Source organism: Neodiprion fabricii, chromosome 6 (genome assembly GCF_021155785.1).
Source record: "Neodiprion fabricii isolate iyNeoFabr1 chromosome 6, iyNeoFabr1.1, whole genome shotgun sequence".
Classification (NCBI taxonomy): domain Eukaryota; kingdom Metazoa; phylum Arthropoda; class Insecta; order Hymenoptera; family Diprionidae; genus Neodiprion; species Neodiprion fabricii.
The window spans coordinates 19145742-19694096 of record NC_060244.1 but is presented as its reverse complement, the minus strand read 5'-3'; the positions used below and the strand labels follow the sequence as shown (position 1 = coordinate 19694096).

Here is a 548355-nt window from a genome sequence, read left to right as displayed (position 1 = left end):
ACAACGGTAGTCATTTGCATACCGCGTGTTTGGAAATCATTTTTGCGAATCACGGCAAGGTCGACACCGCGTACGATTCAATCCCAAAATTATACGTGACTCGATCGCACAGCGTGCATTTACGCGCAAGGATCACGCGAATGTGATTTCAGAGTTGAACGGTATTCGCGGTACCGATTCGAAATTCTTCTATTACAACTTTACCCGACTCATTGATGTTGCACAAACGAAGCGACCGGAGAATCGAACCGCCCGGTTTCGACCAACTTTCCTCTTCGTTACATATAAAGTTGCACGGCAGCCTTTTCCGTTTCTCGGAATTGACCGCGGTTTTACGTACGTGAGACTTGTAAAATCAGAGTTACTACGCGAAGCCACGATTACGGTTAATTGCAGGAGAAGAAAGAAGTGATCGTAATACGCGTGGTAAAACAGTAGACGGGAAAAATCCAAAATGGCTGCTGCTGAGACGGCCACTTGCGATTTTACTTCGGCTCTAAGATGATTTCCAGCATTCGACGATTACCCGAAGCTTATTCACACCCGACAGGATTATGGCAAGAATATTTCAGCACCGATTTCCCCTCCGTTGAAAGCCTGCAGAAATCTCAAGACTTTGGCCAGTATAAGCGAGATTGGCCTCTCGATGAAAGGTAGGTTATGGATTGCAGCTATAATGAATGAGCGTGCAGAGCAAAAATCGTGCCTCTCACGTCGAACACATTCCCCGCGTTCAAGGCTCTAGGAGCATAAGCGCGTGGGCACATATTATACGGCAGCATGTGGTTGTCGGTGTATACACGCAGGCGGTGGTCATAGTTGACGGAAGTATCCACAGGTACTTGAAATTCGAGAATCGCGGTGATGAGCCTGCTAGAAACTTAACGGTCCAACAGCCTGTAGCTCGGTAACGGGTAAATTCGTGTCATACTTTTTACCACTTGCGTATAATATGCCTACATTGTAGCACAGTCGACGTGCGGAGTTGTGTCGGGTTTCTCGCACTATTTTACACGTGTACCTGACTTTTTTGGAATCGTCCGATGACCGGTAGAGCATGTAACAGCCGTTGCGTTCGAACACTGTCGTACCTGAGAGCGTTGAAATCGATTCTACAATAATACCGCTATGCGCAACCGGCTGAGGTTACACAAAAATGAAGAAAAACCGACAACAACCGACGTTCTTCGATCGTCCATCGAACCCGACGCGTCTCCTCTCCGACATTCCGTTCGAGAGAAAAAAAAAGAAGTTTAATTTTCTTCCCGACGGCTGTATAATCCAATTGCTTAATGATTTAATTACAAAACTGGTGAACTTAACGTAAAAGAACGACAACTGGAAACAGGGTAAAAAGAAAAAATTAGTTGCAAGGGGAATTTATCTGCAGTCATACGCGAGTTAATTTCGCTCGGTTTATCCAGAACAAGTTGACTCGGTGATACACATAAATTTTTCACAATTCTCGTTTTTCTCTTTCACTCATTCCAGAATACGAGTATTACGGTAATAGTCATAACGGGTCGGGTTACTGCAGTTAGAAAGACAAATTACGGCGAGGTAACCCACGTGCGTAAGCAAATCAGGTATATAACAGCAACGACTTGTCCCCGAGCCCGCGATGCAGTTATCGCTTGGACATGGACGTACAGAAAGAGATTCCGTCCGTGTTGCGCGACAAACGGCGAGAAGATGGTCAAGGAAGAAACAAGACACGTGAGAACTGGCGGTATAAGTAGGCATACACTCGTGATGAATATTCGCGAGGATAGTAATTAATAACCATTTTAAAAAGGCCGAGCTCCACCCCGCAGCTGTATAATAACGCGTTAAACCTTGCAGAAGCGGGTAAATCACGTGAGCTTTTTTTATTCCAAAGCGTCGCGGAGGAAAAATTGTGCGAGGCACTCGTCAAGATCGGAAGGATATTGTACGTGTACCGAGAACTGTAAATGAAATCGAAACGCGCGTAGGTGATCAGGTATAATCTAGTATTGCAGGCGCGTCATCGCTGAGCGGTGTTCACCTGACGGTTGCGAAGAACCAGGACCAGGTCAGGGGGGCCTGAAGAACCACCGAAGGTGGGGTTAACTCTCTCTTGGACTCAACTGATAATGAAACTGCTGGCCAGTCACACTTTCACGCTCGCCGCGATTTGAACTTTTCGCTTATAACCGCGAAACAAACGAAACTTCCATACGCGTTTACACTTCCATGTGCATATCTGATTTTTTTTTGCTTTTCCTTGTAATTCTCCCACTTCCGTCGATGTGATAGGTGGAAAAAAAACAAACGGTTCCAGTATAATTGCTTTCGCGTATTTCAACGTTTCGAAAGTAAACAGCCGAGTTGATCAATCGATTGACACATGCACGACATACACGTTTTTATATTTCGTTGCTAAATGTTCGTAACGGGGCCGAAGCGTTAGTGGAATCACAACGGTAATAATAGGTCTGTCTAAATTAATCTGCAACCCCCGATTCGAGTTATTTACCCGCGTTTAAAAACCGCGAGTGAAGTTATGTGCTTGTTCGTCGGTACCGGTAATGCGGCGATGAACCCAACCGCGGTTCATTAGTCTAAAGAAATAAAACCATTGTCAACAACGCTGGTGTAAATACAGGGATGAATCACTAAATGGTTATTAGAACGCAGTGCTGAGCAGTGGAAACAGCAACGATACACATACAAAAAAATCCACGGTTATTATCCCACAGGAAAGACTAGCTGCGCTGAATTGTATCCGCAGTGACAAGTGCGAATCTGACAAAAAATCTGCCACACAATTATTCGGAGAACAAACCAAACGTCACCGTTCTGCAGTGATTCACATCCCGCAGGATAACGGAAGGCAAAAGTCTAAGGGAATAGGGGAGAGCGGTTAACTTCAACTTTATGACTTTGAAGCTCGTTGGTTCAAAGTTCAACCTTGTCGCTGATCATGGGTCGTGAACTCGTACACCTGTTGATTGCCTGCCTGCACTTCGTATATTCCTCACCGCAACCAGCGGAAAGCTACAATGTATTGCTGGCCACGATGGGAGGCACAAAGTCCCACACGGTACCGTTTGTCGCCCTTGGTACTATTCTGAAGGAGAGAGGACACAACGTAACCCTTTTCAGCGCGTTCACTGGCCCCGCGGCAAATAACGCACTGCGCGAATTTGTGCCTCCCGTTTTAGAGGTGGGTTATATCTCAACTCCAGACTAATGTCTCAATCTACGTTCGTACCAAGGGTACAACAAAAGGGATTCCCTTCTTTCGCTCGCACTCGCTGCGAATTTCCGGTGCTCACCGGACTCTTCCAAGTTCCCGCAAGGCTCTGTATTTGGAGTTGGGTTTTTCTCTTCCAAGCCATTTTCAAGACCACCCAGCGAAGTCAAGGCTCGTCTTCCGGCGTTTAATTTACCGTTTTACCGTTTACAGATATTACGACTAAACGAAATGTCGTAGTGTGTGCTCTGGAGAAACTTGGAAGAAGTTCTTGCGAATGGCTCTGCTGACTAATAATTATTTCCCGTCGGAATACACGTTGCTTTCCCTGTATGTTACCGCGTGTGGCAACAAGGCCGATTCAATGAGTCTTTCTTAACAGTCTTGATTTTCAACGCGTTGACGAACAAAAGTCAAGCACTGGACACCTCACGAAATAAGATAATGAAGAAATTTCGCTTAAGAAAGTGTGTCTGTGAGGGAAAGCACGTTTGGCTTCGTCGAATCACACTTTATTTTAGGAATTTTTCGACACTGGAATAAAAGACAAATCACGGCAGGTGCATTCCTTCCGCGTGTATTTTAAATTCCGTGGTAAATTTGCCAATCGGCAATCACCGACGAACCTTCGGGCATAAGTGCATACGCACAAGTTCCATAAAACGTGTTTAACTACCGACTGACATTTGGCTCGAGGAAAAAAGTGTTGCTTCAGAATCGCCAGTATGTGCAACACTCTGCGAGCCGTATCCTGCGACGAACGGAGTTTCGTTGTTATTATTCTTGCCACCCTCGTCGAGAGTTTGACAAGTGTGATAACAATAAAGGCTTATACAACGTTGCGTCGAATCAATTTCGCGGTTAAGAATTACCAAAGAGAGAAAATAACGGAGCAATTTCATCGATAGATACACGCTCTGGCTGTACGGGAGGAAGATGAAATAGACCGGAACGCTTTATGATCTAATGCGAACGATTTTGTTTAATTTTTTTTTTTTGTTTCTTTTTCTATTTTTTTTCTTTTTTTCAAGGCCTACGTCGGAAACTACACCGCCGAATGGGATTTGGTGGGATCGAGATTCCGGAACGAACTTCCTCTATCACCCTGGGACGCGATGCGGTACGGATGGGAAGCCTGCGAAGCGCTCCTGCAGGACGAGACGTCGCTTAACTCCCTCAGGAAACCGGAAGGAGATCCAAGAGCTCGATGGCACGTCGCGGTGCTTGACGGGACTTATCCGGAATGTTTACTGGCGATTCTGCACAAGGAGAACGTGCCAACGATCATGCTGAACACAGTGAGAATATTTTATTGACATATTTACCCGGCCTTGAACCTCCTCATTTGCCGCAACGGTATCTTTGCAGACATTTTCTATTTGTACAGTGTCGGATACTCGGCTGACAAACTCTCAAATTGCCGAGTACACGAAAATATTTCACAACATTTTGGTTCCTAGGTGCGTTCTTTGTCCAAAGTTGCGATCGAATTTATCTAATGTTCAACACGGTATGTTTGTTACTGTAAGTATTTAACGTTATAAATAGTTCGAGTCGATATTCTAAGCTAAACGTTTCCGTTGTTTATATTTTTTATACCCTCAACTGTTCCACACGAATATCGTTCGTATAAATATTTTAACGACCATTCCTTTCTTGAAGGATTACACGAGCGACTAAATTACAATAGATTCTAAAGTTTTTACCGACGTATAAACTTTGCATAAATGTTTTACAAACGTTTTGAAAATATTTTCACTTATAATCTTTTTCCATAACACAAGCGGTAGGTTATTTTCAACGCACTTTTATGCGTACAAACCTTATTCTTTAATACGATCACATCGTAGGATGAGAGTACACAATATGTTTGTGAATCGTGAAGAAAAAATATTTTTCCCAGCGAGGCTTCTTTGATGCTTGAAACTTTCCCGTCTGATTATAGACGAAACTCGATTATGAGAGATAATTAAACCATTAACATGCAAAAGTTATTCGAATTTATCCCTGCTGCGATATTGCATCCCTGCAAGTGAAGTACCTCTTCATTTAAATGATAAAGTTAAGGACGATACACCCAATCTTGTGTCACTGATTACCACAGCTAGACGTCGCATACTGTAAAAAAGTACAACGTTGTATATTTGAATCATAAACTAGCGTATCTGTATTCATGGTTTATCACTGGTAAAAATTTTATTCATTTCATTCTCGAGTGACGAGAGTGGCCAATTAGTTCGACCGCGGTCACTTTGTCCAGAATTCGAAAAGACTTTTTTTTTATTCCGAAGCAATTATCTTCAACCGACAATGAGTTCCAGGCGTACGGAAATTTTTTCGCACAGTGAAAGGCACCGAAAATAGGCTAGGTGATTTTTTTGTAACTTGAAAAAATTTCCACCGTTTTGATTCCCGCAGGATTGATTGATCGGTCATTCAAACTGGGTTGAACCGTCACTGCACCAATTTTCGCATCTTCCTCGAACGACCTCCGTGCATTTGTTTCACGATGGCGCAAGTTAATTGTAGACGAATAAAAATTTGTTTAAATGGAATGAAAAGATGCTTGTTCGACGCTCATGCACTGAATCCTGCAGTCTGTAATGCGACCTAGTAACATTGGGACGGCTCGGAAGTAATCAGTGGCGGTACCTGAATCACTGCAACGGAAATGAGAAACCGAAAGTCTGAGAGATTCATTAAACTTTTACAAGAGAGAACTCCAGACAGCGCTATACTTTCAGCTCGCACTCGAACAACAATTCAAGACTTTGCTATTGTACAATTTCTGAGTTTGCATAACACCTTTCTTCGAAGATTGGCTAAAAACGTTTTCGTCGTAAATATTTAAGGACGAACATGCCGAGTGGTATCAGAAAAAAAGAACCCAATCTGGTTTACCGGTTGAGAAAGACGTGATAAAAAGAGTACTCGTGTCTATTGTACCGTGAATATGGTACAGAATTTTCTTGTGCTCGGGCAACTGCATCCCGTGATATTTTTAACGAAGACCATGAAACTGGCAACGAATCTGTAAAAAAAAAATGATGGTTTAAGCTTTTCATTTTCTGCTTCACGTATAATTTTACGATCCATGCTTGAGAAAATGAACTTTCGTATCCCTACTTCATCTTCTTTATTCTTATCTCTGGTATATCGATCGGTGCGTTGGGTGTTATTCGACTTAATCTTTCGCTTAATAAGCATCTCTCGAGATTTCGTTGATCCCTACTTATCCCCCCTTCTGATTGCGAAGCGTCTGTGCGGCAAGGTTCGTTACTGCGCGTACAATTAATTACCGCTTCCTACAACGAATCCGCAGCGATTAGGAATGAAATTGATAAACTTGGAAACCAGAGATGTCGCGCTAAGACAGAAACGTCTTTTTATCTTGCAGGTTGCCCTCTACACCGGATCCATAACTCGACAGGGTAGCCCGTCGCCGTGGTCGATCACACCGTACTTCGGAAAGGCTTTCACTCAAGACATGAATTTCATACGGAGAATCGTCAACGTCGCGTGTTTGATGACCCTCGAGGTGATGCACTGGGTCATGATTACTGGCTACCTTCAACCCATTCTGAGGAAACAATTAGGTATGTTTTTGCGTCGAGAGGAACCCCGTTGCATTCTGAAAACCGCGGTCTATTTATGCCTTCGAATAGTCGGTGGCTTGTCGAAAACTTGTAGAACTCATGCCGGTCCATTTTCTTCATGCAGTTCAACGTCAGAAATACAAAATAATTGAATACGAGATCTTTAAAAGTGACGCGATGATCTTGAAGCCCGCTTCTTATGGCGCGCATAACGCATTTTTCTAAAAGAAACCAAAAACCGGCAAAAACTGTCTGACAAAATATTTTCATTTGCATCGAATTGCATATAAAAAGTTCTCTTTAGTAAGCACTTTTCTAATTATTACGTAATCCTTCAGAACAGGACTCCTCATAAATCCCTCGAAACGAATCTAGGTACTCTTGTACTATAAATTATCTTTTATGGAGAGTAAAAACTATTTCTCTGAGCACAAGTTCGCGACATGTTTCACAGCTGCTTCAAAGAAATCATTTTTTCGTTCTAATAATACAAGCTTAAAAAAATAACAATCAGGTTAATCATACGTATTGTATTATTCATACAACTTTTCATTAGAAAATTTTCCCACCTTATTCAATGAACTTTGTCACTAATGTGGACATTTACAAATGACAGTCGTACAGAAATTCGTATTATAGTAATTATCCTGTACCGCCATTCTTGCGAGTAATTTCTCAATATAATATTTCACGGTGTAATTTACAACAGCACAGTAATTTATGGGAGGTTTGTTTTGTTGTAACCTAGAAAAATACCGGAAGTGAAGTGAAAGAGTACGTATAGTGTTACACCGAGGACGGTATACGTGTACAATAGTAAAAAAGGGGGAAAAAAAAACAATTGTCAGATATACAGTTACACCGTACCTACAAAAACAATGACAATGAAAACGTTCTTGTTTCAACGAGTTCACCGGTCTTGAAAATAGGCGATGAAACTTGATTTCGGAGAAATTTTTAACATCATTCTAGTAGTTGAGGATGAGTCGACTGGCCGTTAAGTCAAGAAGGAAGAAAAGAACGACTGAAAAATTTCCCATAACGTTGTTTTCGTCAATAATGGTAAACACGATTGAAACAACATTCCTACTGTACAGTAGAAGCGAACCAGACCAAATTCGAACAACACAAGCTATAAGATATCAACAATTTGAAAAAGGTTCTAAAATTAGAATGTTCAATATGATTGAGCTCTGGTGTTTTTAAACCGATTCTGATGTTTTGGTTTTATTTATTTTTACCGTGTAAATTTCCAGAGGTAAACGGTAAGAAATTTCACAAACAACACCACCGCCATTTCATTAATTTCGAACACTGAAATTGTAAAACCTTCTCTCGGATCGTTGACATCTTAAAGTGTGTTATTCGAATTCAGTTACAATCACGTCTGTTACAAATTGGAGATGTTGCGTCATTCAAGTTCATCGTCGTTGGCGCAAATAAAGCTGCTGGAAATTTTTCAACATTTTTGTTTCTCCTTTCCTAACATTTGATTCAATGAGACTTGCGATCCGTCAGCTTCATCCTTAATAGACCGCGGTATTCATCCTCTCTTGTACACCGTGAATCGATAAAACACAGAATAAATTCTTTGGATGTACCGGCATAATGGCGTGATAATAGCTGATAAACACGCGATCTCAGCTATTTGCAGACTCGGCTGTAACTCGGCCATTATGCGGCGTGGCTGAATGGGTGTGAATGAATGGTAAACGGAATACTAACAAAGTTCACCTCTCCGTTTCGCACAAATTACAGGCGACGACGTCCCGGATGTCAGGGATCTGATAGCTGACGTACCATTGACGTTTCAAAACAGCCACTACACAGTCGCGGACTCTCTTCCACATCTGCAAAACGTCGTGAACGTTGCATGTTTGCATTGCAGACCGGCAACGGAGCTCAGCACGGAACTTGAATTATTTCTGCGAAGAGGTAAAATTAATGCGAACGATGCGCGAGTCGTTCACTTTCATTCTCTGTTTCTCTCGAGAAATTTTTCTCCCCGTAAATTATCTCCGCGTGTGAACGAAGATAACAAACTCGCAGAAACGAATTTCTGACCTTTCGTGCTTTTCTCTGCGACTCTCGAAATCTCTCTGATTTTGTTACAAATTTTTACGTACATAAGTATACCCGTGCTTCGTAACGTTTCGTTCTGTCCATTGAATATATTCGTTAATGAAGTAAATTTCGTCAACTTGGATTTAATCACTGGACACTTTAATGAATGAAAAAACAAGGTGCCATTGTGGTTATAATTATTGTTCCAATATACTATACCGATTAAAATCTCGTGATTAATGGAAAGTAATTTCTGCTTCGTCATATTTAGAGTCGATGACCTAAATTTCTGTCCTAATATATGCCATAGAATTTGTACTATCCGCAAAGTTTCTCGCCAAAATTAGTCAAAATTCGTAAAAACGGGTATATTTTTCTAGAAAAAACCCAACAGAACAATTAGCGAATCTAACGTATATCAAACGTGTATTATTATGTCACACTTGTTTACGCGCGTGTGTTTTGCGGAGAAAAAATAAATAAATAAATAAAACTGTCCACCTGCGAGGTATTTTCCATCTGTACTACTTTCTTGGTCCGGGATGAACGTCCGTCTTACGTAAAGGCGATGACTGCAGGGGGCATCGAGGCCATTGATGACGTAACGACGGTTCGTGGTTGGTCGTTGATTTCTTGATATCGCACTTGTCGTAACCAACGTGGAAAGTTCTCGCGGTGGTAAAATTTCCGGGATCATTTGGCATAATCATCGTTCCATTATCGAAGCCCCGTGGAGGAATTTTCGGGAAATTCGAGGCCAAGTGAAGAGACGAGGAGGGTCCTCGAACGTCGAGAAGCGTCGCGAGCTCGGTAACGAGGCGATAACGCGGCGTCTTCGCGCCTCGCGAAAATCCGCGAACGGAATCTCGAGACTCTAATTGCAAGGGTCGAAAGTAAGGGTGGTGGCTCAAGAAAAAATAATCTTTCAGGTTTCATCTTCGTCTCGATGGGCTCCTCGGTGCACGCGGCTGGAATGCCTGACGCTCTTCGCGAAATCTTCATCGCCGCCTTCTCTACTCTGCCTTACAACGTCGTCTGGAAGTGGGAGGGTGGGAAGATAGAAAATCTTCCCCCCAACGTCAGGATAGCCGCGTGGTGGCCGCAGCAGGAGTTGTTGGGCCACCCGAATCTCAAGGCTTTCGTGTCTCACGGAGGACTTCTTTCCCTACACGAAGCCGCATTTCACGGGGCGCCGACTCTTGTACTTCCGGTATTCTGCGATCACGACGGAAACGCAGCGCAGGCCGGTCGGTATTTGTTATCTATTATTTGGCCGAAATTTTGTTGATCGTGACGAATCCGAAACCGGAATTTCATCATTTCAAAATCCAATATTGCGGACCCAATTTAAAATCGGATGTAAAATCGGAAAAAAACTATCAAAATTCGATGATTCTTAACGAAACTTGTTACCGAATTTGTAAATAAACTGTGATAAGGTTAGGACGTGGAAATTTATAAAGTGGGACGCTGAGCATCGCGTTGTGACTGAAAGGGTTGAACCCTGCTGTGGATTATAGATGTGTCGGTAAAAAATTTTTAAAAACACGTTGGAAAGGTCCGAACGTGAAGAGGGTACGAAGTGGGTGAAAATCGGGAATTCATATCTCGGCAACCAATTATATTCGAATCGATTGGGGTTTCCTTTATTCGAGGGTATGTAGATCGAGCTTCGTTTACATATCTTTTTTATCGGAATCGATCAATAGGAAGCAAGGTTATTTTTAATAACGTCAACCACGTCGCTCGATGACATAACTACGTTTTACGGTGCCCGCGGTATACCGAAAACTACTCAAACTATTCACATAAAATTTGGAGAAAGTGCTCTTGGATACTTTGTCCTCTTAGTCACAACCCATTTCTATTATGACGACTGTTTTAAGTTGAGATTTGATTTTTCGTAAAACATCTACGACGTTTTTAAACGTAACTGTCGAAAGTATGCAATGATTTGAAAGAAGTGGAATCGTGGCAAAGAGAATCCAAGAATAATGTCTCAAAATTAATCGAAGTAAGTCGGTTTAGACGTTTTCGATATATCGTGGCCACCGCTAAACATTTCACCAAGCGAAACGACTGACGTTATTGGCAATTACAGCGCCTAGCCGTTAATTGCTTATATAAACAAAAAAGGAGAGAAAACACGTAAATGAAACTTGAATCAGCAAAATTTTGAATAAAACAAACCTCGATAGAATCGAATAATTTTTTTTTAGTCCTCTACTGGAATGTATATCCCCTTAATTAATTCGTATCCATCGATTTCTCGTCACCACTGAGCAGAATTGAAATTTTACTCGACGAACAACAATCGCAACGTGACCGACGATGAATTTGTATTACGTGTTACAATATTATATTGCAAATTCGTAAGACTCAACTTGTCACACCGCAGTCACGCGTGATTGCAAGTTACGTAAGAAGAAAAAAAAAAACTCGCACCAATATCACTTGGAGCGACAGTCTTCGCACTCTCTTAAATTCTTTCTCCGCGCACAAGCTTTCATCGATATCGATACCCCCCCTTTATTATTTACTGTCTCATTTTCTTTACCGAATCAGAGAAACAAGGCTACGCACTCTTGATGGACCTCGCCAGCATCTCGGCGACTGCGCTTCGCGAGGGAATTTTAAAGGTCGCTTCCCCGAAGAGCAACCCTTACAGAAATGCCGCGATACAGAAGAGCATCCTGCTAAAGGACCTGCCGATAAAACCTCAGGACTTGGCTACCTGGTGGGTCGAACACGTGGCGAAATATCGCGGAGCTGAACACGTTAAGAGCACGAGCAGGTGAGTTTTGCATATTTCGGCAAGTTTCGCGCGTAAGTGGCTTTTAAATTATCTCAAATTCACTCCCCGACTTCGAGGGTAACTCGTTATCACATCTAATCGAGGCATTTGTGCAAATCCTCTACTTTTCCATCAACTTTATAACGAATGATTTATACCACATAGGCACATGACGACGATTCGTTACTATTCAATCGACGTAGCTGCGTTCTACGTGAGCCTCGTTACGATCCTCGTTTACACCCTGAAGAAATTCACGCTGAGATTAGTAGTGGCAAAAGGAAACATCGCTAAGATGAAAATCGACTGATGACCAACCCAGGTTTATTACAGTGGGAAGAGGAAACGTACGATTAAGCTGACAATTAACGACAATTAACGAAAACGAAAGTGATCTCTGTCCAAATCGGACACCGTCACACGAGGATGTGTAAATATGTGTGTTCCTGCGCGGAGAGGAAGTACGTACATGTATGATACATTCGGTGAACGATATTCTATTACCGATAGTCATAATGCCAACTCCGCCAGGCCTCTACATGTAATACATATGTATATAATTATAAACGGTCGTGAAAAGTGAGTGTGGAACCAAAACTTGGACTATTACGCAAGCGTATACTTACATGCATATGCATATGTATATATATATATATATACATATATGCGAGGTTTGTATAAAATTTGCGAACAGTTTACACGTATCACATTGGTGCTGCGGCGATGATTATTATTCTATAGCAACGGCACCTGGTAACGTGCAATATGCATTGAGAATAAAACCGTAGCGGGAAAGGTGATCCGAATTTCACCGCTTCGTATAATAATAAGATATAACGTAGCGTGCGTGCTGCAAGAGAAGCTATTATATGTTATAGAGGCATTGCAAGCCACTAATATCGGCGCTGTTCTTCTGCGCGTGTCGAACGTCGCGCTTTCTAACGCGGCAATAAAATTGTAAAGCGGTAGGTAGCCACTGTGAATAAAAAAAAAAAAAAAAATGTGTGTGCACATGTATATACTATATAGAATTTATAATTTATATTGTAGACATGTATTGAATTTATCGTAAATCAACGCGATGTGCCGAACGAAGCGCCGCAGTCACGCTGCTGCGATATATTATACATAATATTTCGTGTGTTGAATTTTGTTTTTTTTTTCTCTCTCTTTACTTCTACGTTGTAAATTAGAAATAGGTATAATTCTTATCGCATGTACGTGTATATGTTTGTTGTATATGCATATAGTTTTAGTGTAAGCAATTTTAGTGACACACACGCAGATATGTTTAAAAATCGAAAGTTTTCCAATAACATGACGTAACTTTTGTTTTATGTAGGTACCGTAACATTCGCGTGTATATTTATATAGTATATAGTGTGTAGTATAGGAGTGGACGAAACTTGTGGTTGAACGTTTCTATATATGTACATACGCGTGATCCTTGAGAAACGTGTAAAACTTCAGCATTTTAATATCTTACACATATCCTCTGCGAAGTTCCTGCGGCGAATAAGAACTTTTGAGGAAATAATTTTTTATTATTTTCAACTTCTCTTGCTTCTGTACCTACTATTTTGATTATTAATCTTTTTTCCTCTCTTTGAACGTCGTTCGTCTCAATTTGTTTTTACGCAGACGTGGAAATAATTTCGATTTGGTCACGCACGGTTAACTGTTTATTAATTTTCATGAAAAAAAAAAAACTACTTGTGTTACCTATAAATAATTTTTATCACAGATTGTTTTAGTTTTAAATTGAATATGTTGAAATATTTATTTATAAGTAGATCGTTGGTAATAAATTAAGTGGAAAAAGTACAAGACACGTATTGATTTTCGATTATACAACCTCGCAACTTAATTTCGTCACACCTATCGAACGATATAAGAAGTACGTTGGACATGAGCCTCCGGACTCCTTTCGCTGTTGAAAAGTGGCCGTCCGATCATCTTTGTTTCGACGATACCGACCACAAATAACAATTATATAACAAGCAATACGAGTGATCGGTATTTTTCTTTATTCGACGTTTCCACATAAATTCTTAATGGTATTTTCCAAAATTTTGATACAAAATATGATTATAAAATCATACGAAGCTATTTACAAGAACGTATCATCTACCATTTCAAAATACCCAAAACGGTTGCTTAATTTTAAGTAACGACGACTGATAATATTCAATTATCCCAGGTGTTTTCAAGTAAACGTCACAGTATGTTGGGTTGCCTACCAGCGAGGAAAAGAATTATCGCTAATGCAGACCTACCGAATCATAATCACTTTAGTCAAGTCAAGTCAAGTCATATAATCACTTTAATGTGACTCCGGAACGCGATCGCTGAACGATTCGACATGGGTTATAGTTACCCGGTATAAGTTACGTTACCACCTTCGTTTCAGTTTACAAAATACCAAGAGTGGTTGGAATATTTATTATAGGCGTGATCAGGACGTTTGTTCTCGAGTTTATCTTGAATTTGAATTTTTCCACAAGTTTACTTGTCGTAAATAGTATATTAGCACTGTTCAAATGTTTATAAACGTGCAGTGCGTATAGACACTTCACGTAGCAGATTAAAGTTGTTCAAAAGCCTTGAGAATAATTGTAGGCGAGCTCCAAGAACAGTTCGACTTGAACATACCATTCTTTTGTAAGATTTTTGTACAGGTCTGTAAATAGCGATACGATAAGTGGCCGTTGTTCATATCGAATATTCAAAGGTACGAGAAGACTAAATAAATATAGATTATAATAAATAAATACAGACGACCATGGAATTCCTAGCATACCGCAACTGTTACTACAACTAATTACTGTATCACCTTCGATTTCGATACAATGGGAAAAGCTTGACGTGTTATCGGACAAACAATATTTCACTACGTATTCGTTCACAATATTCGTTTCTCCGCTTTGCTTCATTTTTCTCGAGGCGTCGGTGCAATTTAATCGTGAATCGATGTACGTAAGATAAGTGAATTTCCCTGGAAAATACTTTCAAAGACCTTCGCAAATGACGGCATCTCTTATTTATTCGGTAATTATATGATCCCTCCATTTCGAATCCCGATATTGCTCGTCGTTCCGACGGATGCATAATTCAACGGGATAATATTGTTCCAAACCTTGTCGAGCCGACATTCCCGGTTGACGCGGAATTTATAAACTATTCTGAAGAGAACAATAACAGTTTTTCAAAGGACGAATTATCTCCATTTTCATCGCTGGCTTTCATCGTATTCGAGTTTGAATTTCATTCGGAAGAGCGAAATTAGATAAAGGAAAATAGAAATATTCCTCGACCTTTCCTTCAAGTTGGGGCATTTCTTTGCCGTAACGATAGAATTAAATGCCGAAAGAAATGGAACGCGAAATGCAATACGACCGAATCGTTTCTGCATCTTTATGCGATTTTGAGAATTCGAAACGTATTATAGCAAATGCTAATGAAGGATTTACGATCACTGAAACCGAAAATTTTTAACCAAAAATACGAAATAGAGTATTACTACTTTTTAAAAAAATCAAAAATAAAAGAATTATACACAAGTGATGTCAATAACGAATTTAACGAGTTCAACGATAAAATCCTGATTTGTATAGGAATAACAACTTTTGTTAATTACATATACACTACGATGACTATGGAATCTATGCTACTAAGTTTGACGGATCAATATGGTGAATCATAAAAGTTTCTGAAAACACTTGTTTCCAACTTCGTCGGAACTATATATAAGTATCTGAGAACATTCTACCGATGGCAACAGATTCAAATAGGATACAAGATTGCGTATGTTCTCATGAAAATTATCACATCACGTGGGTGAAATTTCATGTTTTTACAAAACGTTTGTTGTAGTTTTATACAGTAGCATTAAACTCGAGTCATGTAAACGTTCTGAGGAAACGAGGAATCCAATCAAAATAAACAAGATTCACAAATATTTCATGCTCTTCATTCCAGCGATAAAGCAACTAATTCGGTGCGCGCAGCTTTCATTAAACGAAAGTTCCGAAATCAGAGGTTTACCAGATATGTCATGCATAATTCGAGGCTCCCGGTATAACGTCGTAATTAAACCTGTCCGTGTTACATGTGTTATTCAACGATCCCGACTGCTGGACCTGGAAGAAAATATATGTGTAAAATAAACCTTGCTAGCTTGACTTTCCAAATTAGCAGCATCCGATCACATTCATAGCATTTTTTTTTATTCTTGTTGTTTATTTCTATCTTGATTTTTGGGCTTTTTGGAGCTGTTCTTATTATAAAATATCTTTTCAAATTGGTAATATCTCTTTATTATTAAGGTCTAACTGATTATTTAACAAAACTGCTCGGCGTCGAACGTGTGGAACGTTTGTTTTTGCGGACAAATGAAGGTGACCGAAAATTTAGAAAGAACGGGATTAGCCGCGTCGATTTTACTGAAGCGTAAATAAGACTAGCTTGGATAAAATTTATATTCCCATCAACAAGTAAACTTATAATTGGATATTATAGAAATACGATTAGGCCCTAGATTAATGAAGAATAAATACGGGGTATATCTATACAGATATTTATCCAACGTCGCGTTATTAAACTTTGCGAAGAATTATTATTACTTTAAATAGCAGTGAATTCACTCGGATTACGGGAATGCGCATCTTAATTACGTTTCACTGTCCGGTTATTTATTAAGTAGAACTTCAACGTCCACCGATGTGTCTTTCGTCAATTTAGAGAGTATATTTCCTCAAATTTTAAAAAGTACATCAGGTACAAGAATTCGATATCAGTGTGTAAAAAACCACAATCGCTCCAACCTACAATGGATTAACAATTCTAAAGTTACGTTTCGAAATCAAATTCCATTGTTCATATGCCACGTAATCTATTTCCCTCGATTCGAACAAGTTATTTATTTACCGTACACGCTTCAACGTTAAACTATTTAACTCGTTGTCAGTGTAGTAATTCTTTCTTTCATTGTATCAGAGAAGTGAGAATCAAGTTCGTAAGAATCGTTAATATACGATAAGGGACTTATCCACCTAATGGTTACGAATAAATCGCACACGCGAGGAAGGTGAGAAAAGGGGACGAGAGAGCAAGACGAAAGTGTTTCCCTTGGCTCTCAGTGACCCGTGAGCTCCGTAATGCGGACAAGCCGCTTGGGCCCCGACCAAGAGTCCGTGGAAGCCTACGAGGGATAATCCTAGGACGTGGTAATGCGGTCTCGACATCTTCCACCGGAAGAACCGGATGGAAGAATGTAGACGCACACGCAAAAAGCGAGCCAGACGCGAGGTATTAAGGAAGTTTTAACGGCGTTACGTGGCTAGTCAAAATTTCGTTGCATCACGTTATTGTGAAAGCTTCGTATATTTACTTTATAATATATACTTTCAAGATCTGTCACGCATAAAATACATTTTTTTTTTTCAGTTTTGAATTTATAGACGAAAAGTAACTCTAATACAGCAATTTCATGTTTTACGTATGTGTGATGCGTTGTTGCCACGTCACAACCTCTTATGACCCGCACAGCTGGATACAACCTCAGACATGTATACATTATTTTTAAATAATTGGCTTCTACTGCCAAAAAATATTTCAACGAAATATCAATGCCGCTTTGTTACAAATTTCATCGATGACTTCAATTATCGTGGCCATTCCTCCGTAAGAATACGTGTGAAATGAGCGAAGACATATTTGCTTGTATCTCGTAAACAATCCCGTGAAGCGATACAAAATTTTGAATTGAAATTGAATTGAAATACGTAAATATATTGAATTGCCAAATTTTATGGGAAACTGAATGTTAATTCTCGTATGTTTAGAACTTCCTTAACGCGATCGGACGCTTGCGCGAGCGAAGCTGTGCTGTTACCCAAGATCTTTCATTTCAAACGCAATTGAACGAAGGAAGCCGAGCTTCGCAGCCAAGAAGGAATCGCCGATGATCTTTTTACAGCTCTAAAATTTTGACTAGCGGAAGCTTTGTTTGATACTTCTTCGGTATACTTTTAAAAAAATGGAAGAGTTGTAGCAGCACGTTGAATAATATTCAAGTTTTCGAATTTCATAGTAAAAATTTCTAATCCATTACTATTTTGGTACTCTGCCCTTCTTGACGCAAAATTTTTGAACCGATAATAGAAGAATGATTTCAAAAATTGGTTCATTTTTCGATCGCACTTATCATGCGTAGTTTTATATGCACCGTGCATAATAAGTAAAGAGCTTGATCCTGTTTGTAATAGTTCCGGATCGTCAAGGTCAAGGTGAAATAGCGTAATAAAGAATTCAAAAATTTTTAACACGACTCTGAGCCAGTGGCTAGAATATATTGAAAGCCAAAATTCGTAAACGTTTCGAGACTGGAAAAGGGACGTAAACTGTAAGAAGAATATTATCTATATTATCATTATTCGTGTGCGACGTGCGGAAGGGTCACTGCGAATTTCGCTCGACGGAGACGAACTTATCCGACGTACCGCTCGGTTCAGACTCCGAGTCGCGAGTGACGGTGCTCGCTTCTGCGCCGCTCGAGCTCCCGCGATCGGCGCGCGGTTCTCGCCGCCGCGCATGCGCAGTACTTCTAGACGCTCGCAACCCGGTGCCTCCAGGCACGACGACGGTAGTCGCGAAGAAAAAGCTGCAGAATTGTTTCCAATTATGTTTTCTGATATCGAAATGGCAAAAAAAATTCGCAATGCGTAAAGACAAGATCGGTTGTGTATTCACAGTGTTCAATAATTAATAAATATTCGACCTAGAGGCTATGCGACTGATCGTAAGTTTTCTTCGATTCTATACCAATAAGATTCTATAATAACATAACAGGGACAGTTGCCCCGGTTTTTTTTTTATAAACACATAAAACAGCAATTGTTCAATTTTTCTTGTTACAAATATGCAAGTTATATTTAAACTTACCGGTCTATAATATACATACCTATATACACACAAACACGTATGATTACGAATACTGGATAGATATAAAAATGTAAAATATATTTGTACATGTTTAAATATATGTACATTGTACACATTGTCAATGAATATTGTATACCAACTTCTGTTCAACTGTGTGTTTAACCGTTGAATCAAATTCAGTCTCTTCCAATTAATAAAGAAAAATTTGTACAACGACGGACATCCAGACATGTACTAACATGTTACGTGAGAATCTTGAAATCGGTGCAACACAAATATTGTAAACTTGATCAATTAAACCGTAATGAAAATTCGGCTTACAAGCTTAGCACGATGTTTCGTACCTACACAATATCTCGGCTGAGGAGACCTTTTCAAATTAAGCATCGAGTATACATGTATATATATATTATATATATAAAAATTGTAAGTATCCCTGCACCAACTCAAGGAACGCTGCAAAAGCGTAGTGTATCGAATCAATTCAAGATCGCTACCTATAGTTTGAAATTAGTTTAAAAATCCAATAACACTATAGGTACAAAAGCCAATCTATTAGCGCAAGACCTTGATCAATGAATGACCTACTGTTAAAGCCGCAGTCGATTGATTCTTCAGCGGGTGAAATAAGCTGGTCGAGTCAAAGCGCCTCATCCCTCTAAAGTATTAACCCCGGCTCGGGCCGTCGAGGGTTGTCAACCGTGAGGCGATCGATCATCCCTTCTGATTGCAATACTCCAGCCACACGAAATAAATACCGCGTTGCAGACCAGCTACAATTAACTAGTGGATTACGGAAAGACAAATAGCAACGGATCTACGTGTAGAAGAGAATTAGTGCAGTACGTTTGAACATGGCGATTGAGAGTGAACAACCTTCACCGTCTAGATCAAAGGTGAGGAAAAGAGAATATAAACATTCAAAAAAACTCTGACACTGTTATTTGTGCCAATAATGGTGAACGCGAATAAAACAACATCCCTAATTTGTAATAAGATAATAAATCTGAGAAAATTCGAATAATACGAGCTAAGATATCAACAATTTGAGAAAAAGTTTTAACACTGATACGTCAAAAATAATTAAACTCTGATGTTTTTTATGGGGTTCTTATATTTTTTAACTTATTTTTTAGAATTAAAACCGGATCGAAAACACCAGAGATCAATCGTTTTCAATGCTCTAATTATAAAACCTTTTCTCAAATCGTTGGTACCTCAGTTTCGTTCATACAAATTTGTTCTAAAATATTTTTACTACATAGTGGCGACATTGTTATTCGTGCACCATCATTGATGCGAATAAACGTTTCAACAGATTTTTTCTTTTTTCCTAGTTTCTGATTCATCCAGTCTCATTCATCCTCAATAAAATCATCGGACCCATAGAGCGAGAAGCTGTCTACTTCTAATAATATACCAAAAAAAAAACAAAAAAAAAGAACAACTTTTCAGGGTAAGAAGGAAAAACACGCTGCAGTAGTCTACCAGCCGTATTGTGCAACCGGTTTCCAATGCTTCGTGTGAATCGCAACGGGAACAGGATACGGTTTCGGTATATGAACCGGAACTGCAACGTGGACCGGATACGGCCTGTCAACGTGGACGTATTTCTCGACCGGATAGGGTTTCAGGACGGGAACAGCGAATGGAACGGCTACCGGTCTGTCGACGTGGACAGGATAATGCACCGGCTTCTCAACGTGGACAATCTTCTCGACGTGGACGGGATACGGCCTGGGAACAGGAACGGCGACGGGAACTGCGACTGGCCTGTCGACGTGCACGGGAACCGGAACACCGACGTGTTTCGTCACTGTTTGGATAATCGGGACACCGACGGGAACCGGCTGAGGAACCGGATGCGCGACTACCGGTGCAGGAGCCGGAAAATTTGGAATCGCCGGAAGTCCCACTGGAGCTGCTATGGGAAGCGGGTGACCTGGAAGAGAATCGAAATATTATAGAAAGTCTTATCTTAGAGGGAATAAGTTGAGAAGTGTAATATCAATTTTGTAAATTTGAAGTATCTACGAAAGCTGAAATGAATTTGAAAAATTAAATTATTTTAACGTTGTGTTACAATTATACTGAATTTCAGAGAATTCCGTCATGTAACGTTGCGAATTTATGCATCGGTACTGCCGAAAATGCATGACTATTGTACGATAACGTTATGGATTTAATCCTCGTATTTTTACGTTTCATTTTCGGGTTTCATTCCTGACGAGTTATGAGAGTTTTGAAATCGTAAAAAATAGGTGCGTTTTTTGACACGAAAAAAAAAATAATTGCAACAGTTGTCTAACAGGAATGGTATCGACATAACTAATTAGCTGCTCGCTAAATTTTGTCTAAAGACGAGAGTTTGAAGGATTCATTTTTCCAGTATAGGATAATAGATCTGGCAATATTCCAACCAACAAAGCGTATGTATACAAGCCCTCTTTCTAATTAAAATATGGGATCTCAAGTTGCTTCCTCCTATTTGTCGGTATGTATACTTTTGTTCAATTATGACCAAACTCACCACGGAGTCGGGTTACTGGAAAAGGTTGGCGAGTTGAAAATCGATACTTTTTCTTAATTTGATTATGCGATACTCGCACTCCGAATATTTTCCTTAAAATGCCGCAAATAACACTGAAATTATGACCTTGCATACCGATACGTTGGTTCAAATAATTTTTAAAATGGTTTGTTTTGTTAAAAGAACTATTTTTTACGAATTCTCTGGTCGAGATTTTTTTTCACAACAGTCAAATCAATATTGCTATTTGTCTATCAAAATCACAACACCGATACGATCTTCACAAAAAACTAAATATTCAACAACACCAACGTAATAAAACAAAGTGTCCTTATAGTTGGACTGTGCAAAATAGTTTCCTGAATAATACGAGTAATTTTAGAGAGAAATCGAACAAATATATTATATTTGTAACCTTTCCGATGTGATTCGAAACAAAGCATCGATATCCAAGCTTTCGTTGCTAGGTTCGGAATTTTTTATTTCTAAAAATCTAAAGAGATTTTCCTAATATAATATAATAATTTGATAAGTAAGTACTCGATATATGACCAACTTAGCACGATCTGAAATTAATGTTTCTTATTTTACTACCAATTTGTTTTTCTTTGATTTGTTAGGGAAATTATCGTAGCTTGAGAATCGTACATTTATTCGACAAATAAAATTGACAAAAACGTATGATCACTTTTGAATCAACAAAAAACAAAAGCTTGCTTTTATAGTTTCTCAAAAAATCCTCCATTTTTCACGCCAATGGTTTTTACTCACCAACGGGACGAGGTACCGGCAAGGGTTGAAAATGCACCGGAACCGGATGTCCCGCGGGTTGAGGCGGGGATGGAGCCGGCTGAAGGATAGGTGCCGGATTTTCGTAAATTGGCGCAGGCTCTGCGGCAGGTGGACCATAAACTGACGCTGGACCACTTTGCTGCGGAAGTCCATATCCCAGTTCGAAAACACCTCGTTTTCCGTGTTTTTTCACCCCCTTCCGACTGTGTTTCTCATGTCTTTCCACCCCGGCGACCAAGGTCGCTGTCAAGGTCAGGCACAACACCTGTAGTTTTGCAGAGAGTGAAAGGAAATAATCTGTCATAACTGTTTTCTTCTGACGTGCAATGAGAAATTTTTTTATTCCACATAGTTATACCAAGCAATTATCGCGTAATGGTTACCGTTACTTATTAACGATTCAAACGTTATTGGAATCGCAAGAAGACTTGTGGCGAGCAAATATTTACTACATTTTTTAGTAGTAATAAGCATTCTTTCCGGCGTATAATTCATGAACATCAAATTAACGCAATAGTTACAAGAAAATATTGTACGAGTGACTGTAGTCGAGAAGAATATAGCGTAAGCTGCACGTACTGTAGTTTTTCTAGTTACAGCTATAGAACTGATTCTCATTTTGTACCCGATGTTGATCTGTTATGATAAAAAAACAAAAATAGTTACGGATTTTAGTTACGTAGTAACTTGTACAATAAGACCATTTTTGGTTTTTTTCTCGTCGGTCGGAATTACGTCGGCTCTGAAAGGCCATCAAAGTTAAACCGTTGATCGGATTTTCGACGGTTTTTTTTTTTTTTTATACAAACTTTTCAGAGATTCATGTACAATCGTTAGCACAAATTCACGTTATTAACCTCCAGATTTGCTAACGAGAATAATCCAATAAGTCCTCCCCTGTGGGAAGTTCGTTACTTTCAATTCACATAACTATAAACAAAACGATTTTTACGCGCGTATAAATTTCGCTTTTTTCCAAAGAAATTCTGACATATATCCCTCACTTCTTGTCGCGATTTTAGTCGTTCCGGTAATACCAAGAGCAGGAAAAACGTTTATATCGATCACAGATCGTGCAGCTTAAGATCAGAGAATTCAAAACTAAAGCACTCCGCAAATCTCCTGCAAGATACATATAAATTTTTTTTAATTTATAAAATTATACGCTGAGCCGTGATTTGCCGGTTGATCCAAATGCAGAGAAATTTGTTTTATTGTTATTTATTTTTTAATTATTTTATTCAATTACCCAAGTAAACTTCATATTTTCTTGAAACAAGCCACACCACCACAGCGTTCGCGGTATGAGAAACAACCGTGAAATGTGATGAGAGTCATTGTTGTCCCCGGTGTATTTATACGGCGGTGAAAATTGTCCGGAAGACACCGACGACCAAATCAATTCGATTCGATTTGATTAACTTTCGCTATTTCTAATCCTGGGTGCCGGCCAAAAGTGCGTTTCTTTTCCGTTATGGCGAACCGCCCACGCGGCGCAACTTCTAATCGCATGTACTGTACGTATCATAATGCACGATGCACTTACGAATCGCAATGCGAGTTACGACAGCGACTGCAACTCGTTAAAAATGCGAACAAATACTCTCGATTTTCCTGTACAGTTTCTCACACTTTTGCAAGAAAGTCAATTAAAGAGGTTGATTGATTAAAAATCGATGCGCTTTATTAATTTTATTCGTCATTATGACCGTCTGACTAAAGGATGGTCCATTTTTTCACGTCATAAGTATATTTAACGAAAGTTGCACCGACTGTAAAAAAAAACGAATTTTTTCCGGAAATCATGTAAAGAATTCAAGCACGGAAGTCGCAAGTGATATTGCAAAAATGAAACGCACTAGTTGCACTCGCCTTTGACGCAGACCCGTCGATCAACTTGACGGGGTTTGGAATTAGAAAACGAAAGCAAGGAAAGTTCCTGTATTTCCCTACGCGGAAGGTACCTACGTTCAGGTTTGTCGTATACATTCGCACCCACTTAACGAAGCAGTCATCAAGTTTGCTGCCTGAGACCAGCGCTCTTTATTCCAAACGGAGCAGGTTTCTTTGATCAAGCTTCATATTTTATTTTGGAACATTGAGGGTGAAGAAAACGATGCGCATATTATGTTTGCTTACATCAATGGCGAAGGGCTTTGCATGGTATGTATCGAAGGAGTACTTGGAACAAACACGCGCCGGACGGAATTGTTGTTTTCTTTTAATTTCCTGCGAACCCCTGAGGGAACTTACTTGCAATATACCGAGAAAATTGATGCTGCAGAAAACCGATAACGGATGTGGAACTACGTTATCATTTTAACGAATGAATGATAAATTATTGTACAGTTTCACCGGATGTGAAAGACACCACGTCGCATAATAAACCCGGAAGTAGGTTAGTGGGCGATGAAATACCTCCATGATCGTATAATTAACAGGCGGAATTAGTCAGTCACGTCACTTAGGCTCGTTATTCACTTCGTAGATATTTCTGTACATAAGCTTCGAAAGGCAGTGGAAGATGTATCTAATTTTATCGACCGACAATAAAACAAACGTAGCGTTAATTTCGTCAGATGTGATTTGGTTGACAGGTAAAATGGGAATCTTTCATTATAGGATGGATTAATCGTTAGTCCGAGATAATAATGACAAAGTTTAACTTGGCAGTCCATATGTAATTTTATGAGCTGATTTATAGGTAAGCCTAACGGAAAATCACTTTTTGATGCTCAATAATCAACCGTTCAGGATTAATATGAAAAAGAAAAAAATTCGAATCGGATTAAAAACTATTTAATTAAGAAATCTATTCTTTGTTTGTCGTTGTCTTAGCTAATTGTGTTATTGGTCAATTTGGTTCAGATTCATTTTTATTGCATAGTCATTCTTTTTTTTTTTTGTTCACCATATATGATTGGCGCAAATAATAGTGTTGGAATTTTTTGCATGATTGTTTTAGTCTTACTAATTTTTGAATGTGATTGTTTATTTGTATTACTGCGGGGCCCAATCATTCTATAATTAATTTGAGAACATTGACACGAAATGATGAGAGCAATTGCTTCAAAAATCCATGCTTTTATTCCATAATCGAGGAATAACGAATCCAACCTTTCCGCATCCGTCAAACCATCCATAAATATTAAAACGTCAACTGTCAAACGCACCTTTGATAAATCATTCACGGTGTGGCCAACACGTGTTAAGAAAACACACGTTATTGGGTAAATTAACTATTCAAACCCCGAATGAAAGCTAGAGATGAACTTGACGCGAGGTCACTTAGTATCGACTCGCAATGTAACTGTGAGTAACATTGGGAAGGAAAGCAGTAGATCGATTCATTATCTAGTATAGCTTGCAAAACTAGATCGGAGATTTATCCCACCATTCGATACCCGGCCATGAAGTGGATATCCATTACGGAAATGCAGGATGTCCGTAAAACGCTGTTGGAGAATACGTATACCGCATGTCTTAACCGGTCAATTGGGATCTCTGTAGGAAATGGACCACTCCTTGGCAAATATAAAAGCTACCAATGTCTCCAGCTTGCACAAACCGAACTAGACCGCCGAGCGTCGTATACAATGCTGAAGGTCTTGGTAAGGATTCAGTCGACGATGTCACGATCGGCTTGATCTCGATCATTTTTGATCTGTGAGACTTTGGTCGACTTCTTGACTGCAGACATAAAAAAAAAAAAAAAATCAAAAATTTACAACAATGAAATAATAAAAGGATACGTAAATGGGAATTGTTAAGGGGAACCGAAAGTTACAACAATTAAGCGTCATATTCTCTTTGATTAAACCAGTATCGATATGTAAAAATCCGTGTCAATCAATGAATTGTGGATTAAATTACCACCGGCCTGTTTCAGGTACTGAACGCCCTTCTGTATGGCTTCGCCCTAACAGCGGATCCGGAAGAACAGAAGCAACGGAAAAGAGGAATCCTCAACGATGGTTGGGTCGGAATAGGAAACCCATATTCTTACGGGCACGGTCAACCTTGGACAGCAGGTGAAACTCCATGGAAACCGATAAAAGTACCGTCGATCGGGTTTGACTACCACAAGCAACACTTCGAAGGGTATGAAACGAATTTCGGTATTAGAATTTTTCCCTCATTTTTTCACGCTCAAACTTGTCGACTCAAAATCTGGCCACAACGGCTTAAATTTTATGATTCGCATTCAATTGTAGAACGCACAGCTTCTTCGATGAAATTAACACTTTTTGGAAATGAACATATCGGTGGCGGATGTGCTCCTAATTGAAAACGACGGATTTCAGTTTCGCAAAGTTCAATCTCAAAGCAGAGCATATTTTACTTTCGAGAATTGAAGATATTCGCGATATATGAGTTCAACGTATAAGCCGATCCCAAATAATAAATTGACCAAATAAATCGACGAGTAACTAATTGGTGTACGGTAAATCAGAGAATGATTGATGTGATTTGCGTACAACATTCTAACTCATTGCGAGCCAGGGTTTTTTTTTCTAGACACAAACTGAATACAAACAAATGGAAACGGGCAGAATCGATCCCTTAAACCAGATTATTAGTCGGACAATGATTGTACTTACACGAGATTAGAACCGTCGATGAGTTTCTTCATTCTGACTATAATTATTCCTTTCCCAATTAGTCCCGTTGCATAACAGTGAGCTACAACCATAACTGATCATTACTTCGGTACTAATTAGGTGGAACCACAATCATCTACAGATCTACAAACCGCACGTGCCGCTTTTGAATGTTCACACAAAGCCGATCCTCAAAACGTATCCAGTCTACATAACGAAACATGTGATACTAGAAAAGCCTGTTCCGGTCCCGCAGCCGGTTTACGTCCGGGAAAAGGTCCCGGTTTACGTAGACAAACCCTACCATGTACCAGTCGAAGTTCCGGTTCCGGTAGAAAAAATTATACACAAACCGGTCGCTGTTCCGGTTCCCGTTCCCCAGGTAAGATCGTCACTTGTACCCGAGCGAACTTAATTAATGAAAATTGAAGAATTTTGGACGCCTAAATGTATGTGCGTCATTCGTTAGTGGGTGAAGTGTATATGACGTGTGTATAGCACGTTAGTTTCACGGTTTAAACACAGCTCGTAGGCTTTCAAGCAAGATGTGATTACGGCCAGACTAGTCTTGCCGTAATTTTGTTTCTCGTAAAAGAGCGCTCGATAACTAGTGATTATTGAAAACAACGGTAAACTCCAAAAAAAATGGCAAGTGTACCGACGGCGGCCATGTTGACTTTGTTTAGCGGTTCGCAAATATTTTTATGTATATAATCTTCACCCAGGCATAAAATTAATTTAGACCACTGACGCCAAACACTTTCACCTAAAGTATCATTTCGGTATCACAGAATCGAAATAACGCATTTCGAGCTAAAGTCTAACTATTATTTACCTTGATCCGCAGGTCGTTCCAGTTCCCGTACCTTTCCCGGTTCATTCTCATTTCCCTCACTCGTCGCACGGTGAATTTCATGGTAATTTTTTCCCACCGTCTCCCTACGGTTTTGATCACGGATACGGGTACGGACACGGACACGGACATGGTCACGGATATGGATATGGTCACGGGCCCCATCACTACGGACATGGCCACGACCACTACGGACATGGTCATGATCACTACGGTCATAGTCATGGAATCGAACACTATGGCCACGATCACTACGGACACGGGCACATTAAAAACCACAAGGACAAGCGAAGCGAAGAACAGGATTGAGAAATGATAATTACCACTTTGTTATTTGCATGTTCCATAGTTATCTGGTGAGTTAGTATTGCCGGTGGAATCAGAAACGTGCCTTTGTATTATATGATTTTTTAAACCTAAATAAACTATCGAAATATGAAGTGATATAGCAATATTATATAATTACCGTTCTACGAGCACCGTTGAACACAATTATTATCATATATCAATCCAAGCTTCGATTTGTGGTATTGTATGGTTATTTATTCCAGAAATTTTATAAATTTAATCATATCACTGTCTTTATGTCGGAAAAGAAAACTTAATATCATCTTTAATAAATTATTCGACTTTTTCTTTGCTGGGTCAGCAAAACTTAATCACTTCGATCCGTGATCACTTAAAATCAGTTACTGACTCAATAAAAAATCAGCGATTTACACGTTCAGTAGTTCGTTTAGTAATACTCAAACTCCCATTTTTTTAAGAGCACCATTTTTTTTTTAAGTGTTTGATATTGACTTTGGCTTTGATGATATCACTTCCAGTTGCCAGATACTGGGATTTGCTACAGGTGGATACCGCAAATGCGGTTCTGAAACAGTTGAAATCTCCACTAAGCATGTTATCTTCAGCCAAAAATTACTCAAAGAGACATCACAATTTTAATCAATTATCATTATTGTGTCAACGATTTATTATTCTTACCCAAAGACGGCTCAGGTACGTCTCCTTGGCCAGGTTGAGAACTTTCGAAATTTGTACCCAGTGCCTGCGAATTAAGAAGAGTAACGTTAGAAGATGGCCCAAAAATAATCCTTCAATTGATAATTTTGGAAACTTGATCGTGATAAAAAAAAGGAACACCAGGTGCAAGGCAACAGCACTTTTGAAAAATGTAAATAAGTAATTTTCTGAAGGAAAATGATCGAGCCACTTACAGAATCTGTAGAACCATTATGCAGGTACTCAGACCAGATTTCCAGTTTTCCTCTTTCAATTTGATTCAATAATTCTTCCATCGAATTTTGCAACTTTTCTGCACAACCATCGTCATAGAATCGCAGCAATATCCTCATGAGTGAGTTAATCTCCGCTGGAAGAAATCGAATGTAATGGCTTGAAGCATTTATTTGTTTTCAAACGATTGCATGATATATTTGAAGGTGATATGACAGTGAATTACCTCTGTCTGCGTAAGTTGTTGTTACGATTCCATGCAATGCACTTATTAGAGCTAAATCTTCGTATATACTGCCTTCACGCAAACTGTGAAGTTTTCGTTCATGTTTTCTCCTGTTTTTACTAGATCGATAACTTTTTCTGTGTATAGAAGTGGAAGAACAATACATCAATCATATTAAACAACATATCTTAATTTGATACAATAAATACGTTTTGAAATACTTGTAACCACGCTAATTATTCCGATTAAACAATTCGCTTAAAAATTTCAATACTTACCCAGATAGTCTAGAAGACTGAGACCCACGGCTTGTCATTGATCCAGCAATGCTACTTGTGTCACTAAACAAATCAGAGTCTCCCATCATAGGGTTGAACTCGTGATCTCCATCACCAACATCTCTTAGTTGCAATTCTTTCAGTGACTTTTCGACTCTAACAATGCTCAATCGCTCTCTGAACTTGATAAAATCTGTTTGATTTTTTATAATTTTTGAAATCATGTAGTCAGCATGCTCTTGAACACCAGGCTTTATGTGAGTTTCTACAAAAGATTTACAGTATCATTAGATAATTGGGTGCATAAATGGAAATTAAAAGTTTACTTGAAACAATAAAGTATAGTTTTTTATTGTATAGTGTCGTCACTGAAAAACCATATTAGGCATAGCTATAAAGTTGTTATTATGTCCTTACCAATTATATCCAGGCGCTCTACTTGATAAGCGATCCTCAATGCTTCGTGCCACAGCTTGCCTTCGCACAAAGTAGCAACAGTGTCTTCGGGTTCGTGCAAATAGTGCATTAAAATAATGGCAGCATCGGCATATTTTCTGGTGTCTTTCAACTGCCTTACTAAATCCTGATATAAACACTGCAAATCTGTAACACTAAAGAAACTGGTGTATTAAATCTCCGGATAGATTGTGCCAGATAAGATGTGTGAATAAAAATTTATGCAATCACATCCTAAGAGTCAACTATTTAGATAATTATATTTGAATGTGTGAGAAGTTATTGTCACCTCAACTTCATTTCCTGTGCAATGACGATAGCTTCACGCCAATCCCCAGCCAACTTAAAAGCATTCAAAGCTTTAACGAGATTATTACTCCGAGTAAACATAATAGCTGCTTCTTGAAATTTTCTCGACGCGATGAGATATTCTCCGTAAATTTCAGCGATTTCTTTGTACTCTTTGCTGTTTGATTTAAACAATTTCAATGCTTTGGAATGTAAATTTTGCGTTTTAATCAAAATTTTACATTCATCAAAACGATCTTTACACTTTGAGATATTATTCAAAGCACTTTCATAACGTTTCAGGTGTGCGTCGATAGAAAACCGCATGTAATCGTCATCCAATTGTCGTAAATCATTTAGAAACGGGACGTATTCCTTAGGGTCTTTTTGAGATTTTGCTGCGACGAGCATCACCAAGTCGAAATCATACATTCCAAGGGCAATATCAAACAATGTATTAACGTCAACTAAGTACAGCAAATATTTCAACGCTTCTTCCGATGAACTGTGCAGCTTCGCTTCAGATTGACTTTCCAACTTTTTAATCGCCTTCACTTTCACCAGAGCTGCTTCCAAATCTTTGACCTCGTGTTTTTTTACCAAGCTAGTAAGAATCGGTAGCAGCAATCTGTCTGCATCATGTCTTGCCTCCATATGATTTCTCAGAAGTTCACAAACGTGTTCGACCTTATTTTTACTTGGCGAATTTTCTTCACATTTGCCAGAAGAAATTGTCAGCTTATCTGTAGAACTAGGTACTTGATTCAATATGTGGTTCTGTTTTGCTTTGCGGGAGTAACAACTCGAGTACATTGTAGAGGTAACATCTTCTTCTTGCAATTCTGATAGAAACAGGCTCAACCAGTTTGGATTTTTTATATCCTCAATAAACTTTTCAGCATTTGCAATAAACAAATCTGGATCATGATCAAATATCAAATTCAAATTAATCCTCTGTTTCCGGATCAAATCAAAAGCAGCATGGTAGTTCAACTCATTCAAATATGTACCAATAACGTATAGAGATAGAGCTCTGGGTTGAATACACTCTAAATTTCCACGAGGCATTTGCAAAATAGTTCTGGTATCTTTTGGTACAGCCATTATCAATTTTGATCCTCGTTCTACACGCCTCAGACTCAAACCTATAGTGACATCATGTAATGTATTCGATTACACTGTCTGGCATTTATTTTCTATTATCAATGAATGTGATTAAAATGAAACAAATCAATATGATTACAAAATAACGCAATAACGCACCTGAGACCATTTTTTCGTTATCTGTAACTTCTCTTGGTTCAACAGTCAGATCATGTGTTAATAACTTCTGGAATCCATTGCCATCCAGCGCAATGCTTACCAAAACATGTTGGAGTGTGGTTAATAACAAAAATTCCGTATGCACAAAGAAGCTGGTTATATTGTTAGCAATTTCTTTGCCATCAACAAATAAACAGTACTTCTCGCTGAGGCATAAAACAATATGTTTGTCATCAACTTGGATCACCTCCACTTGGTGGCAAGATTCATTAAGAGTTATCCCTGTTGGGTTAACGCCTTTGCCTCTGCTGTATGTTAATATAGAACCCTCGGCAACAATGTAAACTAGGTCTGGATCAGGACTGGAAACAATGTGTTGAATAGCACCTGTAACTGTGTGGACGTCTCTGTAAATAAATATAAAACAAGGATTATAGAAGTGGGTCAAACTGATCTTCAATTTCTGTTCAAACATGTTATTCGATCAAATACACACCGCACAACAAGACGACCATTCTTTTCAGGATTGATACCATCTATATCAATAATGCAGAGTACAGAATTAAGCCCTAGTGGTGCCGTGCACAAAATTGTATCTTCTTTATACCACAAATAGTGATGCATAGAATATGGCACTGATTCTGGAATCGGATTAGGTATTTCCCATTCGATTTTGTAAGTTTTGATATGGCCATATTCCACAAGGTTTGGTACCTAAGCCGAATAGTACAATAAATTACAAGGTCGAAGATCTATTTCGTTCATTTAGGCTATTATAGAATTATGTTGGAAACTGACCTGTTTATAAAATGCCAACTGATTATTTTCTAACAGTGTGAATAAAACATTTGAGTTCATCCAGCTATCCTTATTTTGAATTTCAGGTGCAAAAACAACTTCGTTAATGGGCTCGTCAATTTGTAGAGCCTGGTGAGCCATAGGTGGCGGCACAACAGCGTCTCTAAAACCTGTCAGAAGTGCTCGATCGCCATCGATAACTCCGACAAGGGCTTTATCAGTTTGGTTTGTGCCTCGACTGTGGCTAACAGTCCAACAAAAAGTGTAGACTAAATATTTTAGCTTTGTTAAAACGAGCAGTTTTTTTTCACATCCAGATACTGTACTCCAAGATATATGCAAGAGTGGATTATTCTTCGAGAACAATATAGTCTGCTTCAAGTACCAGTGGTAATTGTTTTCAGTCCACAACTGAACGCGCGTACTACCGTCATTTATATTTAGGCACCAAATTGCTAGGATATCTGAATCCGTGGACCATTGCAAATCCTTTACCTAGAAAGTATAAGGTTTAGCATTGCATTAATTGAATTTATATTTACAATGTGTACGTTGAAAAATTTTCTATTCTTAAATCCTAACCATAATTTCTTTGGGCTCAAATGGTAAAGTGAACTCTCTGTGTTTCAGACCATTTTTTTCAAAGAATGATACAACGTGCTTGTTAGGAAACCTCTGTGTGATTGCGATCAAATTTCCAGATGGTTTCCACGCTAAATTTTCTTCTAGTCCTGAGCTAGGCTCGCTTGTATATTGGAGGACTCCTTCCCTGCTAAACACTTTGAATAATCGAATGTTTGTTTCCTTGGTAAGAAAACTAACGGCAAAGAGCATGCTGTCTCCTCGCCAAGAAACTCGAGGTAGTCCATCGTCTGAGTCGGACTTTTCTATGGACGATGGCTTAGCTTTGGCAGCAGATTTTCCTTCCGAACCATGAAACTGAGTCTCTTTTTTGCCCCACCCGACGGTCACGAATTGTTTCTCTCCAAATGTGGTCGAATTTAAGTCAAACTGAAAAAATGAGAACTGATGTAGAAAAGTTTGAGCTACCGCTAGAAATATAAAAAGAAATGTGGCTTACCTCAGTAATTACATGAAAGCCAGATGTCATTACAATAACGGTATCATTTGCTGTGACAAGTGTGATAATTTCGTGATCAGGGCTTAATTTTATGGCACACAATCCTTCGTTGATTTGCGCAGAAAATTCCGCCTGTGGATCTGGGAGATCGATCTCGATGGTGAAAAGTCTTCCACAAGAATAGGCCAGATAAATCTGTCGCGTACTGTCACAAAAAGCGAAGCCCACGAGCTTTGAATCGACAACATTTTCATTTCCAACGTGAAAATATTCGAATATGCCAGTGGCGATATGGTAAACGTTGTTGTTTTTGTACACATAAAAACCACCACCGTCGTTATCGAGACAGCAAAGACTCTCTGCTGTTAATGATGTTAGGACTTCGGAATCGAGACTAGCTTCCAAATTTTTGAGTTCTATGTAACTTTGTTGCAACACTCTCAAGTTCTTCATTTCGTTCGTTTAAGTCAAAGAGTATGGGATTAAGTGTGTACGAATGTAAGGTTAGGTTTCAAAACAATCTCCTTCTTCGTTTCCTCTCTAATTATCCTTTTCTACTAATCTTTTATCACTGAAAAACAACTAACAAATACCAATATTTCTTTCTTTGTTTCACGCACTATGAGAGCACCCAAATCATTTTAAAACCCACAACACGTGTTTGAGAACACGTTACAAAATGAAACAACGAGGTTAAATGCATACGCCGTTTGCATTGGTAATTTCATGGTACTGCTGTTCACAGCTGCTGTCTGCTGCGATTCGCGAAACAGTTGCCGGCATATTACATAATTTTGCCGTTGCGTCGAGTGTCTTTTTGGCGCTGACGGCATGGCGCTGCCGTGTCAAGTTTTCGTCGCCTTAATTTGACGCCCGTGATAATCCAGCCTAAAGAAACCTTACCGCAAGCCAGCTGATACAGCTTGAAAATTAAGTAACATTTCGATTCTGTTTCAGTGTTGTGTGATAGCCGTAACAAATGTTCGGAACATTGGTATCAATGCTCTTCAATGCCACCAGGTGAGCAGTGTGGGTTTATGTTACTCTTTGTGAAAATAAATAAAACCTATTTTTTTTAGGTTAGTAAATAACTGCACTTATAGCGTAGAATCACGATGTAAGATATTACATAGTGTGTATTAACAGCATATCTTTTACATCTCAGGCAAATTGCTCCTTCATTCATTGGAAAACAACTCCATTCGACATCTTTGAAAGGGATTACAAACGGATTATGTGTATCGAGTGTCAATGCTACGGCAGGAGGAACCTGGGCCTTAATTCCTGTTAGGAACAAGATCCGCTGGCACTTCCCAAAGGCTAGAGAAACTATTCGAATTGTAAGACATGGCTGGAATACAAGAATGTCTACACCAAATGGGCGGAGAATTTTAATGCGAAGGATACTTAAAGGGAGACATGTCCTTAGTCACTGAATAAAACAAACAATTGATTATTAGATGGTATCATAATTATCACTGTAAAAATTTAGTCCTTGCAATAAATAAATGTTCGACGCTTCACAGGTGTGACCAATTTTATGTATATTTTCTACCATTGATGTCTATTTACAATAAAGACTGCATATAATCGGCAAATTAAATTACCTGCATTTCGTGAATTTAATCACAATTAATTGTACCATGGGTATAATTCTGTATCAATTCTGAACACTGTCCTCATACGTATAAACTAAGAGTAATAACTACATTACTCAATAAATTCGATGTATTAGTGCAGACGTCCTACTGGAAAATTTCTTATTACTTTGTAATAAAGATGCAAAGTTGTCTGCGAACGTACTTCTCAAGTTCAATACCATGAAATTGCAATTGCACTGTCAAAAAAAAATTTGAAAAACAGTCTAAAACATTGATACAACCCTATTTAACACATGGACTTTTATTGTGAGACAGCAACAGACATTTCATTATGAACTTCCTCATTTCCAGTTGGAATTTTGAATTGGAGCTGGTCACAAGTCCATTGAAAACTATGCGGCAATGGAGCCACAAGCTTCAGATCTTGCCCACGAGATGGAAATGACATTAATGTAATTTCTCTCAAGTGAATGTGCGCAGGTATTATGACTGCTTGCGACTGTTGCAAATTCAACTTTTTTAAGAGCTCTGGCTGTAGTATCGGTATTTGCCTTGACGCATCAACAAAAGGACTTATATGCATATACGATCCCATTAATTTTTTCACCCGAGAACCATGAATGTTATCGCCTAAAATGGGGCTGACCAAAACAGTCGAAGCAAACACCCTTATGGCGTGCCATTTTGTCGTAAAACATTGAATTTCCATTAGGGCAGACAAGTTCCCATCCGAAGTTGAAATTGTGCGATAAAAAACATCAAACGTTTTCACTTCTCTTCTCTTCACTTCATTTTCTCCCCATTTGGTCACAATAATTGGCTGAAAATTAGAACAATGGATTCGGTATCAGTAGTGAATGGCTAATGGGATCACAGGTATCTGAACAATAAAATTGTCTTTAGTAATGATAACAAGATTAAAGCTTAATCAGATAATTTTATGAGATGTCTACCTGCTTGTAAGTTTTACACGGGCTCTCTTTCTTTCTTATGGCAAGATTTAATTCCCCACTATTGCTTCTAGGTAGCTTAGTCGTGACAACCCAATAACTTCGTGCAAATGTTTTAGCACATTGGGCACGAGATAAAGCCTTCTTTATTGCATAAGCCTTTTTTTCATCGCTTGCTAGGATTGAAATGCCACTAATATATCTGGAAAGAATAGAAATTTTACTGCTTGGCAAAATCAATTACACATGGGTTTTTTCAAAAAGTATAAACTGTGATACTAGATCTATGAGTTATCTTAGGGAAGTTGAGAAATTATTCTCTGCAACTACCTTTCAGGAGATTTGACAATACTAAGCGATGGATATCCAAGGTCTCGAGATATTTTCGGAAGAACATCTAACAACGTATAGTTGACAGAATTGGATATGCCAGCCATAGGCTTCCATTTTGTCCCTTCACTTGTTATTTCTCGCGAAAAGTTGGAAATGCCGTACGGTTTGTTAAGAACAACCACACCATCTAGCACCAAATAGAATAATAAAAATAATGTGGAATTCACATACTTACAGTATCTCGAGAGATTATATAAGTGAAATTTTTTTTTTTTTATTATAACAAACACGGGAAACGTTACCTTTGTTGTAAATAACATTGTCAATCAAGTCTTGGGAAAAGTGTTCGATTGATTTCCAAGGGTGAATTTTTTTATACGGATGTAAGGGTTTCCTGTCTCGTTCGACCTTTTCTTGGTCATTCGTTTTTTGGGAACCTGCCTTTCGATTTTTTGATTGTTTATCTAGGTTAGGAGCCGTCACAAATGATAACCTATTTGTGTGATTCACTTCGTAAATTTTCAATAACGTACGCTGAACGAATTGTTGCAAAGTACCCTTCATCGTAAACTTCGGGTATGGTATCTATCAACAGTACTAAAACTCTCGCATCTTTATCCAATATTACCTTTAACAAAAATTACTCCAAAAATTGAAATGCACCTACTCAACAACACGGATTCGGCGAAGCACGTGTGTGTCATCCGGTCGGGTCCGTGTTTGTTTTTCGATGAAATTTCCGACGTTATAAACTATTCCAAAAACATCGCAAATTCCTGAAGCACGTTGACTGAGGATCTCAGTCAAAGCTGTATGTAAGACCACGCTATGATCCCACGTGCGTCCCGCGTCTTCATTCATTCGTACAGGCGTTGGTACAGAAAATGAAATATACGAACTGGCGATGTTCTTTATCGAATTTACCGCATTAACGTGATAAAAATGTCTTCAACAACTTTAAAACCATCCGCGAATATCTAAAATTATAAAGAAAAGCAGGTTAGTTTTCCAGTATTTTCACCTTTAGTTTCTGATTTTAAACACTCACACCACACTCCAGTTTTAACGTATTCTTTGTAAATTTATTCTAGCAAAATTGTTGAAGGATTGTATTTACACTAGCTTATGGTATGTTTGAATCGTTATAATGTTTCAACAAAACGGTAAGGCACCAACTTTGTTGAGCCGTGCAATAAATAACCTGCAAGGCAAATTGAAAAACAGCTTTCTCAATGGTCATCCACATCACATAGTTCCTGGTTATAATTTAAGTAAAAATCCTGACGTTGAGAATTATGACGAGGATCATCTTATGAATATGTTTCAAGAGTTTCCCTACGATGCAAATTTACCAAAGCCTCTATTACCCCCGGCAAGACTGCCTCAGTGTGGTGAGTTCTTCTGCAGTTTAGTTTGTCGCCTTTACCCAAAAATTCCCTGAAAGTTGTCGTCTTCTTAACTTTAGAACAATTTTCCTAGTTCTTAGAAACAGTGATCCAGCGTTGCAGCTTCTTAAAATTAAATCTGAAATCAAGGACAATGTCAATCAAATAATCAAGTATCATGAAACACATAGAAAAGGTATGTTATTAGATTTTAATACTGAGAAAAACAGTGCAAATTAATTTTACCAAAATTTAAAAACATTCATTTAATCTCGATTTTTTTCAGATCTGAAAGTTTGCCACAAGACAAATCTAAAGTGGACAAAAATAGGAAAAGATACAGTAGAATCATCGGTGCCAAGATATGTCGCTAAGTTGGCTGAAATAATGGAGTGTGATCCAGATCCTGAATTTGAAGGGGTAAAAAATTGTCTAAAGAAACAGAAAATTTCTTTCATTAGATTTTACAATTTTTACACTAATAAATTTGTTTAGTACAGTTGAAATGAGTTTTTGGTTGAAGCTGGATTTACTTGTTGTTGAGAACATATATTAACTGTTGCAGGAATATAACTGGTATTATACAGGTGGATCTTTAGACAACTTGTGTGTCTTTGATAGAAATATATTGCTCTTTCCATATGCCAATGAATTAGGTATGGAAGTAATTAATATTTGATCGATAATTGTACCATTGTAAGGTCCAAGGATTGAGTAAAAATTGCCATTGCAGTTGCTGCACCATTAATTGAGAAACCAAATTCATCGTGGAAGCCAAATTTAAGAATAGCAGGAAAATGTGACCTCAGAAGTACCTTGTATGAAGTAAAGCATGTCGTTACTGCAGGGCGTTGTTGTGAGTGATACGTTGATAATCTAATATTTCAACTAAAAAGCTATTTTTCGCATGGAAGTTCAAGTTAATGTAATGTACACAACAATTTTGATCTGTAGAGTATCAATTGCCAAACCAAACACGTTTTAAAAGAAAAATTCATAACAGAATTTATAATAAAGATTCTGTCTAATGAGTAACTTTTTCTTGGTAAAAATTGTATTTCAGGTAGGATTCTCGGCAGGCAAAAGTACTCTTGTAGCTTCTATTCCCTGAGGGATGATCAGGAAAAATTGGAACTGAATGAAATTCACCAGGAGCTATCAGAGTTGCCATACATCAGTGCGGACTTAAATCTGATTGAGTCTAATAAATATTGTGTAGTGAATAGTTCCCGATCTGTGGAATTCAAAGATTTGAGTAAAACGTAATTTCTTTTGTTTCTCATAAACAAAGCTGGTTCTGAACAATTGTCTCCTCAACTTATGAAATGATGATTGAGCAACAGCTTTTTAGTTTAATTTACCAATCATCAATGATAATAATTTTCCTTTATGTATTCAACAGGAAGTGTTTGAGCTGCACAACAATGCCGAAACATGGAACATTGCCAGATAATTGGATGAGTATAAAATTCAATAAATCAGATCTAAATTTGATAACATTTGTTGACAGGTGTTGTCTATATTATATTGATTTACGGGTAAGATTTACAAATGACCTTGCTGTCCTTTGTCATATATTCTTCGCTGTTCTCAAATATTACGTAAACTTCATGGTTTCGACAGATTCCGTTGGATGGGCCTACTTTGACTTTGTGTCCGAAGCATAACTTGGAAATATGTGAGATGATTTCTGTGAATTCTGCAAGCAAACAGAATTCGTTTCATCAATACTTGGGAACATATCACAGCTTGTTGTTGTGCGACAGTCGATTTGGAAATTCAAGTGTTGTACAGAAATGGACTCACCAGTTTAAAAGTCCTCCAGTTTTTTCTTCGATTATAGAAAGGTACGTATATTGGGTTACAAGATCACATACTAAAATATAAAACTATTACTCTACAAATATGCTTTACCCACCACACTTAAGCTATTATGAATTGGAAAACTATTTTGACATCCAACTTCCGGTGGTTAACATTATTTTTAAATAACTAATATGAATACGTAATGATATCATCTATTGACAGAAATGGTGAAGAGATTATCACTTTATCTAGCCAGTTGGCTGGGGAAAATTCAATAATTATTAACAATTGGACAAGCGACACAAAAATGCATTCATATGCTTTGCCATACATGCCGCCAAGTACGTCAGAAACTTTGAAAGCATGCCAAGACATAGGAAAATGTCTAGAACCGAACCTGAGAAATAGATTAGAACTTTGCAATGCTGGTACTGTGTTGAATCTAAACGATAGAAATGATGTGACTCTGTTCACTCAGAATTCAATAGGTACAATAAGTTTCGTGTAACCGCATACTAGTAACTTTTGTGAATTCAACAAAAGAAATTTAATAATTTTATATGGCTCAAATTATATAGGTGATATATTTTACCAGTGCATAACGCACGAGAAGATTTCAGGAAATGATTCAGACGTGAATACAAATTCTCTACTGGCATTAGAGGCTTGGGAAGAAGCATGTTTAGCACAGAGTAAAACTGTGAAGCCCTTAGTAATCTCAGAAAAAGCAAGTATGGAACATATATTCAATGGTGAGTTGGAAAAATGATTAAATCGAAATTTATTATTGCAAGCAAGATTGAATCAGTTACTTCAATTTCTAATGATATCTTTCACCAGAAATGAGGAATAAAAATCGTCGCTTGGAACAGAAGGAACCAAAAGTACGATGTCATGAACCGAAGTGGTTTCAGTCAGTGGAGGAATTAAATTCTTACGTTGACATTTTCGCCCCAGAACTTTTAGCGATGTGGGACATACGACAGGATTCTGCCCCCTTGACTGTAACTCCGCACCAAAAAGTGTTGAGTTGGTTGGAAAAGAAAACTCCCTCTCAAAGTACGACACAGTCACAAAATCTAACACAGTCCCAAGAAGACACATCGATAATAAACGAATCAAACGAAATTCTTTCTCAAGAATTGATTAGCGTATCTCAAAATGTACCACCCCAGTATACTCTTGATAACACTCAGAATGAGCAATCCTGTTATGATGTACCCAAATCAAAAAAATCTCGGAAAAAATTGGCTACAAAGAAAAACTACATTGCTGGTTTTTAATGAGTACCTATGTTCGAGTCGGAGAATCGGAATTTCTTTTTTTATTCTTAAAATCGAAGCATAAGTGATAGTCCATGGCGATGAAATGTTAACATTTTTATTAATATTTTTAGAACTGTTAGTTCCAGTGATCCATATATCATAATTTGCATGGAGATAAAACAGTGAGAAATAATTAATAGGAAACTGGTAACTTCGAAGGCCTGAATTAATTCTGGTAAATGTTACAGCATAGGTTAAGTCAAAAAATAAATTTTTGAAATGGTTTACAATTACTGTATATTCTTATTTACAAAATATGTTGTATTAAGTAATACAACAGGTTAAATAAATTATTCAACTTATGATTGGATATCAATAAGTAACTGTGAGTTTTCATTATAGCATTTTCAAACTGGTTTTCTGATCCAGAAAGTCACGGGCGATAATGAAATGTGATTTATGCGTACTCGTTCTGACAGTAAATGCAAAAAATATTGCACTTTTCCACCTTTTACGTTCAATCGTTAACGATTCCGTAAAAATGATGGTTTCCATTTTGACATCAGCACTTTATTGTCGTCCTTCAATGACTTGTGTTCATCCTCCTCCATTTGTAGCTAAAGAAAAGTAAATCGTTCGTTCAATCTATCGTAAATTTATTGCTGTAGACTGTGTTTTTAAATAATCATAAAAATCAATTTGATTATTTTTATATAAATAGTGACTACTTACCAAAAGTTTTCGTTGGTTCTCTCTGAAAGCTTCTAATGGATTGTCAAATTGTTTGTAGTAATTAAGAACATCCCTCACATCTTCTACATTTGTTGCTGATATCACTGTAAAAAGGTGAATTTTGCGTTACAGCATTTCAACTTTCTGATTTGCAGATAACTCATTTTCGTGTAAGCTATCTCGAAATATCGTTAAGTGATCTAGCATTCATTTAATAAATTTCTAATTTAAACATACTTTTGAGGAATGCAGCTAAGTCATACAAAGTCGTATCATCATCGTTCCCTTTCCACCTTGGAAGCTTCAGTATATTTTCAGGATTGAGTTTCACACTTTCGCTATTCCAATCGACTACGATTACCTAAGAAAATCAAAGCATGTAAATCATAGTTAATAATTAAACGATACAAGATGAAGAAACATAACAGGTACTTGGAATATGCCTCTTTATAGCAACTATTTATTTACTATTATTATTCTAGTTTGGAATCAATTCTTATCCCTGCCAAGTGTTTTTTTGTTCCAATGCTTTACACATTGTATTGAACTCACTTTACTGAGATCCCTGTTAAGTGCAGCCAAATCCTTGACGTGGTGCCCATCCACAAAACGCGTTGCATCTCTCACCAGTCTGTACATAATATATCCTTGCGGGTCTAAAGCATCCAAGATGGGGAAAACAGTCTGAAATTTGTTGAAATTTTGCATACGTAAAGAAATATTTCAGAAAGTAAACGCACAGTATGCTGTATAAAATACTCACCATTCCTTGTTCGGCTGTGTAAATCACAATTTCAAATTGAGGTGGTGCAACAGCCTCCAAAAACTGATCGACTCCTGGACGTTTCTTAAATCTCCAACCAGTTTGGTACTGTTAGAAAATAATGACCAGTTTGTTAGAGTGAAAGTTGTATGAATTATCATCTCATGATGAGTAGTGGTTGTAATTATTGAATTGGAGTATATTCAACGACAAATTAAATGAAACTACATTGTATTTCATGATTCGACTTTTGCATGGTCTACATAGTAGTCACAGAATGTAATTCAGAACTTTATTTACATTGTCATAGTGAATAACGCAGTAAATGCTTACCGTCCAATCAGGGTGAACCAATACATCTGTCAATTCAAGAATCAAGGTATATGGAGGTTGCATATAAGGATATTTCAATGGATCTGGTAGTAACTTCTCTCTACTTGGTTCTTGAACAAGCTGTATGAACAGATTTGATGTTGTTGATTGATTAGAACAGGGGTATTGAATTTAACAAAAAAAAGCCTTGATATCATACTTTTTTGTAGTAGTTTAGTTCCCTACGTAGTCTCTTGTACAACTGTTCGAAGTAAGGTAAATTACTGAATTCATCTTCGATAATGTTTCCTTGTTCGTCAACATTGGGTCTAGCTAATTCATAAATTAAGAAAGAGCCCATCACACCCATCGATACTCCAAAGAATGCAAAGCTATACTTCATCATTTTCCACGAATGTTCTCGCTGCTTTTTATCTTCGGCTTCTTGTTTTTTCTGATCCGCATCTTGACTCGACTCTTCATTTTGACCACCTGTTGCACTCACGGGTTTCAAATTTTGATCAACTGTCGATTGTATGTTTGTAAGACTCCCAGCTATCCCAGGACGGTTTGCTAATGAAACACGAATAAAATAAACCCACTAATGTAACACACTTTGAATACAAGCAAGCTTTTACCTTATCTTTAAATAACTTTAAGAAATTAATTCAATGCTGTGATATTTCTTGATAAACTTTGAAAAAAAAAGTTCACATATTTTGTTTTGCAAGGAAAACATTTAACGTTTGTTTACTGATTGTATTGTACGATTAAAGTTAGCCTCCCTCTCAAGCGGTTCAGAATAAGATGACACTCAGCTGTAAAAAACACTCATTGTATTTGAATTACATTTTTTTGAGTGACGAAAACGTATCCAAAGGCTTAATTCCTCACGTGCTAATTTGCAGAACTTATTTTTGACAGAGTATACGGAAAATAATTGTGATATTAAAATTAGCTTTAATGCAGAGTTGTAGTAATGCAGATTCGCCGATACGAGAACAGTAAATAGAGTTTTCAACGGTTTTTTCTACGGTATTAAATTCGTTTATCAAAGTCTCGCAAGGTTGAGGTTATGTCGTTAGCGCAATGTACTCACGATCGGTGCTGTAATAAAATTTTTGTGCTGACTGAACGACGGATAATTTTCTAATCGGTTGACGGAGCGTTGAATACGTTCCGCACCTGTTGCTATTGTATATTTTACAGAAAACTCGTAATCCTCGAGCCGCGAATGCCATCGCTTATCACGTACCACACTTTGATCGGTTGAATGGTTGAAATATTTTGTGAAGAAATGCCGGGATTTTTCGGGTAAGCACAGTCTACTAACTTATCGGTAGATTCCCAAACTGCCGAAATATCGAAACACACGTGGAAAACCGATGTATTTGCAAATTTCGAAATCACCAGGATGAACATAATTTTGTTTTTCTGTTGGAAAAAAGATGAGTGTTTTCCAATTGGGAAGTAATGAAGTTTCCGAAAGTTTTGTCAGAAATTACAGGAATAATCGACTTTCCGAAGGCTCAGTGGCTACAATTTTCGGAATTCGTAGAAGTTCGCAAAATTATGTAGCCCTTCTTTACTGAAGATTGGATTTTCCAACCAAATTTCATTCAAGCTGATTTAGTGATTTCTCCTGAATTTAAAAGATCATTCACGTTGAAAAATTCCTCCCACTTAACGGTTTGGTGGAATGAATGACCAGAATAGGTGTATTTCCATAATAACTTCTCGATACCATATGAATATTCTTTCGTGCAAGATGATTATTCAATAATAAATTTTTATTTCAAGTTATATTGTATAAATATAGATAATACCATCATCATATCTCTGTGTAGATGCCAAAAGGTAATGCTGAGCATTTTATAAGGTACATTGGCATTTCCATATTATTGAATTAGCGATCATTTAGTTGAGCACTTCTTTAAAAAAAGATTCGATATTGACGAATATTAGTTACTCCGACTAGTGTATCCAATATGCCTAAATTTTGAATGGACAATTGCAGAAATACAAATCAACTTTTTCGTTAAAATAATAATGATTCATTCAGGAATTTCAAAATGAAGGGTCTACCGAAAAACAGTCAAAATTTTTTAAACAATTTATAAATGCATCATTACTAATTTTATCGCACAATTCAACTGAGAAAATATTAACCACCAAGAGAGCTTCTGAAATTTTTTCTTTTCTCTGTATAGACGGTTTTTCTCTAAGTATTTGTTTCCTTACTTATTGTATAATAACAGCCATATGTTTGAACGCTTAGTAGAATAAAATATAGTATAGATTTTAAAGTACAAATTTTTGAACAAGAATTAAAGAATAGGTATTATATGCATTTAGTTTTTTCGTAGACTTCGTAACTCAATGGTGTTTCGTTTGCATTATATTTTTTCGATGAAGCATCTTGACCATCTTTTTTGCCGTGAAACCGGCGCGGCCACCCCAATGCTTTCGATCTCTTGTCTCCTTTGGTTGGACCCAGTAATCGTAAGACTCTTCATCATCTATTCGTTCTTTGGAATTCGATCGACATTTGTCTGGTCCATAACATTTAGAACCAATTTTCGCAAAAACCTTTTCTCGAGCATCTTGACGCGAAGAAGCACGGTCGAAGAACCATTCAGAGCGATGATTACCATCGCGATGCATCTCCCGAGCATGAGATCTGTAAATTTCGAGTTTACACATTTATAGGAATACAAAATACTGGTCGATTTAGAGTAAGTTCTTGTAAATCAAGTTACCTTTGTAGTTGCCAATCGCCTGATAACTGACCACTACTCTTTTGATTGGTGTTTTGCTTTTTTGAATCTTTTTGAATTTTCGTAGGCCTTATCTTCGGAGGCGGCAAAGTTTTTTCGTTATACATAACTTTTTTTAAATCTTCAGTATCATAATTGTTCTGTGTTTTTATCCACTTTTTACCGCGCTTCTTCTTGCGTTTTTTGTTATTATCTTTGTTTTCGTCATTAGATACCACTTTTTTCTTTGATTGAGTTGATGTAGTAGAATCATTGGAACATTTTTCACCCTTTCGACAGATTTTGAGAGACCCGTTCAATGAAGGAATTTTTTCATTGCTTTGTAACAGCTTTTCTTTGTATACCTCTTCTGAAATTTCTTCGCATAATGGAGATTCGTGGAATCCTGGAGCCACATCATGTTGTACAACCGACTGGCGAATGTTAGCATTCCACTGCTCTTTCATGATCTTGACATTCTGTAGTACATTAATATCACTTTCACTTGGGGTGACATCGTGCTTTGTCTCGCGCAAGTTATCCTTTTCTTCGGCGCTCACCTTTGTATACAAAATTGAAAACAACATTCAGAAGGAGAGCAAATTACTTAACGAATCAATTCACACGATTTCCCAAGGTGTAAATTACAAATAAAATGCTCGCAAACCATTAATTTCTTACCTCGCTTGGGAACTTGACACTATGTGGTTTTTCCTCATCCAATTTTCCCTGCTCAGATGGCACAGCATTGCTCGTTGATTTTAAAATGGTCGAATACAACGGTTTTTCTTTTGCATTTGGTACTTCAGGCTTGACCATTTTATCGCAAATAGATTCTAATTCAACCCAAAGGTTTTGACTCATAGGACAAGTTTCTGCTGGCACTAGTATTTCCATCACAGAATTTTTACAGCTTTGCGAATCTCTGCTTGATTTCATAATCTTGGTTCTCTTCTTACCCCGTTTTATGCCATTCTCTAACAGAATTCTCCCGGACTCTTGTTTAGTGTCTTTTCCTTCTAGGCGAACATTTGGTTTTTTTTTCCAAAAATCAATATTTTTATTGTAATTGTAAGTCAAATCTGGCATTGAACTGTCGCTAGAGTAATCTTTTGAAAAATCATTTTCAGTTCCAGAAGACGAGTTTTCGGATAAGCTTGCTATTGCTTTACCTGTAGTCTTCGGGTAAATTTTTCGATTCGATATTCGTTTTTCTTTTGTTTCTATAGAACGTGCATTTGGCTTTAAGGTAACGTTTAATACTCTGTCGCAGCTCTTTAGAAAAGAATTATTTTCTTCTAAGGATTGAGACACCTTTTCATCCAACGATCCAGACGTTTTCAACAAGCACAATCTCTTGTTCAACTTGTGCCTAACTTTGTTTAATTTATGATGAATTTTCATAGTCAATCCATGTATGGTATAAGTTAAATCGGTGAGCAGCGATTCGCAAACATCTCTTATCCTCGTTTCAGCATTTCTCAGAAACTCCATCTGCTTTGGCCTTTCTGTATTACCAAGTTCTTTCACAACAGTGTGTACAATATTTTTAAATTCAATCAAATCAGTAACAATGCTTTGTGTCTTGGATGCGTCTAAACTTATAAAGTCATTCTCTGGGTTGATATCATCAATAACAGAGCACAATGTGTTCAGTGATATTTGTAATTGTTCCAAGATCGTAGTATCTGGATCGAAGATGTAAGTGTCTGAAATTTTAAAATGTTTCTCACGTTGTTGGAAACGTTTTGTTCTTGATTTAGATCCCCGGATGGGTAGTTTTTCTTGTGCTCGTTTCACTTGCGGAATACTGGCTTTTATTTCGTCGAGAACGTTTTTAACTGTAAAAAAAAAAAAATTACAAATAATGCTGTCAGTCACTTAAAAAAACTCTTGTAGTTTGTCACCCATGCATGAGTACAGTTATATTCTATCTGCTCTAGCTTACCTTCGTTTAATTCTTTTATTCGATTAATCAACATGTCACTTTCTGCCTTTATAGTATGAAAATCGATGGCACTCGTAATAGGACACTCGTCATCCATTCTAAGGATGCGGCCTGCACCAAGTCCAATGATAGCTGCCAATGAACAGGCAATTACAAAGTTCAAAATCGTTCCAACCTAAAAAAAACCAGTTTTGAAATATTTTGTTACATAGGCATGTAAATGTGAGGATTTGTGTTATGTGAAATATATTGATGTAAAAGTAGGTATTGTTCTTAATATGGCAATAATAGAGGTTTTGGAAATTTATGGATCAGTGGTGATAAAATTGTAAACAAGCAATTAGCAGCTTGGTAATTGGTTGCATATATTTCTACGAGTATTTAAGGAAAGATTAATCCAGTTTTAGAATGGGATATCAGCACTTTTTCCTGAACTAAATTCCAATATTAAAATTGTTTCGGCGATAGATTATATTGAACTACATCATAATATTTACTGCAGACATTGCTGTGAAAACAAAGATATTCTCTGACGAAATAATATAAAATTCTCTGTTTTACTGTTTAATTAATTTTCAACATAGAAAATACCTGCGGACTTGATTTTTCTCCAGTCTTTTCAAATTTGTTAATCGTACTGCACAAATGGTTTCGGCAACCATTGATTTCTCCAAATTTCTTTGTTGCAATTAACTGATTACAATCGCAATCAGTTATTACCGATATACCATCAGAATCTTCAACTGGTTTGTCATCATCGCTTCTCGTTTCATTATCCACAGCATCGGTATCAGGTGACGAAAGCACTTCTATACTCTGTGTGAGAATAGTTTATTACTTGAAGTCAATTGAAATTTCATTACTGCAATTTAAATATTCCGAATCGAGTACTTTATAAAACGAAGTAAAAGCTATGACAACTTGCAAATCCCTCCTGAAAGCAATATATCACCCTGATAAGTGCTGACATTATTGTAGCTGTGATTATTGTCAGTTCAGAATTACAAAGTCTTGATCTATACAATGAGTCTTACCCCAAAAGTATCATGAGCATCGCTGACAGACATGTCGTTATTACTGCCTTCGTCGGAATCATCTTTCTTTGAACAATTTCCACCAATTATTGTCCAACCGTCGTTGAAAAAATTTTCGATACTTTCAGAGTTCCCAAAATCGTGATAAGTCTGTTCATTGTCAGCCATGATGAATTGTTCTCTTTATGAAGTCTGTGCCGATGTAGCGTAGAGTCGCTTCTTTATGCCATCTGTAATTGGATTATTATTAAAGAAGTTTTAAAACAGCGCAATGAATATTTAATTCTTCAACGTGGCATTAGAATTGTCAAATAATAACTATTGCAATGATTATTATCGTTTAAATACTCAATTTAATATGTGAATAATAAGCTAATTCTCAATAAATTACACTGCAGTAAGGTCGCATTGATTATATCAACAGTTCAAACTGATCGAGGCAAAAGTGTACAATCGTTTCTACAATTGAGAAGTTTATCTGACATGAAAGTGAATAAAACTGTGAAATTGTGTGGCAGTATGACTGGATGTAATTGAAGTTATGAACAAAGAAGCTGAACGTAAATAGCACCGCAGATATATAACGACTGCATGGATGCAAAATACGCATAAGGCGTTATTCAGAAGTAAAATTTTATGAATAAGACTTCTGATACACGTAATTCCCTCCCGTTTCGCGTTCAATGACACTGAAACATTGCAGTCACCTATTGTAAATTGTAAATAATTACTGCAAGCTAGACGACACTTTGGTCGCATAAATGAATACGTCAAATCGTTCAAAGCTTACTAGTAGTTTTTTCGTAAGGTTTCTCGTTCTTGTTCTTGGTATTAATTTACTTGTCAATTTCAGCGAAAGTTTAACATTACTTCGTTGCTGCGAATGGCGTGGCGATGTGCAACTTTTCATCGTTGTATTATTTTGTTTTAGCGTTTCCCCCCTTTGTTTTCTTTATTTTCACTACCCGGGATTGGTGAATTCTATTTGTTTGGCAACAAATGGCACGGCCAGCTGATTGCTAGCGGACAACATTTGACGTGTCAAGGCCGCTCGATGCGCGTACTTTCATCCTTCCTTTGTCAGGCATGTTTATACGAATTAATACAGATATGTACCTATTTTCATTCGAGAGGCAGTTCACTGTCGGAGTGAATCGAATGAAAAGTCATTCATCGTGTATCATACGTATACCAGCGCCATACTTGTAGTACCGATTCGATAATGGATTCCCGCTTAATAGTAAAAAGGAGACCCATCTCTAATGGAGGAGCTTACAAAAAATTTGTCCTCGAAAATTTGTTCTATAGTAGTTTTAGATTTCATTAAGAGCAGCGCCGTTATCGCAATATTCTGAGGTGAGTTGGTAAGAATTGACTATATGTATCACGGTCTTACATACAGGTCCGGAAACTAGTAGGGTAGGGAATGACTCAGATAATGAGGAAAAACCGTGGTTCTCGTCTTCGCCGTCTGCAGTGCTGCCCCCTCGGGGTGAGCCAATCATAAATCAGATCCGAACAGCTGATTTTTCGGAATCAACAATCCTGAATAACACTCAAAAATGAAGAAAGATGCGAATAAAAATGATTGAGATGTTTACTAGCATTCCATGGCGGGCGTGATAATTGTTTTATTTTATCACGGAATCCTCAAATGTTTAAGTCAATAAAATCCATAAGCATCAAGCGAGGGCTCACAACTTTTGAGACAGTTTGAGATCTTGTGGAGATGATCCACCGTTTACACACTTTACACGAGTTATGAACTGTCAAAAACTTCGATGAGCAGGTTATCTTATCGGTATATATCTATATCTATCATACTTAGTCTATCATACCTATACTATCAGCCTAGTCTCCATTCTGTATCCGCTGTATCTTACTCCTAGGGAATTTTCCGTGCTATCAGCAGAGACCTACACATCTCTGCTGCCAGTTTTTGTAACATGGCTGCTGATGGTGGCTTTTGGCATGCTGTTTGTGCGTGGAGTTTCATCACTGGAAAAAAGAACCGTTCTTTTAAAAAACGGATAGTGGCATTGAGTACCTGTTTTCACCGTCGGATAGAGCTAGCGTCTAAATACAATTTTCCTTGGTGATTCCCCGCTTAGAGTCTAGACGCCTTGTAGCTGAGCTATTGAAGTATTCTTGTACAACCGGTGTGTAGATAAAAGCTACGTATGTATAGACATGAAAATTATAACCGAACGTATGTACTGGAATGAGTACGAAGAGGTGAATCACGAAATCAGGAATTCATCACACAATATTATTTTCATTGAATTGAAACACAAAATGATAATAATAATAACTTTTTTCTTATACATCAAAGGATCAAAAATTCACATCAATAGTGCGGTTTTATAATGCACTTGTTAACCAACTTGTTAACCAACTTGACCAGATTTGACTTTAGTAAGGCAAACTATAGTAATGATAATAACTTCATGTCTAGTGTTGGGTGGATCTCAGTTCTCGACACCATGGAAATGGACGGTACAATTGAAGAATTTTTTTTCTGGCACGATATAATATGGAACAATAGCGAATTTTGCACTATGATATACAAAAAGAAACCTGTGTACGGTATTTGTAAGATCTCTCGGTCATAGGATGATTGTATCAACTTCAAATTTATTACAACTGAATGCATGACAATGTTCAGAACTTGTAGCTTATCATATATATCGAGGGTATAAAACTGATTCTGGGAGATACTAACGAAGCGTTCTGGTCCTACCCGAAGGATAAAAATTTAACATCGTCGAAATATATTTATTTAATAATTAAAACTCGTTTCAGGTATAAAATAACAAATTTGATTAAAACAAGATTTACAAGTATTTTTCCATACCGATGGCGAAATTCATCCATTTCTAATCGCTTAATTGTAGGGTTTCGTGAACTAAAAATCATGCAAGCAGTAATTAACGATTGATTCACTTTTCCGACGAAGTAATCAGTAATTTGCAAATATATTGAAGGAAAAATGTATAATCAATTTTCTACATTTATAACATGAGAAATGGTTTATTGATGGTTATGGAGCATCGGAAGAATGATTTGGGCCACCCGTGTAGGAAAGTTTAACACTACTTTGATTTCGAAACAGTTTTTTGATGTCAGATAAAGCTTGATTAGGATATGAGTCGAATTTGGACTATGTTAATTGTTTTCTCTTCGAACTAGTAAATCCACAGGGATTGATACATAAAATTGGATTGAGATGCGAGCTTGAGATTTCAGCTTCAATGGAAAAAAATTACTGAGAAAAATTTTAGTCGATAGGAGCAACAAACTTCCGGAATGACTATCGATGGCCGACCTAATGTAGACATATCAGATGGGGGAATGTTCAGAGGAGGTCTGAGAGTAGTGGGGCGTCGCACACGGTAGTGAGTAGATACTTTTCAGCCATGTGCAAGTACGAAAAGACGTGACAGATGGAGGAACGAGATGAGAAGTATGAGGTGACGGCAAGAGATAAAAGTGACAGTCCGGGATCCTGCCGGACGTGAAAGATATAAATTTGGAAGGACTTACATCATTATTATACTCGTTTCCACGCCACTGCAAGCGGTAGAGTATTCGGCGCGCTTTTTTTACCGTGGTATCCCCAGTAGGCCTAATCCACGAATAAACAACTAAATTTAACACTACTGTTTTTAAAATTATTCTTATGAGAAATATTACTACAGTTTATCTGGGTCCGGCAAGTAACCAGTTTCGGCCACTTCTGCCCCAACACAGACTCTCCCCAGACGTCACGTTCCCGCGACTAGGACATTCAGTGAAAGTCCAAACGTACAACCCGCCGCCACCAGGGTGTCGAGACACCGCAGTGCACCAGCTTCGTCTCACCTCCATAAATACTGCTTGAATCCGGTACCCTGGCCGGGCGTCGGAGCAGGTACGTATAAAGATGAGATATAGGCCTGGGATATGCCTACTGGCGTCACCATGCACAAGTACACGGTGAAACTTAGGGGTCGCCCAGAACGTCGTAACGTCTGGAACGACTCTACGGGTGTACGGCCTGCTTAGAGACGAAAGCGTGGGGCAGGTGCAGTTTTCAACTAGAGATTCTTGCCACCTACGAGATGATCGCAATTTTATTCCGAATAGAAGTCAGCAAGGTATAATACCTGTTTGAAAGGTTCAGTCTCCAATATCGAGGTGTGAGACGTAAAAGGTTCACGCTCTAATTGTGAGTTGCGATCTCAAATTGCGAGAGGTATTCTTCGCTTCTCTGTCAAGGGTGAGCCGATCAGAGGATTCCACTCCTCGGCTAAGGGGGACCTGACCAGGGGTTCACGCAATTTCCGAACTAAACTTGGCGTTTCAATGTGTTTCTAAACTAACGACCACTACCCGTGAGATGTTCGCGCGTCGGCTCCGAGGTGTGGATCTTGAAGGGTTCAGACTCCAATGTCGAGTTGCGATCTCAAAATGCGAGAGGTATTCTTCGCTTCTCTGTCAAGGGTGAGCCGATCAGAGGATTCCACTCCTCGGCTAAGGGGGACCTGACCGGGGTTCGCGCAATTTCCGAACTAAACTTGGCGTTTCAATGTATTTCTAAACTAACGACCACTACCCGTGAGATGTTCGCGCGTCGGTTCCGAGGTGTGGATCTTGAAGGGTTCAGACTCCAATGTCGAGTTGCGATCTCAAAATGGGAGAGGTATTCTTCGCTTCTCTGTCAAGGGTGAGCCGATCAGAGGATTCCACTCCTCGGCTAAGGGGGACCTGACCAGGGGTTCACGCAATTTCCGAACTAAACTTGGCGTTTCAATGTGTTTCTAAACTAACGACCACTACCCGTGAGATGTTCGCGCGTCGGCTCCGAGGTGTGGATCTTGAAGGGTTCAGACTCCAATGTCGAGTTGCGATCTCAAAATGCGAGAGGTATTCTTCGCTTCTCTGTCAAGGGTGAGCCGATCAGAGGATTCCACTCCTCGGCTAAGGGGGACCTGACCAGGGGTTCACGCAATATCTGAACTAAACTTGGCGTTTCAATGTATTTCTAAACTGACGACCACTACCCGTGAGATGTTCGCGCTACAGCTCCGAGGTGTGGATCTTGAAGGGTTCAGACTCCAATGTCGAGTTGCGATCTCAAAATGCGAGAGGTATTCTTCGCTTCTCTGTCAAGGGTGAGCCGATCAGAGGATTCCACTCCTCGGCTAAGGGGGACCTGACCGGGGTTCGCGCAATTTCCGAACTAAACTTGGCGTTTCGATGTATTTCTAAACTAACGACCACTACCCGTGAGATGTTCGCGCGTCGGCTCCGAGGTGTGGATCTTGAAGGGTTCAGACTCCAATGTCGAGTTGCGATCTCAAAATGCGAGAGGTATTCTTCGCTTCTCTGTCAAGGGTGAGCCGATCAGAGGATTCCACTCCTCGGCTAAGGGGGACCTGACCGGGGTTCGCGCAATTTCCGAACTAAACTTGGCGTTTCGATGTATTTCTAAACTAACGACCACTACCCGTGAGATGTTCGCGCGTCGGCTCCGAGGTGTGGATCTTGAAGGGTTCAGACTCCAATGTCGAGTTGCGATCTCAAAATGGGAGAGGTATTCTTCGCTTCTCTGTCAAGGGTGAGCCGATCAGAGGATTCCACTCCTCGGCTAAGGGGGACCTGACCAGGGGTTCACGCAATTTCCGAACTAAACTTGGCGTTTCAATGTGTTTCTAAACTAACGACCACTACCCGTGAGATGTTCGCGCGTCGGCTCCGAGGTGTGGATCTTGAAGGGTTCAGACTCCAATGTCGAGTTGCGATCTCAAAATGCGAGAGGTATTCTTCGCTTCTCTGTCAAGGGTGAGCCGATCAGAGGATTCCACTCCTCGGCTAAGGGGGACCTGACCAGGGGTTCACGCAATATCTGAACTAAACTTGGCGTTTCAATGTATTTCTAAACTGACGACCACTACCCGTGAGATGTTCGCGCTACAGCTCCGAGGTGTGGATCTTGAAGGGTTCAGACTCCAATGTCGAGTTGCGATCTCAAAATGCGAGAGGTATTCTTCGCTTCTCTGTCAAGGGTGAGCCGATCAGAGGATTCCACTCCTCGGCTAAGGGGGACCTAACCGGGGTTCGCGCAATTTCCGAACTAAACTTGGCGTTTCGATGTATTTCTAAACTAACGACCACTACCCGTGAGATGTTCGCGCGTCGGCTCCGAGGTGTGGATCTTGAAGGGTTCAGACTCCAATGTCGAGTTGCGATCTCAAAATGCGAGAGGTATTCTTCGCTTCTCTGTCAAGGGTGAGCCGATCAGAGGATTCCACTCCTCGGCTAAGGGGGACCTGACCAGGGGTTCACGCAATATCTGAACTAAACTTGGCGTTTCAATGTATTTCTAAACTGACGACCACTACCCGTGAGATGTTCGCGCTACAGCTCCGAGGTGTGGATCTTGAAGGGTTCAGACTCCAATGTCGAGTTGCGATCTCAAAATGCGAGAGGTATTCTTCGCTTCTCTGTCAAGGGTGAGCCGATCAGAGGATTCCACTCCTCGGCTAAGGGGGACCTGACCGGGGTTCGCGCAATTTCCGAACTAAACTTGGCGTTTCGATGTATTTCTAAACTAACGACCACTACCCGTGAGATGTTCGCGCGTCGGCTCCGAGGTGTGGATCTTGAAGGGTTCAGACTCCAATGTCGAGTTGCGATCTCAAAATGCGAGAGGTATTCTTCGCTTCTCTGTCAAGGGTGAGCCGATCAGAGGATTCCACTCCTCGGCTAAGGGGGACCTGACCGGGGTTCGCGCAATTTCCGAACTAAACTTGGCGTTTCAATGTATTTCTAAACTAACGACCACTACCCGTGAGATGTTCGCGCGTCGGTTCCGAGGTGTGGATCTTGAAGGGTTCAGACTCCAATGTCGAGTTGCGATCTCAAAATGGGAGAGGTATTCTTCGCTTCTCTGTCAAGGGTGAGCCGATCAGAGGATTCCACTCCTCGGCTAAGGGGGACCTGACCAGGGGTTCACGCAATTTCCGAACTAAACTTGGCGTTTCAATGTGTTTCTAAACTAACGACCACTACCCGTGAGATGTTCGCGCGTCGGCTCCGAGGTGTGGATCTTGAAGGGTTCAGACTCCAATGTCGAGTTGCGATCTCAAAATGCGAGAGGTATTCTTCGCTTCTCTGTCAAGGGTGAGCCGATCAGAGGATTCCACTCCTCGGCTAAGGGGGACCTGACCAGGGGTTCACGCAATATCTGAACTAAACTTGGCGTTTCAATGTATTTCTAAACTGACGACCACTACCCGTGAGATGTTCGCGCTACAGCTCCGAGGTGTGGATCTTGAAGGGTTCAGACTCCAATGTCGAGTTGCGATCTCAAAATGCGAGAGGTATTCTTCGCTTCTCTGTCAAGGGTGAGCCGATCAGAGGATTCCACTCCTCGGCTAAGGGGGACCTGACCGGGGTTCGCGCAATTTCCGAACTAAACTTGGCGTTTCGATGTATTTCTAAACTAACGACCACTACCCGTGAGATGTTCGCGCGTCGGCTCCGAGGTGTGGATCTTGAAGGGTTCAGACTCCAATGTCGAGTTGCGATCTCAAAATGCGAGAGGTATTCTTCGCTTCTCTGTCAAGGGTGAGCCGATCAGAGGATTCCACTCCTCGGCTAAGGGGGACCTGACCGGGGTTCGCGCAATTTCCGAACTAAACTTGGCGTTTCGATGTATTTCTAAACTAACGACCACTACCCGTGAGATGTTCGCGCGTCGGCTCCGAGGTGTGGATCTTGAAGGGTTCAGACTCCAATGTCGAGTTGCGATCTCAAAATGGGAGAGGTATTCTTCGCTTCTCTGTCAAGGGTGAGCCGATCAGAGGATTCCACTCCTCGGCTAAGGGGGACCTGACCAGGGGTTCACGCAATTTCCGAACTAAACTTGGCGTTTCAATGTGTTTCTAAACTAACGACCACTACCCGTGAGATGTTCGCGCGTCGGCTCCGAGGTGTGGATCTTGAAGGGTTCAGACTCCAATGTCGAGTTGCGATCTCAAAATGCGAGAGGTATTCTTCGCTTCTCTGTCAAGGGTGAGCCGATCAGAGGATTCCACTCCTCGGCTAAGGGGGACCTGACCAGGGGTTCACGCAATATCTGAACTAAACTTGGCGTTTCAATGTATTTCTAAACTGACGACCACTACCCGTGAGATGTTCGCGCTACAGCTCCGAGGTGTGGATCTTGAAGGGTTCAGACTCCAATGTCGAGTTGCGATCTCAAAATGCGAGAGGTATTCTTCGCTTCTCTGTCAAGGGTGAGCCGATCAGAGGATTCCACTCCTCGGCTAAGGGGGACCTGACCGGGGTTCGCGCAATTTCCGAACTAAACTTGGCGTTTCAATGTATTTCTAAACTAACGACCACTACCCGTGAGATGTTCGCGCGTCCGCTCCGAGGTGTGGATCTTGAAGGGTTCAGACTCCAATGTCGAGTTGCGATCTCAAAATGCGAGAGGTATTCTTCGCTTCTCTGTCAAGGGTGAGCCGATCAGAGGATTCCACTCCTCGGCTAAGGGGGACCTGACCGGGGTTCGCGCAATTTCCGAACTAAACTTGGCGTTTCGATGTATTTCTAAACTAACGACCACTACCCGTGAGATGTTCGCGCGTCGGCTCCGAGGTGTGGATCTTGAAGGGTTCAGACTCCAATGTCGAGTTGCGATCTCAAAATGCGAGAGGTATTCTTCGCTTCTCTGTCAAGGGTGAGCCGATCAGAGGATTCCACTCCTCGGCTAAGGGGGACCTGACCGGGGTTCGCGCAATTTCCGAACTAAACTTGGCGTTTCAATGTATTTCTAAACTAACGACCACTACCCGTGAGATGTTCGCGCGTCGGCTCCGAGGTGTGGATCTTGAAGGGTTCAGACTCCAATGTCGAGTTGCGATCTCAAAATGCGAGAGGTATTCTTCGCTTCTCTGTCAAGGGTGAGCCGATCAGAGGATTCCACTCCTCGGCTAAGGGGGACCTGACCGGGGTTCGCGCAATTTCCGAACTAAACTTGGCGTTTCGATGTATTTCTAAACTAACGACCACTACCCGTGATATGTTCGCGCGTCGGCTCCGAGGTGTGGATCTTGAAGGGTTCAGACTCCAATGTCGAGTTGCGATCTCAAAATGCGAGAGGTATTCTTCGCTTCTCTGTCAAGGGTGAGCCGATCAGAGGATTCCACTCCTCGGCTAAGGGGGACCTGACCAGGGGTTCACGCAATTTCCGAACTAAACTTGGCGTTTCAATGTATTTCTAAACTAACGACCACTACCCGTGAGATGTTCGCACGTCGGCTCCGAGGTGTGGATCTTGAAGGGTTCAGACTCCAATGTCGAGTTGCGATCTCAAAATGCGAGAGGTATTCTTCGCTTCTCTGTCAAGGGTGAGCCGATCAGAGGATTCCACTCCTCGGCTAAGGGGGACCTGACCGGGGTTCGCGCAATTTCCGAACTAAACTTGGCGTTTCCATGTATTTCTAAACTAACGACCACTACCCGTGAGATGTTCGCGCGTCGGCTCCGAGGTGTGGATCTTGAAGGGTTCAGACTCCAATGTCGAGTTGCGATCTCAAAATGCGAGAGGTATTCTTCGCTTCTCTGTCAAGGGTGAGCCGATCAGAGGATTCCACTCCTCGGCTAAGGGGGACCTGACCGGGGTTCGCGCAATTTCCGAACTAAACTTGGCGTTTCAATGTATTTCTAAACTAACGACCACTACCCGTGAGATGTTCGCGCGTCGGCTCCGAGGTGTGGATCTTGAAGGGTTCAGACTCCAATGTCGAGTTGCGATCTCAAAATGCGAGAGGTATTCTTCGCTTCTCTGTCAAGGGTGAGCCGATCAGAGGATTCCACTCCTCGGCTAAGGGGGACCTGACCGGGGTTCGCGCAATTTCCGAACTAAACTTGGCGTTTCGATGTATTTCTAAACTAACGACCACTACCCGTGAGATGTTCGCGCGTCGGCTCCGAGGTGTGGATCTTGAAGGGTTCAGACTCCAATGTCGAGTTGCGATCTCAAAATGCGAGAGGTATTCTTCGCTTCTCTGTCAAGGGTGAGCCGATCAGAGGATTCCACTCCTCGGCTAAGGGGGACCTGACCGGGGTTCGCGCAATTTCCGAACTAAACTTGGCGTTTCAATGTATTTCTAAACTAACGACCACTACCCGTGAGATGTTCGCGCGTCGGCTCCGAGGTGTGGATCTTGAAGGGTTCAGACTCCAATGTCGAGTTGCGATCTCAAAATGCGAGAGGTATTCTTCGCTTCTCTGTCAAGGGTGAGCCGATCAGAGGATTCCACTCCTCGGCTAAGGGGGACCTGACCGGGGTTCGCGCAATTTCCGAACTAAACTTGGCGTTTCAATGTATTTCTAAACTAACGACCACTACCCGTGAGATGTTCGCGCGTCGGCTCCGAGGTGTGGATCTTGAAGGGTTCAGACTCCAATGTCGAGTTGCGATCTCAAAATGCGAGAGGTATTCTTCGCTTCTCTGTCAAGGGTGAGCCGATCAGAGGATTCCACTCCTCGGCTAAGGGGGACCTGACCAGGGGTTCACGCAATTTCCTAACTAAACTTGGCGTTTCAATGTGTTTCTAAACTAACGACCACTACCCGTGAGATGTTCGCGCGTCGGCTCCGAGGTGTGGATCTTGAAGGGTTCAGACTCCAATGTCGAGTTGCGATCTCAAAATGCGAGAGGTATTCTTCGCTTCTCTGTCAAGGGTGAGCCGATCAGAGGATTCCACTCCTCGGCTAAGGGGGACCTGACCGGGGTTCGCGCAATTTCCGAACTAAACTTGGCGTTTCGATGTATTTCTAAACTAACGACCACTACCCGTGAGATGTTCGCGCGTCGGCTCCGAGGTGTGGATCTTGAAGGGTTCAGACTCCAATGTCGAGTTGCGATCTCAAAATGCGAGAGGTATTCTTCGCTTCTCTGTCAAGGGTGAGCCGATCAGAGGATTCCACTCCTCGGCTAAGGGGGACCTGACCGGGGTTCGCGCAATTTCCGAACTAAACTTGGCGTTTCAATGTATTTCTAAACTAACGACCACTACCCGTGAGATGTTCGCGCGTCGGCTCCGAGGTGTGGATCTTGAAGGGTTCAGACTCCAATGTCGAGTTGCGATCTCAAAATGCGAGAGGTATTCTTCGCTTCTCTGTCAAGGGTGAGCCGATCAGAGGATTCCACTCCTCGGCTAAGGGGGACCTGACCGGGGTTCGCGCAATTTCCGAACTAAACTTGGCGTTTCAATGTATTTCTAAACTAACGACCACTACCCGTGAGATGTTCGCGCGTCGGCTCCGAGGTGTGGATCTTGAAGGGTTCAGACTCCAATGTCGAGTTGCGATCTCAAAATGCGAGAGGTATTCTTCGCTTCTCTGTCAAGGGTGAGCCGATCAGAGGATTCCACTCCTCGGCTAAGGGGGACCTGACCAGGGGTTCACGCAATTTCCTAACTAAACTTGGCGTTTCAATGTGTTTCTAAACTAACGACCACTACCCGTGAGATGTTCGCGCGTCGGCTCCGAGGTGTGGATCTTGAAGGGTTCAGACTCCAATGTCGAGTTGCGATCTCAAAATGCGAGAGGTATTCTTCGCTTCTCTGTCAAGGGTGAGCCGATCAGAGGATTCCACTCCTCGGCTAAGGGGGACCTGACCGGGGTTCGCGCAATTTCCGAACTAAACTTGGCGTTTCAATGTATTTCTAAACTAACGACCACTACCCGTGAGATGTTCGCGCGTCGGCTCCGAGGTGTGGATCTTGAAGGGTTCAGACTCCAATGTCGAGTTGCGATCTCAAAATGCGAGAGGTATTCTTCGCTTCTCTGTCAAGGGTGAGCCGATCAGAGGATTCCACTCCTCGGCTAAGGGGGACCTGACCGGGGTTCGCGCAATTTCCGAACTAAACTTGGCGTTTCAATGTATTTCTAAACTAACGACCACTACCCGTGAGATGTTCGCGCGTCCGCTCCGAGGTGTGGATCTTGAAGGGTTCAGACTCCAATGTCGAGTTGCGATCTCAAAATGCGAGAGGTATTCTTCGCTTCTCTGTCAAGGGTGAGCCGATCAGAGGATTCCACTCCTCGGCTAAGGGGGACCTGACCGGGGTTCGCGCAATTTCCGAACTAAACTTGGCGTTTCGATGTATTTCTAAACTAACGACCACTACCCGTGAGATGTTCGCGCGTCGGCTCCGAGGTGTGGATCTTGAAGGGTTCAGACTCCAATGTCGAGTTGCGATCTCAAAATGCGAGAGGTATTCTTCGCTTCTCTGTCAAGGGTGAGCCGATCAGAGGATTCCACTCCTCGGCTAAGGGGGACCTGACCGGGGTTCGCGCAATTTCCGAACTAAACTTGGCGTTTCAATGTATTTCTAAACTAACGACCACTACCCGTGAGATGTTCGCGCGTCGGCTCCGAGGTGTGGATCTTGAAGGGTTCAGACTCCAATGTCGAGTTGCGATCTCAAAATGCGAGAGGTATTCTTCGCTTCTCTGTCAAGGGTGAGCCGATCAGAGGATTCCACTCCTCGGCTAAGGGGGACCTGACCGGGGTTCGCGCAATTTCCGAACTAAACTTGGCGTTTCGATGTATTTCTAAACTAACGACCACTACCCGTGATATGTTCGCGCGTCGGCTCCGAGGTGTGGATCTTGAAGGGTTCAGACTCCAATGTCGAGTTGCGATCTCAAAATGCGAGAGGTATTCTTCGCTTCTCTGTCAAGGGTGAGCCGATCAGAGGATTCCACTCCTCGGCTAAGGGGGACCTGACCAGGGGTTCACGCAATTTCCGAACTAAACTTGGCGTTTCAATGTATTTCTAAACTAACGACCACTACCCGTGAGATGTTCGCACGTCGGCTCCGAGGTGTGGATCTTGAAGGGTTCAGACTCCAATGTCGAGTTGCGATCTCAAAATGCGAGAGGTATTCTTCGCTTCTCTGTCAAGGGTGAGCCGATCAGAGGATTCCACTCCTCGGCTAAGGGGGACCTGACCGGGGTTCGCGCAATTTCCGAACTAAACTTGGCGTTTCCATGTATTTCTAAACTAACGACCACTACCCGTGAGATGTTCGCGCGTCGGCTCCGAGGTGTGGATCTTGAAGGGTTCAGACTCCAATGTCGAGTTGCGATCTCAAAATGCGAGAGGTATTCTTCGCTTCTCTGTCAAGGGTGAGCCGATCAGAGGATTCCACTCCTCGGCTAAGGGGGACCTGACCGGGGTTCGCGCAATTTCCGAACTAAACTTGGCGTTTCAATGTATTTCTAAACTAACGACCACTACCCGTGAGATGTTCGCGCGTCGGCTCCGAGGTGTGGATCTTGAAGGGTTCAGACTCCAATGTCGAGTTGCGATCTCAAAATGCGAGAGGTATTCTTCGCTTCTCTGTCAAGGGTGAGCCGATCAGAGGATTCCACTCCTCGGCTAAGGGGGACCTGACCGGGGTTCGCGCAATTTCCGAACTAAACTTGGCGTTTCAATGTATTTCTAAACTAACGACCACTACCCGTGAGATGTTCGCGCGTCGGCTCCGAGGTGTGGATCTTGAAGGGTTCAGACTCCAATGTCGAGTTGCGATCTCAAAATGCGAGAGGTATTCTTCGCTTCTCTGTCAAGGGTGAGCCGATCAGAGGATTCCACTCCTCGGCTAAGGGGGACCTGACCGGGGTTCGCGCAATTTCCGAACTAAACTTGGCGTTTCGATGTATTTCTAAACTAACGACCACTACCCGTGAGATGTTCGCGCGTCGGCTCCGAGGTGTGGATCTGGAAGGGTTCAGACTCCAATGTCGAGTTGCGATCTCAAAATGCGAGAGGTATTCTTCGCTTCTCTGTCAAGGGTGAGCCGATCAGAGGATTCCACTCCTCGGCTAAGGGGGACCTGACCGGGGTTCGCGCAATTTCCGAACTAAACTTGGCGTTTCAATGTATTTCTAAACTAACGACCACTACCCGTGAGATGTTCGCGCGTCGGCTCCGAGGTGTGGATCTTGAAGGGTTCAGACTCCAATGTCGAGTTGCGATCTCAAAATGCGAGAGGTATTCTTCGCTTCTCTGTCAAGGGTGAGCCGATCAGAGGATTCCACTCCTCGGCTAAGGGGGACCTGACCGGGGTTCGCGCAATTTCCGAACTAAACTTGGCGTTTCAATGTATTTCTAAACTAACGACCACTACCCGTGAGATGTTCGCGCGTCGGCTCCGAGGTGTGGATCTTGAAGGGTTCAGACTCCAATGTCGAGTTGCGATCTCAAAATGCGAGAGGTATTCTTCGCTTCTCTGTCAAGGGTGAGCCGATCAGAGGATTCCACTCCTCGGCTAAGGGGGACCTGACCGGGGTTCGCGCAATTTCCGAACTAAACTTGGCGTTTCGATGTATTTCTAAACTAACGACCACTACCCGTGAGATGTTCGCGCGTCGGCTCCGAGGTGTGGATCTTGAAGGGTTCAGACTCCAATGTCGAGTTGCGATCTCAAAATGCGAGAGGTATTCTTCGCTTCTCTGTCAAGGGTGAGCCGATCAGAGGATTCCACTCCTCGGCTAAGGGGGACCTGACCGGGGTTCGCGCAATTTCCGAACTAAACTTGGCGTTTCAATGTATTTCTAAACTAACGACCACTACCCGTGAGATGTTCGCGCTTTGGCTCCGAGGTGTGGACCACGAAGGGTTCAGACTTCAATGTCGAGTTTCGATCTCAAAATGCGAGAGATATTTTCCGCTCATCTTTCGAGGGTGAGCCTATCAGAGGTTTCCACGCCGCTGCAAGCGGTAAAGTGTTGGGCGCGCTTTTTCTAACGTGTTATCACTAGTACGCCCAATCCACAAATAAGGAACTAAAATTAACACCCGGGATTTTGGAATTATTCTTAACGGAAAGATTTTCAAATTTTATCTGGGTCCGGCAAGTAAACAGTTTCAGCCACTTCTGTCCCAACACAGACTCTCCCCAGACGTCACGTTCCCGCGACTAGGACATTCAGTGAAAGTCCAAACGTACAACCCGCCGCCACCAGGGTGTCGAGACACCGCAGTGCACCAGCTTCGTCTCACCTCCATAAATACTGCTTGAATCCGGTACCCTGGCCGGGCGTCGGAGCAGGTACGTATAAAGATGAGATATAGGCCTGGGATATGCCTACTGGCGTCACCATGCACAAGTACACGGTGAAACTTAGGGGTCGCCCAGAACGTCGTAACGTCTGGAACGACTCTACGGGTGCACGGCCTGCTTAGAGACGAAAGCGTGGGACAGGCGCAGTTTTCAACTACAGATTTTTGCCACCTATCATGTGATCGAATCAGGGGTTTGCGCGTTTTTCGAAGTTCCATCAACGTTCACCTACATCGACCTTCGCCTTTACGCACTTAAATTTATCTTAAAACGTACTTGTATGAAAGTAATCCTATCCTTAGAATCTAGCCCTAGAGCACCTTTGCCTTCAGATTCCCTCAAACATCAGCCTCAGCCTTTATACTTCAGCCCTCTAGCATCATTGTCCTCTGCTTGCATAATTTTACCTTCCAGCATCGGCCACTGCGTTCAGACACGGTTCTACCCATGCATTCATATCTATCTCAGAATTCGGACTGTAATGTAATTAATTCTAGTTTTTGAATCTACTCTAGAGCACCTTTGCCTTCAGATTCCCTTAAGCATCAGCCTCCGCCTCCGGACTTTCGCCCCTCAGCATCATTGACTTTTGCTTCTTTAATTTTACCTTTCAGCATCGGCCACTGTATTCATGCACTTTCTTACCCATGCATTCATGTCTACGTCTATGTCTACATTAAAATTTGTACTCTAATGAAATAAATCCCAGTTTCTGAATCAAGCCCCAGAGCATTGACCTTTACCTTTTGGCTCCCTCGAGCATCAGCCTCCGCCTTTAGACTTCTGCCCTTCAGCATCATCGACTTTTGCCTCTAGAAATTTGCCCTACAGCATAAGCCTTTGCATGCATGCACTCTCCTACCCATGCACTTATATCTATTTCAACACTTAAACACTGATTAAATTAATCCTAGTCTCAGATGTAGCCCTAAAACATTCACCTCTGTCTAGGTTAAAGTCCTTGGGTACCATCAACTATTGGTACGGGAAATTTATTCTTAAGCTAAAATCTGGAAAAATTAGAGTTAGAAAACCGTTGACATAAATTATTTGATTAGATCAAGGAAAATCAGTCAAGCAAAAAGACCAAAAAAATTAAGCGAGAAAATATCAGAAGGGTTGGAAAAACTGAGAATAAACTGGTAGAAAAACTTTGCTGACGCAAACAGGAACAACTTCAATCAGGCCCGAAGAGATGCGACGATTCACAGGAAAGCTAACAGAATTTGGATTAAGTGTGTTGCATAATTTTTTGAAAACACAAAGCAGTCCATTGGGCCGACGTCGTAGGCACACTTGCAGTACTATTACAAGCATGAAAAGCAAAACTTACGGGCAAATATGCAAAATGACAAGGTTTCATGTGAATACAGTCTTCCAAATACATGATTTCTAGTTTTCGTCGTCTATGATGATATAAGAAAAGTATTGGTTACAATCGAACATGACTTCATCTAATTTCTATAAATTCTCACGTTTTCGGAACTCCACTATCCGAAAAAGAGTGTTTCAGAAGAATATTGGTGTCTTTGTCGGTCTATCCCAACAAACTTCGCCAGGATGATCACAGTTGGATGAAAAAATCTGAAATTTATACTTCACATTCCAATAATGGACATGAAAACTTGCAAGTTTTCTTTTTTCTTTTAACGTATGGTTCTATCGACGAAAATACAAAAAACCTGAAAGAAGTCCGACACGGTTCATAAATCAGACAACGTTTAACGACAATACAATGGAAAACAGTTTCGTGAGAAGGGAAAGAACCTGTTGAGGAAAAAGAGAAAATATTCAAGCTTTTGATCTCACATGATGGTTTTTCTAGTACTTGAACTAGTTTGCGAAAGGATAAATAATCCTGCGTGAAATACTGTTCTTACGATTTGTTGGTAATGTACAACTGTTTGAAATTATGTTGATTACGTACATATGTTTTAATTGCCTGCTTCACAACGGTTCTGCTTTTCCCGGAAATCAGTATAAACTAACCTATTATTGAAAAAAAAAAACGCTAGAGGAAAAATCTAGGCAAATGGTGGCTGCCATTGGTTTTGGCTGTTTGGCGCAATTCTGAAATAGAAAACTCTTTTTCCGAGATCACCTGTGAACCAGAAAAAGTAAATATTTTGCAGGGTGGGGAAATAATTTTGTACCCCCAGGGGCACCGAACCCTAAATAACTGACACGACACAGAAATTTTCAATTCGTCCCGTGAAAAAAGGCGGAAGAAATTATGATTGAATGAATGGAAAATATGATTAGTACACTAAATACCTGGAGCTAAAGAAAAATACGAGTAGCAAATTGAACTCAAATTCGGTTTTTTAACAGAGTGTTTAGTACGTTGACTGACGGTACTACTGCAGTTGATTTCTGTAAGTTCGAACAAAATTTTATTAGTACATTCAATATCTATCATCAATGAGAACACTGCGCTGAACAATTCATCACAAATTCAAACACAGACGTTATGATATCGTGAGAAATGAATAACGTGCGATGGCGCTCTGACTCAGATAAACCTTGGTTCCAGTTACAGCAGTCACGTGAAAAGGAATTTCACCCTTTCCAAGCCGCTGCACTCTTCACGTAACGGTTTCGTCAACGTTGGTTTCGACGTGAATATGGATCACGTAAGGAGCATTGAACTGTATTGGAAATCAATAAAATCATGTATTCGAACTATTGATAAGGGTCAATCGTATTTTCGTATAGTACTTCTGAGTCGTGAGATTAGTTTTCTAGATGGATAATTATTCATTAAAAACTGGTTCGACTGCTGTCCTATCTTTTTCGTGTTGATAGAGTAGCTGTTCGTGTGACGTCCTAGTGTCGCAAGAAATCCGAATTGACCGAGCTGAAAAAGAAAAATCTAACTGAAGAAAAGCTCAAAGAAAATATTCAATGCAATAGTTTTTGGCAGATTGTTTCGATTGCAAAAGAATATTCTTCTTTGGACAATCGATTATCGGACCAAGAACCATTGCAGCAAATATTTTCTTCAAATTAAGATTATTTCCGTTTTCGCGACCAGTGACATCAATGAAACCAGATCGATTCACCTGAAACAGAGAAATACACGTTGTATTGAAAAATTATTCACAAATTTACTGAAAACAAAACGTAATCCTCAAAAGAATGATTTTTACAAGGCTTCTTGCAAATTGCATTATTCGATACTAGAAAAGTGTCTGTGGAACGAATAAGCAATTTGCCGAAACTTGTTGAAACGTCTGTTTGCCAGTTTGTCTGATTCATAATTTTAGTATAAGTAGGAAACGATTAAGTGACCTGAAAAAAAGTGTGAAATTATAGCTGAAACAGACAAAAAATGTTATTAGCGCAATAACGGCGGAAAAAAAAAAAAACAAATGATTTCACCCTCACATTATACAGGAGAAATAGAAAATTATCGACCGTATAAATGCTTTGCGTAATCATCATCGTCATTTCCACATTCAGGATTTTCATTCCCGTGGATCGGAAGATGCCGCGTTTGTTCTCAGAGTCATAAGGTGTGTCAAGTCAGCGCGCAAAAGGCAGCGATGTCTAACTTGCAAACGAGTTGAAAAAAAAAAATTAAATTTCACGTTAATAGCGTTCGCGAAATCGACGCGCAAAAAGGCGCGATCGATTGATTCGGAAGAAGGCACAACTTAGAGTAACTGGACTTGTCGCATAATCCTTTAGAAAGAAAATCCGCATCAGCGTCTTTACAATTCCGACACATTGCGATGCTGATTCTTTTTCTCAGATGCGAAATCAAGTCCGGGCAGGGGGTTGGGGAAGGATGAACAGCATGCATTGTCTGGCGTGGCGGTCGGCGGTCCTCTTCGACGCGACGTCTTCGAGCTCAGCATCTCTTCTCATCTAGCGCACCACGAAACGCGTGGATGATTCAGAGACGCGTTCAGCCCATTCAGGCGATTACAGAAAGTGGCATTCGGAGGAACCGGCAGCAAAGTCAAGACGTCGGGAGAACACGCGAATTTCAACATCATCAAAAGTTACCACGACTGAACAATAATTCTGCAATCGCCTGACGCTGTGGAATGTACAAAAGTTAGTCACTTCCGGTACATCGCGACCTGCCTACCCTCGCCTGATTCCCTGTATCTTCGAACCACCCAACGGAATTTTCGAAATATAGAAAAAAAAAAAAACGGAGAGACGGACACTTGCACTCACAATCATAAACAACCGATCCCATTGCATTCCCCTCTCTACCTGCCCGATTCAATACCTATATACGAGCTAACGATTGTCACACTCTTTCCAACACAATCATTCTTCTCCAATCGCCTCGTGGTTGTGTGTGTGACTTACTTGTTCGTCGTGTACCTGTAGGGAGGAATCCGTTCGTGTACCGCCACCCGCCAGCTACACTTACACCGAGTAGTTTTGCGATTGCTGGAGGGCTCGTGGTACACAAACGACAAGAAAATAAAACGGGTTAGACATCCTATATGATGCTCAACAGCATCTTTCTAAGCGAGCTAAATCTGCATTTGGTCAATTCGCGCTGGCTGATGTAAAACGGAAAGTAACTCGAGTAAAAGCATGCAATTGAACTGCGTTAACTTGTACCAGACTTTAGGAGTTAAATCGATTACAGAATCGTTGAGAAATAATCAAACCTCAGGTAAATCCACCGCTTAAACGACAATACCTCGAATAATTTCAAAAGTCAATCTAATTTTGGTTTTGCAATGTCGAGTAAGCGAGGGTTCCCTGTCGCGATGCTCATTCCACTTTAAGCAGCGGGCAACGGTTGTGACAATACTTGAACTACTTGAACATTGCTCGTTACGATTACAAGGAAATGATTCGATTGATAAATGAGCTCCGCTGCCTTAGCGAATGAGCCTATCCATGCAGCTAAGCGAATATTTTGTGTGACAATTGTTACCGCCACGCCACCTGACAAAGGGACACCAGGGAAGAAAACACCAAACCCAAACGCGTGCGACTCACGGACTTTACCGATTATTCCAGGGGTTACTCGGATGTCTCTGCTCGCAAAGCCATGCCGCAGTGTCCCCAGCAAATTCCAACAGCCTTCAAATGTGTCAACGTCACGCTTTTCCTTTTGCTCATTTCCTCGAGGCTTCTCGTACTTGAACTGAAAAGTCAATCGTATCATTTACTTAATTCGTATATCGAAGTTTGTTTAACAGGTATCGGCACAGTCAAAGCAAATTATTTATTTTACATTACTTCTTCGAATAGGGATATTGTTCGTGTTACATATTTGAACGTAATTCGATGCGTTTCTTTTGCTTGAAGAGTAACTCAAGGATAGATATTTAGCTTACCCGTCACAGGCCCCTTTGCACTTCGACGTGCGTTATTTTTGCATCGTCGTATTGGACACGTTCAGGATTGCATGCGTGCCGTTGCGCTGAAGTGTAAGAGAATACGCATGTTGAATCACACGATCAATTCGGATTTTATGTAAGCACACGCTGCGCCGCTCCGTGTATCGAAAAAAATTGTAACGTCGAAAGAATGATCTGCAGAGTTTACAAATGAAAGACAGAAGGACGTGTAAGTACGCAGAATTGAAAATCAGATGTAGTTCAGAACGGAGTGACTAGATCATGAATAGACAGCTGGTAAGTAAAATTCGTAACGATGCCGTACCTATGTTTCCCCATTAAGAATCAGTCGATGCAGCTGCGACGTTCGTTCTGTATGTTCGTCCGATGAAGGAACGCAATTCAGTACATTTATAACCATGACTGACGGTACAACTGCAGTTGAATTCCGTATGTTGGTGCGATATTTTGTAAGTATATTCAAACTGCATCATCAACGAGTACACCACATCGTGAAATTCACTACAAATTGAAACAAAAATATAATGATAAGGTGAGGGATGAATGATGTGCCATCGCTTTTCATCTCAGGTGAACACTATTATACATCGTAATTTCAGGTTGCATTATTCAACGAGGCGTGAAAAGGTACGGAAACATTAGCTCGAGGTATCGGAACAGTTGTCTGATAATACTATGTCTCTGCAACATCGACTGGCCATAAAAATCCGTATGAAAAACGGTATCGGTTGACCATGAAAATATAGCCAGCAAGAAAGAATCGTATCGATGACGTACCTGTTTATCCTCGTGGAGAGGCATTCGGTACACCTTCGACGTTTGTTCCGTATGCTCGTCTGATGAAGGAATACGATTCAGTCCAGTTCGAACCATGACTGACGATATAACTGCAGGTCGTTTCTGTAAGTTGGAACAATGTTTCGTTAGTGTATTGAATCTCCAATATCAATGGATACACCGCGTTGTAGAATACACCTCAAATATGAACAAAAATATAATGATATATGTGAGGAATCAATTATGTGCGATCGCTTTTCATTTCAGATAAACACTATATCTTAATTTCAGGTTGCATTATTCAACGAGGCGTGCAAAGGTACGGAAAAATCGGCTCGAGGTATCCGAACAGTTATCTGATAATGTTTTTTCTCGGCAACGTCGACTGGCCATAAAATTTTGTGAGGAAGAACGAAATTCGCAGACGATGAAAAGACAACTGGTCAGCAAGAATCATATCGATAACGTACCTGGTTCTTCCTAATGAAGAAGCAGTCGGTACAGCTGCAACGTTCGTTCTGTGTGCACCTCTGGTGATGGAACGCAATTTGTTTCATTTCTTACAATGCCTGACGGTACTACTGCAGTTGATTTCTGTAAGTTCGTATAATATTTTGTTAATACATTCAATATCTATCATCAATGAGAACACTGCGCTGAACAATTCATCACAAATTCAAACAAAAACATTATAATATCGTGAGAAATGAATAACGTGCGATGGCGTTCTGATTCAGATGAACCTTGGTTCCACTTACAGCAATCACGTGAAAAGAAATTTCTCAGTTTCCAAGCTGCTGCACTCATCTCGTAGCGGTTTTTCCAACGTTGGTTTCGGCATGAGCATGGATCACGTCAAAAGCAGTGAACTGTAATGAAAATGAATGGAAACATGTATGCAAACATTTAATGTGAGTCAATCGTATTTCCGTGTAGTACTTCTGAGTCGTAATATTCATTTCTTAGGTGGATAATTAATCGTTAAAAATCCGATCGTCTGCCCACCTGTCGTTTTTGTTTCGATAAAGTAGCCGTTCGTGTGCCTACGTCGTTTCTCAAGAAAACCAGATTGACCGAGCTGAAACAGAAAAATCTAACTGAAGAAAAGCTCAAAGAAAATATTCAATGCAATAGTTTTTGGCAGATTGTTTCGATTGCAAAAGAATATTCTTCTTTGGACAATCGATTATCGGACCAAGAACCATTGCAGCAAATATTTTCTTCAAATTAAGATTATTTCCGTTTTCGCGACCAGTGACATCAATGAAACCAGATCGATTCACCTGAAACAGAGAAATACACGTTGTATTGAAAAATTATTCACAAATTTACTGAAAACAAAACGTAATCCTCAAAAGAATGATTTTTACAAGGCTTCTTGCAAATTGCATTATTCGATACTAGAAAAGTGTCTGTGGAACGAATAAGCAATTTGCCGAAACTTGTTGAAACGTCTGTTTGCCAGTTTGTCTGATTCATAATTTTAGTATAAGTAGGAAACGATTAAGTGACCTGAAAAAAAGTGTGAAATTATAGCTGAAACAGACAAAAAATGTTATTAGCGCAATAACGGCGGAAAAAAAAAAAAACAAATGATTTCACCCTCACATTATACAGGAGAAATAGAAAATTATCGACCGTATAAATGCTTTGCGTAATCATCATCGTCATTTCCACATTCAGGATTTTCATTCCCGTGGATCGGAAGATGCCGCGTTTGTTCTCAGAGTCATAAGGTGTGTCAAGTCAGCGCGCAAAAGGCAGCGATGTCTAACTTGCAAACGAGTTGAAAAAAAAAAATTAAATTTCACGTTAATAGCGTTCGCGAAATCGACGCGCAAAAAGGCGCGATCGATTGATTCGGAAGAAGGCACAACTTAGAGTAACTGGACTTGTCGCATAATCCTTTAGAAAGAAAATCCGCATCAGCGTCTTTACAATTCCGACACATTGCGATGCTGATTCTTTTTCTCAGATGCGAAATCAAGTCCGGGCAGGGGGTTGGGGAAGGATGAACAGCATGCATTGTCTGGCGTGGCGGTCGGCGGTCCTCTTCGACGCGACGTCTTCGAGCTCAGCATCTCTTCTCATCTAGCGCACCACGAAACGCGTGGATGATTCAGAGACGCGTTCAGCCCATTCAGGCGATTACAGAAAGTGGCATTCGGAGGAACCGGCAGCAAAGTCAAGACGTCGGGAGAACACGCGAATTTCAACATCATCAAAAGTTACCACGACTGAACAATAATTCTGCAATCGCCTGACGCTGTGGAATGTACAAAAGTTAGTCACTTCCGGTACATCGCGACCTGCCTACCCTCGCCTGATTCCCTGTATCTTCGAACCACCCAACGGAATTTTCGAAATATAGAAAAAAAAAAAAAAAAAAAACGGAGAGACGGACACTCGCACTCACAATCATAAACAACCGATCCCATTGCATTCCCCTCTCTACCTGCCCGATTCAATACCTATATACGAGCTAACGATTGTCACACTCTTTCCAACACAATCATTCTTCTCCAATCGCCTCGTGGTTGTGTGTGTGACTTACTTGTTCGTCGTGTACCTGTAGGGAGGAATCCGTTCGTGTACCGCCACCCGCCAGCTACACTTACACCGAGTAGTTTTGCGATTGCTGGAGGGCTCGTGGTACACAAACGACAAGAAAATAAAACGGGTTAGACATCCTATATGATGCTCAACAGCATCTTTCTAAGCGAGCTAAATCTGCATTTGGTCAATTCGCGCTGGCTGATGTAAAACGGAAAGTAACTCGAGTAAAAGCATGCAATTGAACTGCGTTAACTTGTACCAGACTTTAGGAGTTAAATCGATTACAGAATCGTTGAGAAATAATCAAACCTCAGGTAAATCCACCGCTTAAACGACAATACCTCGAATAATTTCAAAAGTCAATCTAATTTTGGTTTTGCAATGTCGAGTAAGCGAGGGTTCCCTGTCGCGATGCTCATTCCACTTTAAGCAGCGGGCAACGGTTGTGACAATACTTGAACTACTTGAACATTGCTCGTTACGATTACAAGGAAATGATTCGATTGATAAATGAGCTCCGCTGCCTTAGCGAATGAGCCTATCCATGCAGCTAAGCGAATATTTTGTGTGACAATTGTTACCGCCACGCCACCTGACAAAGGGACACCAGGGAAGAAAACACCAAACCCAAACGCGTGCGACTCACGGACTTTACCGATTATTCCAGGGGTTACTCGGATGTCTCTGCTCGCAAAGCCATGCCGCAGTGTCCCCAGCAAATTCCAACAGCCTTCAAATGTGTCAACGTCACGCTTTTCCTTTTGCTCATTTCCTCGAGGCTTCTCGTACTTGAACTGAAAAGTCAATCGTATCATTTACTTAATTCGTATATCGAAGTTTGTTTAACAGGTATCGGCACAGTCAAAGCAAATTATTTATTTTACATTACTTCTTCGAATAGGGATATTGTTCGTGTTACATATTTGAACGTAATTCGATGCGTTTCTTTTGCTTGAAGAGTAACTCAAGGATAGATATTTAGCTTACCCGTCACAGGCCCCTTTGCACTTCGACGTGCGTTATTTTTGCATCGTCGTATTGGACACGTTCAGGATTGCATGCGTGCCGTTGCGCTGAAGTGTAAGAGAATACGCATGTTGAATCACACGATCAATTCGGATTTTATGTAAGCACACGCTGCGCCGCTCCGTGTATCGAAAAAAATTGTAACGTCGAAAGAATGATCTGCAGAGTTTACAAATGAAAGACAGAAGGACGTGTAAGTACGCAGAATTGAAAATCAGATGTAGTTCAGAACGGAGTGACTAGATCATGAATAGACAGCTGGTAAGTAAAATTCGTAACGATGCCGTACCTATGTTTCCCCATTAAGAATCAGTCGATGCAGCTGCGACGTTCGTTCTGTATGTTCGTCCGATGAAGGAACGCAATTCAGTACATTTATAACCATGACTGACGGTACAACTGCAGTTGAATTCCGTATGTTGGTGCGATATTTTGTAAGTATATTCAAACTGCATCATCAACGAGTACACCACATCGTGAAATTCACTACAAATTGAAACAAAAATATAATGATAAGGTGAGGGATGAATGATGTGCCATCGCTTTTCATCTCAGGTGAACACTATTATACATCGTAATTTCAGGTTGCATTATTCAACGAGGCGTGAAAAGGTACGGAAACATTAGCTCGAGGTATCGGAACAGTTGTCTGATAATACTATGTCTCTGCAACATCGACTGGCCATAAAAATCCGTATGAAAAACGGTATCGGTTGACCATGAAAATATAGCCAGCAAGAAAGAATCGTATCGATGACGTACCTGTTTATCCTCGTGGAGAGGCATTCGGTACACCTTCGACGTTTGTTCCGTATGCTCGTCTGATGAAGGAATACGATTCAGTCCAGTTCGAACCATGACTGATGATATAACTGCAGGTCGTTTCTGTAAGTTGGAACAATGTTTCGTTAGTGTATTGAATCTCCAATATCAATGGATACACCGCGTTGTAGAATACACCTCAAATATGAACAAAAATATAATGATATATGTGAGGAATCAATTATGTGCGATCGCTTTTCATTTCAGATAAACACTATATCTTAATTTCAGGTTGCATTATTCAACGAGGCGTGCAAAGGTACGGAAAAATCGGCTCGAGGTATCCGAACAGTTATCTGATAATGTTTTTTCTCGGCAACGTCGACTGGCCATAAAATTTTGTGAGGAAGAACGAAATTCGCAGACGATGAAAAGACAACTGGTCAGCAAGAATCATATCGATAACGTACCTGGTTCTTCCTAATGAAGAAGCAGTCGGTACAGCTGCAACGTTCGTTCTGTGTGCACCTCTGGTGATGGAACGCAATTTGTTTCATTTCTTACAATGCCTGACGGTACTACTGCAGTTGATTTCTGTAAGTTCGTATAATATTTTGTTAATACATTCAATATCTATCATCAATGAGAACACTGCGCTGAACAATTCATCACAAATTCAAACAAAAACATTATAATATCGTGAGAAATGAATAACGTGCGATGGCGTTCTGATTCAGATGAACCTTGGTTCCACTTACAGCAATCACGTGAAAAGAAATTTCTCAGTTTCCAAGCTGCTGCACTCATCTCGTAGCGGTTTTTCCAACGTTGGTTTCGGCATGAGCATGGATCACGTCAAAAGCAGTGAACTGTAATGAAAATGAATGGAAACATGTATGCAAACATTTAATGTGAGTCAATCGTATTTCCGTGTAGTACTTCTGAGTCGTAATATTCATTTCTTAGGTGGATAATTAATCGTTAAAAATCCGATCGTCTGCCCACCTGTCGTTTTTGTTTCGATAAAGTAGCCGTTCGTGTGCCTACGTCGTTTCTCAAGAAAACCAGATTGACCGAGCTGAAACAGAAAAATCTAACTGAAGAAAAGCTCAAAGAAAATATTCAATGCAATAGTTTTTGGCAGATTGTTTCGATTGCAAAAGAATATTCTTCTTTGGACAATCGATTATCGGACCAAGAACCATTGCAGCAAATATTTTCTTCAAATTAAGATTATTTCCGTTTTCGCGACCAGTGACATCAATGAAACCAGATCGATTCACCTGAAACAGAGAAATACACGTTGTATTGAAAAATTATTCACAAATTTACTGAAAACAAAACGTAATCCTCAAAAGAATGATTTTTACAAGGCTTCTTGCAAATTGCATTATTCGATACTAGAAAAGTGTCTGTGGAACGAATAAGCAATTTGCCGAAACTTGTTGAAACGTCTGTTTGCCAGTTTGTCTGATTCATAATTTTAGTATAAGTAGGAAACGATTAAGTGACCTGAAAAAAAGTGTGAAATTATAGCTGAAACAGACAAAAAATGTTATTAGCGCAATAACGGCGGAAAAAAAAAAAAACAAATGATTTCACCCTCACATTATACAGGAGAAATAGAAAATTATCGACCGTATAAATGCTTTGCGTAATCATCATCGTCATTTCCACATTCAGGATTTTCATTCCCGTGGATCGGAAGATGCCGCGTTTGTTCTCAGAGTCATAAGGTGTGTCAAGTCAGCGCGCAAAAGGCAGCGATGTCTAACTTGCAAACGAGTTGAAAAAAAAAAATTAAATTTCACGTTAATAGCGTTCGCGAAATCGACGCGCAAAAAGGCGCGATCGATTGATTCGGAAGAAGGCACAACTTAGAGTAACTGGACTTGTCGCATAATCCTTTAGAAAGAAAATCCGCATCAGCGTCTTTACAATTCCGACACATTGCGATGCTGATTCTTTTTCTCAGATGCGAAATCAAGTCCGGGCAGGGGGTTGGGGAAGGATGAACAGCATGCATTGTCTGGCGTGGCGGTCGGCGGTCCTCTTCGACGCGACGTCTTCGAGCTCAGCATCTCTTCTCATCTAGCGCACCACGAAACGCGTGGATGATTCAGAGACGCGTTCAGCCCATTCAGGCGATTACAGAAAGTGGCATTCGGAGGAACCGGCAGCAAAGTCAAGACGTCGGGAGAACACGCGAATTTCAACATCATCAAAAGTTACCACGACTGAACAATAATTCTGCAATCGCCTGACGCTGTGGAATGTACAAAAGTTAGTCACTTCCGGTACATCGCGACCTGCCTACCCTCGCCTGATTCCCTGTATCTTTGAACCACCCAACGGAATTTTCGAAATATAGAAAAAAAAAAAAACGGAGAGACGGACACTCGCACTCACAATCATAAACAACCGATCCCATTGCATTCCCCTCTCTACCTGCCCGATTCAATACCTATATACGAGCTAACGATTGTCACACTCTTTCCAACACAATCATTCTTCTCCAATCGCCTCGTGGTTGTGTGTGTGACTTACTTGTTCGTCGTGTACCTGTAGGGAGGAATCCGTTCGTGTACCGCCACCCGCCAGCTACACTTACACCGAGTAGTTTTGCGATTGCTGGAGGGCTCGTGGTACACAAACGACAAGAAAATAAAACGGGTTAGACATCCTATATGATGCTCAACAGCATCTTTCTAAGCGAGCTAAATCTGCATTTGGTCAATTCGCGCTGGCTGATGTAAAACGGAAAGTAACTCGAGTAAAAGCATGCAATTGAACTGCGTTAACTTGTACCAGACTTTAGGAGTTAAATCGATTACAGAATCGTTGAGAAATAATCAAACCTCAGGTAAATCCACCGCTTAAACGACAATACCTCGAATAATTTCAAAAGTCAATCTAATTTTGGTTTTGCAATGTCGAGTAAGCGAGGGTTCCCTGTCGCGATGCTCATTCCACTTTAAGCAGCGGGCAACGGTTGTGACAATACTTGAACTACTTGAACATTGCTCGTTACGATTACAAGGAAATGATTCGATTGATAAATGAGCTCCGCTGCCTTAGCGAATGAGCCTATCCATGCAGCTAAGCGAATATTTTGTGTGACAATTGTTACCGCCACGCCACCTGACAAAGGGACACCAGGGAAGAAAACACCAAACCCAAACGCGTGCGACTCACGGACTTTACCGATTATTCCAGGGGTTACTCGGATGTCTCTGCTCGCAAAGCCATGCCGCAGTGTCCCCAGCAAATTCCAACAGCCTTCAAATGTGTCAACGTCACGCTTTTCCTTTTGCTCATTTCCTCGAGGCTTCTCGTACTTGAACTGAAAAGTCAATCGTATCATTTACTTAATTCGTATATCGAAGTTTGTTTAACAGGTATCGGCACAGTCAAAGCAAATTATTTATTTTACATTACTTCTTCGAATAGGGATATTGTTCGTGTTACATATTTGAACGTAATTCGATGCGTTTCTTTTGCTTGAAGAGTAACTCAAGGATAGATATTTAGCTTACCCGTCACAGGCCCCTTTGCACTTCGACGTGCGTTATTTTTGCATCGTCGTATTGGACACGTTCAGGATTGCATGCGTGCTCGTTGCGCTGAAGTGTAAGAGAATACGCATGTTGAATCACACGATCAATTCGGATTTTATGTAAGCACACGCTGCGCCGCTCCGTGTATCGAAAAAAATTGTAACGTCGAAAGAATGATCTGCAGAGTTTACAAATGAAAGACAGAAGGACGTGTAAGTACGCAGAATTGAAAATCAGATGTAGTTCAGAACGGAGTGACTAGATCATGAATAGACAGCTGGTAAGTAAAATTCGTAACGATGCCGTACCTATGTTTCCCCATTAAGAATCAGTCGATGCAGCTGCGACGTTCGTTCTGTATGTTCGTCCGATGAAGGAACGCAATTCAGTACATTTATAACCATGACTGACGGTACAACTGCAGTTGAATTCCGTATGTTGGTGCGATATTTTGTAAGTATATTCAAACTGCATCATCAACGAGTACACCACATCGTGAAATTCACTACAAATTGAAACAAAAATATAATGATAAGGTGAGGGATGAATGATGTGCCATCGCTTTTCATCTCAGGTGAACACTATTATACATCGTAATTTCAGGTTGCATTATTCAACGAGGCGTGAAAAGGTACGGAAACATTAGCTCGAGGTATCGGAACAGTTGTCTGATAATACTATGTCTCTGCAACATCGACTGGCCATAAAAATCCGTATGAAAAACGGTATCGGTTGACCATGAAAATATAGCCAGCAAGAAAGAATCGTATCGATGACGTACCTGTTTATCCTCGTGGAGAGGCATTCGGTACACCTTCGACGTTTGTTCCGTATGCTCGTCTGATGAAGGAATACGATTCAGTCCAGTTCGAACCATGACTGACGATATAACTGCAGGTCGTTTCTGTAAGCTGGAACAATGTTTCGTTAGTGTATTGAATCTCCAATATCATTGGATACCCTCATATTGTAACGATGTAAAATTCACCCGGAATATAAACAAAACTAGAATGCTATATGTGCGGAATGAATGATGTGCGATCGGTTTCCATTTCAAATAAACACTAACATCGTAATTTCAGGTTGAATCATTCAACGAGGCGTGAAAAGATACGAAAAACTAGCTCGACGTATCCGAACAGTTGTCTGATAATTTTATTTTCACCGTAAGAATCCCGGTATCAGTAGACGATGAAAAGGTAGCCGGCAAGTAAGAATCATGTCGATGACGTACCTGTTTTAACTAATGGAGAAGCAGTCGGTGCAGCTGCGACGTTCGTTCTGTATGTTCGTCCGATGAAGGAACGCAATTCAGTACATTTATAACCATGACTGACGGTACAACTGCAGTTGAATTCCGTATGTTGGTGCGATATTTTGTAAGTATATTCAAACTGCATCATCGACGAGTACACCACATCGTGAAATTCACTACAAATTGAAACAAAAATATAATGATAAGGTGAGGGATGAATGATGTGCCATCGCTTTTCATCTCAGGTGAACACTATTATACATCGTAATTTCAGGTTGCATTATTCAACGAGGCGTGAAAAGGTACGGAAACATTAGCTCGAGGTATCGGAACAGTTGTTTGATAATACTATATCTCTGCAACATCGACTGGCCATAAAAATCCGTATGAAAAACGGTATCGGTTGACCATGAAAATATAGCCAGCAAGAAAGAATAGTATCGATGACGTACCTGTTTATCCTCGTGGAGAGGCATTCGGTACACCTTCGACGTTTGTTCCGTATGCTCGTCTGATGAAGGAATACGATTCAGTCCAGTTCGAACCATGACTGACGATATAACTGCAGGTCGTTTCTGTAAGTTGGAACAATGTTTCGTTAGTGTATTGAATCTCCAATATCAATGGATACACCGCGTTGTAGAATACACCTCAAATATGAACAAAAATATAATGATATATGTGAGGAATCAATGATGTGCGATCGCTTTTCATTTCAGATAAACACTATATCGTAATTTCAGGTTGCATTATCCAACGAGGCGTGCAAAGGTACGGAAAAATCGGCTCGAAGCATCCAAACAGTTGTCTGATAACTTTTCTTTCTCAACCACAGTACACGCCGTAAAACAATGGATCGCTAATCGAATGGCCATAAAATTTCGAATGAAAACTGAACCAAATGCCAAATTCGAAGAAAATCTCGCAGCCTACAACACAATTCTACTTCCAAATTACATACCGATAAACTCATGCCATCATCAATGAATACAGGCATCAAAATTGTCGGACTCGATGATAAACGCTATTCGTAACAACAGACGCCAAAACTCTCTTTTACTCACGTACGCAAATTACAACGAATAATTACTATATTCATAATATCGTAATTGATAATTCGCCACTCGATTACTTCGTAGATCGTAGCAATTCTCTTTATGGAAGCAAATGTTGGATTGAAACTCACTCAACCGCGACTGCGAATAGAAGTCTCAGAAAATTCGAAGCTCGCTTAGCAACTGTCTGTTCCGAGAATTTGGTGACGGTTGACGCTGAAGATTCGAGAAGTAGAAATATTTGAATATTGGACCAATCGGAGAGTTGCCCTCTCCCGCCCGATTCTGATTGGCGGAAATTGAACCCTGCCGTGATGTAGTGCACTGTGTTTTTTTTTCTCGACTTGCCGCTCAAATCGGTAGCAGCCATATTGAGAAAAAATGAGAATGACGCTTTTTACATTTCTCTTGATGTATCCGAATGATGGATTAAACGACAAATCAGACGAGACGATTTGTTGCCAGCTAAATCCGAACGATAAATTGAGTTGTCGTTAATTATATTGATCAAACTGTCAACTAGATAATTATCACTGTATTTTGCTATTTGCCGACTGATGTCTGATAACTATCCTTCACGACAGTACACGATATAAAACAATGGATCGCGAATCGGCTCACCATAAAAATCTTTAATAAAACCGAACCTACGGTGTAATTGGAAGAAGGTTCTCACAACCTATACCACAACTCTGCTCTTAAACAATATTTCAATAAACTTACCATCACAGATGAACACAGACGTTAAAATTGTCCGACTCGATAATAAATGCAATTCGTAACAACTGACACCAAAACTTTTCTTCACTCACATACGCGAATTACATCGAATATTTACTATAGTTATATCGTCATTCGTAATTCGTCACTAGATTACGTCGTAGATCGTAGCAATTCTCTTCATGGAAGCAAATGTTGGATTGAAACTCACTCAACTGCGACTGCGAATAGAAGTCTCAAAAAATTCGAAGCTCGCATAGCAACTGTCTGTTCCGAGAATTCGGTGACGATTGACGCTGACGAATCGAGAAGTACAAATATTTGAATATCGGACCAATCGGAGAGCTGCCTTCTCCCGGCGGTTTCTTATTGGCGGAAATTGAACCCAGCCCTGATGCTGCTGTGCAATATTTTTTTTCTCGACTTGCCGCTTAAATTGGGAGCAGCCATATTGAGAAAAAATGAGAATGACGCTTTTTATATTTTTCTTGCACATATCAGAATGATGAATTAAACGACACATAACACGAGACGATTTGGTGCCAGCTAAATCCGAACGATAAATTGAACTGTCATTAATTAGGTCGAAAAACTCTGTCAACTAGAAAATTATCACTTTATTTCGCTATTTTCCGACTACCTATCAAACCAACATTATATACATCTTGCAAACAATGCTAACAATCACGGCCAACTCCAAACGAAATAGGTTCGTAGTTAAATCAGACGGATAAGTATATTACGTGAGGTTGATCGAAATGAGTCTCGTTAATAAATGGTTCATTCGTGCAATATCTAGGCCATTAAACGACCATTTAGAACTGTCACGACAGCTAATCAGGCCTGTTTCACCCCGCGAAAAGTAGCAGTCAGAACCTGGTTTTCATCGCGATTCGAATCTTTCATCAGGTCTGATACGATCACACAAAGAGAACCAAACGTACCTTGTAGCAGTGATGGACTCTCTCCTCAATGCCGATCTTTCTATTTGCCGGACTCCGTTATCTTCGGGGTTTGCTGCACGATTAACCATCGAACGCGATCCGCGGATTGAATTTAGGGGTAGAGCCTGGTCAGTGCGAATGAGAAGGCCGGCCGACTGCAATCCTCTCCCCTCCATGGCATACTTTTTTTTGCACTTCTTGGAAGCTGATCACGCCAGCCAACTAACAAAAGTGCTGGGGTAGCGTCACTTGTTACATCTCCCGCCTAACAATTGCGCAATACGTGACGGTCGCCAGCAGCGCCCCACTCTTACCAACTTGATCGGTTACGATGTTGACAGATTCGTTTTTTTTGTACACTATAGTGTACAATTTTGATTTTCGCTTTTTACGGTTTTTCCGAGATATACAGTATATTAAATATTTGTCAAGGATATGAAATTGGAGTAAAATTTCCTGACAAATCGATTACCGTTATTTTTTTTGTAGAATTATTCTTACATTGTAAGAAATACACAAAATTTGAAGAAAAAATTCAATTCCTGAAACATACCCGAAACATCTTAAAATCGTCGAATAAGTATTTTTTCACTCAAATAAAGGCACTCTGAGTCAATATATTTATTTTAAAGTGAACGGGTTTAAATCCGATACGCTAGGAAACTTCTGAGAAATGTTAAGAAGCCTTTCTTGTAGATTAACAAAGAAATTGATTATGATTTTTGCAATTAGAAAGAAAAAAAAAGGATAGGGAAGATTTTAAGACATCGGAAAGAAATACAGTTATAAAATGGATATAAAGTCAACATGTTATTTTGGCATTAAATAAATTGATAAGTACCTCTAATTTACTATACAACATCAAAAAATGATTGGTACATTTTTTTCCTGATAACTAATGACAAATAATAATAAAAAGATATAATTAAGAATTGCTTCAACTATTTAGGCGGTATAGCGAGTCGACATAGGTGAAAGGAACCAGTAAATCTTTGTGACAGTAATGAAGATCAAAGTTGAGAACGTGATTTTTGCCAGGACCGCTGCATCTAATGACATCAAACTGGAAACTCGGGCGACTCAATTCAACCTTTAAACTGTGAAAAAGGACAGTATTAGTTCATAAATATACCACATATTATTCAAGCCCATAACTTTAACATTGATAATTGGCCTTGTCCCGTCAAATAAATGAATAAATTTAAAAAAATGTATCAAACAGAGTATTTGAATTGTATCAAATGTCCAAAAAATTGCTGTCATCACCTCTGTAAAATCGATTTCAATTCCTCACAAGCATCATCAGCCAATCCTTTATATTGGCACACAAACAATACCAGTTCACAAGATCATATTAACTTTTCAATGAAGGGTGTCAAGTTCGGTGACTTTCTTGATCTGCCCAAACTTTTGAGAAACTCTTTTGAGCTTCAGATTTTTAGCGAGAGTTTCGAATAAACGAGGTATTTGGCAGAAGTTGCTCTGTTCAATCGAGAAGTCTTTCAAGTTGTGGCAAACTGTCAGCATTTGCATCAACTCTTTTGTGTAACAGCACGTTGATTGCGGCCCTAAATCCTTAATTATATTATATTATAATATCCTTAATTTCTCCAAATTTTTACACTGTGCGGCTATTTCCACGAGGAATTGACCATCTTTGATCGGGATTTTCACCAGGTGCAAACTTGTAAGGTGTCTCCAACCTGCGATCATGCGAAGCGCGGCCAGATCCCACAATTGTGCGTCCTCCAGTATTCTGAAATTATAACATATATTAGTGAAAGCTATCTAAATTACGATGTCGACTAAAATCAAAATGATAATAAAAGTGAGAATTGTTGAGTGCACACGATGAATGAGCCATGTTCGCCATTTGCAAGATCAGAATCGGCAATTTTTTGCCACATGTATAAGTGACTTTCGCGAGCCGCCTTCTTATCATCTAGAACTTTGATGAAAGTTAAATCATACTTCATCTCTAATAGTTCTAATTTCGTTTGGCATAAGACAGAATTTATACTGATATCAGCCATTGCCCAAAATGATCGTGGAGTTCAAATGATGTAGATTTCATACTAATGTTTTATTAATCCATTCTAATCCAAGATCTCAAAACAGTGATTCCCTTATAAATTTGAGCGAAGTTTAAAATGATCCAACGTTATTATTGGAATAAGTTTTGTAGTACATTTTCAAAAAATACCTTTTCACCCTTTGATATTTAGTCCACGAATTCAACTAACGCTTGTGTATAGCATAAAAATGCGAATATCGAAAACGTCAAAATTCACGAATGTCAAGAAGTGTTATTCATAGTAACATTGGCTGCTGCTATTACTTTAAATTATCTGTTTAGTTAACATTAATTACCCAGCATTTATCGTCAATGCTTTCACATTCGGAATATTTTGCACTATTGCATGGAAACATGAAGTTTCTGGTTCTAAATCCTCGTCCTCAGAATCTTTATATTTTTGCTTCATACCTGTTATCATCAATTTTGATAAGCACCCCAAAGTCGACCATGATGGCATGAAAATAAATTATAAGAAAAGAAGAATATTATTTCTCTAAGTCAAGTTTTCAAGTATCATAGCACTGGCTAAAGTTAACAATGGTATGGTCACAATACTCAGAGCTTTTCAGACCATTTAACCCTTTCAGTCACAGAAGCCACTATCAGTGGCACGCGTTTTTTCCTTTGTTGTATAATTTTTTTATATTTCATTCCAATATATTCTGACAAACTGAATCACGTGACTGAAAGAGTCAAGTGAAAGTCAAGCCTATGCAGAAAAGTATAAAAAATGGATGCGAATACTAGTGAAATTCATTATTTAAGTCACTGTAAAAGAATCAGGAGATAAATTTCAGAGGTCAGTAAGTGAAGTATCTTTGAATCTTTATCTTTACGTTGATAGATCGAACGTGATTCAATCTTTCAATTCATCTCAACTAGTTGAGAAGGAGCATTTTCAATTTGACAAATTACCAGGCTCCTGTAATTGAAGTGTATCATCAATGCAGTATTTTCGAATATAACAAAGAGTACTTAAAATTCAGTTTGAAAAAAGCCATGTAAATATTTAAATATAATTATTCGCACAATGGAAGCGAGCTACTTACGATTGCTTATTATTATGTTGGACAAAACAAGTTCCGTCAAACTTGTAAACATTAATAATATCAAATGCAGCTGGGAATTCTGCTCTATGCTCTGGTTCACGTTCATGTAATAAATTGGTTGGCTTGGATTTTCAAGCAAGAGCTGTAATGTTTAGAAGGTTTCAATTACCAAATCATAGTACGAAAAAAATAAAGTGATTCAAGAGATGATAGGTGAAAATAATTATTTTTCTTGTCAATGCAAGTAAAAATAATATCTGTTACAACTAAAATAGCGGAGATTTGATTTTGATCGAAAAAAATTACTCAAAATGCGAATAATAAATATTTTTGTGCTGTTTGATTAGAGTTTTTCACGCAATAGATTGGATTACACAAATTTTACTGGACATCTCTATCAGTCATCATTAAGCCTTTGACTCGTTTGCACTTGTTGCAAATAATTAACAAGGTTTATTTTCAACGAGTGTGAAACTTATAACTTTACCTTTACATGCTGAATTCTTGGCACGAACTGATCTGGACCGTTATTTTTAGACAGAAAGCAGTTCCTGTTCAAGATTGTATGTTTGGAAATCCTCATCAATTCCTCCAGTATGGTTTCAAAACTTATGCTCTTTTCAACTTTCGACATCGTTCACAGACTTTCCCAAGTAGAAGCAGTGTGAATAATGTTTTCGCTTAGGTACTTAGAAATTTTAATGTGATTTCCTGTGAAAAACGAAAAGTCATTCAATAGAATCGGATCATGAGTATGTGAGTATGTGTTGGCCTATTTGCCAAATTGGTAGATCACATATCAAAAACAAGTTTGTACTTTACAATAAATTTAATTATGAATGTGTAATATTCGAATAATCTTGGATCAATCCTGAACCCCTCTCCTTTGAAATTTCGATTGAATTGATTGTACTTTTCCTGCAGTTCGGAGAACTGAACTATGGCTGGTAGGTATTGCCGAGATTTCAAGTGAGTTTTCAAGATAGCTCTTGTCGTGCATCAAGTACAGTAATTTGGATACGTACCGTAGTGAAAGTAACGTGTTTTTCTGAAATCACCTTTACTAGGATTGATCCATCGTTCAGGGTTTGGCAAAATATCTAACATTGTTAACCCTTTTTGCGCGTTTGAGATACGTGGGCTTTAATATTTGGAGGTATGTACCTCACGTTGAAATCGACCATAGCATCCCCTTAGAGTGATGAGGGCTGATTCAGGTATGCAAATAAATGTACAACTAATGTAAGAAAAAATATTCTGCAGCAAAAATTGCATGCACATTTTACTCACGTCAATGCCCATTCGTCATTCAACAAAAGTGTATGAAATCTCCTGCAAAAATATGCCAGAGGCAACCTCTCTCCGATATTTAAGCTTGAAATAATTTTCATTAAAATTTCGTCTGGAAGATATAAAATGTTCCAAACTTCCGTCCTGAAATAAAGAACCAAAATAATCATTTCATCAGTCGATCAAAAACCTACGCCTAATAGTCACATATTACGAGGTTGAAACCAATTTCATCCACTAATTTTCTAAGATCAATTCTCACACATAAACCTTCGCGAGTGCATTGAATCATTAATCGGCTCTCTTCACGCACATACCTGCCACTCATTTTCACGTCTAAAGTCCGTTTTGGATCGCATCTAACATTAAAAACAATAATTTCACTCGAGCACGCTACACATACTCGTCTCGTCACAGGCAGTTATTATTGCGAAAACAAAACAGAATACCTGCTGAGCTCTGTCTCGCCAATTTCAGACTGGTCACTTTGAAAAGAGCCGGTAGACGCTTGTTTTGATCCTTGGCAACCAATGACAAGACGCTATTTCGACATAAGCTTTACCGCGAAACGTGGCATTCCAATATTTTAACCTCAGGCCTCCTTCGACTGGTTGCACTGTTTTACAGGCAACTGATCACATGTTTATGGGTTTGTAAGCATCCGCGTTATAATTTTGAAGTGAAACTTCTTTAGGTAACTATAGAATGTTATGAAATGCTGTGTTTTGAAACCCCCAACATACACCTATCATCGGTCTCTTTCCTTTGAGCGGATCTTGGTACCCCCACTCTTTTGTGCCCTAACACAAAAACTTATTATAAATTGCATTTTTTATATTTCAAATAAAAACTGAAAATCGCTAATTTTTCCTATCCTTATTTGTGTCATTCTTCTCTTCTCTTTCTCATTCTCTCAGCCTCATTGTTTAAATATAAGCTAATCAAAGAACCACATTTTTTTTTTTTTTTTGTAACTCACGGTAAATCACTCAGATAGATTTCAGAAGTTTCACTTCTGTTGCGTGTGATTACCACACGCATGTTTTTTTATCTGTTAAATAAATTATAAAGATTTTCACGTTACTTGTTCACTTTCAACAACTGCAGTAGCCATTCGCTATGATAAATACGCGCTTGATTACCGACTGCTGCCGGACGGTAAGTGCGGATCGGTTACCGACACGCCTCACCATCATCAAGAATACGAAAGTGCTACTCCCTTTGGGACGTGGTCGTAGTTTCAGCTGAAGGATCAGCATCAGCGGTACTTCTTCTGAATTCTTTTCGAACTTTACGCATGCGTTGCATTCCATGCCGTACTTTATAATTATAAACTATGAATAAATATGGCGACAGACTGTTGAATTGTTGTAACGCGGTCGAATGGACGGTGATTTACCGAGGTTAATAAACGGGTAAAAACCTACTCATCTCTGCTATCAGCTATTTTAGGCATTTCAGAATACGATATTCGCCTGGTGACATTTTGTCTGATTACAAATTTACGGGCCAAATTTTGATAGCCGATATTTGAGATTTAGTTTCTTTACAACACGTATTCTAATCTAATAATTCTGTTCGCCGCGCCGGCAGGATGAGCTGCATCATAGTTGGCCTCGTAATAAAAACCGAGATAATTACATACAATGGCAATTGTAAGTCTGATTAGGTATGTTACAATCTGCAGTGACGTGATGTAATCTTTAGCGTTTGATCCACTATTATGAGCGCAAAAAAAGTTAAAGAAGTGGATTCTACGTTCTCAGCCAGCAACACAAAACGGAGTAGAATATCCGACGACATTTCATGCTCCAGTCATGGATCCACTAATTGGGCTTCAATTTTAAGTTGCTGCCGAAGACATAAGCGGGAGAGAAGGTTGACTTTGAAGGAATACAACCCGAACGAATGCGATTACATTGTTGAGAAACTTGTAATTAAACGAGTACCTCTGTCATTGTATGCAACGGCAGAAGATTATCAGGAATTTGTCGACGAAAAAAATCATAAAGAACTAACACATGGTCCCTTAGCTGGTAAAGAGATGAGAGATAAACAAGTCTATTCAGCAATGACAGAAGTGGGATCATCGTTATACTTCCTGAAAAAGAAAGTACGAGGCGATTTGTCAAATAGACGATCGAACAAAAATTTGAGATTTAACAGAGATGACGATCTGTTGGATGAGGACACTTTGCGGGCTGGTCCCTCAAATTGCTTCAGAAACGTGTCTTCGCGAATTATTTGAATTAATTTTCAGCTCTACATCCAGACTTGAAAATGACTGAAAGACCGCCGAAAGATCCGCAACCATTAAATCCACCCCGAAGCAAACGATCGTTAGCTGAAAATATATCAGAAATTGGATCTACCAAAAGGAGTTCCAGCGTAAGATCGGAAAAAGGAAAAGAGAGAAGTAAACACGAAAGTAACGCGTACATCAGAGTTTAAAATACTTCGAAAGAAACATCTACCGTTCTTGCTGACAAAGAAATTCCTTCTCGGGATAAAAATATTAACAAAGCCAGTTCACTCATTTCCCGTAAAATAGGCAGCGCATCCCGCATTCCTCGCCTTAAAAAATCCTCAAAGGCACAAAAGGAGGGATTACAGTGTGAATCAACTTATCGCCAGAATAAATTCTCAGACAATGATCAACATCCCAATGGTAAATCTACCATCAAGAATTCCCAGTTTACGGTGCACTATATTTCACCCGATGAGTGTTCAACTAAGCAAATAGCGGAATCTTCCTTCACAAATCGGCCAAACAATTACACAGATTTACGTGAACCGGATAACGAAGAATCTACAACTGCAGCTACATCCTCCGCCTCTGATGATCAGAAGAGAGCGGACAAGACTGGAGCGACTTTAAGATGGAAAATTATCATCAAACATAATAAACCGACTTCATCGCAAACATATTGGTCAATACATATAGGATCTGGAGAATTTAAATCCTGATCTGCAATTTAGAGAGAAAATTTTTTCACCGTCCTCTGCGGAATGTATTCGTAATTCTGTTTCTTAGCCATGCATGTACGTTAAATATAAGTGTCCTCTTGGCATAAGAAGGCTCGAATGACGAATGGGTGTCAGCTATCCGAGCACGAGCCTATCATGGATTCTTAGGCGACACGGTGAACAACACCGTGGACAGGAAACAGATCAGGTGCAATCGCAGATAAAAAGAATTTTCATTTGAGAGCCTCATCGAGCACGATCGCATGTCCCTCACATTTACAGGGAGTTCCGTTAAATGATAATATACGGTTAAACAAATTCGTTTTGATGTCAACCAGTACACGAATCTCGCAAAAAAAAAAAAAAAACTTATTACATATGATGCGAAAATTAATACGAATTAGTCGGCGGAACATTGATTTTTTTTATGTGTCGCTACTTTGACATTTGAAATTCAATCCAATCTGTGATTCACTCATTTTCCGTCTCTACCCATTTCAATTCGATTATTTTGTACAGAAATTTAAATTCAACCAAAGGGAAAAAACAGGAAATGAACGAATTTGCTACATCTTTAAGGCTTTCAGAGTGATTAGAATTGTAAAATGGATCCCTAGGCTCTCATCCATAATTCAATTATTGTATCTATTTCTCACGTATTTGGGAAAAGCGTCACGTGGTTTGTCAACGTATTAATTTGTTCAGTACCCGTTATGTGACTACCTTGTAATCAATTAATCAAAAAGTATCAATTTTCTACTGACACTGAGTAGAATTTCATTTGTTATATTTATTAGAAAGTTCCAGTGAAATGTGTATCGTTACAATATCGTTTATTAAATATTCTCAGTATTACAAGAAAATGCGGCACAAGCAATTATTTAGTGTGATCTCATAGTCGTCAGTGCTATGTTTTCTGGTCACAGTATTAACGTTAAATCTGTTTGACGAGTTGATCATAAATTTTTTCATTAAAAAAAGAAAACGCCTTACCATCAATTTATCGTTACACTGACGTCGAATCGATCCCATCAGTAGTAACATTACGGAACCATAGAACGAGTAACCGTAATGAAAAAGAACCTATTACAGTTTCTGAGTACGTCTACAAAACTTGTTTTCATTTTGTATATACAAAGGGCTATATTTTTAGTCATGGTAAAAATGAAAATGGTTAATGACTCTGTAGGAACCACAATTAGAAATTTCTCTCGGTACACCAGCATCCTTGAAACGCAGGACTTCCTATTCTCATAATTTAGAAAATTTTCACGACACCGATTGCGACGAATCGTAGTTCGAAGTGCATGCCAGGGTAACATGAATCGAGTTCTGCACCCACCCAAGCAGGCTGTAAGTCGCGTCGTGTTACGCCTGCCTTACCAAGCGCGATATCGCACGCGATAGTAAATCGAAAATCGATCACCTCGGGTTCGTTTTGTGTAGCCAAATCGCTACATACAAAAAAAAATACCGGAAAGTAAAATTTATCTACACCACAATTTTATACTTCTAATCATAGGCAGGGCGGCGGGGAGGAGATCATTAGTAGTCCAAATCTAGGATTACGATCGGATTCTGCGGTATAGCTTTAGACACCATCTTGAATTCACGATTTAAGTAAAAAAATATCGATCGTAGAAAAGAAATTGTAATCATCAATGTTGTAGAGAATTAAATCTCGTACAAGTTTGATTGTAACTATTGTTGGTGAAAATTTGAAAATGGGCGAGTTATTTTGCAAAAACAAATGCGCCCATAAATTCAAGTTGGCGTCCGAATCTACGCCAGAATCTGCACACTGAAAAACGAGCTTATTTACTGTTAATAAACGCGTATTTGGATATGGTGAAATAAATGTTTCGTTATTATTATAAAATTTTAGTTGAGCCAAATAATGATCGATAAAATTTGTTATAGTTGACAAATCATATTTGGCTCAAATAAAATTTGATAACAATAACGAATCATTTATTTCACCATATCCAAGCGTACGTTTATTAACTGTAAATAAACTCATTTCACAGCGTAGTTGAAATTCTGGATTTAGACTACCAATGACCCCCCTCTAACGATTATAAAAAGAAAACGGTGGTATGGAAGAATTGTAATTTCAAATGTATACATTTCGACTGGGCTAGAAAACGTCGCTTCACCATATTCGGAGGGAAAGGAATTCTTGAACTAGGAAAATGGATTTTCTTGTAGTCCGTGATTCACTTCAATCTAGTATCCCTTATATTTTCCAAATACTATCACTTCGATTCAACAATTTCTATTTAGCTAGTTTGTCAAAATGATGTAGCTAAGCGAATGCCTTCATTCAACAAAAGCCTTTCTTGTCGCGATCGAGTGAAGTATTGATTCGAGTGAATCCTTTGCCGTGTTTCCAAATAGAGTCAGTTAAATACCATTTCATTTAAAGTCTATGTATTGTTCCTCCAAGTCGCATGTTCGTTGACAAAAACGATTATGTACTTCAAATAATACGAATACACGAATCTAGCCTGAAAAAACTTTACATCGATTGAACGTATAGTTTGTTGATCTAGCCGGAGCTTGTTTGGCGTAACTTGTCGAATTGGAACTGGTTCAATTTACATTACTGCAATCATTTAGTTGAATCGATCGAATGTCACTTGACTAAAAAATAACCCTGTCCCTCCGTGTATATCTAAGGGTGAGAAATAGAGGGAGTTTCAAGTTTTGAGAGCCGCAGCGATGCTGTGCATTATTGCTCATTCGTCGAGAACCGTTCCAACCCGGGCAAAACCACTTGACTTCTCAGTTTCTCACGATCAGTGAGGAAAGCCAAAACTCTTCACGAGTCGGTTGTGCATCCCTCGAAACAAAGCTGACGAAGCCCATTTTCGCAGAACACCGTTCGTGTAACGCAATAAAGATAAACTGTTGTTTATTTTATACACAGGGAGAGATTTCTGACACCGCGACTGAAACCCTATCCCAAACTCTTCGGCCCTCATTCTCACACCCACTCGATACGACTGTGTTTAACCGTTAATCATGCGCTAGGGTTATACGCGTATGCGAACGACAACGTGTTTATTTTATTCAATCGCTGACTCTCAATTCGGCTCTCAATAATTCAAACGGCTTGGAGAACCTTTGGCATCGGTATTTTGGCCACCCAACACGCACTAGACACGCTTTTGTCCCGGGAGAAAAATAACGTTTCTTAAAACCGACATTCGACACTGTGCAACAATTTATTATTGCATTATTTCCTGTGCTCGCAAATATTTATAAATATTTCGTTGATGCGTGAATTCCTTTTTCCGCTGATAATTTTTTTCTTCTTTCTTTTTTCAGTTTCCACGTATCAACCTGCACTTTTTACTTGCGGTTACAATAAGTAACGTGTAATTGATTGAGTCGAAACAATTCATGTGCATTCTCGATTAAAAGATTCAAATATGTCAATATTGAATGTGAAAGAAAGAGTAAATCACGAACGTGCGAAAAATAAATTTCTTACAAGTCGTACAAGTAGGAAAATTTTTTATGATAACGTTGTTCATTTATTGCAAAGATGTTCCGATTCTTATTTCAAAATCACTCCGGTTTTAAAAAAACGCCTTAGATTGATTGGAATCTATTGATTAAAATAAATACCGCGAATTCAGCGACACAGGGTAGGTAATTATTACAAGAAATTTGATCGCTGTTTAATACATGATAAAGCTGTGCGCACACCTGATACACGCGTCTGAAATCATCGGTTATTGGTCAAACAGATCGACACTTTGATGTCCTCGTGAATTGCGATTGGTAAGCAAATCCCCCTCTTGGCACACGCCGCGGTGACGATTGGCAAGTATTATTATGGCGTATTTTCGTACTTGAGTGACGTAAGGTCTCAAGTCACAGGCCCTAGTCATTAAATATGGATATTCGAATGCGTTTTTTCATTATAAATTGCATAAAATCATCGCCTTACGCGTTGCGTGGTGCCGGCGAAGTAAATGAATCGGCGAGTAAACAGACAATAATAATAACGAGATGAAGAAAAAACTTCGTGAATTTTAATCTGATGTCACGATTTTTGTACTTTACGCTGATACGATGCGGTAGAAATGAATTCCTCATCGCCTTCTCGCCTGCTACATACGCTCCTTTGATTTTGAACTGATAATACAGGGCTTATCGCAGAGTGCAAATTGCTACGTCGATGGGGCGGCGCCTGTTTTTCCGATCCGGGTATTTAAGGGGCTTCTCACCTCTTATTATCGAAATTTTTCACAGTGATAAGTATTTTTCTATTCACACGATCAGTTTCCGCAACGCTTGAAACTGCCGCGCGAAGTGAATCTACGTCGAACTAGTCGGACATTGAGAATTTGTCAAATTTATCTATCGTTGGTGTTCAAGAATAATTGATACTAAAGTTATGAACAAAAGCTTGGCCCTACTGAAAATTTTTATGTGTCAAATTATATGATGTTTTGAATGAATACATCGCGTAATTTATTGAACGATTTATTTTGTAAATTCTATCAAATGTATAAGAAATCATATAATACATTACGGAAGCACGAATCGCCATATATATTTGATCAATAATTATATAATCAACTATATAGTAAACTATACGAATTTCGATCTCGTATATATGATGAATTATGCTTTCGTAATTTATTACTAATTTCTCGCGTATTTTATCGAATTTACAAAATAAATCATGTCATGAATTACACATTAAATTCTTTCAAAACATTTTACAAATTAACACATGAACATTTTCAGTAAAGGAATATCGATTCTTTATTTCGAATTACTTCAAAGCTGTGAAAACTCGAGTAGATTCGTTCGGTTTTACCCCACTCCAGTTCACTTTTTTGCAGGAAAACTATTTTTTACAAATTCACCGAAACGTATGTATGTATATTTTTATCTTGTCAATAGTTAATTTGATATTAGCGTTTTCAGTTAAAAATCGATGTAAGTGCAAGCTTGTAAAATCGAATATTTACCGACATCGAATGTTTCCCGATATTAACGAAACAGAAAAAAGTAATTTATATATGTAAATGTCGAGCAGATTGTCTTCTGAACAAAGTAATTCGTCGTGTTATGAGATAAAAGGAAACTCCTAGATTTTGAACCATTTCAAACATGATTTCAAAGCAAAATTCGACAACTTTTTCATCCACCTCTAGGAAAATCTTCGTACAGCTTATACGAACGTGTGAATTTAATTTTCTCTCAAAATGCAACAATCCCGTAATAAAATAGTAAAGAAAAGTATTGCTTCTCCAGTTACCAGCCTCCGTGAAAAAAACTAACTGCCGTAGAATCGTGACAAGTGAAATCAATAACCTGTCGTTCGTTAAGTACAGATTTAAGGTACCAAAAATTCCTCAACGCACAATTAACGACATCGAAAAATTTCCGACTACGCAGCAGTAAATCGCGAGGAACGTAATCAGTTCTGACGCAAAAACAAAAAAAAAAAGCGAAAAAAATCCAACACCATGCACATTGCTTGCAGTGTTGTGCGGGAGGGAAATTTTCATCGTATCGTCGTGAACTTGTGCAGGAATTGACGAAATGAAATTTTGCGAACAACCACGCGACTCTGACATTGCTGCGCAAAATCGACAATCGGCGAGGCGACGCGACTGCCGATTTAATTCCGTGGAACAGACCCCGGTCCTTTGGTCCTTTTGCACGCCGAATAGTCTCGGTTTGTACCAAGCAGGAGTCCGAAGTCGCCTCTCGTTGCTTTATCTCATTTCCGGAGCGTATTATGTCTACCCGTAGCTGCACGAGTGTAAATAAATACCTCATATCTCGGGCTGTCATCGGGCACTTCACTCCGGCAAACTTGAACCGAGCATCCATCCCAGCTTCAGGGGCCCAGAGACGTGCCCCATATTCAGTCTTGCCGAACCCCTTCGGACGTTCGCCTCGCGAGATCCGCAAAGTTTCTAATTTTTAATATTCAACTTTCCCTCACGCGGAATTGGGAAAATTTCATTTTAGTTATAGTTACTAGGAGATCGGAAGAAAATTGTTTACACAGTTACAACGACGGTTATTATTCGAAGGAACTAAATTTTCCTTTCACGGCTGGAAAGTTCATTTTCATCTTTGGCTGTGGTCAAAACTGAAAATAGTTAAGCTCTGTATAATAACAATAAAAAGTCGAAATTTTTGTCGGTGCGGTTAAATTTTTCGCGTTGCCATTTTTCGCTCTCTGCGTTTGGTAAAACTATTCATTCGTGATTTTTATTGACAATCGCGCGGTGTTGGTTCGTGATCCGCAACAATGAAATTAAATGTTTAACAATGACAGGAACTTTGTCAGTGCGCAAATGTGAATTCCCACATCTTCATTGTTTGTTTTGCTTCATTGTATTATCGGACGAAAGACTTCTCCGAATAGCGTCATCTCACGCTGTTGCAGGATATTATCGTAAGTTGGAACTCTCATTTTTATCTATAACAGTGATTAAAATATGTCGATGCAGTTTATTCGCTATTTTTCTAATTCGTCTCGGTCACGGATATTATATATATAGTAGATAAAATATTTCGACTCGGTTGAACTGTAATATTTTTCAGTCAAGATATTAAATTTTTTTTAGAAAATTAACAACTCTTCCATCAGCAGTCTATGCAAGTAAAGATGATCGTATCAAGAGCCTAGTTTGCTTTTTTAACATTTTTCGGTGAACTTTAAGGATCGTGCTACATATTTTTCGGGCAAATTGTTTTTGCCGCCAATGCATGGATCGTTTTTAAAAGTGAAAACAAAATCACCCGAACAGTATAGATGGTGAAAAAGATTTTGTTTAAGAATGATCAAAATTTCCCAGCATCGCTCGGTCTCCCTTAAAAAAACAAGAATCAAATTGCTACGAAATTGCGCGTGTAAAATAATACTTCATTCGTTGGTTATAAAATTTGGTTTTCCTTTTTTGTCTTCAACGGTCCTTCGGGTATATGTCTCGTAATGAGATTATGTTATAGGTATGTTTTGTATATACGTACAACGGTTATCGCACGAGTTACGTGTCGAATAGCATATAGCCAAGGGAATTCTGCGAAACACAATCTGACAAGTTATGGAATTCTCGTGCTGTGAGAGTAGATTGTTCGCCCTGATCGTCGTCGAGAAAGAGGATGTTGAACTACATCGCATTGCGTGATCGGTAAGCAGAGTGTAAGACCTTTGTCAATTATATTAAGAAGTATTATGCTCCGTTTATCGGTAATGCGGTGTGACCAACAACGAAGCCTTTTGCGAAATAACATTTTCCTCATAGCCAAGTTCATCTCTAACATCGAGTTTCACGGATCATCGACATCGTTATTCTGTTTCGATTCACGCAATTCCCATATTTCAGCATAACAGCCGGTCACTTGAAGGCATTATGCTGAGAATATGCGGTCTTGTAGACTCAAACTTATCGACATGGCGCAACGACTGACAACGTGAAGTGAAATTTATTTCAATAAATCTGAAACTATCCGTGAAATTTTTCCAAGTAATCTCCCGGGCATATGCGAGCGAGTAGTTTTGAGAATTCGATACAGAAGATATCGGAGAATGACAAAATGCTAAAACGAAATTTCGTTAAAAATTCTTACAAACTTTTCGAAACTGCAGTACGGCGGAAGTAATGAATTGAAAACTTGATAAGAAATTTTTCTGAAAATTTCCTCCTGTGAAGATTTCGTTTGTTCTGATTTTTTTTTTTTTTTTTTTTTTTTCGAGAAACGGAGTTAAAAATGGTTTTTCCGAGTCATATGTTACACAAATTGGGACGTTTGGTAGAAATCCTTAATCTTCATTGAATTTATTTCCCGAACACTCAGTTCCGGTTGTTTTTTTTTTTTTTTTTTTTTTTGTTGAGGTAGGTAAACATATTTATTAAATATTTATAAATATTTTTACCCATCACCATTATTCGCAACACACGTCAGTTGCTATCACCAAGATGAAATTCAAACCCTGAAGAACGTGAGAAACTGACTATATACCGACTACTATAACGTGATAAAGTGGCTAATCATTGTTTTTGAGTGAAACATATCATCAAATAGCATTCGACAATAGCGAAGAGATTCCTCAACTTACGTATTTTGAAAGATCTTGCTAGTCGAAAACAAAAGAGTAATAAACTGGTGAAACTGACTGCACGTATCTGGAAATGATATACGCATTGGATTATTGACAAGAGGTCAAGAGCATGTTTATTATATTGATCATTAAGTATTCATACATGTAATTATTTAATCAAACCGATTTTGCGCAGACGAAAATTTGTCGAAAATTTGAGCCTTACTTTCCGCACGATTTATTCGCCTCAATTCAACTTACCATTTCCGCAATTAGTCAATTTTCAACGTTATTAACGGAATTATTAAAGAGGTTTGTTGTACACATTCTAGTAACTTTTTTACGATTACGAATGCTGTTCTCTACTTAGTCAATAGTATTGTTTTGTTTCTTTTCAGTTTTTAATTCAATATCGTCATTTTTTGACTATAATCAATATATCGGATGCAATGTTGTGAAATTAAATATTTAACCATGCCAGCACTGTGATAACAACAAATATTTTTTGCTGATTTGTAAAAAAAAAAAAAAATAGTGTTCCGAAGAAAATGAGGAATCGTAGAGTGAAATCGAACGAATCTGTTGAAGTTTAAACAATTTTGAAGCGATTTGAAACCAAGCATCCATTCGGCTATGTCTATTTAACCATTTTTTGAGAGTTCTTCACATAACAAGCTTATACATATAATTTATCTGATAAACACTCAATGCAACAACTATCTCGTGTGATAATAAAGAAAAAGTATAGATTTTTCGCCATGCAGCCTCTTTTAAAGATCGCCAGCGGCATCCGTTGTCTGAACGAGTTCACGGGGTTATCATTGTCTCCGCGACCTATCGCGAATTGCATGTATGTGTGTACATAAATACGAAGGGAAAATGTTATCTCATGCCTGGGTTTTTCCGTGTGCCGTAAACACAATTGCGAATTATCGTTCACAGGGTCGTTTCGAAATAATCGCATAGCATTTGTACCTTGTTAATACCTTGTTAATCGAAACAGCGTCTCAGTCGGGAATCCGTCTCGGAGTATTTCACTTGCTTGCTTGCCGTCGGTCCGTCGAGTGCAGAAATGAATATCGCTGTTATTGGCGCAGGTGTCGTTGGCGCCGCGACGTCTCTCGCCATTAAGGAAGCATTTCCGGTCTCACGAGTCACCGTCTTCGCCGACGCTTTTTCGCCCCAGACGACCGGCGACGGAAGTGCGGGACTCTGGACTCCCTATCTTTTGGGAAACACCCCCGCCGAAGACGTCTTGTAATTAATAATCAATTCATTCGCATTCATCTTTCCTATTCGATTAAAAATGTAACGACTGAAAAAAGGCACTGACCATTCACAAGGCTGAAGTTAGGCAACGTTGATGTATCGCAACATTGAAACCAAAAATTAGTATTTTGCACCTTCAGAACACCTGAAAATGTTGAATATGCGAAATATAAGTAGTTTGATACCGTATTAACAGTTTAGTAAATTCGAAGCAATCTTAAGTTACAAAACAACTACTTTTTCCAAAGATGCATCGGTACAATAACGTTACAAACTTCAGCCCGATGACGATTCGGTGTCACTCGTGCTTATTATATCTGGTTATTTCCGTGATGCACCTCGTAAGGACCCCTGATTATAGGCAAATCCAGGTAGAACAAGTCCACTCTGAGCAGCTCCGAGTTTCCCCGTGGCCAATCAGTCGCGTGTTAACAAAAGAGCAGCGGAGGCTGCGAAGCTGCTCCGAGTCAACTTGTACCCCGATTTGCCTACGACTAGGGGCCCCAATGGGGCGCGTAACGGAAATAACCCAGGGTAGGTGTGTATTCGTGTATTTGTAATTATTTGAAAGACTTGAATTTGTGACCCAAGGCGTTGGTCCGGAGAAACTTATCGCTGGATGCTGAGTATTTGGAAAAGCGAGTCGGCGGGAGATGCTGGGGTTTCTCTTATTCCGATCACCAGGGTGACCAGCGATGCTCGGGGCGTTCCCGAGCAGGCTTGGACTTCTACGGTTTTTGGCTCTCGCAGAATGTCCCTCGGCGATTTGAGGAGACTGAACGAGGAGCAGGCTGCTGAATACACGTTCGTATTTTAACCCGAGTACGGTAATCCCTCCGAATAGGGCCGCTTCGCCTGATCCTTGCTTCAGCGCTTCTCCCACTACTTTCTGTTTACGAGTGTTTGGACAATTATCCCTGTGTAGGCCCGCTGTTGGAAAACGCTTCACATCACTTATCGATGATCCGTCATCTCATTTTTGAGACATTTTAGGCTGCGAAATATTCTCGGACTCATGTACATGTATTCGGAATCACATTGAATAACTTGAATTATTTCATTGAAAAATAATAGTGAAAACCCTGACACTGGAACTAGAACGTGGGAATTCAAGTAATTTTGTACATTTTTTATTTAACACAAGTCATATTAACGTACGAATACATCGAATCGAATCAATACTTCTCGTGAGTTCAATGCAATATAGATCGTGTTTTATTCGCACCAGAGCTCTGACGACGTATGGAGGGTTTGAAACAAATCCGTAGAATTATTTTATTCGCCCAGAACATGCACTTCGTTCCTCTCAGCGGCATGCCTCTCATAATCATTCAACTGCTCGATGATTTCTTGATCGATATAAACTTTTCATTGCATATTTTACACTTACCAGCGATTAAGTGAAAAAAAAAAACTGTCACCTCAAAAACAAAAAGCAATCGACAAGAATGACTCGCGGCCCTATTCAGAGGTGAAGTCGGCGGCACTATTCGGAGGAAATACGGTATTCGAATGGAACGATTAAACAGTATGAAAATTCGGAGCACAGTTTTTGGCGTCTGGAGAAAATCCACTAGCTTATCGCAAGGAGGTTAAATTCCCACAAATCGATAATTTTTACTAATTTTATTACCGAGTAATCGTACATTGAGTATTTTAATAACTACGAAGGTCTCTTTAAAACCAAAAAATGGAAAACACCGGAACCATCGATGCCTCGTTTCAAACCCCATCGAAATGTTTGAAAGTCCAGGAGACTCGATCAACTTTAGTTCATGACGGTTTGATTATCTTATTCGTAAGACTATTTTTTACATATTACCTGAATATTGAACGTCGAATATTAATTCTGCAACGTTGCAGCGATATTGATTGTGATCAATAAATATAAATAGCATTACTGAATTCTGCATGGCTGCTGAAAAAAAGTTTCAGTGAATTTGTAAAAAATAGTATTCTGAACAAAATGAGCCATCGTAGAGTGAAATCAAATGAGTCTGCTAGATTATTACCCTGAATTTTGAAGTGGTTTAAAATGAATTGTTGATTTCTAAAGCTTCGTTGATAATTCAAATATTTTTTTTTGTTTTCGTATTTTCGAAGAGATATTCGTAGCTTACGAATATAAAAATTATGATGAATACTCATTGTACGACAATCTCGTAATAAAATCAATAAGTGATTTTGACTTTTGGCCAACCAACCTTAATTTTTGGTGTTTAAAATTATAATTTATGGGCTGCAGAAGCGGATGGCAATTCATAACTTTCACTGCCGAACCAACGCGCCTCATACCCTGGATTTTGGCGAAATTTAAATCACTAGGCGGAAATATTGTGAAAAGGAAAATTTCGAAGCTTGATGAATTAGTTGACGAAAGTTTTGACCTGTTGGTCAACTGCACCGGTCTTGGAGCTCGCGATCTGATCGGAGACGCGACAATGCAACCTGTTCGAGGACAGGTCTCCAGGGTAAAAAATGTCGTCCACAGAATGGAATTGAGAAAGATTTTCTTTTGGAAATATTTATTCACTGACGTAGTGTAATATAATTATCGGATTATTTTAACGATCGACACAAAACTGAACAATTTTTCATCCAGGTTGAGGCTTCCTGGGCATTTCATGTATTCCTTGTTGAAGACGAAGCCGGAAACTACGTAATTCCAAAGTGAGAGAGTTTCAAGTGAATTTTTACATCGTCTAACGTAAAAATTGAGTAACGAAAAATGATCTCATGTACAAAGTGCTGTTATTCGAATGGTTTGTAACAGTTGATTGAAATTTTCGATGCTTGCGTAGTGTTGAAAGCGTGGTTCTCGGCGGCACTCATCAGGAAAATGATTACGACTGCAGGATTCGAGAGGAAGACGAAAAGTTCATTCACGAAGGATGCTGTAAATTGCTTCCAGCTTTACGGGTATAATCGCTCATAACGTGCTACCTAAATCGCGACGCTACTCGATAGATAATAATTAGACCAAATTCACAATCAGCCAAAACGATTCTTCGTTTTCTTCCAATTTCAGGAATGTAATATCATAAAGCGATGGGTTGGTCTTCGTCCTGGCAGACCTCGAGTACGATTAGAAACAGAAAGTCGAGCAGCAGAGAACGGGAAGAAATTTACGGTAAAATCTTTCGATGTTCTCGGTAAAGAAAAGGGGGCGGGGTCGAAATTCTGAATTTGAAAAGTCCCGACAGCGGCATATTCCGAATTTTTGAGCCGCCGGCTTTCCGACCACTCGAAACTTTGTCTTTTCGTTAAAGTTTGATTTCTTTACTTCAAGTTTCGCCACCAAACAATTCGGAATTAGGTACTTTCGGAGCTTTATAAATTCGGAACTTCAACCCCACCCCGTGTAAAGCAAACAAAATTCCAAGCTCTGTGACGGCTGATAATCTTGTAACATTTCCCAGGTCATTCATAATTATGGACATGGTGGAAGCGGAGTTACTTTATGCTGGGGTTGCGCACTCGATGTTGTGAGAATCGTGCACGGTTTGAAGGCTGAGAAGAATCTCTCCAAATTATAAAAAAAAAGTTTATCAAACCGGTCGTGTTGCTTGATAAGAATATCTCTACCTAATACTATTCTCACTTCTTATTTCAACTTTTTTATTTAAAACTACTAGCGTCGATCGAAGTCTCGACGATTACTTTGCGTTAAAACTGTTAAAGACGACCAATAGTCGGAATGAAAAGTGACGAAGTAGGACGATGAGTTCCGTTCATAATCCCTGAGGTTTTCTTCCAACGTGAAGAATCGGAATTTCCAACGGGGAAATTATTTAGCGTAGGTACGAGATTCGTGCGATAAACGTGATTGTTCGTTAATATATTATTGCACAGAGCACGCAGAGTTGCCGGTGCAGCGGATCGCCACCCCTGGTAATAAATTAACAGTTTAATTATACGTTCGTGGGTGTATCTATAAACAACATCGAGTCGTACACAAGTCGTACAAGTAACTGCACATCAATCTCCAACCCTCGTCCTGCCGACGTTACGCAGGCATATTTCATAGTTAAATGCGCTTTCGAATAGGTACAAGTTGACTTTGCCTCGGGACACATTTGTACACGTATTCAAGCTTTCGGATGCGATGCACTTTACAATACCGACTGGTCTCGAGCTTCCGTGACAGTCTGCAGTGTCTGTAATACACGTAGCGTTATATACGTATACGTATAATATATTGTATAGACAGCCTTTTCGTGACTTGTGTACTTGACACGCCAAAAATATTCGGCCTAATTTCTTGCTGCCGGTTTAATAATCGTTGCGGGTATTATTACGGAGAATTATGCATTAGCTTTATTATTTAACGAAAATACTGTGCAGCGGAACTTGTTTCGGTGATATTAAAAATAGACCGAAACCAGGTCAATATTATTGCGACAAAATCATGATTACAATAATTCGTGCGCCTGTTGAAACTTAACAATCGGCGTGTGAATCCTAATTACTAATTGTCATAATTCGACTCGCAGTTTTATCTGAGATCTTCCTCCATAAGTAAAAGTATGAGCGGCAATTATAATCGATAGACGTTTTTCACAGCGTTAGCCCATCAACGGCTACAACTCTATTGATTCTTTCGACGGTAAATTTCACTCGATAATTTGAAAAACATTTTTTTTATCCGCGTGATCGTTGTTTCTACGAGCGCGTTGAAATCTCGCGAAAAGGGAATCCAATCCAGAGGTCAAATGTTTTCAGATGACTGTGATCTGTGCATGAATTTAAAAACATATCGAATAATTTATGAGTATTTAAGCTTTTAACGAAAAGTAAAATTTTTCTACATTGAATGAATCGCAAATGAAAATTAAAAGAACGACCTGTTAAACCTGAGCTAGAGAGCTGATCTTTTCGGAGGATATTTTTTGCTGTGTAACAGTAAAATTTAAAGGGGGTAAAAGCAAAAAAAAAAAAAGATATTTTTTTTAACCACCCTAGCGTACATTACACTATCTCCATCGGTTTTCTATTCTGTAACATCGAGGCACAAAGCTTGAAGTAAAGTTCGGTCATTTGTCGCATGTCTGCCATGAATATACGTATTATGTACAAGTTACAGGTAGACATCGCGTGATTCGAGTCTACCGTATAATGTTTTTGCCGCCACGATCCCCGCCACAACTATTATCATACCTATAACACGCATACAATGGTTATGAAGTACAAACACAATCGAATCACTGGTTTAAATATTGTACCTTAAAATTACAAGAGAATATGACACAAGTAACTATTGACAATCAGTGCGACTATACTTGTCAGTGCTGTAAATTGTCTGGCCACTGCAACATTGAATATGTTTCGCTGTGAACCAAAAAAATAAAACACCTGAAGTTGCAATCCTCGATGCTGCTATTTTTTTTTTTTTTTTATCTTGTAATCATTGGAAGGGACGGTCATTGGTAGTAAAAATCAAAAATTCTACCAGATTCTGCAGCATCTTCACCCGCCATCTTAGATTTATGACTTAGATCGGAAAATATCGATCGTAGATAAACACATTTTACGACCAAAGTTGTAAAGAATTAAATTTCCTACAAGTGTAGCTCGGACCAGTTTTAGTCAAAAGTCGAGAATGAGCGAATAATTTGACAAAAACTGATTATTCTATAAATTCAAGATGGCGTAGGAAGCTACACCAGAATCTGGTTGAAATTCCGGATTTAGACTATCAATGACCCCTCAGGATCGGAAAAAGAATATGGCGATATGGAAATATTGCAATTTCAAACGTACACACGTTCCGATCGGACTATGAGTTTACAGACATTATCCCATTCGCTCTTTTCCATACAACAGCGTACAATCTTAATTTTCTTTTTTTACGATTTTCTCAATATATACCGCGTATTAAATAATCATCAAGCGTACGAAACGGGAGTCAATGTTTCATTTTAATTAAAACAATTCTCACATTGCGAAAAACCGCAAATTTTGAAACAAAAAAAAAAAAAAAATCAATTTCTCAAACATGTCCGGAACATCCGAAAACCGTCAAAATTGTGTTTCTCTACTCGAATAACAGCGCGTCGATTAAATATTTTCATTTTAAAGTGTAACAGACCGGTCGAGTAGGTACAATACGGCTTCTTAGCCGACAACGAGTGTTACAAGCGTCGTAATTTATTTCCAACGATCCACGTGGTGTTACGTGTAAATATACGCACGCAGAGGAGGAATGGTTCTTAGGGGTGGTGGGGTGTGTGTCGCGTTGTGCTAGGCACAGGGTTTTACAATCGTCACTCACCTGCAGCGGCAGAAGGTGAGGGTGTCGCGATCCGGCGAGGTGCAGCCATCCCTTAAACTCAGCTGTGTGTAGGTATGAAGCATGTGTATTATAGAAGTCAGAGGCGATGCCGCAGCGTTTCGCATTGCCGTTCCAAGTGTTTACCATGTTTCCATGGTCGATACAAAATTATACTTACTTAAGACCTCTCGCATTTCCGATCCTCGGCTCATGCTTTTCGCTCAGTATTATAACAGCAAGCCGGACGAAATCACTCCTCTCTCGTTGTCAGCCATCTTCCCCACGATCCTCGTTTAGTTGCCAAAATCATTCGCTTTCGGCAACTTATCGTTATTGTACACGAAGGACGAGTAAAGCCGATTCTTCGGTCGCAACTTTTCAATCATCGATAGAAAGAAAATTCTGTGTTCCGTACGATATAAATTTCACTAGGAAGTACAAAAAATAATTTATCCCCAAGTTCAACTATGTCATACATTTTTTCATTTTTCGTTGCGCCCTCGCTATTTTTTAGTGCCTAAGGATAGGTAATTTTTCCGTAACATCTTCTGTAACCGATGACCTCGATTTTTCGGGCTGAATCATTTTTCCCTTAAAATTCTGATCTACGTACTAAACTAGAATAATTCTAAGCAATCGGTACACGGCAATAATAATAATAATAATAATAATAATAATAATAATAATAATTACAATAATACTGATAACAACAGTAAGTGAAAAAACGTAAATTTCAACGGTTTTCTGTCGTGCAATCGAGATCCAACCGTCTGACTTAAAAAATAATCGTGTTCTGAAGCAAGTCGCAGATACCTACCTCGGATCACAGAGACCCGAGCAATTTTCTCTTTGTTTTTTCGCTCCTTTTTTGTCGGTCGCCAATAGTGATCGGACAGATGAAGAAGGGCGCGCCGTGATAGAAAAAAAAAAAAAAAAATTTCTAAAAAATTACATCTACTGTTTGACGGGGCCGAAGGAAATAAGAAAGTCTTTTATACGGTGTAAATTTCGGAAAAGTAATAGTGTTAAATTTTATCAATGATAGAAGACTGTCTCGTTTATTTAATTTCCGCAAAATACGCATCGTCTCTCCGCTTGTTGCATACGCGATGTTGACGCGCGTACGTTTATACACATACGTATGTAGATGAGTAAAATAATAGCTGCCGGCGTGGTGCGAATGACTCGGTGACGTCTATCTCTCCAACGAATGACAGGCTTCTGATTTCTCGACCGACCGATGAAGCCTGTTAGATTGAAAAATAATGCCAAGTATCTGTCATGAACGTGAATGGAGGTAGTAAACGACCTCTGGTAGTTTTACGAGAGGTGAGAGAAAATGGGGAGACGAGAGAAAATCGCCTGGACTACTGCGGTGACGGTTGCATTTCTGGTGATTGCACTGAGGTCCAGTCGCACGAAACAACCTTCGATAATCGTCACAAGAGAGTGCTCATCTCATCTGATTCGTCAAAGTCTGCCGACAAATTGGCTGAGAGTAATCGGCCCGGTATGGGAAAGGATTCAAACCCATTTTTCAACCCTTGCAAGAACGATCATCCAGCCCGAGAAATGATGAAAGAAGATGCGAAAGGTAAATATTAATCGCTATTGCAGGTAAGTACAATGAATTAAAAATCTGTCATTCTGTGATTTTAAATGGAAAAATATCAAGGCAATAATCCGCAACATGGGAATAAAAATCTTGCGGAAACAATTATTCACGAATTATTTGGCCAAGGATTTAATTTTTCGGGTTATTTGTTTCAAAGCCTGCGTGACGACAATTTTTTTATTTTTTTCAAACAATACAATTGTCTTATTTCACTCGGATATTCCCCACGCAGAGATCGACGACGTGGATTCGAAAAAAGGGGAGGATGAGAAACCTCCAAAGACGGCAAAAAAAAAGAAACGAAGGTATCGTATCACAGAATCAAAAAAAAAAAGGAAGAAGGAAAAAGCTTCGCTCATTGACAGAAAATTCTTTCTGGATAGATTTCTGACGATTTGTACGAGCAACTGTAAGTACGAAGTTGTGAGAAGAGTCGCGGCGCGATTTGGAATGAAAGAAGTGACGGAGGACAGCAGCTGGAATTTGTATTGGACGGATCTGAGTGTCAGCATAGAACGAGCCAAAGACATGAAGCGTTTTCAAAAAGTTAATCATTTCCCCGGGATGACGGAGATATGCCGGAAAGATTTACTCGCCAGAAACCTTAATCGGATGCTCAGACTTTTTCCAAAAGATTACAACTTCTTTCCGAAAACGTGGTGTCTTCCTGCCGAGTTAGAAATATTATTATTCAATATTACCGCATTCCTTGACGTGAAAAATCACGAACGAAAAACCGATCTAACCTTTCTGTTTCTATTACAGTCACGGAGAAGCGATTTCGTACGCCAAAGTGCGAAGAACCAAAACCTTCATTGTGAAACCGGATACTGGATGTCAAGGACGCGGTATATACTTGACCAAAAATTTGAAGGACGTTAAACCGTACGACAGGATGATTTGTCAGGTTTACATATCGAGAGTGAGTCAGGCGGAATGTTGTACAGTTGAATTCTGAGGGTAACAAGAATCAGAATTGAATGATTTTGTTTCGAATTTTGAATTTTCAATCTAGTTTATATTTTACAGCCATTTCTCGTCGATGGATTCAAGTTCGATCTGCGCGTTTATACCTTAATAACTTCGTGCGACCCCCTGAGAATTTATATTTACAATGACGGTCTCGCAAGGTGAATTTACGAGTGATTTTAACTTGACTTGATAATTTTTTACGGCTTTATTCAATCGTAGATGTTATTTAGGTTTGCTACGAGTCGTTACAAGGAACCAACTGGTCACAATACCTCGAACGTTTTTATGCATCTAACCAATTACGCGGTGAACAAACACAGCCGTATGTACATCGTTGACGATGAAGCTGGAAGCAAGAGGTTCGCATTAGCGACATATATATATTTCTCAAAATTGAACTATATAACTATTTTAGAGAAGACCACGACAATGTTTCGATAATAATTTCGATCGAATGTGCAGAAAAATTTCAACCCTCAACAAATGGCTGAAAATGAAAGAGGTAGACGTCGACGAGTTGTGGTCGAGAATCGACGAGGTCATTATAAAAACGGTACTGGCTGCGTATCCGGTTCTCAAGCACAGCTATCACACTTGTTTTCCAACCCACGACACGACTTACGCGTGTTTCGAACTTCTCGGCTTCGACGTTCTTCTCGACTGGAAATTGAAGCCGTATCTGTTAGAGGTACGTAAAAAAATAATACGACGCGACTCCACGATTTGTCATTACATGTGATTATGTTTCAGGTAAACCATTCACCGAGCTTTCATACCGACGCCCAAATTGATAAAGATATCAAAGAATCTCTGCTGATCGACACGTTTGACATACTGAATTTTCAACAATGTGATAAAAAGAAAATCATCGAAGAGGATAGAAAGAGGGTCAGGGAAAGACTGCTTCAGGGAATAAATTCCAGAGATTCTAGGTAAACCTGACCTGACGGAACACCGCGGTGAAACGATTCGTTTGTAACTTCATCGAACAGATGGGAATGAAATGTGGCGGAAGGCGTGTTTTTTGGATTGAACGGAAAAGTTTTTGGCCACTCGGTGAAAGGATGTTCGTTTCAATATAAACGAAAGAGTTTTTCCGCCGTATTTGTCAAATTGGATAGAATTAATTTTGCGTGAAAAGTGCTCGACTTTCTTACGAATTCTAATCGCTTGCAGCCTAAACGACGCGGTATCGTCAGGTGTAGGAAAATGTGAGAAGCCAGAGGAAAGCGCAGTTGAGAAACAGTACAAATGGGAGGACGAGCATTTGGGAAATTTCAGAAGAGTCTATCCAGGCCCAGGCACCGAGAAATATGATCCCTTCTTCAAGCAGGGTGGAAGCTCAATGTTTCAAGACACAGCTGCGTCCAGGGCTCGCGAAGAGGCTGCCAAGGTGCACAGAGAAGAAGCAGAGGTGAAGAAAGTCTCGCGATATTTTTACACTTACTATAAATTAGAGGCGAACGGAAATACGGATAAACTTTTAAATCCGTTATTATAAATTTTGTAACAAGTTTTTTGTTTCCTCTCTATCAAATTTACGAGTAAAATTTTTACGTCTTTAAAGTTACGGATTAAGGAGCAGGAGGGTAAAAGGATGCTTGGCAAATGGAGCGATCGCAGACTGCGGCCCGAAAGTCCTGTGAGCAATAAAAAATCAGCAGCTGTTATAATCGGCCAAGACAAGAGCAAGCCAAAAGTTTTGGCGAAAAAGGTGTCACCAACAATCATTATTATTATTATTATTATTATTATTTAAAAACCCATTCACAAGGTCGTTTTGAAATCGAAAATACAGGCTTGGAATTTTTTTATTTTTTTTTTGATGGGTATTTCATTTTATATAGAGGATAATATTTCAGATGAAAAAACCAGCTGCGATTCAATTTACTGAGAATAATCTGTACTCTTTTGAACCTGAGATAATTTGCGAGTCCGAGGAAAGGGATCGTATAACCGCTTTGGCGCAGCGTGATTTTTTGATAAAAAGCTACGGCATGTTAGAGCAAATATATTTGGCTATGAAAAAGAACGGCACCTTGCGACCGGAGGATGAAAAAAAATACGGACTCTACGGAAAACTTGGATACATGAATGATATCTCGTTGAATGGGTCTGCTCTTGGTCAAAAATCGTACTATTCTTACCAGAATATATCGGTGAAAAAACCTGCAAGGTTTCAACCGATGGCAAACCAAAGTGCCGAATACATGTTAAAAGTGAGTTAAGATTTACGCGATAGTGCCGTAATTTACAGTTTGCCCGAAAGACTAGATACGGTATCGTTAATTTTCTGTTCAGTAGAATTATTCCTGGCTATAAATTACAAGTTTTATAATTATTTCACCTCTGCTTGCAATCTGGCACGCATTACACCGTATGACATGTTATCCACGATTAATACTCAAATTCCTGTATTGTGTATATTGGCAATAGGTAGTAAAGGGCTCGAAAAAGTCTGTAGTGACGTAAATGGCAAGATTGTTTATTATTACTACAATACCCGTGTTCGTGAATAAGACAAAATTTTCAAATGGTACGAGAGAGAAGATATTATATACATATGTATGTGCAAAACAGTAAGGTGTATCTTGGATTACAAATACACCGTATACACGTCTTGGAAATATCTCGGATAATTGTAAAGGTGAAGTTGATATTTATTTAAACCAGCCACAGTCGTGCCGAGTTTAGAATAGTCAAAGTTTACTTGATAGTTTTTATTTTAAATATTCAACGTCATTGCCTGAACGCATGTATAATGGGTAGTCAAATTGCAAGTAAAATTTTCCCTATGTTTCATGCGTTATAATTATAATCTCAGTAAAAATACAATTCGCTTGATTCTCACTCAAAAACTTGGTACGTACATCGAATTTAAGGAATATTAACCGGACGTCGTTTTATTTATTCATCTAGTATCGATTAGCAGGCTCTGCAAACGGATACAAAAATGGGGATAAATGTGAGTTAGAATTAATTTTTGTAATTACAAACGACAAGTTCACACGTACTCAAGTATTTTTCGCGTCCAGGCTTAACAGAAATATATGATAACACAATGCCAATAATCATAATGATTAGAAATGGAAAATTGACGGTAGATATAATCCGCCCTGTATGCACAGGTTTAAAAATAATGTGCAACGAGGCACCGGTTTACGTGAGACCGGATATCCCGGAAAAATTTTGGATCGAAGAGTTGAATGCAAACGAACGAGACGCGAGAATCACAAAAACTCATATGGCTAGAACATTGTCAAACGCCGTGCGACTCCATGCTTTGGAGAAAAGAGAGACATCAAATCCTTCGAACGTACAAGTATAGAGCTTCGTTGAGTGAATGAATGTAGAAAATATCCGGGCAAACAGGTAAATAATAATTAGTTGTTTTACAAAAACCAACAGACAGATGCCCGAGATTTGGCCAACTTACAAACGGACATTTATTATATGCATATTATTGCCGTAAGAGGGTAGAATAATTTTAACCGATTTGCCAAAACGATGAGGCGACTATTTTCCCGGATATATCAATGAAGAATACATGGAATGTCTACGCGATGTTGTGATATATTCTATCGGACCTGCCGATTTACAGCAGTATGTATTCTAACGTCTCTTATTAATAAAAAATTATACACAAGCATTCAAATGTAAGAATACGAACCCGTTCTTCTTTAAATTATTGTTTCAAGGATGAAAATCTTACCGTTTTACCTTACCTGAAATATCGAATTATGCTGGTATTTGTAGTTGTTAATACTATGTTGAATATTTGGGACGTAATGTGGTAGAGTACATCGCATTTAGGAAACCTTCTATAAATATTTTGATTAAAGACACGCGATCTATAATGTATAACAATTTTTATTGCTGATATATATATTTTTATTCACATGATAAAAAATAAACTATGAACAATTTGTTGCGTGTCGAGGTGGTTTTTACTTTATTTTTTATTTCCTTGCTTAATTTTTTGTCGTTTTCTTCTTTTTTAATTATTATTATTAAAGATAGAGCTTAGCTGATGGTGAGGTGGGTAGTCCTCTGATAAGAATCCCACAATTTGTTGAATTATGATCAGGTTTTCTTAACTTGGTGAATTTTCATTATTCAAAATGGATAGTCGGTGTTTGAATGTTCGATCCAAGGTATGTATAAACATTCCGTTCGTTCCTTTCTTTAATTTGTTTGTTTTCATCGCTTTTTTCTTTTTAAGGATCTATTATAAAACAACCAAATGTGAAACGCTATGACAAATTTACAACTTAGAATATTGTTTTTCACAGAAGTAACAGTTATTGAAAATGAAAGCTGAGGCTTGGAAATTAACTGTTTTACCATATTCATGTTCGGCAATTTTAAAAATAGATACATAAGTCACTTGACAATCTTGAAACTCAGCCATATTTTCACCTAGTAATGAGTGATCGATTCGTTGAACCGAATCTCAGTGAATCACAAATTATGCCTATTCGCACATTTAACGAAAGAACCTCATCACTCCAAAAATTTTAGTACAGTGTCTAAATGTTGACAAGTCGTGCACTTTTTGGCAAACAAAACATTAGCATTTACAGCGTCAATTCAAGATTTGCAAATGCGTTATGTCCTATTGATGATTAAGTTTAGACAACAATTATTAAAGACATCTTCTTAATAGTTAAGATATTCGATTATACTATTATTTGGTAAAAATATTGAGGTATAAAATTTCCATTGTAAATTTCCATTGCGGTTCAGTATTTGGCCATGATGGTGTCTATTATATATTTATGCTCCAATTAAGAATGGTGTTTCATTATTAAAATTTTTTCACCAAATAGTCTTATCTGCTCCCATGTAAGTAAGATGTTTTCAATACACTGAAATCTTAATGTCGTTGAGCACATTGATTTTCCCAATTAAAAAGGAGTGAAACGTGATTTTCGTTATACATAGGAAGGAAACTATTGATTTTGAGCAACATCAGATAAACTAAAGTAGAGACAATAAATTAAGTAAATCTGTGGGTAAACAGAAGTCGTTTAAAAAGCATACACCATCTCACATTTCACATACACCGCAATTCCTATCGCCAAACTATTTTAACACGCACCATCAGATCTTCTCTCTTCTAATTAAGACTAATGTAAGATGAATTTCAAAATCCTGAAGCCGTATAAATTTGATTCGACGATTATAATATATTTCAGTCTCTCGCAAACAGATATATTACCTTAGATCGGTGTAGAAACATGTGGCATAAAAAATACGTACATGTAGTTTTAATGTTCAGTTCGATAAAAAAAAAAAAAAAGAAGTTATTCTTATTTAGAGCATAAATGAATATTCAAAGATTATATAATGCTTTACAATGTTTAAAACTTACTCAACAATACACCTGATCATTCACGCTATTTCGAAAATTGAATTAATCTATGTACATATCTCATACAAACACAACTGTTGCACTGGTATTTAATATACTGCTTTGTCATCCATGGATTGCCTGACTCCAATCCTGTCAAGTTCAATAGCAAAATCGTAAGATTATTTACAATACGTAGCGACTGATAATCTTCAAGCTTTCGTAAATTGTATGCATTATGTGAAACTTAAAAACGATAGAATGCCCTTTCAAAATGTATTAGCATCCAAACACTAGACTGCTGCTTTGGTTTTTATCTGTACAAAATGAAATGACCGCATGGTACGCAAGGTGTGCATGGCACGCTGACGACATTCAAAGTCACACGATCAAATTTAGCAATTACGAAATGTTGCGATGAAAATAAATATAAATGTTTTTTTTTTTTTCCAATCAACTATATCTTCTCAAACAATGATTTGGTTATCACTTCGATTCAAAGTAGGTCAAACTTGAAAACCTTGCAATAGTATAAATTTACCATCTAAGTAATATCCGTCGTCTTCTAATTAAATTATAATTTGACAAGTCATGGAGTGTAAAAATATTGGAACCTAATAAGATAACCAATTATCATTTCATAATGACATTTTTTCTCATTTGCTGAATTGATTGTATACTTCCTGAAGAAATTACCTATCAAATTAGCGAATGAGATACAAAAGTTGACAGTATCTGTATGACTAATTTCTTTCCAATCAATACTTGAAACATGTCTATCGGTGATAAGTTAACGCATATAATTCATATAAAAACAAGTTTATAACAAGGACTGAGTCTTCGGATTCTATGCAATAAAAACGTAATTGTCAATAAAGTACTTGGCGATCTTCCGTAATTTTGAATTTGTCAAATTGATTCTGTTAATGACAAGTCAGTATTCTAGAACAAATAACGACTCGTAGTGAAAATCATTGAAGACGAATTGAATTAGAAACGAGTTACGTCGACATTTGAATGCGCCGTCTAATGGCATTCGAATAGAAAAAATTCAATAGTTTAGTTGATACAAGTATATTGCCTGAAAGGACTGACGTGAGAATTGTATTGAAATGGATTAAATTTTCCGTTGGATAAATTGAGAATAAACCACCAGACAAAAGTGTGTTTAGCAACAATATTCTATTCGTTGTAAAACTAGTATGAGCATTATGCAAAATAGGATTCTGTGGTACGCAATTAAGATTAATTGAAATATGCATGTAAAATAGGTCCTTAATGTTAAAACGATAAATGGCTATGTTTTATATATATATATATACATGTATATATATATATATATATACACACACACACATAATATAAATTTATACAATCTGTGGACAAATTAATTTCATATTAGCTGCCGACGGAATATTAATTTTCTTCTTAAGCAAATCAAGTAATACTCAGTCGTCATTTGTATTTATTTATTACACCAGTATGAAAGAGCCCTAAATACTGAGCAAACACAACAACCATGCATAACTTCTTGACTCATATTTTTGCCAATTCTTATGAAGAACTAAAATTCAGGTTTTTATCGTTAGTCAGTTTAGCATAAAAGACATAAATCTACCAGTATTATTTAGATTGCGTTTTAGATATAAAATAAATATACCTATGTATGTTTAAAGTTATGACTCAATAAAATCATTTTTGTCGTGTGGCAAGAACTTCATGATCAAATATTTTTAGTTACTAGATCTTTTTTTAATTTATTTGCCCAATATTTTCACTTTTCAGTAGCTTCATTACAGAAATAAAAAGAAAAGAAAAACAATCGAACCAAAAAATAGAAATCGCTGTACATTTGATATATTCCAATTTTGACTGAATTTATATACGGATGGTTGTTGTATGTGCAAATTTTTTTTTTACAAATTTAGAGTATACAACAACAAAATTTGACGAGCAAAGCCAACGATATCTCATGCGAGTCTCAGTGATTAATATGATGATTTTAGGCAATAATTTGTCTATAGCACATCCAATAAAGTAGGAAGCAAAGATCACGCTTCAGAGACATACATTCCAAACAACCATTCACACATTTTCATACATTTACCATTTTATTAATCCATTTTTTTTCCTTTTGTTTCTTTTTTTTTTATTTTATTCTCTTATTCTCTAATTTTTTTTTTTTACGCATCTAGCAATAAGTTCCATCGGGTTTCTAGAGGGTCAAAGATTTCGTCCCCAAATTAGTGTACATCTGCCGTATTAAAACAAAAACATTTTTTTTTCCTTCGCCTTTTGGAGTAAAGGCTGGCAGAAAAAAAGGTAAAATAAAAAATATCACGTGTCACGCGCGCTATTGTTCACTTTTCACAAATTATAGACTAATTTTTATATTTTTCATTTTTATTTCCATTTTTAACACTTCTTTTCACTTTCCACTGATTAAACTTTCAAAGATAAACTGACTCTTCAGGGGTAGTTTTTATGCAGTCGAATGTAGACTCGTTCACTGACGACATACATTATATCTTTATATTTTAATTAACTAATTTCTGAACAAGTTATCTTTCACTTTTCGGCCGATTCAATACTCAGTGGTATCGAAACTTTTAAACACGCCACTATTTCATGTATATCACGAACTCGATTCACAATGATAATCTAATTTCTCAACAAGTTAAAACTAGAAAGTTATTAACAAACAGGGTGGCAGGGTGTAAACATTAACAAAGTGTTCTGTATGTAATTGGGGAGGAGGTGTTATGGCTTGATTTTGACGAGAGGTATATTTTTCGTGTGTAAGCACTTGTCGCAAACCCACTCTGCGTAAACTTCTGCTGTTAGCAACTGATATGCTGCTTCTGAGAGACCCGTGCAGCCTCTGCAATATTTTTTTGTTAAAAGTTATATTTTAAAACAGTTTACTTTTATTTGCTAATCATTAATTAAATCCTGACAGTTTCTTCCAATTTAAACAACACCTGTAGTCAAGTTTTATTCATCCTATTGCTCTTACTTTTATACCTACATTTATCAATTAACATATACAAATGTTTTAAGTATAGAAAAAGGATTGCTGCTTACAACTCATCTGGAATGTAAAACATTTTTTCATGCAGGGTAATCATCGAAACTTACCTATGGAACCAGAAATTACATCCAGATTCACAAGGGATAGCTTGATCGTTGTCGTGTACTTCTTTATGGCAAACTCCGCACGGGTATATAGGAGGTGCATTTGGATTTTGCGGATTGAACACCATTGGTTGGTCGGCTGGGTAAATCTGCAAGAAAAAGATGTTATTAGAAATAATTATAACTAAATATTCTGATGATTATTATTTCAGCACAATAGAAAGGTGATTTAACAATCTGATATTGCAAGTACCAACATCTAAAAACCAGTTTATCTCTGTTTAAATAATAGACCCAGATAACTGTTAAAAACAAATTCCACAACGAACTTTTCCACATTTACCTTTCCCGCAGAAACAGGCATAGGTTTTGTGCCCATTCCTGGAGGTCCTTGGAATCCATGAGGAGGCATAGGCCCCGCCATACTCATGGGATGCCCCATGGGTGGCCCACCGCCCATATTTCCTCCCATAGGTCCCATTGGTCCACCCATGTGCCCCATTTGGTTATGATGACTCATATTCATATTTGACATGTTGTTCATCTGCGGCGCTCCCATGTTCATGTTATTCATTTGATTAGGACCTCCCATATTCATGTTGTTAGGGCCTATTGATCCCATTGTATTGATGGGTCCGTTCATCGGCCTTCCCAAGTTATTGGGATTTGCACCCATGTGCTGTGGATGTGACTGAGGTCCGTTATGTCCCAGGGGACTGTTAACATTATTCATAGGAGGTCTGTTCAACGGGCTATTAGGCGGCAAGTGACTGTTCATATTATTCATATTCATCGGCCCGTTTGACATGTGGTTGGGCCCTCCCATGTTGTTCATTGGAGATCCAAGAGGGCCGCCCATAGGGCTACCCATACTGTGCCCCATATTGTTCATTGGACTTCCCATCGGGCCGCTGTTCATACTGTTCATAGGACTCCCCATTGGCGGACCGCTAAGTTGGGAATTTCCCATGTGAGCAATGTTCATGTGATTGTTCATGCTGTTCATTGGGCCTGGTCCCATGTTATTCATGGGACTCATACCCCCCATCGGAGCATGGTTCATCGGCGACATTCCACCCATGTGGTTCATGTGATTACCCATCGGGGAATTGCCCATCGGGCTCATTCCGCCCATGTTGTGTTGCATCATGGGGCTCATACCACCCATTGAAGCTAAAGGACTCATCCCTCTCATCGGTGGCCCACCCATGTGATGCGGATGATGAGGATGCATGTGAGGTGGACCCCCATGCATCATCGCATTGGGTGTGCTCTGTGGTGGTGTATCGTCAAATGGATTGCTTGCGACTATTGTATCACCATATCCAGTTAAAGGTGGTGGTAAGAGATCCTGTAATAAGGACATGATAAAGTAATGCATTAAAATTTCAAACTATAAGGTTGTATAACATTATCCTCAAGATTTCACAATTTGTCTATATTCACTTTCAAACCTAAACTTGATTTTCACAAGGTTGATAACGTCAGTGTAAGAAAACAACAAATCGAAACCACTTTTTTGCAGCCTGTAAAAATATTTTACTCAATTTGCGTGGTTTAAAGTTTAGTACATTTTTAACAATTTTATAATTGCATAATGGTAATTCGTGCTGAAAATGCTCTGTTACGTTAACATTCAGAACTTGATCCTCGGAAATTTTCTGGGATTTTTCATAAAGTAGTTACTTTTAATAGTTTAAATTGCAAAGAATTTCCAACATAAGTTTTAATGGGTTCATAATAATACTTCGTCTTGAATTAAACGTATTTTAACTAAGACCAGCGTTATCAATACATAGAATATTGCTCTGTATTTCGCGTTGGTTTCTTAAATACTTGTTCAGGTTTTATTATGAAGTGATACGAATTCAAAAACATCTCGTGCTATCAGTAATAAAAAAAAAAGATGTTGATGTGTAGGAATACAAAATCAGAGACTAACTATGGTGAAAATTGATGAATAGGAATTACATGAATTACATGAATATAATTCAACAATATTACCAGAACGTCTGGGGACACTGCATAGTTTGGACGGAATTCATTCAATTCACCATTCCCTATTTCTTGTTTATCTATTATTTTCATAAATACTTCATAGACGAGTAGTTTCAGGTGCAGTTTTGAACTAAGTGTAGCAGAGGCATTGAAAGATGTTTTTCAACGAACCTGTACGCTGGGAGGTGGCTGTGGCGGAGGTTGAGAGACGTTGGAATTGGTCCGCCGCTTCTTCTTGGGGTTTCCTCCAGACGGCGGAGGGGGTGGTGGATGGGGATGGGGAGGGGGTTCAGGATGGGGGGCGTTGTTCCCGAGCCCAACCCCCATTCCCATCCCCCCCAGTGGCATCCTTGCGTAGGGTGGCATGTCTGTGATATTATGGCTCATCTCCTTCGTTCGCTTCCCTTATTTTACCATGCCTTATGCTCTGCACTATACCTTTTTATATTGGTCTGTGCTTTCAGTTTTGCTAAGAAGAGAAAAAAATACAGATATTAAAATGTTGAGCCATCGTCATAAATGATGTGTATTCACCGTTCGTAGCTAATATTAGAAAATTCATTTAGTCCACTGACATAGCTCCAAATTTTATTAAAATGTAGCATCTTTGAGGATTCCAATACATACGTTTTACTTTTATTTTGCTCAGTTCACACTGGCTTTACTGATATTTGCATGAAAAAAAAAAAAGAAAAAACATCACAAAATACTATATTCATTAGGTTTAAAATCATGTAGTCAGTTGTACAACTCGATGCTAATGTAATATTTACTTTAGTGGAAAGTTCTTAACAAGGCCTTCTCTTCTTGAGCTACACCAAGCATAAGAAACTTATATATCAATGTTTACAAAACAAAAAATTAAAAATAAAATGCGATTAATGAAATCAGCTTGTCAGTAAAAATAAAAAAATTTTGTCCTCATCCGCATGTTTTGCCAAGTATTTAAGGATATAATTTACAGATAAATCAAGCATTTCATATCATTTACATTAGCGTTTCAGTTGTATTATGAACTTAAATTAAATTAACGTACATATTCTGTGTTAGTGAGCGATGCTATCTTGAATATCAATAATTTTATAGAATGTAAACATACCATCAACAGTGTTATGCTGCAGTATGGTAACTTATACAATTCTTAGGATAACTGATGTAAAAAAAGAAATAAAATTTTCATTAAATCTCCCGTGTATGTCAAATGTCTCAGCAAGATCTGGTAAAAAGTTACGATATTGAGAATGCTTTCTATTATTAGCTCGGAGGTGTAAATATAGTGTTGAAAATCACATTGAAGAAATTATTGTTGAAAGATGAGAACATATACCGACACAATTACACCATATGAGTTTTTTCAAAATATATATATAAATGGTAAAAATATTTAGCATTATCTTGATACCGGGGTTCCACAGATAAGTATATTATTGAATTCGTATCTGCAATACCAAAGATTTGATTCTGTGAAGGAAAATGTAGAAATTTAAGGAGAACATGTTCCTAAAAATGATTTTCCGAATAAATGGAGTCGGGTTGTGAACGAAGTAACGAAATAGGATCCAACAACCAGAGTTATTCTCTGGGAGCAGCCAACCTAACCTACACATTTTTATACCGCTGATGAATAAATTATCAATTATTTGGATTCATTTTGGCGATAATGAAATGGGATTAAAAAATAAAACTCGGTGATAAGACTTACTATAACATTATAATCAGCATGTAACGTCAGTGTACATCATTTGTCTATTTTTTGGGGAAGGAACCACAAAGTGAATTGTATCGTGCTATCCCACCAGCCTTATAAAATATACTCAAACACCACCGTCCAATGTGGCATTTATGCAATCACATATTTGTTCGAACCATAAAATACTCCACGTTCACTTCGTCTCATCGAGATAATCAACACGGAATCGGTATTTAGTGAAAAGGTTTCTCGTGAGAATGCACGCCAGCACTTCAAGTCGCCATTGTTGCGTTGTGTATGTGTGTGCGTGAACTTCTGGTGTCTTGGGTCTTGGCTGCCATTTGTAGATGTCGCTGCGACGCGCATTCCTTGATTCCTTCTAAAAAAAACACCTTTATTTGAACGCGGCTCTTCTCAAGACATTATGTTCCATCTCAATGGACCTTTTTTTTAGTCTAAAGCAGAAGTCGCGAGGTTCCTCGCTCACCGCCGCCTCAAATTCGATACCAATAACCATTTCAATCGCTACGTAACTAAGGATGGTATTCTTTCGAATTGAGATTTTTAGCGAGAAGTTGAATTCGATTGGAGATAAATATTTATGTGCTTTAAAAAACATGGCGTTTAAAAGCCATATCCGTTCTCTTTTTAAATTCTTTTTTTTTCTCTTCCCCCTTTTTTTTCCTTCTCGATTCCCGCTCATACTCGATGCCTTAAGTCAACCTGTGACCGGCATTGATGCGGGGAATGAGGAACGCCAGCAGCTAACCACGATAATATACAAACGAGAGCAAACGGCGACCCATGTCGGTACACGGACTGTTTGTTTAATACATTAAAATGCATAGTTAAACAATTCCATCTTACGTGCATGCGATTGAAAATGAATGTCTCACAATTAATAAATAAAGTTTATGGTTGCCCGCTCAATTCCTAGCATAGTACGAGCGCACACATGCGAATCAGATGTTCACGCGTGAATCGACCCATCGTGCTCATTACCGTAGTTGAAGTTACCACGTGTTTTTACGGCTACGAGCGATGTTTCACCGAAATTTAATTTATAAGAAGACTTGACCATCGGATTGTCAATCAAGGAAACCCTTGAAGACGAGTGCAGAAAATTTGAACCCAGAAGTTACAGGTGACCACAGTTTATGCCTTTACATTTTAATACAGACAGGATATGTCAACCTAACCTCAATGTCAATGTTTATTCCAGCTTGTGAACAATTATTGTTTTCGTGTCATTTGTACATTCTATTTTGTTTGTTGTAGAGGATTAGTTATTTTTTGCGAATTTCGCAGTTACGCGTTCCTGTTGTATCTCCCAATTCAGAAAACTCAGTTTAATCAGCGACTTGCTGTCAGAGTGCATCAATTTATCTCTATGAGTTAATACTTATGATAAATTTAAATTGTATTAATGATTATTGTTTAGGAAATGTTAAATATGAATCGGAATTCAAAGCCCGACGATATCGAGTTTGACTCGATGATAGAAAATGGGACAGATGAGGAATCTGATTCCGAAACTGAAATCAGTATAGTAAAAAGTTCATCTAGATCGAATAAAATAAATGAAAATCTTGAGGCTCATGAAGTCGATTCTTCTGAGCCAGACGATAATGATTATGACTCTTTGATTGAAAATGGCACCGATGAATCTGATTCAGAAATTGATATCAGCGAGCCAAAGAAGTTAACGAAAGTGAATAAAAGAAAGATAACTGATGATCATGATGTTACGGCGCCAAAGAAGAAAGGGAAAATTGATAAGGAGCTTTATAAGCCACCCACGGTTGAAGAATTAAACCAACTAAGAGAAACAGAAAACTTGTTTCATTCAAATCTGTTCAGATTACAAATAGAAGAAATGCTGCAACAAGTTAAAGTTAAAGATAAATACAAAAAGTTATTCAGTACTTGGTTCGAAGATTTTCAACAGTGCATCAATCAAATCGAAGAAACAAGTGAATTTAAGGTACATAAATTTATTAATATAAAACGTTGACTATTTATTATTATGTTGGTAGTTTTCATTAAATGGTAAATGAATAATACATGTTTATTTACAGCTGTCTGACAAAAAGTCTCTGAGGAATCTAAACATTGAGGTTCCAGTTGACTGCGTGTCAAAAAGCACAAAAGGATTTTACAAATTCCTTAAACCATCCAAAATTAGTGTTGTTGGATCCTATGCAATAGATTGCTGTATTGGTCCAAACTTTACCGTCGACGTGGCTGTCGAAATGCCAGCAAAACTCTTCCAGAAACACGATTACCAGAATCATAGATATTTCCGTAAACGTGCCATATATCTATCATATATTGCCGCAAACATTGGTGAGGACCTTGTGGAGAGCAAAAAATTTACTAACCTGGGTGACACTTACAAGCCAATTTTGAAGATCGTTCCTACTGGAAAATTGAGCAAACGTGTCACTGTACATCTCCATGTAGTCGCTCAAGAAGGGTCTTTCAAACTTAATAGATTTTTACCAGAAAAAAACAGCGTCAGAACTGGCTGGTATTTTGGTGAAGATCATCCTGAAGATGGTAGGCAATGTCAATCTTATTGATATTAATTATATTAATTGAGATTCTTCTTCATCGCATACCAGAACTATCTCAGAATATCTCTAAATGTAACGTCGTTTATTAGCTCTATGGCAAATACGTGTTGGGATTTTGACATAAGTCACGAAATAAAATGATCAAGTTACAGTGATTCAAAATTTGGAAAAGAGACCGGTTTGGATCAACTCGAAACATTATTAGCAAAGATGATAAACAAGTCAGTTTTCAAAATTGATTGTTCCTTTGCACAGGATTGCACGTGTTAAATGGAATTGATATTGTTTAACAAATGATTGAACTGCACATCAACAATTTTATTTCGTGTCCTATGATTGAAAATAATTGAATATTAGAATATGTATCATGCCGAGACCTTCTTCATACATTTTCTAGATTCTGCGATTCCGACACCACATTACAATAGTTCTGTTCTGCACGACTTAACGATGTCTCAAAATAATTCTCGTATTATTAAAACTATATCGGAATACCCAGCTTTGAGGGATGGAATATTATTATTGAAAATATGGCTTCATCAACGACAATTAGGTAGAGGCTATGGTTCGTTTACTGGACATGTATTAACAATGTACGTTATTCATCTGATGAAAATCAGGCAAATCAACAACATTATGAGCAGCTATCAAGTGATCAGAAATGTTTGGAATTCTTTAGGTAATGTATTTATCAAAATAATAAATATCATTCAAATAAATTGTTGCTGAAAGTATTGCTCAGATTATTGTTACTACTAACATATAGTGCCTAATATAAATTTTCTTCCTTTTTTTTCACCAGCACTAAGTAATTGGTGTGAATCTGGCATAACTTTATGTCAAAATGATAACAGCGAACCATCTGTATCCGAGTATCGCAATCACTATGATTGCGTTTTTATCGATACATCGGGATATCATAATTTGGTGGCAAATATGAACAGGACAACATTCGAGTGGATAAAAAGACAGGCAGAACTTGCCGTCAAATGTCTGGATAATGTGCAAATCAATAGCTTTCAAACTTTGTTTATGACAGCGGTGCCATTTCATAGAGGGTTTGATCACACTATATGGTAAACACAATTGGTAATTGCTAACTAGAAGAGAATTGCTATCCTAATCGTTGTTTTGATGACAACTTAACACTATGAATTACTGGCATTATTTGAAATGAATTTTTATCACTAAATTATTTTTTCAATCCTTTATTAATCATTGTTACTGCTACCAAACAACAACCTATATTGAAATAAATAACAAATTTTTCAGCTTTCATGATACAAACGCCATATTACAATTGGTAGAAAAATTGTCACCTAGAGCAGCAAGGCTGGATTATGATTCCAACACCTGGGCTCAAGCGGTAAAACTGCTTGTCTCCACCTTTCAGCGTGGCATGAACAAAAGAGTATCCCAAATCGGAGTCATTCTCGGAGAATCTGAAGAATGGGAAATTACTGATCCAGCTCCAAAGGGTTTAAGGAAAATTTACATTGGATTCGAGCTCAATCCAGAATTCTGCTTCAGCATTGTCGATAAAGGACCTCAGGCAAATTTACCAGAGGTAATAAACAGAAATGTGTTATTTAAGTATGATCACTCTTAATACTCAACATTTGCAAATATAGGCTGAAGAGTTCAGAAAATTTTGGGGAAAAAAATCAGAGCTCCGCCGATTTCAAGACGGTTCTATCTGTGAAGCAATTGTTTGGGGAGAGGGCAAAACCTTGGCGGAAAAGAGATCTTTATGCAAGAGAATCATTATTTATTTATTGGAGAACAAGTTTTCCATTGCTCAAGACAAATTTTTATACATCTCAGACCAAATGGAAGAATTATTAAAATTGAAAAAGGTAATTACCATTGATTGCTCTAACACTTGTAACCATTGTTCAATCGATAGTTAACGGATGTAATGAAGTTGTTTATTTGAAAAATTCAAATTTGTTTCTTTGTTTTACCAATTTATTTACATTAAATTTCATATTCAGATAAAAGTTACCAATTTCGCATATGGTACTGGAGAAGAGGCGACGATCCAAATGCTAAATATTTTTAATGAATTAGAAAAAGAGCTGACATCATTATCTGATCTTCCACTGACTGTGACTGGAGTTCAGGGTTGTAGCGCAGTGTTTAGGTATACCGAGGTTTTTCCCCCATTAGCGACCATATACCGTAGTGGTACGAAAATAACAAAGGAAGGTAAAAATTGCCTGTTACTGAGGGAAAAGAATTTAGGTATGGCACCTAGATACGTTCTACCTATTGAGGCAGTTATACATTTATCCCTGAGTGGAAAGTGGCCAGAAGACCTCGAAGCTATAAGAAAAATTAAAGCTGCGTTTCACATACAGATTGCAGCAGGCTTGCGAAAACAGTATAATTTAAAAGCACAGGGTGGATTAAATTATATTGATGTGATGAAGGTACGATACGTCAATGTATTTTTTTTTCCATCAAATAATGGAAGTCTTTACCATGTGCAGATGAACTTATTTGTTTTAAAGTTTATTTTAAATGTGTAAAAATCTTTAGGGCGGTTTCGTTTTTCGACTTACCGTAGCACATCAGAAAGAAATTGTGCTACTCAAGCAACAAATTGGAGATGATGGTGTAATAAGGTACAGGGATAACGAAGAGTCGATTGAACTAGAAAAGAAATTATTCCACTTGCCGAAATTGACGAGTGCTCTTCATGGGTATGTTTCCAGTTACTGTAAACCTTAAGTGAGCTCAAATAGAAGTTAATCATCTTAAACCGTAGTGACAATGAACAAAGACTTAAGCATGTTAAACATATTTATTTTGCAGTATTGAACATTCGCTGATTATGATATTTTCCAAATATGTACTGATGTATCAAATTTTCCACAGGCTGCATTCCCAAGTACCGTCTTTTGGTCCTGCTTGTTGCCTTGCAAAACGCTGGCTGCGAGCACATCTTCTTGATGATTCGCATATACCAGATGTTATTGTTGAACTACTTTTTGCTGCGATGTATTTGGCACCAGAGCCTTACTCTCCGACGCAAACACCTCAGGTGGCATTTCTAAGATTCTTAGAACTGCTTGTTAAAAGTTATTGGAACACTGAACCTATCATCGTTAACTTTAACAACGAAATGACTAGTAAGAATAATTTTATCACTTTATTCAACTTCTCTGAAACTTCTGCTTGGGTTCGAATCCTCATAATATTTGTTATTATTATTTTCAGGACAAGAAATTGTAGAAATTGAGAGTTATTTTAATACCAATCGAAGCATGCTTCCATCACTTTTCATATCAACTCCATATGATAAAAAAAATTCGTTATGGACAAGAAAAAAGCCATCTTTAGTTATTCTCAAACGTATAACGACACTTGCTCGTGCATCCTTGAAAATCATAGAGAAACAAATCTACGATGGTGACATCTTGAATCACAGGCTTATATTTAAAGCTCCAATGACTGAATATGATTTTCTTATCAATCTGAGACCTTTTTTAAATCCCAGAAGATTACAGGATATTAACTTGAACGATGATCACCCTATGGTAGAATGGCATCCACACAAATCACATTCTATGGCCAAAATTCCTGTAGTTGACTTTAATCCTGTTCAAATATATCTGCAAGAACTCAGAGTAAGTTTTTACAATTGATAAACCATTAATTCTTCTCTGCTTCTCAACTGTGCAGAAAATATGTACTTAGTACTGAGTTAGCTTAGCAATATTTCCATGTTCTTTCTATAGCACCACAAATATACAAACATACAGAATGTTGAGGCATGTCGAACCTCTTTGTAACATCAATAAATGTCCTTGGACATTTATCAAATATAGATACACTCATTTTTGTTGAAGCACGTAACATGCATGTTATTTTTCTTATATGGTCAGTTGTCAAGCTCGATAACAGCAAACATCTTATCTTTAACATTTTATCTTTGTCATTTTTCTAATATTGCATGGTAAACAAACACTATTTGCCGTTAATGGTTCAATGTTCCAATGATTCAATGGTTCCTTTGCGAGTTACTCAATATGTCAAGTTTCTAGGATAAAGTAATGCATCATAATACTGTTTCACATAATTATTATATTTCAATTCTTATCATGCTCAGTCAAATACGACGATGGGCGCATATTGTTGAACCGGATAAATTGCTGGTATTAAATTAATCAGTTCAGGTATTTCACTATTATCATTGTTGTGCACTTCCCGAGCAAATAACATTCTGATTTCGACCTGCTTATCTCCATGTTTCGTGTTATCTTATTGTTTCATTGATATGTTTCAAGTTATCATCACATTTTCCACATTAATGAATGGTCATTCTTATCGATGCTTCATAATCTGTTTACCAGGAAAACTATGAAGAATATGCACTGTTTTTTCACGATACGTTTGGTGGTCACGTAATAGGAGTTCTCATAAAACCCAGTGCCTTAGAGCCAAAGGAGTTCAAGGTATCCAATGTCAACTGTCGAAAAGTTAATGATGATGGCAAGTTGGTATTGAATGTTTCTGCGATGTTGGAGGACTTCTATGTATTAGGCAAGGGCTTGGTTCGCAGTATTGACACTCAATCCAAAAAAGATTACCTCTGTTGAGCTATGAAAATCTGTAACATGTTATTTTGTATAATAAAATAGTGATTGGACTTATCGAAATCTGTATTATTACTCAAAATTTATAACTTAGAATTAAGTTTCATTTTGGCTAGAAATTCTTGCTTGCAGAATCAGACACATTTTGGTTTGTAAGCCAGTTCTTCAATTTGTATATCACAAAAGTTGAAAGGATTTTACTGTGCAAATGTATTCCAAAATTACTGTTGCTGCCAATGGCTTTGAACCAGCTTGAACTCTCATGCACGAATTCATTTGCTGTAACCAATTATCGTATTTAGGCTGACATTTGAGATATGACAACATTCAGGGGTGCCGATTTATTTCTACATATTGTATTGACAATGTGAGAAATAAGTAAAAACTCTTGATAGTATATCTGAATCCCGAGTGAAAAACAGTTAAACTTATCTCCTCGGAGCTATATAAGCTTTGCTGGCTGGCTGAGCACATGCACTGTTATTTTGAATATGAGAAAGATGAAGCTTCTTTTACAAGGTACGTGACATGTCAAATAAGTGTAGCTTTAGTACTTTGCAATTCATAACATTTTCATTGTAACGAATTGTTTAGCTGGACTCATATTTGTGTTGGTTTCCACTCTTTTGTGCTGTCAGAGGGTCCCAGATAATCAAATGACAAGAGCTACCAAAAATGCGAGAGTTGATGTAATTATTGACAATCATCACATTGGATTGAATATCAGAAAATATGGTAGGTCTATTAAAGACGAGAATAATTAAAACTCTGATGCCAATTGTTAAGTGTTCACTGCAGCTTTGATTCATTTGTAGTTTGTTTTATGAAGTTAGTTTAGTTTTGATGAAACCATTTACTTTTCAGATGGAACTAATGTGTACAATGTGCTTCGTACTCATTCAGCGGCATATTCAAAGGCACCGTTAGTTTTTGGTGATTGTGGTTCTGAAGTTATATGCGTAGTACAGGGTGATGACATGAAAACAGAAATAAAATTGAGCTCTGATAGTGAAATTATTACAATTTCTCGCACTGTAAGCGATAGTGAAACAGCAATCATCGATTGTTATGAACTTACCGATGGAACACAATGGTTCGGAGGTCCACAACTGCGTTACCAGTACTGGCCAGTTCAACATATGCGCTACGAAGAAGAACCTTATCTACCGACTCACCCGGTTAATATGGCAGTGGCCGAAAGATACTGGTTGTCGAGCAAAGGGATTTATATATTCGTTGAAGATGCAGCTCCGCTATTCATTGACCAAAATAATTACAAGGATAAAAATCTCTGTTTAGTAGCAAAAAACAAAGCACCTTATAGATATCGCGAATCCGTAATATTGAATTATGAAATTGGTGTTTTTGGTGATCCGAGATCAGCTCACGAAAATGTAATCCATGATCATTTAGGAAAACCAACTGGTCACCCCGACGAGAGAATGATTATGCACCCAATATGGTCAACTTGGGCACGATATAAAGCAAATGTGAGTGCAGAAATAGTAAATGAATTTGCAGATGAGATTCTTCAGTATGGATTCAACAATAGCCAGTTAGAAATTGACGATAACTGGGAAACTTGTTATGGCTCTGCTATTTTTGATACAACAAAATTTCCCAATATTAAATCTCTCACAGATGGTCTTAAGACCAAAGGTTTTAGACTGACTTTATGGATTCATCCTTTCATAAACGAAGAGTGTGAACCTGCTTATACTGAAGCTTTGAATAATGGATATTTTGTGAAAAATGTCTATGGTGAAGTGCGGATGGCTTGGTGGCAGGGACAGCAAGCAGCTGCAATTGACTTCACTAATCCAACAGCTGTGGAGTGGTGGGTCCAGCGACTAAAATATCTTCAACTCACCAGCGGTGTAGATAGTTTCAAGTTCGACGCCGGTGAGATTTCATGGTTGCCTCAGACACCCGATATATCAGGCGATGCTGAATTATCACCTGGTAGTTTTATCAGCAGTTATGTCAGATCACTTGCCCAAAATTTTAATGACATGATTGAAGCACGTGTTGGTTGGAGGACTCAAGACTTGCCAATTTTCATAAGAATGATTGACAAGGATACAACATGGACTTGGAACAATGGACTTCCGACATTAATCACAACTCTTTTACAAATGAATATTAATGGATACGTTCATGTTCTTCCTGATATGATTGGAGGTAATGGATATCTTAATGGTTTCCTCAATGGTACAGAGTATCCTTCAAAGGAAATGTTTATCAGATGGTTACAGACCAATGTTTTTATGCCGTCGCTGCAATACTCCTTCGCACCGTGGGACTTTGATGATGAGGTATCCCTTCAAGCTGTTTTGTTATACAGGAACACTTTTTGTCAGACATTTTATAACTGAATATATTGTAGACAGTCACAGTAAGTAAAAAATATACGGATCTGCATGCAGAAATAACACCGACTATTATACGTCTGATGAAGAAAGCAGTAGATACCGGAGCACCACTGAATCCACCAATTTGGTGGGTAGATCCAACAAATAGGGTAGCTCACAGAATTAAAGATGGTAAGATAAAGTTAAAAAAGTTATCTCAGCACTTTTATTTTCCTATCATTTACTATATTTTTGCTATTCTTCTCTTGCATATTAAATTACAGACATGTTTGGAGCACTTCTGTGACTTTGTATTTCAGAATTTTTACTTGGTGAGGAAATCCTTGTTGCACCAGTGGTTGAAGAAGATGTGGTACAACGTGACATATATCTTCCAAAAGGTTCCTGGAAAGATGCTGTCACGGATGATATTCATACTGGACCATTGTGGTTGAAGAACTATCCAGCTCCGTTGGATGTTTTACCCTACTTTTACAAAATATAAAAATTTCAAGATTGAGAGTATTCAGTACATTCTAGCATCGTGAAAATTTGGGATTAGGTAACTGATCCAACTTCCAATGGAATTTCCAGCGTTGAAGACTGATACAGTAAAATAAGCTACCAATGATAATGAAGGATGATAAATAGGTAGATGTGATTATTTGGTACTGTTTTATTTAGCTTAAAATCTGTATAAAATGAACTAGCATCTTAGCTTCTCTTTCTTTGGGAATACATGTCATATGCTCAGTTTTACATTTCACATTACCTATGCGTTAGTTATTATCTATTGTCAAGCACATCAGACAAAACAATGAAAGATGTACTTGTATTAAACTCTTTTCACTGTGACACAGGGTATCAACGATAAGTAGGTATTATAGAACTGTCGAATCCCTTAACAAAGGAGCAATGCAACTTGTCCATGCTACTTAAACCAGAAAGCATCTGCATTGGGATTTTAAATTATATTCAAGATTGAATCTCGTATTTACATATGAATAACTTATATTTGTAATATCAAAATGTTTACATACTCTTTGTGATAGTTTAGCCTCTATTCGCGCATTCATTACATCAAGTACAACATTGATAAAAGTGTTTTTTCTTCTAATATCGCAACACTTTTAATTTTCAACATCTATTTCACATAACTTATTCTTATTTTGGATTGTTTTGTACATTTTTGTATCAAATGTTGATTGTCATTCAGTCTTTTTCAATTAGTTTAGAAAAAATAATTTCAGCTCGTAATTAAAAGAGATCTAATTTCGTTGTTGAGTTTCATAATAACCGTATCGTCTATTGAATAGCTACCCGTTTTTAAGAGAGAGTCGCGTTCTTCAATTAAATTTTTCAATTTTTCATCGATTTCTTCAGATCTGGCTGACATTTCTGATCTAGCCATGCTATGGCTAGACTTAGAATATAAGTTTGAAGGTCGTATAAACGCTTGGTCATCCATATTCATCTGCATGAAGGCAGGTTTAGGTTTGATTACATTGATTTCCTGTTGTATCTCACCAAGTAGTATTTGATCATTCAATAATTCTTTCGAGTCTGTGCATAGAACGTCTTCCAAGCTGTGAAGTAAAGTAAATAATGTAAATACCAAAATATTGGACATTATCAAAACAGATGTCAATTAAAAATTAATATTTTTTCGAACTGAGATGGTTGATGAAGAGCTTGATTAAGTCATTGAACGAAAAATTACACGAAATATCATTGGATATCTTACTGAATATTTTTCAACTCTTCCTTGCTATTTTTGATATGAACTTCTACCGCTTGCTGATGATCCATTTTCATTCTGTGAATCTCTCTCACAGCTTTGCCCCATTGCTCTTTAAAGAAGGATTTACTCTTCTGAGTGTTATTCAATTTTTCTTCCATTCCTTTAAGCTCTTGTAGCAACAAAGCTGTTTGATCTTGCGTCAGTGATCCCTTCTGATAAACTTCCAGTTCCTCTGTTAGCTGACTGACGATGTTTTTCAATTTATCGTTTTCTAATTGTAATGGTTCCACTTTCGCCTCGAGCACGTTTTTTTGTTCTTCTAAGATGGATAACTAAATGAAAATAAGATTTCAAACGAGTATTCGATGTAACAGAGGAATTTCAAAATGGGATGCTTGAAAAAATTTTACCAATTCTTTCAGCTGAGTTTATAACTTTGACAAAATCGTCATTGATTTAATCTACCTTATGATTGAGATCATCCTGTAAGCGCTGCGAAGCTTCCCGCAGCTCCTGTAGCTTGTGATCATATCTCCATTGTAAATCTTCATTAGCTTTGATTAGCCTAGCCTCTTTTTCCAAACTCTTAAGTCTTCTAATTCGTAAATCTTCGGTAGCATTATTCAAACTATTAGCTAACATTTTGCATTGTTCCACACTACAAGCTAATTTAGTTTCCAACGCCTGTCTGCGTTTTTGCCACTCGTCGCTCAACAAATTCAAATGTCGTTCTTCTTTTCGTTTCAGCTGAAATAATTAGTTTATTTATCGAAACATCTTATGTTGAATGTTACTTTTAAATGAAAATTTTGTCGTGATGAAAAACTACAACTCTCAAACAGTGTGTATTGGTAATTATACCTCAACTCGAAATATTTCCTGCTGTCTCTCCTTCCAAGTTTCCAATTCTTCAACAATTTTATATGCCAAACTGTCGTCTAATATTGGAGGACCCAGGTCTTCGTCTGTTACATCGGAATTCAATTAATTAGATTTTATATATTGACTATATAAAATTGATTTATAATCTGCTTATGTGCTTAAACAACGAATCTTGGGAGTGTTGATATTGAAAGTGAGAAAAGTGAGGATAATTTGTGGTAGGAGAGGTTTTTCTACAACGCATAATATAAAAATTACCAGTTTTTCCTCTTTTTGTTCTGTGGTAAGGGCCACAATCTTCTAAACTCATTTTTACATCCAAAATTCCAATTTCTTTTTCGTCTGAGCCAAGTAGTGGCACTCCGAGTTTACACTGTGGCTAAACAATTAATGAAATCGTGCTGGAGAACATTTTTCAACGTCATAGATACTTTAGATTAACGTATGGTGATTATTGTTGCAAAAAACCAGAAGGAAACTCCTCACCTTACTTTTGTTGAATAACTGTGTAACGTCAAGAACAGCTTGAGCCAAGCAAACTTCAACGTTATCTTCAGCATTGCAAATACTAACTCTAGGTGGAAACGATATTAAAAGCTTTCCTATCTCATCTGCGGATGATACGAAGTGTAATTTGCATTGAATATCTTGCAGAGACAATTTTTTTGTTGACAGTCCAGGAATTTTTCGTTGCAAAGTCGACACAAGTTGTGCTTTTGGGTGATGAAAACTATAGACATGGTAAATATTATTTCAAAAATTACAATTTTCAATATGTAAATTCCACCTTGCACCTCTACAAATTTTACCCGTGTTTTTCTTACGACACATCTATGTCAGTCACAAATTTAAGCAATTTAGAAACGTCTGTGTGAGGTTGAAAAATATTTTTCATTATATTCATATCTCTTATTACCAAAAATTAATATTCTCTGTCTCCAATTCTTGTGAAAATTTTATACTTTCTAGTAAAATGCTCAAGCAGTAGCAGTGGTATGCTTTGATGCTTCTTGAACATTCTTTATTAGAGCCTGAGTGCAATATTGCATCCGCAGAGTGAGAAAAGATCACATCAGCTGCTTGTTCTTTGATGACTTCACAACTCGATGAATGTTTGTTTGGATTTTTGAAATGCCCAACCGGTTGATTAAGACTAATGCATTTCCCAAAATCACCTCCAGGATTTCTGTGTGCTTCAATTTCTGATTTTGTTTTATCAACCTGAAATCATTCAAGTGTATTCTGAGATTCAGAATTATATTCAATCACAATTAACACTCCGGAGTGTTGGATTCGATATAATCAAATGAAATCTCACTGAATTACGATAATGATGGCTATCCTTGATATCCAAATCAGCATGTTGAACCCAACTATTACCAGCCAAGTAAGATGCGACATCATAATTTTCGGCACCTACATTTGAACTCGGATCTTGAGACTTTATATGACTCTTTGAATTCACGCTCTTGTATCCAACATATTGAAGTCGTAATTGAATTTCTACAGATGGCGTTTTTCCTTTCGCTATCCGCAATAGTACATACATTTATTAAACGATTGAGTAAAAGAGTAATGAAATTGTCAGAAGATACTTTTCAATACTCACGAATAGATTCTGTGACATTATCCATTGCTAGATAACACTGCTGGTCTAAGGCCATACTAGTATCACCGGAATTGTTAGAATAATCTGTGATATTTTCACTTGGAACTAGGGGACGAAGGTCCACTTTGCATTGCCCAACAAGAGTGTTGCCATACTGAAGTTTCACAAGCAGGTAGGGATTCTCTTGAAAATAGTGCTTCAATACATTGAGACAACTGCGTATTCGAATTACTATTTTTTCATTTAGAGTATGAGATTTGTCAGGCAGTTTTTTGAACGATTTTAGTTGTATATCGTTGTTCAATATTTGATACCAGAAGCTGAAATTTTCTCTGAGATCGTTAACGCCCCTTTGAACGAGGTATTCTAAATGGTCAGCTTTTCCAGCTATGATACTCAAAAGAAAGAGATCTCGAGATGTTGAATCTGGACCCAGTTGTATCAAGCGTTCTTCATGTAGTAGCCTAGGTGTTGCACTTACAGTTGACAGGGTAGATTCCATTTCTAGTTCTGCCTTTTGCTGGGAAAATTTTAGAATCAAAACAAAGTATATTTGCAATAAGAAAGTAATGCAATGGCGGAGGCGATAATGTTCACTCTTTAAGAAGAAATTTTGTGAAGTAAGATATACAAGCAAGTTTGTAAGTCTCGTTAGTAACTATCGATTCTATGGTAGACAGTTATAAAGTTTTCTTTGGTGTAATTGTTACAATTTAAAATTGTAAATTATGAATTATATCACCTTCTACATTCCACAGGATTACCTGAATGTTGCTGTAACTTTGGCCCGAGACCATTTCCCTATCTTCTATGGTTAGACTAAGAAGTATTTCCGGAACAGATACTCTCAGCTCTGATTTGACTCCGAGAAGCTTGTGCCAACTAACTTTAACATTTGTGCTTTTGTCCCGAGGTATTATTTGCGCCGATCTCAGAGGGAGTAAAATGTATCCAATTTTTTCTCGTAATCCGCTGTCGTCGACTGCAAAACATTCTAGTTTCAATGGAACATGGTCCACTCTCATTCTGTGAATAAATTTAATTTTCTTAAAAGTGTAAATGGCAAGATATGGGAATCGCTAAGGCAAGTGTTAGTTCACACTTCACAACTTATTTGTCTTTATACTTTCGCACTCCGCTCTTGTCCGCATCCCATACTAAATCGGTCGCGTATTGCGGATGTAGGTCAGGATCTACAAGGTCAGTTTCCAACGAGTGTCCGTTCAGCGTCGCAACAATAACTGTTGGATTTTCAAGCTGGCTGAATCCATTCCCTTGAATTATTTGCCGAAAATAAGAGTGGTGACTGTTTTCTGGCTTATAATTAGTTTCATTGATCCATGGATTGCTTGCGATAAATTCATTGAAATTATGAAAAGTTCTAGACAATAGTGTCATTCAAAAGGAGGTATATTTGTGTAAAATAATTACATATGGTAATCGCAGGGTTTACACCAAAGACATTTTCAAAATTCACCTGGTGGTTTGGATTTTCTTTCCAGCACTTATTTGAAAATTGATCATTCATTATAATAGCAGAAAATGATGTTTTGCGGTGAAACATCTTAGTCAATCTAACTTTCAAATTTAGAGGTCTTAGTCAGAGAGAATCTTTTTTGCCATACTTTAACAAAATACTTCTACATTTTTTTCTATCAGGTATTCTAAACAAAGTTGTCAATGAACTTGAATCTAGAACAAAGTTCTGGCTATTTTTAAACTTCTTTCAGGTGAACGGTAAAGTATATAAAAATTCAGTAAAATAATCAAACCTGGAAGAAAAGCATACATCCCTTTGTTTCAACGATGTTTATTTGTAGCATTTTTAAATTTTATGTTCACAAAGTATTTCGTTTGATTTATAAATTAAATTTCATTCTACCTATCAAAGTACTAACCGAACTACAGGTTTAAATTATAGCGAAATGGTTTTCAGCCAGAGAGAGAAAACGATTAATCAAGTTTTTCGAACGGAAGCAAACAGTGGTGTTAACATCATGAAAAGTGGACCCACATTCAAAAGATGTTGGTTGTAAACAGTACATGCCGAGGTATCGGAATTGAGGTTATGTATCAACAGCCGACGTATAATAAAAATAGATACCTTCTTTAATACCAAGTACAACCTGTACATTGGGACCAGTCAATTCTTCCATAACTTTAAACCACTATATAAATGGATAAAAAAAAGTAAATAAAAATCTTTAAATACAAGTTGTAGATCAGGAACGAAAACATAGCAGAGCTTTGCGTTCCGGTTGCTATGGATACTGAGCGGACTACGTAGTTCTTTGAAATGAAAATATTCGATTAAACAAATTACGTATAAAATAAAACGAGGGATTTCGATACAGGGATATAATAACCGTGTATTTATTTGGGGCGGGTATCCGGCGCCTCGTTATCGCCATTATTCCTCAAATATACACCGGAAAAACAAGGCGCAAAGGGGGCGGGGAGCGATATTAAACTCGGCGGAAACGGAACCGCGATGCGCGCGCAGACAACACTAGCATAGCAGCAGGGGCTTCAGGCCATTCGCCCCCTCCGCCAATCGGCACTCCGTGAGAGAAGCCGCTGCGCTGAGAACAGCGGGCCTGCGAACTGCTGGGAATCGTCGCGAACGTAACCATCGGCCAGTCCATCGGACCCGCACCCCGTTGGCGAATATATTATCATGGTACACCTACCTACGAGGCTAATTTTTTAATTGACACAGAACAAGAGATTTGATACGTGCCTAGTTCGTCGGGTGTTTTAAAAGTAACCGGGAGTGAGGATAAGTGACGTAACGCGGGTTTATCGTCGACGTATGTATGCATGTATGTACGTACGGTGTGACGAAAGCGGCGGAGAAAACGTTGTAGGTACATACGTACGTACATAAATATACGCGAGGTGTTTGAAAAGAATAGCAGAGAGGGGGGGGCAAACTACCAAAAACGTATCCGTTAGATGTAACATAAAGGGTTTTGGTATCGAAGTTTGGCGGTGATGAAAACGACGGAGAATATCCTTACGTTTCGGAGAAAAACAACCAACCATTCGAATCAATAAATAAATTAATAAATAAATAAAGTTTATACATATATATGGATAGAGTATATATATAAAAAAGTAACGAGAAAAAGAAAAAGTAAAATAAAAGCAAGAAAAAGAAACGTAGTCGGATATTTCGGAGAGATCTCCCCGCGAGCGAGAGGTGCCCGAGAGGAGCCAGTGAGTAACGTTTTGTAATGGAGGTGTTGGCGCATTGTCCTCTGTGCGGTGAGGAGGACATGCCCATGCGTTATGTTCGTCGTGGATGTGACTAATAAAGTGCAGTGTGCCGGGGAGGATTCGTCGAGTTCGACGCGGTGCAGTGCGAGCGATAGGATAGCGTTAGCGAATATACGACCGTGCTTACAGCATGGGGATTGAAACGGTCAGTGACAAGCGAGGCAAGTCAAACAAGTGAGAAATAGTGTGCCAGCGTTATGGTCGGCAGCAGTCGGGGCCGGGAGTAGGTAGAGTGTGTAGAGTCGGTTAGAAACCAACCTACCTGTGTCACACGAGCGGCCATTAACTTTCCCCGTGGCCGTGCCTCTGTTGAGTTTTTAAATTCGTTAACGACACCCGACGGATAGTTATCCCCTTGCCCCCTCCCCCGCCCGTCCTCCCACCCCCCTGGCCCAATCCCACCCCGCCGTCACCCCGCCGCTGCCGCCGCTGCTTCGTCGTCGACGACGAGGAGTGTGACGGCGATCGGTCATCGGTGTATTCTGACCACGGTGTGTGCGCGCGTGAATCGTGTATGTGTTTCACGTCTGAGGTTATTCATTTTTTTTTCTTACCTTTATTTTCGTTTTCTTTTTTTCTCACCGTCATCAACGTCATCTTTATCGTCATCACCACCACCACCACCACGACAACAACAACCAGCAGAACCACCAACACTACCGCTATCGTTACACTTCTATCGTCAACGAAATTCTGTGCTAGTTTTCGTAAAGGAGAAGAAGAAGAAGAAGAAGAAAAAAAAACGAAAGAAGAAAATAAGGAGAAGGAGAAAGTGCGACGACGAACGACATCAACGATCTCGTTTTGTGCGATGTTTACGAATCAGTGGTGAATACAGGTGTGATTTATCGATATAGGTATATACACCTGTGTACATACATACATATATACATACACACATACGCATACATATGCACGTATTACACTCGAGATAAAAGAAAAAAAAAAAAAAATAAACAAAAACTGACATCGACGAGGTGAAATCCGCTAGACGGTTTTATTTTTAACCACGCGTTTTATCGTCGATTATCGAAATATGGAAAAACGCGAGAGCCGCGACCCTCGGGCCAACAAAGAAATAACCCGGGGTGGTGAACGTGACCGGGATCAAGAAGCTGCCAAGAGGACGTCGAGGGGTAGCGGAAACGCTGCCGCCCGGGCCAACATGCACGCATCCCGGCACAGCGTGACATCATCCTCCGGGGTTTTGATGGTTGGACCGAATTTTCGAGTCGGGAAGAAAATCGGTTGTGGAAATTTTGGCGAGCTAAGACTCGGTGAGTACGATACTGATATCACTACAAGCAACCAATCGAATCTTCGATCTATCGCCGAGAAATCTATAGTTAAACCCAACCTAACCTTCAAATATTCTTACGCACCCACCCACATCGCTGTGCGGGGATCTTACACCGTATTATGTACGCAACCGATTCCTTTCCTTCTCTCGTACGAGGCTGAAGTTGGTAACGTTCGCGTAACGAAACATTGGCTGGAAAAATTACTATTTCACAAGGTTATAGTGACTTTGGAAACGAGTAAGTTGAATCTTGAAAATGTGAACAAGTCTTGCTTTGTTACGATTTACCGCATTTCAGGAATTTGTGAAATTGTGAAATTACGGTTTTTACGGAAAGTATATCATTACGATAACGCTACTAACTTCAGCGTCATCTTCGTACGAGGAGGCTGAAGTTAGTAACGTTAACGTAGCAAAACATTTGGGGAGGGGGGATAAATATTTTGCAAGTTTATACCGACTGCAGTAAGTTGAATCTTTAAAATTGCAATAACGTTACTAACTTCAGCCCCATTTCTCCATTTCTACTGCTGTTGCTGCATTGTGCCGCCTTCTCAAAGTTGTTGCTAACCAGCAATCAGTTGCACGCTGATATGAGAGAATTATTCACACGTTTTTCGCCTATCTACCGTATCTTCGTCGACGGGGAATTTTTGCAATCGTTTATCGGTAATGCGGTTACGGATCGCGAGAAAAACGACTTACTTTTTTCACAGACGTTTTTCTCTGAAAACAAACTTACGTTTTTACCGACAAAAGAATCGGCGAATCGATTTAATTTTATTATTTCAAATACTCCTTGCGAAATATGTACTCTCTGTGTTTTATCGTCGCTATGTAAATGCAGCTCATATTACGCCGGATAATTCCGCCTTGGTTTAGATCCGCAGAAAAGTAACAACATGTTATATTTTCCAACGTGTTTTATTTCTCATTTTCCTCGAAAGTATTCTCGCCGTTTGTGTTTGACGCGTGTAAAATACCTGCACGTGTTTTCCGTCTCGATGAACGAACGGAATTAATTAGCCCGAATAATTATTTGTCAATTATAATCGTCGTCTGTTAGGAGAATGCGAAAAACATCGACGTGAAAATGATTCACTCATTCATTCATCCGTTAATCATAATAAGTTTCTTTTTTCCTCACCATTTATCATGATGTTGATTTTTCCTTCGAGCATTGATTTGATCATCATTCGAAGGAATTAGTACCGGTGGTTATAATTGATATTCGAATCAACTCGAACGTTTTGCTGCTTTGATAATTTTCCCTGCTGCCACGCTCAGTCGAGTCTTTCCTCTTGTTTATTTACACTCTAGTAATTAAACGTTATCAGTAGTTGGTTGCTCTGTGCATGACAATGATGTTAAAAAAATAAAAATTCACGAAAAAACACTGGACAATTTGTAGAGAGAAACATTAGTTTTATGTAATAGCGACGACTTGTAAATGTTCCTCACATATCCTACGATGGATTTTTAGGTAGGAAAAATATTACACCTGCTGTAAAGTTTTTCATTGAATTTATCAAGGATTCGGTGAAAGTTTTTTCTTACAGGAAACTCGCGATTGTTCGTTGCGTAATTTGCAGTAACAAATACAAAATCGGCGATGATGGAGCGAGATATCGAATGTACAACGTGTACATAATAATGAAAAACCATGCGAGAAGGAAAAAGTGACGCAATATAATTATACGTCGAATGTAAACCGCAATAATTTATCTACTTTCGTACGATTCGTGCTGTCTGTGTATCATCGATTACGGAAAATTGATGTAGGTTTATAAGTATTTTACAATGAGGTAACTTATAACGATGAATATCCGCAAGGGTTTTTCTTTCTTCTTCTCCCTCTTCAAAAAGAAAGAAATCAAAAAAACATTCCGTCACATGTGAAATCTGTAATTACGGAATCATGCTCACGCATACAAATCGAAATCGATCAATGATTTGTCGTTATCATAATATGCACGCGTCGGCTTAATATTTCTGAAGAATTGTTGCAACTCACACGTGCGGACTGTTCGATGAGCTATAAAATTACATCAGGCTAACGCTCGTAACGTTCTTGTAATGATGCATCTTTGGAAAAAGACGTTGTTTGGAAACTTTAGGATTACTTGAAATTTGGTAAACTGTTGAATACAGCATATCAATGAACTGAAATTTTGTAAATTCAACTTTTTCAGATATTCTAAAAGAGCAAATTAATAATTTTTGTTTCAACGATTCGACATATTAACGTTACCAACTTCAGCATCGTAAAATTATTTCATCATTTACGACGTAATACGATTATTGGTTCGATAAAAACTGTTGTTATAATATCAGTACAGTCACTATCAGTCTTCACGCCGCCGTTGTAAATGCTTTGAGATCGATAATAATTTTCCACAGCGGGATTAGACTGAAAATGTGTGAAAACCGACGAGTCGTAATATCAGCTTCCGCTGTTGTACCAACAACGTGCCACGCCTCATTTTTCGGACCGAGGAATAAGAAGTTTGTAGGGAAATGAGAAGAGGAAAAAAATACAGAAGGAATTAACACCGTACATGTGTTGACGGGTTGGCGAAAAAGCTGCGAGAAAAACAAATTGTTGTTGTTTTCTTTGTTGCCGTACACTTATTGTTGGTAGCAAATTTTTCTGCCACCTTGCAGGCGTTGACGCATTTTAGTCGGGATTATCGTATCTCGTTCTGGTGAAAATGTGTAAGAGTAATGTTTTTTTTTTTTTTTTTATAATTTTTTATTTACAATATTGGGGTTGAATAGTAGGGGTTGAAATTACGAATTTGAAAAGTCCTGAAAGCGCCAAGTTACGAATTTGTTGCTCACGAAACTTAGAGTAAAGAAATCAAACTTTGACGAAACATAAAAAGTTTCCGAAACCCGCCGGCGCTCAAAGTTCCGAAAGTGCAAAGTTCCGAAAGGGCGAAAATTTATAAATCCGAAACATCGAAACGCCGAATGATCGAAGATTTTCAGTTCTGTGAATTTCCGGCTTGGTGAAATTTCACCACTCTGATCTTTTTCTTTGTTTTGGATTTTGGATGTTCTTCTGTTCGGAATCCTGGTCATTCTAATTTTCGGTTCTTCCGATATTTTAAACCCACTCGTTGAATAATCTGCGGTGTGTAAGTATATTTTAATTTTTGAAATTCTATTGAACCGAAACTTTATTTTTCGACATTTTGCTCGATCGTAACTTGAATTTTCGGAACTTTAAACCGTCGGGTTTCCGATCGTTCGAAACTTTGTTGTTTCGTAAAAGTTTGATTTTTTTGCTTCAAGTTTCGCCACAAAATAATGCGAAATTAGGCGCTTTCCGAACCTTTCAAATCCGGAACTTGAACCCCGCCCTTGTGTGAATAATTCATAATTCTGATGAAACTGACAAAAATTTTGAAATTGAGCGGTATTTTGATCCTTGAAAATTGGGGTTCATAGGAATGAGCATTTCATGCTTTTTTGCCGATCATTGTCACGTTGTCGAGTAGCGATGATAGTTATCAAAAACGTGTTGTGTCTTATGTTAACACGTTGCGAACTTCAACTTTGTGAGTATGTATATACGTTAAATCGATAAAACATTTAAAAAAATCGCGATTTTACAACTTTCAAAAATGACTTTTAAGATATTATGTTTACCAAATATGCAAGATATATTACGTGATTCGTTTATTTATCCAGCAGTTTACCACTGAATTTCCGACATTTTCTTGAGGTTCTGAAGTAATTCTTTTTTTTTTAACGCATCTCTACATGCCTGTTACAAACAAATTTCAACTTTGTGTGTGGTTTTTTTAATTTTTTTAATTCATTTAATGCATATTCCAAGAAAAGATATATATATAAAAAAAACCTAGACCGAGTTCGTGATTTATTGTTATGTTATTTAACCGCATACGAATTAGAATTTTATCCACGGGTTTGTTATTTTTATTGTGGGTTTATTAATCATGTCGCAATTTTCTTATTGCATGTTATTATTATTACTACTATCATAATAATCGATTTCTCAGGGTCTCCAGCTGCTCTTCTCGTATTTCTATTTTATTGATAATTTTTGGTCCCATGGCTATGAAGTCTACTTAAAAGGATTTGTTGGCCGAAAATCGATACTGTTTGTACGTTGAGTATGTTTATCGAATTATTGTATTTGCAAGTTACGAAGGTATCTATGAAAGAAAAAAAGATAAATGACCGAATTGATAACAAAAGCTTCAAAATCTATGCTTAATTTCAAAATTGTCCAAAATCTACTAGTAGATTCGTTCTATTGATTCTACAATTTCTTATTTCACTCAAAATACTGTTTTCTAACGATTGGCTGAAATACTTTTGTTTTTTTTTTTTTTTTTGATACCGTCATCGTTGAAAATTTAATTTTACAACCACGTACCGAACTTCTTAAACATTCCGTTCCTTCCAGAGAAATTTCCTCGACTATTTTCTTCCTAGTGCATGTCTCAATATCGTAGTGTGAGTCTGTTTGTTGAACTAACTGCAGATCACTCGACATGTTTCTTTATACCACTGTGTGGGTGCGTGTTTTTGCAAATAATAAAATTGCACAATTCGCGGCGGAAGACGTAGAGGACACTTTTTTGTAATTTCGTACACGCGCGGAGCTCTTTGCTTTTATAATCAAGGTATTCGCGTAAGAAAATTCGCCAGCTGGCACAATAAACTTGAATGAAAACGCTTGCGGTTCGTAAATATTATTTAATCAACGTTCGTCAAAACGAATTTATGCATCTCGTACGGAAGGTATAGGTGTATACTGTATATACGTGTGTGTGTGTGTGTGTGTATAAACATATGGGGCATTCCATGACAGCACGATCAAGTTACCACGTCGATCATGTCTCGGATTGGCTTTATGATTTATTTTTTTTACGAAAGTACACGACAAAAAACGCGTTCGAAATTTTTTTCAGAATCCTTTGACCCGGCGTATCGAAAGTATGACTTAAAAAATTCAAAACAAAAACCAAAAACCATTTTCGAAAATCTCAAAAAATTCAGAAAAATCTTATCAAATATAACAAAATTTTTGACACGTATTAGAAGATAGAAATTTCGTAAATTCGTAAGATGAATAAGAAAAATATTTTAAAAAGAAAATAATTATTATTTGATTGCATTTTTGGCATAAGAATGAATATAATAATAATCTTTTCTTTGTGTTTTTATTATTTTTCTTATTCACCTTGTGAAGTTATGAAATCTCCATCTTCTAATACGTGTCAAAAATTTTGTTATATTTGATAAGATTTTTCTGAATTTTTTGAGATTCTAGAAAGTGGGTTTTGTTTCAAGTATTTAAATCATACTTCAGATACGCTGCGACGTAGAATCTTGATCGTGATGTCATGGAATATCCTATATGTATATATATATATATATAGGATATTCCATGACATCACGATATATATATATATATACACATGGGAATTCTAATTTCTATTGAAGCTTTTGAATAACACTGCAACGTATGCGCATTTTGTGTTTCTCATTCTTCTTATTTTTCTTATTCTCATCCCACGATCTTAATGTGGCGGTAACCTGAAACTACTTCTGTCATACGTAAACCGCACTCACATCACTCCTGTGCACAATAACTAAAAATATTACGATCACTTTGAACACGCGGAAGGTGAACAGAAGTAATTACGCAACATCGGCCTGCATGGCATCATTAAAGAGCGCACCACATTTTCTCATTGCGTTTTGCTGGCTGCCTGTTTTTTCCTTCGTTTTTTTTTTCTCTCATGCAGCATCTACTCTGTGCGCTTCTTTTCTTTCAATAATTTCCCACAGTGTAATTATGTATTATTATATTGGATCGTAACTTTTCTCAAATCGAGCAGATCGTTGTTTCTTCGATTTATTTTAAAATTAAACAACAGAAGAATAATTATTCACCTGTTCACTAGCATTACCCCATTTGAGCAGATTTTTTATAAATAATATTTTAACATCGTACAATAACAATTGCACGTGTAACGGTTAAATTTTTTTTTATTAACACGCGTGAATGGAAACTTGAGTGTTATAAAAATTTACGGTATGGGATTTTTTAATTTTGCGCATCGTGCAGAGCGCGATATTGATTAGGTTATATTTTTTAATTACAGTTTCATTTTTCACCGTTGGTGATGATAACAGTTGATTATAATATCTGAAAAACGATTCGATATCGCGAAAACTTTAGTCGTACGTATTAAGATGGAGAAAAAAAGTAACGATGAAAATGGAAATTTGGCGTCGGGTTTTTATTATTCTTAATTTTTTGTCAAATCTTTCACCATGCAATATCTGTGAAAATTATTCTCATTTTCCCCCCCATATTCTTTGGATACATTCGCGTGAGTCATTCCTTGTTAAAATTACGCTGACGTAATCCACCGGCGTGTGGAGAAGGCAGAAAGCAGCCCTTCTGGTCTAACGGCTTTTCGCTTGTGAGTTAATGACCCAAAACATCCCCCCGTGCTGCCTACGATTATGGCGTTGTACACTGTACGCTTATACTACGTATGCATGTGTGATTTGCCTAACAATAAGCGAGAATCATTACGTGTAACAGCCATAACCATCCATACAACGTGCGGGGTGCATTTTAAGTCTTGCAAAAACTCGATTTATTTTTATTATACATGCGCGCTTCGAATATGTAATTAAAACTTGGATCGGTATATTTATTTAGAAACTTTGTTTCCTCTATTCATTCAACAGTATTATTATCAATTACCATCATTATTATCGTTATTATTATTACTACCAGTTTTAGAGTTTTTTTTTTTTATATTTTCTTTAAATTTTATTTAAATTTACGGTTATACACAACGTAAATCTGTGTATACGATAGCAATTGTTGCATACTCTGCATCGAAAGAATCGAAAGCTGCTTAAAGTTTCACTGTAATCAACAGAAATATTACTTTTTTTTTCCTTTTTTTTTTTTTAATTATTTGCCACGCTCGTTTTATGTGTAAAATATGCAAAGCTCGCGTGAATAAATACCTTCGCTCGGGTTACAATCTACAGCTGTGCGGATCAATTGCTTTGGACACTATTTTCATTTGTTCGCCTTGAACGATAATGATAATAATAATTTATTTTATCGACGATAAGAGACAAGACTACGATTAGGTTGGTATTAACGCACGTTGTTATAAAGGTGAACGAAAATTAAATCGCGTTCAATCTATCTGTTATATATACCTACGTATAATATATATTTATTTTATCTTGAGAATTTTTTTTTTCTCGTTATTCATTTATTTTCGTATCGCCTTTAATCAATATCGCTTCTATCATAATCTATAAAATACTTGAGGTATATTGTACGTACCAACTTCGTGTCGTATCATCCATTTTCATTAAATTACATTACTACTTCATTTCCGGTTCGAACGAATGAATCACTCCAATGAAAACATAATAATTAATCATTTAGGTATTTGTTTTTCACGCGTGAGAGCGTTATTGAGATGTTTTTTTTTTTTTCTTCTTTTATTTCTCACAAATTTCACAACTAAAACAAAGGATTCAATCGAACGTTCGTTTTATTTCTATTAAAAATAATGTACACACATTTAGCCATTTATAAATTTTTTTTTCATCTGTTTTAGATCACCGGTTTGTCCATATTTGAATATCGCAAATTCTCGTTATAATCTCAACTCCGTTCGTTGTCGTTATTTTGCATTGCTTAATCCCTTCTTTGGTTGTCGAGTATAATTTCAGAGAAGAAAGTAGAATCGTTGGGGAAGAAAAAAAAAACAACCAATTAAAGATAATTCAAAAAATTTACAGGAGAATAATGAAACTGTTTTTTTTTTGTTTTTTTGTTTTTTTTGTTTTTTTCACCACCTCACCGCGTTGATAACCTTGCTTATCGATTAGTAACCGTTACATAAGTTTTGGTTTGTATAACAACTGTATAACATATTTTAAAAGAACGTATTATCGAATTTTAACCACCACGGATCACCTTAAATAAAATAATCAACTCTCGAATTGTAGATAGAAGAAAATTACACGATTGTAATATATGTAACAGTATAGAATAATAATAATATGACGACGATGATGTAAATCATAATGACTTATCGCCGTGTGACGACGGTAAATTGAATTGGTGGCATTGGATATTATAAGTATGTAGAAGAAAAGATAAGAAACGAATACATGTGTATAAAAAGTATGCATGTCACGCAAAATTATATATATATATATATATAAAATTCGATAAATTCACGGCAATGAATATTTTTTTTACGAACCGACGCAAGAAAAAAAGAAAAAGCTCGCTGTAGCGATATTATTTATTTATTTAATTACTTTTTTTTCGCATTCGTAAAATTTTGCGACATAGTCTCGACGATTTCTTGTTTATATTTACCGTTAATTTTACACTGGTATGTAATATTGACTCGGGTAATTTTTGTTAGTGGCGAAGTTCGTCCTGGTGCTGATGGTGGTTAGTTTGAAATGATTCATAACCTCGGCACGCTACCGCAAATCAATGACGGCGCGAAAGAAAGAGAGAGGTAGAGAGGGAAAGGGGGAGACGAGGAGAAAAGGAGAAAAGGAGAAAAGCAGAAAAGATCGACGAAAGAACGGTGTAAGGGTACAAAGACGAACGAAATGGGGAAAGAAAGAAGAATCCGTTACACATATGCGTATAAGTCAACAAAGATCGGCCTCGTTTATTTTCCCCGCTATTTCGGGTTACCGCAGTTTCTGAAACAAGAACAAAAGAATTTGGTAAAAAATAAATGAAGAAATAAAAAGTAATAATGCTTATTAAAAACCGACGGCCAAAGTTCCTACAATGCGAATGAAAAAAATTGAAACTAAACCAATCATTGCCTGCGAGTGTGTGTGTGTGTGTGTGTATGTATTTACATATATTATGTAATGATAAATAAGCAGACGACATAAGAAACCTGTGTCATATCATTGTAATAATATATAATACTGATTGTCGCAAAATGAATTGAGTTAGTGAAACAAACGGTAAAAAAAATTTGAACAAAAAATACGTAAACGTAAAATTAGATTCTGCAAACATATTTAGATTCACGACTTGATGTGTAATTTCTTGATCCTGTTCTGCGGATTAATCGACAGTACAAAGTCACTCAAGGACACGAGTACAAATCTGCTAAATCACGTTACGATAAAAAAAAAAAGAAAAAGAAAAAAGTGCAACAAGTCATTAATTCTTTTTTTTTTCCTTTTCTTTCATTTCGTCATTTTGGTATTCATCTCTGTTTATCGATTATATATATATATGTGAATAATGAATAATTAAACGCGGGCAATTTTCTACACGGATTATACGATGGATTTATTTATGCAAAAACAAGTCTGGGCGTGCAGTAGACGAAGAATAAGTAAAAAAGAAAGAAGCAGTGGCATCGGTAGGTCCGCTATAGCCAGCGGCTGCCAGACCGGAAGTTCGAAATTCCAAACCGCAGACCGTACAGTGTTTCCGAAGCTTTCCTGTCACCCCCTTGCGTATCATGCATCCTTCCTTCCTTCCTTCCTTCCTTCCTTGCCTTTTTCAAAAGGTCAAGTGTTATCGATCGATCTCGCCTTCTCGCCTCCTCCTCCCTTCAATCTTATCGTCTCGCCAAGTTTCGCAATTTTTCTACGTTTCTTATTATCATAATGTGAAACGCACAAAGGGTCCCCTCCCCCCCCCCCCCCAAATCCTGTAAATTTTTATGTCGTGACATATATAGGGGGGGGGGGATAATATTTTTAACGGTGTTTTATCATCTATTTTAGTTTATAAAAATTTATTTATCGATAAAAAGATGAGATAATTAAGCTAATGGTTCATATCTCTTTGGTGGATATATACATTAATGTTCTTTTTTTAAATATAAAATGACTGATTTAAGGACGTTGCGTATTCCCGACGGAACTGCTGCTCGCAGACGTTCACGCGATGCAAGTTTTCTCCGTCATTTATAAAGATATCGAACTTCTGTTAGAAGCATCTTGAGGGCAAAGGAGCAATCTGCGTCGTGTATTTTTCCGAATTTCAATTTTTTTTTTATCAGAGTCGTAAAAAACCACTGAAAGTGAGCAAATTTCCCGTTGTAATAAAACAAGAACGATTTTTTTTCTCACAATTCTACGAAATACACGACACAGATAGATCCTTCACCTTTGATTTAGGACTAAGAGCAATAAAATCGAACTCAAAAGTTGCGAGAAAACTTGCACGAGCTGAAGCATGAAACGGCGGATTTTCGCCTTTTCGCGAAAAGCGATTGCCTGCTAGCGCCATCTCTGGCTTAAGCCGCCCGTCGTACGAACTAACGGCCGTAGGCAGCATTCTTCATTTAACGCGTGCAAATCCGTAATTCAAACCGCGAGCCGTGAGCGTTGTTCGGTGTGTTCTTCGTGAATAAATATTAGTAAAGTATCTAAAACTCCTTGATAAGTGTTCATCGGTCATTCGCTGTGACTGAGATAAGGAAAGTCTTACGGAAAAGTAGTAAAAAGGGCCAGGGTTGGAAAAATTTGGCGGCTTATCAGCGGGAGAGGTTGAGGTAAATAGAATGGCATCAAGTTTGCTTACGTAGACTTGATTGTTTTCATTTTCAGACGGACTGACTACCATGCACATTTTATTAATTCAGAACACCGTATTTTCCTAACAATCTATTGGAATTATTATTTACCGTCCCTTTGTCAATGTAAAACAGACATTGTCAACCTATTCTTCCGAAAATCGTTTTCCATCTTTCGTCCATTCACGATTAGAAACTTACCGATGACTTTTACCGCACACTGATCTACCTAACTGACTATTTGATTGTGATATTTGACATCTACCTGCCAATGTCAATGCACAAAACACTCATGAATTGAAAACATGACGTAGTATCGAAGACATTGTTGCAGCGTAAAGTTCTGCCTTTTGCCAGCAATAGTAGACTCCAGACGTGCTCGACAACTTCCGATTCGCGACCCTCCTCAAATAATTGAAGCTAGAAATTCTGCGGTCAAATCAAAACACTCAACGACTGATGTTTTCACCCGTAAGAGAAAGAAAACGACAACCGACGGTACTAACGAGTAACTATACAGACGTTTTTACATATTTGTATATTTTTCTTTTCATTTATACATAACTATTTCACAATAATGTCACACACGGAAAACTATTCTTGATTCAAGAATATTCTATTTCTTGGATCAAGAGTATGCTATTTTTTTAATAAAAATATCACATATTCTGGAATGAAGAATACTCGGCACTTGATTCAAGAATATTTTAATTCTTGATTCAAGGATTGTTTTCTTTGCGTGTAGCCCATTTTTTGATTTTTTGTATTACAAATCAACCCTCGCATGTATATCCTGCTTGTTAAATTTTCATTTTCCAGTTACAGCCCATTCGAAATTTTGCACGGATGTTTTCACATTATGTTTCCAAGTTCAGAAATTAATGAGTTTCTGAATAATGACCTTTAATATTCGTTTGCTGAATGTTTGCATCTTTCATTCCGTAATATTCATTGAAACAGTTTATTTTGAAGATTCGTTTTATTTCCATAATAATTACTTGTTATACCAAAGAAACGTCATAACGGAAAGCGAAAAGTATGGTATTCCACGCGATCGAATTTATATATTTTTTATTGACACGCCGTTACTTTTGATAATGTTTTGTACCATAGATTTTGCTGATTTTTCAATACGCCTTACCTATCAATTTCTAATATACTCCTCCATGTCTAACTCGATTTTTTTGATTTAATAATTTTCTTTTGAATAAATATCGATGTATGCAACACTTTTAATTTTTTCTGGCATGGTTGAGAGGTTGGAACGGCATAGGGTGGGTCTCTTCGTCGCAGCGACCTCCACGTGGTGAGACCTGGGTCATTGATGGCAATGTATTTAGTAGGGATGCGCGATTCTAGATCGATTCACTCAAGAATCGAACTTTTGGGTCGATAAAATAGATCTTTCGTATCGATACTTTACTAATCGATTTTTTCTAGAATCGATTCCAAGTCTGCAAGGATCGGATCAGGTTCTTCAATTAAAAAAAGTTTTGAAAGTCTATTTTGGCGTTCTGTATTTTACGAATAATATAGGTTTGAGAATACAAAAGAATCGACCAATTTCTAGCGCTGAATAAGTCTAATATCACAACTAATAAAAAAAGCTTCCCACCTAGTCGGCTGGATTTGTGTAATATGTATATGAGAACTATTGCTGTGATAAACAAATATGACCCAAAGCAAACTATTGTTAAATATCAAAACTGTTGAATAAGTACTACATTTTTGTGACACGATTTTTAATCTTCAATATAGCTACCGGTTTCCAGTTAAACTAAAAAGTAAAAACAACGATCAACCTTTTGTATCCGATTTTTTGGATGAATCGGTTTTTCCAAAATCAATTTGAATCGATACTGAGAATCGATCTTTTGCTCGATATCGCCCATCCCTAGTGCTTAGTCATGAATTAGCTAACTGCTGTTTCGGTCAATTTCTCTTGTACTATTTTTTTATTTAGTTATATTCCTCGTACGTCAGAACTTCAGAACGTTCAAGTGCAAGCGGCCCGGTCCCAACGGAGTGCGGAGTGGGGGGCCATAGCACGCGAGGGGCATAGACTCAAGTCCCGCCCACTCTTCCCCTTGTAGATCATTTGTGTGATAAAACCATCTTACAAGTTGTAAGAAGTTTATAAATGATTATAATTCATATTTCACGTTCGTGATTTTTTACATTGTTATTTTAACTCTACAAGTTATTCAGATTTGTGATTTTTTTTTCTTTTTTTTGTTTTCTCAACGATTTTTACGTAAAATTTCACATATTTATAAATTTAAAAAAGAAAAAATGAAAACGTATAGCGTTAGCCCAACAAATTATAAAACCTGATAGACATCTTAAAATTCCTGTATCGGATGTGATAATTATTTTTTTCCAGCTAGAATTAAAAGTCGGATCACTGTGAACTTTTGCCAGAACATTTTTACACCTATATGTAACACCGGATTTTCGAAAAAAGAATTCCGATTTTTCCGAAGTGATTTTTCTCTTTTTTTTCCCGAGACAAACGAAATAGCAAGTAATTAATTAGCTTTGGAAAAATCTGAAAAACATTCTCAAAAATGTTTTCGGGCTGACTCTTCCTTCTAATATTTAAAAAATGTTCCCTCCTAGAAAAGTTCTATAATATAAATAAGAAGGGAACGCTTTCTAATTTTAGCCGAAAGGTAAAAATCTTTTATATCTGACATGCGTGATTTATCAGAATTAAATCAGATTTTTCAAATCGTATCGATCGATACGTTTTTTTTTTTTTTTTTTTAATTGTTGGCAATACAAATCGATTTGAACAATTTGGATGTATATAAAAAAAAAAAAAGTTAAAAAAAATGTGCGGCTTCGAGAGTCAAAACAATCGTATAAAAAATCGCGAGCGTTGAATTGGCATGGAATGCCCCATATATATAGAGAGTAGAATTTTTATCACGGTATTTCAAGAACTGTGTCAAGAAAATCGATCATCCCCGTTGTCACAGAGTGGCGCAGCAGATAAAAGTGTCCGAAGTCATTCTCCAGAGTTGAAATCTCTTTTCCTTCTTTTTTCCCCTCTCATTTCCAGTGCAATGGCGTTTACCCTTTTGTTTCTTTTTTCTTTTTCTTCTTTTATATTATTCTCGACGGGGAAAAATATTTGCCCGTCGTATTTCGCAGCGCATATTCTAGGCACCATGAGAATGAATTTTAATATCACGATACGCGAGCGTTTTGAGCGATTTTGTGTCTCTGCGTATCTTTGTGGTTTTTTTTTTCTTCCTTTTTTTCTTATCGTTCTTTGCGCGAAGAGAAAAATAAGAATAGAGAAAAGGTTAGCCGTGTAGTGTGCGTTATACGTATACTTTGATCTAATGAATTACATAATCACCACGCTACTCTATAAAGAAAGAAAAATAAATAAATAAATAAATAACTAAACGTCGTTTCTCGTAACATTTAGCGGCTTGGCTTATATGATTCGTGTCGCACAAACGTATATAGGTTTCGTTCAAGTGGAAAGCGTACAGAGTTGAATTAAAAGAAAAATTACGGAAAAACAAGAAATGACGAAAGAAACAGAAACACTTTCATAATTCATACTGTGTTGAATCAGAGGGTGCGTAAAGTTTTTCTTTCTTTCTTTCTTTTTTTTTTCAAAGAAAATAAACAACAAGAAATGGCGTATTTTGAGAATCTGCAATTTGGCGTTAAAACTCTAAAATAACCCGTCATTGTTTAAAGGTACGATAGAAGTTGGAATAATTTTTTTTTTCCTAACAAACTACGAATGAAAATGAACACTCTACGTTCCGGCAGTTTAAAATTTTTTTTCATTTATTCATTATTGCAGAGCGAGCAGTCGGTTGGTAATTATTCGAAATTTTTGACAGTCGATAGCTGAAAATCCAACGAGTGAAACGATAAACAAAAACAAGAAAATCGACGATTTTAAGACATAGTTTTACGTTGAAGAAAAAAGTAACATGTATATATTATGTAAAATAGATCTGCGATGTAAACTTGCTTGCATTTACGTACGTGGATACCTACCGACGTATGTACGTTGGGTGGGTGATTCGATTTTTGAAACGTTCTTATATCGTACGTACACACAATTTATCGTATCACAGCAGTCGTGTACATGTATAATATAACGATCGACCACCTTTAAACAATCTAATGATAAAATAATTCCGCCGCTGTTATTGCCGTTAATGTTATGTACTGTTGCTTTGCCCGTGACACGATTTTATTTCAATCGATCTCTCGTGAACGGTTCCGTAGATGTGTACTACAGATATACCGGGGTGGCACATTTTTATTTTCAACTTTATTTATTTTATTTGTTTTTAAAGGTGCTGCTCGAAAAATTTGTCACGTATATTGGAATAAAAACAATTGTCGTAAAATCTGGAAGAGATTGTAAAATATATAGATGTCGCTACCAATTATTGAAATACTTTTTATTTATTTTCAGTTTAGTTTTTTTCGTATCGTGGTGTAATTTATCATTCACCCAATCAACGGCAAACTGAGAATAACAATTTCACGGTTGGCTGTTCCCGTTTTTTATCCGAAATATTAATCGTTTCGGAGATATTTGGATGACAAGTTTTTGTTACAGAAAGATAAGTTTCAGTACTGATTTTTATTAACAGATATTATTAGTGTTATACTTGTATAATAATAATCGTGTGATATAAGCGATTTGTTATTGTAACAAGGCAGGGTTTGATCCACGAAGGAAAATGTTTACAATTATCTCACGGGAAGTAAAGAATTGTGAAATTCGAATATTCATTTTTTTTTAAGGGGGTGGTCGTGGTCGATTTCGATATTAACCTATATATATCCAAACATCTAAGTCTACGTATTTCAAACGCGAGAAAGGGAGCTTAACAGCCCAATCATATACACAATTCTAGCCAAAAACACTCCAACACATTTTCAGTTGACGCTGAAATAAAGAAATTGCACGCTTTCTACAAAATCTTTATTTCTGTGTCAAATGAATAATCTGATCGCAATGAAAGTCGAGTAAAATTAAAAAAATTTCACGTAATCTTTGATTTCAAGGATCTGCGGAAAAAGGAAAAATGATAAATCAAAATGAGAAAAAGAAGAGAGAGAAATAAAAAAAAAAAAAAAAAGAATTAAAGCAGTTTGAAACATATTACACGACGAATGTATAACCGTCGTGTCGTAATATCGCAGCGCAATAACTTGTGGGATCAACATTTGCTAGACAAGTTAATAACATCGACGGTGTGTGTTTGTATCAAGTATGAAAGATTCGGCGATGAGATTAAGGAGATTTTCGGTGTTGGGTGGGAAAGTACAGGAAGGCCGTTGTCTCGACGTCTTCTTGCCGGTATAATATAAATAAAGCAGGTAGGTTTAAGGCAGCGGGTTGTCGGGTCGATGGATGGATAGTTGGTTAGTTAGGTAGCAAACCTGTCTGGTCGTGCAGAGAAGTGTGACTCATTGTCAGAGAAGGAATATCTTGCCGTGTGCCGACGAGACGCGACCGCAAAGCCGAGTGAAATGAACTCGAGAGACAACGAGAGTAGTTAATTTATCCAACGACTATTTAACCACTGACGGGGAACGCCTCGCGCATCATCCTCCTCACCACCACCACCAACAACAACAACTATCTACTCGACGTCGCATCGCATCGCTTTGACGATGACGACGATGACGATGACGATTATAGGAAAAAAACACGGGCGGATCATCATCCTCGTCGTCATCTTCTTTTTTCTTTTCAACATTTCTACTTTAAATTCAACATTTGTATGTTATGATTATACTTGGTCATGTTTAATAACGATGAATCGGCTGCTGCGGGTTGTTGAACCGTTTGAATCGAGTGTTCCGTAACTAAATGGTATAATTGTTTTTTTTTTATTTGTTTTTTTTTTTTATTTTAAATCTCACGCGTGGAACAACGTCAGTATATTTTACTGTGGAAATTATTATGAACAAATTCTAATCACGCCAGCTGTTGAAAAATGGTATGGCTAATGAAACGTTGTAAATTTTCGCTGAATTTTTGATATTTAAAAAACAAAAAAAAATGATATGATCACGTTTTAAAGTTTTTTTCTTCTTTTTGTTATTCATTGTAGAGATATTTATATTTTTTCCCCCTTTTCTCTTTTGTTTTACAAATAGTTATTTCGAGATAAATGTAGACTTTTTTGATGCAACAAGTCGCGATAGATGTTCGTTAATAACATCTATGATGGAAAATTTGATCAGTGTTTTCTAAAAGAAATTTCGAGATATAATGAATGAGAAAAATTATTCAGAAAAACATTCAAATTTCAATAAAAAACGACAGAGTTTAATCATTTCGAACCTCTGGATTATAAAACCGGTTTTATAAAGTTTTTACCAACTTAGCTGGCGTTATTCAAATTTGCAGATATAATTCCCTGTCTGATAATTGCCGAAAAATTCTCAAAACTTCTGTCTTTCACCTGGAAGATTTCTAGACCGGTGTCGTGATGAAGTTGGTATAAAAAAAAAAAAGAAAGTTGAAGTTCGGTCTAGAAATGTTCCAAGTAAAAAATATAAGTTTTCATATTTCTTTGGGCCGTTATCAGACCCTTCAATCAATGTTTTGTTGACCGTAAAAATTGAAAAAAATTTTAAACAAAATTAGAAATTGGTGAGAGTCGGACGTTGATCGGGTTCGGATGGAATTTCCCATATGCAAGTGCGGTACCTACGGGAGAATTGTTGTTTCGACAGGCTTGCGGGGATTTAAAAGATACGATGACGTCAAACGGAAATTTTTCTTCTCATTATTGCATGTGATGTGTAGGATGATAAAATTCTATTTTATTATTCTTTGAAAAATCTCGTTACAAACTGTCAACGCTTTTTATATCTGTACATGTAGTATAACAATACCCACTTCCGGTGCATGCTGCTTACGCGCGTACATTATTTTCTTCTCTTTCTTTTTCTTCTTCTTAGAATTTTCTCTCTCTCTCTCTCTCTCGTACCGTATACATTAATTGTCATTGTTTATTTTATAAAAATAATTTCTCAAATATTATGAAACTGTAGACATTTTCGCGTCAACTTTATAAATCTATACACTGAGAAAAATTTCATTTCTTACAGTAACTGGAAAAATTCAGTAAAACAGGTATCGTTGAAGAAACTGTTCGAATATTGTTGGAATTACGAAAAACGAGGTACGCCTAACCATTTTGCGCTATCGTCGATCCTTTTTTGGTAATTGCAGCGCAAAATCAGTTTGCGAGGCTTACTCTACTTTTTTAATCAAACAAGGCTTTGACGTCAATTTATCGTCGCGCAAGCATTAAATTTTCGCAAGAGTTGCAAGAAAATATAGCAACAGTGATCGTAACGAGAAAGAATAGCAACGGATACTAGACTTCTGGTAACAGCTAGAAAACTAATTTTCATTTTGTACCTAGAACTATATTTTTCGATTGTGGTAAAAAATGAAAATAGTCAAGGACCGAGCGGTAACCGGAACTAAAAATTTCTCTCACAGGTGTAGTTGAAAATCTTCGGGTCCCTATTTGATATTTTTCAGACGCGCAGCAGGTGAAGCAAAACACGTTTACTCGCATCAAAGATACGTTTCTTTTTTACATTCAATAATTTATGTATACAGGTGCATCGTACATATATAATTACTCGTTATCGTACAATATATACATATACACACGATTTACAGTTTTTCTTTTTAGTTCGGGCTGATATTGATTTAAAAACAGTTGTTGTTTCTCTCCTCGGTTTTTTTTTCTCTTCTTTCTTTCTTTTCCTTTTTTATTATTATTTTTTTTTTTTTATTTTTAAACTCTTTCCGTCTACGTTTACTCTTATTTATTTGCTCCTATTGCATAATTGAATTTGTGTCTGCCGGTCCGACGACGCGGATGAGAATTTGTTCCTAGATCTGCGAATGCTGAATATTACGCAATAACGTTTGAAAGCAATCAGCTGCCGGGTAAATTAAATCTCCGAAGACGTCAGCCTGCCGTTTTCTTTTCTCTTTTTTCCCGTCTCCTCTTTAACGTCATATTGCTTTATTTCTTTATTTTTATTTTTTATTTTGTCAATTCCTTCCTCCGTTCTCTCTATTTCTCTCGCTCCGATTTATCGCCAATCGCCTTGTAATTAATATAATCAATTCGTCCCGCCAGTCGTTGCCCTTCTTTATTATTGTAACGTGTCGAAACTGACTTAAAGCCGGAAATATCAACATTTGCGCACTTGAGATTTATCAACATACACTTATCGTGTGCAGGAAATCGTGCCAAATCAGTTATACAGCGTAATTGAAATTAGGTTAGTTTACAACTTTCGTTGTAACAATATCATCAAAGTTAATTGCATTCAATTTGTATATTCAATGAAGTTATTTTACGAAAAAATTTGCTTGGCTATCGGTTCACGTTACGTGTTCGTATAACGGATAATGCATGCGCGTGAATGTATCGACGTCGTACATACGGACTGATTGAAATTAATTCGAGCTAATCAACTGCAATAACTCGTCTCGATGGCAATTCGGATTAACATCAATATCTGCAAAAGTTCAAAGATACCGGCACTCAAGTATCGTGGAGTCAATTCTCGCCTTCCGATCGATGGTTAAAAGTTTGTTCAATTCGACGTTTCTGTTACAACGTATTATCGAATATTTCTGTTTGAAATTCACTTTAAACGCATCTAATTTCCACTTATTTATTACTTGTAACTCTATTATGTCGAACAAATATTTGCAAAAATCATATCTATATATACCTATGTATACACGCAGTATCACACACGTAAGTGTAATACGTACTCGTGTGAATTCAGTTGTATACCGAGTTCGGATTATTAGCAGATTTATTTCCTTTTTGTTTTTAGTTTGTTCTTGATTTTTTTTACCATTTTTTTTTTAAACATTAAAAAAAAAAAAAAAAGAAACCAACTCTCGTACACTTTGACCGTGAAAATGTTGCTTTCGAAAATGATTTTCGAACGTTTCAAGTCTTCGGCGTGTGCGCCGTGGTATAGAAGATTTAAATAAAAATTCTATTTCTAATCAAGGTTGATAGCGGAGGGAGGCTGTACATACATACATGTATACGTGACGAAAATGCACACCTTGAGTTTGCTTGCCTCAACGGCAATTAGGTGGTACGAGGAATTTTTCCTTTTTTTTCTTTTTTTTTTTTCTAAACCTTTTTTGTCATCTTTTTTTTTTCACTTCAATTTCTTATTTCATTACCTTTTTCTTTTTTCTTTGTTTTTCTTCGCGTGCTGTTTCGTCGCGCTTTCAAGAACATCTTGCTTATCTACCTGAATATAATATACATCAATTATTTCATTAATATACAATGTGGCGAGAAGACGGTTATATCGTAAGTTTAGTACAACAAACGTGCCGTACAGTGTATAATTTATTTATGCGTTATTATCATTATTATTATTATTATTTTGCGCTGTTTGGAAAACATATTGAGAATTAAATATTTTTGATTTCGAAGTTATGAAAACGGAATACACACACAAAAAAGACGAAAAAAAAAACAAAAGAAACCAGATAACAGAATACAGACGTTGAAAAACGCGTCTTAAAACGTGAAACCAAGTGAACCAAATCGCGGATAGAGAAAGAATGTGTATCCATCGATATTGTTTATAAAAGAACCTTCCGCTTACATGCGTTGTTGTGTTTTATACGTTATGTGTATAAATTTTCTCGCTCGTGTGCGCAAATGCGTTTGACGATTTTGCTCGCGGATATCCACGGAATTGATTACATTCTAGTGTAAATATTTACCTTGTATTATGCAAGCGCGAAATCAGAAGAAGAAGAAGAAGAAGAAGAAGAAGAAGAAGAAGAAGGCGGCACGATACATACGCTATAAAAATAGGTCGTATTTGAAATAATAGAGGGATCAATCTGTATATATTATTATTCTGTAGTGTATAATACAACACACGTTGACTGTACCACTCTACCTACATAAACGTGCAGTTATTGGCAGTTGTATTTATACTATATGTTTGTGCGACATCATTTTTTTTTTTTACATTTGTCTGTATTTTGCTTGGTTTTTTTTTTTTTATACGTTTATGAAGTTACAAACAGTCGCAAACCACTAATTTTCGATCGATTTCAGACGAGATTCTTATTTTTCATCTCTCACTTATTTATTTTACATATTTCAAATTCGAATACTTGTTATGACAGCTATAAGTCAAGTTTCACGGTTGAATCTTGAACGTGATGTAAAAAACTGTACGCTATTACCCTAAATGCATAATTGAAAAATTGTCGTACATAGAACGACGAAATTGATATGTTATTGATTTAAGATCAATAGTACGACGATATCTGAGGATCGATTTAAAAATCTATATATTTATATAGATAAATAATTGAAACTAATTGACGATGCGGAGAATTTAACGAGTCTAAAGAATAGGGAGGAAAAAAGTACGAAAATTAATGCTATTCATTATTGATTTATTATATCACGTTTGTTGACCTATATATGTATAATACAATACAAACACAAACCGCAAGTTGGTCAAATATTTTTTCTTATCGACTAGCTGCCGCACAATTTACGAGAGAAGTCTGATAGCGTAAGAACGAGTCTGTCCGTCTATCAATGTTGACCCGGAACTGTTCCGCTCGCAACGGGCTTTATTTTTTTTCCTTATATTCCTTTGATTTTTCATTTTTCAACCTTGTTACGTTAGATAATTCTCCTCTATGTAGTTTCAGGGCTTATTCAGCCGCGTACGGCATTGTCGACGAGATAATAACGGCGAGTTTAGCTTATAGCTGTACGAATGATAAAAAACCTCCGCTTGTTCTTATCTTTCACGAGGCATCGGGTCAACTCCAAACAAAACACACGAGTCGGAAAATTTATTCGCGTAATATATGGTGCATGTGTGCGTATAATGTTAAAACTGTGTACGGATTTTTCTCAAGGGTTTTATTTATGCGCGAAGTATTGTATACGAAAATCATAATTTTGTTGTATTTATATTAGAGTGAGCCAGAAAAATTAACCTATCGAATCTACGGTCTTAAAAGGATCTGTTTATTGAGAAAAAAATTCTTCCGTTTGCAAAAATTTGAAATTTCCCATTTAAATAACACGCGAAAATTTTTTTTTTTCATCAAACATGCTGTAACTTTTGAACCGTTTGAGATAAAAAAATTTTCGAGACATATTCTCGTAGGGCGTTAAATTCTCTGAGAAAATACCCCTCGAGTTGATTTTCTAGACTGAAAAATTCGCATACTTACGGGCCGTGAATGTCGAAGAAAAGCAGAAATATGCAGTTTTAAGGTTCTACGATTGAAAATACCACTTTTAAACATTAATATTCTTTTTAATTGTTGATAAAACTTTGTTTGTTACAATTATGATATTGCTGGTGATTCAATTGCACTACTTGCAAAATAAATTGTTTTTGTTCTTCATTTTTCGTTAAAGTTCGATTATAATTTTGTATTAACGCTATACTGCATATTTCCGTTTCTCTTCGACCTTCACAGCCCGTAATTATACGAAATTGGAGTCTAAAAAATCAACTCGAGGGTCTTTTTGTAGAGAATTTAATGCCATGCAAGAATATGCTTGGACAATTTTTTCAATGGAAACGTTTTATTAGTTACAGCATTTTTAATGAAAAATTTTTTTTTTTTTTTTTTTGAGTATTATTTACAGTATGTAGAACTTTTGGCAAACCTTAATTCTTATCAAGTATACATATATACACCGTGTATGTATATGTTATATGTATATGTATGATTGTATTTTATCATGAGCAATCGATTTCTAATCGGATCAAATACGTAGAGTAAAGATGGAAAACCCGAGAGTCTATATAATTTGTGCCGGCTCGCGCGATAAGTTGCCGAATATCTTTATCTATATAACGGTTGTCTTTTTTCCTTTTTTCGCCTTCTTCTTCTTCTTCTTCTTCTTCTTCTTCTTCTTATTCTTCTTATTCTCTTTATAATTCATCTTATTTCTTTCCCGTCTCTATCCAATTCTCCTTTTCCTTTCCGTTTGACGATGTCAAAAGACGGTATAGGGCGAAACCTCCTCCTTTTTCTTCGTCTTCTTCTTCTTCTTCTTCTTTTCTTGAGAGACTGCCGTTTGTCGATGGTATCGATTCGTAGGCCAAGTATATAATACGCGACTGTGTGTGTGTGTGTATATATATATATATATATTTATGTATGTGTGTATATATATCTTTGTAGCAAAAAAATTCACCAACGTTTTTCGTTTTCGGGGATTTGGTGCTTTCCCTCCCCCCCCCCCACCTCCCTTTTTTTTTTTCTTCAAGTTTTCCGTTGGTTTTTCTTCCATTCATTTATGTATTTATTTATTTTGTTCAATAATTGTCGCTTGAAATTTATCTCGTATCGAGAACGACGATTGTAAACGTATGTACCCATACCGCGTCTCTGAATATTTGACAATTGTATATAACCGATCGATCCATTTGATATTATGCCTTACGTACGTGAAAAAAAGTGACGTTTCGTTAGAGGTTTGACATACATGTACATTTAATTGCTGAACAGATACAATGATTATTTGAACAAAATATTATATGTAACCTTCAAATTTTAGTGGAGTTACAAAATATACGCATATCTAACAATTTTGATTAAAAAATGTTATTTTTACCTTTGGACAGGTATAAATTATTGATGAATATATTATTTATCGAGGCAATGCCGATGAACAACGTCGCTGTGTATGCACAAGAGACTAGGTTATATCAATTTTTCGCGTCCTTGATGATAGTTTCAATAATGTTTTGTCAATTGCAAAGAAATGATAATAAGGCGTGAAAAATTTGGCAGCCAATTCAATATTCAGTCCATTGAAAAAAAACGAAGCCAATTTTTTTTCCACTTTTTGTGCACAAGGTTTTCAGAATGTGCAAGAAAGTCTGTTCTTCGAACTAAAAAGATCCATTTGACGCGTTGAATGGTGCCGAAATATGTGGTTATGGTTAATAATATATATGTCAACTTCACGTGAAAAAGAATTAAATTTAGGAAACGATGAGGACAATTTACATTACATTTATACGTTTAGTTTTTCATCCGGTATTTGGTAGACGGACGAAATTATCCCAGAAAAAAATTTAACTCGTGATTAGGTTAAAATGAGAATTGAATTACTCTTATCGAGATTCAATTGGTCCGTCATGTTTACTCGAGTAAAAACGATTCCTCGAATGCTTAATTCTTTCACGTTTCGGTTTCTATTCTATCTTTTATACATTGGTTATACATTCGACGGCGGAAGCTGAGTCGTATTTTTATGGTACCTGTAGTAAAATCAATGAATCATACCGCCGACGATGAGGAATTTTTTTTTTTTTTTGAGAAAATTTTCATCCTTCGTTGAGGATTAAACTACTCTTGATTTTGGGATTGAAAAGTCTTTGTCTTTGCGGTCTGTATAAATTATTCATTGCGAATTGTAAATTGTACTCAACCGATTGTGAAACGTATCAATCGATTCCGGTACAGGTTTAACCGAACAATGTCAACGATTTCGTCACATGACGGCGGAATTTCGTTTGGCTGGAGAGAACCGAATACCATGAAACCGAAGTTAGCAACGTTACTTTAACGACGCATGTTTAGGAAAATCGTTATTACTCGTAACTCAGGATTGTCTGAAATTCAGCTGGTCAATCGTAACAACGAATATATGTTCGTAATTTGAAAGGTTGACCAACTTCTCGAAAGTCGTTCTAAGATTTTACAGCGATTTATTTCGCGATGTTTCTCCTTACGAAATTCATTCTCATAATTTCGTTCGGTTAGAGAGAGAACCTACAACTTTCATAAATCTCCGTAGCGGTAATTATTCACGGCAGGTAAGGGTGGGTGGGTGATGTTTCTCGGCTCAGGATGAGATCGATCCTTAGCCGCCATATCGAGCCGGTCCTTGGACGCGGTTCTGCACTCGGGTTTTTCCTTCCCTCTTTCGAACGACGGTGTGTCGCAATCCATGGCCGATCGAAAGGATCATATGACAGTTGCCATGCGCGCCGTCGAGGAGAAGGAGAAAGAGAAGGAGAAGGAGAAGGAGAAGCAAGAGGAAAAGGAGGAGGTCGTTCGTTTCGCATCTCTTTCCCTTTGGCTACACTGAGTGAAATTTTTAGTTCCGGTTACCGCTCGGTCCTTGACTATTTTCATTTTTTACCACAATGGAAAAATACAGTTCCAGGTAGAAAATGAAAATTAGTTTTCTAGCTGTTACCGGAAAGTCTATTATCCGTTACTATTCTTTATCATTACGATCACTGTTGCTATATTTTCTTGCAACTGTTGCGAAAATTTAACGCTCGTGCGACGATAAATTGACGTTAAAGCCTTGTTCGACTAAAAAAGTAGAGCAAACCTCAGAAACTGATTTTGCGTTGCGATTGTCAAAAAAGTATCGACAATGGCGCAAAATGTTTAGGCGTACCTCGTTTTTCGTTATTCCAAAAATATTGAAACAGTTTTTTTTTTTCTTTTTTTTTTAACGATACCTGTTTTACTGAATTTTTCTAGTTGAGACAACAAACGTAAGGTACTACACGCAACAATGTAGAGAGAGGAAGTGTGTAGTAGGTATAAGGTGCCTACCAGTACATATCTATCGGTCCAGATGCACCGAAGTAAACGCATTGCGAACAACGAACGTGGTTTAAACCCAGGCACCACAGGTTCGGAAAACAGAGTGTGTACAAGGCAGAGCCTGATGAATATAATTATCTTCCACGTTGTTCAAAGCTATCGAGGCCAATGTCTCGCTCTCGAAAACTTGGCAGATCGTTTCGAGGCTTTTCACTGTCTGTGCGTCTAGGCGCACAAGTGTTATTATTTTATACATATATATATATAGGTATAATCTATGTGTGTGTGTATACCATTCTTCGTTGGTTTGGCAAACTTTGGGATGGATGAATAGGCCGGATACCTCTGAAGCAAAAGTGATAGGTAGATGGGTAGATGGATGGATGGATGGATGGATGGATAACGTTTACGATGTCCGTATAGGAATGTTGGAGTAAATTATAGCCAGATGAGAAAATAATACAAGATAGTAGAAATAAGTATAAATTATAGCGAAGGAAAAATAGAAAAAAGTCAATGAATGAACTCAGCATCGCTCGATCAATAGATAAAATAAAGTAAGGAGGAGAGAAAGAACCGTTTAGAAAATTCCCAGCAGTGTTTTATTTGCGTGAATGATGTTGAACGTGAATTAAACAACACTAATGATGTTGTTATGTGGAGATAAAACTGAGTCTGTGGAAATTTCGAATGACACATGCTGATGTATGAATAACTTCAGTCACGGGTTTGTAATGAAAACGTTAAAAATGATTGCTCTTTTACGTTTTTGATACGATTTTAACGTGCTAATCTTGAAAGTTTTTATTTAAAATTTGTTGACATCTCAACTTGCGTTATTCCAATTTGCTTCGATCAGTTTCCCGATGTTTTAAGAAATGTTTTTACACTTCATAACCGAGTTTTAGTTATACTTGAAAAACCTTGATAACGTTGTCTCTTTTCCTTCGCTCTTTCGTCTTGCAACAAATGTATTCGCAACTTTTGTGGTTAACCGTTTGCGTCATGATTCGCTGATCGTCTATTTGTACCCTGTCATAATCCGCTAATAGAGAGTGTTGAGCAGCGAGTGGTACCGAAATTTTTCTGACCTCGAGGCGGAAGCTGAAAAACTCTGGTCATACATGTGGCATGAATGACGATGATCATCGCGTGTCTGTCATACTGTCGATATGTGGCTAGTGACATTTGCGATTCCTACACAGCCTGAAATGGTAACTTTTTTTTTTTTTTTTTGGCACACCTTTGTCTGTCCGCATGCACTAAAGTACTCAGAGTTACTCAATCAGCCATTAACGACAGTTACTTTTGGGGTGAATCGGTAGGTACACAATAATTTAGGGGAAAATATACGTCGCGATCTCTTTATTTTGTTAGAGGAGAAAAATTTTTACCGCAGTTTTCCAGACTAGCGAAAAACACACATCGATATGAAATATTTATAAATAGACGGTTCGACGAAGATTTACTCGATTTTCTTTTAGATGTTGTGAAACTTGGTTGTCTTTCGGTTTTTTTGGTTATATCGGTGAGTAATTGACGATGTTCCAACGTTGGTTATATGCTAAAACAAACAAGTGATCTACTGCCGCATTGTTTTGTGGTAAAATAATTTCACCTTAAGATTCCACTTTATCGATCGTTTGTTTGACTGTTGTTATTTTGATTATCTCCACTTCCAACTCTTGACACGGAGTTTAAGGATAACGTTTTTATGACGAAGTTATTACGGTGGCTGTAAGGTGAGAAATAATCGAAATATCGTTAAAGCTTTTCATGAACAAAAAAAAAAAAACGAATGCAAGAAATCTCAACTGTAATCATGCGAGGAAATTCAAGGGTAAAATTGAGAAAGGCTTGTTTGCGAACCGTTGCGAGAAGAAGGGACAAAAAGGGGGGCAAGAAACTCGGTGCCGACCGATGCTTTATTAACTTGGACACCTGCCCCGTTCACAAAACACCCTATGCATAAATATTGTAATAAAAAAAAAAAAAGACACATTGGTCGTAAGTTGTTACTGGTGGTGCTTCTTCTTTCACCGGCATCGTGTCTCGTTTTATTTCCCCTTTACGGGTCTGCCTAAGCCAATACATTGCTCGCCCTTCGTGTTCAAGTGTTCAAGTAACGCGGTTCATGTAGGATACATTTATATGTGCTTCACCATGCGGGTTGCAATCAATTAAAAAACATTACGCGTAAAGTACGCGTGTAACGAAACCGTTGGTGGGACGGTATTTTTTATAACTGATAAAAAAAAGTGATCAAAAAATGATTGTTATTTTTCTGTTTCGTTTAAGAACGATTGTACCGAGAGTTCTTATTCGAAGGATTTGTTACTCCTGGCGCGCGCGATTAAACTTGATTAATTTCGATTGGCTGACGTTCGTGCTAGCAGCAGGGAAGCAAACCTTTCGCCGACGAGAAAAAATATTCCCTAGAATCGGAAACAAGTAACAGTCGACCGTAACCTTTCGCCTAGCAAAAAATCCCCAGGTCCACTATCCATCGGTCATTCTGTCTAGCATGCTAGTAACATTTTTACGAAGTTGGCTAAGCTTATAAACTAGACGAGTTTCAGTTGTCGAGAAGGTCCTTTCAAGAAGAATCTCGGTATATACATAGCGCTCGGATCAAAAATTCAAAAAATAAAAAAATAAATAAATAATAACGGACGTCTGGAAAACGATTTTTCTTGTTAAGACTAGATGTAATCATATGTATATGTATATATATATATCGGTCTAAAAAATCGAATATTTCTTTTTTTCCAAAGTTTCACGTTTAATAGTTGTAGGAAGAGGAAATTAGATGACTGTGAAAATTTGAACCCTTAATGGTGATCTTTATTGGTTCCTGAACACCATTTTTCGTTTTCCATTTCATTAACACGTGAAAATAGTTTTGGTTTAATTCTGGATTTTGTAGCTCATTAACGAAGCAATGTACACAAATGTCCGATATATATTTTTGTAGGGAATTCAACGCTCTACAAAAAAGGTATATTGTAATTTTTTTACAACTCAACTATTTCAAAAGTTGTTCAAAGTTAAAATTGAAATCGTGTAAAAATTCACTTTTTCCAGATTAACAACGAAAATACTAAATTTATCAAAAAATATCGTGGGTTTCGTTTGCAAAGCATTTCAACTGTTATAAAACCGTGTTATTCGATTAATTTTCAACTTTAGCAAATTTATTTTGTATTTATTAAAAGTAATAATATGTAATATATGTAATACTACTTTAAAAGCACCTTTTTTTTTTTTTAACAACAAATATTAGTACTGATAAAATCGAAAATGAAAAATGGCGTTCAGGAACCACTAAATATTAACATTAAGGACTCAAATTTTCACGTGCGACTTTGATAAAAACGGTCGATTTTTAACACTTTCCTTAATATTTATTGGTACATACTCGCTCGATTATTATTATTATGATACGCGAGTTTAAATAAAAAATTATACCATTGTTTACGATCTTGCAAACATCGAGAATTTATCTTTTACATACACGCACGATATCTGGTACAGTTTTGAATAAAAAAAAAAATAAATGGGTTCGTCGGTGCTTCGTATTGTTTTCTTTTCTTTCTTTCTTTCTTTCTTTCTTCATATCTTTATTTGCTTCGATTTAACAAAGTCGTATAGCGATATCGTTTCGGCAATATTGCCGGGAGCTGAATGTAGCACACGTAATGCCCTTTAGACGCGGTGAACTTGGTCGTCGGATGTTGGTAGAACGCGGTAAGTTTCGGTTGGGGATCGATAACGTCGGGTTAAGGGGTTACAAGATTCGGGCACCAGTGTTCGTTTTGATGCTGCTGCTGCCGCTTGCACGTGGACGAGAGATTTTTCCACCTTCGGGTTTTTCTTCTTTCACTGCGGCTTCGGCCTTTTCTTCATTAATTCGGTTATCTCCGTTCATCCGATTCCCACAGCTGTTGCTGTTATCCCTACAGTTCAATTCCACTATTTTCGGATATTTTTTCTTATTTATTTTTCTTTCACGTTTTCCCCCTTTCCCATCATTCCGAACAAGTATTTACAAATCATCGTCAATTTCTGCAGCGTGAGATGTGATCAGGTTATCAAAGGGTCAAATTTGCCTACATTTATTCGATTCGTCTATTCCTTAAACCGAAATCCGACTGAATTTTGCCAACTGAGAGGACACGTTGTATGAATCAAATTGCATAAATACAGGCGGATTTACGTCCAACGATGAATCATTGTCCGTGTAGACATTTCGACGAAATTATTCGGTATTTGTTAAATAGTCAATCGACGTTTAAGGATTAATGGTAGAGTCATTTGGCGAAAATTCTTCCGTTCCATTATTACGCAACGTACAATGCGGTCGTCGTTTGTTACAAGGTACCACCTGTTGTCTTGCGATTTGTTTGCCAGCTTGACGTTTACCGTTACACAAGTTATTACACATTGACCATTTTATTATACTTACTCGGCTGCTAGGTAGGCATGCGACAACTTTTGACACATGGATATATATTTATATAGGTGTGCATATCGTACGTATGGGGCGTTCCGTGCCAACTTTGACCAATGCTTAAGCGTACGGCCAATCAGAAATTTGAATAATGTTAATGCTCTAAAATTACCGAGTCGTAATTTTTCTTTTACAAAATTACAAAAGTTTCGTTTTTACGAGTTAACGATAATATTCCTAAGTTGTTTTCGAAATATCGAACTAATATTCTTTCTCATTACGACGGTGTAATGGTATCACCTCCGATTCTTATTAGTAATATTAAATGATTTTCTCTATCTATTTCATCACTTCCGCATAAAAGAATCGACACAAACTTATTGCTACAGTTGTTTGAATAAAATTTAACTACATCAATGAATGGGACGAATTGAACGAAATGTTAATGTTGATGTTGGAGAAACTTTTCATAAATATGGTCGTTCATTGATCACGTAAGTTTTAACATCGAGCAGTTTATGAATAGAGAAAGGAAAAAAATGTAACTTGATAAAAATGTTTAAGACATGAAAAATTCATTAATCAAATAAATGTCGATCTTGAAATTGATCGTTTTTCTTCTTATTTCTCTTTAAAAGTCGAGTAACACGTTTTAGAATCTAGGCTGGAAAGATATTTTTATCGTTAGAGAAGAAAACTGTATTCCATATGACATTACGAAATTTTCCATAACGTATAAGAATGCAAAGGCATAATGATACTGAAGTTAGTCGCTTTATCTTAACGATTCATGCTGTGGAAAAACCGTTATTTCGGGATTTTGAGACTGTCCAAAATTCAGTAAACCGTAATAAAACAAAAGATACTCATATTTAGCAATCCAAGTTTCTTCAAAATTACGCTAAAAATAAGAAAATAGTGATTTTTTCCTCTACAGTGTTTCGTTACGATAACGTTATTAACTTCAATTTTGCAAGATATTAAGATATAACACGGAACATTCATTTCGTCGGTTACTCAACGCTGTATATTATTATTATTATTATTATTATTATTATTATTATTATTATTATTATTATTATTATTATTATTATTACTGTTATTGTTACATCCGCAATAAGTATTATACAATGTTTGCTGCTGTTATGTCAATTTTTTTTCAAAAGTATTACATCCACGCAGAACTTAATATACGTCTAACATAAATGTCCATCCCCTACATTTAGAGCTGCTGACATTGAGAGACAACGCGATTTTAGCAAGGCGAGAGAAAGATTAATATTAGGACGTGAGGTAGTAGCAGCCAGCTGTTTTGTACGCATATATATTTATTCACGCACAACTGATACATGTGTAACAATCAAGGATAAAAAGGCGGCGGATCTTGTTGCCAAAATTGTTCGTCGCGCGTGCGTTGAGGAATTTTCGACACACGTACCAACATTTTTCTACGCTTGTTTGAAAAAAAGAAAAATATATAATGAAATAAAAAGCGTGGAAATAAAATGAAAATTTTCAAAAAACAAAAAAATAAAATCATGTCACCTTTCTTCATCAATGGAAAATTGAAAGGCCTTGTTAATTAATGCGTTTGTATACGTTGCAGAGAGTGATAAATGGACGGACAAAAAGTATATTGCAGAAAAACAATGTTCGATACGTAGGTAATATATACCTGTAGATATCTGGCATCCACCGCCCCATCATCGTCCTCCTCGATGAGAAAATTGTATTTTGGTCTATTTCTAGCAATTCCTGGCTCAAGTCCAGGTCCCTATTTCTCTCTTTCTCTCTCTCTCTCATTTTGACCCGGGATACGACTACGACGTGTAATATCTTGAATATCTTTCTTCTTAACCTGTTATGTATATACATATTAAATTCAAAATTTTTGCAATTATATACAAGATATTTCTTCCGTTCCTTCCTGTTTAAAACATGTGCGGAAGGTATGAGACAAGATACGTGTATGCAGACATTGAGTGTTTTTTTTATTTACCATTCGTCAATCGATCAGTGATTTATTATGCTGTTGATGATTGAGAGTAGACGAAAACGAATGTCGCGCAAAATTTTACTGAACATGGAAAAGTATTAAGATTTTATGATTTATCGATTTCAATTTTATACATAAACATATCATTGATTTCCATACAGTGTGTATTATTATCATATGACAACGACGAATTTTTATGTTCCACGCTTGTAAAAGAACCACGTTTGATTTATGCACATTATTATATACATTACGATAAACGTATATTAATCTTGCGGAGTTTGGATGGTGAAGAATACTGTTTGCGTGTGTTTACTACGTATATGATATATACAAACAAGTACATAATTGCGCGTTATGTAGGATGCAGATAATGAGAGAGGCATGCCAAGAATGATGCACCGCGACAGACAGATATTTGTTAATTATTTATACATCCTCGTCTATTTAGTGGGTAGAAAATAAAAACAAACAAAAAAAAAAAAACAATACAATCGGTTCACCTTAAATATGTACGATATGTGCTGTAGCGTATCTCGTTTATACTGTATTTATGTCGAACAAATTGAAATTAGAACGTTACGATTTTTGATACACCCGCAACGATCATCGGGCGAATCGATCGAAGTTTGGTTATTTTATGTCAATTTTCGTTTCTTAAATTTCTTTTTTTCCCTTTTCACTGATAAATGGAGGAAAAAGGCTCGATCCTTCACTATTCGCAGCCTTCGCCGCCCTCTTCTAGCTACCCTCTTACTCACGGTTTGAACAAGGGCTTATATCGATCGTATGGAAACGTTTGTATATCTATAGTACACGCATACGTATTCTATGTATATGTATATGTATATATTATACAATATACGTGCACGTTTGCACAGACTGTACTATTCTTTCTCGCTGATATATGTATATTTTATCCTGCTCGGAGTTTCCGGGATTATTGGAAAAATTGACAACTAACCGACCGACATACGATAAAGTATATGTATATACAGGGTGGGTAAAAAGAAAAGAAAAAAGGAGCCTGGGGGGGGGGGCGATTTTAAACGCGAATAAAATCTAATCGTGTTTACCGATTTTCGAAAACTTTTTTTTTCCTCGTAAGTAGAGCAACGAGTCTTTCATTTCGCATTTGGAAATCTGGAAAATCTTTATTCGTTTTTGACATACACGCCGTTGAAAATGTTTCTGGGAGACTGAGAAAAAAAAAAGATGATATTAAAGAATGTTCAACTCTATTTCCTCCCGAAATTGTTATTCGATGATTAAATTCTGATATTTTAAAAATTCGACGATATTTTACTTACATTCGATGAAACGTTTCTTGTAAAATTAGAATAAAAATAAACGCTTCAAAGTTGAAATTCTATTTGTGGGAGATATTGTGCAAAAATTCCACTATCAACAAAGTCACCAAAGTAAACGATGTCCAGAACTTTGCCAAAATTGATTCAGTCAACGATCAACCACCAGGCAGTTGTAACGAACATTTTAGATTCTTCGAGATGGCGTTACGGTTGAATTTTTTTTGATATTGGCGAATTGGATTATTACGTGGGAGAGAATGTTTCACTCATCCGTTCACAAGTTGATGTCACACGGTCTGTTCTCTTAGTCTTCGGTGCACGAGATGATATCGCATCCTGCCGAACGAGAGTTCTGGGAATTGTAATGAAGTTAGTAACGTTATCGTAACGATTCATGCCGAGGAAAAAACAGTTATTTCGCCATTTTGGAATTGTTTGAAATTCTGTAAACCGTAATAAAACAAAACGCACTCATATTACGAAATTTTCGTTTCTTAAAAATACTGGTTTATTCACCAATGTTTCGTTACGATAAGGTTATTAACCTGAGCCTCGTTTCTGGCAGTAGTAACCGTGAATGGTGGATACATTGAACAGTGTAACTGAATTGCTTTTTCGCGTTCATCATATCAATTATTAAGAAAACCTTTGAAGTATTAAAAATCAACGAAATAAATGAAAAACACAGTGTCGTAAATTGTTGTGTAATCAATTGAACCAAAATAAATTAGAACTCGAATGATAATTTAATATCGAAAGTAAGTTTAACAGTTTTTAATAATAATTTTTTTTCAGTCTCCCGGCGACTTTTTCAAAATCCGATTTTTAAGAGCGTGTATCTCAGCAGCGAATAAATATTTTTCAGGTCTTCAAACGCGATATGATATATTCAATATTCTATTAATTTCAGGCAAAAAAAAAAAAAATAGGTTTTTGCAAATCGGTCAACATTGCAATCGTATACAGGAGGAGAGCCGCCGTAATATAAATATACCCATAGTTTTGCGTATGCATATACTGTTAGATATAGCTATACTGTGTGTACACTTGGGGACAATGAATCTGAGACGGCTAATTTTTAACACTAGACAGTTATGTTGGCAACACAGGGAAACCTACAGCGCCGTAGTCGGCCGAACGCCGAACAAACTCAATCTCAATGAACGTAACGTAGCCCATGACCGTCGAATCTAACCTAAAAATACCGCGGGGATAATGACTTGTTAGATCGACAGGTATTCGAAAGTTGGATTCGACGGTCATGGGCTACGTTACGTTTATTGAGATTGAGTTTGTTTCGCGCTCGGACCGCTACGGCGCTGTAGGTTTCTCTGTGTTGCCAACATAACTGTCTAGTGGAAAAAAATTAACCGTCTCACATTCATTGTCCCCAAGTGTACGTATAATGTAACGTCGTTAACGATGTTGCAGCTGTCGCGACGACGGGAAAGAGAAACATATAATACATGTATGTGCATATATAAATACTGTACATATGAATATAAGTGATAAAGTGAAATGAAAGTAAAGAACGGTTGAAATATTACACGCATACTTGTATATATATATATATATATATATTGTACGTATGTAGCGAATGACGGTGATTTGTCGCGAGACCGTAAATCGCAGCCTCACCAGACGACGAATATACCCACCTAATATGTACGGGTGTACGTACATGCATTCATTGGTCGAATCGTATACGTAGCCTGAAAAATTTTAAATCAAATCTATTCCTCGGGTTGTATTTTTTTTTAAATCTTAATTGTTTATCGTTTGATGCGAAACGGGGTGTGTGCGAAATATACAACCAATCTACCGCCGTTTAATACATAGCAGTGTAGATGCATGTTTACAATATTCATGACGTATATGGTTCGGTGTATTGACATCGATATATTAGATTTGAACATCATGTAACCACGAAACCTCGCGTAGAGATTTAACGTTTTTAATGGCTTCTGTGTGCGTGTGTGGGTTTTTCCTCGCGTTTAAACGTACGTATTATTATACGAACGAGCTAATTATTACACCCGTGCGATATGTGCGTGCATACCTGTCATGTACCCCCCCTCAAGGTCAAAGGTAAGGAGGGAAAGCGCGTGTGTATATACAATTATACCTAACGTCGTATAGTGGAAAATGTTCGGCTGCTGTCATCGGTGCTTTGCTGAATAGCTACGCGAATATTAATCCTCTTTGTTTAATGTGTGTCCATACCTGTTACGGTGTTATTAGTGTCCGAGCGTAAGACGATTTTCAGCCGAGACCGTAACCGTAACCGAAACTTGTATAGTCGAGTTGAAATTTTGTTGAATTTTCATCATATACTCTGTAATCTTAGTGTTTTTCTTTGCCTTGTGACAGATTATTCGACCAGATGAAATAAAAGACTTGAATTTATTAGGAAGTGAATTTATTTTCGGTATGCAACTTGGGTATGGAATTAATTTAGCAACATATCCGACAGTGCCCGACCAGACACGAACGCTGGTTTCGCTCAATTTTTAACAGAAACCAGTATTTTTGGCAAAATTGACCGAAACCGAAACCGTAACTTCGGTCGGTCTTTAATTATTACACATACTTATCATGCATGTTATGCGGACGGCAAGGTTGAGGAATGTCTACTACTCGTACACTAGGAATAATACTTGTCGTTATTATTGACGTGCACGCGTTCGCGTGTGTGTCATACGTATACTTTGTCATACACGAAATCCGTTTACAGCAGCCATGTATTCTTTGTCGAACTCCCGCATATCATCTATGTGGGCATACCGTTGTACGATACGTGTGTAAGTCGCGTTATTGACTAACGAATATTGTATTATACGGTTAGATATATATACATAGTTACATATATAGTTGTGTATAATGTCCCGAAAACGGATCACAGGAGGACCAATTAGGGTCTTGTGTATACATACTTACGTATATACCTGTAACACTATCGAGGGGAAAAGAAAAATATATCCTGTAAAGAGCGTCATAAGTTCATTATTATTTTCCTTACTGTATATGCTTAATATTGTAATCTAATTATACGCAAGCAATGTCTTTGCTGCACGTTATGCTTTTCACGACTTTTACATTACAATATGCATATTACACTCACGTTATACCTATATATGTATATATGTATGTATAATTTATATATATTATGTGTATGAATCACTCGATGCAATAGGGGAACCACAAGACTGAACGATTAATTCTCCGAAAGCCATTACGTAGCCATGATTGATTGAACTTGGCCAAAATTTTGATAATTATAGATTATAGTTAGAGGGTTTATTACGTATAAATATATATATCTCTGAGTGTACAATTTACATGTATAATGCTTGCTGAAATTGTATAAATAACCGAAAACTTATGTTCTCGAATATCAGTATTAACTCCCGTTTTCTCTGTTTTCAGAGGAAAAAGGAAGTTATTGTAATCAACCCGAAAGTAAAAAGTTCATTATTCACTAGATCTCCGAGTTTTCAAATCTAGAGAATCATCTCGAATCATCTCGAATCATTTTCAGATAGACGTATGTTGCGTACGTGCGTATAATGTGATCAATTTTATCGTCCGACTATATCTCGAAAACGAGTCAACGGATTTTTATGATTTTGGTCTCGATCGACGCGGCTTTTTACAAACTTAGAACCGATTCTATTTTGGCTTTGATCGGTTTGGTGATTTTCTAATTGCTTAAATAATAAAAGCATAAAAAAATTAAAACGATGACATCTTCAGTATGGATGAATGAATTTGATTGAAAATTCGTACCTGAAGGTTTGATTGGGTCGCAGATCACGAATCGAAAGTCAGATTCTCAAAATTTAAATTTGGCTGATACGGTATGCCGGAAAAAAAATTGAAAACTCTTCGCTTGAAACCTGCTTGTTTTTATACGCTTTTCCTCATCACTGTTTTAACATGATCAATTCTTTTTTTTTCAAATCTTTTTTCTTTGCCGGCGTTTGCATATTAATGTAACACATACGCGCCTATGCATCACAAATACCGGAAAAATTGCGAGCGTTTGTTGTGATTTAATTAATTTTTCTGCATAAATACACAGCTGACGGCTGTTTTATACGCAGCATATACGTGCTTGCTTGAACGAATACAGTAAATGTACCGCAAAAAAATTATTGGATAGAGCATCCAACGATTCATGGATATGTACAGATATATTCATTCTTTCATATTAGGCATGGAAAATATGATTTACAAAGAATATATATGTATAATAATTTACGTACATTTATATGTACATTACAATAATAAGAATGAGGATATATATCGAAAGTTGAATATCGTCGTTATTGTGTGTACCAAAAGAGCAAGAAAAGAAAAGAAAAAATTACAAAAGACCGATAGCACACAGCGTGATGTAAAGCGAGCGATGCTTGCTTTACACTTTTGTACAAAAGTATTTGAACTCAAAATAATGATGTGTAACAAATTTCTACAAACCACGTGTTTTCCTGCGCAGTAATTTCCTTCTTTTTTTTTTTTGCTTTTTATTCCATAATTATACGCTGCGAAAATTTATATAACAAGTCAATGTGTATCAATTGGCCGGTGTATATATAACTTCTAAATATTGCTGTTTCGCAAAAATTCAAACTTTCCACGAGGTACATTTCATTATATATGTGCAAGAACGGTATTTGAAAATGATATCGAACGACGAATAAATGAATGAACGAACGAAATTGCTTGTACCTATTATACCTATTCTTTTTTTTTTTTTAATTTCTTATCCCAAGTCTTTTGAAAACTTCTATCCGATCAACTTATGCCGACAAATTTTATCGATCATAATTAAACTTCTTCAAATTCTTAAGATTATATAACAAACATCTTTATGTACGATTATACTTGGCGAGTCAGTTGTTTCAATTTACCGTTACATTCATAAGTGATTAAAATCTACCTAAATTATGTGACGTTATTATGTAAAGTCATGACTAATGAAACAATTTTCATTCTTTGTTGCAGGTAAAAACCTATACAACAACGAGCATGTGGCTATAAAAATGGTTAGTAAACAAATAATTATACATATTTACATGTTATATACTATAATACTATAGTATACTGTTAATTCGCTATTATAAAAAAGTTTCTTCTTACCCGGAGAGTGATTTATTTACGCGGTTTGCTTGTATTTTGACTCTAGATTGATGCGTTTCATTTCTTATTCATGCAGAGTCAAATCGCGTCTAATTGTCACAAATGACTTTTTTACTTTTCGTACAAGTTGGCTAAAAGTTCGTAGTTATTAACTTTGAGCATGTGCTGCAGTGATGTCATTGAACTTCTCCCAACTTGCATTTGTCGTATCAAAATATGATTACATTTTTAATTTCGTATTTTTGACAATTTATGAACTAGATTCTGACAGGAATACTTAACGATATTTAAAATGACTGATAACGAGACAGCATCGTTAACACGAAGTAATTTAATTTCGTTCCAGGAACCAATGAAGTCAAAGGCACCGCAGCTTCACTTAGAATATAGGTTTTACAAATTATTAGGGACACATGGTGAGTTTGAGGGACAGTTCATATTATATATACATATATTATTATCACAGAAAAGATATACACGTCACATATATATATATATATGATTTATTCTTATCAAATAATATATTCCATGCATATATATGGAGAGTCAAATGTTCATAGATAGATACGTTTATCTATTTATTTTCTTCTCGTTGTTTGACAATGTTATTACTCATTTAGAAGACCGTTGGTTGGTTATAAAGTTTATGGCACGAAGTATTTCATTCTCTGTATCAATACCGGATCAACTTTCGTTACTTGTACACGCGGATAATGACATAATTTTTTTTCTTTCTGCTTTTTTTTTTTCTTTTTTCCTCTCAACCTTTTTTATTATTTTTCTACGTGTCCGTTTGGGATACACCTACATTGCGACACTGTTTTGTTTCATGTGTTTTCGTCACAAATTCCTCACCGCACACCAAACCACAATATGTGTTCTGGGGTGAAACTACCTTCCTTTTGGTATAGTTCATAACACTCATATAGAGGGTGTCCCGGAAGTATTTTACTTTGGGCCTTGTGGAAAGTACAACGCCCTGGTGATGGAACTACTCGGACCGAGCCTGGAAGACTTGTTTGACCTCTGTGGCAGAAGATTTTCACTAAAGACCGTCCTTATCATTGCCATGCAGCTCGTGAGTATTTTTAAATTATTTATTTATCAACAAACCATTATTTTATTCATAATTGATGACAGCGAGTTGAAACCCTTGTGATTTTTACTCGAGGCGAAATTCTGTAAAGAATCAACGATGAATTAGACCTTATCGTCTGAATGTGAAATAAAATGACTATTAAACAATCCGTGGCGTTGTTATCTGTCCCAATTATGATGAACGTGAAGGAAACAACATTTGTATTACTTAATGAAACGATTCTGAGTAAATTGACGTGACACAAGCTATGAGATATCCAACGATTTGAGAAAAGGCTTTTATACTTGGTACATTGAAAATGATCAAATAATGGTATCTTAAAGACTAATCATTTTCCAAACGTTCCAATTTTAAAACCTTTTTTCAAAATGTTGAAACTTCAGCTTGATAGAATTCGAATTTGATTAGATTCATCTCTATTACGTAGTAAAGATGTTGTTTTAGTCAAGTTCACTGTGGCTGTGACAAATGATAAATTTCTTAAATTTTTTTTAAAAAGGGTTCGATATGATATACGACTTGACGATTTTAGATTGTTGACTAAATTTGTCGTTTTTAGAAAATCGCACGATTGATTATTTTCTTGGAATCGAATATTCATTGAATCAATTTTATCTAACCGAACAAATATACGCAGATTGAATAATTTTCAACCGTTGATAATATGTTTGGGTAATTTTCTGTTCGCAGCTTCATAGGATAGAGTATGTCCATAGCAGGCACTTAATTTACCGCGATGTAAAACCAGAGAACTTCCTCATCGGCAGGAGTACGACCAAAAGAGAAAAGACGATTCACATAATAGATTTTGGATTAGCCAAAGAATACATAGACTTGGAGACGAACAAACACATACCTTATCGGGAACATAAAAGCCTGACGGGTACGGCACGCTACATGAGCATCAATACCCACCTTGGAAAAGGTAATTTGGAGAAATATATGACATGCGCTTATTTTGAATAGAGAATTAATAGTACAGCGAAGAATTTGGTTTAATCATTTTAAAAACTTACTTTTATTTACTTCATCGCATATAAGATTAATACCGCAACGTCTTTTACTCGTTTTTCGGTTTTTTGCTCTTAGTCGTTAACATAATTTATTTGTTGTTATCAGAACAGAGCAGGAGAGATGATCTGGAAGCGCTGGGCCATATGTTTATGTATTTTCTACGAGGTAGTTTGCCGTGGCAGGGACTTAAAGCGGATACGTTAAAAGAGCGTTACCAAAAAATAGGGGACACGAAACGTGCTACGCCAATAGAAACTTTGTGCGACGGTCATCCCGAGGAGATGGCTACGTACTTGCGTTACGTGAGGAGATTAGACTTTTTCGAAACTCCAGACTACGAACACCTGAGGAAATTATTCCAGGATCTATTTGACAGGAGAGGATTTGTTAACGATGGTGAATTCGACTGGACGGGGAAGACCATGGTGGGTGCTAAATAATTTTAGATTCTCACTTTTATCGTGATTGTTCATAAAATAACCCAATACTGCGGAAAAGTGATGATACGTACGTAACTCAAGGTTGAATAATAACGTTGAGAATTGCATGAAACGATTAACAAAGTCTTTTCAATAATTTATTATAGTTCTTAAGATGCGAATAGATGCCGAGTTATATTTCAGAGTAGTAGATAATTTTGTATATTGTTTATTCCAATTTGAATAACGAGTACTTTATTTCTCAATCTTTTTTTTTTTCTTTCTTCCTCTTTGACTGATATAACACTTATATATCATAGATTAACTAGAAACAAAATGTTGTAAATGTTTAGTTTGGGATACAGTTTGATCAAAAATTTACGGAGTATGCATGGTCACTTTGTCCAATTATGATGTCGTACACCGCTCTTCTAATTACATAGACGTTGTTAGGTGATTGCTTGAGCATGCTTAGCGTCAAATGAAACTTTGATTTTTTGGGGTCTGTCTTTTGTTCTAGCTAATTTTAACCATGCTCGATGAGAAAAAAACAAAAGTGGACGTGAATTTACATTCTATTAGCCGATACAAAGTTGATATAAAATTATTAGCATCAAGCTAGTGAATTTTGGTTTGATTATTTGCCTTTAGCAATTTTCAACAATCTCTTAAGCATGAAAAATAAGCATCATGATGTCTGGCATGAGTAAAAGTATTTAATGAGAAAGAAAATACGTTAGATTCATACTGTTGTTTTTATCACTAATTACAGTATGGAATGGGTGTTAATCAAATATTGGTAAAGTTAGTTTTATTTTTTAATTTTATTGGAAAAATCTATGTATGAATTTATTCAAGCTTAGGAGCTTACGCATTTTGGAAGGTGAATATCGAAATATAATCTTGAATACGTGAAAACATTGATTGGCATGTATTAAAATCTTGGGAATTTCTTTTTGCATTTATTCACCATAAATATTTCATTCGTATTCACAACTAACCGAAAGAGGTTCATGTGTCAGGTATCGTTCAGTAGATTATCAGAAAACGAAATAATGTTAAACTGGATCGAATATTTTGTTTTGTATAACTGGGCGAGATCCGAACAAGTGCCTGATGCAAAATGGTAGCGAGTACTACGTTGTTGAATGTAGTAAAGCTAGTTTTCCATTAAGTACTCGAATACCGGTAAGTAAATCCTCCTCCCAAATACAGGTTGAGCAAAAACGAATTTAATGATTGAATTGATAACAATCAATCCTAGCTGACAACAACTGATTTCTAAACTTTGCATGCTGCTCAATATATTATCTAGCCACCCAACTTTACGCAACTCAGAGCGATACGGAACGCTGCTCCTTCTCATATTGGAAAAACCAAATCTGATAAGGTTGGTAAAGTAGAGAGAGTCCTTATTCGCACACAGAGTGGTTTTCAATCATAGGCGCTGCGTTTGATCTCTATATTTGTTATAATTACACACAATGTCATTGCTGCTAATTTTTTCTCACAAACAGAGTTCCCCCGCAGTTCCATATACATATAATATATGCGAATACATGATATATTTCAGGCTATTTAAAACTGGTTGAGATCATTATGAAAAGAAAATTTTCTCTTCGCAAACAACACGATTCTTACAAGATTTAACAAACATTTGGAACGCCATTAATTGTTTGAATATCGAAATAACAGTCATCGTCGATTCTAAATAAATTTATGCAACACATTTTTTGCAAAGAGATAAAAATTTTTTGCTTAAAGATTGATATAAATTCAAGTTTCGTTCTTTCTTAAATACGTTTTTTTCGTAACTAACCAGACATCTTCGCTGTAGTCTTCTTGAATTCTTCTGTTTACACAAATAACTTACTCCGTAAATTTCATCAATATCAATGATGATTAATTGTCATTGCAAAATTTGAGCAATTACCGACAAAGCCAATAGTTTTTTTTCATAAAATTTTGTTTTCTTGTGTTTTGCTACAACTTACTAACAAGAATGCAAAATTACAAACGATGAAAGTATTCGCTAAGTCCATATGGTCAGGAGTGCCTCATGTACTCCAATATTATATGTATAATCCGAGTCGCTGCAGAGAGAGAGAGAGAGAGAGAGATGTAATTGAAGATATTTTTGCACTATATTTTCATTTACTTTATTGTTTTCAATTTTTCTATGCTACTTTATTTCATTTTAATTTGAAGCAGAAAATTTTCCTGAGCTCTAATGCGTTTATCTTCAAGGCGTCAACAGATAGAAAAAGAGTATATTTTTATAATCTTACAACAGTTCTTGTGATCAGTTTAAAATTTGGTACGAAAATTTTTTGTCTCGCAATATAGACTCCAATCTTTTTTAATCAGAGCCATCAGTGCTGTTGTTTTGTTGCATTATTTTATGCAAAATGGAAAAAAGTAATAGATTTTTTTTAAACAGTGACATCAAGTGAATAACTATGCAATTTATTGTCATATTGACAAATTGTCGACGACAATTATTTCAGAATAATCAAGCTTTGCAAATTATGCAAAGCCATACATTTCTGAATGTCGGTACAAAACAATATTGTTAATGTGTCGAATCATAGAGTTATCGATTCCACTATCCAATATTTTACAATCGATAAATGATCCAGTCTGACTTTTTTTTTCCCCCCTTTCCCGAAAGATATGTTGTAACGACGTTTAATATATTATTATCATAATTATTTTCAGTCTGAAATTGTTGAAATTATAATTATGGTGCGTGTTTTACTTGATATAAAAGAAAAGTCTACGTAGTTGCAGTGTTGCTTGAGTTTGCCAAGTGAAATTGGGTTGCACGTATTTTATTCCAAATCTTATATGTACACACACATATATACAATACATATATAGATACACTTGCAATGCCTAATTTGATAATAATACATTTCCAATTTTATTCCACCTTGTTGCTTTACCCACTTCTACTATTGTTGTTGCGTAGCAATTTCAAAATTTATTGTTAGTAGTCACTGAGGAAATATAATATTCGCCTCACTTATTGGCCGCATATTTTTTAAAAAAAATCTCCGCTTGTTTCAAATGTTTGTCCCTGTTAAAAAAAAAAAACAACATTACAAAGTTTAAACATTTATAAAACATCCAAGAATTGATGAGTTTCTTTACAAATTTCATTCTAATATTACACCACATTCATTACTGACGTAGATGAAATTCGCCGGCAGGATTCCGTTTCAAATAGAAAACTTGATGTGGAAATTATGGTTCATTCAAGTATAAAAACGATTATTCGGAATTTGCTCTGATATTCTTGTTCATCTTATTACGTGGGATTTTCAATTTTTTTATTACATGTCCCTGACACTTAGTCAAGATAACCAAAGTTTGAATGACAGGTAGAGAAAATGTAGTGTGATAACAATTTTTTTTTCTGTTTATCTTAAAAGTATTGCATGTGTCTGGAAAATTGCCCAAGTTACCTTGAATAATTTTCTAAAATCGTATATGATACTTTGACCTTACATCTCAAAGTTTATAACTTGAAGTTGTACAAAAAATAAAATAATGAATTGGTGTGATTGAACTAAGAAGACTTACCATGAATGTAGTCCTGAAATCCAACATTCTGCTCCTCTCCCGATTGACCAAGTACGTTTACCTATGCTAGGAAAATTTTGGTACTTATTTACATCTATACATATTTACTGTAGAATGTTTTATTATCATTATTGAATAATGCTTATGTACTATTTTCACGAGTCTGTTTGATTTGCAGTCCACGCCGGTCGGATCATTGCAGACTGGACACGAAATTGTTGTGTCGCCAAACCGAGACCGGCATCCCACCACAAATAAGGTAATCGAGTATTTTTATAATATGAAAATTCTCAATTTTCTTTCAAGCCTGGTTATGCATAGCTTATAATTTCTTTACGTTCGTCGAGTAATTGCATGGACATTCACCTTAATGATATGTTTTTTGACATTAGTATGAAACTAATATAAAACATTCTGATCTTCATAAAGGCTGTGTATGTTTCTTTTATCATATGAATGTTGATGCGGTGACTTGAGCTGTGCGTCACAGGCATAATAAAGCTTCATATTTATACGATCGTTCCAAATATAGGCAGATTTTTTACTTCATATGAACAGATGAAACAATAATCCGTGCGTTGGCTTTAGAAATGATAGATTTAAAAAATTTTCACACATCAATCGCCTAAGTTGAAAAGTATTCCTTCTGTGTTCTACAACAGCACCTTTAGCTACAGAAGGAATAATACTTCGTACGACAAACTTGTGAAACTGGTGAAATAGGATAATAAACGAATTATTTAGGAAAATCAATTTCTGTTCATTGCACAACGTGGATCTTGTACAGGAATGCGATGATTTTGAGGAAGACGTGATTCTTATGGTGGACGAGGTGAACGTCGAAATGCAGGGCAATTATGTAAGCCGCAAGTGGTACAATATCGGATTTGTTGTGTATATTGAAAATTAGAACCTCGAAAGCTTAGTTTCATCATTCACGCAAAGTTAGAAAATTCGTTCGAATACTCTAATTTCAGTTTTGTTAGAGATATTTTGCTCTGCTTGTATTCATTATTTTCAATGATTATTAGCAGATCGGCAGATCAGCTAAAATTCAAGCTGAAATTTCGTTGGTAAGCAAGAGATAAAATCAGTTTATAAACTTCAAAATTTATATTGAGAGCCAAATTATGCAAACAGCAATGCTTTGATTGGTATTGTTGAACATGAATATTTAAGTATTAGATTTGTTTTTACCTCGATGCAGAGTAGGCTACATTTCTGCTAAACAAAATAATCTCTCGCTTAACGAAATTGAGATACAGTTACTTAAAATTTTAAAATGTTGATGTATTAGACAGTCAAAATCGCTAGAACGATTGAGGGTAAATTTTATACCTGTTATACATTCTGACTGGGAGCACTTGTTATAGTCGCAAATTATCGTATTTCGTTGTACATTGTGTTTGATATGTAGATAGAATGATTAAAAAGAAACCATTGTTGTGGCTTTGTGTATTAGGAAATTTTATATATATAGGAATTTATCGTTAGTTTCGTTACAACTATATTTGGTCTGCATGTAGGATGGTACATTAGTAATATATTTTTGAAAGATTACTCGCTGTAGAGCACATTACTAAAATATTATATATTAATTTGTAGAATTAATTATATTATTATACATAAACTGACTATCATCTAGTTATTTCATGAATTATTCAACAATTTAATAATTGCATTCAGTTATCCCCGGTCACAAATCACATTTAGACACGCCGACAAAACATGAATTTCAAAATTTCCGTTGTTTTAGTTTTTAGAAAAAATTTTTTTTATCGAAATATTTTACTTGGGCAAAATCTTTTAGGCTGACTCACCAAAAGTTGAATAGCCCAGCGAGTATTTACTCTTAAAAAAATTCTTCCGAGTGAAAGAAAAGCGGATGTTCATAAAACTCTCATTGAATTGAGTAGAGCTGTAAATTACTCAATTACTCTACAGCACCTCTGACAAACATTTGTACAATATGAGTTAGGTGGATGAAGAAGTTTAATATACTAATATTGATAATTTGTGAAAACTGTTCGGTAGCTTGCCTACCTCAACAGCGATACTATATAGGTCAAGAGTAACGATACTACAAAAACATATAGCCTATCGCGATCAATAATCACATCAGAATTGATTTTACTAACACTTTGCATTCGTTTGTCGTGCTTGTTTCGTACAGGGTGTGACGGGTGTAGGGGTGGGTGGAGGGGGCGGTAAAGGGGTGGGAGCTGTGTGGCCTGATACAGTGAAGCAGTCTGGAGCCGGTGGTACTTTAACGCCTGCTGACAGACACGGCTCCGTCCAGGTGAGTTGGTCAGCTTTTATCGTCGAAACACCAACATTCAAACCCATCCGGATTCCCCAATATTACTTGGTTTTAATCCCATCAACTTCATATCCCTGTTAAAAAATGTTCAACAATATCGTTGATGACTAAAGTTATCCAGATATACAATTCATTTTACATATTAATCGGGACAGAGTCTCAGAGAGCAAAATTTGTTTCTGCTAATTATTCTTCACTTTTATATTATACTATATTTTATTCTAAAAAAAAAAAAATCTTTCCGTGAACAGAAACTTAAATTTTTCTGTACAATTGTCCTACTATTCCTATGTTACTATAGTTCAATTTTTTTTTTTTTCATTTTCAAATCACCGCCGCATTAATTCTGTTCTGTAAATATGCCAACGTTAATTAGCAAATTTTTTAATTCGCATTTCCTTACGTTTTCGCAAGAGAAATCAACGAATTCTGGTCAGTTTTTATTATATTATATTATATTTGGAACCTTGGTTTCAGCTTGCTGTAGCATGCTATATATATATATCTATATATCATTCAAGTTCTTTTTTATTTTCATCGTTTTGTTACATACTAAATACTAATCAGCCGTTTGTATTTTAGTACGCCATCACTTTGTTATATGTCTCATGTATAGATATGACATTACATTATATGCATATTTAAGAGTATATCTTTGTGAATCCATATATTTTTTTTTTCATTGTGCAAATGTAGCGTAAAACAAGTTCAAAACATTGAACCTTGATACTTTTGCTAGATAAATTTGAGCTAGTTAGAATACTAGAAACAATGTAAGTTTTCAGCATTCGAATCATTGCATTATGTAATGTGTACAATGTCTATATATATTGAAAATTTATCAATTGCCTTATTGCCTAAAAGAATAACTTTAATTCTACCTCCAATTTGCTCTCTAACGAAATTCGTTCACAATATTTATTTGCAACGCTGTCTAGATTCAATATATAAAGGTGTGATAAAAAATGTTGGGAATATTTTTTAGAAAGCATCGACGTTAGTAGTATTCGAAATAGATTCTAAATTTAAGAATTTCACTGACATTTGTTTTTAATTAGTAAAGTTTTTCGACTTTCAAGGACAAGTGGTTATAGAAGTTTAAACTTTTTCGCTACGGTTTGGATGGTGCTGAAGCTAGCAGCCGGTAACTGTAAGCAAAAGTTCTCACAGAGAAAATGTTAAACACATCTCGATACACAATGTCGCTGTTTATTGCTGTTCAGTATATCGTCTTATGCCATAATTTTATGTGTCTCTATTGTTGGGTATTAGCTGCGAGCTTCAGCACCATTCAGTTTGAAATCGTAGTATATCATGAACGATTTTGATTTCAGTAGTCAGAAGGGCGAGAGCAAGAAATTGTATCTGTTAAATAATATTGACGATTCGTTAATGGACTGTGTTTTCAATCTATCAGGTTGTATCTTCAACGAACGGAGAACTAGCAAATGATGACCCAACTGCTGGACATTCAAACACCCCAATTACAGCACCTCAGGAAGTCGAAATGGTGGATGAGACCAAGTTAGTATGATTTTTTACTAAAAATTCTTGGAACTTTGATTAGTCACAGGTCCGCGCATGTGTCATAATCATACAAAGTATTTAATAGTTGTTTGCATCTGGTATCTCTTTCTGAACCAGGTATTAACACAAAATCAATCTTTATTGAAGAAAATTGAGATGATCTTCTGAGATATGCATTTCGCAGACTTGTGACTAGATGTTGATACTCAAATTGCATGAGCTTTGATAGCAACTTCAATGAAAACACAAGCATGATTTATATGGCGACGAAACATGAAAATGTAGCTTTACACCAATTAAAGAGCTTGTACAATTAAAACTCAATACTAGTTTGATCATTTTATTATGAGATAGTAGCATGTCAAGTTTTTATCAAATTATTACATTTGTAAACTACGGTATTTCCCTTAATAATGCATATAACAAAAAAATAGGCTAAGATTACGAACAAGACCTTTATTTTTACTTGTGTATTTCACATTACTAGGGAAAATATCGTAGTTTACTAATGTAATAATTTGATAAACACTCGATGCGCGATCATCTTGTAATGAATTATCAAAGAAAGTACTGATTTTCAACTGAACAACTTGCTTAATTCACAGTCAAAAATACTTCCTCTGTACCAACATAATTTTTTGTGTGAAATTTCATCCTTTTACTCTCTTTACGACGAAAGCTTTTGTGTACAACATTTGGTATGAAAATCAAAACAGATTAACTATCTGTTATCTCTCTATAGTGTGTACATAATGGTGTTTCGGGTGGTTTATGGTTTTTATATGTTACTTTTCCAGGACGAATCCCTGTTGGAAATTGAAACGAACACTTTGTCCCCAGTGTGGATTCCCACTTCCCTTCAAAGTACCTCACCTCTTGCCACCCAACAAAAAAGCAAAAATAACCCAAAAACCCAGTTCCCTCTGTAATGACGGATGAGTGGTGATTACTATCTCTAATAATATTGATTATATATTATTTATTTGTTAATTTCTATAATGTATATGTAACTTACTTCAAATAATTTCTGAGAAAATCTTTTTTTCGTTTAGTTTCATGTGTCAACAAGGTTGATCAATTTTCAAACATTTCATGTACTTGGCATTTCTCAGTCTGACTGTGAGAAAAAAAATTAATACTTTTATTTTTATCACAAAACTAATTTCTCATAGTAAATTGACAATGTTATTAATGTGTCTTGATTTATTTATTTCTCTATTTAAAATATATGACCTCTCAAATTTTATCAATATTGATTTTTATGGGTGTTGATTTATACCTGTTCCTTAACAATCAGTATAAAAAACACCAACTACATATTTATTGATTGCTTGCTATCTACTTTTGAAGAAGTATCCAATCTAAGGCAATAACAAAGAAGCTTGATCTAAAAATTTCATATGGTTCGAAGTGAAAAGATTAAAAGTACTTATAAACTTCATTTCTCTCCCCTATTTTAAGTGACAATGATTGTCGTGAGAAATTGAAAACTTTACGGTCTTTCAGCATAACACTTGATCTTTGTACTTTTTAACTGTATATTGTATCATATGTTCCTAAAATTATTACTATATAATGTCGTGAAATTTTTAAAATACCGCTGTTTGTGCAGAGTCTTGAAATTGGATATCTCCACGTAATATTCATTCTCACATTAGACTTGGCGAAAAATACACAATTAATCGCATCGACGTAGTGTTGTTGTTCTCTATTATTTCCTCTTGGTAAAATTAACAATTACTATCTCATACACGACAGATTGTCCAAAACAAGTTTTCATAGGTTTTGGATCCGTTACACTTACACTCTTAGGGTGTTGCATGTCGGTGTCGACGAAATTAAACAGAGAGATGCGATTCTAAGTCCTATTAGTGTTTGCTTCATTTCCAGATGCTGTTGCTTCTTCAAACGAAAGAAGAAGAAGAGTGCTCGACAGAAATGACTGTCTATGGCTGTTGGGCTTGGGGGGACTGTTCAGTGCGCAGGGGTTAGTGTTGGGGGAAACGGAACGAGTGGGGGTCAGCGCGAAATTGTTACACTACTACGACCAGATTGGCGCTGCTCCGCATCTCGGGACTCCATACTTCACACAACTACAACCACTACGCCTACACCTACGCCACCTCCTTCGTAAAACTAAGCGATTATTACCATTATTATTATTATTATTATTATTATTATTATTGTCATCATCATTATTATCATTATTATCATCATCATTATTATTATCATCATCACCATTAGAATTATTAACATTACCGTTGACTGATGTAGTCAAGCATCATTCGTCATTATTTTTCAGAGTTAATGTATCATACTGAATCTGGAATATTGGATCGGGAGACGTTATACTAATACGTTTTGAAATCTTTCCTAAATTATCGTTTAATTTTGAATCAACAGCTGGCATGGTAGCGACTAATGTTTGAACATAGGGTAAAAATGAAACTATTCAAGCTACCTGTGTCTGTGACTTTTTATTTTATTACTGTTATCATTAGAATTAGATAATCATTATACGTGTGTGTGTGTATATATATATATATATATATATACATACGTACGTACGTACACACATACATACATACATATACCTATATTATACATCATCCTAGTAATACGTCCTGTTTTTGTCGTGCTTTAGTAATTCATTACGATAAAATACAGTGACACGATTGTTATTTTTTACTACACACCTTTCTCTTTTTTATATGAGGTTCAAGTACTGCAGGTATTGGACAGAATATTTGAACATACTGTAAGGCAACAGCTACTTCTAACGCCGAAGCTTGAAAAGCGCTAAAAAAACTTCTTGCTATGTCAATGTAGGTTGTCTATCGATCTATTTGTAGCATATACATATGAATTCTGTTTGAAATGAAATGCTTAAATAACTCTTTCTCTCGCCGCTATGTTATCACCAAACAACTGGCTGTCCAGTTTTTGCCGTAGGTTTTATGTTAGTATATCGATTCCCGAACAATCTGTAAGGTTGTTGAAACTGGATTTGAAGCATTTCATGCTAAGCCGGCCTTAGTTTTTATTATCAAATATTTGCATTGGCAAAATACGAATTCGAGTAATTGAAATTTCATTATCGTAGTGAAAAAAACTCAAGTAACTAATTATTAAGAGTCCAATAGATTTAAAAGTGCTGGGTTAATCTAATACAAAGTAATCATTATGAAATTATTGTAGTCAAGTCTATGGATCCCTGACCGGATAATATTTAAAAATAAATCGTGACGTAGCCCACTTTTTCACATCGGATAGAAAATTTGTATTATCTGATACACAAGCGGGTAAATTTCGATTGAGTGATAAATAAAGTTGATCACCATCGCCATTACGAGCTTGACTGCTTCAGCTATGCCAAAGAATGAGCTAAATGAAGAGAAACGAAATGAAGTGAGTTGAATTTGTTTTGTTTTTTTTTCCCAATTTTTTAAAGCTAAATGAAATCTGTGTCGAGAGTGTTTTGATAATTGGGAAGAAGAATTGATTTACACAACTGATGGTTAATGGTGCGCTTTCAAAATTGAACTCTTTATAATATAAATATCCAGCACTTTTCCTCTATACTCTTAGGAACAAGAAAAATAAAGATTAAGAAAGTTTCCAAAAATTGTCACGTTTGATCGAAATGTAGAATATGAATATCAAGAAAGTATTTTTCATCTGAATAATAATCATCAAATTATATTAGGAAACAATGAGCTTCACTGTACATTTAATTGTCTCAAGGTCCAACTAATCTATTCAGCTGACAAATGTGTCATTACAAAAAACATCATTGAAGGACTGACCACCATGAAATCTGGTTTTAACGTGCTCAGATACTTAACTCTATTGACATTTGAAATGTGGCTGATTAACAAATGTAAGAAATACGTAGCTTTGGATTTAAAGCTAGCAATGTATGCATATAGGAACTTCTCCGTCGCTTTTGCAGATCAAGTTTGGCAACGTCTAGCTAACACCGATCATTTGAAGAGTTCTAAAACTGTCAATCACTTCTGATATGACTTGCCTTACGCTGAGTTTTTTTCGTTTCTGTTTTTCTAATTATAACTAATTTCAATTTATGTAGCAGAACCGTTTCAGAATGTAATCTACAACTATTTGACGTAATAAAATTGTCCTCGTGAAGTAAATCCGTTACCATTGCTAAATTCGGAGTATACTCTAGTTTTTCGTTTGTTGTTTTATCATTATCTTAAATTTTTATGTTTACAAAAATTAGGTATTGAATTCAAAAACCAGCAAGGTCTCGATTAAGTTTGATACGCATTGAAAAGTAATTATCATTGAAATAGGTAACATCCGTGCTCTATTGTCATGTCATTTTTTTTAACAAGTTGCTGTAACAAATTGCATTGGCGGAAGAAACTGACTTATATGTACATATAACCTGAAAATGATTTAGGTAATGATTCAGGTTTTAGTTAGATACCTGAAAGACGTCAATTTTAATGTTCCAGCGGTGTAAAAAGTAAAATCACTGTTTGAAATGCTAAACCTGAAATTATTGGTATTGACATTTATATAGCATCATTTAGTTAATACCAATCAATTTATATGGATAAAAGAACATCTAGATCCTTAGCGATAGGAGTAAATTGACCGAGTGACCAAATTTTACATGTATAAATAACTTGTCTACATATACATATACATACATGTATACAGATATATGTAACTTAGAACAAAAGATTAATATCAAAGTGCTTTGTCGATGCCCAACGTTGATTTGTCCAAGAAAAAAGAAAAAGAAAAAAAAAAGAAAAAAAAAGAAAAATACTAATAACATTGCTGATGAATATCTGTGCTCAATTTTTGTCACTAAAATAATTCATCATAAGTTGTGCCACAACAAGCAAATTACTCATTCCATTATACCAATAAGATGACTAATATATTTGCCATCAGTGAGTTAAGTGCCTGATCACATTAATTCACGAAAAAATAATAATTCATATCCAGCACTTTAACTAATACAATATTTCCAGTGTAGAAATATAATACGGGAAAACGTTTTCTTACAAAACAACAAAAAAATGAAAAGCAAAAAAGTAGAAAAAAAAGAGTAACTAATTAAATCAATCACTTAGTAATCATTTATCGGTGTTATTCACCAAAAATAACCACTTACTTACCCGTGTCTTGATTATTAATAAAGAACTTGCAACACCCTGCCGTTCTTTTATCCTGTGTTAGCAAGTGGCAGAAGGTCCATTAGAGTGGATCTGAAAAAGTTATTTCCCGGTGATCAAGTCAGGAATCAGAAATCTGTTACCTGCACCAATATCTCACAAATCTCTCAATCGTTAGAGAAATAAATAAGAAAATGAAGCAAACATCTTATAGTTCAGTTTTGTATCTGTTGATAGAAGTTATTCGGAAATATCATGATTGGTAATTCGGTACAGTTATCATTCACGTTAAATTATCTATTTAAATTTCTCTTAGATAACAGAGACACACATTGTCTGTAAAAAAATTGAAATCTAACAAGTCTACGTAGTAAGTGTGGCAGTTTTGATGACAACAGTTATCTCTATTACCACCAAATTGTAGTCTACCGTCTTAATATTAGATAAAGAAGGCAATCTTATCTCAGTGTATTCAAATAATATTCTCACTCAACAAAATACGTTTTTGATTTTGACAAAGATGCAGTGAATATTACTTTATCGCCCGAATAATTGATATGAGACGGTATTTTCTACATCACCTGAAGAAAAAAAAAAAAAAAAAAAAAACACTAAACAAATGAAGCCTTAAGTAAGTTTCGTATAAGGAATGTGCCGATAAGTGATGTGACTGACCGATTCTTATATCGGCAGTAGTGTAACATAAGATGATCACTGCAGGATCTTTTTTTTTATGTTTAGGAAGCCACGGTTTAAAATAGGCAGTAAGAAATTTGAACGGTTCTTTTTATTAAACTTGATGCTGTAGGTAAATGGTCCAGTAATTTTAATTATGCTAGCTTTGCGTGTAGGTAGCGATATATTTTGGTGTTTAACGCAAACTTATAGTACTATGCCAAGTCACTGCAGGTCGGGAATGGTTGTGATTTCAATGTAGAATTTCTTTCCGTATTATCTTGATTATTGTTAAAATTTCATTGAAATAATTGTTTTATAGTTTAGCAACTTATCGAAAATAATAATAATAATGAAAACGGAAACATGAAAATCATTCATCATTTCAACACGTGTATAGGGAAAAAAAATTGCAAGCATTTATTATAAATACTCTTTCTTTTGAGAAACTTTCACTTGATCAGCAGTATTAAAAGAATTCAGTTCTACGTATAAATTTCAATAAAGTTGTAAAATAACGTTCAGTCATTATTACTTAAATTAAATAGTCAATGCTGGGATTGAGATGCGCTGACGAAAGAACTTGCACTGAGATCGCTTTCCTTGTGGCTCGCTTCTACGAAAGTATACCCATTTGCAAAAAAGTGTCAGAATAAGGTCCAGGTTAACATACAGGTGTAGCTAATGGCTTTTGTTTGTACTGGGAATGGTTGTTTGTTGCGTCTCATGCAATTGAGATTCAACATCTACATCGAATGAAATTAGCTTGTATACGAATGTAACAATGATAAACTTTATTTTGAAACTTGAATTGAGGCATACTTGAATGAAGCTGAATTTTCCTCAGACACGGGAAATACTACCGTTCTATTAGTTATGAATATTTCATTATATAATATAATTATTTATGATATATTCTATTACTTGATCTTGTCTACGTGAATTACACTAATTAATTGAATTTATTAGTCTCGATATTCCCGCGCATATCTCAATGCATAAGACAGAGCAAGCAGAATCACTATTAAGAAAATGGCAGCTCAGGTCAAATCATCACGTACGGAAAATATAAATCACTAAAGTTAAAAAAAAAGATGTTCACAAATCATCGTCGAAAACATAAAAGTGCTAGCAATATCTGGAGGCGTTCGATTTTCACTGATAAGATTGGTTGATTTCGCTAGCTATTAATGTTACGGAGCATCCTACCTGTTGATTAATTCTGCTTGAATTTTATTACACCCTTCTAAGGTATTCAGCGAAAAAAAAAAAAAAAAAAAAATTTACCGGTAAAAATCAAAGGCCTCTAGATCATTTTGCTACTGTAACGTTTGTTACGATAATAACAAAACCAGAGAATAAACGAAAACCAAGTTGTGAGAATGTGTACATTTTTTGACGAAAGTTCAACACTGTAATAATTGTAATAAAATGTGCCGACAATGAAGAGCGCACGTGTGTTAATTGTAAATATTTAAAATGGTGGAAAACATGAGAAAAATTGAAAACAAAGTGTATTAACTTCAAGTTATGGTTATCGATTATTAACGAGCTGTTAGTTATTATTATTATTTTTATTATTAACTATTGTCGCAATGAACAATTGAACATTACACGATACTACGTAACTCATGAAAAGTGTACACTCTTTACTAAGCTAGATAAGCTATTCAGTGAAGAATAAGAAATATGAAGTTATTTATATGAATAGGGATTTGGTTAGATGCAAAGTATCTATATTTGCATCTTAAGATGTTTTTCCAGAGCATACTAATGTCATGTTTGAATTTAATGCAACCATCAATTCAATTTTGTAAATTTTTGCGAACTTACCTTCTTGCATTCTATTTTTGCTATTTTTGAATATTCTTCATTTGTTACAAGTTTCTGTTTTCGTATTAAGAGCGACGTAGGTATTAAAAAGTCGTAAATATTTATACATATAACTTACTATTTCCAATCTTCAATACTACCTAACAAATTAACCAGATTATCTGGCCATCAGGATAGTTTTTTATACAGTTGAGAATCGATTTATTATTCACAACAAATCAATGATTCATCCACGAAGCAAAAAGAGAAACAAGATAGAGATAATGATGATAACAAAGAAGGTAAACAAACTTCCAAGTTGGATTGGTTGTTATATTAAATATAATCCGTGTACGATTATTGTGTTTCAATGCCCTTGAAGTATCGGGGCATGATTTAACTATGAGAAGAATGGTCGCAACTGGCATATTCATTCATCTTGAACCTATTATATAATTATTGAAATTTATGTATATAATAATTAAATTGTTTTAGTAATATTACCATGAATTATTATGATTACAACTAAGAGTATAATAAGGAATGAGTGATGATTACCAAAATAAATCTAGAACAAATTATCATGAAAATTTTTACAACACCTTTACAATCTATATTATGTATAATTTTCATTCAAATTTTTTAGCCAGATACTCAACAAAGTATAATTTACTAATAAAATTATACTGCACATTAGCCAGCCGAAATAATTCATATAATGCCGCTCTTTAGTAAACGAGGGTATATTATAAAATTGTTCGTGGTACAGTTACAGACCATTTTTACCCTGGTATTCAACAATCTTTCTTCATACTCTTAGATTTATATTATATATACGTAAGCTGTGATTGCTTTTAATTTTTAACGCGTATTAATTATTTAACGACTTAGTTTTTAATTATTTGAACGAAGGTTTTGATTAGGAAACAAAACTCAGCTTTGTGAAAGCCTTTATGTACATAAATACACATGACCCATCTGCCAGATAATCAGTATCATTGTTTTAGATTCGTCTCTTTCGTTTATAAATCCATCTCAGTTTTTCTCAAATCACTTTTTAAGAGAGGTTTTTTCATCAAAACGTACGGTACAGCAGAATTATAAAAAAATGATGTATTATTTATTTATTTATTTTTTTTCTTCTAAATTATCATTAGATACTTTTTGTTGATTGGTGCATATCGAGCACGTTACTGAATTAATCCTAGTGCACAACGGTAAGAAAAAGAAGAAAAAACATCGAACATTTTGAAACGAGTAAAAAAAAATGATAATCTTCCTCTCCGTATAGGTTGAGGAGGTTTTCGGAATTGGGAAAAATAGAAAAGACTTGTATGGACGAATAATAATTTTCTAGTTATATTGACCTGCACTGAGTATTGACGAGCTAAATACATCATTTTCGGTCACCACTTTGTAACTGAAGTAAATTCCTATAATTCAACGTTGAATATAAATAATTGATTGAAAATCATTTTACTGTTCGTCACAGTTGATCTCCAACATATCACCTTGAATGTGCTGCGATTAATTCGCAGCGAATTACGAGCTTACTGAGATACTATTAAGATTTCTCATAGAAAATTGTTTGTGAATTTTTCCTCACTTAACAACGGTCAAAGGTAAATTAGTTTTTTTATGCATAAGTTCAGTTTTTAAATGTACACTCAATGATATCGAGACTTTTCTACAAGTCCGTAACGATTAAAAACGTAGATAGACAAAATTGACATTATTGTAGCACACCTACTACGTACCCAATTGTTATATAGATTAGATGCGATCTACCGCGAAAGTCTACAGTATATCATGATTTCAATTTACCGTATATCGTGGTGTCGATGATGTGCTTGTACCAAGTACGCCCTCACGGAAAAAACCCTCGATTTGGGTGTAAATTCGCACCCGCAACTTATTTTTTTTTTTTTTTATCGGATATTATAGCATTATCTATGAGATCGGGGTGCGAATTTACACTCAAGTTGGTCAAGTTTGTCGGTAAGGGCGTTAGGATGATGAATGTTTCGTTGTGTTTTCAGTGTTCTAATTCATGATAGAAATTCCTATCCTGGTCACGAAACCATTTCTTCGTGTCATTTTTATAAGTCTGCATGCTACTACCTTTTAGTACTTTTGGAATTTGTTATAAACGAATTAACTTCTCTGTATAATCTGCTTGCTGTGCTCCCTTTGCTGTTTTTCGTTTTTCTCTACTTATTTCTTCGCTACTTGCTGCTCTCGTGTTGTAACGAAGATCGATTGAACTTACTCTTTGAGTTTTAATATGCTTTCTCAATCGAATAAAGAAACATATAGAACCCAACTCTCATTTTTCACGCGCAACTAACAATTAGTGGTATTTAATTGCCTAATCTATTAAACGATTCAATAAAACTAAAATTGGTTATAATATACTGTCACGATTTTTACAGCTGTGGATGTAAGCAAACATATCATTTATATGTGTAACACTACTGTATCTTTTTTTTTTTTTTTTTTTATTTTGAACATTATCTCGGTTATGTTATATAATCTCTCAGTAAATCATTATTAGAATAACACAAGGGCTCGTTTGTTGAAAAAAATCAACATCGAGTCAGTGGCTGTAACGCTATTGTTTCTTCTCTTTCGTATTCTTCTGTCTTATTTAGGTGTGAAGTAAATCTTGATTCCATTTTGCGGCCTCAGAATTATTTCAATGTAGCATTCGGCTTCTTCATATTTTAGAGCGCTCTTAATTCTCCATTTTCGCAATACCGTAGTCAACACGATCTTTTGTTCCAACAAAGAAAACCTTTGTCCGATACAATTCCTTGGCCCAGCACTGAAAGGCACATAAGCGTACGGATGTCGTTCTTGAGAATTCTCCGGTAAAAATCTATCTGGGTCGAATTTTTCGGGATTCGTCCAATGTTTCGGATCCCGATGAATGTGGTGTATGTGAACAGTGATGTTGGTACCTTTGGGGATTTTATATCCGGCTGATCACGAGCATTCGATGAAAAGCAAAAAATGAATCGTTACATGTAGTATGCAGTGCGTATTTTTTGTCAACATGTCCAATTTTTGGAAAGTACTTTTCAGCAAATATTTCATAGACCCACCTATGTTTATCTCTTCCGACATAATTCGTCCCACCGTCGGTACAGGAGGAAATAGCCTCATAGTTTCCTTCACCACTCTTTCAAGGTATTTAAGTTCGTTAATTTGGTTTAGCGTCGCCGGCTCTACCGAATCCCCAAAGACGCGCAACTGTTCCTGATGAATTTTCTCTTCGACGTCCGGATTATTGCCGATACAGAAAAGACCCCAACTTATAGCTGCGGCTGTTGTATCATGCCCCTTGTATAAAAAAAAAAAAAACACATAGAGTATCATTGAATTGCTTGATCGTTCAAGAATTGTTGTAAAACAGCGTCTAATTAATCGTTACATATGCCTGATTGTAGACGAATACATTTTATTATGAGCGCACATCATGTTAACCGTTTTGGGAACCAAACCATGCTTCTCAGGTATTATTAATTGTAAGCATAAAAATTTTTTTGCAGACTCATGCACAAATTACGACAGTAAATGTATTTCTGCAGTTAGAAATAATTCAATCCATTATTATTGTGTTACTGTTACGAATTTTTGTATTTTTCATTCATCTGGGCTTTCATAAACGATACTTGTTCGATGCTTTTATTGTGATTTTAAAGTGCCAATTGCGTAACTTTTATTGGGCGTCGGTTTACCGTTTCCTTACCAAATCTTTTTATTCAGTTTTTGCTTCAGGGTCCACAATTTTTTATAATAAATATACTCGACTTCACTGAACAAGATTAACAATTATTTTTAAGTTCTGCGCTGCGATATTTTTTCCCACTATCCGCTCACCTAACGTATTTATACCTGCGTAGCGCGTTTCTCGTCGTGCCCAAGTTTTTTGCGTGTTTTAATAGTATACTTATAATTTTTCTTTCACCTCATTCCTAGACCAAGATACCGGTTCGGGTTTTAGAATATAATTATCGGTAAATATCGGACTTCAGCCTCATGTTTCGTAACTCTGCATTCCATCGGAATTGGGTTTCAAAGTTCAAGTACTTGGAATGCAGTTTTAACTGCCATCCAGATTAAAGTCTAACAAATTGTTCATCGCATTTACCGCGAATAGAAAAGTGTCCACTTCTTCTCTCAACTCGTTGTCAGTAAGGGGAGTCTTCTCGCGGGCACAAGCATCCAATAAGTGATCCAAAAATGCCCGCCGTTTTTGTTTTTCTAAAGTAATACAATCATTCCTTATTATAATCTCATATAATTTTCATAATATGTAAAGAAGTAAATAATACAGATGTCCTCGTGGCTTCATGCATTTGAAAACATCGCCTCGACTTACCGAACTCTGTGTACTTGTTCGAATTATTTTCTTGTTGGGATTTCCAGGTCATTTTTTTTTTAGATATCACCTAAGAATTCAGAATAAATCTCGTGCAATCAAGTAACACAATCGTACGATTAAATATTCTTTGCCAAGGAAAAAATGAATAGATCCAATCAGAGAGAACAGATTGTCAGATATATCGATATAATTTGATCTATTCATATAACACGGAGGCAAAATAAACGTCCAATTAGATCTTTTTATTTTTTCCCGAATAATTCATAATTATGTACGCGCTACAGCAAACATTATTCGAGTCTCACCTTCGCTGTAAATCTATGTGCAGTTTCAACACTATTTTTGTATTCCTTTCCACGACGGAGCTGGTAATAAAACCAGTCGTTGTGTATCCAAGGACGGAAAATTCGTTCGATAGTTTCATAGCTGATTCTGTAAATTTAACATTGTTCAATAAAATCTGATATTCGTTAGCATCACGTAAACTGTCTTATAACGAATGCTTCCTAAGCTTACAGTTTTGGCAAATATGGTAATTTTCTCCGTTGTTTTACTTTTTTCTAATCGGTATACTATAGTAAGCGAAGTTGGAATAACAAAGTTTCATTTTCTAAAGAATACCGTGAGCTTGATGAACTAGGATAATGTTTCGTAAAATTTATACTTATGTAAAGCCACGGAATACTCCGAACTGTGGTCTATCTGAGCATTGATGTTGATCCCCATTGCAGATTCTGAAAGCGATATAGGTGAATTGGAAAGAGCCTGTAGTGCGTAGTTCAATCATGACCCGGAACGATTGTGGATAATTAGTGAAATGAGCCAAATGTATTTTGCGTAACGTTAGTTCTGAATCAACGCAACCTATCAGTAGATGAGTTACGTTTGTGTTAGATAGGTCTATCCATTGAAACGGACTTTCAGACTCGGTAGGTCAAGTATTCTTCTACGCCTGAGAGTGGCATTGGTTATTTTATAATTATACGAGACATAAAACCAAGTGGTTATGCGCTGTAGCAACACTACCATTTTTTACCGATTATGAGGTTAAAGTCTTCATTTCAAAGTGGCAAAAGACTGTGCAACATGTGAGATAATTAGTAATAAAACTAGGGCAATAACTAGTCGAGACGAAGAAACAAACAAGCGGGCAGGACGTAAAGACGGAACAAGTGAACTTCCTGTCTTGGAACTTGTTTCGAGCTAAAATAATAGTAATATGAATAACAATAATGACAATTTCATACGAACTCTCGGAACCCACCGCCACAATTTGTGATCAGCGGTTCAAAAAAGCTAGTGGTACGAATTTTCTTTGAAACCGTTCGTCATATTTAAATAATTAGAAAAGCACCAAACCTTTCGAAGCCAAAATCTATTCAGTTCTCTGTTTGGAAAAGCCGCGAGATTGAGATCAAAATCATAAAAATTCCGTAACTCGTTCTCGAGATATCGTCGGACAAATAATTCTTCACACACGCAAACACGCACGCACATCTGAAAATGATTGGAGATGATTCTCTAGACTTCAAAAGCTGAAGATTTAGTGAAGCCTCAACTTTTCACTCTCGAGGTGATTACAATAACTTCCTCTTTTCTCTAAAAACAGAGAAAGAAGAGGCTAACAATCTGTATATTATTTTTAAAATATACGATATGGATTACCGCAGATGATGTCCAGTGCACATCTTGTGATGAGAGTGAACATGTCGATCGGTTCGTTTGGGCAATTTTTAAGTTCTGACTCGATGCATTGCTTCAATATTTCTGCCTTTTCAAACATTGCGGCTGAATATTCTTCCAGTATGTTGAAATGGAAAGCTGGAGTGAGAAGTTTTCTTTGCCGATTCCATTTATCACCTACGAATAACAAATAGCTGAAGAATATTATTATTCTTCGCAACATTAAGTTCCCGATGTATACGTGCATACTAAAACACATCGACAGTTAACATAACGAGATCTTATCAGAATTCGATTAAAGAATATTTTCACTGCCAGCAACGCACAGCTGACATTTATTTATTATCGGGTTGCGTATAGCCTACCTGTAGAAGTTATCAGGCCTGTACCCAGCCACGGGTGAATGAAATCGTACGTCTCGGATTTGGTAATAAGACTCTTACTTGGGAGAATCGTCTAAAAAGAGATGCGAAAGGAAAGGTGGAAGAAACCGCAAATTTCATCGATTCAATTCCAGACAATGAAATCTTACTTACGCTAACATTTTCAGCTGTACTGAGGTGAATATCGGCTTTTATGCCAATCCATATACGAAATATTCCACCCTCGTACTCTTTACACCGAGCCTGGAACCATTTGTACAAATCTGCAAGCATAATTTTGAGTGTAGAAGAATACCTTTACAACAGTGCTAATTCACTACGGGAAAATATCTGTGGCGAAGAAGGTAATAAGAGATGAAACTTCGAACACGAAGTGTCTCATGTTTGTCGCTGCTCTTATCGCTTTGGCAGTTTCAAAATTACAGAATTCACTCTACGTAAAGTATTTCGTTCCGTTTTATAATTAATCAAAAATCACTTCTCACCGTTACGTTTGACTTTACTTAGGGCGAGCGCAGTTCCAACGATTGGATAAGATTTTGGTCCAGGAATCTTATCGATTATTTTGGCAAAGCGATAAAATTTGTGGAATAATTGACATATTCTTATTAAAATTATGGCACATGCTGCCGTAAGTAGCAGTACCAAAACACCCATGACGTTTCCGTAAGGTCCACTGGCTTCAGCTTCAACATTCGCTGCTTGACTATCTTCGCTACGTACAGTTGCTTGCTTCGGATCATATACAGAGAGTCACGCCCTTATCAATTTAATTAACGGGCATCGTCTTACACTTGAAAATTTCACAATGACGTTGCATTTTTAATTATGTATTTATAGTCCAGTTAGGGTAAAATCAACAATTAGTGCGTTTAAACTCTTCACAGCTGAACAAACTGCCGGTTGAATTCAGAAATAAGAAATCGGTTCATTCGACTATTTGAACAAGTAAGAGTGTAAACTTTTTGGGTCACCGACTATCACTGAAGTTAGATTACGCGAGCTGGTGGGCTCCGCATGAAGATTACGAGCAGCGACTCGCCGGTGGCAACAATTTATACTCATTGGCCGGTCCGTTCCATCTCTACCGGATACTACCGGAATAGGAAAGCTCACAAGGCGTTCACTCGCGATCAGAGTCAGGTCATCATAACTTATAGGGCCGTGGTCAGAATCGATGAAAATTTGTCATCTTATCGAAATACCCTAAAATTGTGTAGCTGAAAATTATTTACAACCTGGCGTAAACAGGTCTCTGATACAATCTTTATAATATCCCATAATGTACTAGAATGTCTTGATTCTCGGCTACGGAATTATAAAATCAAAACACATAACATGCGGTGTAACGTCTGAGGCTATTCTTCTGATAGTACGAGTAAATAGCGACACCAACGCAATTGATTATGGCGTTCCGGCATAATAATATCGTCACCGTGAACCAGGTAGAGAAGGTGGGGATAATTTGATTTTCGTTTGGACGACAGCCGCGACAACGAGAGCAGCAAGTATTTCGTCAATAAATACGAGGGCTGCAAACGTTTCGTGGCGCATTCACGGCGAAGATCTCGATCGAATCACATTTGGTTATGAACCGGTTTTCATCGAGAGTCTGTCTTGCGAATTTGGATTTCATTTCGCGTTAGACAAATTCCGAACGCAATAAGCCTTTCGAGCTATTAGCTTATAAAAATCAGTTTGAAGGATGGCTCGAGTAAGGATTAGTCTGTATGATTTTTATTTTCGATACATGTAGTTCAGCTGTATTTAATACAATTTCTGCGGATTTATTTCACGAATTATATTTTTTTCACCATAGCTTTCCGTTAAATCGCGAAGCAGCCGCTCGGGAATTAAATGGAGGTAAACAAGCGTGCGTAAAGTGCTTCATTTCTGAACAGTGCGATTCTTAATTTTAAAACTGTAACTTAAAACTGTTTTCCTTTTATTCCTAAGTATGATTTATCCGTCTGAAAACTGTGATGTTACCGAAGGTTTATGATAATACGGAGCGATGTAGTTCGAAATGAAAAAGAAGGAGAGAACCGGAAAAACTGGAAATCTAATCTGCGGGGAATTGATTCACTATATCAACGCAATTTCGGGAAAAGAATTGATTGCGCGCAATCCTAATACGCTGCGAGCAACGGATCAAGAGTGACGGCCATAAGATATAAAATTCCACCAACATTCCAAAGAGAAAGGAAAGAAGAATCTCAGACTTATAGATTCAAAATTCCAGTTTCAGTTTATTCATTATGCCTCGATATTAGTGCAAGAGTTCTGGGGTCGGTGTAAAGTACTTCAACAAGGCGGCAAATAATTCTGGGATTGGGATGAAAATTTCTTCGACATAGCTAATATTAACGATGCTAAACGATCAGGGAGGCGAGAATTTTGATTTCGCGATTTTTTCTAGGTAAGAGTATTGTTGGTGGTATTTATTTGAATGTACATTGTCATTGTAGTGATTTCTCAGTTCCCAAGTGAATTTTGTTCTTAGTTACTACTTCAACGTACTTGACGCAAGGTTTGTGCATCAGAGGTTCTTTCGACGGGTAAATTATACTGGGAATTAAACACTCGTTTACAGCGATTTCGAAACTACGATCGATGGACGCGACCGTGTGTAATACAGCATACTTGCATTTATGATAGAATTTCACGTTGCTATTTGCGAGTGAAATAAATCTTGATTCCTTGTTGTGGCCTGAGAATGAAATCATTGTAGCACTTGGCCTCCTCATATTTTAGAGCGCTCTTCACTTTCCACTCTCTTAATATCGCAGTTAATACGATCTTTTGTTCCAAGAGAGAGAACTTTTGTCCAATGCAGTTTCTGGGTCCGGCACTGAATGGTATATACGCGTACGGATGTCGCCCTTGAGAATTCTCCGGTAAAAATCTATCCGGGTCGAATTTATCCGGATTTGGCCAATGTTTCGGATCCCGATGAATGTAGTGTATTTGAATACCAGCGATAGAGTTCTTCGGGATTTTATATCCAGCTAATCGTGGAGGTTGAATGGGGAAAAAGCTCAAATGTAGTAGACGTCCTATACTGTAGAAAATTTATTGCAATCACTTTTGCATTAATAACTAACATCGACTCACCAATTTCCAAGTCTTCGGTTACTGTTCGACCCACTGACGGCGCGGACGGAAATAACCTCAGGGTTTCTTTTATCACTCTTTCAAGATATTTGAGTTCATTAATTTGGCGGAGCGTTGCCGGTTCTTTTGATTCCCCAAAGATACGGAGATGTTCCTCGTGAATTTTCTCTTCAACGTCTGGATTATTACCGATGCAGAAAAGAGCCCAGCTCATACTTGAAGATGACGTATCGTGACCCTATGATATACATTTAAAAAATTTAGTTTAATATATTACTTTTACCTACAAAGTTCGCATGTTTTCAAAGTTTGTATTTGTTTGTGCGGTGCACCTATCATTAAGAATTAAGTCTAGCAGTATCATGAGCCATATTTACCGCAAAAAGAAACGTGTCTACTTGTTCTCGTAACTCCTCGTCCGTGAGGGGCATCTTTTCACGGTCACACGCATCTAATAAGTGGTCTAAAAATGCCTGACGTTTTGGTTTCTCTACAAACAAAAGTGTAATTCATTCCAATTGTGTATACACGTAACAGTACCAGCAACGAGGAACAGTATGTTGTGTTACAAGTACGAAAATTTGGCGATTTACAACTAGTGTGAAGTTTCTATCGCTTATCCGTACGCGCGACGCACGATATTTTTTGCAATACCTGTGAAAGTTTGATTCGAGAAGTACTGAAAATGAAACCGACAACGCGTAAACTTCAGATATTTGAAAGTACACACGCGCCAAAGAAAGCCCTAGTGAAGAAAAATGAGCATTTCAGTTGCGTATGCGCTAACGTCGTTTTACCGCACTGTTTGGAAATGGGTTACCTTGCACACGCTTCATAGGCTTCGAACTTGAACTTTCCGATCGAACGTTAGAATTAAAAAAATTTCGCGGCTGTGATCAGATGCATTATACATATATTCAGTTTTTCAAATTTTTCTGACTCAACTTACCGGACATACTATTTTCATCGGCATTGTGTCGCTGTCGATTTTGTCGGGCAAGTTTTTTTTCACTTATTACCTGTAAATGTAGTAACACAAACGTTTGTTAACCACCGTGGAGTCAAATATTTACAGATATTTTACAACCTACGTCGTGATTGCGGTTAGCACAAGTTGTTGTTTTCTCTCACCTGTTTTGTAAACTTGTGTGCTGTTTCGACAGTACGTTTGAATTTTTTTCCATCCCGAGTGTGATAGTACAACCAGTCGTAGTGTAGCAAAGGTCGGAAAATTCGGTCAACAGCTTGAGTGGTAATTCTATGAATACAATATAAATCTAATTAAAACGGGGCGCGTTGCGATTGGTTGAATGAAAGTTATGGTAATCAAGTACAGAAACGTCATCCTGTTACTCATTAGTCAACTTGAGAAGGTTTCTTCTTCAAACAATACTCCATACGGATATAGCAGTGCACTATGTGATTGATATTTGATATGGCAATAACGACGAAACGACATATCTTCACTCAAAAGTAATACCCATGCAAAGCTGTGGAATACTCAGCGTCCTGGTCCGTTTGAGCATTGATGTTGACTCCCATTGCCGCTTCTAAAATCGGTAAGAGAATTGAAAAACTTCGTTTAATTAAGGCGAAACGAATGGTGTCGCAGAACGTAACTGGTGTATACTGACAATGAAGCATAATTCAACAGTGTCTATCCTAGAAAACCTAATGTCCATATCGAATACGCGGTGATACAGTACGTTAAACGAAAACTGTCAGACAGATTGTATTACATGAAAGTAAAGGTGGGCGAATAATTCGAAATTACCAATATAATTCCACACGAGTCGAACGGTGATATTCGATTTGATTTTTCAAAAATAATCATTACCATTCCAATATACATATACTGTGCTATGTCCGATGTACATATACGATACGAACTAATTGAAGTATTCGAATGGGTCGAATATCTGATTCGGTTTTCGATGTGACCACTATTTGCAGATGCTATCGTTAAGGTTCAATCTCGCGAAATTGTATTCGTCAATAGCGCATATTATTGTACACGGCGGGGATATGAACATTTCTCACCACAGATTATGTCCAGTGCACATCTTGTTAGAAAATCAAACACATCGATTGGTTCGTTTGGATTATTTTTGAGTTCCGATTCGATGCATTCCTTCAAAATTTCCGCCTTTTCAAACATTACTACGGAATATTCGTCCATTATATTGAAATGGAAGGTTGGCGTAATCAGTTTTCTTTGCTGATGCCACTGATCTCCTGCATAATAAATAATAACCATACATACATTATTGTTTTCCAGCATCATCACTGTATATTATTAAATGTAGGAAGTCTTGATTAGAGCAGAATATTTTAATAAAATTACCGTCGAGTAATTACTTCGTTACGCAACTCACCCGTAGAAGTTAGTAGTCCTGTACCCAACCATGGATGAATGAAATCGTATATGGGCGATTTGGTAATTAGCGTCCTACTAGCCAAGACCGTCTAGGTTGTCAAGAGGAAAACGAAAATCCAAAACATCATCATAACAATGGAATTACTAGATAATAAAATCTCACGTACGCTGACAGTTTCTGGCGAAGTGAGATGAACGCTGGCTATAGTTCCAAGCCAAGTACGAAATATTCCACCATGATACTGGTCACACACTCCACGGAACCATTCATAGCGATCTGTAAACGAAATGTATGTGGTTTCACAAGGAAAAAAAAAGAAAACTTTTAGTAATAACAGTTTCGTGTTGATTTAATAATTTTTTCACATGGAACAGTGAATCCCTAATGGCCAGGAGTCTTGGATGATATTGTACGCGCGGATAGGCGATATCTTACTCGTGGGATTGCAGCACTCGTTAGGAAATCGCATGTTTTCCGCATTTGTCGCGTAATATACAATGCCCAGCAGGTGTTACAAAAAAGTTCACTACGTAGTTTGAGAGTTGTAGCGTGGCGGGGAAAGGGCCTATAGTACTTCCTCGCCTTCCGCACCCCTTTTCTGCCCCATTTTCGGACTATTCTAACTAGGCTCATTGTTTCCGGTTGTTGCTAACAGCTGACTTGGACTACGAACTTGTTTATGTGGAAAAATTAATATTTTACAATTTTTTTTTAATAAAAGTTTCATTTTATCTTTCAAAATTACATGCGACACGTTTGTTTACATTTGCTTATGTACAGCGTGGCCCTCACTCACTCTCGTGCATATTATCACCACTAGGTGCAATTTTTCAAGCCTGGCCTCTGCCAGAGATTTCAATAATTACGCCCCTGTAGTCGAGTGGTTGACGGAGGTAGTGCGGAAATATAGCATTCTACTTGTGCGCATGCACGAACGTCGTTTCACTACATTGTTCGGAAATGGAGTACTTTACGCATACTCCACAGACTTCGAAAATCGGGTCTTTGTCACAGTAGGCGTAAAGCGGAATTTTACGCCCGCGAAACAAATCGGTAAATCCCGTTTACGCCTACGTAGGACGAAAAATATTGTTCGCACCACGGGGGTAATACTTTGCGCCCTAGGTACGAAAATAGCTGTTTCCAAGCAAGCGTTGGAGAAACAAATTGTTTGCTGTATTCAGATTTATTACACCGATTCATTCAATCAAAATGAAATTCATTATCTCACGGAGATAAACATGTTGTTTCAAACTGCTAATTTTATTTGTTATACAGAAATATTCCACCAATAAATTTAAATATTTCTGGAAAATAAGACAATATTAGATTCGTGTACGAGTAAAAATTTTCTTCAAATAACTAATATTCATTCAATTGAAAAAAAATTTGTTGTCGAAGTGCGGTTGCACTCGGGATTCTTACCGTCGTGTTTAACTTTTCTAAAAATAAGCGTGTTCCCTATTAAAGGGTAAGCTTTGGGTCCAGGTATTTTGTCAATGATTTTAGCAAACTCATAATATTCGTAGAGCCATTTAAATATTTTTACGAAAACTACGGCATATATTACCGTTTGCAGCACGATTACTACAAGAGACATCGCGTTCTTTCACGGAATCCACTTTCTGCACTGATGAAGTATGAAGTAGACTAATCCAAGATCACGAGACCTCGATCCGGACGGTGCCGAACAGTGCCGAGTACAGACGACCTAGAACGGTGATATCCAGATAGCTCCCCCCCCCCCTTCGCTTGTGCGAAAAAAATTTAAAAAATCCCCTTATAATTGGCTTGTTTTGTCGATATAAAGTTTTTGCCTACTTGGACCTCAAATGTCAGGGTCAAGATCAATGCGTGGGAATATATTTGAGGATGATTTTCGCCGATCTCGAGCTCTGTTAGAATCATACCCAGTGCAGTGGTAGACACGTTATATTTTAGTACTTGGCACTCGGCTTTGCAAATGTCGTCAACGCCTTCGCAATTATAAATTTTCAGAAGACATAAAAAGATAATTGTTATCTCGTTGAATTATACGCATTACAGGTATACAGGGAGTATCGTTATATCTTAGATTTACATAACGTGTTTTGTAATATGTCAAACGTGAGTAGAAATCCTTGAATGTACTGTAGCTCAAATTTTTTCTAAAGATCGGTACGTTTGGGTTTCGTTTATCAAGTAAGGTTTTAAAAATACCACGAAGTTTACAAGGCATGTTGTTGTATCCAACAATGTGACTCTTCTTGCAAGATTCTGACTTACTATAAGTCGAGGACAAATATGATTCTGCAACATCTTCTTTCAGAAACAATGCTCGGTTGTTACGTAAGTACCTGTAGAAGTGATTCAGCAATTTCTGATGTATAATTAAGTTTAGTTTCCATTTGCCAGTCACTATCGTCGAGTTATTATTCAACTATTCAAGCACTATGGCATTGACTAAAGATATACGAAGACGTATCTCCGCACAAATTCCGGTTCTCATTCGTTGAACGCGCTAGATTCATCGATTCTTTCTTCACAGCGTAGGTACTTGGATAAAACTTGAAATAATGCATGTGGAATTACAGTGGAACCTCGGCTATCGGAATCTCGACTATCGCGAAAAACCGTGTTTTACAATCTTGGTTCTTGTAATCAGTTACCGCTTCCTTCGAACCCACACAACTACACTTGCGTTGACAACTCGTCGTTCAGAATTTGATAGTGATTGAAGGTTTGTAATAACGCTAACTGTTCAATTAATTGCTCATAGATTAGACGTAATTTTTTAGCATTATAACCTCGATAAGTGAGGATAGAGTCAGTTATTTTTCGTGTCTTGTACACACGTGTACACGTCTCGGTCTCCCTGCGCGCAACGCATGCAGGTTTTTCTATTCAACGTTGTAAAACGACTGCAGACGCATTTAATGATGATTACTGAACCATACCTCCCTCATCCCGCATAAGCTAATCTCTTATAGGAACATATTAAAAAGGTAAGGGTGGGTTTAATTGTAATTACTAATATTATTATCATTGAACACACGAACAATATATGCTTACACAGTTGACCGTTCAAATTTTTTTCCCGATGAAAATGATGGAGGAATAGCCGAAGGGACTGACGAGGGCATGCAAATATAGTTGTATCTATATACATGTAACTTTCGTAATTTGAGTACTTACACTTATAAGATGCATAAATTATATTTTCAATGCCATCAAAAAAAGGGGACGAGATAGAAAAACGACTTTCATGCTTCAACTTATGAGATATTTTTGAGGCTTTCTCAAATTCAGTGTATTTCTATCAAAAAACTCGGGCTTTTGCACAGAAAAATACTATTGTACATATTTTTTTGAAATTATGTATCAATATTTTTTGTTTGAGATGATACTTGTTTTAATTGACTGAAATTTAGACCTTTTCGGGCTAAATATAGGATGCCTCCACCGCCAGCATGTATTCTATCTTTGCGCATTGTGTCAAATCTAGGTATGTTAAATTTGCCTTCGGGTTTGAGCCAAGATTCTACGCATACGAATAAGTCAATATTTTCGAGTAGGGAGCTTAATTAATTTTTTCGTTGATTGATGCTGCGCGTATTCCAGTACATGGTTCTGAGGAAATTAGCGTTCGTATCCATTTTCTTGTTAGAGTAGGTGGAGTTTTTATTAGATTTGCATTTTGTCATCTGTAGAGCTGTCGCTGAAATCGGGATTGTATTTTGAATTCAAGAGTTTCCTTATACGCGTGATTCTCCTTTTCAGGTTGCGGTCATCGATGTTGTACAAGTCGTTTAGCATTGTAGTTAGTTTGTTCGTGACTTTTCTTTATTTTTTATCACTTTCGTTGATGTTCTGCTTATTTGTATCTGCATTCTCATCGTTTGTTGTTTGATCTGTAATGGTAGCCGGTTGGTTTCCACATTTTTACAATATTTTGCAAGGTGACCTCCTTCTTTGCACAGAAAACAGTTCAGTCTCTCGATAGAGAAATATATCCATTACTTGGTGTTGTCGTGTTCTGTTTCTATTCTCGAGTGGGTTATGACAGGGCACACATTTGATATAATGACTCTTTTGGCTTTGGATACGAGTGAACGTAGTGTTAATGTAGCTTCACCAACTTGCACTTGGGTATCTTTGTCGGTGAGTTTGTCGGCGAGCGCTTTACTAGAAAGATAAAAGCAAATTCTGCTCTGTGAAATTCGGGAAACGTAGAGGATGTTAGCCGGCCCTATTAGACTGCCTAGAGCAATAGTATATTCCTGAACGATTTTGCCGTCCACAGCATCTAGAATACCAGCTTGTTCTTTGGTCGGAAAAGCGCCTTAATTAACCATTCTTGAGAACGATACGTTGTTTGAGTTGTTCGGTTGGAGGGACATATCAATGGAGTGGTATGTGGACGTCTCTTATTCAGAGAGTCACACAAAAATGTGAAAACGGGGGTTGATTTGCTGGCTCACTATGTCAGTAACTGAGTATTCAACTTTGATATCCGTTGGCGGGTGTTGGTACGTACTGTCTATGCTAAAGGTGTGTTGTGGGGCAACAAAAAAAAAGGATCCCACTTTCGTTACACATTTGATGTAGATAAAGGTAAATCAGGAGTATAGTGATGTGTAGGCGTAGTACTGCAAGATAAAAGCTTTTTATTTTCTCTTTGCGCCGATAATTTGGTACAATTCTAGTCTTCGATGATCAACACAACCAACAATGATCACACAATTGGTGTGACAACCGAAAATCGTCGTGCGCTTGCGCCCCCTGAGATGTTCCAACGGTAAAGTGTAGAAATTATTGCAGAACATCAGACAGTTACCGATTTTGACACGATGCTGACTGCATTCACCTTCCCAGTAACACTGTCTTCGCAATGGTAAGCCCAAGCCAGTACTTAGCCTGTGTGTACTTACGGACTTGACGACGATACAAGGAATTCATAATGAGAATAAATTTTTTCCAAAATTCGTAGCAAAACAGTGATTTAATTATAGTATAGGTACCCATGAGGAGACTATATGTATACATAGAACATGAAAAATAATAGATCGGATGTAATAATGATACAGAGATCAAAAAGTATACATCTATATGCGGTCCATGTACGATATTAATATATATGATCCCTTTATTATTAAAACGTGATGCATACTATGAATTTGATAATTTTCCAGGATACGAACTGGATTATCTACAATGACACGGCTATGATATGAAAATAAAAGAATTATTCATTTCGATATGGGATTCTATTCGACACGCGCTCGATGTATTCCATAAAATTGATATTCATAATTATTCCAACATCTTTTCGTTTGCTCTCTCGATCTTGAATTTTCATAGGCATAGAATCGAAACGCTGTTTTAGCTAGTCGCAAGTGAAGTATCTACTTGGGTTAGAGAAGCAGAATTGTTTTTCGAAAAATGTTCGGATGGAAAAAAATTCAGAGTAACTGTAACACATCACGGATGCGCCAATTTTGATTAAGATGAAATGAATGCTCCGTACTTGAGACAGTATTTAACGCAGTGTCCTGATTTAAAGACCTAAGAGGGTGATTGTGGCGATTTTTTTTTTTCGGATAGGTAGAGACAGAACAGAGCTTCTTGAAACTTCGAGTGTATTTGAACACATATTTGAAAGGTACGAGCAATAATTCGTATCGTCCAACTGTCGCAAAACGGCAGCGTTATTAACTGACCCGTTAACTGAAGAACATATCTTTAGTTAAAGGCTGACCATCGAAGGGCCTAGCCGCTTGAATCTGGAATCGGCAGGAGAGATAAAGTGTGTATTTCTTGTATGAAATGTGAAAACTAAGATCGTTATACATCATATCATATCATCATACATCATACATCATCATACATAGTATTAAAGTTCGAAACCAAAGTTTGGATGTCGGATGTCACCCAAAATTTTTTTTCTCTTGACGTAATCGATTTAAAATCGGCTAGCAGAATTCCTCAGTCTGGAAACAGCCGCGCAGTAGAGCGGACGGATGAGAATCGCGCTCCGCAGATTTCGAGTACCGGGTTCTCTACTTCCTCGATCCTGCGCTCCGGGTCCGCTACTTGGTGAAACTCGACTTCCAGGACAAGCGCTCCGTAGTTTTTGCGCTCCAGGTCCACTACCTCGTGGAATTAGACTTCCAGGACAAGCGCTCGGTAGTTCTGGCTGTCCAGGTCCTTGACTAGTAATTGTAATTATATTTGATCTAAGATTTTTTAAACTTGTCACGTTAAAACAAAGTATTTCAATTCATTTTTCGCGCAAGGACAAATTCAGTAGCTATGAATGCGCTAATAGAATTCATGATGTTATAAATTAATTAATTAATTATATTAATCCTTACACAATATTTTTGATGTGTTCTTATACTGAAAATATTTATTACTATTGCAGGCATACCCGAGGTGGTTATCGGTGGTTGTTGGAGGTGGTTGCCGGTGGTTGAAGGTGATCGGAGGTCGGCGAGGAGGAGGACGAGGAAGACTAGGAGAAGAAGGTGGCTGAGGATTTGTGCTCGGTGAGTAAAACACTTTTATAATATTTGATGGCAATTGTAATTATATTTTATCTAAAATATTTCAAACTTGTCATGTTTACATTAAATTATTTAAATTCATTTTTCGCGCAAGCACAAATTCAGTAGATATAAATGCGCTAATGAAATTTATTATATTATTAATTAATTGATTAATTACATTAATCCTTACACAATATTTTTGATTTGTTCCTATACTGAAATAGTTTATTACTATTCCAGGTATAACCCGAGGTGGTTGGCGGTGGTTGGAGGTGGTCGAGCTGGTCGAGCTGGACGAGGTGGAGGACGAGGATTCGTGCTCGGTGAGTTTGACATTTTTACAATATTTGATGAAGTAGAATCAGCATCAGGAGTAGGATCAGGGGAAGATGTAGAAATAGGAATAGAAGTAAGTAGGGCGGGGTGGGTCGTGAGGGGGGAGGGGCGGGGGGCGGGAGGGGATATTATCATATCAAGTTATCAGTAATAAGCAATTGCGGGTAAAATATTAGCTTACTTTTGTAAGTATTTATGAATATAGCCTCTATGAATATTCATTGTTGGTATATAAGTTCTGGCAACGTACCTACTTTCTGTAAGTGATGTTGAAGATTTTCAACATAACTACTCGTATGTTTCAGTTCTGTGCCCCACCTAGCGATCCACTAGTACATATTCTCCGACGTGACATCGCTGTGCTACGTATAAAGAAGAAAAGATTTATTAAGATGCAGATTGCTCCTCTCTTCTTGCCATTGTGTTTTCAGCCATTGTTGTGCTGTGTGTTTAAAATTTAGGACAGTATATAATATAGAATATCAGGTACAGCTACGAATATAGCACTGCAATCAATCTTATAGAAATGAGCTCACATTGAGATTTATCTGTATTTATAACTCGACGCGAGAAGGCAAAAATCAATGTAATGCCATCTGTAAGGTAATTGGACTCGTATTTGCACTACGAGAACTCGTTGGGCATTTTGCGGTGAAGTTTGAAAAATTGTTGTACAAGAAATTAAATAACTATAAAAATGGATAAAAAATATTATCTCTAATAGTGAATGTAGCTAATACAGCTTTAACCGTATATTGATTATGTTAATGATCTATTGTGACAAGATCGGAATTAGATAAGCTCTCTAAATACTCTTTTCTAGTCTATTAATTTATATCATGTACATGTAAATGTATATTTCTTCAGTTTATACAATCACTGCACTAGGATTAACCTTGCCACGTTTTATGGTGCGCTTGTGTAATTTGTATATTATTAACCTTACGTTTTACTCTATTTGCGACAAGTTGTGAGTCTTTCTAATTTCTTGGCTATTATTTATGTACATGTATGTGTATATATGTATATGTATACTTATGCATGCGTATATACATGTATACACATATTTAAAACTAGATTTTTACAATAAACACAGAGGTTTTAGTATATTCACATACGGATTTCTGTGTATAGGTATACTTGAACTAAAATATCCTTATCTCTAACACGGAGTTCTTCGTAATTCGCATTTGTTCTTGTAACCCAATGTCCTACATACGATGAGAAAAATCGAGATCCAACTTGACTGAGTCTCAAAGCCCTGTTGACATAAAAGCAGCTATTTGATAGAAATTATAGTTTATAGTTTACACAGCCCATTGCATGATATTTCATTATAAATACATATGTTTCAATGTATTTAGGAATAATTTATCAGATATACAAAGGTCATGTGCAAATAATAAATGAATTCGACCGCAGATTGATGTATTCATTGGAGCTTTATCAATAAATTTAAGCTTTGTTACTTCTCTTGTTTTATTATGGATAATTAAAAACATTTCCGACTATTCGTGCTGTGGAAGCATGGGAATTAAACCAAATGTAGCAAAAGATTAGAAACAGTGTATGTAGAGTAGAGGTATTTTTCTAATAATGCAAACACGTGCCGCTAGCTTAGTTTTGACATATCTAGAATACCACGCCTTGCGAATTAGCTTTCCAGACAGAGATGAATGATGAATTTTAAGGACTGCATTATCGTTGTTGAATACTCTATGCCTCATGAGAAAAGAAAATCTGTAACGAAAAAATTGATGCACTGGATCATCGTCGACTTTAACTTTTCAAATGTCCTACCATTTTCGAACACCTCCAACCATCCTATTTACCTATATTACTAGATCAGCTATGATATGAAAAGAGAAGAATTATTCATTTCGAAATGGGATTCTATTCGACGCGCGCTCATGTATTCCATAACATTAGTGTTCATAATTATTCCAACAATTTTTCATTTGCTCTCTAGATCTTGAATTTTCATAGGCATAGAATCGAAACGCTGTTTTAGCTGGTCGCAAGTGAAGTATCTGCGTTGGGTGGAGGAGCAGAAATGTTTTTCGAAAAGTATTCGGATGGAAAAAAATTCAGAGTAACTGCAATACATCACGGATGCGCTAATTTTGAGCGAGATGAAATGGATGCTTCGTATATGAGACAGTATTTAACGCTGCGTAGTGATTTAAAGACCTAAAAAGGTGATAGGGAAAAAAAGAACGAAGCTTCTTAACACTTCGAGTGTATTTCAACACACATTTGAAAGATAGGAGCGAAATTTTTCACCATCCAACTGTCGCAGAACGACTGCGTTATTAGCTGACCCGTTAACTGAAGGATATATATTTAGTCACCGGCTGACAATGGAAGGGCCTGGCCGCTTGAGTCTGGAATCGGCAGGAGATATAAGGTGTGTATTTCTTGTATGAAATGTGAAAACTAAAATCATTATACATCATATCATATCATCATACATCATACATCATACATCGTACATCATACATCATCATACATAGTATCAAAGTTCGAAACCATAGTTTGGATGTCGGACGTTCAGAAAGTGACGTCACCAATTCAAAATCAGCTAGCCGAATTCCTCAGTCTGGTAACAACCGCGCAGTAGAGCGGACGGATAAGAGTCGCGCTCCGCAAATTTCGAGTACTGGGTTCTCAACCTCCCGGATCCCGCGCTTCGGGTTCGCTGCGTATTTCGAGTACCGGGTTCTCAACCTCTCGGATCCCGCGCTTCGGGTCCGCTACGCGGTGAAACTCGACTTCCAGGATAAGCGCTCGTGGTTCCTGATTCACGTTTACAATAAATTATTTCAATTCGTTTTCCGCGCAACCCCAAATTCGGTAGCTGTCAGTCCGCTAATAAAATTTCTCGACTTCCAGGATAAGCGCTCGTGGTTCCTGATTCACGTTTACAATAAATTATTTCAATTCGTTTTCCGCGCAACCCCAAATTCGGTAGCTGTCAGTCCGCTAATAAAATTTCTCGACTTCCAGGATAAGCGCTCGTGGTTCCTGATTCACGTTTACAATAAATTATTTCAATTCGTTTTCCGCGCAACCCCAAATTCGGTACCTGTCAGTCCGCTAATAAAATTTCTCGACTTCCAGGATAAGCGCTCGTGGTTCCTGATTCACGTTTACAATAAATTATTTCAATTCGTTTTCCGCGCAACCCCAAATTCGGTACCTGTCAGTCCGCTAATAAAATTTCTCGACTTCCAGGATAAGCGCTCGTGGTTCCTGATTCACGTTTACAATAAATTATTTCAATTCGTTTTCCGCGCAACCCCAAATTCGGTAGCTGTCAGTCCGCTAATAAAATTTCTCGACTTCCAGGATAAGCGCTCCGTGGTTCCTGATTCACGTTTACAATAAATTATTTCAATTCGTTTTCCGCGCAACCCCAAATTCGGTAGCTGTCAGTCCGCTAATAAAATTTCTCGACTTCCAGGATAAGCGCTCGTGGTTCCTGATTCACGTTTACAATAAATTATTTCAATTCGTTTTCCGCGCAACCCCAAATTCGGTAGCTGTCAGTCCGCTGATAAAATTTCTCGACTTCCAGGATAAGCGCTCGTGGTTCCTGATTCACGTTTACAATAAATTATTTCAATTCGTTTTCCGCGCAACCCCAAATTCGGTACCTGTCAGTCCGCTGATAAAATTTCTCGACTTCCAGGATAAGCGCTCCGTGGTTCCTAGTTCACAATTACAATAAATTATTTCAATTCGTTTTCCGCGCAACCCCAAATTCGGTACCTGTCAGTCCGCTAATAAAATTTCTATAACTTTACAATCTTCTCATAATCTTTTTGGTAAAATATATCGATAAAAAAATTATATTAAACCTTACACGGTATTTTTGATTTGTTCTCACGCTGAAAATATTTATTAGCATTCGAGGTATAACCTGAGGTGGTTGAAGGTGGTCGGAGGTGGACGAGGAGGAGGACGAGGAGGTCAAGGATTTGTGCTGGGTGAGTAAAACACTTTTATAATATTTGATGGCAATTGTAATTATATTTCATCTGAAATATTACAAACTTGTCACGTTTACAATAAATTATTTCAATTCATTTATCGTGCAAGCACATATTCAGTAGCTATGAATGATCTTATACAATTTATTATATTATTAATCAATTAAATAATATTCTTATAATATTTAATGGCAATTGTAATTATATTTCATCTGAAATATTACAAACTTGTCACGTTTACAATAAATTATTTCAATTCATTTATCGTGCAAGCACATATTCAGTAGCTATGAATGATCTTATACAATTTATTATATTATTAATCAATTAAATAATATTCTTATAATATTTAATGGCAATTGTAATTATATTTCATCTGAAATATTACAAACTTGTCACGTTTACAATAAATTATTTCAATTCATTTATCGTGCAAGCACATATTCAGTAGCTATGAATGATCTTATACAATTTATTATATTATTAATCAATTAAATAATATTCTTATAATATTTGATGGCAATTGTAATTATATTTCATCTGAAGTATTACAAACTTGTCACGTTTACAATAAATTATTTCAATTCATTTATCGTGCAAGCACATATTCAGTAGCTATGAATGATCTTATACAATTTATTATATTATTAATCAATTAAATAATATTCTTATAATATTTAATGGCAATTGTAATTATATTTCATCTGAAATATTACAAACTTGTCATGTTTACAATAAATTATTTCAATTCATTTATCGTGCAAGCACATATTCAGTAGCTATGAATAATCTTATACAATTCATTACATTATTAATTAATTGATTAATTACATTAATCCTTACACAATATTTTTGATGTGTTCCTATACTAAAAATATTCATTACTATTCCAGGTATCACCCGAGGTGGTCGGAGGTGGACGAGGAGGAGGACGAGCTGGACGAGGAGGAGGATCAGGTGGACGAGGAGGAGGCGGGGTGGGTCGTGGGAGAGGACCTCTCCTCTCCTCAGAGGAGAGGACGGGGAGGGGTGGGTCGTGGGAGAGGACATCTCCTCTCCTCAGAGGAGAGGAGGGGGAGGGGCAGGGAAGGGGGAGAGGTGGGCGGGGAGGGGGAAGGGTCGGGAAGGGAAGGGAAGGGAAGGGAAGGGAAGGGATGGGAGGGGAAGGGAAGGGAAGGGAAGGGGTGGGAGGGAGGGAGGGAGGGAGGGAGGGAGGGAGGGCGGGAGGGCGGGAGGGAGGGAGGGAGGGAGGGAGGGAGGGAGGGAGAGAGTGGAGGACGGATGTTAATGCGAGCCGTTAGAGTTAATAAAGCAGTAAACCCCCCCCCCCCCCTCTTGCGCCCACCCGCCCGCCCGCCCGCCCACCATCCCTCCCTCCCTCCCTCCCTCCCGCCCTCCCGCCCTCCCTCCCCCTCCCCTTCCCTTCCCTTCCCTTCCCTTCCCTCCCCTTCCCTTCCCTTCCCTTCCCTTCCCTTCCCTTCCCGACCCTTCCCCCTCCCCGCCCACCTCTCCCCCTTCCCTGCCCCTCCCCCTCCTCTCCTCTGAGGAGAGGAGAGGTCCTCTCCCACGACCCACCCCGCCTCCTCCTCGTCCACCTGGTCCTCCTCCTCGTCCAGCTCGTCCTCCTCCTCGTCCACCTCCGACCACCTCGGGTGATACCTGGAATAGTAATAAATATTTTTAGTATAGGAACACATCAAAAATATTGTGTAAGGATTAATGTAATTAATCAATTAATTAATAATGTAATGAATTGTATAAGATTATTCATAGCTACTGAATATGTGCTTGCACGAAAAATGAATTGAAATAATTTATTGTAAACCTGACAAGTTTGTAATATTTCAGATGAAATATAATTACAATTGCCATCAAATATTATAAAAGTGTTTTACTCACCCAGCACAAATCCTTGACCTCCTCGTCCTCCTCCTCGTCCACCTCCGACCACCTTCAACCACCTCAGGTTATACCTCGAATGCTAATAAATATTTTCAGCGTGAGAACAAATCAAAAATACCGTGTAAGGTTTAATATAATTTTTTTATCGATATATTTTACCAAAAAGATTATGAGAAGATTGTAAAGTTATAGAAATTTTATTAGCGGACTGACAGGTACCGAATTTGGGGTTGCGCGAAAAACGAATTGAAATAATTTATTGTAATTGTGAACTAGGAACCACGGAGCGCTTATCCTGGAAGTCGAGAAATTTTATTAGCGGACTGACAGCTACCGAATTTGGGGTTGCGCGGAAAACGAATTGAAATAATTTATTGTAAACGTGAATCAGGAACCACGAGCGCTTATCCTGGAAGTCGAGAAATTTTATTAGCGGACTGACAGCTACCGAATTTGGGGTTGCGCGGAAAACGAATTGAAATAATTTATTGTAAACGTGAATCAGGAACCACGAGCGCTTATCCTGGAAGTCGAGAAATTTTATTAGCGGACTGACAGCTACCGAATTTGGGGTTGCGCGGAAAACGAATTGAAATAATTTATTGTAAACGTGAATCAGGAACCACGAGCGCTTATCCTGGAAGTCGAGAAATTTTATTAGCGGACTGACAGCTACCGAATTTGGGGTTGCGCGGAAAACGAATTGAAATAATTTATTGTAAACGTGAATCAGGAACCACGAGCGCTTATCCTGGAAGTCGAGAAATTTTATTAGCGGACTGACAGCTACCGAATTTGGGGTTGCGCGGAAAACGAATTGAAATAATTTGTTGTAAACGTGAATCAGGAACCACGAGCGCTTATCCTGGAAGTCGAGAAATTTTATTAGCGGACTGACAGGTACCGAATTTGGGGTTGCGCGGAAAACGAATTGAAATAATTTATTGTAAACGTGAATCAGGAACCACGAGCGCTTATCCTGGAAGTCGAGAAATTTTATTAGCGGACTGACAGGTACCGAATTTGGGGTTGCGCGGAAAACGAATTGAAATAATTTATTGTAAACGTGAATCAGGAACCACGAGCGCTTATCCTGGAAGTCGAGAAATTTTATTAGCGGACTGACAGCTACCGAATTTGGGGTTGCGCGGAAAACGAATTGAAATAATTTATTGTAAACGTGAATCAGGAACCACGAGCGCTTATCCTGGAAGTCGAGAAATTTTATTAGCGGACTGACAGCTACCGAATTTGGGGTTGCGCGGAAAACGAATTGAAATAATTTATTGTAAACGTGAATCAGGAACCACGAGCGCTTATCCTGGAAGTCGAGAAATTTTATTAGCGGACTGACAGCTACCGAATTTGGGGTTGCGCGGAAAACGAATTGAAATAATTTATTGTAAACGTGAATCAGGAACCACGAGCGCTTATCCTGGAAGTCGAGAAATTTTATTAGCGGACTGACAGCTACCGAATTTGGGGTTGCGCGGAAAACGAATTGAAATAATTTGTTGTAAACGTGAATCAGGAACCACGAGCGCTTATCCTGGAAGTCGAGAAATTTTATTAGCGGACTGACAGGTACCGAATTTGGGGTTGCGCGGAAAACGAATTGAAATAATTTATTGTAAACGTGAATCAGGAACCACGAGCGCTTATCCTGGAAGTCGAGAAATTTTATTAGCGGACTGACAGGTACCGAATTTGGGGTTGCGCGGAAAACGAATTGAAATAATTTATTGTAAACGTGAATCAGGAACCACGAGCGCTTATCCTGGAAGTCGAGAAATTTTATCAGCGGACTGACAGCTACCGAATTTGGGGTTGCGCGAAAAACGAATTGAAATAATTTATTGTAATTGTGAACTAGGAACCACGGAGCGCTTATCCTGGAAGTCGAGAAATTTTATCAGCGGACTGACAGCTACCGAATTTGGGGTTGCGCGGAAAACGAATTGAAATAATTTATTGTAAACGTGAATCAGGAACCACGAGCGCTTATCCTGGAAGTCGAGAAATTTTATTAGCGGACTGACAGGTACCGAATTTGGGGTTGCGCGGAAAACGAATTGAAATAATTTATTGTAAACGTGAATCAGGAACCACGAGCGCTTATCCTGGAAGTCGAGAAATTTTATCAGCGGACTGACAGCTACCGAATTTGGGGTTGCGCGAAAAACGAATTGAAATAATTTATTGTAATTGTGAACTAGGAACCACGGAGCGCTTATCCTGGAAGTCGAGAAATTTTATTAGCGGACTGACAGCTACCGAATTTGGGGTTGCGCGAAAAACGAATTGAAATAATTTATTGTAATTGTGAACTAGGAACCACGGAGCGCTTATCCTGGAAGTCGAGAAATTTTATTAGCGGACTGACAGCTACCGAATTTGGGGTTGCGCGGAAAACGAATTGAAATAATTTGTTGTAAACGTGAATCAGGAACCACGAGCGCTTATCCTGGAAGTCGAGAAATTTTATTAGCGGACTGACAGGTACCGAATTTGGGGTTGCGCGGAAAACGAATTGAAATAATTTATTGTAAACGTGAATCAGGAACCACGAGCGCTTATCCTGGAAGTCGAGAAATTTTATTAGCGGACTGACAGCTACCGAATTTGGGGTTGCGCGGAAAACGAATTGAAATAATTTATTGTAAACGTGAATCAGGAACCACGAGCGCTTATCCTGGAAGTCGAGAAATTTTATTAGCGGACTGACAGCTACCGAATTTGGGGTTGCGCGGAAAACGAATTGAAATAATTTATTGTAAACGTGAATCAGGAACCACGAGCGCTTATCCTGGAAGTCGAGAAATTTTATTAGCGGACTGACAGCTACCGAATTTGGGGTTGCGCGGAAAACGAATTGAAATAATTTGTTGTAAACGTGAATCAGGAACCACGAGCGCTTATCCTGGAAGTCGAGAAATTTTATTAGCGGACTGACAGGTACCGAATTTGGGGTTGCGCGAAAAACGAATTGAAATAATTTATTGTAATTGTGAACTAGGAACCACGGAGCGCTTATCCTGGAAGTCGAGAAATTTTATCAGCGGACTGACAGCTACCGAATTTGGGGTTGCGCGGAAAACGAATTGAAATAATTTATTGTAAACGTGAATCAGGAACCACGAGCGCTTATCCTGGAAGTCGAGAAATTTTATTAGCGGACTGACAGGTACCGAATTTGGGGTTGCGCGGAAAACGAATTGAAATAATTTATTGTAAACGTGAATCAGGAACCACGAGCGCTTATCCTGGAAGTCGAGAAATTTTATCAGCGGACTGACAGCTACCGAATTTGGGGTTGCGCGAAAAACGAATTGAAATAATTTATTGTAATTGTGAACTAGGAACCACGGAGCGCTTATCCTGGAAGTCGAGAAATTTTATCAGCGGACTGACAGCTACCGAATTTGGGGTTGCGCGGAAAACGAATTGAAATAATTTATTGTAAACGTGAATCAGGAACCACGAGCGCTTATCCTGGAAGTCGAGAAATTTTATTAGCGGACTGACAGCTACCGAATTTGGGGTTGCGCGGAAAACGAATTGAAATAATTTATTGTAAACGTGAATCAGGAACCACGAGCGCTTATCCTGGAAGTCGAGAAATTTTATTAGCGGACTGACAGGTACCGAATTTGGGGTTGCGCGGAAAACGAATTGAAATAATTTATTGTAAACGTGAATCAGGAACCACGAGCGCTTATCCTGGAAGTCGAGAAATTTTATTAGCGGACTGACAGGTACCGAATTTGGGGTTGCGCGGAAAACGAATTGAAATAATTTATTGTAAACGTGAATCAGGAACCACGGAGCGCTTATCCTGGAAGTCGAGAAATTTTATTAGCGGACTGACAGGTACCGAATTTGGGGTTGCGCGGAAAACGAATTGAAATAATTTATTGTAAACGTGAATCAGGAACCACGAGCGCTTATCCTGGAAGTCGAGAAATTTTATTAGCGGACTGACAGCTACCGAATTTGGGGTTGCGCGGAAAACGAATTGAAATAATTTATTGTAAACGTGAATCAGGAACCACGAGCGCTTATCCTGGAAGTCGAGAAATTTTATTAGCGGACTGACAGCTACCGAATTTGGGGTTGCGCGGAAAACGAATTGAAATAATTTATTGTAAACGTGAATCAGGAACCACGAGCGCTTATCCTGGAAGTCGAGTTTCACCGCGTAGCGGACCCGAAGCGCGGGATCCGAGAGGTTGAGAACCCGGTACTCGAAATACGCAGCGAACCCGAAGCGCGGGATCCGGGAGGTTGAGAACCCAGTACTCGAAATTTGCGGAGCGCGACTCTTATCCGTCCGCTCTACTGCGCGGTTGTTACCAGACTGAGGAATTCGGCTAGCTGATTTTGAATTGGTGACGTCACTTTCTGAACGTCCGACATCCAAACTATGGTTTCGAACTTTGATACTATGTATGATGATGTATGATGTACGATGTATGATGTATGATGTATGATGATATGATATGATGTATAATGATTTTAGTTTTCACATTTCATACAAGAAATACACACCTTATATCTCCTGCCGATTCCAGACTCAAGCGGCCAGGCCCTTCCATTGTCAGCCGGTGACTAAATATATATCCTTCAGTTAACGGGTCAGCTAATAACGCAGTCGTTCTGCGACAGTTGGATGGTGAAAAATTTCGCTCCTATCTTTCAAATGTGTGTTGAAATACACTCGAAGTGTTAAGAAGCTTCGTTCTTTTTTTCCCTATCACCTTTTTAGGTCTTTAAATCACTACGCAGCGTTAAATACTGTCTCATATACGAAGCATCCATTTCATCTCGCTCAAAATTAGCGCATCCGTGATGTATTGCAGTTACTCTGAATTTTTTTCCATCCGAATACTTTTCGAAAAACATTTCTGCTCCTCCACCCAACGCAGATACTTCACTTGCGACCAGCTAAAACAGCGTTTCGATTCTATGCCTATGAAAATTCAAGATCTAGAGAGCAAATGAAAAATTGTTGGAATAATTATGAACACTAATGTTATGGAATACATGAGCGCGCGTCGAATAGAATCCCATTTCGAAATGAATAATTCTTCTCTTTTCATATCATAGCTGATCTAGTAATATAGGTAAATAGGATGGTTGGAGGTGTTCGAAAATGGTAGGACATTTGAAAAGTTAAAGTCGACGATGATCCAGTGCATCAATTTTTTCGTTACAGATTTTCTTTTCTCATGAGGCATAGAGTATTCAACAACGATAATGCAGTCCTTAAAATTCATCATTCATCTCTGTCTGGAAAGCTAATTCGCAAGGCGTGGTATTCTAGATATGTCAAAACTAAGCTAGCGGCACGTGTTTGCATTATTAGAAAAATACCTCTACTCTACATACACTGTTTCTAATCTTTTGCTACATTTGGTTTAATTCCCATGCTTCCACAGCACGAATAGTCGGAAATGTTTTTAATTATCCATAATAAAACAAGAGAAGTAACAAAGCTTAAATTTATTGATAAAGCTCCAATGAATACATCAATCTGCGGTCGAATTCATTTATTATTTGCACATGACCTTTGTATATCTGATAAATTATTCCTAAATACATTGAAACATATGTATTTATAATGAAATATCATGCAATGGGCTGTGTAAACTATAAACTATAATTTCTATCAAATAGCTGCTTTTATGTCAACAGGGCTTTGAGACTCAGTCAAGTTGGATCTCGATTTTTCTCATCGTATGTAGGACATTGGGTTACAAGAACAAATGCGAATTACGAAGAACTCCGTGTTAGAGATAAGGATATTTTAGTTCAAGTATACCTATACACAGAAATCCGTATGTGAATATACTAAAACCTCTGTGTTTATTGTAAAAATCTAGTTTTAAATATGTGTATACATGTATATACGCATGCATAAGTATACATATACATATATACACATACATGTACATAAATAATAGCCAAGAAATTAGAAAGACTCACAACTTGTCGCAAATAGAGTAAAACGTAAGGTTAATAATATACAAATTACACAAGCGCACCATAAAACGTGGCAAGGTTAATCCTAGTGCAGTGATTGTATAAACTGAAGAAATATACATTTACATGTACATGATATAAATTAATAGACTAGAAAAGAGTATTTAGAGAGCTTATCTAATTCCGATCTTGTCACAATAGATCATTAACATAATCAATATACGGTTAAAGCTGTATTAGCTACATTCACTATTAGAGATAATATTTTTTATCCATTTTTATAGTTATTTAATTTCTTGTACAACAATTTTTCAAACTTCACCGCAAAATGCCCAACGAGTTCTCGTAGTGCAAATACGAGTCCAATTACCTTACAGATGGCATTACATTGATTTTTGCCTTCTCGCGTCGAGTTATAAATACAGATAAATCTCAATGTGAGCTCATTTCTATAAGATTGATTGCAGTGCTATATTCGTAGCTGTACCTGATATTCTATATTATATACTGTCCTAAATTTTAAACACACAGCACAACAATGGCTGAAAACACAATGGCAAGAAGAGAGGAGCAATCTGCATCTTAATAAATCTTTTCTTCTTTATACGTAGCACAGCGATGTCACGTCGGAGAATATGTACTAGTGGATCGCTAGGTGGGGCACAGAACTGAAACATACGAGTAGTTATGTTGAAAATCTTCAACATCACTTACAGAAAGTAGGTACGTTGCCAGAACTTATATACCAACAATGAATATTCATAGAGGCTATATTCATAAATACTTACAAAAGTAAGCTAATATTTTACCCGCAATTGCTTATTACTGATAACTTGATATGATAATATCCCCTCCCGCCCCCCGCCCCTCCCCCCTCACGACCCACCCCGCCCTACTTACTTCTATTCCTATTTCTACATCTTCCCCTGATCCTACTCCTGATGCTGATTCTACTTCATCAAATATTGTAAAAATGTCAAACTCACCGAGCACGAATCCTCGTCCTCCACCTCGTCCAGCTCGACCAGCTCGACCACCTCCAACCACCGCCAACCACCTCGGGTTATACCTGGAATAGTAATAAACTATTTCAGTATAGGAACAAATCAAAAATATTGTGTAAGGATTAATGTAATTAATCAATTAATTAATAATATAATAAATTTCATTAGCGCATTTATATCTACTGAATTTGTGCTTGCGCGAAAAATGAATTTAAATAATTTAATGTAAACATGACAAGTTTGAAATATTTTAGATAAAATATAATTACAATTGCCATCAAATATTATAAAAGTGTTTTACTCACCGAGCACAAATCCTCAGCCACCTTCTTCTCCTAGTCTTCCTCGTCCTCCTCCTCGCCGACCTCCGATCACCTTCAACCACCGGCAACCACCTCCAACAACCACCGATAACCACCTCGGGTATGCCTGCAATAGTAATAAATATTTTCAGTATAAGAACACATCAAAAATATTGTGTAAGGATTAATATAATTAATTAATTAATTTATAACATCATGAATTCTATTAGCGCATTCATAGCTACTGAATTTGTCCTTGCGCGAAAAATGAATTGAAATACTTTGTTTTAACGTGACAAGTTTGAAAAATCTTAGATCAAACATAATTACAATTACTAGTCAAGGACCTGGACAGCCAGAACTACCGAGCGCTTGTCCTGGAAGTCTAATTCCACGAGGTAGTGGACCTGGAGCGCAAAAACTACGGAGCGCTTGTCCTGGAAGTCGAGTTTCACTAGGTAGCGGACCTGGAGCGCAGAAACTACGGAGCGCTTGTCCTGGAAGTCAAGTTCCACCAAGTAGCGGACCCGGAGCGCAGGATCGAGGAAGTAGAGAACCCGGTACTCGAAATCTGCGGAGCGCGATTCTCATCCGTCCGCTCTACTGCGCGGCTGTTTCCAGACTGAGGAATTCTGCTAGCCGATTTCAAATCGTTTACGTCAAGAGAAAAAAAATTTTGGGTGACATCAGACATCCAAACTTTGGTTTCGAACTTTAATACTATGTATGATGATGTATGATGTATGATGATATGATATGATGTATAACGCTTAGTTTTCACATTTCATACAAGAAATACACACTTTATCTCTCCTGCCGATTCCAGATTCAAGCGGCTAGGCCCTTCGATGGTCAGCCTTTAACTAAAGATATGTTCTTCAGTTAACGGGTCAGTTAATAACGCTGCCGTTTTGCGACAGTTGGACGATACGAATTATTGCTCGTACCTTTCAAATATGTGTTCAAATACACTCGAAGTTTCAAGAAGCTCTGTTCTGTCTCTACCTACCCGGAAAAAAAAAATCGCCACAATCACCCTTTTAGGTCTTCAAATCAGGACACTGCGTCTCAAGTACGGAGCATTCATTTCATCTTAATCAAAATTGGCGCATCCGTGATGTATTACAGTTACTCTGAATTTTTTACCATCCGAACATTTTTTGAAAAACAATTCTGCTTCTCTAACCCAAGTAGATACTTCACTTGCGACTAGCTAAAACAGCGTTTCGATTCTATGCCTATGAAAATTCAAGATCGAGAGAGCAAATGAAAAGTTGTTGGAATCATTATGAATATTAATGTTACAGAATACATGCTCGAGCAGGGGGACGAAGAGGACGAAGGTGTTTGGCTGAGGTCGGCGGCGGTAGGAGCCGGTTGGCGTCGGCCGGGGGCGGCAGGGGGTGGTAGGACGTCTTCGGAAAAGGTAGGAGGTGGTAGGAGCTGATAGGTGGTGGTTGGCGGCGACTGGAGTGTGGAGGTGGTTGACGGCGTTTGGTGGTGGACGCGGTTACGCGTCCTCTCACGGGGATGATCGAGCTGATCGACATTTTTAAGTCGCAGTCAACAAGTAGTCTTTCGTACTCACTTTGTACCGACCCAATCTCAAGCTTCCATAGCGACACTACTTTGGCTGCTACGAATGTCGGCGCGAGCCCGTCAGGAAGAGTCGATAGAGCAGAACCCTCCCATGCTCCCAGGCCCACCTGGGCCTACCTGTCCTTCAAAAACTGGTCACAAAAATTTACCCAGGGGTATCCGTCTGTATATTTTTCAGTCAACGAATTTGCACAAGCTCGCGCCTGTTTGACATCTGCGGGACACACGTTTAATAAAAGCATCACGCTCTGACTGATTAAACAATAATTCTTCCAAATCATTAAATGGCAGACATTATCGAACGTTAGGTGAAAGGTCACGTGAAGCATCAAGTAGTTTATCTTTCACTTCCAACTACAGTTACGGATCAGCACAGTTATCATCGGCAGTTAACAACGGATTGTTATCCCTGAGGGATAACCCCTCTTTACTCTTACCAACTAAGTTCGTATCCACATTTGAGCTTTTTACCGTACTGCCGTTTCTTTTTGACCTTAGCGACACATCTGGCATCATTCAAAACTTAAAAAGCAATGGCGCAAGACTTTACCAGCGATTAAGGGATAACAGTCTAATATTGACATTGCAATAGATTGTTAGAACTGAATTCTGCGGATTAGAGGAATATGCACTTTCTTCACAATTAACCAGTCATAGCAGTAAACAAGGTAAGTTTGCTGGCTCGTCGAAGCTGCACGTTCACCGAGCTCTTCTCCATGGTCTTCACAGCGATTAAACAAGCAACTTTCAATCTATTTAACCTAACCTAATTTATGATAGTGAAATATAATTTGTTCCTATTTTAGTTCAAATAAATGACATAATATGATTATTTACTCATTTTCATTATTTTGTTATAGAACGAAGGTGGACATGCATTCAACACCAAAGACCTATTCGGTTTCTCACCAATGTCAATGAGTAATTTAAACAAGTTAAGAGTGGCATCGTTATCGTCAATAGTAAGCAGGGATTAGCTAATGGGACAGAGTTGTTCATATATGCAACCTGAGAACCAATTCATTGGGATCCTCTGCTGAGAGACAAAACAGTAACAATGGGTGATCAGCAGATACTTGTCGGACATAAAAAACCCTCAGAGGTACAAAAAACTTACTTTGGACAAAAACCAGTTACTCCTAAAAAAGTAAGAGTCCTTCCTCAGTGTACTCTCAAAGATATGATATACAAAGCCTTGGAGACATCATCTAATCTGAGAGGAATCAGACCCAGGGATATAAAGAAGTTTATCGATGTAAAATACAATATAAGCCTTGACTCTCAGCATATTCTCAAGGCTATACAAGCAGGCATTACTAATGGTGAAATTTTACAAATAAAAAGAAATGGATCAAAAGTTCCTGTCAGACGCTACAGATTATCGAAATACACAAAACCAAAAGTTCATTGTGCAGCACAGAAGAATAAGACCCCGGTACCCTCAGTGAAATCTATAAATTTCAAAGAACAAAGAAAAACAAAAACAACTGATACTGAAGCCATGGATAAAATGATATTCGGTGAAATTAAAATGGAGACCGATGAAGAATTGGAACTGGCTCCAATTGTTGATCACAATGTTTATTTGGTAGACAATTGGTCTGAGATTGACTCGCTAAAATATGTACAACCTGTAAATGCTCAGAAACCAAAACCCATTAATCGGATAATAAATGCACAGCCTGCTAATGATCAGAGACTGCAATCGAAAGTCCAGATAAAAAATAGCAGCAGATTATTCAACACAGGTTCAAATGCTATCGACGCAGCTGAAATAGATTCTATGATATCACATGCTTTGCATTCGCCGCCAAATTCAAGCGGCATTCTCCTTAACGAGATAGTTGAATATCTTGGCAAACATTATGGTATTGATGAACAGCGTTCATTACCGTACATTCAGGGGTATCTGAAATACAGCGTTAAGAAAGGAGTTCTGTTCAAAAACGGCAATAGGTATAAAAGGACTCGCACTGTGGGCAAGATTGATTCATACTCATCTACACAAAAACATGCTGAAAGCAATATCGTCGATGTAACCACAAATCGAGAAACAGGTGCTTATAATCATCTGGCAATTAATGCAGTAAATTTTCCTGCAAATGCCGTTTATTTACCAGAATTTAAATTAGAACCAGAAGACAGAGAAATCGAATCACGTTCAGAACCATTATTGGATGGCGAGGAATTGCAACTAGTTAGGACTAATAATGTTATTCAGTCAAATGAAAAAAAAAGGAGGGCAGCAAATATTACAAAATGCAAATTTCAGGTGAAAAGTAAGAATTTGCCAGCAAAACATTGCGTTTCTACCATTGAACCAATGAAAAAGAGATCACTCACAGGGATTGCTGCACAATGCAATATTCAACTGGGTAAAAAAAAGCTGGAACAGTTTACTGGTGTAAATATTATGTCGGCCCAGTTTATCGAAGTAGAAGACTTATTTATCAAACAAGAATTGGCCGATGAAGAAGCAAATGAAGAATCCTCCACTTCATTTGGAGAACATGGAACGAGGGTTGAAAATTGGATACAGCAGGGATACAGCAATTTTAGGATTGAACAGGCTTCATCATACAACGGAACTTACAAACAGAGTGTAAACAAATCTCGTTCTACAGGATATGACGATTTTCAAATATACAGAGTACAACAGCAAAAGAAAAATACTGCCAAATCTTTATCCGAAATGAGTGAAAAACCTTTATTCACACGAGAAATGTTGGAAATGATAAGTAACTTCAACCCTCACAGTATTTCTAAAGAGTCGATGTTCAGTATAGATGAAATACGTGAGTATATCTCTTGGTGTCCAATGTCATTCGTGGATAATCAAGACGCGTCAATGGCGGATCTCTTTTGGAAACAGGTTGAACTGGAGAATAATGTTTCGTGCCTGAGGCTAACAAGTAATGAAGTTACGAGTAGCGATAGTCTGGATTGCAGGGCGTGCGGATTCCAGTTGAAATTTGGCGTATCATACTGCAATACCTGTCTTCTGCAAGTTGAAAATACGATGAGAAATTGTAATATTTGCCACCTGATTTGCAATCGTGGGGATGTTTTTTACAAACACTTTATATGGGAGCATACACCGCTGTTGCATGAAATAAACCAAGTTCCTCCATCTCCAGCCATTGATAATATACAGAAGTTATTGAATACACTAGTTAAAAACAATCTGTTTCGATGCAGGCTATGTGCTTTTTCGACAAATAGAATACAGGTGTTTGACGTTCATTTAATTGATTATCATACTTTAAAACAGACTGTATTTCCACAACTACCAGAAGTATCTGAACCTGAAAACGTGTTCATCTTTCGAGACGAAGTCACAAACACCTGCTGTCACAAATGTAAGGAATGCGATTTCATGTGTAACAGAAGGGAATTCATGGTTCAACACATTCTTGATGGACATATTATTGGGGAGGATGAATCTTATGAGGATTGGTTCTTCAGGATTAGCAATTATGAAGAAAGGATGATTAATCAGAAACCTAGGAGAGATGCGGCAGATTTGAAAATTTATTCTGGTCTCTGCGATGTGTGTGGAAAATTTTTCAATAACGTGTTACATCACATAGAACGGCATCGTCTAAATTTCAAGCAGAACAATATTCAAGATCGAGACAACACTGTATTAAATACTGTAAAAGAATCAACCTCATTTACTAATGGTGTACTTACATACTCAAAGCAGCCACGGAAGAAGAAGAAGTCACTCAATCCAGTTTTATGTTATATCTGTGGAAAGATTTTATGTGGCACACACACGTTTCACCAACACATGCGTATCCACACTACTGTGATGTACGACTGCAATGTATGTGGAAAACAGTTCAACAGACAGAGTAACCTGATTACACACAGGCGGGTTCACACGCGTGAAAAGCCATTTGAATGCGATATATGCAAGATGGTATTTGGATATAAATGCAGTATCAAGGGACACATTGAAAATGTCCATTCGGAAACCGTTAAGTGAAGATAAACTGTGAATCATTTATTAATATCAATACAGCCATAACCACCATATATTATGTACGTCAGTTTTTTCATCTGCAATTTTGCAGATGCAAATCGGAATTTTCATCGACAATTTAGGAGTAATACATAAATTCATTCATCATTCATCTTATCGATGAAAAAAATTTCAAAATGCTTGACTTTACAAACTATGTAACATGTTCATAGTACATGTAACAAGTACATTGTATTGATGCATCTATTCTTCACTGCAGGATCGGAAATTTTTTTAATTCTGTACGCTTTAAGTGTCTTGTTAATCCTCATATGATATATAAACTGAAAGTTGATTAGTTATTTGTAAACGTACTTCTCCATGTTAACAAATCTACGATTTTATGGAAAATATTATTCTTGTTGTTTATTATATCTTAATTTTAAGTATTTTTACTCGTGTACGAAATAAGTGATTGCTTGGTCCAAGTGATCCGGATGTACTGTGATTTAGTAATATAAAATCATTTCTTAAACTGGATTTTCACATGGTAATTTACTGTCCGCTGCTAAACGGAATCATACGTAATTCCTGTATTTATTCGTACGGTCAACGACCTGTGAACTAAAATGAAGGTAGGCATTGCTGAAACGGTGTCAAAATTACAATACCAAATTACAACATTTTCGGTAATTTGTATATTATATTGTTCGAAACTCGGACATCACAGTTGAATAATAGTAAATAGACTGTAACATCAATTGTTTAGCCATGATCAGATGGAAAGAAAACTGAAAATTTTACTTTACCCTACCTGTCCTGGGCTTGTTATTCCAATGTAATCCTTGAAATCGGTTTCTGCGATTTAGGACCCAACTCCGTCATCATTGACTCAGTGACGATGTCGAATATCTAGAATTAGCTTAGGGTTATTTTTTGGATTGAATTGAGTTGACATCCGTTCATGTGATATATTTCACTATTAATCTGTTGCTTTATGTACATATTTAGTTATTATCCCTCTCGGCTTGATTCGATTTTATTGTACATATGTAAAATACAAACGCGTCTAAGTATAAAATTCGGAATGTTTTCGAGAGGGAGAAAATTGAAATTGTATAAATACATGTTACTGTTTGCGCAAAAAATTTATCGCTCAATGTTGTAGGAGGAATAATTCGGTAGCTTTGAGGCTTAATCGTACTTACAAAAAACCGAAGGGTTTTTACTAGAAAATATATGCTATTGAAGCATTAAAATTGAATGCGAAGGTTTAAACATTTTGGCTATTTTACCAGTCAAAATATTTTAACATCATCTCAAGTAACTTGAACATGTTAATTGAGATATATTGCCGTGATTGCCACAGTTAACTATACTTTTACAGTCTAGCATGTAAATTCATTTAATATATTTTTCTCTCTCTTATAACAGGCACATGCATATTTTTAAATCACTTATCCGTTAAGCATAATCCTAATTTTCATATTAAGGTGACCTTAAAATAATTTGTGCACCATGATGAAATTGACGGGTAGTGTGCAGTTTGGATAACAAGAAGAGTAAGCGTAATATCATATAATTATGGAAATATTGATAAAGTTCCCGGAATCATTTTATAATATGCAAATATGCACGTCTTGGAACATTTGATTTTTCCTAGAAGTACTTAGCTATTCTATACTTACGACTCTAACAGCTCTCACAACCTGTAAGTATCATGTAGAGGGTATCATATATATAACGTAACAATATAAAAGTATCAAGGAACAACCTCTTTTTACTTCACAGGTAACAGTCTCTTCGTATATTCAGTTAACTGCATTTATAACGATAATACCCTCGACAATTCTTTTTAAAACTAATTGCTTAGACTATTAGTAAGATAATTACTCAAAACTATCTAGCAAAGAGAGAAGCAAAAAAGAGAGAGAGAGAGAAAAAAATTATTCCTAACTTTGTTTAATGTATTATCACAACCTAATTAGTTACAGACTAAGCTAGTCTAAGGACTGAAGCTTCGATCAATTGTCGAATATTTGCCACACGGTATTCTTATAATAATACTAACTAACGAGTTATTACACTTATGTATCTAGGCATGTTCCGAAACTTTATTATACAGGATAGATATAGGTATATTGGCTTTAACAACTGCGTTGAAAAATTTGTAAAATCGAAAGCACGAGAAGACAAGCGGAAGATGTCGCGTCAACCGTCGCTTCTCTCACGATTATCAGCGGCTAGTCAGTCGCTGTCAGACAAATACGAGTCTTGCGGCAAGACCGACTTATGCGCGTCATCTTTTGGCACCGCGCCGCCGGTTTCGTAAGCGACTTTGCTGTAGGCATATTCCTTGGAGTCTTGCTTCCTGACGTACCAAATAACGCAAAAGTACACGCCGAGTCCCGTTAACGTCACCAAGTTCAATACGAACAGAATGAACATGCGGTAAAACCACTTCGTGGAGTGGAGGTTCGACGTGAGGGACGTTAGGACGCAGTGGGTCGAACCCCCGGATCTGTACGGCGTCGCGTCCTCGAGACAGGAAGTGCACTCGTAATCCGCTGGTCCTGAGCATCCCGCGCAGGTGTAATGACACGGGGCGCAAACACTGCTCATCTTGTTTTCGTTCGATATTGCATAAGTCTTTGAGGGGCATTGGCTGACGCACCCGTCGTCCAAGAGGAACCACCCCTTCCGACACTCTGGAACGATATCAGAATATCGATTAGTATACTTCTTCGTAATTTCCGGCTCGTCGACGGTCAAAGCAACCAAACGATAACAGTAACAATAGTAGTAATACCAATAATACCATTGGTACATTTTTTCAATTATAATAGTTACGGGATTTGTAAAACAGTTTCTTTAACTGCATATCGATCAAATCATTCACATTCTATAATTGATTGATTTCTATGCGAATAGGAAAATAGTAAAATCCACTAGGCGATGGGGTGAATTGGACGTGAATGATGGAGCATAAGGAAAGAAAATGTCTATTTTGGCACCGAGTGATAAATTAGTAGACCTTGAAAAACAACTAGTGATATTCTTTCAGGGTAATAATAGTCAGTTTCGATCGTTATTACGCTCATTATATCTCAGTTTTATTCCAATAATTGAAATATCATGTCCCAATAGGTTTTTTCCTGTTGAAACTAAGTATTGGAATCGTGTGCAAAGTGACAGATTTACACAGTAAGCATAGGTATAAAATTCTGTGAATATCTATCTTTGTGCCTCTTTTTCCGATTATTAACTGGTATGTTATATGAGTGGTCTACTACTACATATATTTTACTATATTTTCAGATTATGACCCCCTTTCCGGATAAACGATTATTTTTCTTTTGCGTTTTGAAGTCCAATCAACGATTTTTTGAGGTTTATTCACTTGACACTTGGGGTCCAAAATCAATGGTTTTTCCAGATTCACTTTTAAAGAGCTAACTAGGTGTATACAATCTGAATACTATTATTAGATAACTTGTTCGTCTAGTTTTGTCAATTTCTTCCTATTCGCGAAAGGTATTTTTATTGTATATTTAACATGTCGCGTAGCTTCAGTTGTTTCTTTTTCTATATTAAATTAATGTGGTTGTCATTTGTCAGTAATCATAAGTACTTGAAACGTAGTCTAAACTTCTTAGGTCCCAAATTCATTAACCTTGAATCAAATAATTCCAAATATGCATTATATCACATAAAAAATCACTTGATTTATATAACCGTTCCACTAATACGAATCTAAAGACACGCCGCCGTTATTATGCGGTCTGAAATAGTTGTACATCTATATATGACAATACAAGATTAATTAATACGAGAAGCACTTAGAACGGAAAGCAGTTTGTAATTCGAATAACAGACTAAAACGGTGCAGTGACTAATTACGTTTAGATTTTCACAGGCATAAATTATTCATTGCAAAGCATAATGTTCTTATAGTGTATGTGTATATATATATATAATTAATTAATATACATGACAATTAATACAATCATAATGAGAAGCTTCATAAACTATAATATGTATATGCAAAATAGAAAGACACAAAAATGCAACGAAAAATTCCTGACACATATGACCCAAAAGTTTTAAAGCAATATACGGTAATAATGTTCGAACCGAACTCTACAAGGGAAGTTACACAAATATATAAAAACGTCTGCCCTTTAACATTTTTAATTTTGTTAAACATTTTTTATGCAACTGTCCCAACTTTGAAACAATACCCTGAATTTTTCAGGTTTTTTTTACTCCACCGGTTAATTATTTATAAATATTAAACGTAATTTTGAGATAGACTATTCTTAAAATTGTCAAAAACAGTTTGAAAACTGTATTTTCGATTCCAAACAGTTCAGGATTGGGACCCTGATCGCCAATTGTCTTGCAACAACTTTGTCAATACTTTAAATTGCTTTGATTAAGTGAAAAAAATTGTTAAAACTTTTTTCTTGCACTTTGTCTTCACTATGACCGGTTCCATGATGGAGCGATTTGAAAAATAAAAGTTTTGAGAATTTTTTGAGAATTCTCAGACCTTTTAGACAATGTTTTAGTTGATAAAAAAAATGTATAGCGATAACAAAAAATCAGTTCATTATGGGCGCGATTTGGAAATGTTCGGCGTAGAAAATCCAGTTTTTGAGAATTTAAAGAATGATCGATTTCAAAATCTCTTTAAATATTTATAAATGATTAACTGGTTCGACAAAAAGGCAGAAAAAATTCAGTGCACTGTTTAAGAATTGGGACAATTGCGTGAAAAATTTTGAACAAAATCAAAAATGATGACGGTCGGATGATGATCGGGTTCGCACGGAATTCCCCATATACAGTTGGACGCGTATACAATAATTAGAACAATTGGTGGATATCAAAGTATTTCAATGAAGATTGTCATTATCAGGGCAGCATTGTTAATTACATACCATAATTACATTCAGGTATTCGTTACGGGCACGGAAAATTCAGTCGATACATTGAATACTTTTTCGAAATAACCTTCTGGCTCACAGATCACGCTATATATAATAAAGATTATATGCCGCAATTTGTTGCCTATTGCATTTATATTCCAGTTACAATATACCAGTAGCAGTGACTTGTCAAACGTTCTTGAAAAAAATATCGGAGAAAATAACATATAAATACTCCGTGAAGTAGGAAAAATCTCTTGCTATAATCCTGGCACATTAAATGACAATGAAACGCCAGCAATCCGGTTGTAAATTATTATTATGTTTTTTTTTTTTTTTAGTTAAACAGGTATAATCAGTGTTTAGACTTGGTGCAAAATGATAAATTAGCATCGGTAAAGCATTCAAGTATAGTTGAAAGTCAACACCTATGTGTAAAACTGAAAGTGGTGTAAGAGAATTAGATGCACAGAAAGATAGATCGACAGGTGTTCAGAAGGTATAGGGTTACTCGTAGAGTGACATTAGATTCATTCGAGTTGTAGAATGAGAGACTCACCGTGCCGGTGAAGCGGTCTAGGATGGGTCAGTTTGGTTGCAGACGCGTTGGACGTGGTGGGTCGTAAGCTGAAAATTCCACAGCACATCGCCGTCGGTGACTCGACCGGAGGGAACCTAAATCTTAGTCAGCTATGGAGTAACGAAACTACAAAAAACTATGCTGTAACTTGATCGATCGTAGGCTCACTTCGTCTCGATACCAGCTGATAATCGCGAGTGAGAAATTTGATAAATTAACAACCTTGCATCGCCAATTTCGTGAGATTTATCTCTGACGTATGACCGAACTATGTGGGTGGGATTTTTAGTTATAGTTTCATTACTCCGTTGTATGGGTTTATAATGTAAACTAGGACAGGGAAAATGAGTCGAAGAACAAAAAAAAGAAAAATTGAAAAAAAAAAAACAAAATGGACAAATTGAGCCGGTTCTGCAAGTAGGGAACCTAGAAATTCAAAATGCAAGTACGTGAGTTGATTCTGAGTGGTGAATTTTATAAGCGGAGAGTAATCTCGGGGATTCGCTAATATCTGTCGGATTTCGTATTTTCTAGGGGTGTTGCAAGATCAAAGAACTGTGCAAGAAATAGACGATACCTCCGCTACCGTATATCTCGTCGTGATATCATTATTCTCTGTTACTTTCCATGCCTTTAGCTTTGAGTGTGATATTCTACAGGGATACAAGTCGTATTAAAAAAAGACGAATGAACCAGTGCAGTTTCTAACAAGGAATTGAAAAGTATATTTTTATACGTACATAGAGATTGAAGCAAAAATTGCCGGATATATTTACAACAGATTGCCCGTTACGATATAAGGTGTTTCGGAAAACGAGGGATTTGAGTGAACGACGATCATGCATTTAGTGAACTGGATACAATTCCTTAGCTTACGTAGTTCCGTTTGTGAAATGACTGTTCTAATTATCTAATCTATCTCCGCGTTTTCGCAGCGTATGTATGAATGATTAAAAAAGAAACCAGTCGGATTATAATCGGTATTTTTTAAAAAGCCTGCATGCAACCCGTGCAAGGAATTGCCGAAGAGCCTCTTCAACAAGTTGAAAAATAAGAAATGTTAGTTATGAAAATTTCAGCTTAAAGATTGATTTTATAATTGAATCGAGCCGTTCGTTGCGAAAGTGGTTAATTTCTCGGTATCCCACGAAATTTCGACATTAACCGCGGGTCAAACTTTGACGTAAAATCGGTTCGAGCCACTTCACAGCCAACGGCTAAATTGATCCGTATAATACAGCAGAGAAAGAGAAAGAGCTTTTCGTTGCGTTAAGCTCATTGTTAGAATAAATGTGTTGATACTTGTGAGCGACAAGAGGATTGCTGAAAGATTACCTGTAAAATGAGCGTTGCATGATTCGATGGTGAAATTATTAAGCAGAAAACAAGTATATTCGATTACATAATTTTCACACAGCCGTGTCCAGTGCAGAATTTTTACGCGACGAGCTCTTCGTCTGTTGTGCCAATAAATTTGCAGCGTCAATTGCGCGGTACGTTAAATGCGATATTCACCGAATGTGCAAAAATGTTTAAAGCGCGTTTTAGCTTGTCGCGTATAAAGACTGCACGATGCGTATGATAAATTGTATTTGCCCCTCCACCGACATTCGCAGTATCACTTTCATCAGACTTCTTTCGGGATACAATTTTACAAAGTAAGCGGAAAGTTGACCAACCACCTCTTACCCCACGTGCACAAGGACATTCTCACTCCCTTCGTCGTTATACTCCAGGAGAACGAGACCTGCATGTAAGAACTCGCAACATCGTTACTCGAGTTTTAATCCCAGTGATATACAATATATCACTCTGACATATTACAATCGTGCACACGTCCATACGCGAACAATTTGTCAAGTTCCACGAGAGAGATACACTTTCACCCCAAGGGTTACACTCCGTTTACCCTCGTCTCTGTGAAAACGCTGACTCATCCTTCGGATTTCAATAATAACACATACGTGATGTAGGGTAGGATGCATAATTGTACTAGAAGCCCGAAATGTTGCTATAAATTTTTTTTTTTTTTTTTTTTTGATTTTGCAGATGTAAATTAGAATGGGTTAGAAACAGTGAGAAAATTACGGAAAAAAACCAGAACGACGATGCATCAATCAATCGATAAAATGGAAATATTGTGCAACAATTGGTATTCAATTTTTGTCTCGTATTTTTTTTTTTTTGTTTTTTTTTTTAATTCATCCATGATATACAAATTTTCATAATCGTATTAATAATTGTAATAGTTTAATTAGTTATGCAATATATTATATTATTTATATATATATTTTCGGCTTTTCGAGCACCGCGGATGCGATCGTTGTTTCGTAACTCGTTCGACATACTCTCGACACATATACATATTTTTGTGTATGAAGAAAGAATTTTCTGCCTACCTGCGATGCGGGGAAATATTTTTCAACTGCAGGATACTTAACGCGCGATTATATAAATACATAGTCGAGCGTGATCACCAATTTACGATTCCATTCATAGTAGGTGTTTCTTTTGCCCTGTAAGTATATAATATTCTGTCGAACGCGCAACGCGCATGCGCCGTGTTCGAATCGAACGCCGTTCACCGGCGTTCTTTTTTCCACTTCCCGTTTTTCTTTCAGTTTAAATTTTACGTTATAACTTAAGATATGTCGCCCTCCAAGCAAAGATACATTACAATACATATACAAACATTTACAATCGATACATTATACTCTATATATATGTATCTATGTGCAGATAATAGTCCTGCAGTTATACAATTTATACATCATACAGTGTTTTAGGTACACTGCGTATACACATAGATAAATATACACGTTTTACATATACCCCAAGTATATTGTACTTTTGGAAGAGAGATACGCCACACATCGCGGAGTAAAATACAATCAGATTCATCGACAATTTCATTTCGGTTATTCGGTTATTTTTTTGTTTTTTTTTCTCATTCGTTTATTATTCGGATATCTATTTATTGAATTAAATTGACGACAGTTCTCCGTGTTAATGTTGTTTTCTTTTCTTTTTTTTTTTTCGCAACTCACCGTCGTTCGAGCGGTTATTATGTATTATGCCAGTTTGAATTGCATAGCATAATATTGGGTACGTAGAATGGGCTCTGCATTTTTTCCTATTATTCAGATTAAATTGATTTTTACTTTCGTTTGTGCGATAAAATATAAATATATTAATATTATATCGAGCGTGGTTTGTAAAACATATCTTAGACGATGTGGATATTATAAATCCATTTCTGATCAACGGCACAACACGCAAGTCGTAATGTGAACATTTTAACTTTTCAAAGGTTGCCAACAAACTGTGCGAACAGTGACGAGGGACGAGAAGCTGGGTCTGATTTATCAGGTTTAAATTGTTTTCAAGGTAGCGTGCAAAATTGATGTTAGTTAATTATTAATCAGCAATTGAAAATATATAGATGATATTAGATAATATGCAGATACGAATGGATGAAAATTTTTTAGTGAAATTACTCTGTTGTCGCGATGTTTCGAGTCTAGTTTTGATAGGATTTGAATGTTCATATCATGGGGTCTTCTTCGTTGGTACGGAGAACAGTGTATTCGGTAGGAAATAATTGTAACATCATCATGTCTGTATTCTAAATCTGTGAAATTTAACGAGTTAAACACAGGAAAGAGTTACATACTGTGAAACGGTCGTCATGAGAAAAACAGAAATAGCAAGTGATGTGGAAACTCAACACCGCGATTGGCTATTTTCAAACTTGGGCAAATGAGGAAAGAAATTTTGCACCGTACAACAAACGGCCGCTGATCATTCGATTCATTACGGTAACGGATAATGCAAGGTTGTAGAAAAAAATTTTGTAATTTGCTGCATGATTATTAAAAATCATCATTGTAAGATTGATTGTTGACTGCATAGGCGGACGACGGATACACTAAGTTTGTTCTTTGACCGAAAAGGAAATATTATAACATGTCTTGTTTTCCGTCAAGACTTGAGAACTACCTCGAAAGTACCGAAATAAAATGTTTAGGATGCTACGACGACTTAATTTTGCGAGAAAAATCGGATCGGATTTTAGTGTATGTTGGAGTTTAGGAGCTACGAGTCAAAAGTTACAGTCGCTGTACCTCGTCATACTTTGCTAGGATCGATAGTCCCGAAGTTATACGTGAATAATGCAAAAAACTTGGATTCATTTTTAGAAGAAAATGCAACGTATCGTGTGCTCTGAATCCTGTGGGAAACGGTTATAATATACAATAAATAAATAGAATAAATTTAATGGTGGAACAAAGTTTCGGGTATTGGAGTCAAAAATCAATAATAAAGAGCACCGCAGTGGCAGAATTTAAATTATGACTAAAGCGCTGAAATCTCATAATTAATAGGTTAAAGAAAATATCGTTGCAAGCTTGTTCAAGTTGTAAAATTGGACTATTAATTTCTAATTCATGTGTTTATTAAAATTCTATGATGCGCGAATATGGTCCAAAAGAACGATAACATCTGCAACAAGAGATTTTATGCGATTCTTCAATTCGTGACAGTCTTTTGATAAAGGAGATTTTTTCTAAACGTGATTTCACAAGTAAGTATACAGCTTTAAACGGAAGACATTTTATATAAATGATGGAAGTTGTAGAATAAGGACGCAAGATAATTAAATTCTGTTCTTATTTCGTTACGGTTGCCCAAAGATACCCTGGGAGTAACAAGGTACAAGATACTTAATTTACCAGGGAAATTTTCTGGCAAAAAGATTAAAAATTAAAAAATAATTGGGCAATTTTTTTTCGTTTTTTGGGTTCCAAACGATAATTGCAAAAGTTACACGATACCTTACCATTCCCTTTTGATATCGCATCAACTTTTCACCGAATGAAAAAGATATTAAAAAGCAAAATTACCTTTCCGTAAACTACAAAAATATGTGATATAAGAAACAAACCGAGAAATTCCTTACTTCAGACATATCTTTCAATGGTGCTGCCAGATTGTTTGTTTTTACAGGGATTTCACTAGCGATCAACTTTCGGAAAGATGAATTGGATTTTTATTCTCCAATCTGTAACGGTATAGCACTAAAGGCATAAATGGATCGTATTAATATTACGGAAAAGATTTAGTTACAAGGAAATTCATTTCTTGTATGCCTTATTTTAGGTAACAGCGTTCTATTCAATTTTTCATCTATCAGAACTGTGACAATAACAATAAATTTACAATCAGGGCTGCGAAGATTCGGATCATGTGCCCCTTTTACACTAATACTATACGTATAATATTACACTATACGTATAATATTATGACTTGTCTCTTTTCTTTATATATATAATTAATAAATTGAAATCATAACGAACAAACGCGGAGGAACCATGCGTCATTTTTTGTGTTAAAAGAAAAAAAAAAAAAACAACAATCACGAATGATCGTTACTGTAAATGCGCCAAATTAGATATGCCGAGGTTATAAATAATCACAGACACCAAACTCGAAACACTACAGGCATGCCAATTCTCGAATATACCATTTAAATCATCCAGCTCACATTTTTAAAAATTTTCGTATACATTTCGTGTCATTTAAATTTCATAGATTTCAAAACATTGCCTCGGAATAAGTGAAGAAACCGCATGAACTTTGCGTGAGTTGGTGCAAATTTTGCACCAATGCACGTATGGACTCGAATTAAGTCAGGAAAATTGCGACCCTTGCACCAGAATTGTGTGAAATTTTACACGAAAAGTATTTGAAATTTTTTAAAATGTATATATCTATATATATATATATATATGTATGTTACCAATTAAAAACCACTTATTATATGTACATATAATATATTCGATTATTTATACAGCTATATTTTGTTGATAATTTATTATAGTTAAATAATAATTTAATAGATGATTTCTGGACGAGATTCGTTATCAAATATGTATGTAACTACCGTAAAAACATTCGTTAGACATACGCTGCGATTCGTAGCTGCGCGTCTTATAAAGACATTATTATTTAATTTCAATAAATTACAATTGAAAGTCTTGCGGTGACCGACATTAAACGTCGACTTTCGTCTAATCAGTTGATAAGCCTGTTACACCTCATCCGTGTCGTCTAGAATTATTTTAGGAAAGAAATTCCGGCGATTTCATAAGCACAATTAATTTTATCTCATTATTAGTGACCGTTTCGTAACTGATATTTACATTCTTCCAATTTCAATTGATGAATTGCACATCATATTACGAAGGCAAAAATAATTTAACCAAAACCTGTAAAATAGCTTATCGGCGGAAAGAAATTTTGTTGAAAAATAATCGCGTAGCTAAATTTGTTTCCTTTTCCTTTTTCTTTTTTTTTTTTTTGTTGTTGTTTAATTTGTATAACGCGTCGTTAAGTTTACGAAAATAATTCGAATACATGATTATTTTAAGACGCGTATTATACATGTTATTTTCGAAATGTATTTAATTGTCGATAAATTTATAAATTTTGACCTCTTGAACGTCCGTTCATTTATTTTTCCACCGATAAGATTGAATTAAGAAAAAAAGAAACCGTCGAAATAATGATAATAAAAAAAAAAATTCAACCCACACACTATTATCCGTACGTATATTATGTCCAACATATGTTCTCATCTATTTCTTGGGCTGCGTCATGTGATTGAAATTTGAAGAGTGCGTGGAAAATATATCGCTTCGATCGATTAGGTGTATCGTATAAGTTTATCGAATTAATCATGTCTATGTATTATGTATATTTATATGTATATATGCGCGCGTTGATTTTTATTTAATTTTTTTTTTTTTTTTGTTTTCTGTCTCTTGTTTTTCCAATGATAAATGTATAAGTATCTAACTGGTTCCCGTGTACAGTCATCGCTTCCTCACTCATTCTCCGCGCACACAATTAGAGGTATTTTCTCCTTAGACTATTTATTTGGCAACGCTATATGCATATGTATATATGTACGTATAGTATAGATATTATATATTAATTAGGTATAATTGCACTTTTTCCTCGTGAGAAATTATTTATTCACCGTTATTACTATTTATTATTAAGACTTCGTACGCGCCGATTTCTACAATATCCTCCCTATTATTATTATACCTATATAATATCATGTGTACTTAATTATGTATAATATTTACGACAACGTACGACGAGGAGCGCCGTTTCGCACCGCAAGTGCCTTTTCATTTTTTTTTTTTTTTTTTTTTGGCACTGATTGTGAACACGTCATGGCACACGGGTTCCTAATATGCACCGCAGTCGGTCTTTTCTTTTTCCTAGTATTTCGAAATTGTTATCTTTATTTTTCATTTTTCTTCTTCATTTAATATACTATACAGTTTTCCGTTTATCGTATATAATTTCACTATGGATAATTAATCCGATTTGTTATGATTTATGTACATGGTACACGTTTAGGGTATGTGCACGATACTGTATAGATAAGTTTTATATGTATACACAGAATCGAGAATTATTTATTATTTTCGTATTGTGTCACGTTTTTTTTTTTTTTTTTTTACACAGTCGAGTCATTTTAGCAACGCGGTTGGAGAAACCCGTGTATTTTATCCCCACATGTACTTTTATCATAGAGTCAAGATGACGGCGTAAAGAATTATAATTATAGGAACCCATTGAAATGTGAAAGACAATATTCTATCCTTGTTGCGGAATTATGTACGTACGCGGGTCTCAGTTTTTGTTTTATTTTTTCAGATACACATTTGTATCAACTTTTTTAAAACCGTGAAAAAGTAAGGAAAAGAAAAATCAACACCCTTGTTAAAGGAATTGACTTGTGAAGGGCGAGAAATGCGAGGGTACAGATTGAGTTTTTTTGTTCTTATTCCAGTCGTCGGCTAATTGTTTGCTTCGATAATTAATTAATTCTAAGTGGAAATTCCGTTGCGTGAAACTTCGCGTTACGAGTTGGAGATACTTTTCTTTCTTTATTTTTTCTTACGAGGAAACGCGTGCATCGCTTAGGAACCAAACGCGAGGGTGCAAGAATTCCGTGAATTTGAAACGAGTTTATATTTCGAGTAAGCTTCTCGCGCAGATCTCGGACGAAGGTATTTTCAAATAACTGCGGTGGCACGGAGCTTTTTCTTACATTCATTAAATTTTAAACTCATAATATTTTTGCATTCTTAAGGAAAGAGGAAAAGAAAACTGGGAAAAAAGACAGAGAAAAAGTGAGCAAGTTGTTCTAAGTCCTGGGATCTTGATCCTCAAGGACTAAGGAGAAATACAATTATCCACACGTTTCCCACGTGTGTAAGGGTACACCCTAAACTTTTAAAGTAAAGAAACACTGCAGAAGTACCAAGCCATGCATCGATCCATAGACTCAAAACCAAAGAGTTTGATGAAAATAAGCAAAGGAATGAATACGAGTTAGTATATCCGATGTTTGAAGGTGCTGACTCAAGTGGAATCTTATTTCCTGTACATTGATACGATACTCCATGGGTTAATGTTCAGATATGTAATTGCAAGAAGATGAAATTTCCAGATAACGCAGGCTCCGAATACAGGATTAAGATTGGGCGACGATGATTAGATTTCCAGGGATTAGCAGCTTCAGAGTTGAGGCGGATATAAGAGCGTCTTTCGAATTTAATATAAAAATACCCCATGCATCAAAGAGTGGTAAATAAATTCCTAGCAGCGTAGTAGATACAACAGGTGTTGTAGCCAATGCCATGTAACGGGCTAGAGTTAAAACGAGATTGAATTTTCGTAGCTGGGCTGTAAAATCTTACTCGCGAGGTGCGAACAACATTTTTTGATCGAGTACACGTAAAGTATGCGTCTATTTGGTCGTTTTTTCCGGCCGCGAAGCTGAGGCTTTAAGCTTACGTATACGTGGATCGTAAAGTGGCACTTTATTGTGATGAAACTGGATCGAAAGGATGTGCTTTAAGAACAGCCGATCGAAAAGTACTATTTCGCAAGTTGAATTTAAACGAAAACAAGTGTCGAAGGGGAAGGTGGAGAAGAAACCGATGTGATCTTGGATCTGAAACAATGAAATTTCTCGGAGTTAGAAACTTTGAGAAACTGATTTGACAAAGAGAAATCCGATGACAGAATGACTTCGTGAGGACTGCAAGGGGGTCGCCCTCGATCGGAAAACTTTAAAAAAAATCCAGGTATTGCGTTGAAGAATTTATAAGCCAACGTGCGATTAGTTTATTATCCTTTGCAGAAAGAATTCGTGCAGAAATTTTATGCCCCAAATGGCTTAAGCCACATGTCTTTACGTAGTCTCTCATTCTTCAATGTCAGCGAATCGACTTTTTCCAGAGTGCATGCACGTACGACTGCTTCCATGTCTTTGTGCAGTTGGTCAGAAAAAGCAGCGATAAAATATAACTTAAGAGAGATCTCCTGTACAATTGTCCGATACAGTTCGAGCGACTTCTTGAGGCTGATCAGGTCTTCTCTGTGGGTCTCTTTCAAGGATTTTAAATCGGTCGAGATTGATTTCAAAATCTCATACACATCTGGTTGCGGTGCCCCATTTCCTTGTTGTTTAGCCTTACTACAATTAGTGGAATCACCTGAAGAAGAAAATAATTCATTGCACTCGGCAAACCATGTTTGTGGCATTTCATATTAGCCCAACTGCCGTGTTCTTTAATCCACGTGGCTAAGTGATTTTCGAACTTGAAGAAATTTCACGTGCATATCCGTATAGATGGTACAGGTTGGGTTAGGTGCCACGTGGTGCTTGGTGAACAGTCCTTCAACCGTCGATCGAATAAAGAAATCAGAGAGAAAGAAGGAGAGAGAGAAAAAAAGATACAGAAAGAAAGGTGGAGAAAGAGAAAAAGAGATAAAAAGAAATGATAAAATTGGGGGAACTCGAGTAGTTTTGGGATTATAAAAAAACAAAAAAAAAAAAAAATGAATCCATCTAATCTCCAATAAACGAATGTTTTGATTTCTGACGGGGTTCAAACTATTCAACAATTACTTTCAGCTTTTTTTCAGTTAAAAAGATTGTTCTAAAAATGATTAAAAAATTTTCTCACTCAGGCATACCCCAGTTTTTTTGAAGATACCTTGTTACACGCTGTACATGCAACCCTTAAATATTACATTCAGGGGACAAAGTTGACTATGGGAAAATAACTCGAGATTTGAGCGACACGATCATTCTTTGAATTAAATTAATTTAAATAAATTCATTTAATTCAGCTTCATTTTTTTTTTAACTCTGGTAGATTTCTTCAATTAAACTTAATTCATAAATCACAATTTTCTCTCGATAATTCACCGTAATTCAAGTGAGTCTGAAAAATGTTCGATTCATTCATTTGCATTACCTGTTAAATAAAATTATTTTTTTAAATTTGATCTAAATTCTTATTTAATTAAATTTTTTTTCTCTCTGTAAATAAATAATTCTGTCACGAATACGAAAGAATTTAAGTAAACTTGACTCAATTTTCCATAATTCAGTTATTTCTTAGTTAATTCTCAATATTTCAGTTAAATTTTAGTAATTCAGTTAATTCTCATTAATTCCGTTATTTCGCATTAAATCAGAAAATTCACATTAATTCAGGTGAATGATAATTAATTCGCAAATCTATTGACACGTCAGTTCAGCGAGTTATTTCCCCCTCGATGTCAACGATCAAGTTCTGTATCCCCCGTTCGGACCATCGAATCGTAAAAGCGATATTTGCCGACAGGTAAGTCGATGAATTACAGTATGTACAGGTTTCTTCTTTTTGAAAATTCATTTCTACTTTTCAATACTCGGCAGTGTTGAAAGCGAAGCGACGTAATTGTACCTTTTGGCAACGTCCGATTTACTCTTTCAATTACAGTACTATAACGTGTTTATCGTACGTTTTTATACTCGCAGTCAATTTTAATTCGCTCATTACATTTATAGGTATTTAATTATAAGGATAAATTTTTTACATTAAATCACAATTTAATCGCGTCTTCGCGATGAGCGCGTGCAGACTTAAAGTGAAAATTTTTTAATTTCCTCAACTTTTCTGATAATATTATATTCTTCACGCGTTTACTGTACTCTTGTCGATTTCTCTGACACATCAAATAGTCGCAACGGCCTGTCCGCAACTAAAAATTATCCAAAAACTCGACCCAACGACACTAAAAGGAACCATTTTGTGTGAACTTTCGCAGGAAGCTTAGGGGAAAAACACATGTCTGAAAATTCGGATATAGAGTAAGCATGTATTCATCCCGTTAGTCGGAACAGTTTCGTTTAACCGGTTGCGTATCACGCGTTACATTCCGCGCACTTTAGGAACGTAAAAGACAAAAGAAAAAGAAAAAAAAAAGTTTCGTCGCACTCTGCGCCAAGTAAAAGAGCGCCAAGTGATCGGCACTCAGTCAATCGGCCCTAGGAATCAGAGGACCAAACGTATTCTATTCCACCTTTCGTACACATATAATTAAAAAAGAGAATCTCAACCCCCCCGGTTGGTTTCCCCCCCGGCGTCGTAGCGTCTCGTTAACGAGTATCATGAGCTCGCTGTGAGTTCCGGGCTTCGTAACCGACGGGGACGAGGGTGGACGTCGTTATAGTCGAAGCGGCAGGCTCGGATCGCGTGATTTCGAGGAGGCGACGAGGCACGGATTTCAGATTCGGCCGCTACCGGTGCCCTGATAGGCCTAGGTTCGCTCATCACAGACACAAGCAAAATTATAATCATGACACAAAACGCACCTAGGCACTGGTTCCCGGCGGTGGTTTTGCAAGCTCCGCTGGTCTGATCTTCGTTCGTCGTCTGCTCCACTTCCGTGTGCGTGGCCTGGTCCACCCGCTGACTTCCGCCCAAAGGATCGCCCTCGGTGTCGACGACGTTGCTCTGTATCTGGTCGACGTCGACGTTGCCCTTGGAGCCGCCGATCGCTAGCTCGTCTCCTTCGACGGACGTGTTCGTGCCGTAAAGCACCAGCTTCCACTCGCCAAGCTCCGCTGCAAGAGGACCAGTGGATAAATTAGCCGTCCGTTTAAGCGGATACACGACGCCGGTGTGCGTATTGGCGGATTGTGCGAGGCGAATCCTTCAACGTTTGGGATTATTTTTGAATTTCTTTCTATCGAGTGTATAAATTAATTTACGTAACGCGAGCATGTTTTACGAGTTTTTTCACGAGTGTTCTCCGTACGCGAAGTACAAGTTTCCTCTCACGTTAGAGTGAGTCTACGAATGCGCATGCGCGGAGTACAGAAAAGACCACGTTTCGTTTCTAGGAGTTAAAAGTGGTCTTTTCTGCACCGCGCGCATGCGCGTCGTCGCAAACAAATCCGACATTACGCGACCCTAACCTCAATTTCATGCTTGGTGAAAAAACGCCTAACATACTCTTGTTATGTAAAGAATCGTGTGCAACAAGGAGACAACTTTCGACTACGACTCATATTGCAAAATTACGCTCGGCCTGAAAAGACTGAGTTTGCCTCCTCGCTACACAATATATGAATATTCTTGTGTGATTTATTTTTTCGCCGTCTCGCAAACAGTTTCAAATTAGAATATCCGCCGATGCGTTTGTCATTTTCGAGTGCTGATATCTACGCTTTGGAAACACTTTATGAACTAGTGGAGCGATATAGATGTAAACATTATGGCCACTGATGAGGAGCGTATTAGGTACTGCACAATTATTTTTGTGTTCCAGTTAAGAATAAACGTCGCTGAAGCCGCTGAAATAATTTATTGTTCTCTTCGCGAAGGTGGTGTGACTGATACGAGTTCCAAAAATGCATTCCTTTTTAGCTGGAAGACGAAAAGAATGCATTACCGGCTATGTTCCTTATCGGAGGCCCTTGCGTATACATTTGTTTTGGAGGTTATGTTACCCGCTCCACTAGTTCACACTGTGTTTTAAAAGAGTAAACGTCAGCAGTTTAAAATCGCAAAAAGGATAGGTAGATGTTCTAGATTAAAACCGCTTTCACGTTCAGCGAAAAAAGCAAGACATTAATTAGTACACCCAATAAGCAAATTTTTGTTACAAATGAATAAAACATCTCTTCATAATGTTTCATAATTCGTCCCAAATCGGTAGTAGATCGCAACAGGACGGTTTTGCATTCTTTGAACTATGCTATGATGTTGATAATGACGAGGAAATATTCATTACCGTGCAACGGATATATCGCGTATGGCGGAGAGGTTCGTCGTCGCATGTGTAATATCCGTGAAATTAATATTCATGTGACCAACGTGTACAGGGATTTCCATTGATTAATACACGTGCCGAAAATATTAGAATAAACCTGTACTTTTTTCCTCCTACTCAATTTATTCTTTTTTTTCATTCAAGCTCTTACACACCAAAGCACTCTTTGATGTATCGTTAATGGTACTTCAGATTGCTTGCATTTTGTTCAAAGTTTTCTTCAGAGTTTTGCAACTGTTACGGGATATGCAAAGTCCTGTTGCGTACCACGCTACTGTTATAATTACTATACTACGGCTACCATGGCATATAAATAGATTGTTTATGAAAAGAAAATAATACCGTATATATGGATAGCATTCGTCTACAGTACTTTATAATATAAAATGAAAATGTCCCGTTATCGATCATTCCAATATTTCTTTACCTGCACGCAAGCCTGCGTAAGAATCGTTGGAATGTTCGATCGGTATAAAAATCTGGCATAAAATAGTACTGATTGTGAGTGCGCTGCTTGCATACATGCTGGAACGCTCAAAATTAGACGAAAAGTAAGTGTCGGAAATGAAAAAATATAAAAAATGGCGAAAAGAGAAAATAAACAAACGGGAGAAGTGTAATAACTCAAACCGCGGATTACTCGGCTGTTATAACAAAAGTGTTTATGCGATGTACGGTTTAAAATTAATTAAGCGCACGGTGTTTCTTACGTAAATGTAAACGTATGGGGCATAATATTATAATATTGCTGTTTTTGCTGTTTTTTGTACGTGTGGAGAGTCGAGGAAGGCGCGTTGGCTGCGCGTGGGGCGTCTGGAAAATTAATATACCGTGGGTATATACGTCTATATACGTATATGATTGTACAGAGATGGTGGTGAAAATTTTGTCCCGGTTTAAAAATACTCGCTCACCGTCAGGGCTCTCCGCAGGAGAAATTTCCAACATCCGGAATCACAATAAAATAGGCATTTATCGAAGTCATCTAATGAAAATCCAGTACGTACATACCTGGGCGGTACCAACAAACAAAAGAGAACGAAATAATAAAAAAAAAAAACCGTTAAATTGATTTTTTAACGAAACGTGAGAATCTGGGTTACAACGGAATTACGTCAGCCGCAGTTTAAACGAGATTGCGTTCGATCTTACCGTTTATATTACGAGACTTTTAATGAGATCATTGCGGCGAGTGTAAATATACACAAAAAATTCTGTGTAGGTATAAAGAATTTCGGAGATCCACGTCAAAGAAAAAATGAGTGTTTAACTTAGCTTTGGGTAAAAAAAAAAAAACATGATTAAACCTAATTACACATTTTGGTAAACCGATCAGGGCGAATGGTTTGGACAAAACTTTATTTCATTAACCGTGTGGTTGCGAGGGGGGATCACGCAAATTGGTATTTCAACGACACATAAATGTATAGGTGATTTACATAGTTGGGATAATAACACTGGCGTGGATTTAATAACGGCTACGAAGCGGTACAGCGTGTAATAAATAATGTTACAGTTAGTGTAAATCGAGCGGGATTGGACACAAACGGGTTTACACCAACTCAAGAGTTACAAGGTGAGGGTGCATAAAAAAAAAAAAAAAAAAAAAAATTACAAGTAAACGACAAACATTCACACAACTAAACATATCGAGAGAAACGAAATTGTGGTTTCAAGCAGCAAATGGAAGACTGTCGAATTACGGTGCTTGGCGCCTCGCTACGGCGCTATAGTGCATTCCTACGGATTATTGAACGGTACATATAAGATAGGAGAATCAAATATCCCGTCACTCCTCCAATCGACCATTCCAAGCGATATTACGATAAACGATAAACCGGACGGCTAGTTGACTCGATAAAAATGAACAGTTTGTTCACTTAACTCGTCCTATTAACGCCGTGTGGGACGATTTTCGTTTTTTGTCATTATTTTCTTCGAATTGACATGTTTTGAAGTAAATTTTAAACCTGGATAAAATTGTAATAAACGGTAAGTTTGACAAATATTTGTCGCAAGATTTTACACAGATTCGACAACATCTGGTTGCAATCGGTGCGAAGGATTTATCCACCTTTCATCCGGCACTACAGTTTAGTCTGCAAAAGTATCCGTCCGGTACGTATTAACTTTTTTTTCTATTTTCGAGATTATATTTTTGCCAAGCGTAAGTGTGAAAAAATATTTGATCGCATTGGCTTGAATTGATACAAATTTTATCTATTAAATTTCAATCTCAGTGTAAATTGATATAAATTTTCCAAATAAAGATCCGTCGCTTAAACGCGGGTCAACTAACGTGTACGATTACCGGACGAAGAGAAAAACGGGGATGAATTCCTCGACCGCTTTGGTACGAGCTAGGGAAATGTCGATTGAAAGAAGATACAGAGAATTTGATCCCGTGTTCCGGTACCCTTGTCCAGATGCAGATTCCTCGAGTCGAACTGTTCGTCCTGGAGTAAGTCGAGTCCCTTGGCCCTGGGTGTGTGCTGACCAGCTCCCCTGGCCCCGGCGTAAACGGGATAAAGAGGATAGAGCTGTTGTATCTTGGGGTACTGTTGAAATATCGCGGGAATTTTATTTCCCGCGGTCTTAGCCAGCGGCTCCATGAGGATGAGGCCCCGCTGCTGAGAGGCGACGGTTGACGGCGAGCCGGAGTTGCCCTTTTGTCGAACGGTTTGCGGCCTCGTCATCGTCGTCGTCGTCGTCGTCGTCGACGTTGCCGTCGTCGCCGAGCTCGTCAAAGCCGCGGCTGGGTTCGTCGGGAGCGGCGAGGTCCGGCCCCTCGGTCTTGGCGTGTAGAGCCGAGGTTCTCCGAGGCTCGGACCTCGCGCCGTAACGCCGCGAAGGGTCTGAATGGTTGGCCTCGGGGTCCCGCGGTTCGCCGATTTCCCGTTCTTGTGCTGACCCCTGGACTTGTTCTTCCTCGTAGGTTGTTGCGGGACGTTCACCACGTACGGCTGACCGACGTGCGAGGACTTGTCTCCGGCCTTTTGCTTCCCCTTGAAGCTCGTCGGCGCCAGGACGTTCGGGTTCCTCGAGTATCCCGTCGTCCGAAGGCCGCCGTACGGCTTCCTGGGGATGTTGCCCGCCGTCGCGGGGTTGTAGAGTGCGTACTCGGTCCGATCGGGGAGCGTCGACGTCCCGTAGAAGATCAGGGCCCACTCGTGGAGTGTCGCCCGACCTGTGGGTCGCCGTCAGCCGAAAGGCAACTTGATGAGGAGGTTGGTCGGCAAAAAATCAATGCTTCGTTGCTTATCTTATCACGAGACAGTCGTGCACTGGGTGTATGTATGTATATATATACATATATTGGTCAAGTTACTACATCCGTAGGCCACGATAAATGGAAAAAACGAAGATACTGGTATTACAAACTAAAACTTGTCAGACATCCGTGCTACATTTTAAATTGTTTCAAAATGCTGTAAACAAAAATTTGGTAAATTTATTCCATTTTACTTTACGACGGCTCGTTTTATTTAAAATACTATTTTTTTGTAAATTCACAGAGAGTGTTTTTTATTTTTAATTCACTGGTCAATTCGATGTTGCACCATTGGTCAATATCGTGATGCGAACGTGTTAAAAAAAAAAAAAAAGTGTTTGAGCAAATTCGATTAGACAAATAGTCTCTTGAATAAAACGAGCCGTCGTAGAGTAAAAGCGAACCAGTTTACTGTAAACTTAACAATTTTTGAACGATTTGAAATTTTTATTTCTTCATAATATCAGTATTTTTTTTCCATTTTTTGACTTTTAAAGAGATCTTCGTAGCTCAGAAATATGATAAGTTGATAACTACTCAATGTACGAATATCTCGAGGCACAATTAATTATCGGTATCGATTTTTGGCCAACCAATTCCCTTCATTCTTATTTTAGGGTATTTTTTACGGGTGTACATTGACGAGGAAATGTGAAACGAGGAACCGTTTCGTATTTTTTGTGTTCAGAGATTACCTTGTACCGGCTTGAGGTGTTAATTTTCGTTTCCGTTTCCTAACAACAATGATAATTCAAACCCGGCAGTGCCATGCGAAGCCACGCTCGCTAATGGATTCTTCGCCCTCTTTCATCCCATTCTCGTCTTTTCGGGGAGCTCAAAGGCGTCAGCTGCGACTCGCAGGTTTCGCATCCTGACGTTAGCTTGAAATTACCTCGTTACAAAGTTACGAGTATTGAAGCTTAGCCATTAACATGAATCTGAGTAATGCACGGCCGTTTTGAGCGCGTAGAATAGAAAAGCGGGGCTGTGTAACATGGCGTTTTTTTTGTGTTCACTTCGATTGTTTTACGTATTCACTGTATACTATTAAAAATACATAACAAACCGAGCGGATGACACTGACTGTGGATCGAAAATGAACCCAGGATCTGTTAAATTCTCGCATCTGATGCGTGTAATCCATTAAAAAAGAAGTCTACCGTCACGGTTCGGCTATGTAACCGCGTTTGAAATGTTTCTTTCTCCCGGATTCTGAAAGGGAAACTGATGAAACTAGACCTTGAGATTCCATTCACTGTAAAATTACGTCCGACAGACTTCAGTTCGGTGAAAATTCCAGCGTTGACGAATTGAGCGGGAACAACTCCGAAGCTATTTGTATTCTCTCACATTTCAAGGACGCGAGGATTACCCGAGTCGAACTAGACACAATGGAAGTGTCAAGCATACAAGAAATGCTTCTCCGGTGTGGTAATACCTTTTTCCGTATTTTCCCTAGACTACAAAAGAACAGAGTTTCCATTGTATCGTGAAAATTCTGATCTTTCATTAGCTTGTAATATCGACTGTCATGATTCGTATCATAGTTTCTGAACAACAAGACTTGCGCACTGCGATTTACATCCGTAATTCCGTATTTGCGATTCAACGGAGGCTGATTCGATTTTGGATTATCGGCGTTGCTTCTTTCACGAAAGGTTACGCCCGAGATTAGTCAATAGCTTCGTAAATTAACAGACAAGCTATTGGATTGAAGCAAAACATTTTTAGATTCACGGACCCCAACAATCAGTGTCTCAACTCATTGTCAGTACATACATGTATATCTGTTCGCCCAACTGTTAATTTAAGCTTTTACAGGCCAGGTCAGTAGACAATGCAAACAGTTATGTGAGACAGATTACACAAGCATTAAACTTGGAGAGAATATTGTTTAGACGCATGCTCGGCTGTTGTACCAACGCATTTTCACGCTGAATTTTACAACCCTTTCGTTCTGATAATTCCGAATTGATATCTGACCAAAGTTAATACGTAAGAACGTGATTTTCGGTGCATCGAGACCAAGCGTTGCCTCAAAAGTAATCTCGCTCTGTAGATTTGTAACCGTATAAATTGTCTGATTATGATCGTGAGAAGAAATCATGTGGTCTGGAAGGTGATGTATATTTGAAAAAAAATTTTTTTAACCACGTCTAAAATATCACGAGTAGGATGGATGGTAAAGCACTTAAATGCTGTCTAGATGAAACACAGTTACATTTAATCGCTAGTTGTTTAACAACCGGTAAGCGTGAGAAAAAAAATCTTCCCTGTATATTATCAAGCGACTTGAGTTCTTCGCAACTGGTGTGAAACGTTACGTTTACGAGGTATTAAGCAGTTTGTTAACTCCGACTCGGACACGGTGTGAGAGCTTACGAGATTCAACTATTTCGCGTGTGAAACTTGTTAACTTCTGCCGTGATAAAACGCGTTTCGATCACCAGACCGTGCGAATTATTAATTCGAGCGAGTGGAGATTTTCCGCAAACGAATGCTTCGACGATAAGCTTCTTAGCGAATAAATCGAGTCAAATTGCCACATAAACATCTGCAACGGCAACGCGTATAACACGTTGATGTAAAAGGATTATTGCGCAGACGTGGATCGAGCGTAAGCGGAAATGCAATTTCATAACGACGGGGAACCGGCGAGTGTCATAAATTTTATGCACGGTGTTCCGAAAGCACCGAGGATTCCAAGTTCCACGTCCGCATTTCGCCGAGGTTATTATCGACGAGCGCGCTTACTCACCTAGGTAACGACCCTCGTTGTGGATCTCCAGCTTCCACGAGCCGTGAGGACGTTCTCCCCAGGTGTGGACGGACATGAAGGGCCACTGATTGAAACCGGCCTTCGAGGCGTCGTGCAGCCTCTTCGCCAGGAGCGTGCTCTTGGTGCCGGCCGGTGACGTGAGCTGAATCTGAAGATCTCCTCTTCTGCCGGCCGTAAGCGATACCTTGGCCTGAAGTAATCGCATTTGTAAGTAATAACATTTTTTCGTTCGAAAATACGGAGGGAAATGGAAAGGAGGAAATATTTCACAGGCTTACCTGGACATGCTCGAGGAAGTTGACGCCGCTGCATTCCTTGACGTGCAGCATCAGCGTGATTTGGCTCTTCGGTGGTATCGTTCTGTAAAGACCAAAGAAAAAAAGAAAAAAAAAAACAAAACGTGGTTATGCTCTACATTCGGAAATAAATTGCTAGTCAAGCGTTATAAGCTCTGCTCTTCTCTTCGTAACGTTTTTTTTTTATCTCCTTTCCTTTTTCTAAAAGAACAGCGATTGCATCCCTTCAAGTTTTTCGCGGCTATTCTTAATATTTTACCATTTATTCTTGACGAATTGATATATGTAAATGGTAAATGAATTTTTGTAGATTAACTTGAGACACATTTTTATTTTTACATGAATTCGGTATTTGTGATCAAGTTTTCGATATAGAGGATAATTAATAAAAACTTTAGGTAACTGTTTTTCCAAGTTTACCTGTCAGAGTTTCTATGGTAAAAAATATCAGCATTGACAACATTTCCTATCTACCTTTATATCTCACTTGGTAACGAAGGAGGAAAACCAACGAAATCACGGAACTAGCACAACGAGCGAAATAGGCTGGACAAAGACTAACGCGAATTTACTCATACGGCTTATTGTTAGTCGGGTTGCGGGAAGCGAGAAGTGTCTTTTGATGTTTGCAAAGTAGACACAATCCGCGAGTGGCGCGACGGTAAATACAATTTCTTCGAAAGGTTGGAAAAAGCTTGAGGGCACTCTTTATATAAGACGCGACAAAGCTTGAAGGAGATATAGCGCTATATTGCTACTACCCTTACCGTGGGATCGTTTCGTAGAGCCGTCACGCGTGACATTTCTGATGGAGCTGGCTTGGACCAGGACAGCTAGGTACCTAATATGAGTGAATCCTGAAGATTTGCGAGAAATAGTTTTCAAGGAGAAACACGTGGGAAGAAACATGTGTGAGACTTTTTTTTTATCGTATCTAGGTTGACGACGAGACGATAAAGTTAGGATACCTACAATGTTCCAATTCATTTTTCGTGGGATACTTTATCCTCGGATCGCGTGAGGATGCGTTCAACCCTACACATATACTTCCATAACCCCAAACCCAGAAAGTTCGTCTTTCATTTATTTGTTGAAAGTGACTTGATGGGGTTGCAAAAGTTGTGTCCCGCAGTATCGACACGATTTTATCAACGCTTCGCCGAAGATTTATCTTTGCACCCCGGTATACGGGGCAAAATACTTAGTAGAGGAAAAAAGAAAAAGAATCCGATCCGGAGATTAATACAATGACAAATTGCTTATCGCAGTGATATCGATTTATATTAAGCTCGAAGAATGAAGTAAAAACAAATAAAACATCGTCCCAGTTTCCACCAGAATTACCCGAGAGTCGCGATCTTTTTACATCGATCACGTTGCAAGTGATTGGCTTCGTTTATTCCGTAGTAGCTACACATGCAGCCCTAAATAAAATTGTAATACCGTGCGTAAAATTTGAAAAAAATAAAAATTTCAAATAGATCGTTTACATAATAACTCCAAGTGACCGACCGTGGTCCTTGATTTTAATCAGAGAATACGTAGCCAGATTTCTTCCAATATGTTATAATGGGAAGAATGAAATTTTTCATCCTTCATAAATCTAGGTAGACAAACGGGAAGAAAAACGTCGAGACGTTCGATTTTTCCTCGGCGCCGCTGTCGATTATGGGCTGGATGGTTCTAAGTAGCTGACATATGAGTGGAGCTCGTCATTCATCAGATTGTCTGGTCGAAGAATAGGCCAGGAATATGTCATGTTCAGATATTACGATATTGAAGGATGCTATTCTTTTCAAATCACGCGTCAATCTCAGGACTCTCAACTGAACACTAAGTGAGGCCAATTTTATTATACCTCAACCGGTTGCTCAAGATCATTTCACAGATTAATAGAATAGGATTCCGTCGACCAGAATATTAAAAATCGCAGATTTTAGTGAAAATTTTCGTTCGTAAAAGAGAATTGTGAAGAAATCTCCACCTTGAGATAAACGTATTATCGCAAAATTGATCGCGTTTTTCTTCTAGTTCGATTTTTCAAACATTTTTGCACAATATCTAGAATCGATTTCAAGTTTTTACAGAGTCTCAAGTAGATTGGACGCTCGGACAAAGTCATAAAAATACAGTTTTTCATTTACCAAATAATAAAAATTCAAATTCTGGTAAAATTTTCCGTAAAAATGTAGCCATTGTTATTTATTTTTGGTTTTTCGTTTCGTCAGATCGTGAGAAAAAAAATTACAAGTTCTGGAGGTCATCGATCGAGTGTAACTCAAAATAACAATGCAAAACCAAGCACGATATGTGACAAAGTTTACACAATTTCTTTCAAAGACCGTGCAAACATTAATAAACAGTTATGGCTTGAAAGAAAGTTCTTTTTTACTTTTTGGACCCTAAATAAAGAATGCGTAAAACGATATTTTTGTACTCGCGATCGGTTACTTGTAATTAATTTGAAAACAAAGAGTACATTTCCGACCTCTCCGACGTTCTCATGTTCCTAATTGGATTCAAGTTCTCAGAAGTTCTCTCCAGTCAATCTCCGATAAGACAACGTCCGGTTCAGTCCAAATTCTTTCTTGGTAAACGAGTATGTTTATAACCAATTACTCACCGGCCGATGTTAGGCGCAGGAACCTCGCACTTGTGTTGCTCCGGCACAGTTCTCCACCTTCTCGCGAGCTTGACCATCGCCCCGGCATCCATGAGACCATAGCCAAAACTGTGGCTGACTGCAACAGCAATGACACGGCGACGGAGTTACGTCAGGGTAAATAAAGGTTCTCTATCCTCGCTGTCTCGAAAAATCTCGTCTTGGCTTACCGTTTCGCCCAACGCCATTAGTGACCCAATCAGGCGCCTTAAGGTTCGCCGGTTTCGCCGTCCTAACGACGATGTGTTGCATGTCTCTCCAGGTCAGCCGGAGGTTCGCCTCCAAGGCCAAGGCGCAAATGCCGGCTGCCAGGGGCGCGGATGCCGAGGTACCGGTGTGGCTGCCGGTGCAATGATGATGAATGTCGGTCGTGACCACCTGCTTTTCCCCGTTTGATCCCGAGCTGTAGGTCGTCGCCAGAGTCGAGGAGCAGGCCTCGCTGTACCAGGGAACCAATCCGTTCTCCGTTGCGCTGCTGATCGACAAGGTCCATATGCTGTTCGTGTACCCGTCGCAGTTACAGTTGTCGTGATCGCGGCCTCCGTTCCCCGAAGCCCAGACGAATATCGAGCCTCTGCCCTCGCGTCCCTAAAATCAGCACGATTTCCTCAACCCATGATGTGCAGAAAAATTGCTGGTTCTCGCATCGCTTTTCGCAGTGTCGATTTCCGGTCCAGGTTTGTTCGCGATTCAGAGGGATGAAACCGAATGATATCCTACAGACGGATCGTGTGGCACGCGTCGGTTAAAACGAACCCCCGTGCACATCCCTTGGCGTCATCTCAAGTTTCGCACGCCGTGTTTTATTTTCCCTTTACTTTTATTTATTCGCCTGATGTCGGGTCACGGCGTCCGCTCAAAAGGAACATTTGGCAACGACCAAAGCGTCGGGATTTTTCTTTACGGCGTGATACGAACGGACCTTAGAGACCTTTCCCCGGTTCGCGTTTACACGCTTTATCTGGTATTACGTACGGCACTACGGTATATTGTCAAAAGATCAGTGTCTGATCGGTCCCTGAATGTGCGGTAGAGAAAATGCCGATCTGCTACGAATACGTCAATGTAGGTATTAAACTTCACCAGGCAACGTTCCAAGTGTCGTCATTGAGATTTATACGATTGCGTGAAATGGTTGTTCGTATTTCAAACAGACGCGGTACCGCGAAACATCCATTTGGTATATTTATTTATGAATTCTATACAGTTGTTTGGTTATAATATTTCTTGTTGGAACAATTTAAAAACTTTACAATTTTAATATACGGTATAACGTTGCCGATGGGAGTCAGCATTTGCAGTTGGGCTATAATCGGATCGTACCTATCATTAAATTGGCTGCAAGTTGGAGTATGTCTCTTGAGAGTCTGAACTGTGTTGCCTATTAATCTATTGTCCCAGATTACTACGCAAATCCCATCCACAGGGGTTGAATACGTACTTAACCCGCTACATCGTAGATATCGCGTCAGGGTTTTCCCCAGGTTGTCCAAATAAGACTTTGCAGAACATAATCCTATCCAATATTCTACGTATACGCAACTGATTTACTCTCTCGCAGTGCAGGCTTCTCCTGCGCTATCCTCAAACATTGACAATTTCGCGGAGCGTGCAACGTTTTCGAATTAAAAAAAAAAAGATCAAACCCGATTGTGTCCCCCATGCCATGCTTCAAAGTATCGCATAGTTTGCACGAACAGACTTGCGTGATGTGATCAAAGTGCAGTCTACTCATCAAGTGCAACAGACCCTGACTAAATTGGCTCAATGAAAATTGACAAAAATTATAGACAGATGCGGTATTTGCACTCCAAACGCCATCGATTAATTATCTCGCTTTATACGTTATTTCGTAGGCACTGCGGTATCTTGCAATCAAATCAAAAATGAATCGGAAACTCGGATTTTCACCGATCACCCGGCGTTAGTTTACACATAATGTTTGAAATATCGAAGTGTGCAGGCATGCATCGAGTTTGTGAAGAAAGTAAACAGAAAAAGCACAGGTGTTGAAATTGTGATAAAGTTCGCCGATTGGTTGGCGCAAAGTTACACTTATTCGTACAACTTGTAACGAATCTTTGCTTCTGACATTGCGAAAGAAATACTGGAAAAACGTTCATGATTATCGCTACGTATGACCAAACGACGCTTGCTCAACGGAAAAACGTTTCTCCTTTTTTTTTGTCTATTTTTTTTTCAAACACCAAGGTAATTTGAGAGAGAATTCCTGCAAGTATGTAAGGGTCTTTTTCGAGGATACCGACGCACAGTGACGAGGCCAAGGATTCGGTGGATCTCACCACAGCTTATTTGGGATTCAGGAATCGCAAAACGCGAGCCTCGAACGTGCTGCACATATTTAAGCGAATATTTCGCTCCCGCTGCCGTAATCTTTTCGTCCTCTTTGAAACGGCCCGTGAATTGGTCGGCAGTACGTCAAGTCGGCGGACATATCTCGAATGAGTGAATTCTTTGGACAGAGGATGATATTCTCGCCGCGCCACGATGAACCGGATCTGAAATGCCATTGTCCCAGACTCATTGTTGCCGGTCGTATATCAACCAGCCGTGATTCTGATTAATAGTTCGGAAGAGGACAGTCTATTTTTCGCCATTCCTTTATATCCCGATCGAATACCAGAGTTTTTCTTTTGCTTTTTCTACCCATCACTGCTTCCGCGATACGACGCGTGACGTTTTATCACCGAAGGTTCGCCAAGTAGACATGACACATGATTGTGATTCAGGGTGTTTAATACGAGTCCGATATTTTATTGTACTCACATCGATGCTAAGACCGAAGAGCCTCTCCTTGTAGGCAAGTCGGTGATTCGTTTAAGACTTTGCGATTATGTTTCGAATTCGATAACTTTGGAACGAATGCGCGGAGAACACGGCGGTGAAAAGGAACAAATTTTGAACGGGCATGGAAATCCACGCAACAATTGAGCGCTGAATGGCTCGTTTGGTCAATGCCAGAAATACCCGATTGCAAGTACTGATTTCACTATCCAATCACGAAGACTATCTGTTTCTATTTTCTCAGTTAAATGCCGGTGCTGAAAGTAACGAGCCTCTTTTCAAATGCGAATTAAACGTTCTATGACGAAGCTTATTCCATTCTCACACATACGTTCTCCAACTGGTAGAAAAATGTTTCTACTTTGTCTTCATATTCTTATTTATTTTTTCTGCAAATTATAATCTCTGCCTAAATCGATTCAATATTTGTGTATAATAAATTTGTAAGAGAATTAAATACCCGTTGTCAGGGAAATGAGATTTAACAAAACTCGATCTATAATAGGTTCTTTTACAGTCTTCGGCATTTCGGTTGATAGATAGGTGCACACAATGCACTCCAAGGTACGAATAAACCCGCAACTATGGAACTATTGAAAACGGCGTATGGGTATATATGTGGAATATAACCGATAGGAAATTAAGAAACTTGGAAACGTCTTTTGTGATATAGAAACCGACGCCGCGCAGAACCAGAATCTGATAGTAGCTTACGATAATTGGCTTTGGAATCTGAGAAAAGTTATATTGAAGTCGGAGAAAACTCTGTGGCATTGACTAGACGTAGATATGAGAATATTCTGCGGAGAGGTGACCAAATCGTGGAATAGTATTTTCCCTCATACACGTATTGAAAAGCCGGAAAGAATAATGGGAATTGAACTGCTGAATAAAATTATTCTCGGCTATCGGAACTCGACGCAGGAAGCCCGTTAAGAATTGATTTTTTTGAAACAACCCGGTTAGCACTCGAGAGGAAAAATATTCCCCGAATGAAAAAGGCCCGCGACCGCAGTGAGAAATAAAATAAAACATTGGGTTGCAGAAAATACCTTGGTGATACCCTCGATGAATGCTCTCGTAGCGAGTTCACCGGGACCGTCAACGGTTTTCCCATCGTCGTCCGGACCCCAAGAGGCGCTGTAAATGTGGATGTGTTGAGAATTGAAGGCCAGCGATCTGGCTTCAACGGCGTCCGTAACGTCCCCGTCGAGCATTCGAACTCCTGGAGAAAATCGAAAAGAAGAATTCCTTTATATTTTTCCACCCTTACGACCGACTAGAGGAGGTTCGATCGCCTTAACCGTTAACCGCAAGGATCATCGTAAACTGACCTCCGACCGAAGCATCGTACGCTACGCCAACCGCGCAATTAGAATTGTTAGCGACAGCTGCGACCTCGCCTGCACATCGGGTCCCGTGTCGATTACTGTCCATTGCATCGTACCTCGGCATGGGATCGTCGTCTTGCCCATTGACGTCGTAGCTGGCCTCCGGATCCTGCGATAAAAACGTAGAAAGCCGTTGTTTCATAGTGTCGAAGAAAGCGGTGTTTCTGCAGAGTACGAAAACTAGCGAATGTACAAATTACTGACGTAGTTCCTCAACAGGTCAGGATGATCTTTCTCGAGACCGTCGTCGAGAATTGTGACGACGATACCGGTGCCCGTGATGTCCTCGGCCCAGGCCTCCTGCACGTTCATGTCAAGCCCGTTGCCTCGATTCTAGACAATGAAAATAGGAGTGACATGATAAATTTTCTTACCAAGGTAGCTGCGTGGCCTTTACGGCAAGTCTTACTCACTAGGTACCACATCGCAGGCCACTTCTCGTCGTTGAAGGTCGTCTGCATCGTCGGCGAGCTGTGTCTTTCAACGTAGTCACGTTTGGTCCGCGATTTTGACCGCTGCTGTTCGGCTCGGAGAACCCTATTGTCCCTCAGGAGCCGGATGTGCACCTTCTTGTGTGGCTCCGTCGATCGCTTCGACACAGACCGGTGCTCCATGTGATACCAATCACCCAGTATCTGAAATCAGAAATTAATTTTTCTATTATGAGTAATTGCAGTCGTAAGCTTGAACACGAATAGAACTGGAATACACGAGTGTGTCCAATGGACGGACACGGTTATAGGAAAGAGCAAAAAAAGATGAATCGGAATTTGATCTTGAAACACACTTTCTTCATTGACATTCGTGGGTGGTACGTCTCGGAAATTTCAGCTTTATTATTCAGCTTATTTAGGTTTCCGTCTGGAACGCCTGCACTCCTCCATCTTCATGGCGTAACTTTTGGTCCTGACAACTCCACAGTCGTGTGTTACCGGATGACAACAGGGATTTAGCGGCGGTTCAGGAGGTTGCCTTTTCGTCGGACATTCTTTGATTTCCGGATGAGCTTGCGCGGTGCTTGTTTCAGTTATCAGGTTGGCGGCAAGTGGAGGTGTGCAGTGATCGCATCTGCTATCATCGCGAATGGGGGAACAGCAGAAATGAGGGCGTTGATTTGTCGGTTGTTGCGACGGGCACTTATAGACACGATGACGAAATGTAAACTTTTGCTTTTTCCACTCCCCAGTGGGCGAAAACTTCTTGGACGTTTTCTGCCGTAGCTTCGGTGGTTTGCGACGATGTACTTTTCTTGGGAGAGGTTTCGGCGGCAAAGGTATGCTCGTCTTCTCCGGACCGCGCCACATTTCTTTAATGTTCGGCAATTTCGCTAACCTGTATTTCAGGGCCGACCTGTTCGGATGACAGTTGTCTAGGTCCTTCATGGTGAACTTGTCCTTCGGGATCGAATAGCTAAATGCCCCGCAGCGGTTCATCTCCGCGATGAATCGGTCCTCCTCGACTGGGATCCCTTTTTTCGGCAGGGTCAGATTTTCCGCGCACTCGTCTTTCAATTGAACGACACAAGGAGGTCCCGTTCCCTCGGAAGAACCGCAAGGTTTGAAGCCCTTTTTGTTTGTCGCGTTTTTGCTTTTACAGCCTTTCATTTCAGCCGGATAAGGCAAGTTCGATCCATCCGACGTGGGACACGATGTGGATTTACATACGTTTGACGGAGGTTCCGGCAAAAGTTGTCCTGGTTCTTTTAATGCTTTTTTTATTGCCCGAGGCGGACAAACATTTTTAGTACACCTCTTCGGAGTGCACTCAGTAGATTGAGATTTTGCAAACTTGCACGTGACAGGATCGACGGGGGATTTGTTATGACCATGCAAAGCAGCCTCCTCTGGCACAACTTCATTTTTACGCATACAGTCTGAAAATATTTTCTTTTCATACGATGGCTCTCGTCTACTTGGCGTTTCTTTATTTACCGGCGATTTTGATCCGCAATCATTTGAATTCTGTGTCCTATACAACCTGCGGTGATCCATTATTGGGTTGTTGAGAAACGGCCATTTCTGATATGGAGCAATTTTACTCCCTAAATATCGGGAGGTTGCTAACGCACCAGCTTTAGGGAAGACATTCGTGTTATTCCAACCACAATTCTTCAAGGGGTATGTTGGACTGTCAAAGTGCTCGAATTTTAACGAAATCAATTTCTTTATATCACCCCAACTTAACCTCCAGACTCGATTTACGTCGGAAAAGTTGCAGTTAGATTTTAATTGGCTGGAATTTTGCTTTGAGACAAAATTTAACACGGTATTGATTATCGATGACGGGTAACGACTGGTCATTGTAAACTGTGTATAATTTTCCAGGATAGGTATTTGAGGTCTCATGTAGTAGATGATGGCAGTTCGAAGAAGTTACACCCCCGAAGAATCGTCCTTTCAATTCAGAATAGCACTTGACGTGTGAAATGATCTTTTACAGGGTAGTTAAGCATGTTCAGTGTTAAAATATTAGGATTAATTTCGGCTCTAAAGTTGCTATATTACGCGGTTTTTTTGATTCGAAATAATGGAAATAATTTGTAGCCCTGATTTGTAAATTGCATAGGATGGTAGAATTAATGAAATCGTTCAATTTTATCGTGAGAAATTTCTATTGTTTCGGGAATTCGATATATAAGAACTTGGTGTGAACTTGCTCGGCCATGTTCATGTTCTTTTTTCTTCCCGGCAGTGAAGTGATAAAAGGATAAAATGTGTCAGAGTTGATGTGAGTAGGAATTTGGAACACGTGTAAGGTGTGGTAAAACGGTACACTCCTTGTAACTTAGTTTGTAAGTTGTCCGAAGCTTGTCGAAGAAGAAATTCAATTTCACGCCAGATTCATCCGTAGAAACTTCAGGGATAATTGAAACAAACGTAAAAGTCGTAGGGGACGAATCTGTCTTTTCATAACATATACTTGATTTTGTAAAAAATGAACTTGAAATAAGTTTTGTACGTGATAATTTGATCGAACAGCGTTCATCGCATATATTTTAAAGCAACGACTGCACGGCGCAAACCATGGAGATTCAATACGTTTACGTGAAGCAACGCTCCCAGTTTGGGAAGCAATGCGTATTCGACAACTGGGGACCCGTAGTTGACGAGAATTTAAATCCAAACACGGAGTTGATGTCCGATTACATATTCAAAGACCCGTGTCATGCGGCGGTACAAAAATCCACTCAGCTGGCGCTTCATGAGGTTATATAAATGTCAACGTTTTGTCGTACGAAACGTGGTGACAAGGAACACGCCGCCGTTACCTTTCTCTTTACGACATTTAGATGCAGACCTGCAGCACGACTGTTAGAGACAATGGAATGAATCACACCGAGGGAGGGTGGCCTAAGGAAATAAATTTTCGAGACGAAGAAGCGACTGCCAGGTTCAGACGGAGAGTTGAGAAGGAAGACATTTGGGCCCCGAAGCTGAGGGCTCTAATTGAGGTACCTGGTTAATTCTATGCCTATGAAAAACCTCCAGACTTACGGAGCTCGGTTTTATTTTTTCGCTCGACTGCGGTACCGCCTTGATTCCCTTTTCCAGCCGATGGAGCACTACGTTCTACAAAACAACGCTGTAAACATTTACGAGAACTACTTTGATGACATGATACCGACGGAGCTGATGCTGCCCCTGGGCGTCAGGTTGGCTCTCGAGAATACAAGAAATAACATCTCATCCCAGCGAATGTCAGGTGACTTTCAGAGTCGTATTATTTTCAGGACGGTGAACGTATACGCGGATCCGCAAATCAACGTCAGGCCTATCACAAGTCTTTCTTGGTCCCCGGATCATGGCAACAGATTGGCAGTCTCCTACTGCTGTATGGAGTTTCAGAAGTCTACAAACCTGAGTCCTTACTCTTACATTTGGGACATCGGTAAATAAGTATAATCTGTAGTTTGCTCCTACAGCTAAAAACCAGGTATGTAATTTGTGATTTTTCTCACTTCGCTTTGAAACATCCCTTTTCTTCTCCGGCAGAGAATCCAAACCATGCATTTATGGCGTTAAAGTCATTCTGTCCGTCGGTTGTTATTGAATTCAACCCTCGGGATCCGTCCATGTTAATTAGTGGACTAATGTCGGGCCAAGTGTGTAACTGGGATATCCGAACCGGCAATACGCCCGTCCAAATTTCCCATCTTCAGTACAGCCACAGGTAGACGAACTAAAGTTCAATTAGGTCGACTTGGATCTCGGGGGGTTTTTCCCTCGGGGAAATTTGATTTTATTAACGACGTTTCAACCGTAATGAGGAACCCAGCCAACCTTGCGCTCTGGATCAACTCGAAAAACAATGCAGAATTTTTCTCGGCTTCAACCGACGGACTGATGATGTGGTGGGACATCAGAAGGATCAGAGAGCCAACGGAGACGTTGGTTATGGATCTCAACAATCCTCAGGTCGGGGATGTTGTGAAAGCAATTGGAGTTTCATCGATGAACTTCGAGCCGACAATGGGAACGAAGTTTATGGTCGGTTTGGAAAATGGTCACGTTATTAGCGGGTCGAGGAAGGGCAAAAACCCAGCAGAGAAGTTGGCCCTACGGTTCAATTGTCACTACGGACCCGTGGTTGGACTTGATCGCAATCCATTCAGCCCGAAGAACTTTCTGACAGTCGGTGATTGGACGGCGCGTGTTTGGGCGGAAGATACGAAAGAAAGTTGTTTGCTCTCGACCCCGTGAGTTTGATAATTACAAAAACTTTTTCATCAGAACATTTTCAACAAGTAACGACCCTACACTTTTCGGTTCGCGTTAAACAAACCATGAAACTGGGTTCCTCGCAGGTTTTATAAGGAGCTACTGACTGGAGGTTGCTGGAGTACCTCGAGATACTCAGTATTTTACATAATTAATCTCGGCGGCGAGCTACAGGTCTGGGATATTCTCGTCGGGGTGGAAAAACCCGTAACAGTTTTGCGTCTCTGTGATGTTGGCCTGCGAGCGATCAAACCTCAGGACGAAGGGAAACTCATAGCAGTCGGCAACGTTGCTGGGAATGTTTACCTTATTGAGCCGTCGCAAGCTTTGACTACAAATGCGAAAAATGACAAGTCCTCGATGCTGTCCGTGAGTGTTCGACCGCGTTGCTTACTTACAAACTTTCATCGGGTCACGCGGGGGCAATAAACACACGAATCGTCCGACAGTATTTGGAACGATGTAGCAGATACGAGAAGGCTATTGATAATCGACTGAAGGAGGTAAGACTAATGCAAAGAGCTGACTACGATGCGGAAATCGAGCCGATACAGCCCAGCGGGAAAAAAGGAAGGGTTAAAGATAAGGGAAAGGAGAAAAAAGTACCGAAGAAGGACGATAAATCGGACAAGGGAAAAGATGCAAGAAAACGGGGCAATAAGGCCGACGAGAAAGACAAGAAGAAAAATAAGGGCAAGAAAGGGAAGGAATCGGCGGCTCTACTGGATGATCCGGAACTAACGGAAGCTGAGGTCCAGTATTATACAGCAATACAAAAGGTAAACACGTCGATTAGGAGAATTTCCTGACGATTAACGCTACATCGAGATATTGGAGACCCAAGTGTATTCGTATACATTTTTTTGCATGGTTCAAACCCATGCTCCTCTATTTCCATAAGTGGTGAAAAGATTCTCTGCGTTTCAGGAAATGGACAAATACGCCGGTATCGTGGACCCGAACGAGGATGATCAAGGTCCGTCACCGGTTGAGCGAGGAAAGAAGAAGCGAGAAGAGAAGAAAGGTGATAAAGAAGGTGGTAAAAAGGGCAACAAAAAGTCTCCCCGAAGTAAAGAGAAACATCCAGAACCAGGTTACGTGATCTTGAAGAAGAAACCAGCGACGATTCAGGAGGCATATGAAGACCGTATTAAGCGAATGGAGGCGGCTGAGGAGGCACGAATAGCGGAGGAGATGGCGAAGATATCCGACGGAGAGGACTCAGGGAAGAATAAGACTCCGCGCAAGAGCGGCCGAGGACCTCGAGAGCAGAGATCGATCAAAAGGACGGTGATTAAGCCGTGCGACGAAGCGGTTGTTTGCGAGCCGAAGATCTGCTGCAAGGACGTTAAATCCCCGCGGCCGAAGAAGCCAGGCAAGGAAGATGAACAAACAAGAAGAGATCTATCAGCGGCTGACGTGAATCTATCTCAGACTAAGTTTAACAAAATAATCAGTAGATTCTCCGTTGACATAGCGCCACTCAAGGAGTACTCAGCTGAGGAAAAGCAGATAATTCTCAAGGAGAAGGACGCGAAACCAAAGGTCCTCGAGCATGAATTGCGACTAGCTAAGAAAGAAATCCGAGAGGATATCGAACGATTGAAAAGTGGTAGAACAACGCCGCGGCAACAGTTGCCAACGGTAGTTGAATCCACGCTTCAGGAATTGCCCGATGAAACCGACGAAGCTGCTGAAAACGCTGAGCAGAAAGCGACGGCCGGTCTTGACGACGAGCTTTTGGAGGTCCGGGACACTGAGGCAGAAATGGAAAAGCAGGTGGGCATCAAGAGAAAAATAAAGCCGGAAACGGTTGATCCGTGCTCGCCAAAGAAAGCCGTGACGTCGGTGTTTGAGGTCGTAGCGCCTCTGACGAAGACTAAGGTAAGGCCGGTCCTTCCGAAAGCGGTGAAACTGGATCTTGCCTACAAAATGCGGGATACGATTGAAGAGGTTTACCCACGCATTTCGGCGGCAGCGAACATCAAGATAGGGCCCCTCCCCGAACTAAGACCCCGAGAACCGACTTTGTCTGAGATCTCGGAAGACGAGGGGAAGAAAAAGAAGACGAAGAAGCAGACGAAAAAGGACTCGGCAGAGTGATAAATAGAAGAAATCAGGTCTCTTGATGGTATACTTATATTGTTGTTTTTTTACACAACTGTTTTTTTTTTTTTGTAAAAATAAATTATAACCGCGAATGTTTTTTCAAATACGTCTTATAAAATTCCAGAAGTTGCGATCGTTTTCCACTTATCGTAAGGATGCGCACGTAAAGCTGTCGACGTGGTAACTTATATAGTTTAATTGCAATCGCCCGCTCCGCTATCGTCTGTGAAGTCAAAGTGCCATCGGCAGAGGTCACGTAACGGGTGATTTATTCAAAAAGTTAGTCCGCGTAACGGTCGTTCTCGCGATTTTAATCGGAGAACAAACTGGAGCCTGATTTTTCTACCGACATCAATTGCTCTCTCACCGTTCACGTATATAATATACCGGAGATTGAAACGAAAGCAATTAGGCAAAAAAGCAGCCGCTAGTTGTACAGTGAAAATATTACGTCTCGTTAAGAGTCGCACGTACGAATGAGATGCAATTACGAGGAGGATTTGTACAAGCTTTGTTCGTAAAGTGGAAAATAAAAATTCTGGCATGCCAGTTCAGAGAGGAACACGACCAGCTAATGTAATAGCGGATTTGTCGTACGCGTTATAAGTACAGTCTGGCCTGTGCTGTTATCTCTAAGCTGATTAGTATAAAACACTAAGCGTTTGGTCAACATCGTAAAATTTATTACTGCAAAGATTGCGTAATAATAAAGCAGTACGCAAATCGACACGTGACGCTGTGTAAAAGAAATGGTTGGAGTTTGCTAGCGAATACAAATAAGGTGTTATTAGTTTACTGTCACGTGTGTCTCGGTCGAAACCTGAAGAAGTCTGGGTATTGGCGGGTCGAGGATCGTTTCCTTCGGCGATGAAACCTGAAGAGATATGCAAAGTTGAAATGGCCGAGACTTTGAGCGAGTCTGGAAGCCTTAAAAGTCTGGAAATATCTCGCTGGAGTGACTCTCGGAAGCTTTTAGTCGTAAATAAAAATAAGTGAGGGTCGTGGAGGGTGCGCGAACCAAAGCTGTCTTTAGCGATCGGGGTACAACGCCTTGTGGAGGCGGTGAGAAATCTTAAAGACATTGAAAGGGCGTAACCGGAAGTTAATTACAGCAAGACAAACTGTTCTTCGCTACTTCAACGAGGCGAGTTCGTATCTCATGCGCGAGATTGTGGTGCAAACTTTGTAAATTTCAACTTGATCTTCGTGGAACATGATACCGTGCAAACAAGGGTAGAGATTTACCGTCGCAACGAAATCTGAAAAATAATATATTTTCTTCGTACTCATTCGGATGCACTGCTATGTCATGATGTCAATTTTGTATTACCGCCCAAATTTGTTGTTGGTAACAATAGGATTGTAGTCAATTGCGCCTTACTGCAATCAATTGGACTAATGATTAAAATGCAATACCGAAAAATAATTCATACACGTGCGTACTGAGCATTTCACTTATCGTACAACACCATTGTGCGACGAAAATTACTGATCAAGTCTTCGCGGCAGATGATAATAAGCTTATTGAAGGAAAAAGGCTTCGCAATTGTCTTTGGCGTAATGCAATGGTACGATTTCACTGTCATTTATCTTTTTAAAAGATGTCACGCGTCACCTTTACACAGCTTTCAATGACAGATATTTTGGTACGTACGAGTTCGTACACGACGCAATGTATTCGGTGTAAGACGATCTCCGTTAAACATCACCTTTGTTCCTGTTTTACACGTCGTTTGTGGTTTTCGACGTCTTGCCAGGCGCTGTGGTGACTTCGGTTTAAAAACAATGGGGATTATAGACGTGCAATATGTGTACTGCAAGACCAGGAACGAGTTTGGAAAGCAGTGTTCATTCAACTTAGACGGACCCATTGCCGTCGAGAACATTATGCCAAATCCACAATTTCGAAACGAATTCATACTCAGGAACCCGTGTCACGCCGTTTCGCAAGAATCGAGACAATATGCCGTTCATGAGGTTAGTTTTGCCGTTGCTCGCATTACAGGTTACGTTGCGAAAAAGGATAACCAAGCCGAATTGAACATTTCTTTAGGCACAGACTGTTAACGTTCAGACGACAGAAAGAGGTATGCTTCATTCCGAGGGCGGCTGGCCGGCGAATGTTAACTTTGATGAAGAAGAGGCCACTACTAGATTCCGTAAACGTGTACTGAGGAGTGACAGTTGGGCTACAACAATGAAGACTCTGATAACCGTAAGAGCTTTACGTTGTTTTGTGTAAGACGATGGGAGCTGAAATTGCATCGATTGATTCCACGCTCTAGTGATTAAAATGATGAAAATATCAATTTAGAACTTTTGATTTCGACTGGAAAGTATGCCACCACTAGCGGGTAATTACATTTAGATTTCCCTTATTGTATTTATTGCACGAGATGAAATTGTCAGAACTTTCTTCGTGATATTCGTTTAAAACGTAATTTAAAAAAATAATTTAACTTACACAAGTTGCACTTAAAGTTCTTAGCTTTGCTAAGTGATTATATACAAATTCCTTCTTTTCTTTCCATGTCAAAAGAAAACTTTTCTAAGCACGTCTAAGCTTCTCAAACTGTTATGACTCTCGAGTCCCAAGAGTTTGCAGGAGTGCGCTAGTTTAAATGCTAATAAAAATATCGACTGAATTGTTGTTTTTTACGCAAAGCGGAAAATTTCAGGTTCTTCACTTATACGTTATTTTTACAGCCTATGGAGCATTGCGTGCAACAGAACAACACTATCAATATATACGAGGATTACTTCGATGAAATGATACCATCGAAACTAGTGCTGCCCCTTACAGCGAGGTATTTCAGATATACTTTAGCTATAAATGGGTTGAGATGAAACGACGTTCCAATAACATCGGGTGAGTATATTCCATCCGATTCGATGATTCCGTTCAACTCGACTTCTACCTTAGAGTGGTCAATGTGTTCGCGGATCCTCAACTGGACACGAGACCAGTAACGAACATATCTTGGTCGCGAGGTGGTCAAAGAATGATGGTTTCTCATTGCGCTCTGGATTTCCAACGCGCCGCTCCAGGACTTAGTTCAGTTTCTTATTTGTGGTCAATTGGTAATAGTACATAATACGGTAAAAGTTTCTGATCGGCAAGTGAAATTAGTCGCTCCATTTTCACTCCAAGCGTCCCTTCCAGAAAATCCAAGTCATCCCCTCACGGCCTTGAAACCGAAAAGCCCTTGCGTAGCGATTGAATTCAATCCACGGCACTCGTCTCTGCTCGTCAGTGGTCTGATGACCGGTGAGGTGGCGTCCTGGGACCTCAGAAGCCCGAAATTTGCGATCGCAGTATCCGACCGTTTTTATAGTCATAGGTAAAGTTCGATTGAAGTGCAATATGATAAGCCTGCTCAGAATTGTAACGAAGGCTACGAGTTGTAACAACTGAAGGCTAATTGAAGTCTAAGTAGTTGGGCAAAGTTTTAAATACGGAAGAGCGCAGTTTATAAGTTGATGCTAAAACTCGTGGAGAGCTCTTCTGACGTAATGCAAAGTAGCATTTATCCCAAAGTGAACCAGCCAGCATCGTATTCTGGATCGATACCAAGACGCATTGCGAATTTTCTTCGGCTTCGACTGACGGATTGATGAAGTGGTGGGATATCAGAAAAATCCGCGAGCCAACGCAGACGCTGGCGGTTAATTTAGACCATCCTCAGTCAAATGAGACAAGCAAATGCGTCGGTATTTCGTCAGTGCACTACACGTCTGCGATGAGCTTCAAGTTCATGCTCGGTTTGGAGAATGGCGTTGTCATCAATGGATCTCGAAAGGCGAAAAGTGACGCGGAGATATTAGCCTCGAGATTCAAATGTCACTCAGGACCGGTGGTTTCTGTGAAACGAAATTCTTTCATTCCGAAGATTTTCTTGACAGTTGGAGACTGGTCGAGTCGCATTTGGGCGGAAGATACGAAAGAAGGTTGTCTAATTTCGACGCCGTATGGGTACGTTTTTGTAAATGGTCGTAGCATTATTTGCGAGTGTCATTCACACTTGTGTTCACTGACCCACAGATCCAAAAAGGATATGTTAACAGGAGGATGCTGGAGCAACTCCCGGATCTCTGTTTTTTACGTGATCGATTCCACCGGAGAGATGGAGATCTGGGATATTATGACAGGACTAAGTAAACCAGTACAAATACTAAAACTCAGCAACGGTCCTCTGACTCGAATTAAGCCCCACGAGAATGGACGGTTAATCGCGGTTGGGAGTAAAATGGGCAATGTTTATCTCATTGAATGTTCAGAAGCGTTGACGAAAAATAGAAAAAACGACAAGGCTTTCCTAACAGCAGTAATTATTCCAGAATCATTTATAACATTGATAGGTTTAAATGTTTTCATTTGAAATGAAACGTCGCGGAAAGAAGTACTTTCCGAGGAATAACTTTGTCACTGCGTACATCTTTGATTTAGAAACTTTAATTTTTCGTTTTGTGCTTTCGAGTAGTACTTGGAAAACTGCAGTCAATTCGAGAAATCGATTTACACTCGCTTGAAAGAGTCAAAATTATCGGAAGGATTGAAGCGTGAAAATTCAATCCCTTTGCCGCAGCCCAAAACAAAGTCTACCAAAGATCAAAGGGATAATGAGAAAAGAGTTGGCAGTTCTCTGGACGGGAATGCAGTCAGGACTGGCGTAGAGCAGAAAAAAAATAAGACAATTGGCAAGAAGATTGAAAAGATATCAGTTCCATTCGATCCTGAGCTGATTGAGCCGGAAAATCAGTACTTTGCCTCAGTTCAAAAGGTATGTAGTAGCATATTCAGAAAGCTGCTCTATTATTAACTCTATTTAAATCTATCTGTGATTCATGTGGGAACTTCTTCTCTTACTCTCTTACACGATAGGAATTATACAAGAATCGGCGTGTGATGCTCGAAGAGTATTCCGATGGATTGTTCGAGAAGACATTATCAGTTCACAAACCGAACAAACACCAAGAACACCATCAACAACATAGGCATGACCAACGACAAGGGCATTCTGAACAACATGATCGTAACCAAGAACCAGTTCAGAAACAGACCGACCCGCAGCAACATCACCAACGTCACGAACACCATCAACATCACGAACACCATCAGTACCACGAACATCATCACCACCACCACCACCACAACCGGAAGAGTTATAAAAAGAATGGTTCTCCAAAAAAGTACAAGAAACCTGCCGAAGCCACGGAATCAGATTCATCGTCGTCATCGTCAACATCCTCAGATTCAGAATCGTTGGAAGCATCAGATGTAAGCGAAGAAGTAATAAAATTAGGTCCTCTCCCATGCCGAAAAGGTAAAAAAATCGGAAAACGAAGAAAAACCAGTAAACGATTTCCAACTCCGTGCTCAGCCCAAACACCCTCGGTGACTTGTCACGCAGAAGTTTGCTGTAGGGATGTGAACCTGTCGCCAAAGAGGCCGAAGTCATCGACGTCGAAAAAGAAGGAATCACCGATCAAGGTGAAGGTGTCTTCGTCAGCTATCGACGAACTATCAAACGGAGATGTCCAGAAGAACGGCAACCCACGAGTGGAAAATGTCATTACCAGACCTCTGAATATGCTTCTTGAAGCGTTGGCGGTAAAAAAAAGGATGGATGACGACGCTGAGCGAATCAGATACCGCAAATCGAAAGAAGCCACCCGACTCAAGGTCGCGGAAATTGTTCGTCGTGTAACAGAGGCCCAGGAAAAGCATCAAAGTGTGATAATCGATGAAGAGGATCCTGTGGACAAAGCAGAAGAGCCGAAGCCCGGATCATTACCGACACCCGAAATGATGCAACGGGCGAAAGTAAGACAGCAAAGGTCATCCCCCAAGGAGGTGGTGATCTGCCCGGCACCGCCAAGGAAAGCATTGACAGCTCTTCAGGTTACCCCAAGAGAAGTGACAAAACCATTACCACAGTTGACGGGGCAAAAACAATCATCTTCAACGCAAAAAGAGAGCTACGTTGACAGGATGTATCCAGGGTCGTCCGCCTTTCCTCCACTACCTCGGATTATTCTACCGAAGCTGCTCGATCGGCCACCGGATCCGTCGGTAGATGATTCCGATGAACGAGGAAAAGTGAAAAAGGTCAAAAGAAAGGTGAAACCCGCCGTTAATAGAGCTGAGAAATCTGGGAGCCCGAATCAATGAAATGCTACTATAGTTATGGATGTGATTTTCTTATTTTACGCACTCTTGATTATCACTTTTTAAGATAGAGATGACGACCGAAAAAGTTTCGTAATAAGATAGTCATATTAATGCACAGTTCTTAGATTATGCGTGTATTTTATAGTTTGTACTCGATGTTTTCATGGCCGTATTGATCATTCATGTTGGAAGTTTTAAGAACGTTAGTGATAACAGAGAACCGAGTACTCAGTTAAACTCTTCTAAAAATAGTATTTTTGCAAATCTGTAATGTATAATAACAAGTTATTCCTGGAGGCGGTATTCAGCGTTGGCCAACTTAGCAATTTTGGTAGGTATGTACGAGAGGAATAAAATCGAAAGGCTCAAAATAGAAGAGAAGCCAGCAAAAGCATTTTGTTTCGCATGTGTAATCAAAGAAGCCTGCGTCTCGCCAATGACTAATAGAAAGAGAAGATCGAGATTACTTCTACGAATGATTTTTATTAGAACGAAAAAGCTGAAGGTTCAGTTGAAAGAGTTTAGCTGGCACTTTTATTTCGTCTTCTGAGTTATGGACAGTAGTGGAAAAATACTTGTTTCAAATTGCATGAACGGACGTATCCAGATCAGGTCCAACGATCACGGTTGTGTTTTTATTGACAACTTTCCCGAGGTCTCAACGATATTCGTATAAGTTTGCATTTGCCTCGATCCATTAAATTAGTCTGAGTCGACGAAAAAATCAGAGACAAATTGTCCCATGGGATGAGCACGGCGCATTTTATGAAAAAAATAAAAAAATACATAAAATACATAAAATACCACGTCAGGAGTCGAAACCTCGTCGAAGAATGGCCCTCCGAAACCCATTTCATATAATATATGTTTGGCGATGCCTTTCCTTTGAAAGCGCCACCCCTTTACGAATAGGATATCTACTAGCTTGAGTCGGCAGGAGACCCTTCCTACCATCGAAACCCATCTTGAATTCGATGAAGGCTTCTTCGACCGTTCTGAATTCTCCAAATGCCAATAAAAACCAACAAAAATCCCACTCCGTGCGTTCTTGCGCGAGGCATGCGATTCTTTACGTTGAATATAGTATTGATATCTGCAGTTCCTTTTCATACATGCCTCTCTGCTGTCTGAAAGCAAGTCAGATGAATAGAGGTCGAGGTGTTTTGATGATGATTTAAGCTCCCCGTGTACCAATATCAAATACATTTTTTAGTCTGATTCGTATCAATATTATTCAAGCCCCTTATGCACGCGGAATGTGTATTAAAGCAATTAAATTGAGAAACGTAATCTCTTGGGATGTTCCGATCTTGCGAGGAAAATAAAAAGGCACGGCGAACTTTGGAATATCAGAAAGTATGAAGGTTGAAAAATCAGAGGCGAGAGTACAGAGTTTACAGATGTCAAAATTGTTGAAAATCCCGCAGCGTTAGACGTGAGTTACTGAAAGCGTGTTTTGTCGACTGAGTTATTAGATACCCGTTAGAAGTTTGGGGGCAAAGCATCTTAAATAACCGCTGCTACGAGATTTGAGGAAAGCAATTTCGACTGGTTCAATAATTCATGGAAGCTGAATCGTATTCGAGAGGGTGGATATACTGTAGTCCTTAGACTCCTGATTCAGCACAAAAAAAAGAAATGAAAAGAGGACTTGAGGCACCTCCAACGGTGAATGATTAATTATTATTTATGTACGTATCGAAGATTGAATAAATTAATCAAGGATAGGGGCTTCGCGAGACATGAATTTATACTTGTGGAAACAAATCAATTACCCGGATGGCTGTGGTGGCAAAGATCTTAGAATTTCCATCAGATTCGTGTAATTTTTACTGTTGAAAATATAGCTTCAGTAACCACAGCCCCACCCCAAGGGAGTCGTTTCTTAAAATGCGTGAGAACTGAAGAGCAACTTGTTTCATGACTTTTTTGTTGCAAGGTAAGTGTTCCTTACGCGAGGAGAGCTTAATGATAATTGTGTATATCACTCAGATGGTCATAATAATTCACTGAAAGCCCGACTAAAAAAATCACGTATTTTTCAATTATTGGAATATTGTAAGAGGCGCTCGTCGTCGACTCGAGATCAACACTGAACTTAGAAAGATGAAGCAAAGTATAAAAGCGCTCGCGTGCGTGAGTGCGTCGTCAGTTTACCTTTGCAATTTTCGATCAAGCAAATGTTTATTCGATCAGCAGTGATATTAAGTTGCTTCAAAATTAAATATAATCGACTATGCTGGAGGCAAATATACATTTCGCTGTTACACTCCAGCATTACCTATACTCTTTATTAAAAATGACCCGAGTACCAGATTACGGGAATGGTTCGATTTGACTGAAAATAAGTCAGCCATAGTGCCAAAAATCATGTCAGATAAATGTAAAGACGACCGCTGTAACAGAAAGTGATAAGGTCAAGATAAGGGTATGAAAGGTATAGGAAGACAGGTGACGGTCCAGTTTAATGAGCCATCACCGGAGACTTTGAGATCTTTCGTTACAGGGTCTTCTAGGTTTCGGTGTTTACGAAGTACTCTAAGCTTTTCACAATTTATCATCTCAAGAACAAAGACAGTAAGAATGATGAAAAATCAAAGTTGTCAGGTGTGCATACTTTTGATAACAGGTACTCATACAACTCTCTTTATGAATGTACGTATAGCATAAAATGAGATGATGGTCTCTTTAGGAACTTTGCAGAAGAGTTTCTGACTTATGAAAAGTATAAGTCGTTCCGTGACTCTCGTAATGTCTCAAATCTCTTTTACGTAGATACTGCAGTTTTCCATTTCAATACTGTTGGTCATGATGAACTAGAAATTAATCAACGTTCGTACATCACGAAGTGATATCTGAGTTAGATCTTAAACTTTGACGTCGAACGATTTTCGAATTGTTCTCAAATCCGTAACTCGTCATCGTTTCGTGAAAATTGACATATAGGTACGGGGGAGTCCCCATTAGAAAAAAGAACACGCACCACTTCGCGAGATAACAAAAAACTTTTATATCCCAAAACTTTTGTAATAATAGGACCAATTACATGGGGTTTATATGTGCCAAAGTAGCGAATTGGGCTATTTGGAATATCAACGACAAAACAGAATTAATTTCTGTCAGTTGATGCGTAACGGCGTGTACAACGGGTGGAATCACAGGTCTGAATTTAACATTACAATAGTTTACACATTATAAATTCCGTAGAACGTTGTTGATCCAACTGTCGAATAATTGAGTGTACTTGTTTGCCGGTAGTTAGTAATTATCAAAACTAGAAATATCTTTAATCTGGAAAGCTCATTAGCGTAGGATTATATAATATGCAACGTTATTCGCGACCGAAACATAAAGAAAGAATGTTCAGCGAAGATCTATCCGACATCTGTGCCTGAGAGATACATGATCGTGCGAGAGGCATTTTTTGGCACGTAAATTTCTCGGGTTTTGCTACGCGGCGGAAATTCAACGATGGGACGTGAAAAGCCGGGGTTGAAAAAATGTAAATTCTCCCAACAAAGGTGTGGATCTATAAAGCATAGTAAGTTATCTTCTGGCTCGACTTCAAGTCCGACACTGTACCTTATAGTTTGAAAGAAGGTCCTGGAGAAGTTCCTAGAGTCATCAGCCTTGGCCAGAAACCAACTGGCGGACTTACCAGTATCTTTTTTCCAACCAAGACGTATGTATCCAAAAGTATATCTGTTTCCTCAGCCCGCCATATTATACTTTCGACATGTCCCACACTGCCTCATCGCAATTCAATTTTAAACCCTCGCTTATTCGTCTCTGGCTGTTACACTATCGTTTCTTTCTCATCACAGACAGTCAGCAATCAATGTCTATTCGGGATCAACTTTGCCTAACTTATGCATTTAATAACTAGGCAAAAGGTTCCGTAAGGTTAAGACCGTTCCGTTCAACTTGGCAGCGTGACGTGTGCATCGCCCTTCCTTGCCATTGCAGAAAGTTTTCGCCTGAGCTTGTACGTGCGGAAGTTTTGGACACAAACAAACTAGCTGCTTGTGACGCCTCCGCTTTTCCTCCATCTTCCCTCTTTAGCGAACTAACCCGAGTAACCCTATCTTCTCCATCAGAAGTGACGAGGGCCAAGCATGTTTATTCAGTCGTGGGAATGAGCACGCCGCATGTGTTGATACATATGTATACATATATAATATATATACATATATATATATATACACACATACATATAACGGCTTGGTGAAACTGTTGTTATTACTGCCTAGAAGAATATAGAAAAGTTAATACGACTTGAAAGCATTTTCAGCTAGAACCATGAGTTAATCAACGCTCGGGCGCTGAACTGAAAACTATTTTAGCGGTATGAACTCGAGGTCGTTTAAGCAGCCATGAACTTATGAATTACGGAATTTCTTTTCATCTTTGTCTTGGCTCCGATAAATCTGAGAGACGTGAACGGAAGCGTGGGAGTGTTACGTGTCCGCATCTTTCTTTCAAAGTCACTCTCTTTGAGGAGGTCAAGTTGCACCGAGAAAACGACGAATCTGGCGTCCAGCACGTGGGTGTAAGACGACGCGGAAACACGATACGAAACTTCCGGCAATCCGGCGGCATTTTTTCTGCCAGAGTTGCGTCGAGACGCACAGCGCGTCACCGCGGCGATGACAGCGGCGCACGCCTTTTTAGTTTATCTCGGGTATTATCTGCTGAAACCTTTTGCTCAGTCACTGTCACGACCAGACGCTTCTTCCGTCGTCGTTTTCTCGGCTCCGTTACCTCTTCAACTCCAAGGAAGAGGTATACGTCCCTGTATCTTTTCACCCTTTCCAGCCCACTTCGGATCTCTGGGTTTTATGTCGTGCCGTTATTCGCTTATTGACCACTACGTTTTACCAGTGTCCAGCTGATCACGGGGATCCATCATCCCTAATGTCCACTTCTTTTCTGCCTACAATTCACCTCGTTAAGCATTGTGCTTTGGAGCACTGCGCAGACGCAAATAGAGAGTTACTGTTCCGTAGTAATGGAATTTGCTTCCTCTGCAATCGTCTGATTTGAAAGTGTCGTGAATGTTGCCAAAAAAAGTTGATGGTTTTAGTCTAACCTGAGAGCCATTCAAGCACATACCAAATCCATATGAGAGTAACTGAACGAGGTACCGTGCGAGAATAATTTTCAACCGAAGAAAGCAGCGCATGAGATGTCACGAGCATTGCACAAAGCGTGATGAGATTCTAATGAACTGACGGAATTATTATATTCAAGTAGTTTCAGCGCTACTTAGGACCGTGAAATTACGTTGCAGAAACTAAGGGCTTTTGTAAGAACGTCATCTTCCATCAACGAAAAGCTGCTACGCCAGCGTGTGTAGGTTACTGTTGGCTTACTGGCTGACAAGTCGACTCTACTCAGTTCAGATATTGGTTTGACGTCGTTGGGAAGTCACAGACCTTTCGTCCCAGCAGTCCTCGAGTGTCCTTAGAACGACTCGTTGCGGCAAAGTTCATTACATATCGTACAGTAACATCTTAGCCAGAAGTTCAGCTGTCGGTTCCACCCATGCTCCTTTGCTCCAGCCCACTTTTAGCCCTCTTCTCTGTAATCCTCTACTTTACCGGATTCTTCAGTTTTGTTCCTCCTCTCTCCTTATCCACCCGTGTAAAAGTTCGGTTCAGTTTCCCGGTCTGAAAATTATAATTTTTCCCAACATGGCACGTAGTACTAGCTAGTATTTTCAACCTAACTCCGTCGGAATGATTTGACTTCACTCGCCGACTGGTGAAGAATGATTTTTTTACACCAGCCAGAGTAAACGTAGAGCAGAGCGTGAACTGTTGACGGCAGGGAAAAATGAAATTGAAAGAAGTTGCTCGCACCCTGAGAACACAACGTTCTCCGTGTATCTGCAAGTCTGAATAGTCAGCCGGGAGAGAAATTGATTCGTCAATACCCTCGCACTGTGATGTAAATATTTACGTTAGCCTCAAATCCGAGATGGTGCCAGGCAGGCTTCCCCGGAAACCAGCTGGATCGTCAAAGACGTCGGGGTGTGCCGCACGTATAACTAAACCTGGAAGAGCGCTGCCCAAGGTGCAGTCAATTTACACGTCATCTTTATTCCATGCAAATGGCACGGGTACTGTAAAGAGGTTAGTTACGACCGTCACGCTTCCCTCGTTTGGTTCACGCTCGTGCATATATTGTAGATTACGAACGACCGTTCATTTTCGCAGCAGTCTTGGTTATGAAGAATATATTTGAATTATGGAAAGCTTGAAAGAAACGGCGGAGAGAGATTTCAAGCCTTTTGCGGCTAGCGTGTCTGGTGCAGAATTGTGGATTCAATTCAGTGTAAAAAATAATGAAATTTCTTGAGCAATGCGTTGCTGCACGGTCGTGGGGGTTCACTGTTTGAAGTTTTTACTCAAATGGAAAGACCATGCGATCGCGATCTGGGGCAGTGAACACGTAACGACGAGACAAAGAACCCCCCGCGAACATGCGGAATTGATTAAAGAGGATGTATCAGAGTGCATCGTACGCCTCTCAGAGGAAAAGCCATGCCAGAAATCTGCCCGAAATATAATAATGGTAATATCACCCCACACCGAGAAATCAAATTCCGTGTGGGTCACGACGTCGAATCTGAACTAACTTTTGGTTGGTCGATATCTTCGGGGTTTATTGAAGGTTCTTTCGGCGCTGTTTCAAATTCAGCTTGTGAAGAGGGTTGTCAAAGAATTCGTCTCGACAATTTTCCACGTTGCGGTGAATTGTCCCCCAGGGTTGAAAAAACGAAGACGTGATATATAATCGAATAAGGCAAAGTAATTAGTGGGGGTACGTATTCGTACCGTTGTGTAACGAAATGCTTGCAATAAACAAAACGTTGCCTCGCTCGAACTCGGAGAGAACATCGATTCTGTTGCAAAGTAAAAACAAGCATTATACGTCGCCGCGAACTTTGCACAAGTTTTTTTTATCTCAACAACGACGAAAAATTTTTCATGAAAATAAGGGTGACACAGTTTTTCCGTCACTTTTAATAATCCTTGGTATCACCGTCGAGTTTCAATCTTGTTCTTAATTACGGACGAACACTGTGTGGCAAAACAGTGGAAAGTTTTATTTGAACGGCCCACGCGGGATGAAAGATTGGCAATCCTGTCGTGCCAATGCTCGAATAAACCGGAGTGTCTTTTGAAATCAATATTCCATTATAGGTGGATTCCTGGAGTCTCGAAATCTGTTTGGGATAGCAAGAACGTTGGGATTCTCGTGAAAGCCTTTATTGAGATGATAATTAACCCGTATATTGTGCCGATAAATATTCGCAGCGGCTGAGATTTTCCGCTTCAATTATATTGACCGTGGAGATTCCCCCCTTATCGTCCTGATATTGAATCTAATGAAAATAGTTGAAGAACACTCACGCGGGATTCCGTAAGCCTCGGGCCCCTTCTATCCGTCAGAGGTTCTTTATTACAGGGCCATAGCTGAGCTGGTTTCGCTGTCCAGTACAAGCCTCCCCCCAGGGTAAATAAGGAGGAGTCCACGGTTATTGCACGAGCAGCAGCGTAATTTCGCTTCTAATTTGTTGGGAAGTAGCCGCGCGTCGGGAGCCGAGAGAAGCGTTATTGTAATATGCCACACCTCCGTAGGTGTCCAGGGCAAGTCCCTAAAGATAAATGCAGGACAGTCGTAGCGGTGCGTGAAAAACGAGCAAGAGACGTCGAGGCGACAGGCGTCAGTGGCGTTCGTTCTTTCCCCAAGTGTGAAAAAATGTACACGCGTCAGGAAATCGAATGACAAAATGGAAATAATTAAGAAACTCTGTCCGGCAAAGTTTGAAAACGACAAGAATTTGTTATACGCCGTAAGATAAAAATTTCTCAACCTCGATGGTTGGAGCGCGGATGGACAACTTGGATACGTTTGTGACAACGTTTAGTTGGAAAAAGATGAGAGGAGAAAACAAAGTCAAGAGCGTCTATTAGCTTCAGGGGATGATATTTTCACGGAGCAGGGTAAAGTCGATTACTTTTCTGCAAGGTGGATGCGGGTGGTAACTGAATTTCAACAGGGAGGGTAAAATGTCACTTAACCCATTCCGTCAGCGGTACGTGCGTCAGAGGAAGCTTGGGTTTGAGCCGCGAAAATGCCGGAGGCTTTTACAGGGAGAGAGGTGATCGCTCCGGGGATCGCCGGGAAAATTTCCTCAGGAGTATTTAACTCACGATTCGCGATTTACCTGAGGTAAAATTAATTAACAACTGCGCAAGAACTTCCGCACAGAGAGACGTAATTAAGTTTCGGTCGGGTGAGATTGGGAGATGGAGAGAGACCCCATTCGTGCGAGAGGACACCTGCCACTCGGCTCCTGCTAATATGGGTTTTTCATCTGCATCGTAAACGCTGATATTATGTAAATTATGGCATGATGGCGCGAAGACCCCGTGTCTTTATGAATCCCGCTTTACGATTACTTTATACGCTAAGCTTGCAGATTGCACGTGAGAAACGGGATTACATATTACCGAATTACACCGTATCACCGAATCTGAGTACTCGGGCGCATGTGGCGCACCTATACGCATACCCATTTCCTACCTAAATGTCTATAAACTGTGAGCTTACATAGGGCAAGTTATTCAGCATTGATGTTAATATAACGGTGAATGTCGCGTAAAGATCGCTGTTCCGTGATGTTAGAATCTTACAAGATTCAGCAAACCTGTAATAAGGTACACCCAAAGTATACTCACATTTTACCAGTCCAATTTCATCAAAGTAATGCCGAAGTTGCAAAATAATTAAGACTTTTTCAAATTTTTTCGCACCTCAACATCGCCGAACGTCGACCTCGTATATTTCGTGCATTTCAATTTGCTCGCAAGCCAGTCTGATGAAACTAAAATCCGTGCACGATAATGCTAATTCCATTATTGCATCTCTTTGATGCATGACAATGTAACGTTGAGTGCGTGTTAATAGCCAAACTGTACTGGATTCAGTACACCTAGTAACTGCAATGCTTTTATCCAAACAGAAAAGTTCGAATTTTGGTCTAGTTTGTACAAAGAACCAAAAATCGTTCATCTTCCGATCACAGATACAATAATCAACGTTTGATTTGACATTCATTCTTTTTAAGAATTTAAAAATCTCCAAGAGTCAAGAAGAAAAATGTAAACTACAGTTCTCACCCACAAACACCACTGACATTAAAATCAAAATTTACCAGATTTCACTACCATAAATGCAAATCCATACCGCGCGATTGGCGATTGGCGATTTGCACTGATCGACGTGGCTACCGATTTCCGAGTCGCATCACAGGCACCTCGCTAAAGGGGCTTCCGTCTCTCTCTCTTTCTCTCTCGCTCTCTCGCTCTACATCTCGTACGCGATTACGTCTTGAAATCGTAAGTCTCAAACACCATGCAATTCCCGCGGCCACGCTAATCCGATATTTCCTTCAACTATACAGCGAATCCTCGTCGGTCTCAGGTTCTTAGCCAGCGCACCGTGGTTGAGTGCGTTCCATCGTGATCCGGAAGGCGAGGCGGCTATGGCGTCGGATCGAGATATATAAGCCGGGATCACCGGGATGCAGCTTTCCCTGGGGATGAACCTCCAGGCTGTTACCGGCACTCAAACGAGTTCGCACCATCTTCGTCGGTCTTTTATGCCACCAAGATTCTTTCAGCTCTTGAAAGCCCCGCATCTACCTACATAGTTACAGTACACCATATTTACGCGAATTTTTTCACTCCTTTCTCTCTTTTTCTGCCCCTTTCAATTTACATACAACCCTTATTACCCGCAGGTATAAGTTGTAAAAAACACGAATACATTATAGGTTGTAACCAGCCGTGATTCCTCCAACGAACTTGGGGACGGTGTTATTTTTTACTATACCTTTGTGCAAAGTTTCGACGGAACGAAAAAACATCTGCAAGCGTAAGGGAACAAAATTCTAAAATATTAAGCTTCGTAACGATCACTCCACTCGGAGAAAAACAAAGAGAAATAAATAAAACAAAAAAACAATTGTGCAAGGTAACTTTTGCAAAATCGTATAGTACCTTACAACGCCATCAATTATTGAACCCATGGTTGTATCCATTTCAACGTTCGTTGTCAAGAAACTGTAACCAACACCCCCTCGCAATATTCTGACAAAAGTAACCGAGACACCGGGTGTAAGGGCACCGAAGGCGTTAATAAAAGAAGAACAAACACAATGGGAGTAGGTCCCGTGGATCCTCCTGTGGACAATGAGACAGGAATAGCATCGAATGGCGGATGTTACACGGTCGCAGACTTTGACCGTGGTCCGAGAATGAGCTTGCTTCTCCGCGCCCCTCTGGGGAGACTCGGTCTCAATTAGCCCTTCATTGTGATTAATCTAGTTGCGAGACCATTTCAAGGCTGTATTGCAATGGTTATTAATATACGAGTCTAGGGTGCAATACGTGCTGTCTTTTACGGGTCGGCATCCCCGTCTCAATTAAGCTCGCGTGGCAACCGTCCCGCAGTTAATCCTGATTATCAGAGTATTTGCCCTTCTCTCGGCATTAATGCCGCGATATACAACCGAGTAACGAAGGCAATTACCGCAGCCGTAAAATCTTGTACATCCTCAAACAGAGTTGAATTTCAGCAGTGCGGAACACTGCAATTGATTGTCTTGGAAACTGCACCGCGCACCTTCGATGCGGACCCGATCAAGTTTCTTGGGACTCCGAAGTCTCAGATCATATTCGCCTGCCAACTCGGGCGAGTGAAGACAAAGTTTTAACAAGTTTCCGCCATCCTTGAATTAATTGGTCAATAGTTGTCCGAGCAATCGCTTCTTAGATCCGCCCAGCTCGTTTGTGACAACTATCGATATTTGTCTCGGTAGTCGATGGACCGTTTGGAAACTTTGAAGCTCTGCATCGTTCGTGAATTTACGAACCATTCCAACTTCCTCAGCGCTGCGGTTGACCTCCTTGGTTCTCGTCGTCTTGGTTGAGCTTGACTTTCAGTGAAATTAAGGGATAAAGGATCTACGGTGCATTTCAAGAACTTACGTATCGCCTGAGAACCGAACATCGCAAACGGTACAACGAACAAAGTGCACCACCAGCTCACCTGTAACACAGAAAATAACGAGGTGATTAATTGATGCATTGATCGGTGGGTTCATCGCAGTCGAAATGATTTGTGAATAGATTCATTGTGATCGCTGATTTGAGTTAGAAACGATAAGCTCTGTAAAAGTTTTTGCTGAAAAGTGATTAAGATTAGATATGGACTGACGGGAGTCAAACCAGTCAACCGTACGAGTGACGACGAGTTGTGTGCCTAAGTGAACGGAGTAGCGATAAGTTTAATCGGCGTTTCATGTACAGTTGCTTAACGAGCGGGCGAGGATCGTGAAAGACGGTTAGATGGTGCGTTGGTAACGTTTACCCGACCGCCGTACTGGAGGATCATTGACGGGATGATGGCTTCATTATGTCCCCGGGCGGAGAGAAGGTTGTTAGAGAATGAGAGATGACGCGTTTTACGTTCCCGATTACTCGTTTTAACCGCCGCTATACTTTCGTAATAGCTCTACTAATCCTGTCCCCTTCCACCTAAGCTCTGTCTTTAGTACCACCCCGTTTATTTTTGTTTTTTTTCACTTAAACTCATCACACTCCCGTAATTACCACTGGCCGTGTTTTGTGCGGCACAGTGAAAACAAGCGAAGGGTAAAACGGTGCCCTTTGAAAGCTCGGGGGATGGCCTAGCTATCATGAAAGGTGAACGATGGACATTGTCAAGCGAAAGTCGTACGATAACAGTACAGCTACATCTGACGAAATTTTTTCAACCGAAAATATATATCCAAACACTGTAACGGTTTACTCCGAAATTGAGGTAGGCACTTCTTCGTATCTCATTTCCAAACGTCGTTGGCCATTCGGTGGGTTGTTGTTTGGGCGTTTGAATTTTCCATTCGGTTGGCCGCAAATTGCGCCCTCGACTTTGGAGATTCGCTACGTCAGGAAAATCCCTATTTACCATGGTCGAGATATTCTGGAAAAGGCCGGGTCTAGTAAAGTAAATGTTTCCTTTCAAAGTCCATCGCCAAAGCACGTCACGCTGCACCAATCGAAACGAGGATCGAGTCGGAAGGTTCAGAGTCCCGGCAATTGAGGATGGCATCCTCCAAGTGGTAGTAGAATTCGGCTTTATTTTTTCTCACGTCTTTGGTTTCGGTGACCCGGACGTCCCTTGCAGGACAATTTAGAATGGAAGTTACAACGCCCTTAGCAAATAGCCTACCATTGAGCCGCCAAAGCCGCAGGGGTTGTGGGTTCCTCCGTTCTCTCAGCGGCCGAGAATAATTCCTGGAAGTAGGTAACCAGAGATTGGGCCCCTCGGCGTTACAGCTATTATGCCCACCACATCCAGCCTGCCGACCATCGAGTACCCGGCGTCCGATCTCCGAGTTCACTAAAGGCTCCGAATGCACGCACAAAAGCCATCAGCGTTACGGAGTTTCGAACGCGAAACGTGGGCGTCGTCCCCCGATTTCTGCACCCTCCGTTGATGACGACGGGTGCCGTATTTTCCGCGAGCATTCATCGGCTGCAGCATCACGCCCGTTCCGGACCCCTTCGACGTACCAGCTTCGGCACCCCAAAGCTTCGACACCCGAGAAAGGGCCACGTAATGACGCGGAGGCGGCCTAATATCGAAACACCCCGTGTCGGGAGGGCGTCGTGAGTTATGTCCCTCCCATTACCACGAGGGCGGTTATGGACACGGGTTGAAAAGATCGAGGCGAACGGTAGCCAATACCGCAGGCTTTTGACGTGCACGTGGGCATCGTTCCCCAAGCGAAGACGGCAAGTTTTGCTGGGCATCGGTTCAGTCTCGGGCTGAAACAAGCAAGCCTCTATTGTCCGTTACAAGAGAGGCATAAGAGTGCCTCATGGAGGGAGATTCCGGAACGACGATTAGGTCGAGCTCCGAGGGTATAGGAAGCTGCCTTGTGGATCAGTTTTTTTACTTTTTGCCTGGAATTATTGGAAAACCGGTCAGGTACTCTGGACGATACATATTGTACATGACCGAAGACCAATGTGTGCTTCGCGTGAATACGTAATAGATGCGAATGGGTATATGGGTACATGGGTTTATGTGTATATGATGAGCCTGCGGCTAGCGAGATTGTTAATTAGTAAATCAATTAGACGGCTTCAGTGAGCAGGGTCCATAGGTAGGTGTAGGTTTGTTCGTTCATCGAGAGTTGATTGTGTATACTGGAAGAGGTCAAAGGATTGACCTGCAACTATACGTTCCAATTGCAAATTATCCTCTAGTTTCCCGCGAAGCCACCCTATTTCCGGTGCAGAGACCCGAACGAACGGACGGCAAAACCCAAACAAAACCCACTTCAATCCGCCGACGGTGGAGCCGTTAGAAAACCGAATTGAGGATATCGATTATCACCTTTACTTTCTCAGAGTCAGAAATCCGGCCTGGGCTCGCTAACAACGAGACCTGAGGATTTTTCACCCCGTATAGACTGACCGATAGTACTGTAAAATAACCGGGATATGTGTGATAGATAACCAAGCAAGTTCGATTGTGGTGCGTTCAATTAGGACTGGTGATAAATACCCTCCGAGGACACTCATTTTTTGACATCCTGTTCCAGACCACCCTGGGTGTGTACCGCTCGTAAATTCCATTTATAATAAAACATGTTTGAACGATAGTTTTCAAACTCGTAGGTGGTGAAATTAAACAGTTAGAATTTAAACAGACATTTCAACAGTTATTTCTACAGAACATGGTGAGAGTGAATCCATAAAAAGTTAAAGTTCAATCATACGGCTCGAAAGGTGCCGGGTAAATATATATCCAGTTTGACCTCGGCAGATTAAACTCACATATTCTGCGTGGAAAATAGTAACTGGATTACATGTTACATTTGATCATAAACGGGGTAATTAATGCCCTCCAGACGGCTGTCTGGTTTGTTTTACGAAAATCATACGTATAAGGTGTATATTATGTAACGAAGGGTAAAATAGAACTTGAATAAAAACTTGTAAATACGTGTGTCCCTGGCGAATGAAGAGGATTTCTAATAGCTGAAACCTGCATTCCGGAAAGCAAAAAATAGGAACTTACAATCACAGTTCGGTATACAAATAAAGCTAAAATAGCACTCAATACAATTGTTCGTGCGGTAGAGCCGGTTCCGTAGCAGTAATTTATCACGTGATTAATTAAACCACTGCATTTACACGGCGTTTTAACTGCTAAAAAAAAGAAAAAAAAAAGAAACGAAGATCAATCACGATGAAATTAAAATGCGAGTGATTAATAATAAATTGAATAAAAACATACTTTGAAGGAAAATGAACCAAGAAATCCTACATTGACCCTCGAATTCCTAAAAATTTAAGAGCAAACCTTACATTGAACCTCCAACTCCTAAAAATTAAAGTTTCCAAACCCTATTTTGACGTTCTCAGTAGACGATTGAACCTATTTTGATGCTATTCAATCTACAGCTCCTCCATTAGACCTGTAACACCTTGTCTATAGGTATACTATTACAGCGACATCCAAGTGTTCACAATAAATAATCCAAGGGTTATCTCGAAATAATTTTGATAAGTTTCAATACCATTTGAAAATTAAGTATTGCATTTCTACTGTATTAAATCAACGTTCTTACAAATATAGAAACTCTTTTAACTGATTGAATGTACATAAAATACGAATAAACGCACGTGTAACTCAATTCTTATTTATTGGATTTTGATTTAATTTCACAGGTTTTAATCATATTTTTTGTAGTTCAATCATAATTAATCCGAACCGATGGACTTTTATCAGCTGGGTAGGATTTTGCGCTTTAAAGGAGGGTTTCAAACAAGCAGGTTTAATTTTACCTCTGGAGGATTAGAAGAGGTTCTAAACAGACCCTACTTTGAACCTAATCTTGGTAAATCGGGAAATTTCGGACATTTTTAGCGTGAAAGTAGGGTCTGATATTGCATTGAAATAGAACCTACTTTACTGTCTTTAAATCCTACGTAGGGTTTAAAGCAGGCGCTAAATTATTACTTGGACCGCAACACGTAGGTATATTACATACCTATGTAAACCAGTACACGAATTTACAGTCCCTTCCAGTAACTCCGTGACGTCCGTTCGATGTGTACCAATCCCAACGTAACTGGCAATGTGGATGACTGCTGCGAGTAAAGCAAACATACCCCCATTCCTTCACCCTCGGTAATGTCAATGTAGTACTAGAGGCAGAAACGTACTTGCGTTTGTGTAGAGCATGGTCATAAGGTGGATATAACCCCCTCCGCTAACTTTCGAGGAAACAGGGAAAAGCCACGCTCCGTGTGCAATATGCCAATTTAGCCCCGACGGGGATCATTTTTCAAGGTTTACGCTATGGCCCATCAGCTGCAGACATTGAGGCAGCATCACACAGCTGCCGTTATAACACACCGACAAAAGCACAGCGTCGCATGCCCGGAAAAGCGTCACCGTCGACGCACGACGTAGATTTGTCGTCACCGTGCATGAACGACAACGCTGGACTGTGTCGCCTGAAAACAGAGGTGCACTCTCCGCATCTCGAGATCTTTGATGTGTGCGTATAAACGGCGATATACCGTTTTACGATCTCCGCACTACGTGATGTACAAGCTGGCGGAAGGACAAAGACGACTTTGGTGTAGAGAAAACGAAAATAACGTTGTTCAGACGTTACGGGTACGTGAATTTCGGCGGGGCAAAGAGACGTGAAAATATGCGAGACTCCCAGGCCTAACAAGTCAAAGCACGAACGGCACAGACTCTCTCTTTCTCTTTTTATCTCTCTCGCTCGAAGGGAATGAGTTTGAAGCATCGAAACTCGAAACGTTAAAAGCGTCTTAAAAAGATATAAGATACACTTCTCACCACCCACTCGAGTAGACTGTACACAACGAGAATTCCGGAATAAGGTATGGGCGAAATTAGAGGAGTGGCTCGGCTGATGGATCGAGTAATTTAATTTCGCCCTTTTAATCCTCGATTCCAAGCAACCCCCGCAATTGTTTATATATTTTTTCAGAAATGCCTCGGCTCTTGACCTTTTCACGGCAACTTGAACCTCGTACACAACGTACTGCTCCACAAAGCAGTCGGAGGAGGGTGAAGTTCGCTTGAGTTTTCAACTTTTGTTTCCGTCCAGAAGGATCACCGTAATACGAGACAAGCCAAACTTAATACCTCTCGGTGTACCGTTATAAACCAGATCAACAAATTGTCCTGGCAAAAACATTTCAGGCTTAAAACACTTTTCGCGATGCAACGAGGATGAAATCTAGTTGCAGCGAAGATTGCGTTGTCGTAAAAGGAAACACCAGCGGCGTCCAGGGTCCAGTCAGGAGAACATCCGGCGTTGGAAATTAGAAAAGTTGCGAAGGGAATGGACCGCGGCGCTATGAAACCTTCCTTGTGTTTGTACACCCACACCTACATCTACACGCGGACACGATGTTCGTTCCCGGCGTCGAACGAGACTGTTGCTACGGCAACGGGGCGAGTCGAGGGCGCCACGCGGGACACGTCAACGCCGAGGATCTGGACCACAGCATCCCTTACATAAGAGTAGGTAAAATAACCGGGAAACACGAGGGGTCTTCGGGCTACCAGCGACAAGTCGATTGGCGATTGGTCCCGCCGTTTTCGTGGTAATCAGAAGGATCCGCGTTGCATTCGATTGCCTGAATCTCCGAGGAAGAAGGTATACGTACCTACTTGTGAAAAGTTTTATCGAACCGCCGCAGAAGCTATGTGTACGTAAGTTACCTAGTTAATCAAACTTCCGTAGAAAAGAACCGGTGCAGAAACCAAAAGAAGAGGAAAAAGGCAACTTCAAATTGGCACAAAGTCCTCGGTGCAGAATTCTAAAATTTGTCGGACAAAGGGGCCTCGGATAAGAGCTGAATTGAAACTCGCTGACTACTCCCCCCCCCCTTGCCGCGACGGGCAACCGAAGGGGACCGAAGAATTGAAAAATTGAGTCACAGGGCTACTCGCGGTATAAAGTAAACGTCGAGTAAACCCCTGCCCTGCCCGACTTCAATTACACATCTGCCGGGACCGCGAGTCTCCTCAATCATAAGCATCGGTTCCTTTCCTTCTTAGGTATAAATCGATAACCTTTTACTTCGAACTGTGGCACTCGAGCACGACAAATTTCCCCCAATTCTTACATAGGTATGTATACGTATGTATATTGAGAGCCGTGTGTATCGCCGTTTCCGAGCTTGTATATCTTCAGTGAAAGGTTACTTAGTCAACCGCGAGCAATCCCCGCTATGTAAAAACGAGAGTAAAAGCTTCTGCCACGCTCCTTTTAACCGCAATTGACAAACGACAAATAAAAGTATCCTGACCTCTTGCCGATGAAACTTGTGATCGGTTCTAATTCATCCGGTTAACAACCCGGTAGGTACCGATTACCGAGCGGAACGGTAGGAAATCCAAAGATTCAGAGACACCTGGCATGAGTTTACAAAATTCACTGTTCGGCTTCAGCATGCGACCTACAATGAAATTGATCAATTTCTTTGCTCAGTCTCGGTCTTTCGCTCGTTTTTAGCGCCGTAAGTGAAATCGAGAAAACATGTTCGAGAGACACTAGTTTTAAGATATCACAAGACGGATAAAATGGACGAATTTGAAGATGATCGAGGTAGAATTACAAAGAGTCGCATGGTGATCGTGAAAAACTAGAGTTAATATATTTTTTTGGAATGATTAGTAAGAACAGGTATCGGACTCTTGCGTTAAGAGAATTACAGTATTTTCAAATCATTATATTGAATTTTGTAATGGACTAGAATAACGAAAATTGGTATAGTATAAGAAAAATGTGAGTAACGTGACGTTGTAAGTGAAGCTAGCTTACGAATAATATGATATATTATGCATACATAAACCTAATCGATGAACTTTTAGACCTGCACGTTGAAATTGAAAGTTGCATGCATTTCTTAGAGCTTACATTAGTCAAGATACTTACTTCCGGAGTTATTTTTAGAAAACTTGTTACTTATCATTATCACTTTTCCAACAGAGAATAACGTAGAGTGTTCAGTCTTCAAACGTAGAGTACAAACTCTGGTTCGTCAAGTTTACTTCATATCACACTTCATATAGAAATACCGTGACCTCCTATTATTGTAGGAATGACTATCACTGTATTCGTACATGTTATTATAATTTTGAATAAGTAATAAAGCAAACATTGATACGAAAAATCTCTTCATCCAGAAAATCGCACATTTATCCCAAGATTTTGAAAAGTTCAAGCCAGTCTCGTTAGGCTGACTTTATTCCTGACCGAATCTCGCGTCAACGTCAGTTGCTCCGTTATTTCATCCGTCGTCGTGCCTGAGATTTTCCAAATAAACCCATTTCCCGAGAGAGGGAAAAAATTCTCGTAGTTAGACACGCTGTCAAGGAAATTACACACACTTCGCGTTTCACGGAATTTCACCGCTTCGCGCATTTTCATTTCCTTCCCTCCTCAAAGTCAGTCGCAAATTAAGTAACAAATAAATAAATCACCCAATATTCGCCAGTCGAGAAGGAGGAATCCGTTTAATGAAAAATGTCTCACATTTTGACGCCAAGATCTCTCGTGCGAGTTCAAATTCGATCGCACGCCCTCTCGGTGAAGGCAACACACACACACACACACACAGACGCATTCGAGTTGCAACTTCTCGGCAGCACTATCTGTTGCACTTGATGTGAGGTCCCGTTTAACTAATTCCAAAGTCGCGTAAGCCGAGATTAAGCTCGTATACCCGGGGCTTGAAGACATTCCTGATGGCAATTTCAACGACATCGCGTTACCGTCGCGGCTTTGAACAGTTGTTGAAGAATCGATCGGGCGCGTCCCTGCGGGGGGATTCTTGAGAGTTGGAAATTGAGCGTCTTGACTTCTCATCTTGCTGCACGCCGACGCACATTTCCTTAGCCATATTTTACAGAGGTAAACAATGTTACACGAGCCGCTCTGCAAACATGCCGTTAATTTCCATGCCATATTATCAACATTTCTATCGCACTGCCTTCGTACCGCGTGCAATTAAAACTTGAAAGTCTCGCTGCATAGTATGCACGGTGTTTGGTTGCTTGCGCTACTGCTGAGTTTTTTCTGTTGTCTTGTTTTGTTTTTGTTCTTTTTTTCACTCAACAACCCACCATGCAAACACGACCGAACAGGTTCGTTAGGATTTTACTTCTACACTGAGAGAAATTTTTAGTTCCGGTTACCGCTCAGTCTTCAACTATTTTTATTTTTTTATCACAATCGAAAAATATAGTTCTAGGTAGAAAATAAAAATTAGTTTTCTAGCTGTTACAGGAAAGTCTGGTATCCGTTGCTAGTCTTTCTCATTACGATCACTCTTACTATATTTTCTTGTAACCGTAGCGAACATTTAATGCTTGTGCAACAATAAATTGACGTTAAAGCCTTATGTAACTAAAAAAGTAGAGTAAACCGAACAAACTGATTTTGCGTTGCAATTGTCAAAAAAAAAAGGTTCTATAATAGCGCAAAATAATTGCATGTACCTCGTTTTTCGTAATTCCAACAATATTCAAACAGTTCTTTTAACGATACCTGTTTTACTGAATTTTTCGAGTTACTGTAACAAATGAAATTTTTCTCACTGTACGAAGGTTGAAACGAAAACTTGACGACCCGCACTTCTCATTCGTACTTTGTGCATTGAAATTATCCTTTTTTTTTCTTGCAAAAACAGTACAGTAAAAGTTTCATTTCGAACTTGAGGTGTTCTCCGTATGACATTGTAATTATTACATCACTCGCCCATCGTGTTAGATTTTTGATAATTTTTTTCGTCAAACGATTTTAAAGAAATGCCGTAACGAGGTGAAAGTTCGAAGACTGCAATCGCACATCAAAATCGAGGCCAGGGAATATTTTTCAGACATCCGCGACAATTTTTTTCCACGTAATTATTGCGTATAGATTTCCATGTAGCTGCAGATAAGTACGGAGCTCGGGATTTAATCAGACGGCATCCAAGTAGTCAAGCTCAATGTTGAGCCAGCAGACCGCGAGAGTCAGGAAGAAACGCACTGGGACGCTAAGACCGGAAAATCTGGGAGGCCTAGAGGTAAGATTTGTGACCAAGGTGTCGTTAAGAGAGATACTTGGTCTTTTCTCTGCTTGATTTTCATTTCTTCCTTTATTCGACTATGCGCTGGAGACATTAAAAGACGATTTCAAAGTATCGGCTCGAGAAAGTCGTCTTAAAACTTTGATTAACGGAGTAGCCATTTATTTGAAAATTCTACGGTAGCATTATCGCGGCTCAAAAAGAAAGAAAACGTAAGGAAGAAGTAGGGAGAGCGACAAAAAAAAATAAAAATTGCGCCAATTTAATCCGACTAGGTTGTTTGAAATCAATCCAAAGTAAATTATAGCGCGTGTCGTGCGAGCCGCGATTCCATCAAAGCTTTTAAAAGCACACATGACAATCAATGTTCAACGAAGCATTTTCATATAAACGATTGACGGTAGGCATATCCTTGCAAACTACATGCGAAAAATATACTTTTTAACGCAATTTGTTTCATACCCATTTCGCGTTTTAATCAAATCAACGCGGGATGTACTTAAACGGAAAGAAGACAAAGAACGAAACGTTGTAAAATCGTCGCGAGGGAAATAGAATCGAGTTTGAAATATTTAAAACACGCTACAACTGAATGGATGGTTATAGATTCTATTTTGGTATTTGGTTGAAAATAGGTCACCGAAGTATAGAACCGAGAAAACAGCTGTTTAGCAGGGGTAACTGAAATAAATCACGTTTATCTCTATTCTAGTGTTACGTCTTCGATGTACAGAAACCTTCTTTAACTCCGTTCATTGTTCTCTTGTAACTTCGTTCAAATTGTTGTACAATTTTTCTTCCAATGCCAAAAAAATATATTCTCTCAACAGTTGCAGGACTATTTTTCTCTATTTCTCCTCTATTTCTACGCAAAAGAATTTCATGAAACAGTGCAAAGATTGATAAAATTCATGTTTTCTTTTCAATGAATAAACAAAGCATAACTTTATCACGTTTTTTATTTTATTCATTGTATATTAAGGACATACTGTTCCGTCGTTAGAAAAATTTGTGTTTCACTGCAAGTTACTTGTCAGCAGATCGTTGCAGCCGTGCATACCCGATGGTCCCGAAAGTGCTGATAATTCTACAAAATCCTCCGTCAAAGAGAGAGAAATTTTCAACAATTTTTATCCACGCAACGACTAACGACTTAGTTCACGACATGAATTATGTACCCTGCATACTCAATAAACTGATAGAAAAGTGACGTGTATAGAAAGGGAATAAAGGATCGCTTCGGGATCCCGTTTATACGCAAGCACCTATCTAGGTACATATATATAGTTATATAGTGTAGTGTAGTATAGTATACATATATATATAGGTTTATTCTAATTTCGTCGATGAATATACACACCGTTTGTATATAAAGGACTGATTTATGCATTGAGATATCGAAGCAGCAGTAGCAGCAGTAGCAACAGAGCGTCGATGCCTCGACGAAGAATAGATTCATTCAACGAGCTCACTTTGCCGCTGTTTCGCATTATTCCGCGCCACGTCGAATACGCAAATCTGCATACCTTGCGTAGAGTCATACCGATCTATCGAGGTGTACGGCACAGGTTTCCGTCTCTGCGGGTACAACCAATACCCACGAACCGTATCGGTCCTGCTGCACTGGCGGTTTCGATGTTTACGGAAATTGAAAGGATCCATTCCGACGACGGGCGGACCACGGAGTTTTATTCGAACCTGGAGCGGCGGGGAAGGTCCTGCATTTTCAATAAGCCGCCTCGATATCGCCGATTGTTTTCCGCATCGAGGATCTTCGCCTTTCCCTCCGCACTCCGCTTACTCACTTTATATCCACGTATTTCGCGTAACGTTATCTTACCCCGAGATTCAATAATCTCTCGATCATCGCTGGAAATTAATTCTCCGATTAACGCGATATTCACGCGAATGCTTGTTACAGCTGCCGAATAGCTTTCAACCGAATCCCACGTTTGACCCGAACCCTTTCGGAAAACTTTGTCGAGAAATAACGCCGCTCCTCGAGTCCGTCTGTACAGCCCGGGTTGAATAGGGCCACTTTTCCTTGATGGGCTTTTCTCAAACGGAGTTTTTCACGGCACGGGGATAAGTTTGGCCGTTGCTGTCGTAAAAGAAAGAAAGCGTGTTTTCCTTCCACAATTAGAAACAATAAAAAAAATTACCAAGTATACCTCGGAAAGGTAATCCGCAGAATTATAATCAGACGATGAAAACTGTCTGTGTGGAAATGAAGCAAAACCGAGCGGAGTTTGGTTCATGGCATAGTTGAAATTTCACATGGCAAAAAGTATAACACGAAACGTTGATTACAGTCCGCAAAGTAGGGGAGTGAGTAATAAACAAGGGTAAATAAAAATAAGGTGAAAAGGAACGAGTGATACCGAAAAGGGAAAAAGAAGCAACAAAAGGCGTGAAAAAGATAAGCCGAGCGATGCAGCGGGGACGTGGATCGTTCGGGATGGTTTGGATGGAAGAAGAAGAAGAAGAAGAAGAAGAAGAAGAAAAAGAATAAGACCGTAGAACGTAATCCTGAATGATATCATTCTAGCTGGAACGTAGAGCACCGGCGTCTTTGAGGCTAGCCAAAGCCTCGGCTCGACCGAACGCCGGACTATTTTATTGCCCCGCTTTAACTCTCGACGACGAGACGTGTCAGGGGCAGCAGAGACGGGCCAAGCCAAGAAGAACCATTAACGAATTGAGCCAAAAATATTTTATAAGCCTCCCTTCCATTTCCATTTCCATTTCCATTTTCATTCCCATTCCCATCCCTGGAGCTCACCGACAATGGTCCGAGATACGCTGAAGCAGATCTCGCGAGGCGGCCGCCCATCCGACGTTTCTCCTACCTCCGTCCCTCCCGCCTACAATATCGTCTCGACGACGACGTTATTGCCCCGTCGACGCATAGCAAGAGACCACCGACGTACCGCACAGGCCGAATCGTCGACGAATTATTGCGCAATAAACTGGTAATGCCGGGCGATCTATTGACTTTCCTAGGATATCTCGGAAGGGTGGGGGGGTGGTTATGCAGGGGGAGAGGATTTAACGTGAAAAATAAATGTACGACCTCCCCCTCCGACGTATAATCTGTTTTATGTACTTATTATGTGACATTATCAGTTTTTTTTCCTTGTGCCGCAACGCAACTTGCCTCGCGTAGCGAATACATTTTTCTCTCTTATATAATGTTTCTTGTACGTACGTGTTCCAGGTATATATATATATAGTAAAATTGCCCTGTATTACGTGCAATCGAATGGCTTGCTGCGCGGTGACAGTTTTCATTTCACAATTTCTTTCCTTACACACATATACAGGTATATTTATCGTCGTCGCGACACTTTTTATTCTATTTTCTTCTTTTCTCTTTCCTACCCCCTCATCGGCCCGTTTCGCTTCACGTAAATTCCCCCGTGGAAATACACCCATACTCGCACCCACCCACGCACGTATACGTATACTATATACACACAGACAACGAAAAGCTGACGGAGAAAGGCGTCGTAAATGTCACAGGTTTTATACGGCTCTTTGGCTCGCCCGGGCAGACGGGACAGAAATCTAATTGTCAAACTGGCGAAATTTTATCCAAAGGCGAAAGAAAAAAGTAGAAAGAAGCCAGGAAAGAGAAACGAGAAGGGGAGAAAGGAAAGTAAGAAAATAAACATATACGTCTCGGTCCAACGATCGGATAAACGCAGGAATACCAAACAGTTTCGACTGTTTCTTTCACTCACCGAGAAAGTCGCAAATTCTTGCAACGTGTTCGCGAACATTTATACATCAACATCGTGGATTCCGGCCAGTGTTTTCTCGAATAATCTTTCTTCCCGGAAGGACGCCGCGCGGCTAGAACGCGGGATGACGAACAGCTTGAATCCTTCTATCCGCCACGCGGTAAACGTTTGTCCAAAGAAAGCGGGAAGACTCAGGAATTGCCGTGCGGGAGACGCGTTCCCCTGGGTTGAGTACCGCCGTCGTGAGGCGTCGGTGGGGCCGACGTTCCAAATATCGACCGGAGGCGGGGGTGGGCAAAACGAGGCGAGAGGCTTTACTCTGTCTCCCCTTCGATCCTCCGCTCTGCGCCATCCTCCTCCTTCTCTTCCCGCAGGAGCTTGATTCGAGCTGCATCCAAAGGGTCCATCCACTGCTTCCTTTTAAGGATAAACGGGCCCCAGCATCTCACAATCGGTGAAAAGTTGGGAATACAGAGAAAATCGTTGGAAAAATATCAAGCGGTGTTCTTCGTGGTAATGTCAAAAAACATCGTTAGTACGCGATGGAAACGATTAGGAACCGATTCAAACAACGCGTGATAAGACGTTAATAATTTGAGCAAAGGTTTTATAATCATGATGTTCAAAGCGATTGAACTCTGGTGTTTGTCGTCCGATTCTAACATTTTTCACATTATTTTCTTCGCCACCAGATATCGCCGAGAAAATACTTGCTACGAATAGTTTTTTACGGAGTTGATAAAAATTCATTTATGTATCCACAAGGGTATAACAAATGATTTTTAATATTAGCGTTAACGCTTTACAACCTTACTGTAGTTTGATATTTTTTGAATGTTCTTCTAGACGATATTTGAAAAATTAGAACCCGGTTAAAATTACCAGACTTTGATTTTAAAATAAAATTTCAATGTTCTAATCAATCTCTTTCTCAAGCTTGTGTTAATATCATAGCATGAGTTACTCGAATTTGCTGAGATATTCATATCTATTATTTACATAGTGGAGATATTGTGTTTCATATTCGTGTTCACCATCATTGTCGCAAAAATGACATTGCTGGAGATTTATGAAACGGTTTTTCCTCTTCTTCCAACTATCGCTTGAGACGATGAAACCCACTCGTTCTCAATTTCCATCCTTACTTTCGGTAAGCGTTGACTTGGGGGATTTCCGGACAGACAAGGACGATCGATTCCTTATTTCCGAGCAAAGCGTATAACCATCCGTGTATATTCCAACCCTCGCGAACCGCGAATTCGGTAAAACTTTGACGGGTCTCTCGGCCTGAAAAACAGCGAGAAATTTTCAAGCTCTACTCCAAACAACGGAGCTTTAGCATCGGCTCTTTGAAGAATTCCCGCCGACGAGGTCTTTTGTCGGCTCAGTCCTGCAATCAACTCTCCCCACCGCCACACCAGTGATACGAACGAAACGATTACGAATAAGAACGAGACATATTTCGCATCCTTCTTGCTTCAAGACTAACTTAACACTCCTAACAAGGAAGGTATCCCAGATCGATCTCTCCAATTTCATTTCCCTCGTAATATGTTAGAGTAGACTAGAAACTAAGAGACGCGTATTTTTTTTACCCGCCAAACGCACTTTGAGAGGGTGGGAACGACCCTCAAAGATGTCGATAAAAAAAAAAAAAAAATACCTGTCGCTTATTTTTTAATCTACTACAACGTAGGTATTACAAAACAAATAAAACCGGAGACACGGATCTGGGAATACCTTCCTTGCAAGAAACGCATATGCGTCAAGAGTGAATTACGAATGTGTCTTCGGAATGAAGCACAGTTCCTTGTCCACGAACGTTTCACCAAAGCTACCGAATCCACTGCAAAACACGTGCGAAATTATAACGAGCCTGCGCTCTTTGAGGAAACTGGCGTTAATCGAGTGAATCCGTTCGTTCCTCAAACGAGCAGGCGGCAATCGGTTGGTCCAGAATCGAGAGACAACTGGCCTGATTATTTTGAAGACGAGGGTATAAGAGAGTCCCTGGGGAAAATCCCGCCGCCCTCTGCGGTGGTTTACGGCTGTGCAATACCGCCCCCCGCCTCCTTTGCACCTGTGGCTGGTTCCTGACGTCAGTGAATTCCACCCTCGAGGCGATAACGTCCTTGTTCTTACGAGGATCGTTAAATAATATACAGGCAGCTCTTAGGCGTCTGCCGTCAGTCGAGCCCCTTCAACTTTCTCGCATAATTGAACAATGCCGATAGAAGGGAAATTGAGGGGAGCTGAGGGTGTGTGAGCGGCGACTTTGGGTCGGATATCAAATGTTAACGGGACGGATAAGTCGCCCGGAGGAGCCAGAACGAGGTATCTGCCTTGAGAGGACTTGATTTCTAAACGGATACCCCAAGCTCTTCAGGAGTACAGACTTACAACCTTCCGCACCTCGTCTCAGTCTGAGTATCCTCTACGCACGCTGTCGTATCGTCATTGATCTTAACGATTCCCCCGTAATCCTGTACGGATTAAGACTGCTATTCGAGTGTCGTGAGAAAAAATGGCCAGTCAGGAATATTCGCGACGAGTACATAAAGGTTTAATAAACATCCCAATGTATACCGAACTTCATATTTGTCACCGATTCGTTCAAGTCTTCAATTTTTCAAACAGGCAATATTCAAATGTTGACGGTTACGACAAAAAAAATCAGCTCGCGGCGAGGACGTCGTGGTGGGTATAAGAGCAGGAATACGTTTTGCGGGTCAAATATAACACATCGGAATTCAGTCTATTACCATTTTACGGATACGTGACCAGTGCCCTCTTTGGGAATAGGAAAGTCTCGATGAATTCGCGTCTTACGTTCTTCTCTTCAGATGACTGTAATACCTAGTAAATCTCAGGACAGGCGGAGCCGACTAATTTCACATTGGCGTTTGTAAGTTTCGCGTCGCAACATCGGGCCGAAACAGAGAAATTCACAATAAAATTGCATCCGCAGAGTGACGGAGAAAAGGTGCTCCCAAGTATATTCCAACTCTTGATTCCGTTGCGATGAAATCGGAGTGCGAAGAGTGATATATCGATATCGCGCTTCTGACCCCGAGGGACCGCGGCATTTAGCCAATAAATTATAAGCGCTTGGAGCACGGCGCGTGTTAGACAATGGAGATGCTAACAAAGGGTGCACCGAAGGAGGTCGTCATTACGTCAGCCTGTTCCCGCTGCCACACAAGTGAACCCAAAGCGCATATGCATAGTCGGAAGAGGATAAACATACACGGACGTGTTAGGCGGAGAAAGGTTGACGCACGTATTCCGCGAGTCTTTATTACGGGACAAGTCAGCTGTTCCGTCGACCTATTTCCAATAACGAAAGAATTCAAGGACGAAAGCTTTGGGCTAATCGCGAGTCCAACGGACTTTTCAACGGTCTAACGGTGAGGACTTATTTTCAAGCTTGTCGGGCGTCCTGTAATTTCGGAAAACTCTGATAACTTTTTCCTGGGTAATCAAGCAAAGTTCGATGAGTATTTACGCTGAGATGATACCGCAGCTGCTCGAAGAGAAGGCTCTTCCTTAATCACTGCGGTGGATCGAGTAAGAAAAAGAGGGATCGTCTATGATCCGAGAGGAAACTTCTGGTCGAACGAATTTCGGAGGTTTTATGCACTGATGTATGTACATATATCTGCGTGTAACACCAACCGTCAATTTCCGGGCGATGGTTGAGGGTAGAACAATGTTTGTTCGCTCATACCGGGATCGTTGTTGTATTAATAAGTATGTTTCATTCAGGCAAGTAGATCGCGAAATAGTTCACCATTCTGGAGAGAACTGTTACGTACGAAAGAGGAGAAATTTTGTTCCTCCTTGTTCACCGTTCAATTTTCATATCACAATCGTACGAAGTGTTTTAATAATATTTACGATTTTTCAACAAAACATCAATTTGACGTTAAAAATAATGAAATTCATCGAGACGATTCACCAGTGCGTCGATGACCGTTCATTTATCCGAAGCTAAAGGTAAACTTAATTTTGGAAAAAATCACAATTAGAAAAACTTGATAACGAAAGGACACCCGCGGGGAGAATAAATAAATAAATAAAAAAAAAAAACCGATTTCCTACGCCGTTGTATACATAATATATCGTGCAAATCCTTCACAGCTGCAGGTGATACTTTCAAATTTACAGAGTACGCGCGACGTAACCCTACACCCTTGCCATATCAGGGCTGATTTATGGAGCTCAGAAACGTAGACGGGAAAGAGCTTTCTCGAGTAGTTCGTTGTAACTCGGCGCAGTTACAGGAGGAGAAGAATCATGTTTACGAGCGAGTAAAGCGCAGTCGTATCCATTATTTCACGATCAATCGGTACCGGGAAGGGTCATCGAGTCCGATTCTAAAGCATCGCGACGCTCGCCGTTGCTCCTCGAAACGGTGTGCCTAATGACCGGTTGCGAACTCGGCAATTCGTTACCTCGGGAATTTCCCTCGGTCGCAGGTTTTGGCTTGGGTTTTGGCGGTGTGATTTTGTCCCGGTTTCGCACGACATATAATACCCGACGGATAATAGGTTGGCATGGGAATTGGGTGGCGGGAATTTTGAGGCTGTATCGACCACTGGTCTTCTCCAAGCTTCCTCCTCCTCCACTCCAGCGCGACATTTTGTAACGATAAATCACGAACGGCGAAGAAAACTACCAGCGCACCTATAACAGGAGTGATGAATCGGAGGTACACTGTAACGACTCTCGTCTAGATTAGCTCTCGAGAACAACGCGTATTTATTGACGGTGATTTGAAATATCGCCTCGGAATGTAATTTTCTAAATCGCGGGTCGAGTTTGGACTGTAATCCCATCGTAGGTTCCCGATGACGTCAAAGCCTATTTTGAAAAGTGAAATTTTTATTCTTCGTCGCCCCATCCATTCATCTTTCTCAGACTTTATTTATTATATCGCATAATCGTATATAAAACTGTCGATAATGTCATCCCATTGGTAAACTTTATATTATATACTACCTAAGAGGACTGAACGACGAAGATAAAACTTTGCGCTTGACTTTGACGGATAATTCAAAAGCGGCTGTCAAACTTGACTAGCACTTCGGTAAAGTGGTAATCGATATATACGTACATACGTAATATACATATATCGCTGATTCTCGACAAACTTAACAAACACTTTGACAGCCGGGTGACGAATGAAGATCGTTTCGTCTGAAAGTGGGAGAGTGGACAGCACGGATATTTGCAAAACCCTGTCGAAAACAAACAGCTACATAAAGTGTGTCATCCGTCGTTAACGAGACCAAAGACCTACGGCAACTAGCCCCGGGCTTTTGCAATTTTGACATTTCATTATTCCGGTCTGAGAAAGCCTCAAAGGATAAGTAAAAACGAGAGGAAGAAACCACTCCGCGGTCTGCGAAAGCTTTAAAGAAGAAGTGAAAATCAAAGGAAGAAACCATCTTAGAGCCGGAGTTAAATCATTTAAAGACGAGGCTGGATTATGAAAGAAAGTGCGATAAGTAAGAGAAAAGAAAGGGAAATCGTTCTCAGCGAGTAATTGATTGGATCGCAAGGAAAACTCGATAACCGTGATTATTAGCGTAGCTCCGACGGTCTGGAGTGTTATCGATGGTGCATCTCCGGAGTGAATATCGATGGTGCGTATCGCGATGTTGAGTTACGAAGTGCCGTGCCTCTATACACCGACATGCACACCATGCGGATGGTCTGAGGCCGAGTTGCATAACGACTCTAACTGCACATGGTGCAGTATTCAGATGAGGTGCCTAACTGCACGCAGGTCTCTACACACATGACTGGAAGCATGCATGAAACGCGTCTCTATCTCTCTCTGTATCTCTTACCAGCCGAGTGCAACGAGCGTTGGAGATTTCGAAGCCGTATGCAGGGTGCGGTGTAAAGATGGAGTGTGTACATCAGCCGAAGGATGCGTTATTTTTAAGGCTATACGACGATTTCTCTCAGCTTTGTTTAAACGCGTCGGTGTGATGAGGGAAAGGCACGAAGGGATATAAGGGAGAGAGACCGTGAGAGAGAGAGAGAGATAAAGAGCCCTGGCATATCGAACATCGGGGCACAAAGTCCCGTTGTTGATTTTACCACCGTGAAAGCAGACGTTCCGGAAAACTCTCTTGGACCACCAAACACCTCGGTACAGAGACGTCGCGTCGAGCCGAGGGCGTCGCTCTTTAAGCCGAACCGTATCGTGCACAAGAGAAGCGGAACAACGCGACGTCACCCTTAATATTGTACCTTTTCTCTTGATCTCCGTGGGGCTCAACTTAAACCGAAGCTTATTGTGGGAAAAAAATATCGTGCATTCACGGTTGCGTAGGGTCTGGACCTTGACTTGTGGTTTGACATTTTCATTGGTTTACCTACGACCTCGAATGAAGACAGAGAAGACAATTTTCACCCTACTTTTCTTTCGGTAAATAGGATCAGGTTGGGTACCTAGGTTTTTCATTAACAGATTAGTTACACAAGTTGATAAAGAGTTCGAAATAAAATGGAACTCAAGATCGAAACATTGACGCAAACGCAACAGCCGTGCGTGCGGTAATAATTTGAGAGTAACAGAGTCGAGACTCGCGAATCGATTTCGAAAAAACATGTTCATCTCGTTATCGTGGCCTGGTTTCCCCTTCGGTGGAAGCGCACGACACGGACATGCGTATGAGCGTATCCACGTCGATCTGACGCACTCGGACCACACTAGGCCATAGTGCCCGGGGGGTATGGTGGTTTGAACGGGTTGATGGGACGTGGTGACCAACGGTTGGTTCATGAATAGTGATGTATGCCAGGTATAACCAGACATTGGGCACGAGGCGCCCTCGCCGAACAGCGGCTGTTCCAATCAAACGTGATTATATCGTTGCGCCTGATAATAGCGGGCGGTCTCTCAATCAGTATTGATACTTGCTAGTCACTTGTGCATGGGGCATTCCACGAAGTATCGATCAAGATGGGAAATTCATATTTCCGATTACATCAAAATTTTTTTCTGCGCGAGCACTCATTGAAAAACAATGCCATGATTTTTTTCAAATTTTTCCAATCATTCGCGTCTGAGATATATATATTGCTGTTTTGAGACCAACCGTTTGTTGAACTCTGAAAAAATTAAAAATTTCTAGGAAAATACGATATTCTTGAGCTCTATTTAGAGATGGAGATTTCATCACAGCAAAATTTGGATTATGAAATTGATGAAAAATTCCAAAAATTACTTCTGCAATGCATTTTTTACACGAAAGCGAACAAGCAATTTCCTTATAATATCTGCTTTATAAATGACATTCGATGCGTTACCCGGTAAAAACTTGTGTAGTTACTATGTTTCGAAATTTTTCGATTTTGGAAATTCAACTTTTACTAGGTAAAATGAAATCTCCATCGTTGAATAAGATTTAAAAATGTTGACATATTTGCCTAGGATTTTTCTAATTTTGTTAGATTTTAGGAATTTTTACTTTTAAACCAGGGCTTTGTTTCTCGACCGATACTTTCGGAGAAATTTTTTTGGATCAAATCAGAAATATCAGTTTCCGATATTGATCGATACTTACAATTAGTGGAATGCCCCAATTCTATGTGCGATAGGCGGTCAGGCTTTGAACGCTATCCACATTTTCTGCCTAGTCAGCACGGATTTTCCCCCAGATTATGTATATTTTGTTAATTAGTATAAGATAATTACTGATTCCGTCCTGTTGACAGTTTGACAATAAACAAAATAAGTTCTAAGTACCTCGTTGATTGATGACAACCAATTATCCCGATTTATTGTCCCCCTCGGTGTATTCTTCTACATTTTTATTCCTTTCTTTTTTTTCTGGTTCCGGACTTTAGATAACCTCTGAATCTTATTGGTAGCACATTCTGCAATATTACTTTTTACTTACGAACGTTTTTTCAAATACTTCTCTTACTTTCAGTTGCGGAATTTTATAGCTTCTCGATCTATATTTGTTGTAAGAAACGATGTGAGTTGCTCGTGAATTCGGATGAAAAATTCGTATTGCTCGAAGCAGCTTCTCATTCGAACCCGCAGAAACGCATTTTCAAATTACTACGAATCGCTGTATGGGGTGAAATTTGTAAAATAACAATTTTCTTCCTGTTATCGATATTCCTTTAGCATCGAAATTTCCCAACTTTTATCAGTCAATGATTACACGGTATTAAAATACGAAGTAATTAGAAATCAAGACCTCGTTCGTTTTACAATTAGTCGCAAAATAAAAATGATAGTAGACCGAAGCTTACAGTTGAACGGGTGACGTTATTAAAAATACATTCCCGATCACTGCGAGGATACCAAATTTGAATAAAAATTCTTGATATTTTGTGCGAATATAAAATATCAGATTCTCGCAATCTAGCGCCCGGGTCTCTCGAACGTAAGTAGCAAGATGTTCATACGGCAGGCATTCGATTGAACGGGGAATTGAGTCGGCCAGACCGGTGGTGAGGAAATTGGAAATACATTATTTCTATGTTACAATTTTCATTTTCTCTCGGCAATCTCGAGGCGCATGTCGTTCTTCGGGATCTTCAAAACACCCTTTCTACTCCCCCCCCCCAGCCGTTCATCCCTCGCGATCCTGCACTCGCCTAGCAATATTTATTCCCCGTTATCGAGACAACAATTTCCGTTTTGATCACGTCTTCGGGAAGCCTGGACCAAAAGTAGTTTGAATTTCACGTCATCGTGCCAGTCTGTTCGCGGGCATCTCACACTCAAACGAATATACGTACATCATCGGCCTGCCTATCGTGTCCAGTAATATTCTGTTCCGAGAGCTGCGTCGAACAGCAAGAAGAAGAAAAACGTCGCATGGTGAATAATGCTCGCAAACTGTACGGGCGCCGTGTTGCTCAAAGCATTCTCTCCGGCATATCGGCGGCTATTCAGATCCTTTAACAGCATCCAGGATATGCCGAGGCGTCGTGACGCCACTGCGTTACACGCACGCTGTTTCTGACAATGATTTACGTACATTCCCGTCGTCCAAAGCGGCACGTAGTTGTGTATATACGGTAATTTGTGCTGTTTCGCACGTATGTTGCCAACCGCGAGAACGCTAATTGCCTCCACAATTGTGTAAACGACATTGGAGATTGACGAGTGGTCGTTTAAATAATTATAAAAGCGTGCGTACTTTCAATCTCAGCACGACGGAAATAAGCCGAGTACTTTCGAAAGCTCTTCTAGTTTCTCTATCTGTTTATACCGATTCTGTACTCGCGAAAGAAACATATTACAGATGAAAATCGGATCTCCTTCTTCTTGTGCATGTAACGCGACGCGCGTCCCTTTTACAACCGCGAAAGCACGAAAAGCCGCCGAAGCGTCACCGAGCGAATTGGATTCCACTTCATCGCCGCGACACTTTCGAACATTTTTCTTCGCCTAGTTTTTCTTCCCACTGAGGTTCGTGTTACGGTGACGTCACGTCGAGTTTGGCAAATACGGAAACACTCTGCCAGACATAACGCGCGCGATCATTTGTCAATTCGTGAATATTACGCATCGACGGTTCGTGACAGAATCGTGACGGAGAAGAACAAACGTAATTTCGTGAGGTGATCAAAAGATTTCCGGTCGATGGAGAAAAGAAACGAGATAGACGGAGGAAGTCGGTGCTACGTAAACCTTGAAAGATTCTGCGAAGAGGGTTCGCAGCTCTTTGCAGGAAACAATGAAACGCCTAGAAGGTAGAAGTTACACCGGTTAACCCGGAACTTCCTTGCGTTCCGTTTCCGATCACCTCGACGGTTTGAAATCTCGGATTTACGGCTGCCGAGCCTTTTGTTCCGATTCCACGGGAAAGGGCAAAATATTCGTGCATGCCATCGCGGAACGTTGCTTTTGTTGTTTCAGATTCGGGGGTCCGACAAAGTATACAGGGAAAAGCTTCGGGTCTAAGGTTTGTGAAAATAAAATTTGAATACACCGATATATCTGCGAAATTTTTTTTTACCCCCTATTCGTTTTTTCTCTTGTCTGCCTTCTTTTTCTTTTTCTCTCTTGCGCGTGAAAGAAAAGCCTCCGCTGTCGAGGGTAAACCTTTCTCGCTGATCACTCGATAATGGAGCTTGAATAATTTTCGTCTTTTCTTTTCCAACGTTCTTTCCAATCGAAACGGTGAATTCTCTCGGAATTTTCATCCCTTTCATGAAATTCGATTTTTCTTTTGATATTTCCAACCATTTTCTACGCACCGAAAGATAGTAATTACTCTATTACAAGCAAGACGAAAAAACGTAAAACTTGAACATATGTAAAAGCAAAGAAATTATATACAGAAAATAAATTATATTCCTGCAATTCAAGCTAAAATCGAACTTGTTTTTTTTACTTTAGTTTTTAAAACAGAGATTTGTAGAACTTGCACGGTATGGAACGTAGATTATTTGTTTCCTCTTTTGCAAATCTAAAACAGTCTACTTCGATAGATAATTAACTTAATAAAAGACGACATGTCTCGGACTTCAAGACCGAAAGTTGTCGGCGAAATCTTTATCGTTGACGAGTAGCAGTTCAGATACAACGATTCGATAGCGAATTCACGAGAGTAAGAAGGTAGGTATATAAAAGTATCAAACTCACAGGGGTTCGCGGGTTTCACAGCGGCGATAAAACAGTCGATTGCTTATATCCGGCGAATTCCCTATAATATTATACCACAGTGTAGGCAAAAACACCCACTTCGAATGTAAGGGAAAATTCCTCGGCTATCAAAAAGGGCATTTCGCCTCCCAACGTCCTTGATTTCCACTTCCCGTAAATTTCCTCTCCTTCGACGTGAGATTCACTCCTTTTATTTCGCACTCATTCATACAAGATGTTTGAATGAAATCTCTTCTCTTCTCTTCTCTTCTCTTCTCTTCTCTTCTCTTCTTTTCCCCCCTTGTCGCTTCTCAGTATAAAACCACCACCACCCAAGCGAAAATGTATCTAGACATTTATGTGCCCTCCCCCGACCATAGTGAGAAAGTCAAGATAGAACGATAGAAGTCAAGATAGCGTAAATCAGAAGATGGATGTGGTGGGCGGATCTACTTAGTACGTTAAGCGTCGTTCTTGTTGGCGGAGGTGTAAAAAAGACCGGTCGTCGGAGTCAGGAGCGTCGAGTCGAGTGGAACCTTCATCACGGCAAAGCCAATGGCCAGTGTCCGACGCCTGGCCGAGACCCGCGGAAACTTGGTGAGTGAGAAAATTCGTTCCAAGGAGTCGGGATGCCCAAGGGTCGCGAAACTCCGTCAGTTCCGTGACGCTGCTACGTCCCTGGCTGGTTGACGACTACCTGTTGAATTCGCAACACTGCACACCAGCTACATATGCGATTCAGGTAAACTTGCAAAACGTTTTGCGTAATACGTTTCGAAAGAAAGAGTGTTGTAAAGTTTTACCCTTAGCGACTGAATTCCCTTCCAAAGCTTCTTTCACCGCATCTGCACGGTGGTTTGAATTACACAGATTTCAAATATCCTCAGCATTGATTAGCAGCTGATGAGAAAAGAGCCACGAGATAATTCTGAATAATTGTTACCACTTTTCTCTCTCCGAGTCCTTTATTTCGTTCGGAGAATGGATGAAATTAGCGAAGAATCACTGTTCGGGGCTTCGGAGGATATACTTGACTCTAATTTCCCGGTCTCCTCTGTCCGCAGTTTTGCTTCCAGGAAAACGTTCGAGGAGCAGAAAACTATTAACTGGAACCAGACGACCCTGATCTCCTTAATTGACGGTCATCCGGCCATTTCGTTTGGTCATTAGTCGAGCCACGGATCGACCGTTCGAAGCTGCGGTTTGAGGGACGACTGGCTCGAAAATCCCTGTATGAAATTCCGTTGGGATTTAATACCTCGTTCCAAAATAGTTTCGCTAATGCGCTGGAAGCAGGGGATATACTCTGGATCTCTTATGCGTATCCATCGGAGCTTTCGAGGACTTCAATGATCCGCCTATTTCGAGTATCCCACGGAGTCCAAGGTTTCAGACGTGTTTGCGGGATACGTCGAAAGGGGATGGAAAATGAAAATGAAAAGGGGATTTTTTCTAAGGACTCTCGTATCACGTGCGAGTACTCATCCAGAGGGATTTTCCCAATAACGCAGTCTTGTTATATCGGGTTTAGCGCAGCGGACTTTGAAGTGGGCGCATAAATAGAAAGCAAAAGTGTAACACTTTGCCTTTCACAGCTAAGGGCGGTCAAAGTAAAAGCTGTTTTCGTCGTATCTAGGCCGAGTCTGGGTATCGTTCAACGTCAGCCTTTGAAATTTCGCACATATATTTCGTGGCAGGTAAAACACACGTGTTCGCGTATCTGTGCGAAGGAAAAATTCTTCCTCAAGCTATGATTATCGCAAAATTTGACCTTATGGAAAATGATCCGTGAACTTGACAAGCCTGCACAGGACATACGTTATAAATGTGACCTAGGGTACCTAAAAATTACACGATGGGAATTTTTTTCCTCCATAAAATTTGACAGTCACCTCATTTATCGCGATCGTGATATTTCGGATCGATTTACAACTTCGTAGGTATAACGTAACAAGTCACGCGTAATGCTATGCGTGAAAGTGGCCTGATTAATTTTCATCCGGCCCAGTTTTAAATCATATACATTCTCGCTAACGAAAAACGTGCACGCGTAAAGATAACGTTACAAACGTTACATCAGAATTGGATTATGTCATGCAGTCATTCGGTCGTAGCTCCTAACGGATAGATTACAACGTTCGCCGTTTACTGACTTTCTGCAGCGCTTACTTGTAACCTAAGAGGTTGTATCCACGTGACATTAGCGGTTAAAGTCGTTCCCGTCCGCTACACATAATTAAGCGTTTCGCAACTCGTTTTTCAACTCTCGCTATAAAATTTCCAGAGTATTATTCAGTACTCTGCTTCTGTACCTTTTATATATTCGAAGTGAGCGATTAATTTCAAGTATATAATACTTGTTGCAGCGATTCTCGTCAAATGTACGATATAAATCGCGACCTCGGTTACGATATTCCGCTGAATCGTACGTCGTTAATTATAACCATATAACGACAGTTTTTTATCGCTGTATAAAAGAGTTATTACTTATCGCGGATGATAGATACACAAGCTGGCACGTTTGATATCGAGTTTAAACCACTTGCTTAAATATAGTGGCTCGATTTCATTTCAAGTTTAATTAATCAGAATCACCAACGCGATGAACGCGATACCAGGAACGATCCAAGCTTCTGCTTCAGTATCTGAGCGAGCTTTTTAATTCCCGGTTTTAACGATTTGATGCGGCTTTTTGTAGAACGGTCTGGGAATCAAGGCATGAATCGTGTCCGCATACATGCGCGCGGTTGAAACTAGTTCGCGTTTTTACGAAGATAATAACCGGGTACGTAAAGTGACATGAGCGAGATCGTCGCATAAAAAACGCGATCCGAACTGGTGTTGCGAATATAAAAAGGTCGTGGAATAAAAGTAAAATTCACACCGAACTCAAAGTCGTTGAATAAAAACACCCTCCGAAGTATAATCGCCAGTAGTTATTGGATGATATTTTTATCCCCTTCAATTACATTTTCAAGATGGTGGAAAGAACCCGCCGCATTAGATGTTTGTTTAATTATTCAACGGTGGTAGCTATAAATCGCCGACGTAATTTGTTTGCATAACTTTGTTTCATAAGGTCAAGTTTATGGCATCCCAGATTATTTACCGTGCAAATATGGTTTATAGACCGATCAATCGATGCTGATTTAGTGTGGTTGTTCGTTTGACGTTAATTAAGAAACCTGGTCGTTGGAACCGACAAGATTTGTGACCGGACCGTATTTCAAAAGCCCACTAAAACGTGGTAAACGGCAGGACAAAACCGATTTATCGCAAGCTCAACCGCAGTTGCGAAAAATAAAATAAATCAAGTCGAAATTCTGGACCACAATCGTACGTCAAAATTATCGTGTGTATAAAATAGAAAATTCATTTCTTCCGATCAGCGATTGTTTCATGGCCGTGACATCAACAATTGGCCATGAATCGCCGAAAATTATTAACAGAAAAAATAAGAGGGAGTGAGAAACGGAGAAACAAAATGATAATGTCCCGATGAACGAAATTTGCAAACGTACACAACGATTGAGCCTAAAGCTCTTTTTGTACTTGCGGCTGTACCAAGAAGAGAGAGAGAGAGAATATTCCGGGCTTTTTCCGCAAGCTTATATGAAATTCCCAGTTATACGCCGCTACGCCCGACCGCCTGCAAGCTCAAGCTGAGGTGAGCTTAAAAAAGGGCCCCTAGTCGACCCGTGTCCGAGTGAGGGGGTGGGCCTGTGGAACACTCGTGTCACCTGCAGCCGAACAAAAAGTTGACTGCATGGCAGCGACCGCGAGCTTTCATTTTTTCCTCCCTTTAATTTTTTAAGCCTTTGGGTTTTACCTCCAATTTTTCCTTGCTTTCATCCGTAGGTTATACCTCGCGTTTCTTATTTCATCGCAGGGTTCGCGTTGAGCCTGCTGAACTCCGCGCTTCAATTAACGAGATTGGTTTGTCGAGTATTGATACTTTTTATTAATTCTTGTTACGAGACAGTCGTATCTTGAATATTTATCAAATTATTGTATCTGTTTGTGAATATCGTTACGCTGTTTCGTTCGACTTCACTCGACGATGGCTCATTTAATTTAGAAGACCATTTACATTTGTTGATCACAATCAATATCGTTTGCAATGTCGTAAAATTAAACGTTCAACAACGCGAACATGATGCAGTGAGTCCCTGAAAATTAATCTTCTGAATAAAAAGAGCCAACGTAGAGTGAAATCGAACTAATCTGGTGGAATTCTGACAACGTAAATGGGATTTGAAACGAAGAATCGATATCCAAGCCTTTGTTTTGCGATAGGTCCGTTGCTTACGAATGTAATAATTTAATAAATACTCAATGCCTGACTATCTCGTAGCGAAATCGATAAAAAGTATGGATTTTTTTCCCACCATTCCGCCACCTCGACATCACGTGTACGTCGTTGAGTGGAAAGCATCAAGAGAGAGATGAAAATTTTTATGGAGAAAATGTCCGGCTTCGGCCGACGTCAACGCCAATGAGACGAGAAATGTCTTCCGACAAGTTTACGATATGCCTTTCGTGTTTCACTCCGCAATCATGCATCCCAGGCGTGATGTTCTGCACCATGAAGTAAAGAAATATATCACGAGGATGAAGTTATTAGCGTTAAAAAAACAAATTAATATTTTTAAAAGCCAACTCTTTGAAAGTCGTTACTCTAGATTGCACGGTAATGATTTTGATCCCTGATGTTTCGTTACGTTAACGTTACTAAGTTGAGCCTCGTAATATATCAGCCAACCCAACTCGCTTCCCACGAATGCCAAAGAAACCATTTATTTTCTTCACTTACGTAATGATACATAATACAACACTCGCGTCACAAATTTGTAAATAATGTCTTTTGGTCTGCTACAATTACCGTACATTTACATTTTAGAATTGCGTGTATAGTTCGGACCTCGCGTTGCACGCGATATTTTCATATCGACTTATGCCTGACCTTTGGGGATGTGATATAACAGACCATTACAACCTATCGCGTGTGTAAATTATGAAATACGTCCAAAGGTTGTAATCCTCCATCCCCTTCACTCGCATGTGTGATAAATGATATATCATCGTGCAGGAATAATTAATCGTTTTTATACACACTCCAAAAACTCCGAGTAGAAAGGAGAAGTATCGTTCACGTTGCGCGGTAACGCAAAGTTATGAAAACCGTTCAAGCTTGTGAATAAGATTGTACGTTATGTATGCAAGTATGAGTGTATAATCCCAAAATTTTCAAATTCGTTTTACCGTACAATCTTTTAATCGAGACATATGGTCGAGTCTGGAATCGCGTGGTACGTGTACTAAAAAAAACGTAATGCTTAAAATCTTAAATAAAAAGAGACAAAAGTTTTCTCGGTAAATGAATTCTGAAATCCGAAAGCATCAGCGGCGCCTCACAGCACGATGTGTCCAAATAAAAAGCGTACTCTTCTCTTCTGGGGATATAAATTGAATTAGGTATAAACCAGAACGTCAATCATGTCCGTATTTTTTTTTTTTTTAAAGTTGTGCGGGCCGGTCGGGTAACGAAGTAAATTTGGAATTAGGGGTGAAAATCGCCCCAGAATCCATCTTCATCGGTCTCTTGATCGGGTTTGCGAACTGTTTGAGCTTCTCGCTATCCGTGAGTAGTTGGCACGAGATCTGCAACGACGGCAGGGTGGACCGTCAAGGGCGACATTCTGGGCTTGGAGTCATTGAGCATCGATCACTTTAGGAGACGGGAATGTCAAGCAGCGCGACCCGTTCCTCTGATATGCGCTCGGAATTTACGGATTCCAATCCGGTGTCCCAGTCTCCCGCCGTCCTTCGTTTGTGCAAACTTACTTGGAGATTCTAGTAACGTGGATATTCTTACGAGTAGCCGTTTGGTGTTATTTACTGTGGTTATCAATATTAATTAAATCCGTTTTTTCAGCTTTCTACATGTTTTCGTTTGAAAATAACACCATATTAACATCCGTTTACTGTTGCGACAATATCAAATTATCAATGGTAAAAAATATGAGTAATCAAAGAGCGACCGTGTAATAGTCACAACAACTAGGAATTTTATTCGGTACCAAGGTTCGGAAATCGGGCAAAGACGAACTCAATTCAATCATCGAAGGCTAACGCACCTGAATATTTCGCAACAACGCGGTATTTCAATCATGATTTATTTCTTTCTTTCATACCAGTGAGACTTGCCCCTGTTTTACGTGTCGTTTTGCAGCTAACGGAATTTTCCGTGAGTGTTCTACCTTCCATAACGATGGTAAAAAGTTGTTAATTGCAAAAATTATTTTCAAATGTTCCCACGACCAACATCTCACCACTCCATTTTGACGACTTGCTGCGAACCTAGGCAGCCCTGCTCTCTCGTACCCTGCAATGCTTTTTTTCACGATTCGTTGAACACGCTATGGGGTTGTTTCTACGAACGACCAACTCGTGAAGAACGACGTTGCGGCGCGAAGCGGCGTTCCGAAAACGCGCCTGCGAAAATGATCCTCCATTCATTCTCGGGGGTATGAAAAGCGAGATTTTTTTCCACGCCAAAATAAAAAACAAAAAACAACAAAACCAATTGAATGAAACGAGAAATAAACATTTTCAAGGTATACAACGGAGATCGAAACTCAGACGGTACATATACAAGACGCGATCGCGGTTCCAGAGGGGATTTGGTGGAAACGGAGTCAACATATTGGAAACGACAAGCTGGGATAATCAGAAGGAACATCAGGTTTCGTGGGGGGCAGCTATCTTTCGCTCTATCTCGCTCGCTCCGTCTCTCCAAGCTTTCTTTGATTTGACCCTCGTAAACTCATGGAATGAAGACATCGCGACGTCATTGTGAACGGATAGATTCGGAACGTGGTCCAGTGACGGGTGGTCCGTGAGAAAAGAGAATTATTATTTTCAGCTCGAAAGCCGAAGTGGGTATAAAGCTCTCGAATAACAGATAACCGAGTTCATCAAATTACAAATTACAAACAAGCTTTGTACGAAAATGAAAAACAATGTTTCCGTAAAATGCAAAATTACCTTTTTACTTATCCGATATACTGTGAAACATGCTGGTGTTAAAATTTACCAAAATTGTATCTATAGAACAATTTTTGTGGTCAACGAGATCTCAAGATATCAGTCAGTCTTGAACGAACATCAAATTTTAGTCTACAGAAGTTCGCATCTGATTTTTCTCACAGTATATATTTCCACCTTTCACGAACGAATGGATTTCAGACATACGGTACATCATCAAAAAAGACACCGCAGGGTAATATTCTCAGCCGGTAATCACCTTTCGAGCTTTTTGCTCGTTACACCGAGGAGGCCGTAAAGCACTCTGACCGAAAGTAATTTCATGCCGGAAATCAGACGTCAAGCTTGATTACAAAGCCGTTTTTTAAGGTTTAAGAACCGAGAAGGACCCGACCATTTCAGTTCCGACTTCGAACAAAGAACATTGCGGTCTTTTACGCGCACGCACACCTGTTGAAAAGCAGAGAAACATGACAATTTAACCGTATAAACTTGACAATTTTACAATCCACCAGTTACGCTAATAGATCGCATTTACCCTGTTCATCCGAGTTGAGCAGTAGCGGATTATACATAGGTGAAACTATCCACATAGCGGGAGTTTCCAGTTACCACAGTGACGATCCTTACGTGGCTATTAACCTCTCGTCTAAAACCACGAAGCGGTAGGTATAACTCGGCACAACTTGTTAGGAGAGACTCTCCGCACACCGTGCAGTTCGTTCTACGAGTACCTCTGCAGTAAAGTAGTTATTGGTCCGACTCGCGACGCGTTACACGAATTCGAAGCAACCGTAAATCTGTCCTCTCTCGCACGAGGTTAACTTACACTGCAAACCAGCGAGGTGATCGAGTTGATTCCAGCAAGGGGGAAGTAAGGAGATGGGAATGCGAGCCGGGAAATGAAATTGGAAAACGTCGCCAATGTTCCCCGACGCTTGGACTCCTCTCGCAACGAGGCGCGATCGGAAGCTGGAGAAGCACAATGGCTGACGATCAGCGCGTCTTCGTGAAGGCAAAAGCGTCCGTGGTATGCATGAGATCGGGCAGAAATATGACGAGAGCGCGGTACCGACAAACAGGGTTCATCAATCTGACCGAGTCATTGCTCTCATCTCGAGGAACAGCCGCTACTTCTGCCTAGCTCTGCAAGATTCTACAACATTGGGTATAAAGCAACGCGATGGGTACTCTCTCCGTTTCCACGCTGCACTCAGCGTCGTTCGTATTCAAAGGAATCTATCGTAAATAAAAGGATACCCGAGAGATGTATCTCCGGACTAATGGACTCCGATGCCAAGAAGTTGACGGTTGACGAGCACCGCAAGCGAACCGCCACCTTGACTAATAACCGTTATTCTCTGCGAAGTTAAACTTTGCTCGGATTCGCATGTACCGCTTTTCTCTTTCTTTCTTTTTCGGTTATCTCGCCAGTGTTTCAACCTCGACACGGTTCGGTGATTGATTCATCATCGCTAAAAGCACCTCTTATTATTTCTACCGGTTAACCATCAGCGCCATTCAATATCCGTCACACTTTGTTGCCGTTTCGGTGTGTACTTACAAATGGCCATTGTTCATTCTGTACACGGAGTATCGTTATGCGAAAAATAAACGGAAAACCTAAAAACAGGGAAGCTTCGCGTCTGCACAGTTTCCGACACTGACGGTCGTTCGAAAAATATCGTTTTCAACCTCCAAATTGGTAATTACTTACCGCCATGCCGTGTAAGGGTCCGTTCGACGAAATAGCTAGTGGCAGATTTATTTGCATAAAGGTAAACTGTTTTTTTTTTTTTCAACGTGCCCATGCTCTAATTTTAAGTAGGTCATTTACCAGTATCTTGGACAATTCGTTCAACATCAACGAGTAGAGAACACTGCGGAGTGTATTCCAAAAATGACTTTCACGTTTTCGACGTGCGTCGAATCTCTCCTGTGCTGTCAAAAGCGAAAATATAACGGAGTTGTGACGCTTCGGTATTAACGGTGGCTGAGAACTTCTGTGGCAAGAATGAATCGAAAACAGTGGCAACCTCACAATGTCCGCACAATTGCGACGAATTAACTTATCGAAGCATCGCAACGCCACGACGTGTATATTAGCAGGAAAAGTTTTACCCGCTTTTCCGCCCTCTTTCCTTTTCCGAGGAAAAAAACTTCCGCAGTAATCAGGAAACAGAAATCCGAGGTTATTTCTTTGGCAAAGACGTAATTGAGCCGGTAAAGAAGAAAGAGGAGGAGATTGAACGAAAGGAGGATATCGTTCGAACTTGAGTCGGCGTAATCGTTTTATTCTCGCGTGGCTCGCGATGTTGAAGAGAATTACTATTGCACGAAAGGCGGAGGAGAAGGCGGGAGATCATTCTGATGTTAGGTGAACTCGCTGAATGAAGGCAAAACTCATTACTAGTCCAAGCTTCTTCAAAGTTCGTGTTAAACGAAATCCCAGTTGGCGTTGAGAAGGCGCCTCCTTCGCACACAATAACGGTGGACAAATACGAGTCCAAAGCTATGCAGCTGGTACGTGAGCTTTTTCATACCTCGAGAGGATGTGGCGGCTCTAACAACGCGAATGTACGCTGATCTTTTTGTAATTCTGCACCGAGCGCTCGGAAATATGGAGAAACCTCAGGTCCCACATGCAAATGCTTTTTCTGCGCACACTTCGATCTGCGTTTAAAACCACTTTCTTTCAAAAAATTCTGCTACTCGTTGAAACGATAGGCCAAAGAAGACTTTGCATACCCGCGACGCGTGGAACTGACGCGTCTTTGTCGTTGGCCTACATTTGGACGACAGCTACGTAGCACGTATGCAGTTACGTCGTTCAAGCTTTTTCATAAAACAGCACAAAATTTTTTAAATTCATCCTGGATTTTTTTACCTCGTAAGGTCTCCAAGATCAAAACACTGCAATTCGATTGTTCTTCGGACTTCCAAATTTTTCGTAAAAGTACTTCGGATAAAACCTTTATACGCTATAAGCAGTCGTTATTGCTAAATGGTCGAAACTCGCGTTGACAACAAGGAGTTAGTTTTGCTCTCGAGCCGTTTAGTCGCGGATGATCGCCGGAGTGGAAGAGGCCGGTAGACCGTTCCAAGTTGACGATAACGAGGTTCTACTACGCGTCGTGGGAATAAATTTCGTCCTTAGGTATACCTGTGACACATGCCTGGATAAAATCGGAGTTCGATAAAATGATAAGAACGTGCTAAAGGTTCTACAGAGAGACGAAACGTGGATTCCTCGCTTGGTTATAATAAGTAGAAACAGTTCGTTTTAATTGGTACATTCGTGCGGTTTATTCGCAGAGATTAACGACGAGAGACGTGGAATTTATTAAACGTAACGAGATACGCGAGGACTTTGAAACAGTGGCGGTGGATAAGGCGCCAAGAGGAGAAGAAAAAGGGAAGAAGGCAGAGCGTCGAGGGGGGTTTAGAACCACCGGCGTCTTATCTTCTCAAACAATTACGGAGTTGTTCCATGCTGTTAGTCGAGTTTGCAAGCCGAGGCGAGGCGTTGCTCGTTGCATTCGAGATCAACTTGATAGTAGAGGGGTGAGAAGAGGAAGAGACTGCGTCGGAAAGTGTTCTCTATAAACTCGGTCGGTCCCTGTTATTTTGTTCTACTGTTTTTTCTTCTTTTTTTCTATTCTTCTCGCATTTCACTCCTAATGCCTTTTTTCGTCAATTTTTCCTGAACTTTTTCCCACAATGACACGGAAGAACAGCAACGAGAATACAAGTTCAAACTTTGTGTGAACCTTGTTTCAATCAATTAATTATTATTATCGGTTACCAAGCCAACCAATACAAAGCAGCTAAAATAAATTTATTTCTCAACCAAAATTCGTTTCACACGAATAAAATTTGAAAAACAACAATGTTTTGGTACTTTTTCGTGCCATTGGTCGGTTATAAATCTCACTTGCTGCTCAATTTCTTTCAAAGAAAAATCCTCAACATCCGAATGCATGGGATTGAGCAAGAAAAAATATTTTTTGACAAAGATGATAAATTTGTAAATTAGTGATTTTTTTTTTAAGATCTTTCGGTTTTGAAATCCCATAAATTCAAAAGATGAGGAATCGTTCACCAAAGAATGTCAGATGTTAAAAAGATAAATTAGATCATCGATGCTAAAAGACTGTGACTCAAAAATTTCTTCAAGAAAAATAAACTTTGGTTAAGAAGTGAATCGATTTTGGACTATGTTAGTTTTTTTTTTCAATCGCTGTACTTGTCCCTTTAACGCCGGCCGTATAATGAATAAAAGAAACGAATAAGTCACTCAGTTTTAGTAAAATTGTTTCATTTATGTTACGAAGTTTCGCTGATCTGATTACACATTTTAGCATCCCTGAATATTCAGTAACGAAGGTTGAAAAAATATATCACATTAAATTAAAAATTTAGAACCCACGGTAATGAAAACGGCAAACGTACCTACAACACTTTTCTCGTCAAATAAATACAACGTGACCAAAAGTCTACTCTCCCCATTTGTCAAACTAACCGGATCCCCGGTCCCCTTAATCGTTTTACATTGCACCCTATTCGACTGGATAGCGACGATACAAATCTGACATGTCGTATAATTGGCGGTGATCAAGATTGCGTGATATAATCTGACTTATCTGCCGGTTCGTAGACGGCTGTCAGTCACGTGTTCGTACAGCTGGTAGCTTGTATCACACTTGCGATGAAAGAAAAGAAATTAAAAAAAATAGTCTCGCTATTCATAAATAAATAAAAATAAAAAAGGTATAAATAAATAATACGCATATTTTATACTCCCGAGCGAGTATGATAATTCGTTTTTAGTTTTTCATGCAAACATATATTTCGCGCGTACGTATGTGTATAGCTATAATACCATGCCATATGTATACTTTGTAATACCGTATGTGCGTACCTGCACTGCACCCGTTTCAATTAAAATTTACCATCGTAACTCTTTTACGGGCCGCCTCCTGTAATGAAGAAATGGGAAAACGCAAGAAATTCTTTGAGTTTCTTTCACCCGTTCGTTGCACCGCAGCTGTATTGCAAAAATTCTGCGAAACTAAAAGAATGGGTTACGGTGAGGACCGTGCAGCTTCCCTTCGTTATACGTGTATAAGCTTCTATGGAAAACGAACAAATAACACGGCCGAAGAGCTAACTGGAGCATTAATCATTAGCGGCGAAGGGCGCGTAGGTCGCGTCACGCCAACTTCTATGTCGTAATTACTGTCTCTCAAAACTGGTCGAATCATTTTTAACCGCGAAGCTGTTATAAAATTCGTTATACATGTCACATTAATAAAGCTCCAAATGCTGAATATACTTACAATGTTTCACTAATTGCCGAAAATTTTACGATCTCCCAAAATCAGAGCTGTTGCAAAAACGAGTTGAAATCCCTCAAAAAAAAAAAAAAAAATTTCGTATCCTTTATAACTCCGCGAGATTTTTTTTTTGTTATATGTTATTTCAATTTCGATAATTGATTACACACTTACCTAAATGAATCGGGGCTAATCGCGCGCATCGTTTACCGGAAATCAGAGTTGACGAGGGTTGGTTAGTTGTCAGTTGCACGTACGTATGATAGCTTAATTTATATACAGGTAAATACATATGAAGACTATATCGGGATTAAGCAATCAGCTGAAAACGACGTCGCGACGCGAGAGTACAATTTTCACGGTAAATATAAATGGGCGAATCGGCGCGGATTTCGTAGTCCCTAAAAGTGATCGGTATGGAATTGGAGAGAAAAAAAGAAGAAAAAAAAAAAAAAAACACCATAAAGTGTGTAATTGTACGGAGAGACGTGCACGTCGAACGGTCTCCCATCGACGAATCAAAGCGTATCGTACGTAGGGGGAAAAAAAAAAGAAAAAAAAAAAAAATCGCACGCGATGCGCAGTCCGTGGAATTCGTAATCCCCGTATCAATTTATCCTGTTTCGCGTACCACTTTGCACCGCAATCCCGTTCGTCGAACATTGAAACCAAATTGATCTAATCCGGATAATCACCGTGTATATATTATATACAAATAGGAATATCGTCGAATGATTTTCGGATGAATCAATCGACCGCAACTAATAACCGCCCGCATCGCAATTACTCAATTGAACACGGAAAGCGCAACTTTTCCGATCTTCGATAATGATCCAATATTTTCTATCTAAATTTGTGGAAGAATATGATGAAACAAAAAAAAACAAAAACAAACAACTACATCAATTAAAATGAAAAGTTCGTACGTACATGTATGACCTGATCACCTGATCATTAAGGGAACGATTTTACTTAGGTATATAATAAATGACGGCGGACTCGACCTGGTTAGATATTTTTTATTTCATCAATTTTTATTCTATTCCTCGATGATTTATCGCCACCACGCATCCGCCAGTGGGGGAGAAGTTTGTCAATAGCCTTCGAGGAAAGCTCATCCGGAGAAGATAGTCGGCACGATATAGACCGGGAAACAAGCCACGTTGTCGTCAATGAGTCACGGGAAAAGTTGGCGCCGTCAAGGATACGCCATCGCTGCCGGTTCTCTCTGTTATGTACCAGCAGATACTATCCCTATGTACCAATGCGGATGTACATATATATGGGGCATTCCACGTCGGATAGACCTGACTAAAAGACTAACCCTTTTAGAATCGGTTTAAACTTTATGAAAACTTTCTGTTACTCGTCGAAAAATCTTGCGATTTTTTAAAGATTTTTATACGACGACTTTTAGACGTTAGCAATTGAGTACAACTCGAAAACTGTTTACATTTAATTATACGGAAACAAGTTAGGTATAAAAAAGTTTTAGCATTGAGTCAACTTTAACGCCAAAGAATGCAAAGATTTATCGAGGCCGCTGAAAGTTCTTAAAAATTCTATAAACATTAGTTGGTGAGATTTTTAAAAAACGGTTCAATTTTTTTCCCTAATAATATCAGAGGATATTCATCTCTCGGTATTCAAAAACTTGTGTAAATTTCATCATGGGCCGGAATTTGGTTTCAAAGTCACGAATATTTTTTTAGCGGCCTCGATAAATATCAGCATATTTGGACGTTAAATTTCACTCAAAATTGAAACTTTTTTACATACAATTCTGAAAGGGTCAGGCTTTTCTTCAGGTCGATTTGACGTGGAATGCCCCATATATATATATACACAGTGTCAAAGAATTGACGACGGAACTGCAGTCTAACAAAAAATGGCATGGAATAGTGCGATAGTTGAAAAAAGAAAATAAAAAAAGAATGAAAACGTATAATTATCAAATCAATATACGACACGTATCAAATAAATCTTGTTCAATAGGTATTCCTTTCGTTATTCATCAGAGACTGATAAACATATCTCAATTACAAACCAGGTTCGAAATTCGAATTTTAATGACACTGCGTGCAAGGAGAAAAAATCTCCCAAGTCAGATTTCATGTTTGTTTGACACAGTGTGCAAACCTGGGGGTTAAACGTCAAAGTAAAGATGAAAGGAGTATATTTCTGTATTCTGCGTATGGAGAAAAAAAAATTCGTTAAAAAAAATAAATATAAAAATATACATTAATGAAATATTACGTGTTTGATGTTGCGGAGTGAAACGGGATTGATTTGATGAATTCGACAGATCCTTTCTCTGTGTATGTATTGTATTATTAAATCAACGCTCTTTGACAGGTCTGTATGTAACAAAGTGAGAGTGAAAAGTTGATAATTTAATTTTGAAATTCCTCAAATCCGTTCCAACAAAAAAAATTACATATCAGCAGTAACGATTGGAAGTTACGATACAAACTCCGAAACGAACGAACATTTCGTAGCTGGGTTAGAATCGTCGAAATTATTGCATTCCGCGTTGAGAGGTAGTAACGATAACGAAATAAATTAAAGAAAAAAGAAAATATTCTCTCCAATTTTATTCCCTTTTCCGGTGAAGCTTGAAAAAAATATAAATAACTAGCTGCATGTACCTGTCGATGTGACGCGCTTGGTTAGCGCTAATATTGGAATAACGGAAGATTCGACTGAGGGTGACAGGATGAGATGTAATACCAAGTCAAGTCACACATTTCTCCACTCAATACTTTGGCCTGAATTTTCTTACTTGAGAGTTTTTGTCTAAATCTGAAGTCAGAATTTGATAAATTCCAAATCCAATATCGCGGATCTAATATGACCAATATAAAATCGAAATACCTAACAAAATTCGATAATTCTGGCCGAAACTTGTTGCTGAATTTGTAAATAAGCTGTGATAAAGCTGGGGCATGGAATTTTTTTACAAGGGACGCAGCGAATCCCACTGTGACTGAAAGGGTTGAATCGTCGCTTTGGAAGGCAATTTTCGATTGGATGCGACAAAAAAGACAAGAAAGACGAACGAAATACAGTAGGATGAGAACAAAGGATAAGAATACATCCGAACGTGAATGTTGAACCTGAAATGTTCCCGTGTCAGAAACAATTTCGATAAAAACGAGATGGAAAATACCTTTGCAAATCGCGTGAAGTAGCTTTATTTGCAAAACGTATTTGCAACGGGGTGTGCTTTACAAATAAAGGGTATGAAAGCCGTTGATCGTTTCTGACGGTAAGCCGATATTTCTTTCATGCTTTACATTGCGCCGACATCACCGATCGACAGTTCAAAATTCGGAATCGAATATTTTACTCTGTCCCAGCTCTAATGCGCGGGCAATAATCCCCTCGGAGCCCTAGGACATTGAAAACCCTGTACCATCACATAAAATGGCAACAATTTTAGAGGTGCGAAGAAAAGAGAATATCCCGGTGAAAATTTCTGACACTACGAATCTTTATAGAAATTGATATACTTCGTATTACTTCGTACAAATTTGTAAATATGCATATTTAGTTTTTCATGAAGAATTATTAATTTTCTTTAAAACTTGTAACGTCTAGTAGATTTTTTACGCAAACAATACAAATTTTCGTAAAAAACTATCGAGTTTTTATGATAAACGGTGCCTATTTACAATTTCCTATGGAAACAATTCTTTGTACAAAAGTGTACGAACTGTTCCAATTTCTCTGATGATTCTAAAAATCATTTTCCGATCGATTCCGTCTGAAAAATGACATAAACTAGAAATAACTACGATTCTGATCGACGTTAATTCATATCTTACGAGGTTAAACGATCTGACGATGAATCGTACCTTAGTTTTCGTGGCAATTCTCACTGCGTTTCTGATGCAAGATGCTTTTTTGAAAAGCTTCTATCAAACTGAATAGTGAAAGATCGACCTGAATTCTCGAGACGAATTTGTTTGAAAAATCTGCGTAAAAAAGAAATAAGAATTCCCGACGTCCGTTAGGACAGACTTACCGCATCGACGATTCCTCGTCTACAATCTCGGAACAAGTTGCAGCATATTGAATTGCGGTAATAATATGCCACTGCATCGAATGTGACGAACCGTAATCGAATAAGATGAAAAATTGCCTCACCTGAAACAGAAAGTAAAAGTTGGGATTTAATTGACAAATCTTAAACAATTTGCTGTAGATAAGTTGAAATTTTATTCTCGGTGTACATCGTATATGGAGCATTCCATTTTAATTGGATTCGATTCTACTCTTGCCAATTCCGTTTAAAAACGTAGAAAAAAAAAATTTGGTCGGGTAAAATGTGATAACTCCTCGTAAAATTGTTACGATATGCTTTCTAAGTATATTCGGAAATCCAGTCCATTCTAAATTAATCTAACCTAACCCGACCTTGCCTATTTAATTAATCTAACTTTGTGGCGATTGGTGAACGAGGCGTTACAGCGTTGTGGGTGTATTCCTGTAGGTGGTTAAGGACGAGTAAAAGGTTCGCTGCCCGTGACCTGGGAAAGAATACAGGTATAACGGGTTCGGGACGATTTATCGCAGCTCTGCCGAAAAATAAACCACAAATTGATTCGTACATATTATGCGGTTCGCAAGTTTTCGCGTGTTAACTAAACAGGAAGTATCTACATCCCGTTTAATTTCAACCTCGTTTCAGTTTTCAAACTTGTTTAATCGCGTGGTCGAAATTCTTTCCAGAAAGTAATTACTGCTTGATGTAAAAAAAATTATTTTTCGATAACACGTGTAAAATAACTTGTTAAATAGAGAATTCAATTTTTATCGTAACGTTACTAAAGACGTAAAAAGATGTACTTACACAGACGAAATTAACTTTGATCGAAGCTTACACGAATTCCATTGAATGGACAATACTGGAGAATTTAATTCTCCACAAAATGTTTCCACAATCAAGTTCGTATCATCAAATATAGCTGAGTAACGAATAAGGACCAAGCAAAAAAAAAATAAAAAAGCCCGACATTTTCTTCGTGTAATTATTCAAATGTGAGAATTTCAAATTCCGAGAGCAGCAAACTTTTCAAATTAAATTCAAGAAATATTCTTTGCCGAGGTTTTTTCCTACGTACGTAAGTTTCTCAGTTGAAACAGAAAGAAAAAATTCTACTATACAAAATAACTTTGTATAATCGCGTCAAGTTTTCTGTAACTCGCGTTGTGCTTCATCAAAAAATAATCATAGGCCCTTATATTTTATTTAATATAAATGACAAGTTTGCAGACAATTTTTCTCCGTATTATATATTCGAAAAGGCAAACCACAAGTAGAGGTTCTAAATTGCCGGTCTCAAACGAATGTTTTCGCAAGACTCCCGTGTAGCGGATTATTACGCATACACGAAGGTTTCGACCTTCACCTCCGCGTTTACGACGAATACGAATCGAAAGCGTAGAAATTGCAGTTCGCGGACTTGGACCACCCGAGATGCGATTCGCGTTGCCAAATTAAAGGCTTATACTGGGATGTCTGCGTCGTTTTGAAACCCTGGGTTTAAAATCGGCGCAAATACGTGTCCGGTACACGATAACAGGGCTTCTGAAATTATACAGAAGAAAACAGATCCTTTCGTGGTAACCTCGACATTTCTTGCTACGCGAAAGTTGTGCAAAATTGAAAATTCTCAGTTTGATATTAACGCGTAGAAGGTGAATGAAAACAAAAAAAAAAAAAAAAATTAAATATCAAATCTTAAATATCTAAAATTCTCTTATAATTGGGCGTTAATCCACATGTTACGCAACGGTCGGGTTCCTTTTATCCAATTTGTTTTTTTTATCGGACACTGCTCTGCAGAAAAAATGAAAACGTTATGCCGCAAGGATAATCGATCAACTTTCTACCGGCTTATGAAGCAACGCGAAATCTGTTTCCTATCCCGAGGCCTGATATTCTAGATCGTGTATTACATTATACTGTATATAGTTATGCATAAACGATCATTTGTATAATAACTGATGAAACGAGGTTGACCCAACAATTATAACGTTATTTTATTACCGAAGAGGAAAGATTCGATGGAATTACAATGCGCGCAGCAGATCATTGATCGGAATAAATTTCAAATTCTAAATTCTACGATCAACAATTTTATTCGTACAAGAAAATGCTTCGCTTTTACTCCGAAACTTTCCACGATTTACGCAGTTGACTTATAACCGCAACTTCGTTATTTTCAACAAAAAACGCGTAACCCCGGTTTCGTGAATAAGTTTGAAGAAAATTTTAACATCGGTATCGATCAATGCGTAATAAGTACATAATGCTAGTAAAAAGCAAAGTTTTACCGCAATATTCGCAATTTCAACATTTTCCCCCGATATCTACAAAGGCGAGAAATTTCTTTTTATGTAGCTAAATCAACGCTACACAATTCTAGCGAACGTCCTAAATTGCACGATATTCGCAGAAGCTTAGTTGGTATCGACGATGGTTCGCAAAAATTTTGCGGACACGATACAATGTTTTGTATAAAAAAAAAAGTAAAAAACGACTGCAGTGGGATTTGCTTTGATAAATCAGATTCTCAGACCATCGCGAAATCTCTCAAATACTACGATAAACAAAGACGTATTTTACGACGATGAATAGATAAAAAAAAGACACGTAAAATTTTTCTTTTTCACCCGCTCTCACGTATGGATTTATATAACAAGCGGCAGATTGATATATGCGTAAACCGATTAGATTCTGTGAATTTAAACAAATACGGATGAAAAACGAGCGGCAAGAAAAATATTATCTTTCGGTAGGTAATTTGCGCAACAGCTGCCGCGTCTGAATATCGTTCGAAAATAATTTTGCCGATGGATGGAAAGTATGGACTGAAATTATTAAATCAATTTTATTATATCTGCATTAGGTTGGTTCTTAATAGAGTTGTTTTTGAATTTTTACAAGGCTCTCAGGAGCTTAAACAGTTTGAAATTGTTTAAGAAAAAAAAAAACAAATTCCCCGAAAAATTGATCTCTCTGTATCATCTCTAAAATAGTCCGCCTTGTGATCGAAGTATCTTACGGAAACAACGTAATGGGAAAAACTTTGTTTGCTCTTTGAGATTTTATAAGTCGTTTCGTCAATTTGTAAAATTAGTAAAATTGAAAAACAACCCTATTAAGGACCACCCTAACGTGCACACAACTTAAGATCGACAAAAGTCAATGATTCATAGAGTCTGCGTGTTTATGAGTACAATACAGTCATTGCGCAACGTCAGTTATAAATTGCAAAACGTCAGTGGCCGGAATGCGACTTGAGAAAGTAGGTACAAGTCACAATTTTGCAACAATGCAACGGCCAGAGCTTCTGCAATTGTCTACCGCAGCAATTGTCCCGGCAATTACCTATCTGCGTAATTTGCGTATAACCACCATAGACGACCACTTCCCCTCATAACAATTCGCGTCTCTATCTACACACAGAACTTAAGTAGTTTCAAACTTCGGTACAAACTCCAAGAGACTTATGACGTAATATCTTGTATATACGTATAATATTAGCGAATTGATGCGGCTCGCCGTTTCAAGCGTGACACGCGATTAAGCCATGGCCTTTAATTTCTAATACTTGCGTATAAATAGGCTCGCGTTGATCTCATTATTCACGAATCATTTATACTATACAGATGTAACGATGTTGTTCGAATTTTACACTCCAGATTTGACACTGTTGACAAAAAAATGCGAAAAAATTGCTTGAACTCCATTTGGCTTGTTTAAAATGAGTGGAACATTTATTTATTTATTTTATTTTTTTATTCTAGACGAGCATACGAATGCTTGTTGTAATAACGACTTAATATCGACAAAACAAGGTTAAAGGTCTGTAGATAAATATAATTTTAACGATAAATTCGTTGTTTGTCACATGAGAATTTCCAACGAGCCACAATTTTCCTTGAAATAAATTTCTGTAAATAATGTATAATGTAGTGACAAGATTTTTACCACTCGTTAAAAATCTTGGAAAGACATACGTATACATGTTATCTTCGTTACTGGTGTATTCGTGTCCTGGATAAAACGATAATGCACTAATTGAATAATATAAGTGGATATAATCGTACAGGAAAATATTTCGTTCCATTTCAGGGAAAAACAATCTAATTGACACCGATTACTTTTTACTCAGGGTTGCGTAACAATAATCAACGCAAGCAGCGAATCGCTTAAAGAAGATAAATAAATTAATATGTAAATAAATATCACGGAGGATTTCCTCGTATTTAAATGCTGTGCAAGCTGTACACAATAAATTAAACACCATATAATAAGATAACCGCAATTTGTCCGAGAAATCCCCGTTATGTACAATGATACATATTATTCAGATGCATATATGAATATTGTATGTACCTTACGTAAATATAACGTTAATAAACGCGTGATATAGAATAACAATTATTTGCTCGTGCCGAGGTAAAATCGAATAAAGAAGTCTATTTAGCAATAACGCCTGCACAGCGCTCAAGTTTGCAACGCATTTGCGATAACGTTATCTGCAACGTGTTTAACAATGTGCCGCAATGGGATTGCGAACAAAATCTTAGCACCGATCGCTAAGTACTAATATCAGTATATTACGAGAAGTGAAATGACAAAGTATAAGTTGCGATAAGATTATTAACATCGGTAAAATTTTTATTTTTCAATAATTCTAGGTGAAAAGATTATTTCACTAATTTCCCCTTGCACGAACAAAAAATACTTTTACTGGATATTCGACATCTGGTTATTGCAAATTGAAAATTACTCATTTTGATGTTACCCGTATATTTTGCAAACATGTTTATATAACATCGAAGTTTTTGCGAAGTATTTGCGAGTCAGCGACTCGTCGAAACTTTTGCACGAAAGCTTTGACGCTTTCGCGAGCTAGCTTAAAACTAAAACAAGAGATGAACGAGAGACGAAGAGAGAAGAAACTCGCTTTCGCTACCCCAAGACTTTAAACACTCTCGACTCTCTTCAGCCAAGTATTCAGTGGCAGCCATTCCCATTTTACGGTATTCCAAGAAAATTCACTATCTCCTGCAACCAATCGCCTCGAATGCAGCAGCAAGGCGAAGTTCAAGTTCTACCTCAAAGCAAACGGAAGATATCATTATTCACCGTCCTTTCCTCGTCTGCTCCTTGGCCTTTCCTCTAGACATATATTGACGAATAATATTCCTGCATTTGTACAGTTCGTGGTGTGATTTGAAACTAATTGAAAACACGTGAGAGCGTTTTCTTCGTTGGAATAATGAAGTTGAAACGAGCGTGTATTTAATACGCGACAGTTCGTGCTTAGCGACGATCGCAAAATCGTCTGAACCTCCCACTTATCAACAATTCAGTACGCCCCATCAATTAAAACAATTACCTCGTTATCTTGGGTACCATTATCAGGCCTGTACCAAAGGAAGTAGGATAAGATCAAGCCAAACGGTCAGAAGGATCGAGATTATATTTCCTAAGCTTCGGCGTGGGTGTGCCACGATTATTTTATTGCAACAACCCCACAATCCCATCGGAAAAATAATTCCGGCAAATATTGGTGAAAAAAATTAAAAGAACTACGGATGAAAAAACACAGACGTCGTAAATTGAACGAGAAATGTATATCCAACCCCTAAGCCTGAGTAAGCCTGAAGAAATATATAACGAGCTTACGATTCGACTTACGGAACGGGGCAAATAAACGCCGGGGAAAAATATGCCTGTACGAATTTATCCGCGGCGATTGAATCTTCGACAATACAGGATTTATCACGGAAATATTTGCACACACACACACGTGTATATAGTTACATGTACACACGCACATATTTCGACCGCTAAACTTGTGTTCAGCTGACGTAACGGGAATCCCAAACTTAATTGCACGGTTAGGCAGCTGTTATATCTGTATATTTGTTATTCAATCAAACTTCTTGACGAGTCAGGAATTTTGTTCTCGTTAGGGAATTGATATCAAACCGAAATTCTGCAAGCATACGTAAGAAACAGTTGATTTTTGTTAAAGTTTATAATGCTCGAGCAAAAACTAAAAATCGTAACATTATAAATTGATACAAATTATTCCGTATGAATAAATATTTTTGTGATGTGTGCAACGTTAGCTCAAATATTGCATTAATCCTCGTGACATGTTCGACCGTCATTGAATTATGCTAACTCACGACGTTTTACGGAATACCTTTATATTTTGATTTTACAACCAAAAAAGAGATCCGTTTTACGAGATAATAAAATTCCGAGTCATTCAAATTATTTCTAAAAAATCGTAGATAGCGATGTGAATTACAATTAAACGCCGAAAAAAAATTCACCGTAGAGAATTATGCGTAAATGAAAATTCAGACGGTAGCTTCAGCTTCACTTTATACCTACAAGGTTACGAAATATATTCACGTGTAATGCGACACGACAAGTAACGTCAATTACACATAATAAGAGACGGTAATCCACGAGGCAAAAATCTATATGTATATTAACTACCGCTCATCATCAGACCGTACGAAATTTCACTGTTCGTTGTGTAACTAGAGAACTTGTGATTCCGGCGTAAACTTCGCAGTCGTAATAATAACACCGCTGAAAAGCAACTGAAATTATTGCCAAAATTCTACGCCTTGCTCTGCCAAAACTTCTACTTACAGTCAGAATGACGAACTTACAACTGTTTGCTTTGCTTTGTACAGTAAGTAGAGTGCGGGAGCTTTCGTAAATTTGAATTTAACGATAACGAGATAAGAGCTTTTTTTACCAGTTCATATTTCCCCGCTAGTTTATTCTTTCGTTGTTTGAAAAATATAAATTAATCCGAACGACATTGAAGCTATAGGTAAACCATAATTTACTGTCAAGCTTGTGAACGTTGAAAAATGTAGTGGATTTTTAACCCCGTATAATAGTTTGTCGTCACTTGAAGTAAAAGGCGATAAGGTAAAACAGAAAAAAAAACGAAAAAAAAAAAGATAAGAAAAACTCTACCGTCTAGATACGTTGTAGTATGTTTATTAAAGTTATAAGAAATATGACTCATGAAAACGGATGATGAAACATCAGGGGGATTTCTTTCTCATGGACGAACGATCTTGGAAGAAAAACAAGCTGCAGCATCCGGCCGCATTATACCGGCGCTAATTATAAATCAAGAAAAAAGAGCCGATCCGGGTGTAAAGAAATGGGTATCCACCCATCTAATACATATTACTAAAACGGTGGCCGTGCAGTCAGCGTCGAATTAATTAAACGAGAAACCCGCGCGTATGTCAACAATGCCGTACTTGTGTCATTTAAGTGCATTAAAATTTCAAAAAAAATTACATTTCTGGGAATACCTGAGATTCGTCACTCGCCCCGTTTAGGGGCAATTACGAAGCTTAATTGAATTGTCATTAAAGAAGAGAAGAGGGAAATCTAGCTTGAAAAAAGTGAGAAGTAAATGAGCAGTAATTTCGTTATCACGATGTAAGTTCAGTAACTGTTAAGCAGTTTTGAGCTGTTCAAACTGTGTCCTTAATTCATCTCCCAAACTTCTCAATAATTATCATTCCCAAGTTTACTCTTTGCCAACGGTGAGCAGATCGTTACACAACGTTAAGTAATTAGCTAAATATGAGTAATTATTCTACGATATAAATAAACAGTCAAAATTCATAGCCCCGCCACGATTTATTTTTTCTTCAACTTTGCGTCGATTGAATTGAATAATCCTTGTCTAAACTCACCGTCGATTATATACAGGAAGAATGTTATCTGAGTAAAATTTCCCCTCCATCAGCATGGATCGGCGCATTTGTGCATCGCTCTCGAGTGAGGTAAATGATAAAAGTTACGGACCGAAAAGGTGGAGGAGGAGGACTTTCCGCTCTAAATGGCTAATCCTGCAAAGCAGGAGGACAAACTCGGCATATAGATATTCGGCCGTTTTCACCGGTCTTATTACTGCACAGGATCATGTAATAGGACACTGTCGCAAACAGTGTGTACCTACATACATATAGTGGTATGTATGCGCAATACATACCTACCGCATTCACGTTTCTAATCTAACTGGGTCGCGGAAGTGCTTAGGCAAAGTAGCGGACAAAGTTGCTCTCGGGGATGGCTTTGCAAACGGTTATGATAGGCGGCGGTGTTTTCGCTGAAACTTTTCGGTACATCGGCAATTCAACGTGAAATCGGGCAGTATGCGTTGAATCGTTAAACATCGATTAAAACGAATTAAACATCACCTTTGTACACAAACCAGTGTTCAACGGTTACGGTCGTTACATTATCGTTAAAATTAATTCAACGAGCTTTCAAGCTTTCCGCGTACAGCTGCTGGAATCTGTGCGATGCGTTGTTCCCTGCAAAATGTCGCAAAACTTGACCAGAGAGATTATTCGATAAACTTGCTCACGGAGTACTTTTTCGTTCACAATCAGCGCTGGAAATGGAATTCTTTTTTAAGGAGGACTCTTCATTGTCTCTGTAAGATCGGTGATTGTTTTAGTGCCGACTTGTTCCAACCAATGGAGTCCGTCGTTACAATTAGAATGCTGCGCCATCTAATGGTGCACTGAGAGAAATTTTTAGTTCCGGTTACCGCTCAGTTCTTAACTATTTTCATTTTTTACCACAATCGAAAAATATAGTTCCAGGTACAAAATGAAAATTAGTTTTCTAGCTGTTGCCGGAAACTCTAGTATCCGTTACTATTCTTTCTCGTTACGATCACTGTTACGATATTTTCTTGTAACTGTTGCGAAAATTTAATGCTTGTGCAACAATAAATTGACGTTAAAGCTACTTTTTTAACTAAAAAGGTATTGATTATCGCCGATCAGAGGGTCCGTGCAATCGATGAATAGAAAGGTTTCCAGCGTGTTTGGCGAGGTAAGATGAAAAGTAGATATGTGTTTGTAGGTATTGACGAAGAAATTGTGGCGTTTCCGAGAAAAAGCAATTAAGGCATATATGTAGGCTTAGTAAAGGGAATTAATTAGCAACCAGCGAGATTTCACCTTTTCGACGTAACCCTTGACGACCGTCTCTCTAAGCCTCAATCGATAACCGTCATAGGGGATGAGAGATTTTTTTCATTCTATTTCTAGCATGATATACCTGTAATGCAGGTCGCAAAACGCCCGCATCGAGCCACATCAGAGGAACTTGTTATATACATACCACACACAACTTTGCAGTATTACAGAAAGCTCTCCCATTTTGAACCCGGTGGGATAAGTATAGGGACAAACTAATCCAGGAAAGCCTGCAGCGAGGATTTCGCCAAAGTTTTCTTCTACCCGTAGAAACGAGTTTAAGGCTTTTTAAAATATGGGTGTGGCGGTGATTGATTGCGTAAGGGATACGCGTGACGCGTGCAATTCCGCACAATTTAACCTCACGGAGGGTGCGATTCGTTCGTTGCGGAGTTCCTGCGCATATTCTCATTTTCTCTCTATCTCTATCTCCGTCTCCAGTCTCTCTATCTCAGGCTCTCTGGCTCTTCGGTGCAGCCCTAAATCAACACCGACAAATAAATTAAATACCCTCCCGAAATGCGAGAGCTAAAGAGCGGGTGTAAAACTAAAGGTTCCCGATTATCGCAAAGTGAAACGTGTTACATCGAAGGAACATTCATACGTCAGTTTGCTCGCTCACAATCAGCCCGGACAAAGGTCCGGAGGCGAAAGAACGTACGCCATCTGCCGACGTTGTTCAAAACGGGGCAATAATTCTCCGTCTGTACAAAGCGAAAAATATCAACCCTGAAACCGCCTGAGGAATGTTTGTTGGACGCAATTTCCGCCCATTTTTTCACCATGCACGACCTGACGAGCGTACAATGAGCGCTCTCTTTTCGCTGCCCGATCCTACAAGCCTTGGTTCAACATTATACATGACACGTCGGATTAAATCACTATCGCGCCACGACCGTACCTAAGATTCAATTAACTCGACGCGCACACAATGCCTAGAATCGCTGAATCAACCTCGGTGACTCATGACGTCACCGTCATCGTCAACGTCACATTTGGGCATGCCGCATACAAGAACGACGGCAATGTCGTCTCGTCTACATCCGTCTCTCTTTCGAAGTATAAATCAAAGAACTTGGTACGTCCGATACGACCGACCGACGTTTATTCGTCGCTTCTGTGCTCATCTCACTTGCAATCAAAAATTCGCGCGACACGTGTGCTGTCGGTATTTCAAGTAATTATCAAGCGAAGCTGATTAGGTCGAACCGACCGTCTCTGGCCTCCACATCTGCCTCCACTTGTGAATTATCGGACTAGCTCAAACCAATCGGAGATGTACGAACGTCCTGGGTTGAAAGGCATTTGTCGATAGGTATTGGATGGATGAATGTCGATTGGAACGTGATTAATTGACGCGAACGAGAGAGGATAGATTGTAGGTATGTACCGTGAAGTTCATCTCCGATGAGAGAGAAGAATCGCCGTGAACCGTTGACTCGCGATTTCGGTTTTGACATTTATCGTACTGCGTCTGGGTATCTCGACGTTATAATACTTATCCAGGAACACCAGGAGCGCAAATTTATCGCGAAAACCCTTTCAACCTACGCACATAATACGTATTGCACGAATAAAGTAATGACAGGTGTAAACAGCAGAGATCTGACGGATGCCTGATACCGGAGTGATCATCTGTCGCAGATAGAGGAAGGGAAATGGGAATAGGGAAAATGAAGAAACCGGATATATGAATAGGAATGAAGCATTTCGCGCACGGAACAATAATGATAGAGAAATCTTGTACGAGGAATTGAAAATTGGGATTGTCTTTGAGGTTAGCGGTGGGTGAAAATCGTCTCCGAGACATTGTCACCCGTTCGTAAATTATCAGCGAGACAAGGAGAGATTGCATCAAAGACCAAATTACCAATTCCTATCTTTACATCTACGGTAGAGACATTGAATTCCGGCTTGTTTTGTCCCCCCGGCCTATCCAAAGTTCCTCGGAGCCAGTCTGCATCTTTGGTAGTCTCTGGGTTATACGCGGGACTAGAATAGGAATGGGCACTGATGTCGCCTTCCTCGTTCCGCTCTTATTCATCGTCCGTTTCCCTCTTCCGGCTCCATTTTCTTCATCCCATCGTTGTCCCGCAACCGCGTACGGTGTATCGCATGTTACAACCCTGTCCCGGCTTCAGTACTCCATGTACAAACGTTTTGGCATTTCGCATCTGGCTAAATTCACATCACTCCCGTACAACGCACGCTCTGTAAGCATATCGAGAGTTCGCATAGTTTCGCAGAGTAACCTGACCCCCGTTACGTATTTACAATCCAGGCGATACTCAAGTGGAACGAATTGGAGTCAATTGTAGTCGGATGCTGTGCTTGCGGAGGAATCGCGTGACGTGTGTAGGTACTGACTAGCATCGACTGTAGATTACCTAATACGTATGTCATCCCTCTTAAATGGCATCTACCGGATAAATCTGATCAAGTTTCCTCAAGAATAGCAAGTCGGTATTACAGTATTCGTCGAAGGAAATGACTACTCCTCCATATTCATTCCTCTATCGCTACACGCAAGAGTGGATGCACAGTACCGCAGAGCACAAACCTGCATCGATATGCATATTCGAAACCCAATATTCTTGACGGTTGGATTTAACAACATTCTCCCTGCGTCCGAGAACTTCCTGTAGCAGTAGCAGTAGCAGTACCTAATAGTGCTACACGTCTTCCGATTTTCCACTTTTCGAAGTTGCGCAATATCTAGAGTGCATCATCCCCCGAGAAATGAGAACACAGTGTATAACAGTTACGATTGATTCAAACTCCTCGCGGTTAACAGAGCTGCAGCAATTCCTGCAGTTACTGTACACATTGAACAAGTAATTTGACTTCAAGCTCGCGTAGTTTCACGTGTACAGGCTATACCGCCACGTCTCTTATCTCAACTTTGGACGGTAATACAATATACGAGGAAAGGAAATCCGTTCAAATATTGTATGAATACATAATGCCGAATTAAATATCTGCAACAACAGACGTATGCACAGGCATGTAACAGCGTTTATAACCAACAACGGGGCTTCTCTATTCCTGGGCTAGATCCCGCATGCATTTATAGTCCATGAACTATGTGCTGCATTTCGCGTCCCGTTAATGCACCGTGCCGTATTATTCCCCATGGACACGTGAAACATGCAGATGTCTATTACGCACACTGTGGCTATCGGCATTACTAACCTAGGTCCTACGGCCAGTGCTGACTTCGACTAGCCCTGCAACCGAATGATCTATACACGCTGTTACGTACACACAGGTTTAACGGAGGATCACAGGTTAATTGAAAGTAATAGACTCGCCCTGGAGTACACGGGAGGATTTGGCTTCTGGTCAAGAATCGATCTGCTGTTCGCCGACTTTCCAACAGTCAGTTGCCCGCAAACATTTACCCTCACTAATGACATGTCTCTCTGGTTTGCACCGATTTCACGTACGAAAAAAAAAAAAAGAATCACATCGCCGATCATTTTCCAATAGTTTACGGATAGTAAAATCAAATCCCCTGAACTAATAATTGATAATTTTCTGTTTCATTTATTCTCGTAATGTTGCCAGGTACCTTTATGTGTATCCTAAACCTAAAGCCTGTACTTAAACACGTATCATTTGCCCAGAAGTGATCGATAAATTTGAACTGCCAACTCGTATAGTGGATAAATAATATCGGGGTGAATCTAATTTAGGCGTGTTACATAGATATGCATTTTTCTTCCTCTGTATCAGTGACTGAATTGATTGCTCGATTGATCGATCGATTGATCTTCGTAGCATAGTGCACAGTATACGTGTGCCCAACTGACTTAACTGATCGGGAATTCATTGAAATCGTCTTTGTTATATCTCGTTTAGAAACGGCGAGTGTTGTATAATTTAGCACATCCGTCCTCGTACAATACGGAAGTAATCGACGACTGATACATAATGAAGAAAAGAAAAGGCACTCGCAGAGCCGTTTTAAAAAGCAACGGTGAAATCACGCGGTTCATCGGTGAACGACATTTGACCTCAAGTTGGCAAACAACGGTTATTTCCGCCGTGTACATACAACGGGTTAGTGTATAAGTACATATAGAAAATTCGAAATGGTATCGCCTTGCGATGGAACGGTTAGCGTCGTTTAGCATGTAAAGTCAAACTCACGTCATAGGTCGGTGGCCGTCCTACCGTTACGAGGCACCAGTTACAACGTTAACGAAAAGTAAATAACAAAAGTGCCCTCGTCCGACAATATAAACTATTTCGATTCAGCTCGGCTCTGTGAATGCAACAATCGTACTCACTGGACTGATACGAGAAGGTAAGTAACAACATGTCCGTTGGGAATAACGGTGGGGCTGATACCCGTAACCTGCGGGAACCGTGAATAAGCGATATATCGACACAGGGAACATCGTTTGTCAAGCAGCTGGGTAAACGTGAGAGATGAGGAAACTTGAGAGAGGACAGTTATGTGACAAAAAAGGCGACCGAGGAAGGAAAAGAATGAGAAATTACTCGGGTGGATAAGTGGGTGATACGACGGAGGAACAAGTGGTTGTACACCCTTGGAATGGATAGAAGAACCCAGTGTAAATACAGGGGGGAAAATTAAAGAAAATAAAAATTACAGGTGAACAAACAGCGAAGAACCCGCCGGAAGATTGATAAGTCAAGCGCTTCCTGTTTACGCGTGACGACGACCTCGGATACCTGTAACTAACGAACGTTTGGCATCCCATTCAAGAATGAAAAAGAGGGAAAAATAAATAAAATATGCTATTCACGGCGTGACAACGAAAACAAAAACCTTCTTCTCCCGTTCGCGAGGCAGAGAAAATATTGCGCGTGTATTTTTAACCTATAGTTTAAACGTGGAAAAATAAATTTTTAAAAGCATCTCGCTGAGAAGGTCGTCTACCCCCAGCTGAGAGTGTGAAAGCTCCGCGGTTAAAGCCACGTAAACAACAGAGAACAAAAAAAGAGGAAGATAAAGAAAGAAAATTTCTGTCTATTGGATAAGACATGTTTCAAAATTTTTCAACGCGAAGAACGCACTGGCTAATAATTTTCTCATCTACGAATCGGGATAAACGAGTCACGTGATACTTCATCAATTTTATTTCAGGGATTAGTTCAACTGTGGAATATATGTCGGTTTTTAACGGAAAACGATTCCCCAAATAAAAATCCGAAGCTTCGATATAACCGTGTACAGCAATTTTATAGTCACGCGATGTGTTCCGTTAGCGTCGAATGTCGATTATACGAAACGACTCTAAGTGCACATTTATGAACGTGACGCTCCCACAAATCATGAGGTGAAAATTAACACAGAGTTCCGATGAAAAGCTGTTATTTAATGGCTTCATTCATAATCGTACAGCAGTCCGACTGAAATAAGCGGTTTAAAATGCCGTTCGATTGGCTTCTATCGAACGCGAAAACGTACGTTATCATTTTTCTGGATACTAGACGACGTATGTCGAAAAAATGTCTGAAATAACCCGCCTCAGAGCAAAATTGTTATTTCAGAACACCGAAACAGTTGTCCTCCGTTATACCTGTTAGGATGTTCTACGAAAAAACAATTTGCAAATTTCTGTCTCTTTGTTTGAGTTGAAGGAAAGATTCTCTCCAAAGATGAGCGTTCTACGTTGCTTCTAAGATGTCGCTTGGTCGATTTATCAATTTTCCTAAGAAATTTGTTGCGAATTGCAGAGTGAATTACTAACGACCGAATGGTTCGTCGTCTGCTACAATTGAATACAGGTACATGTGCAGCAATCCGAGAGCAGTTGTTTGCAAGGCCACCAACCGTCGTGAACTTGGTCTAAAAAATTTTGACAATTGTCAGTGACAGTTATGTTCAACATGAACAGTTGTCAAAATTTTTGAGGTTACGTACATCGTGGCGAATGGTCCTTCAAGTTTATGACGGTTGGTAGCCTTGGCAAATAATTGCTTCCTTATTGTAACGCATGCGCACTGAGTATTAGACACACATTAAACACAAGAATATTGTTCAAGCCAGGAGTAGATCGCTGAGGAAAAAAAAAAAAAAAAATGCAAGAAATCAGTGAAACGAAAAAACGAAACGTCGCGGTTGATCAAGAGTTTGGAATAAACCTCGATGAATTCTGTGATGGCATTTGTGAATCGAGTATATTTCGAGAGTGACAAAAAGGAGAGACAGAGAGACAGAGAGAGAGAGAGAGAGGGAGAAAGATGAAGACCCTCGTCAACGAACATAGATAGACCACGTGCACAGCCCATACCGCGTCCATATCGAGCCCCTTGCTCGATGCCAAGGCTAATAATACCAACCGCCTGTCAAACGATGATCTGACAATATGTTTTGTAACTCGGTAAAAAAAAAAAACCTTGTCGCAGTTCTCGTAAACGGACACCAACGTCATTCCGATGTCGGAGATGATCCACAACGCCATTTTTAAGAAACAGAGGATGCAGGAGAGACAGATGGAACAAAAGCAAAGTAGAAAAAAAAAAAAAAAGAAAAATCAAGTCGGAACAGAGTAGAGAAATTCCTCCGCCCTCCGCGACCCTGTAATTGATTATTCATTGTCCACATATCAATGACAGTATCGCGTTTCTCCAACGGGTCTCCCCTTCCGCTTGATGTAATCTGCTGACAATCGTTTACTGCCCGACCAACAACATCGTCCATGGGGTGACGTTGATACGTGTAAGTAGATTTACACACGCGTCCACGCGTGTATACGGACGTTGGAACCTGTCATGCGTTATAACGCCCAACCCCCGCAGGAACAGGTCAGTGTGCCAGCCTTAATGAACGACTACGATATTGGCCGCAGTTCAGCCCAACATTGACAATCCGCGTGTCGCGTGATCGCGGTCGTAAAACCGGATGTCCCGTTTTTTCATCGCGTGACCAAGACGTGTTATTATCGTTTCAGTTCGGTCTTGAGCATGGTGTAACCACTAATGGTAAGCGAAAGCATTTGCGCACCATGCGACTATGGATGTTTTCGATTCACCATCCGGAGTCGAAGCCTGAGCGTTGAGCTCAACGTTGAATTGGCGTTGGCGTTATCCGACGTAATTGGACGACTAAAAGTTTGGATAGAATGGAGGAAAAAAAAAAGAATGAATTAAAATCAGACGAGTACGTTTATTCCTATCCCGGAAGCGAACGCGTTTGGCATCGTGCCCGATTAGCGCCATCTCCGAACGAATCCTACCGGTCACTATCCAACGAAATTTCAATTCGCCGTTTGGAAGCTTTGAAATCGGTTCGTCTTTCTCCTGCTCGGTATTCTCGCGATCGCCGTGAAGCGTGTATGGTATTTATTCACTGCTTTTGTTTAAAGAGAGACCAATTTATAGCAGATCAGTTTCACGACGATCTCACGCGAATCTTGTAAACTTTTGCATTTCTACCAACCCTCTGAATTTTCTCCGCAAACTTCACTTCTGAGCATCATATTGACACCGTCGACGAGAGATATGATGATTTTCAACAAATTATATGCATACGCGGAAAGAAGGAAAAGAGCAGAATTTACTTAATGTTGCAAAGAAAGAGGGACACGTCAAAGTTTTATAACTCTGAAACCAGTAGTCGGAGTTAGCAGCCAAGCGTTTTGAACTTATGGGATAATAACTCATAAAATTAAAACTTTCGAACTTTGCTACCTTTGGTCAAGAATAATACGCTTGTCAACAATATTTTCTACAATAAATGTAGCAATCTCCCTAACAAGTGCAGTTCATTACCCGTCGCAACGACGATTGCAGTCACCGTGACATAACATATATCTCATTTCAATATCCGTCTAATATACTATACGCAACAGCCTGCAGCTTGTGAAAGTATAGTGGTAATAAAGGTAGATAGTAAATTTTCACCCCAAGGTTTTGCACCCTTGGCTGTATTACGTTTGTACGACTATACGTAGGAGTAAATGAGTCGATACGAGTATTTTTTTTTTTTACATCGCGATGGATATCGGCGTGAAAAAAAAAGGAAGAGAAAAGAGTTTCTCATCAATTTTTACCGCGTCTAGACAACCGATCGTTCCGTCGTTCGGATTCTACATACGTCAACGCGCGATCTCACACATAACGTAACAACGACGTTGGCCGTCTATTCGGGACGCGATTCTCCATAGAAACCGTGTAATAATCGGAATGAGCACGAGGATGAGCTGAGCTGAGCGTGCGGAACGAGCATATTAAACGCCCTCCAGCATCTCCTCGTATCTGTTGCGTACCCTCGACTCCAATTTGCAACATAATGTTGAGCGCAAGCGCATCACGAATATGAATAAAACGAGCCTGGATAAAACGGATCGGAAGGCTCGATTCGGCTGGGAATTTCATTTAAGTAAGTACTCTTTACGTTGCCTTGGAGAGCAGCGGTGAAAGAAAGGATACGGAGTCCGTGGCGAAGGTTGGTTAAACTGATCCATTACACAACTTCTGTGGCGTTAACCCGCCACGACGCAACGAAGGACTTTCCAGAAGAACGAATCGCGCAGGAACACAAACGGCTAATTTCATTGACACGGTTCGCCAAGCGTGGTTCGATTGTGGTAACCCGCGGCAGAGTGAATACATGGGCTTGTTGAATACATACATGCATGACCTAGGAAACCGCGGCGAGTTAGAAATGGGCAAAAAAAAAAAAAAAAATCTAAAATTACCGAGGGTACTAAAAAAGCCAGCCTGTGCGTTCAGACAGAAAAATACACAGCCTTCAATCCAATAAAGATTCACTTCAGAGTTCAGTTTTTGTACATTGCGGGTACACCGTATAAGTATACATATATATAGATATATTCTGCCCTACGAAGGGAGAGAAAACAAATTTGTTTTTCGGGTCTTAAGGTCTTCTCGGGGTCGAGGACGGTTTAATACCTGGGATTTGAGGGGTCGGATGAACGGTAGGATGCTTTGAGTGGATTCGATTCGATGCACTCTCTGTCTCTCTCTGGAGTCCGGAACTCTCCTCGATGTCGTTTGTGGTATTCGTGAGATTTTTCGAAACGCAAAGAAAGCAGTCGGGAATGCTTGAAAACATTGCACCAAGAATTTCAAGACTAAAATGACGAATATTTTTCTTACACGACGTTTCAAACGATAAAAGAAAACATTTAATCGTAGTTTCATGTCTCGAAGCTGGAATCGACTCGATTTCTACTGCATACACGCGGAACGCTAAAGCAATCGTTTTATTCAAGAGCTTCGGTCTGGTTCTTAATGCTCGCGTCACGCTGCATTCGCACGGCTTTGGGCTGCATGATTTCTTTTTAAAAATTTTTTTTTATCAAACTGCACACCCGGGCAGAACACTAACTTGCGATTGCTTAAAACCGACACGTGTACTGATAGATTGCACCCGATAAGATACGGAGAGTGATCGAAAATCGATACCGATCTATTCGTTGCCGATTGAATCGTACCTACCTTGTTTGACTCATTCACGAGCGATCTCGCCCGAGTGTTTGCTGCTAGAAACACAGAGAATCCATTGAAAATTCCTACTTCAGATCGTGTAATCTATAAACATACATCAGTTCCCGAGTTGATTCGACAATTTCCGCCCGGCGATAAAGGCAAATATTCGCGAATATATTTGCAGAATCTTGAATCGCGAGCTTCGAGTTCCGACTTCAGCAAATATACACAACGTATCGCGATACTGGTATAGAAACGTAGCTATTTTCGCATTCTGTTCAACGACGCTTAAATATTACGCTTTTTCTCCGTGTTATTCATCTTCCATTTCCGTTGCACCTTGATTGAATCGATGTAACGAGTTTGCCGTTATCGCGACGTGCTAATTGTTATGACGCGGTATCACAATTTCATAATCACGCAGGCAGCTTCGACACACCCAAGCTTACGTATATCTCTGCAAACTGTATGAACGCAACCATCGCGCCTGCGATGTATCCTAATGCAATTTATAGCCACTGCTCATGGCACTTCTGAAGTCTATCCTTAGTGTATTACGCAAGTTGTGCATTTACGTAGTTCCGCAGAAGCGTTATGCACGTATCTGACCGGCAGATTGCTTTCTTGCTCGCCTACAAAAACTTTGTAAGCTTCCCGTTTCCGACTTAGTTTTAAGTAGTATTAAAAGAGCAGAGAAAACACAAAATTAGAGCTCGTTAGTCTTACCTGCAGTAAAGTCGAAACCCTTTAAAATGTCAAACAATTTACGTAAGGTCAAAAATCATAACCACTCAACGGTTTACTTTAGCTTCGTTGACAAATTTCGTGTACAATTACCGGTAGAACTTTCGACCCGAGGTTAGGGAAAGGAGTCTGGGAACTAATGACGCTACGTGAAATGTCCAATTAATACCGCCGCATGGACTCTCTTCCTTGGATATTACACATTATAGAATCGAGAATAATCTGCTTGATAATTCCAATGATCTGCGAGTAAGGAAGGCGGCCATTATCGCGTAGACAATGGGAGCAAACGTGATACGCGTTCCCGTTTTCCAACGGAGAGAAAGGCCGAAGTACCTGCACTACTGACTTATTATATTATTTCTAACCTACCTAAATATTTAAGTCAGCTGCGTTGCATAATGCACTTACCTACCTACCTACCTACCTCACCTCTCACGTGTGTGTCACACTCTTCAGTTATTTATACTCATGCCGTATGCATGCAACGTACAGATATACGCATATACGTAGGAAAACACACTCATACGAACGTATTCAGCCTCGTTAACCGCATCCATTGCTTCGGTATGCACGAGAAACGAGTTTTCAAAACACGTTGCATACATTTATAATTATACGTTCGCGAAACAAGTTTGTCGACATAAATTTTTAATTAATATAAGGAAGAAAAACAACAAGCAAACGAAAAAGAAAAGAAAAGAAAAGAAAATTGCCTATGCGGTTAGATCTCTCGTTGAAGACATTCTACCAAGCTCGTACGGCGACTTGAAGTTAAACCGCTGTTGAACGCTTCAAACGATTCGTAATCGACGCAAATGAGTGAAAAAAGAGGATCGCTTTCATACCTATGACAGACTAGATCGTCAAGAGCGTAAAAGCGGTAAACACTTGAACTAACAACTTATTGTCAGTATAACATTTGACGGTGTGAGACGTAAAATACAGTCTATCCTTGTATCATGACCGTGCGATACGAATCGTGTATAATGTAATCCTTTCAACGAATGTAGAAGTTACATTAAGGCATTTACACGTTTGAGCAAACGAAATGCAAAATGACCTCGAAAACGACACGGAACAAGACGCGTTGTCCCTTTCTCTCCTTCCGTCAACGGACTTAATTTAGCTTCGTATCGCGTTGGTAAATTCGACAGCAAAATTTTGTACAGATACCTTCCTCCATCAACTTGGGATTGATCAACGCTCTATCCGTCCGTCGAATTTATTCAGCCAGAGTAGGAGCTCTGGTGCTTTTGTGCGGTACGATAATTTGAAAATTAAATAGCCTCGGGCGCTAGCTGGCTTCGCTTCACTCGCACCGATGACGCGACGAGCCCGGCATAAAGATCGAACCAAAATCCCCGCCAGTCATCGATGATTCGACACTATGGTTATTTCTGCTCAACACACCGCATTATTCTCACGGTCGTTTGCCAGAGAGATAAAAGCTGTGTCGAACGAAGGTTCAAAATTGTTGCAAGTGTAATACGGATTTATCGTTGGTTATAATTCAATTGCGGAAGGACTAACGCGTACCTATTATTCTTTCCGAACGATTGGCAATAACCGATATTCACTCCTATAAAGTATTACAAAATAAAGAATCTCCTTACATAATCGTAAAGATTCGTGAGGCCGACTCACCATTCTGACGAAGCTGTGATCGATACACGCAATTCCCCTCAAACTACGTTTTCTCCGTCCTCCGTTACATTATAATCCGTTGCAGATGATTGGAATCAGGAATGGTATTACCGGGTAGCCGGTCGGGCAATTGAACCGAAGGATCGTCGGCGACGTCGAGGATTGACGAAGAGTCGTCATTTTCCACCGACTTGTTTCCCCGAACGTCGAATATGTATAAACAACGATACAACTCGTTGCACAGAATCCAAGGTGCGGTTCAACGGAGATCGGTAATCCATCATGGGTAAAGAATCGTGGATTATGAACATAAGACATCGGAAGTACAAAAAAACGTGAATTTTTCAACGTACCATCCATGGAGACTACATAAGGAGACCGAATTCCGTGTAAACAAATAGCTGCCTAAAATAGGATGGCGCTAATATTCTGCATGCACCGAACACAACGAAAGGATCGAGCGCAAGACGGCAGTTTGAATTCAACACTTTCCACCAATCGCATTACAAGATCATCGATCGATCGATCTTGGACATTCCCGCAACCAATGACACTTCGGTGCAAAACGAACATTAGCAACGCAAAACCGGTACAAAAAATAAACTCAATGCGTTCGATTGCCGTGACAAGTTTTGTTAATTCGCCCGTTTGAGTTCGGTCTCCTTACGCGGTGTCTCCATGGTACCAACCGTGACGCAGAACCGATCCAGCAACCCGGAGGTAGTCATCGTCGGTGGTCGACAAGGTAAACAGAAGAAAAACCTGTAACGGTTACACCTCCTAATACCATGGCTTACTTTCCGGTGTCGCTTGATTAACAAACGTCGTTGAACCGTGATCGATGTATACATTGGACGTGATTTACTTTGCACTAGTTCAAACACTCCGTCATCTCAATTCCGTTTCCATACGATCATCGGGTTTCAGGAACCTTGGATCTGGCCACGTAGAATCTGATTTTCGTGAGAGTCTGTACATAGTCCTGAAAGAGGGTTCAAGCGTAGTTTCGAGTCGAGACGAGTATTCGCAAGTTTCACATTTGCAGGAAACGAACTTCAGATTATCTACATTTATCTGCGTGGAAATTACAAATGTTTTTCCCCCCGAGATGTAGCTACCGCAAACGTTCCGAGCTTTTCTTGCAGGGATTATATCCCCGTGCAATTCGTTCATGGGTGAGATATTTGAGCTGTACAGCTGCCACAAGACGACGTTTCTGAAAAAGTATTCGCACGCGGATGAGCGGGGAAAAATTCGGTTATTCGTCATTTTTTCACAACTCTTGAAGCAAACGGTTTTGAAGAGGGTGAAAAATTCCACGACGAGCGAAGTAGACGAAGATAAAGAGAGAAAATATACTCGGAATGCCAGGATTGACAAATATACCTACGGATTGAATTCAATTTGCGACGTTATTCCTTTCTTTCAATCGTTGTTGTTGGCATTTCCGAACCATATATTAACATTGAAATTTTGGTTACAAACGGGGTAAAAAAATCGAACAGGTCGACGACCATTGCGAAGAAATTGATTTCTAAACTTGTGGTTACTAGAGATTAAAAACTTGTTGTATCGACACGTAAACTTTTCACTGTCGACGGAATCGAATATGTCTGTAAAAAGATCATCGATAGGTTTTACAAACGATAAAATCTCTTTCAGGATGTATATGAACTAAAACTTTCTACAAAGCAATTAAAAGAAATTCCAAAGCATACGCGCGTAAAGCAAGCAAAATACAACTCCGAAGGTATTCCCAAAGGTATTTACTTAAAGCCGACACTTGGTCGTTTCGTATACCTCGACAGAGCGGCGGAATAGAATAGCTTCGAATATCTGGAATCGGGATGTACGGGAAAGCCCTTAATTAAGAAAGATACACACCTGCGCACATTTGAGAAATTTAATTGAACCGTACGCGAGGTATAGCAAGTACATCCCAGAGGCGGCGGTGGAATCAGGTATGTATGTACGTACGTACATGTGATAGGTATGCATATAGGTATGTATATAAACGCTGCGGATGGTACGTAGGTACATATAATTAAGCCAAGGCGTAATCGACACTGGAACATTTTTGATCTTCCAAAAGAGGTGATGAAGAGGAGAGAGAGATAGATAGACGATAGATAGATAGTTTGTTTGCCCTGGGACAAGTCCCCTCGGGCGGCATACCGCAAGCTCGTAGAGACAGATTATATGCGTAAGCATTAAGCGCAATAAAGTTAACAACAAATTAACATACATTGATGTTCAGGTTGAAAAATAATGAAAAATAATTGCCAGAGAAGGAGATAAAACGTGGATAAAAGTAAATAGACCGAAAGAGAGTACAAAGTAATAAAGAGAGAATAATAAATGAGATTAGAAAAAAATAATGAATCGAAAAACTTGACAAATAAATAAATAAATAAGCAAATTATAAATAAATAAATAAGTAAAGAGGTTAGAACATTAGCAAAACTATAAGAGAATGGATAAAAGTAACGTAACGTTAATCCGAACAGGAAAATTGGTAAATCAATTCCATTGGTCAGGTGTTCAAATAAAATAAAGAAACTACATTGGCGAATGACGGAACAGAATAAATAACGTAACGCAGGGACATGCCGCAAGTGTTTGAACATTACACTCGGAAAACATTTAGAAAAATAAATCAAAAATTTTACATGAGTAACTAAATACACGAGTGATAGAAAAGTAATGAATAAATAAATAAATAAGTAAATAAAAAAACAAATATACAGAGAGAGAGAAAGAAAGGAATAAAGAATCGAAAAAATTGGCGGGGGTAAAAATCAGCACGAGAGAGTTGGTCGGCGTTTGTAAACAGAGCAAAAAGTTTGATGGGACAAAGATAATAAAAAAAAAAAACCAAAAAACAAAAAAAAAAATCGACTGCAGATTCATCCCTGGCAGGTTACCGTCCCTGAATCTGGTTGATTTTTTACCCTTCGTAGACGGCCGCTGGAAGTGTTCGCAACCCACGATCCTGACCCACTTTTTGCCGAGTGAATGTACCCGTTTGGCTATCCCAACTACCTGCATCATACCAACAGTACGATCACCCTTCGCCGCACCTGCTGTACGAATATGTTGCATTGTTAACGTAGGCACGGATGCCTTCAAGGCAAAGAAATACGTTACCGAAAATTCGTTCAAAATGAGCTCAGTTCGATGTTCGTTATGATCACCAGACAAAGAATGAACGACAAGTGTGAGCTTATGTTAAAATTAGATTCATGACATCTCGATCTGACTCGCTTATTAATATGGTTCGTTTGTCATCCGAAACTTGTATGCAACTGTTTTGCCTCGTACGTGATTTTACTGGACGTCGCATAAAATCACGTAATCGCACACAGAGAGTTCCATTTGCTTGCGGGTCGCGCCTAAGCCCAACGTTAGACGATATCTCGAAAAGATTTCCAAAGATTTACATACGTGTTCTTCGAATCGTCATTCACCGCTTGCGTCAAGGACTGATTTTTATCCATCCTCTGTCAATCAGCCGAGTGTTTTACACCGATTCACGTTCTCGCCTTTTAAACATGCATCAGCCGGCACGGCGTAGCTACATATGTGGTATACCAGCGAGCTACTTGGTTTGAATATCAATTTTCGGTACCGGGTATATTTCGCGCAATAAGAATAGTAATTTCATTCGTACCGGGACGACAAGCAGACGGGCGATGATAAAATAAGATAATAATTGGCGTATATTTTTTTAAAGTCCAACTTTCTCAGAGAGTTAGTGATTAAGTTTTACGAGGTCGAAGTTAGTAACGTTATCGTAACGAAATACCGAAGAAAAAATCTTGTTTCCTTAATTTTGCAATAATTTTGAAGGAACTAAGTTTCCGAAATGTGAGTGTGATTTTGTTTTATTTTAGAGAATTCCAAAATCGCGAAATAACGGTTTTTCCTCAGGATGAATCGTTACGATAACGTTACCTACTAACTTCAATATGATCAATATGTTGCTATTCGTTGCTTTCGCGTTAACTAAAGAATCTTGGCCCGACTCTGAGAATACTTCGAGACGATTAATTAAAAGTCGCGGTAAGAAGAGAGAAAAAAGAAAAACTTAAACACAGCAAACTTTCGCGCTCAACAGTTTAAACGGAGCGTCGACTACTCGTGCTGAGAATTTCAGTACACGGTTTAACTAGTAGGAATGGGTATTTTAAACGTTAAAATATGCAAATCGTACACGGTTAAGATATGGTGAACTGCTTCTTCTCGGATAAGAAGCAGGGTGTACAGCTATATATACCATATACGCGTAGTTCCAAAAGGAAGTCAATGTTTATCTGCAAAGATAACACCGGGAGGTTTTCGTCCTTCCTTTATCCACTCAACTTCGTGCTGTTAAATAATTTCCCACCGTGCCCGACCAGCAAATATTATGTACATATTTCACGATACCGTTGGTGTATAATTTGATGATTTTTTTTTTTATCAGAAAAAAAAGCGTTACAAACTTCTCCAGATCTTTACTAACGCTCAAAAAACACCGTGCAGCGAAATAATGCTACCTCGGTTATTATCGCAAGGCGCGACTAGCTGGAGAAAATAATATACTCAAGTTTGTACATATTTACGTCAACCTACGTTACGTATGTACTGCGTGTCTGCCGCATGAACCAAAGAAGAAGAAGAAGAAGAAGAAGAAGAAGAAGAAGAAGAAGAGATGCGGTCTTGTGTTAATGAATAATGAAACGTTGCGAGGAGGTACGAATACCAAAGGATGCGAACCTGGGCAAATTCACAACTACGGCAGGAGCAACGGCAGTAAGACTCAGCCTAGCGAGACACGCTGTCGCGTGTTACCGCATTTCTAATGCAGATGCCCGGAATACCAACACAGAGACCGTATCGTTCTTTTATTCGGTACACAAGTTGTGGTTGGTAAACAAAACTACACGGCATGGCAGATTTTCTCATCACGATTTCAAACTACGATCATGATTTTCCCTCAAATTCCGTGAAACGTTGCTGCGCCAATATGCGTAGAAACTAGAAGAAAGAAATGGCAAAACTGGAAATCTTAAAAGGGACAAAGGACTTGTACAAAGTTCGTTGAATCGGTACAAAGACAGGATTACCAAAGACCCCGATTTCACTATGGGTGCCTGGACAATTGTGAATACAGGAGAAAAATTGGATACGGGAGACACACTCGCTTACAAAACCTTTGTAATCCCGAGGTGAGTGACACAACATGGTTTTTGGATTTACGAGGATACGAGTACCTCGGCATGGCGCAGCGGCATCCCATTCGCATTCGGTGGGATAGACGTTAAACTTTCCCTGCGTCGTCGTTTCGTACAATCACAACGATCTTTACGAGGCATCTACAAGGCACCTAAACGAACAGTTTAATATGCCGAGGAAGCACGGCTCTGTACTGAAATTAGGATACATATCTCTAGTTTTCATCGTCTCCCTCATCAGCATACTTATTAAAGTCAACTAAAAAGAAGAAGAAATAACAGTTGCTTAATTTAAGTATCAGACTCTCGGGCATCGCAGAGATCATCTTTCGGCATAAATAATGTACCAACCTTCCACCGACGAATGGAAGACTGAAATTTATAAGCCTCGACACGTTTCAGATGAAAATTGATAACCGATTTTATTTTAGCTGCTTATTTTCGAAACAATATACATCCTTTTACACATCGGAGTATCACAAACTAGACTGGAAACGGTATAATACGATCAATTTATCGTCCGATCCGTCCGGTGGCACGATATACAAGTATTTATTTTACTATCAGTATTCATTATTCGTCATCAGCAGCTTCTTGCGCTAACGATGAATATCATATAACGAAAAGAACGACGCACGCGACGGTGTAAAAGAAAAAATAAAAAAAATTTCATCCTATTCTCATCTTTGGAAAGAGAGAGAGAGAAAAAAAAAGATCTCTTCTCTTACCGTCTCTCTTCCTTTTCACTTGGGCAGACTTAAACCGTTGGCATTTATAATAATGCTGTACCTTGATTCCTCGACGAATCCTTTACCGTTTAAAGCTTCAAGTTTTCTCCCTATTCACTAAACGCTAATGAGCGACCCGTCAAGAACGGTCGTCTGTAATTGCGCGATTATAATGTGTATACGTGAGAGTTTAAAAACTCAATTTTTATACATTGCAGTATAAAAGCAGGTGGTACATCTTGGGTAGTAAATTAATCAGTTGCATTATCTTTTATCCCTCAAATTAGTTCCATCAGGAATTAGTTGACACGATCGATTCCCTGGATTCAGCAAGTTTTTAATACTTCTTTTTTTTCTTCAATTATTCCGAATAAAGGTTAGAAAAAACGTTACAGGTATCCCCAAAAAGCACTTTACGTATCAGCAGCAATATACTTGAGCATAAAAAATATTGAAATCAAAATCCTTACTGCCAGTTACGTAAATTCTTTTGTAAAAACAGGAGATCAAGAAGAAAAAAAAAAAAAAATTAAAAATAATGGAGCAAATAAAAAAATCAGAGTTAGTTTCGAGAAGTCTATTTATAGGCAACGATACTTTAATGGAAAAATGATACGTCAGTGAGTCTACGAACAATATAAATACTGTTCGATTCCATTGGCTTTTGTTTATTTAACGAGATGTTAATATCACTTAATATAAGATCGAGGCCTACGAATATGGGGATATCCGTTAATTCTCGAGCCAAAGTAGGGACGAGGTAGGCAGGTAGTTGATCGTCTCGAAAGTATTTGCCGTATTTCGACCCTGGATTTTAGAGCGGTCAACCCACCTGCCTACCTACCTACCGACGTTCCTTCCTTCCCACCATGCTTGGGTGAAAAGTCCGCGTTTCTGGTATTATACAAATATTCCTGGTCGGTCCAAGGTCGGTGAAATAAAGGGATAGAGAAGAAGAAAACGGTCGCAGCAACAACGAGGAAAAAGACCGAGAGGAAGATGGGCGGAAAGAGGAAAAGAAAATGGCGAGATGTGTGTGCAAGTCGAAAATCCTCGAACAATTCCACGTATGGTAGTAAACAGTGAGACTATGTAGGTGACATACTGAGAAAAATTCAGTAAAACAGGCATCGTTAAAATAAGTGTTTGAATATTGTTGGGATTACGAAAAAAGAGGTACGCCTAACCATTTTGCGCTATTGTCGATCCTTTTTTGGTAATTGCAACGCAAAATCAGTTTTCGAGGTTTACTCTACTTTTTTAGTTAAACAAGGCTTTAACATTAATTTATTGTTGCACGAGCATTAAATTTTCGCAACAGTTGCAAGGAAATATAGTAACAGTGATCGTAATGAGAAAGAATAGTAACGGATACCAGACTTTCCGGTAACAGCTGCAAAACTAATTTTCATTTTGTACTCGGAACTATATTTCTCGATTGTGGTAAAAAATGAAAATAGTTAAGAACTGAGCGGTAACCGGAATTAAAAATTTCTCTCAGTGCAACTAGATCTACGGAGCAGTTACACCCTTCCCTTCGGGATTATTCTTACAACCGAGCAGGAAAAGTGACAAAGAGGGACAGGGTAGAGAGACAGAGAGAGAGAGAGAGAGAGAGAGAGAGAGAGATGATCGTAACAATTCCAGATCGCCGCCTTTTCGCGTCTTCTAATTAAACCAGCGCGAAGTCTCTCGACTTCATATTTCACGAAATTAGAGTGAAGCTATAATTTGCTCGACGTGCAGCGGCATCGGACCACTAATTAGTGTCCCGATTGCACAGAGCGTGGTTGAATTAGAAAATGGCAAAGGATTAGCATCATTCGTCAGGCAGGCTCGTTGTATAAGGGATACACTTATACCTATAACAGAATGTCCTCTCTATCCTCCAAAGAGCTTCGTCGCCACTCTGTGGTGAACGATTCGCGATTTGGAACAAAGCTCGAGGATTGAAAGCAGGCTGGGAGTATAAGAGTAATTCACCGTTTCTGGTGCGAATTCGAGCCGAGAGAATTTCCATTGACGCCCTGCGGTTCCGGAAATACGTATTCGAGGTCCCGTTCCTTCCATTCAACTATCGCCAAATTAGATCTGAGACAAACAGCGCCGGTTACCAGTCCGCAAATGTCGTTCATTCGCGCCAAAGAAACGCCGTTGTGTGTTTCGGATTTAAGCCCGGCATTGCGTCCCGCGATGTAAATGGTCCGTCTGATGATATGGGCCCTTCATTATCAAGCACCAAAGGGTTTACTCGACGCGTATACAGAGATCTTCTCCATTCGACGAGGTTGAAGATGGTAACGTTACGTTAACGATGCATGTTTAGGAAAATCGTTACTTCGCAGCAACCACAGGACTGTCTGACATTCGGCTAGTGAATCATAAAAAAGAAGATATGGTCATATTTTGAACATTCAACGCATTGAAAGTCTTTCTAAAATTGTACAACGATTGACTCCGTGATGTTTCGTTACGTCAACGTCACTAACTTCAACATGGTTCCATTCTATCGTCTGATATCATCAGACACAAAGGGAATTACTATGAAGGTATCGGTGCCGGTCAAGGGGACGATCATGGCGTTCCGAGGAACGACCGCATTACGCTTGCCCATGGATTAATAAAGACCATGAAACCGGCACGTGTATGTAAGCCTGGCGTTTGATAACCCCAAAGCCATATCGAAAGTTTATACCAGTTAGGTGGTCGAGCAGCTAGAATTGCGGGTGAACGTTGCCATGCGCCCGGGTAGAGAGAACGATATAATTGGCTTGGGTATATACATATAATACAGTTACCTACTTCCAGCGTTCACCAATATGGCGCAGGGCTTGCAATTAAACCGCGTCTCTAATTCCGGCAATCGATGTGTACACGCGCAGCTTTCATACAGTTCCATAAAGTTTTCCAAGTGACACTGGAGAACCCGAACCGGCAACTAATTAGCCACGCGTGAGGGATCCAAAACCGTATTTCCATAGTTGGGACGACTGTGATTAAGGCAAACTCGTAGATGATACCTACTGCAAGTTACACAATATTTCCACCAGACCAGGAAGAGAGACCTTCCTCGGTTTATTTATCAGCCGAATCGCGATGAGATTCGGGAGTGACGACCTAACCTGTTTTAGACATTTGTCAACGGGCATCGGGTTGACGATGGACGAAGAGAGGAGGCGAGTGTTCGTACAATGATCAATTCAGTGAATCTCCTCGTTTTCCTCGTCGGTGGTCAGGTAACGAAAATATTGTCTCATTTCTATGTGCATTTCGTACGTTCCTGTTTGTTTTCCCGCGCGTGGTTGAGGATGGAAAAAATAACATTCTGCTTGCGGTCTGTGATCGCGGTAGACTGAATATCGGTACATAAACTGCCGTGCGTATTACTTTTCACTCAATAATCCGCGATGGATGTTACGCAACGTAACTGCACTACAGTTGTCACGAATTTTTTCAACCTAGAGGATTGCAAATTTAAACGGTAATCTGATGGCTCTTGTTCTTTTTCGCCGCCACGTTTGTTATACATAACCATACGTCGAGTCGCAATTAAAACCGAAAGGATAATGAGAGAGGGAAATGATAATCGAATAATCACGATCGTCTTCAAGATAGCTCCGAACTATCGTATAGTGGCTCTGAGGTTTGCCCCTGTAGGGAGACTCGAAGTTCAGAATTTTGGGTAGGGTAAAGTTGTATCGTCACCCCGGAGAAATGCTGCATCGGTGAATATCCGAAGTGATTACTAAGAGCTAATATAGCCGAGAAGCAGAGATTACATAAGCTTAAATCAGGAAATGTTGGTTGGTCGAATGCTTTGTTGGGATTAATTAGAAACGTGACAAACGTGCAGCATGTAACACGACACTTTGCGTAACGGTTTCAACACTGCGATTCAAATACAAAGAATCGTTGTACAGACACGTCAAGGTGAAACGAAACCCAGTGGCGTTCGTCATGGAATCAAAATGCCATGAATGAAAGAAGCAAAAAAAAGACAGACTTGAGACGCGAATTTTAATTTCAAAACAACGGACTATGAGCACGACCGTAGTGAACAAACTTGGCACGATAATCAAAGTTCCTTCAATACGTGCAGTTCGAATACCATACATGAATGGTCAATTGGACTACTTGCACGGTTAACATTCTATCAATTTCAACAAATTCAGTAGTATTTGAATAGATTGTGAAAAACTTTCTTGCTTCCACGACCATTGTCATATAAAGTCTCCAAGGTAAAAACCACTTTAGTCCACTCGGACTGATTTCAAGAAAAATGCAAATTAAAGTTTGCTCTCTCGAAACTTGTACATTCCAAACAAATTCTTCTGGCGGATGAACTGATGCTGATTTTCCTATTCAACGTTGACATCTTGTTAAAAATCCTCTCTAATGCCGAAACAATTGTATCGCTAACTGGTTGTCGATAAAAAAAAATAGACTTAAGCAGTGGTTTTTCCCCTGGTCTCTTCATACGTTAGTTAAAGTCTGATATTTTTATGGAAAAATGCTTAGTTTCCCCGAAGTTTTCCCTCAAGAATTTCCGCACGCGACAAGATAGAACCAGCTGTTTCTCTATATCCGCGGTGAAAAATGACTGTTATACATGGAACACGGCCCTGATGCGATCCATTCACTCTTCAACGCGTCGTTGCCGGGCTTCGAGGTCCGCGGAGTGACTCGAAGGTGGGAGACAAAGAGTCGCCTCAAAATAGAGAAATAGAGAGAGAGAGAGAGAGAGACAGAGAGAGAGAGTAACAGTTCCGCGAGTGACAAGCCTTGACAACCGCGGGTCGAACGGTGGCCTAGACTCACCTAGACTCACCTAGTCTCACCTGCAGGGACTCAGTTGGTCGGTTCTGACCCTGAATCAAGCGCCTGGGAAGGTGCTTGAGGCTCAAGTGTCGAGAGCCATGCACGTGGGTGAATCCAAGGAACGTTGACTCGAGAACTGACATTCACGGTTCACGGATTGCATTTTCACACGTAACGAAGACTTCTCGAACATATTTACATCGAATAATAATACCTGTTTTATAATTTTCCATCGTTGCTTTTTAACGGGGTATTTCTGCCTCGTTAATACTGCACGCGAAATAGCGTAGTGAGATGCAAAAATTATCAATACTTCGCGAAAAAAACGTTTTCTTTCGTTGATGTGATCATGTATCGCACTTACTACTCTCTCTCTCTCTCTCTCTCGCTTTTTATCAAGTCCAAATTCACAGCGATATGTTTTTGATTGAACTAGTTATTCAGCAGCTGCAGGACTGTCGGTATAAATTTCAGTAAACCGTGATACAACATCAACATTATACGCGTATCTTCGAAACTCAACTTCTTCAAAGTTGTTCTAACGTTGGAAAATAATTGTGTTCCTATCAACGTTAGGTTAACGTTAAGAACTGAATTTCCACGCACGTCAAGTTATCACCGAAATGAAAGTTCAAAGGCCATAGCAGTACCGTCACTCTCTCAGTGATTTCGCATCAAAGAAGTGCCACTACCATAGGGGTTATTATTCGAAATCGAGCCACTCTAGCATCCCTTCTGTTCGACGGTAGCGAGGCGCATACAGCGTGTGAAAGATGTGTGAAACGAAGAGGAAAATCTCTCCGAACGTTACGTGGGAGCATTCTAACTGTCCTGTTTAATCTAGCGTTATCCCACCCCGTTGTCACCATTTTTGTGTTACGTCGAGATAGATATTTGTCTCGCTTTGACGTACCGAATAAATTCTCCGACAATCTTTTGCGCGCTTTCGTCTTCCCCGCAACTCCCAACTGCAAGTAAAACTAATCGATGCAACGATTATACTCGTTAATCGGGAAAAAATAATCGATTATTTTCGTTCATTCTTAAGACCCACGACATTTGTCGCAAACAAAAATCGTACGCTTCGAAAAAGTCTGCCATTCTTGGTAAGATTGCTGGAGAACAATAAATAAGCAAAAAAAATCTTTATCTTCGCAACTATTCGGCGCTGTTTCGAGTCTTAGATATACTTTTACGACACATTTCATTGCCCGTGAGATAGAAGAAGACTCGTAAAATGACCGTCGCGCGACTATTCTGCATATGTTCAAGGAGAACATGCACAAATGCATTCGCGCTAGAGAATTGCGTCACGGTCGCTGAACGTGCAAGCACGACATAACTCAAGCTTCGGACCTTAGGACGAACCTCTTCGTGTTGCACGTGGCCTGAGTGCGTGTCGGCGTATGGACACGTAATCTTATCGAAGACTCGCGAGTCTCTCCAGACGGAACCTGAAATACGGTCACGATTTCCCGGATTGTCCCGGTATTTTTCTCGATATATATACATTACCTCTTTTTTCCTCTGACGGTATTCCGTATTTATCTACGCGTTCATTCGACTCGCATCTTCTTAAGCACCGAAAGCTTTTCGGCATTTTGCCTCGTTCTACGCGTATAGGATTTATTTCTTTTACAGAGCTCAATAACGTCAGCCGAATAAGAAAAGCAGGATCAATAAGCCAGGCAATTTTTGACATGTTTTTAGTTATAAAAACGTCTAGTACTGGTGGCAAATCGATTTCAGTCGTACATGTAATATTTATTTTGCTACACGCGAATGTTTGTTTCGATACATTCTATATTTATTAGTTTCTTCAAATTTTTATTTCGTCGAACAAATATTTAGTTCTGTCCGTCGAAATTAAAAAGAAATCTATTTATTTCGATTAAATTCTTATACTGCGATCAAGTTGGTACTTGACAAACAGATACGTTGACATTATACATCGAAAATATCATCTACCTTCAAAATTTTATTCCCGTCAATATTTGCTGCAGCTTTCAAGCGCGTGATAATTCAACAAGATATTGTATCGTTAAACAATCTTTCGCATAAACGGTATTTCCATGCAGACTATATAACATCGCAATGACTGATAAACTCTAGTCCAAGTGATACATTATCGACACACAGATACGTAATCAGTCTACAAATATTTTCTGCAATCAATACATCATCCATGGTCGCGCATGGCACAGGAAACGTCGTTATTAATTAATTCTTTTTCCTCTTCTTTTCTCTCATTCAATGTTAATCTGCAGAAAAAATCCATCAAACCAAAGAAAAACCACAATTAAAATCCATTTCTTTTACCTGTCGAGTTGATAATCGAGATGCCGCGATCGCGAAGGTTGGCGACGAAATCAGTCGGTGGAAAAACACCGCAAGTGTGAGCATCGTTCGCACGATATTGCAACGTACAACATTGTTGCGCAATTTCTGTTGAGATTAACCTCGGAACTTATCAGATTGCATTACATGAAACCAAGAACCCGATATCTGAACGCTAGAAATTCAACACCACTCCAGGTAGATGAAACACAGAATCACGATTATCATCGTCATCGTCGTCGTTATCGCGTCGTTGCATTTCACACGCGTTACGTTCAAGAGCATAGATCAAACCGGAGAATGGAAGCGACAGGAGTATAAGGTTGGAATTCTCAGGTGCCTCTACACGGAGACTCGCCTTTGAGAATATACACGTGTATACGTATAAAATACTTGTCGCAAAGAATATTTCGGTCTTGTACGCATGCGCGAAGACGAGCGACGGTACAATCAGCGTGATGGGAAAGTCGCAAGGTTCAGCAATAGTTGCTTTCAAGGTGGATATCGGAGGCGAACGAACCAAGGAAGGTGGACGAATGGAGGATTGCAATGGTGCTGAAAGTCGAGGCAAATAACATCGAATTTTGTTTTGTTCCTCTTTCGACCCTTCTGGCTGCTCGCTAGCCTTGATGTAAATCCAATGTACGTTGGTGTTCGGACGAAATACGAATTTCCGTAACGATATGTGTATGTAATTATGTATATATGTATATATTGCATACGTATATACAGGTACATTTAATATATCACCAATTTCAACGGCGACTGCGTGTTTTCCTTTGCTTATTTAATTTTTTTTCGCCTCGATTTTCGTGGGATAATTTCCAATTTATATTAATGAATTTTATCGTTTTGCACACAACAACCGGTACGGTCCTCTCTCAATCTCACGCTCTCTTTCTCGCGAGTATTTTCCATACCGTTGGTTCGATTCTTCTCGATGGTAATAAACAATAAAAAGAATGAAAGAAAAATAAAACAAAAAAAACATTTTGATTTGAAGTACACGGTAGAACAGAAGTGGTCGTAGTTTAAAAGAAAAATGCGAACAGCTTGCAGTGAAGTAAGTCAAATTCCGGTTCGTTCTACCAATAAACGTATCACATGTAACCGCCGTGATACAATCGAGGTCGGCAACATTTTTGTTCTCCCACAGCGTGTAACTATAGTTGTACTTAAGCTGCCGATTTGTTTCAATAATTTTGTATGTCAGGGTTCGGCCGCTAAGAACGTCAAAGATTTACGAACTTTGAACAGATCGAGTGCAATAATGAGGAAAAACAAGCAAATCAGCTCAATGAATTCGCAAGAAATCATTCATCTGTAGCCAAGATCGATTTGTCGATTTAAATCCGGTCTAATATTCTTACTATTCCCTTTTACTTTGTTTCTCATGGCAGCGCAAGCGTAACAAATTCAATTTAATCCTAAACCAGAAACTGACTTTGGGGCAGAAGAGAAACAGAGATACTCACTGCAAGCGAAAACAAAAGCAAATTTAAGGGCAACCCCTCGACTCTGTGAAAAGTGAAAAGCTTTCAAGAGTCTAAACTCTCTTTCAAGAGTTCACGGAGCCATATTGATTTTCGTTCAGTCGACAAGTGAAGAAATTTTCTACACTTTACAAATGTTTCGCGATCCTTTAATATACCGATGCTTGTTATTAATAATAATTACGTCGAACTACGACGTTCCCATCAAACTGTAACATTGATTGTGACACGGAAAAAATTCCTAGATATGTTTCTCATGTAATACCTATAAGTACGTGACTGCTTTCACTTTTCATTATTAACAACTATAACCACTCACGGTAAATGGTTGCTTGTATCAAATTTTCGTTTAATTCCAAGAAATACTTGGGCGTTAATATATCCAGAAAACATTAAAATCGTATCAAAAACACGAGTGTTTATTAATTTTCAACCTTTTTTCGTGTTACTGATATTGGGTAGAGTCTGCGTTATTCGAATTAGCCTCGATTAACTTCTATCAAATGTACAAATGTTGTTTCATCCGTGTTCACCTTCATCGGCAAATAACGCTGTTGATAGTTTATAAAACGGTTATGAAACTTTTCCCATAACGAATGATTTAAACAACGCGCAGCCAATGCACCCTGAAAATTCAACTCCGACTAGAATACGAATAAAAATAGGGTGTCTCTTTCTCTGCTCGCTCATTCGTAACGAACAACAAGTCTCAAGTCGAACTTGACTCTTTTCCGACCGAGCGGCGGGTCCTTTGAATATCGAAGTGCAGGTACCTCTCGACAACGTCATAAGTGTCAGCAAAAAAGCGTCTCGACAATCTCGCATAGAGAATACGTAATTGGGTACGCGATTCTCCCCTCACGTCTAGATCGAGAAATGACACAGCCAGCGTAGCAGAGTCACAGAGTCAAGAGAATGGGAGATAAGAGGGCCAGCCTTTCCTAACCGAGCCGCGAGTCCTGCCGACCCAACAGAGTCCGAAGTTAGACTCGCCGCGAAGAAACAAGGGGGATGGATATATATATGTAGTAAAGAAAGAAAGAGACGAGGGGACTCGGAGGCGTCGAAGAGATGGAAAAGCCGGTTGAAGGCAAGGCTTTGGACCGGTCTAACTGCTCGATGTTCCGCCTGGCCAGAGTCTAGACTCTGGAGTCATAGACGATCATCTCGAGAGGAGGACGAGGATGAGGAGGATAAGGAGAAGGACCCGACCCACGTCCTGAGAGGCTTAGCGCTCGGCTCTTACGATTAACTGCTCTCCTCTCCTCTTTTCCTCCGTCATTTTGTTCGGTTTGCATCGAACATCTCCGCCTTTGGTCGCTGACAGCAGAAGCAAAGAAAGTACTGAAAGCGATCGGAAATTATTAACCTTTCAATTCGTGTTATCGAAGGATTCGAATAAGTAATATTCGTTGATCGAGCCTCGAGAATGACGCCTGATCGGAACAATAATAATATATATATTTTTTTCTTGCTTTTTCTATTTAAAAAAGTATCGATAATTTTTCAGTACTTACGGTAGAAAACCTGCCCACCGGTTGGAATATTGATGATCGAAAAAATAATCACTATCGTCAGTCTCGCGTAACGCTACCTAATCCAACACGATCTATCCCGACCATTTATTACAAAATCCTGCCGGAGTTTTATCAATTTTCTAAAGAATCCCGGTTAACACCGGAGCACTGCGAGTTATTTCACGACCTACATACACGTGTAATATCCGTCGTATTAGCGGACGTAGTCGCGTTATCTACCAACCGCGTTTGGTTATGCACGACGACGGCTGCAAAAGAGACGCTGCAAGTATTGAAATTCATTTGTTCATCTCTCGTTTCTTTATCTTTGCGACAAAACTACACGACATAAGTCGCACATCGAATATACGATAAGTAGATCGTTCGTAATTATTCTACAACCACAAAGTGTACGTAAGATGTATCTCGTGTATAAATCATTAGCCAAGAGTAAAAGTTGCAGGGACGTTAAAAAAAAAAAAAAAAAAAAATTAATTACTATAATATTGAGATAAAAATAAGTATTATAGCATTATAATATTTGTAGTGCAGATTTTTTTTTCATTTTCTTCATTACGCACAGGTGTAATCATAATGTAAGATAAATCCACGAGAGGGTTTTAATTTTTATTTACTCTATTACGACCAAATGAATTTCATCTTGATTTTATTACGAGGTTTCAATGTCGATCGACTGATCCGGCTTCCGGCAAACGGTGGAATAACTCGTGATTCAAATAACGTGGAATGCTGCTGGTCTGCCAGATTTAAAGACATCGGGTAAAACCGGTACAGCTTTCTCCCGAGTTACGCCTTTTATAGCGAGCCTTACAGCAGCCCATGCGTTATTACATCTCAGAGATCCCGTCTATTTATTTCCATAAACGTATGCATACAGGCATGCATATATATATATGCATTACGGAAATGTTATAATATTAGTTTATGCATGAAATTAATTGTCTCGCCAAGAGAAAAGAAATAAGAACCTTGCGTTGATTTAAGACAATGTCAATAATGTCACGTATATATGATATTTAAACAAGGAAATTGACGATTCTTTTAACGCTGTTATATGATGTTTGCATCTGTTAAAAGTCCCATATGCGTGTATAAAATTTTTTAACACACGCTCATTCCAGCAGCGATTACTCAAACGCTGACGATGATGCGTCACCGTTTACATAAAAACTAGCGGTTCGGTAGAAGGGAAAGAAATGATATGAGTAGAAACATTTCATTATCACGACGATATATCTGCGGCGTACATAATTCCGTAAATAAATCCGTATACGTTGTATAATTATCAGGCTGAAGTTAGTAACGTTAACGTAACGAAACCTTAGGATAAAAAATGTTCATCATTAGGCATTTCAAAATGACATTCGAGGAGTTGGATTTTCGAAGTTGAAGTTTATTTTTTTTATAATGATTTACTAAATCTCGCCCATTTCTAAAGATGCGAAGTAGCGATTTTTCTTACAGTAACGTTTTAAACTTCATCCTTCCGTATAATTGGCATACAACAACGAGTTGCTCGACTGTCAAATATATCATATACACGCTGACTGAAAATTAGATGTTGCTTTACAGTTTGTAGAATCGATCGATAATTGAAAATGATGCATACAATACGAAAAAAAATTCTGCGTAAGGAGCAAGACAATTGCCAACAACTATTATCACGAAATTAAAGAGGAAAATGCAGTTGGCTTCAGAGGTTCCAGGACGGGGTGAAATCGTATCGGAATAAGTAGTATTACACGTAATAAAAGATGTTGGAAAAAGAAGAGGGATGAAAAAGAATAGAAGGAAGAAGAAGAAAAACGCTGAGGAACAGAGGGAGAAAAGAGAGCTATAAGAGGAGGGAAAAAATACGAGGAGAAGATAAAATAAAGAATCAATACCGGCAGAGGTAGAGGACCTCTCTTCCTCCTTCTTCGCCTCCGTATCCTCGTGTATGGTATTCCATACCTCTCCGATACAAAGTCTCCGGGCTGTCATCGAAACATGAGAGATAAAATAAATAAAACAAATAAAGAAAGATAAAAAAAATTGCTCGCAGTCATAAAAGTCTACACGTATATACGTAAAAGTTGAAGAATTTTTCTCCTCAAGCAGTTTCTCTTCCTGTCTGTCTATCTGCCTGACCCTACACGCGGTTGAGAGAGACACGACTAACCAAGAGGTGAGTAAATATACCCCTCCGGTGCCGCATGTGCAGTTACCGCACACTCGATCGAGTTTATAACTTCGGCGTTGCGCCACGACGACGACAAACCGCAAGGCAGTCGATGGTTATTACGTATTTTATATTTCAAAGGGCGACCGAATGAACAACGGCGTAAAGAGTCAGCTGCTGCTTGCGACGCAAGACGGCTTCAATGGCTTTGCATTTTTCCATAGTCGTCTGATACATGAAACGGACGGGAAAGTTTCGCGCACTGTGAAACGCGAGGGTTGATTAATTCCGATTTCTTCTATTCTTCTTTTTCATTTATTGACTGATTTATTGACGTTTCTTCGTAAAGTTGGAAGAACGTTCCGGTTACCGTCGTACCAAAGACCTTTCAAATTGTGTACACTATAATTAAACTACGAAACGAAATTATGATTTACTCCTTTTAGTTCACTGAGATCCTCAAACCAGAAGTCATAACAGATCGGTGAAAGCGATTGTATTGGTACAACGAAGAGAGACTCGATGTAAGAGAGGTCAATGAGGAATATCAACAAACTCGCGAAGGCGGAACAAGAGGTGCAAGGATCTTTCACCAGATGTTTGTCAACAACTCGACTCGTATTTGAATTCAACTTTTGCTTTATTTACATGATTTTGTACGATCCGGAAATCAGATTAGAACCGAAGATACGTTTGAAATGTGAGTGATTATTTTCGACGGTATAGTGCTTTCAAGGAGCATTGATCGAAAATGGAGTTGTGCAAAAAACACCCAACACGCACCGACTGTAGCAATAATTATCAACGTTGTACACTGTACACTTTTCATTCCAAATTAGATATCTCGCAAAACTTATTTGCACCTGATATGCCGCAAGATTCGTGACGCAAGAGTATAATCTATATCTGTACAATCACGAGATTGCAGAATGATATTTGCCAGCATAAAAGAAGCGTATATAACATTACGTACCTCTGAGTAAGATTTATGAAGAAAAGTAGTCGACTTGTAGGTGAAAAATAAGTTACACGTGAATCGTGTGAATATTATGCTCGCCTAATTTCAAACTGAGAAATTACGTGTGCCAGAGAACAATCGTGAGGGATAAAATTGATCTCTTGCGTCAATATCGGAAGTTTTGAAAATTGCTTTACCCGTTCTCACCAATCATATCGGTCTTTTCGAAGGCTTCCTTTACAGCATATGTTTGTAAATATATTATACAAACACCTGCGCGTGCCTTTGCAGCTCGTGTTACATTCGTCGGCGGTCGCGAATGACAAATACGGATGACATATCGTCGGACTATCTCTGCGCGGTACAGTCAACAGGTTTAAAGAACAAGAGGAGACAACCAACGTTAAAAATGAATCAAGATTCAAAAGCACATGCTTAATGTTCTTGAAAAATACAACCGAATTGGTAGAAATATCAGCGAGGAGAGGTTTTCTTTGCGCCAATGATTTGGTAAGCAGTAATGAAACGAGACATCTCAACTTCGTAGAAATGAATCTGAGTAAATTTGTACGAAAAAGCTGAGAATTAAAAACAGTTCCGAGTAAAATTATTATATAATTTAATATTATAGTATAATTTCAAACATCTGTCGTATCGTACCTTTAAAAATCTATAAATGCGTCCATCAACAAAAACGAGTAGCATCGCAAGATGAAAAACCCCAGAGTTCAATCACTACGAAGTTTCTAATTATAAAACCTTTTCTCAAATTCTCAACATCGACTGTATAATTGCAAAACCCCGTTTTTCCTCAACGTTTCACAACGACGCGTCGACTCGATCACCAACTTCAAGCTCGCTTCTCTAAACCCGGTTTCGTTTCAGCCTTTGACTCATTGTCAGAGGCCTGTGCTTCTCACTGCTCGCAAAAGATTCTGACTCACCTTGTCCAAATATCGGAATCCATGATCGGCGGCGACCTGCTTGGCAACCTCGGGTCCTCCCTCGATGTGGGCAGCCCATTGGTTCGTGTAAGCGTCGACCGTTCGAGGTGCACAACAAACAACAATAACCACCACTAAAACTAAAACGGACCAAGTCCACTTCGCACAAACTGAAGCAGTCCTCCGCTGCACTTGAGCTTCGGCACTCATGACGAGGTCGGAGTAAAACTGCGGAGTGAGTGACTAAATCGTCGGTCGCCGGGCGTTTTTCCCCGAATTCCGTGGACCAGCGACCACGTGGTTTTGTTGGCGAAAAAAAAGAACGCGACAAGGGTGGGGGGGGGGGGGATTCCCGTTACCCTTCGTCTAACCGTTCCGAACTTGTCCAATTATTCCCGCACTTCGACTATCCGGTTAGTTACCACTCGATCGCTTTACACGTGTTTATAATGTTATATATTGTAAAACTTCGCACCACGCTGCGCGAAACAGCTTCGTTTTTTTTTTCTCCAATGAAAAGCGAAAGGATCGGATAGAATTGGGGGAGATGAGTAAAAAAAACAAAAAAGCAACGCAACGAAAACGCGCGCTTGTGTTTAAAAATCTCTGTACGGTACGGAAAATCGTTGCCAAAGGTTCGACGAAGACGAAGTAGGGGATGATATCACTTGATTGATTCAAGAGATGTCATCGCTGCTGCTGCTGATGATGATGATTATGATGACTACGACTACTAGCTGCTGCAACGTTGCTGGGATGCCGGGAAACACGCGACTAAACTGTTCGCTTCTAGTCGGCGTACTGAAATAGTGGTCATTTGCGATAGAGGTCAAGTTCCCCTCCCCCCCACCGCCCACCATAACCGTCCGATTATTATTTTACGTTAGTGTTTTTTTTTTTTTTATTATTTTTTTTCCTTGCCTCGTTCCTACTTCTTCGTAAACCTCGTCGCTCGCAGCTCCGTTATCGATACGCGGAATAACGAAGTAACGAACACGCGTAAACAGATAGCGGGGAATTCACGAGTCGAGAAGTATTTTCACTTTCCTTGTTTCTCCGTTCGTGTTAATATTCCCCGATATGAATAATCCTCTGTTATTATTATCGCGCACAGTATCTTTACGTTGTTTTTTCTTATCTTTTGTTTTTATCTTTGATTTAATATTACTTACAAGTTTAGAAAATCAACCTCGGAACCGCACCTCGCGTCATCACGTGGCCGCGTTCATGACGAGGCAAACTTCACTCCGAACCCGTATCGTATCACAACCACCGACCTTTTCGCACCGCAACGGATTGATCACGGAAACAAAACTACACTTCGTCGTTATAGAATCCGTCCACCGATACGCTTGAACAGAATTCCGCACCCACGTCTACCTAAGATTTAAACGGTTCAAGTACCCTACGATGGGCAATTTCTTTACACCTACGTGGTATAAAAATAAAAACAAAAAACAAACAAAAAAAAAAAACAATCGCAAGTGTCACTCAATCGGCCCGGTAAATCCTATACGACAATGCATACATCACCCGCGAATTAACGCGTACTCAAAGGTCTTGACGTGATTAGAGTGTGAATTTTTTCGTCGGTTAAAACCGAAGCGATAAACAACCGAGGATATTCAACATACAAACGTGCGTAACCCCGAGATTCGGCGTAAGAATTCCGGCACCGCCTCGACTCGACCAGCGCCGTTTTATTATTCGTATCACCGCGGGGGAGGAGGAGGACGGGGGGGGAGGGAGCGGGCCGCAACGTGAGTTCCGTTAACGGTTCTCCGGGCTCAATACGAACTCCCCACGCTGGCGGAGCACGGCTGACTGCCGGCAGGACCGTTTCGGAGCACGGCCGAGGTTTACTTCCCCCCTCCCCCTCCCGCCCCTCCCGCTCAGCCGTCATCTTCCCCTTCCCTCGCTCTCTCGCCGATCTCCCTCCTTCCCCCTCCCCCCTCCCACCTTCCATCGCTCCGATCCTCCGTAACGCCGCACTCCGTTCCGACGGCGCCGCTCAACGCGCGCGTGTGTCTGTGTGTGTGTGTGTGTGCGTGCATGTGCTTCTGCGTTCGCCCCCGCCCCCCCCCCCCCCCCCCCGCCCCTCCCCGTCGCACTATCGCGCTGTCCTTCCTTCTTTCGCTCTCTCTTTCTCTCTCTCTTTCTCTCGCGCGGCGCATCCACCGCCCACACTGGCTGCAACCTGCACCAAGGCGATGCGATGCGATGCGATGCCGTGCCGCGAAAGAGACAACCCGACGCGACGACTCGGTGAACGTCTATGGGTTTGTGGAGAGAAGTGGCACGGTATTTGGTAGCGTGTATGTGTACGGATTGTCTAGTCGCTTTAGTCGCGCTATTACAGGTTTGCCAACTTGGACGCTTCGACACCAGATCTGGTGTTTTTGGAACTTAATTTTAAACGTTTTTTTCGGAGAGTTCGGACGTGTGTGAATTATTATGCTTTTAGAGGCTTGTAGGAGGTCTAGGGTTTTTCATTGTATCAAAATTTTGAAACACTTGGAAAATTCACGGATTTGATGCAGCATCGATAATTTTTTTTTTTTTTGGTAATATTGTGTCGGTAGTGTATTCCAGACATGTTTCCGCGCATGCGCACAGACTTTCCGTCGTTACATCCGATCGGATATCCGTCTACCGATCTCAAACGCGAGAAAACGATTGAGAGATAAATTTTACGTACAATTGCAACGAAAGATATGCCAAAATTTTTATTGCGTTATTAAAGCAAAGTGAATGTGGCTGCTTACCCAAATTTCAAACCACTTCGTCCCTCGTTTAGATGAGAAATTTGAATTGGACGGATTTCCATACAACGAGCAGATAATTATCTAAACTTCCGTTTCACTATTTCGTATGAACAAACAAAAACACGGAGTAAACAGTACACATATTTTCGCTGGCAATGACAAAGTGAACAGAGAGAACGTAATTGGAGCAAAAAATTTGTATTTTCTAAATACTTAGCACTTGCGTTTTGTCGATACACTTCTGCAAACACCGGTGCGTTCGATATTTCCTTTTGAAAATTCGTGACGTTTCAGTTGTTCTCAACGTCGTAACGATCGGCATCGTGGTTTAATAGACTCGCGTAATTAGTACAGCAAGTCCGATGTTTTCAAGTACGAGATCGTTTTCTGTATAACGTCAGTTTTCGTGACGTACTTTCCATGAGACAAACTGCATCCGCGATGCGTTGCGTTGCATGTGGATACCTTTCAACGCAACCGCGCATTCGTTTTACTGCGGCGCTATCTGCGCACGTACATGCATAATGCGCATACCTCACTAGCCTATAATACCACGAATTTGCCGTGTAAGCAGTATGGATACCGCCGAGTTTCTCCGGTAGTTTCAATACTGCAATCGATGTCTACTTGACCCGCGGTTTATCGTCGCAACTCCCCTTTTTACGATACACAAGTTGTTTTTTCATGGGACTTCCTTGTAGGATAATTTTATACCTACTCTATTTTTCCTGTGGGTGGGTCTTTATGCGATATTTTAACCACGGTTTAAAACATTGCGCAAAATTTAAACAACTTCTTTACCAAAGAAAAAACCTATGCTTACACGCAAAAACTTCTTACCGTTTACATCAACCAACCATTTTTTTTTATCGAACTTCACGTAGGTAACATTCTTCCTTTTTCAGCTGGATATATCAATGCAATTTCGAGCTAAGATTAGGTTAAAATTCCGCCTTGAACAGATCATTTAAATAAGTAGATGTTGAATATGTTTTCCGTTAATTTAAAATTTCTACATTTTTCCAAATTCGAAACCGAAAAGAAAAATACATAAGACACATTATACGAGTTTGGCATTCTTAATTAATGATCCAAACATATTTATAATGTATATAGGACTATAAAAATGAAGCCTTATGCAGGTATGTAAATTATAGCTGTCCTAGAATATATTTTAGACAAATGATGTTAGATTACATATTTCTCGACATAATTAGTGACAAGTTGTGCGTATGGTAAAAATATATGCAGGACGGTGATAAATTCTTACGTAGAGACACGTAGAGCCAGTTTTTTTATGAAAATATAGGAACTCTGTGCAGAAAATACGATTGTGAGTTGTTGGCGTTATGATATACCGCAACGGGCTTCAATTATGAAATAATTTTCCGAACTGACGTTGGATCCTTCATTCATTAATCATTCCTAATAAGTTTAACAATAAGAACGCAGCGACGGACAAAGCGCCGTGATTTTCTTAAAATTATGCAGTCGCCTCTGAATCGGCGAAATATATTTAAGAGAATTAGTGGAAATGCTTTTAAGGAGCTTGAAACGTTTCTAACCATTTAGCGTGTAACGCAGCGTTATCCTCAATGTTTCGTACTTATTGAAATCTTTCTAAACTCAATCTTTCAATTTTGGTCTATCACCTCCGACTTCCAAGTCGAATTTTCACCCGGGATTCCAATCACGGTTCTTTGAGCCTTTTTAAATTTTGTTGATCGAGCTTATATTTACACGACTGATCAAATTTACCAGCGGATTTCGTTGCGTAAGACGTATTCGCGTGTGTAACCTGACAACGAAAGAATGGGCAAGTACCGATCCACCTACAAACCACGTTGAGAAGCGTGTCTGGCTTATGAAATCACGTGCTCGTTATTTCATATAAAATATTGTTCAAAGTTCGAGTGTCGAATGTATAAATATTTAGCTGATCCAAAAATAACACCGAGAAACGAGAAGATTTGTGAAACGATGGAAGAAATATATAAGTAAAATTTAAAGCCGGTTTTCGTTCGTACAAACGATGCGGAACGATAATTCGAGACGTGCAAAGATCGGGAAAATAAAAATATAAAACTCCCGATTGCGGTAAAATAAACTAGGCTACTTGATTAGGTATATTTTCCTTCACTCCCTCACTTCACGGTGTACGTATGATCTATGTAAAATACACGTATGTTCGCAGGCAACTGCCGAACGATATCGACCGGATGCTGAGTCTGCTACACATGCATGTGTGTACACGTATACAAACACGTGTACACATTACCAATGCATCGCACATTTTCATGCATTGATAATCGTTAGCCGAGATACAATCGCCAATAGAAATTGCCTCGCGTGTCAGTTGCTGATAAACAGGAGTTAAAAATCACACAAGTCACGACCTCGATGCTAATGTATTAATATATACACTTGCACATTCCACGAAAATGATATTTATCGAGCTCTACCTATAATACAATACTGCGTATAACAAACGATTCCAGCAGTCAACCCATACTTTTTTTTTCTATCATAGGAACGCGTTACCGATTTACAACAATTTATTGCTGTCAATTATGATTTTACGGTCTTTGTTTACCGGTGCGACAGATAGTTAAACATACAAGTTGTGTAACTTAGTAGAAATTAAATTTATTTTATCTGTTTTCAGCATGCCAGCATTTTTTCAATCTTGTTTTGGTCACAGTTTTTGATTTACAATAAAAATCATTGAACTTCTTATATGAAATAACATGGCAAACTTCGCAAAGTTAGGAAAATTCGATTTGTCCGAAATTGTTACACTTCAATCGAAAACGTTCCGTTAAGAGGAAATAGAATGTCCAAGTCACTAACTTACTATCTGATTGAGTTTTCATCTTCATTTATTTCACAGAATGACGGAAATGTTCGCATCGATTCCAACAGAGTTTCCTAACGACGCCTACGTCTGCTTTCACTTATTCTTCCTAGATGAGAAGCTACAACATGAAGGTTGTTTTTTCTGTAGAAAGTTTTGTGAAATGTTCTCAATGTTCATCAAGGATGAAGAACTCGAACGCAATAATGTCACACGTCAAAACGACATGGTCGTCATATACATCTGATAACGAATTTTTTCTTTGATTACAGCATGATGAGCGAATCAGTCGAAAGATGAAGTTTCTGCAGGGACTCGAGTCTCATTCCTACACGCTACTACATGTCAAATCCATGCTAAAAATTTATTATAAACACACGTAACTGAATCGAATGAAATGAAATTATTACTAGTAACGATAAAATTTGTACCCAGTGAATAAAATGCGTTGTTACTGAAATATGTTGTCTTTAGTTGTTGATTCTCTTTCTTGTACGTCACCTTTCCGAAGATATCAAAGAAGATACGATCAGAGATAGCAATATTGTTAGAATTAATTAATACCACCGATTGATCGGTTCGAAAAGGAAAAGAGGTTCGATCATAAAAATTGCGGCGTGTATAACAATGGAGTCCCGGAGTCAGCGGGTAAGGCGCAAGGCTTACAATTAGGGGGAAGACAGTGTCAGTTAGCGGGAAAGAATTGCTTAGCCCGTTAATGACGAGCCTCTGGATCCGGGAACGTTGGGATGAAAAATAGGTGTAAGCCTCGGGCCGTAACCCCGTTTGAACTGTTTCCCAGCTCGTCAGTCTTATCGGAACATATTTCGGTCATAAAATGATCCTGCCCGGATACGAAGCCATCAATTACCTTTCACCCTTCGAGGATGAAGCGCCGTGGTTCAAATGGCCGGGCCCGGGTAGAAATAATGCGATCTAAGACAGTGATATGAAATATCTAGGGCCACGCGGGCGCCTAATGCATCGGGAAATCGCTGGTGACGTCGACAATTGCAGGAGCATCTTCTTCTTGAAATCTAGAAAATTCAAAGTCCTCCCGACGTATGTTCGCGCATAGCTCCAAAACTGCTGAACCGATTTTCATCTTTTTTCTTTGGACTATATTTCGTTACAACCAAAGCAATAGTTTTGGTAGATATAACGATATTTGTAAGCGAATCTGAACGCCGACTAAACGTTTAGAGACAGAGGTTGTGTTGGATTGGGTTAGATCAGGTTAGGTTATATTAAATTAGGTTAGGTCTAAATTCTTACGAATAGAGTTTTGGGTGGATTAGGCTAGGTTTGGTTAGGTCGGACTCTATCAATCTTTATTCGAATATTCATAACTGTAAGCAAGATTGTTTCATCTGAATAGTATTTTCATTTTGTTAGCCCACGACGGGCTGTTAGGCAATTATGTACGTCTTTCTTGTAACACCGGAGATGTAAAAATAAATGTCGGCGCAGGCTGCTCAAAGATAATAATAAAAAATAATTTGTTAAAGCGATTATTATACAGTCCTTAATTTGTACACTTATTTTTCGCCTGCATGTAGAAAGAATATAATTCTTTATTTATCTTTCATTATACTGCTCTGTATGTTTGTCCCACGCGACACTTTAGCGGAGTGAGGGTATTTAGTTGGGGATTATTTGTTGAATCGATTTTTGGAAAAAAACTACAAACTATTTGCTTACACGTTGAATATAAGATATTTGGTTACAAGATCACAAGTTGTATTGTTCGTAGTAGTTTATAAATTCAAATCGTTATTGCAGTGGCGTTCATATTATCTATTAGTTGATTTGTCGTATTTATCAGAGTTTGAAATAGTTGTTTATTTGGCAGATTAATAATTAGTTGACTTGACGGTTAGTTGGGTTGAGATATTCGGTTAAGACTTGAAATTGTTAGGTAATTGTTGTTCGCTAGATGCCGTGACGCGAGGACTGACTTTTCACTAATGACGAAAGAAGAAATTTGGAAGAATTTCGAAAATACGAAGGTTGTAGGACTTTGTTGGTTGGTTTATTTTTCGTTTTGATCGATTATCGTGATTGACGGGAATTTAGGTTTGGTCAAGAACTTGTACCGGAAGTGTTGGTTATAGGAGTGGAAATTTTTTACGTAGAAGGAAAGTGGGAACACGCACGTATGTCTTAAAATTAAACAATACGCGACCCTTCCACCCCTTTGCGAATCTGCAGTCCAGGCAGGCAAGCGTCCAAATTTGGCAGCCAACTGAGCGTTAAAAATACGTAAAACCCGTGGATAATTAAGAGGTAAAAATCCGCGCTGGACGTCGCGTACGACTCTTCAATTATTCAGTCATTGTTCGTCATTTCTTTATTGTTTAGGGTCGTAGTTCCTTCAGCGCAACATTATCTTGCCAAATGTGGAACCTTTGCCTTTTCTAGATGGCTTGACCCGACTTGCGATTTACCTTCCATGGAAGTGCCAGCCGCGAAAGAATATATAAAAATAAAACTGTTTGTGTTGACAGAAATTGTGTTGATACACAACATGCTCGTTTTTCATACAATATCTGTTAAATAACTGCGGGGAACTTTCAGGTTGACGTATTAAATGTTTTCAATTACGTATAATGCAACACACCAAATCATTGGACATAAGTTGGGTGTAAAAAAAAAATGCTATTTTCACTGTTTTAGAATGGAGAAATCGAACCAGGAAGAAGTTGCGGAAGTACTTACAATTAGAAGTATTCGAGTTGCGTTGTACTAATTTCATTCCTTCACTCTATATTGACAATGTATAATTTTCTTAATACGCTTTTGAGAAAAATGTATCTAGCTGACTATAGATCATCCTTATTTTTAAGTTATAACTTTGTTAGTTGCATCATTAATTGCACCGACTTCCAAGAATATAATTAACGATTATCAGTCCACAGCAACTGAAACGATCAATTCATTTTCTCGCTGGACATACAAATGAGTTCCTCGAATTTGTCGGTACTGATGAACGCGTGATTTCCGCACTATAGCAAGACGTGACTCGGTTGCGGGTTTGGGAAGCAGCTTTAATCGTGTCAAAGTTCGAACGCAGGAATTTCCTCTCCACATTTAACTCACGTCATTCTATCTCTCACATTTTCACTTCAATCTAGCAGAATACCGAATTAACGATATAATTAGGGATGTCGAGTGTTTTGCGAGTTATTAATGAACACGAGGCGCCGCGAAGTGTTAATCGAGCGATGTTCATTATGCTTAATTCCACACCGCGTACCGTACGCAGAAATTATCAGCGAATCGTCGCTGCTAGGAAAGTTTGATTGGCAGGTGATTACACGACCCGGCTGATAGAAACAGATATGATTTTGGATTCCTGACGTTGCTCACTTGAAATGGCTCCTTGCGGAACGGTTATTCCGAACTTGACCAAGTTACCGGAATAATGATATCCCGATTTCGAGAATTTTTTATACAAGATGCACTTCGTACAAATTGGTTGGGGAAAAATGGATGCTAGATGTATACTTAGTTTGCTTTTATGGTCCTTGAAGGAATACTTTACGAAGAAAGGCGAGGGACAAATGCCTTCCGTATATCTCTGGGGTTCTTCTTATTTTTTTCTCGCCCCTCTTATACTTCCATCGTTATCTTTCCTTTTCATTTTTCCTCTCTCTCTCTCTCTCTCTTGCTCTATTTCTCTCCCTTCGAAGTATTTCGAGCAAACGGAACGAAATGTACGTAAGAATTTAACCCCTGGTTTAACTACTGATAAAATTGAAATCCTTGCAATAACAGTGCAAATATTTTCGGAATTACAAGAAAATATAGTAGACGAGTAATAATTTAAGTGCGATTCCAACTGTCAATGACTGCATTTTCTACTTGTTGTAATATTGAATTTGTTTGTTCAATTCACTACATTTTTTCAGTCAAATAAGACTTGTACATCTATTTACCGTTGCACCAATACCGAATCATCGCAACAGTTACAAGAAAATGTAGTACGAGTGACCGTGATCAAGAAGAACAGTATAACACATACTAGACGATTTCCTGATTTACACATTTTTCGATTATGGTAAAATCTCTAAATAGTCAAGGACTGCATGGATGATAAACCTGCGAGCGAGCTGCAGATGTGGAAGCAACTTTCACTTCGCCTTGACTGCAGGTAGGAAATAAATCGAGATAAATTGATTCGATAGACGGGCAGAATTCCGTTCAGAAATCCTTTGATTCTTGAAAGAGTGAATTGCCGAATCGGGATGGCCTGGTTCTCGACGCTGCGCCCGAAATATCGGCTCGAGCCAAGGGGAGAGAAAAGCTCGGCTTTGGGGTCGGCGCATTTTGCCTCGCCTCTTTCCCGAATGACGAAGTGCGCTTATGAGGCTCTTTTGCAAATATACTTTGAACGAAACAAGGACACCTTTACGGGCGAAAGGCGCGCCGTGAATCAAACCTGTGCAGCGGTATTAAGGAAAAGCAAGACAGAGCTGAAAGCTCTCAGCTGCGCGCGTTTAAATTCGGAAAATCAAGTATTCCGTGAAATTCATTTAAAAGGTACTCAACCTTGTATGCAAGTAAAAGCGGCAGATTAATTATAAGCCAGTTAGCGGCAGGGCTGCGGGACACCATCTGGTGCAAAGAAGCGTTTGCAGGACTTTTTTCTTGTCCTTCTTAATTACTGTACGAAGAGTGGAGATAAAAAAGAGGAAATGCGGAGAAAATTGAACGCTAGAAGAACGCCATTAAAAACTTTCGTTATCCTGTTTAGACAGACCTTTTCTTCCGGTTTCCCGTGATCGGATCACTGCGGATTAAACGAATCACCAGGAACATCAGGAATCATATTCACACCCTCCAGCATCAATGTCCTTGTTTGCAATCTTCAACTTTCGTCTGACATTTTCTTTGTTATCTTCTCGATGATCGATGTACCGACACGTAGGTTGTTTTCAAGTTCTGCAATGCCTGAAAGTCCTGAAACAAAAGTGAAACGATATCCATATCTGATAAATTGATCGGATAAATCACGTATCTTAAGATTAAATGGGTCCGAGCGTCTGGATAGAAAGTTTGTAGGATAGAAAAAACCGTACAAAAAATCTCCAGCAGTGTTACTCGCGCGACTGTTAGTAAACACGAATAAAACAACATCCCTATTATATGTTGTAAAATAATTTCGCGCAAATTCAAATAACACAAGCAAAGAATATCCACAATATGAGATGAGGTCTTCTGATCAGGAAGTTCAAAGTAATTGCACTCTGGTATTTTTGATCCGAATGTAATGTTTTTGGGCTTATTTTATTGAATGTAAATATCTCCAAAAAGAGTCTTAAAAAAATTTGCACATATCTTCAGATATATTCAGGATAAATATAGATTTTTCTACGAGTTATTGTAAAACGGAAATTTTTTAGTTCCGGTTACCGCTCAGTCCTTAGCTATTTTCGTTTTTCACTACAATCGAAAAATATAGTTCTAGGTAGAAAATAAAAATTAGTTTTCCAGCTGTTACCGGAAAGTCCAGTATCCGTTACTGTTCTTTCTCAATACGATCGCTGTTACTATATTTTCTTGTAACTGTTGCGAAAATTTAATGCTTGTGCAATAATAAATTAATGTTAAAGCCTTATTTAACTAAAAAAATATCGACAATAGCGCAAAATGTTTACGCGTACCTCGTTTTTCGTCATTCCAACGATATTCCAACAGTTTTTTCAACAATACCTGTTTTACTCAATTTTTCTAGTTACTGTAACAAATGAAATTTTTCTCAGCGTAGGTTAACGTTTTTAACGACTTTGTACATATTCTAATTATAAAACCGACTCAATTATCGCATCAGCAACGAACGTATCGCATGACAATGCACGGTGGTTTCTCATTTGACGAGGCAGGCATCCAGTTTGTCGCTTCTCCTTGATCCCGTCTGATGCTTTTACAAGAAAACAGTATCACAAGCGGAGCAAAGCAGGAGGAAATCGCGTCCTTTGAAAGAGCACGTTACGCGGCAGCACCTTAACCTCCTATACCTCCTTGGAGTAACCAAGTGGCGAGGCATCGCGAACAAACAAGCGCAATTATCACGATTACTGTTCTTGTTATACCTGCGTGGGACTTGCCGCGAGACGAGATATATATGTATGTATACATACCGCGGAATACCACCTTCGTTAATAATTTTCAACCAGAGTTGAAACTCTCGGATTAGCACCTCGCCTAGGCGTTTGAAACTCCCACGCACGTGCCGGGTGTCGGCGAGCATAAGGGGGCGAAAATAATTTCAAAATTATATTCAGAAAAACAGGCGACGAAAAGCCACTTAATAAATTGCATCGCGTTGGAAAAATTATACTTCAAATTAAAAAGGGCTGTGTGTTTTTGTTTTGTTTTTAATTTTTGACAGCAGGCACTTGTACGGCCTTTTTTATTTTATCTCTTTAATTTATCACCGTGTCTGGATAATTGCTGCCTCACTTAAACGGAAGACGATAACAATCTTGTCTGGATGATTTTCGACTCCTTTTTTCAACCCATCCCATTTCTTTTTCATTTCAACTTTTGTCACGACAAATTGAGGGGATAAAAAATTTTAATTAGTTTCCGTTACGAGGATGAAACTTTTCATTGATTAAATGAACAGTTCCATTTTTTATTAAATGCACATTTGATTCATCACGCGATCGTGCGAATTGCGTTGCGGAAGAGCCGGGCAAAGCAGGTGGCCCACTCCACTTATAAAAATCTATATATTTAATGCCGGCGTTCGAGATGCAACACTAACAAGTTTTAATAACCGATTTATAGGGAGCGGTTTTCCCGCTGCGATAAAACCAGTAATGAATTTTTTTCCGCGGATATTTCGTTGCAATGCAATCAAACTGTATATTCACTGCTATGTGTATAAAACTATATCAACCGAAGTTGTGTATACAGGAAGCAAACTTCTTTTCAAATTTTTTACTCCCGACTCAGTTCAACCTCCAAAATTTTTCATCGAGAATTTCTGGTAGATTATTGGCAACATTTTGCTCGGCTCGTTGTACTCGACAGTTCTTTTACATAAAAATGCTGTAATTCGAGGTTATTAAAAATTTTATAAAAACATAAATAGATTCATATTGAATTGCAATCAAATTTATTACGCGATATAGTCGATGCTGTAAGAACACGCTTTCGATCATACGTACGTAAAAATAACAAACGTCTTTTTTTTTACCTTTCAATCAAGTTTAGATCAAGTTTATTGTCAGTGATAAAATTGAGGAGCGGTTAAATTAAAAGGAAGAATGTGGAAAAATATATGAAAATGAATAACTGAGATGTATTTGAACATCATTTGAGGGATAGAATCGATCGGGTGACACGTTGACATTACAATGATTGATGGACAATTTCAGCATTAATCTAACCAAGTACATTTAAAGTTTAAGATCGTTGTAAGAATTTATCCTCGCTGCGCAGAGTCGGCGTTAAGGGGATTCTTTTTGGTTCACATTTTTGTTCTTTTTCTTTATTCATTGTTTCTTAAGATTTATCTACCTTGTTACTTGTTTGTCTCTTTGCTGCATAAAGTTGGCTGAAAAGTTCAGCGAGTAACGAAACTCGGCAACACCCATGTCAATCGGAACTGTCACTACAGGTGTCCCAGTAACGAGTTTTCAATAGAGTTTTCATAGTCTAACTTTAAACAGTTACAGCCGCACGATGCTTGGTTATTCACGATGTCTGTAAAAACGCAGCACAGAACGTAAGATTTTCCAGTTAATTTGTTAATGTTGGAAACAAAACAAAGAAGTGAGTAATTGATGAATAAATTTAAAAAAAAAAACCAGACAAACAAAATAAAAATCTTTGATAATCAATGTAAAATCGGGAAGTTAAATGAAAAAGCTTCGAAGCTGCCGGAAAGCAGAAAATTAGCAACACGTTCTATTTTAGCTCAGCTGCAACGAGTCCCAGCCTCGGTTAAAGTTCAAGTTTTAATTGCACCCGCCGCCAAATATCATTACGTAGTAGGTATTTGCATTTACCAACTTTACCAATTACCAAGCAATTAACAATCGTCCGCTCGCGTTATATTACGGCTGAGTACCTGAATTGTGCTGTTTGCTTCATTACATACAATAATTCCTTTGCCACATCGCCGGGTGACATATACCGCCACCGCAAAACTCACCCCCACACCGGGAGCGAAAATTGAATGATTAATGACGATGGATTCGTGACAAGGAACAACGTAGCCTCGATACTGATTGCCGGGTAATTACCCGCCTAATTCCGTTGCCGTTATTAACTTTAACCGACCGAACTGAACCGATCCTCCCCAAAACATCCCGGAGTTCATTCGATGGAATGACAATTCCGTTTCATTCGGCTGGCAAACAAGGCTTTTGGAGGTTACGTAGGTGAGGTGAATTCTTTCGAGTTCAGCAGATCTCACATAGGCGACGTATAGATTCGGAAGGCTTGGCAAGCTTTCATTGGTAACTGACTGACGACTGAAAACTACTACGAGTCATCATAACGACGTAATTTCAATTCGCCGCTTAACGCGGGATCGACAATAGCGCAAAGTGGTTAGACGTACCTCGTTTTTCGTAAATCCAACAATATTCAAATAGTTTTTTTTAACGATACCTGTTTTACTGAATTTTTCTAGTTACCATGACAAATGAAATTTTTTCCAGTGTGTGCAGTCGATCATTCGAATTTTGCGCATATGCAGTCGATCACTCGGTATGTTATCTTTCACCACTCATCTGGGTACCTTGTACACATTGGGTACAGCTCAGGGAATTTTTTATAGACACAAAAAAAGTACGGGAGAAAAATTGTTGACGTTAATTTGCAAGCTTGTAAAAATGAGGGAAGAAAAGCTCTTCATTTTTAACGAAAGAGATGAATTATTTTACCGGGGCAATATCCGCGTCCTTGGTGCAGAGTACGGATGAAGGCAAAATGTACGACCGAGAACGGTGGTTCGGATAGAAGCCCGTGTCGCTGCACGGACGACGGCTTCATCAGTAATGAAGTTTTTTTCATGAATGAAAACTGTGTGTGTGTGTGTGTGTCCACTGTTTTCACGCGGTGGAAGAAAAAGGAGGAAAACTGTGAAATTGTGTAGTTCGCATGAGACAATTTTCATCATCTGCATGTGTGAGGCGACAGTGGCAATACCCGTTTTATAAAGCGTCAGAAACCAGTCTGAAAGTGTATTTGCAAACACTATTCACTGTCATATTGGATTTACGAACAGCTCCTGCAGTGATAGGATTACGCGACGTTGATCAACTCCGGACTGCCTCCATATTTTAGATTCGTTTCATGGAAATCGTCGACAATTTTGTAACAGGTACTACAATTGCAGATCAGTGAACGTAGTTGTCCAATTTCATCGAGTCAATCAATAGTCGTTGACTGTGCGCTCAGTCATCGCATTCAATCGAACTCTTTTTGCTTCCTTAATCATATCAGGATAAAAATGGACGTCGTGATTTTTTTTACACTTATGTTTGGGGCGGACATTTCGAAAAGAAGCAAACGTGTGAAAGAAAGCAAAGGTCTAATTTGAACTCCTGTGTGGAGCCTCTTCACAAAGTGAATATAGCGCACTACGAAGTCCTGGTACATTGCTCATGAATCACATCGAATGTTTCCGTTCCTACGATTTCCGAATTTCTTATCCTCTCGGTTACGCATGTAAATTAGTGAACTTGGGAAGTACTTCCGGATTTTCCGAATGCTCCAGTGTTCGTAATCGCCCAATGTCAGACCTGAATCATCGCCGACCATTAATTTATAACTTCAAATCTCCCGAGCGGTGGAACGAAGGCGATCATTGCGAATGCCTCTGAACAACCACCAAACCAATGGCTGGACTGGGCCCTTCGCGTCCTGACCACACTGAATTGAATAGCCACCCAGGGAACCCTTTGCTTCCGTTAGTCAACGTGTTTCCGCGGGAAAATCCCGAGTGTCTCCAGTCCTTTTTCGACGATACGTTCTTTGCGGGAAAACGGCCGTTGTGTGAGCGAGTGAAAGAGAGAGAGAGAGAAAGAAAGAGAAAGAAAGATAAAGAACACTCGGGGTGATCGAATCATCCATATAGAACGAAACCAGAGTATCACTGATGAGGTGGCTAATGATCAACCTGTTTTCTACTTCACATCAGTCATCGGTTACCGAAGGTGGGAAATATATTTTCTCATCCTCAAACAGACGAGGAATTTTGTAGAAAGATTTAAGACGTAATATATACGAATGAACGGTCGTTCGGCGACTGTTTAAACGACGATAAGAGACTTCCTCGTTTAAGTATTGGTACATACAAGTCTTCGAATGACAAAAGAAGAGAGTCCCGATGAATGACACGGGACAAATGAAACAAGTACATAAGCGTGACAGGCCAAGCGATGAGGGTGTAATAACGCAAAGTACTCTCCGTCACCGGAAGTTTAGACCTTCGCAGCGGAGGGTGCGGTTATTTGGCTACTCACGTTCCGCTATCATTAGGCTAATACGATGGCGTTTACTCGTGCGTGAGCCGGAGACATTAGTTTTAGACACGACCCAGACAAGCTTATATGCGCCGGACGGTATAGACGACTTTCAGATTCTCCACGCACCGGTAATTTGTCGACTTCCCACCGGTGGAAATTATTGATGTTTCTAATACCGCCGGGAACAAGAGCGCGATGTTTACTCCTATATTTCAATTCCTTAGCGTGACCGGAACGTTTTACCAACATCTTCTCTGTGACCACCGAGCGGCAATCGATACGGGTAAGTCGTCCGACCCAACGAAGCGATAAAAAGATAATCATTTCTCCTCTTGGAATCGGTAGAGTCTCTCCTTTCCATCGACGATGAGCATATCCTTCGGATCGACGGTTCGTTCTAATTGTAGAACAATTCGGGGAAAACAACGAAAAACTGTCCCAGGTTTGTTATCTGCACGATCGGATCGTCACCTGTGATTTGTGAACGATTGGGAGGAAAAATTGCTCGTTGTTGTTGTTGGATTATAGGGCTAAAGGTCCGTTCAGCCCTGCATGAATTCCGATAGCGGCTGTTCGGCCCGCTGTTTGATCAAATCGTGACGTTTGCACTCCGCAAACATCTGCCGGATACCGGAAACAGGGAATTTGGGCGAGTGCGGAAAAGCACACTGACGCACCCCGCATAATTCGGCTGCCGAATTCGAAGCGTGGCAATCAGAAATGCGTGCACAGGAATACCAATAACGAGTGGCCACCATCAATTAGCAATTAGTCACCGTCAGATGGAATTGTCGAGGAGTCGTACACTGAGCCACGGGTCGACTGTACCAGAGTCAAGATATAAATTACCCGGACGGAAAGCAAGAAGCGTCGGTGTCGCCGATCAGCCGCGGTCATCGCGGTGACGCTTCGCGGTCTCACGACGCCATTAATCAACGCCGCCGCGGCGCGTCTAATAGCCTTCGCAAAATGCCACCACGCTCCTTGAGATGCCGAATATTCCCGCCAAAATTTATTTGCTCTCTGATATCGTCGCTCCGCTTCTCGCTCTCCGTCCGAGACGTTAATTTCACTTCGTGAGGTTCCGCGCCTTTGCTGAATACGATAACGAGACGGTGAAAAAAAATATTGAATAAAAACTGTCCCTGATCAGGTTCAATGTAGAAACAAGTTGAGGGTGAACTTTCGTGAACTCTAGAGAGTTCGTCTGCAGCGGTAGAAGAACTTCCTCTTCTGCAACATCCCCAAGAAATCATCGGTTGTTGGTTTCGCCGTAAGGTGCGAGGTCCGCAAATGAGTATCGCGACGTTTTTCCGAGGCTCGGATTTGAGAACGGAAGTTGACGGTGTTGGAATCAGCGCAGCGGGAAGTCGGATGATTTCCAAGGCTTTGAGGATGATCGAGGCGAACCACTGATATTCGATTGAGTAATTTGAGGTCGGTGGTAACGCCGTAAAGCTGTTATCGACGACGCGCCGTTAATGGGTCCCTTCGCCCTACACCGACGCCTCGCCCTCGTCCTCCTAATTCATGTCCTCGAAGGCAAGGATATATCTCGAAAACACTCAAGCGCCGTACCGCAGGTCAAATGAATGTGGACGATTTGCGAAACAGTCTCTGACGGTGTTCGAGGAGCCCGGGGTCAAGTACATAGTCGAAAAGAAAACGCCGGGGGATGGAATTGCGGAAGTGGTTTTTGGGGACTCGGTCGGGGTTATGCTGGCCGGATTTCGAAGTTGGATTTACTATTTCGAAACGACACGACAACCGCGTTCCACTTTTCGCAATAAAATAGTTACAATTACTCTCTGGCTGTGATCCAAAAGCGGGGAAACCGTACATACGATTATTGTGAAATTTTTCGGAGTTACAGTTATAACCTGCAAAGTTTTTACGGACTCAGGTATATCTACCGATTCCGCATATCCGCAAATCTCAAGATTTCGACGGTATGAATTTCAACCGTCGGACGGATTTATCCAGAAGTTTTAGATGGCTGGAATTTCGATTACATCTTGAGGGTTTAAGGGCTTGCGGACAATTTGACGTCTGTATGCTCAGACCACAGTCGTTCCCCTGGGATCAGGAATTATTCAAATTTGACATTAATCATCTCGGCCATGCCCACGGCAAGAGGAAAAAATTAAATCATGTTGCATGTCTGCACTTCTTTCATTCTACTTCATTTTAGTTTTTTTTTTTTTTTTTTTGTTCTTCTCGTTTTTAAGAGGGACCGTGAACACTTCCCATCACGTGACTCCTAGAATAACGATAGTCCCGCGGGAGATAGGCTCGTAAAATAGCGTGAAATAACGGGAGGTCAGTGACGACGGAAAATCGATGCATACCCTCCGATCGTCTTCGGCGAAAAAGCCCTCGGAGGGAAGGAAATAATAAGCCTCATCTCCGAGTCAGGCCCTCGGCTCGGTCCTGGGTCGATTTCGGCAGGATTTCCTAGGAGCGTAGGTATGCGGCCCTCGGGGCGAATTGTTTCTTGGATCCTCGTCTCGATACCCGGTCTCCTTTTTTTCAGGGTTTGACCACCGCGAGCTCTTCGATTCGGCCAGCCGATGACGCTGATCATGTACAAATCCAATAATTCCCCGGAACCCGGGGAGTGGTGGTAAAAATATAAAAAGATCAGAAAACAGAAGGATCAATATATCTGATTTTCCGAGGACGCGAAAATTCATTTTGTAGAATTTCAGAATGTACAGGGAGTCGAAATATATTTCAGATCAACCGATCGTCTGGAAAACTTGGGGAAATGGGAAGTTTCAGAGAATTTTACCAAATGCTGACAGTCGTTTTTAGAAATTTATCTGTACATGGTGTTCAGATCAATCTCTAAATGTTTTACCTGTTAATAAAAATTTTAAACTAGCTGATCGTAATTTTTATCACTTGCTACGCACCTTCCATTATGAAGATGGCAATAATGATATCATTGGCAATGGGGATATTTATATTCTCAGTGTCTTAGTTTTCAATTCGCTAGTACTTACAACCCTCTGTTTCTTACTAACGAACTATTCGATTCCAACGTTTTTAAGAATACAGAAAAAGTGTATACTGTGAAAGACGATACGTCGGAGTAATTAAGGCGTCGGGAAAAAAGTGCGGTAATTTCGTTTAGTGAAGCTGAAAATTCGATATCGCGACCCTTTCATTTTCTAACCCTTCCGCATTGTTACTTCCACGCGTAGCGGGCCACTCGCCTGAACTCTCGACGCTGCCCGACGCATCCGCCAAAATGGATGTACGCGTGTATGGATAATGAAAATTAATGCGAAATTCGAGAAAATGAGGATGGTCGGATACCCTGTCGATGATTATGCGGCCGATGCAGAGGCGCCGGCACTCCCATTCAATCAATGCCAATCAGAATTGAAGAACATTATCTGGCCTTTTGCCTGGACAATGTCCCGCAGCCTCGGATTCTCGCGTCAATGGATCAAAGATACCGAACGTAACTCGTGGCTCTGGTATCGCGCTTCGTGATGTATTGCCATCTGTGTCAATGCTGAATTACCCCGCTTATCTATCTGCATTGAATTTCTCACCTGCGGATTTTTCGATGATTTACAGTGAATTTTCCGTAACGATTATCAAAAGTAATTTGAACACGGTGATCGAAGTGATTTTTCTCTTCTTAATAGCAAAAATCACTTGTCACATCCGGACTGTCTTTTCGTCTTTAGTCGATATCCGGATTATTGAGAGAGTATAAGGCACAAGACGAAGCTAATTCGCCTCTTTTTTAATTGTCAAAAATCTATTCGGCTCGGGGTGATCTGTAAAATGGAAAAAGTTACCGCTGTGTAAAATAGAGCGTAAAGAACCCTTATATTTCGGTATCTTGCAAGATACTGTAGAAAAGTAACTTGCTAGCACGTTATAGGTGTACATCAAAAGTTACAACTTGGATCGCGGTGGCATAAAGGTGCGCTTGCAGAGTTCGCCAACTTTTTGCGCGCCTTCGGCTGTCACGAAAACTACGCGACTGCTGCACCTCGGTCAGAATTAATTACACCTTTACACGGTTTGTGCAATTTATCTAGACAATAGCGCATACATGTATCTACATGTAGAACGTATATCGTGATCACGACGCAGACGTATTGTTGTACGGCAGTGCGCGATATGCTGTAATTGTCACTGTTTGCTAAATTGTCGCCAATTAATTAATGCCTCCTGCATTTGTCAGGGAGCGGAAATACCGCGAACGTGACACCGAGGGTTGGCTCGCATCGTTATGACGACGGGTTGCGGTTGACAGAGGGATGAAAAAATTACCAATCAACGAATTCATCGTTGCCTGGGAAACGAAGGGTGATGGGGGAGGGGGAGGAATTTTGAGGGCAGGTCGACGTTTGCTGCATCATTATTTCGAACAACAACTGCAGCGTTCGATTTAATCATTTAACCTTCGAACAAAATTCACACCTCGCCGAATTTCCTTTTTCCCGACTGTATGTGGGTACAAGTCTCTATAGAGGGACGCGTTCAACCCTTCTCTTCAGTCACTGGGTTTGAAGCACGTTTTTTGGTATCCTCTTAAAAGGGTGTGAAAGCTACCCGTGTTTGAAACATCTCTACTTATAACACCTAATACGTACTCGTAAACCGGACGTCCTAAGCGAGTAGATAAGTGGTTCGTTTCATTTATTTATTGAAATAAACAATATCGATCTTTCCGACGGGGTCGCTGGAGACCACAAGTAAGAAATCATTGCGTTGAGGGTGGGGTCAAAACTTGGAAGGGTTAACATTTCGAATGGCCGATGTATCGAAATTTGAAACATGCCAATTGACATTTCCAAGTTTTGATCTCTATCCTGCGGCGAAACGGAGACATCGGTTCGGATAACTTGCAAAAATCCTGGGATACTCTTCAACTGTTATATTTCGAGGCGAATTAATAATCTTTTGTAAAATGAAATTTTGAACGTGAAAAAAAAATCGTGAAACGACAAAATACCGGGAAATGGATTATTCTACTCAAAAAATCATAACTGACTGAATTTTGAATATTTGGAGATGAAAATTGACTGAGTAACTCTCAAATCTCTGAATTATGGAGATACTGTGCGTTAAAAAAAAATATATATATATATATATTTATTTAAGTGAGTAAAGCTGAATTTTTGTATAAAGAAATAAGATAAAGATTAAATTAACGATTTTGATGATATTACATTATTAATCTTGGATCAAATCAGATTATTTTCGATGTTTTCCGTATAGAATTAACGGTACAGATGGCGCAGGGTCATTTTGAACCCGGTGTGGAGCGTAAGGGTTAAATAACCTTGAATACCTACCGAGATGTATCGATACACATTTCATTAAGTTCAATAAATCATTATTTTCGATTAATGACAAACGCTAGCTATCAAGTTTGCGGTATGTTAATAATTCATATTTCCTTGTATCTATTAAAACAAGTAGTGTAGTTCGGTCTATGGAACGTTTAATTGGTCGTAATAGAAAAGAAATAACTTTATTTCAGTGGATTAAAATTGTTTGAAGTGCGCTCAGTATTTATCTAGTTTATTGGACCAAAAATCTCGATCAAATCAAACCACAATTGTATTGATTGAAATAAATTCAATAGACTCAAGTGAATCTGATTTTCACTGACCACGCCAAATTTCTTTTCAGCTTTCAAAGACATCATTTCTACTTCGATTCAGTCACCTTTATATCATGTAATTCGTAAAATAGTAACATATGTCAATTTTGTCACTAATTCTAATCCTGTACCATCGAAACAGATTCCACTGGATCAAATTTCGTTAAACGAGATCGATTTCCACGTCGGAAGAATTGTTGAATTTGAATAGTTTATTGACGATGTATAAAACGAAAGTCGTAGGAATGATAATACGTATTTGATTCGGCGTAAGGATGATCGAAAATATATAAAAACTTGACGAGCGTCACGAGAGCAACACGAATAAAATTGCGAACGCCAACGCGGGTTTGCGACAAAACGTCTCCGTAACAAACAGCCCAGATGGTGAAAAAAAAAAACGTCGCTATAGTTTATCCCTGGATTAAAACCGTGCGACCAGAGACCTGCCAAAGCTTTATAAAATTCTACGAGAACGACGTATATACAAGTACCAGCCCAGTCTTGTGTGTATCAGTTGTTTTTCCATATCCGGCTTATATACTCCCGGGAATATTAAATCGACTGAATTTCAAACGCATATTGTACGTGATCGAAAGTGTATAAAACCCGCGACGAAGAGGGAAAGTTTTATTCATCCGCCGTTCCGCTAAATTTGTGAAAAATTCGTTATCGTTGAACTCGTACCAACCTCTACTGTATACATATTATATACAACCTCTTTTCGTATTCTCATACTGAGAGATTTATTTTTAGCTAAAAATATATGTGGAAAATGAAATTTGAAATTGAGAATTTGAGAAATCTTGCCGATATTTTTATTTCTGCAAGGGAAACTAAGTAAACAAAGTGTGAGAATGAAAGCGAGGAAAATAAAAAGTCGAGCTTAGATGCCTACGTTACCATGTTGGAAGCGATGTTCAACCCTCGACTAGAATTAGCAGGAAATTCGAGGAGCGGTACGATACGTTTCTCGTTTCGTTTTCCTCTGTCTTAAAATCGGAACTCTCTTTTTCAAGAACATAAATAAATTCGGATCCTTAATCGCACTCCGCGTAAGTCTTCGCGTAGCGTGGGACATCCGGACCGCTCTGTAGATCTGTATAAGAGTAGTAGATTCTTTTGGTAGACGAGTCCAACGACTGAGGGTTAAGACACGGAAAGTTTTTGAGGGTAGTATAAGTTGTATGGAATTTGGCAGGGTTCCAAACGGGCGTGTACAACCGAGTCGGGTATAAGTAACCGAGAACGAGGAGACGGCCAGGAGTATTTACCGCCATCTTCTAATGCGAACCGCCTCGCTTAGCGCTCTCTGCCGTTGCAGGAGCAAAAAGGACCCGCTATCATTTAGCGCTGGTGCAAGGGCGAGAATCGAGGTGGGGGGCAAAAGTTGACAGGGATTTTCCCCGGCGAGAGCTTTCGAGGGGAAATAATCGCGAGATGAATATCGAGCCGGGAAGCACGTGCACATATGTGTAGCCGGTCATGTTTCGACGGTGATTGGTTTCTGCGAATTAATTCCCGGGCACCGGGGGAAAAACAGATGCACTTTACGGAACTCGAAAGGATCTGGCTCCTCTCTTGAATTATTTATACCGACTTATGTATAGGTGTCCTGGATTTATCGAATGCATATTACGGCACGGTGCTGCAGGTAGCTCAGGATGAAGAAGAATGTTGCATCTATGCACGACCGATTCTGCAGCGCATCGCGAATTCAATACGAGAAATTTTTGCACGAGTCGGCTATCCGATCGCATGCGAATCCCACAGCACAATTTTCTCTACACTTTCAGACTGGGTATATTCTTCACTCGCTTCTTTATCGGCAAAATGCAGAATACAAATAGGAAGATGCGGGTGTTGATTTACCAAAGTGCAAAAGATTCCGAAGTCACGAGGAAGCAAATGTCTCACCAAATCAATTCGCCCTTAATTGTTGATTATTCAACTTATCTCTATTCCGGAGAGAAAACAAAAACCGTCAATCTTTAATTCGGAAGTATGAAACGGAAGTATAAAGTCAGCGCAGATTTTGAAGAATTGATTGAATTAGTAGGCGCGTATACCTACGTATACCTGGCTGTGCGACGCAGCGATTCTCCGTAATTGATAAAGCACATTTTCAATAAATGATGTACCGTAAAAGCGGTTGGGTGAATATTTCATTGCTGTATAAAAAGCTCATCGGACCTTGTGCTGAAATCTCTCTACAGAGTAACTGCGCAGTTAAATTATAACAATTTGAAAATTAAATTAATTATACAAATGCCGTGACCGATTTGAGACAATTTGAACAGCAGTTTTCGGTGCACTTAAATTACTACCGAAATACTTTCACAAAAATGAACGTGAATATTATAAGCTTTCCGGACGATTATAAAAACGTTTTGCAAAGGCCTACGAAAATCGCGGTGACTGGTTCCGCAAAGTAATCAGACATCCAACGACGATGTTACTCGGGGAAAGAGGGATTAATAGGCAAGCCAGGGGCTGCGAGCACGGGCCAAAAGTCAAAATGGGGCAATTGAAAGCTCGTTGATTGAATTTGAGAACCTCGTTTACCAGCATGAATGCAAGCGGCTGTTGTCAGCCGGGTTAATAGAGCCTTTGAACTAATGCATTGCAGGATTACAAACGTTCGTCCGACCCGCAACCGCTGTTTGTTCAAACTTTGTATGAAACCGGCATTCCACGCGATGAACAAATAGCGCGAAACACTTCCGCTCAGTGGGCTGCACCGATCGTCACTTTATTCCGGATTTTCTACAATATAGCCCGTGTTGTAATTAACCCGCGGCAAAACGGTGAATGATTAAAAGGATTTGACTCGCAGTTTGTGAAATGAACATTCATTTCCAAAATGGTCAACCTCTAGCGTTTGTCGCGAAGTTAAATACGAATGAACACAACAGGTGTTGAATCGGAAACCGAAGAAAGGAGTGGAGGGCAGCCCCAAGAACTAGGGACCGAAAAAAGAGGGCGTGTTAAGCCATCGAGTTTCGCGTCACGCTTGGAAGCCTATCTCTTGGTATACGGTTGAAGCGTGATCCGTAGAAGGACCTGGCAAAACTGAACACCGGTAAGCATATGATGATAACAGACATGCCGCGGCGGGTGAGCGATGTGTCAATATCAGGTATAATTGATTTAGGTATGACGTCCCTGCCCTTCTTGTGGTTGACAAGGGTAGAATCGAGTAATATAAGAGCAAGAGTGGCGTTCGGTCGTACGGCATAAAACATGCAGAACTAGGGCGAATCCAGGAACGGAGGTTTCTGCTCCGATCCCATCTTTTACTTAGTTATTTATTGCATTTTATTTTATTTATATACACATATATCGTGTTCTTCATGTTTGTTCTGCGGTGATCAATCCGCCCACGAGATACATATTTAACCTTCATTTTCTCAGAGCAATCAATTCCGACGAACTTTAATTTCATCCGCATTCCCTATACAACCGAGATGATCTCGTTTGTCGTGTTATCGATATTAGACGATTAGCTTTGAGAGTTCGTTTGCTTTCGGAAACTCCGCACGGACTCTGGAGATTATCGTACCTCGAATACTACACAAGGCAAACGCAGCCGAGCATACAGTGCAGCAGTCGATTTCGGATGTTGATAAATATTTTGTACAAGCAAACATTCGACACCCAGTCTTCAAAGCGTTACGTATGACTTTTCTCGTACGTGCATATTTCTTCCATTACGTTTATCGATTTTTCAAACCAAAACTACTGAAAGTTACGCGGTCTTTATTCCAAAAGAAAACAACCAACTGTTCAGTTTCGTTTAGTCTTCGGTTACTGACCTGGCTGAGTTTCATTACTAGAGCCAATCATGATCGGGAACCTGAAACAACACGGTATGAACTCACGCTGAAAATCCTTGGACGTAGGAGTAGCTGATAGAGCAGACTCGCGGTATTCTTCCAAACCTCGAACCGAGTAATTGGCACTACATCTTCATCACCTTTCCCACCCACAGCTTCGATAAATTAAGTGTCACGGGGGACCAACGAGAAATGGTAATGCGATCGATGTTGAATATTGCTGCGGTCCAATGAACACACGAAGAGCTTTCGTGGAGCCTGGAACGAAACGGCTTTTGCTCAATTTTTCAGTTTTCCTCTTGATCAGCGAAACGGAATGCTCGACGGCAAGAACCGTCAATAATGATTTTTTTTTTTTATTTTTTTTACCAAAGGAGAGGATTCTATTACCTGCGTAATCTATAGCGGTAGACCGCCAGCGACAATCACTAGTCATTTGAGGATCAAAACCCTTCTTTGAACCCATATTTTTTCCACCCAAATAAACGAAATCCCCGCAACTTCGGTACCGTCGAAAAGCGTCTAGATTTCCTCTCTGATGAGCCACCAACGGATGATTAGAAATTCATGTTATAGTCCAACGAACTGGTTTTTTTTTCAAATGAAATAATCCTCTTTGGAAGTGAAGAGGTCCGTTAAGTTCTCTCCAAAAATAAATGGTGCCCGGTTAACCTCGTTTGCCTGTGACAGAGAACCGGTGCTTCTGGGATCAAAGAGTTCTAGTACGAGTGCACGTCAATGGGACTTTGTTGAGATGTGACCTCAACGGCGTAGTAAAATATAAGGTTCGCGGAGACTGCAGGGTGTAGAATTAGGCAACCAAAGGCGGACAGCTGGAGATCTATGGTCACGCAGGATGTCGACCACCACCAGACGAAACTCAAAACCGAGGAGGGTAAAATTTAACATTCGACACATAACACAAGAAGCAATCTCTCTCTCTCCATACCTTGGAATATTCCTCCCCTCCGAAGTGCGCCACGGCACTCGAAGTTGGAAACTTTTTCAAGGTCCAGGGGTTATAAACTGCGGAGAGATCAATGTTTCGCGAGGTTTTATTGGGTGCGGATGCTGTCGCAGCCTGGTTCTCGGCGCCACGTCTCTTTCTTGCCTCTCGGTTCCTCTCACGTATGTATCCGGCGAGCCGATGGTCTCTTTCCATACTTAGTTTTCCGGCTTTGCCGGTTACGCGCGGTGGCAGACAGCTTCACCCCCGTGTAACGACCCTGCTACATGCCAGTAAATGCTCGCCAGGCGTCAGTCATCTTTTATCCTCGGTGTACTTCGCGGCAAAGTCTCACCTAGCCTGCTCGCGTTGCGTACTACAAGGCGTGCCGCTTTGATACAAGGATCGATAAGTCTCCCGAGCGATTAACCGTTATCTCATCTGTAAGGTTCCGAGTGAATTCGTAATACCGTCGATCATTCCGGGTGGATATTAATAATCCTCTGCACCAAAATTTCTTTGCAGCTCGATCCCGAGGTTATGATCCCAGAGCTACGGCCTGCCGTTCCGACTCCTCGTCCTTATCGCAAGAACAAAGGTCGCTCCTCCTATCTCTCCCCTTCACTCCCTAATCGCTGCGATCCATAATTCCGTGTCATTCCACCGACCGTGGAATACTGTAATGATTCGTCACAGATTACTGTGCTTTCCCCTCGAGTGAAAAAAAACTTCTCCGGAGTCAACGAACGGGCAGCATTTCCAATACCCGCATCGACCGATGCTCTACAGACGTTGAAAGACGCGGTAACTTTACTCCCTGAAGAATTTTACGTGCCTACAAACATCTCGGGAATTTACGTAAAGCGTTCCTCACAACGCTCGATACTTTAAAGACGAATGCAGGAATGCCGTTACCTCGCGAGGGAATGAGTCAACTATTCATGAACGAGTTGTTGGAGTGACGGAATAGCGTGTTCTAAAATTCGCTGTTCAGTTTTGCGTTTCACGCTACTATAAACGGACGGTGCTACGATCGACGTAAGTGTGGTAGTCTGCGCTATCCGAACTGTAACTACGCGATCTAAGGAAAAGAGGAAAAACAGGCAAGAGTTCAAGCGAACGTCGAATATGGAAAAGTTGGAACATCGGGAAGAGACGCTAAAAGAAGTCTTCCTCAAAAATTAGTTCGACGAGGGTAAAAATAATCAGAGCATCGTCGGTAGACAAAGCTCTTCAATTCGTCACTGCTAAACCGGTGATCATTGCCATTATTTCCGAGGCATAGATGAGGCGGCTTCGGGTTGACGAAGCTCGTGTATGTATAAGAGGGAACCCTTGAAACCGTCATGTATTCTCGAAGCGAACAGCGAGGTGATGGACGAGCAGGGCTGAGTTGTTGCGTAACTGCCAGACTCAGGGCTCCTCCAAGCGATGGATTAAGATTAAAAAAGTACGTTAATTGCACGAGTATCAACCGAGTTCCGGCGTGCCGTAAGGAAATCATTTCTGTTCTGCGGGGTATTCCAACAATTTCTTGCCGGCGTTCCGGGAAGAACGTGATTTTTCGTTAGCACGTAGCGATAGCGCACGAAATTTGAACGTGCGGAACGAAAAAAGGCCAAACTCAGCAATCCCTATTATCACGTTCCGTAACCTTCTCGAGGGAAGATCATCCCCGGGTGATCAGCGGAAGGAAAAGAGACGGAGGTCGCGCAGGTTCACCTGTTCTCTTATCGACCTTGTTCGACGTTTACCAAAATTGGGAAGGATTTATCTGACGCTACGGACGTTCAGCGTCGAGGGCGGCCAACGTACTCGGGTAGGCTTCGTCCAAATGGGGATAAGAAACGGCGGAGGAAAGCATGGATAAATTATTCAGCACCTGGTGGTGCAAAGGGCGGTGCTTTAAACCCTTGGAGCTTCGTTCCTCGCGCCCTACGGGCAGTGGGGGTCCTCAGTTTCTTTCGAGCAAAGAACTTTGACTCGTATTCTTGACATGGCGCACCGTACCCGTAAGTAGCGCCTGTCACGCAAGATAAACAGGATAATGGCTGCCTTAATAGCCGCGTATGAGTCGGAGGACGGAATGACTGCAATCTCTCTCTCTCTCTTCCTTTCTCCCTCTGTCTCAATCTCTATCGCTATCTTCTAGTCTCTGTCTGTAAGTGATATTTTGGCAGGTGCGTTTCTTAGACGACAAAGACGAATGGCTAGTGATTTCCAGCTCAAATGAACAGACGATTAGCAACGCGATTACACACATGTAATATACTTATAGGTATACAACGTTGCCGTTACCGACAAATGAACTCTCAACTGACCTTGGAAACAGTTTGGAAGACACAAAACGAGGTACAAAATATCGCTGGGAATTGCGACCGCAATATATTTCGTGTATGTGACGTGAGTGTTTTCAAAAATATTCCCGGAAATTTTCACTGACTTTTACCACCCACGGTAAATACTTGAAAATTTATCGATTCGCGCGAGCGCGTAATATACACGGCTACCACCTGTCCTCCGGGATAGCAATAAATTAAGAAACTTCTGTCTCTCGCTCTCTTTCTTTTTTTTTTTTTTACCCTACGAGCCTTGAGGTTAGCTCTCCGAGTATATAGTCGGTGTGTAGGAAGGAACGAGGGAAAAGAGCCTGCGGTGGAGCGTGCATCTGTGGCTTTTCCGTAATTAAGGGCTGTCCCAGGCAACTCGAGGCAAAGTCCCTGCGCTCTAAGCTGACTTCAGCAAGAGTCTCGCTACCTAGTCGGTCCGCCTGTCCGTCTGTCTGTCTCAGACCAAAAGAAAGATGGAAAGAGAGAAAGAGAAAGCGGGTAAAAATGTAGTGTAGAACACGGGCGAACAAGTGCTCACTTCCCACTCTGCGGCAAATGTTGATCGATCAATCGCGTACGTTATGCAACTAGATTTCTTATCCACGCGAAGGTAAAAGCGGAAAAAGCATCGCACGATGATTTATTTTAACCACCCGGTGGATGGGGCTAATTTATGGAACCGTACATGTATACACACCACGCTTGGTCTGAAAATTTTACGACCTAATGGAAAAATTCCCCCACCTTTCTTTGCAAATATTTTTATACAAAAATTTCAATTTGTGAAAGGGCCTCGAGGCGGTTCATTTCGATCACTCTTTTTTCGGTACGGGCAGGGTTTGGAAAAATTTAGGGTTCTTCATCGGGAGACGGGTTGAATGCATCACCGAAATGGGACGCCATCCGGTTTTCACGGGCCAATCACGCGCTATTGATTACCGGAACCGAGTGCGCACCAACTTACACACTATCCATTGGACGGCAATTTCAATTAATCAGATAGCACGAGGGTCGGTAACGATGACGCCTACAGCGAACGCGTTGAGCATAAATTGAAAGGAACGAAGAAACTCTTTCGAGTTCGAACTTTTCCGCGCTTTACGTATTTGCAGACTCGACGACAAGTTTGTCAAACACTGACGTGCGAAGTCTGTGGTTATGTTTTCACCGTCTTACTGTAGTTTCCTCGTCGCTTATGAAAGCTGACGAGCCTCCCGAAAAGTAGAGAGAATTGTTTCTCTTGATGAGCTCGTGCGTCTTTCTTTCCCTTAGAACCCGCTCATTCAGTTTTCTTCCCTTTCGCCCAGTTCTCTGGCTATCTGTTATCTCGCTCCCCGTTTTTCCCAATGTTGCAGGTTCGTTTTTCTCCTTGTTTACAAAAAAGTCTCCAATTTTTCAACACGAAAACCGAGACCACAGGTGCAAGACATACGATAAGTTGAGTGAATTAAACGTCAGGTGATCAACCTATTTCCGGTCATTGATTATCCGAAATTTCCTTATTACAGAATAAGCAACCAGAAACGCTCATTGTCAAATGATTTTGGTTCGACGAATGCCGGTTAATAGCTGATTGCAGGCTGCAGTCGAATTTGATTTGGACACAATGGGTCCGGGTGACGAGCTTCGATAGCCTAAACCTTTCGACAAAACGCAACGTTTGGAGTATAGAATACGGATTGTAAATTGACTTACAATCAGTCAATTAAACTGCGTCAAGTTTACTCTGCTAATCATCCGTCGAGTTCGCGGCAGGATTCTCTGGCAGTACTTTTGTTACATCAACCCTCATCCGAGTAGCTCCTCCAAGTGTTTGTCCAGAATAATCATTGTTTTACCAAGACACACTTCCCGAGCTCTCATTCCCCCAGACATCCTATTCCGTGTAGTACTCAGCTACGCACAAAGACGCCATTTCGACTTGAGGCCGCAGCCACCGCACCGCCTTTCAACTCCGTCGAATGGGGTGAGTGACTTCGACTTCCAAGGGTGGAATAATTTAATACTCGACACGTGTCTCAGGGAAACTCTTACAGTCTCTTTGCCACGTCGTGGGAATATATTTCGAGGTGATTTCCTATCGTCGATGAGGCGGGAAGAGAAAGAATCGCCATCGAAGCTGGATTGGTTAGCTATTTTCTCGTGCGATGAGGCTTGGCACGTAAACTTCTGACCCGCAGTGCCAAAGAGTTGTTAAGCCTTCGAAGATCCACCGAAATTATTTCAATGCACAGGAGAAAAAACTGAGTCAATACGTTACTGAGTTAAGACCCTGGCTTTTTCGCTCGGTCGCGAAACTCTGGTGGCTTATTGTCTGCTTTCCCCGGAAATGGAAATTGGGGTTCTCCAAGCTGGGTGAGCAGAACGGTAATGTCTCGGTCCTTAATATTGAGAGGGAATCAGCGGAGACGGAGGGTACTCAAAATTTATGCGAGGATATTTCAGCATTATACCTGTACTCGTATACAATTTCGTATCTTACAACCAGATTTTACCGTCTGCTCGATGAAATCCTTTCGTAAGCGATCCTTCGTTCAAGTTTACAACACATCGGAATAAACAAGCCGTGCGAATGCGTTGCCCATTCGCGGGACATCGACGCAAAGAAGTTCGACACCTTTTCCCAAAACTTTTCAGCACACACAAGCGCGCAGATCGTACGTTTGTGTTAATATAAGATAAAGTTACGCGAAGAAGGATTTCGTTGAAAGAGGTACAACAGCCAGACGTTAAAAAATTGTTAAAAACTTCCTTTCAATTCTCGTGTATGAGAACGCGTCTGATGTGGACAGGCATTTCGTGCAGGTAGACAGCTTACTCGATGTGGCCAAACCTTGACTACCAGCGATCTCGTGAATAGAAAATTCAGTGCACCCATGCACCCATCCGCATTGTGTGGATCCACGTGTGTTCGTACGTGAGATGGCAGCTAGAAGACGACACACATACCGAAGTTCCTCTAATGGCAAGTTCCAGAGGATTGTGCCTCAAGTTTAACACGATTTAGCTGGGGATTCTCCGTGAGCCGAGCGAGGTCTGACGTGGAGCTGGAATAATTGAAATTCCGGAAAAATTGCGGAGCGTGGAAGAGGACATTTTTACTGGTCATATCGTACGTCAGGTTAACGAGAATTTTTAACAGTCATTAGGGGCGTGACAGCTGATATGGCTAATTAATTTCCGAGGCTTGCAAGCCGAGGTAGGATTCTCCAATTAGGATATTATTGACGCAGAATAATTTGCTGGGGTCATCAGATTGGAAAGATGATTCCAACGGCCAGGATCCGGAGGCACGAACTTGAATCATGGCTTCTTAGTGATATCGGGCGACTTGGTGCCCTGACAGGGCGAGGCTTCTCCCGGACTGAGGAAGGGCAGACCCTCGTTAGGAAGAGAAACTTCATCCCGATGAGCGTAACGTCTCCATTGCACGTCACCAAGTCTTCGAAAACTTTGTTTACCCAGCTCTCGAGTAGTTTCGAGATCAGGGTGACCGTTGACCACCCGCGAACCCACTCAGTCGACACTTGAACTCTGCGAATTTTGACCCACCCCTCAACCTCCTCGAGTGCAATTTCCTCTGATAGTGACGACGAACTGCCGTCGTTATCTCGAGTCTGCTAAGTGTCATCAGCTAAGCTCAAGCCCAACTAATTCTCCGAGTCTTGGTGAATGGGAGGCATAGAATTCCTATGTTCGCTAATGAACGGCAGGTTACACGACGGAGCAGTGTTGCTTGTTTAACACGACCGAATCACGTGGACGTGAACAAATGTGTCAACATTTATTGAGACGTCGGTGGAGGAGTAGACGAACGGATGGGAAAACACCGAACGCTGAGTCACTTGCAATACACTCCAACGCTGTGCGGATTGCACGTAAAGCGGCTGCCCTCAAACGGTATCCAAACAAGCAATTCAGCTCGCGGTAATCGCGTCTTCGCAAACACATCTTGCGTCACCGTTGTATGCCAAGGTCCTTTTGCGAATAGCCGAGCGATACTCTCGTACTCATAAATAGCAAGAATTGTCTGCTGCGGGTAAAAACAATTCTGGGTAGGTCCAACTACGTGTGTTGCAGTGAAGAATAACAAAGCTTGCGGATGGATTTGGACTGCTGAATTCCAGTCCCATAGTCACTATGGATTTCACTTTTAGCTTTGCAGCTAGTCCTCTCCTATCGTCGACGAGGATTTTCGACCAGACCACGCGCTCCATCCATGCTTTATTCGGTTCATCCACTTCGACCGTCCAGCGGATTGCAACGCCCAACCGCAATTCGGCCTCAACCATTCCAAACCAAAAACGAGTGATGAAAAGATTCTGCGGATATACGGGCGTCGGATGAATCGGGAAAATAACTATATATGTAACGTATGTTGGACCGATTGCCAGATACTTCTCGATGTTGAACGAACGGGGAGATATTATATACCGTACAGATCACTTTGAATAGTGAAACTGGATGAAAGGAGTATATCTATTTTGAAGATATATCATTAGTTTCTCATTAAAGTTAGCTGGGAAATCTCGGCTATTGAACTCGTAATATCAAAAGAATCGTCTGCCATGGACACCCACGGTGGACGAGAATGCATATAGCAGGGAAAAAATGTCTCAAAGACTCCTGTCACTGGTACGTTCTCTTTGCCCGAGTATCCTCCACCTGGATACAATGCTCTAGCGAAACACGATGAACCAAACCAGTACGCTACCCGAGAGAATAACCTCCGATGCTGCATCGTGTGACGCCACTGCACCGACACATTGTCACGGCTACGAATAACAAAATAAAGAACAGACGAGCAAGGCGTATGGAAAGAAAACAAAGACGAAAAAATATGCAAAGAAGTTACGCGAGACCGGCAGAGGGTGATTGGAATACGGATTCCTGATGCTGTGAGACCCTAGTAAAAGCTCGCAGAGTATCGCAAGATCGGTGAGGTGCAGTCATCGAGATAAAAAAAAACCGAGGCACAGAATTTCTTGACTTTTTGCGTGCGGTGCATTTACGATGAGTTTTATACACAGGTACGGATATCGTACAACGAAACGACAGATTTCTTTCCTCAAACCGTGAAAAAGTCTGCAATCATAGTAAAAGTTTTCCCTATATTTTCCATCCAACTTATCGATACCGTCATATTGTTATACACGGAATTTCGGTGCAAAGAAAATAACGAGAAACGATCGTGTGTACCACCCATCCTTTGCGACTAGCACTTCTGAAATCAGGAGAGAAATCTCTAAGAAACTTTGCGTAGTCGTAAGTGAGGGGAAAATGCAGAACGATGCTTCTTGAAGTTGTTATGCAAGTTGGATCGAAGCGATGTGATTCCTTGAATTAATGTGCTTCGATCCACCAGTCCTGACGCGAAGGTTATAATCGACGAGAAATAGAATATCACGTAAAAATTCCAACATTCCTGGACCAGAAACTCTTCCGCTGAACCAGCGATCTTCAACAATTCGAGGTTTCCGATAGGCTGATTCTGAGCACCGTTTTCTGACGAATTACCACTCCGTTTCGACCCATATTCGGAAATGGGCTGTCCGTTCTTTCCCTCGAGGAACTTCCAAAGTTGGTCATTCCGGCAACAGAACGAGGGTAACCGACCGCTGCCATTAGCGTGCGTTGTTACAAACGAACGCTTTATTTGACGCCCCACCATTTCGCCCTTACCCAGCTCATTCTCACTTCTCGACTTTCTTTGACCCTCCGGCCTGGCTCGGAAGCAAAGTTTCAAGTTGGGGATCCTCCGGACGAACTTCTCCTCGTGTAGGCGATTTGACGAGAGTATAAGCCGCGTTAAGAAGAGGAGGAATACCTTCTCGGATATGAACAGCCCCGACGACCCTCAGTTTTCTCTGAATCATTCACGCGTGCGTTTGAATAATAAGCCGAGAGGACGAAGCTTCACGGGATTGAAACGGGACGTGGGCGAAAAAGGGAAAAACATTCAAAGTGGAAACGGCGAGACCTAGACTGCAGGGGTAAAGTTAAGTATGAGTTAATAAAAGCGTGCTGCCACAGCGAGATAACGTTGGGAAGCGCTCGTGCAGGAGAGCCTGGGGTGTAATGGAAAAATAATAGGAGGTCAAAGTTTTAAAGGGTGTCTTATGCAAGGCGTGCTCCTTGCACTCAAGCTTATAACTCCGATCCTCTCTCTCTCTCTCCCGCTTTCACTCCGTTGCACGGTTTTGTCCATAACAATCTGGCGTGGATGCCACCACGTAACTTAGGCCGGACGTTACATCGATCAGGACTTCGGTGGCACCTACTGCACCGAAGCGTACGAGCCGACGAGAAATGGACCAAAAACCACAATAAACGTTGCGGCTTCGTTGGAGTAAAAAGTTTGCCCGATACCGGGGGCGTACGGTGATTTACACTCCGCCACGGTCGGTCAGTAAAGCGTGTAATTATCGCGTGATCGAGGCTAGAAACGAATGGATAAATAAACAAATTTCGAAAACACGCGGCTTTTATTTCCCCTTTTACTGTAATCGAGGCTTAATTATTCCGTTTGCTCGTCGGTGCGGAGAGCTTATTCAGCTGGAAGAAACGGCGGAGGGCACAAGGTGCATGTGCGATATGTTGAAGGTGAACGGCAAGCTACAACTTCCTTCTCGTGTGCGACTCGTGACGGGAATCTGAGAAAACTGGCACGCTACTAAATTGCATTTGGAAAACGAAAAATGTTTTCAGCTGCGGTGCACCGCGAATTCTTGCTCTTTTTATCGGGCGTTGGGATTCGGTTGTAGCACTGCCGGAGCCAAGGTGAACCAACCGTGATCCAACAAAGAAGATTTTCCAGCAAGTCTACCGGCTTCCGCGCAGGAAATGAGAATAAGACGTCGTCGGATCGCCTCTGGACCTCCGTCCATCCGGGTATCAGAGAAATATATTGCCACCCCGACGTCAATGATACAAAACTGCTAGTGTGGGATTCGCGCGATGACGAATCTCTTCTCCGTTCTCTGCTAGCGAAAATCCTCGTCATTGCACCTTCGAGTCAATTTACTTACTTAGATAAATTTAAGAGCATAGTGATCAAAACGTTGTTGCCGGACGTGTAAGACTATGGGTGAAGAGTCAGGGCGCGGTGTGTCTGATAAGAACGACGAGAGTAACAGTGGGCAATAACGACGTTCAATATTAATATTACGCAACGAGAGAATTCTATCGTCATCCGTATACCGCCGCTATTTGGTTATATCCTCGAAAGCGCTGGCGTCACGTTTCTTTATTAAGGCACGCATCAGCGAGTTGATGACGTTCAACGTTTCGAGTTGATTGAACGTGGATCAGGTGCACCCGAATGGGAGGAGTAAAACTTTATCCAATTATGTCTATTCACTTTGCACCGCTTTGGCTCGCGATCGTAACTCGGTTATTTTCGCTGCAGACGAGCGAACTACCCTCGAAGGGAATTTCTCCGCATCCTCTCAATCCGCGAGGCAGAGTAACTCGATCAATTCACGGCAAATAAATATACCTATACAATTTTAACGACGATTCAATTTTCCCATTTTCCCACTTAGTCCCCTGTATCTACACGTCGCCGCGTCGCACGAACGCCACCCAAATCCAATAGAGATGTGTGCCGCGCTGTCTTCCCACCTGAACGTGAAGAGAAACCTACCCAACCCTCACGCCCGACTATTTTCTTGTCAAAAACAATCCCTAGCAGACTTTGAAGGCCCGCCTTTCGGTGTGGCTTGGCAAATTCAATTTCGAGCAATTGCTGCTTCTGCAAACTGCACCGTCGCGCATGGACGGGAATTCACCGATAAACTTCACCCCGAGTCTCGCTGCAAGTTTCAGATTTGACGCTGATCTTGGTTAAGACGCGAACCTCGAAGCTTTGCTCGACGTGTGCGGAGAAATCGTTGAGGTGATGAACTTTGAGGTATCGGAGAGTGAAGAATAATAAAAACGTACCGGCTGGTTCGGCACACGTATGATATTCAAAAGCTACCGAATGAATGCTGAAAAGTTTCAACTCGACGAGGTTTTGGAGTGCATGTAAATTCTCGTAGTGACATCTCGCTTCCGACTTCCGGAAGGGGTATACCTCTGATGCGCGAGACATATCTATAAACAGACCCCGCATAAAAGCGCATATGAAGATAATTTAAATTCACTCAAATTAATGCGCAACAGCGTCAGAAGCTGTCGGCCTTCCCTTACCGTCGGCCAACCAGGTCAACGAGGCTTACGTCTACATAATTAAGTTAGCGTCAACTTGTTCAATTAAGTCCTACCCTCGCCGTGTCAGCGATGTAAAGGGTGTAACAGAAGCATCCAGTTTTTCCCGATTACAAATGGAAAGTAGAGGATGTGCGGTCGATGAGGAAGCGAGAACTTTGAACGAAATTTTCCTCCTACTTCGTCCTACCCACAAGGAAAATAAAGCGAAGCGAAGGAAACAAAAAACAGGTGCAAATTCGTCAACCCCATTGGCTAGGCCTCGACGAGATAGCTATCGCCATGCCGGAGAGATTACTGACGTCTGCACCTGTTGCCGCGGATAAAGTAAACTGCCGAAACAAAGCCCTTTAGTCAGTTAAAGGCCGCCCTTCGCCTAAATCTTTGCTTTTTCACTGCAGAACTCTACCGAACTCTTGAGAAGAGTGAAAACATGTTTTAGAAAAAAGTATCGAACACGTTTGGAACGTCGAGCTAATTGAATAGGGACCGAATGAAATGGATTTGCACCTGAATTCGCGAGTTCATGAATTCAAACGATGTTGGAGAAAAATAAAACTACTTTGAAATGACAGTGCGACGTTTTACATTGAGTAATAATTCAAATCACCAACCTATCAATTAGTGGGAAAATTTCATAGCGCAGCTGATGTGGTATACTTCATTCCGTTCTGTTGAGAAAGTACGTTATTACCTTGGGATAGAACTCGAGAACACGAAAATTGTAGGCTGATTATGACAGAAACAATGGAAAATACCAAGCACAAAGGAGACGGTCAATGAAAATCCTATTGCGTTCGCCGACCTTTCCGTTTTTTGAATTCAAAAGCCTCGAAAATTGGCAAGCCATGAAATTACGCGAGAGACGGTTTTTCGCCAGGCGAAATTCCGCCACTAACGATACCTGCGAGATTGAATATTGATGTGCCGGTATTCACCGAAGGGAGGGAAATGAACGAGCTCAGCAAATGTGACGAAACTTGGTGATGAAATATCGAATAGCGATTCTTCTTGACGTGTAAAAGTGTTCGGGTAAGCATAAATTCTACATTTACGCGGAAATCGCGATAAATGGTATCGAATTTTCGGAAAAAATTCTTCAGATACGATATTCTCACAAGGAAAGTGCCCGAGGCTTACCTTACATAGATTTTCTCTATTCAATGACGTGTTGTAGTGGATCAAAAAACATTTGCCACGTACTTTTTACTTGAGGGGTAAAAGCCAGCCTCAAAGCTAACCCCCAAAAATCGATTTTTTCGATAATGACGTCAACTTCTTCTTCACTTTTTAAGCGGCCGAATCGGCACATGAAAAAATACGTATCTAACAATAAGGTTTTTTGACATACTGCAACACATCACAAAATAAAAAAAATCAACGAAGTACACCTCGGGCACTTTCCTGGTCAGTACATAAACCGTGGTCCAGTAAAATTCAGAACAAAACTGTAAATATTATCATACTTATATGGATTGGCATTAAAAGTTTATAAACTATAATCAAGCATAGTGATTACGATTATACAGTAAATACCATAGTAATCACATTATAAGTTTGCCGTGGCAAATTTTACTGCACGAAGTCACAAGTTCAACTTCCCAAGTAACCATAGCGCCATAATTTGACGGCATAACTTTGGCAACACAGGATTCTGATTGGTACTTTTTTCCAGTAGATGGTGAAATTATACGAAGTAATAGCTGCACGTAGGTATAGCAGTAACTGCATACAAAACCCGTGGAGAGTAGCTGCCGAATGCAGTGTTGCACCAGACTGCACGGTGATGAATGCATCCCGGGTAGCATCTGCGACTATTCCGCAGCAGAGGGAGTTCCAACAAGTTGAAAGGAAAGCGAGTGAATCCCCCGGCAACGCCCAAGGCGTCCGGAACAATGTTTTTCCTCGATCTCATTCGCGCACGTCGGTTCTAACTCACGAGTCGCGTGTTAGAGAGACGGGAGATGCAGGGGCTCCTAGAATTTTCTCTCAGTGTCATAAATAAATTCGCGCCCATATCCCGCACGCGCCGTTTCCACATGTATCCGATATACCGGCGTATGTGGAGGCCGTGAGCCTTATCTCGCGAGCGAAAAATTATTCGGTGAACCAGAGCGAACCGGCTCGAGCCAATTCGAGCCGTTCCCCTCGGGTTCCAATTTCACCTTCGTCCTCGGCCAGTGGACTCGCCTCGGATCTTCGCCAACTCCGTACACCGTCGATACGAGAGGCGTCGAGGGCGTCGGGAGACCCTTGAAAATGTAATAAGGCCGGTAACACGAATTTACGAGCCGAAGAAACTTGTTCCTCGTACAACAAGCCTGCACTGCCAGCGTTCCACCCACTGCAGTGATGCGAATAAGTCGGAAACTCGGATCGCTCCGATTCTCCAGCGTCTCCCACGCGTTGGAATCTCGGCTTAGCTGCAAGTGTCGGTTTAAAAAAAAAAATAATTTGCTAGCCCAGCGGTTCGCAGATCTCGGAGCAACGTCAGCGGGTTCGTTTGGGTGAAAAAATGAAGGGTCGGCTCCTTTTCCGGGGAACGGAACCGGGAACCGGGAAGAAGTAACCGACCGTGTGACGTGGCCAAAAAACGGTGATCGTTATTCACGCGACCAACGCAACGACGCAAGTGGACACAATCGCGTTGCAGTTCGTATAAATTATCCGACACGCCTGAGAATTTATTATCGACGAAGGTTGTACGTCGAGGAAATCGGATTCATCCGCGCCAGACGTGACGTCGGAGACTTACCGCGTATGGGGTGCACGTGTCTATGGTAATTTCAAGTGGCTCCCCGTAAACAGTAAGCACCATATGCAAACGGCACGGAATTAATTATAGCCATGAACGAGAGTCGGTCGCCGTGGAGCGAACGCGTGAGCCGGGGTGATAATTTAATTTCGAATATTATGGTCTCGGATTTCACATGGGATTAGAGTCATAAACAGGGATGTGTGTTTGCATCGCATGAATATTTATTGTCAAATAACGTTGCCATTCCCTCGGAACGAACGGCAGGATTAAATATACTGCTAAGTTAACTGTTGCCCGTAAATCGGTTGATACCGTTCCAACGACTTCGGTCAAAGCCTGACGTGCGTTTAATCTCCATGTATCGTTTACCGATTTGGCAATTAAAACTCACGATCAGCTCCGCGTACCGTCGGTTAATAATCCAGCTAATCGCCGTCGATTCGCGTTGGTCAGGAGAAGCGAATCGGCCACCATCCATTACCGTTTTGATTCGCCCGCAACAACAGCCTGCACTCGAGCGATTAGCGTTCAACCGGCAACATAACAGAGAGGCCATTAGTGCCGACACGATTTCTTTGTTACGAGCCTAAGGGTAGCGATTTTTCGCAAGGTATCAGACGGCCCTCGCCTTACCTCAATCAAGACTAAACCCTCGCGCACGCGACCGCTGATCCATGACCGGGGCAACGAATGAAAGAGAAAAGGGTCAGCTGAGCGAGGAAATAGCGCGTTGCAGGGGATGTAAAAAAAAAGGTCGTTTCCCGGCTGATCTCCCGGAGCTAACAGATAAAGGATCGGTAGGTGGACGTACCTCAGTGCCGCACGTTATCATCCTCCGTGAACAAGGACGGCCTGCGCGTGAACGTGAGCAGAAAAAAAAAATAAAAGTCGCTAATAAAAAAAGATCGAAGAAAGACGAAAAATGGCTCCTTAAATTGCGATCATCTTTCAAACAAATCGAACTCACTTCGTCACCGCGACGTCGTTACGGCGCAAGCTGCACCGGGTTTCTACGACTAGGACTTGTTACGGTTTCCCGTAACAAAGTTCCGCGACTCCTGATCTGCGCAAATCCAGTTTCGATTCGCAGTTGCACGGAGCCTCGCTTTGTGCGCGCAATTTCTTGCGTAATGAAGCGGGGAGGGTGCAGTAGGTGCGCTGTTGCATCCGTCGGTGAAAGACTCGGCAATATTGTCTCCCTGAAATCCGTGCTGTGAAACTGTACTGTGCGTACACGTTCACCGTGTCTGATCTTACACGTCTGCACGCGCCGTATACTTCGTGGAAATTGGGAATAAGCGTCTGGTTCGGCAACTCCCTCGGGTTGTTGTTGGTAGCTCGAGGCTTCGCACGAACACGTCTCGCAGGAGCCTCAGGCTGTTACCGACGATGTGGATAATGTAAACTTGATTTCTCGCCCTCCGGATTACTCGGTATTTCAAAGGAACATCCCGCTTCAATACGTATATGGTTGCGCGTAAATAGGCGAATGAAACGATATTCCGAGGGGTTTATTCAGCGAATATGAGACTCGACGAACGGTTTCGACGACGTGACACGCCAACGTTTCCAGGTAGTAACAGGGAATCTCCGAATGGGATAAGTATTATGGATGGGAGGGTGGAAATCATCCGGCGGAAGAGAAGGTGGAACGGGAAGTTATTCGTTCCTGGAGCCTACATTATATCGCATTACATCAACATCCGCGCGTTTGGTACCTGGTTGCGGTATCTGTAAATTTCCTTCACGCGATGCTAAGGAACGAAACGTTCTCTCAGCTTTGAATTTTCCTTTCAACTTTTTGAGAAAACAAATTAAGGTGGCGGTGAGGGAAAGTGGTCGGTTTTCTTTCAGCCAGTGGATAGACTTATTTCTACGAAGGAATCATCTTCTTCTGGTTTCTATTTTACCCTGTTCGCAGAAGGCTTCCAAGCCCCGACTCGTAAAATCGTGTCAAGATTCCTCGAGCTCCACAGGACTCGGGACACGCCAACGACCGATCGACTTTGGGACCAATGAACCTACTCGGCCGATCCTGCGCCCATGCAACCGGCGAAGGACCCCGCAAAACGATGCTTGCAGCCCCGCTGGCTTGATCCAGTCGAGTGTGCATTAATCCCAACGTCCACCCCACGGATTCTGCGGCAGACCCTCGACAGATGCACCGGCTCACTTAAAGCCACTCCAGGATTATAATGTCTGCTTCCGCTCCCCGAGGCGTCGTTCACTTTGTTTGGCCACCCCGACGCAAACCGTTACGGCTAATAAATTGACGGGAGGGAAATTGCGCGATGGGGGGTGACGTGAGGAGACGAAGAGAGAAAGAGAAAGAGAGAGGAACGCCCGAGAAGCTAGTACCCGGCAAATGATTGGCCGTGTTATTCACTGTCACAGACACATATTTCAAATTATTCATCAAGCTGATCTTTCATGGGGGAAAACAGCACCTACAAATGATCGAACAAATTACAATTTCAAGAGTGGGGAAAATCCGTCCGTCTTGTTGTCAATCCCGCACTCCGAGGTTTCGTTGAATTCCGCATAACAAAATGGTTAAACCGATGACAAAAAAATAGTTTGGCGATTCGTGGAGTGTGAATTTCGTACCACGTGCTTGTCGTTTCTCTTACCTCTTTCCAGTGTCGCGCTGGCTAGTTGTGATCGACGAACAATCCAGCCAATTATGACGGCACCGGGTGTAAGTGATGTATAACTGCGATTCTGGATCTCCGCTACAAAAGATCTCGCGCGGATAATTGGCCCGGAAAATGAACCAGGGACTTCTCTGTGTGTCGTTGCCCAAGGGTCGTTGAGGTATCGGAGTCGCGTGCAAGTCTGTAGACTGATGCTGAATCGAACCCCAGACTTCGAGGGCTCGTCTGGTGATTATTCGGTTCGATAATGAGATGAACCTGAAAGTCAACGGTACTATTATACGAAATGGAAGGGAAAAAAATATTATCTAGGGCACATGAAATGGAGACAGCTGCAGGATAAAGATGTGGCTTTACGAAAGGAAAGCTTTCTTTCACGAGTCATCAATGAAACACACGAAAACATCTTTCTGACAAGATTTATTGCAAAATAATTTAATGAGAAAAATTATTCGTGTGTAGCTTTCGTTTGGTAAAATTTTATGCATTCGATGCGAAACGTCAACATAAGGCGGGAAAAAAGTTTAATCCGTGAATTCAGTACTCAGTTTTTAAATTTCATTAAACGGTTTCCTGGGCTTAAGAGGATTATTCTTCTCATTCGTAATCAACTTCAATAATAAAAATGAGTCAGAAAACATAGAAGTAAAATTGGTGAATAAATTGAGCGTAATTCTATTTCAAAGCGACGCACGACAAAAACACGAATACCTATATTTGTAGCAAAGGCACAAAGATACCGAAATCTTGTTACCACTGTAGAGCACGTTCTCACATTCCAAAAGCATTTCTGTGCGCTGATTGAGCTCCGGCGAAACAGTTTCATTTCGAGCAATTTTATCCAATTATAAGATACGTCCTGTACAACTAGATTAAGTTGTAATTTCAACGATCGAACAATAGAAATCGAAAAGCACTGAGCCTGCATATTTTCATCATAATCTAAGAAGCGACCTTCTCCAATTTTAAAATGAAAAAGCGGCTCAAATATTGCCGATGTTTGAGCAGCTGTCAGTCGAATATCGTACGAAGGGTGCGCCGTCCTTTTCAACGAGGCTCTTAAACCCCCTTGGAGTCTCCGCGGTGGGTCATAAGTTTTCAGACTCTCTTCTTTTTACCCTTAGTTTTTCTCCTTGTTTTCTCGTTGTTTTGGTTTACCAGAAAATTTTCCGAAAGTTTTACTTTGCAGCCGTGTCTGTACTTGCGCATTTATACTATATATATATACATATATACATTCTTCTATGCAGTCTCGCTTAAACAGATCAAACGATGACGAATGTCCCTAAGGAGCCGCCCAACTCCTGCCTCTGGGTTTCCGCTCGTCGTCTTGAGCCCCGCGGGACAGGCAAGACGGAATAGCAGGGACGAAAATTTGTTGCTTCGCTTCGGTTTCGCCACTTCTATTCCGCATCTAAGTAATTGTGTTGATTCAACACTCGCAAACGCTGATGACTTGCGATACCCGAGACAGGTTCGTGATTATTGGTTGTTAAGAGACAGTTCCGCGTGGCTTAGTACACTGACTGCGGTAGATCAACGTCGACTTTGTCACGTTCGATTTCCTCCATCTTCACTCATTCATCTTGGATCTTAGCAATTAATTTTGCACCGCTGATTATACCTTGTCGGTAAGATACGCACATGCGCACCTCGGAGGACGGAATGGTTTCAGCGGCTGTGATACTTGAGGATTTGGAGCAAATCTCACGGCTGACTTGACAGCCTAAGCTAACCTGGGATAATTAATTCACAAACATCCAGGGCATCCTTGCGGACAATCTCGCTAGTTAGTTACTTGCCGTCCCCAGACGCAGTTTCTATTTGCGCACAGCACAATCCAATTTGTACTAAAAGCTTAGACACCCCGAGCTGAGAAAGGTACGACTCGGGGCTAAGTCCTCGAGCTTAGACCCGTTTCACGATCGATTGATCTTCCTGGGATGACCGGGTTTCCTCTGTGATAACGGATCGCTAACGGTTTAGCGATAATTACTCCGTCACTTATTCAAAATCTCATTTCGCAAGAAGTAGTCTCAATGGAATAGAGTTGACAATATAGCACCTAGAAAATTCAGCGAGGAAAATACCGATTCACGAATTCTGACGAATAGTGCTCACCGTTGGATAAAATAAATCTATATACGTAGAAGCGTTTTTGGCATGTAGTTACAGCCGACGTGTCCCTCCGCATATTCGCTTTCTTATCCGCGAAACGTTATATAAGCACATGACGCTTGTACTTTTTATTACTACCGTCCCACGGAATGTTATCTGTTTTTTCCTCCCTCCTTTCTTTCGACGTCGCAAGAACTTATCTTGAACATAATAAGAATTTTATGTACCTCCGGAATATTATATCCGTGAAATGGGTGCGCGGTACTGAAGTATAACTCATCCGATCGGCTTGTTCGGGAAGAAGCTGCGCAGGTTGTAAACTGAAATAAATATTTGAACGATCCGTACGCCATCGCTCCGTTTCAAGGATCAACAAACAAAGCCAGGGTGAAAACCCATCACGCTTTCACAGTAGGAATAAAAATTTTCTCACAGCTTGAATCGTATTGTACCTGCCTGCCGTAGGCGCACTACGCGAGGAGTTGGAGCTCAACAGATTCAATTCGCAATATTCGAAGGACGAATTCCCGATGATTCCCTTGGTAGTAAAAAGTTTCATTCGATTCCTCAGAAGTTTTCATCGGACAGGCGAGTCGTGCGAAAATTTCCTTTTCAAAAAGCTCGACGAACGAAGAGTCGCTGAATTTTGTTGTAAAACAACGCGAAAAGAGAAGGTGACAAGTTCTGATCGACCGAGTGGTGATATTTTATTATCGCACGTGCGCAATGCCTCGCAATTAAATCCACAATTAAATTCGTTGAATAAAACCACTTAGGAAAAGTTGTGTGTAAGTCAGGTACTCGACTCGATTTCCCTCTCTGAATAAATTTCGAGCTTTACAAGTGGAGTCGTGAGATTATGTACAAGTCTGGTATAAGATAGTTTGGTAGCGAAGACGAAAAATAAGGAGCTTTCAAGTTTTAAGAAGAGTGACGTAAGGAGCTCTTCACAACTCGCGAAAATTCAACTGTAACGCTGATGCCGGTGCTGATTCCGCTTCTGTACTCACCTGAGTGATGGTGATGAAAGAAACGCAGGATGGATGGGGGGACGTTTTGAGGAGAGAAAGAAAGAGAGAGATGGAGAGAGAGAAAAGTGATATCCAGCGAGTCGCGGTATCTCACTCGTTGGAATAATTTTCTCCTATGATAAATAGAAACATACCTGAAACTTCGACCAAAAGCTGAATAAACCTCGCCGTTTACCACGCAAACATCATTTCGGGATGTACCGTTCCACTCTGGCAAACTTGATGGAAAAAAATCCACGCCGAAACGCGAAAGCAATCCTGCTGCAAGTAACGCAGCTTACGGCTTAAGGAACCGCGCAATTTAATATTCGTTAATGAAAAGCTGCAAGCGCGCACCGTCAAGCTGTAATTTGCTCGTTATTAGAGCACCTTCAAAGTCTGTCAATTTCATCGAGAAACGCGCCGAGCTCTGAGCACTTTTATATCTTTCTCTTCTAAACTTTAATCATTTTCTCATAAATGACTGATAGACCTTATACTCGGTTAAAGGATACGTCATTGAGCATTCAAAAGTCTAAGGTTCAAAAAGTACGAACAATTAGCTATAGCTCGAATGTGATTTCATGAGACGCTGAAAGCATTTCGGTCCATTCCTGCATCGATCGTCACTGCACCTGCAAGCTCAGGATGCAGTGTCGGGGTGTTGACCGTAATCGGTTGAAAACGAGCGGATGTTTGACGCAAGTTATGGCTTACAAGCAGAGAACTTAGGGGTGGGTTTAGACGAGCCAGAAGCCCGAGTGCTTCCTTGAAACTAGTTTCAAGCTTGTTGACCACCAGCCGTCAGGAAATGGAAGACCGAGTTTGCAGCGACGGGCGTGTAAATTAGGGCAAAGTGTCGTACGGATAGGAACGCGAAGAGACGTTGGTGCACGTAATCGAACGACTCAAAGCGTCCGAAGGGTTTCGCGAAGTTATATTTGCCGAGGGTTAAAACTGACCGAAATATTTCGCGGTTCCGGCTTTCTCTAGGCTCGAAGCCAACTGGGACGCGACCGGTGTGCGAAGCGTTGCGACAGTCGATAGTTTTCACGCATAATCAGTCAAGTTCAAAAGCCGAGGCGAGGACTGATTCGGTTAACGTAAAATTACGCCCAAGTCTAGACGTATTGTTTTATCTGTAATTTAGCGAGAATTGCACAGTGCCTCAAGAAGAGCAATTAGCAGAGGTGAATATACGCGAAGTCAAGCCGATTAAATTCCCGATGGAGATCCTTTCATTCGTACAACGTAGAGACGATATTCGTCGTTGAGAAAACGTTTGTCAATACGCGGACAGGTATATTCATAAGCCGTGAATGGATTACGAATTGCTTTGAAGATGGGTCATTTTGTATTTCGTTTTTTTTTTTTCTATTGAAATCTTCTTTCACTTTTCAATTGAATACTATCGGCTTCAGCATTGATTAGTATTTGTAAGTGTAGAGTGATATTCTCAAACTTGAATACCTTCAATAATCATAGATAAATTGCTGTGATATTATACAATAATTATGTACACCAATGAGATAGATTATTGCTGATTCTATTTTTCTTGATATCGATAAGCGAGGAAATTACAAGTGTGTTTCATATGTTACTTGTATTTTCAACGTGAAATGAGGTGCGCATTAAGTAGAAGAAAGTGTATCTTCCCTTACAGCGACTTTTTTTTCAGGATTTCCTAAAAAAAAGGGTCCCTAAACAGCTCTATAGTCCGCGCGTTCGGTACGTTTCAGACGAAATAGCGATCGACAAAGTAACACCTCGAAAACTTCACCACAAAATTGTCTGAAAGCTGAATTGTAAAATGACCAAGTTCAGTTACCTCTAAGATATTAAACTTCACAGTCGAGTTATTTTGGATTGAGCTCGGATGCTGATTTAATTCATCCTCCATAGATGTACGTCCTCCTATCAAAGTCGGACGAGTAAGCTCATCAAGTGTTCGAACCTACGTCGATTACCAGGGTTGAATAAGGGCGGGGGATTGGGTAGAACTACTCGAAAGGTTCTCCTCGGATTCGGAAACTGGCGTCTGGCCTCCTGCCTGAGCTGTGGCAGCAGCCCAGAGAAGCAGCAGAAGCAGAGCCCTCTAACCTATGTAATTAAAACAGTGATGTAGGTCACAGAGTCTAGTGCAGACGGGGGTGGGCGACTGGCTGTAGCTATATCGAAGCAAAGACCGTGGCACTTCGAACTTGGCTTCCAAGAGTTCATTACATGCGGCAGTCAGCGAGTCGCTTCAGCCTCCGGAATCTCCGCCTGTTGTCCTCAACCGCAGAGCCCCGGGCCACGTGCTTCTGTCTTCCGCCTTCGGAAAATCTGATACCAAATTTCCAACGATCGATCGGACAGCGCGATCAATGAACAATATCATCAATAGAGAAAAATTTAGTCTCACGCTAGTTTTTCCCCCCGAACTGAAATTTGACTAGGTTTATTCAACGAGAAATTGAACTCGCGTAACGAATGTCAACAGCTGTGTTGTTTTTTCCCCCCTTCCGGTTGACGACAATACAAATACTTACCTTCGTAAAAAAAGTTTCAAATTTTGAAGTAATATTTCACGTATGCTTTCGACAAGCAGGATACACGAATGAAAATTGTTTTCATTCGTGTGAAATGTATTTATTATTGTTATTATAATGTTTCGAGAGGGAAAAAGAGAGCGGGTGTTGTAAGAGTTTTGGACGAGCCGTACAAAATTCATATCATTACGGAAGGTTATTTTGGGGGTGTTGAATTAGTTGCTGCAGCTTTCTCGATTCAAGTATATAAAGTTGCCGTTTGGTTGGTCCGTGCTTAAAATTGTTAAAAACGAGAATAAGACAATCGGACGTTAAAATTGACAAAAATATAAAAAATTCGGTACCTATCTGTTCCCTAAATCCCACAGAAAAAAAAAAATTTTGCTGAATTCGCATGCGAAGCTTTTCCGATACCCTCTCACCCTTCCATAAATACAAAATCACTACAACGTAGGTAACCGTAACATTAAATCCGAAGAGGATGAACGCGAGAGCCGGTACGTTCAACGTGAAATGAGTTCACCCACTAGACGGACTGCATCAGGCAAGTAGTTCACTCTGATAAATAACGCGGAAAGTAGACGCAGAAGTAGGCTGGGTAGAAATGTGATAGGAGCTGTCAGTGAGGGGAGAGCAGAGAGCCACGACTCGTCAAGAGTCTACGGTAGCTTTTACTCTCAGCTTCGAGTGCCTACCCGGTAGAGGCAAAAGCTAGGGTGGTGTCTGCAATCGGTAGGTGGGCACTCCACCCTGAGCATTCGTTAAAGTGCCGTAGTACTTTTCTCTCGCGAGCCTCTCCTTCGCCGCAGATGATGCAGATATAGCTTTCATAGGTAGGTATGGATCCACCTGCATTTCCTCAGTTTCAACGGTTGCCTGGGCCGGAAAACTTCCCCCTGCATTCACGTATCGAGACCTTTTTCACATCCGTTTCATTTCAACTGCTCGACTGAATGGCCTCTCTTGAATCGGTTAGCTACCGCAATATCTCAGCCGTTTCCTCTTTCGTGCTGCTCCAAGTGTTACAATGATTTTCATCATATCGGTTACTGTCGATTTAACGGTATGTGGGGCTTGGATCAAGGAAATGTCAGGAGATTTTAATGCATGTTCGATCTGACGTCCAGAAACGCTTTTCGAAGGTCTCATGTTATTGTTAGCAATTCGTATATTGTACTTTTCGAAAATACTGTGATTTCTGATGCGGTTCGTTGGTTGGATCTACGCTTAGTCGTAGACTGTTGAACAGAGTACACGTACAGCAATTTGTCAAGAGTTTTTTCATCGAATACTTCTCGGTCGGTATTTTATAATTGAGAATAGTATATTTTATATACGTATTAATAAAGGAATCTGTAACGACAGGAGCGAGGTGTAAGTGGATGGTGAAAGGCAAAGAATAGACGGGTAAAATAGAGCGGTGAAATGAATTCACAGTTGAAATGAGAGGCGCTCGATAAAGCTTCTCCAATGTAGATGAATATACGGTAGAACTCCATGTGTTTTCGTAAGTAAACTTGGAATAAATGTTGAAAGCCGTGAATGGAAAACGACAGGATCGTCGGGTGTTCGTTCGAGGTAAAAATCATACTTCCTGCCTCACGTATAAACGGCACTCTCGATTTCCCGACGTGCTTTCAGACGTCGATTGAAAAGTAATCCATCCCGGTGAATATCCGGAGTAGGTTATAAGACAGCGGCTAAGCCAGGAAGTGGAAACGCGACTGTGTATTTCTATTTTCCCCAAGATAAATGAGAAAATCGATTAGTGTAGCTTCGTCGGACGCTTGCAGCTCCGCGGCCAGACCGGCTTTATCGTATTTCGCCCTTGCGGACTTGGAGTAAAATAAATAAAGAATTCCGGAAGAGTCGCGATGCCCCCGCAGAACGACGTGTCTACCCTATATACCTCAGTGGTATATTACACAATGTACATGGCTACCAGTCACCCGGCAGCCACTATCTCTAGGTAACAACTGCAGCAGAAACGAGCCGCCAGACCGCGATTAAAAAACAAAGCAGAATAAATGGGGAAGCAAAAAGAGCAAACCGAGAGCTCAGACAATTCGCGGGCTAGATAATTCATTGCATGGCGAATGGAGGCTTCATTTATTCACCCCGGAGGACTATTGGTTAATTGAAATAATTCCGACCGAGTTGAAATAATTCAACACTCCGTGTGTCTGAAATGGTGTTCAATTTTTGACCCGACCAATTTCTTTGCCACGCGGCAGAAATTGTTTCTTTCTTATACGCAAACTTGTCGTGAATAATTAAAAGAAGTGACTTTTTTCAAGGAGACGCGTCAAAACTTCGGAGGGGCTAATTCCCTTTGTAATTAACTTCCAGTCAGGATCTGCGAGTTGCGGTATGAGATTATCGGCGCGGGTTAATATACAAGTTTCCTTTAAAAATTTCCCACAACTTTTGGCCCCGGGTTAAGTGTGAACAAAAGACGGGAGGAAACTTAAATCTTTCCAAGTTTTCTAGAAGCATTCGTAAGACTGATTAACCCCCATTTTATTTTTCCTAAAGGTTTCGATTGACGTACAATCCGAACCTATCGAGAGTTCATAATGAGGTGCAACATACTGGCGCAACCGAGATTTATGTATTCCTCACTGCCAACTGTCAAATTTCGAGTGACTAGGCGTACAAGGAGAGTTCCGGATACCGATTCCTAGACCAACATTTACGGACACTTCGCCATGACACAAACCTTTTTCTGGAATGTTCAAGCGTCGGGATTATTCCCACTCTGATCAATAACGTCGGGCAACTGAATGCTCAGATGTACGTTAAAATGAATCAGAGTGGTAATGAGCCCCATGCTCGTGCATTCTGGAAAAGGGTTTGCGTCTTTGCGAAGTATCGGTAGATGTCGGTATGAAAATCTGTATTCAGAATTCTCCTTGTGCGCCTACTCGTGTGAATGCAGTCACGCAAAATTTGAACCCCAAAAATACCCCGTCGCGACTCTCAACCAGCGGCGATGAATTCAGTTCAGACAAATCGGAAGGGAGGGTAGTAGCGAAATCTTGTCTCTAAACGGGGAAAGAGAAACATGCAAAACCTCTTCACGGATTGGTTTTTGGAGCCTTGGTGAGAAAGAAGAGAAATAAAAACGACGATGCTATTCTTGCCGAGAATTTATAAACCAGGATTATCAGAGTGAACGGTTCAAAGCCTCACGCTTCTTTTGAGCGGTAACGCCGAGGTCTGAGTGCAGGGTAGAATAACGCGCGCCCAGAATCTAGACATGCGGAGTTCCGCAAAGGGGAGTACAAAAACGTGAATGACGGCAGGTCTCCTCGTCCCAAGGGACCAGAATTAACCGAGCTCTTTCTCTTCTGAAATTTTTAAGGTGGTTCTTCTACCTTTTTCTTTACCTATATCCTCTTATTTACCCCCGCCAAGAATTTAATGGAACCTCTCTAGCTCTTTGCTTTCTTTTTTCTCCGCTCGACCTGCTTCTGCAGTCGAAAAATGCCGATACCTTCCCTCGCTCGCGTTATAAATATACGAAAATCGACCTGTACACGTTCGCTCATCGGTCACGTGGACTCGACGGCCACGTGCATGTAAGAAAACACACGACACGGGGCTAACCGAGCTAACTGAGACTCTGGTTCTACCCCGGTTTGCTCCTACGTACCAAGCCGTGATTTATACATCAAAAATGCTGTCTCACGTTTATTGTTAGACCAAGAAAATCGTGTGATCGAGTAGCGCATGCTCAGTCTAAACTTCAAGCGCCCGTGGTTCTGGAAACTTATGCGCAGGATAAAAGGAGATTTCAAACGTATGTCGATGATGTCGTTAATCTTCTGCAACAGACGTAGCAACAATGATTTTAACAACAAATTTGAAGACCAACAAAACAAAGAAAACAGTATTCGCGACCGGGAATCCTCAGCAAAGGGCTTTCGTAGCGCTACTTGGAATCTGTTCCTGAATCGAAACATGAACACACAAACGGCGAGAAGACGGGTTTGATTGCTTATAACGAGCATTATACATCATATATAAAACGCATCGCGTGGCATGGGGATAATCCAACCTGTACAGTGTATAGGGTTGCGAATTACAATCGGTACGGATTATACCTATAGGTAGATGCATCGCAAGATGAGGTATTACGGAGTGCACGCTAAGCCGAAGCGCTTCTCTGCAAGAGCGGATGGGAATATACGATGTCGATGAGATGAGATTGTTTAAGGAAGTCCGTGACCCGATTTTTGTAAATCAGTTTTTCCCGACTTTCTGAATCCGAATTATCAATGCACGCCTAGATGAAGAAAAAAAAGTGATGGAGATGACCAGTAGATCAAAAATGGTTCGACCAAGTACGAGGTGTATTTCATTCGACATAGAAAGAAAAATTATGTAGCAATGAAAATTAGCAGCAAAATACAATTCCTCGTATAAATTGATTCTGAGGAAGATACCGCAGTTCACCATTATTATGAGCTCGTTTCGAAACCCTCTTCATTGAATCGAATGGGAACATTTAACATTCTTCGATGATTCTACATACTCGTAAGATCGTTCCGTGTAATATCTGGTTTGCTAGTAAGACATGAGCATGCGGTAAGTATTTTGTGGAAGGAGAAGACGAATCGTGAACTTTCATTACAGGAGCTGAGTTGCGTGATACAATTTAAGAGCACGCGGGAAACTTAAAGCGCTGCAAGGATATTGGAGCGCAATTAATCTAGTGCTCATAAAAGTTTTGATTGCCTTATTCCGGGGCTGAGACCCTTGCGAGATTTTCCGTGGGAAATGAGAATCGAGATTTCGTGACAGAAAGAGGAATCACACCTTGCAAGAAGGGAGCCAGTGAAAGTGAAACCGGTATATCATTCAAGACGAGCCTTACGGCGAGAGATGATTAGCAAGCGCCTTAATTACGGTCGATTATTAATTTTTGGGCGTTATTAGCGAGGCTACAGAAGAAGATAATCCGGGGTGGCGTTATGTTGGATTGTAGGAGGATGAAATACAAAGATAATTAAAATTGAAGCACCTCAACTTCCCCGCCGCGACTTTGGAAACTGAAAATTCCGGCGCTTGGACAGCCTGTTGCGAAGTGCCAGCATCAACGTTTGAATTATTTTTACGCGGACATTTTAAGCACGAAACTAAATTGTTTCTTTGGGTAATACTATGGGATTATAAAGCTCAAGTTTCCCAGTATCGCTGAAACATTTATAACGCAAATTACCTCCTATTAAAGATGTTACATTTATCCGTGTTACATAATATTGGAAACACGATACTTTCCCAGCAACGGCTCTTTTGACAATTAAATAGAAACTCAATTTACATGATAAATACCTTCGCTTCGACGGGACTCGGAAACTTGAGCTTTACCTAGGTATTACACAAAATTAAAGCTTAATATCAAATTTTATTGTAAATCCAATCTCGTCGTTGGCCGAGAGAAAGATATATATTTTTTTTTTCAATCTTCTAACTCAACCCACAACGCGTCGGAATGTCGAAGCTGCGCAAATACTGCATCAAAGGCATGATTATTAAGATTCTCACATTGAAGAACAATTCCTCGTTCGACAACTCTTGAAAAATTGTATCCATAATTTTGGATTGTTATTATCGTTCTTACAGGTTATTCGACAATCTAATTAAGCTAAGGTTGATATTAGCTGATGCTCAGTTACACCGATTATAAATCAAAACTGGCTGAATAATGTATAAGGCTTAGTACAGCGTTAGAGTAAATAAAAAACGTAAACAGATTTTCGACGATAAGTACAAATGACGCCGACTTGTACACGTCAGGGATACAATAATTTACAAGCTCTGAGAAGTGAGCTTTAGGTTCTCGGACTCTCCGTCGAATCCGAGGATTCCCATTCGGAGCTTGCCAACACACGGAAATTCTTGCTCGTTCTAAATCATAGCGTTACAAGCTCGCGGCAGAGGTTTATAAATCTGTGAAGGCAGCATTCGGTGTCTCACGGAGCAAGGAGCTTCACTCGTGAGTTACATCCAGGATACACGCGATAGGAAACTCCTGCCACTGATCTATTACCCCGTTCACCCCCCAAAATTCACCCCTGCCTTCCGCTTCCGCCAAAGCTCAGGCTATTTCTGCCTGGTCAGCTCCAGCTTCTTACCTCGCACGTAATTTGACGCTTCATTTAATTACAGTCATTATTGTTTCTTTGTTAAGTCAAAATGCATACCTTCAGCTTGTACGTATTTTTGTTAGATTTTAAAATTTCGATTCTAGTAAAAATGAGGATGAAGAAGCACGGTTTGTTAATTCATCGCAAATCATGCTTAATCAAATGTAAACTTCGAACGCTTTAAAAAAAACCGGTGACGGTAGCAACAGTTTTTTTCATATAACTTTTCACAAGCAAAAAAAAAAAAAAATATCAGATACAAAGCTATATATGGATTGTTGAACCAGACCGATGCCGCGGATGTTTCATTATTTTTTCTCAACTTCCCAGCATTGAACGGAAAGCCTGGGTACATAAATTATTTCTCGATTCCGGAAGTTAAATTGAGAGTGAAAAGGTTTCGATAAAAGTTTGAATCGTATGAAGGGTGAATTTAAAAATCAAAATCGTAATACATGAAACATGGTTTTTTCTGTTTTGCTAGAAAAACAAAGTACAATAGGTAAATTGAAAAATTACTGTAAACTATCGTAGCCATACGGTTTTGAGAAAGTGAAAATTTGTCGAAACTATCATAATTTTGTATATTACACGATTAACACCATACATCGACCGAGATTAGTTCTCTCACTTTCTACAGAGCCGCGAAGCGTTTCGCCGCATCGAAAATTGCCGCATCCGAGTCGGTTTAATCCTTCCTTGGCGAATGCGGTTACAGACAGCGGGCCTCGGATCTCGGATTACTACCAGGGATAGGGACAGAGACCCTAGTAATCTCTAATGGGAGACGAATTACAGTCTTTAGGAGTAATAACAGTAAAATTGGATGTCCGTAAGAAAGCAATTTTGAACCCAGTCTCCGCCGCTCCGGGTCCACTGCGAGCTGCTCGCACAAGTCCTTTATGCGACTACGAGGTTCGAGGCGAGCGAACGTATAACCAGAGAGAGCGAGAGAGAGAAATAGAGAGTGAAACGTTCGAGGCGGGGGTCCGAGTCGAGATACCCATGAAGGGGTGATAAAAAATTCGCTGGAGCTGCATCGCTGCTTTTTTTAGGGAAAAACTTTCGGCGTCTGATACTGGTAAAAAAATTCCCCAGTTGGTGTACAAGTATACAGGTATCTACTTGCGTCGATAAACATCAAGGCTCCTCATCTTGCGCCACTGCACCACGTTTCTGAGAAGGATGAGGAGGAACACCGGATATCGCTCGGATTTTCCCGTTTCGGAAGGGAAGAGTCGGTAATGCTTGGATGTTATTTTTTCGCGGTAAGTTTCAGGAGTCGTCGAAGGATGTGGGAGGCTGGTTTCAACATTCGCGCGGCTGCTTTCCCGGCAAGGTTTCAATTTCACTGTACATTTTCGATTCATCGAAGTTGACTCGTAATAATTCTGCAAGTCAATCGGTATAAGAGTTCCCACTCATTTACCATGTTCGAACTATACTCGTCTCATATATATACCTAATATACGGAATCTGTATGGTCGAAAAGAGGATTAATCCAAGCTGTCGATTAATTGATTAATCAAAGAATAAAATCACAACCAAAGATCGGCGTGATGTATATTTCTATACAACGGTCGAATAAATCATAAAGTCGACGAAACAGGTGACGAAACAAAAATTTATTCTATTTATAGATTTATTTTATTTGAATGAGGGAATCGATGATTGGATCAACCGATGTTTAGTTGGAGCGACGAGATTTTTATTTGGCTCCCCGCGATCGCCGATTTAATTGATTCATTTTTTGCGTGTAGTAGTTTTCATTCAATTCCATGCGGTGTGGCAGCGCTTGAATTTTTCGGCATAGGTGGAAACCGTCGTTGACGGGTCGATGAGGCTGGAAATTTGATAAGTCAGTACCGCCTATACGCACGATAAGCGTTTCCCAAACATTCCATCACGCCTTGAGTGAGTGAATCCGGATTACGTTGCTGTAGCAACGAAATTCGGTCTGACTTGTGAATGTCGAAAATTGCCCACTTTACTCAAACCGACGACCACTTCAATCTCATCCACGATTCACGAGTTCCAGGATACCTATTCCGAAACATGCCCAGACTCGCTCAGACGATGTCGGATTGGAGTCGAATGGGATCGCTTGGGTATCATCGAGGAAATTTGACAGGCGAATATTTATACGGGACAGGATTGACGGAGGATAGATTTCAAATCAACGTCGCATTACGATTTCCTACAATCAGAGGATTGTTAAATTAGAATTATACTTGAATAACGATGAATTCGTTGAGAAAAATTCAAAACTTCATCAACTTATACAAAAATATGACGGAGCCCATTTTTAAATTCTATTAACGAATTTTATATCGCAGATATATTGAGGGTTGAAGTATATTTCCATTTCTTTTTTCGTCCTCCTTCTTTCACTTCAATTGAATTGCTCGTACAAGCGATTAATTGCTTCTGATAAAATCGTCACCCCCGTCATCGTCCTTTCCACGTTGTTCAACCACCATTATTATAATCATTTCCAATTTTTATTGCAGAGAATAAACTCCGACGTCATGCTCGTTTCCATAAATTACAAGCCGTAATTGGTACGACTGCAGATGTAGAACGAGAACAACGTAACTGTAACAGCGTTACGATATCGCAGTAAACGCGGTACGTACTATAAAGCCACGAAGTTGTCAGACGCAAATTTTATTTTCATCGTCCTAATTTTTTGTCCTTGTAATCTATTGCCTTACGTCCGGGAATTTACATTTTAGGTTATCGCCTCGGGGTCATACAGATAAATATTGCGAACTGTAAAATTAAAAAATGGTATACTATCCTAAGAAAAAATGAAAAGAACGCAAGTTTACTGGAAATCCGTTCGCCGAAACTCACCGCGTGTTTATCGATATGCATTAAATCACGCATCGTCGTTTGTGAAAATTTATAGGAAAGGAGAAACCGGCGAGCCGGTCCACCTCATTTGTCGATTTTCTGTAAGCTCGAGCTTTCCGCTTTGGCCTGGTTGTGTGTGTGTATGTAGCTTGGTAAAGATGGGATAAGCGTGAGGTGCAGGCTCATAAATATTGATAACGCCCAGCCCAATCAATAGTTCCGCCCAGCTATCGGCTGGTTAAAAAGTTTCGCCGGTTAAAAAGGGAAATGATTAATGCAAGCCTTAGTCTGCGAGTTCGACGACGCTAGGCGACGCGACGCCGGGATGTACGACTAACTAGACTATTCAGGGAACGAGAGAGAGAGAGAGATGAGAGTCGACTTCGGGGAACACGAGGTGATAAAGCAGAATGTAGAAAATGTTGTAAAAAAAAACGAAAAATAAAAAAGGCAGAAGGAACCGCAAATGAAATAAAAAAGGTATGATAATAAAAATGGTCGGTGTATGCCGGGCCATAAATGTAAATCTGAAGTTGGCGTACGTTTCAACGTCCATCGACCCGTCCATGCCGAAAGAACCCCGAACCATCCGCATCCACGGCTCTACCAGCATCTCACGGTATCCAATTTTCCCTAGTCTATTTCGGAATGGCGGCTGAAACAGGCTCGGCCTGCTTACGCTTCGCGTCCTCCTTTCCTGCAAGATGAACGGACGAATAAAACGAGTTAGATATACGATTCAACCCTTCCTCGTTTCTGCATCCTCGATACGAAGGCACAACGCAGACTGCGCCGTTCCGTGCCCACCCGGTTGTTACGAGCTGCGTTATACCTGGAATGTACACAGAGATGGAGCAGCTACTAGGTGATGAACGACTCGCGGCGCAATTGGCAATTAAGAATTGAATCAACTTGAGATGCACCCTGTCGCAGAAGGCGCACCCAGTATCCTTGTACTCATTGTCACTCTGTAAACTTGGATTCATTCCGAAGTGCAGCCCGGGCTTCCGCCTTTTGTTGATCAAGCTTCAGTCCTGCTTTGATGCTTAATGTTGCAAGGCTTCAGTAGTGAAACGATATTGCCTTTTGGTTGGAGGAACGTACACGAAACCGATCTTTCGAGTACCGTGCATACGACGTTTTGGTAAATTAAATCTCCTTGTTCAAGATTTCCAGGAAACTTGACTTCAAGGAGACGGGCAAGTTTATATATTCAGGGAAAAGCATCTTCTAGAAACCGTTCATCCTGAAGGAATTTTTTAGTAGTCCATATAGTTGATGACTATTTCACTAGCTTTTCTATAAGATGCCATACTTTAGTACCAAATATCTAGAAGCGAGGAATCCAAATGAGCGACTCTAAAAGTTTAATAGAATCGGAATCTCGGTAAGCGAAGTAATTTTACGTCGCTAAAGCTGGGATTATTTTTTGGAAGAATCAGGGTCCGAAATCACAGAGTCGGAAATTTTTATCTCAGTTCATTGTAGCTCAAAATAAGAAACATCGTACGGAAATCATGTGGAAATAGCGTACAAATATTCAAAGACGGAACCGGAACGTGGGTTCAATAAAAAGAAATTGCATTTTCTATGCTTATAGCGGAGCGATGCAGCTGGATGCTTTTCATATAAATGCAGTTTCAACGTTACACCCATTACCTGCCTGTCGTTTTGAAATTTTTCTACCACGAAGCGTTCCATTTACAGTAACAGAACACTTCAAAATTTCCTTCTACATCTCCGACAATCAATCACAATAAATTTCAACAACCTGCCAGCCCACCAGGCACGGGAAACTAAATCCTTCTTTGAAGCAATAGAGTAATTGTTTGATTATGAAGCGGTTCGTGCACATAACACACTTTACACAACCCCAAGGGTTATTTTGCACACTTCTCTAAACGATATAAATGACCATGGATAAATAAGTTACGTCGTTACCATGGAGGTTCCTATCGAATCCTAAAAATATCCTCGATGCGTTCCCACCGCGTGTTTGAATCCCGAGTAATCGTGATCGCGTCGAAGTCGTATTGCAGTCAGTCTGTAATAAAAGCGTTACAATAATATTAAAGAGGAATACGAACACCGTAACAGAGCGACACGAGTATGAATCAGCGAGCAGACTTCCCTGTGGCTAGAGATTACTGCAATACTACTACTACGACAACTATTTCCACTGCGACTGAGTCGATTCCGGTAAATAAAGCTCCTAAAGCTGAGCCTATTCGCCTATAAGTTCGTTCGTCTGTCGACGTAACAAAGAGAGACAGAGAAATAGAAAAGGTAGTTTATGTTTATTGAATTTTTGATTGCCTCCTCGTAACCCGAATCTCGCTCTCTTGACGGTATAAGTGTATAAGTCCCGACTTTTCCGGCTTCATAGACCATACTGCGGTACAAGAGGTGGACTCGATTCATGTGCTCCAGAATTTTTCCGCGAATACCATCTCGAGTACCCATCAGAAGGCTTTTTTCCGACCTCCGGCACTGATGAGGGTCCCGACCGTTCCCTGAGTCTGATTAACGCATTCCATGACGCCTCTCTACGCCGGCGACAATTAATAACACGGTAAAGCCGAGAAAGGTCCCGAAGTGCGTGAGATCAACGGACTCGTTATCGAATACGAGAACCACTTCCGGGATTCCTTCAGTAAGTACGCCAGTGTTTTTTTCCTCACCTTTCCGAAGGCGATCGATCGGATTCGTTGTCAGTCATTAGAGGAGATGGTCTCACCTCGAATTAAATTCTGTTGCTATTCGGTTTCAGAATAAGCCTCTGAGAGGATCCTTTGTCAGCCCGATAATCAAGGAAGCGAGCAGCCTTTCAACCGAGTCAGAAATCCGAATCCAGAAGGATCGTTGCTGCGGCTTTTCAAGGACGAGTTATCCTCTCCAGGATCTTTCATGTCACAAAGCAGCCCAAAAGTTTTCGAACGAAATTCGGCGAAGATCCGGGCCGCGTTGTCTGCCGAAATTGAACCTTTAACGATCCGAAAATGCCCGGATACTTCATTTTGCGGAATTGATTACCAGTCCGCGTCTTGTTTCTCGAAGAATGTTGCGAATGTAATTATCCGGATCACTGATTCCCAGTCTTGGAATTTATTGTCGTTGCTATTAAATGAGAATGGGTGACAAATGAACGAAAGCACACCATCCAAAAGGAGGGATAGATTCAAGCCGTTTCGCAGTCGGTCATTCGGTATTCGTCCTACAAAGCTCTGCGGGTTCAAGGTCTGACTTGCAGGGTGAAACTCATTCTAGTTTGGGGTACATAAGACAGGGGTGAGCGTGGCTTAAGCGGAATATGTAACGTTTTCACACCCTCCTTGCCGGTAGAATTATGATAATCGATTTTCACTATGGTCCATTCCACGCGTAACTTATGGCACGGAAAAAAATCAATTCGAGTATAAAATGGTTCGATACGCGAACCGTCGTCCATTTTTTTTTTTTTTTTTTTGTCGACAATTACGGTGTAAAGCTCTTTGGAATTTATGATATTTATCGTAAGAAGTTCGCGTGCGGATAAATGTTCGCCATTCTCAAAACACTGAACTCCGCAGAAATATTTAGAAAACAGGGATTTCAGCCAGTTCGTCGTTTCGCCATTTGAATAACTCGTTGCAAAATGAAGCGATGTTTTCCCGCTTTCCACCTAACTTCGCGACAAGAAAAATTTCATAGTCGTTTCAAAAAAATAAGAGCGTGGGTAAGAAAGCTGGGAATTTCCTCACAAAAGTGCACTTTGTAACAGGTTTCTGTCTTGAATTTATGAAAGAAGTTTTCGACTGTAACGAATAACTTTCAGGCATTATAAGGATACAAGCACGCGGAAAGATATTCGACAAAAAGCATGAAGAAACTTGAAGTATTTTCTCTGTAGATTTTTTCTTCCCTCAAATTGAAGCAAAAATTTTGCTCGATCTCGTCTCCTTTTCCTCGCTAAAGCTGTAAGACACAGTTCCACAAGAAAGAGACAGAATTTTGCAAGAAAAGCACGTCACTTTAAATGTGCGGAATACTAAATTAAATTTCGGATTTGAAAGAAAGAAACTTGCCGAACTGGAGGATATGCGAATTCTACAGTCAATTGTGTATTCCGACCGTAAAGCAGACAAAACTAACGTTATCGAATATCGTAGGTATCAAAGCTTACATACGTACTATGAGATAGCGGCTTTTTGTCGCAAGCTCTGCTACACGTATACGTATACTCAAAGAACTTGAAAGTAAAGTTTTTGAGGAGCATCGGTGGTGGAGAGTCTGAGGTGACCTATATACGTATACTGTTTCCTACGGCACTTTGTCAATAAAAGTTGCAAACTATACAAGTTGATGGAGTGTTTTTCTTTTTTCATCCATCTTAAATTCCAACCAGGGTTCGATCCGCGGCGGAACGACTGGAGGAGGCGCGCGGCATCGCTCACTCTTAAAGGCAAACAGTGAAAGATACGACAGAAGTCGAGTTCGACAAACAAGCTAACTTCAATGTGACTCAACGCAAATCTCGCGACGGTCCTCGATTTTACAAGAGAATTTATATTCAATATGACGCGTGTAAAAAAATTCTACCTTTTTATAAAGTTCTGACCTCTGGGACGGCGCCGTTGCGTTGATAACCTTATACATATGTATGCGTCATCGTATTCCACCTGACGAGAGTCCCTTTGAACTTTTCGTTTCTGGGGAAAATGAGTTTAGAAACCGACTGTGAGCAAAAAGTAAAGTCAAGAATTGATCGAAACTTATGTGCTTGACATTCGTTTGCCAGAAATAACCTTCATTTTAAAAGTACCGACAAGACGAGTATCGGACCTCCGGATCGCGGATCTTGCTGAAACTTCTAGGGGTGTTTCATCACCCTGAAATATGGAGCTTCTGATGCGTAGTTTTATCCATTGGCCCGTTCTTCGTGCCGGTTAAAATTTATTGAATTAACAGTTTAATAAGTAGAATGCCTTACTAAACGAAACGTATTGTATATTTTAGTCTTAAATATTAATATTCATTATTTTCTGTTGGAGTTTCGATAGCAGGCTCTTATGGATTGAAGTGTAAACGGATATGTTATTATTATTTCAGAGCCATGGTAGAGTACAGACTGCAAATTGTTGATAATCTATTGAATGCTAAATCGAGCAACAGAAGATCCAATAGATGAAACTACGCATGAGAAGCTCCATATTTAAGGCCAAAGAAATACCTCTAGAAGTTTCAGTAAAATCTGTGACCCGAAGTTTTGATGCTGGATGCTGTCCTTCTGAGCGGATTTCTAGAAACCAGTTAGTATCTCTCTTATTGAACCGCCACGTGCAAAATTGGACTAAGCAATTCGCGCAGAAAGAAGAGCTATTAAACATGGTACAAATTTTCAAAGGCTGCACTTATGGAAGAATTCCTCGGAAGTAACCAAGGCGAAAGTTCAAGACGTGAGCGAAGATCAAAGTCTGACGGCTAAGTGAAAAGATTTTAATACCGATATTCGAGTTCATTGCAATTTGCCTCAACGCCTCGGCAGCCGTTCCACTTTTAGAGAAGATGAAACTCTTCCGCTGGAGTGATATTTACACCCTACCATGTGCATTAAGTTGTAACGCGAGTAGCTCTGACGAGCTTTGAATTCGCTTCGAAAATTCAGGGACTAGCTAGTTTTTTTATTAATTTCATTTTTCTACGAAAAGTGTATTCTTCCTTGAAAAATTGTATCATTCTTTTTTTTCCCAATGCCACACTTGATCAACGACCGACAATACGTATTTTTAAACACTCGCTCTAACCGCAGTGAAGCCCTGCACAAATAGAACGTCGATTAACCATTTCCCATTTACTCTCAAGGGGCAAAGTAAACATTTCAAAATTGAGCGGAATATTTATTCGCATGCGATGAACGAAGACTAACAACGATCCAAATTTCCCGCATGATATTATGCTTGGTATACGTTTGCAGTAATGTCGCATGGTTCTAGGCGTGCTCCAATCCTCTCCTGCAAACATATCCATATAAACACATCGCAGTTCGAGAATATATTATATCCCGGTAATATTGTAATTGAAAAATCACGAGATTTGTAGATCAGTCGGGAGCTTGCACTAATAAACCTCTAGAGTCCAAAGTCTAGACGGAAATTGGAAGGAAGGCCGGATCCCTGGATTCCAATCAACTTTGTTAAGCTAACGTGGATCAAGGGCTCTCAACTTTAACTGTTCTGATTAAATGATCGAGACTCTCTGCTTAAAATTTATAGTATCCTTCCTCATCCACCCGACGTCCGTCCAGCAACTTCAAGGTGCCAGTTCAACGCGCATAACTTTTACGACGTGTCGATTACCTTTTTTTCGCAGGTTCTTAGCGGAGTTCTTACCTCTCTGCCAGTTCCTAACGTCAATTTTTCCTCTTGCACGCCGTCGCTTCGCGATAATAGTTCACTCCTTCGTGATATTATATTATCGCTATCTGTCATCGGATTGATAGAATATCAAGGTTTTTCAACCGAAAAATGAAGCGAGAAGGTCAGCCGTCCGGTTCGGTGAAAAGTAGACTACCATCGACTCAATGTCCATGCAAATTCCTTTCGCGTCACGCGTTCGTCCATGCGAAGTTGTTTGAAGTCTCACGTGTGGCTGGGGGAGGAAAAAAAGTAACACGTGTACGCTCCGGTAGAGCGATCGACCCCTGAGCCCTGTGTCTTTATCCACCTCAAGATGAGCTTTCCGTCCGTGAAACAGCATCCAAAAAAAATGCTTCGATCGAAAAGCACCGTGATAAAAAGATCGAAGCAACGTTCACGCGACGCGAGGTGAGGCACGGCACAAATGAGCAAAGTAACCGGAATGCCAGCTAATGTCACCAGCGCCAAAGCGATCGCTACATTGCATTGATCACAAGCACGGAGTCTGCATTTGGCTGCAAGTCAGATTGGAGCACCCGAGGTTTCGCCCTGTGGCAGTTTGCGGGTGCGTGAAAACAGTCGGAATAGCTGATGGGAGCGAGCCCCTTTGATTAAATTTACCGTCAAATCCACGCGGAAGAGACTCTTCAACAAACTGCCGCTTCCGCCGCGTTGTACTCACAAACAGACTGGCTAGGTAAGTCGCTTGTAAACATTGGCTTTGAAGTTGAAGATTTTGTTGCTTCTAAATTTTAGCCAGAACTAAATGGCGCGAAATTCAGTTCACTCAGAATCAAGAATCAGACTTCACGAGGTCGAATGTTGGGCACGTTTGTACGATATAAGTATGAAAATTTCTCTGCCACTGGATGATGTCAGGAGTCAATGTCGAGGTGGTTCCAAAATGTGATTCGCGTGAGACCGAAGTAAGCCATAAGCCAATGTTACCGTGTTTAAGGGGTGAGCACAAGTGAAAATTAACACTGACACCGTCGAGTTCAAAGCGATACAGACACAGAGGGTGAATATTATGCGTGAGCCGCAGGCAGACTAACTCGATAGGGTGGCACCGATGACGTTAGAGTAATTGTCTTGAAAAGGTGGCCTTGTAATGATCGCACTCTAGGCTACTCCGCACTGCTATAGCTTAACACGATTGAATGCTACGTGACAGATTTTCGAGAGTAAGCTATACAGCTTTTTGAAAACCTTTTCTTGCATATCCACACGCATTCAAGTCCTGACTCCACACGTCAGAAGTGGTTGAAATCATTGAATCTCGAACATGTGGGAGAGTATCGAGGTGAAGAGAACCAGCGATCATTTTCGATGTGAAACCAACGTCTTTTGAACACAGCAAGGGGTGAAGGAATTAGTGAAGTAACAAACGTTTCTCAAATCGAAAGTCTGGTTGCGTACAGTACGTATGAAGATAGGTTCGAACAGACAACAAGATGATGTTATTTCTTCTATTTACGAGAACTTTGTCAAAATACCAGCGACTTCATAGTTCCGAAGACCACAGGTTGGACGGAGACGCGCTTCTCCCTATGCGGTATACGATCCTGTCCGATTGAATTTAACGTGGCTTGATTAGGCACGAGCCTCGACGGCCGCATCGCATTGCCTGTAAGACCGATGATTAAACAAGTTTCGATCGACGATCAATGTTAAGCCGTCATGACACAATTATGAGGGAGTGTATTAACGGGCGAAGCCCCGGAGGCTCGGGGAATGTACCTGACGGTGTGCAATCGGCTTACCGTTAAAACGCCCGGCCGCTTCACCGTCTAGAAATCCATGTACAACCTACCTATGCCCGTAATTAATCTTCCCGTCTATAGGCGTCTCGACGTAAACGGATGATCCTCCACGGCGCGATGGTGGAGATTTAGTGGGCAACTTACTTCCCCGAACAAAGATCGAAAATGCGACGCAACAGATTCCGCTATGAAGGATGGTAGGCCTGCACCTCCAAGTTCAGGCAACGGTCTCGCGAACGCGTAATTCGTGAAGGCAGCTTTGGAGCAACCGATGAAGCAATTCCATGTACATTCTCATCCAATGATCCGCGAATGGTTGCGAACTCACAGTGATTTTAGAGTGTACCTTCAGCCTGGGCTCTTAAGAGAAGACCTTACCCGCTGTCAATCCAGATGGAATCCAGATTGACAAACGAAACAAAAATTTACGGAGCACGATGAAATTCTTGCCGGGATATACGTCTGAGGTGAGAAGGTACATTTCAGGTAAACTTTCATCCCCACGAGACGAATACGCCGTTGGTGGTCGGGTGAACTATGACGTTTGAAAGCGGGCTGTCCGACGGCGTGTCTAACTTCTGCTTCAAGGCTCCTCAGCGTTCGAAGATGTCTGTTGCCCGGTGTTTACCGGCGTGCTGAAACATCCCCGGCGCATTAAATCATCTACCAAGCTTTCGGGGAAATCTGGTAAAATTCACGGGTGATTGATTAATCCGAGCTGATTTCGTTAGCTGTAACGACGGTGAGAAAATCGAGAAATTAATTCTCGTATCTTTCCAAGTCTCGGCTCGAGACGTCTCGCTATTTTTCTCTTTTTTGTTCTTTGCCTCGCTTTTCATTGCTACTCTTTCCCACGGAGCGCAACTGTTTCTTACCTATCGCATCACACGGCGAGTATACGTACGCACTGTGTGTATGTATCTTGGTCGTTGTAGCCGACGTGATGAGCGGGAATATTGCCTGTAATAAGTGTACCTCGCACAGCGACACCGACGCGACGGTGGGACCAAATCATCATAACCCAGGCGGACAATTGCGATTACCAGGCGCCGTAACGACGCCGGGGCAATTTCCAGGACTTTCCATCACCGAAAAATATTTTCTCGTACTCAGGAGAACGTTTCACCCCTATAACCAGCCCTCCAGCCTCTCCACTTTCGTGCACGAGTGTGGTAACCAGACGGCAGGAGTGAAATAAACGGATCGTTCGTTCCTCTCTGTTACTCTTCTATTTTCCTTTTTCATCTGCGTTTTCATTTGTCGACAAGTGCCCGAATGACCCTAGAAACTACTCTCCTGAACAAAATTTCAAAGGTCAAAAGAGTTTCTTTACAAAATATCGTCGGATCGATGCCCAGAACTTTTCAAATTCAAACCAAGCCGTTCTGTACTTGCGAATTAATTTGATCCTGTCTTGATTCTGTTTACTTCAAGGCTCGAAGGGTACCAAACATGAGACTGTATGCCACGAAGGATGTGTGAATTGGGTGTGCAAAATGAAGTTTCGTCCCTGCCACGTCTCTCGGTAATAAACACGGCTTAAAATTCAATGAAGACTGTTTTCGCCACGCGTCCTCTCCGGTGATTCATCTTCTCCTTCATCCCTCCAGCGATTCGCCGTGCCTCGCATGTGATGAGGAGGGACGATGCAAAAGACTTGGAGATATATAATGAGAGGTGGAGGTGAAAATGGAGGTGGAAGAGGAACAGGAAGAGAACGGAACGGGAAAAGGGGGTGGAAAGGGAAAAGGGAAAGAGAGAGAGAGAGAGATCCTTCGGTATTAAATCAGGAGTGATAGGCGCACCCTCGTCCCTCCGAGTCTCCAAGGGGCGGATACCCGCTATCTCTGCAAAGAGATTTCGCTAAAATATACACCTAGACTTGCCGCTGGGAATTGGATGACTACTTTGCCTCTCTGCGAGTGTCGCTTTTAATTAAGTTTTTATACCGCATCGAATGTTAATAGAAAATAAGATTGAGAAGCGGGAGAAAGAAACTGCGAAATTAGAACAGTTGAAATTCAATACTCATGCGAAATGTGCAACATGGGGCAAAATTTTAACCGTCGCTTGCTTTTGGCAAGTCGAAAAGTTTTTATTAAGCGCCGAGTTTTTATTAAGTGAAGAGCGTTGCGGTAGATAATTCTCAAAGCAGTAAACGATAATTTTATAAGTCGAGTAAATTTTTTTTTTTTGTTTTGTCCCGCTCGAGTTTGTCGCGCACTTAAACATGAAATTAAGTGAACTTAAAACGAGGCGTTGAATACTCGAAGCTATTTGCGAACAACTTTCGATCCTGACAAAGGCGCAGGCGCGTCAATTAAACCGAGTAACAAAGTTCCGGACCTCCTGCATTATACGCGCATCGTTTTTCACTCGGAAGGGACGAAAAGTGAAACAGGAGACCGAATGGAACTATCGACATTTCGCGTGAAGACGGTGCAGAGGAGGACAGAGTAGGTATCACAACCCTCGTAATGAATATGAGACGAGCGGTCTGAAGGCTGTCGAAGGAAACGTCTGCGCGTGGCGCACGACACGTGAACGATGTAGGGCAAGCGGCGAGGGTTCAACTGAATTTAACGGCGTTAACTTGAATCAAGCAATTTCGCCTCCATTCGAAGTTTTAATCGAATTATGGAAATGTAATTTTATTCACTGAATGGGGTGTGAACGGAGTTTCGGACCCCGCGCAACACCAAACAAATAATCCTCGGTGCGGATCTGGGTGCGAGATCAACGAATCATATTATTCCACGATCTTTGATCGATAGTAAATAATTTCAGACTCGACGTGCAGAGGTCAATATTAACCCTGTTCAAGCATTTCTCTTGCCGGATCTTGAATCATCGAATCGTTGGAGAGTCACGAAAGCGCTAAGCGTGGTAACGAGACGAGTTCCGGAAAAGTATCGCCCCTCGATCTCGGGTGGAATTTAGAGAAACGTATCACGTGTCCCGCGTGTTCATCGTACAATATTGGTGACGAATCCAAGGTTTATGTTATAAATTATAAGCATACGTATAAAATATAAAAGATCGTGGAGAAAGAAAGCTGTGAATTAAATACGGCAAAGATTGGCAGGGGAGGATTACCGGTTCGACAATGGAAAAAGCTCGTCCGCTTGTTCGTGTTGAATATTGATAACACAATATGGGAGCTATCTTGGAGGCTTTGACTCGTTCCGACCGAGACTAAATTGAATACGACGATAAGGATTCTCTCTCAAAGTTCAGAGAAATTATTTCAAATTACCCACTAGGCAAGTAAGTCCCAGAGCGATTTGCTCTCTTTGCCCTTTTTCTCTCCGCCTCGTACCATGGTTTCAATTACCTTCCACCGTTCGCGCCGCTTTATCAGAATAATTCTTTCTTCCAATAACATCAGGCAGTCAAGTACCTACGATAATAATAAGTCGCCAAGTCTGTTCGGTTTCTCAAATTAACGTCGGAGTTTTCACCGCCGAGGAATCGGATCAGTCGACATTCCGACGGTGGAGGAACAAACAAGGAGAAGATCGCAGGATAATTCTGGATACGGGAAAGCGGCCTCGTGCTTTGGGCCGCCTGCAGGGAATTTTCCATCTCGTTAAGCCTGTCCGCCGCATTAACGTGCCGACGGTTTACAATCCTGAAAAGCTGCGGCCATCAGAATATACAGATAATAAATGCCGTTGTTTCCAACCGGTTCTATCTACCCCATATTTCGCTGTCTCCCGGCTTTCTCTCTCGTTCTCTTTTCGCGGATACTTTCAAGCGATGTTCAAGTCTCAAGCCATTAACGTGGCACCCGCATTTCACAAAGTTATCGTCAAGCCTCGGCCGACATTTCGGCACCCTATTAAACGGATCACCGGTGATTCCGTAGCTATCAAATTCGCTCATCAGTCGGAATGCTCACAATGTTGAACAGTTCAAACTTGATAAAAATTTTCCATCAGAGCCTGTACGGCGAATTTGGTACGGTCTTAAAATTCCCGTACAAAGTATTTTGGAATATTTTTGCCGGAGCAAAGTCACTGAAAAATTCAATGATTTTTTACCACAAGGGACTAAGCCCAAGCTCACTGCATTTGCGGTTACCTGGTACACGTATAACGACGCTGGGCTGTTGCCTCTTAGCGTAATTAATTAATGCCGCAGCTTTAATTAAGTAAAAAATCCATTAACGAGTGTTGCAGCAAGCTGAATGTGAGCGAAAACTCTCGCTAGGACCGATTTTTTTTTCTACGTGATTCTTTTTGCCAATTAGTTTACTTTTTTTAGGTCAATTTTATCGCGTCATTTTTACACTCGCCGGCAATAAGTATCTCTTCGCATTAACAGATATGGGCGATTCTCCCAAAATGATCATTTTTCACGTACAAATAAGACTTTTCTCTGTTATCATCACTTTGAGTTTCTGCCCCCACCCCCCTCTCCCCGTCAAGTTACTTAATAAGCACACGGAGAAAAAATCTTACAATTAGTTGTGATTACTATGTACATTCCTAAAATTATTAGCACTTTTTCCGATCCAACCGAAAAATATAATTCCGCGTACAAAATTAAAATCACTTTCGTAGCTGTAACCATAAAATCTAGCGTGACGTTTTATTATTATTTTTGATTATAATAACTCGTAATAGGTATATTTTCGTATAAGAATTTCCATTTTTTGATGTTGGCGCAAGAATAACTTGATGTTAAAGTGTTACAAAGACTAAAAAAAAAAATTAAGCAAAGTAAAGAGAAAAATCTGATATTGCATCGGATAGAAAGTTTAGTATTAAATATTAAATAATTTCCCTTGTATTCTTCCCGCATTTTCTTATAATTCCAGGAATATTTAAACAGATATCGCAACGATACCCTGCATTTCATTAAAATGTTCAACTACGTAACTGCCCACAATTGAAATTTTTTTAAATACAGGAAACATTCCCTCCCGCCTTAGCGGTTGCAGAAGAAGCATATTTTGCCCCCTCACATCGTATACCGGCAAAGAATTAATTGGAGCAAACTCTGCGCGTTAAGCGGACTAACGACGGTGAATTTTCCTTTTTCTATATTTCGTCGAAAATTACTGAGAGACAAGGAGACGCGCAAACCCCCCGTGAAAATAAGCGTTGTTGTGGATCGCGGGGTTGTTAATCGAGCGAATAAAATCGGCAGGAGGAATCCTGAAAGTGTTGGTAAGCGATAGCTCGGCAGGCCGCGACGGTTTAACCCAAGACTCGATAAAGCCAGGATTCCCCGGTAACGTTTCGGCACGTAACCGCTTGAAACTTGTATTAAGCGTCAGAGACGACGAAGATTTGTGACTCTGGTATGGGTGGCTTAGACTTTCCGGGCTCCCATATCGCCGCAGAGTGTCGCCGCATTCCTACGTACACGCCAAGGGAGTTCGCCGAGAGCTTGTTGCCCGAGTTCTCGAGCTTTTCTTCAATTATTTTTTCCCGCCCCCCCGCCGCGTCTGGTTTTTCACGCCAAAAGGGTGAGGGCCCAAGAGAAAATAGAATCGGCGCACGTGCGGGCTGCATAAATTTTCAGCTTTAATTCAAGCGTTTTTATAACCCAAGGAAAGGAAGACATGAAAGATTTTTTCAACGATTCAACTTTTAAACTCGTATAAAACGAAGAAAAGCGGGGAAATCGTTCGCGGCGACGCCAGGTTCCGTGCTTCTGAAACTCGTTTAAACTTATATTGAGCTTCGAATACTGCCGATGATGGCACGGAAATGAATCATTGTTTACCGTTCTTTCCACTTCAACGCTTTCCTTGTATAATTGTCGTAACGGGCGACTGGAAATCGACAATTCAACAATTCACAATCAGACGCAGGTGGAACTGTTTATACCTGTTTATACTTTATTAACGCTAGTAGAGGATATAAATTACGCTGCGCTATAACGCTGCAGTGAAATTCAAAGCAGCTAAGTGAAACAGTTTGTAGAGAAAACAGCTTGAACGGAAAACGTGAGGCGACGTATTATATAAAAAACCGAAACTACGCAATCGTGTGAAACGGTGAATAAGGATAAGTTTATGGTTATCCGAGGGGGAATTTTGACTCGCACTTTGCTGTCTGATTCTTGTTAATCTCAATTGCTGAAAACACACGTTGACACTTAATTTCCTGCAATGTGTTATTGATGTCGTTCATCAGAAACAAGGGCCGGCATCGAATCCGGCAGGAGCGGACACCCCTCGCCTGAAATAATCCGGAAATTTGCTATCCGAGGCACCTCTCATAACCTTAACAGGCACTTTTTCCTAGTTTTCTTCTACAACTTCCACGTTACCGGCATCCGACAAACATTGAAACACACATAGTGGCGATTATTTGGTTAGTCGAACCTCTCCGTTAAACATGGGTCAAACCTTCCGCACACATCGGGAGTTTTCGGGAGTTGCGCCGGCAAATAGGCAACTGAAGTTACATCCGATACACTCACGGCGTGTTACCTTTCACTGAAAACTTCTGTTAGTTACTGTAAAATCAATAAAAAAAATAAAACACGGTTAACCAATAGATTTCAAACGTATACGTTCACATGGGGCATCTATCGTACCGTATTTCACTAGGTAAATTTTCGATGAAATAATTAAATGAAATCTGTTGTGACAAGAAAACGGAAGGAGACCAGTACTTTACACACTTATCGTAACAACTAAAAGTTTTCCATAATATAATCATAAATAAATATGACATGAATAAATGCAAGTATATTGCTACTTTTTTCCCTGCATTCGCTTCACGAGCACTTGTTTACAACTTTTTTTTTAAATCACTACCTAGGTTGAATAATGAAATACAGCCAGTTGAACATCCGGTGGTAAAACGATCCTTAAAGTTTCGTCTCTATGTTTCGGCTTCTTTTTTCCTTTTTTTTTTTTGAGCGATTTCGACCGTTAAGGCTATAACGAAATAAAGAGCACAGACACGGGATATGAAATCCGCTTCCAACGGCGCAGGGTCGTCACAACGTAAAAATGTAGCTCCGTACGGAGTTAAGCCCGCAATGTGCAAAGTTACGGGATCTTTTCTTCTTAGTTGGCGATATAAGGTGGAGGCGACCATGAGACATGGCGAGGGGCGAGAAACCGATGGTGAAACTTGCAGCCCCGATTTGGTTAAATCTAACTACGCAAAACCTCCTCCATTCTCGTTAGAAAATTCAAACTACCGTTAATCATTAAACTTTTACAACTCGACCGGATGCCTCGGATGTGCAACGATGACTAAATCACCTGCCCGACAATTTACAGCTAACGCGCGACAAGGAAGACAAAAATATGGAAACCTGAATCCAAAGTTTTTTTGCAGGAATGCGCTTCTTTGCCGGAACATGAAGTGCCCATCAGCTGCAATTTGGCTGGCTACAGATTTGAAGGGATGCTCGAAATGAAAATGAAAATGAAAATGAAAATGACGTCGGCGAGATATCGTTAAATCGATAACCCTTGCAACGATAACGCAACCGCGATAAAGATAGGCCTGACAAAATATCTTGAAAATTTTGCAACGGTCTTCGGGTCAAATGGGTTACTCGACAAAGGCACCGTTAGGGGATGACGCCCTTCATTTGCATGCGCCGTGCTTGGACCGCGGAGACTCGTGTAGCAACGGCGAATTACCCAACCGAGGTAGGTATGTACAGGGCATTCGACTTGCAGTCCACTTGACCAAAACCGCGACTCTCTCAAAACCGGTTTAAACTTTGCGAAATGGTTTTGTCAGTTGATAAAAGCGACTTTCGACTTTCTGGTCACTTTTATTCCACGACGTTGAGACGATTACAGAGAATCAAGTGTAACTCGAAAACTAAATAGATCACTGAAACAAAGTCATGGACCGAAAAGTTTTGGTTTCAATTGGAATTCGACGTTACATTATGCAAAAACCATAGAAGCAACCGGAGGTTGATAAGACAACTCAAACCAATCCTTAGATAAAAAAACCTTAGTCTTGAGAAATTGAAAATATTGTTCTAGCGTCAAGATTCGCAATATATTCTTCTCGTACCTGTGTAATAGTACATTATGTAACAAGGGAATAATCGACTTTTATTCCCGTGTTACATATAGGACTTTACTCTCGACTTAACTCTGGTCACATTATTAACTTGATAATTTAATTTTTTGCAAACTAAAGTTGTTGTGAAAATCCGTCACAAACTACTTCGCATATTATTCACCAGTTGCACAAGTGAGCCGGTAATAATTTTCAAAACACGCTCCCTCATCTCTGTATGGGAAAAAATACTTATTCCAACTATTGCATAAAACCGAATTGCAGGCAGTGAAATTTTTCCTTCACTCGAAGCTTGTGACACGAATAGAAGATGCGTTTGTAGTAAACCTGTCATAAAACGATTGTCATGATCCCGGAAGGTGTGTAAACATTGCGAGATTGTATATTCAACACGGATACAGGAATCGAGTCGAAACTTTACCGAAGCTGCATTCGTACCGGTTTTTGCGATCAATTTCCGGTTTCCTGAACCGCTCGACGAAGACGTCGCTTTAGCTGCAGCTACGTTTCATGCGACGCAAATTGTAGGTATATATAGGTATGGATACGTACGTATACGAAGAGATATAAAAAGGCGAACGACGCAAGCGGAGAGTCACGTGGTACCTGGAGATGCAATCAGGCAATGAATAAATCTCTCGACGAGAAGAAATATAATAAAAGCTTCTCGGAGGGTAGGAACTGCAGCGCAGCGCAGGAATATTGCGTAATTCTTCGCCACGGTCTCCTTCGTCCGTTTATTACTTCCTTGATAAAAGAATAAAGAACAAACCAAGAATACGGCATCTAGGTACAAGGGGTCCCGAGAAAACGACGGGATTCAATTAGCCGTTACAGGAATATCATCGGATAAAATTAGCCCCCGTCCCTCGAGCCCCGCTGCAGCAGCCTCTCAGACATTATCATCAACGAGTTTTCATCTATAGTCCCGAAAAGCCGAGGGCTTAAGCTCCCGGAAGAGCTTTCAAAATGAGGGAACATCAACGGCTGAGATACGGAAATCAGTATTAAGCTGCACCTGTCGGATTGGAATGTGTGCAAAACTCGCGATCGTTAATCCACGGTCCCAATATGACGATGTTGAACAACGATAATTATAATTGCAGCTTTGCCGCAGGGTTTGATTCGGCCATTATCCCTTCGCGTCGATCGGTGCGTGAAACTCAAGCTTGACAAAGCAAATTTGTTCTGCTTTGCAAACTGAAAGTATTTTACCGCTACTGGTAGAAATTTCTTTATCGGATTATTTACCTTTACTAAAATTGTTAATACCTCAGCTTGCGTTACTCGAATTTCCTCAGATTCATTTCTACGAAGTAGTTATCGATGTTATCTGATTCGGGTTTACCATCATTGGCGTAAACGATGCTGCTCGAGATTGTTTAAACAGCTTTTATCCTCTTTATCTAAACTTTGATTCAGACGGTCCAGCTGATTTATTCTTGGTACTTTTTTCTCACCAACGTAAAAAAATTTCACCAATGGCGGGACGAAATGAGAAACGAAAGAAAATTAAAGAACAAGGAAAAATTAGATCGAATTAATCGTAGGCCTGAATCGTAGCTTGAAACAACGCTCGGAAGCATCGCTCAATCTGTTCGAAATTTGATGCGAGGTGAAAGCCGATAATTTATATTTTATAGATCGGCAAATGTACTTTCCCACCGGGGTTGAGCTGTACTTGCGCGTAGGTATGTACGGGTAACAATTGTGTTTCACGCACGAGTTTCGGCTCCGCGGATGCAGAAATTATTTAGTGTCAGGAGTTCTACCGACGCTGCGCCCCGGCCGCAGAGCATCCGAGGAGCGACATCGAAGGCGGGCTTGATGAGAATCGGTCCCGGAAACTGAGGCCACTGATTAATCGGCTCGTGAATTAATCGGTACTCCAGATTTGGCCTCCAGACGTCGCTTAGCGGCGACTCGCACACCTTGACTGATGATTTTACGAGGAATAGACGTTAAAACGAGTTGTACTCGTGAATATTGCAGATGAGAGAGGGTTATTTTTCATTCTGAAAGGCCGAAAATCAATTTCGGATGCAATTTTTTAACCATTTTTACGTCAATGACCACAAGGTTTATACACTGAGAAAAATTTCATTTGTTACAGGGACTAGAAAAATTCAGTAAAACAGGTATCGTTGAAGAAACTGTCAGAATATCGTTGGAATGACGAAAAACGAGGTACGCGTTACCATTTTGCGCTATTGTCGATTCTTTTTTGGTAATTCCAAGGCTAAATCAGTTTCTGAGGTTTACTCTACTTTTTTAGTTAAATAAGGCTTTAATATCAATTTATTGTCTGTACTTTTCGACTGTAATAAAAAATGAAAATAGTTAAGGATGAGCGGTAACCGGAACTGAAAATTTCTCTCGGTGATACGGGGATGATTTTATGGGGATTACATATTCGTTAGAGTTGTAGTTACCGTCTGAAAGGGTTATTTTTCATTCTGGAATGACAAAAACGGATTTTATATTCAATCTTTCAAATATTCTTTACGTCGACGTTCCCAAGAACTTAGCAATTATACTACGACTGGACTGGGTGCCTATTTGAATAACTTCCTTCAGCCGCGATGCCAGCTGCACTCTACTCACGGCTATTCATTGTGTAAAATATAAAGTGAATGCCACTTTTTTTTCGTTATAATTACACAGCGCGGCGTACATCAGCAGCAAAAAGAGAGAGATGATCATTAGCGAATCACCGCCACAACTCGTTATCCGCCTGCGCCTTATTTATATGATCTGTGGTAGTCGTCTGAATTCAATATGATTCACAATACAAATTATAATCATCGTGTAACCAGGGTACGAAATTCGATACAACAAGCTACGAAGCAAATAATATAATGCGATAGGTACCGATATAACGAACAATGATTAATAATAGCAGCAAAATATTTTTATCATATTTGACGGTACTTCCAGTAATCGAAGTCGTTGTAAGGTGATGGATATTATCGAAACAAGAATTAGTTTCGCGGTTTGTTTCAGTTCGATAAGGGCCCAACGCTAATTTATTGTAACAGCAGCATCATATTATCGCAATATTTACAAGAAATTATAGTACAAGTGACCAAGGTAAAAAAAAAACAGTATTAAATGCCAGTGTTTCTCATTATCGCTACGGAACTAATTTATAAACGGAACTAGCCGATCATAAATATGGTATCGATCGTGAATATATCCAAGGCGATAATTGTGTAATTATAAAAATACATTTAAGTTTTCCACAATTTAGCCACGCGTAAATTGTCTATTACGCAGAGAAATGATTGATTTGATGTAATAATTCATTAATGTAAATGTTATTTAATCATGAAAACTAAATTTAAGAATTAAATTTTCCCTCTTCTGTGTAACCAGCAACAGTACTGCCTCAAACTACGCCATGGTTCCAGCGAAGACCCATATTAGATTAGAAGTTGTATTTTTTTCAAATACACGGTACCGCGTTGTCACGTTACAAGTAAAAACTTGATATGAAAAGTAAAACGTGAATATATTAACTATGCAGTATTGTAAAGTATAACGAGATAATACAAATACGCATCGTATATCTGCTAAGAGTTGATAAAGACGACATAATATGTCGGTTGATTGTTGATACTGCTTGCACAATTAGCATTTATGTAAGTGCCAGTGTCACTTATATAAGAGTGTCAAGTGTGCCATAAATATAGCAAAATCAACACTATATGCTTGTAGCGATGTCCTAAGGGCGCTATGCCAGTCTCATTGCTATCGTCTTTTCTATCGGCGGCAGTTAAGTATAATAATTTGCGCGATTACAGAACAAATTCTGTATGAACAATAAATAAATGTAAGGTAAAACTTCTACGGCGACGATAAGGTGACACGCATTGCGAATATTCCAATTGTAGCGAGCGGATGTATTCGATGAAAATTCAGCCTGTGCTGCAGTGAATTTTCAATTTGGAGTGTAAATTTTACGATAAAGCGTGATGAATGATTATATAATTCTGTTATTGACGACATGGTTCGCCGTAGTTCTCGTGAAAGTGGCTAAATGGCTTTACGAGTATTACAGATTTGCCAATACCGTCAATAAAATTCCGGGACCAAAGGCTCATCCTATAGTGGGGAACGCGCTGATGATTATAAAGGTCGATCGCAAAGGTGAGCTCAAATACAGCCGTCGTTATTAGAAAAATGAACACTGTTTTGTCGCTCTGAAATTGCGGCGTCAAAGGAACGAAATATTTTTTGTTTGAATTTTTTTGGACCACGGGTTCGATTTTTACTGCTCGATAAAGATAAACACGATAATCGTTCGAAAACATGATAAACCTAATTTTCAAATAATAAGCCCCGGTTGACTGGCTTCAAAGTTTTCTCAGGAATTCTTTGTTAGAAAACGAAAGTTTTGAGACCAAGACGAAAGTGGGCAAGCTTTTGGTTTAGAACTTACAGGTGAAACAAGTAATTAAAAAGTGAGAAAAAACGTATAAAATATAGATTAGTATTTTCCAAATTTGTATATAATTTCATTTTTCTCGCTTCTTAATTACTCGTGTATTCGCCTACAACTCTGAAAGCAAAAGCTTGTCCACTTTCATCTCGGTCTCAAAATTTTCCTTTTTAACGAAGCATTTGAGAAAAATTTGACGCCAATCGATTAGAGCTACGCATTCGAAGATTGGGTTTTTATGTTTTAGGGAGCAGTAAAAATCAAACTATTAAATAAACCGTGGTTAAAAAAATGTTAAACTCGGTGAAAGACGATTTTTTCGTACACTCTACACGATACTTAAAGATGAATAAAATCGCCGATTAGTAAGGGCCAGACGTAGGTCGGTTTGGAGTGGAATGCCTAAAGAATAGAATACCACGTCCAACGCAAAACGAGTGTTTTGTAATCAGTACTTTTCACTGAGAATTAGAGTAGACGTACGATTTTTAGCCTCTCAAGTACTCTGTGCGGCCATCAATCGTACCATTGGTAGCTAATCCATTGCGTGTAAAAAAAAATGCCTAACCACAAATAGTGCAAAAGTGGATATGTATAAGTAATCGACTTCGTAAGATTTTATTTTCGAACTATTGAGTAGATACAACTGAAACGCTTTACACGATTGGCCACAAACGGCGCATCTACCCTACATTACGCAAATAACGCTTACAGATCGCTTGAAATGGTTCCGTGACCTGTGCGAACAGTATCAGATGGATGGATTATTCCGCATTTGGCTTGGAACTAAAGCAAACATTCATTTTATTTCGCCAGAAACTGTCAGCGTAAGTAATACCTCACTCTCATGATTCAGTCGTCACGTTGTCCGACACAGCAAAGTAACGATGTTTTGCGATTTTGTTATTCTCTGTGTAAATTAGGTGATTTTGCGCAGCAAGACGCTCATTACGAAATCAGACATTTATAGTTTCGTTCAACCGTGGCTGGGTACAGGACTGATAACTTCTACAGGTCGGTGAAATCGCTTCATTACAGGCAATAAGTAGTACAATTCCGGTATCAATTTTTCACAGATTTGATATTGTTCATTGATGATGGTTCGCAATAATGCACGGTTTTTGTATTCCTTACGCAGGGGAAACGTGGCATCAGCACAGAAAATTGATTACCCCAACCTTTCATTACAATATATTGGAGGAATATTCAGTGGTAATGTTTGAGAAGACGGAAGTTTTGAAAAAATGTATCGAGACAGAGCTAAAGACGAATCCAGAAGAACCGATCGATATTCATGCTTTTTCATTGAAATGTACACTGGATATAATCTGTGGTGAGATACTATACTACACGCTCCGTGTGCAGGTAAAATATGCGAAACGAATATAAAGTCGTAAAATGACACTTGCGAGATTGGACTTTGATGCGGTAATCTATATTCGTTCAATTTATAAACAACAGTTGATCTATCTATTTCACTGTACGACAACCTCCTCGCTCCTCTTTCTTTCACTCGCAATTTTTCATTCACTAGAAATTTCGTCTTAAAGTAGATGAATTATTTCTAATTCTCTTGTCAACTCCAGAAGCAGCAATGGGGGTCAACATCAATGCTCAAATGGACGAAAATTTGGAATATGCAACAGCCTTAAATCGGTATGAATTTCAAGCAGAAATACATTGCATCGTAATGGATATGTGAAATCTTAATTACGTAGAGTACCGTACAAAATGTTGTTGAAAAAACCAGTGTCAAGTCGACTACACATACCGGAACAATATCAAAACAGATATGGACTCACAACTTGTTACAAGCCTTAGTCGCGCTTGGTACAAAATCAAAGTGGAACAAAGAGATCGACTTTTTGAGGGTGAAAAACTTGCGCTCGGCCAGTAGAAGAAATTGAGTAGTGGATCTATACCCATACAAATGCATCCTACGTATTTTACCAAAGTCTGTTTCATTCGTAGAATCAGCGCCGAAGCTGTAGAACGGAATTTCCGACCTTGGCTACATAATGACTGGTTCTACTATCAGACTCAGCGTGGAAAAAAATTCAAGCATTTTGTAGAAACAGCGCACAAGTTTACAAAGAAGGTAAGAATGAAAGAACAATCGCCTCATTCGTTTACGAAACTTACGTACTGACCTTACTTTTTCTGCATTTGTAGGTAATAAGTGAAAAAAAGGCGGCCCAGAAAATCCGTCAGCAAAATAACTCCGATGAAAACTACAAGTTCGGTGAGGAGGATCTGAAACATTTTATGTTACACGTTTCAATCGATTAATCGAAATAAATAACGCTTTCGTTTACACAGAGAAACCAAAATCACAGGCATTTTTAGACCACTTGTTGGACGCGTGCGAACGTGAAAAGATGCCACTCACCGACGACGAGTTGCGACAAGAAGTTGACACGTTTTTATTCGCAGTGAGTATGACCAACGACGATGAACTTTACTTTTGCTAACTCGAGTGGAATCGCGTTCCACGTGAAATCCCGCTTGAAATCATATCGAATCGTCGAATGGTCAGTCTCATCGATGAAAGAATGGAATGACATGGAATTGAAATTTTCTCCAGGGTCACGATACGTCGGCTGCGACTATAAGTTGGGCGCTTTTCTGCATCGGCAATAATCCGGAAGTCCAAGAAAAAATCCACGAGGAGCATTTGCGCATATTTGGGGACTCGAAGGAACCAGCGACGATTCAACAAATCAACGAACTCAGATACCTTGAAAGGGTGATAAAGGAAACACTGAGACTATTTCCCGCTGTGCCATCGGTGAGTCGAACCATAACCGAAGACACGGAAATAGGTGGGTCAATTGGCTGATGACGCCTCGACGATTACAAGTATTTACCACGACAAGTGTTTGTACTACACGTGACGATTTTTATCCATAAAATCTTATCGAGCAGCTGGATACAAAGTGCTTAAGGGTATCTACGCTCGCGTTCTGATACACTACGTTCACCGGCATCCGAACCATTGGCCAAATCCGGATAAATTCGATCCGGACAGATTTTTACCGGAGAATTCTCAAGGGCGACATCCGTACGCGTACATACCCTTCAGTGCCGGACTCAGAAACTGTATTGGACAAAAATTCGCCATTTTGGAGGAGAAGATCGTCTTAACAGCAGTATTGAGAGAATGGTGGGTCAAGAGCGCTGTGAAATATGAGGAGATCAAGTGTCACAGTGAATTCATACTCAGGCCACAGGACGGAATCAAGATCTACTTTATCCGCAAGTAGTAGGGATGAATTTCACAACGAATCTCCACAAACTGCAGTTGTTTGTAAAAATAAATAATGCATCTGGGAAAACATGTTATTCATTTTCGTATCAAAGTTTTCGAAAATACGTACCAACTCTTACACGTATAATTCCACGCTTGGTACTTTAACGAAACTAATTGGATTCGTCATATTTAAAAAATACCAAATTCATATCGCGTTGGTAGGTGGAGCGAATCGCCAAAAATCCGTGACTGAAAACTAAAGTCTCCGTTCAACAGTAGCCTTTGCGCGTCGATTACAGTCCCGGATTTCAATAGACGAAAAAGATTCATCCAGAAATTCGAAAACCCGAACCTAGACACAAACGTTCCCGTAACTTTCGACATAGAATAGAATGCAGCCCGAAATACGGCCGTTGCCTGTGTAAAACAAATAAAACCAGAGCCGGTAAGCCGATAGAAGCAATTTCTCTGAGCCGGGGTCAACGACCCGCCCATCTTCAGAGATTCCGCGAGGTTAGGTCTAACCTTTTCCCTCCGTGATTCTCAGCCTCCACCTAATACCAAAGCAACATGGAATAAGCGTCACAATGTGTTTCAACATCTCGTATATTTATTTTTACAACGTATAACGGCGCGCAATTTATTCGTAAAAATATTATTCGGCTACACCGGATGAGATGAAAGCTGTAAAAATATAACAAATTCAAACATTGCTGGTCACTTTATTTGGCCAGCGGTCTAGATTTAACTCACATAATATCAGCTAGATATATGTATATGTGTATACATGTATATAAGTGGTTCGCTTAATGCGAGTGAAAGCCCCATGACCTGTATAACCCGCAGAGCAACGTGCACGATAATTTTTTTCTCTCTATTTTAGTGTACCATACATAACTTTCTGGTTAAATGCTTTTTCCAATTTCATATCCAGGCGCAATTTCCGCGAATGCTGTTATTGATTTCAAATGGCTGTGGAACGGGTCGAGAGTTACATCGGGACCGGAGTCACCCCTGGTTATTACTAAAGCTTTTCATGCCACGTAAAACGTCGACTAATTACTTTTATTCCCTCTGTTTTTCCACAGCTTTCTTTTCATTCATATTTCGTTCGTTTCTCTTTCACGTTTCATCGAATAACTCCGAGTTTAACGGAACGAAAAATGATATTGAATTTCAAATGATTGCACGAAGCAGACAAATTCACGCGTGAATTACCAGGCGCCATTTCTGCATTCATTTGTCATGCGTAAAAATATGAATAATGCAAAATTATGATAGTATAACATGTAAAATTGTGTTTATACGTCAGCCAAAGATGGAAAAAAAAAATAAAAAAATGATACCGTAAAGGTTCTTTGGAGGGGACGAGCCGAGTGGAAAATTACATGGAAAAAGAAGATGAAAAAAAGAAACTTCAGGCCGCTGTAACGCGTCTAGGAAAATTGCGGGCAGCGGAACAATTTCAAATGAAAATGCAAGCGGGGTTCGTTATAACGTAATTAAGCCAGCTACCTTGGCAAAAAAAATACGTCAAAACAAGTTGATGAAAATAGGTATATACGGAAAAAAAATATAACATAGGATTTTACATTTGTCGTGATGAATATATGGACAGCACTTTTTTACAGTCAAATCTACATCAATTGTTGTATATCTATCTAATTGCAAGTATATCGTAACTCTCAGTATTGGTTTTGTAACTCTTATTATCGGATTTTCTTTTTTTTTTTTTTTTTGCCATCCATATAGTCACAAGAGAAGATGTAAAATCTACAATGTTTTTCTTTCCGTGCAGTGTCGTTCACAATTTCGTCAGTGCCTTTTGTAATCCGAGGAAACGGTTCAACGGTGGACGAAATGTCAGTGTAACGTTAAAATTATGACCCGACGGTTCCGTAATTAAAACAACCCCTGTAACCTCAGCTTGATTAAGGTCGTAACCACCCTTACAAATATGCTAGACGACGTTCAGGGCCAAACGACGAATCGCCGAACCCAAAGGCGAAAGGACAGCTCTGCGAAAGCCGAAAAGGACGGCATAGAACGGAGCCCTGAATTCTCAGGAATTTGCAATATCGGTCCCAGACGCGTTACATAAGGGAAAAATTTGATCGCTGTGTTCTATTGCAAATTTCGCTATCCGACAGCGTTTATTCGCGAAAAATTCGGTCATTCTATGATAGGAATAATTTTAAAATCTACTTTCGAATGAAGAAAGTTTAGGAACCGAAGACGAAAAAGCATTCGTTGAATTTACCAAGTATGGCGATTAAATACCGCGAAATAAATGTTTTTTTTTAATTGAAACAAATTTGATGAATGAAAACTCACTTGGTAACGTGAATTATTTTTCTGACCACTTTTTTGTCGGATCAAATAAGATTTTCTTCAATCAAACAAACATTTCACTTGCCATAGTTGGTGAATTTAACAAATCCGCTTTCTCTGTGCGTTTAATGAATTTAAAAGTATAAAATTATTGGACCGGTATTTATTGAATTAATAAATTATTACTGTTCTTCGATCAAATTTTATTACGAACGATGAGAAGTATGAAAATATCGACGAATCTAATAATAAACGAACACGTCGAACGAAAGTGCATCGACCTCGATCTAACTTGAAAATAAATTGGACTCAAAATGTTCGTAGGTGCGGTACAAAGATACTTACGTACGTCGACGGTGCGTAACGCAGCAGTCTATTTCCGATTTACACGGAATCAATTTCCGGACAATGTAAGTGCGCAACCCTCGCCGATACAGTGACAAAATTTTCGAAGCACTGCGTACGATACCAATATACGGTATATTGGAATGCGGTTCGATTCTACAGGACAAATGTTATACAAAATATGTTCTACAAGCTCGATTCTACGGAAATGTTTTTCTACGGAATATTTTCTCATGCAAAGGAACTCGAGATTCACTTCAGAAATGATCCTGCATAAATTATTCTACAAAAAAATTATTCTACAGAATATTTTAGCTGTCAAATATTTTTCTGTAGTTGAACAATTGGATATTTTCCGTGTAGTTGACAGATTTCTATAACACAATCGTGAAAAAGGATCGATTCTACAAGTCGGTTCTACAGAGCAAATGTTCTACAGAATATGTTCCTTAAAGGACTCGTTTCTACTGGAATATTTTTCTACGCAATATTTTACCATAGAAAGGAATTCGAGATTCACGTCGAAAATAATCCCGCATGAATTAATCTACAGGAGAATTGTTCTACAGAATGTTTTTCTAAAAACCATTTTTCAACAATAGTTTTTTTTTAACAATACCTGTTTTACTGAATTTTTCTAGTTAGTATAACAAATGAAATTTTTCTCAGTGCAGATCTCAGTGTTTTCTGAGAAAGATTTTCCACGTTAATTGAACTTGCCTGCGACAAGGAATCCCGAGTATATTGCAGATTACACAAAATCCAGAAGGCTCCCGGTCCGTGATATTTTCCAGTCGACAATATCAAGTTTTCACTGTACGGAGATTATTTGAAAAGTTTTTGCATAAGCCGAGTCAAATGCTCAAAGTTGGAGGAAAGTAAAAAGTGGTGATCCACGCCAAAAGCGGAAAAGCCCGGATGCGTAATTTTGCACAAGGTGTACCGGCAGGCAGATTCTCATCTCGCAGAGTTCTTCCCTTTTCTACTCGAACCCGCTCTCTGGACGGTTGAAATTATTAATCAAATGAATCGTGAACAGAGAATAGCTTGCGGTAAAAGGTCCCGCGAGACAGCGATAAATTTCAACCCTTTGTAGCGAAGTGTTACACACAAATTCGTACGTTTTGTCGCATTACAAAAGAGTAGAGTGATAGACTAAGAGAAATTTCAAATTCTGGTTGTTACACAGTCCTCGACTATTTTCATTTTTCACCGTAATCGAGAAATATATTACAGTTTTTTATACAAAGTGGAGATGAGTTTCTTTCGATGTAACCGAAAACTCCGCAGTATTTCTTACTATTCTTTCTCGATTATAGTTACTCGTAATATATTTTCTTGTAATTATTGCGATAATTTGGTAATGGCGCAACAATAAGCCTAGAAAATTAATTAAAGTGATTAAACATATTTAAGTGGTATTGACACCTATTTCCACACTAAATAGTTACTTGTGCCAAATTTTCATATAAATCAAACAATACTGAAACCGTTATTGCAAAGACGCCTGTTTTACTAAAACTTTATAGTAATTGTAAAAAATGAAATGTTTTATCAGTGTGCCTGGGTTATTTTAAACAGCTTTTGCCAATTTGAATATATATATATTCAAGCTGTGGTAGTGACTTTGATGCACGTTCGATTTTACATTTGACATTACCGCGGGCATCAGTGAGAAAATCACATTCTAACACACTCGAAACCTCGTTATGTCAACTTGATTAAACCGCGCTGCAAATTAACTCTCGACAGTCAATACCAATGGCAATATAATTTTGTATATAAATCGTATTGAAATTTGCACCCCAGTATAAAGTGTTGCATAAAACGGCTACGAAGCTTTGAGAAATAATGCAATGCACGGTCGTTGTCTAAAGTTGATGAAATTCTCGAGTTTATAAAATATGACGCAGACATTTATCTGAGACGGCAGTGCATTTGCGGAGAATCCGATTTCCTCTATTCACATCCATTACAAAAAGATGTTCCAGTTTTGAAAACTTGCACAAAAGCAATTTTCCAAGTTTCAGTTGAAACTATTCATTCTCACATCTTTCTTCAGCTCTTCCAGAATTATTTACAAAAAAGTGCACACCTACAGATTATTTCGCCACTTTGCAATCGGACTCAAGATTAACTCGGAAAGTTTCACACCGCGGTCCAAGCGTGATTAAGCGAAGGTAAATTGAGCGGAAGTTTTTTTTAAGGGAGCTCAGAACATCCCTGCAAAGCAATTAGCCTGACGTGAAAAACGCATCCCTCGAAATTTTCCTATTATACCTACCTATGTATAGGGCATTCCATGACATCTCAATCAAGATTCTACGTCGATACTTCAGATACGCTGCGTCGAAAAATTCTGAAAAAAATTGCAAAGGCGTTTTTCGTCGTGTACTTTCATTCAAAAAATGATGAAGCCAATTTGAGACATCGGCGTAGAATGTTGATCGAATTGTCATGGAATGCTCGGTACGTCTAATACAGGTGATATACAGAGTATCAAAAGCCTCCCCGAATACAAGGGTGCGATCGCTCGTTAACCAAGAAATGAAAAATTCAAATTCCACGAGGACCCCGGAGGACGGAATCGGGCCGGATAAGCTCCCGGTTATATTCCTCCCGAGGGTTAAACTTTTGAATACAGAAATACGCCATTGCACTCGTGCGATTCGTTTAATAAGTGCTCCTCACAAAAGCCCCGAGGGACGGCCAAGGATCGACTGACTGCCTTTATCCCGGCGTCTATTCAGCAATTGAATTGTTACCCCGAGACTAATTGCTTCGTCACGCGGCGGGAATGAAAATGGACAAGAGACAAGAGACTCGTCGAGACGACCGTGAAGCTTCTTTGAGGAATCAAACTCAGCGTTTACAGTCCCTGATAGAAAGGTGTCCGTTGATCAATTTTCGCAACACTTGTCTTCACGCTATTTCAACGGCGAATCTGTCGCAAACGGGTCGCGGCTGATGCTTCGTAACAAACCCGACGCCTTGAAATAGTCACTTTGAAAAAGTCCCTCTTTACGAAGTACGGTACGTTCTTTTTTGTATTAAAAATTTTACTCATGTTTGAAATTATTGAGTCAACAATCGTTACTTTTTCAAAATCTCAAAGACGCACATGCTAACTATAAACGAGAAACATGATATTCATTTTTCGTTTCAGATTGTTTTAGAATGGTGGAAAATTTGGTATTTTTAGTTTGATTTCACTCCGCAGCTGACCATTTTATTCAGAAAATCATTCGCAACAATCCCACTCTAATACATTTTCTCTGACGTATTTGATATATTGGTTATAGATATTTGATTTTTCAAAGTTGCACAAACATTGATGTGAATTAACAAACTGCAGCATCGGATTGGCTATCGAAAGGAAAAAATTGCTCAATTTAAATTTATAGAAAAACAGTTATTTCGACTGAATAATTAGCCATCGTAGAATAAGCTCGAACTAATCGGTTATATTTTATGCCATTTGGAGGCGATTTGAAATCAAAACTATATAACAGATCTTGTTTATGATATCAGTATTTCTTCTTTTTTACTTTTTTACTGTGGCTTTTCGGAAACTAGTCAAATTTCTGATAACCACTACGGAAATCCGTTTCGAATCACCGAATTAATAAATACGCTGAATATATTTTGAGATGAAACCACCAATAAATAATGATTTCCATACAATCTTCCTAACAACTAATTTTGAGTGTATGCTTTGTCGTAAAAATATTTCCCCTCCAAAAGTACACCCTAAAAACGTGGTGTAACTATTAATAGTAAATTATACACATGCAAAAGATAAAAATTGCGAGTTTTCCGTTAGATCAAACAACAAGGCCTTTCTTCAGGAAAAAAGTTCAAACCATCTCACCTCTTATCATCGCGATCATCGGTATGAACAATTTCAAAAAGTCTACGATTCTGTTGCCACGTGTAATAATTACGATGCGTCGTTGCCAACCTAATGATGAAAAATTTTATTCCAGAAAAAAGAGAATAAAGAAACCTTATGAAAACAAAGAAGTAACAAATCACGCAACATCTGTCACTGTAAACCTAAGAAAAACGTCATCAAACCCAATCGGACCAAATTAACAGTGTGATTTTGATTAAAAAAATAAAAAAAAAAAAATTCCGCAAACCAGGCAAAATTAATTCTATATATCGTTTGAAATGGGGGTTTGCGCCAGAGCCGATGCCCCTGGGATACCCCTCTGGGGTTGGAAGGGATGGAATTTCGTGACACTGATCCTCCTCCTCGTATCTGCCGGTCTCATGGTCTTCAAACATTTCAAAAAGGTACTTCAAGGCGAAGACATTCATCGACATTTCTAGCAATCTCAAACCCAGAATTAAACCTGGTGAAACGCATCAAATCGGAATAGTTTATCACTCCGTTAATACACAATTTCAGCAGGGCGGTGGGTCCGCATCAGAATCCGAACCCGCCGAGGCTCAACCCGAGAAATAATTTTCAAGGGTAAAGGGTTGGAAAGTTCAAAGCATAAATTATCTCTCCACCGAACATACATGCAAACTAAGCATGAAACAAGGAGGATCAAGAAGCAGTGAAACGAGCCAACGTTCCTCCGCTCGTCTGCACAAACTCGGTAAACTGATTACGTATCCGATACAAGGGATTATTGCAAAGCGGTTGGAACAATGAATTCGCTCCGACCTCAGACCATTCAATGTCAGTCGCCATATTAGAACACTTGTACTCACTTACAAAATGAATCTAGGATATTTGTGAAGCTCAATCTTTAGTAGCTAATTAGATGAACATGCCTAAGCATAAGCAATCAATCGAAAGCTAATGCCTCGTTATGACATGTCACGCGCTTGTTCAAGAGAAGAGAATTATTTTATCTCTGTGAGAACGTACGAGCAAGTAATACGAAATCGAAGGGATGGTCGACCCTTTTGCCAATCCCACGTTTGCATTTACCGACAGTAAAACCATCGTCCGGCTCAATCACCGACGCGAACAGATCCCTTAAAGAGCAGTCAATTTCCCACAGGTAAATAATACCCACGCGAAGCATATATTAAACCGTGAGATGGAAGCTCCTCCAGGAGGCAGAGAGATCGGCCTGTCCACTCCCATCGTATACACACCTACATAAACAAGCGATCCTCGGGAGCCGAGGAAACTTCATGCATAAATCACGAGAGGAGTCTACTGAATAAGGGTTGATCTTACCTTGTTTCTCCGGCATCCTCCTAGCGCAGGAGCGATAACAGCGTAGCACTTTGGATGTATCCACCGAGTGGGCATCGTCCTTTGAAACCCTTCCACGATCCGCGTTCAGGTGAGTTTCACAGTGAGTTTCGAATTATGACACGTGTGCGTCGGAGTTCCGTGCCTGAAAAGAAACAGAAATTCAAACCTATAATATTGTGGCAATACGAAATTGGATAGTAAAAGTTTTTGCGATGCGTTCACTTATTTGTCGAGAATAAAACGTGCTTTTTCATACAGAAGCTACGCAATCCTCATGGCGAATCGAACTGAGATCCTGACTATTTGGCAACGACGGAGGAAAGGATATAAACGACGAGGAAAGCTCCTGAACCCCACTTTCCAAGTTCCCGCAATCCTTGGAGCTGTGATCTGGTACGTAGGCTATTACTTGCATTCAGGGTTAAAGAAAAACGATGTAGACAAGTAATGAAACTTCGTCGTCTTGTGGCAAAAGCACTACATTGCACCATAGATCCTCCCGCTACTTGAACTGATTTTCTCTTCTCGACAATAAACGTGAATCATGAAGAGGGGAGCAGTAAGTGTCGTGTACTAATTGACGAGGTCCGAGTTCAATCAGTTGGTGAAAATGTGAACGTGCAGCGCGGTGAGGTTTTCGCAACATTTTTCACCGGCTGTCCTGCAAAACCACGCGATGTGTCTATCCAGGTGGAGGAACTCGCAAGAGATTGAATATAATGGGTCCTCCGAAGACGCGGCTGGTCGCATCTGCAGCGTGCAGACCGGACATCCCGCCACTCTAACCCCGGAAGTTCTCTGCGCGTGATAAATTTCGTCCCCAGTGGCAGCCATGCACTGGAACGAAGAAACACGGCGCAGTGGAGTAAAGCAGCACCTGGTATCAGGTGGAGGAGGGCGGAGAACGGGGATGGGATTGGAGGAATCAGGACGAACCTCGGGAGGAGAAGGCCGCGACCATCAGGATGGACACGTAGAGGGTGCGAGATGCATGTATGCAGGATGCACTCCACAGTTCGTTGTGTAAATCGATTTGAGTGCCTCGGTGTGCTTCGGCTCCTCACCTTTCTTCGCCGTATAAAAGCTCTCTCGGTTTTCGAACCCCTCTTCCGATCGCTACGAAAGGCGATAGCTGAGGATATCCGGGAAATGCAAACCTCGATTCGAAAGAGAAGAAAGGAGAGTCTGAGCGCGATCGATCCCGATTAAATCTGAGAATAAATTTGAAAATAAAAACCGTGCACCTGATTCTAACGACGGGATATTTTTCCCGGCATTTGTTTCCGACTCCTGTCAAAAGCAGCGGATCACAGTCGTTTCACTTCGACTCGGCGACGACAATGATACGGTTGTAAGGAGTGATTGGAAGACGGCTGCGTAACGAGTCGGGGAAAAAAGCGGGAAAAAAGGGAATTGTGAAATATGAGAACGACGACTCTCGATTTTCTCCTACAAAATAAGGGACTTTTATTCTTGACAGACGTTGTGCAACCGGTACCTTCAAAGCGAGCCAAATTTAACGGGGGAAAAACGGCTACGGCTCTGTATCTGAAATCTGACTGAAAAAGTATCCTTGATCTGAAAAACCGAGATCTCGTTACACCTGTCGGGACTTTTAACAAGCTCACTTTTATCACCATCAAGCTCAGCTGGCGTGAAACCTGTGCTATTCAATTATACCAGCAGACTGCAGAAGTTGAAATACGATCGAGAATGGCCGAGAGCGGGTGTTTGTGTAGGTCAGATTCTTAAGTGTTCGCTACAAGCTACCCAAAATTTCTACCTTCGCGCATGAAAGTATAAAAATAATCCTTGCCGAATTAGCTGTAAAGAAACGTCACGGATATTAAAAGAAACTCACTTGAACTCTAAGAACTTTTTCCAATTCGAAAGTTTTAAATTGAATTTCTCGGACAGTAATTTTTGAATCGTAAAAAAACGTATACTTGAGTTTCTCTCCATTTCGGAATGAATAAATAAACCACAAATCGTTCTCATCGTTAATTCGCAATGTTAATTCGCGGCAATTAAAATTTCCCGAGCAATTATCTTGTTAAATGGCATCAGGATCGATTTAACAGTCGCATCGTTTATTCATTTACAGATGAAACCCTCAAGTTCCCGGCTCGAACGCTTCAATTTTTAAAACGCGTTGCTCAAGGGATTTTTAGCTTAATTTGAGTCTTCTTTTTTTCCATGGCGTCGGAACGTTGGCGGAAAATCCGATCAGGATTTTATTTTCACCTATCTCTCATTCTTTCCCATCTTCGCGGAAATTCAATGAGACTAATTAGAAGGCCGTTAATACGAGGAGAATCACGTTCGCCAGTCGCGCAATCAGGCGACTCTGATGAAAAGAGAAGAAGGAGCGGATTTTCACATCTAAAACAAACCAGCCAATTAGGAGGAGTCTCATTACCGCCGCCGACAAGACTTGATAAAATCAGGCAAATATTAGTGTCTGGTAAATATTTGCCAAGACTTGGAATTGGCGTCCTGTATATACATATATATATATATATATATATATATATATATATATATATATATATAATTACTCGTATAATCAGGGAGTATATAATAACTCGGTGATTGACACTGCGTAAAACTTGGTGTTTATCCACGTAAATAATTCTTCTTAATCCACATTATATTCTACAACTATATAGCTGAGACGTTGAAGTCAAATCGAACCAAACTCCGCAACGTTTATTAATGGCTACACTTTTCGTTTTCGGACTACCTCGGATTTAGCGGTCAAAATTTATAGAGAGAATTGTGAGAAATGAAGAACATTGCGGGGGTTTTAGCTCGGCATGAAAGTTTCAAAGGCATAAGACCGATGCCTTAGAAATTGAAGATGAAGGGAGGTATATAGGAACGCGACTTTAAGGCGGTGAAAAAAAAAAGAAAGAAAAAATTGATGTATGCCAAAGCTACGAACGAAAATCGTTTCAGCCCACGATGGATTTTCGAATAACTGGCATTGACGCCGTGGGAAGCAGAGTGTCAATCCGATTTCAATCCTAATTTATACCCTGATATGTGTATACGCGTTCAAATTATTTTCTCCATCGATCGCGGTGATGCCACCGAAATATGGTACGGAACAACGAAAAATTAACTGTACACAAAAATCTGTAACTTTACGTAACTTCGACGAGTTTTTAGTTAATCGTATGCGTTACCAATCAACATGTCAATAGAGATGCTCAGAGTAAAAAATGTTACTCTTTTTATAATCCTTCAAACTGACAAACTTCACCTCGTGTTTCGATACGATTCATGGTTTCAGAGTTTATTTTATATTTACAGGCTGACAGCTCGGATGTTTCCGATGAACAAGAAACCATTTATTTTCATGGCAGACTCCCGGAACCCACATGAAACGAGTCGAACCCACTCAGGATAGACTACATTTTCGATTCAGAAATAAATTTTTTCTCCTTCAGGCTACATTTACCGAATATGTATTAAAAAAAATGTTTCAATCACATGTTACAAAAATTCTGAATAAAAAACCTATTATTTGACCCACAGCACACAGGATGAATTTTTCGCTGTCACGATTCGGAGAAAAATATCCTTGTTCAAAGTTTATTGTACAGAATTAAAACTATTTCAAATTGGTAGAATATGAAACTCGATAGATTAAACTTCGCTTAAATTGCGACCCGTGAAAAATCAACAATAAATGACATATACATCAATTTTATATATGTCAAACGACACAGAATAGATATTCTAACTGAGCCATAGGGCTTATAGAATAGTCCCTCACTCTTTGTCAACTTTTGAACTAATGTTCGAAACTTGGGAATTAGCTGTTTATTCTGTATCGTTTCACTCGATCAGGTTTATGAGTAATTATACCGACCGTCACCATTGAAGTACAATAAATAATTTACTACAAAGTGGTTATTAATTCGCATCGGACAATAATTGGAAGGGTGAATCCACCCCTCAAAAACCAACCTAGGACCAGCCCTAGTCTGGCGGTTCGCAATTTCGAACCGTCAATAAGCATCGCTTACAAAGTCGTAACCCTGGTAAATTAGATCTAAAATTTCACAAATCCCTCTGACCTTCCGAAGTTCGAGGGTTCAACGCAGCCCCGTCGAATCTGCGTCAGAGCCGGAGGACGGGAAAGGGCGTGACTTGATATTAATCCCACATCCTAGGGCTGCTTGTTTCGTTAGAATATCGTAATTGGGTTAATCAACACTCACGGCTAGGTTCCCCACCTTAGCACCAAAAATTGCTGCATCTTCAAAATTTGTCCATATTTCACCGACGAAAAGTGATTCAGTACAATTTGAAATCCCGGGAATTTCATTTAAAAAACATTGAAAAGAAGGCGATATTATTCCTCAATGTATCCATTATTTTATACATAACACAAATGTACCCTGCCAAAGCCAATACGTCACATTAATTAAATAATGCGAACACTCGTGAGCTGGATCACGAAAAAACGTCTCTGAAAACTCTGCGGAGCAAATATAAAGCAGTTGTATCTGCAATACCTACCCGAAGCGGACATCCTTCCAAGAATCTAGAATCTCAAAAACCTTTCCACGACCCTCGTAAACTTTCCACTTCCATGTTCTCCGTTCGTTACACATTCGGATACTTTTTCTACCGCCCTGTCCTCGCAGATGTAAGTTAAGGGTACCAAAGTAGACCAACGGTCTTTAGGGACACGACCGAACAGGATCATCCATTCTTCTTACACCGCGACGCGGAGAGGTGAAAAGTTGACATGCGTAGGAGTGAAACGACCGAGGTAATTTCATCTTACGACACTGAAAGAAAGCCGGCGTAACAACGCGGGGCGCAGGTGCATGGCACTCGTAGCTTAGATAGGCAATCGGTGGAATCCTGATAAGGAAACACATGGCCAGCTCCCGTGTAAATATACAGGAAACCCCCGCAGGCACCTCTGGCAATAAATAAGCTCGTGATAAACGTATTATCTGCGAAGGATGCCCCCGCACCCTGCACCCAGAGGCAAAAGTTATTGTTTCTACGGTCAGTGGCTCTCAGCGAATGTGCGCAGGAACTTTTCGCACCCCGCGAATTCCAACTGCTGGAACGTTATGGAGGGCGCGGCGTTTTACGGCCTCGGAAACGTATCCTGTCTCACGATGAATGCTGCACTGTAGCTACCATTAACGCTGCAGGACCGGGCTTTGTATCAGCCTCGCAACAATGCACACGATCCAGCACCAAATTCAAATATTTCACACCGACAAGAGCCGCGTCGCCCCGGATTCTCTTCGACCCTCATGAACTTTGCAACAGACATCCCGGGGTCAGTTTACTGGCTCTGTGCAAAGTGCTCGTTGAAAGGGTGCGAAATACGCGTTGCGACGCTTCATAGGAAATCGCGTAACAGGTACTTTGACAAATCCTTTCCAACGTATGCAACATCATCGAATGATGGTGATTAAAAACTGTTAACACAGATGTCTGAGTAATCGAGAAGAGGAACAACGTCCACCTTTGTACCTTACTGAATTTTGATACCAATTTTCTGAAACGTGTTACAGACGTTACTTGTAATGTTCATATAAATCGATGATGCCCATTCAGAGATGTTATAACTGTAATGCAGTCGTAACGCTAATATCTCGTCGAAAACTGGTCCGCGAAACGTTTTCCTACCATTAACGAAAGGTTGACAACTTCGTTAGATCATCCGGTAAAGTTTCGCCTCAACGAGATTTTTACTCGCGAGACAGGGAAACGGGATAACGGGTTCAATCACATTAGCATCCCAGTGCCAAACCCATTTGCACTTTGCGCCAGTACACCTCCTGCATCTTAAGCCGTCGTTTGCTAAAGAAGATGTCCCTCTATTCGTTGAGCTAAGTATAATCTAACCGGCGATCTCCCTTCTCTGTTGGCGAATCTCCGAGAAAATGTGAAAAATAATTTTCAAATAATTCCTCAGCCTTTGCCTCTCATTTAATATCCTAATGTCTCCTCTTCCAAGTGCAATTTCCATGTATGCGTTCGCGTGCGCTTGTGTGCGGCTAAACACCCGGAGAAATGATTCACGTGCAGCGCCTAGATACATGCCTACAAAAATAGTACGAGAAAATAGAAAGTACGTGCAGGAAATTGCGACGAGGGCCCAAAATAAATGTACCAATTAGTTTAATGGCCGTGTACAACGATGTGCCTGAACAGCGGACTATTGACGGTTGCTTTTTCAGCACATCTAGTCACTAGTCAGCGATAATGATTTTTGTCTACATTATAATTTAAAGGATGAGTTAATTTTCGGTAAATTAGATGTATATGTAAAAGGTCACCGACTGTCTCTGCGGGAGAATTTCATCCGGATGATGAATGTTGTAAATATTAGTTAACATAGTTTAAATCATTAGAAGAACAATTTGCAACGATGACGCGTACCTCAAAACGAGGTGAAATTCCAATGAGAATGGGAATGTGTTTGAATCAATAGAGAAGTCATAAAACTCGCACGCAATCATCCTTTCCCTCGGAATTAGGGACGAAATGTTACTTGGATACTGCTGATGTTTATGTTCAAGTACCCGGGTGTACCTGAGGAACGTCAACATATATACAGGGTGTCTATGTTAACTCTGGATGGACTTGTAGAGTGTGTAGAGGCTGCCTAGACAAGCATTTTGAGATAAGACACCCATGACGGAGAACTCATCCTGGGGCTGTTGAATGGCTTTAAAGGATTTGGTCCGGCGAGCTTGTTCGCGGTGTAATAAATCAGACGTAATCACTTTCGACGCAATGTTTTAAATTCTTGTTTAAAGTCAACGAAACGGTAAACTTGGCAATAAAAGCAAACAACAAAATTATTTCCGATGCTTATAATAAAGAGAATTTGACAATGTTATGGAAAACGAAAAGCCAAAGCATGCATGTGCACAGTGTGTAATGGATTCCTGTGAAACATGACAAATTTCACGTATTCACGTCACGCGTATGAAAAATTTATTTCTTATTTTTCTAATTGTTTATCGTATTTTTTTTAAAGCTTCTCGTTTCGTTGACCTCGCACAAGAACTTTGTACCGTTGTATACGAATAAATAAAACGTTGGGTCGAAATCGATCGTCTAATTCATGCATCCAATTCATTACACTACGAAGAAGCCCGCGGTACCAAATCCTTCAAAGCCCAAAAAGTTGGGATGAGTTTCTGACCATGGGTGTCTCATCTCGAAATGCTTGCCTAGGCGGCCCCTACACACCCTAGAAGCCTGCCCAGAATTAACATAAACACCCTGTAGACTTTGATCGACGTCACGTGTGACGTTTACGGTTACGGTTAATGCATCCGAGACGCGAGAGGTTTCGAACATGCAGTACGCGGAATTGAGTGACAGAGAGACTCTTTGATGAAAGGCGTTGTCGAATTAGTCGCTGGTACGAGCACGGGAAGCTGAACTGGATACAGTAACGTATGTCGAACCGCGGAATCTCGTAACAACCGAACCTACTCGACGGCAACTCATCGACGAAATTCATAAATAAGCACTCCCGGGTGTCGCCCATCTATACTGATATAACTCGGTCAAGTACGCACGTATAACATGTGACGTCGGTCGAGTGCTAGTCGCTTCACGAAAAAGTGCTTTCCGAAATTCGGGCGGTTCGAGAGACCGTCGGAAAATATTCCAATGATGTTTTTGCACATATATATAATACATATATAAATACTATATTTCTACATACTTTGTTCATGACTATCTATTCCATAACGCCGAAACAAAAAATGGTGAAAATTTATTCACATAGGTAAGATAAGAAGCAATCCCTTTTGCCGTACAACCCTTCAATTTTTAAATATAGGATCGTTTAACAAATTTTAATACCAAACAGTTCGTATTCGATAGCCTCGAAAAGAAGACTGAAAAATATTTATAATTCACAACGATTTCTTACAGTGGTTGAAATACGACAATCAATCTAAGATGGTGAGGATTGGTACTCGTTCGAATTGACTGATTAGAAAAAGTCTTGAAAATTATAAGTGAATAAAAGTATAAAATGCCAGATAAAAAACTGAACAGTTCAACAAATAGTTATAGGTAATTTTCATTCTTATAAAAATTTTCCCCATTCGCAGAGGACGGTGAAATGCAATTGGCTGTCTATGAAATTAACTTGCGAGATCTTGATTTATCTATTGTAGAAGATGGATAACATATAGACGATTGAATAACGAGAAGAACGTTACCATCCAACAAGCGGCAATCCATAGGAACTAGCTTCGAAGCACTCTTCGTAAGTCCGCGCTTCAACGTATCGTCGAACCCGCCAACCCGCACCAATCAATATTATTAGGGGTTAGAAACCACCAACGCGACGCGATGCACAGCACAATTACGAATGATCTTGATTGGCTGGCAGCCGGGAACAACGTCTTCAGCATCATCTGACGTCATAAAAAACAACGCTTCTCCGCGTGCGATGCAGTCGGTAACTTCGCATGCTGCTTTCGATTCACCGTGATCACGTATTGTGCCAATTGTAAGAAAGAACGAAACTACGAGATACCCACGACAAACTTGTGTAGTTGAAATGATATTTCTTCGGATTTACCTTGCTTTGTGAATTATTTTCTATGGTTCTGTCACAAGGATGTTCGTGTTGCAAAAACTAAAAATTTCTATATCATAAAATAAACTAACCGAAATTTAAACGTCTATTCATTGGTAATCGATTGACTGTTGCAGAATTTTCAATCAGACACGTTCTAGCGTAAGTAATCGTCGTTGAAAAATTTTCCCAGAGTCTCGTGATAAACTACGCGGTTGATTCTGCTTGCTCGTACCAAATCGCGTTCTGGTATAGAAATTCATAATCCGCTTTTTTCTTTTATTAGGAAAGCATCGAAGCATATAATCGACTTATTTTCATACCGCTCGGCACCGCGACATTATACCATTATTCGTCATGCGTCAATAAGGTACGTATTCTACGAGTATCGATCGTATGTTGCGCGTAACAGACCATAATTGACACAAGTGTTTAGCAAGACCATAAACACGAATACTTTGAGTATTCGTTCTAGTAAAAATAAGACGACGTAGTCCTTGTAGTGGTATAAACAATTTCTGTTCCCATCATTTTTCAGTCCGTTTTTCCGAATCTTCTTACCGTTGCCCAATTCACAAATACCATTGTGAAAAACAATATTAACCGATATGCCTGTAACACGTTTCTCGGTAAACAGGAATGCCATGCAAACACGAATTATAGCACAAGTATTATAGTTTGGTGTATAGATTTTGCAACATTGCAGCAGATTCAGCACCACAGGCGCATGCCTGGTATTTTTAGCGCGACTGATACGACCGTACACCCAGGATTGCGTGAGTATTTGGTGAACGTGTATGCATCGTATGGACATACGTGCAAATTGCGGCAATAATGCCAATAGCGCGTGCTCGGCAATTCTCGAATAAATTAAAGCCGATGCCAGCGAGTCTAGCCGCACGCGAGGAAGTCAAATTATTTAAAAAGCTCAGCAATAGGTACCAACACGCATTAACCCCAACTTGCTCGCGCAAGAACGTTTTTATAGAATACATGTGACACGTATACGTCACTCTGCGAATTATACATCAAAAGAATGTGATTGCACGATTCGCGGCCAAATCAGGGATCGTGGACTGTCGAAATGGGTGTCGGTAAATGTGTAAAATCAGATTCGGGAACATACGTTGATTTTGAGAAAATACCATACCTATTTCTTTCCACCTTTTTTACATACCTATACAATGATTTCTGATTTTATGACAAAATAAAATGAAGAGGTAAATGAGCGTTTGGACTTGAGAGTCTGGAATCGTTTGAAATGGGTTCCGGAACCGATCATTGTGAATCCGACTACATGGACAAATTGAAAGCGATAAATTACGATTCTTTATGAGTTCGTTGATTACGAATTGTCCATTGCTTGGTTTTAGGTATCAAATCAACCCCAGACGATTTCAAGAACAGGTATGCAGAGACGGTCATCGTCGCACCGTGGAGAACGCGATAAATAAGAGGGTGCTCTATTGACTATACAATATAAACAATTTTATGCTTCTTCCATATATGAAATCGTTAGCGATTACTGACAAGTCAACAATCGGTTCGTATCCAACAGAACCTTAAAACTAGTCGATTAAACACAGTTACAGTTACATGCGATTGGGTTAAGTGAGAGCGGTATAATAGTGCCGAAAGTAACAAGCAAGGGCTATTTTTGTATTCGAAATGTCCGTCTGGCCGAAAAGAGCGTCGCTTGCGTTAGTTACTCCAATGAGTTTCGTCATAAGTGATACCGCTCGTTAACCTGAGTAAAAGTTCAGTTGGCCAAGCCACCTCCCCTCAGCCCCTGAATACCTAGGCAAGCTTTCCATTTACCGCACAACCGGTAAACGCCCTTTCGTGAAATTCCAAACAACGATACTTAGAACGAGCCCAAAGTGATCCGGGTGACTTGTTGCCGCGCAATAGCCGCACTGGCGCCTAAATTTAAATTTGAATTTGGAAAACAGACCGCTGGAGCGGAACGTTAACTCTGACCATCCGATTTGCTGCGCGAGTGGTACCATGACTATCCAAGAGACAGCAGCACCGGCTGGAAACGGTTCATCCCCGAGTCTCGCGGTCCGTGAGAAAAATCCGTCAGAGGCGCTCCGATGCCGAGGAAAAACCTCGAATCAGCTATCGACTTCACAGGCTCGCCCAATGGGAATCTTACAAGTCGCCGCGACGCTGTGACGTAATTAGTTACACGCTGGCAGTCGGCTGTGCGGTCGCGTTTAGCCGCGTTTTTTTATCGCGTGTCCAACGAGGGTTGAAAATCTTTGCGAATTTGAAAAATCGCATTTCCTCTCCTCGGTCGAGTGATCCGGATTTCGAAGGTCGGTGCATCCGGGGTGATCCGCACTCCGCCCCGCCGTTCCAAGTTCAAGGAACCGTTGGCTCGCCGCCGTCGTCGGCGCGTCGGGAGGAGGCGGTGGGGAATAATCGCGTCGTCGAGGAGGGGCGGAAGTAAAAACTGAAACGCAACCGCTGTCAGTTACCTCGCGATCGCGGTGCGGGTCGTGTTCGGTGCAGTTTCCATCGATGGGAGATCGTCGCGGGTACAATTCAGTGCGCCAGTGGCAGTGACGAGTTTGTATTTTCCCGCCCCCGCCTGAGAAGCGACCCGAAGTGACGTTCGAACATGTCGCTGTCCTCGGACATGAGTTTGATGGACCTCCTGTTCGACCGGGAGGATCCGATGCTGAAAGACGTTAAGCACGAGTCCGTTCTGATGGACGACGATTGTCGGGACGACGCTATAGCGGTGAGTGACGAAATGTCCGGTCCGATCGCGTCATCGCGCTTCTTTTTTCCAAGCCGGTTTCCCGTCTACGTACATTCGTACAAACGTTGATAACACCGTTCGACGATTAATGGTTTTTCCTGAGAGTCAAACGGACAGACGCTCGGTTTGCACTCGACGGCATAAACAAACAAGAGCATCGATTCGCAATCTCTGATCGTGAATCGCGAAGATTAACGTCACTGATAAGAACCACGAAAATAAGAATCGAGAACTTTGGAACGGGATTCAAATTCCGACCGTTTTAGCAGACTCATTTTCGAACCTACGCCGGCTCGCGCCTCGACGAAAAGTAGACCACGCTCGCTATATGCACGCTTGTCAAAACAGCGAGTTTGGACCAGAAATAGAAACCGGGATTCGCAACAAGTTGCGCTGTATTCCGCTGAACCCCAAGAAACAAAGGGAATACCGATAGTTACGAGTTTAGATCATGCCGCTTTGCGTTTCGGTTGAACATATGGCGAGATTTTAACCCGCCGCCACACGTGCCGCTCGCTGATGGCCGCCATTTTTGTCCACCGATCGTATCTGCGTGTATATCGGCAATCGTTATAAAACCAGATATACGTATACCTAGAAGTGTGCTCGAGCTGCCGATTAACCACGACCGAAGTCCACGATCGCCGCTGATCGTCGGGAAAAAGAAACGAGGGGAAAACATTGGCCAGTCGGTGCTGAGAAATGATTCACGATGATTCGTTGCGCTTTTGTTAGATCAAGCCCGTCGGTGATCGTTGTGTTACGTGCACACGAGTTTGTTTTCTACACTTTCACTCAGCACTGCGGATTGCCTACTTCCGCAAAGCCGATCGGCGATAATCTGTTTTCATTGTACTCAAACACGTGCAGCAGCTTAAAGAGCGTACCGAGTCAATGAAAATTCCGTGACAGGTTTTGGAAATTCTAGGAATGTTTTGCCTCTACAGTTTCTTCGTTCGCGCATATTTCCATCATCTTTAAAATTTCTCTCATTAAACACCGTAGACGATTAACAATCCGCACCGTGAAAGTGCTCCGCAAACGTCCCTCAATATTCATACACGTTCGGAAATTTGTTTTACCCGATAACTTGTTCCCTATCTCCTTAATAATTAGTATATTACGCAATGCGCAGTGCCTTCTACAGCTGGATAAATAGCGTACATGTGTTGCGTAGAATACGTTTACCAGTGAGATAAAGCGTCAAGTCTTCGGTCTTCGTATTATGTCCAATCTTATTGACTCGCTGCTATCGCGCATTCTGCTGCCGAATTCTCCGGGTCACATGTTACTCGCGTGCATACAATTGATGTCTGCATGGATCCTGGTCAGTCCCGCTTACGACGAAACTCCAAACCTTGCACCTACGTAATCTACATCTAATTGTAAAACTTCAAACTGTTTCGCCGCACAGTTATGACACACTCCAAGTATACATGATACGTATCTGCGTGCTGCGGTACAAGTTTCGAATAATAACGTGATAATTTGGTAAACATGCGGGCACCTGGAACATTATTTGTGCCCACATCGAGCAGCATTAATTTGCAGAAACTCAAGTGGATAATAAACTGACATTTTATTACCACGTGGTCCCACAATCTATCTGAATACGCCACTTTTTTTTCAATTTCTTAACCTGGAACGCGGACGCGAAAACGACTTAGAAGCATGAAAGTTTACCGCTAATTCGTAGCAGCGATGACCCGTCATTCCGCTCACTTATTCACCGTCGAGGAGGAATCGGACTCGGGACTTTCATTATTCTATACGAATACGTAGAATCGTTGAAACCGAGGCTAAACGCTATTCTACTGAATATCGTTTCCTTTTTCAGAATCAGAACAACTCAATACACTCGATTCTCCCGTCCACTAATTGATCGGAAATCAATTAGGAGGGTAGCGGTGAGTGGTTTTCGTACACTTGATTTTCACCCCTTTTTCCAAACGCTGTTCCGATCTTGCCTGCGTGATTAAGTGCATAATCGAGGACACGATGTTTTTTCTCGATCAAAAGAATCAGCGACTCGGCACCGCGAGAAGCAGAGTGAAAGGCGAAATTCAAAATGGCTCCATTGTCGTTGCGCTTGAAAGCAACGACGGAAGACCCATCTCAACACGAGGTTGAAAAAGACGGCACCCGCGCTTCTCGCAAGAGAGATCTCCAGATGGAGGATAGATCGGTCTAATCGTAAAGACCGTACGCGACTGCATGACTCATCGTCGTTATCGTCAAGATATTCCGCAGTTCTTAGCTCACGACTATTCTTCGATTTTCGTTACGGTTCGACGAAAAAAAAAGTCCCGTAGGAAAAAGACTTTCTCGATTATCTACAAGAATTATAGCCGACACTCCAAGAATGTCGTCCGACATTTCGTTATGAGGAATGCGACGTATAGAAAGGCAATATCTTGATCGGGACAACAAATGTGCCCAGTATCTGCAGCCCGTGTGTAATTTCGTTCTTGGACTGAAGAGAGGGGAAGGACCCGTTAACTTGCGGGACCCTGGAGCGTTTATAAACCCGACTGTTCGATGCATTAAGAGAATCGAGATCTCACAACGAGTTTAATTGGTGTATCTGTACAGCAACGCTATTCCTTGCAATGAGCACAATTTTATTATTCCATTTTCCTAATACCCAGCGTAAACGGACAAACAATGCACGCGCGATATCTAGAGCAAAGACGCGGCGACTCGGCAGGGAAGAATAAATTCACCTTTCTTCTTTCTCATGGTTTGATACGGGATGAATTTAATTAGCGTTAATTGTTGTTCGTGCATACACGTATTTTAAATACAAGTATTATTGTTTCTGCAGAGTCGGTTCCCATCGCGATGTTAAATTGTATAATGACAACGCCGCAAAACCCAACAAAAATCGATAAAACAATTTTGACAACGCGGTTTATCGTCATCTTGTTTATTATCCTTGCGCTGAACTGTTTAAATTATTCGTCGATGTTGTGCAGCGTCAATTGGTAGGAATAAATAGAAACTTGCGATACATAGTCTGGTCCAATAAAAATAATTATTTTTCAAATGAATCATCTTTCGCAGTACCGTAAATGTATACGTTATACAGCGTGCACCTAAAGTTGGTGAAAATATTTAGGCAAGAAAGCCCAAGCATCAACATTTTCTCTGATTTCATCGTAAAATAACCATTTTTAGCTAATAGTTTTAGGTTGTTGACCCAACGGTCATCTCACATCGCGACTGCACCTGCCACTTTTCTCTGGTCGTTCTCAATGAAGATCGATAAACCTGCTCGTCCAAAAGCTCGCTCCCGGAAGTTTCCAGTTTTTGACCAGAAATTTATGGATCGAGGCACGGACTCAATCCATGTACTGATTAAAGCTGTACATGGATTTTTGAGTAACCGATTAATCTGCGATTTCGATTCATCGTTTCTCCAACCAATTGATTCGATAATCGAACTATTCCAAAAAAGAAAGGATACAATAGCTACGCGGTGAAGAGAGAGAATGACAGAGGGATAAAGAGAGACAGCGAGATGAGAGGAAATTTACAAGAACTGACCTAAAAGAAGACGAATAAAGAAAAAATGCGTACCTTCGTACGATCCTCCCACACTCTGATAACTTTCCTTCCCACCTTCTTCCGCCGTCATAGTCAGCTTGCAGAAATATTATTTACCGCGTATGTCCTGCAAAAAAAAAAAAAAAATACATATAATTACGTTAGATAAAAAGATTGCACTCCAGTTTTCACATAAAATTCCATGTGCTATTTCGTATTATATTTTTGTTTTCTTGAATATTTTTAGGAAGATTTATTGTTATGTATATTCCAACGAGGGCGGAAGCAAATTGTGGTGTATGGGTCCAGCGCACGATTTAATAGAATTTATTTAACGATCGACTGGTTACACTGATGCGAAATGATAGCCGAATGGAAAATCGCGCCACCTTTCTCTCGGGGGGGCAGAGAAACGAGCTTCTTATCGTCTTTCCGCATCCCTGAACGCGCGCATCGATAAATCGATGTCAATCACGCCCTCGCACGTTTTTCACTGTCGCGAATCGTGGCGCCTGCTGTTTGTCCTGCCAGTAAATTACACCCTCGCCATATAATGGTCGCATTATTGATTGCGAATAATTATTCTTGCCTGTAATACAGCAAACGTGGCAAATTCGATTCGATTTTAACGGCCTACTTCTATTTTTCATACAATTTATTCTAAGGTATATTTATGCGATGAAACAAATATTGTATTCCAATTTGAGAAAGTCTTCAACGGTTTTTCCGGTTAACAAATCGAGTTGTCAGCTTGAATTGCGAGCAGAAATTTTTAGGAAAACTTGTCATTCCGAAAATTTAAGGTGGTCTGGAATTCAGCAAACCTTATCTAAATTCACGTTTCCCAAATCCAACTCCTTTAGAGTTATTCTGAAGTTGAATAATGACCAGATTTCTTCCAAAATTTCGTTAACCTCGTATTGAATTTCTTTATTTATTACCATTATTTAAACAAACTTGTTTCGTTCCGATCCAAAACTATTACGATCTGAAAATCATAAACTTTTGCTCTGTGCAGAAAAAGTGAACGAAGAAACTGGACTGACCCCCAAAAACTGAGGATTTTTTATCACCAAATTGCGATAAGAAATTTGACTCGAATAATCGGCTAAATCTTCCACAAATCGTGAAATTCTTAGCTGCACAGCTGCTAAAATCTGCAAGATACTTGCGGCTTTTTTTTTTTGTTTTTTTACTTTTAAAACAAAGAAAATTGTTCGCATTTCAGACAGAAGAATGGCCGACGAATCCGGACGATTTCCTGGACTCGATATTCAAGCTGGACAACCAGTTCGATCTGATAGACAGTGACCTGGTTGCAATTCCTTCCTCGTCATCGGACAGCGGGCTTTCGAGTGCTTTAAGCTCGTGCGAACAGCAGCTGAGCCCGCTGCTGCCGATTGAGGAAGAGCAGATAGAATTCAACTCCGACTTGAACAGCCCTCGGGATTTCGTCGAATTCGACCCGATAGAAAGCCCGAATCAATCCCTTGAATCAAGCCCCGAAAGTCCGATCGACAGCCCGATCAGATCGGTGATGAGCTCGAACCTCGGATCGCCTGAGACGGACGCGACTGAGGGGATGGACTTTGAACAAACCCTCGTGAACGTTGTCGAGCCGAACAACATCGCCGACGGACAATCCCGGGAGGCCTTCGTCGTTCAGCAACAGCAGCAACGGACCCTCAATTTCAGTGAGTAAAAGTCTTGTTGTTTACAAAAGGGTAACGCGGGAATTGCGATAACCACGATTTGAAAGGGTTCTCCGTATTGACAAAGTCGAAGCACGTTGAACAAAGTTAAGGAAAAAATAAGACGAAAGCTTGCAAGGCTCGTATACAGAAAAATATTGTTACTTGACTCTGTACTCACAGTAACGCGTAACACTGAAAGAAAAACGTTAAAATTGTTCTCAACCTTCGCTTGAAGTCACGATAAAATAAAGAACATTGTCTGTAGTTCGAAGATGTGTCGTTTAAGGGGTGTGAACACAACTTCGGTGTTACATTAATTACTAGATCGTAAATTTTTATCTCTCAACTTTGTTCAGGCGATATTTATTCCGTCGTTGACAAACAAGACGGAAGAGTTTTTTAGCGTAAATTAACCTGACAGATGACGCGTTATCTTCTCGTATGTAAATTCTCTGTGCGATGTATTTCGCGACGCGCCTCGTTTCGCTTTAGTATCTTATACGTATGTTATACAACAACCGTCTTCAGCCAATTTCACATCTAGGTACTCTGACCTCATTATCGAGCTGCGGTCTATATTCTTCGCGATTACCAAATACTCTGCACATTTGACACGAAAATTTGTTAAACCTATTTCCGAAGAATTGCTGAGTCGAATTTTTTTCAATATTCGATACAAGAATCTTCAGAGAATTGAAAAAAAAAGAGAATTATTACTGGATTTTAGCCTTGAACGCGAAACTAGAATCGAAGATTTAGATCGGACTGGAATTTGTAACGTTATTGTGATGACGCATCTTTGGAAAAAGTCGTTATTTTGCAAGTTTAGGATTAATTGAAATTTAATAAACCGTTAGTACAGCATCAACAACCTCAGATTTTGTAAATTCAACTTTTTTCAGGTATTCTAAAGGTGCTAAAGAGTGATTTTCGTCTCAACGTTTCGATACATTAACGTTTCTAACTTCAGCGTCGATGATTTAGAATAATCTGATCGATCGATCCTCATTTTCAAACATTTCCATAACTTAATGCAGTTCGCAAAACGTACGAATAACCCGAATTCTAACTATTCCAGACGTCGTAGCGCAGCACCAGCCAGAAATTCCACCGGAAGCGACGATTAACCTGCGTAATCTTCAGAGTAACAAACGTAATAACATTAGACAATTGATCCGGGTGACACCGGTCGGTTCGGGAAATCCGAGATCGATTCTCCTTCCGGTAAGCCTGAAGGACATGAAGGAAGTCCGGACGATAAAGATCATAAACGCGACGCAGGCGAGGAATCTTAAGGGCTTTAAGATCAACCAGGGAAACGTGATCAGCAAACCGTTGTCGGTAAGCTTCCGCAGCCCTTGGCACTCTCCCTCCCACTACGTCGTGTAAAAAATAACATCCGTCAAATTACCGCCACTTCCGAAACAGGTGAGCATCAAGCAGGACGATTCCGGTAGCGAAAAGGGTGGAATATCGAGCGACGAAGTGAGCTCGGAACCGGAAACGTCGCCGTATCCACGGCTGAAGCTGAACAGCGAGGAAAAGCGACTGCTCCAGAAGGAGGGAATCACCCTGCCGACTCACTATCCGCTCACCAAGCACGAGGAGCGCGAACTCAAGAGGATCAGACGCAAGATACGCAACAAGATATCCGCCCAGGACTCGCGCAAGAGGAAAAAGGAATACGTCGACGGCCTCGAGGACCGCGTCAAGCAGTGCACCGAGGAAAACATGACTCTCCTTAAACGCATCAAGGCCCTCCAGAGCCAGAACCAGAGTCTCGCCGGGCAGCTAAAGAGGCTGCAAACCCTCATACAGAACAGCAACAAAAGTGCACAGCCTGCGACTTGCCTGATGGTTCTTCTGCTTTCTCTCGCCCTCGTCGCCGTGCCGAACCTTCGCCCGCACTCCAGCGCCAACAGCAACGAGCTGGCGCAGGAACAGGAGCAGTCGGAGAAAATGCCACCGCTCGCAGGTAATTATTTCAATCGTTTCGTCGTTCTTCGCGTTCCTTGTATGTTACCTGCGTACCGTGAGGAAAAAAAATCGGCATTGACATTGACGAAAATTAGTCGGTGTGGACTACTATACTGTTAAGAATCGGATAGTTTCAGATCGGCACCAAATTATAAACTATCAAAGTCCGTGCTGAATTTTTCTTACAGCGTACAACCGAGTCAAAACATCGCTGAAAAAAAAAATAAATAAATAAAAAAAACAAGGAGACGCAAGTTGAGGGAATGAATTCAAGTTTCGTTCGTTCGCAGAATGTCCCCCGAGTTAGAGAAAATTATAGCACATTTAATTGAGAGACACAATCGTGAGCAACTTTTTCCTTATACATAAATCAAAACCACATCGTTACGATAATGTTCGGGACTTTAGCATATTCTGTTCCTAAATGGAATAGCTTTTAGATAACGATAATGTACGTTTTGATAAGCCATGTGTTTATCATTTCTAACCTATGACGATCTTGTTTGACAGATATTTTTTTTTTTCTTTTACCAACGAACAAACCGATAAAAAAGATTTTAATGGATTTTAATATGGTTCAAATGATTTCGTTGTCGATAAAAAAAAAACATGTGGAATTGTGCAATCTCTCTACTGTTGTCAACCACCGGATTTTTTTTTTTTTTTTTTTGTCTGAAATTCGTGGTTCCCAACTCCTTTTTTCTGTATCAATGTTTTCGATTCAGAATTCAGGCGCGTTGACCTAAATTAGTTCTCGATATTATGTCCCGACCTTCTCTGTCTCTTTGTAAATCCAGCTTCAGGGCTCTCAGACGCCGAAGGCTCGAATACTGATTGCGAGTCTGACATCACGAGAACCTTTTTGGCCTGCGGTAGAATGCATAGAGAATTACGTCAGCGATTCTTGAGATACGAAACCCAACCTTCTCTACACCGATTCTACCTTTCGACTAATCAACAGGATGTATTATTCGGTGTCCTAGATTTTAAAATCGAAGCGTGCAAATGAAATCTTCGTTGCTGATTTCTTCTCTTAAATAGCTTGTCGTAAAAACTTTAAGTATACATTTAATTTTATTTCGTGCGTGACGTCAATTGAGGTTGGCCGACAAAATTTCGATACTTTTTGTAAATTCTATTATGAGACAGCTAAACATTCAGCCCTTATCAGATTATTATATATTCGTAAGCCACGAACATCGCTCTAAAAATAGAAAAAATATAAAATACTAGAACTGGAAACAAAGGCTCAGATACCGACGGTTTATTTGAAATTGCTTCGAAATGGTTAAAATTCTACTAGATTCTCATCGATTCTTCAACGATTTAAAACGAATCATCGATATCTAAGCTTTCGTTTATAATTCAATCACCAGTACTTTCTATTTTTTGATCTTTAAAGAGATCTGCACGGCTTACGTATACGATAATAATTTCACAAATACCGGATGCACAACTACCTCGTAATGAAATTAATCAAAATTATCGTCGATCTTTAGCTAATTAGCAATCCCCTCAACGTTCAACGTCTCAACTCCTCTCACCGCGTTCACATTTCTAGCCCAACTATACGACGGTTAAGCATCTGACCTACCTAGCGCCGGGTATTGGAGTGAAAAAAGTTTCACGGTCAAAGTCAGCCTCGCCGGTGACGAAGCTTCTCTTCCGGTGGGTAAAATGCCGTTCGTACCTGAACAATCTTATACCACACTCAAAGAACGTGTCCGCGCGCACGTAGAGCATTCTTCAAAATCCGTTGGCTGGTTGCTTGATACGCGGTTTACACGCCTGAACCGACGAGGATCGCGGGTCGCCCCGGACATTGAACCCAACGAGATTGTGAAAGGCTCGAGGACTTGGGAAGGGAGACCTTCTTCTTCTTCTTCCTCGCCCTCTTACTTTTATCATTAAACTTGGAAGTACGGATCAGTTTGTATTTAAACATTAATAAAAAAAAAAAAACACTGCTTCTGTCCCTCCGATCGAATTGTAACACTCCGAGACCCGGTTTCCTTTCGCGAATTAATAATTCATTTGCTTTACGTTCAATTTACCAGACATTAATCAACTTCGTTAAAAAGCAGTGCGGATATTTTCTTTATTGGAGTCTTGTAGTCTTGCAGTCGCCGTATCTTTATACGTATTCACTTTATTCCTTTACAACTTGACCGATAACTTCTATGAATTTTATTCACCCAACATTTCAACCTGGCAATTTGTTTATTACAATACAGCGATTCGGGAAATTTCATTCGGTGAAGCCATGCCTAGCCTTTGAGTACCGATTGATAGGAATCACTGAATATCAACGGGATCGCGGTTTTTATCGAGTCAAATGGGATCCGATTCGGTTTCTTTTACTCAAAGCTTACTTGCAAATGAATCGAAACCTAAGCCTGGCGAATATCGAGCAAGAGAGAAAAGAGAGAAGTAAACTTTATGTGGGAGCATATCGCGTCTGTCTGTGTATCTACAGGACGCAAGGATATGTAATACAAGTTTACAGTGAAAGTAACCTAGAAAGATTGCTCCGACGCGATTAGTCGTTGAACAGTTATAATATATTACATGTATATACAGATTCAGTATCTCCTCGGTACGGAGAGTTGAGTTCTCATTCACGAATTGAATATGAATCTTACAATGAGATTCGTAACAACGTGTACACATTTTTTTATTTCACAGAATAACTTATTTTTTTCGTCCTCATCTTCTACCCTGAAATGCTCGAAAAAATCTCGTAAAACTATATAAAAATATCGAACTCCGACGCTTTCGTTTTAAATAAAAATCGCCAATTTTCTTATCCGATGAACGGAGATAAATTTATTGAGATTGATTCTTACGATTAAAGAACAACGAATATCGCACAAGATATTACCTGTAAGTATTCTTCACACTTTCTAAGCAATAGAAATTTCCGCCTTTTTCACGGTTTTCATTGTATCACTTGTAGAATTTTAACCGTAATCATCGCGTTACTGTTTGCTCCATAAATATCGATATAAATCTCACTAACGAGGTGAAATATTTTTCCAAATTACTTCAGGAATTCAGAACGGAATGAAAGAGTTCTAGAAAAAAATTTTCTCTCGAATTTCTCTGATTCCGTGTATCAAATTAATCGCTCTCAATCAATCGTTGAGTTGTTAGAAAGAGAATAATAATAATAATAACTATCGTTCGCGTTACCGGAGACTGAATCGTTAATCATCACCGACAGCGTGTGTCGGCATTTTTCCCCGTTACCGACTGGGACAAAATGGTGCATATTTCACAAAGCGATCACTTTTCTATGAATTAAAAACACCAACTAACCGAGCCTCGCATTCTGCTCCGAGTGTCTGACAAGAAACCGAGATAAGATGTCGCCTGCGGTTTCCTCTTGTTACGGGTCACACTCTCGTTATCGCCGTACCGTTTCTCCTCTTCTTGTCTCGGGCTTCGAAATTTAATGCGCTGTACAACCTGCTCCGCTCGAGGTGATATAATAGCCCAGATTTCACGCCCCGGATTAACGGGAATTTTATCCCGAACACTTCCTTCCTCGGTCCGTTTCCCAGACATATTCTTTCTACCTCGGTATAAATTTTCTCCGGGTTATAGGTATCTATGTGTACGTCAGATTTCGCGAAAATGCTAACGATTGATCGTTAATAGTTGAATAATAACTTTTCAACTGCGGAGGTAGGGGCAAGCTAGTTCATTGACACCGTAAGGAGAAAGGAATTTTTTACTCTAACCAATCGGCCCTAAAGTGGAGAACGAGCCAGCTACTTATAATTTAATATTCCGAGCTCGTATGACAGACCGTCAGGCCCAAAACATGGTGAAATATGGTAACTAGGCACGGAGCTTCTGTCCCTCTCTATCTATCTAATTTTTTGTCACCCGAAGAGGTCAAATTTCTTCGTCACTGCTGACGAGGAGAAACGTTGCGTAAATCGCTGGACCGACTTCCATGCACGTATTTGTTGACACGGTCTTTATTAATAGATGATACAGTTTCTTTTTATGCTAGATTTATTTGTTCCTCGGATTGCTTCGGTTCGCAATAATGTGCGGATCATTTGGCGAGCATTTCCAACCGTCGCATTTCACGAAAGAAATCACTGAACTGATTTTCATCCGACGTTGTGTGTATTCCGAACTCTGGACACCGATTGAAAAACAAAGTGTAGGATGCCTTGAAGGAATTTTATCTCCTCGCAGTCGCAATCGCAATCGACACGTTCTGTACTTGTGAGGTTGAAGTTCTTACCGTTGATATAATCGTGTAAAATCGTAATTATGCAGTTTTAGCGTTGTTCGAAATACAGTAAACCACATATTTTGTAAAATCAAAACCTGCAACTTCATTTAAAGGTTGTGAATTGGTTATTTTTTCAACAAGTCTCGTTACGTTAACGTTTATACTAACTTATACCTCGTATGTGTATATCGATGTTGCAAACACTGTGGTTTTTTTTTGTTTTTTTTTCAATTTGGTCTTAATTTTTTTCCGGCATACAAAATTTTCAACTTCGTATAATTATTTCTCCGAATTGCATGATAGGTTATCGAATTAGATTTTTATCCGTTTTATTTGAATTTGTTTTTTACTTTTCCTCGATTCATTCTTCTTATCGCTTTTTATCAGCGTGCACTATAAAAAGGCCTTGCTCGGGGAGTGACGAAGAGATGAATCGAAATCGACACAAGCCTATAGACGTACGAAGCAGCATGTTCGTGATTCCTTGTATGTTTTTCTTTGTAAAAACTAGCGTTTTATAAGATACCTGTGTTTGCAATCAGTTTCCATTATACATTTTCCTCGCGTCTCGATTAGTGATCAAATTAATTACAGTCCCTGTAACATATCTCTTCACGATAGTCAACCACCGACGCTGCAACCGCGTAACTTCGCCAAAGATACTCGCGTCGTCTATGCGTATAAACCACCTACCGATGTGTAAACAAAACGTCGTCAAATATCGAAGATTTTTGCCCATGATGTGCCTAAATCGTCGAGATGACGATCTTTATCGCGTTCATATGTTCAAATACGGACGTCGCATTACGTAGATAGTACTCCCCTGTAGATACGACAAGTATTGCATTGCGTATGTGACAGAAATACATATCTAGATAGCTTATCGTACGTGCGACTAAACAGTCGAACTATGGAAGCTTTCTGCCCTCGTTTCATCAGGGACTCTTTTTTATCGCGTTTAGCTTTTTTCTTTTATCTCTCCTGCATCTTTCGCGGAATCGACCTACGTAAGTACATCGATTTTTCAAGTTATTTAGGTGCGTCACGGTAAAACTGGTAGCCATACAAACTAGTCATCGCTAATTGTAAGTATCCCGCAAGCGCGTACCGTTAGAAGCCGCGACCTCAAACGACTCGAACGTTACTCAGTCCTCGGATCCCCTCCAGTTCGTATATACTTGGTCGCAGTGAATCCGAGACAGTTAATTTTTCCGACGAGTCGTTTACGTTGGCAACAAAGAATCAATCCGCAGCGCTACAGCCGGCCGGCTGCGAAACATAAAACCCTCGCGAACGTAGAATTTTATTATTTATTACCGACTCAACTGTAATATCCACTTTATTGACCAGAAAAAGTTTTCAGATTTGCTCATTTTCTTTTTTTAATTTTTAATCATTACTTTCTATAATACTGTAAATTTTCAATAAACTTTATTTTTCAAATTTAAAAAAACTCAAAACGCTTACTCTTCAGGTCAATAAAGTGGCCAAATTCAAGATTTCTAGAGGGAATAAAGCTGATTATTCCCTTTTTACATAATGTGCTGTTTGAGTTGAATTCGATGGTCATGGGTTATGTAGATCGTAGATATTGTACATAGAGTAGACAAGTGAATGGCACAGGCGACTGGGTGATAAAACAAAAGAGAAAATCGAGCGATCTATCTAACCTCTTCTAACAAGCATGCGCAATGTTTTACCGCGCAGAGGTATAGAGCGGATCTATGCTTCTGACGCATGCGTAAATGCGTGTGCAAGAAAGAATAAACCGGTCGCATGATTTTCTTTCTCTTTATGCCCGTCCAACCTTTCCCTTATGCAAACCGCTATAACTTGTCTACTCTATGTATAATATCCCTATGGTTACATTATGTTTACAAAGGCTGAGCCTGTTTCGTGATCGGCCGGCGGTGGCGCTGCGGGCTGATTCTGGATAGTAACAGTCTAGGGAATTCTGCACTGCCAACGTAACGGACTCGTCGAAAAAATTAGCCGTCTTAGAATTACTGCGGCCAAGTGTACACAGCTGCTCATGTCAGATTCATTTATTACTTTGTCATTCGTTTATTGCACAGTTACATCACGCAGTCCCGATCATCGCATACGCTGCAATTAACCGCGTCGCGTCGTGGAATAATATTCTTGACCCAATGTACGCGTCGGTTGTTTGCAACGCTGCGTTTCGAAAGAGATAATTTATAACGCTTACTGCAATTGTTAGTTTTGAACTTTGCGTATTAGATACGTATATACATATGACAGATTCTCTTCGTCAACTCACCGGCTCTTTATTATTACTTCTTACCACTACAGTTTTCTCACAATTATCCGCAAAATGTCACTTTTTCGAACATATTTAAACCCGCTCGTTTCTCGTAGATATTGTGACGCATCATAGAAGAAAGTTTTAATTTGACCATATTTAAACTATTTTTGGCCAAAACCGATAAAATCTATTTCTTTCCGTTCTGCACCCCGCTATATTCGATTTTCCAGCGACTTTCTCTCAATTTTATAGATAATTCTGCGCTAGTTTGAAAATTTTTTAATTGTATTTACTCAACCATCGAATTCGTCGGATTAACATAATTTTCAAGATCTGTCGGTTCACGAGAAAAATATAATGCACCGATACAGGAAGTAGCAAGCGACAGACATAAACGCTTTATATCATCATTTCACATTTTTACTCGTATCTACCTTAGCTCTAATTGTTTACACAATTGGCTCAAAGATCTTCCTCAACGATATAAAATACCTGCGATAAACATCCCCAAGGCTGAATGTTGTCAGTCTAATCATATACTGTCGTTATCAAATACTGCGGCATCTAAACTTTAAACACGTAAATTGTTGCCTCCAATTTGAATCGGGGTTTTTTCCCCTTCGTTGCTTCTTTGAAATTTTACCTTGAATAACGATTACATTATTTTAGGACACACTCAGAACAATGCTGCGCAATACTTGAATTGTTCTTTTTTTTTTTGTCAAATGATAATATGCCGTATTATAGCCATATCCCCTATCGTATGAGTGACCAAAGCTGATTTAAATCAGTTGTTTTTCTTTATTCATTCTTTATATACTCGCATCTTTTTGTGAAAAATAATTTCAAAATTATTTGCATAAGTCGTAAAAACGAGCTAAACATCTTTAATATTGTGAAGAAAAATATGCAAACTCAACATGTAAGGAATAGATGTAATAGAAAATGTATGAAAATTTGAAATACTATTAGAACCATTAATTCTGTATAATTATGCTGTTAAGGAAACTTGTCACAGGTCTGAAAAATTCTCGAGAAGAGAAAGAGAAAAAAACATCCAACTGATCAATCCCAGCAGACAAAGTAAAACACAAAATCGATGACGTGCCTCTTTAAAAAAATTTCGATGAATTGATAAAACATTTTTCAGACTCAATGAATTAAGTGGATTTGTCCTCCAAAACGAAATACCGTTCGTTCAGATTCGTATGAATATATAACAGTCAATGATTCGCATTGCAGAAACAAAAAAAAAAAAAAAACCGATTTCTTGTAAATAATAAAAATATCTTTTGCAGGACGATCGCGCAGCCTGCTTTACACGAAGCAGCTTCTGGGCGAAGACCTTCAGCTGCAGTGCGGCGAGGAGCTCCTCCAGGAAGTCGAGGGCCTTCTCGACCACGACTACAACAGTCCAGCTTTGGCGGTTCCGGCGCAAAAACGCCCCCGCCTGGACCCGGATCCGGCGTCGAAGATGACGTCGCCGTACGAATACGTCGGCGGAACCCTGGGCCAAGGGTCGGGGGGCGACGTGAAGCCGGGACGAAGGTTCATTGAACCTCCTCTCGACGACGTTTGGCCCCCGCCAAAACCGGGGGGCGAAGCGGCGACGAAGATCGTCGACAAGCTCGAGGCGCTGACGAACGAGCTCAAAATAAACATCTCCGACGCTGACGGGACCAGAACGGTCCTACTAAAAGTTCCACAGGAACAATGAAAGTTTTCGAGAGACGACGATTGACCGATACTTTTTTTTTTACACATCATTTTTCCTTTTCTCATTAAAAACCTCAAAGGCACCGGAGCACAGAATCGCCGCTTTTTCCCATATCACATGGACTACGTATACGGAAAGAAAAAATATATAATATAACGTAGAGGAAATGATAAAGAGAAGTACGGAAGTGGTGATTATGATCTTCGGTCTTCATTTCTCATCGGTCCGGATACCGTTGGAAATATTTTTTCTCATCGGTGATCATTTCAGTAATTATTATACATCGTATGTGTATAGGTATACAATATGTAATGTATATCACACTTCGCGTTCACCTACATATTCGGTTCAGATTATTTACGGACGTCATTTTCTTATCTACTTTTTTATTGAGCTTTTTAGCCTCGTCGTGCTCTTATTGTTGTTATTATTATTATCACCATCATCATCGTAATACATGTAAGTAAAGGCTTGTCTGGGTTTAGGAATTCATGCACCGATTCTGTATTCTATTTACACAGGGAGTCGCGCAGGCATTTATGCAACACAGGATATAATATTATACACACACGTAAGATTTATGCGGGGAAAAAAGTGGAGAGGCATGTGTCGAAATTGTCTCGCATCAAACGGTCGTTATCACAGCAATTTTAGTCCCAACAATAAGTTTTAGAATTTACTGCCGCAACTGTGCTGCAATTATTTCATTCATCGACTTTCATTCTATATAGGTATACAGAGTGAGTAGCTAACGGTCGAATGATCTAACGCGCATGCGCTAAACTTCTAGAGAAAATACAGTTGTTTTGTCAAGTTGGCCAACCGTCACAAGTTCAGTAGCCGCGATGTATGTAACCTCAAAAATTTTGTCAGCATCTGTAACAGATGAAAGATTCTGGCCGTTGGAACTATTTTGGAAGATTGCGAATATTCTTATTTGTAAAAATTATTAATCGAGGAATGACCGAACTGCCACCATTAGCTGTCAAAATTTTTGAGGTTATGTACATCGCGGCTACTGAACTTGTGACGGTTGGCCAACTTGACAAAACAACTGCATTTGCTTTAGAATTTGAGCGCATGCGATATGCAGATATTGAATCAATTTGTAGTTTACGGTTTCGGCACTGCGTCGCTACTATCTAGTAGGGCTGAGTTACACAACCTCAAATTTCGTTATTAGGCTGTAGCGCGCTTGCGCCAACAGAGAGAAATTTTTTCTATCTCTGTCGCTCACAGGTGACACGGCTGACCCTACTAGATTACAGCGACCCTTGCGGCCAATCTAAGAATTATTGAAAGTGGACTCAAGAAGTGAGTCACCCCCACCACCAGAGTTTCCAGACCTGTATGTAAGAACGTGCTTTCGACCGTTAGCTACTCATTCTGTATACCTATACATATATATTGTATATTTTCTTTTTTGTCTGCAGTTTCTAATTTTATGAGAAGAAAAGCGTAAATCGCGTAAAAACTGATTTATGGAACATCGGTTGAGCAGCGTGATTATAATATTTATGGAATCGTTTCTTACCGATTTGAGTGAAAGAAAAAGATCAGAAGTAAATTTTACAACGACGAGGATGAAAGCGTAAAGTTTTGAAACAGTCCGAAATCTAAGACGATATCGAAATATGTATGAATTAACAGAGATCGGCCTTAGTTTTGAAAGGTACAGTGATATTTGGATTAAAAAACGTGAATGTTTTATAAGAAGTTAATCGTCGACGAATTCTCTGTGTAAGAATACAATATTTTTTTTCTTCGAGCGAAGAATTATTTTTTTCATTTAAAATATAGTCATTGTAATTTTGTTTCTCTCTTTGTAAATATTCAGATCATAAAAGGTAGTGAAATTATATCGAAGTACTCTAGTTTTAAGATTATTTTAAATATACGAATTTTATTTCGCGTGGTTACAAGAGTTTATTTTCTTACTTTTTTTTTATCGTTTGTTTGGACAAAGGGAATAATAAATCAATAATTATGACGCTACGAAATCCGCCAGCGATTTACCGACGACCTGACGATAACGGTCGTTGGTGACGTTGAAATTGTCTGTATGAACATATTATGGATATCTAATAATAATGTAATTAATGTTATTTTGCTATGATACAGCTAGAGCGATGTGTATTTTTACATTATATTTAGACATGTATTCAAGACTGTTTCGAAACTTATATATATTTTGTTCACCGCACCTATTCAAAATGCAAATTCACCATTCATTAGTTTTATTATTACTATTATTTGTATTATTAACTAACTGCCAATGCGCGAGTTTATCATGTTTTAATGCTAATTTTACTTTATACCTAAATCGAAGCGTATATTATAAATACATATATTACAAAAACATATATGTATATATATATATATATATAAATCACATGTTATAAGTATATCTCTACGTTATATGCGACATGCGTACAATGTTACCGTTTTTGTTGTTGATAGCGTCGTTCCTATTTTCACCGTGCTTTTTGTTCTCAGACGTAATGATTTAATGTTTAATGACACTACACGGGATATTATAGCGAAAATAGCGAGCACGACGAGGGCAGATAAATTACGAACGAGAAACAACGTAGTGAATACGAATTGTAAATAAAATTATTGAAAGCAGAATATATTTATTCACCGTTAAATGGTACTTATAATGCGAAGCAAGTTTATTCTACGGAACAGGACGTTAGTTCGATTCGTGTAAACTATCGTTATACTTGCTTGGGCAAACGGTGAAAAACTTGATAAGATTTTTAAAGGAAAAATAAGAATAAACAATGAGTAAAGATTTAAAAAAAAATATATCTTACTCAGATCCGAGTGTTTTAACTATATCGTCTGTTGTATTAACCCAAATGTCTATTGTAAGATCATCGTACATTCCTACTTGTAAAATTTCAACAAAAATAGATCAACGTTCTATTTTTGCATCTATAATGGCAGAGGGATGTAGGTAGTACACTCTAATTAGACGTAAGATGCGTGTAGAAATATTAATAAATAAATGAATGAATAAATAAAATTTACGCCACCGAAAGACTTGTTGATATTTCGACATTTTTCCACCTTTTCTGATTACCATTCATCTTTTGAATACCGATGTAAATCTTCCCGTCAATTTTGAATTACTCAATATTACGTTGGAGGTTTTAAATTCTTCGGAATTCACATTACTTCCAACTGCAAGATCTTGTTACTTGAAAATCTACGGTATCGTCTGCGGTTTTGGGGCTAAAATAGGTACACGTGAAAATGAGCAGTGATTTAAAAAAGAAAATTGGTTTTGTTCACATCGAGAGCTCGGGCCTTAAAAATATTGGTAAGGAACAAATGCGAGCGATTAATGTATGTCAACTTGCCTAGCTCTAGGCGATTATTCAAACAAGGATGTTGGGTTGCCTACCGTCAGACCAATTTAAGAAGCATGTTATTACACGCTACGACATATCACCTGTCATGCCGGAATATTACGTACACAAAAGTTCTACAAGCTGTGAACGGCGACGTAGATCTTTTCGGAATTCAAGCGATCGACCTTCCACAAATTATTGACGGAATTGAATTTCACTTTTAGTAAACGACAACGTAATTGCGTCCAAATTGAGAGACAAGACCTCATTATGTGGCGACGAAACTTTCTGAGAGCAATAAAAAGGTACCGAATACAGGGTCGTCCGATTTATTGCCTGGGCAAAAGCAGGGTTTGGATGGACGAGACAGTAAGGACGCCAAAAGGACGCAATTCTCCGAGGCTTGACAACGGGACCCGAAAATCCGATTGGTTAATTGTTCGCTTTGTTGTTCGCTTAATTGTTCTACATAACTGCAGCGCAGCGGGATTCGTACCTGTTGGGCTATTATGCACGGAACGAAGGGATATACATTCCTTGAATGGTTCGAAAAGGTTTTACCATCCCTTGACGAAATGGCCGATTGTTATGGACAATGCTCCGTATCATTCCGTGAAACCAACGAAGCTACCAAATACTTTGCGGAGGAAAGCAGACCTCATTATAGAGTGGTTACAAAGCAAAGGGAAAGAAGTAGACGATACAATGGCGAAGGCTGAACTCCTGCACATCGTCGGACTCGAAACGGAAAAATTAAATAGATACGTGATTGATGAAACGGCAAAATAAGCTAATAAAACGGTGCTCGGACTTCCGCCGCATCACTGTGAGCTCGATCCGATCGAAATGGCGTGATCGATGGTCAAGGGGTAGGTAAAAACCAATAATACAACCTTCAAATTGCCAGACGTGAGGTGATTGCTTGAAGAAGGAGTTGCTCGAGTGACAACCCAGCACGGGAGCAATTTTGTTAAACGCGCAATGGAGGAAGAAACAAATTGTGAACATGGACGAAATCGCAGACAAAATGGTCGGCCAAATTCCACCGACAGCGACTAATACCATGCACTACTTGTCAATGTTTTCTTTTTTTGGTGTAACTATTTGTACATATTACTCATCGTATGCATAACTTCAACATCTAACGACTAATAAACATATTATTTATACATATAACATTGCAAACATTGAAATTGCGCATCACATTGTGTTCAAATTATTCCATCCATCTTATTTCCCAAATAAAAATAAATTGTTCAAGGTGCCCAATTTTAAAAAATTGATGTCAGATTAAAGGTCGCATACAATTGGTAAATGATATATCCTCAAAAGATTTCCCAAAATCATTTCAGGAAGTCACTTTGATAGATGAAGACGTTTAAATCCTTCTCATCGAAATGGAGACATGCGCTTATTTGGCAAATTTTAAATAAAAAATTTGAATATCGCTCTGTATAAATATATTAATAATCGAGTAAGTTGACATTAACTTTACGCGGTAGTTAAGAAAGACTTATATCTTGAGGTTATCGACCAGGAAAGTGAAGAAATCGATTGATGTTAAAGAAATAACATTCGAAAAATCAAATAGGTGTGTGCATTAGTTCGGTAATTTTGTTATTCTTTGATGTAGATTTAGGAAATATTGAATGGATCATTAAACGGAGGAAAAATACGACCCAATGTTCGGTAGAAATTATTACAAAGTGGCTGGTGTTTTTAGCTTTTGAATAAATGTTTCGTATATTTTCAATTTACATATTCCATGTTCCAGAAAAATGACTTGATCAATGCGAATTTAATTTGAGCAAAAATTAATCGAAATATATCTCCGAAACCGTGAGAGCTAGATGTCTGAAACTTGCAGTTTCTTTGCACATTAGTACATACGACAAGATGTCAAAATCACGGAAAAATTGAAATTTCGGCTTTGGTTTTGTTTCGAAATTATTTAGTAATATGTATAAACAGCTGCTAATAATCCCCCTGCTAAGCTGCACGGATTTCACTTGAATTGTATGAATTTTAAGACGTAAGTCATATACAATATAAAAGCGAATCAGACACAAGATTAGCCTGAACGTTTGAATCAGTCGTTCGTTAACTAAGCTCCTCCCATTCTCGGAGTTTCGATTGACTCGCTCTGTATACTACGGTATACAAAAACTACCGAGCTAAATTCCACAGCTGGTTTAACATATTTTGATTCGCATTAACAAGTTTATTACGGACACAGTTAGTTTTGAAAATAATACGAGAATCATCATAAACGTTTATCGTCTTCCATGCAAAGCGTTGTAAATGCATTTTGACGGCATTTGCCATTTTCATTAATTTATTTTCAACAACTTGGGACTTGGTGGATAAAAATTTAGATGATTATAACAGCAAGAAACGTCGTCGTTTTTACAGAATAGAGTCAATCAAATTATGAACGAAATTCGTGCAACGTTACTAGAAATGTATATTACACTAAAGCGTGTGACACCGCTTGCCGTTCGTTGTATTATTAAATTTCTGTGTAACGAATGATAAACAGGAAAACGTGACACTCTGAGCACCGGTATGAAAAAATTTTCATTAAGGCGAAAAAAATGTAAATATGATTTGCACCCGAGATGAATCATCGAGAGGTCGCTGATCGCGAGCGTCTACTCAACATTCGGTAGCGTGAGATTCGAACCGTAAAAAGCAGCGCGTTGTATACGAAATAAAATTAATAACCGCCTCACGTTTCCGATCGTGAGTAGAACAATATTTTTATGGCTCTTGAACGCGTGCGCAGTACGATCGTCGGCTTTCGCTATTCATTCGACTCTAGGAAATCTCAGAGTTCAAGATGCTTACGCTCGTGCAATGAGAACATCCGGTAGGGACTTCTCCTTGGTCCACTAGCGCGTGATTGTTAATTAATCCGTGGTATAATTAATTATTACAACGTTGACTCGATCTTGTCGTGAGTCATCGTAATACGTGACTAAAGTTTATCTTGAACGTGTAAAGTATCACTGTTACTGAGTGCTTTTGATCGAGGAAGCTGGTTGGCTAAAATATGGTACATTTTATTTATTTTTTTCATTACGAAAAAAGTCGCGCATCGAGTATTTATCAAATAATTACATTCGTGAGCTGCGAAGCTGCGTCTAATTAGAAATGTGAAAATAGTTAATAATGGAATTGTATACGATTAAAGGATAGATTTAGAGCTCGACGAGGAATCGTTTTTTGTTGGTTTTTTTTTTTTTTTTTTGCTGAGAAAACTAGTTTCCGGCATGTCACTGAAAGCTTTTTTTCAATTGAATTAACTGTTGAAACAAAGATCTGTTTCACTAACTTTGTGGAAAATAATCGGTTTAATGAGGCTGAAGTTAGTAACGTTAACGTAACGAAACATTGGGGTAGAAAATTACTATTTTGCAAGTTTACAGTGAGTTAAGTCTGCATAATATGAATAAGTTTTGCCTTGTTATAATTTACTGCATTACAGACACCCCTGCAACTGCGAAATAACGATTTTTCCAAAAGGTAAATCATTACAATAATACATAGAGATCACACCTATTTTTTCGATCACGAAGAACAATCTGGGCAAAAATGACTTTGTCTCATTTTCTATGTGTTACCATTTCAAATGTACGAGTACGATCTGCTTGAAAAAATTCAGGGGTACACATTTACTGTCTTGGAATGTAACAGTGTAGTTTAGAAGTATAAATATGAGTCATAAACATGAGAACAAATAGCTGAAAAGAGAGAGATTTTTTAAGAATTATTCTTTGAGTAGAAAAAAGTTTGGGTCAGAGTGACTCTTTATGTTATCGAAGGGATAACGTTACTAACTTCAGCCTTATTTCATCATTAACCTTTGAAAGCGATTTAAAAGGAAGCATCAATGTCTAAACTTTTGTTTATATCTCCAGTATATTAAAGTTTTGTAATTTTAAACACATGCAGATGAGTTACTGATATAATTACTTGACAAATACTCAGCGTACGACTATACGTCGTTACAAAGTTAATGAAAAATAAAATCAGCACCACGCAAAGTGACTTTGAAAATGACTTAAATTTACAAAATACCAGGTCATCTTTTCAATGGCTTGCTGAATTTGAGTAAAGCCCGAAATCGTCGTCGCTTTGAAATTCGCGTCGATACGCAGGTTCAAGCTTCAATCTCACGATAGTTCAGGTATATTGTATAAACGACTCGGCAACCAATAAAAATTTCACCATTATACCGACCCTTTCCGTTAAAATTTCCCCTACGGGTCTGCAGCGTCATAAACGTGTCCTGCGCTTACGGATTGTCCTAATCCTCACGCCCCACTCGCGAAAATCCCTTTTCCCCTTCGCCTCGGCGCTTATTGGCTTGTGCGAATAACCCGGCTGGTTATAAGTACAGGGAACAAGGTTGAGCGGGTTTAATCAAGTGCAGTCTGTTAGACGAACCATATCGGCTGACTTTGTGTGAAAATCATACATTCATCTGAACTCTCTGTGAAAATAAACCTGCTGCACAATTGTTCACCGATTGCCTAGTGAACAAGAAGTGAAGCCACGGAATTGTGAAAATAAATTCCTTAGTTGTGTGATTTTATCTACCATTCGAAGTGACGCGTCGATCTGACTCGCAACTCGCTTAATCGAATCGCGAAGCTGAAATCGCGCCAGTGAGATGACGTTCATAATAACAGCCGGCACAAGACGGAAATCCAGCGGCACGAGGATTTCGCCGCCTAAGCAACCGTCTCGCAGATTGGTTCTCGTCGGATTAATTTTGGCCACCATGGTAAGTGCTTTTTTCTAAAAATGATAATCTTCAAAAAGTTCCAAAAGTTGACCGATATTTCGCGTGTCGCCGACTCGTCTTAAACGGATATTTTTTACCTAAAGTTCATCTCCGTACAGTGCATACGAATTGTCTACGAGTCATTACATTACGTAACGATAGTTGCTGGTGCCTTCTGCAATGGGATTCTAGGTACAGATTGCGGAATAATTGACGTGACGAGCGTCACTCGGAACGTTGAAATATAAACACAGGCTGCTGTGTGCAGACCGAGAGAAAACTGATAAACATTCATTGACGCGAGTACGAATGTCTTTTATTCGATGAAAAAAGAGTTCATTTACCGTTAACAATGATTTCTTATTATTATCAAATTCGCATAGTTGAGCCAATTGTGATTTATCAACCATTCCTTGGCCCACAGTGAAAACTTGATGATATTAACGAGACGTTTATTTCTCCATATGCAAATATACATTTTTAAACGGTAAATAAACTCTCTTTTCGGCGTGCGATGACATTCTATCGATATTTATTATTTTAAGGAATTTGCCGAATTCGGAGTTTCCGATAACGCCTTTACGGGACCATCTTCGATCATTAGTTCCAAATATAAATATAGTTACGAACTGTTTACCCTCAGCTGAGGCCTTGACGATTTCTGATGCTATCTGGCATACAAGTAATTCCGCTAACTGTTTGCCGTTCGCCTTTCACGCGAATGTATTTCAAGCTTGCCGGTATATCTTTCTTCCCAGTTCTCTCTCTTTCTCTCCAGCTTTACCTCGTTATCGAATATAACGAGTTGAAACTCAAATACTCGAGCAGTTTATCGTATTGCAAAATTTTGTACATGATTTCGAGACACTATTAAGATCCTAGGACAAATTTTCACATTAAAATTTATCACTGCTCTGCACGATTATGTTAGGAGAAAATTAAAATAATTTTTTTCTTATGTTCAAAACTTGCTCTTGCAGATGTTCGAAATAAGCGTATCGATGCCTTCGCCGATAACGTCCAGGTCCGACGACCAACACGACGAGTCCGTTCGTCCAAGATCAAAACGCCGTTGGCTGTTGCCGAGCGAATTAAATGTAGATAGACAACGAAAGATCGGTGAGTAAACGGCTGTTCTATGATTTTTCCTCTTCCCTAAAAACCGTGGCATAAAGCGCATGGATCATTCTGACGTCTCTCTCTCTGATTTCAGCACGTGACAGAATACCAAACGACAATATAGTTTTCCCTGACCAGGATCCGTCGCATCTGCCAAGAACCTTCATACCTGGACCAGATCCGGCATGCATAGATAAAACTTTCTGCGAGGAGACGGACTTCTACCCCGAGAACTACGTCAGCAACTTGATAAAGCGGCAAAGCGATCTCAAACATCTGGCCGTAGTCGACATGGTGAGATTTCTCGCACTATTTTTTCTAGAAAACGACCGTAAACCATATCTCTTTTGCCGATTCACTTGAAGCGTACAATCGCGTAAAAGAGACGGGCGGTAATTGGAAACAATTTTCAGCTCGACGATATCACAGAGAGATTCAACACAGACGACAGCACTCCTCTTTGCACCGCTTCGGTAAGTGTCAAATTTTTCCCCGAAAGATAACTGCAAAAGTTGGTACCAAATGTGACTAATTCGTTACTTGAAATCCCCGCATGAAGTCTGATCGTTTAACAATAAAGCGTATCGAACTTGAGTACGACACTTTGTCAGAGTCGTATTTCGGTCACGAATTGAGTATAAATTGAAGAGATCAAAAGTCGAATTAAGTAACAGGACATTCTGTAAAGATAAGCAAAAATGGTACTATTGACTACAAACGTACTCTAATTTTTTGACCTACGCATCCGCGCCATTTCGCATCTAATTATAATTTATTTTCCAGGAGCGGCTCATCTATCCCAAGACCGCTCAGAACAGAGATGAAGATTGGCTGTTCATTGTGAACCAAGAAGGCTTCAGGCAAGGAATCCGGATCGAGACGTGCCAGTAAGTACGACGCGTGCGATTATCAATTCTCGCATTATCGATTGGCCGAAAAGGTCGGAGCGCAGTGTTTGATTGATTTTTAACCGTTGTGCAGAAAACCCGATGAACAATGTTCGGTGACCGGTGAATTTGGAAACGGGTACAAGACGGTATGCAAGCAGAAATACATCTACCGTCAACTTGCTGCGATAAGCGAAAACGGGACGGCGATTCGTGAGTTGTTCAAGCTTCCATCGAGCTGCTGCTGTCACGTCAAAATACAATTCCCTTTCAACTGGATGAAGTTCAAAAGCCGATCCAACCCGACACAGAACCGATCATCTACCGAAGTATCGACGTAGAAAAAGTCCGGTCGATCATCGATTGACGATAGTACGAAATTAACGAGCCAATCGTGAAGATAATGGCTGTGCAGATTTTCACCCGTGTTAACGATGATTAGATTGTAGTTAGAATATCTCGGCGAAAGTAGGTAACTGTTAAAGATTTTCGTTGGAAAGAAACAAAACAATACGTGATAAAACTTTGTTCCTTGACGGTGTAGCGAAAAATTCATTGTTTGAGCGCTGTTTGGAGAATATAGGAGATACGTCGTTTAGTTTTTACTTAATCATAAAACAATTAGATTATATTATTATATTGGAAGTTTGACTTTGATGAAAACCAAAGAATGTGACTTGTATTGTATATTATATTATACAACGTAAGTATAGTATTAGATAAATTGAACATCTGAAAGTCGGTCCAACAGCCGCAGACAATAGTAAAGAAATAATAGATGTAAACGTTAGGTAATAAATTAATAATAATAATAGCAATAATAATGACAAATTTTAAGATTGTCACAATCATTTTAATTCGCTAATTAAATAGCGTACAAAGCTTTGGAATTAGCTTAAATAGTTTAATGCTGCGGGTATCGAGTAGGGCCAAGTTGATAAGCTTATCGAATGAACTTGGCTCGACCTATCGCCTGCAGCAATTTTTATACCGTTCGCATTTACTGTTTTTTTTTTTTTTTTCTTCGTCACATCAATGTATTTATTTACATATTGTACGCAGCCTATAAAAATGTAATAGATTGTACGATATCGCAATTGTATTGAAATACTTGTGTAATAAATTGTATTAAAAACTTCTGTTTGAAATTTAAGAAAAACACATGTGAAGCATTTAAGATATACTTTTCGCATATTAATATTCAACGACCTAAATGATTGAATATTAATATACGTAATTTAAAACTTCAAAACCATTGTCAAATTTCATATTCAAAAAATGTATTAAATTTCACATAAAATTTTTGTTTAAACTTTCAGTTCATTGAAAGTCAATAGTTTTTGTATATGAAAATTAATAGACGGTATGCATGAGATTTAAAAATTGTTCTGAAATTTCATATTCAAAGTTGTCTTAAATTTCATATATCAAGTACCTATCCAAATATGTAAGCTTATTGAAAGTTAATAATTTTCGTATACGAAAAGTAACGATCAAAATCTATGAAATTTTTAAATTAATATTAATATTCATCTGAATTAGATGTTAAATTTTGTGGGAAATTTTTATTGTTCAATGCCCATCAATTATTATTAATGTTTGGTATTTAGTAATTTAGTACATGAGTATACTATATGGGGCATTTCACAAAGAATCGACCAAGCCAAACCGAAGGGATCGAGAATTTAAGTCATATATTTTTGTCTAAAAGATTTTTTGTATGGAAATATACACCTGAAGGGATTTTTTAATTGCTGCCTTTCTTTGGATAGAATCACTCTCGGTCAATTTGAAAAATTTTATATTCAAGGCTGAGTTTCTACTAGAAAAGAATGGATATTTCTAAAGAAGATCAAGAACAAAAAGGTTTTGTTTTTGAATGTCGTTTCAAGAAAAAAATTGTTGGTATCATAAAAATCAGCAGAACATTAAACGAAAAAAAATCCACCGGAATTGATGGAATTAATTTCTCTTCGACAAGGGAGAAAATTGATAAATTCTTCGTGGTCCATCTTTTTGTATTTTTAAAAATCGTGAGACTTGAAAATTTAAGCCTATCGACCACGCGGTAAGCGGTAAAAGATTCAAGATACAGCAGAATTTTCCAGCTCATAACCTTGGAAGGCTAATTGATTTTCTTACCGATAAAAGACATTAACAACGAGTGTAAGATTCGTTCCAACGGTCCTTGAATTCCTGACAAATAAAAAGACTTTCTCACCGCGCGATGTCAATTCTTAGGAATGTTATTTAGTTGCGGATGAATCCCAAGACAGTAATTAATGTAAACTAGACACTTCAGCTATCGACGACCGGTGTATTGAAATCCAGACGTGAATGAGGCTCTGCTAAAATTCCTTGAGTAATTACAGGCAAGGCAGTATGGATTTATGGCGCAATTGTCTAAAGGCTCAAGCGTTTATTGTACTATCGTTAAGCTGACGAAAGGATGGCTCTAACCCCAAATTTCGAAAAATTACAGTTAATACTCATTTTCCAAGGATATCAACACCGACAAATACCTGCAACTGCCACAATTGCGCCATAAACTTGCGGCCAATGATCTATTTGTACCCATCATTATCCCTTGCCCTGAGCATTGTGCCCGATATCTTTTTGATCCCTCGAAGAATTGGGGATAGTTCTATGAGGGTTGATTCTATGCCTGTTCTTCCAACGACCCAGGTGAGAGTATCCAAAGAAAAAGAGGCTCGACAGACTTGCGATAAGCGAGCGATTTTCGCGATTATTATTTACGATTATAAATGTTTATTAAACAGGCATCTAATTATAGATCGCTCAAATTTTTCAACCTGTTGTATATATTTTCAAGCTTGTTCTGCCAAGCGGTGCTTCGATTGTTGACAAATGTTAACGCGGATTCCGGTGTGTTATACAACATGACTGTCTGCATGTCTCGATCAATTAACATCTTTTTTTTAACCCACAAAAATGTTTGCACACACCGAAGCTCTCAGCTACACTTTAGCCACGCATAAAAATATCAACCCTTCATGAGGTCAATGCAAATATACAGTTTTCAATGCTTATAAATTTTCTGTTGTTGTTGTAATGTCAAATCTGTTTGTTTAAACTTTTTTCCAGTTGAAAAAGACGGCCTCGATATCAACTTATTGTCGTACTTACATCAAATTATCGAAACTATGCGATAAATGTAAAGTGCTTGCTACTGTAGAAAAAAAAAAAAAATTAAAATCATTTAGCTGAAAAAAAAATTAGTTTCCTCGAGTAAAATATTTTCTTCCCCGCCCGCAGTATTAAAAATTAGCCGCTGTTGATCCAAACAATCCTTATTTCGCTCCGTGCAGCGAAATATTTTTCTTTCGTGACATAAAACGAAAACATTTCTAACAAGTACCGTAGAATAACCAAATCTAGAAATTTCACTGTACGGCAGGCTAACAAATCGTTCGTTTCTCGTCTGAACCCTCATCCTGACCCCCACCCCGTCCTTACCTGGAGGAACAAGAGAACGACTTGCGAAGGTATAAGTAACCCAAACACAAATCAACTCACAGCCGATGAAGTAAAACTTGTCGTCGAAGAGAAGAGACACGCGGACGACATCCGCGCACGCATTATACATATAACGATACATATGCGTGTATACGTAGGAATATCTGTGCGAGATAGTAAATATACAACGAAGGAAAGATAGAAGAAAGAAAGGAAGAGGGGGATATCAGGAAAAGCATGTGCATTTCACATACACAAAAGCGTGGGCGACGTTACAGCGAAGGGAGACAATAATTTGTACGGTACGTACAGTAACCGAATAATCAGCGAGCAGGAAAGATGTCGCGTAAAGTAATTGCGCGTTTGACAGTTTGGCTGGTGTTATTGGTATCAGCCACAAGTGCCTGTAATCAGGCAGTTTGCGGCAGCATAGTGAGCAAGTGTTTGTTGACCGAGAACTGCAAGTGCGACATGAAGACTTGCAGCTGTTGCAAGGAGTGCTTTTTCTGCCTGAGCTACCTCTACGACGAGTGCTGTTCGTGCGTCGGTAAGTTGAAGGGTACGTTCAAGCTTCCGTTCGTGAGATGAAAAACCGTCGTCTTATTTCCCCGAAAGATCTCTGCCCGAAACGGAACGCGACGACGCGGAATCCTCTCAGCGCAAAGTCCCACGTCGAGGAATTGGGCGAACCGGTTCCAGGACTCTTCCAGGCTCTAACCGTGGACCCCGATCCCCGGGAGAGGTGGAGGAGCTTTAGCTTTCCGGTCGACTTTGACGTCTCGGTCTTCGAAACGAGGCCTGAACTTATTTACCACCTCGGTAAGGAAGATCCACTTCCTGTCTCTCTCTTTCTTTTACCACGACAACTCCGCATGCCGCCATTTTACTTTTTATTTATTTACGATCACATCTCGCTATTCATTTTTCTATTACGATTTCTTTACCATTACTTCGTCGTTTACTTTATTGTACTTTATCTCAGGCTGGCATTCTAGTTCCAATTCTCTCTCTTTCTCTCTCTGATTCTCTTCTCCACGTTATCCAGCCGCAGATTCCAGGCATCGTAGCACCCTCGCCAGTCGTCGAGACGCGACTATCGTGACGCTGAATTGCACGGTTGCTTACATAGCGCAATGCAGCTCCTGGAACAAGTGCCAGATAACGTGCCAGAGCATGGGAGCAGCCAGTTACAGGTGGTTTCACAACGGATGCTGCGAGTGCGTAGGCGATACTTGTATAAACTACGGCATAAACGAGTCACGGTGCAGACTTTGTCCCTTGATGAATCGGCCGGCTGATTACGAGTACGACGATTACGGGCAGGAGGATGACGACGACGCCGAGGATAACCTGGAGGATTATCTTCTGGATGAGCTTAGGAATTAGAAACATCAATACCGCAGCCGTAATCTGCCGTCCCGGAGGCTCGCGCTTCACTAACGATCTGTGACATAGCCTCGAGGGTCTCTGGACTAGAAAATATTAGTTAGACCTCGAAATTTGACGGTCTCTAGTTTTACACCTGTTTCACGGAATTGAAGAAAATTATCATCATAATTTCGTAAACAATATCTCTCAAGGTTTCTTGATAATTTTAAATATCATTAAGACGATGGTGCATCAACTGTACGCCATATCGGAAAACCGTTCCTATCGAAATTGTTATAAATTTTTAATTTTTCGAGGAAAAAAATAACGACTTTAACGCGTTCACACGCGTTTGACCTTCTTCTCGATTGTTTTATACGAATAATATTGTCTAGCGTATATTAATCACTGTGTATGTGTATAGGTATAAGATATATGAATACAATTGCCTGGGTATAATTATATACACTGCGTAGAGTTACTTGATAGTTTTCAAACCTTTTAACGACTTATTAATTTGTACATTTTTAATCATTAATAATACACGCACGTTTCTTTATACCACATTAGAAATTTATCTATTACGCTACATTGATAAACAAATATTATAACATTATCCCTTCGTAAGGTTTATTTAATTAGCGATACCTGAAATGACCCAAATTTTTTCTCAAACTGTACGATATTATAATATGCACCTATGGTTATACTAGCAATGTACTCGCGCGTTTATCTGTATGTTACAACGCAACGCCTCATAAAGACGTTCAGAATATAGACGTTTGGGATGGTAAAAAAAATATAGTGAAGATAAAAAAAAATAACATTATTTGTTTTTTAAATCACCGTTTTCATTACCATATAAGTTGTTAATTATCCTTGCTCGTTGTCATCTATTGATTAATCTGTATTCCGAATAAACCGACCCTATTTGAAGTTTTGATAATCGGCATAATTAGAAGAATAATCGACGGACAGCAGAGGTAAGAAAGCGGTTGGAAATCTTTGTATATTCTATTGTCTAACTCCAATTTCCAAGTTTTTCAACCATATCTTAGGTGTACTTGGGTTAATTGAGGTGCAGTACACAAAGCGATTAGCAAACCTTTTGCGACTTTGTAGAACCGACGAAATGGACCCTCTGTACCCTCTCCCTTTTACCTTACAGCCAAATCAGGGGCGGGAAGAAATGGAAAAAATTCCAGGCTCAAATAAGTCGTGAACCTTTAAGGTCGGTTCATTCAACGATTACCTGCCAAACGACCAACGCCACACGGTCTATGGACGTCTGATAAACTGTGTCGAAGTAGAGTTATAAGAAACCGTAGATAGAAGAAAAGTGAAAATTGTGCTTCGAAGACAAGTGACGAAGGAAACTTGCCGGTGAACAGTTAGATTCAGAATCGAAGGATAGATTATTGCCAAGTGCGATGGGCTTTAGGGTGGAAATTGTGTTGGCGCCTTTGTTGTGTTTGCATCATATACGCGTTTCGCCGTATTCGGAGCACCGATCAAACGCGATCGAATCCAGGTATCGAACGATAAAAGAAGCGCTGATTTTGGACCAAGTGCGGACCCCACAGATCCTGAACACTGTCGTACCATCCCGGAGAACGTCCTGAGCACTGTTCTGGGGTCGGCGTTCAATGCTAGATACATGTCCATCATTGATCCCAGAGAAATCAGCGTTCGGTCGGAGCCGATAGTGTCCGAAGTCGTGAAACGCAGGATAAGTAAGGCTCCGATATAACTTCGCACATAATTAACGATTCGACCGTGTCAGTTTTTACGGCTGCTATTTTCTCTTCGATAATCTTCGAGAATTAATTTTCCAAACATTTATCATTCCCGATGAAATACCGTCGTTTTTTGTCGACGAAGAGTACAACTCTGCATTTAGTAACGACCCGGCTTGGGAACTCGAGTTTTCTAACATGAAATACGAAAGGGAGTCACCAACGGGCAACGCGAATAGAGAGGAAAACGCGTCGGAGGGTGGAAAGCGGAAAGTCAGACATGTACGGAAAAGTACACCGTGGCAGTGCAACTCTAAGATCGAGTAGATCGATCTCGGTCACGATTATTTTCCAAGATTTTTGCGAACTGTGGAATGCGAGAAGACCAACTGCTGGTACGGCTCTTACATCCGCAAGCCAAAGTCTTTTACCGTGAAAATATCGCACCGCCGCACCGGCGTCTGCATTCCCTCACCGACTATGAACGTCGCCTTTGCGCCAACGAATATCGACGATTCCAGCTCGCCTAATGAAATGAGGGAGTTATGGGTCTGGGAGGAACGGGCAGTCAACTTCTGCTGCGAATGCGTCGTTGCCGAGCCCTGATTTCATCACTATGTCGAAAACAACTTGTGTTCGCACGTGACTTCGCGATGTTTCGATTTTGTTAGACAAATGTTTTGTGCTGCGTACACAATCATATAAGTACGCGTTGATAATTATGTAAATGATACACATAAAGGCTATTGAGGAAATTCTGGTTGATTATTCTGAAATATTAGTTAGTCACACACCCTACTACAGAGAAAGACGAAAGGACAGACAGATGAAAACAAAATCAGATCAAGAAACTTCATCAATTAAGCTTCATACGATGGAGTGTAACTTCCAATCAGCTCTGCTGATCCTTGTTAACTTTTGCACGGAATTGTACAATACAACACAGAAACGTGAATTTTCCATGTTGTAACTGAACACAGCAGAACGATTGGTTCGGAAATATATATTTTAAAATCTGTTTAAAAGTTACCCATGAATGTAAATTTTTGGACAAGTCCATAAATTCGACATGAACAAGAATACACGCATATACCTACATTCGAAGCCACATTTCATGACATAAAATATAAAGTAAAACGTCTTAGAAATATTGAGAAATAATGCATACTTGCGCTTTGTAGTGAAAAATCTGCACATCGGGATCAGCAAACTGCCACACTTTCACACGCCACCTGCCTTCTAGAACTCCTCGACCGATTCTTGTCTCTTGTTTCTCGTCTAATTGCGAATCTCAGATCTGTCTCAAACAATTGTGAGTATTGACAATTGTTCTTCGTTAATTTGCGAATTAATGGAGCAATCTAGTCAGCAACTTTGTTCCACACAAGTTTTTTCAACTGTTTTCCACCCTTCTGAACTGCTGCACACTTCGCCGATCGTCAACTTTTGGCGATCGCTTCGATCTGAAGTTCGTGCGTTTAGCTGCTAGCGCCTCTTGCGGATCCCGACTCAACTCGGCCGTTTTCATCGTTCATGGTGTTTACATCCTTGCATCTACGAACTGTGATCGAACAATTCGAATGCTTCCAAGACAATTTGAAATAACTCTGTAAGGAGTCGAAATGCTTGAGAAATACTTTTTAAAGCATCACGAAGATGATTTGATGAAGATACTTGAAGCCGTTAACGAAAATCAACATTATTCGATACACGTGAAGTACGGTGCATTGTTGACCATTCTTGCAGTACATTTTGCACAGCTAGCACTACAATTAAATCAAATGCCATTCGAATTTTTTTTTTATTCAAGCTAATACGTAAATAACAAATTTTGAATAACTTTAATTCGACTGGCGATTATTGCTGTGTCAATGACCTTAACCTATAAGTCTAGAGATAATTTGGTTTCTGCGGCGTACGCATATACATACTCACATCACTGTAATTCTTCACAGTAATTCAATCGTGGCCATCTAATACACCTGTGTTTTTTAGTTTTCTATCCCTGGTTGAAACAGATCAACAACTCGCCACTAAACTTTTACACAACCCTCGAGAATATTTGCCGCTCTGCGATAAATCCGCTATAACAGCGCAGGAAAAATTATTTAACCCTGGACTGACAGTAAAACAGAAGGTATAAAAACCGTTTATTCGATGTCTTAATACCAACTGAGGATACATTTTTATACTGTTTAATCACTTTAATTAAAGATGAATAATGAAAGGTATTGATACAAATATTTTATATCATTTATCTATGTAAATAAAACTTGATTGTAATACAGATGCAACTAAAATTGCAGATTCATACACGAATAACATCTTTTCCAATAAAAGTAAACCAAAGTCCAATTGGGGAGTTAATTTCCACCTCGGGAATCGCTGTGCGAATATCGCAGCCTACTGTATTAAAAGTCTGTCAGAGGTACACCTGTCGTAAATGTAAACACGTTACCGTTGTAGAGGTAAATAATTCTGCTGCTCATTATATTAATTAATGTCCATTTTATATTTTATAGTGATTCTATAGCATTCAATCGATAAACACTCTTTGTCTCGCTTATCGTTGATTACTTTGTAGCATTCGATCAAAATAATCTACAATGGTGAGACTATGACAACGTGAGACATAGAGTTAATTTTGCCTTGATTTTGAACAGTTAGAATGGGAAAGAAGGAAATTCAAGGAGACCAAAGAATGCGATGCATGTCACTCAAGAAGCATCTTTACAGATCCAACTTTGCAACAGAACGATTGTTCAGATTACCAAGAAGTGAAAATTCAGGTAAATTTAGATATTGTGGATAGATATACTAATCACATTTAGTATGAACTTTACTAATTCGATTGTTGCCATGCTTAGGAGAAATGTCAGATTGACACAAGGGCTTCATACGTTAGCGGAACTCGGATAATTCTTTTGGATGACTTAGTTGATAAATGTAGACCCGGAGATCACGTTGATATATGGTAATTTGTGGAATCGATTCACGTTTCAAAACTCGGTTAACAATCTGTGTTTCTGAATAGCGAATACCTTGTTTTTCAACGCTCTCGCACTATTTCCAACATTAAACTATTATTTTAGTGGAATAGTGATAAGACAATGGGGCTCGTTAACACCAGGTCAACGAGCTGAAGCAAGCACTGTGATTATGGCAAACAGCGTTACTGTCTCCAGTAAAATGAACGAGGCTCAATTCTCCACCAATGAAGCGAAAGAGATATTTGCCAGGTATTGGGAAGCTCACAAAGCGCAACCTTTGGTCGGTAGAGATATCATACTTGGCTCACTTTGCCCTCAGGTATAAAATGAATCTACACCCTCACATGATCTAAGCATTTTAATTACAGAGACTACGTTTATTTTCCCAGATCTATGGTATGTACAATGTCAAAAAGGCACTTGCAGTTGTGCTTGCTGGTGGAGTATCAAAGTCTCAAGATTCTGGTAAGGTTATATGAAATATTTTCCAATACCACTATTACCAGCCAGGCTAGTAAGTCTGATGATAATGAAAATATTTTTATCAAAAAATTCAGTAGACAAATTATCGCGTTATTGGTTCAATAAAAACTACCAAATCACGAAGAAAATTACGTTTGCATGACATGACTCTATTAAACACCAATGAGCGCATCATTTTCAATAACAATTTGCCATGTAAAAAAAAGAATGTCACGATAATATTACAAAATTAGGTACACGAATCAGAGGTGAACCACACCTGTTATTGATTGGCGATCCCGGAACCAGCAAATCACAGCTTCTCCGCACCGCAGCTAGATTAGCCTTGCGTTCTGTGTTAACAACTGGTATCGGTTCAACTGCAGCTGGCCTAACAGCTGCTGCGATCAAGGATGAGGGAGGTTGGCAGTTGGAAGGTGGAGCATTAGTATTAGCTGACGGTGGAGTATGTTGCATTGATGAATTTTCTTCAATGCGTTCACACGATCAAGGAGCAATCCACGAAGCGATGGAACAGCAAACAATATCAGTAGCTAAAGCAGGGCTAGTAAGCACGCTGAATTCTCGCTGTACGGTAATTGCGGCGACTAATCCTATCGGAGGACACTGCATTGATGGAAAACAAGTTGTAACATCTTTAGGAGATGCTCTCCTAACCCGATTTGATTTGATCTTGGTTCTAAGAGATAATCGGAATGTAGAATGGGACGAGATGATAGCAACTCATATTTTGAAAACAGCTCAGGAATCGTCAGAAAAAAAAATTACCATGTAAGATCGGTTTGCTTCTACAGGGTTGTGTGTGTATGATCTTATTAGAAGTGTGACTTGTCTTCAAAGGTGACAATTGTGTATGACTTTAGTGGCCCGGAAAAACAGCTGAATATTTTGGAAACGGGTACCTTGTGGACAGAAGAAACGGTGAGGGACTATTTCGCTTTGGTACATACACTCAAACCTGTGATAAGTCCAGAGGCGTCAGAAGTAATTAGAGCCACTTATCGATACCACAGGTTGAATCCAGAAAGAAGAGCAGAAAGAACAACTGTACGACTCTTAGAAAGCCTTGTTAGGTAACTAATCTAAGCTTTTTGTTAGAAATTTAACTGTTAATAATTACAACACACACATAGGTTTTGCCATTACATCCTGAAATATTGACAAATAATAGAGATCTACTACGCATAATGATGGTCACTAAGCCAGCCCTCCGTCACCTTGCACAAGCTACTCACTTATGGAGACATATCCGAAAGGCTATAGCGGGACTAATTATCGTTATAATAATAATTATTATTATCATTATCATCATCATCATCATCACCGTAATGATTGGACTATCAAGTAATTCTAATGTACAATAGGTTAGCCGAGGGTCATGCTCGTCTGATGTACCGTACGCAAGTAGAATTAATGGATGCTTTGGTAGCTGCACAATTGGTGGGAACCGGTCCTATGAATTCTACTTATAGCTCAACTGTTACTGGTCATCGTTTTCCTGCAGATCCAATGGCCGATTATCGCAAAGAAGGTAACGAGATAGACAAAGTTCACTAGGTCAAGGAATTAACTTCGTATTTTGGTTTACGGTGTACAACCTTGTTCAGATTTTGTTCACGTAGACACCGTACACTTACCTGTTATACGCTGTGCTACAGGTGATTTGTATTTTTAGGGATTGATATCCTCGACAAGCTCAACTTGGGACATCTGAGTGTTCAACTGTGATGAATATTTTCAACGGTTAATTAGATGAACATGCATTTGATAAATAATAAAAGAACTGTTAATTAATAATGTTAATTACAGTACAAATGCGAGTTAAAGAAATCCACAAAGCTGTATTCCTAATTCTTGTTGTGTTTTTTATTTTTTACATTAAAAGTACTAGAGAAATATATTTTTGCTATAATTTATGACATTCAAGATGTTGAACTACAGGTGTTTTTAGATTTCCCGTATGTTTGTAAATGTTAACTAAAATCATTATACCATTGGCTGATTCTATGAAACGAACCGAACTAACTAATAATCTCTAACAATTTGTCAACCAAATGATCGTCAATCCTTTCGAGAATTCACTACTCCATTTGTGCGTGGACTTGCGACACCGCGACCTTGTGAACATGGTTAGATTTTCCGTATAGCGTACTACACTCTATTGCGTATCGTATAATTCGTGGTTAACGACAACACTACCGTATCGATTTGTTGCCACTTGTCCGGTAATATTTGTTGCACGGGTATTTAGTAGCAGAAAAACATATGCGTACTCCTTGATGGCTTGTGACAAGCGTGTTTTCTAAATTCGAACGTAAATATGGAGAAAATGCATACTGAAGACCTGAAAAATTCTGAGGTAAAACTCATCACGAATTTTTTGGATGACTCAGGTAAGGTTAACGTCTGTTCTGCGTATGTAAATTTGTGCGCAAGAAAATATCACATGTTCCCAAAAAAGCAAACACAAATTTCTTACACTCAAATTGAATATATTTCAGCCCCGCAGGCATTACCCAGTATTGAGGAATTCCACATGGGACATTATGAACAAATCTTGAATAATAAATTCTGTTCATCTTATCTCAAGAAGTTTGTCAATAATAATAATCTCGTAAAAACCCTACTTGACGCTGTGAACGATGATCCTAACTGCACGTTTCAGTTATTATCTGTTGGGATAGCTTCGCTGTTGTTTTTTGTCCAAACTAACTTCACTGGCCCAGAAAATACGTTGGACATTGATTGGTTATTGGGCAAACGTGAGGAGGCATTGGAGTTTTTGCACCTCGAAGATGAATGCAATGAAAATGTGAAGAAGCCTGAGCTGTTGTATCTATCGAAAATATTGTTTTCTAATGAAACATTACAAAATCATCACAGAACTGCTGCTTGGTGGTTATTCAGAGCCAATTTACTGCATCAAATTGTTCTCGAAGAAGCTTCTGCAACTTTATTCAAAGAAACTGAGGATTTAGTAGAAAAAATTTCTGCTGATGATATTTTGAGTGATGAGTACCTCAGGACGTTGTTCCATGTCGAGGCTGTGCAGTTTTATTTGTATCATAGAAGGATACAGAACATGGAAAAACACGTGGAAATTGCTCAACATTCGGCAAAACTAAACATGCAGTTAGTCGGCATGCTTGGTAAACGCACCAAGTACCAACAAGATGAGAAAGCTCAGTTAATGTTGAAAGTTTCCACGGACAAAGACAATTTCCCGTACAGAAAGTGTCAAGATTTGCCCACTGCTCTTGAACTAAAAGATGACTTGCGATTGGAACGAGTAGAATATTCTGAAGCTGCAGAAATTATTGAACTGGGTGCCTTGGAAGAAGCAGTTGTTTTAGCAAAATAGTATGTATGGTAAATATTTAAATTTCACCTCATCATCAGAAGTTGGTTATAGAATTGTTGTGGGAAAATGCGTCGACATCTATGCAAATATTTAATTCCATAAGTTTAATTCCATTAATTAATCGTACACTAGTATTCGTTGAATTGAAATTTTTCGTACATACATCAGTAATAAATTACACCAGGAAATTAATATCATTTAATTTTCATTTTTTGCAGTTTTCAGATTCAAAAATCCCAACCGAAAGACAAACTTGCTGACGAAGAGGTTGTACCATACCTAATTGTGAGAATTGATGTTTATGAATTGATTTAGGAATCCAGTCTTGATTTCAATTTATTTTACAGATAATCTAATTATGTGACATTTGTATCAGAATGTTATAGAGAATTCGAGTAACTGGCCATTAAGAATGTCATCTTTGTGTCAGCGTTGTATATTGGAATCGAATCACAAAAGAACCGTTGAAAGATCTATGTCACAGACAGAGTATCTGATTGAGCAATTGAATTCTTCAAAGCCATTAGTCTCCCATCGTATGGATATATTTTTCGCCAGTGGCATGAAACCTGTCTGGGAAGTTAGACAAACCTTGGCTGATCTGATGCTTAATCTAGGCATGGTCAAGAGCGCTCTTGAGCTGAACTTGCATCTCCGACTCTGGGAAAGCGTAATTGTGTGCTACACTATATTAGAATTGAGACACAAGGTGCGCAAATTTCTATAAAATCAATTTTTTTAATCTCCAACTGATTGAGATCAAGTACCATGCGACATTTGCTCAGAACTATCAACATCTACTCATGACTAGCTATGATATTGTGATATCATTTCATCTAACTCTTTCAGGCTGCAGAAATAATTCAACAAGAAATCGATAAGAAGCCAACAGTAAAACTTTGGTGTCTCTTAGGTGATTCAACGCAGGATACAAAATGTTATGAAACTGCATGGAAATTATCTGGTGAAAAGAGCAGCCGTGCCCAAAGGCACTGGGGCCTGCATTATTATTCAAAACAAAATGTAAGTTTACTGAGATAGCGCTAATCAAATTTTTATCTCATGTATCAAAGATCGTATCTAATGCAATTGGTTTTAATCAATCTTGAAGACAAATTCAAACATTCAGTGTAACAATGAATTTACAATTCTTACAGTACACAGAGGCAGTACCGCATTTGAAATTGTCTGTGGAATTGAATAATATTCAAGAGAATATATGGATTAGGCTTGGATTTGCTGCATTGCAAATTGAAGATTGGAAATTGGCAGCTAATGCATACCGTCATTATTGTGCTCTAGAGCAAATGGTCAGTACATCTATCGGCAAAATGAATGCAATATTGGTGAAACTTGTTTATTCAATCATTCTTTTTACTTACTAGAATTTCGAGGCGTGGAACAACTTGGCGAAGGCGTATATCAAGCTCGGAGACAAACCCCGAGCTTGGCGATCCCTTCAAGATGCGGTCAAATGCAACTTCGATAGGTGGGAAGTGTGGGACAATCTAATGGTAGTTAGTATTGACTTGGGTCATTTCTCGGAGGTAAGAAGAATCGAGGCTTTTCGGGCGAGAACAGTAATGATAAAAAAAATTCAGTCAAATCGTACGAAAAATTTGATTCTCCTTTTGCAGGTGATTCGGTGTTACCACCGTATTCTCGAGCTGAAAGCTCATCACACTGACGTACAAATTTTGAAAATTCTTACCAAGGCAATTATCACGGATATAACAGATGCCGATGGTAATCCTGCTAGTAGACTACTCCAGAAAGCCTTGGAACTATTTGGACATTTGACTGCGGCAGTGCCGAATAATGCTTCGATTTGGCAGATGTACGCCGAGCTGACGGCGACAAAGAATACGGAAATGGATTATCAGAAAGCGGCTCAATACTTGCAGAGAGCGCATCGTACCGCTGTTGCCAATCCGAAATGGTTCAAGGAGGTAGAAGCGACGAAAGACGTGCTTAATTTATGCGCCGATTTGGCAGAGTCATACTTGAAGTGTGCAGAATCTGGATCACCGCTACAAAGAAGAGCGATGCTGGGTAGCGCGAAATTGTCGCTACAAGGCGTCGTGAGGAAAGTCAAGGATCAGGATTGGATTGGCCAAAAGGACATCGACGAATCATTGGCAAATATCGAAGCCTACTTGACCAAAATCTTGGATGAGTTGAGAAAAATAAATGTTGATTCCAATTATGTTTCGCAGAATATAGTTCTTTAGAAAATAATCAACTGTTATTTCCGGCGTCTATTCATTTACTTGACTGTTATCAAATACTGAAACTTGAATTAAGCTTAATCGTTTACTGGACAACGTGCAGGATACACTTTACGAAAATGATTCCATGATACTCTCACATAAGCCACTTGTGATAATTGAAATTCCTCTACACTACCAAGTAGCTGCCGTGTCAGGTATACTTTGACACCAGAAATTCAAAGCTGCTGACTAGAACTAAATGGGATGTCGGACAAAATCAGTTTGATATAATTTTGCAGTATTTTATTAATGACGTTTACTTCTTACTATTTTGTAAGATTGTAAAAAAAATTCTATTGAGGAAATAAGAAGGGCTCAAATTTACCTTCTTTTTAGTTTGAATGTATATATATATATATATATTTAAGAATTGGTGAGAATCCAGTCGGCGTATTTTGCAACGCTTACATACGCAGACGGTGAATTTGAATTAATTTCGCAATCCGATCCGTACGACAGGATGCCAACCTGAAACGACGATAACGTTGACGCGTAATGTTACGTATGATGTTACATATACGTGCCTGAAGGTAGAATTACGAAAATGCTGTGTTCAATGATTGTACGTATTAATATCTGCATCGCTATAGATGTATGAAATCGCGATCGAGAATCGCACCGAATTGATTCGAACAGATTACATACTCGAGTTTCAACCGGATGCTTTAATTCGAACAAAAGATAATTTACTTCAATGTCAATAGGTATAATAATTACCAGAGTATAAGTGTCCCCGTATTTCAATACCAGGGGGCTTCCGCTGAAACCGGAACAGGGTTCTTTCGCACTTCCGGCACATAGTTCGACGGAAAAACCACGATTCATGAACGTTGAACAATCTTGTTTCGGCAAAATTTTTGTTTCCAACCATTGTTGTTGAGTTGGTTTTTCTGTGGGTGTAAAAAAAAATATTCACCGCAAAGACGCGATTTGTTATTTATTCAAAGCTTGTTATACGCACCTTTCTGACTTGATATTTTACCCCAGCCGACTAATACCGGCATCTTGCCTACCAAATTGTAGTTTTCGCTTTCCAAGAGACAAATTGACTGCGCAGTGACTAACGTCGGTAAACCAAATTATACAAAATTGTACGTTATTATATCTTGATGGGAATAAGGGGATCAAAGGTATTAATCATTTTCACTTGCGTGGAATACCTACCGGTAAAGTCAATTGGCGTTTGAAGACGGATCAATGCTATATTATTTTCAAAAGTCTCGGATCTAAACTCCGGATGCTTGACGACATAGGAAATGTTATACTCTTGAGTCGGCAGTCCACAAAACAGCGAATTACAATCCGGGTTATCGGCCTCGTCGAATTCTCCCAAGAGTACAGTTTGACTGAAATAAATAGACGCACATCTCAACATAAATAGCTCAACAATCTATTTTTTTCGGCAAATTCTCAAGTTTACTCGAAGCCTCTGAATGAATTAAATGATCTGTATGAATATGCCGACAGTTTGAAGAAAAAAAAATTCAAACATAACTTCCCACCACATAATTTATAAAGAATATTAATCTGTCAAGCTTACAGTTTGTAGCTATTGGAAGTAGCCAGCGCGCAAGTACCAGTTGTAAGAACAGTCCTTTCGTTCACAATCACACCGCTGCAAGGATATTTCGTGCGTCCGTTGTCTACGTCTGTGATTGAATCAGAACACACATTTTCAGTTTTTGAGAAAATTATTATTTGGACTGTTTCGTAACCGTGACAAAGAGAGTATTATCTTTACTTATGAAGCCGATTCTTGCTACGAAAGGAAACGTTCCCAGAGTCTCCATGTTGCTTCGAATCAAACTCTTTCCGCAGCCTGTATTTTTATTGAAGGGCAGACCGTCTCCCCGGAATCCCAATGCCGTCGACGTCGGTGTTGGCTGACTCGTTAACACGTCGCAGCAGACTTTCGGGTGAGATCCTACATAGCCACAAACAAGGTGCCGAAACCTACGGTATAAAATTATATATTTTAATGAAGTTTACCCCGATACACGAGGTATAGTCGATTCAACGGTTACCTGTGAACCGGAAGTGCTCTCCGATTCATTAGGGACAAGATTTCTGGGCACTGATCAACCGTCGCGCACTTTTTTTTATCCGCGCAAAACAACGTATTTTCCAATTCCAATCCATTGTTTGGATACTGCGAAAAAATTGGTTCTGCACCGAGGATCACTATGCAAAAATAAAATAATACAAACAAGGTACGATCCATCTGTGAAAATATTTGTCTGCGGAATTTCGTGAAATTTTTACAAACGAAGTGACAACTGCACAAAAACAAATTTAAAAAGTTTGATATCAATGATTTATTTCACCATTTCACACGAGTGGCCTAATGTTTATAACAACTTGGATGGAAATTATTGCCTCTATTCGAACAGCTTCAATTTAATTATGCATCTGGTGCGACTAGTTACATCACGTTGGAGTAAAATTCAGGACTGCGTTTCGATCGCGAGTAGATGGGATAGCATACGCGTCTAGCTTTTCAAACCCATCGTTCGGCAAGAATGATTTCTGGATAATTTCGCTTTTCGTGATCACCTTGGTCACAAACCTGGTGTTATTCTCCTTTCCGGCGGAAATGGGAACGTCATCGTCAGAAATAAAAATCTGCAATTAATAGGGGGAAAAAAAAATCTCGGCCGTCTATCCAGGTCGGCTTGGAACTACCGCCACGCGATATTCACGAGCGGATATAACTCAATGTGACGTTTGAAGTGTACCAAAAACGTGTATGCGGAGTGTAATCTGCGACGTTTTGTTGTTCGTTGCTATTATTTTCAACCATCGTATCATGAACATCCGATGTCGTAACACTCACGGTTACATTACATGCTATGTGGGAAACTTTCGCAAAATGTTGAAAATGCGTCGAGCATTGCATAGGGAACAGTCAAGGTCGAGTGACACAAGAGCGAGATATATAGTTGGCGCGAATTAAAATTGTAGACTTTTTAAATATGTTTATTGAACAGCAGTGTCTGTGCAGAATATTATTTTCTAGGGAACGTGCTAATTTGCGTGGAAAATAAAAGTTATCACTTGATAGGTGAAAGGTGAAATTCAGGGTGACTGCCGTAAGACTGGTGAACAACGCAAACAATATTCGTACATAAGCCTATAATACATAAATTTATATGCGAGCATGTAAACATTAATCGCCTGTTTATGACTAGACGTGTATGTATCGTGCATCAATAAACAAACATGCAGATAAGTTGAATAAAACTGTAGATAGACTGTCGTATCTGTGTACCGATACCAATCGAACATAGGTATACGTAGTCACTTGACGCTGATTTTATCTCCTACAGTCACGCGATAAGTGGCCAAAGATCACGCAAAACACTCTAATGATCCGACGTTCAATAACGCGCTATGTTTGATAAAGGCACGCTCGGTTTCCGAATCTCTTATTCGACTATTTCGCCGTGCAAGTGTAGAGGGAAGACGAGGCGTCGGAAACCCGTTTGTCGGTCCACTCGATGGCCACTTCGACGATTCCGGTACCCTTGAAAAAATCGACGGCGACGATATTGGCGCTGTCCTGAAACTGGGTGTTGTACCATGTCGTCACGTTCACGTTAACGTCATCCGCCATTTTGCGCAGTCCTCCGAGTCGATCGAGTAAGATGTCCCAGGTGTTTGGAGTCAACTCCGCCATGGCTGATCTTGGGTTTACCGCACTGGAGCTAGAGAAGCAGAGATCGAGTTGAGGAGCGAGGTGGACGCAAAGGATCGAATAAGGTCACTTCGTACCTACCTCAGCGCGGCCGACTCGATTCCGCTCAGATATGTGTAAAGATCGGATATGGTTCTGACATCGCCCCACTGTTGGGTGACACAGGGCCAAATTGAGTCGTACAAAGGAACGACGCTACTCTCGTCGTAGCCGATAATCAGCCGCTTTCCGGAAGCCCAAATGGTCTCGAGCGACGTCGACCATCCGTAACTCTTCGGCAAAAGGTAGTCGGCAAATTGTTCTTCGAGATAAGCTACCAGCTTTGCGTGTATCGTCAAGTCGGTACCGAAACCTTGAACCGAAGGAAAAACGGTAGCTTCGTGACGGGAAAGTTTCTGTTATTTCGAAGGTTCTTTTTCACTCACCGACAGGAAATTCTTGTACGTCAAATATTACGATTTCCTCGGTATTGTCGAGGAACGTTTTAACGTCATCGATCACTTCCTGCATCTCGACAACCTTGAACAGTCCGTGATTAACCCACCAGACCGGATCTGAGGAGCTGTAATATCCCGCCCTGATGTCAAGGTACCGAACCCCATATATGAGTTGCGCCAAGATATCCTCGTCCTGGAAAATCAAGTATCATTCGATTGTTGCAAAGGTGTTTATTGGCTAGGAGTGATTTTTACTGCGGTTAACTGTCTGAAAAAAGCAATCCGCCAAATTATATATACCTATATTTCATGTAAAATGAAATTCATCAGGCACGAAGACATCGTGGATTACATTTCATTGGTGTTTTGCACAGACTGATTGATATTACGGTACTTTTTCCCAAAAATTCGTTCTCCGCTATTGCGACAAGTGCGAGAAAATATTTCTCAACTGGTTTCTTAAGTATACCGTCAACAGATTTTAAGCCTGTAAAGGAGTTATGCTGATGTTCCGAACGTTTCCGCTTTGAGCACGTAAAGTGTGAAGTCTCGCAAACGCAACGTTGTACGCGGTCTCTACCTTCAGCAATCCGGTTTGGTCATTCATGTACCTAACAGTTACGCGACACTGTGGCTTTTACAGTTGCACAGTGGTCTATGAGGCCAAAGAAGTTTATTCTTAAACAGTTCACTTGTCACCTGACAGATGATGTATTTGGACACTATATTTTCGGAGGTTGGTTCTTCGACAATCGAGTATGAGCCTGAATTGTGAGTGCCCGGTAGAAAAATGTCGCGGAATCTCTTCGAGCCCAAAGCTTCCTTCCGGTCGGCCATCCAGTTTGGTCGAGTCTCCAAGCAGTTGGTCTTCATTATCGAATCGTCGCGTAGCCAAGCGACGTGGTATCCTGTCGCAGACATAGACATTCAAAGACGCGCTTGAGAATTGAATTGACGAAGGCTCGGTGCTCGCAGAAGTAAAATGAGAAATCCCACCTAGGCATTGTCTCTCAAACGTCAGACTGGAGCTTGGTACGAATTCGGCATCAATTCCAGTCTGCCTGATGCCGCTGGAAGCGGTTGGCTGGAAGCTGTAAATTGGCGTAGAATTGGTCGAAGGCTCCTCCGTGTAGAGAGCGATTGTATCTCCGGACCGGAAACAGCTGTGACTCCAGTAGACCTCGATCTCTCGAATTTCGCTGGTCGAGAGTATCGGCGATATGATCAGGCCTACGTGCGAGGCCTCGAACTCTGCAAAATTAGCACTAAATTCCATTTCGTTTGACTATTTTCGCGACCAACGACACCAGTCCACATATTTCCTGCTGTGCGTTAATGGTAATAAGTGGTAGCGAGCAATGAAACTTTAACCGTGCACGTTAAAGCGGCGATTCTGAGTCCAGAATAAACCGGTTAACTTCACCGGATGTGTTTCAAGTCTTTCTTCATCGTTGCAAGTAGCATATGGTGAGTGCGACGGTGTGCTTTCGTCTGAATGCGGTACTCACCTTGCTCATTGGTCGCTGTCTCGGTGTCCCTCTTCGTCGGAGAGGAAGTACCACTGGCCAGAATGGCAGCAACTCCGAAAATCACGGCTACCGCATTCATCCTGCTTGATCGGATTGGATCTGGCTACTCACCTTGTCCGCGTATTTATCGTATTAGCTTATCGGTCTACTCTAGGCATGTGGCGTTAATTGGGTGGAAAAATGTTGTCCTGTTGTTGAAAACACGATCAACGTACGCGTCGTTGATTCCCGTTAATTAACTGGGATGCCACGTTCGATAATTCTACAATTAATCGGCAAATCGTTAGGCTGACCATCGGAGCGCTGATCGTATCACTCGTGTAACACCTGTGGTTTATTTTATCGCGATTTGTCCGGTAAACACGGCTTTCTCTTAACGTGAGGCATTGTGAGTAGAATCGTGCAACTTGCGAAAACGCAAATTTTTATTCCCGGTACCATATGGTGTATGTGAAGTTGTTCTCTTACGAAACGCAACAATCATTTGACTGATCACAGCGTGCCTGATACGGATACATCATCAATTCATGAGTTTCTGTGGGTGGAGCCTCGACGAATACGTCACGCGCCCAAAAAATAGCCACACAACATATGCAAATGACGTTTTTAGCGTTGACGAATCATCGCCGGATGAATATAAACAGATTGTTTCATTGCATCGGCATGCCCACGTAGAGTAGGACTTGAACCTCGAGAGTTCAACGTCATTTCTCGTTGTTGTTAGTCCATTAAAAGATCGCGCCGTAATTCAAATCATAAAAAATTCCTGTCAATTTCCATAACAACAGATTCACAAGCAACGATAATACGGTCACACCTGTGGCTATACAGACGGAACATTGAGCGCAACGTGTTTGTTATCTTTACCCGTTTCACACCATATTTCCGTCCTTGGGGTGTAACACAAATGCTCTGTTCTTCGCAAAATATATCAGGCTCAGTTACACGACCAGATACTAGTACTAGATACCAGATTGACCCGTCGTACGGATCAACTCCGATTATTTTGCAGTACAAAGTATCAAGTCGAGAGTTTCGTGACACAATTTCAAGCGCTTTAGGAGTTACGACAATCTTCCGATTCCAATATTATACTACACTTCCCGCGATCCGTTCAATGTCTCCTAAAACTTGACTAAAACCACCTAGTCCAAGGTCGCGAATCGATGACAACTGTCAAACAAGCACCAAGGGTTGTGCGAACGATAAGCAACCGTATTGCGGTGACGCCTAGAAGTTGCGATGAAGCCTTCACGTGTATGAAAAATGCGACTTTTACAAGGTCGGTTTGATATCGAAGCACCGAACCACCCGCGAACTGGTCATTGGTCGAAGCACCCCTTCAAGGGCGAAACCTGATACAGCCTTCGAGGATCATGCGCGTCTATGGTAGGCACTGCCATTCGGATTTGCCTCGATCGGCAAAACCGACACTAAAGAAATAGCAACACGTGCGTGGTGATGCCAACGACACTATACTAACAATAAAATACGGTACGTTTCTCTCTCTAGCCAGCTTCGAGCTACTGCAGTGTACTACTACGTATGAATAACCATCAGACACGCTGCCACACATGCACAAACCCACATGCTGTATGTGAATTTCGTAATTGTATATAAATTGCGGGCAGGAAAGTAGCGTTGAGTGCAAACTGGATGAAGGACATGGTGGGGAGCTGGTAAAGCGATGCTTGTTTAACCCGTGTTTTTATAGAATCTTCACCGCCGGAAATTCTGCCTGAATTTTAAAACCCTGCTGATTCACTTTCTCCAATTTCGTACTGTATCCGACAAGTTGTAAAGTAAGGGTATGTAATGTGTATTTTTCTAAAATTTGCAAAGAATGGGGTGGGATATTTTCTAACGGTGAATTCGGACCGTAAATCACTGTTTTTGTTACTCAACTCGGAACTGCTTTAGTTCGCAGATTTTTACGTACTTTTTACCACAAATATCTTTGCCATGTACCCGTGGAAAGTCATTATATTTTCCACAGAGAACCTGGAATAAAGCCACTCTGTTAAACGGGTTCGTGTCACAATTCACATCGAAATAAAATCGAGAACACTGATGCTGCGCGATTTCGAGATAATTAGTTATATAACAGCGGAGAGGGTTAAAAAAATTTCGTATCTTAGCGATAGCCTTTGACCTTATAGTCTGAGATTTTGCAACGATTTTATTACAGAACGCTGTTTCTGACAACGATTATAATTCGGCAGGCTACGTAATTTTTTAAAGATGATTATTGATGCAAGTGCAAATATTTCAAGTTCACGACAAGTGCGTTCCAGAGCGATACGCTGCAGCTTCGATTAATTGTATTTTTCATGTACTGTATAATTATAAATTTTCATATCGACGTGTTGAAATGTGTGGAAGCTTTTCATGCACGGTGCATAACGATAAGAAGAAATTATTCTTATATTAAATGAACGAAAAACAATTAGAGAAAAGTCGTTGAGATTTGTTATCATTCAGTCGCGTTCAATCAAAGTCTCATAAAAATTAATGATAAAGTTTCGACAATTGTGCATTCGAAATACTTTCGCTCAATTTTCCTTTGGACTCGTAAATTATTAAGCAGTGGGCAGCACGCTTTACGAACCAACTTAATTTCAACTCTAAACGATAAACACTGTCTCAGAATTATTTAGACCATTGGGTTGGTCAAACACGCGCGTCACGCAAATAATATAAACTCTAAATGGATTCGGCAAGCCATTTATTTAAAAATATCGCTTAGACCAAGCTTATCGTCTCTGTTTTCGCAAACCGATTTCAGTCGATGAATGGGAATAAAATATATAGAGCGTGATGTTTGCTAGTAAACATTCTCGAAGCAAATAATTTCTCATAAGCATAAATGAGATACCGTAGTAAAAAAAGAAAGCGCATTTTGTTCATAAATTGGTCAATTAGTTTGCGTTACGATGGCAATAGGCCATTCATAAGATGGATTAACGCCTTGGTAGAACCGCAATCATCGGTGTTTACGCCCCTGCTGTAGTCTCGACGAACGCTTGTCTACATAGACGTGGACAGACAACGTTCAGAAAACAACAATACAAAATCAATGCGTAAAAAGAAAGAAACAACGAAGCAAACACATGAATTCATTCAGCACTCTAGTCCAAAGTCGCCTTGATTCCGATTCGACCTGCTAAGTTTGAAAGACGTCATTCCTGTTTTCCCGGAGCGGTGCTCACTACGTTTTTTTTTCTCTTCAGATCAGCTCGACTGTGGGATATCGACTAGCGATGAAATCTCGAGAGCCGTCTTATAAATATAAGCGCGCCGAGAGTACGCTCAGTTTGAGTCCTTAGTCGACTATTGTTGGTCCGTGCAGTGCAGTGCAGCTTTTACTCCGTTTTAGTGATGGATTTCTTGGTATACTTTTACTCCCTAATGGTATTAATTACCATGCAAGCTCTGGTAAGTATACCCATCTAGCATTATTAAGCAATGACCAAGAATCGGAGTTCTTTGTAAAATTTTATTTATTACGAGAACACCTTACACCCGCTCCTAAAAATTGTTTTACCATCGAATGCGAAATTAGCTTGAAAGAAAGAAATAGATGCATAAAAATGATCACTCACTTAATGAAGATTGTGATCCTATTCTACATTAAGATACTAAAATATTCGCAAACTATTCTTCATTGACTCTTATTTGAGCTGATATTTATTGTGAATTTTCATTCCGACAAAATTCCGAGTTATTGAACCCGAATACGTATCGCTCGAACTTCGTAAAAATATCGATTGGAGCAGTTTCTCAGAAAATCCTATTTTCATTGTTTTTTCGAATCGAAACATCCAGTTTAAAACTCGTTGGTTTCATTTTCTCTAATCTCATCTAAGCATGAGTTCTTCACGTAAAAACAAGTTGTCAGAGTGAAATGAAAAATGAATTTTACCGTGAAATAGTAAAATTGCCTTTCACAATAAGAGGCAAAAACAAGTTAACCTGTCCCAAGATGACCTGGAGATTCCTCCTGCATTTATGCTAAAAACTGATTTCTTCTCAATGTAATATTTTTCGATTGCAATTTAAGAATTTACAGGCGATGAGTACCCGATCCGGGCTTCCTTCGTCACGGCTAATTCCTGCTGAAACGGAAGATGAAACTAGTCAAGAAAATTCGGTGAAGAAATCGCTGGACCTGGATTGGAGAACAAATGTCGACGATGACGCCAGTCTGCTAATGCCAGCGGATCCGCTCGTCCCTGCAACTTTAGCAGAGGCAACAAGACCCAGCAAACCGAACCGACCCGCTCTTACCTGGTGGCCTTCAAAGGTCGATCGCTCGGATAACTCGAATGAAATCCAAAGAAAAGCAAGCTCTCAGTCCGTTGGTCTCGACATCGACCTCAAGCTCCGCCAAGACAAATCGAAGACTGCGACTTTTGAAGAGATCGAAACCAGGAATGCGAATATTTACAACCCTCTCCTGAACCTCGACCATTACCCGATAGCCACAAAAAAGTACACGGTCGTTGAGCTTGAAAACATGAACGCAAATCATTACAACCCTTATCTTGACTAGATGAACATCATGCGATACCTGTGATGTTGTATAATTGAGATTGAATTGGGTTTTCCGGGCCGAACATTGCGGTTCCATATTTAGTCGATTCAGTTATTATGAATTCCATCTCTTTTTGCACAGGAGAAAACGACGTTCCATGACTTTAGAAATGTACCATGCTCGAATCTACAACGGTTGTTACATCGTACACGGTGTAATATATTACGGTGCTATCGAAGTTGGAATAGGACAGGAAACGGGACTTGATATAAGAGAAATGATTTTTATTTTCAATTGAATACCGGTATTCAGGGGTGATTTTCGCGATAAACTTGGCTAAACTCTGGTTTGGCTTGCACATCGTCGAGGCGCAAAACGGGGACCTCCCACGACGATACCTGCCTCGGTAGGACAATTGGTACGTAGGCGACAAGCGGACACCTGATCACTCGTAATTATGAATGTTGAAGCAGAGATTGAGTTACAAGCGAGCGTTACTAAGCGCCATATGGACCGGCATCTCATTGCTTGCACAACGTCTAGTCGATACGTGCGGGCTTCGGGAGAGTATAATCGCAGCGAGATTAGATTGGAGCTTTGCTGTTTGCTGCAGGACAAAGAGTAAAAAACAGAAGCAAAAGAAAAACTGGATATCGTGTTATGTAAATGTGCAGGGGTCAAGTGCGACCGGCACAAGATATAGCGATAACTGAGAACTATGTGTAGGTGTTTAACAATAAGGTTACGGATATTACAGATTATAGATACGCGTGAACGCGAGGTGCGGATGGTTGAGAAACACGGTTATTGGGATTCCTATTACTGTTTATTTAAAAAACTGAAAAAAAAGAAAACTTTTCTGCGAGAATAACAAACTTTTGGCTTATGTGACTAGTTGTAATACTCAGCGGCAATACTAACAGTAACGTGGCTTAGGATATTAATGAATCATTGTTACGGTCCATAACTATTGAATGTAAGTCTTAAGTATATAAACATAAAATATTATACATAATATAAAATATGCTATAAAGTACAAGTTATTTGATTTCAAACTTTCCTGCTCCCGATCAACGAACACCTTAGTAAAAACGTCGCTGTACGCGGAAACAAGAAATATAACGAAAACAAAACAGAGAATTGGTTTTTATCTAAAATATAATAATTTAACCTAATCGCTACGGTATATAAATTAATTTTGTATACAATATAATGGTCATAGTCTTTTGTGGAAGACGGTATGGCAGGATTTTTTGATTAGGAATATCCCGGTGCGAAATTCTCACGTGCAACCGTCATAATGCGACGTAAAATAAGTATATGCTATACTCTTGTCTGCAACGTTGCGCGAAAGGACTTGCCCAATCGCAAATAAAGTTACAGTTGACAGACGTACACCCGGCGTCTCGGATTCCGGCATATTCGGAATCCAACGAGTCGAGTGTGCGTCATGCATGTACACACGTGATTACAGGCTCTACTTCTAGAAATACGCAAGTGCGTGCCAAAATTGTTTTAGTTCGGCATATGCGAGTGTAAAGTTATAACAGAAACGATCGTTAAATCTAAGGTACGTGAGCAGCAAAAAAACAAAAACAAAAAATATGAAAATAATAAAAAAAAAAACGTTCTTCACTCGAGTAGAACAAATATTTTCTCAACCTTGAAAAGCTTCGCTTAACGTTTTCGCGAGTCTGGAATTTATTGAAATTCTGATTCTCGACAAGTCGCACTCATACTGAACCGAAATACATCTTTGGAATTTCATGTTGAAGTGAGTTGTATTATTTGGATAACTGAAGAACGTAAAAACGGATGCACGTGATGTACAAATCAACGTGCATAAAATGGGTAAAAGGTCGGGCCAAGTTTAAAGTTGATTAACTAAGATTGGAATAACTAGCCTGACAAGAAGTTCTGGTTTTATCTGTAGTTCAAGGTGATCGTATGAAACAAGTGAATTGAAGATCTGCGATCTATTCAACCGGAGTTCAATTGAAGCCAAGAAATCTTTGATGATAATATAGTTGGGTTTATGATATAAGTCATACTACGATAAGATGACGCAAGTAATTAAATGGTATTTAAGCCTCAGTTCATTGTGTTGTGTTCAAAAATTATCTACTATACATATGTAATTATGCATATATAGTTGTAGAGGTGAAAGTTGTACATAAGAAATTTTTTATGAAGAATAAAAGTCAATTCTACATGTTTCTTCAGAAAATCTTAACTCCAACTCGTTGGTCCCGAAAACAAGAAACATGTGTCTGAAACTGCGTTGGATATATCATATGCATGTAATATTTAGCGTTATTCGCTCTTCAAAACGCAAACTTCTTCTTGGCAGTAAACCGCGACAACATTTGTGATGACGATGTGTAATTGAATACATCTTAGCAGGAGTAAGTTACTTTTAAGAATGCCTTTATCCAAGGTAAAATATTTTAAAACGGGATTTCCACACAGACCGGCTGAAATGATTTGTGGAGAAACAACCAGGATCAATTTCTGTCCAGACGCAATTTCCCTGAATTTGATTATTCGTTGATTAAATAAGGCACTTTGTGTCTAAAGGCACAAAAATAGCAGTCTCTCGTTCACTTTTCTACTCGCACACATTCGCCTCTCTCTCTCTCTATATTTTTCGCACGCTCTGTAACAAGTTCAATGTGACGGAATACGGGCAATGTGTAGCGAACCACTACCAAAATCTACCGAAACTTAGATACTTTGATCGAGAACAAAGCTGCAGTCTTTCTCGCAGTTTCAATGAAGATACTAACCAGCCGTCGAAGGTTTCGGCTCGCGGATTAACGCATCAACGGTCCAAAGATACGTCCTCCATGGCGGAGTGGTCGCCAAACTGTTGAAAACCGTTCTTAAAAATGCGTCCCCGGCTCGAACCGGCCTTAGTTTGATCGAGAAGCATTACGTTGTCTTCGAAGTCCTTCACCCACCTCGCGGTTTCGTTTCCAAAGTAAAATCTAATGGGCGCAGCGTTGTGGTAAACCTTTTTTACCCCCGAGTTACGGATTTCGACGCCGTCCGATGAGTGGTAAAACGACGATGTGCAAAAATCTTGCGAAAGGAATGGCTCTAGCTCGGAAACAATCTCAAGAAAGGTCGGCCTGTCGTTAGGTCTCCACTTGAAGCACCGTTCCATTATTTTGTAAATTATCTCAGGACAGTTTTTCGGTATTTCCACGGTCCCCTTGCGCAACACGTAGTTCAGCACCTCCTCGTTGGAGAATCCCTGATAGGGAATTTCGGCGAGGGTCAATATTTCGTATAGTACAACGCCGTACGACCAAACGTCAGAGTCAGAGGTGAAAACACCGTCGGATAAGTTCTCCGGCGCCATCCATCTAATCGGCAACAAACCCTTCTTGCCAATCTTGTAGTAATCCGTCTCATATATATCTCTGGCCATACCAAAGTCCCCGATCTTACAAACCAAATTCTTCGACACCATGCAATTTCTCGCCGCCAAATCTCTGTGAACGAATTTCTTCGACTCGAGGTAAGCCATGCCGTCTGCTATTTCTGCGGCCATTCTGCATATGCGTGAAAAATTCGGCACCAACTGGGTGTCTCGTGTCTTTCTCAGATACGTTTTAAGGTCACCGTTCTCCATCAGTTCCATTATAACGAACGGCGGACTACCAACCGAGACGACACCGAGTAGTTTGATTATGTGGAAGGTGGAGAAATTCTTCATGACCGATGCCTCGTTCAGAAATTCGTTTTGTTCGCGGTAATTAGCCGTTACCGATATCGTTTTTATCGCAACGTTCCTCGTGCCGTTTAAGACGCCGCGGTAAACCATTCCAAAATTACCCAACCCGAGTTCCTCCATTATCTCAACGTCCTCTCGCGGCACTTCCCACTCGTCCAGGACGTATTTCGTCTCAATGTAGTCCGGATTCACACTGGCTATCAATCTGATCTGTTTCATTTTGTACTGTCGCCGTTTCCACACGAGATACAAGACAAATGCCACCAGTACAGCGACTACGGCAAAGCAAAGCCCTATTATCACACCCATCGAGCTATGGTCTTGGACTCCAATGAGGAACTCGTGAAATTCCGAAAAGTTTCCGTCGCCGGCGAGCGACATTGATTGGACCCTGACGCTGTACTTCCCCGGATTCAGATTGACCAAAGTGAACGTGTTGCGTTTTTCGCGCGCCTCCTTGTTCGTAACGCACTCTTCGGCTTTCTTCACATCTCTAACCTCGAGGTTCGTGTACTCGATCTTGTAGGCGACCGTCAATCCGTTTGGTTCGACCACCGGATCCCAAGAGATCGTTACTATCGTGTTATTCGAAATGGCCACGTTGACGTTGCGCACGTCGTCGGCGGACTGCCTCTTCAGGGTCCTGGCGCTCGTGTATTCGACCAGCGAACACTGCTCCGCGTCGTTCTCAAGCTTCATACCACAGGCGGCGAGGGAAATAGTGTAAGTCGAATAATGCTTCAGGTTCTTCACGAGGTAGGAATTGTTTTCGCCGGTTACGTTGAACGAAAAGACCTCGTACGCACCCCGGACAATGACTGGCTTCTGGTAGCTCACGCTCGACGTTCTGCAGAAGCTCTGCTTGCCGGGTACGTAACGGCTGAGACTGATGTCCTCGTTGCACGTGATCGCGAACTTCATCGGAGGCGCAGGCTTAGACTCGACCACGTCCTTTTTGCAGCACGACCTTGTGGTGTTCCTAAATTGACCGCTCCGCGTTGCCACGTCAACGTCCGATTTCTCCGTCACCAAGTCCACTGCCACTTTCTCCGTCACCTCGACACCGAGCTCATCTTCGATGTGCGCCTCGTCGACGAGACCGTATTCGCAGTAGTTTCGCTCCTCGAGCAACTCGGGATCGTCTCTTATCACGAATCCAGACAAAATGTAATACTCTATCGGACCGTTTGGGAACTCTGGCAGACCCCATCGCACCATGATTTCGGTGTCGCTTGACGGAACCGAGGACAAGTTCGTCGGGGGTGACGGTACGTCGCTTCGAGTACGGAAAAAAATTATCTCTGACTGACCAATCGGACTCGCGAAGGAGCCCTCGTTCCCCAGAGTGTAAGTCTTCACGTATACCGCGTAACGGGTGTACGGCTTCAGGTCAGTTATCAGTTTCGCAACTTTCGGCGAATTTCTTTCGGATATTGAGGGGTCGACGTCCACTGCCTGCCAGGTGTTGTTACCGCAAAAATTTGAGTCGAATACGGTTTCGTCCGTATTTTCGGTTGCTATGTAGTTCAAAATGTAGCCCAGAACATGCTGACCGCTGGACGGCTCGTAGCTCTTCCATTCAACTTGAGCAAAGTCCGGTCCGGTTTCCCTCACGGTTATGTTTATGTTACCATTGTCGCAGGCGACTTTATCGCCGTTCGACTCCGGGTCAACGTCCGCCTTGGAAAAATTCTGTATATCGACCATGCGTCCGAGTTCTTCGATCTTCGAAAAACAGAGCTTGGGGTTGTAGTGGAAGAACATCCTGCCCTTTTGAACCGTGATATTTTGATCCTTCGGGAACAAATAGGACAAGTTCGGATTGTCCAGTATCGTCAGACTGGAGTTGTTGCTGTCCAGTGGGTCACCCTTGATCACTCGTAATTTTTTAAAAAATGACAGCGAAGTGATCGGAAACGAATGCGTCACCTTGAGGTACCCGGTGATCTCTTCGACCGAACCGAACGACTTGGCAAGCTCGGCCATTAGGTTTGGGTTGTTGTTTTGTATGTGAATCTCAAGACCCCCCTGAACGACATCCACCCCTTCGTAACGCTGAGCGTCGGCCATATTTCGGATAGTTCCTCCAGCCAATATTCGACGACAAGGTCCGGCGCATTTTCGGCACGTCGCGGTCTGCAAAAATAGGGACTATATGAGAAGTATACTCAAGGATTGAGAGCCAGGAAAATCCTGCATTGCGATAATGAAAGGATCAAGCATAAACACCGATCGTTGTCAACGAGTATAAACTTACATTATTTTTCGGGTCGACGGCGTCCTCGTACCCCTTGGGGCATTGCTGGATGCAGGAATGGTTGAAGGGACGAAACACGGGCTGCTCGTGTATGGCGTATTCGTTTCGTGGTAGGACCACTTTCATCGTCAAGCATTCGTGTTGAGTGATGCATCTCCTCATCAAGTAACCGTACCTGTGTGTACATACGGAAGAAAAGAACAGGTAGTAGAGTTTGCGATTCCACGAAAAGTGTTACAGTGCATTACTCTGCCTGTGTTCAAGTGGAATAATCATCTTACAGGTGCGCCGGGCATGTTCGGACGCATCTTCCGTCGTGACGGAAATGCTTACAAACGTAACAGTCCGTATCCTTGGGTCCGTGGCACCATCCCAAACACTCCGAGTGGCACTGGGGCTTCTCCGTGAGCTGACAATGTTTCGACGTCCAACAATAGCCGAGGTTGCATTGTGAACAACCTGCGTGATGGTTAAACGGGAAAAGAAGAGACCATGAAACACCGTGTTATCGACGATCCGGAGGATTAACGTATCGACATTTTTTTATAATTATATATCTTTCAACGAACCGGGACAAGTGGAGTCTCCATTTTGCTTGATAAATATGTCACCGGCAACAACGATCAGCGACCAGTTGATAGTTTTCACGAAGCAGAGACTCGGGTTATTCTCGATGATCACTCCTCCTCTCGTTATCTCCGTTAGATTCCTAAGACCGAGCTGAAGCATATTATAGGTATGAGAATTTGTTATTCAATTGAATAAAAGCGAGAGAGGTCAGGCGCCAACTTCAACCAAGGGTCAATTGGTTCAAGCTGGTTAACCTTGCCGTCAATTGACCTCAATACGGGTTATTGTCTACGAAGTTCAGGTCCTTTGATTCCTTGTGTGTGGGAAGCAGAATTCATATTAGAATTAAAGACGCCATTTCACGAGCACAACGTACCATGAAAAACGTACGATGAATACATTATCAAGTCAACGATTTTTAGTCGAATCCAATCATCGAACAGGTAGGTTCTATTTTTCCTCTAATCGGTTATGTTGGCAAAAAAGTTACAAGTCAACCGGTTGGATATTTCAAATGCGTGATAAATATCGAAAGTTGTTATTTATTCGTCTTAACAGATTGAACGAGTCTTGGGAAATTGCAAATGAGACCTTCCATTCTGAATGTCAGAATGATGCATGCAACCGTTGTTATTTTCTTTTTTAAAGTAATTTTGCACAAGCAAATCTCAATTTCACATTGTTGAATTTTATTTTTCTCTCTTCCTACCGACAGAATTCAACGCAATAAAACTATTTGAAAGGAAAAATAAGATAAGCTATCTGGGGCACGTCCCGCTTTCAACAAACGCACCTAGCGCAACCCACCTTTATGGGTCGGTCAGGTTATTCTTCATGCGCAGCTATTACCGACTTTTTTTATGCTCTGCGCGTACAGTCGTTTAATATCACACACGGTACACAGTATGTAAATATTATTTCAAACGTCGGAATAATATTTATTCTACAGGTATGAATTGACTTTGTATTAATATTCGATTTGTGATCATAGTGTTCATCGAGAAACTAATTAGCACTTCGGTCTTTTAACAAAGTGTTATACTATTTTCATCTAAACCAAAAATTACTCCACATTGTTTTTTTGTTTTTCGGGTTATTAGTTTCGTTATTTTTTTTTTTTTCGAAGATGTCAAACATGTCGCACAAAAGACGACGGTGAATTACCAATATTGGCAACAATTTCAAGTTCAAGATCGATCAATCAAAAATTCATGCTTTTCCTTACTTATACACGTATGCAAGATCACAATGTTCACTTATTTTGCATCAGATTGGGATATTTTAAAATGAACTGGACCTTATGTCGGTCTCGTTCGTAATATATTATTCAGAAACCTATACGAAAACACAGTTATAGTGCTGAGAAATGAAATTTTGCTGTTTTCGCATCCGGGCTTGGAACCGTAATTAGCAGGGTTGTTACATTTTTTTTTTTTCGTCCTTTTCCTATACGTTTTTCTAATTTCTTTTTATTCATTTATGATTGGTTCAATGTGATAGTTTTTATACGCTCCCAATAAAATAAAGCCGGTTTTTGAACCATCGAGAAAATATCTGTTTGTGCGAGAATCGAGAAATAATTAAATTTCATTCAGGCTTTTCATTCCATTCCTATTACTTCGGCACTCACTAAACCACCAAGTCAGTTAGTCAGTCAGTGACTTAGACAGTACCTACCTAAGTAATATGAATCTACTGGAAAAATTCAGGAAATGAACTATTCGTCACCCTCTCCGAAGGAAGAGCATATTTCGGATTCATCAGTTTTCTGGAAAAGTCTGAAACGAAAAATGATTATTTTCCATTTCTCGAATCCGTACGAATACTGCCTTCGTGGTTCAAAATACGTTTTTTTTTTTTACTGACAGTACATAAAGTATAATATTGAACCAACCAGATATAGATAATAATCCGAAAAAAGTGCGAAAAAAAAAAGGAAAAGATCGAAAAAAAGAAATGAACCAACTCTGCCTACAACGATTTGTTTCGGCAAAATAGCGATGTAACAGATCAACTCAAGATATTACTTTGCACTCGTTACCTTCTCATTTCACTCGCCATTTAGAAGCATCCTCAGATATGTAGGTACGCGCACTTGCGTATTGTCTACCTAATGTCTCAAAATCATATCTGTGTATCATCCATTATGTATTCTTCCAGCCTTTGTAAAACCTCAGTTGTCTTTCTGATTTCTAGCGATACGGTTCGTGTCGTGTGCGTAAATAAAGTACATCTTTTGTTCGTTAATCATCAAATACCTTTAATGATCATCCCGATTCACTCACTCCTATCTTTTATCAGTAATTCCTGGATCCCACGTCAATGATCCAGCATTTATCGATATCTCTGCAAACAGTTTTTGGTCCCTCGAGCCGGATCAGTCGCCAATCGAGTAGAATCTTTCGAATCTTCCCGATTTACGGGAAAATGAATCGGCTAGTGAGTGACACCGAACCATCTTGCATCAAGTGTCGTGTAAATCCACGTCTATCAAAATGTCGGTGAAGACTGTCGTTAAAAATTATTCCTGACCGTTAAATTCAAACGTACGGTAAATTCCTCTGCAGTGTGACCATGACTAGACTCGGTGCGTAAACAACACCGATGTGTGTATCGCGACGCGCAACTATCAGCAACAAGACTGTCGATCTCAGGTAAGCAGCCACGCAGCTTAGCTCACACCATAGACCATACGCTAGATCCATGGCTTACACCCATCAAACATAATCGCGGAACGGAAATCCAAGAGTTCAAGCGCGCTCGTTGGCATCGCATGTCGGTTTCCGAAAACCCCGCCGATCTCACGTCTCGCGGTGCATTTGCAGAACAACTACAGAATTCAGACGATTTGGACGTTTGGACGATCCGGATGCTGAAGCGAAATCGGTCAAAGTACAGAAGAAATTGGAAAAAAAAAAAAAAAAAAGAAGACACGAAACAACTCTGCCAATGACGGTTCCAAGTCCGGATGCGAAAAGAGCAAGATTTCATTTCTAAGCACTATAACTTTGCGTATTTGTACAGGTTTCTCAATAATACATTACGAACGAGAACGACATAAACTTCGGTTCATTTCAAAATATCCCAATTTGATGCAAAATAAGTGAACATTGTGATCTTACGTACGTGTATGAGTAGGGAAAACGCATGAATTTAAAGCTTTTTCCGAAGCCGAAGATCTTAGCTTTTCGGATGCGGCAAAGAATTTTCTGTACTCACACGCGTACCCACAATAACTTTTCCACACCCCGCGGCCAGTAAATATCGATTTTCAAAGATTTTCCATTTTCAATCCAACCAACTAAAGATCCATGCTAACGGACTTGTCATTAATATTCCACGAGCCGATCAGTTTATAAATTACCTCTTGCAAATTGCGCATTTCGTAGACCATGAGTGCGTAGTCGGTCATCAATGTTTGTCCCCTGATGACCTCGAGGTTGGGAAACAGGTTGGTAAGGCTCTTCAGTCCGTTCACCCTGTAGAACATGAGGTAGCCGGTGATCTCCCTGAGCTTTGGAAAAGTCATATTTTCGAACGAGTTTTCTTCCGATCTTTCGATCAGTACGATCTGAAGAAATCCTTCGATGATCTCGCAGTCCTTCAGTGTGTTGAAATTTTCCACCTTGTTCCTTATGTCCATAGACGGGCAAATACCGTCGACCACTTTGACCGTACTGTTTTTCGTTGGCCAGTACTTCCCGCGTTTCCGGTCCTTCGACTTCCCGTTAGACGGCGGCATATTCAACGGTGTCGATTCGTGGGAATTCTTCGACAAGGCGACGACAGGTTTCGTTTTATCCTCGTCCGTGGATCTCGGACCGATCAATTTCCTCGATTCGGAATCAACCGAGTATTCGTTGTTCCGGCTCGTCGCGTTTTCGAACTCCGAGTCGTTGGAATCGATTATTCTTCGATCGCGGGCAAAATCGATCACGCTCGATTTCCCACCCTCGTCGAGACCAGGCACGAGGTATTTTTCGTACGGCGTTTTGTCACGTTGCTTCGGCACCGATTTCGTCTTCCGGATATCGCCATCTTTCTCCTCGCTGCACAACACCGAGCCCAGAACGAAAAACAGGACGACCAATGTTTTCGACTTCATGATTACCGTTTTTCATCGGTATCGGTTTCTCCTTTCACCTCTTATTCAAATAATCATACACCGTAAATTTTACACACCCACTACCGCCGTGTCTCATAACCAATGGCGACAACCGATTTGTTGATATTTCACTTTATTTCTCTCGCGCCAAGTCAACCTTGACTCTTTCTTCAACAACTTATTATTTTTTTATTTTTTTTTTACAATTTTTTATACAATAACACACAGTGCGTAATGTTTAAATTGCACTGTTTATAATTTACGATCGTTTTTTTTTTTTTTTTTTTTTGTAAAGCACAATTAGCTATCTAATTTCTTCAATTATTTCTAATTGTATTTGTTCTTTGTTTCACGTGTAGTCAATTGTTTCACTATTATTTGTGTGTTTTTTTTTTATTGATTCGACGCCTATATTTCTTTTATCAAATTTATAACCATATGCACGACCGTCGAACTTGGAGTTGTTCTCCGAAACGTAATCATTCACCAAGGCCGCAGGACGCCTGTGTTCGATTGTCCTCCGACCTGTGAACCGAACAAGAAAACGGTAATTATTACGCAGAAAAATAATGGGCATAAAACGTGTGGGTATGGGAAAAATCAAGTTTTTCCAAAGACGGATTTTCGTTTACAGAGCTGTAACGGAGAAAAAAATATCTTTAAACTCTAAACAGTTAAATTATACGTACAGCGTTCTCCGTGTAAGCTTCAGCTCCATATAAAGTATACGACATATATTTGAACCCAAATAAATATCCTTGACCGGATCGTTCAACCGCACCGTCATTTTTAAGACACATTCTCCTATAGCGTACCATTTGTTATACCGAGAAAGAAATTTATATCTGTATACACAACGATAAGTGAAAACATCTTCCGAGAATTACTCAATCACGCAGCCAATGACTTAATGTTGAGCATACGTTAAGAATACACGTCGTTAATGCACACCTTACTCGCACCTGTCCGTGTACATGCACATAAAAATACGGATTACTTTTGCAGGAAAAATTATACAGCTGTTTTCGCGCAGCGAGGCGATGACTAATGCCTGTCGAACGGTCGCGTGGTCTCTAATGATTCGTGAGTTTCATAGAGTGATTTGTCGCAAAAGGGGGAGGGGGGGGGGTGGGGGGGCGGTGGATGACGAAAATAAACGGAAACCCGTGCGGGTCGGAAACGGGAAAGAAGAACATTGTAAGTGAATCGGGAGCACATTTAGGATCGAATGTAATACAGCCAGCGAAAGATTCAATTTGTTGAAATAATGACAACAGGAATGTCGAAAAAATGCTAAACTTGCTCCAAACGACATAACGATTAAATGTCGGACGATGATGAAATAGCACTCGGTGACGCGGGCGTCCGCGAATATTGCGTAGAATTTTTATCCCCTTCTTCTTCTACTTTTTTTTACGACCCATTACTCACACGCGCCTGTATGCACGCATATATACGTATATATGTATATAATATACACACGTGTACGTATATATCCAGATGTAGCCAAACACAGTTTGTTCTAGGAATGTCTCAAGTTTAGTAGTAGGAACGTGTGTTGCAAAGCATATAACCGGATTTGAGAAGACGGGGTCAATGTAACAAAATAGGAATGAAAAAATATGAGCACACGCTGTACGCAAAAATTTTCCTATTCTTCGTTAGTTTTCCGTCATTCTTCGATAAATTTTACTACATGGATCACACGAGGGAAATTTCTAATCTTATTCCGTTCGCTGTATCAGCTGCGGTGACTTTTTTCAACTGTGACCGGAAAATATAGTATAACGACTGTATTATTTTTGAATTAATTACGCGGTGAGATTCGGGCGATAAATAAAGTAAATTAAACAACCGTAATGTTTGACGTTCCTCTGTAACACCAGGAAACGTCCTCTTGTATCGACGCCTGTGATCAAACTAAATAATTTCTTGTAGCAAATCTTGTTACATAAATCTAGGAATATTCACGCCGTTATTGTAACGATACCCGTTTCACCAGACAGTTATTTCGCACGATGTTGATTTTTACCACGTTCTATAAGCAGACGGTTGAATAATAAGAGAGGAAAAATAATGAGATAATGAAATTAAACGAATTACGAGTGCGAATAGTTTCTTCTTACCGTACTTCTAATGTTAACGGTTAAGCGAAGCGGTAAAACGCGAATTGCGGTCTTCGAATAAATACGAATCAACAACATGTTATTTTCGATGCTCGATAACGGACTCCGTAGCTTATATATACGGCGTTAGAAAATATTTGTCAAGCGGTGCGAACACGCGTTAAAGAATTAACATTCTCTAACGAGAGTTCAATTCGTCCATATGGCGGCGAGGAGACAGGCAGTCAGTCGGTCAGTCATTCAGTCAGTCAGTCAGTCAGCCAGGAAGGTAAGTAGATACGATAAATTACGTTATACGTGTAGCAATATGAAAAGGACGCGGTGCAGTTGCAACAGCTTAGGAAAAAATATCCCCGACGTGGTGTTAATGATGATAATTTAACGTCGTTTAACAACAATCTCAGAAGCGTTTAAATGTGCCCGTTATCGGACGAGAGAAAATTCCAGCAAACTGACCGATGATAATAACTCAATTATTGGTATACCGATTATGAAACGCTGCGTCATAAGTTGAGGGAGAGAGAAAGAGAGAAAATAAAAAAGGAAACAAGATAAAAAGACGTACGTCAATTCGTTGTTAATTACAACAAGACCTTGGAAATATACAATATGCCAGGTTCGGATTATCACATGTTTGAATTTAGAGCAGCAGCCAAATCGTTGTTTCAGCAGCGTTGCTGGTCATCGAAGTGAAGAGCAATCACCGTTGGAGAGTCAAGTCTGGCAGCCAGTCCGATTGTTCGGGGTTATAACTGCGTCGCGATATTATTAATTAACGTTTTATCTCGTGGCCGTGACACATGCGTGCAGAGAACTGACAAGTTCACGTCGTATTTATTACACGGTACGTGTAACGGTGGGTGTCATGTAGTATAATACAAACTACGAATGTACACTGCACGAATGTAAAATGCACGCTGAGGAATACTGATAAACCGCGATTATTCGATTGTACGAAACAGTTAAGAATTGTTTTATTTCGCCTGGAAAAAAACTTTACGTATTCGACTCGGCAGCAAATGAAAAGTAAACAAGTTACGTCGCGTCGTAAACTTCAAGAGAGTTTTACTGATTTGCCGATACTGTTCAATTATACAACAGTATATATAATGTCGTTTTTATCGTTTCGTAGAAATGTTGAGGGACTGTTTCGAGCAGAACAAATATTTCTCGTGTCGATCTGAGACTAATTCAAGTTGGTGACGTGAATATATTTCAATTAAATTATTGTCACAAAAGTCACTGCCTCGCAATTTTAGAGGTGAACTTTGGAAGAGAATTGTGTGATTTTCAATATGTAAGAGCGTATTTTGCTTTATTACGATCAACCGAATCTCGACACGTATATTACATAAAGTTGTGAAATAATCATTTTTCGTCCTGATTTATTGACTTTAGGAAATTCAACAGCACGCGAAATCAAAACATTACACGGTGAATGAAATTTTCCCCCTTGGTGCAATCGTAGCTGTACTACTGCGAATTTCTGTGGAAATACGACAACAATACGACTGACTGCTGTTCGATCGTTCCATGAAACGGCGAAATTTCAATTTGAACAAGTGTTCAAAATAAAAGAAAAAACAAAAAGGACAAAAAATAATAATTTCTCGTCTTTTATTCTCCACCTTCGAAGTAGTTTGTTTAAAAATAAAAAAATGCAAACCGGACGGCATGCGAGTATGTACGTACAGTACATACGGACCCATTTTTCGCCGACATATCGGCGAGTAAATAAACCGGCGACTGTATATAATCGGTATAATATACCGTCCTCGTCGCGATAAGAATAGACAAGCGGTCCTCAATTTCCGGAAGCGATTAACTGCGTCGCTTTTGAGCGTGGTGTCACGTGAGCGACGTAGGAGTTTCTACGAGAATCCATCTCATTCTTTCACAAGATACCGATTCGATTTGAAATTGTTTGCGATATGATCGTGTCGACGACCGGAAGTGCGATGTGATCGGTCGGAATACCGATAAATTATCATACGACTAGTTTCAAACGATCTCATAATTAGCGAATAGTATATTGTGTAACATAGAGGCAAACACGGTCGTTTAGGACCGAGCGTAAATTTGCGATACGAGTAGTGGGTGAGCCGAAGACGAATATTGCAAATACGCGCAGCGAAAAGCTCGTTGCCTCATTGTTGCACACGATTCTTTACATAACAAGAGTATGTTACGCGTTTTTTCACCGAGCACGAAATTGAGGTTAGGGTCGCGTCATGTCAGATTTGTTCGCGACGACGCATGCGCGCGGTAAAGAAAATACCACTTCTAACTCCTAAGACCCAGTAGTCGTCTTTACTGTACTCCGCGCATGCGCATTCGGCGACTCACTCTACCGTCATACAAACGAATAAATTGTGTACTACAGAAAACAGGCATGTAAAAACGCGTAAAACGTGCCTGCGTTGCATAAACAAACATGCGACAAAAAATCTCGTAATTTTCAATTCAGCCAACCGCAGCACGGATCGTTTCACACCGAATCCCGTATCGATTACAAACCCGGCCAAATATTTCACGCTTGAGACCGCTCTAGAAAGAAAAGAAAAGAAAAGAAAAGAAAAGAAAAGAAAAAAAAAAAAAAAAAAACACCCCAAAATCCGTGGTAGCGTTACATACAAGACGTCGCGGTGCGCGCGTCGGAAGCTTTCTGGGTCTCTCGAGCGTTGGTTATATTTTAATATTGCGTAGTAGGGATCTCTCGTACTCTCTCGTAGCGAGACAGACGGGCGTGTATAGAGGATGGAAGGTGTGCGACGTGAATGAGTTGCGTCACGAGAGGCGACAGGCAGGCAAAGCAGGCCTTCTCTCTCATCGCAATTGCTGCTGCTGCCGCTGCTGTTTGCGGCCTGTCGGCGTGGCGGCGCTGCCTTCGTCGCCTAGAAGAGTCGATCCAAACTCTCTCTCCCCTCCCTCCTCCCCCCACCGACCCTCTCTCTTTCACTCTCTCTGTCTCTCTCGCTCTCCCGCCGCGTACGCATGCAGTCACGCACGCACGCACGCTCTATAGCCGCTGTTTACTCGGCGGCAGTTGGCCCGTTTTCACCGCTCTTTGTTTACAAGTTGGAAAACTATTTTCACATTACAAAGTTCGACGATTGTCTTTGCACGCCCGGGTATATAAGAAATTGCTTTCCGCGTTCCGCACGTGTACAATAACTTATTCATGCGTACGTATGCACAATGTAGGTACACACACACACACACACACACATGATTGTGTAAAGGTAAAATTTTAATTGTTTTTTTCTTTTTTCTTCAATTCACCGCTTACTATTAAGATAGTAGACGATACTGTTCATCCTTACACGTGTGTAATATCTCGACTCGCGTAAGTATAATAATGCGCGTCCTTTTCACCGTCTAGCGTCGATCGTTTCCTATTATCGGTGATGTGATATTGAGACGGATTCTTCTTTCCTTTTTTTTTTCTTTCCACACATAGATACCTGTGGTCTGTACTATACCTCTATCCGCCCCTACCGTATGTAGAACTATTTTTAAACAGCCTTAGTTATAGTGATCCTCAAAACTTGTTTCCTACCTACCAATAAAGGATTGTTGTTATTCGTTTTTTATCCCGTGGTTTTTGGCGCATTTGTTTCCTTTTTCTTTTTTTTTATTTCGTTCTCCTCTTACGAGTCTTGCGTTGTTTGTTTGTTTGTTTTATTGATTTGCAAAAATAACGATCGAGTGGGGGTGAAATAACCGAGAAAGAAAAGACACGCACAGACGCACGCAGACAGGGTGAATCCGGATGTTTGTTTTTCGCCAAATTGAATACTTCGCGCATTATATACATGAAAGAATAGAGTCTCGCGTACGATGTATAATGTCCCACGTGTTGATCATTCGAGAGGCACACGCACGGCACAACACACGAATGAATCAGTAGTCGATGCGTGCGCGGAGGTGAGGAAGAAGAAAGAAAAATTGGAAAACGGACAAAAGAAGAAGAAAGGAAAACGCTTGGCGTCGCGTCGCAACGCATCCGAAGGCGATGTGCAGCAGCCCGTCGTTGCGTCAACCTTTAAGCGAATATCCGTCGTGTCATCGGTTTATGTTTCACCTTACCCAATCAACTCTTTCGATTCCCAACATCCACACACTTGTCGTACACGCCTCGTCCTCTTGTTTCTCTCTTCGTTATCGATCAATTTCACCGCGTGCAACTTCACCACACCGACGCGACGTAGAGATTTGCGGAACTACGACAAACAACACAACGCACAACCGTCCCTCAGACGTACTCCAATAAATATGAAAAATTATTTCCAACAGCGGGCAATTCGATCACTCGCACGAATTTCGGGGGAGGGGGACTAGACGAAAAGAACTACCGTACTCTAGTAGGTAAAACTCCGCGAAAACCGCTCCTGCCGAAATCGAAGCGAACGTTACACACGCCGCCGCTTGCTTTCAGCGCTCGTCCGATCCGGCGCCTCGTTGAAAACACTCGCTGGTTGAAATCCTCGGTTCGTTGGCGCGCAACGCGGACCGTCGCTTTGCTCGGCGGTTGGCGAGAATCTAACACGGCCACACTGCGAATACTACGGAGCGGAGTCAGCTGGCGGCGGCGTTGCCTCCGGCATTGTCGTAGCACCCGATGGAACATCCGGCTAGACCTAATCTCTCTCCCCCCCACCTTCCGTATCTCCTCTCCCACCACCCCCCTCGCCGCCGTCCGCTCCCCCCACCCCGGCCGTCGCCGCCGTCTCCCATAGTCGTAGTTGCGCCTCGACTGTGTTATTTTTTTTTTATTTTCAATTTTTTTTTTTTTTTTTTATTTATTTATTTTTTTTTACATCCGTTTATGTACTCCGTCTCGTTTCCTCCTTCCTTCCTCATCCAGACCGTAAAGGCGAAATGCAAATATTTTTGAATTCATTGACGATCGATCCAACGAGAGATAGCCTCACCCACGAAAACTATACGTACATGCATGTACGTACATATGTGAGTCCGATTTGTATTTCTTGATTCCCGAGCTATTCGCGACTAAAGGGGGAGGGAATAACATATCGGCGGATAGTCATGGTCTTGCTTGTGTCTTCTTGTTGGCACGTTCTAGCGACCGATGGAATTGTTTATTGTTAGATAAGCGGATGTCGGTATATAATATATACGAATATATGGGTATATTTCTTTTTCTTTTTTTTTTCTTAAACATACGTATGTATCGTAACGATATTTCTCTGTTAGTTACCACCAGTCGAAGACTACCGCCGTCGACAATGCGGCGCGATTCCCCAATTAGACTCACGCCAATTAAACAATCGGAAGAGAAGATCGTTGAGCACAGAAAGCTTACGCTTTAATTTTTAGATAATAAAGTTTTATGACGTGTGGTATTGCCAGTAAATAAATAAATCGAGGTATTTAACAGAGATAGCTCGATGTACGATGAAAATTTCAGAAGCAGTTTTTGGAGAAAAAATTACCAGAAAAGTAGAGAAACTAATATAAAACGGAGAGAAAATACTTATTCGTTAGCTACGGGGCTGTTCGGAAGTTCGAATTTAATAAGCAGAAACCACAGAGTCACACGGTGACGAAACCCGGAGCGTGATTCGCAAAGATACTGGCGTCATACGGTGCAATGCAACCAAAGAAATAATCAAGATACGAGAGAAATAAAAATTCCTACAACTTCGTAACGATCCGATTACGGCAGAGGCGAAAGCCTTGCCTCACCCGGTGACCAAGGCAATCGCAGACTTTATTTCAGATTAAACTTAACGATAGCGCAAAAACGGCAGAAAGAAACGAAAGGAAGGAAGGAAGAGAAGCTAAAACTGTAGAACAGGACCAACTCAGGATCACCAGGACTGCCGTTGGTTCTCCGATGGTACCGTCGAGTTCGTTGTCGTATTTGATACCTCGTTTCTTGCGCCAAGTTGCGAAATACCAAATTTACATGGGAAAAATTAGTTGCTAATAAATAATTAATGGCTCCCAGACTAATTTGTATCCAGTTCGCTTCGAGTACCGTGGTAGGGACGCTTTTCCCGGGTTCTTCGTCGGTAGAATGTCCTTGTGACGAGCTGTATTCGGAAAGGCCTCGTTAAAATGTACCCTGTGCTTGGATACATGGGTACATCGGACGACGCGACGTTGCAAAAATGTCTCTGTTCGATGGTTCGACTAGATGCGCGGTTATGAGGTCTGTAACGTTATTTTCCTATCTTCGATTAATTCTTATCTTGACGTAAGAAAACGCGAGATAACGACGACTTCGCGGTGATCGTTAAACGTGGGCGAGGAAACGGGACTTCCTTTGCTCCTCAGATAACACGTCTGTTATTCGCTGATATCTTTTCCCGAGGCTTTTCCTTATTTTCAGGGCTGCAAACTACGTACAATTTTGCGTCACGGCTATGAGCGTTACCCGAGGAACTCGAGTTTTATTTTTTTCTAGCTATTATTGTACGCGGTATAACGAGACTCTCTTTATCTGACAAATCAATCGATCAACATTCACTTTTACATCCGACTCTTATCTTACCGGTAGATATAAATGCAGTTACCTTATTTGCTGCAACATCGGAAGCTGAAATGTTGCAAAAATCTGCATGCTACTACGCTTACTTTGTATCACACGCAACCAGAGTCTTTGTTTTTCTTTTCTTCCCCAAAATTGTTGTTCTCACTTTACGCGGTCGTGACCTTAGATTTGGAATAATGAATCTCAAAAGATACACGCACGGAATCCTTGATAAGCTTTATTCACGGGCAAATTAAATGTTATAGGTATAGGGTATGACTCAATTTTTCAATTAAAATACCGTTACTCGTTTTATTTTTTTCTGTGTTTCTTTTCTCCCCGTAGAACGAATGAATTCTTTTTATCGTGACAACCTGCTGCTCAGAATTACGCGTGATTCGTTAGAAAACAAAACGCATCCCAGCTGATACCCAAATCCTTTATCGTACGATGTACGGTATTGGCACAGCGATTTTTGACTACAAATTACCGTCCATTTCCGAGCATTAAAATGAAATTAACCAATTCCGTTGCGCACGAAAATGCGTCAGCTCGTTTGTAATGCTCCAAAAATTAAGATAGCTGTTGATTTAATTTTCGTGAAAAGCCGTATCCATAATAAGTACACACCATTCGACATGTGCGAGGGGAAAACGTTATAGACAGCATTGTTCGCATAACGTGTACCTGTGTATTGTATGAAAGTATATATTTGTTATGAGAATTATACATGTTATTTTTCGTGTTTGTTTCAACGCGTCTATGCTTATACCATACATACATGTGTATATGTATTTACGGCGATGAACGTCAGAGTTCCGGCAATTTTATTTCGAGATGTATTTACGCGCGTCGCATACGCACGATCAGATTTTATCCGGTTAATGGTATCTTACCGTACGTAAAGCGCATTTCGTACTTCAAAAACAGATCGTGACGCAATATTGCAGGAAAAATCGGACAAGTGAATAGCATGTGCGAGGTAATTTCCGGCGATTTCGTCAACTATTGAAACTGATTGTGAGCGATGCAGCAGTTACTCGAGAGTCAACGTATGTCGCACAATTACCACGTTCGGACTACCTAGTCTGGTACAAAACGACCGAGGGTAACGTACCGGGTGATGTCTGATGTAAAGAAGTCGGTTTGCGCCCGGAGCGTAAAATTTTCGCGTTAAACAACATCGCGAATTCCGTTTCGTAGGAAATTTTTATTTTCATACTTGCAGGGGCTGGGTAACGTTCGAGTGAGAAAAAAAAAAGTGCAGATTCCACTTTACAACTTGTTTCCGATTCTCGTTATTGGGTACGATATAATCTACGTACCGTATTCTATTCTAATTGTATCTTCTATTTCGTTTGATCAGATCGTGGCCCTTTGCCTCTTACAGATCGACGATGTCAACGTCGGCGATATAGGTATACATATCTATATTATATAATCATGAAAACTGACCGCTAAACATTTCCTATTTTTATCTGGTTTTTTCACCGACCGCTTCACGATACCAAAGCCGGAATTTAATTACGTTTTATATATTCCACGCACTGATCATTATTATATATGTATATATGCGCATACTAGCTCCACGCGTTTACGAATCAATAGGTACTGTACTTTGTCCAAAGTGTTGTTGTAATTTGAGGATTGTACGATGCCGTATATTAATTAGTAAAGCTCGTCGCACAATCGCTTGGCCCGTTTTGTGTTCAACCAAAATGCGTAGAACGTACAAACAATATACATGCGATGCAGTTCGGTGTAGGAGGAGGATAATAATAATAATAATAATAATAATAATAATAATAATAATAATAGCAATAAGAACAAACGGTCGTATAGATATACCGTAGAAACAAGAAGCTCATTCACACAACGCGGCGTTCGTTCTCGTCGTCGTTCGAGGATGAAAATCTGGGGCAGAGTAAGTGGGAGTACACATTTTGTAACAAACAACCGGCGATAAATATACTAGACCAGCTTAGATATACAGCCTAGCCTAGGCTCGACAAGTGACGCGTTTAAAAGGCTCTGCAGCCGCGTAGCCATAGGCTGTAATAAACGTACGCGCGTAGCTGCACGTTGCTTATTTTTCGAACATTCGAAAGACCGTGCGAAGAAAAACGGGAGAGCTCCGAAACATCGGTACGCACGATATACAGTCGAACCCTCGTTAATCCAAAACGCTTCCCCCACCAGAAAAGCGCTTCGGCGGCCATCTTGAACTCCGACGTCAGGCCTGCCAGGATTTCAGCGAACATTGCAAAATCGATCTGGACACGGCCCAAATGTTTTTCGCAGAATTCGGCTCGACCTCGTTCGGAACTGGTCGCTAAAATTCACGTAGAAACTGGAAAAAAGCCTCGTAGAAATCACGGACATTGCGCAGGTGTCCGCTTACCTGTCGCCGTGTCTTGCCGATCGCTGGAATTCTATACCACCGGATTTTCCAAGGCTATATACCTGAACGTTTCGGCGGTTAATACCGGTGTGTCTGTGGGCTCAATACTTGATCATGAATTTGAATATGTATAATCGGCAACTAGGAACGCACACACATTCACAAATTGCCTATTCCCAATGGACGCGGATATTCGATACTCGGACTTACTTAACAGCCCAATTCTACTGCCAACGTACACTCTGTTCGTTGGTGAAAGCTGTATCTAATACACTCGGTTAGCAATTGCCGCCGTTTTGTTTTGTTTTTTATCTTTGCAACACGTATCCGGACAGGCGTCGATTTTCCCCTTGATAACAGGGTTAAATTCATATTTTCACATCCACCGTTACGCAGCGCTCCTTTTGATTAATGTCCGTGAAATTTGCGAAGATGCATCGAGGCGAGCTTAATCGTAAGCAAAGGTGGCTCGAGTCTAACCTAACCTAACCTATACTTGGTTGGTCGATCTTCTCGTTACTCAAGCATCGGAGAATTCCGATATTGTTTTAAACGTCACCGACTTTTCCAGGCCTCAGAGCTGCAGGCTCGCGATCGATTTAGCTATAAATATTTTAACATCCATCGTGGCACACCGTGTTGTTTACCGTTCCCTCGGATCTTTTTTTAGTTTCCGTCGACCCGCTTTTTGTTTTCCTTCAAATTTCCAAGTTACAACTCCGTCCCTGAGAACTGTGGCAAAACGTTCGACACGCTTGTGGTCCGTGTTCATTGTACGTGCGAATGTGCCTGTGTGTTATGTATTTGCATACGCTAAGCCTGCAGATACGAGGGAATCGACGCTTGTATATTTGACATTGACATTGAACTTGGTCTACGGGAATATTCCGTTTCATCGGTACGCGCTCGAAGATTAACGTTCAGGGAACGTTTAACAAAAAGGAAGACAACCCTCGTATTCTGGTTTCGCGATAATGACGTGTGATACACGCGATATGGCGCCGAGAAGAGAGTCATTCGGATGACGACTTAGGGTCAGGTTAGTTGTACGCTTATTTCGAGACGCCGAATATCTCGCGCAAACTGTTACACCTTTGTCTTGTTTACAGCTAACGATAACTTGGCATGCTCCGAAACATATCGCGTGTCTGATGTGTCTAATGGCGCAAGGATGCGTGCACCGAAAAGGAAAATTTGGTGGCAAAAGGGCGTACGATGTGTAGTTTTATTTATTTTTATTTTTATTTATTTTTTTTTTTTGCGACATTCGCTGCAAAATCACCAAAAACGTACATTTACATTAAAATCGGCCGAAAAAGTAAATAAAGATAAAGGGACTTACGTTGAGTGAATACGCTCTTTCAGCACCGAAATATATTTTCATTTATCACATTTACAAATCGTATAAACGACGCAAAAACCTTCGAATCTAACGATGTGTCGATTTCGAAAAGAATGTTTCAAGTTTTGTATGTTCTCAAAAAATAATATCAAACTTACACCGTCAGTGAACGTGGTTACTTGACACGAAGGTCGTGATGAAAGGGCGTAACCGACGGTAATTATCACCTTTTACCGCAATTGATACATTTTTCAATTTCAACGTTTTCGCATGTATCTTCACGCTTTTCCGCGTAAATACAAAGGGGAAAAAGAAGTACGCTTTTCTACCTTTTCAAGCGGTAAAAGGTCGTGTAATGGGGCATACGCCCTTATACCATTAAACACGCGATTCATATTACTTAAATAATACTAAAAAAAAAATCTTCGACTCTCCCGGAAGGGCAATTTTTTTACCACCAGATGGCGTCCTACTCACCTATATTTTGAATTTTTCCAACCCAGCCGAGAAAGCCCGGTGTTTAAAAAACGAAACGTTTTCACCTGGATTACAGTATCGAACCACCTTCGCACACTTATCTCGGTTTGACTGCGACGTATCGCGAGATGGTAACAAACGAAACTATTTCTTTTTAGTTTTTTCCCTGTTTCTATGTGCCGGCGTCAAATTTAGAATTGCTTACTCAGTGATCATCGTATAGTACATAGTACGGGCTAGATTTCTAATTCCATATACCATATAACACTTCGTGGTGTGCGCTTAGTGTGGGCTTCTGTTTGTGTAGCTCGTATGCTGATGAGTCAGGAGCACGCTCTTCACGCTCCAGTTTCAATATTTTGCACGCCCACAATTTCGCACGCCTGTAGTATAGAATTCCGTTTGAAAAGGAAATATCTTCAATGTGTAACGGCCAATTACTGCGCCTCGTTCCGAAAATTGAAGACAAACTAAAATCAACTCTTTAATATATAATATGTACATATTTTTTATTTTATTTATTTATTTATTTTTCTACTATTTAATTCGATCCAGAATTCAGGCATCGTCATTTTACCGAAGAGACAAGATGGTTGTATTTATATTTGGTAAGCGTTGATAGATCACCGAAAACAATTCGGTGCAAGTTACAATAATCGCAAAGATGAAAGAAAAATCAGTTTCTCTGTACGAAATGATGATCGATAAAATAGAAAAAGTCTCACACGTCAATTTCGTTATTCGCAGATGAAACGTAAATCGTTACGCACGAATGCCGAAAATAGTAATTCTATAAGTTTGACGAAGCAGCAAACTCGTTAGTCAGAAACGGGAAACGGAAGCTATGACGGAAAATATCGGGAGGAGGAGATAATCCGAAGGCTACTGTTTCGCCGTTGCCGTCTGAAAACGTAACTCTATAACTACGGAATATTAGGGATTTTGGCAGAGGGAAGGGGAAAAACATGATGGAAACGTGTGCTCGTCAAACAGTCGCGCCTCCGAGGTAAACCAATTGTGGTGCCAACGTCACGAGGGACAAACAAGGGATTTGCACGTCAACTTACGTCTGTCCCGTAGACGTCTATAAACAGAACCAGACGTTGCGCGATCTGTGAAAATTTTCAAACGGACAGGTTACGCCGCCTTATCCGCACGCCTGTACAGCCGTAAACTTTTTTTTGCAATATCAGCCTGATAAAAGTGGCAATTCGGACGATCTGGGGTGGGGGGATTTTGGCAATCCGCCACATCACTTGAGCTATTTTCAAGCAAATAATTGAAACATAAGACGGTCAGCGATCCGAATAATTGTTTAATTCGGCTGACCTTAATGGAACGAACTAAGAACTTCCCGCTTCGAATGACGTTGACTTACTTTAAATGACCTAAAATTAAATCGATTCATAGACAAGAAGAGCACCGTCGATCGGCACGACAATAATCGAAATCGGCACATTTTTTCTCGACATATCGTTGGGTTAAAAATTGGAGAATGGGTTGAAAATAACGCTTCTACCGCTTATCCTTCGATGTTTGTACGTACAGTTTAGATATAAAAGGTCGCAGAGTCAAGTATCCCCCGATTATTTTCAATTCGAGGAGAGTTCACGGATCGCACGTCGGTCACTTTCCAATACTTGCTTGTCTCTCGTCATCGTCTAAAGTGATTTTGGTTTTCGGAACGAGCAGAAAACAGGGCGAGGACTCGAAACCCGATACGACCACCTGCCCTCTTCGTACGTGACCTCGCTTCTCGACTCAGTCATCACCCCTCACCCTCCGTACATCCAAGCTCTTGGGTTTCATCCTCCTAGGTTACCACATTCAAGGTCAGGTATACGTTGGATTACAGGTACCCGAAGGACGGGCGATAGTGGGCGTTTGCTTACGTATGAGATAAAATTTGATGAAAAATTTATCCGTTACGTTCACGCACCGCAAACAATATTTTCACCTTACCGTTAGTCGTTGATTGTATAGTGGAATTTTCTTAAATGACAAGTCCTGCACCTCACGTACAGCCGTATAACGTAATCTTTGTTTACCGAGCTAAGTATTGCAGGTTATTTATGCTCACCGACGTACGAGCAAATATTTTTTATCTCCGATTCATGACTGTTTCATTTACTTCTCCGTACGACATTAATCATCGAGCTCATGTGGATGACTGTACGTATTACATAGCTACGTCGTTATCTAAACCGTACGATCGCTCTGGACGCTGATAATAGAGCGTATTTTTGTAAATTAAATTAAATTAAATTAAATTAAATTAAATTAAATTAGACACGAGCTATCTTAAAATTACGCATCGTCCTATAATGGATTAAACTGACGTTTCCTTATTCTTGACACGTTCTTTCCAAGCAATGAATCGAAGAACGCTGACTTTTGTACCCGCGTAAAAATATATTTGCGGAGCGTTTTCATACAAATCGAGTTCGCCAGCACTCACGATGTATTTGCAAGATCTAACATCTCCTGGCTAATCGGTAAGTGCGAATGAACGGCGCCCCCTTTCCATTGTATGCAGGTTCGGTTCAACTTTGTTCCGGCGAAAGAGTCTAGCGAACTATAAAAAAGGAAAGTGGTAAAAAAAAAACCTCCGGCAATTTTGAAAAATGAAATAAAAAATGACGGGCAAGACTGCAGCTTCACGCGCTACGCGGGTAAACAACGGAAGTCATTATTCCCAAGAAATTACGTAAGTCGAGAGTTTGTACGAGGCAGTCTCTCTGCGAGCATGGAGAAACACGACTGTGTCTCATACCGGTGGTTGTTGATGCATAGACTGGAACAACGCTATGGCGACTCTTTTTCGACGTGATATGCCGTACGGATTATGTGCCTCCAATGAGAAAAATTCAGTAAAACAGGTATCGTTAAAGAGTTTCCGGTAACAGCTAGAAAACTAATTTTCATTTTCTACCTTGAAGTGTATTTTTCGATTGTGGTAAAAAATGAAAATAGTTAAGGACCGAGCGGTAACCGGAACTAAAAATTCCTCTCGGTGTCGCTATTAATTCGTGATTCCTTGTCAACGTGGGAGTTTAAGCGGCGCCGTGACCGGCTTCCGGATACTTTATTATACGTTGCCAGACAAGAAGGAGAAGAATTTGGCGAGACTCTCTATTCTTTGCGTCTCTTCTTTTCCCCTCGGAAGGTTTCCAGCTTCGAAGACTCTCAATTTGCTTGTATAATATCAAATCCTGTCACCTAGTTACAGAAACGCCTCATGATCAGCGTTTGCAGTTGTTCTTTTCCAGTTTATAAATTGCATGTGCACATTGCCATCGCATACATTGCGTAGATTTTTTCCCAAGGTATTCAGAGAGTCTGGAAATGATGATAAACTCGTATAACCGAGAGTACACCAAAACGAATTACCGATCGGAGTTTCGTTCGCAGTTTCGCCGATTTCACTATTCGCTGCAGAAATAGCATAATTTTTGGGGTTTTTGAATTCTTCAGAAAAAAATAAATAAAATTGTTTACTGTACAAGTCAAACAGTGTCAATGTTATATCTGTGGACGATGCAAAATATAATGAATATTTATATATTTGTCCTCTTTCAGTACGCTGAAGAGTTTTTGCGAGTCACTCGACTTTTTCATCGTTTAACCGAGGGCCGTTCAAGTATTAGCTAACGCCAAATCAGGGGTAGACCATTCAGAGAAACGTTATCAAATGTTATCCCATAGCAGTAGGCATTCCATGCAAGCGTTAGCCAATAAAGTAAATTCAAAGTGCTTGCTCAAGGCCAACACGCCGCCAGCTTTAGAATAATAAAAAATTCTCTTTAAAAGGAAGTATTAATAATACATGAATTGCTCAATAATAATATCCTAGCAAATATAATATTTGTTGCATGCATTTAAGAAGAAAGACAATATACAGTGTATTTAATACTCGTTGAATAAAGACGTTAGGTTTTATCGAACATGGTGATGCGTATTAATAATTTATAACAATTAACATTTAAAAAAGTAGGAAGAAACTGATCAGGATGTAAATGGTATTTTTGACATAAACTTTTCAAAAAGCGTTGGCTAACGTTAAAAAACAGTAGTGGGCAAAACAAGTGAACGTTGCCAATCGTTATCCCTAGAAGTGGGATGCAAAAATTTGCCAAAAAATACGTTAGGTAATACTCGAATGGCCTCCTAGCACTACCGATGAGTCAAATTTACAAACGAGACAAGGTGTGCTAAACTCTTGGGGTCAATTTGAGAGTTCGTATGATTCGAAAAGATGTTTACAAAAGAACGCAATCGCCATGTAACGTACTAATAGACTCTACTCCAATGAGCAACGCCGAAAACCCCTGCATAGAGTTTTTCGACCGGATTCTGTAAAATTTTAAATCTTCTTCCGCCATGTTGAATTATCGAAACCTGATTACAGATTCGTAATCAGCTAAGCCAGGAAAGCACAAAATACTATCTTGTTACAAAAGTTGACTCCGCAGAATAACGCGTGACCGAAAGGGTTAATTGGAAGGTATCGACTCGGCGATGCGGGGATTATTATGCGTCGGACGAACTACAGGCTGGTTACGTTCAGCCTCTTCCGTCCTTAATTCGTTCCCTTTTCTCTTCGACCCGGCAATATTTTCCCCGGCGTTTATTACTTATCGATTTCCACTTAATCGAATCGTCCGACCTTTGGTGCTTACGCCTTTGCCCGGATGGTCCTCCCCGCACGCAAACTCACACACGTACAAGGTGTCGCGCGTATTCGAAAAACCGGAAGTCCGCACCACGTCCTGCGGAATATTCTGCAGGTGCAAACTACTCGCACGGTGGAGCTGCAGGTGTAATTTTCACGCGAAACGTCGTTTCTGCATGTCGGTATATTTGCCTGATGTTTCCTCGCTCAAATTTACCGTTTGGTAAATAACAAGGCTAACCGTTTTGCACACTCGTTCTGAATCGAAAACACGTTAATAATTCAGCGCAATCCAGCGTCACGGAATAAAAACGGCTCGCGTGATCGAATTTATTTATCACCTTCTACTGAGAGATATTTTCTCACGCAATTTAGGTGTCGGTAATCTTCTAAATCACACCGAAATAGGTAATACTAAAATAATCTTTGGCATTAGTAAGCATGGGCAGTTGTGGGATATCGATTAGAATCACAGAAATCGTACGAAATCTTAGAAATCACGAGTAATCACGTAATATAAGGAAAATTTCTTTGTCGGATTATCTCTCGTAATTGCTTCATAAAATATAATCAATCACGAAATACGTACGCAATCATCGTGGTGTCAATTTTTTTTCTCCGGTGAAAGACCCCTTGAAAACATAACGGACACAGTTCACGTTTACTCCTCACAGACTGTGTTTTCTTCCCGGCTTATCTCTCGTACACATGCGTGACATACGCGAATCATTCATGAACCCAGCAATTTGTACACGTGTCGTTGTAGTGCCGACTTATAAATTTATCATCAACGCGGGTGCCGGTAAACAAGTTCGGTTTTTATACTCCGCTGTATAATAGTAATGATTATCTTGCGTAGTTTTTTTCATAAAAGAAACGAATCGCCTTATCTTATCGAGACACTGTATTTTCATTTTCAAACTAACGTAAGAAGCAGCCGTACCGTGACAATGACGCATCGTCCGATATTATTCCGCATCGCATTTGATT

At 39.7% G+C, this 548355-nt stretch overlaps 29 protein-coding genes and 2 long non-coding RNA genes across 77 annotated transcripts; 18 read left to right on the top strand and 13 right to left on the bottom strand.

Annotated features, from left to right (window-relative positions):
* The first annotated feature begins 1924 nt into the window (after positions 1-1924).
* LOC124185748 (UDP-glucosyltransferase 2-like) lies at positions 1925-13507 on the top strand. Its single transcript, XM_046576819.1, has 7 exons — positions 1925-3187; positions 4249-4515; positions 6615-6813; positions 8572-8748; positions 9807-10124; positions 11443-11671; positions 11837-13507. The coding sequence occupies exons 1-7, from the start codon at positions 2945-2947 to the stop codon at positions 11979-11981; spliced, it is 1578 nt and encodes a 525-aa protein (XP_046432775.1). The 5' UTR covers positions 1925-2944; the 3' UTR covers positions 11982-13507.
* Positions 13508-18394: 4887 nt separating this feature from the next.
* Positions 18395-27965, bottom strand: LOC124185753 (zinc finger protein 512B-like). Of its 5 annotated transcripts, none has more exons than XM_046576827.1 (4): positions 27856-27965; positions 25330-25625; positions 21915-22200; positions 18395-20555 (listed from the first exon to the last, which is right to left on the bottom strand). In XM_046576827.1, the coding sequence occupies exons 2-4, from the start codon at positions 25360-25362 to the stop codon at positions 20098-20100; spliced, it is 777 nt and encodes a 258-aa protein (XP_046432783.1). In that variant the 5' UTR covers positions 25363-25625; positions 27856-27965; the 3' UTR covers positions 18395-20097. The 5 variants fall into 5 exon arrangements, with proteins under 5 accessions (XP_046432783.1, XP_046432784.1, XP_046432781.1 ...); XM_046576828.1 differs by lacking the exon at positions 27856-27965 and adding an exon at positions 27372-27408; XM_046576825.1 differs by lacking the exon at positions 25330-25625 and having other exon boundaries at positions 27372-27965.
* A 150-nt stretch (positions 27966-28115) lies between these two features.
* On the bottom strand, positions 28116-33733 carry LOC124185744 (putative elongator complex protein 1). The gene is made up of 12 exons (XM_046576808.1): positions 33019-33733; positions 32520-32948; positions 31938-32432; positions 31636-31853; positions 31140-31546; positions 29878-31021; positions 29550-29743; positions 29133-29397; positions 28855-28991; positions 28610-28764; positions 28377-28440; positions 28116-28263 (listed from the first exon to the last, which is right to left on the bottom strand). The coding sequence occupies exons 1-12, from the start codon at positions 33469-33471 to the stop codon at positions 28172-28174; spliced, it is 4053 nt and encodes a 1350-aa protein (XP_046432764.1). The 5' UTR covers positions 33472-33733; the 3' UTR covers positions 28116-28171.
* Positions 33734-33847: 114 nt separating this feature from the next.
* On the top strand, positions 33848-34554 carry LOC124185754 (39S ribosomal protein L34, mitochondrial). The gene is made up of 2 exons (XM_046576830.1): positions 33848-34038; positions 34184-34554. Exons 1-2 carry the CDS (start codon positions 33998-34000, stop codon positions 34452-34454), a joined length of 312 nt encoding a protein of 103 aa, XP_046432786.1. The 5' UTR covers positions 33848-33997; the 3' UTR covers positions 34455-34554.
* LOC124185750 (mitochondrial mRNA pseudouridine synthase RPUSD3-like) lies at positions 34538-36606 on the bottom strand. The gene is made up of 4 exons (XM_046576821.1): positions 36205-36606; positions 35900-36089; positions 35573-35771; positions 34538-35439 (listed from the first exon to the last, which is right to left on the bottom strand). The coding sequence occupies exons 1-4, from the start codon at positions 36464-36466 to the stop codon at positions 34921-34923; spliced, it is 1170 nt and encodes a 389-aa protein (XP_046432777.1). The 5' UTR covers positions 36467-36606; the 3' UTR covers positions 34538-34920.
* A 99-nt stretch (positions 36607-36705) lies between these two features.
* LOC124185747 lies at positions 36706-40376 on the top strand. Its single transcript, XM_046576818.1, has 12 exons — positions 36706-36901; positions 36994-37293; positions 37382-37483; positions 37574-37707; positions 37853-37943; positions 38021-38143; positions 38351-38549; positions 38690-38825; positions 38911-39134; positions 39316-39581; positions 39672-39845; positions 39934-40376. Exons 2-12 carry the CDS (start codon positions 37050-37052, stop codon positions 40374-40376), a joined length of 2136 nt encoding a protein of 711 aa, XP_046432774.1. The 5' UTR covers positions 36706-36901; positions 36994-37049.
* An 18-nt stretch (positions 40377-40394) lies between these two features.
* Positions 40395-43539, bottom strand: LOC124185749 (mitochondrial import inner membrane translocase subunit TIM50-C-like). Its single transcript, XM_046576820.1, has 8 exons — positions 43265-43539; positions 42386-42738; positions 42187-42306; positions 41854-41961; positions 41643-41774; positions 41328-41451; positions 41091-41194; positions 40395-40975 (listed from the first exon to the last, which is right to left on the bottom strand). The coding sequence occupies exons 1-8, from the start codon at positions 43404-43406 to the stop codon at positions 40883-40885; spliced, it is 1176 nt and encodes a 391-aa protein (XP_046432776.1). The 5' UTR covers positions 43407-43539; the 3' UTR covers positions 40395-40882.
* A 450-nt stretch (positions 43540-43989) lies between these two features.
* Positions 43990-49826, bottom strand: LOC124185746. Of its 8 annotated transcripts, none has more exons than XM_046576815.1 (7): positions 49742-49826; positions 47904-48133; positions 47461-47685; positions 46870-47044; positions 45603-46762; positions 44925-45481; positions 43990-44845 (listed from the first exon to the last, which is right to left on the bottom strand). In XM_046576815.1, the coding sequence occupies exons 2-7, from the start codon at positions 48069-48071 to the stop codon at positions 44542-44544; spliced, it is 2589 nt and encodes an 862-aa protein (XP_046432771.1). In that variant the 5' UTR covers positions 48072-48133; positions 49742-49826; the 3' UTR covers positions 43990-44541. The 8 variants fall into 8 exon arrangements, with proteins under 8 accessions (XP_046432771.1, XP_046432769.1, XP_046432766.1 ...); XM_046576813.1 differs by lacking the exon at positions 49742-49826 and adding an exon at positions 49180-49298; XM_046576810.1 differs by lacking the exon at positions 49742-49826 and adding an exon at positions 48774-49126.
* Positions 49827-77412: 27586 nt separating this feature from the next.
* LOC124184700 lies at positions 77413-78261 on the top strand. Its single transcript, XR_006871244.1, has 3 exons — positions 77413-77505; positions 77656-77958; positions 78135-78261. It is a non-coding gene; the product is annotated as an uncharacterized LOC124184700 (long non-coding RNA).
* Positions 78262-81821: 3560 nt separating this feature from the next.
* LOC124184431 lies at positions 81822-85253 on the bottom strand. Of its 3 annotated transcripts, none has more exons than XR_006871197.1 (6): positions 85178-85253; positions 84640-84863; positions 84153-84294; positions 83397-83511; positions 82293-82782; positions 81822-82123 (listed from the first exon to the last, which is right to left on the bottom strand). XR_006871197.1 is itself a non-coding variant. In XM_046574122.1 (6 exons), exons 2-6 carry the CDS (start codon positions 84784-84786, stop codon positions 82119-82121), a joined length of 543 nt encoding a protein of 180 aa, XP_046430078.1. In that variant the 5' UTR covers positions 84787-84863; positions 85178-85253; the 3' UTR covers positions 81822-82118. The 3 variants fall into 3 exon arrangements, 1 of the variants encoding a protein (XP_046430078.1); XM_046574122.1 differs by having other exon boundaries at positions 82649-82782; XR_006871198.1 differs by lacking the exon at positions 83397-83511.
* A 12236-nt stretch (positions 85254-97489) lies between these two features.
* On the top strand, positions 97490-101680 carry LOC124184520 (D-aspartate oxidase). The gene is made up of 7 exons (XM_046574309.1): positions 97490-97752; positions 98356-98568; positions 100010-100235; positions 100367-100434; positions 100566-100683; positions 100793-100894; positions 101184-101680. Exons 1-7 carry the CDS (start codon positions 97568-97570, stop codon positions 101298-101300), a joined length of 1029 nt encoding a protein of 342 aa, XP_046430265.1. The 5' UTR covers positions 97490-97567; the 3' UTR covers positions 101301-101680.
* A 3063-nt stretch (positions 101681-104743) lies between these two features.
* LOC124184518 (tubulin polyglutamylase TTLL13-like) lies at positions 104744-110532 on the top strand. Of its 4 annotated transcripts, XR_006871209.1 has the most exons (14): positions 104744-105629; positions 105850-105955; positions 106034-106324; positions 106416-106572; positions 106680-106780; positions 106853-106981; positions 107085-107310; positions 107373-107554; positions 107799-108036; positions 108190-108336; positions 108485-108841; positions 109059-109269; positions 109542-109587; positions 109751-109845. XR_006871209.1 is itself a non-coding variant. In XM_046574305.1 (13 exons), exons 1-13 carry the CDS (start codon positions 105317-105319, stop codon positions 109948-109950), a joined length of 2460 nt encoding a protein of 819 aa, XP_046430261.1. In that variant the 5' UTR covers positions 104745-105316; the 3' UTR covers positions 109951-110532. The 4 variants fall into 4 exon arrangements, 2 of the variants coding, with proteins under 2 accessions (XP_046430262.1, XP_046430261.1); XR_006871208.1 differs by having other exon boundaries at positions 109542-109891; XM_046574305.1 differs by lacking the exon at positions 109059-109269 and having other exon boundaries at positions 104745-105629; positions 105883-105955; positions 109751-110532.
* A 3565-nt stretch (positions 110533-114097) lies between these two features.
* Positions 114098-119206, bottom strand: LOC124184519 (protein pygopus). Its single transcript, XM_046574307.1, has 5 exons — positions 118811-119206; positions 117280-117577; positions 115454-116461; positions 115114-115259; positions 114098-114856 (listed from the first exon to the last, which is right to left on the bottom strand). The coding sequence occupies exons 2-5, from the start codon at positions 117493-117495 to the stop codon at positions 114736-114738; spliced, it is 1491 nt and encodes a 496-aa protein (XP_046430263.1). The 5' UTR covers positions 117496-117577; positions 118811-119206; the 3' UTR covers positions 114098-114735.
* Positions 119207-119504: 298 nt separating this feature from the next.
* On the top strand, positions 119505-126038 carry LOC124184754 (nucleolar protein 6). 2 transcript variants are annotated; one of them, XM_046574814.1, is made up of 13 exons: positions 119505-119608; positions 119736-119942; positions 120240-120782; positions 120877-121357; positions 121772-122053; positions 122177-122450; positions 122647-122941; positions 123006-123230; positions 123369-123806; positions 123916-124079; positions 124255-124508; positions 124597-125006; positions 125733-126038. In XM_046574814.1, exons 3-13 carry the CDS (start codon positions 120243-120245, stop codon positions 125976-125978), a joined length of 3609 nt encoding a protein of 1202 aa, XP_046430770.1. In that variant the 5' UTR covers positions 119505-119608; positions 119736-119942; positions 120240-120242; the 3' UTR covers positions 125979-126038. The 2 variants fall into 2 exon arrangements, with proteins under 2 accessions (XP_046430770.1, XP_046430771.1); XM_046574815.1 differs by having other exon boundaries at positions 119505-119942; positions 120240-120331; positions 120377-120782.
* A 410-nt stretch (positions 126039-126448) lies between these two features.
* LOC124185403 (myogenesis-regulating glycosidase) lies at positions 126449-129342 on the top strand. Of its 3 annotated transcripts, none has more exons than XM_046576121.1 (5): positions 126460-126494; positions 126614-126710; positions 126840-128290; positions 128362-128518; positions 128647-129342. In XM_046576121.1, the coding sequence occupies exons 2-5, from the start codon at positions 126632-126634 to the stop codon at positions 128829-128831; spliced, it is 1872 nt and encodes a 623-aa protein (XP_046432077.1). In that variant the 5' UTR covers positions 126460-126494; positions 126614-126631; the 3' UTR covers positions 128832-129342. The 3 variants fall into 3 exon arrangements, with proteins under 3 accessions (XP_046432078.1, XP_046432077.1, XP_046432075.1); XM_046576119.1 differs by having other exon boundaries at positions 126570-126710; XM_046576122.1 differs by lacking the exon at positions 126614-126710 and having other exon boundaries at positions 126449-126494.
* Positions 129343-129569: 227 nt separating this feature from the next.
* LOC124185402 (centrosomal protein of 120 kDa) lies at positions 129570-136163 on the bottom strand. Of its 3 annotated transcripts, XM_046576116.1 has the most exons (13): positions 134925-135120; positions 134663-134726; positions 133685-133832; positions 133323-133584; positions 132559-133078; positions 132268-132476; positions 131866-132170; positions 131436-131679; positions 131208-131328; positions 130929-131032; positions 130533-130814; positions 130071-130399; positions 129570-129912 (listed from the first exon to the last, which is right to left on the bottom strand). In XM_046576116.1, the coding sequence occupies exons 1-13, from the start codon at positions 134967-134969 to the stop codon at positions 129573-129575; spliced, it is 2973 nt and encodes a 990-aa protein (XP_046432072.1). In that variant the 5' UTR covers positions 134970-135120; the 3' UTR covers positions 129570-129572. The 3 variants fall into 3 exon arrangements, with proteins under 3 accessions (XP_046432072.1, XP_046432073.1, XP_046432074.1); XM_046576117.1 differs by lacking the exons at positions 134663-134726; positions 134925-135120 and adding an exon at positions 136100-136163; XM_046576118.1 differs by lacking the exons at positions 133685-133832; positions 134663-134726; positions 134925-135120 and adding an exon at positions 136100-136155.
* LOC124185404 (casein kinase I) lies at positions 135131-192400 on the top strand. 16 transcript variants are annotated; one of them, XM_046576124.1, is made up of 11 exons: positions 135131-137114; positions 175152-175192; positions 175633-175702; positions 176198-176364; positions 177076-177310; positions 177505-177824; positions 179134-179208; positions 181582-181662; positions 182191-182262; positions 185141-185247; positions 186048-186405. In XM_046576124.1, exons 1-11 carry the CDS (start codon positions 136874-136876, stop codon positions 186187-186189), a joined length of 1551 nt encoding a protein of 516 aa, XP_046432080.1. In that variant the 5' UTR covers positions 135131-136873; the 3' UTR covers positions 186190-186405. The 16 variants fall into 16 exon arrangements, with proteins under 16 accessions (XP_046432080.1, XP_046432079.1, XP_046432083.1 ...); XM_046576123.1 differs by lacking the exon at positions 182191-182262 and adding an exon at positions 183577-183702 and having other exon boundaries at positions 176216-176364; positions 186048-186404; XM_046576137.1 differs by lacking the exons at positions 182191-182262; positions 186048-186405 and adding exons at positions 183577-183702; positions 187141-192400 and having other exon boundaries at positions 135133-137114; positions 176216-176364.
* Positions 192401-194786: 2386 nt separating this feature from the next.
* On the bottom strand, positions 194787-206526 carry LOC124185554. The gene is made up of 21 exons (XM_046576431.1): positions 206261-206526; positions 205002-205111; positions 204833-204923; positions 204498-204692; positions 203938-204007; positions 203589-203715; positions 203407-203476; positions 202835-202947; positions 202458-202695; positions 202015-202351; positions 201864-201911; positions 199829-200097; positions 199497-199606; positions 199326-199416; positions 198943-199137; positions 197942-198011; positions 197583-197709; positions 197275-197344; positions 197044-197156; positions 195995-196232; positions 194787-195871 (listed from the first exon to the last, which is right to left on the bottom strand). The coding sequence occupies exons 1-21, from the start codon at positions 206433-206435 to the stop codon at positions 195534-195536; spliced, it is 3195 nt and encodes a 1064-aa protein (XP_046432387.1). The 5' UTR covers positions 206436-206526; the 3' UTR covers positions 194787-195533.
* Positions 206527-226877: 20351 nt separating this feature from the next.
* LOC124185865 lies at positions 226878-230981 on the top strand. The gene is made up of 2 exons (XM_046577061.1): positions 226878-227147; positions 227340-230981. Exon 2 carries the CDS (start codon positions 227537-227539, stop codon positions 230468-230470), a length of 2934 nt encoding a protein of 977 aa, XP_046433017.1. The 5' UTR covers positions 226878-227147; positions 227340-227536; the 3' UTR covers positions 230471-230981.
* Positions 230470-369222, bottom strand: LOC124185866 (furin-like protease 1). 5 transcript variants are annotated; one of them, XR_006871487.1, is made up of 12 exons: positions 367417-369222; positions 262775-262996; positions 262566-262694; positions 262305-262470; positions 262023-262195; positions 258336-258753; positions 258127-258244; positions 255486-255567; positions 255187-255397; positions 247695-247946; positions 235937-236083; positions 233017-233154 (listed from the first exon to the last, which is right to left on the bottom strand). XR_006871487.1 is itself a non-coding variant. In XM_046577062.1 (11 exons), the coding sequence occupies exons 1-11, from the start codon at positions 367624-367626 to the stop codon at positions 232694-232696; spliced, it is 2442 nt and encodes an 813-aa protein (XP_046433018.1). In that variant the 5' UTR covers positions 367627-369222; the 3' UTR covers positions 230470-232693. The 5 variants fall into 5 exon arrangements, 3 of the variants coding, with proteins under 3 accessions (XP_046433018.1, XP_046433019.1, XP_046433021.1); XR_006871488.1 differs by having other exon boundaries at positions 235937-236067; XM_046577062.1 differs by lacking the exon at positions 235937-236083 and having other exon boundaries at positions 230470-233154.
* An 8586-nt stretch (positions 369223-377808) lies between these two features.
* LOC124184314 lies at positions 377809-456447 on the bottom strand. Its single transcript, XR_006871165.1, has 3 exons — positions 456309-456447; positions 409872-410153; positions 377809-377997 (listed from the first exon to the last, which is right to left on the bottom strand). It is a non-coding gene; the product is annotated as an uncharacterized LOC124184314 (long non-coding RNA).
* LOC124184313 (cytochrome P450 4C1-like) lies at positions 444453-449478 on the top strand. The gene is made up of 10 exons (XM_046573866.1): positions 444453-444887; positions 445894-446006; positions 446103-446193; positions 446318-446512; positions 446766-446835; positions 447151-447277; positions 447352-447421; positions 447499-447611; positions 447764-448001; positions 448105-449478. The coding sequence occupies exons 1-10, from the start codon at positions 444713-444715 to the stop codon at positions 448440-448442; spliced, it is 1530 nt and encodes a 509-aa protein (XP_046429822.1). The 5' UTR covers positions 444453-444712; the 3' UTR covers positions 448443-449478.
* A 10658-nt stretch (positions 456448-467105) lies between the features above and the next one.
* Positions 467106-486190, top strand: LOC124184312 (cyclic AMP-responsive element-binding protein 3-like protein 1). The gene is made up of 5 exons (XM_046573865.1): positions 467106-467671; positions 472467-472932; positions 474011-474273; positions 474361-474907; positions 482726-486190. The coding sequence occupies exons 1-5, from the start codon at positions 467549-467551 to the stop codon at positions 483142-483144; spliced, it is 1818 nt and encodes a 605-aa protein (XP_046429821.1). The 5' UTR covers positions 467106-467548; the 3' UTR covers positions 483145-486190.
* A 4810-nt stretch (positions 486191-491000) lies between these two features.
* LOC124184818 (protein spaetzle) lies at positions 491001-493985 on the top strand. Its single transcript, XM_046574922.1, has 6 exons — positions 491001-491292; positions 492273-492411; positions 492506-492705; positions 492825-492884; positions 493195-493298; positions 493393-493985. The coding sequence occupies exons 1-6, from the start codon at positions 491179-491181 to the stop codon at positions 493637-493639; spliced, it is 864 nt and encodes a 287-aa protein (XP_046430878.1). The 5' UTR covers positions 491001-491178; the 3' UTR covers positions 493640-493985.
* A 2877-nt stretch (positions 493986-496862) lies between these two features.
* Positions 496863-498958, top strand: LOC124184272 (twisted gastrulation protein homolog 1-A-like). Its single transcript, XM_046573803.1, has 3 exons — positions 496863-497322; positions 497391-497594; positions 497821-498958. Exons 1-3 carry the CDS (start codon positions 497115-497117, stop codon positions 498159-498161), a joined length of 753 nt encoding a protein of 250 aa, XP_046429759.1. The 5' UTR covers positions 496863-497114; the 3' UTR covers positions 498162-498958.
* Positions 498959-499414: 456 nt separating this feature from the next.
* Positions 499415-500562, top strand: LOC124184571 (protein trunk). The gene is given in 2 exon segments (XM_046574429.1): positions 499415-499876; positions 499995-500562. Coding segments are annotated over 2 exon segments (567 nt in total). The 5' UTR covers positions 499415-499800; the 3' UTR covers positions 500486-500562.
* Positions 500563-501411: 849 nt separating this feature from the next.
* Positions 501412-505204, top strand: LOC124184536 (DNA helicase MCM9-like). 2 transcript variants are annotated; one of them, XM_046574342.1, is made up of 11 exons: positions 501412-501596; positions 501875-502016; positions 502186-502347; positions 502543-502668; positions 502747-502853; positions 502972-503188; positions 503259-503334; positions 503586-504123; positions 504216-504425; positions 504717-504883; positions 505028-505204. In XM_046574342.1, exons 1-11 carry the CDS (start codon positions 501502-501504, stop codon positions 505078-505080), a joined length of 1893 nt encoding a protein of 630 aa, XP_046430298.1. In that variant the 5' UTR covers positions 501412-501501; the 3' UTR covers positions 505081-505204. The 2 variants fall into 2 exon arrangements, with proteins under 2 accessions (XP_046430298.1, XP_046430299.1); XM_046574343.1 differs by lacking the exon at positions 501412-501596 and having other exon boundaries at positions 502004-502082; positions 502143-502347.
* Positions 502059-516177, bottom strand: LOC124184535. 2 transcript variants are annotated; one of them, XM_046574341.1, is made up of 12 exons: positions 514623-516177; positions 514111-514365; positions 513814-514022; positions 513103-513307; positions 512759-513029; positions 512562-512687; positions 510725-510936; positions 510524-510632; positions 510148-510329; positions 509945-510043; positions 509701-509873; positions 502059-502313 (listed from the first exon to the last, which is right to left on the bottom strand). In XM_046574341.1, the coding sequence occupies exons 1-12, from the start codon at positions 514720-514722 to the stop codon at positions 502302-502304; spliced, it is 1953 nt and encodes a 650-aa protein (XP_046430297.1). In that variant the 5' UTR covers positions 514723-516177; the 3' UTR covers positions 502059-502301. The 2 variants fall into 2 exon arrangements, with proteins under 2 accessions (XP_046430297.1, XP_046430296.1); XM_046574340.1 differs by lacking the exon at positions 502059-502313 and adding an exon at positions 509099-509451.
* LOC124184533 (tetratricopeptide repeat protein 27) lies at positions 505520-508951 on the top strand. Of its 2 annotated transcripts, XM_046574335.1 has the most exons (8): positions 505521-505745; positions 505854-506712; positions 506932-506998; positions 507090-507422; positions 507563-507736; positions 507871-508023; positions 508099-508260; positions 508351-508951. In XM_046574335.1, the coding sequence occupies exons 1-8, from the start codon at positions 505673-505675 to the stop codon at positions 508942-508944; spliced, it is 2415 nt and encodes an 804-aa protein (XP_046430291.1). In that variant the 5' UTR covers positions 505521-505672; the 3' UTR covers positions 508945-508951. The 2 variants fall into 2 exon arrangements, with proteins under 2 accessions (XP_046430292.1, XP_046430291.1); XM_046574336.1 differs by lacking the exon at positions 507090-507422 and having other exon boundaries at positions 505520-505745.
* A 1744-nt stretch (positions 516178-517921) lies between the features above and the next one.
* LOC124184544 lies at positions 517922-520213 on the top strand. Of its 2 annotated transcripts, none has more exons than XM_046574357.1 (2): positions 517922-518078; positions 518704-520213. In XM_046574357.1, exons 1-2 carry the CDS (start codon positions 518022-518024, stop codon positions 519193-519195), a joined length of 549 nt encoding a protein of 182 aa, XP_046430313.1. In that variant the 5' UTR covers positions 517922-518021; the 3' UTR covers positions 519196-520213. The 2 variants fall into 2 exon arrangements, with proteins under 2 accessions (XP_046430313.1, XP_046430314.1); XM_046574358.1 differs by having other exon boundaries at positions 517923-518078; positions 518713-520213.
* LOC124184530 (insulin-like receptor) lies at positions 519323-536571 on the bottom strand. Of its 3 annotated transcripts, XM_046574327.1 has the most exons (7): positions 536064-536571; positions 530538-530652; positions 529108-530373; positions 525743-525893; positions 525455-525632; positions 525174-525348; positions 519323-525052 (listed from the first exon to the last, which is right to left on the bottom strand). In XM_046574327.1, the coding sequence occupies exons 3-7, from the start codon at positions 529846-529848 to the stop codon at positions 521999-522001; spliced, it is 4299 nt and encodes a 1432-aa protein (XP_046430283.1). In that variant the 5' UTR covers positions 529849-530373; positions 530538-530652; positions 536064-536571; the 3' UTR covers positions 519323-521998. The 3 variants fall into 3 exon arrangements, with proteins under 3 accessions (XP_046430283.1, XP_046430282.1, XP_046430284.1); XM_046574326.1 differs by lacking the exon at positions 530538-530652; XM_046574328.1 differs by lacking the exon at positions 530538-530652 and having other exon boundaries at positions 536335-536571.
* Between the last annotated feature and the right edge of the window lie 11784 nt (positions 536572-548355).

What these genes read in the sequence shown, in the direction of transcription:
- LOC124184536 (XM_046574342.1), top strand. Translation starts at nt 501,502, where the DNA reads ATGCTTGAGAAATACTTTTTAAAGCATCACGAAGATGATTTGATGAAG. An exon ending in CATTATTCGATACACGTGAA is followed by an intron (nt 501,597 to 501,874) that starts GTACGGTGCATT and finishes TGTGTTTTTTAG; the next exon opens with TTTTCTATCCCTGGTTGAAA. An exon ending in TTGGCTCACTTTGCCCTCAG is followed by an intron (nt 503,189 to 503,258) that starts GTATAAAATGAA and finishes TTATTTTCCCAG; the next exon opens with ATCTATGGTATGTACAATGT.
- LOC124185865 (XM_046577061.1), top strand. Translation starts at nt 227,537, where the DNA reads ATGGGTGATCAGCAGATACTTGTCGGACATAAAAAACCCTCAGAGGTA.
- LOC124184272 (XM_046573803.1), top strand. Translation starts at nt 497,115, where the DNA reads ATGTCGCGTAAAGTAATTGCGCGTTTGACAGTTTGGCTGGTGTTATTG. An exon ending in CGAGTGCTGTTCGTGCGTCG is followed by an intron (nt 497,323 to 497,390) that starts GTAAGTTGAAGG and finishes TTTCCCCGAAAG; the next exon opens with ATCTCTGCCCGAAACGGAAC. An exon ending in TGAACTTATTTACCACCTCG is followed by an intron (nt 497,595 to 497,820) that starts GTAAGGAAGATC and finishes CACGTTATCCAG; the next exon opens with CCGCAGATTCCAGGCATCGT.
- LOC124184520 (XM_046574309.1), top strand. Translation starts at nt 97,568, where the DNA reads ATGAATATCGCTGTTATTGGCGCAGGTGTCGTTGGCGCCGCGACGTCT. An exon ending in ACCCCCGCCGAAGACGTCTT is followed by an intron (nt 97,753 to 98,355) that starts GTAATTAATAAT and finishes TTGTGACCCAAG; the next exon opens with GCGTTGGTCCGGAGAAACTT. An exon ending in AGAACGGGAAGAAATTTACG is followed by an intron (nt 100,895 to 101,183) that starts GTAAAATCTTTC and finishes AACATTTCCCAG; the next exon opens with GTCATTCATAATTATGGACA.
- LOC124185554 (XM_046576431.1), bottom strand. Translation starts at nt 206,435, where the DNA reads ATGTCTCTTGTAGTAATCGTGCTGCAAACGGTAATATATGCCGTAGTT. An exon ending in CGATGAAAATAGTATGTCCG is followed by an intron (nt 202,948 to 203,406) that starts GTAAGTTGAGTC and finishes TTTTGTTTGTAG; the next exon opens with AGAAACCAAAACGTCAGGCA. An exon ending in ATGCACAAACCTTGCGTCAA is followed by an intron (nt 200,098 to 201,863) that starts GTACGTTGAAGT and finishes GATAAGGGCGTG; the next exon opens with ACTCTCTGTATATGATCCGA.
- LOC124184431 (XM_046574122.1), bottom strand. Translation starts at nt 84,786, where the DNA reads ATGTCGAAAGTTGAAAAGAGCATAAGTTTTGAAACCATACTGGAGGAA. An exon ending in CAAGAATTCAGCATGTAAAG is followed by an intron (nt 84,295 to 84,639) that starts GTAAAGTTATAA and finishes TAAACATTACAG; the next exon opens with CTCTTGCTTGAAAATCCAAG. An exon ending in GCATTGACGATAAATGCTGG is followed by an intron (nt 82,783 to 83,396) that starts GTAATTAATGTT and finishes TTATAATTTCAG; the next exon opens with AATACTGGAGGACGCACAAT.
- LOC124184518 (XM_046574305.1), top strand. Translation starts at nt 105,317, where the DNA reads ATGAACGTGAATGGAGGTAGTAAACGACCTCTGGTAGTTTTACGAGAG. An exon ending in TGCACAGAGAAGAAGCAGAG is followed by an intron (nt 108,037 to 108,189) that starts GTGAAGAAAGTC and finishes ACGTCTTTAAAG; the next exon opens with TTACGGATTAAGGAGCAGGA. An exon ending in GTGCCGAATACATGTTAAAA is followed by an intron (nt 108,842 to 109,541) that starts GTGAGTTAAGAT and finishes TTATTCATCTAG; the next exon opens with TATCGATTAGCAGGCTCTGC.
- LOC124185866 (XM_046577062.1), bottom strand. Translation starts at nt 367,626, where the DNA reads ATGAGTGCCGAAGCTCAAGTGCAGCGGAGGACTGCTTCAGTTTGTGCG. An exon ending in GGCCTGCGATGTGGTACCTA is followed by an intron (nt 262,695 to 262,774) that starts GTGAGTAAGACT and finishes TTCATTGTCTAG; the next exon opens with AATCGAGGCAACGGGCTTGA. An exon ending in ACTTCCTCGAGCATGTCCAG is followed by an intron (nt 255,398 to 255,485) that starts GTAAGCCTGTGA and finishes CGATTACTTCAG; the next exon opens with GCCAAGGTATCGCTTACGGC.
- LOC124184312 (XM_046573865.1), top strand. Translation starts at nt 467,549, where the DNA reads ATGTCGCTGTCCTCGGACATGAGTTTGATGGACCTCCTGTTCGACCGG. An exon ending in GCAACGGACCCTCAATTTCA is followed by an intron (nt 472,933 to 474,010) that starts GTGAGTAAAAGT and finishes TAACTATTCCAG; the next exon opens with ACGTCGTAGCGCAGCACCAG. An exon ending in TGATCAGCAAACCGTTGTCG is followed by an intron (nt 474,274 to 474,360) that starts GTAAGCTTCCGC and finishes CTTCCGAAACAG; the next exon opens with GTGAGCATCAAGCAGGACGA.
- LOC124184754 (XM_046574814.1), top strand. Translation starts at nt 120,243, where the DNA reads ATGTTAAATATGAATCGGAATTCAAAGCCCGACGATATCGAGTTTGAC. An exon ending in GGGTTTGATCACACTATATG is followed by an intron (nt 122,451 to 122,646) that starts GTAAACACAATT and finishes CAAATTTTTCAG; the next exon opens with CTTTCATGATACAAACGCCA. An exon ending in TTGACGAGTGCTCTTCATGG is followed by an intron (nt 124,080 to 124,254) that starts GTATGTTTCCAG and finishes AATTTTCCACAG; the next exon opens with GCTGCATTCCCAAGTACCGT.
- LOC124185749 (XM_046576820.1), bottom strand. Translation starts at nt 43,406, where the DNA reads ATGGCATTCGCGGCTCGAGGATTACGAGTTTTCTGTAAAATATACAAT. An exon ending in CTTAGCTGCATTCCTCAAAA is followed by an intron (nt 41,195 to 41,327) that starts GTATGTTTAAAT and finishes ACCTTTTTACAG; the next exon opens with TGATATCAGCAACAAATGTA. An exon ending in AGAACCAACGAAAACTTTTG is followed by an intron (nt 40,976 to 41,090) that starts GTAAGTAGTCAC and finishes ACTTTTCTTTAG; the next exon opens with CTACAAATGGAGGAGGATGA.
- LOC124185748 (XM_046576819.1), top strand. Translation starts at nt 2,945, where the DNA reads ATGGGTCGTGAACTCGTACACCTGTTGATTGCCTGCCTGCACTTCGTA. An exon ending in TTGTGCCTCCCGTTTTAGAG is followed by an intron (nt 3,188 to 4,248) that starts GTGGGTTATATC and finishes CTTTTTTTCAAG; the next exon opens with GCCTACGTCGGAAACTACAC. An exon ending in CATTCTGAGGAAACAATTAG is followed by an intron (nt 6,814 to 8,571) that starts GTATGTTTTTGC and finishes CACAAATTACAG; the next exon opens with GCGACGACGTCCCGGATGTC.
- LOC124184519 (XM_046574307.1), bottom strand. Translation starts at nt 117,495, where the DNA reads ATGAGCCATAATATCACAGACATGCCACCCTACGCAAGGATGCCACTG. An exon ending in TGCCTGTTTCTGCGGGAAAG is followed by an intron (nt 115,260 to 115,453) that starts GTAAATGTGGAA and finishes TTTTTCTTGCAG; the next exon opens with ATTTACCCAGCCGACCAACC. An exon ending in TGTAATTTCTGGTTCCATAG is followed by an intron (nt 114,857 to 115,113) that starts GTAAGTTTCGAT and finishes AAAATATTGCAG; the next exon opens with AGGCTGCACGGGTCTCTCAG.
- LOC124185746 (XM_046576815.1), bottom strand. Translation starts at nt 48,071, where the DNA reads ATGGCTGACAATGAACAGACTTATCACGATTTTGGGAACTCTGAAAGT. An exon ending in GAGAAAAATCAAGTCCGCAG is followed by an intron (nt 47,045 to 47,460) that starts GTATTTTCTATG and finishes GGTTTTTTTTAG; the next exon opens with GTTGGAACGATTTTGAACTT. An exon ending in GGCGATTGGCAACTACAAAG is followed by an intron (nt 44,846 to 44,924) that starts GTAACTTGATTT and finishes CGAAATTTACAG; the next exon opens with ATCTCATGCTCGGGAGATGC.
- LOC124185744 (XM_046576808.1), bottom strand. Translation starts at nt 33,471, where the DNA reads ATGAAGAACTTGAGAGTGTTGCAACAAAGTTACATAGAACTCAAAAAT. An exon ending in GCTTTCATGTAATTACTGAG is followed by an intron (nt 32,949 to 33,018) that starts GTAAGCCACATT and finishes TCATTTTTTCAG; the next exon opens with TTTGACTTAAATTCGACCAC. An exon ending in GCACAGGAAATGAAGTTGAG is followed by an intron (nt 29,744 to 29,877) that starts GTGACAATAACT and finishes CAGTTTCTTTAG; the next exon opens with TGTTACAGATTTGCAGTGTT.
- LOC124185747 (XM_046576818.1), top strand. Translation starts at nt 37,050, where the DNA reads ATGTTTCAACAAAACGGTAAGGCACCAACTTTGTTGAGCCGTGCAATA. An exon ending in CGTTACTGCAGGGCGTTGTT is followed by an intron (nt 38,144 to 38,350) that starts GTGAGTGATACG and finishes ATTGTATTTCAG; the next exon opens with GTAGGATTCTCGGCAGGCAA. An exon ending in TTTTCTTCGATTATAGAAAG is followed by an intron (nt 39,135 to 39,315) that starts GTACGTATATTG and finishes ATCTATTGACAG; the next exon opens with AAATGGTGAAGAGATTATCA.
- LOC124185753 (XM_046576825.1), bottom strand. Translation starts at nt 27,614, where the DNA reads ATGACTATGACCGTAGTGATCATGACCATGTCCGTAGTGGTCGTGGCC. An exon ending in GGAACGACCTGCGGATCAAG is followed by an intron (nt 22,201 to 27,371) that starts GTAAATAATAGT and finishes GCAAAACTACAG; the next exon opens with GTGTTGTGCCTGACCTTGAC. An exon ending in GCCGGTACCTCGTCCCGTTG is followed by an intron (nt 20,556 to 21,914) that starts GTGAGTAAAAAC and finishes ATTCTCTTCCAG; the next exon opens with GTCACCCGCTTCCCATAGCA.
- LOC124185404 (XM_046576123.1), top strand. Translation starts at nt 136,874, where the DNA reads ATGGAAAAACGCGAGAGCCGCGACCCTCGGGCCAACAAAGAAATAACC. An exon ending in CAATACCCACCTTGGAAAAG is followed by an intron (nt 177,311 to 177,504) that starts GTAATTTGGAGA and finishes TGTTGTTATCAG; the next exon opens with AACAGAGCAGGAGAGATGAT. An exon ending in GAAATGGTGGATGAGACCAA is followed by an intron (nt 185,248 to 186,047) that starts GTTAGTATGATT and finishes TTACTTTTCCAG; the next exon opens with GACGAATCCCTGTTGGAAAT.
- LOC124184530 (XM_046574327.1), bottom strand. Translation starts at nt 529,848, where the DNA reads ATGAAGTCGAAAACATTGGTCGTCCTGTTTTTCGTTCTGGGCTCGGTG. An exon ending in TGGAGACTCCACTTGTCCCG is followed by an intron (nt 525,633 to 525,742) that starts GTTCGTTGAAAG and finishes ACCATCACGCAG; the next exon opens with GTTGTTCACAATGCAACCTC. An exon ending in CCGTCGACCCGAAAAATAAT is followed by an intron (nt 525,053 to 525,173) that starts GTAAGTTTATAC and finishes CTATTTTTGCAG; the next exon opens with ACCGCGACGTGCCGAAAATG.
- LOC124184313 (XM_046573866.1), top strand. Translation starts at nt 444,713, where the DNA reads ATGAATGATTATATAATTCTGTTATTGACGACATGGTTCGCCGTAGTT. An exon ending in TATAAAGGTCGATCGCAAAG is followed by an intron (nt 444,888 to 445,893) that starts GTGAGCTCAAAT and finishes TAACGCTTACAG; the next exon opens with ATCGCTTGAAATGGTTCCGT. An exon ending in CGCACAAGTTTACAAAGAAG is followed by an intron (nt 447,278 to 447,351) that starts GTAAGAATGAAA and finishes CTGCATTTGTAG; the next exon opens with GTAATAAGTGAAAAAAAGGC.
- LOC124185754 (XM_046576830.1), top strand. Translation starts at nt 33,998, where the DNA reads ATGTTCGGAACATTGGTATCAATGCTCTTCAATGCCACCAG. An exon ending in ATGCTCTTCAATGCCACCAG is followed by an intron (nt 34,039 to 34,183) that starts GTGAGCAGTGTG and finishes TTTACATCTCAG; the next exon opens with GCAAATTGCTCCTTCATTCA.
- LOC124184535 (XM_046574340.1), bottom strand. Translation starts at nt 514,722, where the DNA reads ATGAATGCGGTAGCCGTGATTTTCGGAGTTGCTGCCATTCTGGCCAGT. An exon ending in AGCAAGAATCGGCTTCATAA is followed by an intron (nt 510,633 to 510,724) that starts GTAAAGATAATA and finishes ATTCAATCACAG; the next exon opens with ACGTAGACAACGGACGCACG. An exon ending in TAAAATATCAAGTCAGAAAG is followed by an intron (nt 509,874 to 509,944) that starts GTGCGTATAACA and finishes TTACACCCACAG; the next exon opens with AAAAACCAACTCAACAACAA.
- LOC124184818 (XM_046574922.1), top strand. Translation starts at nt 491,179, where the DNA reads ATGACGTTCATAATAACAGCCGGCACAAGACGGAAATCCAGCGGCACG. An exon ending in GATTAATTTTGGCCACCATG is followed by an intron (nt 491,293 to 492,272) that starts GTAAGTGCTTTT and finishes TTGCTCTTGCAG; the next exon opens with ATGTTCGAAATAAGCGTATC. An exon ending in CTCCTCTTTGCACCGCTTCG is followed by an intron (nt 492,885 to 493,194) that starts GTAAGTGTCAAA and finishes TTTATTTTCCAG; the next exon opens with GAGCGGCTCATCTATCCCAA.
- LOC124184544 (XM_046574357.1), top strand. Translation starts at nt 518,022, where the DNA reads ATGGATTTCTTGGTATACTTTTACTCCCTAATGGTATTAATTACCATG. An exon ending in TAATTACCATGCAAGCTCTG is followed by an intron (nt 518,079 to 518,703) that starts GTAAGTATACCC and finishes TTGCAATTTAAG; the next exon opens with AATTTACAGGCGATGAGTAC.
- LOC124185750 (XM_046576821.1), bottom strand. Translation starts at nt 36,466, where the DNA reads ATGAAGGGTACTTTGCAACAATTCGTTCAGCGTACGTTATTGAAAATT. An exon ending in CAATGTTATTTACAACAAAG is followed by an intron (nt 36,090 to 36,204) that starts GTAACGTTTCCC and finishes ATTTGGTGCTAG; the next exon opens with ATGGTGTGGTTGTTCTTAAC. An exon ending in CGTGTAAAACTTACAAGCAG is followed by an intron (nt 35,440 to 35,572) that starts GTAGACATCTCA and finishes TCTAATTTTCAG; the next exon opens with CCAATTATTGTGACCAAATG.
- LOC124184533 (XM_046574335.1), top strand. Translation starts at nt 505,673, where the DNA reads ATGGAGAAAATGCATACTGAAGACCTGAAAAATTCTGAGGTAAAACTC. An exon ending in GAATTTTTTGGATGACTCAG is followed by an intron (nt 505,746 to 505,853) that starts GTAAGGTTAACG and finishes AATATATTTCAG; the next exon opens with CCCCGCAGGCATTACCCAGT. An exon ending in ATTGTGCTCTAGAGCAAATG is followed by an intron (nt 508,024 to 508,098) that starts GTCAGTACATCT and finishes TTTACTTACTAG; the next exon opens with AATTTCGAGGCGTGGAACAA.
- LOC124185402 (XM_046576116.1), bottom strand. Translation starts at nt 134,969, where the DNA reads ATGGCGATAACGAGGCGCCGGATACCCGCCCCAAATAAATACACG. An exon ending in AAAGTTACAGCAACATTCAG is followed by an intron (nt 133,079 to 133,322) that starts GTAATCCTGTGG and finishes AAATTTTCCCAG; the next exon opens with CAAAAGGCAGAACTAGAAAT. An exon ending in AGGAAATATTTCGAGTTGAG is followed by an intron (nt 130,815 to 130,928) that starts GTATAATTACCA and finishes TAATTATTTCAG; the next exon opens with CTGAAACGAAAAGAAGAACG.
- LOC124185403 (XM_046576119.1), top strand. Translation starts at nt 126,467, where the DNA reads ATGAGAAAGATGAAGCTTCTTTTACAAG. An exon ending in ATTGAATATCAGAAAATATG is followed by an intron (nt 126,711 to 126,839) that starts GTAGGTCTATTA and finishes TTTACTTTTCAG; the next exon opens with ATGGAACTAATGTGTACAAT. An exon ending in CGTGGGACTTTGATGATGAG is followed by an intron (nt 128,291 to 128,361) that starts GTATCCCTTCAA and finishes AATATATTGTAG; the next exon opens with ACAGTCACAGTAAGTAAAAA.